The following is a 576,716-nucleotide window of genomic DNA, read 5'->3' on the forward strand; positions in this document are numbered from 1 at the left end:
GTCCCATACTTTGAAGATTTTGTGTAAAATTCTTAAAATGTATTTGGCCTGAAAAAACATAAGGCCCCACATTTAAAATTACTGAAGAGCTCTTGACTTTCAGGATTACTAACAACTGATTCTGGCTTTTCAAAAACAACAGTAATGACAAAACCATCTTTTCAGTATCTGACAAAATATACAGAAAACCAAAGCCAAACAAAGTCACCCACACCTGGTCATCTTTTCTCTATTGCCATGGAGCTCTACAGCAAGATTAATGAATAGGCTTATTTCTAATAAGCTTAAGAACATAACAACAGAATCAAGCTTGGTACTAATTCTCTGGGAGCTGCATCATGTGCCCTACCATTGTAAGAGCTTCCTGGACTGCAATTTCTCCAACGGGAACTCCCATACCACTTAGTTGGTAAAAGAGGTACAAGATGTTGCTTTTAGAACTAAGACATGGTAAGGGACGCCCACGGTCAGTATTTAAAATGCTGAGAATTTGAACCAATCCCCCAAACACTTACTTAGCTGGGGCTGGGGAACATTTTCCCCAGCACATCTTATATTTTTCATTAAATAGGCATGATTTATGTTATGCGGTGTTGAAGGCGTTTTGGGAAGAGTTCAATCCCTAAAATGGCTAGAGATCTTCTTTGGACAGTTCAGGGCTGTATTTAAACAGAAACAAAAGCATGCCCCTTCTCTCTCCTCCAAAATCTTACTCAGCAGGCAGTAAGCTTGTTGAGCTTTACAGAGCATCCCTTGGTAGGGATTAATCTTCTGGCATGTATCTTCTGCTACAGTGGTGTGATCCAAACCATCATAAGTAAAACTGTCTTTTAGATACTTTTGCCATGCCTACAGATACTCTGCTGTTCAAAACACTAAATCCTGAGATGTTTCAAATTCACAATACTTCTATGAGACTGATGGAGATGTGCTCTATAATTAGTAAAAAATAACTAGATTCTCTGTGCCGTGTAATAATTTTACTGAACAAATAGCTCTCAAGATGTACTTTGCATAATTTTTCTATACAAAAACCATAGAAGAATAAAGCTTTAAGTAATGGTTTTACAGAATATGTTGCAATTAATCATGGTATAGTAAGTTCCCAGATATGCAATACCAAGCTCACAAGTCAGAAGCATCTATCATGGGGCATTTAAAATTGTAACATGCTCTTCTCATCTTCGCAATTACAAATGGATTTTTAAGATGCCCCACTCTTCAGCAGTACTTAGCTTTTACCCAATGCAAATTAATCTACAAACAAGTACTGAAATCCTGGAGAGGTCTGATTTAGGGACAACATTCAGCATCGTCTCAGACATTTATTACATGATAAATGAATTTACTAAATGGAAAGTTTCTCTTAAGTAATCTTCGGGTAACTTAAACACATTTAGTTAAGGACAACACACAAATTTAACTTATAAGGTATCTTCTCCAAACAATGAGTTTGTGCTAACATGCAGAATAACACCACTTGCAGAATTTAATTAGTGCAGCTTTTAAAGCATTTGCAATCCATAGCTAGTACTTTTTATCTTGACTATTTGATTCAGGGAATATGGCAGTTAAAATGCAATGTTAGCATTTTCAAGGCTACTTTAAAATGAAATGTAATCATACTAATCATCATTTACTTTTTTGTACTTAATTATTTCATCGTAGTCCCATTTCATTAAACCAAACAAACAGAGCTCAGAATAATAAGTGTGACTGATTGTGCTTTATGAATTATTTCTAATGTGCCTCTAAAAAAACCAAACCAAAACCATCCCAACTTAACAACCAAATTTAAAAATGTGGGATAAATCTATCAAAAAGCCCAAACAACTGAGTTACTAAAACATTAGCAAGAACAAGGTTTCAGAAAGATGCAACAGTGTGATTACATTTTGAATTTTGACATTTTTAAGTCTTTACTTTCATTGATATAGGGTAATTAATTTTTATACCCCCTTTTTTTTTTTCTGTAGATCACAGCAGAAATGAAATCAAGTGTGAGTGAGTGATTACCCATGCTTACTCTAAACAGCAGACAACACAAGTTACAGAAACCTGGACCAAGACTACAGTAGTTTACAAAATGTAAAACAAGGTTAACAGATATGCCTTCTTTAGGATAATACATAAGTAGGGTTTTAGGAACTTTATACCAATAGCTCATTTCAGACTATGCAGTGTTTTCTCCTCCCTTCCAGAGGTCTGTGAAATAAAGTGGTAAACATGTTCTCTTCAATATTCAGTTCAGTAAGAGTTTAGTTGCAAAAAGATTATACTTGCATAAATATAAAAACACATGATAAAGCAAAATATTTTTAATTAGTAAGCCAATCATAAATAAATTCACCTAAAATTAACAGAAGCAGCAGCTGTGTTCTTTCTACATGGACACTTTTTTTAGCACGTTTTAATAGTCAACTTCATTGTCTAGCCTGGGACAAAACAATTCATCATTGAGCACTCAACAATTCTGCACACTGAGCTAAGTCTTTTTTTAGTTACATTTTTTACATTTTCTTTACAAATGTAATATTTATGTACATTATATATTTTATTTCTACAATTGATGTACTTTACTGAAACTCTACAACTTTCACAGGGAATTTGCTGAAGTCTTTAGTAAATATGAATCATTCCTTTTAAAAAGAAATTCATATAAACAACCAACATACAGCACTGCCCTTTGACATCTCTGTTAAGAATTTGGATCTGGAAGGGCTACTATAATAAATGTAAGAAAAAAAGCTTTACCTAATTGTACATTTCGTTAAGAAATATCATCCCACATAGCTACATAAATTCACCAGCTTGCAATAAACAGAGCACCATACCGCTGCACAACTGGAAACGTGTATAAACCAATTTAAAGTTTACTAGTGAAACAGCTTCATCACTCCTAGCACTTTTAGACTGAAGTAAATCTGCAAAATTCTTTTGGAAATGTATACTTCTTTAGCTGTAAAGCTTCCAAAACAGTGCTGGTCACTGTATATTGTGAAGAACAAGTATCCACTTTTGTAACTCCTCATACGCTTCTCTTGGCCCATGCTTCTATCTGAAGTCAGAATTTTTCTTCTATTTATTCCTTGTTCACTTACAAATCTGTTGTTGAATATTAAGTAAGAATTCATAATATGAGAAAGCTGCTTCTGTCCGATCCTCAATTAAATGCTGAAAAAAATCTGTTTTGGCAGGGTTCTCATCTCTGAAAGAAGAGAGGAAGGTATTTTAGTCCAAACATTGAGCAAAAAAATCCCCTATAAATTCAAGCAGAGGCATAAGTTCTAATGAATTGCTTGCTGTCCTTTTGAGTCTAAATTCAGTCCAAAGATACTACAATTGCAAATAATCCAAAGTTTAGAAAAAAAACCCTGAAGTTTGTAACACACTATCAAACAAGAGAATCTTTTTAAGAGGTATAAAATGGTACAAAAGTGGGTGAAATAGCATTTAGAATATCTTGTAGAAACAGAAAAAGGAAACATAAAAATTATTTTCTTTTAGAAGTTAACAAATATGCTGGTGGCAATGAATTCTGAAAGGGTTAAATTAAATTCTGATAAAGATTAAAAAACTGAAAAGTTTACATCTCTGGTTACATGTAATCTCAATACCCTCCCCAGTTTTTCTTATTTGGCAACAGAACACAGAAGGTTCTGTTGCCAAACAGAAAGAACAAAGAACATGTCAAAGGCCTAGTATCCAAAATTATTGCCCTAATAAAAACTTGCCGGGACGCAGCAAATATTTGCTGGAGCACAGTCCCCTGTACTGGTATAGTACAGCATGCAGTAAAGCTCTGCTATTTACTACGGTCTCCCAGCACTACTCACAATTCAAGCAGCAGCCACAATGCCAACAGCTAAAGAGCTTCAGTCCTATATTTAAACATTATTTATCTGAGTAAGAAAGTCATCATACTGTCTTAAAATGTGATCTCCCATCAGGCTCAGTAAACTGAGTACTCTAGAGCAGACAAATGTAAACTCAAGTATAAACATTTTATAGAATATAAACTTCTTTAAGCGAGTCATGGCTTGAAAAGGCTTCAGAGCTTGCCTTGTGTCATAAATCAGCTGCGGTCCTATAGAGCTCAGTAACAAATACATACAATTATTAAGCCATTTACAGATTATTAACCTTACTTGAATTCTTTTTTTATATGTATGTATTGAAATTATAAAAGCTATACTGGAAATTAACCTGGTTAACCCCGTTGATCATAAGGATATCCACTGCTTTAGTATATTCTTAACAATATAAAAACATGCAACTAATTCCTACCAATAAAACTATTAGTAAGTGAATGTACAGTAGATTCAAAGATGACCTTTACTTCTAAGGGATTTTAGATAACAGCACTATATCAACTGGAAAGAGGATGTTATTCATTTTCTTCTGGGTCAGATATTCCCACTTTTCATCAGTGTCAATTAGAAATTGTAAATACAAGTTGCCAATAATTACTCAGTATCTAACAGAAATACTTACTTTATTACTTGAAGAACTGGGCTTAAAGGTCTACTGTCTCTAAGCCAAGATATAAAAGAGCGTGTCCTTTCTGAAGAAAGTGCATCTACCTCAGGAAGCTGTGTCTGGTTGAAGGTAATGGAAAGAAGTCATCGTCTTTTATTATCAAAACTATTTTAAAAAAATAGGTCCTGATAGTCGTAACATAACCCAAGCCACAATTTCTATTAAGAAATTACCAACCATGGATTACACATACACATTTTTTCTTCAGCTTAAAGTACAAAAATTCAGTAATATCTGTTCTGTAGGAAGCAGCAGATCTTTAACTTAGATTGCCTTTTAAGTGCAAACCATTTTAGAAAGCAAGCTTATTTAAAAAGTCATCTTTTCAAAATGCTGCTTTCACAGTTTTCTTGCCTTTATCTTCCCCTGTCAATCAAGTTCCTACATGTTGCATTTTGCATCACTGAAAAGATGAACAAAACATGAAGAAGTGAAATCTGAATTGTAAGCAAATTTCAACACAAAGATTATACTGGACTATCTGGTTGGGGAATGAGCTGAAAAAAATAGTATTAAAAAAACTTGAGCCATTCACTGAGCTAAATAGACAAACTCTTAGGCCGACAAAACCTTTTAAGACAGTTAATGCAACATAAAAGAATTGATTACAGATTTAAAAGTGGTTCCATTGCTACCTTTGTAACAAATGAATGGAAGACATAATTCAAAAGCAAAGATAACTTTTATGTTATTTTTTTCTCTCATTTTCATTATAACAACTGCTATATAACCATTGAAAAAAGTTATCATCCTTTCTTTATCCAAGTTCTTCGTGAAAACTCTGTCAACTAATGCCATCAGCTGATCAGAAGGGAGAGTTTTAAATTGCTAATACAAGCAAAATACAAAACTCTGAACAAGCAGTCCAATTTTACAGTAGTCTTAAAGCTCACCACTCTTAACCTGTTCTTATAATTACCACTTGTCACTTACTTTTCCCCTTCATACTACGCAAGCTTTATAAGCAGGAAATACCTTCCTATGTGTTTCTACAATGACTAACACACTTCTGGTAGTATCTGAACATAACCATTCAATTCTGAACTTTTCCAGACTGTCTTAAAAGGGCCCATCCTTACCCACTACTTGTTGACATTTTGGAATTACTACCCACAGAAGAGGGGTCTTCTCTTTAATTGCTCCTCCATTTCATGCACAAGACTATAGGTATAGGTTATAACATAGAAACCCCTCCATCAAAACATACATCCAAGGGTCTTTGATGTTCTAATAGCTAAAAGTGTTTCTTTTTAACATTGATTCAAGGCTTGAAGATGAGCAAAACTTAGCTCTTACCCTTTACCTACAGGCCTATCACGTCATACTATAGACTTGGTAACTTACACCAGCTTCAGAGAACACAAGGCTTCTGAAAACCATGATATCAATAAAATAACTCTAATCTTAACAATTAACATGTCTGAATAGATAATTTGTGTATTCATTCTATGAAATTCCATCCTATTCTTGTGAGCCCACATGTATTTCCATAAAAATAATAAAAGCAATAATGTCACAGAACATTTTTTTGGCATTCCATGAATGCCAAAATTTACATGTTTACATTCTTTCCATGAAAGCATTTGACAACTTTTATGTGTCTCCTATGAAGTTGGCAAGAGGTTAGAAGGTATCCAATAAAAACCCTCTAATTCATAGTTACATAAATAAAATCTGAAAATGCAGAAAAAATAGATTAAATATCGATTCCAAATGTAATCACTATACAGTACAGCTCATTAAGACGCCTACCATTTTCTGTGGTACTGACGCATAGTTTGGGTATCCAAGGACATCTTTTATGAAGTTGTTATCACAGTTTTTTCCAATCCAAATGTAAAAAATCTGTAAGATATGAGCATCAGTTTTAGTAAAGGCCTTGCATACATTTTAGAGAACGAGACAAGTGATGACGTAACTGAAATAATACCAGAATAATACCTTTCATGCAAATGAATCACTTGAGAGCTCCTGGTGCAATTCATATATGCACCTCTATATTAATTATTTGTACATTTACTTAGTAATACATTGGTAGCATCTGGAATAATACCATTAAATGTAAAAAAAAATAAAAAATAGGTAGAATGCAAATACTGAAAGAATGAGGATGCAGAACACATCTGTATTGGAACACTTAATGCACTAACTTCTCATGTTACCTCCTAAAATGAAAAACCTAAAATTTTATAAAGTCACACCGCTGTGTCAGTTACCGACTTCCCAATCTAAACAAGTCATAGTAAAGCATCGATTATGAAAACACATTATAGTAGTTACTTCAGACATCTGGAGACAGACTAGTTTGACATTCTGTCATGGGTTTAACCCCAGGTGCAACTAAGCACCACACAGCCATTCGCTCACTCCCACCCAGTGGGACAGGGGAGAGAATCGGAAGCGTAAAAGGGAGAAAACTCATGGGTTGAGATAAAGACAGTTTTCTAGGCAAAGCAAAAGCCACGCACGCAAGTAAAGCAAAGCAAGGAATTCATTCACTGCTTCCCATGGGCCAGCAGGTGTTCAGCCATCCCCAGGAAAGCAGGGCTCCATCACGCGTAACGGTTACTTGGGAAGACAAACGCCATCACTCCGAATGTCCCCCCCTTCCTTTTTCTTCCCCCAGCTTTATATGCTGAGCATGACGCCATATGGTGTGGGATAGCCCTTGGGTCAGTTGGGGTCAGCTGTCCCGGCTGTGCCCCCTCCCAGCTCCTTGTGCACCCCCAGCCTGCTCGCTGGTGGGGTGGGGGGAGCAGCAGCAAAGGCCTTGACCCTGTGTAAGCACTGCTCAGCAATAACTAAAACATCCCTGTGTTATCAACACTGTTTCCAGCACAAATCCAAAACATAGCCCCATCCTAGCTAATATGAAGAAAATTAACTCTATCTCAGCCAAACCCAGCATACATTCACACTCAGTCCCTGAACTCATACAAGGTTTAAAGCACTTTCTAGACTGCCATTAGAGAAGCATAATGTTTTATCACGTTATTCGAGTAGCACAATGCTTTATCAAATTAAGCGTGTTTTAGTATAATTTCTATGAATACCTTAAACTGTACCTACAGATTTTGTTCACTCCCCACAATTCCCTCACTCTTGCAACTCTTATATCACACAAGCTACAAATCATAAAGCCACCTATATTTGTGCGTAATCAAGAAGGTTCCTGCATCAATGAGAAGTGCTTTGTTAGACAGACTGTAGTACATACAATTTAATAACGATTAAGAGAAATTTTGGAAAATGGAAATCCATTATTTCCAGGAAAAAAAAAACCCAAACCTTAATATAAAATCTTGGTATATTCTGACCAGTATAGCGTGAAAAAAAATTAACCTCTGAAGCCTTAATATGCAACCTGAAAGATACTCCTCAAGCCTTTCACTGGAACACAGATTACGTTAAGAAAAAAAAAAAAAAGAAAAAAAAAGAAAAAAAGGAGGAATGTGTGAAACTGGTAACTTACTGAACCACAATCCATAAGAAAAGCTCCTTCTCTTGTCAACTTCTCTGCAGACAACTTCTGAAGAGGAGGCTGAGGAACAACTCTGTCATTTACATGTATTGTACTCTGTAACCAAAACCAATACTCAGTAACACTAGAATACAAATAAATCCTACTTTTATCTTAACCAGGTAAAATAAAACAGGAAACAAACCACTGTTAATCTCCAGAAAAATTCTGAGGATTCTCATGTAAGAAAACGCCATATGAAGCCTAGAAAATTATTAGTGAACAATTCTAGACTGTTACTTAACCTAAAGGCTACTTTATTACCTAAAAAAGAATAATGCAAGTTCATTTAAGTTGTGTGCATAACATTTCTCATGCTATAGATGCCAAACTTTCAAAAGCATTCTAGTGTTTACGCTTAAGTTTTCTATAAATAACCTCCATTCAACTTCAACCACCTGCATTCAACTTCACTAGAAATGTTGCAAGAGGAGAAAAAGATCAAATTCTACTCCCTACAAGGGTTCACTATTTTACTGCATTCCAGTAACAAAGTTCCTTGATTTAACATTCTACCTGAAGCAAGGGTTTGTCCACAGAGCACTATGACTGATCTGATTAAACAATCTGGCTGTTAGAAATGACATTATTAAAAGATAGCCCCCTTCCTCACCAGCAATAAAAACAAACAAAACCAATAAAAAACCCCAAGCCCCCAGTATTTTCAGATTAAAGCTGCTTCCCCCTACAATACAAAAATAGGCTGAATATCTATTAAGAATCTGTGAAGCATTCTGCAAATAATGTAGGGAAAAAATAGTCTAGAGACTAAGCACATCTCCACATGGTAAAAGATTATTTAAAAAAAAAAAATCACTATTTTAAAAATTCCATATTATAATGCAATAGATTAGAAGCTTTTTGGGATTTATGCATACTGATGAAAAAAAATCAAGCTACTCAATTTCACTTGGGAAAGTTCCAGGCTTTACTTAATGCTCTCAAGAATCAAGTGTTGAGAGAAAAGACGACCAGCAAAAACATGTAAAAAAAAATTCTGTAATATATATCATAGAATTTTCTAAAGAAACAAGAAATTTAAGAACAGCCTCTGTCACAAATACTTTAAACTGAAGTAGTACTAACTAGCAGATTAGCACTCTCTTATAAAATTTAAAATGTGGTTTGTCAATTAATTTCACTTACTTTTCCAAAGCTAGTGACTAACAACCTCATGAAAACTTACTTAAAAAAACAACTTATTTTTGCAATTACAACTAACTTTGACCTTAAGTAAAATTCCATCTTACTTGTTACTGTTAAAAAATGCATCCATTTCCTAGGCTACCTCTGTAAAAGGCAAACTAGTAAAACCTTGCTTTGTACGTGAAATACTGCCTCAGTCTGATCATGACCATCTAGAAGTACAATTCCGTTTCATCCACATCAGTCTGAGAAACCACTGGAAGTTTGTTATTGCAGGCAACTTTATCTGGTTTCAGCATACAAAACCTGGAATCCTCCACCAAATCTACTTCATCCATTTCCCCCAGACAGTTCTAAAACACAAAACCACACTGGAGATGTTTCCAATGCATACAATCTTCTCTGCTTTCTTTGTATAATAGAAAAATTATTGTGGTCATTGAAACAAGGTGAAGTAAAACCACAGTTCTGCTCATAACACGTTACTGTAGTTGCAACTCAAAACTTGAAAATAAATGTTTTTCTTGATTTTTTATAACTTATGGAAAATGCTCAGTTTATATTACAGTAACAGCTTTAAATTACTGCAGCACATCAGGTTTAACAGACCATTAACACTAGAAAATGTTATAAAACAGGCTTCATGCATTACCTCATCAATCAACTTGTCTATTCTGTACAAGTTGGGATGTATCATTTTCATCAAATGAACAAGAGGCTGGCTCTTCATCTGGCACATTGCATATACACGATCATCCAAGCGTGTACTTGTGCCTGTTCTAAATGCTTTCTGTAAGAGAACAGCTTTGTTACTCCAATAAATCCTGTATTTTATGTCACATCTAAACAACGTTATTTCAAATTTTTTGAAAGTGTCAAGCAAAGAAAGCAAAGCTTTTGTAAAGAAATGTATCTTCTTGAGATACATTAGAATCTTAATCAAATACAACTTGAATACAATACCTTTTAGAACTTAATCCATTCTTCCTCCTTAGTGATGAAGGAGAATAAAAAAAATTTCCTCCCACTTTGTGTAAAATTTGTATGTGATTGGGCCAGCATTTCTCATTTTTATTCTTGACAAGTATTACCGGTCTGTGAAACTCACCAATGCAAGATATTATGGGAAGATATGAGCCTAGCAGAGTTCAAAAAAGATACTTCTGTGGATAAGATTAATTCTGATTTTATATTAGTAAGAATTAAATGTTAAGGAAAGCTTTGGAGGGAAATGTACTTTCATGCTTTATAGCAGAAACTAGGCTCTCATAGGGTAAAATTTATTTTGTAACTCTCTCCTGGATTTTTCAGATCTCCTTTAGAAGCAAATCAGTAAACAATCGCTGTTAGAAGCAACACAATGGAGTAAGCACATATTCTGATTCAATGGAGAATATTCCTATAATCAAAGTTCACATTCACTTCTACAACAAAGCTAAGTACATCAGTCCTCTTGGCTGCCACAAGCATTTTGGTTTCTCTATCTCAGGCTTTTTTATTATTGTCAACAAAAATAATAATAATTAAAAAAAAACCTAAATAACTTCTTTTCTCAGTTACTCTTACTTCTCTCTTTTACATGGATCCTCTTGATAATAAATGGTTTGTTTTTTCCCCACCATTAACTGCATTACTTATGCAAGTACCGAAGAAGTCCTAATCAGTATATTAGAAACTGAAGTAATCACTAAGCCAAAGAAAATAAGTTATTATAATTGGATTTCTTACCAAACATACATAAAGGTTTACTCACTATAAGAAAACAAAGAACTGTCAGACATTAAAATCTTTAAACTACGAGATGTATTGGTAACAAAACCCTGCAGTAAGTTCTCATTTTATTTTTAAGTATGATGTTTGGTAATACAAAAAGATTTAAAAAAAAAAAACCCAAAAGTAGTAATTACTTCTATGTGAACTTTAAACTATATCACTTCAGTTTCTGTAACAGATTTCATTGTATATCCATGGAAACTCATTTTCCCCCTTGGTACTTTAAAGTAAAAAGTATATTGAAAAATATTTGACTTGTTTTTTCTTCATAAAATAAAATTGAAGAAGTACTAATAAGCGGCTTCCAACAGTCTTTACGGGCAACACCAATTAGCTGCCAAAATCTGAGAAATGCTAGTTGTTAGAATATATATATTATTTTAATTATAAAACAAGACAAGACAAAATATAAAAAATTCAAAATCAAGTAAACCAATAAACTGTTCAGGCACTAATCATTTACAATAATCTAACAGTCATCTTTTACGTGAAAGTCCTGTAAGCTTGAAGAAGATAACCTGATTTTCATAATTTTAGAAGAGTGCAGACATTGCTTGACCTAGAGCTGAAGAATTCCTCAAATAGAACAATGAATTAAAAAATCAAAAACATTAATCCACTAGATTATACATACCTGTTTGAGAAGGGCCAAAATATACAGTGGAAACAGCTTGAGGGAATTTGGTGCTATCAGCATGGACTGCTGCAGATTTGAGGCAGTTGACATGTATGCTGCCAAGGAGTCTACCACGGCATTAACTAAGGCATCTCTTGCATCCGAAAGACTAGATGATACTGAGCGATCCACAGCTGTTGGGTTAGAAGGATACAAGAAGTTACTAGAGTTGGCCTCATTCATTCCCTTGAATTTTGAAAATGTTAGTTGTGCTTCTGGGTGATATTTTAAGATTTAAAAAAACCCCACGCCTGTGGTCCTAACTTTTTTTAGGAGTAAATAAGACTATTGCCCATACAGAAACGCACTTTCATGATGCTTAAAAAAAATACAGCATGGCTGATCTCCACTCCCTACTCTTGGAGAATTTAAAAAAAAAAAAAAAATCTTTAAAAATGTGATATATACTCGAGACTAAATATAAATCCTGTTTTAAACCTTATACAAATAACTTAGTTATTGCCAAAACTCTCTGCTGTCCTACCTCCAAGATAAGATTTGCAGCAATTATTTTTGATTTTTTTTTTTCCCCCACAAGAAATTTCTTCCATTATTTCAGTGGCATAATTATGATTAGTGTAAATGAAGCTTCATCTTTCTCTGCTGAGAAAGGACTGCAAATCCTTTGGTTGGAGGAAGCCACCTGCTGGACTGAATGTACATTTAAGATGAGATACAGAAGTACTATTTATTTCTTCTTCTAATTTATTTGACTATTAATATACAACATAGCATATACTAAAATGCTGCACAGAGTCATACACGTTCAATGGCAGAGATCAGTCTATGAAACAGCTACTTATGACGCACAAGCAGGGGATAAGTAAGAATCCTCAAACCAGCAACAACAGGATAGAAGCATAGAAACTAATGCATATCTCGGATACACTGTTGTCAGAAGTTCCCTTTTAGTCTCCAGCAGCTCATTAAACTGAATCACTCTGTTTCTTAAGTAATCCTAGAATGCTGAAGTCTGAGATAAAAACCATGATGATGATGATACAAAAATTAGAGTTTATCCAAGTGTGTTATGATTCTTTGTCCTTCAATAAACTCGAGAGAACAATGTAAGAAGGCTCCTTTTAAAAGATTAGAGTCAACTGAGGATTCAGGCTAAGGGATATTTCAGTTAATAGTTTTGGTATAACTTTGAATTTGTCATCTTTTGTATTCTCTGGCTTAGGTGTGCTCCACTCCAACCTTTTTCCTACAATACCTAGGCTTTATTCACTACTTCATTTAAACTGCTGGCAAAATTAAGACCATACAAAAAGATATTTGAATCTTCCTGGTCTGTACTCACCCATGTTTGCTAAGAGGCATACAACTGCTTGTACATCCGCTCCTGCATATACATCAGCCAGTGAACTTACTACAGGCAAGCAAAGTGTGTGCACTCGAATTCGACGTTCACCTAATAAAAATAAGTAGAACTCATTGTACAACATTTCCTGGTAGAGGTATACAAATTCAGTCATTACAGCATACCTCCTCTCATGTAAGATGCACTCATTTTGTAAAAACACACCAGTCAGGAAATTGCTGTAACACTATCTCCTGTTCCCATCTCAACCTATTCAAACTCTGCAACGCTCTAAGGCATTCAACTTACGAATCAGCACACGTTCGTAACACAAACTAGCTTATAACACCCACAATAAGTGTCTTGATCCTACAAATGAAGTACATTGATTCCCATCCCAAAATTCTGTTGCACCTTCACAACAGAAAGTAGCTGCTATTCTTTATGGCCATCCAATGTCCTAGCAACTCGCTCCAATCCATCATGGGTCTGTGATTTTGGACAAAGTGCACGCCAAAGATGTTATTGCTTATAACGGTGGTATGCCTTTTAAGTAAAGGAAACTTGCTGAATCAACTCTATGTAAGGTGGAGATAAATTACATTTTGCCATCAAAATAGAGTTTATAAAGATTTACATTACATGATTAACTGCCAAGTAAGATCACTAGCTTTGACAAGATTCTCCTAGGGTATAGAGAACAACAAAAGGTTGTGGAACTAGCTACAAAAACATTGTTAGAAAAAGAAACAAAAAGCCCAGTGGCCAACTCATTTGATTTTATTTACCTTTGCTGGAAGTATACAAAAGAGCTGTTTGAAAACAAACCAAAGATGTGTCAGTCAGACTTTCCTCGATGGACATTTGCACTGCAAATCCAGCATCAGGATTGACGTTGGCAAGGGACAATAAATCCGTAGATCGTACAAAAAAGTTCCCATGAAAAGTGTGTATTGAAAGACCTAGAAGCAGATTAAATAATTCAGAGTGAGGTTAAAACAGCATGAAAAACCTCCAATCAATAATTAAAACCCACAGCCCTCAAGCTATGTTTAAGAAAACAGTAAAAATACTTATTCTATCACACAGAATCAATTACGTGAATCATTAGACATTTCAGCATGATCCTGGAGAGTTCATGTTCAATTCTGAACACTTCAAACTGAACGACGCCCTTACGCTACACATGTCAACTTAGTTGAAGCGAGATGGCGCCATCTTAGGTTAAAAAAAAACAAAACAAAACAAAAAACCAAATGGCAAAAGCTAACATAACTTACATAAAGAAGGCAACTATCTTGCTCTTCAGTGAAACAACCTGAAATCTAATGTTGCTAAAGATTAAGCACATTCAAAATGATAGTTAACGTGCTTACACCAACTTTTCCATACAAATCAGTATTTAAAACATACCTTTTGTACATCTTATGCGCATAACTGCTTCAAATCCAATCTTTCTTGTAAGGTATCTTTTAAGGTCTTTTTCCAACTTTTCGGCCTGAGCAGGATTATGGCTACGATGGAAAGATGGATAGTAATAGATGCATCCAGCAGAGTACTTGGACATGCAAGCTGTGAAGGAGGAAAAGATATGGTTAAGAGGTAAAACTGTAACATGAAGTCAGGATGCAAAAATTGTGTCCAACCTTCTGCAAGTCTATGTGCATCTTTTTCTTGATATGACTCACATCTGTAGGACAACGAGAACCGGCCCAGACTCAGGCCACTGAAGACAGTGATGAGTCACCTCAATACACAATTATCTAATTATACACTTAATTCTATAAGCATGCTACCTTTGGCAACTAAGGCAGGAGCGCATGCAGAAATATTTAATGGTGTAGAGGCAAAATTAAGTGTGTGCGCAGAGTCAAATCTTGGTTTAATACTGAGAGATGAGAACTCTGTTCTACCCCTATGATTAAATTTTATTAATTCCTTGCCATCTGGCCGTTTCCTGTTCTTGAGCAGGAAAGTACCTTCTTGTTTAAAACTGTGAAATCCCAGAATAAGTTGTCCGATACTACCAACCCAGTACTCCTGTTGTTTACTGCTATCAACTTCAAAGCCAATTCCTTTGCAGCATTAGCTGCATTTACAGAAGTTCAAAAAGATTTACATGATTTAAGAATTCCTGAAGTAGCCTGTGCTTCTAAAGAAAGACAACAACGTTGAAAGAATGAATGCATACATTAGGTACTCCTTACCAAGAGAAGCTAGATCAGAATATTGTGAACTTAAGAGAAATAAATCCACAGCAGTCTGCTGGCCTGAGCAATCCAGTGCCAACTTCTTATAAAAATCCGTTGCTGGACCAAGATGCTGGACCACCTTTGGTGAATAATTTATACAGGAAAGAGTTAAGACAATGATCGTGCTCTTAAGTCTTCATGGAACAAAAGACATACTATTCAGTAGCAAAGTATCATAAGGATGTTTCCTTTAAGCAAGAATTTATAGGCATTTCCACCTGCAGAAATTATTTTCCTTATGCTCCTTATTCTTTTAGATTGTATTTACAAGCAGTTATGATCCTACTTTCAAGGAAGTTTATGTTCTCATACAAATAAACATTCATGTAACTATGTAACACTTACTGGATGCTGTAAACTACAAAGCCATAAAATAATAAGAAATCATGTTTTAGGTCTACAGTTTAATACATCCACACTTTGGTTCAAAACCCAGGTTGATATTAACCGAGTCAGAGATATTTGCAGCTTCTTTTGCTTCCCAAGAAAAGCTATGGACCAAAGGCCCAAAAGACAGCTCATGCACTTTGAAACAAGTAATGCCACACGTACATGTATAAACTAGTGATCTTAAATGCATGGACACAGACATTGAATAATTAAAATTTAGTGAATTACTATAAACAAAAAACAAGAGTTTATCTGCAGAACTATGCAAGTCGGAAAGACACGGCCAGTCCCTAGTCTCACGAGATGAATATTAAAGGAATTTTTTGTACCTTTGTGCTTGACCTTTGATTGGGATCTTCTCTGGAATGCAAAAGCCCTGCTCCCAAAGATGGTAACTGAGTTTGAAACACTGATATCCGACCACCCGTCGGAGACATCAGTTTAAACGCAGCCTGAAGAGCAGGACCCAATGCACTGTGAGTTTCTCTTGTATTGGTGAACATATTTGGTAACGCATTCAATAGATCTTTTATCAGCTGCAGAACAGATCGAAAGGTGTTTGTGAGATTTTGCAAGCTTGAGATTTTCTGCTATTTCTAAAAAGCTGTATTGCCATAACTGAAATGGAACAATCAGTACCAAATATTTCAGCTTAGTTTCAACACCCTAAGGAAAACAAAGTCAATTTTAAAAACTATGATGCATCAAACAAACAACATGTAATACTTCTATAATTAAAAAGTAGCATTGGAATTACATATTATGAAGATAGGCTTGAATTCCAAGTTTAAAAACAACCTCCATTTTGAACACTTAACTCTAAATTCAATGATCAATTTTGAGCAATCATACCTCTTTGCTTTCATGGAGATTTACAAGTAAACTATCCGGTGTAGGTAGGAAAATATCTGTAGGGAGAATGGAAAAAAGCATTTTATTAAAGAAAAAAATAACATTAAAATAGAACAAAACATTTCACCACCCACTGCTATACGTACCATGAAATACAGTCTACTTTTCTGATACATACATTAGAGAGAATAATATAGTCTATACAAAGCTTGTTTTATTCAAAGCAAAATTAAAATTTGAATTTCACTTTGTAACCACCAGCTACTCTGTAGTTAGCGTAAGATTAGTTTTTAGAAATATATTCCCTATACATTCAATAAAATTTACTTAAAACCAGAATGTTTGTGAGATTCTAATCTTTCTTCTGGGAAAAAAAAGTAGCTTCTCAAAAATTTAGAATTTAGTTTCCACTTTCTTTTTACTTACCATCAATATCTGAGACAATCAGCATCTGAGGCTGAGATAAACCTTCTTGCAAGTTGTAAAACTGAACAGTGCTGTCAAATGTTATGAACCCTATTCTTGTTCTCGAGTCTCCAGGCAGCCTAAAGCATTAAAAAATAAACTATTAAGCCCTTGATTTGTCTCTCAAGACACATACATATACACAGCTCCTGCTGATGTTAGCAGAAGCTCAGCTCATGTATAAGGGGTGAAGGGAGAACAAAAGAAAGGAGATTAAAACATGAATACAAGTAATATTTCTTCAGTATTTTCTGAAAAGCTGGGGTAATGATACAGTTTACAAGACTAAATGTTACAGATAAGAACTCACTAATATATTGATATTTTGTTCCAAGACAGAACTTAGTAGGTTCATTTAAACATTACACTGACACATGAAAGAAGGTAGCCTTCTCAGATCTTCAGTAGAAAATAGTGCATTCTGCTCTTTCATAATTAAAAAAAAACAAACCACCCACTTACTAATGTAGTTACAGAGCACTTACAGCTCTAAACCAAAATCTCATGTGGACCATATTCCTACATATGGCATTAAAAATACAAAAAGACAAACTAAATGGGATTCCTCAAATAAGACATAAAACATCAGCAAGTGCTGAAAACCATGATGGTGAACAAAGGCAATAGAGGCAAATATTGTTTTTACCATCTGGGTATATAAATTAACTGGCTGTACTAATTTTCCTATAGACTTTGCATAGGATTTTATGAATTTTCCTAAAATAATTCAGCATGTTTATGAGAATCTGTTGACAAAATACCTGTAAAGATCTGAACAAAGAAAGACTAAGCCAATAAATATAAGTGAAGAATTTTATTGTACATGTTGGTGTCTTTATCAGAAATTAAAATCAAGTTTCCCAAGAAAAACCTGTAGAAAACAATTTTCAGAGTGAGGCCTCCACAGGATGCAAATTAGTTTTCAAAATACATGAGCATAGTGAAGTTTACCAGCCCTCCCTCGAAAAACACCAACAATCCCATACATGCTGTTCCAGTGCAAAAATGAGAAGAGATAGAGCACGGCACAGGTAGATCTACGTAACTTATCTAAAAAAACCAAATTGACAACTCAATTCACTTAGGCAGTCTCACACTAGTGGTTACAACATTCCAGTATGCAGCACCTCAGTTGTTTCAGCACAAGAACCAGCCAATTTAATCTCTGTAATTGAGTTATTTTTGTTGGTCTGGGCAGGGGGGAAGAGCACACTTCATAGATGTTTGTACAACCAACATGAAGTTGATAGAAGTTACAACTAAATATTCTTTGCAGATACATAAGTAAATTATTTGCAGATCCACTTTTAATCACATGCAAGGAAGACAGCTCTCATGTAAATCGCTTCAACAGATGTTTTTTTCGGGGGGTTGATTTTTTTTGCTTGGTTGGTGGTTCAGGTTTTTTTTTTTTTTTTTGGTTGGTTTTTTTAGACATGTAAGTTGCATTTCAGAATCTCAGGCAACAGAACTTCTGTCCTTTAGGGACAGAATGTTTAAACACTACATGCAAGTTTTCTGCAAAACTGTAGGTTAGTATTTTTCATACTAACACATTAGCTAATTTGAAAAGGTTATTTATATTCTTACTTGTCTAGGTTTTCCAGCAATGACTGGCAGACTATTGTCAAATATCCAGCCTCCACTGCATTATGAGACACATCTAAAACAAATAAATATACCGCAGGCTGAGGAGGACGAAGCTACAAAGTAAAAAAATAAAAATAAAAAAAAAGTTCAAAAATCATATTTAAAGAAATGTTAAAAATGATTAGTCATTAGAAAGGGAAGTGGGAAAAGGGAATACTTAGAAAAATGCAAGGTATACATTATGCAATAAAACTGATTTACTAACTAAGAGTCATGTGGATAGACTTAACCACAATTCCCAGTGGTTAATAATTCCCATTCATAATAAGCATACAACGTTATGCTTCAGAACAGAAATTGGATATTTTAGTCTCTCCTTCCAGCAGACGACTCAAACATGACTCTCTGATGCCAGACATGGAATTCACTCTTCAAAACACCACTGTTCTTTTAGGATGTGGACAATGTGATCCATTAAATGGGGTTAAAATATTCTATCTACATCCTTTTCCCAACCATATAACAAGCTGTATTTATTCATTGCCAAATGTCTTGGCCACAGTGTTTCAACTCAAAGACAAGAGAACAATTTATTTTTGCTGTTGTTAATAATGTCATTATGAACAGGGCCTTTTCCCAGGCCTTGTTTATCATTCTTGGAGACAAGACTACTATCACAGCAATTGTAGGTTGACTCCTAGTTAGAATCGTTTCTGTCACAATTACTAACTAAAAATTTGGACCCAACTTAATTTGCTCATTCCATTACTGGTCTTTCCAAACCTCTTCAAAATGAGGGAGAAACCCAGAAACACATTGCATCAGACTCAAACCAGGCTATGCCACATTAAACTACACTGGACGATTATACACGTCGCAATTGCCTTTAATTGACAAGTCGCTGAATACCTACACTTGCCAAAATTCAAAATAAATACAAATTTTAACTATTCTTCGGTGTTAAGAGGACCTTCACAGGAAAATTAATACACACCATTGGAGTAACATGCAACATTAATTTCAAACACATTCACATTAACATGCAATTTTTGAAGTTCACATAAAAACTTTTTTTACCATATAGTCGGAGGAAGCAATGAATTCTACTGTAGAATTTTGGACCTCTGGCCGTTTGTGAGGTTCTCCGTAAGATCGTGTCAGAGGATTATACATAAATTCTTCAGGAACTATAATTTTTTTTTTTTCCCCCCACAAAAAAAAAATTATATATTTGTCAGCAAATAAAAACCATTATGGCAGCTACGAGTAAACTAGTGCAGACATATTTGAATTATCACTAACAACAGAAAAAAATTCACATTAAGGATATGTAAAACATACTAACATTTCAAGTATCCGAAGCAACATCAAAGTTAAATAACTGGAAACAAAAGAAGGTTTATCTTAAACAGCAATATTTCCCTAACTTTAGAATACCAATGCAAATGGAGCATTTCACAACAACAAGCTTCAACCTGTATTGTTTCTTATAACCTCTGGCCTGGATTGCAGACAGTATTAACTGTCATCATGTTTCCATTTGCATATTGCAACAGCAGTCAATGGAGGAAGTTGGTTTCATTATACAAGTAATCAGGATAATACAATTACTTTTTTTTAGTCTCCCAGAAAATTGCAAAACAACCTTTTGCTTCAGAAAATGCAAAGCATATCTGACTTACAATCCAGAGATTTTAAAAAACATCTTAAGAACGCTGTCATTTTAATCTACGTTTTAATCTAAAGTATCCCGTGGACTGATATGATGCAAATACTTCAAAGAGATTCTAAAAATGCAAGCATCTCCTGCTAAAAAAAAAAAACAACAAAAAACCAACCAACCAAACAAAAAAACCCACCACAAAAACCCCACAAAAACCAAACACTTACCATCATTAACTCTATAGCACAGATTGCATTTCCACCTCCTTTGATCAATGAAAGAAACAAAAGGGTTGATATATGTCCTGCAGGATCTGCACCTCACTATTGTGCTTGATGTTATTACTGGTAATTGCTAAAAAGAAACAATAGAAAGCTGCAATGAAGGTATGTAATACAATTTGTGGAAAACATTACTATGCAGTACAGTGTATAAAAGCTTCCTAAGACTAGATATTCTATCATCTTTCCTTTTACCTTTTTAGCTCATTTTCATACAGAGTAATAATGATGCCTATTAAAAATATCCTCCCCTTTAAAATCAGAAGAAATAATATTCAATTACTGTCTTAATCCAATCTCACAAATCAAAGATGTAATAAGATTTTTAATGAAACTACTTTAAATTACATCATTAGTATAACAGAGCTACTATGGTAGGAGAAGTTATGAAAGACAGGACAACTTTGGGCGACTAAATATGATAGACAGCAAATCTTACACAAAGAACACCCATTATAGAAAAAAGTCATATCAGACAGTTATTCACCTTTCTACATACAGATGAATTAGATGGAGAGGAGTTGCTTAACAGTTATAAACACAGCTTCAATCTTACATTGTGCTTACCTTCTATTGACAGCATTTATCATGCCAGTAATACATTCAACATGAGCACCTGTTTTCAAGAGGGCACTAAACACTTTTTCAAGAGGTATCTGACAGTTCTGAGCCCAACACACAGAGTAGTAATTCAGAGCGTCAGCGAACCACAGGCAAAGATTTCCAACAATAAGGAAAAATTTTTTAACAACTTGTCCAAAGCTTCTCCCTTATGAATTTCAATGAAATAGCAATTTCAAGGCTTTTTGCCCCCTCCTTGTCTAAGTCCCAAACAATTTTTGCTAGTTATGTTAAATTTAGGACTTATAGTTCATTATATTTTATTGTTTGAACGAAAATAGGACAAATGCATATATTAAATACATATACTAAAAAAAAAAGTAATCTACTTTACCGTTAGGTCTCTGAAGGGATGTAGCAACAAACCCAAAGGAAGCTTAGCTTTGTTTAACAAAGCCTGTGTTTGTGGAATATTTGTTAATGTACATCGAAATGAGCTGAAAGGAAATAAAAACATTATGTTGAAAATGAAATTTTAAAAGATGTTAAAAATATTGTGTTAACACCTGATTTTAAAGAATTTTGAAATTTAAGAAATCCTCTGTTTTACAAAGCTGATTTAATAAACAAAATTAATGCAAGGAGATTAAAAAGCCTCCTAAAGAAACAAAAAAATACTCCCCCGCTCCCCAATTTAGTAGTTCAGCAATGCAAGTATACCAAAACAAACTTGCAATAAAGACATAAGACTGCTTTAGGTACAACGCTCAATGTAAAGTGATGTATTTTTATTCATTGTAAAGATTTTCTGGGTGAAGGAACTAAAGAAGGAACACAGTATTTACTAGTTATCAGAAAGTAATATTTATATAAGAAAACAGCAGAAATGGATCTCAAATACTGAGAGTCAAAATCTTTTCTTTTGTGTACGTAAAGTGGAGAATGGACTTCAAGTTAAATCAAAGGCACTAAAAAACCCCAATGCACACATAGTGCTGTCCAAAGTGTTCCACATCTAAGAATGATTTCCAGACCCCCAGTTTTCCGATTTCTGGTGGGACCATGCATTGTCACTAGGGCAATATGCCGAGTTAATTTGGGGCAAAGAATAAAATTTCTTTTGGAATTAGAATTAAGATCTTTAGAGAACAGCAATTTCTCTTGTACCTAGCTGCACTCGACTTGGGATAGTAGATAATACTGCTTAATGTTAATTAGAGGTGAAAGGATACATCATGATTGTGGGATTACCATAATAAAATATACTCACAGTTTATTCAGTGTATTTGGGCATGATCATCATAATTGTCTGGAAAAAAATGCTATGCAATATTACAAAAATATTCTATGAAATGTACTGGATAACATTAAGGTGTTTATTAATACTTCTTTTTAGATGGATAAAACAAGGCAAAGATTAAGCAGGTTTCTTAATCTTTTAATAAGTGAGCTACACTCACACTGCATATAATATATTCTGATGGCAGGACAGTTTCAACATTTGTGTAAAGATGCAGAGCATAAACTTATTTTCAAGTGAAATGGGTTATATTAGCTCGTCATAAAGATTTAAAGCCAGGAGTCAGTTTAGACATTTTTTGACACTTTAAATAATTATTAGTCACTGAAAAATGTAAGATGCTGTTCTAGTCACAGTACACTTACTCTGGACTGCAGTTTAGTTTCCTAAGATCAGAATTCAAGTTAGGCACAGGTGCTGGAACTGAAGATACAGGCAAAATATTTTTATCTTGTGTAAGGTTTACTGGTCTCAAGCTTTCTGGCTGCTGAGAATGCTGTAGACTTAATCCTCCTAAGGAAGAGGTCAGCTGGTTCACACCTGGATATTGCTGAAAAAAGTAAGAGCATTGCAAATGAGTAAACACACAATCACGCTTAAATAACCACCTTAAATTGTCTTGTAATCCCAATTCTTCCAGACATGTATTAAAAAAAGATACAGCAGTAGTTAGTAACAAACCAAAACAAACAAGAGTTGTATGGTACAAATTTAAAAACGCTAAGACAAATGTGACATACCTTCCAAATATCTATCATTGGACAAAATTCAAATTCATGATACAAATCAACACTGGAAGTCGCACATAATCCTTCAAGCTTTCCAGGTGTAAGAAAACGAGTTACTAGAAAGGCTGACAATTTTTTCACTCTTCAAAGATGTTACAATGTTTCCAAGTTACAGAAACTGTTGTTATATATTTATTTTTAAATTAAAACAAAACACCACAGAAGAGGTGAAAAGGTTAGGTTGGAAGGCACCTTTGAGTTCTGGTAGTCCAACCCCCTACTCAAGCAAGGCTAACTTCAAAGTTAGATCAGGTTGCTCAGAGCCTTGTCCAGCTGAGTTTTGAAGGACTGAAGATTTCACAGCACAATCTGTTCTAGTGCTTCCCCACTCCCATTCTGAAGAATTTTCTCCTTATATGTCCAACCAGAATTTCAATTACTGCAACTTATAATTCTTGGGTTTTGTTCTTTTACTGTGTACTCCTGAAAAGAGTTTAACTCCATCTCTCATTATAGTGAAGATGAAGCTAAGTCTTCCAAGTTAAAAAAAAAACAAAAACAAACAAACAAAAAACCCAACAACAACAAAGATTTCCTCCAGGTCACATTTTACATTACCTCCATAACAGTGAAAGCATTCCTGGATGTTATATGCTAACTTACGATACTACACTCAGATCAGTAAGGAATTTTGATCACCTACAACAGCAGCTTCAATACATTTGCCAGCTGGGCCTTATTTCAGAGAGGGGATTTGTAAATCAGTACATTTTCCACACCCCTTCACACACACACTTCTCTGCACTTCTTCAGCATTTGTATTTTGCCTCAGCGCCTGCCTCTTCTTCACATTTCACTGCTCTTGGGTGACTCACATGCGCAACGGGAGCCAGGTGATTGTATACAACTTCTTGGGTGCTTGGCGCTCTCTTTACCAGGAAAACAGAGCAGATGCAGGCAGCCTGCTCCGCCACACACCCAGCACAGGCTCCACAGAGCTCCTTCATCTGGAGCCTGTGCCATCCCTTGCTCGTGAAGTGATTTAATGATCGAGATCATTGCCCATAGTAGTGCTCTGATCAAATGTGTATTTGCTGATCAAGTACTTCATTATTCTTCTTCATGGTTTTCTATCAATAAAGTACAGCTCTTTGAAACACCAAACCTTAAAACTGTGGATGCTGCTTATAACTGGTGAAGCAAACTTGTTAAGCCTAGCTATTTGGAGATACACTTAAAATCTTAATTCAAAAGCCTTCTAATAAGAAGTTAAGATCCAGAGCTATGACATCAATATTATACTTAACATTTATTGTCTCAGAAATTACAAAAATAAAATATGAAAATATGTAAAAAAAGAAATACATCATGCAGAAAAGACTTTTCCCGTGAAGTTACTTCATGAAGTAACTTTAAATTAAAAATACAAACCTGTGGATAGTGCTGAAACCCAGGATGGTGTCCTGGATTACTGGGCTGCACAGGAGCAGGTGGCGCTGCATTTTGGTAGCCAGGCTGCAGTGTTGGATATCCATAACCAAAGGGCTTAGAAGCTTTTGATGTCTGGTGGACTGATGGAGCAGGAACTGGGCTGCTGGTCACAGAACGTGTCTCTAGAAGTACAAAAGAAATACCACAGGTATTAAATATACTTACTATTTCTTTCTTAATTTAAAAGTAAATTCCTAAATGCTTAACAAACACCACTTCCATTTATAAGATTTTGCATTATCCATCAAGTTGTTTATCTGCACTCACCAGACAAATTAGCAAGGAAGATTACTGCAGTTATGCTGATAAAGGGGGTATATATGGGAAGATGACCATAGACTTGTGTAACTACTAACAAAATGCTATTTTAGAAGAAAAATTGCAACTTTAAAAAAGTATTTCAACTGAATAAAAAAATGAAATAAAAACCCCTTAGAACCACATTTTATTCCAAGATTTGCACTTGATATAAACCGCAAAAAGAGACCATTCATGCTTAGTCTCTCCTCTACCACTTAGGAGTACTGTTAAAACATAAGGCTAAGGCGACAGAACTATTCTTTAAATGTAGACACAAAACTTTTCTTAAAGTAATGCAAGTCCCTCCTGTATATCCCTGCAGCACAGTTTAGTCCCACTATTTTTATAGGAGATGAAACTACTCTTTAGAAATGTCTACAAATGTGAGCTAAGTTTCAGAAGAATTTAAGCTTGGTAAAATCCACCAGGAAAAGTGACAGGTGAAGAAATCAACCACTCAAGAAACCAACTGCCAAGAAACTACAATTGGCATGAGCACTCCAGAAGAAAAAAAAAATAGCAACAAATCAAAGAAATTTAAAGTTGATCCTGTTACTCTTTAAAGAAAACAGAAGGAACAAGTTGTTTTTAGAATATGCCTTCGGCAGAACCAAAATGGTTAGTTATTAGCTGAGAAATTAGAATTCCTAATCCTGCAACCATGCCTCTGCTACCCTTACTGCATGAGCTAGGACCTACGCCAATAGCAATATTGGCTTTTTACTTGACAGAGACTGCACTTTACACAGGAACCCATCAAGCTAAGCAAACTATGGTGACGTTCTCCGAGGCTAGAGCAATGCAAAAAAGCCGGAGGGAGGCCACCCAAATTAATCCCATTATCATTTAAAATACTGGCTAACATACCAACATTGAACAGCATCTTTTCCACCTGCTCTCAATATGACAGCTCTACAGATTTCAAGACTGAGGGAGTCTGCTAGAAGGTTCATTTAGAACAAACCTGACACTCCTGCTATTTTTAGAGATAAAAATAAGCACAATAGCAGCCATTTTCTCTAAATGAAGAAAAATAGAAGAAAATAACCTTATCCAAACATCTCTACAAGCTGATATTGTTGGTCTCTCAAAACTTCAGTGGCGCATCAACTATTATCAGCTACTAATGTCAACACAACCAGGCATACTGTATAACCTGGAGAAAGATGCCTGCTTTCACACAGAGCATATATTCAGCACTACCCTCAATATTACCATGGAAAGTATGACTTATGGTACAGGGAAATTTTATTAAATGGTTACTCCAACTTCAGTGTTAAAACTGTGAAAAGCAATTAAAAAAGCGAGGTATGTTCTCTCTGATGATTGCTTGCACTCCCTTCATAGGCATTTCCTTTCACCTACTTGTTAATTAACAATAAACACCACCAGAAATAGAAAAAAATCATAAACAGTAAACATTTAAGTCTTCAAACAATTCAGAATTAACATGCAATAAACTGCTTACCTGGATAGCCACCTCCTTCCAGGGCATCATAATTGTTCAGAACAGGAGAGGCACTGCTTGTAGTAGAGGAACTATCAATTGCTGGGGGAGGAAAATAATTTAAAGTTAGGTGCTTCAGAAATGGCAAATTTTTGAGAAATAAGAGACTGAGAATTTTTTCTAAAAACTTTGTAAGAAACTGTCAAGAAAGATCCTGGGAAAAAACACCACTTCAGCCCTAGGACTTGAAAGCTATTACCACTGCAAAGAGGAGAGGGAGGAAGAGATAAACAATCAACTTGGTATTAAAAAACAAACAAACAAGCACATGCCCAACAAATAGCAAGAGAGAGATCAATGGGAAAAGGACAAAAACAATGAAAAAAGTTGGTTCTTCAAATAAAAAAAATATTTTTCTGTTAAACTAAAAGTTCTTTCTAGACTACATCAGCTGAAGCTATGTACATCTTTAAAATAGTCTCTATTGTGACTTCCTTCATAAATGCAAACTGTTTTCAGAGTGGTTATGCACCCTCCCCACCTTCAAGCAAAACTGACAAGTATTGAATTCTTTCCTCCTTTCTGTGCTGTTGTAATTCAGAGCTTGCTTTATTTTCAATGTAAAGCTTCTATTATCCATTGAACATTGACAAGAGGCCTCAGCTTCAGTCAGAATAAAACATGTAAAAAGTAACTATGTTAAAAGTAAGTAACAAAAGTTAACTAGCAAAAGTAAAAAAGCACATGGGCACATACACAGTTGTTAGTACTGAAGAGACATCTAATGCTTAATTTTTAGTTCACCCTATGCATATACCTTGAATATCTTACTGTAAAACATCGCAAACAAATGTTTTAAAACATTTCATCCAATGCCCATTTCACATACATTTCCAAAGGAAAAGGGCCAAGGAGATTAAATGTATCTGCTCCTTAAAGCACCCCAAGCCATGAAGCACGACAGAAAAGAGTGAGTGTATTTAAGAATTCAAAAAAGACAATCTTCTATATAACTTTTGTGGCAGAACAAGAGAGATTCACGGATACTATTCTACTCAGAAGGATCAACCGTGACCACACATCCCATTGTGAAGCTGAAAGTATTTCAAGGGAGAACTTCAGTCGTGGAATATTGGAGATTTGATCCCCCTTCAATTGAGATTTCCAAGTAAAGAGACTCCTGCATATGGAAATATAACATCACTGACATTTGGGACACATCAATACCATGGCAACATCGTGACTGTATAGATTATTTTTGAGCATTTTGCCTTTAAAGCATTCAGCTAAGAAATAGAAGAACTATTCCAAAAAAGTAACATTAACAATAGATTTTATTTTAAATAATATATTAACACTGTGAAACTCATACAATGTTAGTTTTCAGATTGTTCTTCACTGTAAATTTCCCTTTTTTTCCCCCCTGAAGTTCATAAAAGAACATAACTGCAAGATTTCTTTTCCCACCAAATTTTATCTTTCTTTCTATTCTAGAAACTGAAGGAAACAGGATTCATTATTTTGTTCCCTGAGCAGAAACACAGCTTTCAAAAGGTTTTGTAAGTTCTACTACAGAAAAGCCAAAATATACTTTTATTAGGTCAACAAGATCAAGATTTAAGAATTTTCAAGAAGTTTTTCTTGTCTGACCAGAAGCTAGTTCTGCATTTCAAAAAACACCAAGAGGATACAAGCATAGTTGTCAACATACAAGACACTAGTTCAAGCTTTCTCATTTAACCACTATATCACTCTTCACAGAGTTTTTCCCACAGTAAATTGTATTCATAAAATTTTATCCATCTATAATATAATTCCATATAAAATGAGTTAGCTCTTTTCACTAGGAAGATAATAATGATACAGTGAGTTGCAAAGAAAAAATATTATATACTTCCCAAGCTCTCCTGGAAAAGTTAAGAGAAACCAATTTGACAAATAGGTGAAAGAATATATTTTAAAAGCATGCTGTAAGTAAAAATAATGCAACTTAGTTGTACTTCTACTACTACTACTACAAAAAAAAATCTATGCATCACTTTTGACATACAAAAAAGTTCTAGTCAGAAAGGATAATCTCAGATATTTTGAAACACAAACAAGGTCTGCCTAACTTAAAATAAGAAAGTGAATCCTATTACTGAGTATCCCATATACTTACTGAAGACCTTTCACTTAAGGTCTTTGCATCTAAAGAACTTTCATTATTTTGTAACTTGTTCTTGACAACTGGCAGAGTCCCAAAGCCTACAAGAATTACGATGACCCCTGTTCTACTCTCTACTGGAAAACAGTTGACTCAAAACCAATGAGTTGTACAGTTTCCTGCAGACCAAAAGTAGCTTCAAACTCTAAGCTGGTCACATGTGTCATGGAATTCTCACAGATTCTCCACGAATAAAAACACGAGAACTTCCACAAAATTAAACAACAGTTTTCCTATGCTTAAATTACAATAGCTGTCAAAGTTTACTTCAGAATAAACACCAGACCAGAGAACATATTAGGAAGACAGAAAAAAAAAATGTTCTATAAAGAAAAAAATATTAGAAAACACTGCTTAGACAGAAGTAATACTTATGTTTTTACAGTTAAGTAATTATTTTACCAATATCACTTTTGCTTTCAGAGTTTTCAAGAACTCTTTGGCAACATAGTTAAAAATGTAACTTGTAAGAACGACAAAAAAACTGAGAAGCTATACAAACACAAGCAACCAGATGTCTGTATTGGGTTTGCGTGGCAAGGTTTTGGTGGCGGTGGGACTACAGGGGTGGCTTCTGTGAGAAGCTGCTGGAAGCTTCCCCTATGTCCAATAGAGCCAATGCCAGCCGGCTCCAAGACAGACCCGCCGCTGGCCAAGGCCGAGCCCAGCAGCGACAGTGGTAGTGCATCTGGGATAACATATTTAAGATGGGGAAAAATCTGTGCAATGCTAGCAGCAGTCAGAAGACAGGAGTGAGAATATGCAAGAGGAACAACCCTGCAGACACCAAGGTCAGCGAAAGAGGAGAGGGAGGAGGTGCCCCAGGTACTGGAGCAGATTCCCCTGCAGCCCCTGGTGAAGACCATGGCGAGGCAGGCTGTCCCCCTGCAGCCTGTGGAGGTTAACACTGGGCCCTGCAGCCCATGGAGCAGGTAGGTGCCCGAAGGAGGCTTGAGCCCGTGGGAAGCCCGCGCTGCAGCAGGCTCCTGGCAGGACCTGTGGGCCCATGGAGAGAGCAGCCCAGGCTGGAGCAGGTTTGCTGGCAGGGCTTGTGACCCCGTGGGGAACCCATGCTGGAGCAGTCTGCTCCTGAAGGACTGCACCCCATGGAAGGGACCCACGCTGGAGCAGTTCGTGAAGAACTGCAGCTCGTGGGAAGGATTCACGCTGGAGAAGTCCATGAAGGACTGTCTGCAGTGGGAGGGACCCCACGCTGGAGCAGGGGAAGAGTGTGAGGAGTCCTCGCCCTGAGGAGGAAGGAGCAGCAGAGACAACGTGTGATGAACTGACCACAACCCCCATCCCCCTGTGCTGCTCAGGGGGAAGAGGTAGAGAAATCCAGAGTGAAGTTAAGCCTGGGAAGAAGGGAGGAATGGGGGGAAGGCATTTTAAAATTTGGTTTTATTTCTTATTATCCTACTCTGATTTGATTGGTAATAAATTAAACTAATTTCCCCAAGTTGAGTCTGTTTTGCCTGTGACGGTAATTGGTGAGCGATCTCTCCCTGTCTTTATCTCAACCCATGAGCCTTTCGTTATATTTCCTCTCCCGTGTCCAGCTGAGGAGGCAGAGTGATAGAGTGGCCTTGGTGGGCACCTGGAGTCCAGCCAAGGTCAACCCACCGCCATGTCTAACGCCTATTCTTCATAAAATCACTCGCATAGCCTGATCTAGAAACCTGTCTACAGAATCTGTTTAGGATTTACATTAACTCCTGGTGACAGGGCATAAAACAGGATGTTTATTAATCGGGTAGCCTACATATTGAACCTGGGTGCCCTTTCACTCTTTTGCATAAGATTAAATTTAAATACAATGATCGCTCAAAGGGTACAGGCTTTAGCTAAGTACAGTACTTGAGAGAAAGATGGTAGGGAGTATGAAAACTTTGTCTCTGGTTGGTTTAGGGAACACAGTAAGGAGTCAAAGGCTGCAACTGTTAACTGTTAACATTTCAATCAATCAGGACAAACTGCTGCTTAAAAAAAAAAAGTAAACAAACTTTTAAAGTTCCATACAAAGCAAGCAGGTTAAAACCGAACCTATGTGCCCAAGCATAGAGACATACCTTAGAAGGAGAAAAAAAAAGCAGCACAGATTAATTTACTGCCTTAAAAAGCACACTTATTACCTTTCAATATTTACTTTACTACCTTAATTGTAAGAGTTCCCTATACATAAAATGAGAAACAAGGTAAACACTGTTTAATGTAACAATATCAATAGCATCTAGTTGCTTAACATAAGCAATTATCAGTCTAAGTTCCAGAGCTAGTTATCTTCATTAAGAGTTTAAAACCTACTGCAAATCAAAATATTAAAAATATGGGAGTCTTGCAAGTTGTGAATATTACTTGTTAGACACATAAAACATCTGATACTAATGTGACAGAAAACCCCCCATTTGCTGACCACTACTGAACTCCTTTTTGTTTACTATACTAACAACAGCTGGGAAATTTCTAGTTAACTTGATACATGACAAGTGAGTGACATTTTGTCTTAAAGAAAAAAAAAAAGGTTCAGGGGATGGAAATACGGAACAAAACTTGAGTAGGAAGAGAACGAGATACTGGGGTAAAGCTAAAGCCAACCTGCTTCCTCATCCTCCTCATCCTCTTCCTCATCATCTGAACTTGATGACAAGGGAGCTGGTGCAGAGCTAGCTTGATTATTAACATATCCACCATACTGCATGCCTGTGAAGTGGAAAGCACAAACATAAGAGTCAGACAGACTAGAAAGATGAGAAACGGAAGTCACAAATCATTGCATTAAAAGTGAGAGAAATTAGCTGTTCTAAAGAAAAACCCAACATGCAAAAAGTTAAACTCCACAATCCTAGACTATAGAACTATAGTTCATATATGAACTATATAAGCAGTACAGCAGAAGCAGTTTTTAGTGGGCTAGTTCAGCAAAGTATTAGTAGCACATGGAAGTTAGCAGGACATTTTATATATATATGTGTGTGTGTGTGTATGTGCATGTATATCAGGAAGTTACACACACACAGACCTTCTATATATGTATTTAATATCAGTTTGTCCACTGGAATACTTTCAGAAGTTTATATATTGAGATAAATGAGTTCCTTCCCAGATAAATTCAAATTGTGTTATGGAAACATTAATAATAAACTTTTGCTTGGCACACCTGCCCTTTTTAAGACAGGAATAATTCACAGAATTCTGAACGCTGTCAGAAATTAATGAAATATACTGCTGCGAGAGTACATGCAAGAGTACAAACATATACCTCAGCAACACGGTCAGTGAAATTTAAGCTAGGTAAACACAAAAACTTCCTTAGTCTTATTTTTAAATTAGTGCCTAAATTCAGGCTCATAGACCCATATTTAAGCACCTAAATACACTATCCACTATTAAGATCTGGTGACCTTCAAACCATAATCTAGAAGGTTTTTTGGTAGTGGGTTTTTTTGTTGTTTTTTACAACACCTACTCTAAACATATGGGAACAATACACGAAAGCAACACATACATATACCATTTTGAAACAGAGTAAAGCATGCAGCAATGGCTTATAATTAATTTCCTACATTACTCATTATTGATGCAATCACAGCACCTCAAAGAAATCTTAAGTTTCTCTTGTCACAGGCAGGGTTAGCAAGGGTTTTAAATATGCTCGTAGTCTGGCAGAGACATCCTAACTAAATGCAAGTGACCACTGTTTATCTCTTAGCAATCCAATGGATTGCTATAACAAGAAAATATCCTTATTCTTCAAAAGTCTTCAAAATTTTTCAGACTCTTGAGAGTTTGAGATTTTTTTCCCCTGTAGAAGCACTGTGGCACCATTAGCGTTATTTTAACACTGTAAAGCACTACAGAAGTGTTGTATGTTATGCATAATCTGAAGCCATCATGGTAATTAATAATTCCCCCATCCACAACTTAAATCAACTACATCAACCTTTATGTTATTTTAACGATAAGCTAAAAACGCTGTTAGTTTCATGGCTTTTTCAAAAAGGGTTAGCAAACGAACCCAAGAGGACCACTTCAATTTCACTTAAGAAAAAACAGCAGAATCAAGGTGAAGAGTATCTATTCAAACAGTGGAAGTAAAAACAAAACCAGAGCAAAACCATATCACAACATTCTTGAGAAGCCAAACTTTCATACAGAGGTTAGTGCAAGAAGCGACTGACATTATTTCACTTTATCTACTGCATTAATGCTCCTACAATTCCAATCAAGTTTCTCCACAATATAAGTAGTCACAATCAACCCAAGTGCAACCAAGTAGGTACAATGCTATATTTCTACATTTCTCTGTACTGCTAAAACACAGGACTAACTCAAGTGATTCATAGTCCCATCTTTTATGAAGGCTGCCGGATGCACTTGATAAGGAGGACAGAAGAAAACCATTCTCTGTGCAAAACCAGACTACAGCCAAGGAGACTATGTCTTTTCTCAGGCCTGGGAGAGCTACTGAGGAATAAGACAGAACAACTGCATTATTGTGAAGGAGAAAAAACAACTTAAAATAAGTAACATGCAAGTAAGAGAAAAAAAAAGTCAGGATGACGAGAAGATATGCACTGTAACACTGAGAGCCAAAGTAAAAGAAGATGGGCACAGAATGAGAGTGCAAAGACAGACCTCTAACAAATACCATGTACACAGATAGGAGAAGAAAAAAAAGCAAATCTATCTGGAAGGGGCATGCCAATGCAAAAATTCCAAGCATGGGCAGATGAGAGAAAAAGACTGAATTAGTCATTCCAGTAATGCTACTTTGGAGTCTTTGGAATGTTTTTTGGAAAACAAACTTCTACTGCAAAAGCTCCCCCTTTTCCAGTCACTGGTTACATACATAAAGGATGCACGTGTTCAGAAAGAACACAGAAAAAGAGATTAAAAAAATATGCTAGAGACACAGAAGTTTAGGAATCATGAAGTACATCACTATGAATCCTCTGGAGGTGGGGTTGGTTCGACTCTTACCAGCCTTATGAGTTTGCATAGATTTCTTTATTTTCATTGCCAACAATACTACAAATTTCTGCCTTTAGGATACTCCTGTGTTGTTTTAGCACAACTGTCCAGCCACAAAAACAATCTGAGAACTGATCTGGCTTAAAAATAACCTAGTTTAAAAAGTCACTCTCAGGTGGAGAAGCCTCCAGTTCTGGTTCACTGCCCAGCAACGGCACCAGTAGGCCAGCACAAGGGAGAAAGCAACTAAAGGGCACAAATGGGTGGCTGAAGACAGCGGTTCCAAGTGCCACCATGTGCCTCATCATGATTTCTGTTGTGACAACTCAGCTCTGCTTTAGTATCTTTTACAGAGTTGCTAATAATGTTAAAATCTCCCACTCTTAAAACTGCAAAAGCTTATTTTGAAACCATTACTTATTTTGAGCAAGATTACTTCATAGGTCTGGCTTAAAATGCAACCATGTAATTTAAATCATCACAAATTTCTTGGACTGGAAACTTCTAAACCCTGCTACCAGTGTACCTGTAATATATCATCATCACACTCTAAGGCTTTATTCTGCTATATTTTACAGACACCTAGAAATGTAGGTGGGAGGACACAAAAGGATAAACTGGGATAAGAACTCATTTGCCTATGAAATAAACCAACTATTTAGGTATTCCAAGTACAATCACCCATACCATGAAAGTCTTTAAAATGTAATACATTTTATGTGGCTTAAGTTTCATAACGGAGGCCTCAACAAAAATGAAAATGAAATAACCACACGCAAAAATAAACTATATTCTGAAGTTCTTTAACTGGCTCTCTACCCATAACCCTCATACTTTCAACAAATTTACTATAGCATTAAGATCTTAATATTACAAAGAGTAGTTCTTACAAAATGAGCCCTCCTCTTCTCCATTCTTAAACTCTTTGCTATAAATTATTTTCATTTACTCATCAGCTCCTCTCATCAACATAAAACCTAAGGAAGTCTAAGATAACATACAGACAAGACACGCATTCTCAAAGTTCATCTCTAGGATGCCGTTTTCAAGTAAATTAGTTTATCGGCATTAAATTTGTACGGATATTTATGCAAGATGAAATAGGCTTTAATACATTTTAAGTTTTTTGTCCTGTTAGAACTTAGCCAAGTAAACAATTAGAACATTTTAATTCTGTATAGAAATGCCCACACAGGAGCTTAAAACAATGAAATCCACTTTAAAAATTAATTCAAACTGGTTTTCCAGAATGCTTTCATGTAGACAACACTATAATAAGAAAAAAATCTGTCAATTTAATCTCTGCTTGAGAAACACGCTTGGAATTCTAACAACCCAGACAAATATTCAGTAAATGTGTTCTATTTTTTCAGTAGGTTAATTTCTACAAGTAAAGTTATCACACTTAACTATTGATAAAAAGGTACGAGAGTTCATTATGTATTTCAGACTCCTCGAATGAAACTAAATGAAAAGAGTTCAAAGTCTTCTAATGCCCACAAAAATACCATCTAAACATAGAAACATACATGTGTGATGACATGTACATGGATTTATTATTGATTATATTCATGTAAATACAACTAGATCAATGCAAACTCCTGACAACTTATCTTTATATTCCTGACATAGGTATATTGTTGGTTTTAAAGTCTGCTCATTCAGCAACATATTGCATTAACCTTCACTTATATGGAAGTATTTGAATTTAGTGAAGAGTTCAGCAGTGACCGCAGTGATTTGTACTTAATGTACTAAGCGTTCGCACATTATACAGGAATCACCGCACGAACATACATATTGCACATCAAGGCAAGCAGAGTTAAACAGCTAAAATCCCTTTTCTCATTAGAAACACGGTTATGCGATTTCTTTGGGAGATGAAGCAACAGTTTTTTTCTAGCAAGCACATCTACAGTACAAATTCTACCCAGTATCAAACTCAACTATAAAACTGCAAGAACCAAGTACAGTTCCAAAGACTGATTTATCATTTTCCTTAAAATGGTACACTGTACATAGGACTTCTCTTTTTGCTTGTAAGATATACAGAGCTGATTCACAGACAAGTTACTTCTTTACATTCTCCACTCCACCAGAAAAAGGAGGAAATGGAGGAAAAGGGGAAATTTAGACATTTATAGCAGAGAACTTTGAAATTTAAGAATAAAAACCATGCTGTGACAGGCACACACCATGCTTTTGAGAACTATTTTGAACACTAGACATATCACATTGTTCTGGACAAAATTCATGCCTACTTCCACCTCACACACCAAGTTCTTTTTCCATAAGAATTTAAAATTCTGAAATTAACAGGAGAAAACACAGAAAAAAAAAAAGAGCCAGTAAATTAGATTTGGAATACTAGATGCAGAAACATCTAATAGTCAAGAGGCAAGTCAAAACATCAGGTCAGAATCAGCATGGCTGAAGAAGGCTCAAGACCCAACTGATTCTTTGTCAAGAGGCTACCAACATCAGAATAGGAAGGAGCTTATACAAGAACTCCTCTGTTCTCCCACAAGAACTCCTGCAGTAGCTTTCCATGGGAGCTTACAGCTAGGGAATAAGAAAACAATTCCATCAGTTTGAATTTAATACTCAAACTCACTCTGTTTCCCAGTGCTAGCGCTAGCAAATTGCTAGTCTACACCTGTTTTTTCAATACAGACTGATTACAAAAGCTACTTAAGAACTTCTTCCAAGAAGTTAAAATAGTGAGCAGCTTTTTCGAAGAATAAGGGAACTAAAAGAAGGGCTTTTTGAGGAAGAAACGTGTAAGACTGCCAACAAGACAAACAAGCCAAAGATGACATATGGCCAAAGGAAATCAAACAGAAGAGCTAAGAGAAGCTAGAACCAAGGTGGTACAAAACAAGAACACTAAGGGAGCCTGATGAGATGCAAGAGGTGTACTCCAGTCAGACAAATGCAGAAGAGCAGCAATAAAGCTTCCAGCATTCATGTGAGCATGTGGAACAGGGCAGAAGCCTGTACTGTAACTTCCCATTCCCTTTTAGTACCTTCCTGAAGGGTTGACTCTGGTGACTGTGTAACAGAGGGTGAAGATCGTGGCTGTGAAGAAAGGCTCGGAGCAGGGGTCCTTACTGACGAGATCACAGCAGAGGAAGCAGATGTTCCAGCCCCAGGCTTGGTAAACGGAATGCTCTGGCTCACAGAGTGCACAGGCTGTGAAGAACCAATGCCACCTGGAAACAACAGCAGAAAGCAGAAACACTTTGTATTTGCACAGACAATTACACAATGCAATCACATTTGATTTCACACTAACTACAAAAACAATACAGTACTTTGAAGACAGATGCCTTCAAACAAGTATATATGGAAAAGCTGGTTGTTTTTTTCAATTAAATACCTATATTGTTAAAACTCCATTAAAATGAACAAATTGCTCTGACAACTGAACAGCAAAAAGGAAAGCATGATGTAGCAAGACCAAGATTAAGCAGAAGCTAAATTGATCTATTTTTGATCCATCCCCACAACTCCATCCAACCTTCAGAGGTTCCTCTTCCCAGGTAAAAGGAAAGCAGTCCATGTGGGATAGCTCCCTCTCAATATTCCTCCCACAGCCAGGAAACCTGAAAGTCGCCTGTGTAGCAGACCAATATTCTGCCTCCTTCACAGGGCTGGCACTTTGCAATTCTGGTACTCAATTACGAGACCCATATTCCAAGCAATCTGTTTCAATCAGCCCTGAGTATTTCGCAGAACTTCTGATGTGTTTTAAACATCTGGACTAGATATAATCTGCTTTAAAAAGTCAGATTAGTGCTTTGAGAGATTTAACATAGTCCAGTTGAAATTCCTATCAGATAAGGACAATGTAACTTCAATTAAGTTAGCATTTAAGAGGGTTGCTCTTTGTTTATAAATTGAAAAAATTCATCATATGATGATTCTTTCTAAAAAAAAATGACAGACCAAACTATTAAAAATAAGAATAGAAAGGAAATGGTTTGACCAATACAACTCAGTAAAACACAGAAATTAAGCAAGAACAAAATTTATTGTTTGTATTTGTAGAGTACTTATTTGAGTTACAGAATTCACTAGAGGATGCACATGTAATATTAACTTTGCTTTCTCTGCACATATAGCAGTGTAGTTCATACAGTCCCTGATTTTTCCTTAAATAATGGAGTTGATATCTGAAAGGACTTTATGGGGAAGTTGAGGCTTCCTTTAGAGGGGGAAGAAGAGGCAGCTTAAAGTGATCCTTCTGTTTATCTAATTTAGTGCCAAAATTAACAGCATACGTTTTCACCATCTTAATGGAACTTTTATTTATTATGCAGTTTTCAAATATAATGTAGAGCATACATACAGCTTTTTCACAAGTGTTATCAAAATCAAAATTAGACTATGTATTTTTCCAAAGTACATCCACACAGCATTTTCTATTGAAATGTACTTGCTATAACCTCTGCTTCTACACATTATGTCTTGTAGACTCCTCACAGAAGCAGCAGCACCTGTCAGCAGAAACATTCTTCTTAGGGTAGCTACACAGCTTCCTCAAGCGAGATACGCAAGACAAGGGAAGGTCTTTGCAACATTAGTGTGCTTACCTAGGTTTGTAACGGAGAATTCTTTTGGAGTTATGGTATTTTCCACACTTTAAGTCAATATAGCAATGCTTGCAGCATCAAGCACTGCTGTGGAGCATGCTAAATGCTACAATGTCAGTGTCACACATTCAAAGCCAAAACCAATTTACACCTGGATTAGCTAAAGATGTAATACCTTCCTGCCAAGTACTAGTATCTATTCTCAAACAAAAGTTATCCAAAATATCCTTAAAAATTACGTGGATCCTTTACATGCATTGTAAGAAAACATTATTAAACTCTGAGAAAAAAAAAACAGACGTAATTTTTTCTTTGCACAAAAATCCAACATGCAAAATAACATGTTAAACTTCATTTGTTGACTCTGGGAAGTTTTCAAAAGCCATAAGTAACTAAGACCAAAGGAAACACTTGGACAAAGTTAATATGTAAAAATACATCGTTAGTAACTATCATCACATGAGACAATCTACTGTTATGGTAATTAGGCTATCAATTTTTTTTTTCCTCTGGCCAGTAAGAAGATTGTGCCCTGTCATATAAGTACTATAATTTAGGATGCTACATTTTAGCTCAAGACAAAGCTGGAATGAACAGCAGTTTAGAGTACAAGTTTCCCATCAGCTTATCCAGGACAAGTCCGATCAGGCCATACAACATTCCCACAAACCGATGTCATGAGAAGCCAAGAGCTTTGTCAGGCTACAATAAATATAAACCCCAATCTCAATGACAAAGTATTTTCTGTTTTTCATGTTCTACTCCTCTCACCTTTAATGTGCACAGAAGTTTTCCCTCGTGCCTTTCAACCACGAACCTCTCTTGCACTAAAAATGCCCAAGTATACCACTTGGTTACAAAGGCCATGTACCAATAAAGATCTACAGTTAAAAGGTATGCTACAGAAAGAATCCGCAGAGCTGTGCAAATTAGCAGTGTAATTCATTATTTTTCCTATACGCTATCACTTAAAGTTTTTATTTCATTTCCAACTTGAGACCTACAGGTAGTAGTTAAAGAGTGTATCACCACAGCATCTTCTCAAATTTTCAGAAGAGATGCAAGAACCATCCCTTTTGACTCGCTACAGCTATGATCTTGATTTCTTGCCTGCCCCCCCGCAACATACCATGCAATTTCTACTGAGAGATTTACCATCTCCCTGCAGCTTGGTTTTCAACAGCATCCTATCTCCCCGACTTTCTGTATCTCAGCTGCAGTCCTTCCCCTTTTTCCAACCACACCTATATTAGCAGATTTACAGGATTATAGCCTGCATTCCTATGGAACTGGGGCAGCAAGGACTTTAGATCCTGATCTGACATAAGGGGAAGTATGTACATGAGAGAAAAATTAAAGTGTCTCCTGCTCAAGCAGACTGCCTATGATTACAGGACAGCAGACAAGATCCAGGAAGCAAAGAAACCCATACCATATACCCACAGGAGGAGTTCTCTATCTCCCTCTCCTCAGGGAGGCAGGGGGGAGTCCAGTAAAATTTGGGCATCCTGGCTGACATCCATACTGACTGGAATGCACCAAGAAAAAAATCAGAGTGCACTGATTTCATCTGAAATAAGCTGTAAAAACATTAAGGAAAGTTACTGACCTAGAAAGACAAAAAGCCTAAATAATAGAGGGTGTGTTATTTACATAGCATAACACCGTTTCTGGACAGATTTATATCAACATTGTTCTGCTGAAATACAGAATTTAAAACTAGAAGAGGGCATTTTTGCTAGATGAAACTAGTTTAAGCCAGCAAGAAGAGAAAAACTCAAATATTTGTATTCTATTTTATTTATACTTCCTAAAGCAAAGAAAATTATTCTCACTGGCTGCTATTCATCAAAACAGGTCAACTTCCAGCAAAAGATGCCTCTTAAAATAAATGTCGTCTTTTCTTCTAGTGAAATTTCAGCAAGCTTCACTGAAAGTACTTCAGTGATTTCAGACAATGGCTGCCAAAGTTTTAGAAAAAGATTTTGTTGTAGTTCTAGGTCCTCAGTACGTGACATACAGCAGCTCAGGGGTTTGATCTCAATAAATTCAGCATTTTGGGGGCTTTCCAAGGCCCTACACAAATTAGTTTATTTAAAAATCTAATTGTAAGTCCAATGCTTGGATCTTTCCCAATTCAAGTAGAAAACAAATCAGAAGTCACCAAATTTCTGAAAAGCTTATGCCAGACTAAGTTTCCTGAGTAAGTCCTGTTTACACAAACACATTTTGTTAAAAACATGGCATTCTTCTAATATAAACAATGTTTCATTTTCATCACAGAGAGCTTAGTGTTCACACTGCACAAAACTGCTGTTGAAAAATACATTAAGACAGTAATATCCTGAGTGGCAGTCCTTCTAAGATTTGCTTGTTTATAACTTAAGGGTTGTGAGGGGCCTTTTTTCACAGCACAGCAACAATGACAGCAAACTGTCTTATTGGCACTCTGACTAATAGCAGGATAGTGTATCAAAATTTCTTTACATGAGCAGTCACAGAAAGCACACTTAGGAATTTCAGTATGTCTTAAATTTTTTTCAAGCAATTTGCTAAAAACTATGCACAGAACAGACTGCAACTGTTTTCCATCATCATTTCCTTCCTGGAGAACAGCAGGGAGGATGAAATATTCAGAAAAATTCCTTCTTACGAATCATTCATCATTTCCTTAAATTCCTTGTGTGTTGTACTCAGACACTTTCCAAGGAGGTACAAGAAATGGCAAATAATTTTCAAGATCCAACTCCTTTCTTTAAAGGCTGCAAACAATTAGAATACTATCTATAAAATGACTCCATCTGAGAACAATAAGACTGCACTGTATCAGTGTCCCAAGAAGTAGATCAATTATGCCAGGACCAAACAATTATTTGCCATCTTTTATTAGTCAGGTGTTGTAGCAATTGAATTTTTAATATATTTTAGCCAAAGATGTTGGATTCTAGACTAAAAAAAAAAGTTTGATATTATTAGAGGCAGTCTGTTTAGCCCCAGACTTCAAAAATGGTCTAAGTCTTTAGAATTTAGTAATAAAACAGCCTGGGTCTTCCTTCAGCCTAGCTACTGGTTGCTACCTTTATTCGCTCTTTCCCAGTCAGTAAATATAGAATCATTTCTATGCTGAGGTTGAACCAGGATTCAGAGGGAACAGAAAAAAGTTATTCTGCAGATAAATCAGTTCCACAATCCAGCCCGCTGTGCAAGGAAGCACGGAGCATGCTTATCTCAGCTCTACAAGCTCAGAGAGAACGTGGTTTAAGTCATTATGCCTACAGTCCAACAAACAAACCAAGTACTGCAATATTACTCAAGTGTAACAGACAGTGGATCAGTGTTTATTTTCTTAACTGCAAAGTGTGTACCTATTCCACACCACTACCACAGCCAGTTCTATCATCAGCTCTTTGAAATTCAAGTGTTAATATTACTACTTTTTCTTGAGGCCATGTATTAACTCAATCACTACCTTCAGAAGAGCGCTGAATGGTTCAGAAATAAGACTATCTTTGGCTTGTATTGCTCTTCATGGTCTGGTCAGCTCCACTGCTCCACCTTTAAAACAGCTGTTCCTTATAAAAAATATTGTTATGAACAAATAATATATTTCAAGACACCCTCAAAGGAAATAAAGTTAACAGGCATTTAAATTAAAAACTTCTGTAAATAAAACACTACCAGTCTGAACAAACAACAAGTTGTTTTCATACGACTACTGCAAATCTTACTATTCTGGAATGATACCTGCATTCTGCCAAGACCAGCTGTAGATTCTGCGCTCAACAGAATCAATTTTTTTTGGCCAGAGTTTTAAACCGTTAGTCCTTGAAAGAATTAATTTTTATGCTCAGCCTTGAAATGCCATTAACTTCAGAAGCTTTTCAAGCAGCTCCCTATATTTTTTTTAAACAGATTTTTTTTTTTCCTATTTTTTGAAATTTTAAAGAAAATCGCACAGAGCACCTCACAGAGACAGAATTCAAATCCACTAATATTCCAACTACTAAAACTGAGCTGAAGGATGACACTCTACATCCTAGTCTTTGGGGGAAAAAAGCAATATTGAAACTAAATTCAACCTTGGTATGGATTAGATGAGCTTGATTTAAGCTTAGCTGTTTTTCCCTGGCAAAGCTTTACCATCGGTCAAAACCATGTTCTTTCATAAGTCCTTGGTCTTATAAAACCTCCGCTACAAGGAGTCCTAAAACAATTCCCATGTTAAACTATAACCTGAAATATCTGGCATAGAAAGGGAACATTCTACACTTCTCTAATATCTGTCTCATCAGAAAAAGAAAACCATTAGTCTTGCACAGCTTACAAGTCAAAACTGCATGAAGTCAGAAAATTACCAGTATAGAAAGAAAACCAGAATTTTCCTGCACATACTATTGCTCTCTCAGAGGGAGAGCAAGATGTTTCAATGTGGAGGCACTCCCACATCTCTAATCTTTTCCATTCTTCCTACCAAGTGCTGCCTACCCTATGAACTTGTACTCATTTTTCCTATGAAGCAGAAGCTGCAACTACTAGCAAGGATTGAGTATACTTGCCCTCAACTGGCACCTTCACAACTTCATTCCCTATAGCTACATCCATACTAAAAACATCAAGTTGTTGCTTACAAAAATCAGCTAAAAACACCAAAATTGCTCTCTTATTCAAATGATTATAAAAATATTAATTAAAAAACCAAACAATTGCCTCCAAACCCATGTAGGCTTCTACTTTTTCTGAACTTTCTGAAGAAAGGAGTGCATACATGCTCACTTAGGTAAAATTTAAAGAACCAATATAGATCATGACTTAAAAAAAAATCTCTAGCCAGAAAAGGAAAAAAAGTACCTTTGTGATTAACAGACTTATTTCAGAAATTACACATTCCTTTAAAACCACATGAAAAAATTCCCTTCCAAGGCCACGTACATGATAAAAAAAACCCAATAAATTAAAACCATCCCCCAAATAGTGTCTTTTTCTCTATCTCTTAATAGAAACATATCAGTGATACGATTAGCTGCTATTGTAAGGACTGTGGTAACCAAATGATAAAAACTTCAAGAATGAATAAGGACAGAATTCAGAATTCAAAACTGCAATAGAGAATTTCACATAGTGAACAAGTACAAACCAAGAAAAGCACATGATTTCTGACGTTTCCCAGACACATCTGGAAGTTCACTAACCTTCAAATAATACCATACCTGTATTTATTTGGTTGTTTACTTTCGCAACCGATCCAGTGAGATTCCTGCTGAGGTTGTCTTGAACAGACTGAGCAGATGAAACAGTTGATGATGTCGAATTATATCCCACAGGAACATGCTGTTGAAGTGAATGAGGTACTGATGTACTCTGGCTAGAAAACGTATTTGTCTCTTTGAACTGTCCAACAGCAGGTAGGCTCTGAGAGGTAAATGCCTGCCCATACACACTGCCAGCAGCTGCAGGATAGGAAACGTTAGGATACATGGCACTGGAAACCACGGGCATGGTGTAGTGATCAGAATTAAGGGGAAATCCCTGAGATGCAACTGAAGAGCTGACAGAAGTGCTGTAGTGATTACCGAATGCTGAATATGACTGCTGAGCACTCGTATACAAGTAGGATGCAGATGATATTGCTCCTTGAACAGGTCCTTCAGCTGACCCCACCGTATGGGGAGGAGTTTTGTTGTACAACTGCTGCGATTCCTGTGTATTCAACACGTGGGTACCCACAGAAGGTGTCATAACATTTTGCGCTGGTGCTGAATAGTAAGTAGGGTAGTAATTGGCTCTATACTCATTATCCAAATGTGAAGCAACAGCTTTATTGGGCACTTGGGAATAGTGTCCTGAGGGCACACTATAGTTTGGAGGATGTGAGGCATAGCCAGAGGGGAACTGCATCCGACTCTGCACAGGACCTAAAATGAAGATAAAATGTCACATGTATTAAAGGTGCATCTGCTAGTAGTGCCAATGGACTCTGTACTTTAACTAACCAACAATTGGTTTCTTCTTGTTTTCCGTCACTATTTTTGACATCAGTTTCCACCAGCAGAAAGAGAACAAACCAAGTATAAGGAATGCAAAATACAATATTTGAAGTAATTTGCAAACACGCATAGAAGTAACAGAAAAACGGATTGCTTCCATTATCCAAAGAGGTTCCCATGCCAAGACTGTATGCCTCACATTTGTGCTTTGAATATTTTTAAGAGCTTTTAGGAGCTTAATATTTAAACAAATAGTGAGCAACAGTAAGCACCAAATTGATGTTTCTAAGTGTCTGAATACAACAGTATGCCTTAAAGAAACTGACTGAATATGGAAAATGAAAACCTGCAGTCAAACCAATATGTTAATATATAAAAATGTAGGTACTCTTCTTCACAAATCCTCAATACAGTGACCAAGATAAAGTGCTGCAGGGCAGTTATTTTTGTCTTTTATGTTCTTGTGTATTATGCTTTTATGAAAACCGACATTTTTATGAAACTAGAGAGTATCTGAGAAGGCACTTCATTTCTGTTTACTGCCTGATACTTACATCAGGTGTAAGAGATGTTGATAACAGAGAAACTCACCTCTGCTGTCACTGCAACTGGCTCTGCAACATTAGAGGTTAATTACATACTGGCCCAGCAAGGGCCAAACAAGTACTTGTTTGCTAGAGACCAAATGTTAACTATGTCCAAGCTGTTGTTTTCAATGCCAACTGATCAATGGTAAATCTGAAAGTTCTTCCTCAAGTTCTTTTCCTGAATGCTATTTTTATTTTCTAGTGAGCCACAAATGCATTTCCCTGGATAACTTACTTTCTTAAAATTACCACACCCTACTGCTTACGTCATGCTGAATGACTATGGTGTTATTTCCCAGCCCTCGGTGAACAGAAACACAAGCACGGCACTGGGCCACTCACAAATTAAACAGCAGCTGTGATAATAATGAATTGTTGATTTCCCCCCTTATATTTACAATGATTACAAAATGTAAGTATTACTTCTCTTGTCTTGAAATTCTTAAAAGGCACTGTTCTCCAAGTAACACCCAGATGTTCGATTAACTTGCAAGGCAATTTTAATAATGAATTTGTTAACAGAATCCTGTAAGCAAGGAATATACTGTCCAAAATTGCTTTCTGATAAAATTAAAAATGCCTTTTCATAATTGACAACGCAGAAAGTTGAGTAGAAGAGAAAGGAGCTAAAAAATGACCAGTAACTTGGACTGCTGGGTCAAAAGACAGAAAGGCACTTTGGAAGAAAGCATAAGGAGCTCAAAAAAAATTACATCCTGAGTTTTGATGAGAGTATGTAACTATGCTTCTGATTCACTATTTTCTTGAAAAAGTGGGAGCTGCTTCATAGAGCTCTGTAGTTTATTCTCCTTTAAAGGAAAATTATTTTGAGTTAGCAAGTAATTAACAGCTATGTGAACTCTGGCAGACTTTTGACCGGCTTTTTTAAAGTCTGAAAGAGCAAACTTAAAAACACACCAATAACTTATGTCTGTCAAGGCTTATTGCTTTAGGCAGTTACGTCACTTAAGAGGGCAAGAAAAGATGTTTTCTCTGAAGAGTTTGTGCATTTTTTATACTAAAATATGCCAAATAAACTAACTGAGCAGGTATAATCTAGAACCTGGTTTAGGAGCACCTGACTTCTGAATAAAAGGTTGCATATCAAATCATCTACTATAATGTCTTGCAGTATCTAGCTCTGGTTTAAAAACACACAGCATAAATAAAGACAGATTAAATTACCAATAGAAGACATCAGTCTCTACATTATAGAAAGCCCGAGTCATCTTCATTCACATTTTTAAGTAGAAACATCTATAAGTTTAAAATTATACATGAGCACACAAGAGTATAAATTCTGTGAAGACCTAAGACACACACACCTGACATCAAAAAAAAAAATATTTTTGATTTCAAACTCCCAGTCCTTTAAAAGCAAGTCTTACAATTACAGATGAAAGATTATTCCCATTATCTGAAGTGAGTTTTTTGTCCATTTGATTATAAAGAATGTGAGTAGAAAGTAATTTTTGTACTGCAATTAGTAACTGAAGCTACTAATGATGACTAGATAATTGGACAGTTTTCAATACTGGAAATCTGGGTACATCTTCACTGTCATTTTGAAACCTGATTAATTGCACAATCTGTCCTGATGTCTCAGGAACTCTACCTTCCTCCCAAAACGCCTGACAAATCTCTCAAAAAAAACTCCACAAGAGGAGTTGAAAACTTTAGCTGCACACAGAAGGTGTACTGCTAAAATGCCACCTCTATAATGAAAGCAGTGAACCTCTCCTTGTACAGACAAATTATTACTTTATGTTATAACGTATAACTGCACAGACATTAATAGGTGAACCCCCAAAACCTCATCACTTTTTAAGGGGGTGAAAAGCAACCACAAAAAAAAAAGCGCAGGGCTACGCTATACCACTATGTGAATTAGTAAAGCTTTGCTTGCTAGTGTCGTGTTTGTTTGGGTTTTATGTCCATGCATTCTCTCACTTGAACAATTTAGCCATCTGCCACGTACCCTACCTACATGTAGTCTACGTACCCTACAACACCAACTTCCTTTCTAGCCAAGAACACCTGTTAGTTTTCTGTGACTTTTAACATCCCTTTACCCACCCCCAGAGAAGACTCACCGCAGCTCCCTCACGTGTCCCTTATGGGATGGACAGGGGGCAGCACTACTGTCCCCTGCGCACTGCCGGCAAACAAGTCAGCAAACCAAGCCACTGCTGAGCTCTCGCAACAGCTCAGTCATGGAATTAATGTCTATCTAGCTCCTTCATTTGTTAGCACTGAAGTCCTCCATTGCTACTGGAAAAATACATCCTCTTTTAGTACTGATTTAACAAGCAACATTTTATTATGCTGAAATTAGGAAACAGGTCATTTTCCATTTAGATACAAAGCCACCTGTAAGACTACTACAATAAAAGCTTCTCGAACTTGCAAGACTTTATTCAGAAGCATTGTATTTTAAAGCCCCAGACTTATGAACAACATCCCAAACACGGGCTTTTTTTTTTTTTTTTTTTTTAAAAAAAAACACACTTAATTTCAGTATAGGATCAAACTGACAGCACTGTAAGAAGAAAAAAAAACACAAACAAGAAGTTACTTAAAAAAAAAACAACCAAACCCAAACCTAAATTATACTGAAACTAAAGTCTCCAAGGGTCCCAAATGGACTTGGTCATTGAACCGGGCAAAATTTATTAATAAACAAAGCTATACATCCTTTTTAGTATCACTGTACATGCAACAGGTTGCTTGCTTTCTGCAAAAAACAGCCCCTCTTAAATCAGAGACCAGTAGCTTCAAAGTTTTACTTGAAAAATCTACATTTTATGAAATAAAAACACAGAGCACTCTAAACATCTGAAAGGATGCACTAGTGTTTTCTTTCAGCGAATACAGAAATAGCTGTATTCACTTAACTATCTTACATTTAAACTCCATTATACTGATGTAAAACTAAATTTCAAAAGCAATGACAATCCTCTTTGTGAAATTTAGGACAGAATAGAAAAAATTATCAGAGAGAATAGAAGTTTCCAGTACAGTCGTCTTCTGTTACTATTCCCCTCTACTCCCCCTCCTATTACAGTTTAAAAATGAAGCCTCAAATCCTGTGTTACAACTTCAGAAGATTAGTACTAAGACAGATACACTAATCTAAAAATTCTGGAATGCTATTGCTAAATGACAAATTCAGAGTTCTCGCCTACAAATCATCAAATACACACCATTGTAAGATATTTTAAGGAACACGGAAGCCAGAGTTAAGTTGAATAGTTAGCAAATTATACAATAAAAAAATCAAGACTATTACTGGACAGTGTATAAATTTCTCAGAATTAAAGATAAAGTGTTTCACAGAAAATAAATGGTCTACTACAAGGTTTTAAACAAGCTGTTTTTAAGAATATTAGCAGCAATACAGAGTTAATTAACTAAAATAACAAACAGTAATGATGGCTCTTTAAAATTACCGTTTCGTTCAGTTAAAAACACGAGGAGAATGTATGATGTCAGTTTCTATCGTTTCTGTGAAACACACTTCCAGGTTATTGATGCTGTAGTAGCTGTGCCCTGATAATGACATGGTTTTTATTAAAAGCCATATAAGTCGGCATTTTCTGAATAATTTTGACAAAACTCAGCATTACAATACTAAAGTTTGGACACGTCTGAGGCATTAGTATCTCCCTAAAAGCTACCACTTAATTACTTTCCTTTTCATTCACTTCAGTGACTTTTGCATTATTTGCAAAGTGACTCAAGACCTACTTTATAGGCATGTAAGTGCTTATTGCCTAACTACCCCTTTGGCCACGAGAAATATTCATGAGTAAAAAATTTCATAGGTCGTTACCCTGCATACTGATCTGTGCAGAAAAAACGCCTGTGCACATAATAGCCTGACTACAAAATAAAGAGCGTAACAGTAGAAGCTAAAACTCTATGCAAGCAAGAGGCCCCATTTAGATATCAAACCATCATTAGGTGGGGACGAAGATCATACAGGCATTCTGAAAAGTTAACAAGGTGTATTAATAAAGAACTTATTTTATAGCACACGAATTTAACAATGAGGAACTGCACGCTAATTATTTTAGTTCACAGTAGTTAGCCTCAACACCTCTCCATCTGAAAAGCAAGGCAGCATTTTGTGACTCTAAACTATTTTCCCTTTGTTTTTCAGTGACCCACATCTCACTAGCGCAATCTTGTTTATTCACCTCAAAACCCAAGACCCAGTTGTGTGAGCGCCTACCCACCTACTACTTTTAAGTTCACAAGCAGTTACGAAGTAAGTACTCTCACCTACAATACGCGGTTTTCTGCCCGTGCTCACGCACGACTGCCAGGGCCGAGGCCTGGAGGTGCCTTGGCCTCCAGAGCATTCCCCAAACGCCACGAAGCAAGGGCCACAACACCCAGCAGATCCAAACTCGGGAGGAGAGAAGGCAGCGGATACCCCCTCCCTCGCTCCTTCAGCGAGGCTGGGAGAGGCTGCGCCTTCTGAAAAGTTAACTCCGCACGTAGCGGCGGGGGCCCGGGGCGGGACGCGCCTCTCCCAAGCGGCTCCGGCGGGTTCTGCTGTCCTTCGGAGAAAGGGCTTCGTTCCCTGCCAGCCCCGCCGCGGCCCGCCGGGCCCTCCGCCGGGCCCGCGCCCCCGCCGCCCCCCACAGCGGCCGCCTCGGCGCCCCGCACCTCCCGCCATCCCGGCAGGAGGGAAAAGCCAGCGGCCCCCCCCGGGCCCCCAGCACCCGCAGGGCCCCCTGCGAGGGAGCAGCACGGCTCGCCCCGGGGACCCTGCGGCGGGCCTCTCCCCGCCGCCGCGGCCGCCAGCGCTAGGCCCCGCGCAGGCCGCCGGCCCCTCACCGTTCTGGTAGCGAGGCGCGCCGCTCTGAGGGGCCGCGGCCTCCCGGGAGGCGCCGGGCCCGCCCGGGTAAACGGCGGCGGCGGCACCGGCGGGCCGTGGCGGCAGCCCGGCGGGCGCGGACATGGCTTCTCGCAGCGCTTCCTCCCTCCGGCCCGCTCCTCCTCCTCCTTCTTCTCCACCCCGATGGCAGCCGGGAGTCGAGGGTCGCCAAGGGACGGGGCGCAACGGGCGAGAGGCCGCGGCCGCCCCACGGGAGCGGGGAGGGCAGGAGCGCGCAGGCCGGCCCGAGCGCCGCTCCCGCCGCCGCGGCCCTGCGGCCGTTAACGCCGCCGCCCACAGCGCCCCCTGGCGGCGCCTCCGCGGCGGGAGGGAGGCCGGGCGCCCCGCCTCCCGCCGCCCGCCCGGGCCTCCGTTCCCGCCGGCGGCCCCGCTGGGCCCCGCGCACCCCGGGGCGGTGATGGCCGGCCCCGCTCCGTGCGGGAGCGGCCTGTGTGGCAGGGAGAAGCGGTGCGGCGGCGCCCGGCCCGGCCCGGCCCGGCCCGCTTAGTCGGCGGGTGACGGGGGCCGCATGCCCCATCTGTAGCCCAGTGGGTGTGGGCGGACAGGCCCGGGGGAAGGGGTGGTGTGAGGCTACGCATACACCTCCCATCATTTTGCCTAGTGGAGGCTTTTCTGTCTGTACAGATAGTATATGCTATCTATATCTTAGGAACATATGTACCCTGGGACACATAGAGGTCGTGTATATGCTCTGCGCGGGGGAGAAAAGGCCTCTCAAGGTGAGGTGAGATGAGGTGAAGTGACAACTTTCCTGCTGTAATTATATACAGACAGAAAAGCCTCAATGAGGCAGGGTGAGCTGAGGCAAGGCTTCTCTTTCTGTATTAGGAGTGCACGCTGTGTATTCTCTCTCTATATAGTGTGTATATACTATATAGACAGAAAGGCCTTGACAAGGAAGAGCGAGGTGAGAGAAGGCAAGACTTGTCAGTCTTTATACAGAATATATACTATGTATTCTCTAAACAGGAAGTGTTGGTGAGGCTCCCCTGTTGGTTACTGCTGGCGAAGGATCTCCATTCAATTTAGCACTTTCTGCAGTCAATCACACACTAAACCATATGAATTTTGACTGTTTGTGTGTCTGTCTCTACCACCTATCTATCATCTGTCATTCACTCAGACACTATTCAACACTGAATTCATTGCTCAGGTTCTTTTATTAATTATGTACAGAAGTTGAAAGCACAGTCATGCATACTGGTGATCGTATTGTCAAGACCAAGTCCAACAACACTGAGTCACCTTTACTTGTTACATATATTGGACCAGTTCCTTCCCTGTTTGTATGCTGTTTTGCCTACTGGTTATTATGCATGTCTGTCATTAAATATTTTAATACTTTTTTAATTACTTTGCCTGTATGCTAAGCATATGGTCCAGCTCTAACTGTTACTGTTATTTGTTCGAAGCATGCAGGGCATCTTTAAATATTGGAGGAGCTGACTGTATTATAAAGTTTCTCAGCCTTCACACCCTATCAAACTACGTAGATGTGTCTTGCACAGGCCTCCATTAGTTCTTTGATAGACTGTAGATCCATATTTGAAAGAAATAGTTTCTTCTCCATGTCCTAATAAGCTAGGGCAAGAAATAATGAGCTCAAAATGCAGCAAAGTTCAGGTGAGCTATTAAGAAAAAAACATTATCTTAAGCTAATAGAGGACTAGGTGACAAGGGAATGGTGTGACGTTGCCATAATTGAAGGACTCTTAACAGGGGTTTCACAAACGTTGAGAGTCAGAGTGTCATCCAGCTTTGGTGCAAGTGATCTCCTGAAGTCCCTCCCAGGGCTATATTGTGATAGGGTTAACAAATTCCACTGTTAAAGCTGTTTTTCCTTCTTTGTAACCCATTCTCCAATCCCACACAAAGTACTTGTGCGAAAAGAATGCATGACAGCAAAATAATTCAGAAATATGGACAACCAGTTGGTTTGTCTTTTCATTCTCAGTGCCATTCTAGAAGGTGCATGAATGCTTCCTTTTACTATGACTATCTTTTGTCACAGCTTGCAACACATGAATCTGTGTTTTGACAAAGATTTCCCTTTCCAAAGTCTTGTTTCTCTAACTCCTTGTACTGTGAAACCGTAAATATATCCTATATCACAATCTGTGAAAATTACACATGCATTTAAGCTCAAGCACAAGGGAACATATATCATTGTGCTAAAAGCAAGAAAAGGCAACTAGGAATTTTCCCATTGCTTTGAATGCTTTTACAAAACCTTTTACACAGCTTAATTATTTTATACAAACAACAATTACACTGTGGTTAAACCCATTCATTCCTAGGAAATTCAGATGTGTTGGCAGCTAGAACATAAGCCCCAAATGGAAATCCACCGTAAACTCAAATCCATTAATTTTGTTTTCCTCATTTATAATGAATCTGAACGCATTAGCAAGAAATGAGTATTAATGTCTGCTGTTTATGCTATCATGCAATAAAGAACACATGAGCTGGCTCACCTAGGCCATTGCTTCCACATAGTCTAGCTACAAGCTTACAGGTGTAACAAATTCTTTGGCTGGTTGGTGAGGCTTAATTACTAATAGATTTATTTTGACCTTTGGTGCAGGAAGTTTTGCAATGACACAAGTTCCCTCTGTCATCTGGGTTTGGGGGAGCAAAACATGAAAGTGTATCTCTTTACCCGTAATATGATAAAAGGGGCATTAAATGTCCAGACCTAGAGAGCAAAAGTTATTTTTGCAAGGAGGAAAATCCGGGAGCAAAATCATTATAAACCGAGTTAGAAATAGCTTTGAGCTTTAACATAACTAAGCCAAGTCTATTGCACTTTGCCATGCATTTCAGAAGGAGAATGCCAAAATTAGGTGCTTTTATAATCTCCATCAACAAAATACAGCTGTGGGTCACCCTAGCTCACTAATAAATTTCTAATTTTTCTCCTGCTTTTCTTACAGGAAGTGGGCCACTTCAGTGCAAAGCAATAAGTTTCATGTTTTCACAATCACAAGTCCCAAATTGTGTTAACATCATTATATTTGGGTAAGTTGCCTGTAGTCACTGTAGTGCGATTGCTTTCCAGAATGAGGAAGGCAAATCAAGACTTTTGATGTCACTATAAAGTGTGTCTCTGCTTGGGTGACCTCTGCATCTGACTGAAGGATAAATCCCTGTATCTGCTGGGTGAGATCTGCGCTATACTTCATTTGCAGCTGGCTAATTAGTAGAAGAGGCCCCAGGGTAGTCATGCTCCATTTTAAACAAAAATCTTTCAAAGATCTAAAACCTAACAGAGAAAGAGAAATCAGTTGTGATGCAGCTCAGCTTTCTTCCACACGTACAGGTTTACTTTCCATGCAGTTTATTTTCTTTGTTATCCAGGTAACTCCAGAGGAGTTTGTCTCAGCAATGAGCAGGGCTTCCGTTTGTCCACCTGAAGCACTTGGCATGTATTCAGGTTGGGTACACAAGACTGAACTGTGCTTAGTTTTCTTGTTTGTTTTTTTTTTCTCCTTTCTTTTTTTCTGGGGTATTTACACCTGTAATGGAAAAGGCTCAGAAAGCAGCAGGATCTGCCTGGCTGTGGTTTCACGAGCTCTAAGGGAAACCTTCCACATGCATATTCTATACGGACATCATATTTACCAGTCCTTATGCAGATTATAGGATAAAGGGGACTGTCACTGCCATTGACAGCCTGATGGTAGCGATCCAGCCACCTTTGACTACCCTGGCATCAACAACAGTCTAATTGTCATCAACCTAGGGTAGCTGTAGTGATGTAAGAGAATGATTTAGCTCTTCTCTGGACCAAGGTGAAGAGCTCTGCTAACTGCTACAGCTGATAGTTGCTGGATGTAGCTAATCATTGTGGCCTCTGTATTTGAGACTGAAAGTCAGAGTAGTTGTTCCATCTTGTAACCCCTAATGATGGGTCTTGTCCCTGTTCACCGTCTAGTCTATAATTTCTGTGATACCTCTTCAAATCTGGAAATATGACATAAATTCTTACTTAAGTGGATACTCCTGATTGGCAGTTATGCCTGGTAAGCCCCTTGAGTATGCAGTGTAGATAAACATGTATATCTATATCTAGACTTGTAATACTCTTGGGTGGTTTCATCAGCTGCGAACTTCAGTCTACGGCATTAGTACTTAGAAATCACCAGGCAAGCTATGACTAAGGAAGAACCTCAGCTATATCCAGAGATCTAAATATTTTCATGAAATTGTGTTCAAAGAGAAACTCCAGCCACAAGCTTTCACGTGACCTTAGAGGACAGCTAAACAAAAGCGAGAGTGTCTGGGGAATTTTTGCAGCTGGTGTGCCACATCCCAGTTGTAGAAGCATAGCGATGCCGTGATCCAAACAGGCCGAACTTAAGCTCGTGAAACCTTTTCAGTTTTCAGCTATTAAAGTTTTATGTTTTCCCAGTAATTTTTATAAGACCTGTAAAACTAATAAACCCCTAAAAGATCTATTAGTCTCTGGCAGTTTGGTATTTTATAGGTTTTCCATTAAGACGGAACAATGACTCATCTGAAGCACCGGAGCTCCCTTCTTCCTCCTGTGGCTCCAGATGTGCCGCTTGCCCCCAAAGCAAAGCTTGCTATTACTTCCAAAAGAGAAATGTGCTGCAAATATGGGAACTTGTGTCTAAAAATAGTTTCTCAATTTTTCCGGATGTCTACGTCACTGGTCCCCACTGTATCTTCACATGAGCGGTAAGAAACCCACAGACCCAAACCCAAAGACACAGTTCCTCCCCTACATTATGTGACTGCACAGGCTCCACTATTTGTGTACACCATAGGTCCCGAGGAGCTGAGTCACATGGTAATACCCTTGCCTTCAAAGGCTTTCTCATGTGAATGACGGCAATGAGATAGGCTCATGTGAACTGTAGATCAAACCACCCAAAACTAAAATAGAAGATAATTAAAACATTGAAGCACAATCAGAACTTGAAAGTACCATGCTGTGGATTAGCAGCTTAATGCCGTAAACCTCAAGGACTTTGCCGTAACGCTTTGGAAACTCTGGTTTTCTGTGTACATTTGAAACAGCATAAGAAGCTGAAATTGCCTCTGTCCTTATCTGAAGAGACTGCTGCCCTCTGAAACTAATTGAAAAATTCCTCTCACAAGGTGTTTTGGCAATATTTGGAAAGCTTGTCACGTCAATTAAATATTACGGACTCTTGCTGACCAGGGCCAGATTCTGCACTGACTGCCTTGTCCTCTTCAGTGGGACCAACTCTGGAGAAGGCACATGAAGCTCCACACTGGTAGGAAAACTACTCAAAAGCATCACATAAAGTGACACATTCTCCCTTTACAGCCATATAGTCCTAGTACCCCATCAAGTACTACTTATTTAAGGCCAGATTTTTTAATGAGTAGCAGTGCATTGTTTTCAGCTGAGGGAACGTGGAGAGTGCTTTTCGCTGGGCGGAAGAATAAATAAATATAATTAAAGAAAAAGCTTACAGATTGTGAGAGCGGAAGGTGATTCATATAACATTATATGCATGAAAAAATTAAACAGTAATGCTCAGTTTCATTTTCAAGCACAAGCTAAGTAGCAGCATTCATGGAGAAAGACATGTTTATTTGAAATCTTTTCAGATGTATAAACCGCCCATCTAAAAAATCCTTTTGTGTTTATAGTTCTTCTGGCAGCCTTAATGGTCTCAATCTTACTTGGAGCTTTCAAAACTGTGGCTTTTTACCTCTCTGTAGCTTCTTCCCAGCAGTTGCCTCCTAATTTAATTTCATTTTTCCTAGTGGGTGAATTCACCTTTTATTTTTACACCACTGACTTCTGTTGAAATAAGTGTGGCACTATAATTTCAAATTCTCCTCACCAGGAAGCAGTGGAGTGAGCACCTCTGTTTAGCACCTCTTTTGCTAAGACTGCAACATTTACTATCCCACCATGTAAAGTTATAAAAATAACAATAAGAGTCAGTGACTTCCTTTCAGTAATAAAGTGCCTACATCTAAATATTTTTCTAACATAGAATGTAAATGTTCAGACGCAAAGATCAACTTACTTTTGGTGTGATGCTTTTGCTTTAAAAAGAAGTGAAAATAGGTCTGCCATCTTATTTTTTAAAAGCAGCTCGTGCCATGTGGTTTCACATTGTACTGGAAATAGTGCAGATGCAGATCACACCTGCAAGGACAAAGGGGAAGCGTTTTGTTTACAAAAGAACAAGTAGCACAATCTGTGGCATTGTTTTATGAGGCAAACTATTTTTCTGTAGATGCTTGCTATGACTTGGGACGAAGAGACATCGCTGCTCCTTAGCCTATAGTGAGAGGCATCTCTGTTTTTTCTCCTCCTTTGACCTCTACCTAATTGCTGTCATTGTAACTGAGATCCCAGTTTGGGGTCGGTTCTAGAAGTAGATGAACATTTGCTGACAAATTATTTACTACCTGCAAAGAAAGCAGCTCTGTCCTGACACCATTTGGACATGTGATGCAGTATTTTCAGTTTCAAAAATACTTTCTTTAGCACTTTTGACTGTTGTAGGATGCAAAATAAGGAAAGGTGATGAAAGGACTGGTAGCACCTGAAATGCAACTAAATGATTCATATTGGGTTCAGCTCCCATCACCCTTCTTTTTCTCCTTGATGTCAAAAAGCTTTTTGTTTTCATATCAGGCTGACCCAAACGATCTGTTTGTTTATTTTCATTTTGGCCAGAAGATCAAACCAGCCATTTTCTTATATTCCTTTTAGTATTTAAACAAGTCTTCTGCTTCGGAAACGTGTGCCCAAAGTTAATCATCTGTTTAAGTGCCTTCTAGATGAAGGATGTTAAGCATATGTCTAAGTGTGTTCCTGTGTAGTTTCCGAGGGCAAAATACTGCCAGAAAAATCGACTGGACAAGCCCCATTCCCCCAGTTTGCGTGTTCCTAAGAGTGGGGATTACACTGGTAGAAGATAAATTAACCCGATGTGATCTGAGGTCTCTGAAACTGGGAGCACTCACACAGTCACCCCTGGAAGTCTGGAGTTGTTCAGGAAGCAGCGAATGCCGTCATGCGACAGTGTTTTTTCTTTCCCGCTCTGAGCTAGACTTGAACAGGGCAATTGGGGTTAAACTTAGCCTTCCTGTACAAACTTTCATGCTGTTAACTTCCTATAGCTCTGATGACTTCTGTTGCTCTTGCACAGTATTTGCTTTTTATACACCAGGGTTGTGTCACAGGACCAAGACCTTTACATGTGGGGTGGAGAAAGCAGAGAAATGAGGGACCTCTTTTCCCATCTCCTTGGAGACCTGTGAGTAGCTGAGAAACCTGTGCTCAAGGATTTTATTTTACTATTCCCCAAGTAAACGCATTCATGAAGAGAGCTGGAAAAGCACAGGGGGGACCATAAATAACTTGCCCCCTGAGAATAGCAGCAGGCATTCACATTTCCCAGCTGCAAGAGCCGTAACCAAGAAGCATTCTGCTAGCTTTGGACATGAATCTATCCCCAGGATTCACATTTAATGTGCTGAGGTCATTAGTTCTTAAGGATTTCAATTAGAAAAAGCACTGATTTTCAACAAATGCCAGGGAATAATACTCAACTTTCTAAAAAAATCATTAATTTTTAAAAGTTGGTCATTTATATTCAGATTTTAAAAAAATAATGTGGGATTTATTGAATTTTTTGATTTTTTTTTTTCCCCATTAGCATATAGCATGTCAGAAGCAGTGTACTATATGGCAGCATTACTGGCAATCAAGTAACAGGAGAACCGGTAGGATGGCCCATATTTGAAATAATATTTGAACTGAAGCAACATCGCTGGTGCTACTGGTTATTAATAGTATATAGGGGCTTTTACTTGCCTAGTTCGACAGGTTGCACAATAGTTCAGAGAAAACTGATTGCTCTGCAATCTCTGCAGCAGCTTCCTCCCGCTTCATAAAGCCCCCGGAGATAATCCCACTCCCTTTGTGCTGCAGTAACTTCTTTGGGCTTTGAGGAAAAAGAAGAGAATCAGTTTAGATTTAGATGGGATTTTCCTACCTAGGAGAATACGATACAGGTTAACAGAGGAGGGTTTTTTTGGGGGCGAGAGAGGTAGAGAGAACAGAGAGCGCTGCAGGTCCTGGGCTTCAAGATGACATCAATGCTTAAACACTTCAGACTGAAGACATATGCAGTTATTTTCAGGATTTTTTTGAATTCTACCTATTACAGAGCACCAACATCCAGTCTTCTTGGGGATTTGATCCCCTAGCTCTTCAAGTGTACTTAATCTTTGTGGGTGCAATGAAAATAGTGTTTTCTCTGCCTTTTCTACTTTGCAGTGGAAACACTCTACATTTTTTCCCCAAATACTGTTCATCTGCTAAACTTTTCAATATTAATCTGGCAAAAAAGGGAACATTTAAATGTAAACGGTGAATTGTTTGAGGTTCACGTATTTGGCTCTTATTGTCTGGCCAATGACTCTAAACTGTGTTGTTTTTCCAGGCTGCAAGACCCTTGAGACAGGGCCTGTGTCTCCCTCCGGGCATTGTAATGTCAATCACACAGAGAGTGCTCAATAAATAAATAATGCTGGTTTTGTTACTGCTCTATGATGTTTCCCTTGCCAGAGAAATTACACTGGAGCAGAGATCAAAACCCATATGAAACAAAAAAAGTACCCTGATTTATCTACACAGAGGACAGGAAACTGTGCAAGAGTGCACTCCTGTACAAGTTCAATGTTACTTCTTTGCTTCTTTTTTTACCGCTGGAGATTGAACACTTGATCTGTTTTAACATTCTTCAGCAGGCTTCAGAAAAAAAAATACTGAAGCTCCAAACAGTTGCAAATTGGGGTAATGCAAGCATGGATATAATGACCAGGATTAGGAATGAATTCAGTAGGCAGGTTCCTTTCCAAGTAATGGACTTGACTTGATTCAGGAAAGTCCCGAAACATGTGCCTGACATTTAATCTTGACTTCAAGAGGAGCTAAGCGGGTGCTTAAGCTGCCCTGAATAGCGACCCTCTCTTGAATGTGGGCTTTTTGTGCTGTGCCCAGCAGCGGCAATGGCCAAAGGGAATGCAGTGGGTGTCCAGCGGCCCAGAGGATTACGCCCATCCTGTGGGTGTTGAAAACACTGTACTTGGTTCTGCGCACCCTGACGAGCCCAGCTCCAGCCTGCTAGCTACAGGTTAGAGCTGAAATGTTAACAGCGTCTATAATCTCTCTGCTGCATTTAGCATATTGAAATCCTATGCATCTCTCTAACCTTTCTACGGAAAGTACTGAAGCATTCCCCCAGTTCTTTGTAAATCCTTGCCTATCTGGCAACTATCCACAGTACTTCTATAACTTCATGCAAGCACTTCTCTTTTTCCAGGTAAAGCAGAGAATAAATTATTCACTATGAGCTGCTTAGAAAGTAAGTAGACACCTTTTTCATTTAAGCTGATAAAAGTGAGGAATTCGGTAGTGTTCCCCTGGTATAAATTAGCGCAAAATTAGACCTGATATCTGATTCGAGCCTTGGAGAAACTCTTCCCACAAAGGAGCCTTGGACAGGGCCGTTGGGCAAAGCCCACCCTGCCCCTCTCGGCAGCCGGTGGGAAGGGTTATGCCCCTCACGTTGCCAGATCCTTCTGTAACTCAGGGGCCAGCCCTCACTTCAGCAAAGGTAAATACTGCTGTGCAGCATTAGGACCGATACCTGATCCTGATTTCTGTTATTGCACAAGCAGATGGCAATGCAGGGAAACGGTGGGAAACACAAATTCCCGTGAGCAGAGGCAGCGTGGCCACTAGGAGATGCTGCTGTACGCGGAATCCACCCAGCGCCACGGAAGACAAAAAGGAAGGAAGAAATACTTCAATCCAGGCTGAGCCATGGCACTTTTTTCTTTTTTTTAGGCATTTAGAGGGGAAATTTGAGACAGAAATATGTACAAGACTGTTGTGTTGAGTGAAACAGTAACTCACAGTTTGCAGTAATTTGGGAGGACTACTTTAGCGCTTAAAAAAAGGCATTGCCTTTTAGTTTGATATAAATTACTAACCCAGGAATTTACTTCTCTGATCTAGAATATTGACTTCTGGGATTTGGGTAACAAAAAGACCTGTGTTTCTGTATGTGGAAGGGTTTATCCCTCTTGATAATATGAATTAAACATACACCGAAAAAAACTTCCAGGATAAAATGAAATTAAAATTCAGGGATGTAATTAAACAGAGAAATTAGAAATACGCCTGGGAACTCAAGTAAGGGGATTTTCTATGTCTAGGCAGAAACCCGATAGTTTTAATGGTGATTCCAGTTCGAAATTAAGGTGTTGGAAAAGCTTTTGCTGGAGCTGTGTTGAAGGACTTCCAAAAATATGAAGATTAACTGAAAACTCCATTTATGTGTTTATATTTGCTTGTCGCTGTAGCAAAACTCCAGCTGCTGTGTAGCTTTATTACCCTCTGCAGTGACTGGGAATGCTGTGAGTGCTTGCGCTGTTCATTTGCCATTAGATAGTATTGTCTTCTGCTGGCTTATGATGATTGCTGCCATAAAATGAAGAATGTGAAAATTAGTAAAACAATGTCAAATTTGTATTGTCCTTTGGCAACATAAATGGCTATTCATCCACAGGGAGCCCACTTATCACTAGCGATCTTTTCTCTGTGCCTTTCTTGACATGTTCACTCAACTCTGGGAATTTTTGTGCAGGCTTTTTTGTTTTGTTTAGTTTTGCTCAGGGCTCTTTGAGGGGTGGATGGGAGAAGGGATACTTTTTAGAAGTATTTTGGACATATAAGTTCTCTTGCCCCCATTTCATAGACTAAGGCTAACGTCTTCATACTTGTGTGTTTATTTTTAGATACACTATTTCCATATTTAGTAAATGCAGTTCTCAGCCTTGCAGAAAAAGAGGCCATTTATTCGGATATCTAAATGCATAGATTTAAAAGTCCAGAATAGTGTATAAGTAAGTAGCTCGATTCCCAGTCAGACTCAACTCTCTGTGCATATATGGCCCCCCCCTTATAGATATACTATATTGTGCACCTAAAGCAAATGTGCATTCTTTAAGGTGCCATTTTAGGGAAAATATACTCCTCAGCCACCGCCTCCACGCAGCTTCCATCACTGCTGCTGCCATTTTTGCAACCAGCTCCCACTTGTTGCCTCTGCTGAAGGCAGGCATGGCAGCTACCGTCTGGCGGCTGCAGCAACGGGAAGCAAGGCATCGGTCCATGGTAAAACCAGCAGCACGAGAGGTAGGAGTGGGATGTGGGAAGTGGGGGTCTGAGGTCCCAAGGAAGATGGAAATCGATGTGGTAAAGGGGACACATGCGCTGCATGATACATTTGATACTTTTGCGTGGGTCAGTGGTAATCAGGTGTTATGGCACAATTCCAGGTCAGCCTTGCCAATAAGCCAACTGTAATTCTGTGGGGCTTTGCAGGGAGAAGACAGGGAGATAAATATACACTGAAAGGATAAAGTAACTGTTTAAATTTAATTGGCTAAGCTGAAAAACTTGTTCTTGGTCAGAAAGCCTATGCTGATAAGCCCTAAGCTTCCGGGAAAAGTATGTCTTGTAGAACAGGGAGCATAATGAGAAACAGTTTAATCTTTGCTATTTCTATTCTATACGGCTTGCAAATATTCCTTGTGTCAGAAGTGTACTTGTGAGTCTTCCAAGCATTCTTATGTGCCATAGAAATATTTCCTTTTTTTCTTTCTCTAAGAAACTGGTTGGAAGATTGTGCTGTTTTCTTCCACCGTTCCACTGGCAGGACGCAGCCAGAGCGTTTGCCATCAAAACTTGATCCTGGGTTATATCAGTTTCTGGTTGCTTTTTGGGGGGAAGGAGGGGGATGATCTTAAGATCCGTATATGCTTTGGAAACAGATGGGAGACTAGGCCCTGCTACAGGCAGCACAAAGTCTACTTTAGGCACAAGTCACTGATATTACTTTACCATAAAGTGGGTGCAGATGTTATTGGTGAGCAGAGGAACATTGGAAGCCTTTCAAAGGAAACACATTTAAGGAGGGATTTGAAGGAGGAAGTGGCGGGAGCTTTGCACGTGAGAGGTTATGATGAAATGTTTAGACTTGATCCGTAAATGACAGGACAACATTCAGAACAGTCTCACCAAGCAAATCATAGGATATTTGATCTGCTGGTGTCAAGCCTGAAAAGTCCCTTGGCTGCTTGTGAGCATTTCACAGTGAATTCTTACAAAAGTTACTCTTAAATGTGTGCCCTCCTTTGGAAGGAGGATTAACAGTGCTCCTAGGAGTATCAAAATGGGAGACATACTCAGCTGGACAAGAATCTTGATTAACCAGTCTACAGTCACAGAGAGTGAGAAGGAAACTAAAGATAGTGGTTGATGCCAACGCTGCTCTTCTTGCAGAGAAGCCCACTGTTATATGAAGCTTTTTGTACGAAATTAATTTCAAAGCTAGAATTGGGGAAATGGAAGCCTCTTTAAGGTGCAGATGATGGTTTTTCAGTGCTCATCAGAGCAATCAGGAACTTCTTGGAGCTGAGTTTGGACACTTTTCCTTTGCCTGGTAGGAGAATGCCAGCACTACCTTAACCTTTCTAGAAAGTACATCTTTCCCTAGTGATTAATTTGCAAAAGAAAAATGCACAGACTGATTGAAGGAATGAAATACAATTTAAGAGGAAGGAAGGAATTAGGACAGTTAACTGGAGGTTCTGGTCAAATCCATTCTTCCCAGTTCTCCCATTCTCCGCTGTTTACTTTAACTGCACCCCACCACAAAATTCAGCTCAGTGTGTATGAATTTATAGAGGGTCTCTTCTCTTTTTTTAATACACAGATGTATCTAAACACATTTGCACAGGAAAAGGGGGAAGCTGGCCTTACAAATGCTTTTAACATTAATGGAAGCCCTGCCTCTCTGTCCTTGAGACTCTCCAGACGGGGGGCAGATCCTTGCCTCCTATCAGTTTTCTACTGACCACTCACCCAAGTGAGTTACTGCAGACTTATGCAAACAGGAGAACTGCAGAATTGGACCTTTTGGTTTTCTGCATGTACCCTGCTGTGTTGACGATTAGTCTTTTTAAAATCAAGCGAGATGAGATAAGAGCAGTAAGCTCTGCTAACACAGCCAAGCCGTGTATGGACTTTGGGTGATCCACTCCTCTTAAATCACTGCCTGATTCCTTCAATTACTCAAAAGCCAAACCCAGAAACTAATCTATCTATGGCCAAAGTATTTCTGTTCCTAAAAAAGCCAGACAGTGAGCTCCATATGCAGATTTGGGGCGCTTTTTGCTGTTATTATTTTAAGGTGATGTCTTCTGAGTAGCTGCCATTTCTCATTGCTGTCAGAGCAGACTAGTAGTTCAGACTGTTGCTGCTGGCACTGTGCCTTGTTGCAGAAATAGTTTATTTGTATAGGTTTCTGATTCTTCATATGTAGGAGACCTAATGCATTTTATTCATTCTTCTACTGGCTGAAGGTGGCCGGTTCTCATTCTCCTTTTATAGTCTGCATGTAGTTAACAGCTACCAACTGCTCTCATGGAATGAGGATGAGGGTTTGTAGTAATTCTCTCCTCTATTACCGCAAACAGCTCTCTGGGTCTGCGCCAGCTTCTTCAGTGCTACCCCACTGTGATCCCACCGCTTGTGTTTCAGATCCCTTGGTCTCTCCTTCGCTATCTAATTCCATGCACTTGCTCCCTGGCAAGGTCCCTCAACAACACGATACCGCAGGGAGTAGCTAACATCCTCCAGGCTAGGGTTTTTTAGGACGGGTTGAAAGAGGCTCTCCTATCTTGGCAGGCCGGCATCTAAAAAGTGGAAATGTTGGCAGCTTGCTCTTGGATTGGCCATTCTGCGGAAACTCGCTTCATCTCGCTCTTCATTTTTCTGCCTTTTACAGTCTCACGTGTACAGAGTTTTACTTCTTTTCTTGGTGGAATAGATTAAGAACTGTTGATTAGACAGAGACTGCATCACAGTTGGTTGAAAATCAAAGGTCAAGATTTTGAAAATGTTTAGGAAGATGAATAAGCAGCATGCTTCCTTCATAATTAAACCAGTGGCTGAGCCGCTGGAGCACAGAATGTATGTAATTTGGGCCATTTGTCTGCGTTCCCAAGTATGACCTTTTGAGCTAACTTTAGGTACTTCTGAAAAAAATCTTGGCCAACCGTCAACAACATAATCAACAAGAAGAGAAGTTAGTTGTAAGTAGACCACCCTGAAATAGTTCTGCTTTTGCTGGCAATTTATACCATTCCCCCCTGGATCTCTCCCTTGAGTGGAATATCCTGTTGGATTTATTGTGGCTTCACCACAAATATGGTAGCAAAGTCCCCTCTAAATTTTCTCATGAGGAAAGATTCAGCTGTGAATGAGGAAATAAGGTGTTACAGATAGCATACGGCTTGTTTATAAACTTTTCCTTGAAAGTAAATATCTTCCACCATCTTTGAGCCCTACTTTTTGGATTCTTTATCCTGCAGAACAGGCAAAGCTATTCTTAATGAATCAATAACATACATTTTGGCCTTGCACGGAGAAGTGGGAAGGCAGTGTATCTCGGTTGCAGTGGAAAGAAAAATATGCTTTTAGAGGATATGTAGACTTCTGTGTTACAGCTGGGAGCTGCTCACCTTCTTTTATGGAAGACAGAGGAGCACTGAATTCACCTAGCAAACCCACAGGGTGGCTTTTAGTACAGATGTTTCTGACACTTTAGAGCAGGGGTACTCAAATGGGGCACTCCGACGTGGGTGAGGATTTTAAGCACAGTTTGCCCAGACCTCACCGGGGTCTCAGACTGACATGTGGGAAATCTGTATTTATTGCCAGACCCTACAGGTCTCCCAGGAGGCAGCTGCAGTTCACTGCCTCAGTCCCCAGCTGTGGAGGTGACACGTGCTACTTTTCCAGGAACCAAACCTCAGTAAAACTAACCAGCTGGCCTTGAGCTCCTCTGTTTTGGAACTCTTCTTGTGGGTCAGCGTTAGGAATGTACCAATATTAGTTTCCCAGGGGCCATGAAGAGTTTTACCATTTTTTTAAATGGTGTTAGGTTTTTTTTTTTAGGTTTTACCATTTTTTGAAATGGTGTCAGATTGTATCCTGAAATGCAAATGTAAACTTGGCCTTCCACCAGGTTTAAAACAGCAGTAGACTATTTGCTTTTTGATGAGTGTCATGCAGAGGCATTAGTATTAAGTGCTGGGGGTATTATGTGGTCTTTCCTTTATTGCTGGATGGGAAGTCTATATTAAAGGGACCCGTGATGGAAAGGTTGAGAGTCAGACAACTGGCATTTGGTGCTGACACTAAAGTCATAACTAACGAGAACAAGCAGGTATACAAAGAAACCTATAATAAGTCCCATAATAATGGAGTTTAGCACTAGTATGGTGCATATTCATACATTATACCCCATGAGGCTCTAGTGCTGACATAACCACTCACAGCCAGAAAAAAATTCACTAGTAGGATGTGAGGAATTAGTTTCAGTACTGATAGAAATTGTACCTCAGGTGCAAAATGCTTAAAAAGGAGATGTATGTGGGAAAGCAGTGTTATTTGCACTAAATATTTTTACAGTAACGCATGTGAAAAAATAATAACTTTGTGCTCTAAGGATAGGTATGTCTAAAAAGAAAATCACTTAAGATATTGCCTTCAAATAAATTAGCCTCCCAGACCCATGTACAGCTTTTTTTGTTAGTTGCTTTTTAACTTTCTTCTAGTCTCTGATTAAGTAAGAATCCATTTTGGTGTCTTTTGCATTCACAAAATACCAAATCTGAACTTACTTCACCATTTCCATCTTTGTTTTGCTACTGATTTGCACCTTAGTTATAAGTAGCAAACCCATTTTTGTCACTGTTTATTTCCGTTCAGCTATTGTGGTGCATGTTGCAGGTTCCCACCACTCTTGCCACCCCACATGCAGAAACCAGACAACAATCTTTGCAGGAGTGCGCATCCCAGTGTAAAACATTTCTGCTAACGTGACTCAGGTGCATATGTCCATAAGAGAGCAGTGTAAAAGGAAGGGAAGGCATTCTGCTGGGTAATGGTTTTTGCTGGCTTGCTAAGTCTGTGGCGGTCTCTCACTTTGTTAAATTGTTGGCTGGTGTTTGAGCAGAATGCAAACTCATCATTCCAGAGGTTATGGGAGAATAAGAGGAAGCTGTATTGGCTCGTCGTGAAGAGTGGTGCAAGCAGCAGGGTGAACTATCAAGGCACAAACTTGTGTCAAGACAGTAGTCACGGTGGGCTGAGGCAGTATTTTAAATTCACTGTTGGCTACAGCTTATTGGAGAGCCTTGCTCCAAAGACTGAAAATACCAAAATGCCCCTGAATAACATGTACCTGGAGAAGAAGAAGTATTCAGAGTACTGGTCACTGTTGGGTTCAAGGACACAGTATTAGTAGGTTCTTGCTTCATTTTCTGGTATAGGCGGTTGCTCTCTTCAAGGCATTTCTGTTCATATTCCCTCTAGGACCACAATTTCCTCTTAAAGAAGGGTTACTGTCTGCAGAGTTTTAAATTTAAGCAAGAGCAAAATACATCAAAATTGTAGACCTCTTAGAAGGAGTTACCGATTGCTTACTTTCAGGGAGTTGCGCTCACTTAGAGCAGGTCTACGTTTGTTTTGTGAAGCTAGGAAAGAGATGGGTTTAGAGGTACTGTGTTTTGCTTCATTTCTTTCTAAAAGAGGTGACTTTTACCATCTTTAGATATGAATTTGGATGGAATAAATTCAATTCCTATCAAAATTAATTTAGGTTTCAATTTGTTATCTCATTCTTGCATTGAGAGTAAATCAGAGAAATGCATTAATCAGTATTAATTTTCTGTTTCCTAACACTATAGGTAGCTGTAACACAATAGTGGGACAATGACTGATTATTTCCCTGAAATTTCTTGAAATCCCAGGGCTGCACTGTAATCTTCTCAAGGTTTAACATGCATTTACTAACAGCATAAGTTCTAGCCACAAAGCATATGATTAAAAAGTGCTGAAAGAAATGTTGATATTTAATTTCCTTTACATTAGCAGTGGCATTCCAAAAAGAAATAAAATTTAAGAGTTCAGAAACTGAAAAAGCAAAAGGGAGACTTGGGGGAAAGCTTCAGTTCTCTACTGTGCGTTTGAGTTTACTTAAGGAAATGTGATTTACTTACGCATGTAGAGCAGGGAGGCAGCGGTACTTCTCTCTGCAGGATCATGCACTAATTGTGCCCAGTTCCTGGGCATGTCATTGCCAGAAGAGCTAGTGACAAACTCATTGTGTTGCTTTTCTCTGAATTCTCTCTCGTGGTCTGAAGCAGGCTTGGCCAAGCAATAGGCAATATGATATCCACATATGGTAGCCAAAGCAGTAAAACCCGATAGGAATGAGTTAATACAGTGTGAGTGAATAATGTAGGTGAAACTGAGGGCTCTGGTTTGTGATCCCTGTCAGATTTGGCAGTGGATGCTAAATCCTAGCTGCCCCAGCTGATTGTCCTGCCCATTTTTCAAGGTTCCTGCTTCTGTAGCAGAAGTGACAGAGCGGGAGATATACCTGCTCCTCAGCAGCAGTGCCCTGCTCAGTATTTTAACATAAACAAGAAACAGTGGTGCTTTAAGTTGATACATTGGGTTGTACACCGTGGCATCAGTGGAGCTGATGTGTTGCCTGCTATGCTGTCTCTGCCATTGGGGCAGCAACTTTTGACAAAGGGACAGAGAAGATTTGAGGGGCAACAAACTTTTTGGATGGCATTGCTATACATGCTGGGAATTGTGTACCGTGTTACTAAACTGGAAAACTGCAAACTGGTGGGAAGAGGAGGAATATGATTGCACAAACTTCCTATTAGTGATGTATTAGAATATTATAGCAGTCTTACGTTTTCACTAGGTTTCCTATTGTCTTCATCAGCTTTGAAAGTAGTTGTCCTGGTTTCAGCTGGGATAGAGTTAATTTTCTTCTTAGTAGCTGGTAGAGTGCTGTGTTTTGGATTTAGGATGAGAATAATGTTGATAAGACACTGATGTTTTGGTTCTTGCTGAGTAGAGTTTACACTAGTCAAGGACTTTTTAGCTTCTTGTGCTCTGCCAGGTGCATAAGAAGCTGGGAGGGAGCATAGCTAGGACAGCTGACCCAGACTGGCCAAAGGGCTATTCCATACCATATGACGTCATGCTCAGTATATAAGCTGGGGGAAGAAGAAGGAAGGGGGGGACGTTCGGAGTGATGGCGTTTGTCTTCCCAAGTAACCGTTACGCGTGATGGAGCCCTGCTTTCCTGGGGATGGCTGAACACCTGCCTGCCGCTGGGAAGTAGCGAATGAATTCCTTGCTTTGCTTTGCTTGTGCGCGCAGCTTTTGCTTTACCTATTAAACTGTCTTTATCTCAACCCATGAGTTTTCTCACTTTTACTCTTCCGATTCTCTCCCCCATCCCACCGGGGGGGAGTGAGCGAGCGGCTGTGTGGTGCTTAGTTGCTGGCTGGGGTTAAACCACGACAGTAGTGTAACAGGTAACAATCCAATAGTGGAATTCTACCTGAATTCCCTTGAATTTTGGTTTCCAAAGGCAATTGGCAAGGCTATTAATTTATCACGCTCTTTGCCATTTGTCTGACTTCATCACAAGCGTTCACAGGATTTTGCAAGGAAACCAAAAGCAGGTCCTAGCTCCAAAGGATTTGTAATACAACAGTCAGACCACGACACAGAATTAAATTGAGGGATGGATGCAAGTCTTTTTCAACAGCATGGTAGACAGCTTGCCACAACCACATCATCTGAAAGAGAAATTCTGTGGCTGCAGAGGAGCTCAGGCATGCTCAGGAGGGAATGTGTTGACCCTTCCATACTACAGATGTTCAGCAATGGATTAAGCATTTTGAGATATCTATCTGAAGACACATTGCCTGAGAGCTGCAGGAAAAAGAGAGGGCCCCAGAGCCAGAGCAGAGACAAAAGACATAAAAAAATATGGCTCGCATATCTTGTACCCAGGCTTCACAAAGCTTTAGGGATCCTGGAAGCTGAAGATGTTCTTCCACAAGAGAATGAGCACTGTTCTTCCTTCAGCCTCAGTAACTAGGACAGAAAGTAACTCCTCCTTGCAATCCTTCCCATGAGAGTGAGTCTCCACCTTTGCCCAGTGGAGACATAGATGAACAAGCAAATATAGTTCGGTAGCAGAGGGAGGGTGAAACTCACAACTGTAAATAATCATAATGCTCTCAACTACCGTCTAAGCGTGGAATTTATTTTACATTCCTGGGAGGTGTACAGAGCTTTTAGCAGTGCTCTTTTCTGCCTTTGAAATTGAGCAAAACTAAACTAAACAAAGAATCTGCGAGATCAAGTCCAACATGCAGACCGAATGGGGTTAGTGTGGGAAAGCTAAATATAGACAGCGTCTCTAATAAGAGTTGGAAGGCCAGGAATGGAGCAGCATGGCACACAAGATGCAGAAAGATATTCAATTAACCTTAATTCAAGTTCCATGTTTCAGTCCGTGCCGGTCTGTTTGCTGAGAGTGTGCGTCAAATTACCCATGATATTTTGGTGAGGGCATTGCGATCTGTCGAGATTTTCACAGCCCACATCTAAAAACTATTTTTAGACTTCAGCTCTTAAAGTAAAAAAAAAAAAGGCAAGCTAAGCCAATTTTCTAACAAAGTCTTGGAATAATATTCATTGCTGGGCTGACAACCTTAATGGCCAGTTACAGATGAGCTACGAACCCCAGAAAATGAGGCTTATAATGGAAACTGCAGTTCAACCATGTAACGATAGCATTGCAGATGGGATATGGTAACACAGAGCCATTCCCTGCCTGAGTGAACCGGCTGCCTCGGAGTTCTGAGGAATTCGCCCGCTCCGTACCCATCTTGTCTGAGCTGGAAAGGAAGAAGCAGACGTCTCCTTAGATGCTAAGCATCAGAAATGTCAGCATATCGAGTAGTATCATGGCTAATTTCAGGTGGAAATAAGAGAAGGACATTTGGAATAGACTGTAAATAGTTGGCAGACTGTAGAATAGACCACTAGAAGAGAGGGGAGAGGAAAGAGTAAAGAATCAGCACTTCAGTGGCTTAAACCATGCCCATAAATAAGGGACAGATGTTTCCTATTGGAGCATCCACTTATAAAACAGCTTCATCCCTGCAAAGCAGCACACTGCAGCTTCTTTATGTAACTGCAGTGTACCACAACATAGCTGAGTGTTTGTGGAAGTTTGTTTATTTGTAAAACACTAAGGGTAAAATCAGATAGAGTTAAGAGCAGGTGGGGTGTCTCTTGATAAGTACCCGATATTGCCATGTGCAGCAACACACTTTTTTGTCTGCGGTCACAGAAGATGCTGCTACATTCCTGCAGCCAGTGCTGGTTGTCAGTTCTGAATGCTACTTTTTGCATTCATGCAAGACATGAAAGCGTCCAGAGGTTGAGATTTAGGCCATCCAAGGCCAGATAATTGAGGGCTAATGTACTCCCCATATCCTTAAGTCTGTTTCCACGCGCAAGTGCATTATGGTGTTTCATTACCAGATCATATAACAATGTGCTGTGACAATGTGACATACTATTCGGCAAAACAGGAAATGTTGAGAAACCGTTCTGTGTTATTCACATCAGCAGCTTTCAGTAATAAAAGTGACATGCCCTCCGTGATGGAATGAGTACAGATGCATTAATATTCTTCATAGAGCATCACTTTTGTCATTATGGTAATGACAGACTTTGCATGCTTAACCTATCACTTGTAAAAAGAGTATGTTGGTTTCTATAGAACCAGATTGTTCTCCCCCCACGTGTACTCAAGTAAGCGAGACAATTCCAGGATTAAGGGTCTCACCAACGTCAGTAGGATTAAAGCAAACATTTTTTCAGAAGTGGCTGGGATTTGTTAAAAGCCTCTTTCTTTTAAGTGTTATTTGTGATACATTCCAGCAAGCACGGTTTTTACTAGGTTAGTCGTATACTGCAGTGCCTCAGCTACAAAATCTGGACCCAGATTCATAGCTGGGCCAAAGTCTCGGCTCTTTCTTCCCTTCACAGAGACAAAAAATTGTGGTTTATGACAGCCAGACTCCCTAAGAGCAAGGCTTAGTATCAGGAGATTAGGGGTCCCTTTCCAGATGCGTTCTCAGGTACATCATTTCACTTGTATTTCAGTTTCACCATTTCCAACAAAGAGGTAAATAAACTCTTGTATCTGGCGAAAGGGAATCATATCTATAGGACACATAAAGCATATTAGCATGCGTATATTCAAAGAGTTATTTAACAATATAAAATAGTTCTGGGACACCTCAGAACAAAAAGCTTTTCCTCGGGGATACCCTCCCAACCTTATCAAAAAGTCCAGACCTATTTGTTCCACAAGCATCCCTGTTCAATCCTTGTTAAGGATTTCTGTCCACGAGGTTGCACAGGCAGCCCTGACCCAGTACGGCATCAACATTTGGAAATGCTTTCCCTGACCGTACGTCGCTTGAAGTGCCCCTTGCTGAAAGCGCGCTCCTGTGTAGTCAGCAGGGGCAGGCAGGATGGTGTTCGCCAGGGTGTGAATTTGCAGTGCATTAGCTGCTCTACATTAACTCCTGTAGTAAATGTGTCATTGTGCTCACAAAAGCATTCTTAGTACAGATTAAGGCTATCCACACAGGAAGTTAGCGCAGAGTAGCTAGGGCTGTATAAATTCACACCTCCGCTTAGTTGGTACTGGATTTCCCCTGTAGACAAGCCCACCGTCTATCCACCTACTTAGCTTGTGTGTCTCGTAATGCTGCTTTTCCTCAAGTGCCTAATTTCTGAACATGCTCACCAATGCATCTTTCTTTCTGCCTTTGAGAGTCATTCGTTACATACTACCCGCTGGGCAAAACTTTAGTTCCTGCAGCTGCTTTCACATGCAGTACCAATGGCCTCTGAGCTCTCAGCACTAGGCTTGGCTCCTGGAAAACGTGGATGCTGTAGGCCAGTGCCTCAACTTACTGCCATATTTCCAACTGCCGCTGGTATTCCCTCTATGGCCATCCTCCTCCATCGTCTACAACTGACTTTATCTTCCCCTGCCTACTCTGCAGCTCTTTGTAGCTGGCTTGGATTAGAGTCATGTGAGAAAAGCAAAGTCTTAATGCAACCTAAGCGTGAACTCACTGACTTACTTACCCCATATTCAGAGATCAACGTGCTCAGCGGACCATGTGGAACCGTGCCTGAGCAGAGCTGTTATCTTTTAATCACTCATTTTACAATAAGCTCAACACTTCTAAATTGTTTGGACACCTTTGGCTGGGTATAAAACCATCCATTGTAATCCAGAAATGCTATAAACTTCCCTTTAGCACCTCCTCTGCCTCACTGCTTGCTTTTATGTTGCTCAGGCTTGTTGCCTGTTGGTTGGATGGTAAGCTGTTCAGGACAGGATCGATGTCTTTTATACTTCATCGAGCTCTAGCAGAATGGGGGACCCCTATCCTGTTACACAGGGGTATAGCCGCAGCACAAGGGATGGTGATCATGATTACAGCTGACAACTGAAATAAACGGTGCTCTGCAAACCTCTTCCACTTTAGCTGCATTAACACGAAGGGCAGAGAATACAACCATGATCCCAATGTTGAAAGCTAGGATCAAACTGGTAGGTTTACAGTTGTATTTTCCCTCCCTTTTTCACGACTGGATTACACACCTTATTAAGAATATTTTCCTGCACGCTTTGTGTTATTCCTTTGCCCTCAACAGTGAAGGAATGCAAGAGCAAGCCTAGCTTTTCTATGCTTTCTCTCTTTTTCCCTTGCTAAAGTATGTGGGACTTGATGTCTAATCCATACGGTTTCTAGGGCAGGCTTCTCAAAGAGAATACACCATTATTAATAGAGGACATCACCGAGATGCTTGAACAATGCCCCATTGTGAGAATGGAGAGAGGTTGTTGATGGTTCAGCTCCAAGCCTTGAATTCCCTCTGCTAACCCCACAGCTGACCCACGGGAACCTTTTCTCCTTGCCTGCTACCCCTCTCTTTTCCTCAAGAGTCTTTGTTGCCTTTCTATTAATAAAGGTCCTTGGTGTACTCATTTGCATGGTGATTTGTGCTTCCAGCTCACAGATACTCCATAGCCAGGACGTTGTTTGAATTCTAGAAATAAACAGAAAGGGTCCAGAGACCTAAAATATTCAATTCAACGATGTGCTTTGCAGAGGAGAAAGAAGACCATTCCTCCTCTGCTCTCAGCTTCTGCACTGTACCTCTTTCAAACACAGGGCTATTAATGCAGTAAGTGGGAAATTCTTTTCAAAATCCTCTCTGAAAGCTTGATGAGGTGTATGCCCACTTCTCTGTAACTCAGACAGGATACTAACTTTTTATCACAAGGCCATCATAAATAACGGATTTTAGGGGAAGTTGGAACCATTGCTAGGAAGTCTTACTGCCTCCATAATCACAGATGGAAAGCTCTTTAGGATGGACACCTTGTACTTATTTCCTTGCTGAAAACCTTCGCAAATGCAGATTTTGGCTTCCTACCCAGAGCTTTGAAGAAATTGCTCTAATAAAATCTCTCCTCCTCTCCCCAAGGCTTTTTTTTCCCCCGCCCCGAGCTACCAGCGTCTCAATGCAAGTGAGTGTAGCCAGGGCATTTAGCAGAGCAGGTATTTGGAAGAGAGTGCACCTAATTCTCCCTTTTGACCCTGCAGGCCTGCACTCAGGCACTAAAATTACAAGCTGCCTTAGTCAAACGCAGCTTTTAAACAGCCAAGTGAAAAGTGAGTGTGTGATGATGATTCCTAGTTTCTGGTTAGGTCAAAGTAGATAAGATTTATGACAATCTTAACTTTTAATTTCCATATTCCAAGTAAACACTTGTTACTAGTTTGGTAAATTATGTGATAAATACGTATGTTTCTGAGCTTCGGCAATGTTAACTTCTTTGATAATCTTGGCTTTTGGGTTTTCTTTGAAATAAATATAAGCAGATTAACTACTGCCAATGTGAATGTTTGGATTTATTGATTTGACAGGTTAATATTGACCTCTTGTCTTGGTCAATATTTGCCTAGAAGGCTATTAAATCTTAGTGTCTGTTACAAAAGTCAGTACATATATCGTAACTGGAACAGAAGAAAATTGTAAAGCTAGAAGTTTTATTAACCAATAATGAAAGTTTGGTAGAACTAATTATTTTCAGGTTAAAATCAAATTAATCAAACCATTGGGCTGCTTTTTTAAGACTGGTCAAGCACCTTGACCTGCAATTTGAAGATGCTTAGTTTCAATTTATCCAAGTTTAATAAAGGAGAGGGGGATGGGAAACAGCCAAGATGTTTGATTTATAGTTAAATAAAGCATTTTGTTTAACCGGAGATTAATATAGAATAATATATGTGTTTTCATGTAGAAAAAAAGCCCACCAAAGGAACAAACAGAAAACCACAATCCTTTTCCTCTCAGTTCAGCTAACAAATAGAAAAAGTGATGCTTTGAGCAGTGCTTGTTATTGCATTTGTTATACATGCTTTCCCTGGAAATATCAGGCAATTTCTCTGCATTATGGCAGTCTAATTTAGATTTTAAGAAAACGGGGGGAAAAAAAGACAGACAAACATTTCTCTCCAGGGAGGAAACAACCGATTCAGCTGCAGCCAGCTGTTTCCATACATTTACCAGAGTACATTCCTCCAGGGCTCCCACACTGCTGACCTATAAAAGGTGAGCGCTAGGAGCCTCCCGACGTGTTATCTTTCCAGGCGAGATGCAAGGCTGTTAACAACATGAAAAAGGGAAATGGTTTCCCCTGTTCTCGTTGCCGGAGGAGCCATTTTCCTCCTTCTAACGGGTTTCTCACAGATCCGCCACTTAATAAAAAAGGAGATGACACTGATCCACATCACACATTCCTCCCATTTCTCTGGGCATAGGTATTTAACAAAAAGGAATGTTCCTCTAAAGTTTTGCCTAAGTCTTCTCTGAATTACTGCGGGACGGCTCATGCCATTCCACAGCTGTTGTCTTGTTTACATAGCACGGTTTAAAAGGACATTCCCATCATGGGACATATGGAGCATGGATGTTACATATTGCATTCTAGAATAAGGCTCGTTAAATCCCACTTTTATGGCTTGAGTTTTTAAGTCCCTGTGAGACTTTGCTGCAGGAGACTGACAGGAGGGACAGGTGTATCATGGCTTCAGCCTGGTGACAAGTTTTCACATTCAGCTGCATTCTTCCAGCAGCAAAGGGCCGAGCAGCTGGCAGCCCCCGAGCCTCCCTGCCTCTGCGGGAATGCCTGTGGCAGGGAGAAGAATGTGCTGCGTCCCTCGCCCCGCCACGCAGCCGCATTGCAACGCGGGCACGGCTGGCGCTCCCGCTCATCAGGTGAGGCCTCCCTCAGGCGCAGCCTCAGCCACTCTTATTTACCCTGAACGTGGTCGGTCCTCACTCTGAGAGATGCTGAACGCTTTTGGGTGGTGAGGAGATCTCATAGCCAAGAATAGGCAAAGAATAGGGCTTGCTGAATTCAGGTCTTTTTGTGAACAGAAAAATTTTCCGGTTTTGAAATTGGGTGGAAACTAGACATAGCTCATTATACTCCCTTACTTGCTCAAACACAAATTTTAGCAGGAATAAATTGCACCAATTTTTGCAGGATGCAGTTTTAAAAGGGTCCTTCTGAAGCTCATTCAGCCTTCGAGCAAGGTAACTCCATTAAGTGAGCGCTCCTAGATGCCGACACCCTTTGCGTGCCTATTTTAGGAAGCTCTGTTGAGGAATAGGTATCGAACATAACTGAGAAATCTGAAAAGCAAATAAAGACTAAGCTTCTTTTGTCTGCTTTGCAGCTAAGGGCAACTAGGTAGGAAGCAAACGGCTGTTACGCTTTGTCCTACATGGATGTGTTAGGGAGGAGAGTACATTCTCCCCACTCCCTCTCTTTCCCCTTGTGTCACATCCCTCATGGTCTGCAGAAATGTTTCTTCATAGTTCAACAGGAGGACTAGACATTTCTGTAGAAGAGTAAAGTAGGGATCAGCAGGCTGGGTACGTATACTGGCTGTACTGACAGAGCGGGCGTAGCGAGGGCTCCCTGCACTGCACTTCCACCAGCTTTCACCTGGGCAGTCCCTCTTCCTTCTCTTGTGCATACTTGCAGTGCAATAGCAGTGAGCAGGATGAAGTGCTGCACCAAATTCCTCTCCTAACTATTCAGGCTACAAATCCAGCCGTAGGAAAAACAGCTAAGAAAAAGCAGGAACCAGTCACCTTCTTTGGTTGTAAAAGAGGAATGGTGTGAGAATCCAGAGTGAAGTCCCAGCCCCCACCCCCTCACATACGGCAGAGCCAGCAGGCAAGTGCTCTTCAGCGTCTTTTCTTGCAAGATGTGTTATAGGTATTTCTGCATACAAGCTATTTCCTCTTTTTCTTTTTTTCCTTTGAAGGTCACTGTAAAGGTGAGCTGCATCATTACACAACTCAGCAAAGGCACGTGCTACAATTACCTAGTCTAAAAAATCATGCAAGAGCGGTTGCTCCTCTGCAAGGAGAGCAAGCATCTGGGATCTTTCCTCCTTTACAGTAATCTCATTTGCTGTGAAATGAATGAACTCAGATCCCTGATTTTTCCTCAAAGACTGTGTCTAAGTACCAGCCAGCTGATCTGCAGCAATCTAGATGGTGGGGCATATATAAATTTCCTTCATTTATGGCTACCTTCCTCCCACCCTCCCCGCAATCTTATTATCTCCCTCCCGATGGCAGCAGCTGTGAGTGATGCATCCATCCAGCGGCAGGGAGGACAACGCGGGCCGAAGCCACATTGTTGCTGGGTAACCACCTGCCGAGAGCACCAAAGAGCAAGGCGTTGCATCTCTCAGACAAATGGGTGCCTCGCAGTTGGCCTGAGGATCAGCAGTGCTCAACATGGACCCCTCCTGCGCAGCAGCCGCGGTGTTACACGCTGGGCCATCTGGTCGTAGCATTTGAGAAGTTTGGCTCTTTTTCTCACCTCTGCAATTGATGTTGTGCTCTTCACACGTGGCTTTGGAGCACTCCAAGTGCATTAGCACGATGCAAACCTATTCTGCACAAATGGACAAGGACCTGACCGTGCATCCTCGACACCGTGGCAGAAGGACTCACTGGCACAAGAACTCATTTATTTATGAAAGCATTCCTATTTGGATATATTTATCATATAACTTTTTGTGATGTTCCGGGACTTTGTCATGTGGTATACTTAAAATATATTTTGGGATTCTGACATATTTGGAGCTGGGTCAGATGTGGAGCTTGGCTCCAGATCAGAATCTCATTTACATTAAGTCTAGTTGTGGTATGAAACCCTAGACTAGGGTTTGTATTCAAATTAAACAATACTAGAATCCTGCAAGCTGTTCTTGTAAGAGCTCAGCTATATTTGGTGGCTACCTGAGCAGCTGAGGCTTTAAATAAAGTCAGTAATCCTTCCTCGACTTTTACCAGCATGATCAGAAGTGTTGTTAAAAGAAAAAAAACCAGGCTTTTTTTGAAACGTAACTGGAATATAGGCTTTTCCCTAAAAAAAAAGAAAAATTTGCCACAGGTTTGGGCTCATATCAGGGAATTAAATGATTTTTTCTTTCTAAGACTTTCCTTTCTCTATATTTTTCTTAGCAATGAATGAGCCAATAGCTTAATGACGGGAAGAAGAAAGATGACTGAAGCAACATAGCCATGAAGTATCATGTATCTGATGGTGTTGAGCGCTGATATCAAATTTGTCATTGTGCACATTACTGGCTTAAAACTCAGAAGCAAAATCCAAACCAGAATCAGAAAGTAGCAGAACATTTATTTTGGCACATTAAACATGGAGGCACATATTTAGAACAGCTTGAGGAGGAAGAGTCACACCTTTAAAAACAAAACGAAGCCTGTGTTCGCACCTCACGTGTGAAAACTGGACCTAAAAATAACATAATGGTTTCACTACGTTAAGCATATTACAGCACATGGAGCCATCAAGAACTTCCTTAGTTCCTGGGACCTCCAACCCATTTAATACCTATTCCTTGCTGTGATCCCTGCCTTGTCATTTTGCCTTTGCATAAATATACGTTGTCCCATCTTAGGCTTACCAAGAGGTGCGCAGAGCCCCTGGCCTCCTGGCAAGCAATGCGGGCAAGGGGAGCAAAGCTGCAGAGCAGAACCACGGGTGCTCCTGACCCAGCACCGACGCTGCACAGGTTTCAGGGGCTTCGTTCCCCACCACATCGTCCCGTTTTCTTCCAGCGGGGAGGCATCCAGCCTCATGCGCCCAGACTGCCAACCTGAACATGGTAATGGAGGGTAATCAGGCAATTCACTTGAAAAGCATGCTCCTGGTCTGAGCTAGAGCATTAATGTATGCCCAGCCTGATGCAGCAGCAGCTGCTAAGCACCTCTTATTGTTGCTGTAGGCAGGGGCATTGCCCGAAGGTGCCCCTTTCCCTTTCTGCCTCTCTGTTGGTGATCTGGTAACACAGAAAAACCTTAATTTATTCACGCCTTCCCTCCGTATGCCGTGCTCTCAGTGCCACCGTACATATTGACAGTGTGTTAGTGGAGCTCTGCACGTGCTTATGAAGCACAGCGGGCAGTATGGAAATGCTCCGTGCTATTTTTGACAATTACGCCATCTTATTTAATAGTGCACTGACTAAAGGCTCTCCTGGATGCTGTAGATAATCCCTCCGTATTCCAGCCTGGTCAATGAGGAGGAGTCATCTTGTTTCCTCCCGGCGCTGCTCCCCTGGGAGTGCCGCTGCCTGTGCAGATGCACAGAAGAAATGGTTCACATGCTCTCCGCTCGGTGCTGCTGCGAGGGGCCCAGCGCCTGCCGGGCCAGGGGGGAGTCTCCTCCCTGCGCTGAGCTCCTCACGCCGGCCAACAGGTCAGCCGTGACACGGCTTTGCATCACTTTCAGACAAACCCAGCCCCTCTGCCTCCTGATGTGCAAGAGGAGTCTGCCTCTGTTAGTAAATGTATTTGAGGCATCATCAGCAGCGGTGAGAATGAACCAAAAGGTAAATCACCTGTCCCACCAACGGGAAGGACTCAAAAAGCATGAATCCGGCAGGCCTTCATAAAAAAGTCATGAGTCTGGCTGTGAATCTTCAAAGTACACAAAACCATTTCTTTTCAAGTTCACCTGTGGTCTGAGCCTTTAGTATTCACATTTTCAAACTCTTCTGAGATCTGGAGGGCAAGAACTTATCTCACTCTCTTTCTTTTCTCTGTTTAAACAGGTTCTCATGTAATCCTGACCCTCGGCACTGGGCAGCAAAGGAGCGGTCCCTCCCTGCAACCCTGCCTCAGGCCCCTTCCCCTATGCAGGAGCTGCCACCCGTGGCGCTGTCTTGCAGAGAAGGACCAGGGGAATGTGTTTCATTCTCAGACATTCCCAGATTGCTGGCTACACAGCCCGCTCAACAGCTGAAGAACACACTAGTGACCTAGAAAAAAAATAAAGACACGAACGAAGGTCAAAGAGCAAGCATTGATGACTGGGGTATGACTTCAGGAGGAATAGCAGAGGCCAGGGACAAGCCAGTGTGATGGCATGCCCGTGATGGCTCAGAAAGTTCCTTCCACCATCAGTTTTCTGTGGGCTGCCGCACTGCACGTGCGAGCGGCTGAGGTCCACGGGTGCTGCTGTGCCCCGTTTGCTGCAGAGGAGCCGCCTCCGGCAGAGCAACCAGCCAGGGGCAGCCCTGCAGCAAACAGCTGTGGCGGTTTCAAAGTGAACGCAAGCCAAAGCTCTTACTTTGTGGTGCTCACAAGGCCACTGTTAACAGGAGGGAGCGGAAAAAAAGAGTAAAAAACAAACAGTAATGTGGTAACTTTCCCCTTAACACAGGAGCTATTACTGGAGTCCCTGTGTATGGCTCACACAGCCCCTTTATTATGCACACCTTTTAAGAGCTACCTTGTATGATAGCGTCCTTGTTCTCTCTCACCCTCTCCTGCTGTAAGTTTTCCAGATAAAATGATATTTTCTTTAAGCGCTCCTTCATTAAACTACTACAGCTACCTCGCTCACCTGAGAAATAAAGGTTAATTGGCCCTGTGCGATTACAGATTCATATCACAGGTTCTCGAGATTGGCAAGATTAACTAACAATCATTGCAAAAATGGTGATGACTAAGCTAGAGACACTTTGAAATTGTCACCCGAAGCTAAAAATTGTGACCAACACACTACCCAGGTAACCGTAAACTATGAAGTTATACAGACATCTTTGGAAGCTATTTACAGGCAATTAAAGTATAATTCTTATATGATAAATTGCAATGTCCTCAAAACCTCAAGTGTTAAGTGCCTTCATTCTAAGACGTCTAAGCCATGGCTAATATATCCCCAGATCATTTTTTTTAAACTAGATTGCATGCAAGTGACCTTCTATCCTCCTCCGTCTCAATATTCTGTTTCACTTTGTTAGCAATTAGTACTACAGAAAAGACATCTTTAGCTCAGAACAGATTTTCAACTCATTTAGCAGCTCGTTGTTGGATGATGGAGAAACAATTGAATCAGAGACTGAAACTAAATTGTTCATCAGAGTACAGAAATCCTGTTTATTATTTCGGAGATGTGTAGAAATGGCACTTGCTATCTCAGGCCATCATTTCAAGAAAGAAATAACACATGAAGCTGTGTATTAACTCCTAGTTCTGTCCACCATAATGGTCGCCACCAGTCAGCATTGCTGCCTCTGGACAGAGACTGAACTCCATGTGAAAGCGCTTGCTTTCCGAAATGGACCCACCTTAAGCCATCTGCTCCAGCAGGGCTGCCCAACCCTACAACCCACAGCACTCCTCGGGCAGTGCAAGAATCACAACTTGTGAAGTGCTTAAGGACGAAAACCACCATTTTTAAAGAGCTCAGAGAAGGCTAATAAATAAGTGGGTCTTTATGTTAGTTTTAGAACATCGTATGGCTTCAGGCAAGTACATGTTCCTTCTCAGGGCAAAACAGAGAAGTAGTTTTGGTCTCTGAATGGAAATGGGTTTAGAGAGGAAGCAAACTGTGTCTCTTAAATGGAAGTGAAAAAGAAAACAGTGCAAAGAGCCGTGTGTCTGGCTTCCTTGAGAGTCCTCAACAGCGGAAGGGAGGGAGTCTTGTTAGAAGGGTGAGATGTGGTCTACGCTTGTGTAGACCGGGGAATAAGAAAATAGCTTCAAGAGGTGAGAAATGCCAAAGAAATAAAATAGGTATGGTAAAAGAGGTGTTTAAGAGGCTTATTCTCCCTCAATGCATTCCCTTAAATCCTATTTAATATTAATGGGACTTGAATACACAGCTCATGGGGAAAGAACAGTGACCTTTGTGGGCTTAAATAGGATCCTGCAAAATTTGGAGCAGCACAAGAGGTAACCAAAACAAATTGCTTAAGTTCTAAAAAAATGCAGAGTACAAATGCACAGAGTGAGCCATTGGGAAAACAAAATAAGACCAATAAAAGAGAGGAAATAAAGAGACAGTTGATTTGAGAGCCATACCCTAAACCCAGGTAGCTTCCTTGCCACTAGTAGCTTTCATTGACCTGTAGCAATGGCATTAGATACGTAGCCCGTAATAAAGAGTTATGGCTCACTCCAGCCAGCAGATAACTGCAAAGATATATACATTTTTGGCAGCACATTACTGTAAAGAGCATTCCTTCCCCTTTTCATTACGCCGTGTGATAAATCCTATGATGAAATACACCTCCTTGCATGATTTTTCATATAGCCACAAAAAAAAAAAAAAGTCAAGAGATAGCATTGCAAACATTTGTACGCAGCTACAATTCTGCTAGAAGCTTTTAGGAAGATGCAGCAGGTCAGTCCCTAGTGCGTGCTTGGCAATAGAGCTCCACAGAAACCTAGAGAGCTAGAGTGGTGTGGCAGTGCAGCTGCAGTCGGAAAGGAGACAAACTGCTGGAAAGAAGGATGCTAGACTGAACTAAGGGGAAGATGAGACAGGCTATTTACTGGAGGGGATCACAGGAACCACAGGAAGAAACAGAGAAGGTAGGACATAAACACAGAGGGTGATTAATTTTGATGGGTCCCATCTCCTGACTGCAATAAATCAATACATGTTAGCCTCAAATCTGGAAGAAGCGACGTTCTGGCAGATGCCTCTGAAAAGCTGATTGCTCCAGCACACCCTGATTCACAAGGGTATGAATGGCAGCAACGGGAGGGCTACAGCAGTAAACCTGCCCACGGCTTATCTGCATTTCTTTGTCAATATATCTTTTCAAATCAGCATCTAGTGAAAAAAAACAAAACCCAAACAAACCAGCCTCCCGATGAAATCGCTAAGGCAAGATGCAGCTCCCCTAAGAAACAGAGCAGGAGTTGGGTTATGGTGAGCGCGGAGGAGTGACTGGCCTGCAGCACAGCTACCTAACCGAGAGGCTGCAAAGACCCTCAGATGCTCTCATCGGTCCAGGAAGCTTTACATCATGGTTGTAGTTCATGAAGTTTTACAGCTGATTTATGGTATTGGTTTCAGAACTCTTCACTCCTTTATAAGTGTATGGGACTTTTCCTATAAACACGGATTGAGGAGAAGGCTTTGGAGTATTTTTTACACATTGTAATCATATACAGGCATGCTATCACTTGCAAAAAAAAAAAAAAATTATATTCCCTCTCTCTACGTGTATCTCTCTCTCTCTTTTCCCCATTTTATTTTAAGCATATGGGCTGGTATTCCTGTGGGTAAACCATCTAAAAATTAGTTCCAGAACAGACACGTTAATGGAGACTCAAATAACTATAAACGTAAAGTACAGCTGATGAAACTTTGGCAGCAAAATATTTGAACATTGCCAGAAAAAAGTAGATTCCCACCTAATGGCCAAATTTCATTACCCTTTTGATGACCAATACTACCAGTTTGCTTTGGTCTTCGTAACTTTTAATTATTTCTCACATTCTGGAGATTAATGTATTGTCGCCTGCAGTCGTAACACCTAGGACTGTGATGCTGTCAGATTTCTTTGGTTAAGTCGGGGTCAGCCGAGCTCGATGCCCGGATGGGGCATTTCCCGGGCACCCGCGGGTGGTTGCGATGAGCCCCCTCCCGAGCAGCGCCAGGGAGCCCGGTGCCACGCCAGCCTGGCAGCACCATTTCTGAGCGCACCACCGGTACCATCTTTTCCCATGGGGCAGAAAGCTGACAGGCGCTTGCTCACACCCATTAAAGATTCCAGGAGGCATTTTATAGATGAGTGAGTTATAGGCATCTATAGATGCCTATTTGCTGGCTTTCTGAGGGGAGCTGCTCTGATGCTGGATTTTATATTCATCATGAAGTTCATTGGAAAAGGTATCTTCACTTCCTTTCAGATCTGTTTTGCGAAGCATCTGCTATGTTTCATGCAGGCTACGGCTGATTTCTGTGGAAGGGAGCGATTCCTGCACAGGATTTACACACGACAGCAGCAGGCAGCGTATTGAGGGGCAGGCTTAATCCTCAGCTGTGCTCCAGCTGATATCAAAGAGCTTTTATATTTAATAAGTCTCAAACACTTACAATCGCAGAGGACAGAAAAGTACAGTAGAACCAAACTATCCTCCAGGGCAAGATGAAACAGAAAATTAAGAGCACAAGATTTCTTAAATGGGTAGAAGTCCACATTCAATAATAATGAAGAATCATACACAAATAATCCTGCTGTTTCAGGGGGATAGTTTATCTAAATATGATGTCAGGCAAAAACCACTGGAGTGCTGATGTTGGGTAGGTATGTGTCAGAAAGCAGACATACGAGTAAGTACCCTGGGAGAGGACTTCTCCCCAACCCGTTTTTCCTCTCTTTGTTTCATCCAGGAGAGCGAACCCCAAACATAATAGACCCCTCTCCAGAGAGCCTTTCTGTGCTCTGCATCTCTGCTCACCCACCTGGCCTTCCACATCAAGCAGAAAATACTTCAGCTGCAGCGATCAAAAACATTCCCTTTCCTGCCCCACCGGGGGAATGCTGCTCCCAAAGCCCGCCGGGGTCTGTTTCTGTCCCTCTAACACAAGGACTGTTTTAATTTTAGACCCAAGCTATCGTTAACCAGAAACATCAGAAAGACACATTTTTAGAGGTTTTAACCAACACAGAAAAAAACCTCTCAGCTGGAAGACACTCTTCTTTAAGTCCATTGCACACTTTCTTGCTACAAGACGTTCTCAGCGCCGTGCACAGGGCGGCCTCTCCACATGCGAGAGGCCACCTTCCTGATCTTGAGATCTTGTCGAGCCCAGATAAGATGGCTTCATCCTGTCCCCCAGCTAGCTGGCAAAACACAAGCTTGAAAGTTCCCATATCTCCTCCCGGTCCCTGTATATATAAATAAGAAGTGATTTGTGTCACTGTGATTGATAGATCTTTTCTGCCCTTCTGCTTTTTCATCCATAGTGCTATTATTCCCCGCCACCAAAGCCTATCCATTCTCTTCTCTCAGTCCTACTTCTTCTCCATCAAGAAAGAGCCTTTAGGAGCATCACCCTCAACTATAAAAGGCCATAATAAATTCCCTTTCCTCATATTTTGCTCCAAACACTATTGCTTTCTGCAATCTTATCACAGGGTTAACCTTCTTCTCCAGCTTCCTCCATTATCAGCCCCCACCATTGCTGACACTTGCTGTCGATCTCATATGACCGGTTGCCGATATATTCCTGCTCACCTATAAAGACCGTGCCTCTCCCAAATCCCTGAGAGACTGAGACAGAGAGAGCATTTACCGCACGTGTAACTTTCAGCTGACTGTTTTTGATAGTGCAGTCTTGGAAAGATGAAGGAACAGGAAAGCTTGTGTTGACATCTAAGCAGACATCTATAACGAGGCAGTGCAATTTTCTGGGAAGCGTACATGTGGAGGGCTCTGGGTGAGGAAGAAGCATAGCAGGGCTGTGGAAAATGGAAGCACTCCAGAAGAGATCCAGGACTAAGGAGCATGACTGATACCAAGGACAGTAAATTAAGAGGTTACCTAGTGGTCCCTTTCTCCCTTAAGTCAGTACTCACTGGGTTAGACCTCCGTACCCAACATTATCATCAAAGACTCAAACTTTCTTACAGGCACAGCAAATAGGGAAGAAAAAACAGCTTGACTTTACCTTTGGCATAAAAATAATACAAGTAGTGTAAAGAATATGACAGCTACAAGAAGTCTATGACAGTAATTTGAAGAATCTGTGCCCCTGAAAGATGCAGTAAAGTCTCTGGCAGCTGGCGGCCTGACAGAGTTGAGATGATGCAGACACAAGGCTGGGACCTGTAATCCCAAGCAGCCGGGCTATTTTATTATGCTTATTCACGTGAATACTTGTGAAATCTACAGGAGATCTATGGATTCTTTAGCTGATAATATCTCCTGACTGGCCTCCTTTATCTCTATACTCGGGGCAAGGAAAGATGTCCTAAATGTTCGTGATCGGGTTTCAGACACTTTTCTGACCCCCAGCTTAATTTTTTAGCTCTGTGACTCGCCAGAGGCTGTGCTTAGTGACACCTTAGTTCCATAATTTTCACGATAACAACTTAATTTTTGTCCAGACATCACAACTATCTTACCCCATTCTCCTTCCCTGAGAATTTCACACAGAAGAGGTGACAGTGCTGTTCATAGATGGAGAGACACGTGAAAGAGACCTCTAACATTGATTTTTGGAATCAGCCTCAATGGTTGACCATCCCGTGCCCTATAAACCACCCTTTCAAAGCTTTTACAATTGTGCAGCCTTCAAGGAATTGGGCTTTTTGCCTCCTTTCCCTCTGTAGAGAGAGAAGGAGAAGCCTAGAGAGTCACAAAGCCAGGAGCTCTGGAAAGCCTGCTGGCCGTCTTCATGTGCTCCCGCTCTGCAGCACACACTGCAGATCCAAGCCCATTGCAAGGAGAGGGAAAGTGGGTGATCTGACAGCTGGTGGTTCGGTGGGGATAAAAGGTCTGAGAAAACTAGGGCGTCTTCTCAAAACATCTGAGAAAGAAGTTAAATCCGTAGTACACACTTCTTTTGCACCTGATAGTAACCCTGTTGGGTAGGTTTTGTAATGTACTTACAGGCAACTTAAAATTTACTTTGTTCTGATCCAGAGAAACTAAACAGTTATTTCGCAGATGCAGATAAGCCTTTCAGAGTAGGGTTTTCTGTTTGTTTGGTTTGTTGGTTTTTTTTTTTCCTGCTTTGGGTGTGTTATAGTTGGGCATTTTTATCTTGCCAGTGAAGGAATTGCTGTACACACCTGATCTGAGCATGATCAGGAAGGAAAGAATTTTCTCTGGAAAATTTGCATGAACAAGCAACAATTTCCCACAAAACTTTGTTCCTGTCCTTCAAAAGTGGATTAAAATCTTCAGCTGCTAATGGCATCGCGTTTTGAAACTGTACTTGAATAACTGGGGAAGGGACCAACATTGATAGAGGTAGTCAAATTAGGGATTAATGTAGAAAAAAATACAAGAAGTAATAAAATTAGGATTTCTGTTGAATGCAAGTTTGATCTGTTCAAATTTTGTATTTTATCCTGAATCTATCTTCAGCAGTGGCTGAACTCTGATTGTCTCCAGAAGAGTAGGATACATTTGCGTGAGATCAATCATCCTTTATTAAAAAAAAGATACTTTTTATTAATATCAACATCTCATTGAATTTTATAACACAGGAAACCAAATCTGAAATTAAATTAGTTCTCAGATTATCCTTTCAAGATACAACAGCTTTGAGAGTTGTAACAGAGCACTTGTGGTTGGACTACTGATTTTTTACAATTTGCTGAACGATGAGACACCTTTTTCCTATAATGTGACTGACTGGGGAGGTAGTAGCGAGCATGTAGACGTCTGTGCTCAGACCTCACTGAAGTAATGAGAGATTCAACAACTGATTAGAAAAGATCAGAGCCCACCATTGCCTTCTTCAGACCTAGCAACATAAAATAGAAACCTCGAGAGGACTGAGGAATCACTAATAGCATCAAGAAGGGAAGCTGAAGGTAACTGAGGGTACTGGACATCCTGATAAGGATTTTTGCTTGGTATCATCCTACTAATTTGGTTAAACAGAGAGAAGAACATGGCCCTGAGCAGAGTTGTGGAGGCCAGTTTAAAATGAAGAACTGATATTCAAATATGCAGTGATTGTAAGAAGATATTTTATTCCAGATAAATTACTTGGAATATACTCATTCCAAATTGGGGAAAAAAAAAAATCACCAGACTTTATCTGTCTTTAAGTCACTTGAAGAACACTGTCCACTGAACCAAGAGAAGAATTCCTGCTGCAACTAACTCCCTCACCCTCTTAAAATCCATACAGAGATTTTTTTTCTGCTTGCTTCCTGGCTCCATCCTTTTAATTTGGTAATCAAATCTTCTTCCTTCCGTCTGCTGCCTTTTCTAGTTCCTAATTGTTTGTCCCACAATAACATTTACCGGCTTTGACCCACAATGTCTGTAGGTTTCAGAAGGTTCAGCCCATTTTAAGGATGTAAATCACTGACAGTGCTTATAGAAATGTTAGTTTATCTGCATTATAATGATTCTGTGATTGCCAATGTCCTATGCTCTTCACCTTTACATTTCTGGTAACTTTTCTCTTTGTGTTGAGGCATTAAAATATCCTCAGGGTTACTGTTGTCTTTTTCAGAGGTGGTTTCCACTATGATCTCTCAGGGGTATACTCTTTATTGTAATAATTTCTATGAGAAATAAAATAACTTCTTAGAAGTAACTGCTTCTGCATACAAAAATTATTTAGTAATGACCTCATGTGAAAAATACAGGAAAAAAATCAACCAGAAATTTGGAATTAACAAGATGTAGAAAATTACCCTGCTGTATAATTAGCTTTTTGTGTTGGATCCTACATCTTGACCCTCATCTTCGCATTTTTATATCCTCCAAATACTCCAGCACACGTGAAAGTTTACTTCTGTGACTAATCCTATTGATTTGGATCAGACTACTCACGTGAGTGAAGTTACGTGTTAGCATAGGACTTTGCAGGCTCAGAAATCCTTCATCCGAACCTTGTCCTCCCAGCCTTTCACCATGACCCATGAGTTCTAGTGGTGTTCATTCATATACAAATAAACAAATGAGGGAACCAAGGGATATTAATTGGCCTGGAGCCAGGGCAAGGATGTCTTTTTTTCAGTCGGAGGTTCTCAAGTCTGGTCTCCTTGTCCCATTTGTGATTACGGTTCTCCATTCAGTAAAATTCTTGCCAGGGCTTCCCAAGCATCGACTGCATTTTAAAGCAAGTATTTGAAGCTATGACAAATGTAAGATAGTTGGTTTATCTGTTATGAAGTGTTTTGTAATACATTCACATGAAAAATGCTTGTGAATTTTAGTAAAGAATGACATACAGGGTCTGAATTTTGTCTTGAATCAGTCAGTTTGTAGGTCTAGGAGAGCTGGTTTCATCATGTTGAAAAAGGAAATCCTGTGAAATATATTAAAATCCAGATGCAAGGGTTTTTTTTATTTTTTTTTATTATCAGGTTTGCCAAAATACCAGTAAGGTTATGGAACTAATAAACTAAATCCTATGCTCATGTGACTCAATTGCCTCTAGTCTGAAGATAAGTCTGACTTAAAGATTCAAATATATGAAGTGTTTGTAAAGTAGATGTGAAATGAGTATATCTAAGTATTAAATCACAAGCAAGTGTTATCCATCTGCTAAGTATATTAATGTACTGCATCATGTATACTGTACTTTAATGCGCTTATATTAAATTTAAAGTGACAGAAGGCAATCAATTTGGATATTTGAAAGTGAAAGGCTTTTCCAGCTTTTTTTCCCAAAACAGTGAAGTTGTTTTCTGGGTTTTTTGGTGATTCTGTGCTATCTTGGCAGATACTATGAGCAGCTCAATGAGAAATACCATACTACCTAACCTGCCAGAGAGCTGAGAAGTGAGGCAAGTCACAGAAGTGCTGGATTCTGGTTCTACCTCGCATTTTACTCATATAAGTACACAAAATTTGAGTAAAATCTCATTTAGGGTGCAAGATGCATGCTAATTCAAAGGCTGAACTGAGCAGGAGTGAGAGGAATGGAGGAAGCAGTAGAATGCAGATACAATTCAAGTCCACATATAATGAATAATATATAAGCTCCATTTGAAAGCGGGAACATTTGAAATAGAAGGTTTTAACTCTGTCTTGGAGCATGCATGACCATTATTAACCATTCAAGCTTTTATCCTTGTGTGTGTCATCTCAGTTCCAACAGAGTCCCAGACTCCAATTTCAACTTGTATTTATTCTCTGCCTTCTGCCTTTCTTGACCATGCATGCAAAATATTTTACAAACTGAAGGCGGCTTGTCCTTTCAGCAGCTGAGTGCTTATTTTTCACTGATCTGTTTTTGCATATTCTAATCACAAGTTTATGTTATATCTGGTAAAGAAATCCAGTAGTGGATTGTGGATTGGTCAGCCAGAATACGGCATGCTGTAGACATAAAAATATGGAAAGAACTCCAGACACTAGTCCTGTCTGGTGGAAAATTGTTATCTGCAAACACCATCCACATCTTCAAACACAGACCCATGAAATGCAAACAGTAGCATCTTGTGTCAATACCTTTGGCCTGGTCATGCACGAGATCTGCTGAAACGTGGCGTTTAGAGATTCGAATCTTCAAAGTGAGAGCACTCCCCTCCTGGTGGGAAGCGTGGCTGCCTCAGGTCTGTGTGCATGAGCACTTCAGCAGACCTGATTTAAAATTCTCCTCCTTTTTTGCTTCTGTTTGAGTTGGAGTACTGCAGATCTGCCATTTCTTATACTCCACCTGCACGTGTTAATGGCCAGCTCAATATATCTGGGGTACAGTTCTTAATTTCAGGCTGCTTTACTCTAGCTACCAGATACAAAACAGGCTTTTTAAGCATTTTAAGTGTTTTGTAACCTGAACTTGCATGGTGTATCACCTTAAGTGTGACCAGCAACATCTGAGATACAGTTCCTGACTGCAAGCAGTTAAATTACTGCCTGCCCATGTGAACAGCCATCTGGTTTACTCCTGGAGTAGGCGTTTGACTCCTTAGACCAAGTTACTCTCTCTAATTCAAAACCTATAAATCTTCACCAATAAAGAAGTAAAAAATAGTGGCTTTTTTAAAGAGAGAGATTAAAAAAAAAAGAAAACCAGTTCTTTCATTGCATGGATAGCGTTCTCAAAAGTGCTATAGCAATCTGGTTTCAATCTTAGCTATGATCCTAAGTAGATGCCTTCTTGACTCTGGCATCATCATGGCTGCAAAATAAGAAGCAGGCTCACTGGCACTGAACATACGCATGTCCTGGATTCGCTCTGCCTCCCGCTTGTGGAAAGCCAGCAAAAGCAGCAAGGCTGAGTCTTACATGTTTTTTCTCCGGTTTATTGTGTTTAGACGGGGTAGGCATACTGCAAAGCTGCCAGTTGTCCACTTGATGGTATCAAGTAACTGAACACGGGAGGGTACAGCTGCTTAATGCTCTCGATTCGGGCAGACGTGACCAGAAAATTTTATAACAGGTAAACCAGCTGTGTTATGTTCTTCACCTCCACGAACAACTCCTGTGCTAGATTTAATCAGACTGTGCTTAATTTAGCTTGCTGCTCAGATTCTGTAGTCCAGTCTAGCCTATTCTGGACCAGCCTTGCTGTGAGGTGGATAAATATGCCTCCATCAGGAAAATCGCCATGGTTTTTCTGTAAGAAGAGGACACTGCTAACTTGCATCTTCGAAGACTCTCTGGTATCTATTTCTATGTGAAAACACATTAGGGAAAAAAGCTATTGGAAATAATTTATTCTCAAATTCTGTCATTGTCAAATAATTTCTAAGCATTTTAAACAAACTTTTAGATGACAACTTTCCCAGAACCAAGCTTTGGCAAAAAGAAAAATGTAACTTTAAGCTGGAGCAAGGATGAAGGCTTGCACTGATCTTTCTCCTCTCACTCTTCATCATGTTTCTCTTTGTCTGAGGATCCATGTGAGCAGACACACCCACAAGGAGTGGGTGAGCCTCATCTCTCTTTAGAGGTGAGACCAGGCAGGGCTGACATTTCTCCCAAGTGCGTAGTGGTATAGCTACCCACTGCGAAAAAAAGCACGAAAACCATTTCTTGGGTATTTTCAAGTTGTTCTTGCCTGGTTTGGGCTTTGATTCTAGTATGGCAGAATTTTCTATTTGTCCCAGACAGAAAAATAAAGGTTTCTCATCACACTTCTTCAGAATAAGAAACATTTAGCATGAGATTTGTTATTCAGTAGGAAAGCGGCTTTGCATCGTGTCCCACAGAAACATGGTGGTCTGGCTCATTTGGTGATCTTTACGATGGCAAGTATGTGTAAACCTAATGCAACAAGGGACTTTCTGTCTCAGGGTATTTCATTTCTGATGTGGAATATGCCTTGTCCAAAACAAACGGACGGCATGATGCTGGGACAGAAAGATACTTGGACAGAAAGACTGCATCTTTCGGCCAAGCAAAACATTGAGCCAGGTCACATTGATCTATGGGTACACGGTTGTCTGTGCCTCATATGGGGTACTGAAGCAGTCAGAGAACGTCCATATCTGCACTGAAATAAGAGCTGATCTCGGGAGGAAATTTCACCCTGGCCTGGACGAGGCAGCACCCACCTGAGCACGGCACAGGCAGCGGCGGGGTGCGGGCAGCCGTCCTGCTCCCAGCGGCGCCTCATAACCCCCTGCATAAACCGGAGAGGATCATCGTATCCGGAGGGTTTGCAGCTTTGCTTTGCTGGATGTCACCACGAGCAGGGGTGAGTAATGGCGCTGGCTACTAACAGCAGGGGGTAATGTTAAGCGCTGGAGCTGGCGCCGATGGCTCCCAGCGCCTCGCTGGCCCGCCAGCCGCTCCGAGGCAGCCTGGGTACTGCTCATACCACGCTCAGGGAGCCCATGCTATGCACCAAATAAGAGCATGTGGGTATTATTTTTTTTCTTCTGCCAGCTTATTCGTTCCAAATACCATTTTGTCTTCTTATTGCCAAGAGATAGTCTGTGAGCAAGTCCTTGTTTTGAAAAGAGCTGTTGTTATTTGCAAGTCCTGATCATAAGGTATGTGCTGCTTGGGGGAATTTGTTTGCAACTGTCGATTGCAACTGTTAACTGTTTATCGTGAAGAAATTATCACCTAGGGCTATGTCATCATGATTTCTTCTCCCTGACTAGTCCATGAAACTTTTTTTTAGAAAGGAGAAAGACAAATCACGAAGAATAAATGACTAGCTGTAAACTTCTGGTACGCTTTATTCAAAGTCTAAGTAATTATACTGAAACCCACAAAGCTTTTTGGATCCATGTCTTCATGGCAGTTGTGATTGCTTGAATACTTGGGAAACAATAGGTAGTAAAACCTCACAAATATGACTCCATAGGGAAACTTGATTTGTAGTATGCACCAGCACTCTCGGTCTTATCTGAGAAGTGCCATAGTTGGACAAGTCTCTTTTTTATCCCACGAGTCTTTATATCTTGTAAGTAGTCAGTATTGGGTGAGTAAATGCCAACTAGGGTGATCTACGTGTTCCTTCAGTCTGGTCCTGCTTTGAGAAGTTTCTCTGGTTCAGGAAGTTTGCTGGGCACAAGAAATGTCACGCCAAGTGCTACATAGGAGATGCAGCGTGGTAATGCCAAGATGAGAACCAAACGACAACAGGTAAATGCAGCATTTGGAAGATAAGAGGGAGAGGGGAAAGGAACAGAAACCAATAAGCTTTTCACCAGGCCACGCGTGCAGTTCTTCGGATGTTGATGCTTCTTTTCCAGTCGTACAAACCAGGGGCAATGAAAACGGGTTGGTGTGCACGACACAGTGAAGAAGCGACTGGGTAAATAAACAAACGGAAGGCAAATCAGCCAAAATTAAGCCGACTCCATGCCACAGGGAGTTAGCGCGTGCTGCTCCTTTGGAAGCGAGCCCTCGCGTCGCGTGTGCACGCTCGCTGCGGGGCCGCTGCCGAGTTGTACACGTTCATCCTCCGCGCTCTAAAAAAAGAAGGGGAGGACGGCGCGCTCCCCGTGCTTTATGCCCGCACCCTGGGCACGACAGCCCGGTCACAACCCGCCGTAAATCAGCGCCGTTTCCCAGAGCTTCCCCCGGCGGGGCCGGCCGCCTCCCGCGGCCCCTTCCCCGCTCCCCCGGCCCGGGCCGCGGCGCCCCGCGCGCCCCCCTCATTTGTTAGTCTAATGCCCCGCGCGCCGTGCATACATTATGCAAAGAGAGCTCCCAGCCTGCTCCTCCGCCTAGGTGAATAAATTATGCTAAGGCGGGCGGGGAGGCGGGCCGGCCGGCGGGCGGGCGGGCGGGGGCGGCGGTGCCTCCGCGGCGCGGCGCGGCTGACAGCGGGGCAGCGCGGGGGCTGCCTGCCGGCGGGGCGACGCGGCTGCCGGCCGCCTGCGGGCTTCCCGCCTGGCGCGGCTGCTGGGCGCCGGCAGGCAGGTGGGGGGGAGCAACAAGTCCGCCGGCGGCGGCGGCGGCGGGGAGGAGAGCGGGAGGCGGGGGGGGGGAAGCGCTTCCCGCCCCGCGCCTGAAAACCTCCCTGACAAGTGGCGAGCCGCTAGCAGAGCACGCTGCTCCCTCCGAAGGGCGGGTGGAAGCCGCGGGGGCTCGCCCCGCACCCAGCCCGGCTGCCGGCTTTAGGATCCTCGGCCCCCCCCGGCCCCGGTCACCCCCGCCCCGGCTGAGGGGCTGAGCGGCGACCCGCTGCCGAGCGGCGTGCGGTGCGGGCTGCGGTGCCCGCCGCCGCTTCGCCTTCAAAGTGCGTGAGCCGGTTGCGGGCTTTTCTTCTACTTATTGCATTTTAAAAAAAAAAAAAAAAATTATCGTTTCGCCTTTTTGTTATTTATTTTCTCGTACTTTACCGTTATTATTTTTGTTGCCGCTGTTTGTAAACTAATTGCCTCCATGGGGGGCGGAGGCAAGGAAATCAAAGCCGCCGCAGCTGAAGGGTGTAAAAGCATGCTGGGGAAGAGCCGAGGAGCCGCAGGACGGGATGGCAGCGGGAAGCCCGGCTGCGGCGGGGACCGCTGCCCGCGGCGGGCCGGGCCGGGCGGCTCGGCGCTGGCGGCTCTCCTTTCGGCGCTGGCGGCCGCCTCCTGCGTCTACCTGGGGGTGCGGACCAGCGACCTCCAGGCCAGGGTCGCGGCCATCGAGGGCGCCCGAGGGGACTTCTCTGCCGCCGCCCCGCTCCCGCCGCTGCCCGGCTACTCCCTGGAGCAGCTGAACGCGATGATGCAGGAGAAAGTGGAGCGACTTCTCGCCCAGGTGTGCGGGACCGGGGTGGCTGCTCTCAGCCGGTGTGTCTGCCGGGGGTGGGGGATGATGTGTGCGGGGCGGCGGGAGGCCGGCTGAGGCGATGAGGGGAGCGGCTCCGCGGGCGGGAGGTGGGGGAGAAGCGGGGAAAAGGAGCCCGCATCCCCGGCCGCCGGCGGGGCCGGGCGGGAAGCGGCCTGAGGGGAGCGCCGGGGCCGGGGGCCCCCAGCTGCTGGGGCGGGCGGGCTGGGGGGGCTCTTCTCAGCCGTAACTTGCCGCCCTGCCCGAGCCTCGGTCCCTGCGTTTTTCGACCGCCTATGTAAAAAGAAAAAAAAAAAAAAAAAGTAGGCTGGGGGGGCACTTGGGGCGGAGGTGGGAGAGAGCCCGTCGGTGGTGTGGGGCTTGTTTTTGTTGTTGTGGGGGTGGAGAAGTCAGTGAGACACCCTGGGTCGAGTCCAAGGGAAGAAGTCGTCGCTGGCTGCGCACCCTGTGGAATAGCGGTAAACCCCAGTTTGTGGCCGTGCGGGTCGGGAACGCTGGCTGCGGTGGAGGGAGCTCGCCCAGTGCCCTCACGCTCCTTCTCTTGCCCACAGAAATCCTACGAGCACTTGGCAAAAATACGAGTAGCGAGAGAAGTGCCTCCAGAGTGCAACTGCCCACCAGGTAACAGACACAGCTTGGAAATCTCCTCTCTGAGGCTTGTAACTCTGGGCGTTTTTGCATCCCATGTTTTCCAAATGCACAGAAGTCAGATCCAGGGGCTGCCTCTTCAATCAACAGCTTTACCTTGGGTGGAAAAGGTGCAAAGCCCAGAATCCTCTCTTGCCACTGAGGCACTAGGTTGGAACTAATGCTAGTTACAAACCCCAGTTAGGCTGGGTGATGCCAAATGGTAACACTTTTTCATAAGTTAATGATCTACCCTAGCAAGAAGTAATATATTCTGTCTTAAATGGGGTAGTACTGAATCAAGGCATTGTATGCTCAGCTTGGGAAGTAGAACAAAAGTTCCTATTAAAAATGTTGAACAACTTACAACATGGATCGAAATAGGTGGAGAGTCCATTGCAAATTACCAGTAATATATATACCAGAGCTTTTCAGTTTCATTTTTCTGTAGTCATGGATGAAAGTAATCCCTAGGAAGGGATTGCAGGTTTCATACTGAGGGTTCAAAACTGTGTGTGTTTATGCAACCAGTGATGTTGCTTGACTTTGGAGATGGGGCCTCTGAACACTGGGATCGCTTCTTTGTGCACATACTCTGCAATGTTTCCTGTGTTTTTCGTGCTGCTTTTTGTCAGTCTGATAACTCAATATTGTTTTAGCTTTAAGAACTTCTACAATATGTACCCAAGTTCCAATGGCATCTTAAAAGTTAAGAAAATAACGCCAGTATTTCACAGGGTGACGTAGGAATTCCAGCATCCCCTGTGTGATGAAGCATACTAGAGAGACAGTATGCTTTGCATGTCCTGCCACTCTATTTGAAAAAAGAGCTCGTTTACAGGTGGAATATCGACTGTCAACAAGACTTAAGCTGATGACGTTTGCCAATAGGATGTGTGATAGTACTGTGTGTATAAAGACGGAGCTCTTCTAGTTTAGGGTTTAATTCCTGCCAAACTCATCAGTCTGAAAGGACTACTGAATCTCCGTGTTAAAACTGACTGCAATGTTAGTACGGTATTTTGCTGATGATACAACCGAGAGCAGAGTATTTACTGGCTGGTACAGGAGTTACCATGGCTAGCATGAAAAGGACGATATATGTGACTAGGACTGTTTTAAAAGAGTGCACAGAATTACTCAACTCCCAGCTAGTTTTGGTAAGGAACATTGGTTTCCTGCTGTACTATGTATAATTTCTTCCTTTGAGGCTAACATGAGCATACAGTGTTTATTTTTTTCTGTTGCTTAACTGCAATGAATTACGAGATTCAAGTTTGTGCACTAAAAATGAGGATTGCTTGTCATATTGTATGCAAAGATGTATTCTGTGAGCCTGAAATATTGTTGATTTTGATGCCAAGCTCCCTCCCTTTTCCTTCTTTAAATTCATCTGTTACAATGTTTTCACTTACTGCTTTCATACTAAAGGTCAGTATCTACTGTTTCACAGTTGGTGTTATGTGCTGCTTTACTTCCCCACTACCACTAGAGCTCCACATTATACCAATTTTTACCTGACCTTTTTTCTTAAGAAGTATGCTTTATCAAATAGATAATGAGCAACAGAATATTCCTCACATGCATTGTAAAAATCCTCGCTAGATGAAAGTCAAAATGAAGTGATCTGGGAAACCTTTTTAAGGGAGCAAGATTCGTAAGATCAGGAAAACTTGTATGAATCATTATAAAATAAAAAATTGCAGAGAGGACTAGCTGGTAAGGGGATTAGAAATGTGATATGGAGCTTTTCACCTCTGGGTAGCTATTTCAGTTTGGAAGCAAGTTTTGTAGTGACTGAAAGGTGTTGCCATGTGATAGCATCACTTTGGACAGCTTAAAATGAGTTGATGCTCTCATGCTTGTTGCCAGTGGACAGGTGTCTACCTCAAAATGGCATCCTCTCGGGAGTCTTGTCTGAGGGAACAAGGGCTGAGTGGCACCACCCCCCAGTACCGTGCCTGCCTGACAGCAGGCACTAGGCAGAGCAGGAGGGGATAGAGCGAATAAATTGTTTCTTCATTTGGTTCACTGCGTTAGAATTCCTTTTTGACTGGACAGGATGGGCTTTTGTTTTCATCCTTAATGCTGCTATTACAAATTTGGACTACTGTGTTCAGAAAGGCATTTGGTTTAATAGGAAAAGTGTCATGGAAACGCAGTGGTTTTTCTGTTGCCCACTATTTGTGAAGCCAAAGAGTAAATTGCCTCTTTACTTCCCTACATGATTCCATTTTGCTGCTTTATTCTGCTCAGCTTCTACATTTCTTCCCTGGGTTTCTGTAATAATAAAATACATGTCTGTTAGAGATGACTTTGGAAAGCCTTTGTGGTACAGAGGTGATTTTTGAAACATCCCTATGCTGTGAGCAAAGGCTGCTGCCAGATGGTCGCCAGGGCAGTTTCCATCACCCTGCTCTTTAAAGAGAAATAAAGATTATTTAAAAATAGATTACATTGTTCTTCACCAAAAGAAGAGAGGGAAATTCAGTCTGCAGACAGGAAGGTGAGAATGCGGCCTCTGATTTAGGATTAAAGTTATGCAACTGGTGTAGATCTCACTAGCTTGAGATGTTCATCCCCTTGTGGCTCTCCATGGTAGGAACTTGCACATTCAAAGGAAACTGGGTTTGGATGGCTTGCATATCAAAGGCAGCCAGATTCACAACTGCTCATAGCTTGCAGAGCTGTCCACATGGAGCTCCTTTTAATTCCACAGTAGCCTTGAAATTTGTCTAGACTGAAGAGTGGTCACATTTCTCTTTAAAAACTTTGTTTTCACTAAATGTGTTGGTTTTTTTTTTTTAATTACTGTTTTCTATTTTCTTATAAAAGAAGCACAATGTGAGGAGATATTAGAGTTTTGATTTTAATTCTGCAGGACTAAAACCAGATGCCAAAGATTTTGTAAATATTTTTAAAATGACAATAGCAGGCATTCTTTCTCTTCTTAAAGCAGAGTAATAAAGTTTGAAAAGTAAATGCATGCTGACATTCCTCTTAAATTACCTCAGCTCTAACAAGAGTGCCAGCTTAAATCCCATGCTTGCAACTAGTGCTGCAGTCACTGCTGGCAGTTAGCCTTCTGCACATAGGACTGGGGGGCAAATTGAGTGGCTAAAATTATTTTAAGCATAATAAATTATTTTTCCTTTGCCAGATTTATTATTTACTGTAAAGTAATGTTTCTCGACTGTAAAAGATGAACAAAAACGTAGGTATGTACGCAATTATTTCATACATTTGAATCTTCCTTTAAATGGCTGTGGGAGCATAATCAGCTTTTATGAGGAACAGTCAAGCACAGTGCTGGATACTTCTTACCAAGTGCCAAGAATTATACTGTTGTGGAAAGAGTAACACGTGCAGAAAGCACAGGGATACTCCCAATTCAAGAGAGTTATAAGAAATACTTAGGTTTTCGTAGATTCTTCAGACTCTTCTCTTCCAGAAATCATTCACGTGTATACCTCAGACCTGTAGACTTCAACAGAAATTAATGTATGCTTGCATGTTTCAGTGAATTGATCCTTTATATATTATAAGGGTGAAGTTCTGACACTTGCGGTCGTGTGCCATGATGTCTCATTCTGTAAGTGGTCCTCAGAGCCCACTCCTGGAGTCGGATGATGTTGGCAGGAGTAGGAGTCAAGTCTATTAGTACAGAAAGTTCAAACTTGGTCAGCAGGAAGGCTAGTAGGCAATATGTATGGTTCTGCATGTCCCTTTTGGCCAGTCTTGGGAGGCAATTTTTTTTTTTTTCTTCTCTTTTGAGGAAGAACTTTATAATGAATTTATTCCTTTTAAAAAAAAAAAAAAGGCAAACAGTATTATATAAGTAGGAATGCCTACATGCCATACATTTCTTTAATTCTGCATTGACAAAGGAGATGGTTTTTATCTCCAACTGCTGTGACACACTGTGTATGTATGTTCACTATAGCTTGCACGTAAAATGATGGGGTTTGCAGGTTTTGGTTTTTTTGTGCCAGAGGCAATGTTTGTTCCTTTGTTCTTTCTCTTGTATCTTTCCCACCAAGAAACATGCATTTTTCTTGCTGTTGTGTTCAGATACCTGTGGCTTCAGACCCTTTCTAGGCATGGACACTGTCATCATTCTGCTTTCCTAGCCAGCTATTTTGTGCTGTTTTTATAATCATGTCGTCTTGATTCTCTGTTCCAGTCTGAAAGAGCTTTATGGTTTGGCATTTGAAGTACCTCCTATTTCACTATACAATTTGCTGCTATCAGGTTATAAAGCCTGTTTCAGTGTAGTTGTGTGTATATAAACTTGTTCATCCAGGAGATGAAATGCCATAAGCCAAGTTTTTTGGGGGGGATAGAGAATACCAGTTGGTCTTACTCTGGTTATAGTAATTCTCGTGGGAAAACTGTGTTCCACAGCTACAGTTCTTCGGTAAGGCGAGGAATCTGCTGTATGTATTTTGGTAGCAGCACAGATGGCAAAAATCAATGTATTTTCTTAGCATCCCAGTACCGTTTTTGTCTCCCTAAGCACCTAATATTTGTTTTGACATGCAGTGGAAGTACAATTTAGGCACTCTTTCTTATTTCCATGTGTTCCATAAGAAGTGTTTCCTGGAGCATTTCAATTAGTGAGGTTGAAAGAATGGAGGAGAAATCAATTTTGGGGATTAAAAGAATCCTGAAATAGGCATCAGCAGGGTATTACTTTTTAAAATTATGATTACAGTGAAGTAGTTCTGTAAAGACTGGAGAGGTAAAGAAAAGAGGAGCTGACTTAAGTGTTTACCGGTAGAGAGACCCAAAAGAAAATACAGACAGATATAGAAAGTATCCAAAGTGTTTTTCCCTGTTACTTAAAATTCCAGAGTGTGCTATCTGAACCTAGCTCCCAGCACTACTTATTTCCGCCATGTCTGTATTATCTATTTGCTGAATGCAGTGCTCAGCTCTAATTTTGTAATTTTTCTGACAGGGCTTTGAGTTCTCCTTTCATACCTTCACTGGTTTGATATTTTTCATTTCAGTTCCTAGATAAAGATGTTTATTGATGTGCAGCAGCATGCAACCTTCTGGGTAGTCTGTTGTCTTGTTTGGATGACTGATTAGAGATACTGTTTTCTCCCCACAGAATAGCTAAATATATTTTATTGGCTAAGATGTGACCTTTTAATTCCCTTCCCTCTGGGTAAGGAGGTAGGGTGTGCAGCATGATGAATGAAACATAATGTGGCTCAAAGGAGAACTGATTGACAGCAGACTGCACCAGATTTCTGTCTTTTGTAATATTATTGATGTCAGTGGTGTTGTAACAAAGGTTGATTTGACCACAAAAGTATTTATTAATAAAAGGTTTTTCTCTGGCTTGAATTAAAACTTATCGAACTTGCACAGTTTTGTCAAACAAGGCATATTAAAAGGAAGGTTTGATTATCTGCATTAATATTAATCTCATCTAATATAAAGAACATATACTATATGTTCTTATATTTCCTTCTATGTGGCAGCTGTCCATCTCAACCTGCTGAAGTGTCAAAGCAGTTCAAATACAGTGAGTCTTGCGGTGTGAGAAGTGGCCATTAAGCCTGCTTCTGGAACAATGCTTTTAGTGTGTATGGTTTTGGATTTTTTTCTTTTTTTTTTTCTTTTTTTCTTTCTTAAATTGTTAAATATAGGCATCTGTTTCCTTAAAGAGTCTTTAAAGCTTGGATAACTGAGTTCTGTTTAGCAAAACTCTCCCCCTGCTCCTTTCCTTAAAGGTTAGTGAGTTCTTGGGAACTTGTTGCCAGAAGAACAGCACTGCTGCACCTGCATTACAGCACTCATCCTCTTTCTCACTCCCTTCTAAATTTACTGGTTGCAGTCTACCTGTCTGGTTTTTGTATACTTAGTGCAGTAAAAATCAGCTAGCTTTCAAAACAGCATGACTGACAGAAGCTGTCTTTTATAGGGCCTTTTGGATTATCAGATAGAATCATATAATTAATATGTTCAAGTTACCAACCCTGTGAAACCATCCATCTTTAACACACACAGAACTTGAGTCGAGTTGCTAACTACAGCCTCTTCAGGAAGGCTTGTCTACACACAACACTTTTCCCCTTTGTGCTTTCAGTTGATTTCCTAGATCAGCCACAAAAAGGAAATCTAACTGCTTACTTAGAACTATTAAGAAGAGGTAAGAAGGCATAGAATAATACAGGCTGCAAGAAACAGTTTTCACCGTATACGATTAAAGCTGCAGCTTGCAGTTATATAATACACACAATAGTGAACATGATGCTGCAGGCTCACTTTATGGAAGCTTGTAGACTGTCGTGTTTTTACTGGTTACACTTACAGTAGAGCAGTGTCTGCTTAAATTCATCTGCTTGCGTCTTTTCATGAGATTAAGTTAAGCAGAAGAAGCTGTTTGTGAGAGCTCAATAAAAATAAATGTCAGGACAAATTTTCAGAACTGAGTGACAAATTTGAAAGTGCAAGATTCATATGTGCCTTTCAAGCAAATACAGCTATTTTTTCTCTATGTAGACTTGAACAACTTTAGAAATAGAGGTCGGGTTGATACCCAAGGAGATAATCTTATTCACGCTTCTGTTCTCTGGAGCAAATGTATCTAGGCCATTGTTGTCAGGTATTTCCTTCCATGTGGTTCACAACTGCAGTGTCTAATCATTCATAGCTCAACAAGTTGTTGGATCTGCCTTAGTTTTGTGATTAAGTGCAACAGCCTCACATAAATAGTCTCCTCAGTTAAAAATGTGCTGCTCTGTAAATAGGTAAATGTGTAGTGCAAGAAATTGCAGATGCATAGATATGCCTAAGCTAAAATAATCTAGTATTTAAATATTTCCATAGGTTGCCTAGCTCTTAGCAGGCTAGCTACAATTTCCTTATTTGTGAAGTAAACCACTTGTCCCATCCTTCGTGTTCACGAAGAAAAGCTGATCATTGTGCTTTCCTTAAAACGGCTTTTTAAGTATGTTAGAAGACAGTCTGGTCTGTGATGCACACCATGAAACTTTTTATTCTTCCTGCTCCTCCCCTGCTCTTCTGTCGCTTTGTGTTGGTTTTTTTTTTTTTTTTTTATGTGTGTATGCTTTTTTTGAGGGGGGACACATCGTATTACAATTGATTCTTGTTTATATGTGCCGATGTATGTGTATAGGACCAGACATTTACATGCAGTCGTAAATATTGCATGCATGTTTAGGGGGAATTGTTTCTTCTTGTGCTTGAAAAGCTTTGAAACAGATGATGATGCCTGGCAAGCTTTTTAAAGAAATATGAAGTTATTATACACCCATGCAAATCTTTTTACTAGAAATGTATGTTCTTATAATTATCAAAGATATGATGACAGCCTTTTGTAGGGCAAAGAAACAATAAATGGAATGAAGAAAGAGTGTAATAACAGAGGTGATAAAACTGAGATGTTACCTTTTCTTTTAGAATGTTCTGAAAATAAATACAATGATTTCAGAGACTTCTGCTTAGACATGCTCAACCAAGAAGCAATGTAACTTTTAAGCAACAATAGTTTGTCCTACACTGTCTTAAATTGAGCAGGAAGTTGTCAAGTCTAAAGAAGGTATAGTTTTCTTTAGAATGTGTAGAGATGAATTACATGAGGAAATACATGAAGGTCTGTTAAAATCAGTACTTTTAGTTTAGTCTGTGTTAGGCATTGGAATTATCATCTTAGTTTTGATTGTGCATGAAACTCATCTTGCAATTATTATGTGTTGGGCAAGTATATTAGAAAATTTCTTTAGTGATTCGTGTAGGTTTTTTTAAGTGCTTAGGAATTTAAATTAGGGTTTTTAGCAACATGACTTAGATTTCCCCCCCCTCATAGATGTTTACCTTTGCTAGTATGTCTTGTTTGGGCTTACAATGGAGAGTGGATCACAAATTCACAGATTCTTGGGGAGGTTGAAAAGGAGGCTGTACAGGGAACAATGCTGGACATGAGTTCCTCTAAGTAGCTTCCCCTACCCTTCTGTGGCTCTTCTACAAGCTCAGCTGAAGAAGTGCTGAGGAGAGGAAGAAGGGTATCAAATGATCTTTCTCTTTGATCCTCTTTGTAATTCAGTGCACTGTACTGTATAACATAGCAGTATGTTGTTTTTGGTAGTCTTTCACACTCTGCTGTAACTTGGACACACAGTAGGTTGCCTGCCGAGTCATCGTGACATAGTGTAGAATATAACTTACTATAGCAGGGGAAACCTGCATAAAGCCAGGTGGCTGATCCACTGTTTTCCGCTGACTGAAATAGCTGGCTCGTGCCATTTCCTGGTACCGCTTCAGTCTGTTGGTACCTGGGAGGTGCTTCCTCTGAGCAGCAAAGATTTGTGGGAGGGAAGTGTTTTATTTTCTCTTATTTCTTTAAAAAAGAAGCAGAACCAATTAGCTCATGAACTTGGCTCTTCCTACCTTTTTGAAGAATTTTAGTACTCTTAGGAGTAAGAGGCTGTAGTGTAAGAGCTGTAAATATCATGGGAGGAAGACTGTAGAAAATAAGTAGTTTTAAGGCCTTTGCTTGTTCTCCCATTTGCAGTTTATGCTGTCTTAGGAAAAATCCATTTATTATACCTTCCATTTGAGTATTTTTCAATATCCCTTCTCTGAACAGAATAGCACAGAAAAAAATAATACTGCAAGTGTATGTTAAAGGTTTAGCTTATGAATGAGGTTCCTTCCTCATTCCTCAAGTATAAACTCATTCTTAGCACACTGTGCTTAAGATTATGCTGAAAAATTGCTATTTAAAAGATCTTTTCTGAAATTAGGGGTGGGGGATGGAGAACACAGAAAGAGTTTTGAAACGAGGAAAACGTATTGAAAATTGGAGACCAAAATCTTTTATTAGAGGTGTGGCTGCCATTGCAGTGACAGATTTCTGTATGCGTATCTGAAAGCAGAACAGCACCCTGTAGTTTGAAGGACACTAAATAAACTCTACAGAGATATTTCTGTGATTAAGATCATGTACAATCTGTAAGAGCAAGAGCATAGCTGGCGGCAACTGAGGCCTAGCTTGTGCTAGTAGTAGTAGTTGCGCTGCTAGGAAATGATGTAAGGTTTCTTACGTATCAGTGCTTCAACTAGATGATGGTAAGGTTTTCATGGAGGACTGTGGTGCTGAAAGTCAAAGTGTATGCATCTTGAGTTGAGGAGGTATTTCCTTTAGCTGATACCTCTAATAATCTCTTAAGAATATGAGAACCAGCTGCTTGAAGACACCTCTCTTCTTCTTCCCCACCCTGTGCCCATACCCTCTTGAGTAAGCTCTTGTTCCGATTCCCTTGATGGGCCTTGATACCTGAGCATAGGGGTACGGCTGCAGGGGATTGAAAGGATAAACTCCATAGCCTGTGTATTAATATTCTCCTCTCCAGTCACAGAGTTTACATCTAGATAATGCCCAATGGCATCACTATGAAAAATACTGTTAAGTGTTTGCTGGAGAGTCTCTGTACTGTCAACTTTTCTGCTGCTTTTTATCAAATGTTTGCACCTCTACTGCTGCACTACTGGTTACTGCCAGTTGAAGGATGACAAATGCTGAGAACTGTCACTTCAGCTTGACATAGAGGTGATTAAGGTACTATTGATTTCACACCCTCAGACAGGACAGCTGTCTCAAACGTCAGTAAAAATACTTTCTGACTCATAGTTTGGTCCTTGTACCAGGAGAAGTGCTCTCTGCAGACATACTCAAGTGTAGACCAAAGTGGGGTCACTGTTAAGGTGGTCCTTACGGCAGTGCTGAGCTTGAACTCTGCTTTTCTTTCTTCTCTGTCCTGGTGGATGCTTGATAGTGGTTTGTGTCAGCTAATAATAGGCAGCTTGGGGAATGGCTTTAGTTGGGACTTACAAATGAGCGCAGTGGTATTACAGAAATGGATCGTGGTGTTTGCTGTAGCTATCTATGTGTGTTTATGAACAAGCCACAGTTCAGTAAGGATCATCTTGCATAAGTTTCCCAAGAGGTTCCTGGCAGTAGGCACACAGAATACTGATGAACCAGAGAGGCTGAAAGACACAGTGGCATGGCATCAGTTTAAAATGAACCAGTGCTTAGACAGCCATTGTCAATACTTACTTAGAGTTGGTGTCTTTTGTGATGATGGCAACCATGTTTGTAGAAGGCTGGAAATGTTTCTGTATGTGAAGATGAAGTGTTTTTCCAATGCAGCAAGCATGTAAGTGTGCTGTATTTCTTTAGTGTAGGGAGACTAATCTTAGTGAAGAGAGATTAGTATTTAAGTCTGACCGTTGTGGATTTCACTTTAGGACAGCTTTGTGTAATTCCCTAGTTTGAATTCCAGGCTGAGCCACATCCTAATGTGCGGTAGGAGGACTTTCTTTCAGCACATTCAATTAAGAGGCAGCATATAAGCTGTTAGAGTGGCCAGTTAAAAAGAAGCATGAGCCTTGAAAACTGAACCACCAGCAATGAGGGAGAAATACAGCAAGACTGAAAGCCTCACTTTTTTTTCCTCTCTTAAAATTGATTTGCTGTTACAAGGCGGTCTTTTGATACATTCCAAACAATTCCAGTCCATTTGAGGATAATAGAGAGAAATTAATCTGTTTTCAATGTGTGTTATAATAACTGGAACACTCTGGAAAAAGCTCTCTCATAGCAAGTTTAAAGGAATGCACCTTAGAGGAAACATTGTGCTTCATGAATTACAGCAAGGACAACTAAGTAACAGTTCTGTATTGTGATTGTGTTCCCTTACAGGACTGTAAAGGTGGGGTAGAACGTCTTCATATTTGAGTTCTTCCACCTGTAAAATAGAAATGATGTAAATATATTCACCAACGTGTGCTGAAGACTTACAAGTACAAAGTATTCATAATTTTCAATAGTTACTGTCTTGAAGAGCAGAAGTTTCTTTCTCTCCAATGCATTCCTCTCCTCTCCTTTTTAGTTTTGGTAATCAGCTCTCTGTGCTGCATTTTGATCAGTAGTACAAGATGTAATCAGATGGAATCTGTTGAAGTATCATTGCTGGCAGTGGCATATTCATTTTCTGAGGATACTGAAATGGGATCTTGTGTAGTGCTCTTTCTTCTTCCCTTAGGTTGCTGAATCATTATGTGTGAAAGTAGTTGCAAATACATCAATTTGCAACTGAAGTAACCTTTTGGGAACTTTTTTGGAGGATGTTTTTGTTTTAAAAACAACCCAACCCTGAAGAATCTTCTTAATTGAACAAGTGAGCAATGCCTGCTCAGATCACTTATGCAGGGATAGAAGTAGCTTCTTGTACTGCCACAATTTCTAATATCCAAGTATTATTTTACTTTTAACTGATGGTAGGTAAAAGTAGCCTTTAATTGGAATTCTGACCAACAATAATCAGACCTGATATGTGCAAATACATTACTTTAGGCCATTAGTAGTCCCACAGATTTTAACTGAAATCAGTAGTTACTCTGGAATCTGAGAGCTGAGTATGGCCTCTTTTTCTTTTTTTCTTTTTTTTTTTTTTTGTTTGCTCCCCACTCCCCACCTTGGATCCTCGTGCATACCTGTTAATATGCACAGCCATTATCATCTACTTTAGCTTTGATATATAGTTCTTTTCCCAAATACTATTTTTTATTTATTTACTGTTCAGTTTATTGTTTATTCTTTCCAGTCTCTGAGCAAGAACATTATGTCTATATCTACTTCTAGGAATACAAAATTAGTTTTGTAATATTGTACGAGTTCTGGCTGCGCTTGGGACAGCCTGAACAGTAGAAATAATTAAAAGTATTTATCTTTATGGGAAAGTTCCCTATTCTCACATCTTAATTCATAGTTTGCAGACCCAGTGAGTATTGTTCTGAGGATTGTTGATTGTTTAGAAGTGATTAGATCAAGCTACTAAAGATCTTACAGAAGTGTTCAAAACATCAGTTCTGAGGGACAGAAAAAAAGACACCTATATACAGCTGGACCTTCATCTTAATTTCCTTACCAACATGACTGAATTCTGAACGTGCATGTGTTTTTCTACTCAAACAGATTTTTTCATACTTGTGCAAAAGGTGATCATTCTGTTCAGCTCAGACTGTTTTAACTCTGTGAACTAGTTCTCCCATTCCCCACTTTCCTGATGCTATGCTTGAAAAGTCACTGTTTGCTGAACCCAAATGTTCGCTTCCTTTCTTTATGGAAGCATTAATTAACATTTTTTCATACCACTGCACTTTGTAAGTCTCTTTGCGTGCAGTGGAATGAAAAGGTTAAAGATCCCTGTTTGGGCTGTCAAAATCTGGAATAATCATAGAATCACAGAGTATCTCAAGTTGGAAGGGACCCATAAGGATCATCGAGTCCAACTCCCTGCTCCTTGCAGGCCTACCTAAAACTAAACCAGCATGACTAAACCAGGTGACTAAAAGGATCACCCAGACACTCCTTGAACTCTGACAGGCTTGGTGTCACGACCACTTCCTTGGGGAGCCTGTTCCAGTGACCAATCACCCTCTCAGTGAAGAACCTTTTCCTAATGTCCAATCTGAACTTCCCCTGATGCAGCTTCATTCCAGTTCCTCGTGTCCTATCGCTGGTCACTAGAGAGATCAGCACTTCCCCCTCCCCTGCCCCCCTTGAGGATGTTGTAGACCGTGATGACGTCATCCCTCAGCCACCTCTTCTCCAAGCTGAACAGACCAAGTGACCTCAGCCATTCCTCTTAGGTTGCCCTTGAGACCTTTCAGCACCTTGGTTGCCCTCCTCTGGACACACTCTTAATAGTTTGATGTCCTTCTTATATTGAGGCACCCAAAACTGCTGACAGTGCTTGAGGTGGGGCTGCACTTGTGCAGTGTAGAGTAGGACAATCACCTCCCTTGACCAGCTAGCTATGCTGTGCTTGATGCACCCCAGGACATGGTTGGCCCTTTTGCCTGCCAGGGCATGCTGTTGACTCATATTCAACTTGCCATTAACCCAAACCCCCAGATCTCTTTCCGCGGGGCTGGTCTCCAGCCTCTTGTCCCCCCAGTTTGTATATACAAGCAGGATTACCCTATCCCAGGTGGAGAATCCGGCACTTGTTCTTGAATTTCATACTGTTGGTGATTGGCCAGCTCTCTAGTCTAGCCATATCTCTCTGTAAGGCCTCTCTGCCCTCAAGGGAGTCCATAGCTCCTCCTAGTTTACTATTATCAGCAAACTTACTTAATGTATGTCCGATTCCTGCATCCAGATAATTTGTAAAAACATTAAAGAGCACTGGCCCTAAAACTGAGCCCTAGGGAACCCCATTGGTCACTGGCCACCAGCCTGATGTAACCCCATTTACTATAACTCTTTGAGCGTGACCTGTCAGCCAGTTGCTCACCCAACACATTATGGACTTGTCTAGCTAGTATGCTGGACATTTTGTCCAGAAGGACACTGTGAGAGACAGTATCAAAAGCTTTGCTAAAATCCAAAACCACTACATCTACTGGCTTCCCTTGGTCAACTATATGGGTGACCTTGTCATGAAAGGAAATTTAGTTAAGCAGGACTTTCCCATCATGAACCCATGCTGGTTATGACCAATGACCATATTGTCTCTCAAGTGTTTTTCAAGAACTCCCAGAATAACTTTCTCCATATTTTTACCAGGCACTGAAGTGAGGCTAACAGGCCTGTAATTACCAGGGTCTTCCTTCTTAACCTTCTTGAAAACTGGGATAACATTTGCCAGCTTCCAGTCAACTAGGACCTCTCCAGACTCCCAAGACTGTTGAAAAATAACGGAGAGAGGTCTTGTGATAACATCGGCCAGCTCTTTCAGTACCCTGGGACAAATCCTACTGGGCCCCGTAGATCTATGAGCATTCAGCTGAAGCAGCAAGTCTCGAACAAGTTCAGAGTCGGCTGGAAGTGTATCATCCCCCCATTCACAGTCTTCCAACACAGGGCTCTGGGGGTCCCAGGGCCCATCATCCATGTTAAAAATAGAGGTGAAGAAGGCATTAAACATCTCTGCTTTGTCTACATCTCTATTTGTGAGGTGACTGACCTCATCAAGTAACACACCAATGTTCTCTCTGATCCTTCTTTTGCTGTTTAACATATTTTAAAAAGCCCTTTGTGTTATTTTTCACAGTGCTGGCCAGCTTGAACTCTAACTGAGCTTTGGCCTCATAAATTTTCTCCCTACAGTGGTGAACAGCATCTCTGTAGTCCTCCTGTGTTGCCTGTCCTTGCTTCCAATGTCCATACATTTTCCTTCTAGAAGAAGATCTCTGTTCAGTCAAGCTGGCCTTCTGTCCAGCTTGCTTGACTTCTGACACTTTGGAATTGCCTGCTCCTGTGATCTTAAGACATGGCTCTTAAAAAGTGACCAGCATTCATGGATCCCAATACCTTCAAAAACACATTCCCAGGGGAGCTTACTGACTAGCTCCTTCAGCAGCCCAAAGTCTGCTCTCCCCATATCCAGGATCTAAGTGTTGCCGGCAGTTTTTCTCCTATCGCCAATAATTTGAAACTCAGCTACTTTGTGGTTGCTGTGACCAAGACAGCCATCAATCACCACTTTTCTCACAAGTCCCCCTCTGTTTACAAACAACAAATCCAGGAGGGCACCTTTTCTAGTTGGCTCCCTTAGTACCTGCACCAAGAAACTGTCTTCAACGTGCTTCAGGAGGGTGCTGGCAGAGGGGCAAATACCTCAGTTGGTGTTGTTAAAAGAAATATCCATACTGAGAAGAAAACCCAGTTGTCAAAGACTGAGATAAGTGGGGAGGAATATACCATAGCAGGGACAAGGTGCCTGGTTTGTTCGTAAAGAGTCTCTCAAGATAGCCTAATGAAGAATAATTAAGGATTGACACAGTCTTAAAAGGAAAAATAATAAAATAGTCTTTTAACATTTTTCCATACAGCTTTTCTCTGCAGCATCTGGGAAAAGTTAGCTCAGGGTGGATTTTGGTATTCTAGAGGTTATCTCAGATGGTGCTTATCGCTCACTCTGTCTGAGCAGTGGGTGACAGCAGGGTATGTTGAAGTGTAAACTGCTAAAAGGGCTTCTCAAAGCTTAGCAAAGGCAGTGATGTCAAGAGGAAAAAAAGGTGACATGTCTGTGGGATGTCTTCTACTGAAGCACACTTTGTAGACATTGTGTACTTATCTAAGATGTCCAGATTTAACATCTTAAGGGACAGATTGTCTGGGGACTTGAACAGTGGCACAAGGTGGGATAAGTGCCCCTTATATTTCTGGGCTGTATCCTAGATGATGTGTATAGGCAAGTAGTCTTTGCACACCCTCAGCTTCTCCTGCAAAATGGTGGGCAGGGAGAATGCATAGCCTGAATGTTGCCCTCCTGACAGAGGGTATTATCCTGCTGTGTGGAGCTGACAAGGAATTTATAGGAAGATGGAGGCTAGTGTCAACTAGTAGTAAGTTATTCCCCAAGCAAGGGAGTGATTGTAACTCTTTCCAATTCTACATCGCTCTCTTCTGGTCTGGTAGTAACACAATGCAAGCAGAAGCATGAAAATAGTGTACGTGCCAGCTGCCCCTGTGCTGTAGCAGTGTTCCTCAAAGCCCGTAGGAGCTATCACACTCTGCACGTTATTTATCTTATTGAAACATATTAAAGTGTCGAGACCAATGGTCTATGGTAGAAGTTGATGTTGAAGTCCTAAAGGCACAGGGATGGACTTGATTTATCCCAAAAGATGTTATCATCCCTCCTTGCTTGATCATGTTGCTGTCAGTCCTTTATCTCTCTCTGATTTCCTGCTTTGTGTAGAGCAGGAAGGACAACAGCTAAGGCCTGAACTCTGATCCCTCCTATGGACTGGTGTTTTGCTAGAACTGGACTTCAATTATAGTCCCAGACTAAATTTTTTTACTGAGGCATGTTGTTTATATGTTTGGCTTAGTAGCCTAGTGACTGCATATTCCTATCACATGTGTGTTTGTCTTGTAAAGTGTGGGACTTTATAGAAAAAGATTGGTGGGGCACAATATGGTTATGTTGACATTAATCATACTTTGAGATGAACTGCAATTGTTTAGCTTAGTTACTAATAATAGCACTTGGACAGGGACTAACACAGCAGAAAATTTTTCTGAGTCTTTGGGAAAATTCCTGCCGGTTCTAAAGAACACTTGCTTTCAAATGAAGACAGTTATCTTCTCAAATTGTCGTCTTTCTTTCAGATGCCCAAGCAGCCTCTTTCTTTGACTGCCTTCAGTGTTCTTTAAATTGTGTTGCTGGAGACGGCGAAGAGGGTTACTCGCTTCTCTGTATTGCATTGTGTTCAGACACACTAATCTTTTTGTTAGGCCGTGATTGGTCACCTCGGTCTAAACCCTATGAAGCAGCTGAGTAAAAGTGGCTCAAGGAGGACTTTTTGTAACAGATAGCCATCAGTTTAAAGTCTGGGAGGAAACTATAGTGATCTGTGAGGAGAGGTTCCTGGGGGTCCTTTTCATGGCAGATGGACAGATGGTTTTCTCCACTTGAGATCACACAGAATATACAATAGCACCAGCACTTGCGTCCCCACCAAGTGAGATTGCATGGCTGCTTCATGATGGGAGCGTACACTTTTCATACACACAGCAGGGGGACATTTACTTGTTGCTACTTTCCTTTCAGCTGCTTTATTGAGAGAATTAGACTGCCCTTTTGTGAAGTGAAATAGGGTTCTTAGTAAAACAACAGCTTCATAAAGGATGTCATTATATACATATGTACCTTCTATATAACTGGCCCCCATTTTCTTTCTCAAATGCAATCAAAAGGGAGGCTAGAACCAGTAGTTCCAAATCCCTGTTGCTTGTGTTTTGGTAAAATACAATTAGTTTTTTTAATTGTGCTGTCAAATGATTGAACTGAATAAAATGACAATTTTTCCCACAGAGAAAGTTAATTACATGCTCTTTGATTAGCAAAGAAGGTACATAAAAAATTAATTTTCTTAAACATCTGCAAATAATATAACCACTGATGTATTGACCAGCAGCAGGGGGCTCATGTTCATTTGCATTCATTAAATATGCTTCATTTTACCATTCAATTAATTTTCTTTTTCAGTTGTGTACAAAGTATGATCTTATGACATTGGCTTTTTTAGAGTCTAAAAATGTCTCTTGGTTTAACTACAGGGCGAAAGAATTGCTTTCTTATTCTGCTGTCAGCTAAGCACAGTTATAAAATAATGAGATGGAAGTTGGGAGTCTTTTTATACCTACACGACATACTTAAAGTTAGTATGATTTTTTTCTTTTCTGTTTCCCAAGTGGAATATCTCTTATTGTGGTCAATGACAATATCTTTTAGTGATAATATGTTAATATCACTTTTATTTGCCCATTCACTGTATGCATTGGGAGTAAGAGTAAATACAAATCTTGCTGGTTTACTTCATTGCCAACAGCTGAATACATTCAAGGGAAACAATGGTTCAAAAATTTTGCCCCAAAAGATGAACTGTAGGGTCAAAGTGTTCTTAGTAATGTTGTTAGCAATAAGTTCTCTTCTGACCTGTTCTCACATTTAGTGTATTTTTCAGTAGTTACTGTTCAAAAACTTGGCATTTGAGCTAGGATATATGGTTGTCAATTATAGATAAACGAAATTTTTTGCTTAAAAAAATATCACTGAACAGACTATCAGTGGAAATTTTGTTAAACAAAAGGAGAATTAGCAAAAATCTTCTACCCTTAGAAGTTACAGTATTCTTATAAAAATTTGGAACTTGAAAAATCTGGGAGCCTTATTTGCTAAGAAAGGTGATGGAAAACTGCAGAAAATTTGTCTGCAAGCAAATACCTCTTTTGATTTTTCTGAAGTGAAACTTTTAAAAAAGCTCAAACAAACCAAATCCAAAAAAGCCCCCATTTTTACAAGAAAGTTTTTCATTAAAAGTTTGATAAATGACAGAGCGAAACAAGAGATCAGCTATAGGCAAAGAAGTGTCCCTCAGTGCTCTATGACATTCCTAGATGCTTGTGGTCTTACAGGATATCAAGGGAGTGGAGGAATAGAATTCTCGGAGTTCTAGTAGGGTTTTCTTATAGCCTTTTTACAGAAGTCATTGCCCATTTTATCCAAGTGTGTCCCCTTAAGGTGAGAGGAAAAATGGCTGCTTACAGCTAACTCTGTGAAATTTTATCTTATTTCCATTAATATGAAATCAAAAGTGATTTTTCTTTGGAGACTTGATCTCCTATTACTTGATTTGGTAGAAATATTTTCATTTGACTTGAATTGAGAACTAGATAAAGTTGCAGTACTTAATATGATGAACATTTACAGGATTCTTGAAATACACCACAGTTATTGAAAAATATTGGCCTTTATTCGTTGGTGTCATTTGCTTTTTGTTGTTGGATGGACACAAACTAGATATACGGGAAGTATCAGGCTCATGAATCCAGCCTTAAGGTTTTACATATTTAATGGTTGATGGTGAAGTGCTACTCATACTGAAATACTTTCAAGGGTTATGAATCTGTTTTGCGCGGTATACAAGATCTGGGTTGTTACTGGGCTGGATTTCCAGTGTGTTCTTCCTGAGGGATCTGTGGTACTCCACCACTACTACACTTTAGACTGATCTTGATTTTGAATTAGAAACTGTATTTTTTTTTTTTTAGCTAATTATAGTTAAGATATATGAAAAAGTGACTTCATAAAAGTGGATCCTATGTCTTCTATACATGTGTTTTGTTTGCAGATGAGAGATGGTTTTTTCTTTCCATCTGGCAGCATTGCAACTAATGCTAATAAGTGAAAAACAAAGCTGTATTCACTGTAAAGTTCCCTTCTCCCTGCCTCCCACCAGGAATCACTGTCAATAATAAAGCTTTTGAGGTAGGGCTTCTGATGAATCAGGAGGCAGAACATGCTGTTTGCACTTCTGTTGTTTATTTGGTTTCTAGGGAGATTCTTCTTTGCCTGTAGAGATGGCTGTTGAGATGTAAGGATATATGGGCTGGAAAGAAAGCCTTGGTTAATAAGGTGGGACAGTTCTAAATTACTTTCTTCTTGCCCATTAAAATAACGGTTGGACTACATTTTCTAGAAAGAAGGTGCAAGTTCCCAAAACAGATGTATATTGATGTTGGCTGGATGTGTTAATAGGGTAGGTATTACATATATATGAGGTGTTAGGTCCTTAGCTACTTATTTGCATGTGCAGCTATACAGATATATTGGTGCACTTCTGTCCATGCATATATGCTTATAGCTCTTCTTTTTTCTGAAATTTTGGCTTTAAGAATTTAGATTAGCACTTAAATCTCCAGTTGTCACATCCAAATTTACAGATTTCCCCTGCCTTCTGTTAGTCTTGAAGCATTGGAAAAAAAAAAAAGTCTTATTCATGTAACAAACGTAGCCTGGATCATATCTCATTTATTGCTGATGTCTATCAAAGTTGGCTTTTCCCTTTTTCTGCTTAAGTAAATAAAAATTTAGCAGGTCACGTTTGCATGATCCTTTATTGTCCCATTGGATTTCTTAACATCTTACAAATACCTAGGCTTGTAACTTTATATTGTATCAGTTTCTGATGTACTTTTTCTGGAGGTCTGACAGGTTCTCATAAGCAAATGACGACAAGTGAATAACTTTTTATTTTATGGTAGTATTTTAGATATTTACAGTTACTTAGAAGTTAATAAAAGAAGTTATTTATTTTAGGATAAATTTTCTTCTCTTTAAGACAATAGTACTTTCAAAGCTGCATTTTTCCCATATGTTGCTTGTTTCCATGAATTTTTGTCTGCCCATGGTATAGTACCAAAAATAAAAGAGCACACCCTGTTTTTATTGCAAACTTTTTTCCTTTTTCCCTTTATGTACCATATTCTCACCAGAATAATTTGTGCCATGGTTTGCATATTTTAACTCACCTACACATTCTTTTTAGCTGTCTAACACTGCTTTGATTTGTTGCTTTAACAGGTGATCTAGTGAGAAGTGTCTTAATTACACACTTAAGGATTGAAATTGAAAGGCATTTTGTCTTTCGGTCATCCTTCTGCTGTTGCTTTCTGTGTGTCTTAGTTTCTGGAACAACAACCTGGGAGGACCTGCAAGTATATTTGAGGACAGAACTAGAATTCAGATGTCTCACAATTGAAAAGTTTACAAGAATCCTGAAGTGGAGAAATAATCTGAAAAAAAAAATAGGGTACAGTTGAGTAAGGCTGAGTACAAAATACTTTGGATGTAAATAAGCTAGCTGTACAGACGTTGATAAAAAGCAGCTATTCTGAAGAAATTTCTGGGGTTTATAGTCAAGCACAAGCCAAGCACAAATTAAGTGTTATGCTCTTACGAGAAATGACAAACAGCACGCAGGTATATTGAAACAGACTATCTGTATGAAATAGCTCTTCCACTCTGAATACTGCAAGGTATCACTTGCAGAATTTTCTCCAGTTCTGGGAAGCGTTTAAATACAAAGATGGCTCAAATGAGGAGAGTCCAGAGTACAGCTACAACAGCTATCAGAAGAAAGTCTGTAGATACAAGGGAGTTTGAGAACTGGAATGGCTTAGATTAAAACAGATGCAACTGATGGGAGGAGTGAGTTTTCAAATGCCTAAAAGTCAACTGCAAAAAAAGAAGGAAAAGTAAGCTGTATGTTTTTTATTTCTTTTCCTCTCTGCAGGAGACAATGTAGAAGAGATTCTATTTGATGTTTATAACATCTCCATCACAAGATGTTTTTAAGAACAGACATGTAAATATGTCAGGAGTGATATCAATAATTTTTGCCCTTACTTTATGGAAGTAGTCTAGATGACCTTGGAAATTCCTTCCAGTGTTGCTTCTCAGTTGCTCAAATACTAAATGTCCTGCAAGTTAAATATTGATTCATTGCTTGTGGCAAATATCATTGCTTCATCAGTTCCTTTCATAGCTACTACTTTTTAGAACCCTAGGGTTTGTTCGCTGTCATCTTTACACTTGAATTAAATTTAAAAGATAGACTGTCTGTAGGTATAGGTGTAACATTGATATCAGAAACTTTTTTTTTTTTTTTCCTCCCAAGATCAGAAAGGAGAAACAGCTCACAAGCTGGGGCTCGGAAGTACTGCTTGCGTATGAGAGAAAGGTCCTGAGGATGTAAGAGACTGGCAGTACTCCCTTGTCCAGGTTTCTGTTGTTGCATGGTAGTACTGAAATATTGCAGTCAGATGATTTTATTTCAACAAATTCATAGCTTTTAAAGTTGAAGGGTAATTTTCTAAATTGCCCAGATAAAACTTAAAAAGTAAACTCTACTGCTAACGTGATTTGGGGGAGAGGGGAGTTCTTTTTGGATGTATATTTGCTTTACTAGCATAGTGACTAAATTTTTCTAGACCTGCTTGCCAGTGTTTGGTTTCTTTCTATTTGGCGTGTATGTGGGTTTTCTTTGGTAAGAATTTTTACTTTGGTTTCAGTGAGGCTGTGTGTGTCTGGTGATATTTTTACACACGAGTCAAGCAAGTACAGATCTAGTAAATACTTGGTTGGTAGACTGTCAAGTGAAAAAAGTAAACATGCCAGAGGAGATGTGAGAGTGAGTTAATTTTCACAGTGCTTTTTTTCTTGTGTGCTGTTGCTGACTCAATAGGTTACAGTAGTGTTTGGAGAAACTGTGAAGTTAGTCTTTTTTTCTTTTTTGGCATGGTGTATACTGAAATTGTGACCACTGATATGGTAGATGCACTTCTGTTTCTAAAATAAACAGTAAAACGTATTAATAAGAGTTAGGATAGAACATACCTCTCGACATCCTCAGTACTTCCGAAATTGTTAGGAAATCTGTTAGGGGAACACTTGGAAAAGCTGTTTTTTAACACGTGTATAGAACCTGGATCTGCTTGCTGTGCTTCTTTATTCCTGTTTCCCCATGAACCTTCTTCACCTGTCTTGTTCTTCACAAATGAATTTACTTTAATGGGAACCCCCCCCGCAAGATTTAATGGATTCTGGGTCTTATGTATTTTTCCTCATTTCTCCCCATGTCTTCCTTAAACCTTTAAGAAGTTGGCATGGCTAGCTGAATGCTGGAATGGTGGAAGAATGCTCCTTAGGTTCAGAAAAACCGGGGGCCTCACAGTAAGGGGAGCCTCTATTTGGTTTGAGTCACAGTTTGATCGAGCTGGGTGCTTTCTGTGCCTTTTATGAAAAAACGTTGCAGTCAAAAACATAGTACTGTTGGCATCATTTCTGTATATATGAGGTGGCAGCAGTGATTAAACAAACATGGCTTTAAAGTGTGGCTGAATTCTGAAAACTGGCTTGTAAAATTAACACCTTCACTGACTTTCTGCTCTGTATGTGTATGAAGACACAAAGCATAATTGACTTATGTGACAAAAAATACGATTATTCCTAGTCCTGTCAACAGCAGGGTAAGCTGGCTACTATTTCTCCTTAGGCATCATCAGAATTGTTGCATGAGTTACAAGGCTAGTCATTCTCAGTCATGCTAACCCTCATAAGCTCATGTTGCAGAGGTCTTTGCCAGTGAAATGACTGATATGTTTTGACTTTCACAAGCTGTATGGCAATAGTGTGCATGAAAATAAGAATGGTCTTGTTTGGTGTTGTGGGTTTTCTTTTTAAATATGTTATAGACTGATTTTTCCCACCCCCCCCCCTTACTTAAGAAAATATGTACATTTACTGCTATATCTTTTGGCCAGTAGGAGATCTGCAGAAAAACATACACTGGATACAAATATATCTATGTGTAAATCAGAAACATAAAACTGAAAATATCACTGTCAGCTGTGAACGCACAGTAATTTTTCACCAAAACACACTTGCAACCTCCAGTAATTTGCTTCTTGGAGTGGGGTTCAGGTGGAGATGATGCCTTTTGTGGTGGGACTTACAGCTTACCATCTAAACGGGTATCCAAAATTATGCTTTAAAATTCTTTCACCTGAAATAAACTGTTCAGAGGCAGTTGCTGACTGCTAAAACTTGCTATTTATCAATCCGCCAGCACATAGGATAATATTTTTGAGAAATTGTACTTATATTGCTGCTGCAAACTCTAGGGATCAGGATATCCCTATAAACCAAATAAGCACAGTTATGTGCACATATAAAATGAAGCACTAAGACCAGTGTCTTAATGACAGTCACGTTTCAGACCTGGGAAATGTATTTAGGGATTTCATTGATGATTTGCAATTTGAAAACTAGATGCCAATTTGTAGATTAGCCTTTCTATTTTGAGAGTCGTTATCAGAATGACAGAAAGTTCTTGACGAAGTTTGAGCTTTGTGGCTGCTAATGATTATGCCATTGTTATTTATGCCTGTAAATGAAGGTTTTCAACATGAAAAGAAATGAAGCTTCAGAGGCAGCTTCTAGGACTCCATCCTCAGAGGAGTAAATCCAAGAGGGTAGGCGGGTCTTTTCAGGACCCTGCTGTTTGTCTCATGGGTTTGGTTTGCTTTTCAAAGGAGACAACTGTATATATTACACTAATTGATATATTTTAATAAGAGGAACTGTATTCCCACTAGTTCCTCTGAATTAAAGCCCTTCATGATAGCCTTGGACAAAAGAAATGTTGTAAACACTTTTATTACAAGTGATTTTGTGCACTTACAGGTTTTATGGGGTTCTCTTTACCCCTCTGTTTCTCTTAGGAGTGAGATTAACATTTCTGCAAGAGAAGGCCTCCATTTGGCCTCATTAAGTTTGCTTTTTGGCCTTTGCACCCCTGTGGTGATGGGAAACTTGTCTGTAGTCTTTGGGGGATTTGTTAGTGTGAAAGGGGGAAAGAGGAAATGTCTTTGTGATCTAGATTCATTCAAATGGGGGTGATGGCTATGTCTCTTTTATGAAAGTGCAAAGGTGCATAAAAATTGTGTGAATATGTCAGTTAGGGGGCTGTTTCTTGTAACCAGTGGATTATAGTCCATCCTTAAGATTTAAGCAATTTAACTTTTTAAATGAGTGATATAAAGGCATATTTTAGAACAGCACTTGTTATTTTATATGACCTTAGAAATGTGAGTCTGAAATAACAAATGTCCTAATTATGTTGTAACACTATTGAAAAGGTAAGTAATGATTTTCATTAAATTATTTTGAGAGAGTTTTGTAACTGTCAGCAATTTTGGCGTGTTTTTGGAGTTTTTTTTTTTTTTTTTTTTAATACAGAGTAGAATGTTGATGATATTTAGTGAATTTTAAAGAATGCAATGGCTACTTGATCACTTAAAAGTGAAGTGGTTTGCTACATTGTACCTGTGTACTGCCAAGGAAACTTTCATATGTCATCAGTAACTTTTTGGGTTAGGAAATCTTGGTTACTTTAAATAACATCTTTACCATTTCCCAAGACCTGGACAAGTCTACATTGTTAAAAGGACCCTAAAAATGTTATGTTAAGTTGGATGCAGGTTTGTGGGAGAATATGTAAATAGTGTGGCAATACTGGTTAATATAGTAGTCAATCATTTGATCAAATTAGCACCATAAGTGCTATGAAGTTGTCTTATTTGGTTACGTTGTCTTGTAGCAGGAAAGTAGAGGGTTTGTCTTTTTAAGTGGGACTTTAAAGAAGATAATAAGGAAGCTTTGCAGATCCTTGAAGATATCCTACCAAATGGGAAGAGCAGGAAAGCTATTTTGAAAGGTACTGATTTGAAAACTAGAAAAAAAACAGAAGGCAGACACTACTATTTGCTGTTTAGTCATTGAGATGAATGTTTTGGAGATGAGATTATTGGGAATGTGGAAGAACTTGAAGGTAAGCATTAATCCATTAGAAAAATAAATGCGAGCAGAGAGGTGGAGAAGAGATTTAGGCAGAGACTTCCATACAGGTCCTCACATTTGGCTTGAACCCAAGATGATGTGCAAACTGTGTTCCTGAGTGACCAGGAATTTATTCATTGCTCTTGAGTTAGGAAACATGGAGAAAAGTTTTGTAATGGAAGGATCAGGATATCTGTTTTTATGTTGAAAATATTAGAGTAACTCAGTGTTGAGTTGAGAAATAAGAGATAGCTAGGCAGATGCTAAATGTTATCACTGGACTCTGAAGTGACTTCAGTATGGACTTCTCCGTCTGGGTCATACGGATTGGAAAAGTTGAAGACTACCTAGAGAAAATGCACGGAGGTCGAAATAGTAAGGACCAAAGAAAGAAAACAGAGGGTCCCTCAGCCAGTCTGACTTAAGGTGGTACAAATATTTCAGCATCCTTTGAATTGAACCTTGTTCTTTAGTGTTGTCTGCCTGTAACAGATGGGTGCTTTGCTTTATTGAATTTCATGGCTATGGTTTGTATAAGTTCTTTATGTTTTCATAATACTCATGTATTTTAATGGGTTACGATAAAGTTACTACTTTCCGTATAGTTCCTAATTCTTCTGAATTGTTATATGGCCAATAACTTTAATGCAAGTAGGAGACCTGGAATTCTAAATACTAAGAGAGGGTTGGATTTCTGAAGCTGTTCTGGAACCTGCTTCTCACTGACTTAATTGAAAAGGGCACTAGGCACTGAAATCAATCTAAGTGCAAGTCCTTACTATGTTGATGTGTGTCATACATCTTGCCTTATGAACACATATAAACACACACACTTAAATGTTCTGTTAAACTAGGGCCGAGACATAATACAGTAAGAGCCAAGTATCTATTTTTTTCATCAAATACAAGAAGAATACGCTCATAGTTACCCTCAGCAGTCTCATGCATGACTGAAAATTGCTGTTCCATTGGCAATGACACTGTGCCTGTAGTGCAGCCCAGTTGTACCAGACTTAATGATAGAAGCATCAAGCCAAGAGCATTTAGTCTAGACTCTGGGCACTTTAGACTCTTTTACTTCCAAAATATCAGAATTGGTCAATGGTCTGTGAAGACAAACAAAAAATAGCTGCACAGATAGAGCATGGTTAGGCCTTAAAAATTCTGATTATTTAAAGTAGCTACTGACACGTAACAGGGCTCTGCTGAAATGAGTAAATCTCAGACCTCTCCATCTTAGTGACATTGCTCAAATTGAAAATGTCAGAAATGTCACCATCTGAGCATGATGCATGAATGCAAAACTTTAATTATATTTCTTAAATGATTTTACAAATGATCAGATTTGCTTGGAATTATGATGAAGTCCTGTTGCTGCTCAGGACCATAATGAATCATCAGTTTATTTGCTGAATATTCACACATACTTCATGCAACACAGACAACATGATTTGCCCTGAAACAATAAAAGACATCTATTTGAAGACAGAATGCACTTCAGCGGCTGAGACACAGTGGTGCACAGGCACACGACTTCAAATTAGTATTTCAAGGCCTGATTCTGTAGAGCAGTTGCAGAAGAAGAAAGATTTGGGTTTGGGTGGGGTTGGTTTTTTTTTTGGGGGGGGGGCGGGGGTGCGGGGGAGTGCAAATGTGGCTGAGCTTTGCCATGGAACTGCAATATGCTTACTCATTAAACTTGGGCTGTAGAGTTCTCAGAGTGGGTGGAATAAGAGGATTTGAGAAAACTATAAAGTGTTATCCACCCCCTGCAGACCTTGGATCCTGCATTTATTGCAAGCAGTATTAAAAGCCTCTGAAAAGCACTTTTTGTAGGAAGATGAAGTTGCTATAATACCTTTTGTGGACATGCATGTCAGCGTGTTATTTTTTTTTCCTGACTAGCAAACAATCTGACAGTTTAAACTCCTCAGTCTAAATCTGAGTTTAACAAACCTTCTTTGATGAAGAATGTGATTTGATTTCTGAGGTGAGTTTTGTGAGAATCTGAGCAAATGTATATTTTCAGCACAATGTGGTAGTTGCAGCTGAGATTTTGGGTTTTTTTTTGTTTGTTTGTTGGGTTTTTTTTTTTTTTTTGTTGGGTTGTTTTTGCTTAAGCTGAAATTTGAATTTTGAATCCAAACTCTGGGATTGGACCCTGGCAAAGTAACTCACCCCAATCTGAAACAAATTGGCACAATTTTAAGCAACCAACATGATATTAAACCCCCACCCTCCCCAACACAGAATTTCTAGGGAGTGCTACTAGCATTTCATTACACCTAAAGTGTGTGGTAGGTGCTGATACTACGTTGGGAGAATTTTTCTGAAGTTGCTTTACAAGAGCATTTCCATCTGCCTGAGCAAAATGTCTCTAAGAGTTATTTTCATCCTATGAGATAAGTTGATGTTAGCAGTAGGGATAGCAGGAGAGAGTGTTGTGAAAACAGTCTAACAAATGAAGAGAAGCTAAAGGGGAAAGACTGTGACAAAGGCTTCTTGTCTGGTGATCTGTGAATGTTCAGCTTCATTCTGCTGCTTTGTGAAACTTGTGGGTTTGCTTGAAAGCAACTAAATGTATTGCAGGCAAACTGCCTTTTTATTTCGCTCCCAAGAAACTGATGAAAGGTACTGTAAAAGTACCTGACTGTAAACAAACAAAACCTCCCTCAGCTAATACAGTTATCTTAAAACAGCTGGGTGCACTTGGAGTAGTGCTGCAGTGAAGCAGACGTGTCCTGTGTAGGACTATTTCGTTGATCCCAGTTCTGGAACTATATAATCTTTTTCAAAAGTAGGTTGTGTTAACGATAAGTGCCTGTGTTTGGTTGTTTGTCAGATATGGTTGCTACGTTTGAGATTGTTTATAGATAAAAGTGCTACTTGTGAAGATAAAATGGAAAACTCATATTATTGGCTGCAACTCCACATAAATCTCACGGATTGTAAAACATACCAACATGCAGGTGTTCTGCCCACTTAATCTGGTGCCATCACTACCTGATACACTAGTTTGTACCTCTTAGAATATTAATTACAATGATTACTCAGGTGCATGGAAATTACAGGCATATATTGCTTTTTCAAGTCTCAGGGTTGTTTTTCTGAGAGATGATAAAAAGCAGGTAAGCACGCCTCTGTTCACCAAAATTTATTTGTAGTAGTCTTTTGGTTGGAAAGGAAAAATAGTTAAATTTGGGTGTAAAATGAGGACACTCAAGAGGGGAGGATACAATCACAGTATCTGCTCAGAAATAAAAAGAAAATTAAAAGCCAAACTAAATAAAACTTTTTTTTCCCCTTCTTCATAACTGCTCCTGAGCATTGGCCATAGTACTGCTACTGACTGATGTGATTGCAGAAGGTCACTAAATGATCTGATTTTGCAGAAATGCCCAATAATCAAGAGGTGTTATACCTTTCTGTCTGTGTATGTCTCTGTATTGCCTGTTGGTGAAGAATAGTTCTGTTGTTCCTCAGAGGTTATATGAACTTTGGAGGGGGGAAGAAAAGTCCATTACTGGCAGTATTTTGTTGGAACAGCATGTCTGTATTGTAAGTGGATTTGCTGTGATTCTTACTGCCCATACTAATACTACAGCTTTTCTACTGGTTCCAGATGTGTAAAATACAATATGGAGTGGGAGGAGGGAAAAGTATAATGAAAAACTTCTGGATTTCCATAGCATAGACAATTGCTGTAATTTTGCAAAGAAAGCTTATGGAAGTGCATATGATATTTAATGGAAATGCAGGTTTTTTATTAGATCCCTTCAAGGAATATTGAGGAACAAAGCTAATTCTGGACCCTCCATATGGCCCATATGATTAGATCCCTTCAAGGAATATCAAGTAAAAAAGCGAATTCTGGATTCTCCATATGGACCATATGAGTACTACAAGACAACTTGCCCATAAAAGCCACTTGCTTCGTATATAAAAAGGAAGAGAGACACTGCAGGTCAGAAATCGTTTTATTGTAGCTGGAAATGCACCTGAAAGGATTCCTGAACTATGAAAACATAGAGAAAGCTGATGACAGTTATTCTCCTTCCCTTCACCCCCAGTTCTCTTTGTGAAGCTGGAGTTCTCCGTATGTGCTATCTGTTTGTATCCACAGGCTTTGATCTTGGCTATTTCTTGGAAATGTCTTTAAGTTCAGTAGAGGTTGGTAGAATCAGCTGAATCTTTTGGTCTGACACTAATGAATTTAAACTTCCAAGCAATTTGAAAGATGCCTTAATGTTCTCATATCAGATGCTGAATACATCCATCTCTTTAAATGTATGTGCTCTTTTTTGAGAACATGGTGTTTCGAGCTTATTGCATTTTATTCAAAGACAGTGAAAGCTAGGTCCTCAAGCTAAAAACAAAGCAACCCCTCATCCCCCCCAAAAACAAAAGCACCCTACGACACCCAGCAATCGATCACCACCAAGAAAACCAAACAGCTCTCATATGTGAGCAGCCTCAAATTCAGAGGGGTGCTTACTGAAGGGAGGTTATCTTCCGAGCAGCAGACTCGAAGCATAACACATTGGTCATACTGGCAGAGCAAACTACTCAGGCTATTGTACTGAGGGGCATGTTTGATACATAGCACTCAGTTTATTTTCTTGCCTTTATGCTTATTTTTGAAGGACAAATATTGTTCCTTTATGCTAAAGTAAATTGAGAATAACCCCCTGAAGTCAGACTTCTATCTGATCTAATAGAGACGACTAGCTTAGTTCTTATCTGATTACAGGTAACTGCTAATTGTCCCTGATGTGCAGAAAGGTGCAACCATTTCTGCTGTCATTTCTACACCTGTAATTTTGGAATATTGTCATGTGTGTCAACAGCATTAATCTGTTAATTTACCAGAGGCTAGAATTGAGCCAAATATACACACTTCAGGAACACTGCTGATCAGTAGTTTAAATATTTAGATTAATCTGGGCCTGCTTGTAAAACAAAACAAACTCATCAGTTTCCACACCAGTCAGGCTCAGCATTAAGCAAATTTAAATGTACATGCCACTAAAGAAAAGCTAAACTGTATTGTAGAAGCAGCTATAGCATCCCATCAAACATGTGGAAAGCTGGGAAAAAATGGCTTTTTTAATCTTATGATACCTGAGAACCATGTACTTTCTTGTGTAGTCTTTGAAGATAGAGCTATTTAGGTTTTGGGTTAAGTTTTAATAATAGATGTGGTTACACAAAGTATCTTGTATGAACTCCTCAGCTTGTTTATTCATGTAAAACCATAATTGTATAATCCAATTAGCCACTGCATGTGTGTTTTATATTGTGGATTAACATTTCATATTATTGATTGGGGGAGAGGAAGAAAGTGTCTTTTTGCTTTGTATAACTGCAGTGCATGTTAATAGCTTTAAAATGCTAAAACAGGACTTGAAAGTGTTCTTAATGGTTAACTGATTTACTTTTTCATTGCATTTCAGACAGGGCAAAAGTTTCTTTGAATTCAACTGTGAGACAGCTTTCAAGTTAAATTAAAAAAAAGGGGGGGTACTTTTGAAATGACAGACTACAGGACTTTGTCTATCATTATTTAGGCAAATAAGGCTGGCTTAGGTTACACAACCCTTTATATTGGATTTAAAGGGGATAGTGCAAAAAACCAAGTGATGCTATGAAAAAAATTATAGTAAATGGTACAAAACTGCAAAAGTTCCTTGCTTGAAAATGATTTGCCTGTAAATGGGATGCTTTTTTCCTTGAAATATTTGTGTCCCGAGATGTTTCAATGATCAAACAGACTTTCAAAATACTTTATGCTAGCAAATGAAGGAGCTGGATATAGGGCGCCTTTCAGATCAGTTTGGGTGAGATGTTTCCTACTGTTTACTTTGACAAAAAGAGGGGCCTGTAGGAGGTAGTGCTTTCATCACTTCAAACACAGATTATTATTCTAAGAATCTCAGGTGGTCTCTGTGCTCTTAAAACTGAGTCTTTGGAAATAATACATAGTTTTAATACTTTTTTAATGATGTAGCATACAGTAAAATAACCATAGTTTGTCTTCATTAGCATTCTGTGTGTTAAGCATGAATTTCACTGTATTGACTAACGTGACTCCAGGGACTTTCCTTTATACTTGTTGGTTTTACACTTCAAAAGTGATTGGAGTCCCAAAACTATTTCAGAAAGCAAACTGATTGTCAGCATTCTCCCTGGAGAGGAGAAATGGAGCTCTTCATTGTAAGAGGTGGGGTGGGGCGCAGAGGATAGGGGAGACAAAAATAAAAAACATAAAAAAACCTCTTAATATCATGGGTTGGACATTATATTTGAATGCTTTGGGTGCTGCCAAGAAGTCACTTTAATACATTTTTGCTGATGACATGCATTGTAATAGATTCTGAGATGCATGAATTTTTTCTCTGAAAGTATGTGCAAAAATATCTGCTGTCTGAGTAGAGGGCACGTGAAATGCGGTGCTTGTGATTCAGGAGGAGGCTGTGGCTAACACTCATGTTTGCAAGGGAGCCGGCAGAGTAGGTAGGACCTTCATGCTGCTGCTGCAGTACTAAACTGGCAGTGATGAATTACTGTTCTGGTTCTTGGCCCAAGTGGGAGGCGGAGTAACTGTTTATGAAGCTGCAAACAGTTTGTGACCTACCAAAGACCAGTGAGAATGCTCTTATGAAACCACTGGAGTTCTGTCATATAAGATTTTGTAGGAAATAACTTTAGGGATGAGGTTAAAGGATATTGAGTTTTGTTGGTATTGTGAGGTCTTTCACTGTGAGTTTAATTGTAAAACTTCAACCCTGATAATGAAAATAGTATCCCTCTACAAAAAAGACACCCAAAACAATAATTAACAAACATGTGCTTAGTTTTTAACATTTTAAGTCCACTTTCTTAACTGGCTCTTGTTTTCTTTCTATATGCTTTGTAGGAGTTTGGAAAGAAGGATTACTTCTGTAGCTTGTTGCATAACCTTTTCATGAAAAAGAATTTTCCCAGCAAGTTCCTTGCCCTTATAGAAAAATCTATTAGAGAGAAAAACAGAGGATTCAACCCTTGAAAGGAAATGGGCAGTCTGAACCATGAAGGAATGAAGGTGTTCAAGTCATCAAAGGGTACTTAAAGACAGTCTCTAAATCACCAGCAAAACAAAGTCATTCTTTGGATCTTGGGGGCTGTGGGAGTCTGAATTTCAGGTGCCACTGTTCAGGGTCTCAAGTGAGAAAGTTGTCTGCTTTTATGAAAGGAGAAAAAAAACCCCATATATATTAAAGTTTATGCTGTAGTTAGGCATCAAGGATTGAACGGAATCTTTACTAAAGGATCATGATGTTTTTTCCTTGAAAAATCAGTGCCTAATATATGGGTTGTGTGTCTTTGGTGATTGCAGAAGCTCAAATATCTTTTATATTTTATTATGAATAAATCCATTGGTATCAGTTAAAAGTGCAGTGATCAGAGAAATCTAGACACCACTAAATCATATTTATTCTGACATTGGTTAAGAGCACCGAACTGTAACTTTTTTCATAGGAAGGAGGATTGAGGAGAAAATAATTAAGCAAGACAATCATTCTCCAGGCTATCATCTGATAAATAATGCTGAATTATCATGCATGTTAATATTTGAGGTCATATCTCCACTTTCAGTAAGTAAAAGCATCCAAAAACCTAGTAAGTCGGTAGAGTAAATGAGGAGCAACTGTTCATCTTGGTCGTTTACTTGGAAATGAATTAGTGGGGATAATTGCTTACCAGAATATCAGAAAAAGCTTGAATACTGACTTAAGAAAAGATGGACTGAAAGCTAGGTAAGGTTTTCCATGCAAATGCACATGGGGAAGCAGGTTGTTGCTGAGTACTTCGAGAGCGTTGTTGGGATGAAGAGACTGAAGAACTCCCAGGGTATTGGGTATGTTTGCAAGTTATATGTGTGTTTATTTCCATGCTCCAAAAGTGCCACAAATTTACTGTATGCTTAGTGTGGTTGTGTGTAGTCTTCTCCTGACTTCTGTAGCAGGAAGGAATTTGAGATTTTTCTTAACTGTGTATGTATGTATATGTGTATATGTATGTGTTCTCATAGCAGTCTCTCACCTTGTTTTCTCTTCAGCTTTTTCCCTATCGCCTATCTGCTTTCTAATCTTCTGCTTGCACACCTAGTTTTATGCAATAGCATTGTAGAAACAGTTGCTACAGAGGCATATTACTTTATGTACTTTTTTAGTGATGCTAAAATAAAATTTTGATAAAGCAGGGTTCAGTTTCTGACTGGTTGATGGACCTTCCTTTTCTGGCTAAGGCATTACACAGCAGGGAAACAAGTTAGGAGAAGAAAGTTTAAGTAAGAGAGTGCCAACACACAGATTTGTGTGTAAACATGGTATTTTCCTTTCAGCACCTTTTTGATGGAGTTTTTCTTCTGTTCTTTTCAAGGATCCAGGCAAACCAGCTGTTTTACCTTTGCTATTTAGGATAGTTTGTTAAACCAATCAAGCTGGTTCCTTTTGGTACACGTATCCAGACAACTGCAATGTCTCCCTCGAGAGTGTATTATGGCAAGCATTTTCAAAAGGGAGCTAGATCCTTGGGCCTCCTGAAGCCACTTAATAGTCTTCCTGGCAATGATGAGCAAACCTGTGGCCATCTTCAGTGGGTATATGAGGATTTCCCTGGGGATGCGTGCAAAGCTGCATTTCATGTTAGTGTACATCAGCTTAATGTTAATTAGAGCAATCTGTATACAGGCATTGGGGAAACCTCCATTGTGAGCTTCAGGATTTGTGACAATGGATTGCAAATGACTCAAAAACATCAGTCGGAGCCTGGATCGTGTTGTATGAGATGTTGTGTAAACCTGAAAGAAGACATAGTCCTTTTCTAAAGAACTATGTTCCAAGTAAAGCATGCAAACGGAAAATGGGGTGGGAAACAGGACCAGTGAAACATGTAAAAGAAGAGTGATCCTTGGGGGGGGCATCATGTTGCCTTGCTCTCATATAAAAATACCTCAAATAAAAAGGTGTGAAGGGAAAGTTGCTGGGGACTGAGCAGATGAGAGTGAACAGCAGTAAGAGACACTGATAGGCACTTGGGAACGGGAAAGCGGAGGAAGTCCAGAATTAGAAGCCTGGGAAGAAGAAGGTAGGAGAGGGGCAAAGAGGGGATAATTAGAAGAGACTGGCTGAGGAGGAGGAAAGGTAATAAACAGCAGAAAGGGGGGAAAAAGATTAATATACAAAAAGCCATATGTTAATGGTAGTTTTATGCACAATTTTTCATATGTAATCCTTAATTGTGAGAAGCCATTGGGAATAGCTTGTGGTCACTCATTTTGACAAATCAGGCACCTTACTGAGATGCTGAAATGAGGACGTGCACCATTGGTTAAACCGCATTGGATTAAATTAACCCCTGTTTACAGTTTTAGCACTGAAACAGTGCGCAGCTAAGGAAATTTACTCTTCTGAAACATACTTTTCCTTGATGTGATTCTCTCAAAGAGCAGTACCTGGAGACTGAGGTATGGCTGAACTGTTAGTGCTAGTCAATTTAACTTGAAACTAAAATTGTTATTTCAGGAAGTTTGAAAGGAAAGTAGGGGTGACACATGTTCGCTGCCAAAGATTTAGAATTAGTTCTGCAAGGAGAAAAAAATAGTTTCTTGGGGAAAATTCTCCATTTAAGAAAATATATATTGAGCTTTTCCAAACTTTCTGGTATGGTAAACAACTGATTCCTCCTTGCTGTACAATATACTTTGTGTATGTTTATGTAGCATGTTAATAATATTGTCGTTCTGGTGTTCTTCTAGGTAAGTATGTATAATTTTGCTGTAAGGGGGAAATATCACACCTGCTATAAGTAAAATCCAGTGGGACTGGATGATATTCCATTTCCAATCCATATATGATCTTATGAAATACTTCCTGTTGTTTTTAGTTTTGGTCATAAGCTACTAATAATCTTGTGCCCGTGTTTGAGTAAAAGTAAAGCACTATCTGTTGTAAAAACCTGGCTAGAAATGAGACTGAAAATCTGCATTCAGTCCTGGAGGGGTTATTGGTTGATTATGCTTTGAGCTACTGAGCTATACACATGGCACTCTTCTTTGGCTCTTTGCTTACAAGAAAAGCAGACTGATGGGATGCACGTGAAGCGTGTTGCAAAGAGGTATGGTATCCCACTTAGGTGCTTTGGAGCCGTGACGTCGCTTTTACAAAATGCGATGTGCTTGAGAGAAAAAGCAAGACTGCTAGTAATATTCCAGACAAAGTTTGTTGTCTGTCTGCGTTAGTCTCTATTTGCAGAGCTGAAACAGCTCGAAGGAGGGGGATGCAAGAATGGAAAGGAATAAATACTTCTTTACGTGATGACACATATTTTATGTGAAACATCTTATTTATTTTTGGGCGGTTAAGGTACTATGGAAGCACAGTACAATTGTTACAGTAACGAAGACTTATAAGCACAACAAGAACTTTAGATAAATTAAAGATAATGATACCTGTCTGGGGGTGAGATTTGGGTTATTGAGGTTTCACTAACACTACTTCAACAACAGTTTCAAAATGTCTCCTGTGCTGTAAATTAGAAAATACTCTATTTTAATTAAGGCCATCTGGGAGCTCAAAGGGGACTGAAGGTTGGGGAGAATATCAAGGTGCAAGCAGTATTTGTAGCTGCTTGTTTTCAAGGAGAGAACTTTCTCTACAAAGCAGCATGCTGAATAGAATGAAATCATTAAATGTTATTTTGCAGTCACTTTTTTTACGTTGTGTAGTATTAGAAAAGATGAAAAGGCAATTTGACTTGACTGTATTTGGGGAGAATATTGCATATATGTGCATATTCCTTTTAGATAGTGAGTAATTGAAATTTAGATTTTATCCTAAACAGCACTAAATAGAGTATACAGGACAGTGCAAAAGGCTGTAGGCATTTTCAACACCCGCACTTCAAAAAGCATGCAATTACAAAATGAAGTTGATTCAGATTGAACCAAAGGTAGTGTTGCATTTTTGTGTGTTTCAAGATGGCAAGGTAAAAGTGATGCTTCATTTAACATGAAATAGTTTGTCTGGCTAGAGACAGAATACTTCGTTTTGGACACTGTGGAGTTGTGAATAAAAAGGGAGATTCAAACTGCTGAGAAGGCCTCTGCTTTCACCTGATAGCTTGAGCTTTGTGTTAGCTGCCCTGGATGTGCTAGGTGGAGCCCAGATTTCCCACGTATCCACAGTGCTCTGACAGAGCTATTGGGTAAAGATGGAACAATTCCAGCCTCTGAGGGAGGTTTTATGACACTAGTTCTTAGTTTGTTTTTCCCCAGATGAAATTAGTCTGTGAATTTGACCTGGATTCGTTAATCCTTTCGAGCTGGCTGAAACCACATGTTTACTGAAGAAAACTCTGCCTGCTTGAGTCAAATGCCCTTGTCTCGGTTGCAAAGGGAGAAAAAGAGAGAATAGCTCTATGAAATAACCACAGCTTCATAAGATCAGGTCCAGCACTACTGCCATCCTGTTAGGAGGGGCAATTGGACTGAACAGCCTCTTATCTAAATTGCTCACACAAATTCTCTAGTGTTGCACATAGCCTATCTAATGCTGAAAGCACTGTACTGTTGAGAGCTAATTTTCTTTATTTAGGTTCAGTAGTTTGCTTATCCTGCTACAGCTGATAACTTCACACAGAAACTTGAGCCTTGATAAGTAGAACAGGAAGTATTTTAAATCCTGTGGATATGAAGGATGATAGTGTTGCTCTGTTTCATGTTAGTTTAATAGTGAAGAACATATTCTGTTTTTCAAGTAAATACTAATAACACACTGAATTCGCAGTTGTATTCCACGGGGTTGTGTCTGTGTGTGCGTGTGCATGTATGTGTGACTTTAAAGATTATTCCCCTTTTTTACAGATTGTATGCTAGGATCAGATTCTCAGCTAAGAGGAGCTGAGATACATCCAACTTTAATGGTGCTATACTGATTTAAATCAGCTGAACTTTTGCCTCTTAAATCACTGGCTATTTAGCTCATGTTTCCCTAACATATAGTCTAAACTTATCTTTTGATTAATGCTGCCACAAAATTTGCAGGTGCACCTGGGTGTTTGCATGTGTCAGTTCAATGGGTAGGTACAAGGTTACAAGAACTGATGTGCAGATGTATGGTTTTTATGAATGCATACAGCATGTATGTGCCTGTCCCTGGAGCCATATAGAAAATATGAGTCTTTCTGTGATAGGGAAAAAAAAAAAAAGGTAGAGGCTGACCTTCTCATTACACCACATAAACAGACACATTCATGATGTAATGCCTTGTTCCTTCTAGCACTGTGAGGATCATACAGTAACAGTATTTCTGTTCTTCGTCCTTCATCTGAAATTAATTTATGGACTTTCAAAGCCTTTTATACATAATCTAGTGCATACTTCCCTCTGCTAGATCAATGAGAGTCCAAGTTAACTCCATGGAAGTCTGTGGCACAACTAGGAGCAGAGGATGAATCTTAATGAACTGTTTTTCTCTGGAACTGCAGTATGCCATCACTTCCCCTAAGAATGGGGCAGGTACAGATGTTGCAATTTTCAAGAGAATCCTAGAGGAAGAGAAAGGTGGAGCACCAGAAAAATCCCATCACTGTCACTAGACAGAAGGCAGAATTCCCACTGCCTTTCAGTAGGAGCAGAATAACTTTGCTCTTGTGGCAGTGCCTGGCTGTATTTCTAGGTGGAAAGTTCTGTACTGTTTACACCTTGTCACAGAGCACTTCTGTCAGTAGTGGTGTGTGCAGGTTCCATTACAACAATAAGGATGTGGATAAACTTTTCACCTTGAGTACCTAACATGAGGCATGCCACTCTGTATTTGGACACTTACGTAAGCAGTTGATTTCAAAGTGTTCCTATTGACTTCAAAGGGAAAAAGTATCTTTTGATGTATGCTTAGATGCCTAACATTTGACATCCAAAATTTTTAAAGAACTACATTGTCATTGACATCTACAGCATATATATTTATACATATGTAGGAACAAAGGTCCTACCTTCTGCAAACTGCCTAAATAGATGCAAGACAGAAGTCAGAGTAGTTGAGTGTGGAAAAATAAAGCTCCAGATTCTTTTACCAGCAGTGTAATCTTTTATAGGGACATGAGTTTTTCAGAAAGTTCTTTTTCAGGGGAGGAGTCAAAAGAGAAGGCATGCATTCTTGATGTTGAAAGCCTGCTTGTGCTTTTTATGTTGACCTTTTTCAGGAGCAGTCTATCCATACATAAAGGAATGCAATGCTGACAGGTTTAATAAAGTTTGGCTGAACTGCTCTAAAAGAGGTGATTGGGAAAAAAAAAAAAATTAAGATGCAGGGACTAATTTTTCCTCACAAATAATTTAGAAAATCTTTCTCATGTTTTGTTTTCTGTCTGCCACTCGATGTAACTCAAGGTGATGCTTTTTTCCCCCCTGTCTCTTTATTTTATTTCATTGAACTGCCCTTTATTTTATTTCGTTGAACTGTATAACACTCATGTAATAAATTCTGTTGCAGTGTAATGCATTTGGCCCAGCCATGCAAATGCTTGTATGATGCTCGCTCCGGAAGGTAGCCTGATTAAATTTAATAAATCAGTTCCTCTGCTGTAGCTAAGGTATACAGAAACTGAGACACGTATGGAGAATGATGGCTGAAAGCTCCTTTTGTTTTGCAGTCCTATTTGATAAGGCAGTACAATGTTACTGCAGCTTTTCTCATCTGTTATACCGAATGTATTTTTATCCGATATCGCTTATCTGGTCAGAAAACTGAATTACTATTGAATGGAAAATGTAAATGTTTAAGAAAAAGGTGCAGTTGTAGCATAGAAGTGTACTACAAAATGCATGTTCCATAAAATCTAGGTATAATCACATATTTCGTGGAGATAGACTTGAATTCTTTTGTTTCAATCTTCTTGAACTGTTTTTAATGTTTAATTATGGTGAAAGCATTCAGTACTACTAATAATTCAAGATTACTACTACACTTTGCAATTTGGCATGAACTGAAACTACTTTGGAAAAATATTCTGATACATTACATATGTATGTGCTTATGCACTTGTCTTCATTCCTGATATGAAATGGGAAAATGGAGTTCAATTCACACATAATAAATAACAAAATTAGATATAGCACTACGTCCATAAAATATTTTGATATTGAGTAGAATAGTTCAGTTGGAAGGGACCTACAATTATTATCTTGTCCAACTGCCTGACCACTTCAGAGCTGACCAAAAGTTAAAGCACGCTGTTGAGGGCATTGTCCAAATGCCTGTTAAACACTGACAGGCTTGGGGCATCAACACCTTCTCTAGGAAGCCTGTTCCAGTGTTTGACCGCCCTCTCGGTAACGAAATGCTTCCTAATGTCCAGTCTAAACCTCCCCTGGTGCAGCTTTGAACCATTCCCACACGTCCTATCACTGGGCACCAGGGAGAAGAGCTCAGCACCTCCCTCTCCACTTCCCCTCCTCAGGAAGCTGTAGAGAGCAATGAGGTCACCCCTCAGCCTCCTTTTCTCCTAACTAGACAAACCCAAAGTCCTCAGCCACTCCTCACAGTACGAGCCTTCCAGCCCTTTCGCCAGCTTTGCTGTCTTCCTCTGGACGCATTCAAGGACCTTCACATCCTTGTTAAATTGTGGGGCCCAGAACCGCACACAGGACTCCAGGTGAGGCTGCAGCAATGCTGAACACAGCGGGATAATCACCTCTTTTGACCGGCTGGTTGCGTTGTGTGTGATGCACCCCAGGACAGGGTTTGCCCTCTTGGCTGCCAGGGCACGCTGCTGACTCACGTTGAGCCTGCTGCCAGCCAGCTCCCCCAGATCCCTTTCTGCAGGGCTGCGCTCCAGCCACTCCTCTCCCAGTTTCTACTTGTGCCTGGCGTTACTCTGTCCTAGGTGCAGAATCCGGCATTTGGTCTTGTTAAATTTCATCCCATTAATGATTGTCTAATGCTCCAATCTATCTAGATCTCTCTGCAAGGCCTCTCATCCCTCAAGAGAGTGAGCAGCACCTCCCAGTTTGGTATCGTCAACAAGCTTGCTAATGGTGTATTCAACTCCTGCATCCAGATCATTGATAAACATATTGAACAGAACAGGCCCTAAAATTGAGCCCTGAGGAGCACTGCTGGTGACTGCTTGCTGGCCAGATGTAGCTCCAAATATCAGATATTGATATAACCACATGTTTAATGAGGAACTCTGTGTCAAAATATTTTTGATCCATACAGCCAAATACTTATGCTCATCTGTCGGATACACTCTGTGTTGTTTGCTAGGAAAGTTTTATAATCTTTTTAGTGGACCTGTTCTAATTTACACTAATTTACAAGGGCTAGCCCTGGCCAAAAGCACAACTAGAAAGCAGCACTGCACAAAGGTTGTCTGGCAAGTCCTTTTGCTGCCACTCTTGCATTTTCTTTCCTATGCCAGAAACAGTTATATCCTGATGGAGGCTAGCTGTTACAATGAGGTGATCCTCCTGGGCTTGGTAGAAAGGGCGCTTGCCTTATATTGTGGTTGGTGCAGCATAGGAGAAAGGTCAGGAAAGACGAGGGGGAGCAACTGGCTTGAGTCTGCTTTCAGAGAAGGGAAGGAAGTATTTTTCCTGATTTTTAACTAAAATTGAATTTATTCAGTATGTATAGCCATTGTGACAGCAGTAATAGCGATGATAGTGGTAAATATCTGAAGTCTGAATCACAATATGTTCTAGAACGCTTTATAAAATACATAAGTATTTCTTCGCTTAAATGAATAAGCTAACTTTTTTCTGTGCTCCTACAGATGTATATAGATAAGGTCGCATGTACCAGAACTAATGCAAGGTTTCTCAGCGGTAAAGGTGGTGATCATCTCATGGGAAGTGCAGATTGGGCTGTGGGTGAGGTGCAGTGGCTGGCTGGAGGAGTTGGGTGAATCCCTGTTAGGTGAGATGGCCTGGAAAAGGCAGGGAGATTTTTGAGTGGGAAAGAGCATGGGAGCAGGACCTGGAGTTATGCACCAGGCTTTATGGAGTTATGGGTATGAGCATGGGGGCCTTGCACAGTGTATCCACCTCTCCCCCTGCATGCACTGGGGTATGGAACTCCTTTGCACCTTTCCAGCTACAGAAGCACAGGTTCCCTGCTTTGCCCATAGGAACTGGCCTGCCTCCACCCTGTCCTGCTTACAGAAAGCACCACCCACACCACCTGCTTCTTGGGCTGCTGGGGAGGAAAAGGGATGGGAGGAAAAGGGACTAGAGTGATAGCTGAGTTCTCCTTTCACAGGAGCAGGAGGGCACCAGGTGGAAAGGGAGGGTCTGAAGCAGGGAGCCAGTAAGTCCGGTGGCTGGAGAGGGGGTTTGCTGTTCCTGGGGTTGCTGGGAGGAGAGTAAGGAAGAACGGCTACTCCGGCAGCAGTTTTTGCCCCTTTGTACATTGCCTTGTTCCTAGTAGTCTGTCAGTAGGTAGTATGTGACAGCCAACCTTTGTCCCCTCAAGCATAGGCAGAGGAGGCAAAGTACTGCCTCTTCAGGCTATTCCTACAGACGGCTGTATTGCTGTGCTCGTGCCCTAAGTCAGCTCTGATATTTGCTGTGGGGAAAAAAAAAATAATGATGGAAAATAACCTTGGAGTTTTAAAAAACTGTTTTCAAATCTATAGCTGTGCAGAGTTTAAATTGCACTTAAATTACTACTGGACAAATGGCAACCTTACCATCTGCACAGTTTGCCTGCAGGCCATGCTGCAGAATGGCTTTAGTATGGACTGTGAATCATCAGTGTTAGCACTTGTAGCTCTCTGGTTACTCTGAAGTAATAACCCAGTGGAACTGTTTGTGAGGTCTGAGGAAATCATGGCATCTCAATCTACACCCTACCTCTTTCATATAAGGAAATGTTTTTTTCCCTGTTACACTGTTAAGAAGAGGCATTTTCTTTTCTAAGATAATGGACTATAATAATCAAGGGATTACCTGAAGCCTTGAAATAAAGAATGCAAGAAAATTTTTTCAACAGCTTGTTTTCATTATGTACTGTCAGAAGTGATTTGATCTACTATTCATCCTTAATTCAGAAATGATTTATGACAATGTGTCCCTCCAGTTTTTATACCGTAGTGATGTTCATCTGAATAGTCACCTCCAGCAAACCAGCGTCCTTATTCTCTCTAAGAAATATATCAATTTAAAATATTTTTATGTGCAACTATCCGGTTACCAATTCAAGAAACAGAGGTATTGTTATCGTACTCCCAGGACTGTGATAAGAGTTGTAAGTAAAACAGAACACAATGTTAAGTTGTTCTCTTTTCATGGCTGGTTTGGGTCGTACTGATTCAAGTTTGTTAAGGCAGATGTGTTTTCCAGAATGACAAGGGTAGGTCATATGGTAGCGCTTTACACGGTTTCATTTATCTAGACCTCAATTTACAAGGATCGAAACGACATCACGTTACTTTCCTGTCTAGCAAAAATGCGTAACCGTAATGGTCATGCAATGGTCTTGCCATTCATTCACTTCACTGCCGTCCGATAATTGAATCGGAATGACAGAAACCAACTAAGTGTTTTTAATTCTTTCCTGGGGCTAAGGATATTAAACAGGAAGGATATTAGATGTTGTGAGTCAGATTATCACTTAGCACAAATTGGAGTAATGTCATTGAAGTCAAACTGCTGATTTACACCTGCTGAATGTGTTTCCATAGCCTCAGTACTGTCATAAGGGCACCAATCCCTCCAGTGCGTCACTTCTAGTTCATATAATACATTTTGATTTGCAGATATCAGCAAGGGGAATTTCTATTTGACAATAAACTAGTTCTCATGAGCCATAACTTATTTTGAACAACCTTTCCATTGTCAAGAAAATGGTGAGGGTTTAGGACTAACAACATCCAGAGGCTTTCTATGATCAAGTTTTGATGTAAACTTGTTCATTTGGTGAAGAGCTTCATAGGATGTGTACAACTTATTAGTATCCTCTAACTTTCTGAATTTATGAAATGTACAGGTCCAGTGGGCAGGGATGACTGTTGACAGAAGCTTTTAAAAACATCTGGGAAGTTACGGCTGTACTGGGAGTTTTAAATCTCAGTTGAAAGTGCCCTGCCAGCCTCAGTTTTTCGGCAGTCAGAGGACTACAGATCTCTTTTTGAAAGAAAATCGATTTTAGATGTCTCTTATGTAATTTATTCAAGTATTGCACTAAACTGTTTTTTGTCAACAACAAAAAATGTAGCTGGTTATATATAGGCATCAAGTAGCACTCTAACAAGATGAAAAGTGAGTGCCATGCCAAAAGTTCGGATTCTTTGAAAAGACTAATCCCATGCAGTTACAAGGCAATTTTTAACATGTTATTCTACAATGACACCCTTTCTTTTGAAATGTAAACTGTTCAAGAACTTAAACGGAGAGTAGAGTAATAGTTTTTAGATGACTGAAAAATAGCAGGTTGGTAGTTTTACTAACTTGTGTCAAATGGAATACCTGGACTTTTTATCTAGACTTTAAATTCTGGCTGTGGGCTAGAATGTGCTTTTTGCTGTGTGCCTGGGTTCGGGGGGCAGGGCACAGAGGAAGCTCCGGAGGCATAATGATGTCCCAGAGGCATAATCCGTCTTCGGTGACTCTACTGCTCAGAGTCATGTCTTAAAAAGGTGCAGAGTACTTCTATAAGTTCAGCTTGATGTGAGTGCCTGTGCTGCAGCTACGCAAAGTAGTATACTCTTTCTCTATGTAGACACACACACACCATTTTGCAGCAACAAGATCCGGAGGGAGGCCCTGCTACAAAATCGTAGTGCTCAGGTAAGTCAAGAAGGTTGACAAGGCACAAAAAGAAGGGTGAAGCAATGTTCTGCTTTGACAGAATAGCCAAAAGACCAGGTCGTTTTCATAACAGGAATATGCCATGCTTTCTAACAGATTACTAAATGCAAGGCTAATTCAGGTTCTGGTATGTACTGTGTATGAGATCCTAATATCTCCCGAATGAGCCCCATGTTTTAGTTTGTGCTTATGTAGTACATAGCTCCATCCCGCTCTCTCACACTGGTGTAGCGAAGGATGGGTCTACAGTGTACTTTGAAATAGTGATTGCAGTTGCGTGAAATACCCTGGCTATCTGGGAGATAATAGTAAAGTGGGGAACAATGCTAGGTGATTTCTGTGGGCCTTGGGAAGATTTTGCTACTGATGGCTGTCGTTTCCTTTATTATCAGTCTAGCCAGTTTCAAAATAGGTCAGGTGTATCTACATGTGCCATAGCTGCGTTGTGAGAGTGGAGTTACTCTTGAGTCGTTAGTTGTCATATAACTACTGCAGAGTTGAATGAGTGTCCAGAGTTGTGAAGAATGTAAGATTCTACTTGAGATGTGTTTATTATCCAAGCTGACAGATAATGTGTACTGAAGAGTTTCCATTAGTAACTCTCCTTTTCCTGTTTTATAGAAAGTCATAAACTTATTCATATTTTTAATGAGTATAAAATTAAAAACAAAAAACAAACAAACAAAAACCCCACCCAAAACTTGCTTTCTACATTGATGCTGAACAGTCTACTGTACATACCTGATGCACGCATGTGTTCTGTTCAGACTTCATGCAGTTCTGGGCATAGTGCGTGTTAGACACCTTCCTGTTCTCCTGCGGTAAGCAGGATGTTAGGCCTTGAGAAACCAGTTCCCAAAGGCTATTGCAGATTTGGAAAGAGCTGAAAAAGAAGTAGGGGTGTGTTGAGAGGTGAAAAAGTGCTCATTTGGAGAGACTGAAACAGCCGATCCCTGCTTCAGCATATCATCTTAATTAGTTATCTGAAGCTAGAGGCCTAAACTCAGAGATTTGAATGTCTCCCTGTTGTGTGTACTATTTTTCCCCCTTTTATCTCTGTACTGAGCTTTTTAAATCCAAACACATATTCTGGAGAACACCTAAGAGAGCTGAGGGTAGGGAATTGTGTCTCAGGAGGCTGCAGGACTGAACACTAGCTCTGCATCTGGAGGTTCTAGTAAAACCTGTAGAGAGCTGTTGAGCCTTCGGGTTCATTCTTTCCGTCTCTGGACCTCTGTTAACTCTTAGCAAATCCATGACATTGGCAGTGTCCAGGAAGCAGAAGGCATGGCTGTCTACATTTGGATGGCCCCACATCCTCTCTCATTCCTGCAGTCTGTTACTTCCTCTTTCTCACTTAAGACTGCAATTAGCACTTTTTTATGACTTTGAAATATTAGAAGGGGGAACCATGATGGATAGTAATGTAGATGCTTGAACTTTTGGGGAACATTCTTTTCACATAGTGGTGGTGTCAGCTGCTTCTTTGGCTCTGTCTGGTTAATACTTATTCTCTTGATGGTTTTTAAAAATGAATGCATGCTGAAACCAAGACATCAAGGTTATTTTAAGTCTAACCAGAAGCAGAATAAATGGCTGAATTAAAGTGCTTTGTTCTTCAGTACGGGACAGAAGTTTTAAGGCTTGCCTTTCAGTAGTCATTACCCAACAGGATAACTAAATACCCTATCAAATACAATATGTTACAATATTTCATATTTTGTGGCTGTTAACGCTTGTATCTAAAACCATTCTAAGTGTGAGCAATTAAGAGGATCTCCCATATGGTGTTTTCATGAGGGATGTGATTCCCCCAGCTCTGACTTTGTTTGTCAACCTAGCATTTCTTGACAGTCTCTTTAATTGGATGCCTGCCACCTTGGTTCACAATATGCCATCTATACATGTTCTAATATAAACATCAGACTTACTAAAATTTTATTCTTCTCCCAGTTAAAATTGCTAGTTTCATTCCAGTATGTTAAATAAAACTGCCTTTTTTTTTTAATTAAAGGTAATTTATTTTTTAATAACTTGGATTTTAAAATCAGGTTTGCATGCAACAAAAGGTAGCTCAAGATACTGGCAATGTGATCAGCTGTAGACTTCTAACTTGAGGTGCTTAAGACTATGATTATGTAGGGTTTTTAGAGCAGAAAATTGTACTGTGGGTACTTGTACTGCAGAGGTGGTTTTGATATTTGAGGAATAAGACTTAGGTAATGAGAAGCTGATATAGAAATAATAGAAAACTTAATTTTTCGTGAGAAGCAGGGCAGAGACATTACAAAGGCTCAGGGTGAGGGTGGTGATGAGAAAACTAGCTAGCAGTGTCTTTAGTGGGTTGTTCTGGATGCTGATAATATTGAAAGGCATGAAAAGACATCTGATTAATTTTATCACACATTAAAAATAACTGAATATTGTACATTCATCTTTTGTTGATTTAATTGTGAATGTAATGTCTAATTTTTGTAGTGTTACCTCAAACAAACCCTCTTAAAGTGAATTACAATGCGAGAATGTTGTTTTGACATGGGAGATGTGAAAATAAGTTTCTGTGGTGAAACATCGCTCCCTAATGTTAACACAACATTGTGCCAAGTGCTGTGACATTGTAGCATAATAATGCACTGATGCCAGGTAAAGGTTGGGTCAGGTTCATTTTACTCACCTGTGGAAACAACAGCCATAGTTGCAGAAAAATGCAGTCCTCCAGTCCAATTCCCATTACCTATGTGAAATATTCCTATAGAGTACTAAAGCTTAGAATGACACCGGACTATTTCATATGTAGAAAAAGGACCTGCTAGAAATTTTTAGAGGGCTTAGATATCAATGAGATTTGATTACTGTCCTTATAGCCATGCATGTTGGCATAATGGTTGAAGAAAGAGGATCCCTTAGCTACCAGGATAGCAGATCTTCATAGCTTAACATTGATGACATCAGTCAAGATCCAAGTTCAGGGGGAAAAAAAAAAACAACTAAAATCCCATGGCCCAACCTTCACTGTAGAATTGAATCATTGTTATTGTTCTTGGCAGATTTAACTATCAGCTACATTATTTGAAAAGTGCCTGATGGGTAAATAGTAATAATAGTTAATAATAGTTAAAAAAAAAAAAAAAGCATTCTTTGAAGGAGATAAATTTTTTCTTTTCCTTTGGAGAAAGCTGTGTTGATGAGGAATCAGTCTAATTATTGGGTTTTTTTTTAAAGCTCAGTACGAGTAGCTATCAGACAAGGTAAATATTTTATTAATATAGCCTCTGCTGTATTTGTTCTGTGAAGTACAGGGTGGCTTCTGTTACTACCTCTTTCTAATTCTGGCTAATAACATGCAACAGTTTTTTTTGTTTTGTTTGTTTTGTTTTGTTTTGTTTTTTAAGAAAAAAAGGTCCATACTATGTCTTAGAACAAAAAAACCAACCAAACAAAAAAACCCAAAACCAAACAACCAACCAAACAAAAACCAAACACAAAAAACAAACAAAAAAAAGCGGTCATATTCCAGGATGCTCAAGAAAAGATACCAAATTTTAATTCTTCAGGCCCAGTCTGTCTCCGCCACCCCCCCCCCCCCCACCCCCCACCCCCCCCGATATGGCGATAGTGTTTTGCCCACTGGTTCTGTGTCCACAGAGGGTATAAATGAACCTTTCATTAGCAGGCCATTATTTTCCCTGCTGGAAAAAATACCTGTATTTATCAACTTCCACACAGATGTCGTAACATTGACGAATTGCATGGAAAAGAACCTCGTAGTATCATGGCATAATTCCTTGGTGCATATGTAGTGCTGGTCAGATGTGGCAGAACTATAGGAAAGTCAGAAAGGGGTGAAAGGCTGACTGAAGCTATGGAGCTTCTTCTGCGTAAGATATGACTAAGACTCTTTGTATTGAAAGAGGTGCATATTGCTGTGCATAAAATTTCAGTTGACCCAGAGAAGGTGAGTAGATAATGACAATTTGCTTGTCTCTCTAATGCAAGGTCAAGTGGTCATCACACAAAAGTGGCTTGCTTACAGTAAGCAGAGTTAAATGACTTTTGTGCAATGTATGGTTAGTCTGTGGAAGTCCTTGCCACAGAAGATGGATGCTGATGGTGTACATGGCTTCAGAAAACATCTTTATGAATTTATGAAAGAAATGTTTATATCTGTTAGGCATAAACCCTTGCTTCACAAAATGCCTGAGCTGCAGTGTTGCTGGGACAGTTTTCTGAGAAAATATCTTTATGTGCTACTGCCCTGTAATAACTATGCCCCAACATCCACCTTTTGGTCTGATAAATTCTTGTAATGGCTTGAAACTAATTAAGTAACTTCAGAATTGCATGGCACATTTAAATGTCCTCCAAAATTTAAAAAAAGGCATCTATACCACTGAAAAAGCTTCACAGTCAAATTTGAAAAGCTGCATTCTACAAATAAGTTGATTAATTTACACTTTATGTGGTGCTGTTTTACTTAGTGTTTAAAGAACATCACAGAAATGGGTAAGAAATGTTAACACAGTCTGCAGATGGCATTCCTAATGAGCAAAGGATCAAACTTTCAGTTTCTGCCCCCCCATGTATTGACACAAATTACATATGATTTACACTATAAATACAGAGGTTAAAAATGATGCCCTAGTTTTAGCTGCGTAGGTGTCTTTCTCTGCTGGGGGCTGGTTTGGTCAGAAACAATGCATTAGTGATATGACCTGCTGAAGAAAAAAAAAAGCATCATTCCTATTTATGCCTCTAACTTTTTATTTATAAAAGTGGCTGTCAGTGAAGAATAAGACAGGAGTCCTATTTCTCTCCCATGCAGAGATACTACCTAGGTACCTGTCTCAGACTTTAAATGTAGTCAATCATCTGCATGAGAGTTGCATATCTGAATAATTTTGTATATCTGAAGATAAGTGTCTTGACAGGAGTCACACCCGTGAATCTGTGGTGAATTAGAGAAGTGTTGGATGTGCAAGCTTCACATTTGGACTTAATCTTGGAAATTGTGTGAACCTGTGTTAAGCAGAGAGTTTGTCTAAACACTTGTAAGGGTTCCAACTCTGAGCATATGAATTGATCTCCATAAACTAAATTAAATGTAGTGGACTTCTATTTTCTGAATATAAAAATTTTTGGTACTTAGTGAGCTGCAACAACCACAAGATTAAAACTTCCGTACTGGGTAATTGTGCTTTAACCAGTACAAGGTGCTGGGTTAGCTCTCTAGACTAGAGGCTTAGAGCGCATACTATAAAATTCAGTGTTTGTTCTCTCTCTGTGAGTAAACTAAACATTCAAATTCTGATTTCAGAAGCAATGTCTCACAGGGCTGTACAAAAAGAAGAATTTTTTTTTTTTTTTTAATATAATGCCATTTGCAACATACAGAACCACAGAAGCAGAGAATAAAAATTAGGAGATCTTTTATGGAAATATATATTAAATGCCCTAAGAGGCAAAGAATGATTTTATCTAGTATTTTTCTTCAGGGGTACTGCTCTTACATAGCAATAGTGGGTTTTTTTTCTATATTGGGGGGGGGGGGGGGGGGCAACCTAAAAAAAACCCCTAAAACCCCACCCCAACCTCTCCTGTACTTCTAGGCTTTTGCAAATGACACTACAAGCTAGTTACTCCCCAGTTAATTTAAACAAACATTAGTAGTATCTTTTCACAAATCAAAGGCAAGTCTGTCCTTAAGTATTGCCAAAATCTTTTGAAATATCTTAATCCTTGAGGTCTTAAAACACAAAAAAGTGAGGAAATGAGATAGGATTTTTTTTTTAAATGAAATAAGAATTATTAAAAGAATAAGAATTATCAATCCTCAGAAGCCAGACAGCAGTAAATCAACAAATGTTTCTCTTATTCCTGTACAACAACATGTACTGTTGAGGAGCTGCATGAGTCTCAAGTTACTAATTTTTAATTTAGATATCTGTTAGGTGTTAAATTTGAAAACTACATGGTGCATAAATGTTTCTGCTGGTTACTGCCATCAGAGAATGTAATTGAGCAAAATTATTTAGCTTTCTTCCCACCCTCTTCTAAAGCTTAATGAATTTTAAAATCTTGGTTAGGTGTTTTTGTTTTAAGAAGGAAAACCTAATTTGAGCTGTTCTGTTACTTTGTCTGATTCTTTTCTTCCTTAGAAATGACACCATATGTTGAGAATTTTGCTTGTCTTCATTTCTAAATGTTTCTAAATCATTGGGTTTTCTCCTGTTGAATGAAAGATTTAAAAGAAAATAATAGTAATTAAACACTGGAACTTGTCTTTTGATTCAGTGGATCTTCCAGCACTTGAAGCACTTCAATCAAGATCACATTACTTGCTAAGAGAGATGCTCTATCTCCAGTAGAAATTACGGGGCTGTTGAAAACATCAGTTGGTGAAATTCAAGAGGTCCAATGAGATGGATAATCATAGTACTTTCTTCCAGGTTTCAGTGCCTGAATTTATTGAAATTACTGAGTTGTTTGTCAGCCAGTTCAGTCAAATTTCTTGAAAAAGTTCATAGAATAGACAATAAGCCATCATAACAGCCATAGAAACATAGTCCTGGGACAGAACTCCCACTGATGCCCTGATTACAGCCTGAATAAGGATTTGCTTGCTGGAATAAGACCTAACAAAGTGTGAATTGTGCTGCATAAATACATTTCCAGTGTGGGGTTAGGCAGGAGGTCAAAGGATGAGTGCCATTCACATAAATATGAGTGTGAACTAAAAGAATTAATTTTGGTTAACTGTGCACAAAAGAATCAATGGAATTACTAATCCCAGTAAGCCTTTCATTGCTATTTGCTCTTGTAATAGCTATAAACACTTTTTTTTTTTATTGAAAGGAGAAATAATTCCAACTAATGAAACTCTTGAAATGATCTGTATCTCTTGAATATGTTTCTCAGTACATTTTTGGATCATATTTTCAGAAGCGTCCAACTTTGGTTTGCTAACAAACTAAGGCTTCTAGTGTCCCATGTTCAGAAGGTAAATGGGGGAGATCTTGAAAATAGAGTTTATTTACTTGAATAGGTGAACAGGTGCTGTTAAGCATAGGGGAGTTCTGGGAACCTGCTTCACTCTCAACACCAGCTGAAAAGTTGATGTATGATTTGAGCTTGTAGTGGTGATTCTTTTCATAATGGCCTAGTGTAAACTAAATGAGTCTTGGACAGCTATATGACATACCTATATGACATACTTCTACTTCTGTCACATTTTAGTTGATAGTCAGATCTCCTATTATAGCTGACCTATGTGCAGTCATCTGAAGCACAGATCTGCCCTTAAGTAGGCTGTTATGGTGAATTTAAAGTTTAGGGTTTTCATCTTTAGAATGGTGCCTGGGCTTAGGAATGGATCACTTAATTTAACCCGAGTATGCTAGGGCACCTGAATGAGAGAGCGTATTGACGTTGTGCATTGATGGGTCTATGTACATCTTGTCTAGCAGTAATGGACTGCATAAAGAGTTTGGCACTTCAGCTGACCTACAGCTGAAAAAATTACTTGGAAATGTGTAGCAACTTGTTGTATTAGCTGGGGAAGCTCAGTCCACAAGGAACTAAATTGTAGGTGTGTAATTCTACCTTGAAGGTACCATTATTTCATTATGTGTAGCTTGCTGGACTTTACTGTTTTGCAGATCATGATGATGTCTTGTTATAACTGGACATACTGAAACCTGATGCAATCAGGCCAATAAAGTGTTGAAACAACTCAGGGTTAAAGAATGCTGTGTGCTTGCCCTACAAAAGGGAAAATTGGTTCCATCTGCTCAAATTAAATGTTGATTTAGACCTCATTTTCTGAAATGTAAACCATGCTTTTGAAAGAACTGCTTGGTAAATACTTTTGGTTTTATTATATGGATTTAGAAATAAATTGGAGAGAACTTCAGGCCTGTCTTGTCTTCCTTCCTCGGGAAAAGGTTTCATTCAATTGAGCAATGTATTTTACTGTAAGAGTATACAATACAGCCCCTTTTGCCACACTCAGCACTTTGTATACCTGATTGAGGGCTATTAAACTCAGATTTGATGCACTGGCAGAGTTAGCTGAGTCTTGTTTAACATAATTAAAATTCTGTGGTCAACTTTCTTTTTTCCCTCTGCATTCCGCAGCCAAAAAAGCCAATGCATGCCTCGTGAATGGCCTTTGTAGACAATCTGTTTGTCTCTACTGAACTGCTTTTGTTTTTAATAGATGTCTTCTGTATGGTCATTTCTGAATGTCTCTTCAGTGTGAGTTAAACTGCTAATACAAGTACCTAGAGTGATCTGGAGGTCTGTTCAATCTCAAGGAGCCTTAAGGTTCAAACAAGGGTCTACTGAAGAGCAAATCAGTTAATGGTTAAGACAAAATGTAATGAGCCAAATAAAGAAACCACAGTTCACATAGCTGACATCATCCTATAATATCTCCCAGATAACACTGTGCTTTATAATGTGTTTGATGCATTTTTTTTCTTCTGTAGATACAAAGATTTCAATTGACTCAAGTGCTCCAGAGGCCAAATTCTCAAAGGCATTTGGGTGCTTAAAGGTATGCATAGAAATTTCTTGGAATTAAAAAATAATGCCTAAGCACTTCATTCCTGTTTGTGATTTTAGGGACATCTATTTGCATTCCTAGATGCTGAAATACTTTAGAAGTCCAATAGGTAAGAAGGTCTTTCATTTTCCGTGAGGTCTGCCAGGCACCCTTTTGCCTGCCACACAAAACATCAGCATGGAAAGAGGTGAGAAAAGAGTGGAAGCTGAAGAGCTGGTGTTACTGAGCTTGTTTACCATAGTGAGCAATGCATTTGACACGTTTGGTGCTTGTTTATGGTGATATGATGTACGGGATGAAAAACTGTGACTGTCTGATGTTTAAAACATGACTGAATGCTTGATCTCTGACATTCCTAGAGTTTATGTTGACAGCCAGCATATAGAGAGAGGTCTCAGACATTCTCTTCTATCACAGCCTCCTCTCAGATACCAGAATCACTTACAAGGCTTTTACCAGCTCGTTTTTTGGAAGGCAGAGATGACAACTGGCTGCCATTTTTGCGGAAGTACCCTATTCCCTCAAATGGTGGTGAGGTAGTTTTCTGTCAGTGTGCTCCCTGCTGTTTTTTGTAGGCTGGATTGCACCCTTTGAAGAGAAAATGTTCTGAAAAGGCTGTAGGAAGGAAGAAATGTGGGAGGGTTTCTTTCCCAGTAGCATGAATATTAAAAAAAAAAAAAAAAAAAAAAAAAGGCAACATCTGTGTTAAGGTATAAAAATCCCACCTGTTTGTCTAGCTACTTTCTCTGTGTTTCCCAGGCTGGGTGTTACTGTTTGCACTTGCAATGGCTGGTTTTCAAACAGCCATTGAAGAAGTTCTGCTGCACAGAATTGTATGTCAGCCTGGGAGAAACCCACGGTCTGAGGAACAGTCCTGCCTGTGTACCTGAAGAGTACTCGTGCAGCCATAAATCACCTTAATTTATATAAGGCAAGAATCTCGTTAACTGTAGTGCTATAGGTCGTCAAAACTTTGATCATTTTTCATGTTACCTTTATTGCAATTTATCATGATGTAGCCTGTCGTTTAACTTCCATCATCATTATAAGTGGAATGTGATTTTTATGCTGGTTACTTAGGCTAATACTGCATCATTGTGATGGTAATGATTAACTCCATGTCTAAGGAGTGCAAAATAAAGCCTTACAGCAGTGCTGAGTTATACTACACAGAGCTATCTGGAAAATAGTTTAGCTATCTGCCCTAAATGTTGTAATGGTATTAATATATTTAGAACTGAATTAATATTGATAGCTATTGTTTAGCAATCCATTTTCTTACAATCTTTTTGACATGGGTCAGATTTTGTATCTTTAGTGCATTTTGAGAGCCCTATAAACTTTTTTCCTTACTTAAGTCATTAATAGCCATGATAGTAATTAACATGGAAGATTTCTAGGTATAATAGAACCCCTGTCAGAACGTACGGAGTCTTAAGGAGAAGGGAGAAAACATTCAGTGGGAGCCTGTCTTCAGAATTGTCTTGCTTCTCTAGAAATGAGGATTTTAATGCTGGTTTGAAATTGTGCTTGGTGTCAAAGAGAAAGTGCATGTAGGGAAATATGGCTTTTATTACAAAGGGCTTTGCATATGGGAAATTGGAAAATGTTGTTTTCAGTGTTTTCTCATAGTAAATCTAAATGCTGTGGGGGGAAAAAAACAGATGACTTATCAGTTTGGTATTCCTGTAGCAAATCTGAAGGGAAAGCTCAAGTCACCAACACAACTGTGGAGCTTACCAAAGCCCAAAGGGTGACTAAAGCATTTCAGCAAGTATTTTATTCTAGTCCCACCATGTATGTCTTTCAGCTAGCTATACTGATCACACTCTGGGAGGGTGGGTGAGAGAATCTAGGGAGAAGCAGAAGGATATATCAGGATATTTAATCAACTTAGGTGACTTGTTTAGGACTGCTTTAATAATAATAAAGTTAATAAGTTCAGTCTTTTTATCTGCCTAATGAGTAATATAATTATAAATTTCAAGGACCAGCTCCTGCTTTCATCAATGCAGAGAATTTATGGTTTTGCTTTTAAATGCACAATAAGGACTGAGATTCTGCAGTAGCCACTATGTCCTGTCCAGCAAGAGAGAAGTTGCTCCTTCTTTGAAAACTTCACTTTCTTGCTGTGAATATATATTCTATACATTGCTGCTTTTCTGTTGCCTTGCTGGCTGTGCCCAAACTGCTAAACTTGGCCTGTTTCTTACCGTGTAATCATTACAGACAGTGAAGTGTCTCTTCATCTGTGGGTGAAGATAAAAAGTACAAGGTGTAGATGTACGTAGAAACTGTCTTCTCAAGATTAGCTCATGTCCACAGCCATTAGTAGCTCAGATAAAATGCCATTGAAGAAGCAGCATACCAACATTACTCTGCTAAGACAGGTATTATGGAGCTCAGTCATTGGGATGTGTATATCCCATTCTTAAAATGGAAATTCTGGCAAGTACAGCTTAGACTCACCAGTAGATGTGATGGTGTGTGGACATCAGCATATGTATTGAGAGTTCCCACCCAGTGAATGCGTTGATGTGTTGAATCTGTTGGAGAAAAACGCTCATGGATGTAGTTTTAAATAGTTGTAAGTAGTATTCTGTTTGCTTAAGCAGCACAGTATGGGCAATTCCAAATTCAGGACAGAGCTAGACAGTGAGAATCTTGAGCTTTGTGAAGCCTAGCTTTTGCCTATTCTGTATATAGCTGCAGAGTATTGCAGGGGAAGCTATATGAAAATGTCTGCTCTCTCCTTCATTAACTACTTTCAAATGATAGCAGCTGTGAAATGAGAAGGGTAGGTAGGATTCTGGTTGATTGAACGTCCCTTGACTACTTCTCTTAATAGCGCTGAAAGCTGTATGATTCCAGGTCCAGCTCTGAGATTAGGGAAATGTGAAGATAACATATGATGATTAGGTCCCTGTTTTTGGCACCAGCCTCATATGGAAAACAGTAACATCAAACCTGCAGGCCTCATCCTGAGGCAAATGTACTAAATATGGGAACTTACCCCATGATATACTTTGTAAGGCCTTCATTAGCTAGAAAACCCCAGCATGGCCTACACATGACAAGCAGAAACATGAGACTACAGCCTGTGCATACAGAACTGAACTTAGGTGAATTCCTGAATAAATGGTTCTGTGTATACCTTCACCTAAGTTATGCCAGCATGCTGCTTTTTCAATTTTGTTCCCCTTTGGAACTTTTCCTGATGTTTTCCTAACTATTCAGCAGTCAGAAGCAATAATAATAATGGTGACTAACCATGGAAAAGGATGTAATAATAATGGTGCTACAACTCCAGTTAGAATACTCTGAAAGTTTAGGTTTGGCTTGTAATTATAATGATGCCCTCATTGTAAAAAGCTGCCTTTTTTTCTTATGGGAAGGACATAAATTTGAGCTCATTTCTTATTTCAGCTCATTTCTCTTTCACATTTTCTTTTCCTGTGGAGGGAGGTGGAATCAGAATTCAGAAATAAATTTTTAAGATGTATTAATTGGTAACATCTCAGTCTCTGAAAGGAGGCATATAGTCATTTTACATTAAAATGGGAAGGAATGGAAGGATATACAGTACAATTGGGAAGCTGAGGAGACACTGTACTTTTGGTTGATAGAGACTTAGAAGCTTTTTACAGATGCTATAGTAAAGCTCGAACATGAGCATGTGTAAGAAAGGGAGTGGTGACTGTTTAATAGTAAGACCTTGAATGTCCCTTTTGCTATTCATGCAGGCACTGATATTATTTACATCTCTATAACCATACTTTAGGGCTGTGCCAAGATTTTTAAGTCTTCCCCCTCCAGCTAATTGATTATCTGATGTGGGCTGCTTTGACTTGGCAGTATCATATATACACAGAATGAGGTACAGGGGCAGCTGGCATGCTCATTTCTAATTTCAATGTTTGGCAGCTTCCGAAATCAGCACAGGGCATACTGAAACACTTGGCACTTCACCCAAAAGTAATGAAGTCTTTCACTTAACCCAGTGTGAGGGTAAACAGGATGTTAGCCAGAGTTGCTTTGGTGTCAGATATCAGATTAAAGATAAAATGCACAATAATTTATGGACTGAAAGAAAAGTTCCTCTTTTACCATTCCATTTTTTGTTTACATTATTAATAATCCATTTATATGTTTTCTTTGTAATTAAGTTATAAATTATTATCTGTATAGGACTATAAAACAATAATTGAAGTATTTCTTTAATATAAAGCTAATTTCTTCTTCCACTTGACAGATCAAGGAGATGATAAACAGTTTCCCTGGTAGTACACATGCTGTGGCTTCAGCATTCTTGTCTAACCTTGTGTTTCTCAACTTTTGCTTCTGTAGACCCTTGCTGAATTTATTTTACATGAAATGCCAATATGGGACTAAATTCTGAGAGAAAAAATTATGAAACATATGGATGCATGTAATGGCACAGAATAGCATATGGGTTTATATGCAGAATTTACCAGTACTAATAAAGTGATTAATAATATACTGGGAGAGATGATACTGAAAATTGCTCTGTAATGCAATTATCTTGTTGAAGACAGAAGGTATAATTGGTCTAATGTGGACTAAGCACTTGGTAAGGACCTGAGATGTTATTAATTCAGCTGCAGAAGATGGGGTTTGTTCTGGAAGTGTATGTAACTAAGTGCCCAGGGAGACAATAAAATTTTACAAGAAAGTGTAGTGTGAACAGAATTCTACAATTCTGTCCTCAACACAATTTTATTTGATATTTTCATGAATAAACTTATCACAGAAATGCAGAATTCTACCTATAAGGAGGAAAAAAAGAAATTATCATCAATCCAAAGACAATCGGAAAACCGTGTATAGAAGAATTGAATGACCTTGAGGACTAGAATAATAAAATAGAGATAAAACAGTCTAGTTCAAAGTGAAAAGTCATGCATTTGGGGAGTAATAGTCATCATAATTTCCACTGTAAGATGGGGGGCCAGCGGGTAGAATCCCTGGAAAAGGAGAGAGACTTGAGTTTTATTCAGTCAGTGAATGGCTGAGCCTTCAGTGTGGCATATCTGCATTTAAAAAACCAACCAAACAACATTCCCCCTCCACCCCCCAAAGAAATAATAACAAATATCAGGAGAGAATACTGATGCTATTGTGCAGGGTATTGCTAAAGCCTTATCTGGAGTACTGTATCACTGTGTTCAAAAAGGTGAGCCCATGCCGGAGCAGGGGCATACAAATCCCTGTAGGGAAGTGAGCTTTTCTTATGAGAGTCTAAAGAAGCTGGCTTCTTTGGCCTTGCAAAGTGAATATGAAAAAAAATGCTTCCTGCCTATAAATGAATTTAACAGGGTTAATCATCAGGGAAGAAAAAGATATTTAAGCTCAGGGATAATGTTGGCACAGGAACAAAGAGGTGTAAACAGTCTACAAATGAAACGAAGCAGGAAACCGGGAATCTATCTGTTGAAAGTATGAATTTCTGCATGTTCCTTCAGTAGAAATAGGAAAAATAGGCCAGCCGGACTAGGTAGTTAAATCAGCTTATGACAAGATTCCTTGGAGCCTTGAGAAATTTTATTTGTTTGTCAAAAAGGCATACTGAGCCAGAGGAGTTCTTTTGAGTCCCGTATTTTTACTATGAAAATTCAAGTCTCTCTGATCAAGCACAGCTTCATTGCTATGATAAATGGATAAATCCCAATCCTTCTGTGTCTAGGATAATCTCTGGTAAACAAAGCAAACAAACAAAGACCTCTTAGGTTTCCATCTGTTTCCAATGTCGAATGCTTTCTTCAGCTCTGGCCTTTGTACAGTGTCTACTTTTATGTGGCCTGCAGCCAGATCTCCTTACTCTGTGATTTTGTGATCTTGCAAAGTTAGCTTGGTCATTATGCAGCTGGGAGGTTTCCAGGAAAAAACTAGTTTTTGGAATGGTATATTGGCACTTCAGTAGGTGGCACTCTTCACTTTAGGTCTTGCCCTAGAACCTATTTTTCCTCAGGAATGAGGAGGTTGCAATTTTGCCTGTGGCCTTAGCTAACTTCTGATTTGGCAAATGTTGCTTGATCTCCCTGAATTCCTCTCACTCATGTTGTTTTGATGCTGTGAATTTTACTTCACTGAAATATTTGGAGGAAAATCACCCTAACACTGGAGTTAGATCAGAAAAGGACCCAATAAGTGGGACATAATCTGCTTCCTCTTCCATAAATGTTAAACTTGTAATAACTCAATGGTTTCCATTAAATTGTTCCAGATGGATTTGGGTAGAGCTGAACCATAGTTGTCATTTCTCCTTGATAATATTTTGTATGCTGTCCAGGCTACTGTGGTTGATGCCACAGTATTCAACCCATGGTACACCTAAATCTTCGTGTTGGTGGTCTGTAAAGGAGCCAGCCCTGTTTATCTGACAATCCCCTTAGGAACAGGGTCTTGGTCTAATGTAACTTCACAGGAAGGAGAGTTTGCAGTTAAGCTGCCTTTAGAGCTCCCTAAACACACTGGCTCAACTACACCACTTCCTAAAGCTCTGAAGTTCTGGACCATGGTTTTTCAGTTCACCTTTTCAGGAAATGTAGTAACTGAAAAATACAACTTTCAGAAAAACCCAGAGAAATCCAACATTTTGCTTAAATCTGTACAAATCTTGTCCTGCCAAAAGAAAATTGACATGTATCTCAGTTTCCTCACTGTGTGTTTCTTGGGGTTTGGTCTTAAATGAAGTTCGTGATCCCTTTGCTTGATTGTCACTTATCCAAATAATTATATTTATCTGTCTTAATCATTGGTGATCTCTTCCTGTAGTTGGTCCTCTATTAAAAGTGCTTTCCCCCAAAAAAGGAGAGAGGAAAAAAAAAAAAACAAAAACCACCAAACAAACAAAAACAGAAAAAATGTTGCTTCTTTTGACTTTTTGCCTTTGACTTTAAAAAAAAAAAAAGTCTTAACTGTGTTATGTTCTCTTATGTTTTGATGATATTCTCAATCTCGCTGCCTCCCCATGTATAATAAAATAAGATTTTAGTTTGATGTTTAGAAGTTGTTTAGAAGTTCTTACTTCTGTCCACTATAAGAGGAGAGTAGAAAGAGAACATATGACTTGAAATAGTTGTACCTGCTGACATCATTCTAACTAACGATTTCTGGAGGTCTGTGCCTTGAAAAACATGTGTCATTGTGTGAGACTTTGTAAAGCCTTCGTGTTCTTTCTTATTGGCTTTGCCTGCATCTAACCAGTTATACTGTGACTTCTTAAATCTCTATATCGTTCATTGTATGATAATGAAGACTAGGCTGATGATATGAGAGGTCAAGATTCTCTAATCTTTGCCCCTCCCCCCAGGGTTTGACTTTATTTTTAGAAAAGTTTCTCTGATATCTCAGCGCTCTCATTATTGATAAAAGCAACACAAAGTGTGTTGCTTGGCTGGGGCAATGTGGGTACAAATTTTTTTGTGGCAACAGAATTTTCTCCTTGACGTGCCTTTCACTGTAACACAGTGACAGTGGAGTTTAGACTGTATCCTTGTAGCCGTCAGCTTCTCTACAGAGATTTTGTATTGCAGCTCTCTTGTGACTGATTGCTTTTGTAGTGTTCACTGAAAACACTCTGACCTTTAGCAATTCCCCCTCTATCAGAACAAAGGAGATGTCTGTTAATTCCAGCCTGCATAAATTCTGCATTTGCTTTTTAAACTCTTTCTGTAAATAAGGGTAGGTTTAAAACCTTTAGAACATATTTTTAAGAACAGACAAATAAAGAATTGAGTTTCTAGGACAAGAATATCTGCAGAACAGTAGAAAAATAACCAAGTTGTCTTTCATCTGTATTTTTTAACCCTTTTGTGGTAGTGTTCATGTAATAATTTGGTTATGTGAGCAACTCCTTCTTTACTGCTGTCATAACATTTTGACTCTAGGCACTCTGGCTTGTGGATTGAAAGATGTGCTTGCTGGAAAAATGTACTTACGCAGTGCCCCTTGCACATGTTTGGCCAGATCATTTTGCAGTAAGCAGACAACTGCCCAAAAGTACAAAGTCAGCTCCGTGGCCATCTTAATTTCATCTTTAGATGACAATTTTATAATTCTTGCATTTCAAAATCCCTCTTAGACCTTATAGAAGTTGCTTCTGTCTTTACTGGAAGTTTTGATCAAGCAGATCTGGATGGCACACTAGTCTGGTTTGCTTTAAAGTGACTGAAAAGTGAAGGATTGAATGAAGTGAATCCTTTTTGAAAGGAATGGTTTTGGTTTTGAGTGTTTCTTATGCTGATTAAAAAGGTTAGGCCTGATGACAGGGGAAAAAAAGCCAGGGATTTTGTATCTTCTCTCTGTGGTGTACCATTCTTTGAACACTGTATTATAGCCTGCGTTTCCTTCAAACCCTGCAGAATCTCAAAGGAATCTCCTCTGCCGGACTGTGCTTGTCAGTAGCTTGACATGTAATCAGGTAGGTTTGAAGTTTTTAAAACCTGTTTTCTTGCAGAACTAAAGGTCTCCTCAAAATTGCAATTCACTTGGAACAGAAGTTAAAATTAAACCATATTTTTTCCTCACTTGTTTTCTAGATTGAAATTTATTTGGTTATAGTCAAAGTTTTCAGATTGAATTTTGCTTTCATTTAGGGTTATAGATATCTGAAGTGGCTTGAGTTGCTTCCAAATTGGCTTTAACTGGACATGAATAAGTTCTGGCTGCAAATTAGAAAAAACTCCCTCATCATTAAATCAAAGGTCTGGAACACTCTTCTAATTAGAGAGTGATTGCATCAAAAATCCCAAAGTATTTTGAAATGGAGTTTGTTAAGTACTGTATGATAACAGTACAGCAGTGAACTTGATGACCTGGGAGGGCTCTCATATTCTTGTATTTATTCCTAAATGTATCCTGTTGTAGCTGAAAGCACAACTCGACCTAGTTATTAAAGTAAACTGTTAACTGGAAACGATGGAGTAATTCTATTTCCCAAGATCTAATTGTGTTTCTGAGGTGTGGGGAGCTATGCTGGCTTGTTTACTTAAGACCCCTGCTGGGTGGTTTTTAAGTGACAAGGAGATTGCTCGTACCTTCACAGCTGGAATAAAATAACTGCAAGCAAACCTAGAGAGGAAGTAGAACTCAACATATGAAAATATGGAATATTCTTTTGAGAAGCCTGAATATTTCCAAGTAGCAGAATGTTCTTGCATTAATCTCATGGAAACAAAATGTTGTTGGAGATAATAATTAAATATTACTGAATATAGCTACGTGTACAGCAGTAATAAATATGCTGTTCCCTGGAGGATTTTGAACATTCAGGGAATAAGTCTGACAGTAGTGCTTTATAGTTTCTCAGATCCAGAAATGGGAAATAGTAGAAGTTTCCTTTGCCAAGGGCTATATATCTGCATTGTAGTCAATGTTCCCCGGAGGAGAAGTGGCGCTTTGGGCACCTTCTATATCGTGTGATTTGGGTAGAAATAGTGCTTTCCCAAAATTTCGTCACAAGACTTGTTGGGCCTCCTTAGCTGATTTAGCTGTTTTGAAATTATGTCCTGGAATATTGGCCAGAAACGTGTTTTCACTAGGTATCAAGTTGCATGTGTCTATTGCAGCTCTCTCTCTTCAAACATGGATCTGTTCCTGCACAACTGAAGATTTTTTTTTAGCTGCATTAGAAATAGTTTCTACAAGTAACTTACATATGCAGATGCATACACAGTTGTGTGGACATACTCATTTAGTCTACTTTCAGACTCGTAAGAACTTCACGGTGAATATACTTAACCTTTAAATTGTATGTGAATAATGAATATAAATGTGCTAGGCAATAATTGCATGTCAGTGATTACAAAGCATGAATGTTGGCTAGATAGGGGTGTGAATAATCTGAATAATCAGGTGGTATTTAATGAAGGAATTAGATTAGTGATTCATCATGCTAACAACACAGAAATAGCCTGGCAATTTGTATGTTTTAGTAACTTGTTGATATTTTGAGTAGCAGCTCGTATACTGGACAAAGAAATCAAATCTAGTATCAAAATCTGTCTTCAAACTTTGGCAATAAAGTGTAGGCTTTGAAAGGTGATTTAGATTAATCAGGTTTGTGCCTAAACTGTCTTTGGTTTAGTAATAAAAACAAAAACCCCTTCAGTTTTATTAATCTCTAGTGTTTATACTATTATTTTGATTATGTTTAGATATACGGTTCAGTGGAAGGAATGTACTTTACAGAGCAGATCATTTCACCTGTAGCTTCCCCTCTTTGTTCTCTAACCTGTTTCTGTGCTTTCTATGGGAGAGCTAATGGTTTTGCTTCATACAGACACTTTACAAAACAAGGTATAGGCAGTGACTTCCACTTTTGTGCAAGCGGAATGCTCTGGGGTAATAAGTAACAACAGCTGTATAAAGGGGTCCCCTGTAGCTCACTGAAGGAACAGCTTACCTTGCTGGAGTTAGCTGTTGCATTTTCCTAGATGGCACTTCAGTCAGTTGCATATAATATGTAAATGTGGGTGTGTATCTATCCTTCCAGACGATATGTACTTACTGTACATATGGTATCTATCCAGCGCATAACTTTGGATAAATCAAATTTCTTTCTTCAGAGTAAACTTTTGGGTGACAGCCAAGCTGTACAGTCATCTTTATTTTGCCATTTTAACCTCATTAAGGGGAAAGGGAAAGCTGCCTGGCTCTGCTTGCTGTCAGTTTTCCTCTACTACTGTATATGCATACCAGCGTCTCTAAGTCCAGCTTCCTGTCTTGTTGATCCAGCGTAATATTTTCTACAATATATGTACAACATGTGTTCTGTTTACAATACACATGAATGTATTTCCCTGTGTGTACTTCACTGACAGAGCAGTACCCTCATCTGACTTTGAATAGGTGACTCTTACGTGCCATCTGCTTTGAGTGGGAGTGAGTGCACACCAAGAAGGTAGAGGAATCAGGGCTGCAAAGATGGGTACTAGCCCTCCTGCCCCCCCAAGCTTAATAATAAAAAGAATATGGACAGAAGCCAAGTATGCTATGTACCAAATTCACTTCCTCTGCAGAATACAGTTAAATGAAAAACACATGGAGTAGCTTGTTGAGTTGATTTTGTTCTGTGCTCTGTCCTGGTAATGGATTTGTTTTCAGAATTGAGTGTTCTGCATGTTTCTTGGTGGATGCTAGTAGACTTGGAAATATCACAGCATGTGGGACCCAGTAAAACATGAATTTCATTTGTTTTCCTTGGCTTCTGTGTGTCATGATGTGTTCAAGATGATAGGGTCTGGAAAACTGTAAATTTTAGTTAGGCCTCAAGTATGAATCCTGAGCCTTGTCTTCATGTTGCAGAGGAAGTCTGGTAGTAGGAGGAAGGCTGTTGTTCAGCTGTGTTCCTGAGGGTGTACTGTGCAGCCTACGTTTTGTTTACATTAAAGGTATGCTGACAAAGCTGCTGGCTCTAATATTGGACTTAATAGTTTTGTTTGGGTTTGCAGCTGTGTCTCACTGTCCTTTCACTCTGCCTGCCTGCAATTCTTCACAGAATTATATACTGCAGCAGCAAATCCTGCTCCAGTAACGCTGCTGAGGCCAGGATTCTGGTATATTTCTGCATTGTCCTCAGAGTTTGCCAGGCAGGTTGGAAAGATGGAGATAAGTGGATGGGCATCTGTGTGCTCTCATTGTTTTGTGACCATTTAAGGAGCTGTGAGCTGAAATGAGCCATAAGACTATTTGTTTTTCCTTCAGCCTTGTTCTTGAAAAAGTAGGGTTGAGGAGGGTGAAGATAGGGTTCCCCTGCCTTATCCAGCTAAGATATGTGGTTCAGAAAAGAAAAAAAAAAAAATCAAAATTAAATTTTAAGAGCTTGGAAGGTGAGCTTTTCATAAGGAATGTAAAAAAAAAAAACCCTGAAATACTGTGACTTTACTTCTTAAAAGATACATTAAAGATTCAAACACTAGTTGCTTAATACGCGTATCTTAAGAACGGCTGCAGTTGTAAGGGACTGTGGCCCTGTTGTACTAGCTACTGTGGAACCAGAACTATATCCTGCCAGCGCAGAGTGCTGCTCTTCAGGACCTGATTGTGCAAGGCATGGCACCTGTGGGGAATTCTTTGTAATGCAAGGCCTTAAAAAGATAAACTAAGGTCAGAGAGATGACAAAAATTGCTAGAAAGAGGGGAGCTCTGGCTTTCTAGTTACTGAAATATATATTGACTTCCCCCAAATTTTATTTGGACACAGGAATGGGGGAATTCTGTGTCACACTTCTATTTAGTGATATTTTATTCAGCAAAATAAGTACTTACTTTTAAGTAGGGTGAAAATGTTGGTCCATCAGCCTCTCATGTGACACATTTGATCCTAATCAAATATGAATATTTTGTGGTCTAGTCAGCAGGCCAGATTAAGGCACAGATTTTCCCATCTACCTGTGTAGACCTCAGCGCAAAGCTGACTAAGGTCACAAGTGAAAGCCAGTTTGCAAGTTCATGTCCTTACCTGATGGCTGCAAGTCACTACTTCTGTTGAAGTACAGTTCCTGTTCTGGAGCGTATAGGATTTCCCAACATCTCAAATACATACGAGTTTGATATTATAGGGAAAGGCATTGGTGTTGCCAGAGAAATTACTCTATGAGTAGCTTTCACTTGATCAGCTCTTAGCTTCTATCTATTGCTATACATCCTGGAACTTTGAGTAAGGTATTTTGTCAAGCTGACCCTGATAGATTGTCTGTTTTGTGTCTGGGATAGTGGTTTTATGTTGGTTATAAAGGAAAAACAGATTCAGAGTTTGGGCACTGGAGAAACATCAGAGTCTGCTTGCTAGCTTGTGAGTACTTGGCCTCTTCAGAACAGCTGCTGAAGTTCATTTCACTTCTCTCTGTTTCTGTGGGTGATGAGTAAAATCTGTCTGGGGGAGAGAGGCAGAGAGAGAATGAAGAGACATCGGGGTTCATAGCCTCAGCTGTTGAAGTTCATCACCCAAACCAGATAACTAGGATTCTCTTCTGAGTTTCCCACAGGGAAACTGCCAGCCTACAAGGTCATACGTATAATTGGGTATTGCAGTGAACTTCGGTCTAAATCTGCTCTGATCATGTGAATAGTAATTTGAAAAGCGACTTGTGTTTGGCCTGATAAGTCTATTGACCTACAGTGAGACTAAGCTCTTCAACACTTCTCCAGCTTTCATTGCCAGGAGTTGTTACACCACTACAAAATACATGCAAGGTAGTTGACAATTGGGTTTCCTGTGTGATGGCTGCTGTCTCTGCAGATAGTTAAATAAGCCCAATACCACAGATTTGCAGCTGTATGTTGTAGACAGAGTCATTTGACTCGCTGATTATAACAGTAGATGGTAGGGCAATGAAATGGGTCCTTCTTGTTCCTTGATACAAGTGACAGTGGTTCGGGCCTTGTGTACCACAAGGCATCTACCTGCCCTCAACATTGTCGTCACCTCCTATGCACCTGTAAAGGGTACAACCTGCATTCTTCATTGCCTAGCTTCATAGGTTTTACTAAAGCATACTAAAGATGGGCTATACAAAACCATCATAAGGCACAGGGTCTGCAGTCCCGTAATGCCTTCTAGATTTAATTTTCTATCCTGCTGTAATGGCTTATCTGCAGTAACCGTTTATAGATTATTGTGATGCAAAGATGTCACTATATTTTAATGGCTTCTCAGCTGGCATTGCTTGGAAAAGCCCCAGTGGTGAAGTGGGATGACATCAATTGGTACCAAGTGTGGATTTGGCCACTATGCTCATTCTGGCTTTGAGCTGGAAGCTGTATGTACATTCTTTCCAGATTGTAAAGTGTGGCATTTCTCCATATCATTAAGTCTAGCAGGTCTAGTGGGTAGAGTTCTGTTTACAATAGCTGGAAATTTATGTGGAGAGGGTAGGTTCAAAAGGTCTGCAAACATCAGAGTAGAACTTGAGTAATGGCCCCTTGTGGTTTTCCTGTGTAATGGCACGATGTTTTTACAGGCATTTAAACTATGGGGAAAAAAACAGAAGTTGGGCTTGTGTTTAGATAACTTTTTAAAATTTCTTTCAAGCAATAAGTTTTTGAGTTTGTTCAGCAAAAATCAGTTATTTTTCAGAAGCTTAGGTTTTGGAGAAGACATGAATAAGATACGCTGTAGAAATCTAGAAAAGGGTAATTTCAAAATTTAATAACAATAAAGTGTGCCTTATTTCTTAAACTTACATAAACATTTATCTAATTTTTCTTGAATGTGCTACCAGCTTTTTGTTCTACAAGGAGCCTCTCTTAAAGTGACTGGGAGTTAATATAATACTGTGTTATCAAATTTCAGTAGTTCTCTGCTTTGAGACCTAATTCAGCAGCTTGCCCCACTTTGGATGGGTGCTTACTCACACTTCTAAACATAAGCCCATAGTAAATTCCACTGCTGTTGCTGGGGTTTTTACTACTTGTGAGCATTACCTTGGATTATGTTGAGTTATGAAGTTGTTGTACTTCTGGATATGTTTTTCAGAGATCAAGTATTGCCTCTTCAGACTGCAACGTTACTCTTTTGGCATGGGGAATTTTGTAAAGGCACAAGGTAATGAGGACAAGATCAATATTCTGGAGGAGGAAGATTTCCTTTTTGTTATAGTACTGTAATGTTTCCTGTCATGAATCTGCTTACCTGGCTGCTAAACAAATGGAATGTGCTATGACTTATTTTTGGCAAAGGCACAGTGTGGTTAGGCCAATTAGCCACACTCTGACACATGAGTTGGCATTCTGGTATCCTTTGGTTGTCTTTGCAGCTGCAATGAGACCCAAACTTTACCCCAGAAGGGGCAGTTATACCCACTGGGTTTGCAAGGGAGCCCTGTTTTTGTGTGTTCACAGATAGATCGCAGTTTCCCTCCTCCATGTAGCTTCAAAGTAGGAGTAATAGACAGGAGGGCAAGCCATTACAGCAGTAGCATGTGTTGTGCCTGTTTAAGGTTTGTAACAGTATGCTGTCCTACCCTAACTTTGGCTTTAGTATCATGGGAGAGCTGACGGAACACAGCCCTTCCAAAAGTTCAGAGCCCTAACTGGCTATTGCACTCCCCCCATTGCTACCTAGATAAGGCAGTCAGCCTTAAGCTCTCAAAGTGCTTGCTCCCAAGAGTGTACAGATTTCAGTATTGTAAGAGTGCAGAAATAAAACAAACAAAAACCGAACAAATAACCCCCCCCAAAACCACGTCCAGCACTGACTTTGTTCAGTTCACCTCGATGTCTTTAACAGATGCTTGCTTGCAAAAGGACCGAACAATGTAGAAATCTGTCTCATACTTGGAGATAACACTTGTAAGCATGTACCTAGTTGGAGGCTGTGGCAAAAGAGGTCCTTTTACCCAGAAATCATACCCACAAGTATCCCGGTTCTCTTTTCTTATTGCTTTGGGAAGTCATGTTTTACTGAATGTGGAATCCGCATTTGACATGGTGAAGTATGGCCCTGAAGTTACTATATCCTGATCTTATTGAGCTTTCCAAGTAACTTTAGTTTTTTCTCCAAAGCTATGGCATTGAAGCCTCTTCAGTCTGTGCTTAAAGTAGTCATGACTGATTCTAGTTATAAAAATACCAGTATTACACTTGTATACTAGACATCCAGGGCCTGTGCAGGAGAATTATTTTCTGCTCAGCCCTGTAACACCTCATTAGAATGGGGATGTGGTCCTCGGACTACATGCCGGTACACCCATTTTAATCCAGTGCCAAAAAAGAAGAGAAAAAAAACTAGGCTGTCTTATTGAGAAACTTCTGGAAGCACCACCTGACTTGCACAGAAGAAATACGTCAGCAGACGTTCTGGACCTGTTAGTGCAATTTCCAAATAAAACCAGACATTCCTAAAGTAATAAAATGCATTATCTGCTTAATATTTGGTTCACTATGATACTACAAGCAATATTGCTTGGAGTCTTACATCTGGAACTGAGCCAATTGCTTGGTCACAGGACCCCAAAAGCCGAGAAAACCACAGCCTGCCCTTTCTGGGGCGTGTTTGAAAAGGGAGGGACAGTGAAAACATCATATCCTGGTTGCTGCAGAGATGACGTGCTTAATCCTTCCAGTTTTGCCATGGTTTGGTTATGGTCTGTCTGGAAGAGGTCACTGTAGGTCACGTTTAGAACAGTTTGATTTTCTGCCACCTTTAGTCTTAGACAGCTAATTTCCTATACCCATAAACACCTGAAGAACCAGTTTCAGTAGTGTCTTTGCTTGGTGAAAAAAGCATGTGGAACAACCGTCTCATACACAGTCTGTACCCTGCATCACTTTAAAGGAAGGTATCATCATTGGAGCAAAATTCAGGTGGCAGACTCAGTGTGGTACACTGCTGTTGGTGCAGAGTTTGTTAGGGTCAAACCCTTCATTTCTCTCTCTTCTTGTTCCTCTGATGACATAATGGTGAGGGCACAGCAAGGTTGGCAGCTGAGAAAATAGAGGTCTTATACAGGGCCTCCCACATATCTGTTAGAGATGAGGTCACTAGGCAGGTGAATGCTGCAGTGGGGATAGGATGCCAGGAAGCAAATGGAGAGATAGGAAAACCTGGCCTCACTGATAAGTTGGGAAATGAGAACTCAGACCTCAGGGGAAGGGCCCACAAATTCTTTGCCCAACATTTTACAGGAATGTAAGAATGATGGTGGTGTTGGGCTTTCTTGGCATCTTGTTATCAGCAGTCTTCATCTGTTGTCCCTTAGTGCAACAAAAAGCTGGCTTGGTATTTAGCCTAAAATGCTTTATTTATGAGCACTCACTAATTAGCCAGAAAGTCTGACATCCTTTTTTCTTTGCTTTTAAATAGCTCATGCATTTCCTAATCTCTGCAATAGAACTGTCATGCTGAAATAGCCAGACACACAAATTGAGTCAGAAAATGAAGTGGAGCCTACTTTTGCCTTTCTTTCATAAAAAAAGATGTGCTTTTAATATAGAACATGGCCAACCCCATGTAAGTATAGAAAGGGCAAGAAGCGGTACAGCCTTTGTAATCAGCTCAGAGCTGCTGGTAGACTCCCCAAAGGTGGTAGACGGAGCAGAGGTTAGTACCTAACATGCAAGATAAGATTCTGAATTCTTGAAGTACCAGTAACAGCAACAATCCAACATTTTGTCTAAACCTGCCCCTGCCATGTCCCCCCCCCCAGCTATACTTGCACCTTAGCTAAGGAGATGCAAGAGATGGAAGAACAGGAGGAAGAATATATCTAATCTTTAGGATTTATTTTTTAAGTTATTTTTAGGTTTTCAGCAGATGTGACACCTAAATATATTGCAGCTTAAGTCTTACATAATAGAGTATCGGAGAGTGATACTAAAAGGGAAAAAAAGTTATAGTATGAAGGTGTTATATGGAAGTTTGAATCAGGGTTTAGTTTCTGAAGTCTAAAGGAGATGTAGCAAATGTTTGGGATCGTGACAACATATCAGAGGTCTCAGATGACCATGGTATAACCAGGATGAGACCAGCATGCATAGTTTAACCGTACAGGGCTTTGAAATCAGTAGCACCGGCTGGAGCTGTCCAAACAGTTGTTGTGTCAGGTGCAGCTGGGGCCAGTCACGGCAGGTTGCGTGGAAAGCAGTCTATGACGTGGTGGAGGATGTGTTTTTGCCAGTTTGGAGAAATTCCAAAATCAGCTGCCCAGCCCATGAAGCTGCTAGGTTACAGATGGTGACTGTCGCCTTTGGTGGTCATAGCGTAGCAAATGCTAACTTGCAGTGAACGGAAAGTGCTAACAAGGTATGAGGAAATGACAAGAACATACTTGTATGAGGGTGGCAGAACATGTTCTTGGGTTGTCAAACACAAAATTTTCTCTTGCAAATGAAATAAATTTGTAAAGGAAGCAATAATTTAATTATGCTGCAACATTTAAAAAAAAAAAAAAAAGTAGTCCGAAGGCTTGTCAAAATTAAGGCAGAAAGATTCCTGGAATAAAGGCCAGTTCATAAGTTGTGGAGCTCTGAACACACAGCCAGTTGTCAAAGCATAACATATAGTGGAAGAGAGAAACAAAAAAACTCCAAACCTTTATGGGATGTGTGTGTTTTCTTCTTTTAATAGAATGTTAATTCAACGACCATTCCTGCTACTCCAACTGGGCTTTTATTACACTACCTATTCTAGCACTGTGCCAATCTTCTATGGCATGTGGAAAGATTGGAGTAGTTACAAAACTTCTAACAGTTGCCTGTCCATGTCTATTAAAGTATCTAATAAAATTGCAAAGTTTGCTATGCCTGAGTTACGGTAATTCATGGAAATATGTCAGACTGATTCTATTCCAAAAAGCAGTATTGAGATGCTCAGAGTGTGCCTACATCCCTAACTTAATGTTGAACCAAGGATTTGCATCAGCTCCAAAGCAACTAAATAACAGTGGCCTGCTCTTCGGAGTTGCCGAGTATTTATGCTCTTTTTGAATTTAGTAATTCTTCTGTTGGTGCCGACTGTTCTGAAGAATCAGGCTGGTTTTATTCAAGTCTGGCAAAGTTTCCTTAATTAAAAATTGCTACAAGTTCAGTATATTAAATATTTAAAAACAAAACAAAAAAAACCCCAAACTCACCCTTGGGTTAAAAACTCATTTTAAACTGAAGCAAATACGATTTCATGACTGAATTGTCAGCAGTATTTGGGATCACCATATCCTCCTGCAGTTAAGGATGGATTTGTCAAAAATACTCCTGTGTAGGAAGGCAGTTAATGGCAGAATTTTCCAAGTTAGACTAGTTTAACTAGTTTGAAGGGCTTGCAGTAATGGCATAGTGTGGCATGATGTGACCTATCGCAAAAGCCATTGTCCTAGATATTTTTTTCTGTGCTTGTTTTGAAGCACCTCTTTGATTCACTTCTGCCTTCCTGGGTGGATGGTGTTGGTGATACACTTCCACAAGCAAGCTAAAAGGGGAAAAAAAGGATAAGCATTGTCTTTGAAAAATTTCAGGACATAAAACTTTGGTTTTCGTCTGCATCAGCAAGACTGATAACACTAGCTATAACGTTTTAAGTGCATTTCATATATTCCTTTTTTTTGAGGCTTCGTGTATTTCTGTGAATGCTTAGCTTTCTTTCAAAGATAAAGGGCACTGCTGACTAAGTTTAAGTTGACTTTGTGGAATCTTGCTTCTTTTTCCTTTTGCATTATTTATAAAGTTAGGTCTGATGACGATTTTGCAGTCAACAGTGTCTGTAGTAGCTGCAAGTAGATTCTGTTGGCACCATAAGTAAACAATGAATCGTGTTATCTGGCACACCAAGCTCTGAAGTTTTAAATTATTCAAAAATGTTTTTGTTGTGTGCTGGCACATTCTCATTAGCATGGATCTGGTCAGCCAGGCTGAATCAGTCATGCAGGGAAAACTTGTGAACTGCCAGGCTTGTCACCTCCTGTTAACTCAGAAGAGAAACTTGGCCTGAAACAAGTCTCGACTGGGGAGCGTGTAGACAGTATTGATAGCAGATGGTTCCCACTCCATTAGCCTTGAAGGAACTCAGCTACACATTGATGGGTTACGCTGAAGAGCGAGGACATAGTTAGAAGAAGGTTTTGTTACTTGTTTGAATATGAAGAGATAAAAAGGAGAACTTGCTGCCTTGTATTGCTGAAGAATAACAGTCCAAACTTTAATGATGTAGGCACCTGTGGCTGATTGACTGAATCAGCAGAGGAAAGTCAGGAGCACAATTGTGCTCCATGTGCCCAATTCCTTCTTAAAATAATCTTCTGGAATTGAAGAGAATATTTAACCTTTTTTAGGAGGAGATTGCTTAGTGTTTTTTGTTACTTTAAATTCAAAAGAAATCCCTTTTATTTTTGTAACTTCTATCTAAAGCAAGCATTTTCTTTTTTGTTTTTGGCAAGTAAACAAGAGCACATTAGCCAAGTCTATCTTTCATTTGCATGAAAATTAGAGGCGTCACAACTAGGAAACAAACAGCAAGGCTCCTTTGCTTTGGTGGTGGCTTTCATGATGCATAGCGATATTGATACATTTGGTATATAGGATGAAATTTTGATCATCTTGAAGTCAAGAGGGTTTTGGCAATGATTTAAGGGGTAGGAGGGAAAATCAGGATTTCATCCCAGAGGTTACTGTCCCCAGGACTTCCAGGATTTTCAATTAAAATGAGTCATAAGGATGACAAGGGGATGGTGTATATGTAAGGTGTGTAATACTATAAGATAGAATTATGCTTTTGTATGGTATTTTGGTCTGCTTTGAAGGAAATGGTGAAGACCAGAATTTTTTTTAATACCCCATCCTTTTTCTTCTGCTTCAGATTTCATTTGGTAAAGCTACACCTGCAAATAGCTCTGAGACTTAATGTAAGTTTGATGGCTGACTCTGACAGAGCTTGATGTTTTATCAGCAAATTCAAGCACGAAATTTAATCTTCGTTTTCCTTCAGCAAATAATATTTCTGTGTTGCAGAGTTGTGGCAGCTGCCCACAAATGAATCTTTGGTCTATCGTCTAGACTTTGCTTAAGCTTTCTTTCAAGTTACACAGGGAGCAATTAAATGCTTTTTTCTACGACGGTATCAGAGGCTATAGAAAAATTTTTCAGGACCCTGATCAGGATCACAGGAGAGAGTGGAAGCTATGTCAAATAAGCCAAGAAGTTTCTTTAGGGGTGGTCTAAATAGCTAGGAGCCAGGTCACTGGTTCAAAGGTGATAGAAAGCCCACAGAAGGTAAAATGAAAGGACTAAAGTAAGGCAGAGGCTTGGCTGTGTATCCGTGAAAGGGGCTGGCTGGTTGGCTTTCCAATTTGCAAAGGATGGAAACTAGGCTTGAATTTCTCACCCATGAAACTTGCTTCTGTTGCTTACATTTCAATGGTTATAATACTGTAAATAAACAGAATGGTACCAACCATTGGTAACACCTCAGATGCTTCTTTTGCTGTACCCAGAATAGAGAATAGTCATCACTTCTCAGACACTGCAAGGGGTTGCTAAAGAGTATTTCAAATGGCAATCTTCCTGAGTTGAAAAAAAAGAATAAAATTCCATAATGGTGATTTGGCAGTCTGAGGTAATCTCAAATCTGAGCTGCCAAACCAAAGTGGGATTTTGATAGGAAGAGAAAAATTCAAAGCAAAAAAAATCATCAGAGAGCTTATATCAGGTGTCCACATTAGAAAATGTGGTATGGCTGATCATAACTGGATTTGAAAGTAGTAAAACTATTGCTATCCTGAAAGACAATACTCATAAATAGGATAGCATCAATATTGGTTCAGTCAGTCCAGCTTAATATAATGGTGCACGTATTTAAGGCCATAGATTTGTGTTACGTGGCACTGTTAAATATCTGATTTACGTAGTCTATCTGTCTCATAGTGATTTTTATACAGAACCCCTGAGAACTGATCACCTATTACAGCTCCATTGCCATGAAATTAAATTAATGCTGCCAGATGAACAAGCAAACAACTTCAGAAAAAAAAAAATCTCATATGGCCTGGGTTTTTTTATCATCCTGCTTTTTATCCTACTTCTAAGGTCTAGGAGGAGAATCACTAGGTCAAGGCAGCGAACAACTGTTCAGCTAGTGGGTGGAGTGAGTAGTGTTCTTGATGTGTTTCAGGGGAGAATTTTTAAATGTTTTTTTAGAACATCTCCGTAACTTCATGTGCAGTAAACACTGATAGCTGTTCTGTAACTCTGTAAAATCCTTCCATAGCAGAAGAGCATAACTCTACTGAACACTACATGAATTATATGCTCTTTGGAAGACCTTTTTATTTTTTTTTTTTTTTTTTTTACGCATATGGATTTTGAAGAGACTTGATAGCACGCACTTACCTGTAATGATGAGTGTTGTGATTTAACCCCAGTCGGCAACTAAGCACCGCACAGCCACTTGCTCACCCTCCCCACCCCTGGTGGGATGGGGGAGAGAACTGGGGAAAAAAAAAAAAAAGTAAAACCCATGGGTTGAGATAAAGACAGTTTAATAGAACAGCAGAGGAAGAGAAAATAATGATAATAATAATAATAATGATAAAAGAATATACAAAACAAGTGATGCACAATGCAATTGCTCACCAGCTGCTAACCAATGCCCAGCTCATCCCTGAGCAGCGATTGCTGCCCCCTGGTCAGCTCCCCCCAGTTTATATTCTGAGCGTGACGCCATATGGTATGGAACAGCCCTTTGGCCAGTCTGGGTCAGCCCTCCCCCCGGCTATGTCCCCTCCCAGCTTCTGGTGCACCCAGCAGAGCATGGGAAGCTGAAAAGTCCTTGACTGGTGTAAACACTACTTAGCAACAACTAAAACATCAGTGTGTTATCAACATTATTCTTATACTAAATCCAAAACACAGCACTCTACCAGCTACTAGGAAGAAAATTAACTCTATCCCAGCTGAAACCAGGACGAGTGACCAGTTTTTTTGGTTTCCAAGGGCTAAAAAGCCGTGTTCAGGATTCATTTCAAGGGGTTTTAAATCCCGTAAGATGTTACAAGTTCAATGGGTGCATTTGTCTTATTGTACATATGGTTACTGGTAATATCTAGTGCTGTTTCTTTTGGAGAAACATGAAATTTATAAAATAAGTTTATGAATACTCATACAGGATAAGGATTAGGCTAAAAATCAATATTGTGGTTGAACTACAAGTACTTAGCAAAGGAGGTATGTTATCATTATGAAAATGTCATGGATGGCTAAATCTTTATTGGATATGTGAGTACATAATTCAGAAGGCTCCTCTGACCCTTCATTTGGTTGTAGACCCTTTTGTTACATTAAGCATAAATATATTAGAGATATGGAGAGAATAAAGAAGAGAGAACACTTTTTGCGACATAAAATAACATGACTTTTTCATTTAAGCATCAATCATTCTCAGTGCATTAATTACATTTTATCAGATTGTTTGACCTTTGCTGTCAAGGGAGTAAATGTAATTTTACTTCTCCATAATGAAAATAACATCAGGAAATATATGCAAGAATGCTTGTTTAATTTCCTCCTCCCTGCATTCTTTCTCTGGAAAATTATGAACTGTTGTCTCAGTCCTATGAAACATATTTTGCTTGGTCTTGACTTCAAAATATGAACACATTTGTTTTTACCTCAGAATAAAACAAATTATGTTGGTATTAAATGAGGTAACCAAATTTGTATCTTTCACTATTCAGTGAGTAAACTACTTAGCCTTACATGTTTAGTATTTGTAGATTTACATAAATGTGTGTGTCTGTATATGCATTTTATGTTTAACACATTAATATGAACAAGATAAACTAATACTAAGTAATGGTAAGTTAAATTAAGTGATGATTCTGTGTTTTAGCACTAAGTTTCTGTTCCTGCATAGGAACATATCTGAAAGAATCAGAGAGCAATCTCAGAGAATATGAGCTCATCCATCTTGACCTGGGGCAATTGAGAGAAACCTGAAATAAAGGTATAATTAAAATGAAAGGGGAAAATCCTAAAACATAGGAGTTTCAGGCTGTGTGGAGAAGTGAGGTGGGAAATCTGCAAGAGAAGATACTTTTGGTAGAGACATGCAGAAAATGCTAAAAATAGCTAGTGATAATGAGAAGCAAACGTGTTATGAAGTCCTGATATTGTATGGTCCATCAAGAGTGGAAACAATTAAAATGAGCCACCCCACCTCTCCTCCCAAAACACCCTCTTGAAGAGTGGCTCTTGCAGTATCAGGCAATTACCAGGGAAGGCAAAATGTCTGTTCACTAAACATGTTACAGACGTATACTGGACAACTTCTGGTGCTAGCCAGTAAATGAGAAGAAGTGCAAGAAGAACAATTCAGGTGTTGAGAGAAAGTTTTGCTCGGAAGTAAAAAGAACATGTTGTAAATATGACCATTCGACATGGTGATTTAGTATTAGTTGGCAAATATATGATGTAGAGAAGACTAACAGCTGCTTAATGGTCAAATGTAGGATATCCAACAGAGCATATGACTAAGAATGACATAAGAAAATGGAAAATGTAGGATGAACAATTAATTTTCTGTCAAATGCATCAAGTGATCGAATAATCTCAAGGAAAATCATAGAAGCTGTATTACTAATCGTGGTGGGTTAGCCTCAGCTAGCAGCAAAATGCCCACCTAGCCACTTTCTCCCTCACTCCTCAGTAGGACAGGGGAAAAATAGGAAAAAAACCCAAAAAACCCAAACAGAAAAGAGAAAACTTATGAGTCAAGATAAAGACAGGGAGATTCCTTATAAATTACTGTTGCAGGCAAAACAGGACTTGACTTGGGGAAAATTAATTTGCTGTCAATTAAAATTGATTTGAGTAGTAAGAAATAAATAAGGTTAACCTTCCCCTCCTGCCCCTCAATTCAACTTCACTCCTTTACTTCACACTCCTCTACCTGCCCCAGGTGGGATCTGGGAGGGGGTATAGTCAGTGCATAGCAGTTTCTCTCTCCTGCTCCTTCCCTTGTGTTTTTCCCCTGCTCCAGCACAGGTCCTCTCCATGGGCCACCATTCCTTCAGGAAATATCCATCAGCTCTGGCATGGGGCCCTCCATGGGCTGCAGTGTGGATATCTGCTCTGATGCCTGGAGCACCTCGTCCTCCTTTTACTTTGGCCTTGGTGTTTCCCCTGCTGTTTTTCACTTTTTTTTTTTTTTTTATCCTCCTCTGCCTACATGGCATTTTCTGCCCTTTCTCAGAAGTGCCACCAGCTTGGCTGGGGGGGTTCAGCTGTGCCCTGTGGTGGGTCCGTTGGTGTTAGCTAGACCCAGCCGTGTATGGCATGGGGCAGCCCCTGATGTCTGCTCACAGAGGCCACCACTGCGGCCTCTCACCGCCAACCCTCTGGGCACCTGTGCTCAATTCTACGTAATTCATTTAGAAATTATCTTCTAAAAAATGGAAGGAAACATGCAGTAGGGAATGAAGGTGTTTGGTGCTTTTTTTGGTATTGTTCGTGTACACTCATTTTGCGGATAAGTCGTAGAGGAGGAAGGAAGAATGTTTTGTGTTAGAGTGGAGAGAGTTTTTGTTATTGTAGATACATTATAAAGCAAATGGCTCTGGCATTGTGTTACTCTTAGCTCTACTATTCTACAAATGAGAGAAGGATACATAACTCAAGAGAAGTGTTTCACGTTAAGCAAGTTATATGGTCTTATAGTCCCTTGTGCATGAACTGACAAGAGTGAAAACATGGACTTGCAGGCACTCACCATTTTATTCTGCTTGTTTATTTTGTGGTATTTCCTCAAGACTAACACTCCAGATGCTCTGCACAAAACCTTAAGAAATATTAGTATCATTTTGAGGATCACTCAGCTTCTTTTTAAGCTGCACTTTATAGACAAGTCTTCAGTCCAATATGATTGCTCAGGTGGCATAGAATCATAGAATTGTTTCGGTTGGAAAAGACCTTTAAGATCATCGAGTACAACCGTTAGCCTAGCTCTGCCAAGTCCACCACTAAACCATGTCCCTAAGCACCACATCTACCCGTCTTTTAAATACCTCCAGGGATGGGAACTCGATCACTTCCCTGGGCAGCCTGTTTCAAAGCTCGACTACCCTTTTGGTGAATAAGTTTTTCCTCATATCCAACCTAAACTTCCTCTGGTGCAACTTGAGGCCTTTTCCTCTCATCCTATCGCTTGTTACTTGGGAAAAGAGACCAACCCCCACCTTGCTACAACCTCCTTTCAGGTAGTTGTAGAGAGCGATAAAGTCTCCCCTCAGCCTCCTCTTCTCCAGGCTAAACAACCCCAATTCCTCACAGGACTTTTTCTCTAGAGCCTTCACCAGCTTCATTGCCCTTCTCTGGACACACTCCAGCACCTCAGTGTCTTTCTTGTAGCGAGGAGCCCAAAACTGAACACAATTCCTGCTACCCCAACTATTTCTTATACAAGCCAGGATGCTATTGGCTGCCTTGGCCACCTGGGCACTCTGCCGGCTCATATTTAGCTGGCTGTTGACCAGCACCCCCAGGTCCTTTTCCGCCAGGCAGCTCTCCAGCCACTCTTCCCTAAGCCTGCAGTGTTGCATGGGGTTGTTGTGACCCAAGTGCAGGACCGGGCACTGAGCTTTGTTGAACCTCATACAGTTGGCCTCGGCCCATCGATCCAGCCTGTCCAGGTCCCTCTGTAGGGCCTTCCTACCCTCCAGCAGGTCAACACTCCTGCCCAACTTGGCATTGTCTGCAAACTTACTGAGGGTTCACTCAATCCCCTCATCTAGACTGTTGATAAAGATATTAAACAGAACTGGCCCAATACTGAGCGCTGGGGAACACCACTTGTGACTGGCCGCCAACTGGATTTGACTCCATTCACCACCACTCTCTGGGCCTGGCTGTCCAGCCAGGTTTTTACTCAGCGAAGAGTATACTCATCCAAGCCATGAGCAGCCAGTTTCTCCAGGAGAATGCTGTGGGAAACAGTGTCAAAGGCCTTACTAATGTCCAGGTAGACAACAGGCAGCATGTTTCTGAAAAGGTTCTGTTTTATGGACTTCATTTTTGCTTTTCTGTAGATAGTGAGCAAAAGGCAACATGTAGCTGGTCTGGCTTTAGAAGACACAGGAAGTGTTTATCTTTGTCCTGATCCCCTCTTACTCCAGTAGGGTAAACAACCTTTCTAAACCAGGAACCTGCCAGGTAGGAACATCCCCAGGCAGGGTGGTGAACTTTCTACTGCTCATTCTTGCTTTCTTTGTGTCAGTAAACTAAAAGGTTACAACACAGTATGATCTCAGCCAGCTTTCCTGAGCCACTTTATGGCCCTCCATGTCCTCTGTCTACATCTGTACAGCTGTATATCTCCATGGGAAAAGAGAATGAGAAGAATTACATGATGGTAGAAATATAAAAGGCTTTATTAACAAAAGCTTCAGAGATTATTTAATTATATATAATTTGTTGTGGTGTAATTCACAATGGGTGAATCATGTTTGTAGTTTTAGATGAGTGTCTGTTAAGCCTTTAAATGATATCATGGCATTATATCTATGTCATAGATGTTACAAAATCTCCTAGCATTTCATGGATGTTTTGTGGAGACTGTAAACATTGTAATGGGACTATTTCTTGTGTCTGGCTATAATTTCTAAATGAATTCAAGAAAAGAGCAAAGAAGTCTAGACTTCTCTAGACTAAAGATTCCTCAGGTCTCAAGAGTCGTGGTCTTTCTATATAGATTCAAATTCTGAACAGTTCATGGTCTGTAAGCAGTGGTCCACATCTCAAGAAGCTACAGTTTGTAACCATCCCCCTCTTCTCCTGTGGTGGCAGATATGTCAGGCAGAGAAAACATTCCTTTTTTTTTTTTTGTAATCCTGCAGAAGTACTTACTGTGGACTCTTATCTGTGAAATGTGGATGTAGCTAAGGGCAGTGTTCTACCAGGAGAGTATCTGCGTGCAGCTGGGGCTTTATGCTCCCTGTTTTCAGGATTCATTTAGACCTAGGGGTTTTTCCTGCAGAGGCAGAACAGGTTCAGTAAATTGAGTCTTTGATGTTTGTCCTTGCCTAGATGGGCTTCCTAGTAGATGGTACACGGTATGGACTTGTTAGTCAACATAGGGTTGGTAGTTCCACGGGCCAAGCGGTGAGCTAATAATAAATCTGTGCAATCTGATGTCATAGGTACTTTGAGAAGGGAGTACTGGATGGGAAAGATGACTCTACCAATTTCCCCTTCCCTTTCCCCTATAATTTCTGCTCTGATTAGATAGCCACTTCTGTCCCTGCTGTTGTACACACAACCCAAATAAATTCAAGAGGACAAACATACTGGTAAAATAGAACGTAATAATTTAATTGAGAGCCAGAAACAGAAAGGATAACAGTTACATTGACCATACTTGTGACACTCTAATTTTACTGATTTTAGAGTCAAAACCAAGGCATGAAAATGGTGCCATCATTCAGTAAGAAAGGTTTGTGCGGGGGGGGAAGGAACTGAAGAAGTGCATTGTGACTAGATTGGCAAAAAGAAGCTAATGAGTTACAGCTGTATTTAAAAGAAAATCTTTCGGGTTTTGAAAATTAGCTAGTGATGGATGGATGGAGGCTGTGACAATTGATATAGCAGTGGTGCCAAGTGAAACACATTTGTTACCAACAGGGAATAAAATATATGCTACCGAAACCCTTCAGCACAGCTTGGAACTTAATATAAATAAAGTATATTTTAAAATTATGCTGATAGTCATTCCCAAGAAACAATTTCACTCTCTTTAATTCTTTTTTTCCCCTCCCTTCTGCATCAATTTGTGCATACATACATGTTTCTGTATGTATGCTATATTATGTTTTAATAAAGAATTATGGTCAAATTTAATAACTCTTATGTCCATGCTGAGGAGGCACTGCGTTCAGGGATATGCATTAGATATTCATTGAGCATTCAGACACACAAGCTCTCTTGAAGTGTTAAAAAGTCATTATCCAGTTGGTTGTGGATTATCAGTAACAGTCCTAATAATTTTTTTGTACTGTAGAAGTGCCTAGAAACTCTAGTCGTCATAGGCTAGCAGCACTCTCTCAGGCATGGTGTGAACACGGCACAAGAAGATGGTAGTTGTCCTAGAGAGCTCGCAATATAAGCTTCAACCCTTTTGTGTTCTTTTTGTTAAACTTTGCTTTTTTAACAAAGGGACATCTTTTGTTGTGTTTTGCAGAAGTCATCTCCTCCTTCCCCAATCAGAACAGGATTAAAAGAGGTGAAATAATCTAGTGCTGTCAGATCTTGTATTTCATCACTGTTGCACCTAAATTTGAATTTAACTCCGGGTTGGTGCACTGTGATTTGAAAAGATGGATACAGCAGGCTGAAACCAATTAAGGAACATGCTCAATCTCCAGGGCTTTGGAGAGGGAGGAATAGGAGACAGGAAGGAAGAGAAAGTCTTTTTTTCTCCTCTACTACTTGCTTGTTCTTTTCATAGACAAAATATACGTAGTGGAAGTAGTAAAATAACTTAAATCTGACTTCAGCTCTTTAATAATAGATTGAATTTTCAAAGTGCTATGAGACATACAGTTTATGTCCAGTATTTCTAGTGAAAATGTAAAAATCAGGACCAAAACAATAGCAATGATTATGGCAGTTTCAGAAGCTTTTAAAATCTTATTCCACTGTTGGATTCTGTGTGCCCAGCAGCTGTGACTTCTGTCTGTTGGTAAACATGTTGAATTTGAATGGATCAATAAAGCTCATGATTAAGTGCTGCATGTCTCTGTTATCCAGCAAGTAAAGTTTCATGGGGAATGCTGTCAACAATATCTGTCTACTGAAGGCTATTAAAATGGTACCAACATATTTTCTCAAACAAATCCCTTAGCAATATGAATGGGTCTTATGCCCAGCAGACATTTAAAACAAATCACTAATAGATAGATTGAAACCTTTCAAGAGGTATGACTGAGCCTAGTCTGCAATGAAGCTTTATATTACTTAGGCTTTATTTTTACTTTGAAGAGACTTATTTTCTGATTAGGGCTTTGGATTGCTCATTTATGTCTGTGACAGTAGTACATAGGATACTGACTGCTATAATAATAAAAATGATCTCATTTTTAATGGAATTTACTTAGCAAAAAAATATAAGGTAATACCCATTTTTAAACAAAAGGAACATGTCAAATGACCGTGTGAACATAGAACTGGATATTGTGTTGGCTCCAGATCATGGGAATACTGCAGCCCTAACGCGTTCAGCATTATTTGAGCTGTCTAGTGGCAGTGAGTTTGAAACAATTGCATACAAAATTAAAAATGAGATCTCAGTCTTTGGAGGGGATACAGAGAACGATGGTGAGTGCCACTAGTGTGATTAAACAAATGCCTCTTTCTTAAGGTTTATATGAACTTACAGAGCTGTAAGAATTTGGGTGGACGTGACTGAGAACACTCTTGGGAGGACAGAAGTATCCAAGAACTTGGAGAAGTTCCATTTGAGATGTTATTTCTATTATTCTAAAAGTAAAAATGTAAAGGGTGGGAGGGTGTTTTCAGCCAGATGCCAGCTTAGATGGTTGCAAGCTCTTAATAGTGTCTGCATGTCAGCAGTTCTTTGAACGCTTTACATCTAAAACTTGGTGAGGGATTGGATGGAAGGATGTGATAACAGGGAAGTACAGATTTATAGCCGTGTTCTGCCAGCATTCATCCTTCATAGTAATAGTTATATTTATCTGCTGCCATATTGATATAACTCAGCCAATTCTCAAAATAAACAATAGATGCTTCACCTAGAAAAGTTAGAGAGGAAAGGAATGAAACATCATATAATTCAATGTTTTAAGAGAAAATGAAGACTAGGTTACGATGCTAGGGAAACAAGAGTAAGATGTGTTTTCTGCTACCTCCTAGTCCTTCTGCTGTGGCCTTTTTGTGGGGGAGAGAATTTTAGAAGTTTTCAGCACTTTGGAACAGGGAGCAGGAACTCAATCCACCAAAAATAAGAAACCAAGTAATTGAAAGAATAGCAGTGAGTAATGACTCATAGCAGTTGAAACCAATTCTGACATTCTCTTTCACTCTGAAGCCAGTTTTTGTAGAGCAGTTTTAATCTAGTATATGGGCCAGTTCGTATAGACAGGTTTGGAACTACAGATGCAGAAAAGAAGCAGAAAATGTCAGGAGTTCAAACTTTTATAAAGGTTGACAAGACAGAGAAGAGAGAGAGCAGATGATAAGGGCAGAATTCTTGAAAGGTAACCTTATAAGCAAAGATTTCCTGAAGATAGTCCACAGATATAAAAAGCTGATTTTTAGAAAATAAATCATATAATGAACAAATCTTTCTAAAAAGAAAGAAATGGATATTTTTACCTGCATATAAGAGCAAATAAACATTTGCACTTTAATATTTTTATGTTCAGTTTTAGTGATTATGCATAGAGACATTACAATTGTGTTAGCATTTGAAGAGTTCAGATTTCTAAATGCCATTTGCCTTTCCAAAGCAAGGAAGTGCATACTTTTTATTTTTTTTTTATTTACTGCTTTTAGTTAGAAGACTGTAAGATATATCTCCTTACATTACCTGTAAGTACCATCCAAGATTAAATAAAACTAAAAAAAGAAGATAGATAAACTACTTTATATAGTATATATCGTTGTCAGCCTTTGTCCCAAAGAGGTCTGAGTGGTCAGTTAACCTTTACTTTTGTAGACTGCTTCGCATTTTCCTGTGAGAACTTCGTCACTGACCTCATAGGAAATGAAATACTGAACTCTTGGACTGAATGCAGTATTTCATGATTCTGTGTTCTCACTTTTGCAGTGTATGGATTCTTCATTAAACTCTCCAGGTAACCTTTTTTAAATTAATCATAAGTTGTGGAATTGCAAACTCAGAGCTGTTATCTCCATGGATATAGGCAGAAGGGTATTACTGGTGGCCTCTCTGAATGTAAAAAATGTAAAGTAAAAGAAAATAAAAAGATTTGTGAGTCTTAGGTAAGCGAATAGCAGGTGCCCAATCATAGTAATTTCTCCAGCAGTTCCAGAGATTTTCTGCCCAGTACTTCTGGAATTCTAACAGATTTTGACTTTGGTTCTCCAGGGATATATTCCTTCTGATGAACTGCTAACAACGGAAAGGCTTTTTGGAGATATTTGCATGTGGTCATTAGGTTGGCTTTGAGAATCTTGTTATAGGATATGTTTTCTGACAACAGTTACAGTGTTCTATAAATGGCAGAGACCGTGACCTTGTCCTAGGCCATGGAACCTTCTAGTGTGCAATCATCCTGTGACCAAGAGCTCCCTTAAGGTTAACAGGTGCTCTGCTTACCCTCTATACTGAGAAAGACGCTTAAGAAGTAATTGTGAACAAAGACTCATCAGGCCTTATTCGGAAGTCAGTTGCACTGAAGTACAGAAGACGTGAAGTACAGTCCCCCATGCAAATTTAGTGCCCAGTGATTTCAGATCTCAGAACTGAGTGTCCTGTTCACCAACACACATGACATGAATTCTACATTTAATTGCACCGTTATCTGTCAATTTTATGCTGACTCTTGGTGGCTAGGAAAGGTCAGTGGTTTACTAGGATATTCAGGGCTTTGTCTCTTAAAATTGGCATCCCTTTGCAGATTAGAGAGGTTATGAAAGCAAATAAGGTGGTCGTCAGCAACATTTCACTTAATGGTAAACATTAGCAATGCCTTGTCAAGAAGTTACTGACAGCTCTCTTGTGTTATGAACTTGCGAGCAACAATATATATAACTTTGCCTGTGTTGTGTTAGAATAGAGGTTGGTAATTCATAATGCTGAATTGCTCAATTTTTGCCATGGCAAATGCTCTTGGGCTGACAGAACAGATTGCTAATGCGCCTAAAACAATAAGAGACAATTGTCTCACTCAAGAAGAACTCAGAAAAGCATGCTTAATTTTCTAACAATTTCGTCTTGTTAATTATCTCTTCTTCTGAAACATCTTCCTTGGAAATAAAGTTTTGCAAGTTATAGTGGGATGTTATAAGCAAAGCTCGCTAGCTGGGACCCAAAGTTCAGTGTAACGGAGTTATGTAGGCCATCTTTGCTTTGCAGGTGGAATATGTTTTAATTATGTACACTTTTATTCTGAGAAGCTTAATTTGGATTCCTACAGTACAAATTAAAAAAGATTCCATGTAATTCCCAGTTACAGCAAAGAGGATTAGAAGTTGAAAAGATATCTGATATCTGCAGGTAACAAAGCTAACTATTTGGGACCTGAGGGTTTTTTGTTTGAGCAATTACTCATTTGGCCTAGCCTGGGAAAACCATTAATCATAATGACTGTTTTAAAGTGCTCCCTTTCCTTGACAGGCTGGACCACAGAGGTCATCATCTAGTCATTCAGGTCAACGGAAAGGTCACATGTCTCCTCTTGCTTGACTACTGGCCCAGTGTGTAAGTTGACATTGGGTTAACAAACGGCCACTCTTCTCCTAATTATAGGAAATGTGGCAAGCTTGTACCAATGGACAAGGTTCAGGCTTAAAGGAACATACAGGTGGTGGTTGGGCCTGTAGTTAAAAGCTGAAACAACAACGTGAGCCAAATGAGTTTCACTCTCACCTGCATGAACTTAGAGTTTTCTAAATGATGTATTGTTTGGCAGTTGCTTCATCTTTGGTATAAATATGGTACAGAGAGAAAATTCCCACAACAATTCAGATTGCATGTAGTTTTGTTTTTTAGTTTGTTTTGAGACTCTGACCCCTTGAAGATTTACGTATCATCATTTAAAAACTTTGCTGAATCATGCCATTAACAATACTTGGTTTTACACATACATGCATACCATCTATATAATCAAATGTGTTGTATTCATCTTAATATTTTTATAGCAATGTTTCATTTCAGTAATAGACCCTAAAAGAGGATATTAGCCATACAATATTGATGAATATGCAAGGAGTAAATAATATATGATAAGGGTGATTTTAAAGAAAAAAATCTAAATACCATTTGTATATGAACTTGTATTTGAGATGCATAACTTAATGTTGGTTTTGTTTAAGCTCCTGACTGATAGAAACATACGGCGGGAGGAAAAAGAAGCTCAAGATTGAGTCATCTTCCCAAGGTTGATTAGATGATCTCTAATTCCCTGTATCATATGCATGCCTATCATCATGTTCTAGGAATGTAGCTTTCCAACAAATATGCATAGTTTGTAGGGTCAAATTCTGAGTAAAGTCATGTGGGAGCTTGAAACAGCAGTGTTAGAAATGTGTTGTAAAACTGCACCTTACTGCCTTGTGTAACGTGTGCTGTGGTGGCCACGTAGAGGAGGAGGGGGTTGTTTAACATGTAAGTAGAAGGGCTGTCAATGGGTGGGCGGACAGCACAAATTCTGCCTCCGATTGCCAGTCTCCCAGTCACACGGTCAGTCCCAGGCATGACTTGCTTAGGACCTGAAGTGAGAGCTGGCTGCACGCTCTCAGTGCTTGTGCACCATATGCTGCTGATACTGATCCTGCAACTCCACTGCTGCGTGCAGTTTCATTTTTACTTGTCCTTTTATTCCTTTTACAGCAGTTGGCTGATAGTTAAGACTGAATTGCAGTTTAACGTATTATACTCATCGGGGAGCTAATACAGTATCTTGTCACCTGTAAATTGCCTCAGCATGATGCAAGTTGTCATTTCAAATGTGAATTTTCCTATCAGGAAGGAGATGCGTGGATTAAGCTTTCTTTCATTACCTTGAGAAACTTATAAAGACTTTTTTTCTGTAGTCTACTTTGCCAGTCTCTGCAAGGCAGAAATATTTTGCAGGAAAATAGGCTGCAGACAATGTGTGATATTGGGTGCTTTGAAGCATAAATATAGATTTGCCAAGATGTATGTATGCATATGTATATTTGCATGTCTATATATGTTTATGTGCTTTTGAATCAGTCAGTGTATTTTAATAACCTTGCAAGCTTGCTTTTGAATTATAATTTACCTCTTCTTTCTGATATAATCGTCTAAAGATACTCATATAATTCAGTGAGTTTACTAGCTGGCCTGACTGGCTTTCACTTCACATCTGTTTGTGGCTCTGACAAGAACAAATTAGTACTATTTTTACTCCAGTGAAGCCAGCACAAGTCAGAAGGACAGTGTAATGAGTGTGTGAAAGTGATTTGTGCGTAGGCTTGTGATGCAAGTTTTATGCAGATAGGTTAGACCCAGGCTGCTATCCAATATCTAGCAATTTTTAATCTGTGCTTTACAGAAAAGCTAATGATTTTGCACAATGAATACAAGTTTCTCCCACTACAGAAGAAATAAATTCTGGAAAGGCTAGGGATTATCCTAAAGAGGCAATAATCTGACTCAAGATATAGAGCAGGCTTGGGAGTTATGTTCAAATGGGACAGAATACACATCAATACTGGGATTTTTTTTCGATCCAAGTGTAAACTTCGTGATTTAGGGTAGTTATTAGCATTCACGGGATGCTGTAAACATAAAGGATGTTTAAAGAATCAAGGGGAGTGAGCCTTCAGTTTTTTCCACAGACTAATTCATTGCTTTGTGGTTAATTGTGGTTAACTGAAAACTTTCCCTCTGAGCAATCCCATAACTTCCTTTTGCAGGTGTGTATCTCTGTCAAAATTCCAATTCTACTTAGATCTGCATTGCTCCTGTTTTGGTGTTTTCCATAAGAAGTCATGATGTAGTTCTGGTAGTAGTTTTCCGTCCCCCAAATATCCAAATTTAATGACTACTGCTTTTTCTGTGCATAATATATTGTGCATTATGTAGCATATAAAAGAAATTTTTATAGCAATTGAATTTTGCTTATTCCTCAAACACTGGGGTGCATGAGTTGGGGCCCTTCTGCATGTGGAAGGTCTGTGTGGGTTTTTTGTTTTGTTTTGTGTTTTTGTTTGTGTGTTTTTTTTCCTGCTTTGGGTTTTATTTTGTGATCTTTAGTTTTATTGCTTTCCCTCCTAACAGTCTGCTGCTTATAGCTTCTCTTTTCCTGCTGTTTTTCTTGCAGATTGTTCTCAGCCCTACCTGACCACATTCACTGTCAGTCAGTCAGCTTCTGTAGTACTTTAATGCCCTGTCTGTTCAGCAGTTTCTCACTTGTAACACTTGCACCTATTCAGAAACATTTCACTTGTAAAGACCCTAAGTTCAGTAAACCTGTAATTCTACAGCCTAAGATTCTGTCTGTAATTTTCTTACTTCTGAACAGGTTCTGTGTTTACAAATGTGTTTTCACTTCTACATTCTTACGGACTCAAAATTAGACTTGGAGTCTCCTGTCTTTACCTTTGTTCTGGCAGTGGAACTACCTAAGTTAGACTGCAACCAGAACATTTTGCATAAGGCCTAGGTTATATCTAGGCTGCACAAAGGATGGCCAATCTCGCTTAAAATCTAGCAAGCTGAGTACAGTGATCTGTGCTGTGCCTTTATGCCAATTCAGTCATAAATAAATATACCCTCAATAGTTAGTTCTTCACCACTAGTGCAAAGCTGCTTGTATTTCCCCCTATTGTCTTCTGGTGTTTGTCTTCTCCCTCCTTCTCCAGTAAACAGAGGCATCCTACACGATGCAGCTGCCATGTTTCTCTTACTGCAGAAGCAGTGAGAACGGTGCTGCCACTCCAGAACTTGTTAAATGTTACCATCTCTTCCAGTCTCTGTTATGCCTCAAGCTGTTTCTCTGCTCTCCAGGTCAACTTGTTCCTAGCTGTTAAGAGTAGTAGTCTTTTTTGGTTCTGCATATTTAATAGTGACCATCTGCTAATACTTATTATCAGATCCCATGTCCTCCAACTGCTTGGAACTGCTGAACAGACCTCAACTGTGCTTAAATACCTTCTTCTGTAGTGTAAGTCATATGCTGCAAAGGAATTGTAAGCCTCATTCTGTTTTAGGCACAGACTTTTTAAGGCCTGTACCTTCTTATTACATGTACGGTGAGAGACAGCTAGGAAGTCAAGATAATAGCTATTTACCAATACCCTTTTACAATATAACACAATCAAGTTTGTGTGCAATTAAATCCACAATTTAAAAAGAACCAAGTTCCTAGATATGCCTGCATTTCATTGAAATGAGGGCCATTTGTTAAATCTTTGAGATTAGAATGCAATTAAAAAGTGCAAGTTAAGTTTTTTAAGTGTGGATTTGTAATTAGATATACTGTCTTCCACTCCTGGGTCACCAGTTCAAATCTATCCCAGGTCAGTAGTCACTGAATCCTGGTACCATCTAACAGCTGGTGGTTTATGTGAAATGAGTAGCCTGTCTTACTTCACTTTGTAGTGAACAGGTGTCCACACTGCTAGAAAGCTACTACTACAATTGTTAGCTTAGCTGGCAGTCTGTGTATGGGAGCAAAAGTCTGGGTTGCTGTAGAATTAAAACTGCCCTGCAGCACTTAAAAAGGATTTCCCCAAATTGACACTGAAGTTTATTTGTGGGCAAAATGATAAGGTTTGTCATTCTTATATTCTCTTCTTAAACTACAGATAAGGGGAGCTAGAATGCTTAATATGGTGGCCAAGATGGCTGTCAGGAACTCTAAATTACTTTTTAAAAAAAGGAAACAGTAAGATGGCAGCCTAATCTAAGTGTCTAAAGAACAGACAGCACCCATTATCAACATATAGATTTTTTTAATGGTATACAACATTGCAATTAAAACTTTAAAAAGCCAATGAATTAAAAAAAAAAAAAATCAAGGAAGTTCCTTGAAATTGTCATATACACCCTGCCTATAGGTGAGAGAGTCTTTGACAGATGAGAATCTGAAAAACTAAAAATTAAAATCCTTAGTCATAGAGATGGATCATGAAATAGTTTTGTCTTAGCCACCTCCCTTCCCAGCCCCCCAACTCAGTAATGTGATATATGACCTGCAAATTTTTTGGGAAGTTTCTTTTCCCATAGAGCTCCCATTACAGTAAGGAGCCTCTTCTCTTTCTGCCCCTATCATTTTGTCCCATTGCAACAAATGTGAGATTTGGTGCTTGTGGGAGAGCATGCGGTGCTGCTCAAAGGGATGACAGGACCTGTGCGTTCCCAGGCAGCGTGCCCTGGGTGAGCAAGGCAACGTGCCTCTCGAGCCAGGGCCATTGCAGGGTTCCAGCAGGCATCGCCTGACTCTGCTCTGCCCCGACCGCACAGCCATGGTGATTCACACACCAGGGCTGTTGTGCTGGGGAAAAGGAAAAATGTCATCAGGACATGCAGTAAAAGGTGGCCTCACAAGGGCACAATGTTACACAGTTTTTCTTCAGCCTAACAGGTGGCTTGTCAACATAACTGTAATTTTATATAGAGGTATTCAGAAGCTTTAGAGACATAGACTATGGCATTTCAATTATGTCCATGCCTTTGATACTGGTGCTACAGTGTTGGGAATGGTATGGCACTATTTAAACTCGGTGTATGTCAGTGTTGGCTACATGGTTGTGTGCCTGGTGCCAGCTCAATACTTTCTTGTGTCAATGACTGCTCATGCTGTGCATGTAAAAGGCAGCTGGAGTAGTAAAGCTTGGGTTTCGCAGATTTGTTGATAATATGGATGAACACTGTGTTACAAACATCGCAGTAAAAAAGCCTCTTGCTAATGCATGACGTTCCATTGGCTGAACAGATGAGTTTAATAAGTAGAGAGATAATCGCACATGGTTTAAAGTGTCACCTTTGTTAGTGGTTCTGGTCCATGCAGACTGTATGAGTGTGTGTTCTATTTTTGTTGTCTCTCAAGAGGAGCTATATTACATTCTCTGCAACCTTTAGGAAGAAACAAGGATATTTTTTTTGACTTGAAGGGTGGTTTAAGGAGTATTTTAAGCCCCTGGATTAAAACAAACCAACTAACTTGAAATCTTTAAGATTTCTTCAAATTCATAAAGAATATTATCTTTTTTCAGTTTTGTATTCTGACAGTTTCTTTCTCATCTCAATTAGATTGAGTAGCTCAGCTGACTTTCTTGATTTGTATCAGTATATGTGAAGGAAGAGCATGATTGCACATACGTACTTTTACTTCTGTCACATTTTCCTTCCTATGATAACACCAAGGGTCGTTGATGTGTTTAAAGTCTACTTATGTCTCTGTAAAAATAATTGATTAGCGATGAGCCTGATGTTGCTTCCTTTAAGCTGAATAGAGTTTCTTCCTGGTGATATCAGAGGCACTTGATACAGGCTACGTTGCTGTGCCTTTTTTATGAAGGAACAAAATATGAGATTTATATTCATTACGCTCTCTATCTATCAGCCTGAAATAAAATCATGTTCATTTCTGATTTCCACCAGTAGGTGAAAATGGAAGAGAAACAAGCTCTGACAACTACTCATCAAGATTTCTGTGGCAAAAATAGTTACTTGTCTGTTTTAGCCTGATAATTTTCATTTAAATCTGAACTGTGAATTGCCTTAGAATCATGGAATCATAGAATCGTTAAGGTTGGAAAGGACCCTTAAGATCATCAAGTCCAACCGTTAACCTATCACTGCCAAGTCCATCTATACCATGTCCTCGAGCACCACGTCTATCCGTTCTTTAAATACCTCCAGGGATGGAGACTCAACCACTTCCCTGGGCAGCTTGTTCCAATGCTTGACCACCCTTTTGGTGAAGAAGTTTTTCCTAATATCCAACCTAAACCTCCCCTGGCGCAGCTTGAGGCCGTTTCCTCTCATCCTATCGCTTGTTACTTGGGAGAAGAGACCAACCCCCACCTCACTACAGCCTCCTTTCAGGTAGTTGTAGAGAGCAATAAGGTCTCCCCTCAGCCTCCTCTTCTCCAGGCTAAACAACACCCTTGTTTGGGTGAAGGTCCCCCAATGACATTGATTTTGCTTACATTTTTGTCTGCCCTCTAAGAGATCTTGTATGGCTCTTGTACCCTTAAAATCACATTGCAAAGGAGATAATCTTCTATAGTAACATCTAGCTGTAATAACATTAGATTGTTAATTTATAGTCACTGAAATAATAACTAATCCATTCTAATCCTTAGTCTTTATTTCTTCTGCTCTAAAATTTTGCTTAGTGGGTTGCTGATGGTCTACTGTGTACTCTCTAGTTGCTTCTCCCCTTTTCGCTTGCAGCTGCTTCTTTTGATGCCTTGGCAGCTGTAAGAAAAAGAAAGAGGAGTGATTGCTTAGATCTTCCCTAGTGTTGCTTGCAGCCCTAAGAGCAGGGAAGTGGCATGAGAAACACCACCACTTTGAAATGGAATAAAACCCAAACACCTACTTGTTATCAAGTCTGGAGTTTCAGAAAGGAGGAAAAGACTGGGCTTTCTTTGGATATACTAAAAGCAGAATAGATGCAGGACAAAGAGCAGCGTGAGTGTGCATGAATATAGTCTGAAAAGTCAATCATCCCCACCGATTAGGACACCAGGAACAACATGATGTTTCTTCCTGTCTGTTTAAAGCACCCTATTAAGGAGCAGGAATGCCAAAAGGGAAGATAAATGAGCACTTTAAGGCTGTGCAGTGGAGCAGTGCGCAGTGCTGTCTTCTTCCCCTCTGTTATGCTCAGCAGGGCAAAGAGGAGGATGCTGAAGTTGCACCCCTGACAGTGGATATTCTCTTCCCGGTGTGTGGAGCAGCCTGAGTGCCCAAAAACAAGAACCAGAACTGCTAAGCAGGAGAACTGAGAGGCGTGGGCTAAAAGGCAGATACTCATATTGACCCTTATGATGTAAGCCAGGGTGGTGGTATGTTCTAGGTAACCCATTTTTTTTTACATGGGGGTGTTAGAGACCTTGTCTGGTGTTTGCAGTACAATGAGTAGGATTGCTCACTGCTATGCCAGTTGGACTTTTTCTTGTCATCAGTCTAGGTCTACCCTTTCCCACCATAGCCACTAGATTCTGTACCTTTCAGTCAGCAGAAATCAGTGTTAATATAAGAGGTTAAACAATATATCGGTTGACCAATTTGGGTGTCACAGGAGCAGAATCATAATTTCATAATTTGGTGCATATGATAGAAGTCCTTTAAGTGGAATAGACATGATTGTCATAGATGGTAACATCTGGAATTATTGATGATGTTCAAGAATAAAAAGCTAGCGAAATACCAGCATTTCAGGTAAGAGTGTGGAATGTATGATCTATTGTAGCTTATGTTTGCTGACTGATCAAACTGATACTTTTCTCCATAAAAGAGAGAATTGTGTCCGCATGTTTATCTTGTGCTAGCCAGAGGTATAATATTTGAAGGTTGTTTCAGCTTTAGTGGAAGCAAAAATCTGCCATAGCGAAGAGCTGTGAACTTTGGAATAAAAAAAACCCGTATTGTTGACATTCCGGTATGGTGTCTTCTGAAGAAAAAGACGCTGGTCAATACCTAAGAACAGACTGAGCATTACAGATTCATGATTTATATGGGAATTGACAGAAGGTTTACTACTTTGAATACTACTGCAGTGTGTGCCACTCGTACAGGAAATTATTTACTATTATTAGAGCAATCAGGAAAAGTTGAAAAAGGAAAAAATGCAATCTGTAACATTCATCAGAGTTCATCAGAATTTTAGTGGTTGCCTAAGACTGTGATATAATAGGTTTGTTTTCAGACCTAGCCTTTTCACTGCACTGTTTGAGAATGCTTAAATAATTTATTCACTTAACGAGGCAAACATGCCTTAAAGGAGGCATTTTATATATTTTATTGACAGTTTATATGTTTTTGTTGTAAAGACAAGAGGAAATATGGGCAGGGCTTTATTGTTTGCTTAAAGTGTTCCTACATAATGGCTAATGATGCAGAGAGTTACCTACCTAATCTCAGACCGTTTAGAAAAACCTGTAGGGGCTGTTTGTCTCTTATGATAGACTTCTGAAGATGCCTTCTGAAAGAATGGCTCAGTGTGCTTACAGTAGTTAGTAATGCCTTTTATTCAATCAAAAGTGGCTTCCTTTATGCATCAAAGCTAATGTACTAAGGATTATCACAAAAGAGCTTGACTCCTGTGTTACCATAGTAGAATAATAAACAGCAAGCTAAGAAGTAACTCTGTGCTGGCACTGGTTTGCTACTCAATAGGTATTGATAAGGACCTGTGTAACACTTCCGTAATGGTTAAAAAGATAGCAACATCGAATGTGTATGTCTGCCATTCAACTCTCCCCCACCTCCAACAGCCCTTTAATCTTATGCATCTTCTTAGTGAAGGTAGGAAAGGGAGTTTACTCGTATTTGTCTGATTTACATGTTGGGTTTGGTATCCATGTCTGAAAAATTAAAACTGGGAAAAAAACCCAAATAGTATTGTACACATCCTCACTTTTTCTATGAAAATTATGTATTCAGTGTTTCATATAGACTGCCTTACTTAGTACCATACCTCAAACTATATTAATCACATAGACTGTTCTCTTTTGGGATCACTAGTAGATTATATTGCCATAAATCTACTGTAGAAAGTGTTTAATGTATAATCACTGGAAGCAAGTACAGCCTGTACAACTGTTGAAGAAAAAATGTGTCTTATTGCTGTAATCCACTCGGCAGAAAAGGATATTATTAAGACCTTTTAATTTTAGTATTTTTTAAATAGTCTTTAAAATGTGGATTTTGTAATTTTTTTTTTTTACTGTAAACCTTTGTGTTCTTTAAAGATCATTGTATTAATTGGGTAGAAGCTATTTAATATTCTTAGAAGATTCCTTGTTGAAATATATAATTTCATGTTATTTTAAAGGTAAAGAAAATACTAGGGAAATGACAGCTTTTTTCTTTGCCTGAGTGAAAACAATGACTCTCAATTGCTTGTGCAATTGATTAATACACGCTACCATATATTGAATATTATATGGGTGAAAAATTACAATGTGGAGGGACAGAACAGAGGATGGTTTTCATCACAACTCTTACCATCTGATGGATTTGGCTTTTAATGCATTGTCTACAGATCCATGTGTTTAAGGATTCCTTGAGAACAGGGAGAACCTGGGTAGTTCACTAACTCCCACTCCACCCCAGGAGGCCATTGAAATTTAATTTATTTTGTGATATTGGTGGGCTAGCTACTAAAATTTTCAGGCTGCATGACTATATAATTGGTCTTGCTCATATCTGAAAAGCTAGGCAGTTTTGATGTTAGATTTATCAGTTAGCCTTTAACAAAGAGGATTTTGTAAACAAAGCTGCGCTTAAATCCCATGTGGCAAACATGAATGAGTGCTTGAAGTGGGGATTTGACTGGAAGGTTATGAAGATGTTTTTGGACTGCTGAACTGCATTAAGTAATCTGTGTAGGTTTTTGAAAGATGTCATCTGTGCAGTGCTTTCATCTGCTAGTCATGTTAGTAGTAAGAATATTATTGGAAATAATTCAAAAAGATGAACTGAAAATATTTTGAAAAAAAAAAAAATAGAGCTAGGAATGATTATACTAACTTCTTAAACATGTTTCTCACTGTGTGTCTGCAGTGTAATGTGTATCAGCTCTTGCTTCAACAGCTGTGCCTGTACAGTATTCTGGTAATAGCATCAAACTTCTCTCATTGCAACAGTTTTTCCTTGTCTGTCAGGACTCAGATAAAAGGGTGTATAACTGAACTTTTATACACTTTTTTGTCTTTTACTTGTTTACAATATGGAGATTACAGTTATATGGATAGTGTGCAAAATACTGTCTTGTCTTTTGTAGGCCACCTACCTGCATCTGTATGATTTGGTTGTTGGTGTGGCATTGCTGGCAAAGATGCTGTTTCAGAAAATTGAGTTAAACAGATGCATATGTCTAAAGCTATCTGCGAAGCTGTGATACTTCACATTAGAATAGGAACGTGATAAAGTACAACTTCAAGGTACCTGGAGATGGATCACACATGCATGAAGATCCCTTACTGTGCTGTTCCTCAGTTAATTGCTCTTTAAATACTTACAGGTCGTGTTTCTATTTCCTAGAGTTTTTGGTGTTCCCTTGGAGGAAAGGGGGAGGAAAGGGGGCAGAAGGAGTGGGGTGGGAGGTGAAGAGTCAGTGGAAATGAAGATATGTTTTACTCTTGTCCATGTTTTAATCCTGGGAAGCCCACTTCAAAAGCTAGGTCTTTAAAGATCTTTGCTTTTATCTGGAACACACAAACCCCTTTAGAAAGTTTCAAGTGAAACAAAAAGATAAAGACACCTACACACTAGGTTAGCCAGTGTCCTAAAGAGCAACGTCTAAATGCTTCCTTTTATGTGTTTCTAATTGCATTTTTTTCCCCAAAGGGTCAAATTAGAGCTTGCACACTCTGAGCTGTGGCAGTGACAAGTGACAGGACCAGCTCAGTTCTGCCTCTTTGGGCAGATGGTTGGAAAAGCATCTTTTTGAAATGTAGCCCCTGTAAAATGTCTTACTCTGAAAGTGCATCTGCTAGACACGTTTGTGTTTACTTTCCCATGGGCTGTTTTCTTACCTTAAATATAACAGGTTTTTTGTCCGTTTGGTGAGACTATGTAAAATACATTTGTTTTTTTAATAAAATTTGGGGGAGTGAGCATGGATGTGTGTGTGAGAGAGAGAAGGAAACAGAGAATGGAAGGGGTGGCAAATGGATAGTTCTCTGAAATTTATAAATGCTTTCATTTAGTCTCATATGGAAGAAGAATGCTTGCACTTTTTTCCTATTTTGCCTATATTACTATTATACTACCATTCTAAGCAGAATTGCTTCAGGGTATTATGAATGCATTATGTGAACAAAAGTAATAGTATGCTGTAAAACATTAGACTAATGTATCTTAGTTGAATAGATCCAGAATTAGCACTCTAATTATTGTGCAGTTCCAGGATCACTTAATGGAAAACCAGTGGAGTTACTCTGGGTATGGAAAGGGAGAGCTAAGAGTAGAATTTAGATCTGTAATTTCTATATACAGTGTTTTTGTACTTCAGCATGTATTTGAAAATATGTTAATAAAACTAGAATAACAGCATGAAATAGCTGGGTCCAGAAGAGCAGGCAGGGTCAACAGAATGCTTTGTTTAGATATGTTCTGTTAGTCCTTAGGATATTGTTCATGTAGGATCAAACGTTGCTACCAAATGCTGCTTTGCTTTTCTCTGCAGCAAGGGCACCTCACTTATGAATTACAGCTGTTGAAACCAACTCTTATAATAAGCAAATTTGGTGGGGTGGTAGGGTGTTTAAAATTGATACCTAAGCCTGAATAAACTTTCTGCAGTTCTAATATTTTACTGGATTATAACCTGTTGTTTTATAGCACTGAAAGTAATTTATGACAGTTAAAATAAGTGATAAATGGGGGTTTGGAATGTGCTGCTTTTTCCCAGTAGGCTAAGGGTTACATGTGGAGGTCAGACATGCTGTACAGGCAACCTTGCCTTTTCCTTAGAACGCCTCGGTGCTTCTAGTTTGAAACAAAACAAAAAACCAAACAGGCCAGTTGTCTCAGAACAACTTAAGAAATTGCTTCAAGGGTCTTTTATCTTTTCCTAGTGTAAATTTTGATTTGGTAAAAATTTTGCCACTGAACTTTTCAGGAAAAGTTTTAATTTTACAAGTATTACTGCCTTTTATTGTGAATTGCCCAGCCTGTTCCCTCTGATAGCATCATCGAAACTGCAAACTGTGGTCTTAGGTTTTTATTAAATGTCATCATAGTATATTAGTTTCTGTTTGGGTATTGTACAAACAAAGACCAGAAAAGCCTCAGAAGTTTATCCTGTGTGCTGTCTTTCTCAGGGAAGATGGTTCTCTAAGTACATGTTGTCCAATCTTGTTTAAATTTTTCTAGTGCTAGATTTTTTCCATTTTCATTGGTAATGAAAATCCATTCTGTGTTTTTTTCCTTGTTTAGCTGTATCCAGTAGCCTTTGTGGATTCGGTCCTTAATGATAGGTGTTAGATAAGAGTTACAGACGAGACAAGCAACTAGAGCAGTTCCTTGTATTGATGGAGGACAGCTGCGTTAGCCTGCAGTGCAGGATGGGTAGCCAGCCTTGCATCCTTCCCTTCCTTGGTGGAACTAGTTATCAAGTAGCTGGGGCAGGCTACGTGCTCTTGGAAGTGAAGGTCTGTATGCTGCAGAGTATCTCATCCAGTGATACTGTCACCAAACTGCTGAAGGATTGTTTCAAGCCTATTCTCAGCTTGCTCTAGCAGTAGTGGCAGAGTCATTTTTCAGACCCTAATGAGGCATGTTGACTATTCCTTCAAATGCAAACATTTCTGCTTCAAAAAAATTCTTGGTGGACGCTGCATTTTTCTGGGTGACCTTTCATTTTTCGTAGGCCAAATGGGCATAAATACCTAGGCACCATCGTTCTCAGTGCATAGATTCTGCAGAGGGAAGCCATTGATAAATACCTAGATAAATACATTTATACATGTTAGGGCATTAAAAATAATATTTCAGGTGAAGTAGCAGTTGCAAATGATTCAGTTTTATTTGTGCTGAGTTTTGAAGCAGTCATGTAATTTAGTTTCTTTATTGTGATTAAATGTTTCAAATTCTAACAACTGTGTTACTTAAAATACTGATACTGGGAAGTACAGCAGGAGATGGAAATACTTCATTTGAGAATTAAATGATTTACTAAATTGCAGAGTTTAAAAATAGTTGCTTCAATATTTTAATAGTAACATTGGTGGGGTATCAATTATTTCAAAATGGTATTTGATCTGCTTTCCTATGTATTTGCTAAAATTGTTAATTACTGTATTAGTGAAGCTAGCGGGATTCTTTGTTCTGCTCTTAAGTGCATAATGTGAAGTCTGTGAAGTTCAAGGAGTCCCAACTAATTTAACTTTTATCCCAGTGGAACATCATCTCTAGGATATTACCAAAATAAACAGTGAGGCTAATGGTTTTTCCCCTAAGTTCATTATTAAAATTATTTCTTAATTACAAGTCATTATTATGCAGCCAGTTGTACATGTATGGTAATTATGCTTTATAGTGAACATTTTATATATTATAAAACAAACATGTTTCAAAGCATGGACTATTATCTCTAAATGCTAAATGGAGAAAAGCATCATATGTGGAAGGAAGTAGCTTACCTTATGAAATATTTCCTAATTAAATGCTGAATAACCTAATGGCTTTAAAAATGTGGGCTGAATATGTACTAAGTTAGTAGTTAGTTAGACTATTCTCCAAATACAGTATTAACCACCAGCAGAATCTGGTCTTGAGTCATAGGAGCTCCAATATTTTACCTGGCAATATTTATCTTAAAATTCCTGCTGTAACAGCAAACCATCTTCTGCTTTCCACTGCTCCTAAAATAAATATCCTGAAGATCCCATCTCATCAGCTTGTCACTGTCTTTGTATTAAACAGAGTGAATTGATGAAGATGTGAGAGCTGCATGCAGCGCCAGGAGCCAGTGACAGTTCTAGTTTTGCTGTGCAAAATGGCACAGACAGTGGGACTTAACAGGCTGTGGTTTTTCTGAGCACGTGTGAATATAACTAAGGTGGGTGCCCTCTGAGAACATCTCCCTCTATCTGTTCGTATAGAATGTCTTTGGCTTTACTGAAATTGAAGAAAAGAGAGATATGATAGGACCTAGACACATTTGCTGAAGTTTACTGAAGTCAACAGCTCTTTACCTTGTGCTTGTGTGATCCCTTGAGCAGAGCTGTATTTACGTATTTGCTTAACTGCTTTTACTGAATAGGAATGTTCACTGGCAGAGCAGGTTTAATGCAGGCAGCTCCTGCCAATCTGTCTCGGCCACGTTGCAGAACGATGCTTTCCAGGACTCTGAGGGCAATTCATTCCTCATGCCAGTCATTGGCGTCCCTGCTCAGGCTGCCAATAAACTGCCAATTATGAGGGTGGTTTTTGTGAGGCTAACAGGTGTTCTTAAGGAATTGGACCACCAAATCATTTGACCCAGTAAGGGACAGCAAAAAGTGAATATCACTGTATATGTAAATGTGTTGCTATATATTTTTAGTGTTTATACACCGTATTATGAGTTTTCCAGAGAATGCTTTTAATTGATACAATAAAATGTTACAGTTGGCTATATATTCTGCGTAAAAACTAAAAGGCTGAACTAGTGTGACGGAGACTTCCTGTTTGCGAGCAATTTTCCCCACGCAACACACCGCAGAAATAGCTTTGATACCAGGAATGCACAATAGTCATGAAAGGCCGTTTTGTAGCAACCTACTTCCTCCCATTTCCTCTCATGAGTTTTCCTGGTGCATACCGTCCGAAGAAATGAAGACCGGTGCACGTAGGCCACCCAGAGAGGTGTTTCTGTGAGGTTTCGGCAAAGGGAGGCAGTGTATTGGTGGCCACATTCTTCCTCAGATTCCTCCATTTTGCCCAAGCATGGGATGGGGGACAGACTGGCTCATGATTTAGGACAGACTTTGAGAATACATGGCCTTGCCCCTTGGCAGTGTAAACCAGTTCACATCTGATAGCATGGTGTTCTAATATTTGTTTAATTTTATAACTTCATGGTTATAAAGTGTAAAGCTATGGTATTTTGAATGTGCTCTTAATTGGTCTCACAACCCTCTTGTGGACCCAGATTATCACTATGTATTTACATCTATTTACAAATGAACTGCAGGCATTTACATATTTATAAATGAACTGCAGGCATGAGTCAGAAAAATAGTGCCTTGAGTATTCTTGTCACGCTCGCAGTAAGGTAGAGGGAGCTGGAGGAGTCCTGATTTGGGCTTCAGATATCTGTACATTTTGTGTCTAAGTCATGGTTGACCATATGAAATATGTTGTAGGAGTGGAAGATTAAAACGTGTTTGCTTTTTTAAAAACTTCCTTGTGTTTCTGTAGGTAAGAAAGATTTCACAACCTGACAGAATTCCATTCAAAAACTGAATTAGTTGATGACTAAGTTGCTATGAAGAGCTTTGGGTGCTATCTTGTTAATCCATAGCTGTCTGATAGGAAAATGACAGAGTATTTTGAATGATGCTGGATTATGTGACAGTGAAGTCATTTAAATGTGAGACTAATGATACCTGTTAAGAAGTTGAACAGCGTGTAGCCATTACTGAGATCTTTCTCTGGCATTTCCAAATCTAGTAATCTGGTTCAAGGGACTTTGCCCACTGCTATCCTCCATATGCCACTCGGTAAACACTTGTTTTCGGAGCATGAGATTGTAGTCAATTACTTTTCTTTAGTAAGAAAACAGAAAAATCAGTGTTGTCTTCATTTTACCTACCCTGAAAATCGGTGTAGTAATGCCTATGTCACATGGAACTGGAATATCGCCATGCTTGATAATGTGCTTTGAGATCTCTGGGTGTAATATATGCTGTATAATGGTATATTGTTTCCAGTGAATACTAATATAAGCATTTATATATTTGTTTGTGACTTCAGCATACTGCAAAGGTCACTCCTTGGAGGTTTATTGTAGACTTATAGAAGTTCTTTCTTTTTTTAGCATTTAATTCCATTTCCCCTGCTCATTCTCTTTTTGAAGTAAATTATTTCTGATGCATGCTGTTAAAATAAATTAGAAAGTTGCAAAGATGTTTCTTCAAGTACATATATTTATCTTTTTGCCAAACAAAGTACTGTTTCATAGATTCACTCCTGGGTCTTACCCCACGCATAAAGACTGGGTCATAATTCCTTGAGTACTATGAAAACAGGATTTTTAGTCATCTCAGAAGAATCCTTAGGAGGTACTAGTTGATTAACTGAGTTGAGGAGAACTGCCAAAGACTTCTGAAATTCAAGAAACCTACGATTTTTTTTTTTTATTTTTAGAACCGTACGGGGGTAAACCAATTTTCAAAGCATCCACAGCAAGATTGATCTTGCAGTATATAGTTATATTATCTTTATGGTCTATGAATGAACCTTTGTTTTTCACAGCTTTTCATATTAGGCTCTAGTTTGAGATGACCAGAGGCTATATTTCATCTTTCCCACCAGAATTTGTATATTAATGAGTTTCTAACTTATATTCTGATATACGTAGAATATCATTAAATGGATGTGATTTAATGATATTTTATCATCTGGTAGACCAGTTAAATGCTCTTGTTCAAGCTTTGCTTTTTTTTTTTTTTTTTTTCCTCTTTTTCTTCCTTTTCTGGTTTTGCCTCTTGCCAGCAGACTCAATGTAGAATTTGACTGAGATGCAATTTTTTTAAAGTGTTGTAGTGCTTTATTACAAACCTTTTATCTAGTGGCTCACAGTCTCTCTATTTCAGGTTTCATTATATATAGCAAAGACTTATACATTAGGTATGATTGCTAGGCAGTAGTTTGTTATCCATATGCCTGCTATACTATGTGAGGGTTAATGTGGGAAGGAATGTTTTGACTGGACTATGCAGCAAAAGCGCTGAACTTTATGCTCAGTGTTAAAAAACAGAAAATCTGTTTGGTCAGACAAGCTGCATGTACCTAGAAAACAGCAGGTTCCCATGCTGGAGAAGACTTTAATGGTGGAACGATCAAGGCTTAGGGCTATTAAGGCACCTTCTTTGACTTTAAGTGCACCCTAGCTTAGTGATGTTAACTTTAACAGTATAGGGAGATGTTTATTCTCTCTCACTTCTTCCCCTTGTCTTTTGCAATTTGAGTGGACTAGGAAAGCTTCTCAAATAGCAGTCTGCTGGTACTTCAGCATAAGGATGTACTTTGATCAGGTGGCTACCTGAGTCAAATTTAAAGTCTTTGGCTCAAAGACATTCAGGCACAAACTTCTCATGGAGTTTTTTTGCCCAGGCTGAGCAATCAGTACTTCCATGATGACTGATTTAACCCTGCCTTAGATATATCAATATAAGTCACAATCACTGCTGTATGCTCAGAGTTGCATGGGTCCCTTAGGTCTACTTTTTTGTTGCTATTCCGCATAGACCTTTTTAACCAGGAAACATACCACCTGCATGTGTGTCCAACTGCATTTTTTCTGCATCATTTATAACAAGAAATACTATCTGTTACTATCTCTCTCAAACCCAATTCAACTACTCAAGCTGTATGGTGTAAGTTAGACTAGGTTTGGTTGATTTCTCTCTGTTGCAGCCTTCCTCAAATCTTGCCTTCTGCTCATGCCACAAAATAGCTGCATAAATAGCATCACAAAGGCCAAAAAGAGACTTGCTCTGAACAATCTATCCCATGTTATTCACACAGTGTGTATGAGGTAAGCATATCCCGTAAAAAGGGAGAATTTAGCCAGAAACAGTTGAGCAAGAGAAAAAAATGTTTAAATAGTCAATGTAACGGACATGGCAATTGCAGAAGAGCATTAAGCGATCACAATTATGTTAAAAAATCACAGATTTACAAAGTTCTAAATATTTTATTGCTTTCAAAATAATACACCTTTTTTTTCCCCTGGGATCTATTGTGGCAATGTGATGTTCTGGCCTCAGAGCCCAGTTCCTCAAAAGACAGTTTAATCTGTACGCCATTAGATCCTTCTTTTAATTCTTCTCATATAGAAGACCATTGCAGGAAATATCAGACTCTCTTTAGATCAAGCTGCTGATCTGAAAGGTGAATGGAAAACCTTCTATAAACAAATAAAAGGAAAAGGCTAAATACCTTCCTTTAAGCAAGTAATCACACTGATTTTTATTAAGAGGGCATACGTATAGAGACAAAAGTATTCTAAAATTTTTTTTAGTATCTAAAATTTATTTTACCATAGGCGTATAAAAACTGCAGAGACATCCTTGCTCTAGATTGACTGTTCTTTTTTAATACTTCTATATCTTCTTAAAAAGTGTATTTGCAATCACATGGCAGGCTTTCACAGCAATACAATATTTTCAGTTACCTAAGTTTGATTGTCTCAAATTGCTTTACAAAGAGCTTATGAATTTATGCTCACTTTAATTTGAATGCAATTTCAGTGCATTGAAAAGCATAGATTTAATTTATAGTGGTTAATTATGATCTGCTACTATGAACTGGTGTATAAACAGGTCTGTGGAGTTCCCCAAACTAGTTCTTCCTTTAGGAAAACACTCAGTTGGATTTTACATGTCATCTGTGATACGCTGTCTATCACAACCCTGGGTAAATTGAGTGGTTAATGTCATGTTACATACATTTTCTTTATCATACCTCTGAATTTTGCCCAGCTTTTGATTTCCCGCCAGTGACTGGAAGTTGAAATGGTGATAGACATGGGTTAAAATGGAACTTCCCCAGTTTCTCAGTTGTGAAGCATCTCCAGCCTAATTGACCTCAAAAGTAATTGTGGCTGTTAAATGTTTCCCAAGGTTCAGAGTTTTTCTTCATGGCACGATGCAGTATAACACAAAGGTGTGACAGTGTACTATCAAAAGGCTTGCTTACCTACTGAAAGGACTGTAGTTATGTTAGCACGATGCTTAACTGATTAGTTCTCTCCCCCGCTGCCATCATGACAAGATTGCTGTGATTCCTGAACTAGCACTATGTGTGATAGAGTTTCTAGCTTAAGTTTGTTAAAGCATTTTCCGTTTCCATCCATCTCTTTCTGCCTCCTTTGAAATTAAGGCATATGAGCTCACTGACCACTTTGGTCAGGAAAACAAACAAACAAACAAACAAAAAAATCCCAATTTGAAAGGCTTGCAGGAATGCTGAAACCCTGTGTGAGAGGACACTAGTGTACTCTAAGTCCTTGTCTTAGATCTGAGCATCACTGTTACCATGCCATTCATCTGTACACCTGTACTTGGCCTTGCATGTACGCATTTCAAATGAGCTTCTGAAAAGTAAACCAGTTTAATTATTTTTGGTCAGGATTTGAATTCTCAGGATGGCATATAGCAGAATTCATACACAGTCTTGTTTTTGAAGCTGTAAATCTCTCTAGAGTGATCTGGGCTCTGTGGTTTTCATCGGCTGAATGGAACCTTGTTTCTTCTGAGCATTCTTTTGTGTTGGTTTTATCATTATGTGCCTCTTACTTTCTAAAAGCTTCTCAAACACAAAAGACAAATTTTGTCTGTGGGACATTTCCGTATGTCAGAAATCATTGATGAGAAGTCTTAAAGTTTGGAAAAGTGTGTGTGTATATTTTAAGGGAAGCAAAATGAAGGAAATGAGAAAAAGAAACCCTAGGCAGAGCAAGTACATGGAGAACTCTCTGTGTATTTAAGGGCAACTGTTGTGTCGGGACATGGTATGCATCACTGCTGCCTCTTGACAGGTTCACCGTGGAGAGACACAAATTAAATTCTTTCAGTTGCAGTTTTGAAGCTAAAAGTGTTTGACTGGTTCAGCCCCTGAATGGTGTTTAAGGAATAAAGGGAAAAAGACCAGGAAGTTCTAATTGGCAAATTACTTCTTGTTATTTAGTTTGGCTTCCAAATTGGAAATTACGATAATGAGGAGCTTTGTGAGACTTGCCCTTGAAGAGGGCCAGGCAGCTTTTTGTTCAATTACCATTTAATGTGAAGATATTCAAGGAACATATTGTAGCATTTAAGCCATCACTTTCTATTAAACAAGTATTCTAAAGTAATGATTTTTAAATCCCTCTCTGTGGATGGCTTTTGTGATTTTAAGATGTCGAAGTGAAGTATAGGTTGCAAACAAGGGCTAAAAGGATTTTCTTGTTATGTAATATTTAGCAAAGTGACTTTAAATGTATTTCTCAAGGTGTAATAAAGAATACAGTATTGTATGCAATGATATGAAGACTTCAAATTGACATTAATCTCAGTAACTGTCAAGGTGAATATATACATTTTATATCTAACTCTCATTAATTCTATTGTGTATTGCTTTTACTATTTCTTAACAATAAGTTTTATTGTTGACTGAAAGCAAGTTCATTGAGAAGGATCTGATCCTGGAAATACATACGTAAAAAGTGCCATTAACTCATGAATTTTATCTTGCAGATCAAGGCCTGAAACTTGAACTGTTTGGTGTTACATATATTCATAAACACAAGGGAAAAAGTCTGAAAATAACAAAGAGGAGATGTAAAAACTCAGTTGTCTGAGAGGAATACAGTGTGAGTTCTTGATTTTTTTTAAACATGCAACTAGTAATAGGTTTGTGAGAAAATCAGAGAAAATCAGTTCATGGTTCCACAGACAGTGGACTGGGATTGTATTCTATGACCTGTTTTCATTCTCCCTCTTTTGTGCTTTCTTGGTGCAAATGACTCATTCCTTTTCTTTGTCTTTGAAAGATCTGTCTTAGCAATCTTGTCTATGTTTTATTCTGTAGAGCAGGCTGCACACAAGCTTGGTAAAAATCTAGAGGTTTTCACCTCCTGAGCAAGGAAATGGTGTAGACAAATCGGTTACCAAGTTTCATTGAAAATCTAGAGGCAAAAAGTATTCAGGGATGATGCTTTGAATGGACCACTTAAAAATAATAGTTTTACCCTATTAAGAACCATTTCACCCATGCACATATTTTCTTGCTTATGGTTCTGTAATTGACCCTTCCGTTAAGTTGCAAGCTCAAAATAAACAATCCTAACTCGCTGACTTTTCATTTATCAATGTTCACATTAATTAAAATGGTTAAGTAGAATACTGGAAGAGAGTTAATTTGTTCAGCATGTTTCCTTCTGAATTGGTTCCTTTCAACCCCAAATTTGGCCTAAAGCAAGTGCACTTAATGTCATTTTTTTTAAATCTCTTAAAACAGAGGCATGTAATAGGAACACAGTTCCTGAACTCTAGCAGTGATGCTGGACGCTGTTCTCAGACTGTCTATTATTGTTTCGGTATGAGTGGATGACCAGCGGATGATTCATAGTCTCACCCTCCTGTCCAGCACAGAGGGCTGTTTCAGAGCAAACCCACAGGCAGTCTACTTCATGTTTTTCCTTTGGGTTAAGCTGGTCCAGGAACAGCAAAACCAATTCATTTAAAAAAAAAAAAAAAAAAAAAAAAAAAAAAAAAAAAAGCGTTGTGTATGCTGTTTAGTTATATTTACATGTTAATGCGTGTGAGCATACAACTGTTTATCAATGTATGTACAGATCCACATGTACATACGTGTATGTGTACACATACATGGTACTAATAAAGGAAACATCAGTAGATTATAGTAGTTAAGTACTTCATTTTCCGCAATGGCAGACAAGCGTATTCTTTCGAATTAGCCCCTTAAAATATATGGTAGTTCATATCAAAGTTTCATAGTAAGGCCAGGAAGGGACCTCTAGATAACCTATGCTGACCTCCTCCTGTATATCACAGGCAGTACATTTTACCCAGAGACTGTAATGAAAATATTTTATTCCTCAGGAGACTGCATGCTATAAGCAATAAGCAAGAGACACAAATGTATTGATAAATATCTGAGCCTTCTATATTGTCCAGGTTGTATAAAATATATCCCAGTGGCCCCAGGGAAAGCCTGTGTTCTGTACTGGGTGGGGGAATAAGGAAACAAACCAAAGGCCCTTGCTCATCTAACACAGGGGAAGTCTTTTCATGTTTGAATGGTCTGGTGATGGGTAATGCCTTGAGCGTGTGAACTGGTCACATACCAGTCAGGTATCTCAAAGACGAATTCCTACTGCAGTTTTTGAACAGTGAGTCGCTTCATCTCATATCTGCTTTGAACCCGTGGCTAGTCTCTGATGGTCCATGGGAAGGCCTGCCCGAATACAGTGAACTGCAGAATAGCATTTGTTCCTGACCTCTTCAACATCTGGCTGAAGCCCTGAAGCATGAGATTCAGTCACGCTGAGTGTTGCCAAGTGTTACGAGATTTGGCAGTCAATACAGGCAATCTTATTCTCCCCTTTTAGCCCTTGCTAGACAGAGATAAGGAGAGGGTGTCATAGATCATCAAGTATCAAAGCTAAAAGGACAGCAGCATCCCTGCAGTAGGGCCCTTCACAAATAGGCCATTGTTTGTTTATTTTTTTTTCCCCAGGAAGCAGAGGTTAAAAATGTCTTAGATATTGTATCTTTCTTAGAAGATTCCTGGTAAGATCTTATAAAGTTTAAGATGTATGCAGATAAAAGAAAAGATGAGTTTAAGTAGATCTTACTTTAACATTCCTAAGAGACCTAGATAGGCAGTGTGTGGGTAGTTGACAATTCAATTTATCTTGGCAGTTCTTTCAAACAAATCTTAGTGCAGTCTTTAGTATGAATATGTTCTACTAGTGGAGTGCAGTCGTGATTAACCTGAATGACACTATTTAAGGACAGAGCATGAAAGTACTACTCAATTCTTCCATTGGGGATGTTATTGGATCAATTTCCTGGTGATATGGCATTTCTAAATTTTTTTTGGTACATTAGTTTCTGATTCAATGGAAAGCAGCCTACATAACAGGGGTATATGTGTGTGGTTTGGAGTGATGCTTTACCATGCTTTCTAAGCATAACTGGTTTAGACATTTTGGATGGTGTATGGAACACCATACAATCAATAAATGCATTGAAACATCTTTCCTTTGTTCTCAGATATCCTTGTGACTTTTGTTAAAGGAAAAAGATTTAGCTTATAAAAAAAAAAAGATAAATTTATGACATAATAATTTTAAGTAACTTTTTTGAAGAAAATATGTTGTGTACTGGGTGCTTTTTTTGTAGATATGAAAGGAAGAACAAGGGCCAATGACAGTTAAAATCACAGAAAACTAAAAGCATAAAAAAGATGATTAAACATTCCATCACAACTTCCTTTCAACCCAAGACACAATTGTAACATCTTCACAGTAAAATAGAAAGTAAGAAAGGATAGAAAATTGAGATTTTCAGTCCTCTATTTAATAGTCATTTGTGTGTCACATGTAACTTGGATTCTCATTTCTGTTCACAACTAATGCATGAGGAAAATGGAATATTTCATGTCTCTACTGAAACAAAGGTGAAGCAGTTAGATCATTGTCATCTGGATAGAAGATTTCATATCTCTTTTGCATAAATCTGAGATCTGAATGCAAAATGCAGTAAGCAAATCATCACCTGTCATTGTGATGCTATCTTTGAGAGGTTCATTAAAAAGTTAGTACACTTCATTCATTTATATATCTTTCTCCTGTGACCGTTATAAATGAAGATGGTTAATCATACTATCAGTCATCCTACTGCAAGAGCAGCAACACAAACATTATAAAGTTTAACTGAACTTCACAGGGGTAGTGGAGCAACAGCACACTGTCTCACACAACAGGCCTGTTAGTAAAGTGAAAGACCTGTCACTTATAATTTATTGAGTGAGGCATACCACAATTCTGGAGCCAAGAGGATATTTTTTAATACACCGTTAATGATGCTATATCATTCTCCATAAAATCCTACCGTCTGAAATGCAATGTGCTACATCACCTTCTGGCAGGCAGAGAAGATGCAAAGGAAAGAGCGTAACAGAGCCATGTACATTTTGTGGCTCCTGCTCTGAGTAGTGCACATGTAGTCACAAGCTGGTAAACAGCTAGAGGAGAACAGCAGGGAAACTGAAATCATATAATAAAGGGAATGCAGTGAAACAATTCCTTCTTTAGGGTGAGTGAGGTCAGAGGGGCAAACGTATGCTAGGAACTTTGTTGCTGTAGCAAGAATTGTGCTTCAGACAGCTTCAGACAGCTTCAGAAGTACTTACTGTCCACTCAAATCTCAGTCCTTTTTTTTTTTTTTTTTTTTAAAATCTTGCACAGCTGAAAGTAAAATAACAGGCATTTAAGGGATTTTAGACCCACTTTCAATTATTATTGTAAAGTTAATGCTAAATCTTACTTAAAATCATGATGAAACTTCTGTTTCACTTCTGCTTTCATAGGGATTATGCTCCCCTGGATGATAACAAGGGTTGTCTCTGGCATATATGGAGACATAAGTTTAAGCTACTATTTTGAGCTGCCTAATTTCTTCCTTCTCTGGACGTTACTTTTCCCACCATAGGATCAGCAGGAGGGGAGTGTATGAGTCTACTTCTGCTACTCAATCATCTGCCTTAAACTGCTGATGAAGATGGGTTTGTGCAAAGATTGTGTCCACATCATTACTTCATGTTGAGTTGTTATTTTTTTGTTTTTACTTTTTGTATTTATTATTTTTATTTTGTTATGCATATTATATTATTATATATTCCATTGTTATTTTGTTTTATTAATTTTGGTTTATTTATTTTATTATTATGTTTTATTGTCTTTTTTTAATTTGCTGTGTCACTCAGAGTAAATTCTTTTTGTCATACCTCTTCATTGAGTTTGTACATCTAGTAATAACACCTGAATACAGCCACACATTATGGAAAAATCTGGTTTCTTGGTAATGAATTGGCTAAAATTTAGGCTGTCTTTCTACCTATGGTTGTTACACTCTGAGTATATGTATCATATGGAAAGATATACTAACCACATTCCAACAAATCAATATCAGGAATAAAGTTTAAAAAATACCCAAGTTTTCTGTCATAAGTTCTAAAAAGGTTTTGTGGCTCAGTCAGATAGCTTGGTAGATGGAAGGAGGAAAAAGGAATATTTTTGTCTTGTAAAACAGGAAAATCCCATTGAACCATCTCCTCTATATCTTTTTGGGAGATTATTATATGTCTATAGAAAAGAGGAGGAGAATAGCAGAGAGAACTTCTGCAAGAACCATAAATCATATTTGGAACATACTGTCACTGGCTTATCCATATTTCCTGGAGTCATATGGCAACTGAGATGGTCATGAAGCTGAAGCAGAGCTATATTTTCAGGAGATGCAGGAGCCAAGAACAAAACAAAATACAACCAACATGGTACAGCCTGTGGAAGGGTTTAACTACAGGCACGTTCTACCTGTGTAGACAAAAAGATGTCATAGATGTAGAATGCCTCCCTGTGTTTTCACCATGTAAGTCCTTATCAGCTTCTGCTGACCTCTGTGTCACCGACGTTGCCTAGTGCTTCATGAACACCAAATTCCTCCTGCTCATTGTATTTTTCTCATGAACCATAATTAGCTAAGGAGTAAATACCATAAAATATGACAGTCCTTTGATTGTTCTCAGTCCTGAAGGTCCCAACTCAGTTCTGTATTGTACGTATCTATAAGCATAAAGACACAATAATATGTTAGTTCTCTTATGCCTTCCTACTATCTTTTAAAATTTCTTACTCTTTAAGAGCTGTACATTATGTTGTAGTTATTCCCTGGGTTGAATTATTGTATCCTTGAAGGACACAGCACTTTTATTCCACCATTTTGTTGCCTCTTAATACTGCTAGCTGATTCTCTTTCTCACTTTCAGGTTTTACGCTGACTTCTCAACACAACTCAATTTTAACTTTTCAGTTGCAATCTAATGGTCTTTTGAATTTTCATTGTTTTGCAATTGAAAAAAAGTAAAGGAAATACTGAATGCCATACAGAGATACAAAAATGGTATTTTAGCAAACATGATTAAGAATACCAGTTCTATGCAGTAAAATCTCATCATCATTTTTAAAGTGTCCTGCATAAATAACAAAAAAGAATGTATTCCAAGGAACTAAACAGGGCCAGGCAGGATCTCATGTTTCAGAACATGTTTACAGCATTTCTTTAGACTCCTCAGTGTATTTTTAGCATAAGAATCAGATCAAAAGCAATTACATTGGCTTTATTTTTTTAATGCATTATGCTATTTATTGCCTTCTAATATTCTCTTTGGCAGTTGTTCTGAGTAGAGAACAGTTCAATGAAAGATAGAGATATTTTGTCAAAGCAGATCTTAGTGATGCAGAAGAGTTCAGGAGTGAAATAGCTTTTCTTGCTGCTACTCTAATGAAGGCATACAGAGGAACTGTAATGTGCAGCACCCTGAAATGTCACGCTGCTTTCTGTTACCTTGTGATCGTTGTGTTAAATTGATATTGCTGAGAGAAAGGAAAGAAAAGGTGCCAGGGCCTTTAAATGTTAGGGGTCTTGCTGTTCACATTTTATCTCTCTGTTACATTGTTCTTTAAGCCAGGGAGTTTTATAGTGAGCAGAGTTTATTGTAAAAATGTTTCAAGACAGGAAACAAAAATCTTCATTTTGTTGAGTGTTTTTTTTTTTTTTTGTCTGTGTGCCTGTGTGTGCATCTACAGGCAGGTTTGCATATCCACATCTGTGTGTCAGTGCTCTAAAGTGGAATTGATTTTAGACAGAATATAGATGAGATAATGTAGTTGCCTTCTTTCTTTAACAGCTCCTTACTGGCGTGTAATTGCCCAGTAGCTTGTGTTGATCAATTTGTAACCTGAAGTGAAAATGCCACCATAAAGTGAAGGCTGTGTATGTCCTTAGGCGTTAAGGACAGTTCTTTTCTTCTGGTAACAGGCCATATAATTTCATCTGGTAAATACCTATTGAGACAATGCTTTATGACTAACTGTACCACAAAAAAAAAAAAAAAAAAAAAAAAATCTATCTGTCTCACCCTTTCATAGGTCATCATAATGGTTAATTCATCTCACTTAAAAATTTATACCTTCACCTTGTTCCTAGCTCTTGGATCTAGCCATGTATCTCTCTGCTAGAGTAAATGGCTGCCTAATCTGAGGAGACTGTTCATGTGTAGCTACTTATCATAGATAAGTGTAGCTACATATCATACTTATAAACCATAATCAGGTCACATCTTAACCTTCTCTTTGATAAAATAAATAGATTAAGTGCTTAAGCTTTTCACTCTAAGGCAGATTTCCAAGCCCTGAATAATACTATTTAGCTGTTCTCTGAACCATTTCCAAATTGTCAGATTCACATTTTAAAATTGATGCTAGTACTGAGCCCTTAATTTCAGTAATGATCTAACTAATGTTATATGAAGTACAAGCATTACCTCATTATATATAAAAGCTAGAGCTGCTTCAACTGCAGCATCTGCAGAGATTCCTCTTTGCTTGGTCAGTAACCACAACCACGAAGGCCTCTTCGAACTTATAGCTGTCTATGATAACGTTCCCTCGTCTTAACACTGGCCCTTGTGCTTTGTTCTTGATGACATGACTTTGCATTTGGCAGTGGTCCAGATTTTTCTCAGGAAAAATTTGTCTGTATGCAGTTGTTGATTCAATCCATTTTTACTCAGTAACTGAGAACTAAAACCATGTCATAACAGTTGGGGTACTCTCCCTGCTGAATAATACTAACAAAGTCATTCAGTTAACTCCAGAGTGCTGGGAAGAAGGTGAGTTCTGTAGGCAATCTAAGCAAGTAGGGTCCACGAGGAACCCTACTCATGATCAGGCTTGGGAGATAGCTGAAGCCTTTATATTATATTTAAAGCAAACTGAAATATAAGGCTAATCTCCACAATGATAAGTTCTCATTCCTAATTGAAAGGGCTTTGTAGCAATTCTGCGTGAAGTTCAGCAACAGCAAAAGAAGTTTCCAGATGCCTGATACTGGCTATTCAGAAGCTTTAGTATTGATCTGATTCTGTTCGCACTGAGTTTGTGCTCAGCTTTAGAGAAGCTCGTTGTAGTCAATGGCAAAGGCAGTTCAGCAGCTTCAATATGGAGCTCCATGCATGATAATTTACTCTGCTGAGAAGTGCAGAGCTCTGTGTCAACAGGGCTATATTGAGTCTTACACCTGCTACGAGTTCACTTAGAGCTAGCTCCTGTATCTCTACCATGTACATTAGACCCTTAGGCTCTTTAGAAGATCCGACCTGTCCTGTAATTTGAGAACAAGAAGTTTCTCCTGGCATTTATGCAATGTTAAGTCCTTTAAAATCTACTTTAAAATGTTCAATGATTATTAAAATTAATCTCTTTGAAGACTCAATATTGATGCAGGGTGGGTAAATACACATCTATGCACATGTACACATGCAAACATTTACATGTGCAAATACACACACGCACACAGAGCATGCTTCTGCAAAACCCACTACTTTTTATAGCCAGTAGCATACTAGGTTTCATGGAGCCATTATAATACTAGTAGGTCCCACAGGCAGCCTTCTGTGGGAACTGTTATTGTCATAGCACTGTGATTATACAGTATTTGATATTCTCAGTGTGGGCAGAGGTGGTAATGACATTGAAGCAAACACTTATGGTGTTTAGTCAGCTGTGTATTAAATGTTATGTATCAGCATACCTTATTGTTTGAAGATTTACATTCTTGCTGGTACTAACATGCAGTGGCCTTGCTTTAAAAGGAGATACAGGTAAGCAAAGCATATACATAGACCAAAAGTGGAATATGTATGTGAAATATTTGTGTGCTTTTAATTTGTTGGAGGAGGAGAAAGTTTAACGATTACAGTAGATTCACATTATTAGGTCACAACAGTGTCCAACATGAAGCTGTTGGAATGTGAAACTGAAAAAGATAAAGCTAAATTTATTGATTGGTTGAAATTTGATCATTATGCAGGATTGAGGTATGGGACTCTGTCTCTCTGTTTATAGGGCCACAACTAGAGCCAGCAGAGTTTGTCTCATCATCTTTATTGAAGGATTTGTTTGTGTTGTAATGGAATTTCCCTAGTTTTCCCTGAACAACTGGAGTGAAGGATATGTTTTCAGTTACGTAGCTAGTGGCAGGGAAATACCAGCATCAAGATTATCAACAAATTTTGGATATAGATGCAGTGATCTATGCATCACCTTAATTTGGATGGAAGACGTGACTTTTTTTACTTTTTTTGGTATTATTTGTGAGTGTACTAAATCTCTTGTGTGTGAAACTGAGTCTCTGAACTATGAGATGGCTGCCTTTTCTAGTGTCTCTTTACTGAAAACTTTAATCCTCTCTCAGGGAATCAAGTGAGATGTGACTAAGTGAAACATTCACATTTTGATGAAGCAGAACTGTTTTTTTGTGTTGATTATCTGAAAGCATAAAATTTTACTAATTTACACCATTTAATCCTAAAAACAGTTGAAATGATTGTGCATTGCGTTCTGCACTTTCCTTGCCTTGGAGTAAGCTGGGGAAACAGGGGTGCCACAGGTGCTGTGAATGCTCTCTTATGAGGAGGCTGAGGTGCCCAGGTGCTGCTGGGGTGTGAGAGGACCAGCTGTAAGCAGTATACTGAGGAGCTGGGGGTGCATCCCTGCACCTGGGACCAGGCTGTGACCTTCCCTCTGGCTTTAGAAAGTGGGGGATGGCTGCTTTTAGAAGCATGCTTTTGACCAGACCAAATTGCATATGGATAGAGAAGGGCTAAATGAATCTGAAAGTAGTATTTCCTACAGTCTTTTGAAAGAGCATGTGTATGTGTTTTGCATGCATTTTTTTGAGCTATAATAACTTTGGGTTTAATTTTGCTAGACCAGGAAGGATTTGGATTTAAAAATATGTGTGTCTTACATCTAGAGGAGTTGGTCTGCCTCAGCAGAAGAGCATGACTGTTCCCCTTTATTACGGTACTACTTTTTTCATTTGAGGCTTGTTCTCTTGAAGTGATACTAGTGAGAGGAGAACTGTTGGAGAGTTCAGAGATGTAAGTAGTGGCTGAAGCTGTTGGCTTGGCTTTATTTGCACTTTAATTTGAGTTTTGGCTGATGAACTGAGTCTTTCCTCAAGAAGGTTTACGTCTTCTGAGGTGTGCTGGCTTAGCCTTCCTGGAGTAAAAGACTAAGATGGCCAAAGACTGTCTGTCCCCATCCCCCACCCACACCAGATTAGGTTGTATGTGAGCAAGACAGGGAATACTACCTTTCAAAAACAGCTAAATATGCAGAAACAGGAAAATAAAAAAATAAAATGCTTCTACTTAGCAAACTAAGGTAATCGTTTTAATGAAACTGCGTGTAGTTAGTGACCAGCTTCTGAATAATATGTCTGAGTAAAACATGCTTTCAAAATAATTTTAGAAGTCCTTCAAACCACCTTTTCCCTAAAAATATAGAGTTTTATGTGGCAGCATAGGTATATGTTCAGTAAAACACGTACTGGGTATTAACACTTTTTTCTGATCCTCAGCAATGTACCACATTTCTTCTGACAGAGGTTTCCATTATAGTGTTACATCCTGAAGGAGACTGCTCCCTTCCACTGAGGATAAGGTACGTGTTAAATAGATTATAAAGTTTACAGGAATAGATTTTTATCAGTGTGTTCATTAGTCATGCAGACACATCAAAGTCTTTCCCCTAATGGATAGCTGTCTGGTTTCCCTTCCTTTTCACCGCCTAGGAGTAAGCAAGGAAAACTTAAATTTACAAACCCCTTGGATATACCTTATGGAAAAGAAAAACTATTTCCATCAACAACTGTACTTAAGCTTTTCTCGGAAAGTATGGTCATCTTTTTTTTTTCCATTCTTTCTTGTTCTCAACAGGATGCCTTTTGCTTGCTTTATCCTAAATATAGTCTGAACTGTAATCATTGAACTATTTTTTCTGAGCAATAGTAGTGGAGAGAATAATACAGCTGATTTGCACAAGGATTTCTTACTCTTTTTCTATAGTTCTGACTATTTGCTATGTGAACTGCATTTGAAATGTAAGCTTTTATAGGGGTCCTTTATGAACCACCTGAACCTCTGGATTTGCACTAAATCTTGAAAACTACTGCTATTCCACGGAAAATTATTTTCTTTCTCTGCTCAATGGTAAACAAGTATATATGAAACACTTGAACAATGCCCTATTGCACAAATGCAAATGGTAAACAATAGTCCCTTCCATAAATATATTTTCTAGAAGAAAAGGGGCATTTTGAAATGGAAAATGAGGGAAGTATAAGAATAATTCACTAACTCTGCTAGTTTTTGGTAAGAGTTGCTTGAATGATGAAGGTTTTTCTACTAAGAACCTTTCCCTTTTGGCAGTCATGCCCATCATACTGATAGCTTTTTACTCTATGGATAAAAGAGATGGGACTATTTTTTTATGTGGAGCCCAAGGCTGATGTCCTTGGACTACTACATGCCAAAATAGTAGTAGTAGTAGTTTAAGTGATAATGCTTACTCTAAAGTTTTGGTACTTTGGCAACACAGAGAAGAACTAGTAAACCATTTCTTTTCCTTTGTGCTTTGATATGTTATTGCCAGCTTTTAACACACCATTCCTGAATATTGTTTTCATTGTTATTTTTAAACAGTAAGATCTGTAGAGCCAAGTAAGTGTAGTAACATTGAGTAAGAATACTTGGAAAATTTTGTTCAGATTTTAATTGGCAATTGGCACAAGGCAAAGTCTGTACGCTTCAGTGTGAAAGTTGTTCTCGTGTTCTTAATGAATGTAAAATCCTTTGCATCACCCAAGGGACATCAGAGCACATACTGTATGATCATATGGGTCTTACTCCAGAACTTTATTCTCTGTAGAATTGTATTCTCTGTAGAATTACTTAGGGCTTTTCCACACACCCTCTCCAGGAAATCAGGGAGTTAGGTATTGTACTGCCATGGGATTAATCCCTTATCCAAGCTACAAATGCTGTTCTGCTCCTATCACCAAAGGGGGACAAAGCACTGGACCTATTGTAGAGAGCTACAGCTGAGGCTTCCTGTCATGTCTACTTAGTGGTGTTGGATGTTCATGTAGAGAAATGGAGCCACAGTGCTACCATGCTCTGACTGTCTGTACCTACTGGTCTGCAGGGCAGGTAGGGCCACATCATGCTCATCTTCCTGCTTCTCATGCTACAAATAGACAAGTCAGAACCATTACGTGGCACCTTGAGTTACAGCTATGGTCTTGCCTCATCCCGTTCCCCTTCTCTTCTCCCCTATCTTTTCTTCCGAGGTAATTTTGATTATTCTTATGTAAGTCTAACACTGAAGCTGAAGAGTGAAGTACCACTGATTTTATTTGGTGTTATGCCTGCATATCCTCATTAGAATTGAGAGTTAGGTTTTCATACTCTCTGCTGTCTGTAGACATACGGTGGGAAGGGTGATGAACAATACCTTTCTAGGTACACAGTAGTGTTTAAGAGAGAGGTGCTTTTATGATGTAATGAAAGTTGAGAAATGCTGAGAAATCATTGCTTCCTGAAAGCCAGAAAAAGTATCACTTCATAAATTGAAGCAATGAGTTGATAATCATCCATTTGCTTATTGATCAGAAGATCAGCGTTAGATGAACCCTCTAAGAGCAGGCATAGAAGAGGATAGATTTGAATTTGTCAATATCTGGGGCTCTGCAGCGAGGCTTAATATAAATTATATTTTCATTACAATGTGCTAGAGCCAAATGCTACTGAAATATGAAAAGCCACTATCAAAATCTGTTTTACTGCAGTACTTCAATGAAATGTGGAAATCCATGCAACCTGTGAGTATCCTTCCAAAGACAGAATATGGCCCTAAGACTATGTATGCATCTTGGGTTTAGATATCACAAACTATTTGAGTTTCTAATTACGTTGGGTGTAATCAGACCCTCTTGATGTGTGTGCATGTGGACATATAGTTTACATTTACTGGTGAAGAGGTTATGCTCTCCTTTCTGCAGGCATTTGGTTGTTGGTATGTTAATGGAAGCCTTTGTATAAATTGAGTGGAAAATGTGAGTCATAGTTTCCTTTCTTTCTGTCTATATACCCTGTATAATACCAAGGAAGGCATATTAATATTTAATGTAGAGAGCTCTTTAGAATGGAGATTCCTTAACATGTAGCTTCTTCCTGTCCTAGCTGTGGCGTAAATTATTTTATCAGATTATCAGAGGGAGGATGGAGGAGGTAAATTAGTAATGAAACAGTTAAGTGATGATTCCTGAAGTATGTTATTCTCTTACTGTGTGTGTATAATGCAGGAAGTTATATTCTCCATTCTGTAACACCATATCCAATGACACTTGTTCAAGCTCTAATTTTGCCTACGAAAGGGTGAAGAAAATCTCTTTGCCCTTCAGGCTTGTAAATTGCTTTATTATTTAGCCTCAGCTGACTTTTATTCCGTAGGTGGTGATTTTGTAGGTGTCAAGGTATGTTTCAGGCACGTATAGATATTAGCACTCGCACTGATGAGCTAGAGACTCTTCCTTTTTTATCAATGATGACCATTTTCTACCCACCCCCCTGCACCATGTCGATTCTTATCCTACTCGGCCACCTCCTCAAAAATCATCTCCGTTAGCTCTGTCAGTGGAAAGACAAGATTCACACACTGGATTTTTCTTATGCTCACTTGTCTGTCATAATTTTGTGCCGAATTTCTTCATTTTTGGACCTGTAAGAAGAGGCAATTATAATTTGCATTTCAGAATCAACTGAGAGGTGTTACTACATCACATACAAATTACCAGAATTAAAATGCCATGGTGCCCAATGAATATAGGCAAGAGCAAAGAAAAAAAGTATCCCTGTAAAAAATATTACTCCTGTTAAGACTAAAGTAGGTTTTTATTCCAGCTCTGTGCATCAGGATGAATTGTAATCTGTGTGAAAAACCATATGCAGGGGTTTAGAAGAGCCTGAAAACAACTGTGGCTCAGACTCATTGTCTTGGATGCACAACTTCTGGCAAAACAAATTGGTCAAAAATACTTCTTTATATGGTAATGAAAAATATTTTACAATGCATCTGAAGATAGATCCATCAGAGGCTTTTTAAGATATCCTCAGCTTGTTACTTAAAGATGAAATAGTCATTAACATTGTAAGAAGCATATTGTGATTTTTCCCAAGGGAAGTGTGACCTAAGGTACCACAAATATTGGTACTTAGTCTCATCTATCCAGGTGGGTTAAGAAATAAAGTTAAAGATGATAGGGCCAAAGCCAAAGTAATAATTCCCTGTACAAGCTTCCCATGAAGGAAGAGGTTTCCTGTGTTTCCAGGATGTTTTCATTCCGTATTTTCATTTAGAAAACTAACATGCATGAAATCACAAAAGAATGTGACTGATATATTGATACTTTCATATTTCTGTGTTAATCAATCAGCTGGTTTAAGGCCAGTATCTACTGGACAAAGATCTCTGTGGTGGAGTTTGCTGTCGTAAACAGAATCTTTTTTTGGTTATGTCAAGAGAAAGGCCATAGCCAGAGCAAAAAACATGAAGGATTTGTTATCTTTCCACTTTCTGTGCTTTGCTGGTCACTCAGATAAGTGCAGCTTTCAGGGTTTTCAGCTGTAATTGGCATTCTTGTGAACACTACAGTTGTTCTAATTCTCCCTCTCGCTTCCATCTTGAAATGTGCTTACTGAAGGGATAATAAGAACCCAAACAAAAAAAGCCTAGATGGATGCATACAGAACACAGATGTAATAAATACATAATGTAATTAAATGTAAGAGGTGATTTGGGGGGGGTTGATGATAAAGCTTATGCAGTAAAAACCTAATTGTAGCTGTAACTGCTACAACTGGAAATGCTTTTTAGACTTCAACAATTTAAAACCAGATTATAGGCTCTTTATTCCTAGTGTTGAGTAAGAAATCACTCAGTTGAGTGATTTCACTGAATGTACTTTTGAGAAGTAGAGATTCGGAAACAGACTTGAGAAAATAGTAATAGATGTTAAAAAAAAAATAAAAATCTTCATCGTGTAACATGGATGATTTCCAAAGAAGTTTGTTTAGCATCAGAACATATATTAAAAAATGTGGGTTTTGTTTTTTTCTATGGCTAAAGAATTAAACTGAAAAAGAGATAAAGTTTAGAGGTTGGGTGGGGTTTTTTGCCAACAGAAAAGGACAATTCAATAATTAGATACTTTTTATAAAGTAAAAAAAAAACCTTCATATCGCCAAGGAGCATGCCAAGGAGAATAATAATTGTGATCACTGAAAGTGCAGTGCTGTAGCTCTGTACAATATCAAGGGGGAGAGATCTGGTTTGCACATTTGTGGCAAATCTCTCCCCATCGCTACGAAACAATTTGCTTCTGTCATCAGGGGGTTAAAGAAGAACTTGTCTTCCTGTTCTGTTAAGGCAACTTTTATCCACCCTTAGTTGTTCAGGGAAATACATCATAGGAAAGAGATTATTCACAGTTGTCCAATACTGCTATTACATTTCCTTTTAAAAAAAATTGTCTTTTTTTTTGCTCTGTTCATCCAGTGTTAAGAAAATATGGAACTTCAGATGTCATCTTGTCAACTCATTTATTTCTCCTGTCTTGTTGAGTAGTTTTTTATTCATAGGTAAACTTGTGAAATCATTTGACTGAAAGAAATGGGGCATTTTGTAGATTAATGTAATCATCAACCTAGAGACAAAGTTCTTCTCATATGTGTCTTGACTAAATGCTGTAGCGTCCAGAGTTTTGACTCATTTTAGATGTGTAGTTATCTTAATGCTAGAGGATTTTTATCTATCTTAATGCTAGAGGACTAGAGGATATTTGTGGAGAGTGCCATCTGGCATTTTCGATATGCCTTCGGCCCCAGTAATTGAGATATAACGATTCACCTTAGAGAAGACTATTCTTTGCAACAGTGTTTGACAGTTGATATCATTGCAGGACTTTAGGAGAAGAAATTTTTAGTAATTTACAGATGTCTTTTAACTACATTGGTTGCCATTTCCATTAAAAAAAAAAAAAAAAAAAAAAGTTTCATTTTTTTCATTTATAGGGCTCCAGACTCTCAGGAGTAATTTCTTACAGGAAGATAAGATTCAAGGTCAATTATACCTGCCTAATAAGTTAGAGAAAGTGATTACAATGTTGTAATGAGCTGATAAATGAGCTAAATAGTTTCAAGTACTTTTTTTTTTTTTTAAAGTGCTGTTATTAATTTGATACTAGAACCAACTGAGGCAAGGGATGTGGGAAAGGTGTGAGAGTGGCTACAGATAGCTGAATGGGGCCATCAGCTATTGGACTTGCTCAAATAGAGATACGAAGGAATTTTTTTTGCCACTGATATTTTATTTTAGAAAAATGTTTCTGGCCTAGCTGTTACCATGATGGCTGTACATCTTTCTGTACACATAGCCTTTGATGGAATTGAGAAAATGAGCACTCATATCTTAGGATAGATTTTATAATCATCATGAATAACTCTTATTTAAAAGATTCTCTATTATAAGCATTTTTATTACTGTCTATTTCTTCTCATAAGACCTGAAGTGAACTTAAGTTTATTTTATTGTAATATACTTACTTTGTGAATTTTAATAGATAAGATTGGATTTTACCACACTTTTATTTTTAGTTAGAAATATTAAACATGCAGCTATATAGCACCCAGAAAAATAACTGAATTAAAAGCTTGAAGTGAAGGCTGATTTGAGAGCATACATAATTCTTCATTCTTTTGTTTTGTTTTGTGCACTGACTGAACTGGCTTGATATGTGGATTCAAGTTAACTTTTCTTGTTTTGATAGCTTGAATATGATTTTCCTGATGCAAGGCAATAGTGATGATGCTTCCCCCCCCAAAAAAAAAAACCCAAATAAACAAAAAACAAACAAACCCCACCCAAACCAACAAACAACCACCAGGGTAAAAAAAAAAAAAACAACCACCTTCAGTAGCCCTCTCTATAACACTTAGTCTTTCCTCTTGAAAGAGATGGGATACTGATGAACAGGGTGGCTTGAATGCTGAAAGAGTAAGAGGGCAAGCTTCCTGGGCTGTCCCTAGGCGTTAAGCTGAGCTCTCCTCTGTTGGAGAGGCCTGCTGGGAGTGAGCAGGATGCCTGCCTTCCTGCTGGCTGCCAGGCTACTGTGGCAGGGACAGTGGCAGCAGAGCCCTCCTTCCTGGGGCTACCGTTGCAGGTGGTAGCAGGGTTTGTCCTTGAAGTCCCTATCCTGTGCTTGGCAGAGTTTGTTGTTGACAAGAGGAAGAGGAGGCAGTACAATCCATGCTTTGCTGAAGATGAGTCGCATTTTTCTTGCTTCTCTCTTTTTGCCTACTGCTTGCCAAACTGTCTAGACCCAATCCAGAGTTTAATGAGCTGTAATGGGAAGGAGCTTCTTAGTCTGGCTTTTTCCTTTCCCCGGCCCTTTGAAGTGTTTACCTGGGAAACGCTCTCCTCTGACAAAATCCTTAGATCAGCAAGTGTCAACAGACAACTGTTGAGGCCAGCCTGTCCTGGAGCCTCATGGGGATCCAGTCTCTAGCTGACTTGCTTCTCTTTATCCTGACGATGGAAAACTTCTGAGAAATGAATACCTTGTTTAAAGAAAAACATTGTCAGCTCATTACTACTCAATGGCAATCGTGTCTGAAGGTCTGTGCTTTGCTGCAATCATTCAGACTTACATGGTGTCGAATAATTTGTATAATGCAACTTCTAGCTTTTGAGGCAACATGTTGATTATTTCCAGAACCCAGATGACAGATAATCTCAGCTGTAGACTCTCTTTCACGACATTCACTTTGCAGTGGATAAACAGTACAAAAAGAAATTACAATAATCACTAAACCTCCCATTCTCTCTGAAGAGAAGAGTTAGAGGAATTCTATTTGTGAAAAGTACAGGGAAGTAAAAGGCAATGGGAGATTAAGACCAAGAAATGTGGAACAAAGTTCTGTTAATGCATGCCTTTCTGGGCTTTTGGGTGGAAGGCAATGAGTGTAAAGGTACTTTGCTGCAATTTAATTTGTGACAAAGCTGGTGGAAAATAATTGGGAACCTGCAGTTTGTTCCTTATATCAGTTTTGAAAGTATAGTTAACAGTCACACCCAGTGCTGTGACAACATCAGATACCGAAGTAGCACATCTGACAAAAGATTGGTGTTGAATGACAGTCCTCAATGATCAGGTATGAATGTAATTAAGGACTGCAAAAAAGAGATCTGTGGTTTGAGAGATTTGTTCTTGACAGAGAAATACTTTATGCTTTTTTAAAAATTGCATTTATAGCATATTCACTGTATTTGCTTAATCTATGTCAATTTAGCGTCCTTAAAATCTTTAAAATTTTTAAATTAATCTCTTTTGACCTATAATTTGATGTTCCAGGTAGTCTTTAACAGGGTACGTGAACCTTTCAGTGCCTAGTCGCTGTAAGATACAGGAAAACATAAAAATAAACTGAAATCTTAAAGATAACACCCATCTGGAGAACAGCAGAAACCTGTCATGTACTGCATCTGGAACGACCTGTTCCCTCAAATTTGTATGTGGAAAGGAGTATAAATCAAAGCTATACAGAATTTTCCACCATAACCAAACTGATAACCCATAACAGAAAAGCTATCTGAATTCATTATGAGGTGTTAAAATGAAAGAAAGGGTTTATGGAACAATACTGTGGGAAAACAAATCAGGAGTTGAGTATGAAAAAGTTGCAAAAACTTGACTGTTTGCTTCAGCCTACTTTTGCTTGCAGTTTAGTGACTGAGGTATCATTTCTTGGTTAATGAAATAACATAAGAAAGGACGAGCATTATGAATACAAGTTGAAAATCTCTTTTCGTTAAAGATATTGCCTTGTGAAGCAGCAACAGTGTATTTATCATGCTTTCTCCTTAGAAATATTATGTGGGTGCTGAAAGGTGCTGGCTTAAAAATTTGCAGAAACAGACTTGACGAGCGCTTCAATTAGGCTGAGTTGTTGCTATTTTTGTGAACAGGAAAAATTGCTAACATCACATTTCCAATTGGCAATTCGTTTTTTGAAACATATCAGTATTTCTTGGATGGTTGTCTTTATTTTGTAGAGAAGCAACTTGTTGATATAATCAACATTTGCTGTTTCTTTTTCTTGACTTAAGTTGTCAACAGTTGTACCATGTGGGTGTGGCATGGTATTTGTGTTTATTCTTTATATATCTTCTTCAAAAAATAGGTAAGGAGAGACATGCAGATCAGTTTTCCTTTTTTGGTTCTGTGTCATGGGAGTGCATTTTCATTGGCTAATGGAATAATTTTGAGCATTTTCTTTTTTTATGGTAATTTGGTAAACATTTAGTGTTCTCATCTCATTAGAAACTGAAAGACAATAATGAAATGTAATGTGACAGCTTAATGAGACAGTATCTACTTAACTTCACCTGCTAATCATTCCTTTCCCCATAAAGACATCCATAAGTCTCAGACTTCATTTGTTTTTTGACAGCAAGCTTTATCCATGTGTTCATTCAGTTGGTAACAATTGCCTTAAAATATCAGAGAAAGGAAAGGATTAAGCATTATTTATGGGATGTGCTAACAAAGTTTTTTAGGAAAACTGCTTGGCAGAAGGCTTTGCTTATATTTTATTTTTTAACCTCTTCACTAACAGTTTGAGCATCATAAAGAGAAGCATTTTTGTGTGCTTCACGTTAAGATTGTAAGAAGAATTAATTCCTGACTTTTATTATCTTTGAGGTGGACTTCTGTTGATATTGATCCTGGATTCAGATTTGTTTTTTTAAATAGGTAATGTAGTAAAAAACCTGTAAAATAGAATTTGTGGTTTCTAAATTACATAATTAATGTCTTTGCTCTGCAAAAGAAAAATAATTAATTCTCAAGTATGTTCAGTAATGTTATCGATTTTGAGACTCTCCAGCTATTGATAAAGCATGAGGTTTGTGTTTGGTTCCCAAGCAGATACTTAATCCGTACTTGGAATGTAACACACACTGTAGGCAGCAAACAAAGCATATGTTACTATACCTTTCTTGCACAATATGACTTCTACAATGTCTGGAGGTGATTAAGAATATGGAAAACAAGCTTTCATGAATATGACCACATCTGTCTTTCTAACCAAATTCTCCTATGGGGTTTGAAATTCCAGTGCTCTGAGCTCCTTAGAAACCCTTTCAGTAACTGAAGGATTTTTCAGAGCAATATTTAATAGGACGTGTTTAAAGAAAATGTCATATATTGTGGCAAAATAGAAGGGAAATTGTTTCTCAGTCGTCAGCTACAAGGACATTTCATGCCGCCTCTCTCAATAAAATCACTAGTGATGCAGTTTTCCTTTAAGCAGATATACCTGATTGATCTTTTTTGGTTTTTTCTTTTTTTTTCTTTTCTTTTCCTTTTCTTTTTCAAAGGCCTAAGTTTAAATAATTTCTTAAGTCCAAGTTCTCTTCATTTGTCCAGTGTAATTTAATCTGTGACACTTAGGTGAAGTGAAAGGTTAACTTCTACCATGGAGTTAACTACACTCTGAGACAGTGTCACAGTGATTAAATACTGTAGGTTCGTTCTCCTTCTGCTCTGAAGTATGTGTGTGAAATAAAGAAGTCAAGTTCCGGCTTAATTTAGGATTTCTGTTTCCTTGTAGCGATAAGACCTCCTGTATGGATGGATGTGCTGCGAATATAAGGAATTTATGTTACATCTGTTCTGAGTGGCCAGATACTCTTCTGGTTAACAGCTATAATAGAGAGTAGCCCTTGTTCTTCATGAGTCTCTGCACACTGATGGCTCTGCCATGGAAGGGCAATGTTCTGCAGTGTCACAAAACTGGCAGCCAAGTTCCAACATGGGATTCTACTGTTCTCCATCAGTTTTCTGCTATTAATATTATCTAGATTTCTTTTGAGGCTTCAGTGAAAATAAGGTAGCTAAATTAGCTTATATCAGAAAATGCAATGAAAGAATGGCCCTTTGAGATACTGTGGATTTTCTCTGCGGATCCAGCTCTGGCATTTCTCTGAGTGGAACATTGTCCCTCTGTTACAGGTAGAGTGGGCAAGAAATTAATGTACGACTTCTATGATTCTTCTGAATGCCAAGGTACTGGGCTAAATTCAAGACTGAACTCATTTTCCTTGGGGCAGAGTTTAATGGTGTTAGCATTAAATGGATTATTGTGAACTGATTTCCTTGTACTGGTGTATAAAGAAGAGCCATGTGAAACTACATGTCTGGAAAGTTTATTACAAGGGCCAGCATGTTCCCTGTTTATGCTCTCCTTCAGTGTTAGTGAGACTTGAGCTTCTGAGATTGTATTATTGGTCTTTATTGGTCTTGGATAATAGTGCTTCTAAAGCATTGAAGGAAATTCTAAAGTTGAAGGAAATAACACATATTTTAATAGTATAAAAGGGATAGGTTTCATGTCATTTATTTAAAAAAAAATTCTTGCAACTTCAGCACAGTTTTTTTTTAATAAGGTGAGACACAGAGGGCTGCTGGTTCTGAATTTCTCACTGGGGAGAGAAAAGAAAACTTCACCAGTAGCTCAGTCAGCTTAGTGTGTATGCAGGGAAGGCCCAGGAGGAGCAGAGAGAGACAGCCAGATGTCAGCTTGATGGGGAAACTTGTCCGTTTCTGTTCAGGCTATGGGGTGTTCCATGAGAGGATGACAAACATATGGAATAAATTATGGGGAAGCTATTTTGAAGCTAAAAACATAAATGAATTCAAGAGATACCTAGATTTCTTTCTAGAGAGAGGTAGTATTGCGGGATATTGTGAGAAAACATGATGGCTGCATTAATGCCATCCTAAAGTAAGGAGATATTCAGGGCCAGGTGGCCTTTTATTCCTAATGTTTCTGTGTTTTTTACTTTTTTCTTCAATACATGTTTTCTGAACTATCTGTCTCCACCCTGGTGTTAGGGGCATGAAGTTAAAATATGAGTATTGTAGTGTTGTTGGTTTGGTAACAACTGTATTGCTATGGACAATAGAGTAGAGAAAGTTTCACTACTAGTTGACATTTTTGAGGTCTGTTAGGATGTCATGAGCTTGTGATAATAGGCTGATTCCCGGTGGAAATATGAGTTTCAAAACTGGCAAGTTAATTGAGGATAGGGCTATTGTCCTTAGGTGACTGAAAGGAATTGCCCTTCACAAATAGAGTACCTTTCTACATTAGTCTGAGTGGTATGGGGGAGACTGTGCTGTATGGATGGCTAACAAGAATGCTAAATATGGTGACTAATTTATTACTCAAGGAGACAGTAGCGGAACATTTTAAAAAGCTGGAGTTCTGGACTCTGTGTTATTTTGGTCCATTTCTAAGGTTACCCATTTACATATTCCATCTTTCTTTGACATCTTTGCGTACAAAGCTATTTTGGTCTATCCCTACTCTGTTGAATATAATTAGAAATAAATTGTTCTATAAAAGTAATCTACTGTCTGAGATCTTCCAAGGCTTATGCCCTAATGCTTATAAATGTGACGTGGTACAAGTGGGACAAAATGAAACATTCTCCTTTCCTGCTTAGGGACCATCTTTCCGTGGTGCTGTATGCTTCCTGCCTTAACTTCCAATAAAATGGTAGGGTACTTAGTTTGGATTCAGGCCCTCACAGTCCTGTGCTCACTGCAGAAACAAAGAATTGATTTAGTAGTAGCTTAGAGAAAAAGCTTCTTCATGTCAAGTGTTATAACTGTACAGCAGGTGAAATTTAAACGTTTTGTACTGTGGTTCTCAGATAAAAATTGTAGAAAAACAATGCTCTTTTGAACTAGCACAGGGATAATTAAAATCTGAAAAGTTCATTATTGTTCAGATGTCTCCAGTTCTATTTTGCTTTCTACCAGAAGCTCCTCCTGAATTGCAGCATTTGCAGTCAGAGCCTTTGCTCTCAGATGAAGTTGCCCCGTAGTAGATGATCATATACTTGTCTGACTGTGCTTTCACAATGAAATGTGTGAAATAAAAGCATTAGTACAAATAAATACACTTGGTATGCATTGTAAAATCAGGAAATTTATCTTTGTGCTTAAGTATAAGCATGTACTAAAAGATCTCACTGTATAACTATTCTGAAACACAATGAAGAAAACTTTATGTTCATGCAGACTACTGTATCTGGCCTCTTCTCTTGTCTGTTCCTTCCTTCTATCTTATGCCCTCCAAGGGCTTCCCACAGTTGCTTTCCTTGCATGTAATCTGGCCCTTGAGCTTTATTATTTTAAATTATTCTTCACTTACACAAGTCAAAATGTGGAATTCCACTTCCATCTGTTTTAGATCAAGAACGAGAGATAGAAATAACTTCCTACAATTCAAGGGTGATTGTGTGAGATCTGAAAATAGAGCTTGGTGGTAGTGGAAAAAAGCCAGCATCTCACTGCTTTGTGAGCTGAAGCACCTAATTGTAACTAGAGGGAGAAAGTAAGTTAGGTATCAGAATGTGTTTAATATTTCTTTTGTTGGTGCTAAGACAGCAATAAAAGATGTAGTCTCACGTGATGATAGGAGAATCAGGAATAGTCTTCGGTGTTTGCTGGTAAAAGTAAAGAGGATTTGGGCCAAAAAATGTCCCTAGGAGGAGACACTAATTATGTGGCTGCTTGGAAAAGAAGTTCGGAAAAGAAGTTCAGAAAAGCTTTGTTAATTGTTTGGATGCTGTTCATGCCAGATCTGAATGTGTCAGCATTTTAAGCCATTATTACCTTTCCATCATCAATAAAGCACTCCAAACCTCCCAATGAAATAACTCATTTACCACAGCTGCTTATAGACTGCCTGTAGCCTGCTGAGATCATTTATCCAGCCCCACGGTATCATCATCTTTGGGGATGCTGAAAGGCACACGATCTGATAATGGGCAGTAGGAGGGCCAGATTCCCTCTCTTTCCCCCAGAGGAGGTGGCAGCTAGGAGAAGGTTGCCACAGGTCCAGTTGGTTCACTTCTCATCCACTGCAGTGTGAGCCTGAGGTGCCTGTGGGAAGGTGAGCCTGTAGGAGTGAGCAAGTGGAGGGCAAGAGCAGCCCATTGCTGGGGGCTCAGGTCTGCTGCTCCAACGCAGTGCGGTTTCAGAGTGTGTGCACATGAGGCAACTGCTGAGGTGAGCACAGGCACAGCAGTGCCTGCCAGCTGGCGGTGTTGACACTGGTCAACTGTAGTGTCTCCAAAATGTGAAGACCTCGTGAATCTCAATAGCAGTGAGTACAAATTCGCAAATTTCCATGGATGAGCAAACACCAGATTACCATTGCAGACTTTTATTCTGTGAGACCAGAAAAGAAATAAAAGTTGGCAAATTCTAGAAATTTGTGTTCTGTTCTAATGAGTTTCTAGAAGCAATTATGATTTTTTTCAATATTTGATTTGTTCACGGGTGGTTTAAACCAAGCAGTTTTATTTAGGTTATTTTACTTCCCATGTTGATGGATCAGAATCCATGGAATGGGTCAGGTTTTACCACAGGACACATCTGAACAGTCTCTGACTCTTATCTCGGCTGTAGAAGCTTTGCACCTGACTAGTGATATGGTTTTTGGAGGGTCTGCACCTGTATCTTCATCTAAACCTACATCATGTGCTTATTATTCCTAGTCATGAGACTAATGTGCACATGCAAGGAACTCTAGAGCATTTTGTGAGGGCTGAAAATGTAAAGATCAGGCCTTCAGGAGGCAAAGGTCTAGACGCAAGCGTGCAAGGCAAGTTAGCCACCCTCCAGGGGAAATTCTTTCCTCATCCTCCCTCTTACTTCTGTAATGGTCTAAGGACAAAATATCAGCCATATACAGGCTTGGCCTTGGGAGAAGGTAGAGGTTGAGATTGTGCCTAGTTATTAGTATTGCTGCAGAAGTGCAAAGGCCTTGTGAGCTCCTATTCTGGTAAGCACCTGAGCAAGTAACAGTCCCAAACTATCCTTAATCAATTAATCCATTTTATATTTTTTTTTTCTTCTGTAAAATAGGCCAGGTGGCTTGATTCCCAGTCCCTTGGCTCTGATCATTAAACAATATGCCTTTTCTGACATATGAGTCTGAGTACCCTGTGATAGGCAAGCCAAGTGGATCAATGGAGCTGTGTGTTTTCTTAAAGCCTCTGTTAAGTTGTGGAATAAAACACAGTTTATTTTGAATTGAGGGAAAAAATATATTTCTCCTTCACAGAGATGAATGGAATTGCTTGAGCACTGGTTTTGCTTCCAAAACAATTCCTGCTGTACTTCATACTTCTGCCAGTTTCATAGGGAACTTCCTGAATTTCTCGCTCACTCTACATATGATGTAATATATAAGCATGGTATTGAAATGTGGCTGGAGTATTATCTTTGCTGAAGACTAGCATGACTGCCTTAATGAAATTATTGTAATGCACTAGCTTTGCATGAAAAGCTTGTTCTTGGGTATTTAATGGGTATATATACAGCACTAAAATACTGCATCCCTCTGTCTGGACATCAAAATACTGGATTTGGACACCTTATGCTAACACTGAAGTTTTAGAATAAGCTCAACATTGTCTATCCAATAAGTTGGTCATCTCCTTTTCTGTTAGGTTTACCTTTCCCAACCAGGGACTAAGATTCTTTGAGCTAAAAGTGAAACTGCTTTCTGCTGCCTACCTACCTTCCCCCAGAAAGGGAAAGTATTGTCAGTAGAGCAGCTGTTACATAATACCCAGTAGACAAAATACTGGGGGCGGCACATTGCTCACTAATCTGAGTTGTTCATTTGCCAAAGAGCAATTTCCATGAAAAAACTTGTTGGCATAAGGAGCTTGATGCATCATGTCACTTTATCTCTGTCTCTCTCTCCCTGTACGTATTAAATTTCTTACAAACAGGTGAAGCGATCTGAGTGAGATTAGCCTGTGTTCCAAGTTTGTTAAACAAAGAAGTGGAAACGACAGGAGTGCTTTCAAGTGACAGTGATGACGGCTGGTGTAAATTTGGGATCAAAGCTAGTCTCATACTAAAAAATGCTTAATTATTATTCTGAAAGAAAGAGAAATGGAAAAGGATACCTCTTCTGGCATGCCCAGGGTAATTAAATTAGATTCGAGCATACTTTCTTGCACATTAGAAAATATTTCACTAGCTTAGAGCACAGCTGGTGGTTACCCATGTCTTCTAAGTTATTACCTTTGGATATGTGGGCTTTGACAATGTATTTTGAGTGAACAGCACTGGCAAAAGCTAATACATTTCAGGAGCTAGGTCTCCTTAAATTGTGGGCATCCAAATGCCCCTTTTGTTTCCTATGGTCTTCCCCTGTGTTAAACCAGCAGGTTCCACTTCAGCTACCCAAGTACCCCTTTCTCTGTGAACAGACAGACATACTCGATTGCTTGTGTCTTGCAAAGCAAGTGTGGGCTTTAACCAACGTAGCAGCAGTGGGTCTGCTTAAATAAAAGCAGCACGCTGTATATCCAGGAATTTTTTCAGGAAGTACGTGATTTTGATGAAGGACTATAAATTATTGTCCCAAGCAATGAAGGCCTTTGTGTACACTCTGCCGTAAAGTGATGTAGTAGGACTGCATAGAGGAGATCTTTGGAAAATCGATAGACCGTCTGTCCCTCTGCGGATGTTGTTTCCTCTTTGTTTCAACTGCACTTCATTTACTGCTTTAAGAATGGCATTTCTTATTTACTTAGGATAACATAATATCAATTTAGGAAGTTCACATACCAGCAGCAGCCCTGTGATCAGAAATAGCTCCGTACTGTGAAATACTGCTGCTGTTGTGGTGAATTCCTGTGCAGAACTGTCAATAATATGAATAGCAATGAATATCTTGTAAAAAGCCTAAGAACACCTAGAAAGGAGGCGACATGATAACTCATCAATGTTAATTTTCCTACATAGTTTGAAGTAAAGTGAGAGAATTTCTAAATGATGTCATTAGATCTGGAAAACAGGTGCTTGTCCTCAAGAAACAAACCAGCTGAGACACTTCTGAAGAGAAATGTAAACCTCATTTGTACCTTGGCCTCTTCCCTCACCACACACCGACCCCTATGTCCATCACATTTACCCATCAGCCATTCTAATCTTTTTGTCATCAAAATCAGACACAATTTTTTATATTTTTCTTCTAAGTGTTGAGCTCTTATTGGGCATGTGTTGATTTCCTCTTCTTAGGCAATACTTTGGCTTTCTTCAGCAGGGAATCATCCACCAGTAGAGTGCTGGATGCCCTTTCTCAGGCTTTAGCTGTGTGAACAGTGCCAAGTCTCACATTTCCACCTTGATCTGCTCAGTGCTTCGTCATGCTCAAAACCCTCCGTTTCCTGTGGTGTTTACCTTGAGCACAGGCTGTGTTCTTAACCAGGTCAAAGGATTTTAGTATTATTAACCTTCAAGAAAGTAATACTTACAAGATTTTTCTTTCTAGAGATTATTTTGTGGGAGTAGCTTTGTTATTTTTGTATACTTGATGCAACCTGGGTTTTCTCAATGGGCCTTTACCTAAAATAAAATTTCTTCAGAAGTTCTCTCCAAGTTATGAATAGACAAAATCTGCAGAGCCTAGAATTAAAATATTATCAGATGTTTTACCATTTTAACTGGTTCTCTACATATGGCCAATATAAACCAAGCTGAGTAGCATTTATTTTTTTAAGTCTTCCCCCAAAGGGCTTGAATTGTAAAAGGTCTCTTGACAGTTTTAAGTTAGTTCTTGGTTTTGTCTAGTTTGTTCACCTGACCCTATGAATGATCCACCAAATAATTTTAAATTTTTTTTGTGAAGTAAATTAATACTTCAAAGCTTGCTTTCCCTTGTGGCTTACTGGCAAATGAAGTATCACAATATGCATTTTGAGTAAGAATTAATATTTCTGTCTGACTAATCTCTGAGTTCTCAAAACTTTTCAAACAGATGGCATGAAATGTATTGCCAAAGCCCATGTGTTAATGCTGTGTGATGCAAATTATTTAATTGAACTCTGACAACCTGCTAACCAAACTGTGAACCTTATATCATACACTAGGCACATATATGGATTAAGATACTACTTACAGGAGAGTTTAAGAAATGAAAAAGGATTCCCATACATGTAGAAGGAAAATTGTAAAAACACACTGCTAAAATAGTTTAGAAACCAGGCAATCAATTGGTATTACTGTACCGTGTAAAGATCATGGAAATGCGGCATACTGAACTTAAGTGGTCCAACCTCCGGTCACCTGCTTAGTGGACGAGGCAAAGGCTGTGGATGTTGTTTACCTGCACTTTAGTAAAGCCTTTGATGCCATTTTGCACAGCATTCTCCTGGAGAAACTGGCTGCTAATGGCTTGGATGGGTATATTCTTTGGTGGGTAAAACACTGGCTAGATGGCCGGGCCCAAAGAGTTGTGGTGAATGGAGTTAAATCCAGCTGGAGGCTGGTCACAAGTGGTGTTCCCCAGGGCTCAGTGTTGGGGCCAGTTCTTTTTAATCTCTTTATCAATGATCTGGATGAGAGGATTGAGTGCACACTCAGTAAGTTTGCAGACGACACCAAGTTGGGTGGGAGTGTTGATCTGCTGGAGGGTAGGAAGGCCCTACAGAGGGACCTGGACAGGCTGGATAGATGGGCTGAGGCCAACTGCATGAGGTTCAACAAGGCTGAGTGCTGGGTCCTGCACTTCGGTCACAACAACCCCGTGCAATGCTACAGGCTTGGGGAAGAGTGGCTGGAGAGCTGCCCAGCAGAAAAGGACCTGGGGGTGTTGGTTGACAGCTGGCTGAACATGAGCCAGTGGTGTGCCCAGGTGGCAAAGGCGGCCAATAGCATCCTGGCTTGTATGAGGAATAGTGTGGCCAGCAGGACCAGGGAAGCTATTGTCCCCCTGTACTTGGCAATGGTGAGGCCGCACCTCGAGTACTGTGTTCAGTTTTGGGCCTCTTTCTACAAGAAGGACATTTTGATGCTGGAGCGTGTCCAGAGAAGGGCAATGAAGCTGATGAAGGGTCTAGAGCACAAGTCTTATGAGGAGTGGCTGAGGGAGCTGGGGTTGTTTGGTCTGGAGAAGAGGAGGCTGAGGGGCGACCTTATTGCTCCCTACAACTACCTGAAAGGAGGTTGTAGCGAGGCGGGGGTCGGTCTCTTCTCCCAAGTAACAAGCGACAGGACAAGAGGAAACGGCCTCAAGCTGCGCCAGGGCAGGTTTAGGTTGGATATTAGGAAAACTTTCTTCACTGAAAGGGCTTTCAGTCATTGGAACAGGCTGCCCAGGGAAGTGGTTGAGTCCCCATCCCTGGAGGTATTTAAAAGACGTGTAGGTGTGGTGCTTGAGGACCTGGTTTAGTGGTGGACTTGGCAGTGTCAGGCTAATGGTTGGACTTGATGATATTAGAGGTCTTTTCCAACCTAAATGATTCTATGGTTCTAAGCTGGAGCAATGGTACTGTCTGTCACTTATGTAATCTGATTGCTTTGTGTTTATGTATTAAACAGTTATCAGTACAAGCAGAATATATTCCTGTAAGGGGAGGATAGCTGTGTTAGCTTGTTACATAAGTGAACCTGCAGTAACTACAAAGAACTCTTCAGAAAAACTTGTGAATGTAACTTATGGGGTGCCTCTGTGTATGGCTAGCTACAGTTTTCATGCTTTGAGTGAACAGTTACTGAACATACAGACTCGAGCTTGTTAACTGAATGGTTTGGTTGAAATAGCTGTTTCTTTATTTCTTGACAGGTAAGGTAATAAAATCCAAGAACATGATACATGAATTCTGCTATGAAGTATACATAAAAGGAGAATTGGAGCTGGATTTTTTTTTATAACCTTTGGATAATTGCTTGGAAAACCAGAAAAGCTTTTAATTCATATTACTTATTGAAGTCTAATGTCACAAACTTCTATCCTTTATTGGAGTATGGTATTGAATGCTGCAGACTGCCTTTACACAGAGCTGTAATTTGTTCTGAAAATTTTCCTCCTTCTACAGCTACAGCACTTTGACTCTAGATGTGCTGTCATGCCTTCTTTTCTTCCAGCAATGCAACCTAATAATGTTTTCAGCTCAATACTTCAGCTATGCTAGCAGATAACTAGAAGCCTACAGTTGATAAAGGAAGAGAAAAGTAATAGCAATCACATTGTTGACACAAAATAAATGAAGGGCACAGTTTTCTAGAAAATGGAGTCAAGTAATAGCAAGAGGATTAGAAAAGAGGGGGACATCCAGCCTGCAGAGCTACCCTGAGAGTTTTTCTCCTAAAACTACTTGGAGAGATGAGTACTTGCTTCCAGCCACATTCATGAGGTTTTTTTTATGAATGCCTAAAATGCCGTTATGGAGGAAATTAAGCTGCAAATATAAATAGTCTAGGAAATAAAAATAAAATAATAAAATGCAGGTTCAAAAAGGAACTTGCCAGAATCACTCAGATACAAGTCAGGCTATATCCAAAGCTATATGAATTTTTCTTTCAGGTGAGAAATAACTTATCTTTTCTTCTGTTGTCCTTGACTGAAGGGTATTTATCTCACAAAGTATTTAAAAGATAAACAGATGATGAACAAATGCAAGGAAGTATTTTTTTAATTTATCTGTAATGTACTCCTGTGCTGTAGGATGAAAGAGGATAAAATTTAGGTTCGACCAGACCTTGCAGCTTTGTTCTATCAGAATAGTGTTAGATACAGATATTTCAAAGCATGAAATATGTATATGCTCTTAGCCTTTTTATTGAAACTCCTCTTTAGTTATTTGGTCAACAAGCCTGTTGCAGAGATTCTAAGAATTGAGTATTAAAATGCAAATCTTTAATTTTTTTAAAAATTATTTTTAATTACTTGGTGTTTCCCTGTAATGTCGCTTCCAACAAATGGTGAATCTATTACTAGCATCATAACTGGCACCTTGGAGATTCTGACATATACAGTGCTGAAGTTAAACTGGGTTTCATGGAGAAATTAGTCTGATGCCTTAATAAGTCTCCAAGTTGAGAACATATGCGTGGCTACAGTGGATGCTGTCACAGAACAGCTAGGAAGGTCTGTTGTCCTTGGACGAAAAAGTGACCTGAAATACAGAGTGCATTTTGTTGCTTAGCATGCATTGCCTTCTTCCCAAGTTTTTTTGTGTGTTTTTTCCTTAACCTAGCCTCTGCTGCCGTATCACTGTAAGTAAATCATTCCTTACAGATGAAGAAGAGAGAGAAATGATGTTGACTGAGGCCAGAATCAGTTCCTGTTAAATGCAATATAAAGTAGTGTCTCTGGAGAAATTTCTTATGTTATTTTGAAGCTTCTAGAACTCATCGTGGTTCCCAAAATAGCTCTACTGTGAGACTGGAAGGTATCTGTTTGTTTTGTGGGCTAGGTGCCAGGTTATTTCCACATGGAAACACATTCAAAGAATAACTTCACAGGTTTTCTTAGCCCTCACAAGACATTCTGTGTGGGCAATCTGCTCTCTCTCCACGTTCATTAAAAACACTTTTGATTGACAGTGAATATGTTTGCAGAATTTAGTGGAAATAATTTCCTTTTCATAAAAAGAAATGAGAACATGCTCTTCATAAAGGACAAGACCATCCAAGAACAGAATGAGCCACCACTTTTCACAAGTTGGAATGCCATCTTTTTCCCAATAATGACACTTCAGGAGTTCTGCCCACTCTGTGCTGGGGACAGTTGTTAATATGCTGTTGTACAGATGCTTGACTGCACCTCATCAAAGCTTTGGTTTGGCTCTTTAGCCAGGAGGTTGCAGGTAGCCTGTCTGCCAGCTCATCTTCAAGTTGTATAAAAACAAGATCACGTTTGCTAGTTGGGTTGATTGGCAGTGATCTGTGGGACTGTCTGAGCGTCAGGAAGGATGGATGTCACTCACCAGCAAAGAGCCGGGTGGCACTTAGGTTTTACTTGGGGGAAAAAAAAGGCTATTCTGGCCTTGAGGAGATACTTCTGAGTAACAGATGGAAAGCTGTGTATTATGCAGTTTTTGAATTAGACTGTAATATAATGCTGAATTCAATTATTTTGCATTTTTCAATACTAGTCATCTCTGACACGTCTTTAGAGATTGACCCTTTTTTAATACAAATTATCTCTGTAACGACTACAGTGCACTCAGGAAAGAGTAAAACTTGCCTATTCTAAGCACCTATTGTCTGAATTAATGGTTCCCTGTTCTGGTAGCGGTGTACTTTGTCAGCTTTTTTTTTTTTTTTTTTAAAAATCAGATGGGGAAATCTTGTTTAGTACTAAAGAAAAGTTTGTAATAAACAGAAAAATCTGAAAAGAGTGTGGAAATCTGTTTCTCAGGAGGGCATAGCCTGTATCACTAGGGAACCTCTGTGTGCTGGATCCCTTACTGGCTGTGGTGCCATTTCTGAAAGCTACCCTCCTTCAGGGAACTGACTGTCAGCTGTAGCAAAGCATTGAAAGGGAAACCTTTCAAAGTGAGGAGGCCGCAAAGGTGGTGGAATAAGTGCTATTTAATTGCCCCAATTATTTGCTAATAAGGAGAAGATGAGGCACTTTATGAGGTCCCTACACATTCGTGTTTGCAATGGACGTCCCTTTTGTGTAGTGGCCTCTGTCCGTGTTGTACGTATGATAGTGGCTGGCATTGGGTGCAGATACAGAAAGATTCATACCGTTATGGCTGTCAAAGCTCAAGAAGTTCCACCTGGGGTTTGTAGACCCCGCTTCAGCTGTGACACAGCAAGTGAATACTGTGGCAGAAGTTGTTGAGGATAATCTCTCCCATGTGAATGGGGATGTTTTTATCATGAATCCACCATGTGCTATTTTCTTGTGCTTCATGTGAAGACTGTTTTGTGGTAGTACCTCAGTATCTTGTGGCTTTGCTTTTGTTCATTGAGCAGCCTGCTGCTTTTTGCATATTTCATGTAATTACTTTCTAGGAGATGTGCCAGCTGTGTCTCTAAAAGTTCTCTGTAATGATACAGTGAAAGAAGAAATTAGTCAAGTGATGGGATGACATCAAAATAGGTTTTTTTAAGTAGTGAAAGAAACAGTGAGCTGTGATGATACGATGAAGGGAATGCAGTGACAGTTTACCACCTAAATTGGGAACGCTCAATCCTGGTTTTGAAAATTTAGCTAGTTCTCCTAGATAACCAAGTTCACTTCTCCATAGGTGTTTGTGTTGAACTATAATGATGTATAATTAATCTTATTCCATGCAGTCATCAAATCCTTTCCTTCCAGCAAATTCTTTGAACCCTCTATCCTCAGGGAAAATGAGAATATATAGATACCATTAGTATTAAGAGCTTTTGTTTACCTTTGCTTTTTGTCTGGAATGGAAAAAAAATTGAGGTCCAGACTATGGGACTCTGCACTGAAAATTTCCTAATGGAATGTTATTCATATCATAAAAATCTCTGAAAACAATTTGAATAGCTGGATTGTCTTATCACTAAAAAAAAAAAAAAAATCATTAGAACTCAGGATATAGTAATATGTAAGAGGAGATTTGCATCATAAAATGAAAAAATCTGTTTTCATAAAATGTAGTACTTTGTGTTTTAAAAAAATCTCTAGGTATGGCAGTTTTGGTTTTTGTAGTTTTATCCTAGAGTAACCTTCTTATTAAATAGTTTGCCAAATATACTTATGTTTCTATAATATTCCAAATGTGTACCTAATCTCTTCTTCACATTTGATTCCTGATTTTTACAGAGCCTGACAAACAAGAGGTGTTTTTGAAGTACAGGAATGTAACTGATATCTAAATTTCCTCTTTATATGCTGTTGACATCCAGGTGAAGGGTCTATTTCAGTAAGTAATAATCAGAGACATTAGGTTCTTCAGTCTTTTTGGGGCACCTAAATAAATACCATGGCTTTCAGTACCATTGGGGGTTCGTTAGCTCTCAGTGATTCTGTTAACAAGTGTTCATGTTTGGGACTCATTTTTGATCTAAGATATTCAATAGCAGAGCGTTGTCCTTGGAAAATCTTTTACTCCACTTGCACATGCAAGCCCAGCGGCAGGCTATTCAAGATAAGTGTTGAAATGCATCAGCCTGTTTCAGATTGGAACTAATTCAACTGCATCAATTTCTAAAGAAAGAAATTGGTTAAATGACTGTTTTAGCTAAAGAATTGCCATTTGTTACAAAAGGTGAATGGAGTACTCTGCTACACATTATACTCAGGCTGTGAAAAGTTGACATAGTTGACCCTAAAATAATTTGTTGACCTCAGAAGCGACAGTAGCTGCTTTTGAAAGCTCTTCATGTCTTTCTAAGCCTAAACATACACTGCAATTGACTGATATTTTTTTTTCTTTTTCACAATATTAAGAAATGAGGAAATGAGTCTATGCACTGTTATAGAAAACATTTATACTCTTTTTTTTTTTTTTTTTTTTTTTTTTTTTAGCTAATGTGTTTGTTTACACTTATAAACTATTCTTCAAGAAACACTGCCACAAGCATTGTTTTTCGTGAAGCTCAGGAAGTCCTGTTCTCTGTCTGTGTCCTTCTGCCTTCTTCACTCAGTACCTCATACTCAACCCAAAATAATTACTTCACTCATTAGAGTGCTGTTATTTTTATAAGCTCAGATGATGTTGGTTGAGAAAATAAACTTTCAAGTGTAATTTCAGTCTAGTATGTTCTTCTGGACATGCAAACTGAAGCTTTAGTATTTGGAATGAAAGTGACAAGGAAAGTATTTGTTCGTAACACTTATGAATAAATTACCATTACAGTAACACTTGCAGCAAACTAGAGATGAAGGAAAGTGTTCATTTACATTTCAGTACTTGAAAGGCCTGTATTTTAGTGGTTGCCTCATATGCCAGAAATGTACCTTTTAATTTAGTCTAAGTAAACAACATGAGTGGGGTTTTTCACCACTAGTTTTCACTAATTTGTGATAAGCATAGTTAAGTTTGGATGATGGATGTGTTCCTTGCTGGGCTAATCGATACAGAAAATCACTTGCAAAACTAAAAAGTAATTATGTGGGGGCAGAATATGGAAGGGAAATAAAGCAAATCTGTTAGCTAGGAAGCCGTTTGAAGATTAAAGCCCCAGATTAAACATTCATGAATAAATTATCAAAGGCTTTATTAAATGGCTAAACCTTGGAAAAAGCTTGACAACACTCCTATGTCTCTTTCCTTGTCTGTCTAGAATGCTTGCTTTATATAAATACAAAAAGACTTCCTTGTTCAAAAGAAATCATTTAGTTTTAAAAACATTCTGACTTTCTCCGTAAGTGATTTCTGTCATTTAAGGGTAATTTTTGTTTGTAAGAGCAAATGCCTGGCATGTTTTCAGAAGTGAGGCACAGGGCTTTGGATTTTCTTTCAAGATTTTTTGTTATTAACTTTTCCAAAAGATAATGTGACATTTGTGCGTTACATTGCAAAATTCACCTGTTTGGTTTTTTTTATGAGGTCAGTGAAATATTATTTTTTTTTTCCTTCCTTTTTTTCTACTGGTATCTTAATTCTTCTAAGAGCTTTTCTGAAGCAATTATGAGTCTTCATGTTACTATAGTTAGTAATGCACTGAGTTGCTACTGACACTCAGAAGTAGTCATGGGAGATTGGGTGAGGTGGCCACTGGAAGAGAACCATGCCCCATGTTGACATATAATCTAAAATGTATTTATTTGGCAAGACAGATACAGTGGGTCAATAGCGATTCCTGTTTTACAAACATGCGTATATCATACACAAATCAGAGCACAGTCCTACAGTTCAGACCTCTTCAGTGCCAGGGGAATGGGATACTCAATCAACCAGGTGACATGCAAGGTGTGTGGATGACGGCTCAGCAACTACATGTAGTAGCTGTTCTCATCAGGCTGCAGCTTCTACAAGGTATCCAACATCCATGTATTGCATTTCTTCCCCCTGGCCCCCCTGCCTGCTCTGGGACTATTGTCTTAACTATTTATTGCTCTCCACATTAGATCATTGGCATAGTCTTATAGTCCCAGGCCAATCTCTCTGACTTCCTCCTTCCTTGAGGCTAATTAGTGGTTGCTGCTGTGGTTTCTATCACCCTTTGGCCTCCCGCCTGTATGTGTTATAAGAAATGTTACCTTTGTTATCTGGCACATGCTGGATTAATCTGGTCAGTTTGAGCTGGGCAGATTTAGTCAAGTCTCATTTATCGAGGCAGTGCCTTGGGTAGGTTACACCTGGTGTTCTGTATTATGAAAATGAGAATTCTGGGCAGAATATTAACCAGACAGGCTACCGGCAGCCCCACAGTAAGGTGGTGTTTGCGGCCGCCTATTTGGTGATACAGGAACCCCGTAGTTATGAATATGGTAATAAACGGAGTACTCTGCTCATCTGTGGCTCTGATCTCTGCATCCCCTCCACGCCAACCTCTCTGTCCTCACGTGGAAGGGAGCCACAGAGCTCAAGTAATTAAATGAGTAGAAATTGGATTTTCAGAGGCACTTTGTAGAAGCTTTTTTCTTCTCAAATATCTTTGCTTGAAATATAGTACTTCCCCAGTGATTGAGTTCTGGCAAGGTGAAAGGATGCCTAAAAAGATATTCTTTTACTTTGAGGCTGACACTGAAAGCTGGTTTTGTGTTTTCCAGTGACTTGGATAAATTTGGAGAGGTTTTTTAACGGTTTTAAGTTGTTCTTTGTAGGTAGGCAGCAACTCTAAATTGACTGAAGAACCTACAGGACATCAGAGAAGAGCAGTAGTTATTGATTCAGTGCCACTTGTCTGAAATCCTTTCTAGAAAGCAAAACACATCATCTTTCAGAGCCGACTACCACTTTACTGCCAGCTTATAAAGTCAGTTTCTCAGGGAACTTCTTGCTCATAGCAGAGACTTCATTAGTTCTATGCATATAATAATGATCTGAACACCACAGTATGCATATCTTTTTCTTAACCCAATATAAGCTGATAATATATAATTCCAGTATAAATATGGAACTATATGATCCTATGATAAAGAAGCATTTGTACATATTTCTACTGATTCTCAGGTTTTTGAGACCTATGATGATTTAGGAAAGAGGTGTAGGGTTGTTTGACCTTTTTGCAGTTTGTACCACTGCATTAGGCACCAGAAGTCTTGCAGATCATATGCAAGAAAACATATCTTTAAAATTGGTGGAAGCTTCCCTAGAATAGAGATAACTTTAGAAAGAGCCAGAATTGCTGATTCAGATTCAGAGGGAAACTCTGAGTCATGACGATAATTTTTTTCCTTCACTACAGTGATGTGGTAAGGGAAGAGAGAAAATTCAACCCTGTTGATTTTAGCTCCTGTAATCCTTGTCTGTAGGCGTGTATAAATGTTTCCCTTTACTTCCCTTGAGATGCTGAGGAGACAAGGTACAGAAGAGGGCCTCTAGGTCTTAACCACACATCCTGTGGATGACAAATGAGTAGCACTTATGTTGTTTCCATTTAAGTCTGGAGTCCTGTCCTGCACCTGTGCAAACCATAGCTTGGGAGGTGGATCCGGAGTAGTGCACTGGGTCAGCGCGTGGCAGTGGATCAGGCTGGCTTTAGTGAGACAGCACGTCTGGATGCTTCGCAGCACTTTTCTCTGCCCTCATGCTTCAGTTTAGAGATATCAGTTCAAATTCTTTTCAGTGCTGAAAAGCTTTAAAAGCTAGGAAGGTTTTGAGTAGTCCTGAGGGGCCGTATTGACTCCACATATGTGACTCTCATACAATGAAAGGTTTAATAGAATTTAAGAATAACACCCACAGCGTGAATCACTAATGCCATTGCTGAGTGGCTGGGATCCAGCCATGAGTCCTGCATTTCTTGAATGTCACTACTACATCAGCTTCTCAGGACATTTTGTCCAAACACCGGGAGGTTGACAGACAGGTCCATGTTTGGCCTGCAGCATTACTCACACTCTGATGCTGTCAGTGATGAAACTGTATAGCATGGATTCAAAGCGGACTATAGGTAACAGCAGGTGTTCCATTACTCACTGTCTGATAACCCTTTTCTTACCTCGACCCCTGCTGCCCAACACAATGCAACTTACTGTGCCACTGGACCTGTTATTGAATCTTTGGGGCACTCAGATAATGCTCTGTAGGTGCCTGAGAAATTCTGGTGGGACTTTTAACTAGCTCCTTAAAAGGTCCCTGAAGATATTGTGGTTTTCTGTACAATCTGTTTCGCTAAAACTGGATTCCCAAGCATGGAGCACCAGATGATGATGAACAAGTAGTAGTTTGCTCTTTTACAGTATGTTGACCAGTGATCTCAAGCTGCTTTGCACACATCGCATCTATCAGCATCATCCAGAGTGTGGGGTGGTTGTACCTGTTTCATTCAGAGAGCCACTGAGGCCTGGAGAGGTTTTACGACCTGCCCAGAATTGCACAGCACAAATGAATTATGAGTCTGGAAATGTCTCCTTCCAGGATATCCTGGCCTCAGTGTGTGCTAACAGCACATTTCATGGATGGTCCACAATGAAGACTTTGTGAATGTAGCCCACTTACCAATTTTTAGGGCTTGTCAGTGCTGCACACCGCAGGCCTTTGCAAAGGCAGAGGAAGCAGCCTCTTGTCTCATTGTGAACATCTTCCAGGTGATTTTAGAGCCTGACAGCGTACCCCTGTGTGCAGGCTCTGTAGTGGGAAGTTATCCCTTTATGGCTTTTCAAAATATTGGCAGCTTCTTACGTGCCTACCTTCTGAATAACTGTTTCAAAGCTGTTTGTAGTTAGTTATATTTGTGGAAACCTGTATATTTATTTCTAAAAAGTTATTTATATAAAGTAATTTTGGTTGATTTTTTTTTTATGACTGCACCTATTTTTCTACAAGAATTGGTGTTTCTGTCTTCATCTGGGCAAATTTGCATGTACAGTAGCTAATGTATAATGTACATCTGGTATGGTCTCAATATTTGTGAAGTGTCCCATAGTGAATCATATTTAAACAGTAGCTTTTTTGATTGTGGTGGATGGGGTTTGGAGGCACAGAGTGGATTCTTTTTTGTTCTTTATCCAGCACGGATTTCTAGAGAACTCTGTACTGGTTGTTTTTTCTGTTTCGTGAACCAGACAAGATGCCGTACATTTCAACCAGATACTTAATATTCACAATCTTTTTGTCTGTTGTACAGAATATTATATTTATTCAAAGACTGTAAGTTCAAATATGTAAATGGGCAGTTATATTTTATTCATGGTACCAAAGGTATTGTTTTTTATTAGTGTTGAATTAACAAGAGTAAGCCTTGGGAAAACATCTTGGATCACACTGCATTCTGTGGTGGATGAGTAACCAGAAGATATTTGGAGGCCAAAAGGCTTCTCTTCAGTTGTGAATACAACTGGAAGCTATTGCTGAGAATGAATTTTGTCTATTGTTTCAAAATTTAAAGCTCTTTTGCCTTTGTCAAAGTAACATGTGATCCTTGATCCAATAAATGAGGTGGGATCCTTTGAGGGGCCTGTTAAACTTACTGTGCCAGTCTACTTGCATGCTACTGTTGCTGTGTTGTCGAGAGGGTTGGCTGTTCATATCGTGATTTTCTCAAATACATTGCACTGTAATAGTCTGAAAGTTTGTTGAGCACCTGTTCAGGATAAAGTGCTGGCAGGGCACACAATAGAAATTGCTATATAATGTTACCTATGAAAAAGGCTGTAGAAACACATTACAGTGCTTTGAAATTGGCACAGTCTTATGCCATTCCAGCTTGCTTCCAAGAAAAAAATACCATTGACTCCAGCAAGATAACATGCCCAGATATGAAATCCACCACCTTAAACAATGAGAGGCTGACATAGCATTGTAATTGTACCAGTGTGGGCATTGCGCCCAGCTGCAGATGTCTTCAGAGTTCATTGCTTTAGACAGGAATAAAATCCCAGTCTGCAAGTTTGCACGTGGCTATTGTAGAATTGGCACGAACTCCTGAAGAAGGTAGCTTACTATTAAGAAAACATTTAGGCCTCCTGTAGTGATAATGTTAAGTCACTGATGTGAAAACATGCCATTGCTATCTGGGCTGATACAAACTATTGCTCTGGAGTACGTGATGTTTATACATGGCCTTTTAAAGTTCTTGCAGTGCTTGGTAAACGATTCCTCTTATTAGCAGTAGTGAGTTTTGAGAAGTAAGTCTTGACCTTGAAATAACTGGAAATGTCTTTAAAGACATCATCATTTTGAAAAAAAGAAAACCAATGATACTGCACAGGCTGCTTTTTGTTTTGTTAGCTTTGAGGTTTTTGTTTAGATCCATTAAATACCAGTATACAAGTATATTTCTTAATCCCATCATTGTGAGGGTGGACTTAAAACCCTTACTAGAGATTGCTGTATTGGCTGCTGTGACAGAGTAGAGATTGTACAGTTCAACTTGCAGAAGTCCTCACGGTACTGGGAAGAGATAACTATTTGCAGGTTTGAAACCTGGAGTAATATCTTGATAGTATGAATTTTATAGATGCATACGCGTTGAGCTTGCACTGCCAGAAACAGTAATAAACATAGTAATGTAATATTATTCTCATACATAACAATCCTAAATCCTATTAAAAAACATTTCAGAGTCAACTTATTATGATTTGTGAATACAGAACATTTCTTCTCTTCCCTAATGTAATAGTTTGGATATTACAGGAAGTACAGTCAATCCACACTGGAAAATAGAAAGTGGATTAGATCCTTTTAATGTTACTTGACCAAGATTTTACAGTAGATGGCTACTCTAAGAACTGATAGTAAATAAACTATCTTCATGTGCAAAGTATAGCAACTGTAAATACTGAGTGATTCAAGTTTTAGTTCTTAGTTTCTGTATTTTTACAGTTCATTTGGTGGTGATATGATCCTGAGAGCCTAAGTTCTCAAGAGTAACCAAATGAGTGACTCCTGATAGGAGGAAAATAGCAAATTAGTGCAAAGATATTAGAGATACTGAAAAGTTTCAGAATACTGACACACACAGCAGGATTCTGACTTAAGTACCATTTTTATTCACGTTCTCTTTAGGCTTTGAAACTTTGTTTGTGTGTTGTCTGAGAAAGCAGTTTAGACTCCTTTAAGAGTTTTGGTATAGTCCTTAGAACATTTTCTCACTGTGCTGATGCAAAGATGAAAAAATAATGGTTGTGTGCTTGTAATGAATGTGCTTTCATTACTTTATTTTAAAAATTAATAAAAACTACTAATTCCCAACACTACACATTATGTCCTTTCATCAAAAATTCCCATTCTTCAGGCAGGTATTAACTGAAGAAAGATTTCAACATATGCTATGGCAATTAAGAAGGCAAATTGACAGTTACTTGTGATGTTCTACAGAATGTGAACATGGGCTAAGAAGATTGCAACTCTCAATCTGATATTTTTGGTAATTTGTGTGTGTGACAGCATCGTGAGCTTGGAAAGTTAATTATGAAAAAATGAGTGATGCCTATGCACTTTAGCGTTATGGAAGGTGTTGAGCATCTTATGAAAAGGAAAAAGTACTGAGATACTTTAGAAGGTTGGCTAGTATTTTCATTCTTTGTGAAAGTGTGCTCTGAAAAATACTAGTATATATGTCTAGGTATATACAAATACCCTTAGATCTCAAGGAAAGCAAAAAAATGTCTGAAAGAAGCTTCTACACTGGGTAGCCAGCAAAAATTACGTAGTTCAGAAAACGGAGACTGATCCTGATTATCAGGAGTTGGTGCTGGGTGCAGGAGGCTGTGAGGACTGTTTAGATTGCAGGAAGAGGAATAGAAAAATACTTCCACCTTTACCATCATGAATGAGCACTTTGGACTCCAGCCTAGTATTTTCTACCCTGTTCTGTCCATATGGTGCAAAATTTCTTGGTGGGGCAAAGATTCTTTCCTAGTCATGACTGAAGTTTTCAGATCTCCAAGATGTATGAAAAACTCAGGGATCAAGATTTTACATTGCATGCTGGGCAAATGACTGGGATACCATTGATAATTCGGTACTTCTCTATTTTCCATATGATAGAGATTCATTGTCTGGGAGAACTGCAAGACAGCATCGAACAAAATCTTAGAATTGTTTATGCAATTTAGAAGACTTTGGAAGGTAATTTCATTAATCCCTTGCTGGTCCTGCTGTGAAAAATCTGTATTAACCAGAGATTACAAATTTATGAAGATTTCAAAAAGGTCCTTGGTAGCAATCACCTGCAATTTTACCTGTGCTAGCAAACTGTTTTCCATATTCAATCTGCTTCTTCAAGCAGAAGTAATAACCTGATTTCAAACAGCTTCACCACTGTGAGCTGTTCTTCCTCAGGTATTTACATACATTTCATACACTTGCATACTTTAATGTAAAAACTTCTGGACGCACACTTCCTGATTAAGCTTATGAAGAAGAAATAAATTACTTAATAGCCATAACATCCATAGCAAAACTCTTCAGAGGAATTCAGAAGTTTTTGTTATGCGTGACAGTGTGACAAATGAGGCAACTACTTATTATGAATTTATTGTGACAGTATCTCTTTTGTATATCCAAAGTAGATATTTTTACCTACATTACTTTTTTGTGTGTTGAATGATGAAAGTTACATTATTGTACCCTGAAAAATTAACTCAGTATTATTTTAAACTGACAGTGTACCACTGGCACTGATAGTAATGGTGCTACCAACAGTAGCTGGCTCTTGGGCATTTTCTTCTGTAGATCTGAATTGCTTTACAGAGGAAATTGTGATAGCCTGCACACTAAACATATAATATTTGTAATGTGATGTTAGAAAGTTTGTGGCTTGGGAAGAAGAGGGAAGAGAGGCTTATACCTTGTGAATATCACTGAAAAAAAGCCTTTATTGAATAGACTGGAAAGGAGTAGACATGACATTAAAGGTCCTAACCAACCTCATGTATTAATTACCTTCTCCGTATTTCAAAACTGGGGGAGCTGAGGCTCAGTGGAGAACATGCCTTGTCTGTAGCTCATTTTAGACAGGCTTTAGGCAAGGCAAAGGAGAGTACCAGGCTTATGAATCGGAAAGAAATTTGGTTCAGAGACCTTCTGAACCAACCAGCAACACCTCTGTTTTCTGGCTTTTGTCTTTGTTGGATTTTATTTTTAGAGGAAAGATTACTTATATCTTGTTATACCTTAGAAGAGGGAAAGCGGTAACATCTTTATGAAAGCTTGAATAACCAAAATCAGGGTTTGATCACAGGGTGCTAGTTGCATTTATTGATTGTTCCATAAGTGAAGAGACAATCTTTTTCTTTGACTGTTGTGATAATGAGAAGAGGGAAATCTGCTGAACATATTAACTGTAATGACATTAAAGACCATGAAGAGGAAGCAGCTGAAATCTGGACATTTTCTGGCAGTGGTGACATTTCTGTGAGCAATCAAGACCCAAAAGGCAAAAAGCTTCTCTCCCTCCTCCCTTTCCCCACTGACTGTTGGTTTTAATAGGTAATAGCTACATGACTCAGTATCTGGCTGTCAAAGTACTCGCTTCATGGTGAATTGAGCAACAGTTTCAAGAGCATAAAAGCGAATGGGCTGCCTCTGTTGAACTCCTATTGAGCCTCTAAGTGACTCTCTGGCAGATTTTTGTCTTCCCATCTACCCTCATCCAGAAGTGCTTGATCCTAGTACTGCTTTCAATACCATTGATTTTGACATACCTTTAAATTCTTGAGGTGCTCTGCCTTTGTGTCCAATTCCACTAAAAAGCAATTTTAAAGGTACATGTCTGACATTGCACCAGTATCTGAGTGGATGTTCTTTTGCACAGGAATTAATACAATTTTTTAAAAACATAGATTGATAGTTAAAGGCCTGCGTTTAATATGTGAATGTTGCCCTAATTTTAAATTGTTCATACATTATTGTCTTGCAGTTTTCTCATTACATGATCTGAATCTGTCTGTCATCTAATTCAGTTAAGCTTGTTCAGGCCATTTGTCTCTGGCAGAGACTAGAGACTTGTATTCACTATTAATGAAACTTGTGGGATTTTCCCTGATTACTTTTAAGTGTTAACTTGGGCAACTTGAATTGTTTGCTCTCACCAACAGTTTGTGTAAGTACATAAGTGAGGAGTTGCAGATAACAACAATAAAAATCCTTTTCTTCTCTATAATTCTTACTGTGTTATAGTGAAATCACTAAACTTTCTAATAATATGGTTAATATTTGCTCTGTGGTCTGTTATTTGCGTGTGACTTATCTGAGGACCTAGTAGACTTTCAGATTTGGCACTGTGGGGCGCATAGAAGGGGCTGCCTTTCCTAGGTCTGCTAAAGCTTGCTCCCTTCTCTGTGTGTGTTTGTATGTATGCATGCATGTGTGCTCTAGCACTGTCTGGTTTATGGCTGTATTTGAAAGGCCACAGTAAACAGGTGGTTTTGCAGTGTCTTTTCAGTTTGGATAGGCTTTTGCTGATTGCATTGACTATCCCTTTAATTAGGGTTGATATTGTAGTCTTAATTCAGAAGTGACGTTTGGGCTTTGATGTTCAGCAGATGATCGTGACCCTGTATTAACATCTGAGAAATATTGCCAGACCCTCACATGCTTGCTCATGACTGACACTGAGGAGTTAGTCTACGCCTTTATCCAAGAGAAATTATTCCAATACCTTGCTGTCTGGCTTGCCAAGTAGGTTTATATGCAAACTATAACTTGTTCCAAACATTGTTGCCAAGTTAGTCTTTTGTTCAGGAACATGTGAGTTCATATCACTGATTTTGGGATCTAAGTAAAGGCGTAGACTTTTTTTTTTTTTTCCCCTGAGAGCCCTACACACATGTTTTCACAAGAAGAACGCTGGACACTTTGGGCAGGTCTGTGACCCTTGCTAGGACAGTGTTGTAACCATAAGGGGCTAGGAGGATGTCTCACTTCCTGACTCAGTCCTTGAAGTTTAGATTAAACTTTAAAAGAAGATTCTTTTAATAATGCTTAACCTTGATGGGGGTTATGCATATAACTTCCCATTACGTTATGAATATAGCTTTTCCCTGCCTCTAGTAAAATACAACACCTAGTCATAGCAAAGTGCTAATGTTTAACTTCCTGTAAATTCTGCTTTTAGGATATTTAAGTACAGCACCATATAAATTTATTAACTCTGGATAGCATTTTAGGTGTAATGCAGAGCTTAGTGCTTTTCAACATCCCATTCTTTTGAGGCAGTGTTAAGTCATACTGTCCAGTTTCACTAAGAAAGATGTTTGTAAAAAGTGGTTTATTCCATTTGTGACACCTTGAATGTGTCACATCTGGGCAGGTTAAGAATGTAAATCTTGCTCAAACATCTGTACAAGGAATAGCTTTCCATTATGGTCAGCGCCCTGAAGATTATATTGTGATGCTCAGAGCCAGATTTTCAACAGCCCTTCACACAGACCATGCCGGGCTCCTTGCAGCTTGACTTGTAGGGTAAAAAGCCAAGAGCTCGCTGTTTCCAAGCTTGTTCTCCATTATCGTCATTTCACTCCAAATGTTATTGCTACTTACTGATTGCGGAAAGCTTCAGTTGTGTTTTGCAGATGGAAGGCCAAAGCAGGTTGCCCTGTTGACGGTGAGGTGTGTTTCTTTTGTACCTGGCTTAGACATATACACACTTATGCATGGACACAATTAGAAAAGTATGCTGCTATCTATGAATTTGATTAACATGACTGACTTAAGTACCAGTCTAATTCGCTTTGACTCCGTGCTTGTAGTAGCTATGTAAAAAACATTGTTAATGTCTTTATTTCACTCTGAAAACACTGTGAGTAAAGTTTGCAGCTGATCTTCAAGCATAAACAATTGCAGGTCATAAGTAACTGGTGTGTAATTTTGTTGTATAAGGATCTTTAACTCTTATTTACACAGGATCATAGTGTAAACTATTGTATGTTAGAGGACAGCTAGCTTTGTAATATATTATGAAGAATATCCATTACTTTGTTTTTTCTTGGAGACTGAGCCAAATCTCAAGGTGCTTTTTTTTTTTTTTTTTTTTTTTTTTTTTTTTTAAATTCAGCACTTGCCCAAGTAAAAGTCTCATAGCTTCAGGGGAAGATTTGCTTCAGTCAAAGCTGATAAGGCCCTCTGGAGTTGCCTTAAAGTAGAAAGATCTCTCTTGTGTGTACTTGACTCTGAATGTATATTTGTGTGTCTGGCAGTCTAAAATGATAGATCAACTCCATGTGCTTTGCTAGAGATGGAATTTTTTTACTTATTTGTACTGCTAGTCCATTTTCTTTGTATGGGTAAAGGATGATCTATATAAATTAATATGAACAGTCATTAGATTTTTGGAGTCTCTATTATGTCACGAGAAAGACCTTGATAAAAGAAAAGGGCACAGGTTCCACCTGTGAAAAGGCAATAATAGAGTGGATTAAGTTCTTTAAGTTCAACATGGGGTTACAGTTGGCTGACAAAGTTACAGCATTGGATGGCTTCCAAGCTACCGAAGATACAGCTGGTCACAGAGAAGCAGCTGAGAGCATCCATTCTCTTGTGCTGCTTTCTGCAAGTTCTCTATATGTGGGACATGTACTAAGCTTTACATTTATATTAGACAATTTTTGACACTTTAGAAACAATTGGAAACATAGTGAAACAAGTCAGTATAGTTGTACTTCCATTCATTAATTTTTTAATCTTACTCCGAGCCTGACCTAGTACAACTTTCCTTGGTTGTCCTCTTAAATTATGAGAGAGACTTGTATAGCAAGAACAATCCAAGTCCTGGTTGTTTTGGCATCTGCTGAAGTCTTTTTTTTATTGTCATTATCCAGTGCACTCGCATCTCAACCTGAAGTAATGTCCAGTGCATCAAAGACACACCACTGTATTTCACAAGCGTAGTCTCACGAGAGTGTTTAAAGCATGGGAGATGGTACTTTCTTTGAAGACTTTTTTTTTTTCAGGCATGTATGCTGTTTGAAATAATCGAGACTAAGGAGCAGCATGTAGCCCAGGATAATAAAAACATTTTACTGCTGTCTGTCAAGGTTGAATACGTGTCTCCTTAGGAACCAGAGCCAGTATCACTGTGAAAGTTCACAGGCAGCTGTAAGATGTAAACCGAAGTGAACAAGTTACTACTTTTTTATTATTTTTGGTCTTTTGCAGTTGTGTACCTCTTTTGTGTTAATTCAGACAAAATATTTTGAAACATTTGTGTTCAGTTTGTTGTTTTCCCTTTCTGTAGGTGAATGGTGCATCAACAGAGGGGTTGCTTTTATAGATTAGCCGGAAGAAACTCACATTTGGCGTTTGGGAGTAAGGCAGCCCTGGCACTCTTTGTATTTATTTACTTTTGCTTGTAAGCAATAATTGTGCTGCTTTGGTGCTGTTATGCAATAGAGTCTCATTGAACCTTTTAAAGCCACTTATTATTTTTTGTAATTAGAACTAACTTGTGCAGCTGTCACTAAGCTCCTCGTCAGATGATATATTTATTATGTTAGAAATGAGAGGAGGCACGTGAGTAAGACTTTGAAAGGAATATGCTCTGCTCAGGGTAGGGTTTTATGTTTAAATGGGTGATCAGCATGTGTGGGTTAGACCAAGATGATTGCAGTACCAGTGCCTGACTAGTTATGTGCTGCCTTTAATCCTGTAGTATTGTATTTCATTGTCTCCCAGTACACTACTGTCACAACTGAAATAAAAACCCTCTAAATTCAATGAACACTTTAATCTGTCATCATAATCACGAAAGTCTTGTCAATCATGGCTTAAAAGTTAAGCACGCGGATCAAATCTGTAGTAAAAGGAGACACCTGGACTCCACAATGTAAGTGGAGATAGTCTAGGATATTAAATATTTGTTTCATTTGTGTTGTACAGTTTTAACTGAATATGGTGTTGATGTTGTTGCCCCATATCTTTAAAAATCTAGAAAGGCTATTCAGTGACTTTGCAGGAGAAAATTTTTAGAATAAAATGAAACTGATGTGACAAATTATCTGATGGAAATTTTACTTGTTTGTGTCAATACTTTGGATTTTAAACTTGCTCTTGAGCTGAGAAGAAAAAACAGATAATGTGGGAAAGTTGAGTAGCTTATAAATAGCTTAAGGTAGATCACTGCAAGTTTACAAAAGGTACCACAACTGAAAGAGACTGTAGTCACTGAAATGTGTATTAGGTTCAGCTACAGCTTGTAAACAGATACATTTGGTAAGCCATTTGCTTTTACAGGTTCATTTCAAGTGCACATTAAAAAATGCCTTGCTCTTTGGTCATATAGCAGCTACCTTAGTATCATATCCATGGTACATAAAATGATAAATTTTATACCCTTTCAATAAAATCTAAGGCAATATTGCTAGTATTGTCAGATTTTAAAAGTTGGGCTAAATCTATTTTAAAAGGTGGTAGTCTTTTCAAGGAATGGCTGGTGCTGTAGGTGCTGTAACAGAACAGTGTAAAAATTTAAATTGGAGGGTCATACTTTGTCTTCAGAGTGCTTTGTGGTGCTTAAAGTGAAAAATCTATTTGAAAGCACTTTAAGTGAGATTTTCAAAAGCACTTGTAAATCGATACTTGTTGAAAATTGTAGCAAAACTCCCAACCTATGATGGGCATTTAGGGTAATCTGAATCACTGATCCTTAGGTACTTTTACTTTCACTGCTGCCAGTGAAAATAACATGACTGACTGCGATAGGGATTGTGAGTTGCTGATATATCATTATTAGCATTGCCTGTCGCTTGCCATTGTGAGACTCAGTTTTCAGTGGCTTCTATTTTTGCCAAAAATTAACTGCAGTCTGTTGGTGTTTCTTTTTAAACAGGGCCAGCTGTTTAAGAATGAAAGTTAAAGGAAATATATTCTGGCTTTGCCTGTTCTGTGTTAATAAAAATCTTGTGTAGCCGTAATTTGCAGTGAAAGATTGAGATTTAAGCTTGGCTGGTATTTTTATCAGGTTTATATGACCTTCTGATATTGTCACGTGAGGGGAAAAGATGACACTCTAACTTCACAAAGTTCTAAGCCTTGGAAAAATCATCATTTTCATATGCTTAACACAGCCCATGTTGTTAAGCACTGAGCACTGAGGTGAGCTATCCCAACCACTCCAAAGCAAAACCAACAGTCTGTGTTACATCTCCCAAGAGAACTGAGGGGGTGTCTAATCGGCACGTGGGTGCTTGAGCAGGAATTTTTTCCAGCTGTTTCACCTAGTTGCTGTTGTACCGGGCCTGGCAGCTGAAAGCCATATGGCCAGCAAGGAGAAAGGATGCATTTTAAAAAGCAAAACAGAAAAAAAGTCAGATTGATGAAATGCAAAGGGAAAAGAACATGAGGAACTTGGTGGGAAGTTATAGTAGAAGGAATAAATTGCTGTAGGACTTGGGAAGAAAGAGAAAAGGCCATTTTGATTCCAACATGCTGCGGGGGTTTCAGCCCTGGTGTGGCCCATACATCTAAGCCTGTGTTCATCCCACTGTGACATGGGAGAGGTGTCCTCTTTTCCTCAGGAGAGAAGAGTTGGGTACCTCTGGTTGCTTGAGGAAGCTTTGAGGTCATGGGTTTCCTTAGGTCAGAGTGAACCCTCAGAGAAAGTAATGACCAAAGTCTCCCATGCACGTGCAAGACCATGTGCTTAAGTGAAAAATTGCTGAGACTGAGTGTAACTCAACACAAGTAACATGAAATCCACAGCCAAGATGGATGTGCTTAATGCATAGTGCTTAATGCATGGAAGGGTACCTGCCATTTGCTGAGGTGGGGGAGTGCATTGACTGACATGGAAAAGTCACTATTTCTCAACAGCACTACCTGAAATGCTGCAATCCTGCTCTGTCCTGACCTATAGCCTGCATTATTGTGTAGGTACTAGAGAAAGGTTGGCTCGTGACAGACTCTCTGCTTGAGAGTTAGCATGTCCAAAGCACTGCATTTGAGAAAGATGATGTGCTTTCCACTGTTATTATGTTCTTATTGTTGTTTGCCATTTTCCTGATGGCAGAACTTTGACACTGAGATATAACATGACTTCCTAAAGGTGGATGCAGGATTAGGTTTTAAGGACTTTTAATTCTGAAGCTTTTGCTTTTATACAACTACAGTTGCACTGTGTAGTTACTTAACCATCCGGTATGGCTGCATGTCCTCAAAAAGTGTCTAAATCTGTTTCTAAAAGTAATTTAAATTCTATTGAGGCTGAAGAAGAATTTAATTTTGATACCTTATTTCTCATTTCATCTACGTTAGTATCTGAAAAAGTTAAATGAAGATTAAATAGTTTTTCTCGATACGACATGATTTTTGCATCATAGGGCCAACTATTGATATGGCATGATAATAATACAATGGAATGGCAAGTTGAAACGATGAGAAGACTTTCATGCCTTGCTAGTATAGAATAGCTATCCCTACATACTTCAGCTGTCCCTCAGCAATATTTGTCAGCCAGGTGATAGCAGCTATTTCTGTGTTTGCAAAGATGACCATGTGTGCTTGGAGTGTTATATGTTCATTAAAATAGTTTAGTGGCCTCACCACTAAAATTTAGTCTGTAAGAACCAGTGGACTGTTCCAGCCCAGGCTACTGGGATCGATTTCAGACTGCTTTAGCAAGATAGATCGTAATTCTAGCTTGTAGCTGAACACAAAAGCTGTGATCTGAGGTGAATCATTTCATTGTTTGCCTTATAAATATGTATCTTCACCTCTGACAGTATTTTAAATATCATCACTTACACACATTCTGCCACAGCACAGTAACCTGTGAAAAATGCAAAGTTCAAGAACGTATTTGTTCTGCACTAAGTCTTCCTAAAAGAAGGTCATGTAAGCAGCAGTGTTTCCTATCCTAGTCCTCCTCCTACTGAACAGAAAAGAGAGAGAGAAAATGTCAATATGATTAAACTTTGGGACTGTAATACATCACAAGACTCCTGTAATTCGGTAAAGGTTTGTGACACACACACACACACACACACACACACCCCCACACACCCACACACCCACACACCCACACACCCACACACCCACCCACCCCCCAACAGGTCAGTGAAGGCACTCCTAAAACTACAGCTGTGGCAAAGGACATGGCCAAAGTGTTAGCATACATAAGGGTGAAGAATAATGCAAAATATGCTGTAGGTCTGTTAGGTAAACTAGTGGTGCCATTTTTGCTAGAACATTGGTCACTCATATAGAACACGAAAACAACAGTAATGAGAAAAACACAGAGAAAAAAACGCAAACTGGTGAGAAGAGGATTTGTAGACACAACAACTTGTTCTCGCACCTATTGCCTCTGTTAATAAGGTCATGTGAGTATCTGTAGAAATTAGATAACACACCTTACATTGTGGCATTAAGAGAAGATACGTGTACCTGATATCTTATGTAGTGTTTAATGGGCCCAGTCTTCAGATTGGGCTGGGAGCTGGCAGCCAGCAGAGCAACTAAAAAGGGGAATATCCCTTAAGCACTCAAGCATCTAGCCCCAGGGAGCAGCACCAGCAGCATTCGCAAAGCTCTCAGGCAGCTTCAACCCAACAAACTATCTGTGGGCTGGGCAGGGAAAACCCGACTTCAAACACTCCCAGTGCCTGGGTCTGAACAGGATCAAACAGACAAAGTACATTCATGCCAGACAACTCTATCTGTGAGGAGTGTAGGTGGAGGGAGAGAGGAGTGGAAGTTATGCAGTGGTTAGGGAATGCTCAAAACCCAGGGTTGCTGTGAACCCTCTACTGCAGCTGTTACAGAAGGAAAGTATCTTTGGACTTCTAGGTTAGATGGAAAACAAGAAAGGGTGTCCAGTGGTTACCCGTAGCCAAGAATTGAATTTTATGTACGTTTTGCTTTTCAAGGCTTATCTCCTACTTTATAGGTGAAGACATTAAGTCTTGCTTAAGAATTTTTTGCCTAAAATGAAATATTTTGAACCAGTGTATTGTCAGGGGGAAAGATGACGCAGTGTGAAACTTGCAGATTTAAAGTGAGCTGTTGTCCTGGTTTCAGCTGGGATAGAGTTAATTTTCTTTCTAGTAGCTGGTATAGTGCTGTGGTTTGGATTTAGGATGAGAATAATGTTGATAACACACTGATGTTTTAGTTACTGCTGAGCAGCGCTTACACAGACACAAGGATTTTTCCTGCTTCTCACCCCGCCCCACCAGCGAGCAGCTGGGGGTGCACAAGAAGCTGGGAGGGGACACAGCTGGGACAGCTGACCCCAGCTCACCAAACCGTGGTGAGCAATTGCATTGTGCATCGCTTGTTTTGTATATTCTTTTCTGTCCTATTAAATTGTCTTTATCTCAACCCACACGTTTGACCTTTTTTCCTATTCTCTCCCCCATCCCACTGTGGGGGGAGTGAGCAAACGGCTGTGTGGTGTTTAGCTGCCTCCTGGGTTAAACCACGACAGCTGTCTTTAGAGAAATTATGAAAATAAGTTCTGAGTAGAGACAGTGCTTATAAAGAGGACTTGCTGTTGGGAAAGTTCTTGAGAACCCAAGGGCTGAGAGATGCTTCTTGCCGGGCTCTGCAGGAAAGGCTGCGTCAGGCTGTTCCTCGCCAGCTGCTGCCTCCTGGTATAGAGCAGCTCTGCTGGGCGTGCATTAGTGCTCCTCCTGTAGGAGTCATGCTGGAGCGAGAGCTCGGGGCTGTGGACAAAGTGTGAGATGTTTCAGCCTTATCATGCTAAAAGACTCACTGCAGAATCAGAAAAAGCTTACGAAAGGTTAATAATAATTATCATTTATGATATGGAGAAAATTCAGATGGAGAGGTTGAAAAAATAGGATGTGCTCACCTTACAAAGGAGACAAGCAAGAAAACATCTTAAAAATGTGTGTGCTATTTAGCACAATGGTATTGAGAAGCTGGGTAAGGAATGTAAGCTTCTGTCTCATAACACTGTAGAAGGAGAGGTCTGTGATTTTATGAGACAGTAAATTTACCATTGACAAAAAGAAACAAATACTCCTTGAAGTGTGTTTTACATGGTGAGGCTTATGGTCACACATGGTTTCTTAGGCCAACAATTTTACAAGGTTAAGGGAAAAAAGGAGTAGACATTGATATAGTTATAGAATTCAGAATGATAATACTGAATGATTTTAGAATTTTTGGAAGGGATGTTACCTTTTGTGCTTCAAGCATATTTAACTACCAGAGAAGAAAAAGAGAGAATATATATATGTATGCGCAGTTCTGGCTATCTTACAAGTGATGATCATGGGATTCTTTGAGCTCCCTCAGTAGTATCTGGTACTAGCGAAATGATGCTAAGCTGGACGCCTCTAATCAGATGGCATTTAGCATGCACAGAAGTGATACAAATAATCTGACTTACGGAGGTCAGATTTCTTTGCTGTGGATCAGATAGACTGATTTTGGCATTTCCTCAGCCAAGTTGCATAATAGCCTCTGACATGTATCCAAGCCCTGCAATGCAATGATGTTTCATGGTGAGCCAAAAAGATGATGTACTGTGTGTGAAAAAATGAATGTTATTTATCCCGCTGAGGCTTGAAATGAGGTAGATAATTTTATGAGGTAGGAAATTCAGGCAGCCCGTCCCAGACAGACTGAGGTACAAAGCAGAAGACTGACATGCCAGGTGGGATGATTATGCAGAGTGGGAGGAAAGAAGAGTCCAAGTGTTATGTGAACTAAAAAAGCTGAAAAAAGAGGGAAGAGCAAGAAGGCTGATGAAGGAGGCTGGAACAGATCCATGCAGTGTCTGTAAGAATGTGCTCAGCTTTGGAGATAGAAATCTTCCCATTGACGAATTGATGGCAGTGCTACGGGAAAGGACCGTGGATGCCTTATGTCAAATCTCACGTTGCCCAAACATCCATTGGGTGAGAGGTCAGCCTGTTGGGATGTTTCAGTACTGTTTGCTGAAGTCGGTGACCATTCCAGGCGGAGGAGGCTAGCAGGATGGGGCAGTTAATCACGCAGCATTAACTGGAGTCACGATGCTGCTCGTGGCACGCGTATGTCACAGGAAGAGGTTAGGCTCAGCGGCTGCCGCTCTGCTCTGCCGCCTACCTGCGTCGCTGGCCCGTGCTGTCACTTGGTGCTCCTACGGCTGTAAAACACAGAGGTGTCGGTTTGCTGGGGAAGCGGTCCTCACCCTGTGAGCAGCGCGGGCTTGGCTTTGTCCAGTGCAGTACTGCAAGTCCTTTCTGAGTTTGTTCGACAGGGAGAAATGTGGAACAGAATTAAGTGATGGCAGCTGGGTTGTAGTCTGGAAGCGGAAAGGAGAGAGTTGAATCCATTGACAAATTAGGGTGATGGAGCTTGAAATGTAGCCAAAGAGGAGTTATTTTGCCAGTGTTACAGTCGAATCAGAAAGGATAGTTTGGGTGGCTTGGTTGGTTTGGTTCAGCTGACTTCTAGATATTTTAATCACATGATTTCAGCAAGGTTGGCAGTTTTATGCCTAATGATACTAAAGTAACAGTACTAACTTCAGCAAAGTTACTCAGGATTTACTCTGAAAATGTAATTGGGCCAATTAATTTTTCTGACTTGTCAAGGAAGATCTTGTGTTGCTGTAAGCTGCATGTGAAATGGATGTCCTTTGAAATAGCCAGGAAAATATTCTTCTTTTCTTGTACACATGGAATACTCATTACCTTTAACAGTAGCTATGTGGGTGTGTCAAGTAACATGGGAGCAAGGTCCTGCGTACCAGTAAAAGAGGGAACAGGATTCTGAATTCTTCTGTTATCCTTTAATAGGTTTAATTGGAGGAATTTGAGGGAGGAGGAAGAAATTGTTTGTTACATCCTTATTGACTTGTTGCTTTTTATTACTTATATTTCAGCTAAAATATCAAATATCAAAGCCTAAAGCTGTTATCTGGCTGAAATCAGTTGTGTGGAGGGTGTAGGGGTTTTTTTGTTTGTTTGTGGATTGTTTGTTTGTTTGTTTGCCAGTTCCTTATGTGTAGGTTAGAAAAGCAAAACTTTTTGAGCAGCTGACATCTAGTGCTTGAGAAGATAAATTCAGATAAGTAATTGACTCTTAGTTTTTGGAAATATAACACCACACCACTCCCCACCCCCAATTTTTTTAATTTTCAAAATTCCCTTGGTAGATATGGAATAGCAGTGGCATTAATTTTTTTGACATTTGAATGAAGAAAAAAAAAAAAAACCTTTCTAAACTTTCCCTTCACAAAAATAAGATTCATAAATGTTTTTGGCAGAATAAAATCGTTTCAAATATTTTTAATCTAAACTAAGTTAAAAATGAAAACCAGCTTGTCTTCTGGCATTTTACTCTTACTCCTTACCTATGGGTAAATCTAGTGAGCTTAGGAAAACAATGTATTGGCAAACTTGGCTACTATAAACTAGCTTTTGCTTATTTCTCAGTATCATTAATCTTTATTAACCCAGCTCACTCCACTGAGATTCAAACTTTTGTTTTTCTTTCAAAGTTTTATATTTTTAATATAGAAAGATCTTCAAAACAAACTACTTTTTAAACACTGTGGATTAAATTCAATTCAGCATGGACATTTTTGATACTATTCTAGAGAGATTTTTATCTCGGGCAAGAAAGTTCAGAATAGTTGTGTCATATGTTGTGTATCTTCTGCAAGCTGTAAAAATCTGTGGACTTGTTATAAGATGACATTGTGCCTAGTATAACTTTATTCACTGCTCCTTCTGCTGCAATGAGTCTCCACCAAATCCTCCAATTAGTGCAAAGTTATAAAACTATAGACAGATGGAAAATTAATATTTATAGCAAAATGCCCAGGGTTTTGATAACTGGAAACTCTTGGAGCAACAGATGATGTTAGCGGTTAAGATTTAGAGAAGGCAGCCTACTCAGGAAAACATGAAAGCTCGTGCAGTTGCTGAAGTAGTAGGTCATCTAGTGATGACCTTAAATGTGAGCCTTAGCGTTTCTGTGAACTGGAACCATCTGTGATTAACTGTTTAAAAGGAATTGTTTTGTATCGGTAATAAATAAAGAAATATAAATTATTTCCTCAAATGGTCCCCAAAACCCAGTAGAAGTTTGCAAGATCCACCTCTCATCTCACAACTTTTAAGAGGTTTGCAAATGCCACCACTTTGACAGGGACCTGAGCAGTGCAGAAATCAAGCTTTTAATGAGAGGGAATAGCGGTTCACATCACTCACTGGCCCTTCAATACCGGCCTGATGAGCCAAAAGTCAGGGGCGGTGGTATGATTTCATTAATGCTGATGCAAATCCAGAGTAATTTTCCTAACTTCAGTGGTGTGGTTACTTTGGAAATATAATAGTAATAAGCATTTCTTCTGGTGATTGACACATACATCTGAATCTAGCAGTCTCAGAATAACAGCTTAGAAGGGATCAGCGCTTGATGGCAGAGGAAAGAACTGAACTGGAGCCCCTTCTTTGCCGTCACTGTACACAGCTAATGAACTGGCAGTTTAATGCTCGATGGAAATATGGTTTGCTGGACAAAATTAATTCCTTCCTAAAATTCACAGCTTGACGCTACCTTCAGGTTTTTCTGTTAGTAGCTTTAATGCCTTTTGCTGGTCCATAGCTGAAGTTTTTTAGTTTCAAAGTCCTGTTGTTTTCTCAAAAGGAAACTTGGTAGTAGACATGTTCATGTGTGCGGATGTACACACCTAGAGCATAGTTAAAGTTTAATAGAATAATGTTCTGCAAAACAGGATGAGACTATTTTGTTGTTATATGCTATAAGACAGGTCATTAATGATCTGGTGAAGAACCTTAGAAGTTTCACCTGCACATCCATGTTTGTGATTAGCCCAAATCGCTGCACAGCTGTGTTGTGAGCTTGGGGATAGCCCAGGACATCTCCACTGAGGACTACTGCAGAGGGATCTGCATGCACAGGGGCTCTAATAAGTTTCAGCGTTAGTTGCAGGGGAGAAATATGTGTGTATAGAAGCTTAGGTGTTGTAACATGCCGTTACCTGTGTAAGAAGTTTCCATAGATATCTCTTGCAGAGACTGGAGTGTTTCAGGAAGAGGTTGCAAGGTTCTCTGCGCTGAAGTGACACACTTGCTATTTTTCAGCATATAATAATGAAGTATTCTTGTCTTGTTAAGTATGCTGTTGATAATGAATATCCTACGCCATTCTTGCTTTGTATAATATTGTTCTCTTAAACTTGTATTGCATTATGCCACTACTGTAATTAATAAAACAGGACAAGAAAGAACGATTTTAGTGAGATTTATAAAGCTCTGATAGGAATAAACCTCTCTACCTTCAAGGCAAGAGCTGCTTCTCTTTTTTTTTTTCCCTTTTTCTTTTTTTTTCAATCAATATTCTTTTGTTTCCCTGGCAAACTAATGCTATTTCACATATATATTGAGATTATATCACTAATGTTTCTTTTCAGCATCTTAGTCGTTTAAGCCAGATTGCCGCAAATATATAATGCAAAGTAAGACTGGGCATTCGTATGCATTTAAAAGCTATGGGATGATAGTTCAGATGATTTGTAAAATCTTGTAGCTCTTTTAGGTATCAGACAGTTGCTTAATTATTTGCATAAAACCACCTACGCACCTAATATCTATTACAAACAGTGAGATACAGCTGCAGCAGAGGTAGTTGTGCTCCTGCGTGTGTCGCTGCTTTTGGAAATGCCACCTGTGCACTTGCCTCGCTTCAGCAGCTTTGAGAGTCCCACCTGTGGTTCTCTCTTCAGAGCAGCAGCATTTCAGTACTCTGTACTGAAACCAGTACTCAGTACTCCAACCACCACAGCCACTGCCTCTCCTCCTAGCTGTACAAGGAGAAGCGCAAGTGTACTTCCCTTACGTTTTCAGGAACAGTATGTCAAGGTCACCAAGAAGAGAGGAAGACTGTTGTACTGATGTCTGCAGTTTCGAAAGGATATTGAAGGTTGGAGTGAAGAAATGACGGACAAAAATGATTTTATTTTTTCTTTAGAGGTGGCAGAAGACACTGACTATAGTACGTAAATATTTGTGGAGCAAGGACAATGAGTAGTAAAGGATTCCTTAGCAAAAAGCATACAGGGACTAAGCTGTTGTGTTATGGCTAACAGATATAAACTGGAAGCAAAGCACCTTAGTGTCTAACACCACATACGCTCTTGTTAGTGTTTGGGGGATGGTGAGCCAGGTCATGGTTTCTTCATCTCTTGGATGTTTTCAAAAGGTAGGCTGTGTGCTTTTTCCAGAAGATTTATTGTTATAAATAAATGCTAATCTTTGAGTTTAATACAGGAATAACTGAATGGAATTTAATGCCCAATGATAAGTGTGGTTTAAGAAGATTGAAGGAATGGTGTAGTAATTCTGAGGAATACATAGATTTTTTTTTTTTTTTTTTTTTTTTTTTTTTTTTGACGGAAAGAAACAATTTCTTCTCTGGGGTTCATGGTGGAAAGCACAAGAATTGATGGGCTTCAGCACGGCAAGTTGGACATAAAGAAAAATGTTCCACTTGTCAGAACATTAAAATACTGGGAAAAAAAAAGCCTGTGGAAGTTGCAGGTGTTCTTTCTTTTTTTATCTTCAAATTCCTGAATCTTAATCTGGTTATCTTTTACCCCTGCCCAGCCAAAGTCTCTGGACTCCATGTAATGCATCTGTTTAATGCCCATACAACACAAATGATATTCTACATATAATTTCAAGAAAAAAAGTTACAACCCACCATCTTTTTTTTTAGGTCCTCCAGGGAAAAGAGGTAAGCGGGGCAGAAGAGGAGAGACTGGTAAGTTTTCAGTTTCATAAGATCCATTTTTATTTGATGCCTGTGTTTTTGTGAGGATGCATACCCAGCATGCCTTCAGTTTTAGTTTTATCGCTTGTGTGCTCTGAAAGAGAGTTCTGAAACTTCTCTGGTAAAAATTTGTGACCCTTGGCATATACCTGGTGGCCTTCCAGATAGTTTTCTAGTCTTGAGCATCGTTCATTTGTAGGCACACTTCATCATGCTTGACACGGTACCATTGGTAACACATTGCTAATTGTCAAACCATTTTGGTGTCTTCTCACACTTGTGCAAGTTAGAATAACTCCATGTAAGTCAGTAGTTGGAGTACTATAAGTCAGTGTTGCATCAAGCCCCCTTGGTTTGAGACGAACAATTTTATAAGGAAATAAAGAAGGAAATAAAATTCCTTATGTTAAGAATGTTGGTACTCAGGGAAATAATGTGATAAGTAGACTACTCTGTATGAGAGAAATTGTTGTTTACTAGAAATGAGTAGCAATTAAGTTCTTAGAGAAATAAGAAAAACATTTGTTGGTTCGTTACCCTATGCCAGGGAGGTTGCTGTTGAGAGAATCCTGCTGTTGGTGTGGAGCTTGAAATTTCATTTGAGATAATGTTATGAGATGCTGAGTAGCTCTTCCTGCTGACGTTCACGGGAGCTGGAACTGTTGATTACCTTGCAAGGTTGAGTCTGTCATAAAGGTGATATTTCTGGAGGCGATGCAGGAGAAAATGAGCATTTCTAATCTCCTTGGCTGTCTCGTCTAACCTGCCCGTTAGGAAAATCTTCCAATCAACTCGATCTCTGTAAATCTTATGTAGCCTTTCTTATCTCTGTAAATGATCACTTATCTGGCTCTTAAAAGCTATTTCCGTGTTTTCCTGCATCACAAAACTGAAGTCAAGCCCTGCCAAAGGCTAATATAAATCACCTTGGTGTTTCCATTCAGTGTTGGATTAGTGTTTAGTTTAGAGAAAAATACTATGGTACAGAAGGAAATTCTATGGTTGAAGATTGTCTTACAAATGATCCTGGCAATTACTTTGCAGGATGCTTGTCGATTCATTTTACATCTCAAATAAACACATATTAAACTATTAAGAACGGAAATTGATCTCTCTCATTTAAAAACAGACCTGCACCTTAAAATGCTGTTTAAGAATGTTTACCAGGATAAAGAAATTGCCTTAGTTACTGGACAATAAAATTGCATTGTTAAAACCAAAAGGCTGTCAATATTAAAAGCAATCTTAAAGTACAGCTGCTGCTGTTTTATACTCCTTTTCCACTTCACTTTATTCAGAAATTAGAGGGAGACATAAAAGCTTAATGAAACGCCATTGATTTGGGAGCTGCAGCTGCTCAACTTAATAAGACTGAAATAGTAGATTTGATTTGTGGTCCTTTGATAATGTTTCCAAGAACTGCTATACAAAAGTCTTTGAGACTAAATAATTGAAAAAATGTGCAAATATCACTTCACGAAGTGTGACATTTTAATAGGGAGCATTTTATATGTGTGCCTTGAGAAAGGAAGGTGATGAAAAGAAAGTTCAGCACTGTCAGGTGGCCACTGAAACCTCCCCTCAGAGGCAAAGTTGGAAGGCTGGAAGATGCCGGTGCACGTATGTCTTGACGAGATGCCAAGGTTGAATGCCAAGGGTACTTTGTGCAATTTTGCAGCCAAGCTGTGATCAAATGCCAATTGTGTGGCTAACTGAAACTGGTGATATGGTTACTTACGCTTCATGTGGAGTCTGACAAAATGAATTGTAGTCCATGGCTGGTATTTTTGGACTGGCATGAAATTGCATGGAAATGGATGGAGAAGCAACTTGCATAAGATTGCATGACTAATTGAAGAATTGGTAAGGTAAGTGCATGCATTTGGGCATCAGTCATATTCACAAGTTGCAAAGCACAACCAAAGCTAAAAAGTACTTGAATGGGAAAACGTGTGCAGCGTATTAGCAGTGTTGCTCACTTAACAATCCTGAGGCCTTGTGCTTGGCTTCGTACATATGTGTCTTTCTTTAATAACTTCATAAGCTTACGTATTCTTTTTTTTCTCTTTTTTTTTTTTTTACCCTCTTTCCCCCTCCCCCGCCCCACAGGACCTCCTGTAAGTACAGTGATGCATTGTTGATTCTTCCAGAATCAGGGAGAAATCCGTTAGATCCTGTTAAGTTATCACCGTGATAAAATGATCATGTATCATCAAGAGGGAATTTTGATATTTATACTTGTACAGTGTAAACACTTACTAATTATCTTGGAGCTGAATAATTTAATCAGAAAGTTCCTTAAGAAAAAAGTCTCTAAACCATTAAAGCTTTATATTCAGCACTCCAGATAGCAGTTTGGATCATAATTCCACGTAAGTATGTTATGCTCATTTTGCTTATGACTTGATAACAGATATTTTACTGCAGTATAAAAATGTGCACGTAGCTATCTTAAGTGCAGACTCGGTCACTCTGCCTTTTGCTGGGTAGTAACTTCCTCTGCAGATATCACAGACTCTTGGGGTACAGGCTCCTTGTTCTTTGGAGGTATGCAGGCTGTCCAGCTCATTGCAGTGTAATTGTTACTGAAGCCAGTAAGTGCTTGTGTAAAATGAATATTAAATAATACTATTCAGTTCAGTAAACTGATTTAATCCGGTGTTAATCCTGTTTGTAAGAAAACAGTTTCTGTCTTCTGGGGTCTTATGTTGCTTTGGGTTTTGGTTGGGGTTTTTTGTTTGGTTTTTGTTTGCTTTGTTGTATATTCCCAAGGTAGGTCAAAAGTCTGACTTGAAGAACAGGACTAAACACACGTATCTCAAACATTTGTATTTGTCGTGCCATCCATGTGCACCATATAGTGTAAAAGTGTGTCCATTAAAACAGTATTTCTTTGACAGCATTTGCAGACTTTTTTTTTTTTTTTTTATTTGAAAGATATAGCACGTCCACAATATTTTCAGGACCAGATTATCTGTCTGTCCTATGCTACGTGCACATTTGAGAATAATGAATTAATATGTTGAATTTCTGCTGTGACATAATGATTTTACTGTAAACTCTGTATACCGAGCAGTGAAACTACTTATCCTTGAAAGGTTTTGACCATGTGCTCAGCAGTTCATAGTGGCAAATTCATTTAACAAGCCATCAATGAAAAGCCAGGCTTAATGCATAATGGTGCTGTTTATTTGAAAAAAACCACTGGCTTCCCCAATTTCTTTTGCAGTCTTCCCATGAAACACAAAGAACAACCATAAATCATGATACAAGTGATTTTCCTGTAGCAAGACAACGTGGCAAGGGTTCACTATGTGCCTCGTTATGAATGTCTTTGGCTTCAGCTCCCTACTGTTTTAGTATAGGTCCATTTTAAAACAAACAAACAAACAAACAAAAGTCTAGATCATGGAAATATTAACACAAACCTGAAATGCTCCCAAGACTGAGTAATTTTAAGAAGTATCTGACTTAAAATTCCGAGTTTCCTATTCAAAACTTACAAGACTTCATCTTGCTGACAGGCAGTAAGGGTTTAAGTTGCTACAAGGCATTTAAAAACGTAATTTCTGTTCCTAATGCACTTTTTTATTTTCATAGACACAGTCTGGCTAGGGGCAACTGTTCTGAACTCAGTTATTGTTTTCACCTGGAAGACTGTGGTAATCGTTTTTGTTTAAAATGGCAAATATTTATACATCCCACATAGCACTGCATGGAATTAGGTGTATGTTGTATTTTCAAAGGCTACTGCAGTGCTCTGTTTATTTTCCTTGTACATGACACTGAGCGTCACATCTGATAACAGTCAAAGGCTGGGGCTTTCAATTTTTTTTTTTTCTTTATGATCTGTTATAGCATTCTCAAATTTCTTCTTTGGCACCTATGTTCTAGTGGTAGCCTATGTATCTAATACTTTACTGCCTAGGCACTGAAACTTCTTTTTTTCTTTTAACCACGTGTTGCCCCTCAGTCTACAGGGATAATTCTCTTCATAATAAAAGGAATTTCAATGAGTGTCCAAAGTAGCCAGTAGCCTTTTAATTAGAATGTTTATGTAAATTAAAACATATAAGTTCCATTGCCAAATCCTCATTTCTTCATTGTGTAGTACCTATTTCATATTTGTTGGCTTGTAATATCTTCACATATAAAAAATTAATAGATATGCAAAGTATAATTTTCCAGTAATATACTCTGCATGTTTTTTATGTCATATGTCACGACTGTGTTGTTAATGTGTGTCATACCATTTCATCTCATTCAACCAGGGTCTACCAGGGCGAAATGGCTATCCGGTAACTCATCCTATGTTTATGATAGCTTATATTACTCTAAAATCATGTTGCTGTATTTTGGTTTTACTTTATTGCTGTCAAAAAGATTTTTTTTTTTCTGTTTCACAGATGCCTACAAAATGTAGGACTTTCCTTTAAAAAGAAAAGGGCAAAAAACTCCCAAACCTTTGAGAAGTTTTTAAAAAGAACCTGAGTGTTTGCAATGCATAAATGCAATGCACTTATTGTTTGACATTGCACATATTTTGTGTTGAGATTCTGCATTCTTGAATACAAAACTATTTTTTTTTCCTCTAATTTAAAAAAATTCTTTAGCAGGATAATGCATCTCAATTTTCCATGTTAGAAAGCTGTACATTTGCCATATGAACCTCTAAGTACTTTCTTTTAATTGTGTCCTGTTTCTCTTGACCGCTTCATTGAATGCATTTTGAGCAAAGGAAAATGCTATTACAGAGGTCCTAGCAGTTGGCTGTGTTGTCTGTCACAGAGTAATTTTCTGATAATGTATGTAATTCATTTTTCTGTCAGTTTCATTCATCTCTTTAGGATTTATTGCCTGAAAAAACAATATATGAAATAATGCATCTTTCTAAAATCTATTAATATATTTCTTTCAAGTAGACACTTGACTGCAATGTCCCATTCAAGGAAAGAAGTACATGCTTACTGTCACGTGGGTATTAGAAACCAAGCGACAAAATGTATTAGTGGATGCATTTCAGAGGCAATACATACGCACAACATAGTGACTGTTAAAGTATGATAATGATCTTACATTGAGGACTTGATAGTATAGCATGGAGGGCCCTCCCGTACTGATTTGCCGATGGACTTAATACAAAAGATGCCTAATTTTTTAGTGAATTTTTAAAATGTTTATGTTGGTAGCTATAAATTGCATACCTTGAACACCTGCAGGTAGAGGACAATTTCATAGAATCATAGAATCTCAGAAAGGTTTGTGTTGGAAAGGGCCTTTATAGATCATCTAGTCCAATCCCCTGTCATGGGCAGGGGCATCTTCAACTAGATCAGGTTGCTCAAAGCCCCATCCAACATGACCTTGAACACTTCCAATGACGGGGCATCCACCACCTCTCTGGGCAACCTGCTCCAGTGTCTCACCACCCTCATTGTAGACAATTTCTTCCTTATGTCCAATCTAAAGGTACCCTCTTTTACTTTAAAATCGTTGCCCCTTGTCCTGTCACTACAGGCCTTGGTAAAAAAAAAATATATATATATATATATCTCCATCTTTCTTATAAGCCCCCTTTATATATTGAAAGGCAGATATAAGATCTCCCCGGAGCCTTCTTTTCTCCAAGCAGAACAACCTCAACTGTCTCAGGCTTTCTTCATAGGAGAGATCCCTCTGATCATTTTTGTGACCCTCCTCCGGACCTGTTCTAACAGGTTCATGTCTGTCTTGTGCTGGGAGCACCAGAGCTGGATGCAGTACTCCAGGTGGGGTCTCACAAGAGCAGTGTAGAGAGGGAGAATCACCTCCCTTGACCTGCTGATCACTCTTCTTTTTCAATGCTTTTTCTCTGGACATCTTCTGTAGTTGCAGAGTTTACTGAGAAATGTTACCAATGAAACATCAACCAATGCCTATCTTTACTATTATGAGTAACTGAAAGTCAGCTGGTGAGGAATTGATCATCAGTATCAAGAAACCTGCTTGGATATACCGAAACCATTATCAGGTTTCAGAGTACCTATTCCCATTTCACTTATAGAGCTTAATCTGCGTAGGTGAGTGCACAAGCGTGTGAAGGAGAAGACGGAGTGAAAAGCTTGCTGAAAACCCTTTTTTTTAGTCATCATCCAGCTGTGAGCTCTATATACAAAGATTGGGATTTAGAAGAAAAGAGACCCACAGTGACAACAAACCAGCCCTTAGGCTCTTAGGTCACAACTTCTGTGGAAATCAAGTATCTTCAGTGTTCCTCGTTCCAGTTAATGACCTTAACGCACAAGGTAAAGCTCATGTTGTGCAAAGCACAAAATCCTCATAGATTTAACTTCTTGGCTGAACGTGTAAGTTGAGAAAATAAGTGAATATATTAGTGATGGACTCATGCATGTTTCAAAGGCTCCACGGGGACAGTTTAAAAATATAATTTTCTTTAGAGCCTGAAGGCCCAGTCCTTTGTCCTGGTCCAGCAGTTTTCTTGGAGAGATTTGTTGTGGGATCTGAAGACAGTAAAGGTTCCTGGAAGCCATGTTATTGAAATTGCTGGGTCTAATAGTGGCATTATTATGGGCAAACTTTAGTCTGAATGCATTTCTGTGCATGCATGCAGCCATTCGTGCGTGCACAGGCTAACGTGTGCCTTCAGCAGTGCTTAGCACTGATTGAACATTTCTTCCTGCTTGCAAATGACTGGGGATAGATTTTGGCATTGGTTCTTGAAAGTCGTCACTTGGCTGGCTGTTTCGACCTGTTCAGTTACAGCCGTATTCTCCTGCTTTGAATGGGAAATATGTAACAGCAAGTGCAACGCACTTTAAAAGTACTTATACAGTCCTGTAGAGCTCTATGAAAAGGCTATTAGTGTTTAAAGTTATTTCTCTAGAGTCCTATTTAACTCCTGTAGAAACCTTATTGCTTTAATCTTTATTGGGTTTTATAGGATATTCTGTGAGGATAGTGAGGTGTATCTGCCATATATAACCTGAAAAAGCTCTTTGCTCAATAGGCCAAAACATAACATTGGATCTCACAAAAGCTAGTGGCTGTTTTCTCCAAGACTTAAGTTTTCATTGTCTGTGTTCATTCTGATTTTAAAGGTACCTTAAGAAATAATAATAACAACAGTAAAAGGAATTACAGTGAGAAGTCTAAGTTCCTGGGAAGACATGGTATCAAAAGTCAAGAAAATAAGCTGGACTTACTGCTAATGAGTAACACAGTTATTAAGGCATTTATAAGACCATAATTAATTGGTTATTATGTAAGTCACCATGAATACTATAAAAAGTGTACACTGGTACAGCTCCTTTTATTCCTCATTAAGAGCTTTGTATAACAGAGAGTGACCAAATTCGGAGTTGTAACTCTTCCAACTTCAGTTTAAAATTGAAATAGGCTATCACATCTTCTTAAAAAAAAAGGGGAGCAAAAGAGTGCCCAAACATTAGAGAATTGAGAACACAGGCATTTGTTGCAAGGGTTTTGTATGACAATGTCACTTCAGAAGTAATGCTAGAACTTGGAGGAAAAAAAAAAAACAAAAAAAACCCAAAACAAACAACCAAAAAACCCAACAGCTTGTGAATGCAGTGAAGAGGCCAAATGTACAAACCATGTAGTTCTCTGCAGGGGAAAAAGAATCTTATAAGCTGGTTGAATGGGTAGAAGTTGTTTTCCATTGAAAAATTGAAGCAGAGTGAGAAAATTTTTCCTACCTCTTCTCCCAAGTTGGGGCACAGATCAAGCTCAACATCCAAGTAAATCATCCTGGAAGTTGTTGCATATATGGTGGTAAAGCTGCACTACCTTCAGAATAAAGTGTCAGACTATGAAGCTGTCCATGTAGTATTGCTTCATAAAAGAGGAAATCAGGGAAATTTCTCCTACATCTTTTCATGATGTCAGTCTGCAGAGCACCTGATGCATTAATGAGACATTTAGGAGCCGTGGAGGGTTATGGCTGCTCCAGGTGACCGTGTGCCTTGTATTAAATCCCATTTCTCCTAACATCTTTGCTTCATCTTCAAGAAATGAAGGCAGATTCCTCTCTTGCAGAAAAGGATGTATCTAAATTGGAGATTGTTCTCATGTAACTGTAAAATATCATCACTTGTTCGAAACGGAAATGTAGATCTTTGCAATTTCACCTGTCATTTCATTTAAAATTTTCTAGATCTTGAAAGACTTACTTAGGTCTGAATGGTGAAGATAACAACCTGGCGAAGCTTAGGAGTATAGGAAGTGAATTTCAATTATTCTTTACAATTCCTTCTAGCTTAGAAAATATCTTTATCATCACACTTCTCTTTTTTGCACCCATAAAGACATGTCCCAATATACCATAAGGCAAGCTGTTATCCCAATACGTAAAGAATTTCAGGTTGCTGTTAGAAGGTTCTGATTTGCCCTCACCCCCCACCACGCCCCCCTTTCTGTTTCTGTATTACTAAAGGTGAAGAGAATTCCAGGTAGAACAGAGAAGGGCTGTGAAGGGTTTAGGTTTTGAAGAAATAGGCCTTGTTTGGAAGAACATGAAAACTACTGGTGTGAGAAATTGGAAAAAGGCATTTTATTGTCCTGCTGTGTTGCTTTGTCTTTGACAGTGCTTCATGTTTTGTTTTCTGCTGGGTCTCCAGTTAGAGATCGGGGCTGTGTAAGCAAATGCGTAGTAAGTAGCAGTGTAGCACAGACCCTTCCTTCTTCCTTCCTCCATCTTTCCTTTCATATAATGAAACTCAGGTGTAATTATATGGGGTGAATTTCCTGTGCAGTTTGGAAAGAGCACCTGTGTAGGGCAAAGCATTGAGATTTCATTCTTTGTTCTGTGCAGCGACCAGGCAAGGCTATGTTTGAGGGCTCCTTTGTATTTGCCTGCATTAAGCAACCATGAAATCTAGCTCATCTTCCACCTGTTCATGGTTAAGAAGCATAAAGCAGTTGTAAAACCAAACAGAAATACTGATGTGGGTACTTGGGGCAAGTATTCAGTATTAGCAATAACTCTTTAAAGGTATTGTATATTCTCAGGTATATTATGTATGTGTTGTGTGTTTAACAATGAGAAAACCCAATGCCATTCTGAGTCAGCAGCAGGCAGCTTACCCGCATGGGAAGGTGACCCTGGAGGTTTTCTTCCTCTTGTCTCTGCCTCTGGAAATACCATTGCACATCATCGCAGAGCACAATTCACAGAGAATGTTTATGATCTGTGCATGAGGTATCAGGACCAGTGTCTTACAGGAGCTGCCAATGATTGGAAGTACAAGCTGTGAGTATGAAATTTCAGTAATTTGGCTATGACCGAGGTTTGGAACCAACGTTCTTTCTGGGAGAGTTTTCACAGGAGATTCCAGGCCATCTACAGAGTTAGGGGAGTACCAGTCTGATTTTGGAGGTATTTTATATACCTCTTGGGGAGGAGTGGCTGGAGAGCTGCCTGGCAGAAAAGGACCTGGGGGTGTTGGTTGACAGCCAGATGAATATGAGCCGGCAGAGTGCCCAGGTGGCCATGAAGGCCAATGGCATCCTGGCTTGTATCAGAAATAGTGTGGCCAGCAGGACCAGGGAGGTGATAGTGCCCCTGTACTCGGCACTGTGTTCGAGGACACACCTCAAATACTGTGTTCAGTTTTGGTCCCCTCACTACAAGAAAGACATTGAGGTGCTGGAGCGTGTCCAGAGGAGGGCAACGAAGCTGGTGAAGGGTCTAGAGCACAAGTCTTACGAGGAGCAGCTGAGGGAGCTGGGGTTGTTTAGTCTGGAGAGGAGGAGGCTGAGGGGAGACCTTATTGCTCTCTACAACTACCTGAAAGGAGGTTGTAGCGAGGTGGGGGTCGGTCTCTTTTCCCAAATAACAAGCAATAGGACAAAAGGAAATGGCCTCAAGCTGCGCCAGGGCAGGTTTAGGTTGGATATTAGGAAGAATTTCTTCACTGAAACTGTAGTCAGGCACTGGAACAGGCTGCCCAGGGAAGTGGTTGAGTCTCCGTCCCTGGGGGTATTTAAAAGATGGGTAGATGTGGTGCTTAGGGACCTGGTTTAGTGGTGGACTTGGCAGTGCTAGGTTAATGGTTGGACTCGATGATCTTAAAGGTCTTTTCCAACCTAAATAATTCTATGATTGTATGACTCTATGTATTCTTTAAAACTAAGTGACATAAATCAATTTCTAGCATAAGAAATGAAATACAATTGATGCATAAAGTTTTCTCATTAGGGTGTCCTGTGGGATGTCTGCTTTTCCAGTTTATTTCTTCTCTGTTAGTGTTGCTAAAAAAATAATAAAAGAATTGCTTGGCAAGACTTTTTTTCTTCCATGTAACAGATCTGATGTGCAAGCCTACCAAAAAAAAAAAGGGGGTGGGTGTTGGCTGGGCTTTTTGTGTCAGTGCAGATGTATCTAGTAGTCTTTACTCTGTTGTTACTTTTTAGTGTAAATAATGCATATAGTATGTAAAATTAATCCCATCCAAATGCAAATGTTTCAACCTCAGATACTATGGCAGCTCGGTTGCTGTAAAAGGAACATAATTGGAATAATCAAAAAAGAAGAAATGACCAAAGATTGAGAGTGTTTCACCTGTGATTAAGCACAGCCTGTGGCAGTATTAAGCACTTCTGCAACAGCTGTGGTATTTCCAGTAGCTGGTCAGGTCTCCTCTTTTTCACAGTTGTAGTAAAATATAAATGTCTCAGCTTAAGGAGCAGCTATGTCAGTTCCTGACCTTACCCTGAGGATTTGTCGTGGTGATCCTATAGACATTTCCCACTCTACAGCGTTTATTTTTCTCAACAGGTGTCTTCACAGACCACCTTTTATTTTTGGCATTTGACCAAAGTAACATCTTAAACATATACCAGCAAAACTTTTGCAATAAATTTCAGGTTTAGTAGTGAAGCATTGATAACTATTTCAGGTTTTAATTTTTTTTAATTTATTTTTAAATACACAGAAAATTCAAAACATCTGGAATATCAAAAGCATCTTTGTACTGTGATCTTAGTATGTGTTTTCTCAGTTCTATATACTTTATCCTTATTTTTAGTCCTGGCAGAGGTGATTGGCTTGGGAGACATGAGGTTTTCAGTTGATCCATCTGCCTCAAACTTCTTGCTTGTTCTCGGGGGGGCGGAGAGAATCCTCTGTTTTCTTCAGAGATATAGTCGATCAGCTGTGCATCTCAAAAGGTTACTCAGTTTACAGTTTCTTTATTTGTTAACAATTTACTCCTTGCTCATTTTTCCAGAAAGTTGCCGGCTGATGCCAATGCTTTAGATTCAGCGGAAAATGAGTGACTACTCAGGATGAGTATAAATTAAGCCCTTAGACCTTTTTTTTTCCTCATTTCACAGAACCACTTTCCATTAATACATTCGCCGCAACAAATCGGAATTCCAAATAGTCTTGCCATGGTTCACCAAAACTTTGCATGCAAGTGTATTGTTAGTGAGTCTTCCAAGAGCATACTTCAACTCACATGAAGTGTAATACTAACCTGTCACAGCCAGTCCCTAGACTTCTTTGTATGCCGCACACAAGTGCTACAGTCCTGTCACAGAAGCTTATAAGGAGAGCTCTGCTTCTCTATTATAGTCAGGCCAGCAATAGCAGAAGAGTTGGGGAGATATGGCATTCAGTTCCACTCTCACACATGAAGTTAAGCCAGCTTTCTACAGCTGTAGGCAAAAGATGCTTTCGGTCTTTTCCACGGGTACATCTGTCAGGTCCAGCACTCAATGGTAGCTGTAGCTGCTGGAATTGATCGCTGTAAGTGATGGATACCAGTATGACTTCTTCAAGTCATACCTGTGTTATGTGATGTGAGTCTTGAACAAAGGTCAAGCAGAGGTGGGTCACTTGCTTAAGTACGAATTTTGCCTTGATATCAAACTATAGATATAGTCCTAATTGCAATTTTTAACTGCAGTATCAAAAATTGCGTTCTGGCAGTTAATATTCAGATAGGTAAGAGAGAAAGTCCACTCTGTACAAAAGTGAGTTGCACCTTTCTTGTTTGCAGTTGTTGCCATCCTGCAGTATTGGTTAATAGGCCTATAGTGGCAAGTTGTGTCAAATTGTTTGTTCGTAGAAAACTTCAATGGCACCTCAAAAATCCTCCTAACAGTCACAACACAGTGAATCAGAATTTATCAATAACGCAACACCAGAATCCACAACAGTTATGCGGTTCCCAAATACACGCTTCAATTTAAACAGGCTCAACAGACACTTGATGCTAAGCAGGTTAACTATGTAGTATTTCTGTGCCATGAGAACCAGGGGAAGGCTGTAAGAATGTGGTAATGTTTCAGAAAAATACTGCAGCTGAGGACATTCTGATAATACTCAGCAAATAAACTTCCAGTTTTTCTTACATATTGTGGGAGAGTCTCTAAACTCACATGGCTGTCTGAGTAATAACTGTGGCCTTTGTAATGATGTCAGTCACATTAATACGATAATGTTTTTTATGACCTTTGGATATATAAATAATACGTAATAAAATTCATCAGTTTTCATTTCTTTGAATGCCGATTTTTTAACAGTGATTGAATATGATCATAAAAGTGTACTTGAACAGAAAAGTTTGAGACCTCTTAAGCTTACAGTTGCTATTAATTTTGTGTCACAGATGATAATTGAAGCTACACATCAGAACGCGTTTATTATCTTCTTACAAGCCAGTTTTCATTTTGAATGAACTATGGGCTGAATGCTTTCATCTATTACGTTCATGTAATGCCGAGAGCATAAATAGGAGAAGGCAGTGTTTATTCCTGCAACTCCCTGGAGGATGCTCAGAGTGCCCCAAGCTATTCCATATTTGTGACTGTGATAGTGAAGTAACAACTTCCTCATCTGCAAAATCCAGCAATATAAGAAGATATTTCTACCCTTGTCCTCATTTGCAATTATAAAAAGAAATTGCCACAGATAAGCTGAAGTCGAAACTTCACATGGCGACCTAAGAAAATTACTTGTGCTGGAATAAATACCTGCCTACATTTTATATTCTGGTTTAAACTCATTAAACTTTCTAAATAATTTTAGTCCATTTTCTACATTGCATTAGAAATAAGGATGTAAAAAATTAGTAGAATAATAAACCAAAATTATAATAGATAACCTCGATGTATCATTAGTAATATATACAATTGTTACCATATGCTGGATCCTCCAAGACCCTTCTTTAAACTAGCACTTTCCATCTCAGATGCATGGACAGAGAACTCCTGTATTGCAAAATCCACATGTCTGCATGGCATTTTGTAGATGTCAGCGTGTGATGAGAACTAAGCACATAGTGCTAGAATATGCTAGGATACTGTGGGCTAGCGTGAATCAGTGTAGATTACACTCAGAGCTGACATCAGTTCAAAATGATACAACCCCATATATCTATCAGATAAATACAGGATTATAGCTGATGGCAGATAGATAGGATAGGTGTAATTTAACAATTAAATGTGTTTTTTCAGTATTTTCCTCTGCAGCTTTAAAAATTACCCTCTTCTCTCTCATAATAAAGCATGTATAGGTAAAGAAAGGAATTAAGCTGATTTGTCATTTATTTGACAGTATACATAAATTTCTGGTCTCTCTAGGCTACTCCACAGAGTTCAGCTTGGCAGCTAAGCAGGTGATATGCAGAAAGCTATAGCTATGATTTTCACATTTATGCTTTGGCAGACATAATTAATGCTTGAACTGTACCTGAGATCATCCATACTTGCCTTTCTTTGGGCACATCACTTTAAATCTTCCAGTGGTTTCCTCATGATGCATGATGTAACTTTCCAGTGTAACAGAAATAGCTTTATTTATGAAACAAAAAACTTTGGAGAAAAATGTTGTGTTCCAAATATTTTCCCAATATATGCACAGATAAGAACTGTAATTCTAGGTCTCATTTCTCAACTTGTGTTTGACAATTGCACGTGGACGTAGAGTGAGTAACCAGTGATAGTTAGAAATGCCCCTTACAATTTGCCTAAAGGGTCACTTTCTCACAAGAAGTTTTGAGATTCAAAGAAAATGTTAAATCACTTATGATAGAAATCCTGTATTTAATTACTATTTATATCTGTCACAAATGGGAAGGGAAATCCCAAACTGTCCTATAACAATTCTTAAGTTATTGATTCCTTCATCTCGAAGGAGGATTGCAAACATGATGTGTCATTTTCTTTCTGGATTTTTCATTCTGACTTATGATATAGCTGAAAGGTATGTAAAACTTTACTATCCATACAGCTCCCAGATGCATATTCCTATGTGGGAGTTTAAGTGCATTGTTAATCTTGTCTGAGGTCAAGGGGTGTAAAATTTAGTTGAAGAAACTTGTTCCTAATTTGCTAGACTAGGTGGTTGGGTTCTGTGATTTCCAGAAAGTGCAGGGTGGCAGTGTTTTCTCAAAGGCTGTTTGGACGCCTGCTTCCCTGCAGTCAGCGTTCCGTTCCCATTTATGAGAGAGGTGACACGAGGATGGGAACATCTGGAGCAGGCAGGCACCTGAACTGGTGGTTCTTATGAAGCTGAATGAGGAACTTTTTCCCTACTGGGAATCAAGAAGTTCTCCCATATGCCTGTAGTGGGCCCTATGCTGCTTAGCATCATCTGGTAATTACACCAGAAATGGTTTGTCTAGTGTTTGTCAAGCTAACAAGGTTCTCAGCTCTATGTTTCTTTTTTAACGCCAGAAGTTAGCTGGTAGAACGAAGCCTTAAAGTACTACTACTCCATTGCTGGAGATCTTTGGGATGGACACACTTAGTGTGCATCTTGCCTCTTGCATCACAAGGAAAATATTAGGTTGTTGTCTGGACTGCCCTTGTTTTCATTTTCTCAGCTACAAGTGTGCATATCGAAATCATGATTAGTTAAAGCAGTTTCTGAAAGCAAACATACTCCTCTGGTAGGAAAGATTTATACAAGCAGTGTGGAATGTCAATTGGAAGTTTTTTTTCTGTGACTGTGTAGGATACAGATCATAAATCACCCTTACAAAGTGGTTTCGGGTTTTTTTGTTTTTTTTTTTTTTTTTGTTTTGTTTTTTTTTTTTTTCTCTCCCTTCTTTGGCTTAAGGTAAAGCAATTAACATTTATTATTTTTGCGAATATCGAGATCTGCATAGTACTGATAATCTAACAGAGGACCATTGAGTTAAGAATTCTTTTTGGATTATTTTGTACACATTCACAGTAGCTATTCCCAGTATAAATGAGAGGAATTTAACCCTTTGCTGCTTTGCCTCACAAAAGGAGCATAATGGAAAAAAATCATGTCCATGAGCACTCATCAGTTGAAAAGAATATTAAGTTTTTAATGTAGAAATTGGTTTCTTGCTGTTACATGATATTCGTACCAAAATAAACTGCTGTTTGCCCCTGCTTGGAAGGCTGGAATTCTTAGCAAGTGAAGTAAAACTAGGACAATTTTAGTCACTGAAAAAGTCACACTATTCCCTTTGTAATGGTTCCTCGTTTTCCCAGATCAATTGCAACTAAGATTACCAAAAGTAAGGGCAGATTCTTCTACTTTTGTTCATGCTGAACAGCATTTACTCAGAGGGGCAATCCCCAAAATAAGTGCTACTTAGTATGAGAGGGCAAAGTGTAATTGGGACCTATCCAGAGAAAAAATTAGGAGACAAATTGTGAGTGTTAAGGAAGTTCTTTATTTCTCAATACACAGATTTGTGTGAAACAGAAGTTGTATCAGTAAACTGGAGTTTAAGGCTTACACTCAATTTCATATTTTAGTTCCGTAGTATTAGACATGTATACTGAGTTTCTGGCCTCCAGCAGTTGGAATAATCTTAGTTTGCCACTTGCAGTTAGTTTCAGAGGGTGATGTTAACAATGGTACAGTTTTCCATAGGTGAGAGTGAAGGTTGAAAGTAAGTGCTCCAAAAGTAACATACAGCAGTTCAGTAACTTCCGTCACGCATAACGTAGTATTTGCATTACTAGTCATTGTGAAAGTGCAAGTGTAGGTTCCTTTTTTTAATAATACTCCTCCTGAGTGAGGCCTGTGGTTTTCATTCAGGCAGTCTGACTGATTAGGCAGTCTCTGAAGAGAAAATGACCTCAATGTTTCCACCTCCAGCTGTGTGGATCAATTATCCTGATTTTTTTAATCCACCCTGCATACGATAGGAGATCTCTCATTTTAGGTCTCTGCCCTTTGGGTATGTAAAGTGTCATCTGGTATTGCTATCACATATAAATTGTTTCTCCCTAGATGGGAATGCAAAGAAACATTTTTGTTCTTCATGCTGTCACCAGCTTCTGCAAAAATCCTGTTATAATCTTGAAAACAAATTATGTCAGAAGAAAGTAATGAAAATGTTTTATTTAGATGCATTCACGTGTAGATCCATGAAACTTAAAAGTAGAGATTTTGAGATTAAATGGGCTAATGAGATTGGTAAATGCTTTAGGATTTTAAAAGCTGTTTCACTGAACTATGTTCTGTCTTTGGATTCACCTGTTCATCTCTGGTGAACTTCAATTTAACTTGCATAATTTGACTGAAATTAGAAAGCAGGTGAGAGGAATGTATGATTTGCTGGAGTATGGCTCAGAAAGGCACATGTATGAAATACTTGGATATATTTCTTGGCTGGGGCATAGCCCATGTTCTATACTGTAGGTCAATCTGATTTCGGTAACTTGTTTCCTTGGTTAAATGTCTTGGTTGAGTTGGCTTGTTTCTGTTTGTGCAGCAGTTGTCAAGGAAGAAGGAAAGACTTCTTTCTGACTGTGCAATGAGACACTGTCTCTACTTGGAGTTAAAAGGGGATTTCAGAATCAAAGTAGAAAAATCTCTGAATTCGTTTCTGGATAGGCAAGCTTCAAAAAAAACAGATGTATGAGTATGGAGAAACTTAGTAGCTTTTCCTAAATAGCTTGAGGGGGAAAACAGGCACTAACTCAACAGGAAGATTTTGTAGAGATTAGCTTTTGCTGTCCAATGTAAAAAAAAACAACCAACCAAACAAAAAAACCCCAACAACCCACAAAGAATTTCTGCTTCTTTTCACATAAATTTCAAAAATACATAAATGGAATTTGCTGTAAAACAAAAAGAATTGTCAGGAGAAGTTGTCTGGAAGTTGGGCCTGTATGTCCTTTCACCTACAAAAAAAGAAAGAACTGCAGTAGTAGTTCAAAGCAGCATTGCTGTTGAGGCTCTGAATTAAAATGATGTCCTGGTTTTGACTGGGATAGAGTTAAGTTTCTTCCTAGTGGCTGGTATAGTGCTGTGTTTTGGATTTAGGATGCGAATAATGTTGATAACACACCAATGTTTTAGTTGTTGCTAAGTAGTGCTTACAGTAGTCAAGGACTTCTCAGCTTCTCACACTACCAGCAAGTAGGCTGGGGGTGCACAAAAAGGAGAAAGGGAAGGTGAAGGAGTGGGGAAAAGTGTCCCCCCTTGTCTCCCCCATACTTTGGTTCTCTGAGGAGGAAAGGTAAAGAGTGCAATTATTAATAGTTTCCGAGAGGTGGCTCCCGAGGCATGGAGATGATGGCAACGCCGAGTACAAATACCAGATTAGTCTCACAACCAATAATTTTATCATATCATAAACGAGTGTTACACAGTGCAGCAAAACGATAACCTGAATCCAGCCCCCAGCGGTGATAAACAGCACAACAGGGAACACACACTGCAAGTAAGGTGTTACATACCACAACTTTGAGATCAAGCACAACAACTTTGAGAGCAAATAAATCAACATTGTGACCAGCGACGATTAAACCAATATAATGAGTGCTTATAACAAATTTGCCTTAACATGCTCTGGTCAGATCTGTCATTATCTCAACCCTTCATTCCTCACATTGGGCACCAAAATGGACTGTCGTGGTTTAACCCGGCAGGCAGCTAAACACCACACAGCCATTTTTTCATTGCTACATGCTACTGGTGTTGTTTAGCCTGGAGAAGAGGAGGCTGAGGGGAGACCTTATTGCTCTCTACAACTACCTGAAAGGAGGTTGTAGCCAGGTGGAGGTCGGTCTCTTCTCCCAAGTAACAAGTGATAGGACGAGAGGAAATGGCCTCAAGCTGCACCAGGGGAGGTTTAGATTGGATAGTAGGAAGAATTTCTTCACTGAAACTGTAGTCAGGCACTGGAACAGGCTGCCCAGGGAAGTGGTTGAGTCCCCATCCCTAGGGGTATTTAAAAGATGGGTAGATGTGGTGCTTAGGGACCTGGTTTAGTGGTGGACTTGGCAGAGCTAGGTTATCAGTTGGACTTGATGATCTTAAAGGTCTTTTCCAACCTAAATGATTCTATGGTTCTACATCCATCTTTTCATGTTAAATTGGGGAAATAGAACAGGCGTTGCATCATTAAATACTGTATGGGGAAACATTTCAGGAAGAAAGAATGAAAAATATAGTAGTGCATCCCTGAATTCTGCTTTATTTCCTGGAATCAAATAATCTCTTTAAGTGTGTTTCATACAGTTTTTCCATAATGATTTCTGTTTTTTGAGAATTTACTGGTTCCAAGTAATTTTGGAGGGAACAGAGTTGTAGGCAGCGCCATCAACTTTTAATGAATGATTTAGGTTATAATGTGTTTAAGACAACAGTAATGTCTTTAAACTAGCCGCATGTATATTTGTGCCTTTCAAATCTGGTAGGTGTATGACAGAAATATCTGAATGGGCTTGCATGTGTAGAATTTTATATTCCAGTATTTGAGCACATATGGCAGCACATAGCTGAAAGCACCTGCTTTGGAGTTTAAGTTTTAATGCAGTGCATCTGCGCAGGTTTTTTTTTTTTCATATGTTGTAACCCAGATGGAAATATTGCATTTATGGACTAGGACTAGGTATGAACATTGGCATTTTGGTTATCCTGGAATTGTTCAAAGCTTTCTTTGACCATATCATAGTTGAAAGAGATTGGGGTTTTATCCACGTGTTTGTTTATAAACACTTCAGTACCTTGGCTTTTAGTTTTGTTCTCTTTTAAAGCCTCTGTACCTGTTCTCTTCTCCTCTTTTATGGAGATGTATCCACTCTGATTGATCTCCTTTGTTGTAAGTCAAAAGGGAAGTATCCCTATGGCAGCTGTATCTTTTTCTTAATTCCCTGGGAGCCCCATTCAAAATATACACCTCTATAGGCAGATCAAAGGAGCGTGATGGTCAGATTCTTCTATCCTAACGGAGCAAAAATAGATTTACATACCTGCTCTTGAGTTTTGTTAATCTTCCAGAGCTGATAGTTCCACTGAGGGAAAGTCAAAAATTGGCCTCTGAAGGTTAGTTCTTTGTGATACTGTGTTATTTACCAAAAGACGGTCTTTTTATTTTTCCTTGATGGACCTCATTCCCCCTGAAAAGAGAAGATTTGTAGAAACAAAAAAAAAGAGTTAGACTGAAAGAAGTGAAATGGATTTTTTTTCATATTCTGTAAAGCCATCAAAACACAGAAAGATTGTTCTTCAGTAGGGCTTCAGTGAGCAAATGGATTCACTTCCATGGTGGTGTGAGGAGACAGATTCTTCAGAATTATTCCAGGAGAACAAAAATCTAATTCATCAAAGTCATCATGCCACAGCTGTTACAACAATCTATCTCCCACTGAATGCTAGCCAGCTAATTTTTGAGAAGTGACATTTTTCACAGTTTATTGTTTTCTCATCAACATGGCACCAACCACATCAAATATATTCACACAGTGATGTTGGCGTTGATGAATTAGCCATGTGCTTTCTATTTATGGATATAGGAGTTTCAATTTCTTCAGGAGAAATGAGAGCTTTTAGGTAGAATGTAGGAGATTTCCCTCTGGTCTGCGTGTATGTTCCCTGTGTTCAAGTATTTGTTAAGTTATGCTGGAATTCAGTAGCGTAATGAAGTATTTTTATGGAAACGCATAGTTCTGCAACCCTTCACAAGACTGTTTTTATGGATGGGTGAAGCATATGGGGGTAAGCACTTTAAGATCACGATTTTAATGCAGTTCATTTTTTAAGAGCAGGCAGTTACAATGTGCTGTTCCTCAACTCAATGTACCATATATGATTTGCCAAGATTAGGCAGGTCATTTTACAATTTTCTATTTATTTTTCCTCCTGAAGAAGCATCTGAGTGTCACTTAGTTATTTCATACTTGGAATTTTAGTCTACAGTAAACAATGTTAGTCAGTGGTAAACAGTTTAAAATGAGCCAAAACAGAGTCCACATGACTGCATTCTTTACTATAACTTGAATGGGGAATTACTATGTTACTCTTTCTGGTGTCAACAGTAGTTTCCCTTTGCAGGAATTTGTCATACAGATATGACCATACAAATGTTGCAGATGCTGATGAGATGTATAGGCTACAAGGAGAAAAACAGTGTCGGTCTGGAAATAACTTCTTCCTAGCCAGATGTATGAAGACAACAAAGGTGCTTGCAGTTTGGGATTCACAGTCATATTTGGCCCTTTTTTCCTATATACTTGCAATGCGTGCAATGTTGGCCATGATAAATAGAAGGATGTCTGCCTACAGTCTTTTAGAAGAGTTTGTTCTGACTTAGATCTCCCTAGCTCATTCTCATGGATTTTTACACATATATTTCAGCAGGAAGAGCAGTCATAGTGCTCAGATACTCAAAAATGCATCTGCACCACAAGAAACTGCCTGTCAGATTTCCTGCATAAACTATAAAAATAAAAAGTATCTCGGCAATTATTTTTCAGCTGTGAAATATGCTTTTGAAAAGCTGTGACTATAATTTTTCTTGCATAGAACTCTTTGTACTCCCTTATTGTTACCATATGCGGCGCTTTTTTTGTAGTTCAGCCACTCTCTGAATAGCCAAACTCTTAACAATTTTTCTTTCTCTAAATTGCTTACTTCTAGACATAACCAGTCTATCTTATAATTGCAAAGGAGCTATTAGAGTATTTAGACTGCATGTAGAGCTCCCGGCTAGGAGTCTTGTAAACTCAAGTGATGTTGCTCCAAAGAAAAGTTTTGGAGACTGTACCTGGCATTTCTGGTTTATTTTGGAATCTTTAAAACTGTCCCTCGTTTTCCATCTTGTTCCATTATTGATGATTTCCATTGTCTAATTTAGGCTAATATGGACACTAGAGCCACTACATGAAATTCATAGCTTCAGGTTGCATGTCCTTTTTTTTCTTGAAATTGAAAGAAACTAAAAAGTATGAAAAAATGCAAACATTTTCTTTTCTGTAACAAGAACAGCAAAATATGTTCAAGATTCCTGCCAGTTCTGCTTGGCAGCTTACTATTAGCATTGACTTACTGCTTTACATGTGTATGCTGCATATTTCTCTGTATTGAAGGCATTACACTTGATAGGTGGTTTAAAATATAAATTGGAATAATTTCTGATTACCTTTATGCTCATGAACCAAAGTGTCAATACTGAGAGCCTAGTTAGGCATGGTCTAGCCTAGTCTAGTTTTTCTGGCTGGTGGGTGTGGTCTGGAGCCTTAATCATGGCGCTGCTATTCTTCATTCTCCAGGTTTTCTCAGGACCTTGCTTCTGAGTCTCTTCGATGCTTCCAGGGTATGCTTTGAGATCCTTGTTGGCTTGATAAAGGCAATTTTGTAGGTTTTGGTGAGAGAGTTACTACATGGCTTGCAACCAAATGAGAGATTCCTGGAATTACAGGATGAGGCTATAACGCACTTAAGAATGCACTTTTATCTATCTTTTTTTCTTTTTTTTTTTTTTTTTTTTAACTGAATGTAGTTTTTCCATTGAAATAAAAAAGTGTGGTGTATTGGGGAGGGGGTTGTAGTTCAAATCTTGAATTATTAATTTTGCATCAGTGTTTTGAATGAGCCTAGGAGAAGCAAAACGTTTCTGAAGGCTGAATGAGATAAAGGCTCTAGCAGTTTGGATGGGGCCCATAAGCTGCTGGTCAAGAATATGAAGCAGCCTAATAGTGCTGTGAGTTTTGTTGTTTTTTAAAAAACTTTCATTTAAAATGCTAAATCCTTACCTTGGAAAACATTTATACTTACTTTGCAGTCTCCAGGTATTGATCCATCTAGCCAAGTTTTATGTCTCAGGTAGTAGCTAATATGAACCGCTTGAGGGAAGAATTCAGGAAATTCTGAAATGGACTTCTTTGAGACAGCCTTGTAGTGCTTCATTTGTCTTTGTCAGTAATTTCGGGTTTTGTGGTAAAGGGAGTTTAGACAGCAGGCTCATCTTTCTTGTACTCTTGTAGTTCATTCTTTTCACGGTAAAGCTTTCTCTAACCCAAACGATCTGGATTATTTAGTTGGGGGTTTTTTGGGTTTTTTTATTTGTTTATTTTCTTATTAAGTAATGTCCTGATTGCTGGCCAGAGAGACTTGTTGCAGGCTCATTTAGTGCACTTTTTTACTCCCAGGCTTGGAGCAAGTGACTTCTGTACCTGGGCTGTTTGCTCACGTTGCTCTTAACAGCAACCACTTCCAGTCATTGAAAAAGAACCAATAACGTTTCATCAGTAGGAGAAATTTAGCTAGCTGACGAGCTTATCATACTCATTGCCCACATAAGCTCTAAACCAAAACTTCACTAAAAAGAAATCTCATCAGACTTGCTAGGAATTATGTATCCTTGCTAGGAAAACCATATAACATCTAATTAAAGTCAGCCTTGATAAACCTGTAATTAACCAAAGGAGAGAAAAAGAAAGACATGGAGATCCATCATTTTAATGGTACCATGATGAGGAAACCTGACAGTAGTTGGTTTTTTAACTTCTGTCAGTCTTGAATTAAAAAAGTTGATCTGAAAAGGCAATGTGTCATCTTTCACCTTACCTGAACTTAGTGGGGATGATCTGCAAACGTGATGTTTGAGACAGATTTTCTTTTTTTATTCCCACGTAGGTATTTTTAAACTCAGTCTGACATAGTAACTGGAGTGCAGCTCATACAGCTGCTGTAAAGCTACATTCCTGCTTTCTTCTGAATCTCCTATTGTATATGTATTGACACAAGAGATTTCAGGCAGCTGCAAGTAAATTTAACAATCGAGCTTACTGTAGACTGTTTAGAAATGTGGAACAATTTAGTCATATGATTTAATCAGATAAGATTTTCTGAATTCTGAAATGCTGCTGTGATAGTCTAAATTAGTATATCTTAAAACTGCCAAACGTGTGATCTAAAAGGTTTTTTTGTTTTGTTTTGTTTTTTGGGTTTTTTTGTGGTTTTTTTGTTTGTTTTTTTGTTTGGTTTTTTTTGTTTGTTTGTTTTTTGTTTTTTGTTTTTTTTGGACAACTGAATGCCAAATCACACTCTTATTAAAGTCAGTGTGAAAACTCATTTCTCATTTTTAATTCAACGCACTACAAACTGAGTCCAGAAAATACTTGTATGCTGCCAACTTCAGCTATGGCATTGTTATGTCTTGCTAGCTTTATTTGTTGGGCCCACGCTGGCCATCAGAAATGTTGAAGTAACCTCGGCCACTTATTTGTGCCATGAAATAAGTTCCAGTAAATTGAAACACAATTTAGCATGGTGTTACTGGGGCTCTGTTTAGCTTTCTGCATTCATGTCTCTCTCTCTCAGAGATGCAGATGTTTCTCTGTTAATTTTGTGTATTCAGAGCATTTCAGATACCTATGGTCTGTATTGGGAGAGAGATTTTTTTCCAAAATACTTGATTTCACACCGAATAATCAGGAAAAACAATGAGTCATCAAAGTTAGAGAAATCGTTACGCATTTGGAGATGGTAATTGGCCTGCTTGTAATTTATTTTATACACAAAGCTAGAATTGGAGTAATTTGCAATGTCAAAATTTTTCCTCATTCTTTCCACAGAGAATGTGTTTGCAACAAATACATTTCTCTGCATACTTCCAATGAATATAAACCTACCAAAATTATGCACTGTTAAAATATGCCAATCCATTTTATTTAAAAACAAAAACTTCCTTTAGATAGAGGGTGGTCTGCAGTTTATAAAGAAGAAACAATGTCTGTTTTGTGTTTATTATGTATCTCCTGATTCACAACTCAGTCTTCTGATGAGTGTTCCTTAAATGGAAAGGATCACTGAAGGATGAGTGGAGAAGTTAAGAGTAAGAAGATAATCCACATCTTCCTCTTTTCCTTCCCGTGGAAGATTCTTTTATTGCATAGTAGTGATCTCTTTTCTTATCTTCACTTTTCACTCACAATTTTTTGAAGAAACAAATATTGCAGTAAAGCTGCCTAAAGTAATAATACTGGCTATCTTTCCGATAGGAACGCTAAAGGTTTCTGATGCATTTGCTTACATATTCAATTTCTAACTCTAACCCCTAAAATCCTTAAAATATTTACCTCCAGAGTAACCCATATGTAAAAAGATACTGCTTAAATGGAAAACAACCAATTTTGGGAGCATTTAAATTCTGACTAAAAATATCTTTCTTTGAGAAACATTATATTTAGAGTATTCTCGAGGAGTGGAAGCGACTTTTCACAAAACTGGACCTGAACGGCATTCATATTCCCCTTCCTCCCATGTGTTATCTCTGTCCATATTAGGGTTATTAGATAGGTAGTTATTGCTAAGTAAATAGTTGGGTATTATTTGGAAAAAAATCTTCTGTACAAACATCTTTGCTTTTGAGGACCTTGGAAAAAAGTCTATGTAATACGTAAGTAAATATCCAGTAACAGCATACATTTAAAAATGGTAGTGGAAACCTAGAAAGGAAATGCATAGTCCAGAAGAAACATTTTCAATACCATCTGTAGTATCTACAGTAAGCGAACAAATCATTAGTGTACCTATCTGTTGTATAAACCTACTCATCCCCTTCTCTTTCATGATGCACTGTCTTTAGTTTTCTAAAATGTTTTACGGGAATTGCATTATAGAAGGCCATCTATTTGGTACTTGTCAAAAATTACACGCTAATCTGCGGTAGCAGTTATTTAGAGAACAAAGAAGAAAGTAGTTTGAACTATATAGTGTGCAGCTCTGGAGACAATCAAGTTTAAGTCAACGACAGACTATAGTTTGAAGTCTTTCTTTCAAAATGAATGAAAATGTCTTTGGGTATTCTGTGAGACTTCCAGTGCAATCATGTAATGAATTTCAATAAATATTGTCATATATAGGATTTTTCTCAGTGCATCCTGAGGTAACCTTATGTACTATTTCAGCTCATCTTTCTCACCCAGTCTGTATCAGTTGTGGAAATTCTGATTGTTTCCATTTTTGAAAAGTGTTTTCTCTCTCTTTCCAACACTAGAAAGAAGGAACTGAGGAAAGAAGGAAATTACCATGTTTTGCTCTTAAAGATTTAATACTTTTATAATGAAAGAATATTATTAATTTTCACAGTAATGACTTATTATCTTCAGAGATTTTTTTTTTCTTCCTGTAGGGCAGTACATCTCAAGCAAATTTCTCTTTCTTCTCCTATTCTATAAAGCAAATCCCAGAAGACTTTCCCAGACTTCAGACCAAATAGTCCTGATACAAATAGAATCATGGGGGAAATTTCTATTATTTTCAGTTGTGAGCAGGTGCTTCTCTTCAGCCTACGGGGAATTTCTGATTCTTTTTTACTGACACTCTCCAAGATGCTACACATAGTCCTTTAATTCAAGCGCAGGAGCTATGTAACATGGATAAAGAGCAGGCAAAAATTTAATAGTAGTTAAAACGCCTATCATTGTAAGAGAACACAAATAGGTGGGGTTTTTTTTCTATGATAAAGAAACATTCCCTGAAAACAGTACTTATATGCAAAATACAAGCACTGCTACAGCTGCAAGAGCTGTTGGCTGGTCCCTCTAAGCCAATAGTTTGACCTTGTATTGAATTTTACTTCTACAAATACTTGTATAATTTTCTGTATTCTTTCATCCTAAGAATAATTAAATCTGTTGGGCTAAGCTTGCAGCAGGCCAAACAGTTAAATTTAGCTGTTGGCCCACACAGCCCTCTGGGGATCTCTATATTCTTACCATGACCTTACTGTTGAGTGTTCTAACTGGTAATATCTGTAGTTTGATTTCTAGAAGTAAATGTATTCATAGCCAGGGTTCAGCTCAGCCTTCATTTTTGCACCTGCAACAGACCATGCCTGTAAATATTACTAGATAAATATCCTGTAGTACAGCACTAGAAAAATCTGGGAAACCTACTAATTTGCAGACTTGCCTTGTTTTTTGGGGTGTATAGTACCATATTTAGAAATTTGCTAAGTAACTATGAGACAATTAGTAAGTGCTGTATGTGTGCTGCATGTGCGGGATCAAGACGCACTGAGGAAGCATAATAATAAAAACTGTCCTTTTAATGCACTGGAAAATGTTGCTTTCTTTATTGGATATCAGGGAAGAACTATTCAGTGATAACATTTGAAAGATATTTTATGTCACCCCCACAGTCACAAACTTTCCCAGGACATCAGCACATAAAAAAAGGTAGCGGTCATGCAGATAACCAAGATGCTGGTGACCTGCTTTACACTCTCAGCACGTCATCTACTCATGATGTGACAGGAAACCGCAGTAAGAGCTGGAGGGAAGGAGAGGTAAGGGGTTTTATTCCTCTGGGGCTGCCCAGACACAGTAACTTGTTATTGGATCTGACAAGTAGGTTGGTGCACAGGCTTCTTAGAAAGCTAATAATGTACCAAAAATCATGAGTTTCACAATATGTATATCCAGCTGATGTCCTCTTTCATACTAAGTATGTCTGCAGTTTTTGGCAGAGTCCATGATCTAAGCTGGGAGAGGACAGATAGCTAGGGAACTCACTAGACTGATATGGCATCACTTTTTCATAGTGTTTATTACTTTCTTGATAGCTGGTTGAACTGGCACATTCATATGACTATAGTGCCTATTAGTGCAGAAGGTAGGAATGGACACTCCTGGGTGAAGGGGTCAGCAGAACCCCTCCACACCTGATTTAGACTAAACTATTACACTTCAAGTTTTGCTTGCAAGCTGAAGTAGTGCTCAGAAAGGGGGCAAAAAGCAGCAAAGATAAAATTGATCATCATAAAACCAGCAAACATGTTGTGTACTGTCTTCTCAGCAACAGTGATCCAAATTAAGCAGTGTGAGCAATCGGTCCTAAGGGGCCATATGCCTAGGGAAGGCAGTCTGCCTGTGAAGCTCCAGGGGGAAATCTGGCTGCAGTGCCAGCATTTAAGAGAAAACTCTCCAGCAGAGGTAAATTAGTGTCCCTTTCACATGGGGCAAAGACCTGAGAGCTCGGAGTTTCAGCCTAAAAGAGGAATTTAATGGCAGAAACTTCTCTGCCTGCTCTTATTCCATTGTCAGTGAAAGGTAACTTGACTGTTCATTTGTTGGAAGACATAGCAATTAAACATCAAATTTAAAATTAATCCAACTTTCTCTAGCCCTCTTCTCTCTCCTGTGGTCACATAAACATGCAGTTGATACAGAACCAGTTACTGAGTTACAACAGTGTACATCCATATTAAATCCGTTCTAGAATTTGCATCCATGTAACAGGAATCAACCTCTGGACTCTGAAGGAAGTAACTAACTTGTAAAGTATCAGCAAGGATAATGCCATGTTTCCAAAGGGGAAAAGAAAAGAAAGCAGGATAAGGCACGGACTTCTTGGCCAAAGTATAGGTGGAAATCTTTAGTACCTCAGGGAACTGCATGAGCTGAAGTTTCTTATTAACTATTATTATTATAATATTAATTTAAATACAGATTAGTTATGAGATTTTAAGTGCTCTTTTCATCTTGCAGCCATGTGATAAGAGCATTCAGTAAATAGGCTACTTATTCTGTTTTCTCAGGTATTTAATGAAAAATACACAAGCCAGATGCATTATTTCATATGTTTGGTTATGTTGTGCCACTGTGATTTGCCAAACTAACAATTCCTTCACTGCGTGTTGAACCTGTCTGTTGTTAAACACCAGCTATTGCCTGACTACTTCCCACCATGCTGTTTTTATTAATTCTGTCTTAGGTCTGCTTCTTTTGTTGTTTCTTTTCTGTGCCTTCATTCTCAAAGTATCTTTAAGGTATTGCATTTAACTGCTGACATAGAGTTATTCAACTTCTAAAGCCCGCAGTATTCCCCAAGTCTGTATATTTTTCCTCATCTTCAGTGTTCCTCTGATTTAACTGTTCCATTTTGTTTTGACTTTTGATTATCCCAGGGTCCGATTGGTATGGATGGAAAGCTGGTAGGTGATTTGTTCAAAACCAGTGTAATTTAGGTCTTACACATATTCCCTCTTTGCTTTCTTAATTGCTCATGCTGAAATGTATATTAATCACATATTGGCTTCCTTCGGCATCACTTGTTTCAACCTCAGTAGCATAGATTTTAACAGAGTGCCAAAAAGCCACTTCAGTCTTTTGTGTCTGTCCAAGGAAACGGAGGTCAGCCACGCTGCTCCTGTTGCCTTATCATTTTCTGTCTGGATTAGATTGGAAGACAGATGTTCCTACTTGGGTGCTCTGTACAGACAACGCTCCACAAGGGTAGTTTGGTGGTGCCTTTCAAACAGCAGGATGTTATTTCTGCCCACGTATACGTGGCTCTTGCTGATTTCCTTTTTCCATAGGTTCTTTGTGTTTTAATTTCTCTACCTGGATTTTGTTGGCTGATTAGATCTGAACAGCCCCATGTCTCATTTTTAAATGCATTTGCGTGTTATCCCAGATATTCTTTAAGGAGGTGCTACTTGAATTAAGTTAGAAATAACCTTTACTTTTATACAATGCATTTGTAAATATATTTATATTTGTGTATATATTTGTATATCCATATATTTGGATGTATGAGCCTGAAAGTTTATGTTCCCAGCTCTTTGCAGATTAAAATCATGCAAAAGCTGTGAAAATCCAGTTTCTGCACTTTCTCATGCTATTCTTTTTGCTCCCTCTCTCTTTCTCCTTTTCTAGGACAGCCCTTTTCTTTGATATCCTAAATATATCTTTTCTTTTCTGTCCGTTCATTTGCTACAAGCCCTGTTTCTTCTGCAAGCGCAACTTGCTGACTTGCAGTGTCAGCTTCTGTTTTCTTCTCTTAAGACTTTTTCCTGTGTTCCTTGATGTCTCTTTCTACTGTTAAGTAACTTTTCTGCAATGTTTGCAGCCTCCAGTCAATAGGCTTTTTCTTTAATCTCCTCTTTTAGCAGATTGATGCCTTACTTGTTGACTTCAGCTAGACCTGGCTACACCATGTATCTTTTCTTTTTCTTTTAGTAGCAGTTACACATTAGCAGCTAATATTAGGTTAAATTGCTAGGAAGGGATTAACTATCAACCATAGAAGACCTTCCATCATGGTAATTAGAATAGGCTGCCAAACTTCGCCCCTTTCTTTCCTGCACAATAACATATTAAGTCATTAAATAGGAATATAAAAGGGAAAATTGTTCTGAAGATTTTGCTGAAACCATGATATATTATGCAGCTATACCCACTGTAGTCATGCAGATTTAAAAAAAAAATAATAAAAAGCAGCAATCAGTAGTGGATAATCAAGCACATGAGCAATGATCCAGAGTTTCAAAGCAGCAGCCACTAAAATACACCTGATCAGTTATTGGTGTTGGGACCGATCTGTAAATGTGTGCGAAGAACAGCAGTCAGTTGGCAGCTACAATCAATGAATCAATTTTAGACTATGTAACACCTTTGAAAAAAAGAGATATTAATTAGAAAAAAATCGGAGTAATGCTGACTTTTCAGTCTTGAAGAGCATTTTCACCCTGTTTTTTTATCTAAAATTTAGAAAAATACTTCCAGCTAAGACATTTTAATCCACAAGTAACATGCATTGGGAACAATTTACACAGCAGTTAGCCAGAGTGATTTCAGCAATCCTGGAGCCCTTTTGGGAACACAAGCATATTAATTGAGATTGAGCTTGCTCAAATGAGTTATAGTATCAGATTTTATTCACGTTAGAGGAGTTTTTAATGAACACAAAAGTAACTCACAGAGCTTTATTCCTGACCCTTTCACAACATACAAAAATGAGAGAAGGCAAAATGAACAGCCCCTTTTTCATCTTCCATGCTTTGAATTGTTGTTGTGTGACAATGACCCATTACAATAAAAAAAGGTCAGTATTGTGATGCCTCTTTCTACCTGTACCTTTGTAAGCAGAGCTGATGAGTTCCATAATATAGTGCCTGCTCCATCCTCTGGTTAGTATCATTTACTGGATCATTAGTGAGAAGGGAAAATTATACCGTAACTGCAGTAGCTAGTATCTAAGACTAAACAAAAACATTGAAGGATTGGGAACAACTGAAAAAAAAAAAAAAAAAAAAAAAAACAAACCAGAAAATAATTACCTTCACTAATGCAAAGCTCCCTCCATGTTCAAGGAGCTCATAGCCAACAGGATAAAAATCCTGCTGAGTACTCTTGTATTCAGCATCTGCATTAACAGTTAAATGTAGGATAATTGCAATATTGACAACATATATGAACTAAGAGTAATATGACTATAACATTCCCCATTAACTCACAGCGTTCTCTGTCACCATGAAAAACAATCGTCCTATACAAATTCAGTTTGCATCTTTCCTCTCTCCATACTGCAGACAAGATAAAGGAGTAATTAGAAATGCACAATAACAAAAAGGCAAACTGGTAACGCTGTTGAGATTGAGAGTAGAAAACACTTTCACAGGAGCATGATTCTACCCCCGACGTTCAATTCAGGGTAGGTTTGTGTTATGTGTGTATGTCCCTTATATCATACATGTAGCATGTACCATGTGGACACTTAGTAGCCTATATGTCTAAGTTAGATTGAAGAAAAAAGTGTCAGTTTTCAAACCTCCTTGTTTAAAAATACATATAGATTCTGTTTATTTGCTTTCTACTGCTTTAAATCAACATTTTGTTGAAACATTTTGGTAATTTCAGACTTTCATTTAAGTTTTTTTTTAAATATATATATCTTGGAGACACTAATGATTTGGTCAAAATGTATTGTAACTTTAGATATACTTGTGAGAAAAAAGTATTGTGAGTTTGTATAGAAAAGTTTGCATGTATAGGTCTCAGTTCAGTTAATTTATACAAATTTATTGTACAGGCTGCCCAATACTGCATTAGTAAGCAATTCCTGATTTTAGGTTCAGATATAGCATGTAATATCTTAAAATCTGCTGTGACGGGAAGATTGAGGTAAAGGCTGAGTGCTGGAGTCCCAATTGTATTCACTAATCCAGTGTGAGGTGTAAGTTCATAGAACTGACCAATTCAGAAAATTTTACTTCATATTTGAACTGGCAAACCTCATCCAGTATTTTTTTTTGTCTGAAAACCTCTATAGTGCAGTGCTGTATTAACGAACTAACACAAAACTGCAGCATCTACAATAAGGAATGCTTTAGGCTGCCTTCAGCGTAATAATTAGGTAGCCACAATAATTCTGTATTTTAATGTGATTCCTCTGTAACTTTATTTCTAATATTTCTTATATTTTTAAAAAATCTTTAAAAATTTGCATGTGTATTAAAATATGTTTTTCTGGTTTTTAATTTAGCACAAAAAATCTTATCAGTTACTAAAAAAAGCATTTTTCCTCAGCTGCTTTTCTTACAGATAATAGTTCCCAGTTGAAATGCTTCCCCCCCCACCCCCTTTTCCTTAAAAATCACACAGAATTACAGAATGGTTGAAGGTGAAAGGGACCTCTGAGGTCATCTGGTCTAACCTCTCTGCTCAAGCAGAGCCGTCCAGAGCAGATTGCCCAGGATCATGTCCCGACGGCTTTTGAATATCTCCAAGGATGGAGACTCCACTGTCTCCCTGGGCAACCTGTGCCAGTGCTTGGTTACCTTCACAGTAAGAAGTGTTTCCTGATGATCAGACAGAAAAGTTTCAACTCTGTGTAGCAGTACCTTCTCGCTAAAATGAAGAGGTTTTAGAATACTTACAGGAAGTCTCCATGCTCAGTTTCTTTCACAAAAGGAAATGTTTCAATATAACTGAAACATTATTGAAGTGTCATAAAACACTAGAAGCTAAGCTAGCCCTAGGAGTTTAAGAAATTCTCTCTTTATAGGGAGAAATATATCAATATTTGTCTCTGTCTTACAATGTGAGCTGATTGTCTGGATGGTTGTAGTTCATGGGCACAGCTACTGTACTGTTTTGTAATATAATTCTGCTTCATGCAAATAATTTGTAATGAGCGGGCTAGAATAACTGATGACTTTCACTGGCTTTCCTAGGCTAGGGACCTAGGAAGTCTGCTCTGTAAGGGCTTGCGGCAACCAGAGATAGGTACACCTCCTCTGTGTGCAGAGGGTGCCTCTCCATTTGGCCAGGGGTGGTCCAAATGTGATGTTGATAAATAAGGGAGAGGAAAAGTATCAGCTTCCTCTTGGACTGACTGACAAGGGTTCATCTACTGCTGACTTGCTGGTTTAAATATTGGTTTATACTTGCTTAAAACTGTGGTGCTTGCAGCAATGGTAAAAAGACTATTGTTTGCCCAGCAATGTGTTCCTCCAGTTTTTCAACTCTGTTTATTCAATAGGCAGTAATTAGCACCTCCTTGAAACATGGGGGTGAGCCATAATAGAGAAAAAGGACTCAATATCTGCTTCTAAATCAGCTCAGCATCTGTGGATTCTTTCTCACTTGAGAATGATTAAATGAGGTCTTTCTATCATTTCTAAATTGTATTGCTCTGACTATCTAAAATATGAAGTTTCTCAAATGTATGTTCAATGGTGTGTTGTTGTAATTTATTTCTGGAATCAGTTAATTGCAAGAAAGTTCATCAGTTTGAATTAAAACATGCAAATTCAATATAGGCTTAACAGTCCAGAATCTGACTTCAATACAGTTACTGTATTTTTTGTTATCTCCTTATTAAAGAGTACTGTAAATATTTGCTACTATTTAAGGAGTTAATCTTTGTCGTAACTTTCTGTAACTGTATCTTTTTCTTGTTTTTCAGGGTCAGCCTGGTCCTCAAGTAAGTGCCATCTTATTTTCCTACATAAGTTAAGGCTAAATACAGGGCACACCAAACTCAGGTTATCTACAAAGTATTTTGATCGGTTTTTTTTTTTTAATCCTACTGTAATAAGCTAGAAACTGGTAACTATTGCATAATTCACTAAGGCAAATATGTCCCAAGAGAGAAACATGGGCCCCCCCATATGGTGGTCTGAGTTCCCTCAGCTGTTTGACCAGATGGTGGGGTTAACAACATAATACCGAATAAAGCAAATCTCCTAACTATGGCTTGAAACTTTGCCACCTAACTTTAAAGCAAGATAAAATAACTTAGCAAATGTGTAGCAAATGTAATACTTCAACTGCTTATTAATCACATGCTAATAATGTTGCTATAATCCAGGCAGCCCTCAGTTATTTTAAATATTGCACTGCTAGCTATTTTGATTAATTATATACACTACTTTGAATTAGTTCTGCTTTATTTAAGAATAGTAGAACTTCATCTTGTGAGCTGTAATTGAAGATGTGGAGATCTAGGGATCTAACTTCAGTTCTAAAGTAGAAATAAACCAGCAGAAAGGAAACATTAGGTATAGCAAAAATTAAATGTAAATTATTTGAGTTAGAGAGTGGTATAGAAATGTGGAAGAGCAAGGAAAGGGGGGAGGGGGGGGGGAGCCAATACCAAAGCCAAACTTAGTGAAATCAGTTGAAAGACTCTACCTTTTTGCATACTTAAGATGCGTTATGGGAAGTAAACTCTGGTCTGTGGGACTATCTTAGCACAAGTGATTTGCCTGAACCAGGATTTCTGTGAAGGACTTTTATATTTCAGAATCATCAGTGAAAGTCAAAGCTTTACTTACCTTATTGGCTGATAATTTTTTTAAGTTAAGATTTTCTTTATGGGAAGCAAGTATTTTCCTCAGATTTTTTTGTTTCTAATCATCGTTTTCTGTTGAAAGACAGTTTGTGTTACCAGCCCTCATCCCACTCGGTTTAAATGCCTAGTATCCTTGCAGTGCCAGGCTTCATTTAATAGTATTATATAAGTCGTCCATATGATATTGGAAATGACCACCCCCTCATCGCACTTATGTTTCACAGTAGGCTCTTGGTGTGCAGCCTACACAGAGAGGTATCTTCAGCCTCTCTGCTGCTGGGGGTCAATGAAGAGAGAGATTGTAATTCTGTGCGGCACTCTTGTTCTGAACAAGCTCTGTTGAGGACCTGAGGCTGTTCCTTGAGCCTTGTGGGCTGCCCTCTAGTTGATGTTGACTTGTGCTGCCACCAGTGTCTTTTCCCTTTGGGTTTGGACCCTCACCTCCCACATTTCGGTTGCTTGGAGAGTGTCTCTTGCTTAATGCTTGTAAACAGGTTCTCAGCCTTTGGAGCTCATATCTGTACATGAAATGCCCTGAGGTAGCTGTAGGCAAAGAACCACAGTGGAAATGGCAGTATTCAGTGCTGTTTCAAGAGCAGAAAGGCAGAGAAATCTTGTCACGATTGAAAGAGAAGTGGGGGGCAAACCATATGAACCCCCATCCCCCCAATTGTATCAACTTCTCTGTGCCCCGAATGATTATACAGAAAACAGGTACAAGGTACTAGGACCCACAAGACTTAGGATGAGAATTCTTACATCCTAACTTCAGTAGTTCCTCCCAGTGGACATGCTCATCTCTGTGCCATTTTTCTTAGCAGCACTTACCATTGTTCTTAATACTGCCTTTTCCTCCTTTCCAGCTCAAGATGCTCGTATTGTGGCAGGAGGACATGTATGTACTCAGTCATTTTCACTGGCTGATGGAGTCCAGGGATAATTCTTGCAAGGGCACTGGTGAGGAAGTCATAACAGCATGAGACAGTCAGAGCAGGATTCAGCTCTAGATCAAGATGCCTAGACCTAGAAGCTTGTGCGTAGGTGTTGACATGTGAAGTGTGTAAACACTCCTTGTAGTCAGTGAAGGTTGAGTCAGTACTCAATGCACCTAGAGGCCTCTTCAGCTCATTGTAAACTCCTAGGGCTCAATTACATTCCCAGCATACAGGTGTTTGCTGCTGCATGAGATGATCCAGGGTCTCCAGCCTAGCCTCTGGCTGTCATATGTACAAGAACTGGAGTGTGTGTTGGACCATTGTTGTATCTGTCAGTCATGGCCAGCTGTCTTGGATACCTAAGGAAGCTCTCACATGACACTAGTTGCATACATTCATGCCTCTTAATTTTAGATTCTGATTATAGGCAGCTACTGAATCTAATAACCATTCTGGTGAATTGCTTTCTAGCCTATGTTGACATCTACGTGTCTTAGGCAACTACATGTAGGCTGTACCTTTAGATGTCTTTCCTCTTAAACTGAAACCCAGATCCAGATAACTTCACGAGAGAGCATTTTAAAAATGTTGAAAGCTGTGGTTGAAAACCTCAAGACTTGTAAAAATGATTTTTAAAGAATCAATAGAAAACAGAACTTGTTCATATACAGATAAAATAAGTCAAAACCCCTCAGTTTTTGCAGAAACTCTGCAGAAATTTCAGCCAGCCGTGATTGGCAGTAATTTTCCCAGTGTTAACTGTGTCCATGAGAAATCCAAAATGGTATGGTATTGGTTGGCTTGGTTAGTAAGTAAAGGCTTCCTGACTTCAAAGATCAGAATTGCCACACTGACAAAAGAAGCACTTAGAAAGTTTTTGATGTTGTAGCCGTGTAAGTCTACACTAAGATCAAGGATAAATTCTAATCCTTTTTACACTCACTGTTTTATTAACACCTATTCTTTTTTGCTATGATTTTCAAAAAGTAGCCACTAAATTCACCCAACACGTGCATAATTACTGGTACAAATAAAGAAGCTTTATTACTTTTTTTCAGAAAAAGGTCATGCTTCTATTGTATCTCTGAAAGTTAGAGACCATGATCAATGGCTAAACAATTTCTAGCCTTTAAAAAAATGAAGTACCTTCTTATGATTTTGGGCTTCTGTTAAAAAAAAAAAACAAAACCTGTTTCAAATACCACGTAAACTGAGTTTCTTTGTAGAAGAAGAAATAATAAAATTCTTAATATTTTTGTTGAAACTTAAATTCTGGCTTCTGAGTGACCCTCAAAGAATACCTACTTTTTCTTATTTAGAATGTAAATATGTATTTAGATTAGCTTGTACCAGAATGGTTTATTTTCCCAATAAATCTATGCAACCAAATTCTGCATATACACCTCCTATTTAATATAATGGAAGTATTCATGTTTGTCATAGAACAGAGTTTAGCTTCTAGTCTAAGATTAATTCCATAAGGAATGTACTATCTGGGTAAAGAGAGAAGGCTTGTTATTTTTAACTTTTTTGTTGTTTAGAAGTAAAGTTCATATAAATATTAGAGAACAGTGCATTTAGTATTATGGTGAAGGAAGACAAAATGATCCTTTACAAAATCCTGCTGAAGGAAAACTATTAACAACTATGAATGTGGGGCAGGGTGGTGTTTTGGTATGACTTTGTCTCAGTCAACCAACTGTTTTCTTCCTCGTGGTAATATCCTCTCCCTGGCCTCTCTCTAACGCAACATACTTTCTCTCTCATGTCAGCATACATGATCGCTTTCTGTGTGGGACTTTGAGATATAGCAGCCCCACAGATACTTCTCCCTTCTCTTTGGCAGCCTTTCAAATCTGCAGCAGAAATGGACAAAATACTAATGATTGATACTTGTTTTCATGAGATTCTTGTTTTCCTATATGTGAAAAGTCTATGGAAGCGATGTTATATCAGTCTGAAATTTTCCAGTGTTGTGTGCATGATAAAGGGTTACCATAGCAATTCCGGTGACAAATGTACGTGTGTGTCTTTTTCACCGTCAAGCTTCAGGGTATGTGACTGGAGTATTTTTAATTTCTGACGGCAGAGATTCTGATTCATGGTTATACAGGCTATTGCTGGCTCGTGCTGCCAACAGAGCTGGTGGGAACCATTTTAACTTTTTGCTTTCTGGTTTTTGTCAAGGCCTGAGAAAAATAGCCAGCAGGACATAGGCCATAGTTTTGAGCTAGTTTTGGGTGGCAGTAGTGTATGTCAGAGTTTTGTTTATCACATCCTAGAGAACACTGCGATGGTAGGGAGAATCCTAGACCTTAGGAAAGAGTTGAGTATCTGACAGCAGGAAGGATGGGAAGGGGGTTGTGTAAAGAAAGTGTATTTTAAGTCCTGCTGAGTTTCCCTTTCAGTTTTGGTAGTTTAGATAGCCATCTGCACTCCAAGATTTGTTAAATACTCCTCTCAGTTAGTGCATACCATTCAGTACTGGGGCAGTTGATAAGGTCAAGTGATCGTGTACGTGTTTTGATGGCTTTTTAAGCTATGGGCAAGGTACATGTAGTGGTTTAGCCCCAGCCAGCAACTAAGCACAACACAGCCGCTCGCTCACTCCCCCCCAGTGGGATGGGGGAGAGAATCTGGCTGAATGGCAGAGCCCAGAGAGTGGTGGTGAATGGAGTCAAATCCAGTTGGCAGCCAGTCACAAGTGGTGTTCCCCAGGGCTCAGTATTGGGGCCAGTCCTGTTCAATATCTTTACTGATAATTTGGATGAGGGGATTGAGTGCACTCTCAGTAAATTTGTAGACAACACCATGTTGGGTGGAAGTGTCAATCTGCTGGAGGGTAGGAAGGCTCTACAGAGGGACCTGGACAGGCTGGATCATTGGGCTGGGGCCAGCTGCATGAGATTCAACAAGGCTGAGTGCCGGGTCCTGCACTTGGGTCACAACAACCCCATGCAGCGCTACAGGCTTGGGGAAGAGTGGCTGGAGAGCTGCCTGGCGGAAAAGGACCTGGGGGTGTTGGCTGACAGCTGCCTGAACATGAGCCAGCAGTGTGCTCAGGTGGCCAAGAGGGCCAATAGCATCCTGGCTTGTATGAGGAATAGTGTGGCCAGCAGGACCAGGGAGGTGATAGTGCCCCTGTACTCGGCACTGGTGAGGCCGCACCTCGAATCCTGTGTTCAGTTTTGGGCCCCTCACTACAAGAAGGACATCGAGGTGCTGGAGCGTGTCCAGAGAAGGGCAACGAAGCTGGTGAAGGGTCTAGAGCACAAGTCTTATGAGGAGCGGCTGAGGGAGCTGGGGTTGTTTGGTCTGGAGAAGAGGAGGCTGAGGGGAGACCTTATTGCTCTCTACAACTACCTGAAAGGAGGTTGTAGCGAGGTGGGGGTCGGCCTCTTCTCCCAAGTAACAAGCGATAGGACGAGAGGAAACAGCCTCAAGCTGTGCCAGGGGAGGTTTAGGTTGGATATTAGGAAAAACTTCTTCACCGAGAGGGTGGTCAGGCATTGGAACAGGCTGCCCAGGGAAGTGGTTGAGTCTCCATCCCTGGAGGTATTTAACAGACGGGTAGACATGGTGCTTGAGGACATGGTTTAGTGGTGGACTTGGCAGAGCTAGGTTAACGGTTGGACTCCATGATCTTAAGGGTCTTTTCTAACCTTAACAATTCTATGATTCTATGAATCGGAAGAGCAAAAGTGAGAAAACTCGTGGGTTGAGATAAAGACAGTTTAATAGGTAAAGCAAAAGCCACGTGCACAAGCAAAGCAAAGTAAGGAATTAATTCACTACTTCCCATGGGCAGGCAGGTGTTCAGCCATCCTCAGGAAAGCACAGCTCCATCACGCATAATGGTTACTTGGGAAGACAAATAGCATCACTCCAAACGTCCCCCCTTTCCTCCTTCTTCCCCCAGCTTATATACTGAGCATGACGTCATGTGGTATGGAACAGCCCCGTGGCCAGTCTGGGCCAGCCGTCCTGGCTGTGCCCCCTCCCAGCTTCTGGTGCCCCTGGCAGAGCATGGGAAGCTGAAATGTCCTTGACTGGTGTAAACTCTACTCAGCAACAACCAAAACATCAGTGTGTTATCAATATTATTCTCATCCTAAATCCAAAACACAGCACTATACCAGCTACTAAGAAGAAAATTAACTCTATCCCAGCTGAAAGCAGGACAGTACATAATATGTCCTGTTGACTAATGCTGCAACGTGGTCTTTACCTGTCAGACCCTTAGAGTTGGATATGCTTCTTTTGTTCACATCACCTTAAATTGAGGTTTAAGCTCCATGTCCTTTGTTCCCAGCAGTTTGCCTTTAGGAATGTCTAGATTCTCTCTACTTGTGTGGAGAGTGGGGGAAGGAGGCAAGAAGTACACTTATGAAGGACAGAATCAGCACAAGGCTGGAGAAATAGTTCAGCACCTTGAGATACACAGTGCAGTAAAGTTGCTGCTCCTGAGAGAAGCCCAGTGGTTGTATCCAGGCCATCAGCTGTTCACACTCTAGAGAATGATCTTGTGAGGTGTCTCTTCTTCTAGCAGCTGATACCTAAGCTCCTTTGTAAACTTCTATCAAACTTTAACAGTTGTTTGTTAACAAAGAACAGGTACAGTCACTCAAATTTTTGTTTTATATGCAAATACGGAGTGATGTTATCTTTGTTTTATATATTTGTGTGTGGTGTACACACTTTGTCAGGTGCCATTATTTCAGTGTAGGTTATGAAATTCCTTCAATAAACTTTGTGCATCTTAGTTTCTTCTTAATTCCTTATGTAAAACTGTGATTACTTATATAGAAATCAGAATATGACTTAGAAGTTGGTGTAAATTCATGGGAGGGGTGTACCAATTACTGTGATCTTTCATTTACAGGGCACCAAATACCATTTTGCAACTAAAGATTTGGGTTCAGTTATTTGTTTCTTCTGGTGTGTCTTCACTAGCTTGTAAACAGCGCACAGAGCTACTGCATTGCCCAAGTCCTGCTCTAGGTATTACTGATGTCAGTGGGTGTTGAATACAGCAAAATAGAACCTCGACATCATGCTGAGGCAGGTACTGTAAGTTAAGGAGGAAATGTATTTTCAAAGGGGAATTAATAGTTTGTTAGATGTAGGTAAAGAAGGACAAGTACTGAAAGAGAATAAATAACAGGCTTATTTGTCTTTCGAAGAAATTCTTCCTAAGTGTGTTTAAAACATTTGTAGTTTTCAAGTTCTCATATGCACGCCACACGTTTCCTCCTAACTACTGTCATCAAGCCCAAACTAATTAGTTATACCCGTGTAAATTAAAATAAGCTTAGGCTTAGCCTGAGAGCTTGGGCTCATATACAGCAGTAGAAATAGATTATTGTAGTGTCTTTTCAAAAACAACTAGTCTCATCTAATGGCCACGTAGACATAGGAAGAGAAACACAATATGTAAAAGTCTGTTTCTTACATCTGTACCAATAACAAGGCCAAATATTTGATCTCATTGCTGCTAATAACATTTTATTATCAATTTTGAGATCAGAAATTAATCTTAACTGAGGGTATCATGTAAATAAACAAGCTTGTACTAGGTCTCATGTATTTAGCGGGCAGAGCTTTACCACTTGTTTACCATTTTCCTTCCTTTCTAAAGCTGTAATAGAATTCCTGAACGCTACTGAAATTGTGCGATCTCTTTAGGAAACACTCAGCCCGTTTTGACTTTTGAACCTGGAGAAAGGTATGCCATCATAATGGCTTTTCCTTTTACATTAGTTGCCAAATAAGAAACAAGGATCTCTCTCTTGTCTCCCATCAGGTTTATAGCCACATTAGCTCAGTCATTTTGAACCACATCAGAGAATGCAGGAGGAGGAATCATGCTCAAAACTTCGTTTGCTGTCTGATGTGTACACAAATGCTTATGATACAAAAGCTGCAAGAAATATATCTTCCCAGAAGGAGTTAATGTATTTAATTGTTTTAAAGTATGTTGCTTTCTCAGCTTTGTATGTAATAAAGCAGAAGTTAATTTTGTTAAAAGGAATTGACAACAACAAGCATTTTTAAAATAGAAAACAATTCCGTTTCCCCTGGTTGACTTATGTACATGAATAAACCAGGATAGCTGTGAATGTTAAATACCTCTTCAGCTAAGCGGATGGCATTAGTGTAAATAAGAGGATTCTTTGCTTTGTAAAGCAGAGAGCACAGAATTGGAGATATAGGGGCAAATTTTGCTGGTCTATCAGTCGTACCAAGACTAAGGAAGCACCACACATAATTTAAAAAGCCTGAGGGGACTAAGTTCCAGGCATCAACAAGGAAAATTCTTGTAGTATTGGATATTGTGCTCTGCTTCCAACATGTTTTTTTACTTGTCTTTTTCCACCCTTTTCCCAGGATTTGTGAAGGAGCCTCTAATGGCAGATTAATGACTTCCCTACAGTACCCTGCTAAGTGAACTTAGTTGGGGATAATCAGACTTGTTAGAGCTCTGTTCATCTAATGTCAGATGGCCAAAGCAGAGGCCAGATTCCTACCCGAGCTGTGCAACTGTGTTCTTTTACCTCCTCTGATAGGCATGCTTTTAAGTTACAATTTCAGTAATTATCTCTGGAAATCTTGTGCTGAAATAGCAAGATGTTCAAATGTTCCACAGCATTTCATGGAACTGGTAATTTATTTCTGATTTGTTTACCTGATTCAGAAAAATATCAGATTTGAAATCTGTTAATTTAACACTTACCCATTCAAACTAGGTTTTGATTTTCTACAAACACAAAAAGAAGCATATTCATTGTACAGAATTCTGTGGAAATGGCTCTTCATGCAAGGTAATGTCAGCTCTGGATGCCCTTGTAAAATAGGTTCTGTTGTTACGAAGGTGGCTTCTTTTACTAAACTTGAAGATCTTCTTCCAGAGTAGCTGTATGCAATAGATGAAGAAAGCTGGGAAGATGGATTATTGCAACAGTTGAAGTTGTTTGGCCCAAAACTTTTAGAAGTTGATCCCTTCATTTCATAGTTCACATAGTGACTTCTTATGGTCCTGTTGCTCTGAAAAAAACAAATCCTAGAATGAAAAAATATATAAAATTAATATATAAAACTCTAAAAGAAAACATGAAGGAGAGCTTTCTATTTGTAGGGTGTTACCAACTTTTCCTTATGGTGGCATCATTAATTTCTGAAAAGAATTGAGTTTGTTTTAATAAAATAAACATGAAGGTCTGATTCACTCATTACATATGCTAGCATAAATGTTATGGGGAATCACACATTAGCATTCCACCTATTCATCTAGAAGCTGCAGCTGTCACCGGGGCATACTAGATCTTCTCACAGCAAGTGAAGAACTGTGAAGCAAAAATGACTTGTAATCCTTAATTTGGTATAGCATTGCTTAGCTTAACAGAGTACATATGAGTACAAAAAAGCAATTGCAAGCCTAGTACTGTGGTTCCATTATGAGATGTACAAAGAGTTGTCAAAATATAATTAAGAACTCTGAAATATTTCTTGCATTCCTAAATCATTTCTTTATCAAATGACCTTTGTATTTTCTTCATCCTATTCCACAGATGGTAGAAATACACTAGTGTGTTCTGTGTTTTATTAGGAATTATGTCAAAGCAAAGTATTGCACTGTGTTCAAGAATATTATATAGTATTTTACTATCCTGCTGCACATGTTTTTAATTCGATATTAAACTCCTACTGGCTTATTGTTTTTACTGATCCTCATGCTGTATTTCAGCTTTGAATTCCAGTTCAATTTGTTGCAGATCCCAGTAGTTTCACTAGCTAAAAAAAAAAAAAAAACCAACAAAAACAAACAAACAAACAAAAACCCAAACAAAAAACCAACAAAAACAACAAAAAACGAAATGAAGAGTTATAAAAATGTGTATTTCATCAAGCTTATGGTTACTTAAAGATAATGCTGTGATATCGAAGACCTTAGTCTTTCACAAGATTTTCAAAATATTAGAGTTTCCTTGATCACCCATTATCAGTCCAGAGCCCTGGTGACCTTCTGTGCTGGAATCTTGGAAGTCCTGCAAACTAGAGCAGACCTGGGACATTTGGATCTCAGGCTGCCAGATGGAAGCTTCGAAATTTGTATTTTCTATTATAAAGTGACACTTTTGTCAATTGAAATTTGACTTTAAGCAATATTAGGTTTTAGCAGAAATGCTTTAGGTTCTTTATATTGAATTTGTGCTAGCAAGAAGAGCTGTGATGATGGGCTATTCTTTCCTGTAAGTATGAGTCAAGTTTGGAGTAGAGAAAGAAGAAAAAATAGAAAATGCAATAATTCCTTTCATTGGAGTGTTTTGTGTACTGTGAATAATGCTACTAATGAGCATGGCATGGAAGTGCCCATTCTGTTTGTGAGCTTTAATCCAGAATTCTACATTGGAAGAATGCTTTGGCTGTCCCTGCAATAGCATAGGAGTTCCTAATAATCTTTTTTGCTGAGATCCATCAGTAACATTCAAGAGTTGTGAGCTGCTGAGAAACATGTAAGGGAATCACGTATTTTCAGAAATACAATCCAGTTGTATTGCACAGTGTGTCTGTTAGTGATCATTTGCCAAAAAGAATGAATATCCATTTAAGTATACATATACATATGTGTGTAATTTCCCCTGAAGATGTTCTGAATTTTGTAGACCAAACTATCAGTCTTGAGGAGAAAACCATTTTGTTTTTAATAAACTTTATGTTGTCTTAAATTGCTTCCTGTATAAAGATGTTGCCAGCCTTAAAGGTTACAGAAATATCTTCAGTCATCTCAATTTTATATATGCCTACGTATAAAAGTATGTGTATGTTTGTAGTTGATATAAAAATTCCTTTGCATTTATCCACGGTTTCAACTTAAACTTTACAAATCTGACCAGTTCTCAAAATAGCTCTGTGAGGTATGTCATTGTAGTTTTCCCCTGTTGTAGATGAGGAAATTGAGCAAGATAAATTAAAGGTTTAATTCTTCTACTAGCATTTGTTTGTCTTATTGTAATGCATATATTATTTTATATGCTATTTTTATGTGCTTTTATTTCTATATACTCATTGACTTCAACCCTTAATCATAGATTGATTTATTTGACACATCCCCATCAAGACTAGCGTTATGACTTAGAGTTTCAAGTCTTTGCCTCTTTTAGCAATGACTTGTAGCTAGGATAGTTTAGAGACATTTGCAGTAACCCAGTACTTACAGGCTGCCTCAGATGGATTTGTGCAGTGTAGCCTTTATCATTGCATTTGTCAGGCAGTTCTTGTAAAAAGGCTTGTTTGGGTACTGATGGAGCCCGGCATGCACAGAAACTATGTAAGGGACTACAGGATGTGCAAGGTGGGGATAGGAAAGAAAGAAGGATAAGATCCTCAGAGAAAAGTATGTTGGTATTTCACTAAAATACGTTTCTCCAAGCATTAGCATATCCTCAAGTTAAAAAAGTTACCTAGGTTGTGAAATAATTTCATTGCTTTTAATCTGTGGAGGTTATACTGCAGTCTCAGAAGTCTTTCTATCCCTTGGGCTATATTTTACACAGCTATGGCTTTATACTAAAATTTTACTGCCGTTTTCTTTTAACCATTCATGGTTTCAGTAATCTAACACACCACTTCCTTTACAGTAGCATTTTATAGTAGTGTTTGCAGACAACAGTAAAAGAATATCTAAATCTTTCTTTGGCATTCTACTACCTTGAATGAGCAAATGTATCCTGTACTGAGTAGTAAAGCTTGGAAAAGAAAAGACAGTTTGTGTACAGGATGACATGCCTTTGAAATACTGAATAAAACTCGGGGCATTGCTGCTGAAACAAGTGTGGAATCACCACGGTAAATGGAAGAATGGAATTGACCTCCCCTGTTTAAAAGTCTGTGTTAAAATCCATTTGCTGAAATTAAGTTTAGTGTTGAAATACAACAAATGTATGTTAGCTGCAAAACCTTGTTTGTGTGTCAGCTATCCAGTTTTGCTCATTTACACAAGTTCAGCCTTTATTACTTTAATGTAAATATGCCTTAATATGATAGCAAGTATGGGCCAAAATTCTTCAAAAAGGGTACGGGCTTTTAGCAGCAGATTCTTTGAAGTTAATCTTAGTGCTTTCAATGACAACTTTTGGGTTGTTTTTCATTTCTTCCAAAGAGAGAGATGGGGAAGTGGGAGAATCTATGAAAACAGGATGAAATAGGTATGGGTCACAACAATCAAGTTGGTTTCTCTTTTTTTTTCCCTTGAATCAGCTTACTTTTATTTCACTAGCTGTCTTGTTTTGAAACTAGTCCTTATTTCAAGTAGATGAACAGAGAGTTTTTCAGGTATTTCAATCATTTGTTTCTGTGTGGTTATGATTTTTTTTGTAGAGCTGTACTCTGTGCAGCATCTATTAATGAAGTATATAAATCTTCTCCTTGACCCAGTTGGTGGTCAAAGGAGGATCTGCCTGGTAGATATTTGTATGCTGTTTCTCTACACAGTAGTGATGGAGACAGTAAAGTTGAAAGATCCAGAAGGCTAGGGAGCTTGGAAGATATATTTCAATGACCACAGGTACTTCTCTTTTAGGTAGTGACTGGCAGTGGAAAATCTCCATTGCTCTGAAACGCTCCCATTCCCCTGCTTTCTTCCTTTGTCTGTTTTCTTCAAAATGCTTGAAGTTCAGCCTGTCATCTTTATCAAATAGGTTCTTTTAAGTCAAACAAAAAAGACCAAATGAGCAAAGGACACTGTCATTTCAGCTGAATTATCTACCAGGCCACTAAACAATCAGGGAAGCACCAAACGTCTTTGAATTACAGAAGCCACTGTTCAAGTTTTAGGTAAAAAATGACTGAAACATTAGAATGTGAACTACTGCTGCTGAAAATAACAGGAAGTTGTTAACTCCCGGTGAGGAGCTGCTTTCTTACTAAGCTTCTAGGAATAAATGAGAGTGCTGGCCTATGGATAAAAATCTACCAAAGGAAGTATAAAAAATATTTAACGGTGTATTTTTTATCTCAAAAATCTGGAAAAAGGATCTCATGAGTTTGATTGACAGGAGGTGTAATTTTTTCTTTTCAATTTCTATTGTGTTAGGAAAGAAAGCCAGAATGTACTTCCATGATCCCTGCAGTTTTATAAGCCCTAAATTCCACTGGACTATATTGGTCTTCCTTTTAAGCCTTTTTCTTTTTTCTTTTTTTCTTTTTTTTTTTTTTTATTATTGTTTTCCCAAGTTCTCATTTGGTTTGGGAGCATATTAATTGCTTCCATAAAGTAGAATGCTTTGATTAGGTTCAAGGCATCAATAGCTAATGCATCTGCTTAGACCAGGGGGGCAGAAGGATACCAGGCTTTTTAAGCAAAATAGCTCTATATTTGTACAGTCTGCTTGTTGGCTGCTTACTGGTACAGTCCTCACTGGCAAGCGCAGAAAACTCCTCTGGAGTGGTACTATGCCATTGTTATTCTAATAAATGGGGATAATTTGGAGGTTAAGCAGTGCTAGTGATTGTTTCATATCCCTTTTAATGTTCAATGCAAAATAAAAGGCGTGAAGTCTGTGGCAATAAAAACTGTTTAGAGCTGTAACATCTTTCCTGCTTCAGTAGTCTGACAACAATAAATGCAGTTCTTCTGAGGAAAAGGTGAAGCAATCTACCTTGAAAACACTTTGCACTCTAGTTCTTTTTATAGCAGAATTTGAAAGCAGCCCGTCATTCTTCTTTGTCTTCCTGTCACCCAAACATGCTTTTTTATAGTTAATTCGTTGCTCCTTGAATTTCTGTGGCATCATTTGTGTTGACTGCAGTGAATATTTATTAATGAAAGTACAAGACTCTAGTCAACTGCACTTTCTCTTGTTATTGAATCTTATAAGCTATTGAATCTTATCAAGAAGCCCATGACTTATAATAAATATTTTCATCTGTTGATAGCAGACTCATTTTTGCCTATTCCATAGCTACCATGCTATATATTCATTTTTCTGTCAGTTGTGACATAAGCATTCGACTCTGAGTGAATGCTGACATAGAAATTCAGTCTTATTTTTAAATTCCACCACCAGCATGGTCACACATGCAGACACACACGTGAGGACACGTACAAACACATGTATATTCCAATTGGAGAAGATATAACAGGGATACAAAAATAATCTGCTGCGTAGTAGTCTAGTATAGGATGGAGTGGGACTCCAAGTGTTTATTCTCAATACAGCGAAAGGAAGAAGAGGAAGAAGTAGGGAGGCTCTGTGAAGGTAAAGGAGTGCAAAACAGCCTACCTGAGATACTGGAAGATGAGGAGTCAATCTCAGTCATACTATATTTTTTAGCAGGGCCTGTTGTGATAGGACAAAGGGTAATGGTTTTAAACCAAAAGAGGCTAGATTCAGACTAGATATAAGGAAGAAATTTTTTACAATTAGGGTGCTGAAACACTGGAACAGGTTGCCCAGAGAGGTGGTAGATGCCCCATCCCTGGGAACATTCAAGGTCAGGTTGGGCAGGGCTCTGAGCAACCTGATCGAGTTGACGATGTCACTGCTCATTGCGGGGAGTGGAGTTGGGGGGATGGTGGGGGTGGTGGACTAGATAACCTCTAAAGGTCCTTTCCAATCCAAAATATTCTATGATTCTAAGATAGCATGTGATTCTAAGATAGCATGTGATGCTTTTTCAAGTCTCAGGTGGACATGTAATGACACAGGGATCTGCTGGAAGATTGGTGGAAGAGTAGGAAGCCTGAACCAGTCTGTATCAAAAACATGTCCCATTTTCGGAATGTTTTATAAACTAAGTATTCAACAGTGAAACTGGTATTTTGTTGTACCGTCCTGAAAAAATATTTTTAAAATCATGGACTGAACTCCAAAAAATCCTGAGACTGCTTTGGAAATAGCAAATGTAACAGCAGTAGTAGAAAAAGCTCACTGTTCAGTCTGCTTTAGGAATTTTGATTCTGGAGGGCACACATCAGTTGTATGCCAAATGTCTTCCTGCAGTTCTGAGCACCAGCCAAAAAATTTTGTGTTTCTGTCTTTTTGATGTAACCAAGATTATGTGTTTGTATCTTCTTTGCACCTATGGTGTTGTTGACAACAGAAACTCTGGATATTTTCTTATAAAATGAGAGACTTAGCAATATTAGATTTTTCTCATCTGTGTTTTTATGTGCTGTTTTACACATTTAACAGAGTGGAATTTCCTTTGTGGTGTTTTTTTACAGTATTGCATCAAAACTCTCATATCATCAGTAAACTTCTGCTTGTCTAGTAAGCAGGAGAATAGGAAGGTGCACTGTGGACAAGGCAAGGAGGGCTAGGATTCAGGAAACGTGTATTACAGTGCACTGAGCAATAAGTGGTAGTCAGGAGGCTTTTGACTTTACCAGAAGCCATTTTCTTAACTTTAATAATGTGACAAGTTTTTCTGTCACCATATCTTTGGTCTTACTGGCATGTATGGCAGCTGCTCAATTCACAAGAAACTTAACAGTTGATTCAGATTATAATGTTTATTTAAATTTATTTATGGCAATAGTAAAGCCGATCCTTGATTTTTCATGCTTAGGCAATGAGTATATACTCATATACTCTCCGTACCATGGAATCTCTATAGGACTATTTGTGTTGAGTTTTGCAGGTTTTCAAATAACAACATCGTATTTGTCTGTAGAAGGGGAGAAAAAGGGGGGGAAGAGGACAGCCTTATTGATTAATCAAAGCAAGCAAGTATGTCAGAGAAAGGAAGAGGAGACCTCCTCTTGGGACATCGAGCCTTATGCTTCTTCCTGGGTACTGAACTAGTCAGTTAGCAGTGACCCCTTTGCAGCTCGCGATGCAATCTGATGGGTTTTGTGAGCAACATTATAAAGTTCAAAAAAGCACCCCATCCCAATCTCAGCAAGAGCATTGCATGAGAAATGAATGTCTAAATTACAGTCTAAATGCTTTCTTGACGCATTTTGGGTAGATCGTGTTCTCCTGCCTGCAGTTTATGAACTTGTCTGATTTATGTATTGCCATAAATCACTGACTTCTGAATACAGCTGTATGAATTTACAGCAGGATTCACTTATAATTTACTTGCTGATGTGAATGTTAACTGAGCTGTTTATCTAGATTGTTATATATATCAATTTTATGTTTCTCAGGTTATATCCATTTACATAATGTTTATTAAGTCAGGCATGGTTATTGTGTCAAATATTCAGGTTTCCTTTTCTCTGCCTTGGAATATTGTAGCAAAAACTTGAGAATATAAGGGGAGCAAAGGAAAGATTGGTAAGAGTCTTTTAGGTGGTGGGTTGTTTTTTTTCTTTAAAGGTTTCTCCATAAGTCAGTCATATCCCAGGGGAAGTATAAAATATGTAAAAGAGAAGGGAATACAATTTCAGTGGTAGAAGCTGTTTAGATTCACTGGAAATTCTTGTGAGCACTTGTAAAATTGATGCAAGGTGAGATGCTGGCATTGTAAACTAGCATATGTAAACACTGGCCGCAAACATGGCCAAGTTCAGCAAATGCCAAAACCACATTGCTCAGTAGTTCAGGGCTTGTACAGTGGACACAAGTCTAAAATGAGTGTAGGAACTTTGAAATAGTATTATGTTCCATAATACTCTGCGTAACCTCTTATGATTCAGCATATCTGATCCTAATATTTTGCAGCAACTATAGGTTAGACTGGGGATTGTTGTTCCAGTTAGGAACTTGTAATTTGTGAAAGTCATGAGCCAAATTTCAAAGAAAGAAAAAGTTTGACTTTTGTAACCGAATACTTTGTTGTTATGTGCTGAAACCACCTTTTACCCTCAAAATAAACTGCAGGAATTCAGTTAACTTGGGGAATGTATGGCATGTCATTTAGTTGTGAAAACATGATTAAACTAAGTTGGCAAATTGGTTTTCTTTTTGAATTTGTCTACATGACGTTGTACTGTCTGGTTTGCTTTTCTGCTCGTCTCCAAAAGGCCGCTATTCCTTTACGCTGCCAGTTACGCTCTTATTGTGGATGCTGTAGCTGCTAGTAGGGGTGAACGCATTGTATGCTGTTTTATCCCAAACGAAAATGAAGGCTGAATATTGCAAGCTGCATTCAGTCCTCTAGCTGCCAGGTTGCCTTAGCCTATGGCTGTTGTGGTTGAAATGCAGGAAAGCAGTGATTGTATCGAAAAGGTTATTATTACCTGTGTCTTCTGTGGTAGCTCTCTCTGATGGGAGCTGCTGAGTTTGACATCTCAGGTTCCTTAGGAGCCTTGAAGGTGGATGATCCCACTGGGACCTGGGACTGTCACAGTCCAACTGATTCTGCTTGCTTGGTTGTTGCCAGCTTGTGCTGGGCACTGGCAGGTCCTTTTTGCAGTGGCAATATATGGGTTACCTAACAGCCACTAAAAATCTGGATTCTTCTGCCCTGACTTTGGAGCTTTCTACAGAACCTAGAAACATTGCTGTTTCTTTGAACCTCTTCCTGAGAATCCCTTACTATTTTCAGTTCCACTTTCCCCTCAATGCTTGGAGCCTTTTTGGTGAAGTCGTGGTAGAACTCCCTGTATTACAGTTAAAGGCAGATCGATAGCAATAGGAATACGGGGAGAATACATCTATAAGAGAATTCAGATAATTTGGAATGTTTGTAAAACCAATATAAATCAAATACTGGCTTTTTAAGAGGTCCTCTGAATGTAACTGTTGCAAAACTATAAAGGTGGCAATGGCCACAAGGGTGGAATACAGAATTAGCATCTTTCAGGGAAAGAATTAAAAAATGCCAGCTATCTGAAAAATCATGCTGATCACACTCAGTTAACCCTAAGGGGAATGTTGTCCGAATGAAGGCCACAAGGACCGGTCTCATGTTTTCTAGTACTGTGTTCCCCTGCCCTTCTATTTCTTGTACACATATTTATAATGATGTGAAGATTTCATCAGAGAATGGAAATGGGATTTTGGTAGCCAAAAAAATGGTCACCTGCCAGTAATCCTGAATATGGCTGTTGAATGGATTTGACCCTGATTTCAGCTTTGTTCTTTTGCTGGCAGGTGCCTGGAGGCCTTTCAGTCTGCTTTAGAAGACCTTGCTTTAAAAACAGTAGTATTTGTCGCCTAATTATGAATGCAGATTTTGAATGTGTTTGTGATTTACAAGGCCTTGCTTATGTGAAACAGGCTATAAACTCTCCTTGAAAATGTATAGTAGTCTGGAGTAGATAATTACGCTTTGAGAAAAGAGCCTCTGTTTCCAGTGAAAACACTGTAAAGTTATTTCAGAAATGCTCTGACCTCAGACGTTTCATATAACTTACACAAAATGCTTTCACATTTGTGCAGCAGCTAGCGGCTTGATCTCTGCCATCTCATAAACGAAAGCACAGAAGTCTCCCTGGGAAAAAAGCAGGATGTCTATGCCGTGGCCTACAAAGCTAGTGATATTTTACTCGCTCTGTTCTTTGTGTCTATACCCTTAAACAGAAGAAACCTTGCCCTCCTTTAAACAAATCTGTCTCCTAATCACACCCCACCCCCGCAAACCCAACTTTGCCTCAGATTTTTCTTCCTCCCTGCCTCCACTCAGTGTACACACACTAATAAATTCCGCAGTAAAAACCTTGGGAGAATTTCTCAGCACAAATGGAAAGAAGATGTCAAAGGCTGAGGATAGGAATTTTCTTTTTAAAGTTGCAAAAACAATAGAGAACAATTGAAACAATGGGAGAAGAGGCAGAGATGGGTGAACAAGCCGTGAAAGAATTGCATTAATTTTCTTTTGATGAAACCCCACTGGTGCTCTTCACTAGCATCCGAAAGAGCTATTTTTGTTTGCAATTGTTTGTTTGTTTTTCAAGACTCTTGGTGGAAAGCAAAAGCATTGCAAATACAAGTGCAGAGACTTGTGAGAATGTTCACACCAGAAATGCTCTTGTGGCATTTTGAAAAGCTGTTTTTAACTTCTGGTACAATAAAGTTGTCAGATATTGATGAAGACTTTGTATGAAAAATTTGTGTGCTGGAAGGATGGCTTCTTAGAAACAATGGTGTGTGTGGCACTCAGGGAGTGCAAACACCAAGCACTCATAATTGCTGGCTTTGCCCGAGAGAGAGCAATGAAAAAAACCCCTGGATTTCTGAATATGATGTGGACAGGTAATTTTCAGAAAACCCTGCACAGAAAAAGGAGAACAAAATTTATTTATGTGATTCAGTCATGTTAAAAAACATGCTTGGGTGTGGATTATGCTTTCAGAGAACTCTTAACAGAAGAAAATACACAGGGCAGAGGCAGGGGCTACTTCTGCAGGTGGAGATAGCTGAGCATATTGCCGCAGCTGTACCAGGGAGACGGTCTAGCAGCCCTGCAGATCTGCTGGCTGAACCTCTCGTGTGAGCGTGCTCTAACCTGTTTCTGTTCCAGTGAGCCAGCTTAGTTCAGGGAGCTGATGCTGTCTCTGCTGTCTTAGTTCGTACCAACTGGCAGAGCTGTGGCGAGCACGCCCCAGAAAAGTTGTGAGCCAAAACCCATCAGTAGCAGGGCTACCCTTGGGCATAAAAATGGCATTGAGCATCTGGATGAAGGCGGTAACAACTCCCACAATTGCAGCATGATCCAAAAGCCAACATCTGTCTGCAGTCTTGGTCATGTCATATTATGTATAATTTCACGCCTAAGACCCAAGAAATAGGATTCTGACTGTAGCAGATAGGGGCCATGTTATTTGCAGTTTGCAGCCAGTAAGATATTCAGGGCCGGTAATGGTTTGATAATTCAAGGAGATAGAACACATGAGCACAGCCCTTCGCTTGTGCTCAGTGTTCACTTTAAAAAAGGCAGTAACAGCCAGCATTGAGTCATTGTAGTTCTTCCTATTCCGCAGTTACTGATGGTATGAGTTTGCAAATTCGCAGGCTTGATGGCATGTACAGTGTTTTAAAATGGGCCTGCTGAAAATGTACTCTACAGTAATGTCTCATCCAAGTAAGTATATGTGGAGTCTGTAGCTAATAGTAAATAATGCTGCATGTAGTTTCCAGTGTATATGTATGAACATGTGCATTGGAAAGGGACAGTAAGGGATAAAGCATAAAAAAAGTAGACGGAGAAGCCTTAGAAGTGCAGCAAGGTTGCATCCATTCATTAAGTCATTTTGTTTAATTTGTTTTTAAAGAGGACAAGCTCTTGTAGGGCAACACAAAGTGGAGAAGGGTCATAGTTAATTGAGCAGATGGTTTCCGCTCAGCTTGCAGTGAGCACTGTCCTTTCTAAAGGAGACTTGGGGATGTCAGGTAGCAGACTTGTTTCTATGTCCTCTGCAGCAGACGGAAGAGATGGCAGGCTATGGAAGGAGAGGCATATGCTTTAATTCCTTGAAAGATTTAGCAGCAGATGCTCTTCTCTGGCATGCATCAGAAGCCCTTAAAAATCGGCAGAAAATTGGCTACAACAGGGATTCTCAAAGACTTGCATGTGGTTGATCACATCTTTAATACACAGCAGACTGACCTTCCTTCCATTTCCACTTAATGTGAACCACATGAATTTTCACTAGTGTAAATTCTGAAATGGTCCAAATGTACTCAGCTCAACTAGGTTGCACTTGGTTATTTCTAATTATGTTGCTGGTGGCAACCTTTTCTCGTGCTACATGTGCGCGTGCGCACACGTACGCGCTCTCTAACAGTGGACCCAGCTTGCTTGGATGGCTCCTTCACTGTTTCCAGCTGCTTTCATATGTACCTCAGGTCCTTCTTTGTAATGAAACACCTGCGTATCTTTCAGAAAGCTGGAGGTAGAGTCTGCACTGTGTAAGCAGCCAGTTCTCTGCAGACTTGCTAGCGTTTTTATTCACAACATGCTAACCTGAAAACTACTGTTTTAGAAACCTGCTGGTAGCTTTCTGGAAGGTGCTCAATAAAAATGGAATAGGAAAGGACCTCACTGTTTTGTGATTCTGTCACCTTACTGTTTGTCTGGTGGTAAGTAACAATAAATATTACTTCTGCAAAATCATGTTATACAAAGAGCTCATTTTGCCTAAAACAGTGTGCTTGAGACTAAACATCAACTTCAGCATTGCTAAAGATAGGAATGAAAACACTACTTTTAGATTCCCTAATCCGTTTTTCTTTGGCAATCTAAACCAAGGAGGGTGCCAAAATATGTGGCAGATTTATACGCCTCTGAATTTATTAGCTGCACTTGCAAAGAAGTTTTACAGTCTTAGAAAACATTTATTATCTGATAGGAGATAAACTATTGTCCCTAACTGAAATCAGTAGAAATTTTGCCATTTCAGGCGTAGTTCCACTTGTCGAAGTGGTCTGATTCAACACATGGGGTGAGCAAACTATTTAAGAAATAACCGCACAGTGCCTAATATTAATACAGTGAAGAAGCCGTCTCTGGAATAGCCCTGGCATTTGGAGTGAAAAATGATAAGGAGATACACTGTTAGGAAGAAATCGCAGGCTGGCGCAGACCTGTTTCTTGCTGTGTCCCAGGGCGTCATCAGTTTCAGTAATTCATCTTTGCTTCTGTTTCTTTCAGGGCCCTCCTGGTCCAAAAGGCGAGAAGGTGAGTTGATGTACGGGTGACACTTACAAGGTGAACGGAAAGCCCTCCCAGCATGAACTAAAGAGACCGTTTGTATTGACGCAGTGTAATGTTAGACTATGTAAGAGAGCTGGGTAGCACACAGATGCTGTGTTAAACCTATCTCTCATCTTTCCACTTTGCAGGGAGATCAAGGTGATCAGGGCCCTCGGGTAAGCATCTTAAAAAAAATGTTACACTTCCCCTTCGCTGAGTAGGCAATTAGTCTTTAGTGCAAAACTAAATCAAATACACTGTCTGAGCTAATTATGCTTATTAGCTGCATTTACCCTGCATGTTGAAGTAAGTGTCTGCAGGACAGTAATACTGAACACGACCAGATAGTGTCTGGAAAGATCTGAGTAACAATAGTAAGTAATGCATTAAAATATACAATTCCATTGTGGGTGGAAGCAGGTTTCACAGTGATTTTGCTCTGCTATATAAAAGCTGGCTTTCCTAACCAAACCTTTCAGTTTCCCCAGCAATGTTTTCACGCCTTGCATGGGCTCCCACAATGCAGAGGGCCGGTGGGTTTCTAATAAATGTACTTCTAGATTTCATGTAAAATGTATCTAGTATTTAGTGAATTATAAACAAATATCATGTATGCATGTATTAGCTCTTTTTCCTGACACGTATATATTTAATATTTTTAATAATAACAATATTATCACCTCATAAATACATCTGGACAGTTAGATAGAACATGGTTTAGCTGTGGAAATATAAAGGTTCTTTTAATTTTTAAGTATCATGTTTATTTTAACAGAGAAATAGAGGAATACAGGGGTGAAAGTTCAGATAGATTGGCTGTGCCAGTTCATTCTTCTTTACATCTGTGCTTCATTAGAAAACGTTTGGTTACATTGTTCTGATGGTATAGTGACTCTCTTCACTTACACATTCATAAATTTTTCTATAATAGCATGTTCCATGGATTTTTTTTTTCTGTCAACTGTTAAATATTTTGAATTTGAAATTTTATGTTATTCTACTATTTTATTTCATATTATTTTGGTTTATTTAATTTTATTTTACTTTTTGCTGTCAATAAGATTATCTACAGTCACAACATGTTTTTATAGCTGAATTTGATGTTGGTGCTACCGGTGTTGTATTACTTAGAGTTTAATTAGGTGTCCTGTTATGCTTGGTGATATGAGTGCACATTATAAAGATGGAGGCCTATTAGTGAACAGCTTTAAATATTATTTCAGTTGAAACTTCTTTTTGAGTTGGAAAACTATTTAAAGAAACACAAAGGAAGCAGAGAGTAACAATGTGAGGACCATGTTTTATCTAGGCTAACAAATACACAGATTGAAGGTTCTGAAGAATGTAAAACTTTCCTTTTAACTTCTAAGCAAATTCAGGATCTCTCAGAAGCTGGGCTGGGCTGTATATGACGGCTGGTTCTGTGCTACACAACCTCATGAGGAACGTGAGGAGGGAGGGCAGAGGAGGAGAGCGGAGCAGTGCCTGTGGCTTAGGAGAGGACGCTCCGTTCAGGAAGCAAAGTCAGAGGTCTGTGCATCGGTGCTTGGACTAAGTGGCCTTACATTCAGAAGAACTGGGGTTTCGTTCAGAACAGGAGAGCAAACTTGACAGAGGTATCAGAGAGGGATACAGTAACAAATAAATATGGAAGAGCAATGTTGTAAAGAGTATTACATAGCTGAGGATAAGAATCTGGAATTATGAGTGTTGGAGAAGTTTCCAGGGAAAGACCCAGGGGTCTGAACACAGAAAAACAAATGAAGTGGTATCAACACAAGGGAATGACGGTGCTGTTTTTTCTCATGGCTGCATAAAATGGGAGAGCAGAGGACAGTTTTGGAGGGAAAGCAAAGGTGCCAGAGCCTCCACTGGTCCAGAAATCTTGGCAAAATGTTGGAGAGATGTAAGAAGTAGAAAGTGGTTAAGCATGTGTGGCTTTCAGTCCCTGAGCTTGGAAATGTTGGCAATACCCAATAAGAAGATGAAAGTTTGTTCAGTGGTACCTTGTAGGCAGAACACCTGCAAGGACTGCAGTGGAATATTTGCTGCACAAAGACTGTGGTATCCCACTTTGCCGAGACATACCCCTGATACTGGAGGGCAGTAGAGTCCTCACTGGACCATACAAATGATGGTTATGGCAACTTTGTGGTTTTGCTAAATCAAGTGCAGCTAAAAAGCAAAAAATGTCCAACCTAAGGAGTTCACGTTTAAGGACATCACGAAGTTATACCTGCAGCAGCAGCTGGCAGTTGAGACTAAATTCTGTATCTGAGTATAGAAAAGGAATTGAATAAGGTCAGCAGTAGAGAGGAAGAGGCAGTGAATAGCACCTTGTGGGCTAGCTGAACCTTCACTGATTGTTTAGTCAATGCATATTGTAGTAACATACCTGTTTTTTAAGTATATGGCTCTAACTTAGGTAATATGCCCAGTCTTGTTGGTTTTCCCTTTATCTTTTTAGAAGTGTGTTCTTTTTTGAATGTGTTTTTAAATGTGTTCTACAGCAGCTTCTCCCTTTTTGCCTTGTGTATTTCACAAGTAATAAGTACTACAAAGCTTCTGACCATTTTATGTTTCATGGTACAGCAGTTATCTCTTCTAATGACTGTCTTCAGGGTGAATCTGCTCAACTTGCTGTGCCATGGGATTTACAATATAATTAATGGAAATTATATGTGTAAGGTGGTCATGCACCAAATGAAACTAAACCCATTTAAACCTGGTTGGTTACCTTTGCGCATAGTTTTCCATCACTGCCTATGTAAAATAAATGGTTTTGGAGATAATACCATACCGTATTATTTTAGAGAAATATTGTACCTGAAAGTGACTGTGGGATGACATCAACATTTGGATTTGACAAGTTTGCAGACAGACTGGATATAATACCAAAAAGTGATAGACATTTTAAAGCTAATTCATCTTTTAGAGATAAGGAGCCCCGAAGTTTCTTTGTTTTTATATTTTTACATATTGGTTTGAAACTAGCATTTAGCTTAGCGAAGATTTTTATTGTTCCAAGTCATTTTTATGACTGAAATTTCAAAATGACCCTTATTCTTTGTAAAAGCTGCTTTCTTTCCTCCAGGCATTTTCATTAGTAAAAGGAACCAAAATAAAATGTAAAGACTGTCCAGGTCAAGATGAGACCTTAAACTTTTAAAATCCTGCTGAAATGAAAAGAAAAATATTTGTAAAACAAGAAATTGTTGCTTTCTGTCCCCACCCAAGTTTTCACCTTGGGGCCCGAAGTTTTTGAGAGACTCTTCTTTCTGAAATAACTTCAAAACTGTAAAAACAGTAATCAGTTATCTCAAAACTTCTTATTCGCAGTCATTGGACATGTTGAGTATATACTGAACGGCTTTGAATTTCAGGTTTTCTCGAAAATATCTCCAATAAATTAATACATTAGTAGTCAACCCTGCAAATACCGCCCAGAAGTTAGGCACTTGTCTTTTTAGAATAATGGGACTGGTTTTTTTGTCTTTTTTTTTAAAAGAATCTGAGGTGATTTTTTAAGTATTCAGAAGCAATCTGTTAATCCGTCTCCTTCATCATATAGAGATGGCATAAAGGCTCTAGTTCATAATGCCATGTGGCTTAATCTGCTTATGCCCATACTACCTGTAGACAATGTGAGCCAAAACAACATTCCAGTAGTATGAGTGATGTTGAAATTCATGCCCTCAGTGTCAGTTTGAGCAGCAGGTTAATGTAGCTTTTGGTCACATGAGACCACAGCTAAGATAGTGGTGGATGCGTTCAAAAGTCCTGATCTTATCTGAAGAAATGCTTTTTTGATCTCCTTACATATTTTCATATCAGATCTCTACTTGTTACTCTAAAGTTCTGGTAGACTAAACATTTAGGTCAAAGGCAGAACTAGCTTTCCTCAATACCAGTGTAAGAAACAGTAATGTTAGTAAATCTTTTGGATGCTTTTCCTTTTGCAGAGGACATGGCTTCATGACATGTCCATGGAGATTTGCATTACTGTACTGAGCCATGACAAAATTAAAAATGATGGGTTTTAGCCTGTGGACTATTAGAATAAATGCTTATGTCAGTCCACTGCTTGGTTCCAGTTGCTCAGCTCTACCCCGGTTTAAAAAAAGCCTTTGAAGATTTCATAATGGTAGGATTGCAAAGGGTATATTGTCCAAGTAGAGATTGTACCCTGATTAATGGAAATAGATCTTCAGAGGTGAATGGTTGGGAATGGAACAGCTAGTACAGAGTGTCTTAATCAGTCTGGTCTCATCCTTCTGTAAATGACATAATAAATATCTTCTGTCCTTTAGTTCAGATACATGAGAGATTCCTTGCTTATCAGGTCTAGAAATCATCAGCTAGCAGCTAGCTTTAAATTGGTTTTGGTCTAGGTACAATGAGAAACCACCCAGAAGCCATACTTATTTCCATAAAATTATTTTCTCCTTTTGGTATGTTTTTCCTAGCAGCTGGGTGTGCACAAAACTGATAACATCTCTAAAATATCTTCAGCAGAAGAGATTAAGTTCTAGAAAAGAAAGGTACTCAGAAGTTTATTTTATTGTGTTAACCTTTATTTACTTGAAGATTAAAAAGATTCCTTGTGTACTGTTAAATCAGTTAGGTTTGGGTAGTGATATAATGTTCTTTTCTACTTAAGCCTTTCCACTTCCCTGTTTACTTTTAATATAATTGTTACTTATTTGCTGCCCGCTAGAGAGAAATCATTGTTTTACGATAGAAATTTTGCAGGTCCTACACTTCTGTGTTGGCAAACTATTTAAAAATTATCTAATATTGACAGAAATGGTCCTGGAAGCAGTCTATTTACTGAAATAACTGAATACAAATATGTGTGTATATATAGATATAAGCTATTTTTTTAAACTTAAGTATTGTTTCACTTGTTATATTATAGATGCAAACTGTCCCATATTAAAGGGAAATTAAAGATATTCAAGCAATACATTTTGACCTGTTTTTTGTTAGGAAAATTCTTAAAAGTCTGGTTTTAATATGTTTGTATTATTATTAGTTAATATGTTTCTAAGCATTGTATAATAAATATTTTGGGCCTTTTCGTGCTCCTACTGACAATAAATGGAAAACCTGTATTCATGTCACTAGAATCAGTACCTCATTCCTAAATCAGAAAAAACTAGTTACTGAGTGATGATTAAACCACTATCATTAACTTTTCACCCTCTTTTAAAGCCATCTTAATTTGTATTATATTTCATTCGAAGGTTGGCACTTTTTTTGTGAAAGGAACAGATTTGCTTCACAAAACAGATAGTAGTATATAAATTAATCTGCGTTCTTGCCTTCACCAAAAGCAAGACTCCATTTTTGGAAGCGTTCCTAACTGGAGCAAATGTAGGTAAATCAGTGATATAACAGGAAGCTTTGTCCCCAGACAGTGCATGCTGCTAATTTTTACCCTCATCCAACCTTCTGTCAAAGCAAAAATGTATAGTATTATAGGCAGGGTATTACGTTAATTAAATATAATTTTACATAATTTAAACATATTCTGTCAGTTTCTTCCAGGACTGTCCTTGATGATGTTTGATTATAGCCTACTAAAGTTTGTCTTAATTTCTTCTATAAATACTGCTCATGAACTTTATCTGCCTTAATAGACGGACTATATAGCTTTCATGAGCATAACTTAACATTGTCGCCAGCTTTTTCTTTTCTGATTAAATACTGTTTGGTTTCATTTATATGCATATGCTGTCAAAAGCTGTGGCAGAGGCGGTGATATAGTGATGGTATTCCCTTAAGTGATATTCTTATGTGTGTATAAAAGCATATTTTCTGGTTTACTATGTGTTACTTCAAACATATAGTACAAACACAGTACTGCTTTAAATTCATGCTTTACCAGTATGACTACCCACATAGTGGTTTCTTCTGTTATTAATTGTCCTGTGTAAAGCAAATTATAGTTCAGGTTATAAACTATATCTAACCGCTGTTTCAAACTGTACTTTTAGTGTGCCACAATAAGAAGGCTAAAAAACCATTCATGATTCCTTCTGTTAACATAACTTTCATGAAAGCAGCATCTTTGAGAAAACTGCCAGACATCTGGTTTAATGCCAATTTGTCTGTGAGCAGTCAATTTAACTTCTGAGACTTTGTTTCCTTATCTGCCAAAAGGCAACAGGGGTATTTACCTATTCCATTTCTGGGACTAATTATTTGTTCTGCTTCACTAGTATTAGGCTGTTGTGGCTCCCCTATTCACCATTAAGCTGAAACTAGGGTAACAAGTTGGAGCAAGGTAACTTGGAGCTCTGTAACTCAAAGAGGTTAGGAAAGAACTTAGATTGTACTGGCTGCCAACTTTGTCTGAAGCATTGGGACACTCAGACTTGAGATGTGCCTCCTTTCAGAGTTCACAGGAGCGTTCTTTTGGCTTTGGATGACTCTCCAGGGCCAAGCTATGCCTTTGATGTTCAGCTCCTGAGGTTCCCCTGGGGAATGCAGAACAGCTGTGACACTCTAGAGAGAGTGCCACATACCTGCTCCCGAGACGAGGATGTTGTCATTCCTGTCTTAAGAGCTAGGCAGTGAATGTCTTCACTCACCACCAGTTGGTTTCCATCTTGCCCCTTTTTAGTAATGCCAGAGGAATGGTGAGGAAGGAAGTCTCTGTACATCCTGTTCCTTTTTCTACAGCCCCGTCCTGTGCCTGAGAAAACATCATATAGTCGTTTTATCTCAAACTGCAGCTGTCCCACAAAAGTGCTGCAATGCTGAACACGTGAGTTAGACCAATTTGATTGAAAACAACTCTTTAAAAATATTTCATCCAGTCCTAATAAATATCATAGAAGTGGCTTGAACCACTTACCTGCTTCACATAACTGCAGCGGTTATAAAATTTGAAGAGAAACATAAGCCAGGACAGGAGATTTTTGCTATGAGAACCAACTTGGTTTTGGAGAGGACCAACCCATCTTTGCAGTTAACTGGATGTCTACCACCAGTTTCACTGGGAGTAGTAAGTTTGCCTTCAGGAAGGATATTTTGTGTAGGTCAGATGGTGATCACTCATCAGAACTCCTAACTGAGTTGTGTGGAAAAGATATTTGCCTCACTGAAAATTCATCTAATACTAGGACCAAAATAGAGAAGTGCTGGCTTTTTCCAGTTTTGTTCATTTTGGGTGCAGTGTTAGGTAGAGTTCACTGTGAAAATACAGAGGTCATTATAGAAAATAACACTTTTATAATGATCTGTTTTGCTAGTTGTTAAACATTAAATTTTTATTATTTTAATACGAAGTCTGAATCGTTACATAATGTATTCAAATTAAAACTCTTTGCTGAATGATTGCCTAAGTGAAAAGAAATTCCTGGATCCTTCTCTTGTTGTGGTGCACTGTTTTAGTTAGCAGATTTGCTGATGGAGAAAGCAGCAGTTATGATAAAAGGGATTATATAAAAGAGCTCCTGCTGAGAGTCCATTGCACCGTACAGGGTGATACCGAACACTGTATTCCCCAGGGCGGGTACAATAATTAGCTGCAGGACTGGCACTCGGTCTGAGGGATTAATTAGAACTGGAGGTGGTGTTGGGGGAAGGTGAAGCAGCCATAAAGAGTGTCAGGATCACTCTGGCCTGAAGCCTGTGTGATTTGATGTGAAATAGCAGCAGCTGGCTGTAACCTTAGGAAGTGCAAGTGAACAGCAGGTGGTAATTCCTGTCTCATTTACCATGTCTTCACAGGAACATGTAAGCTTGTGCAGCTTGGGTTTATTGGCAGGTCAGAAGGAAAATCCTAAGGAGTGGAGGACTGTGACATTTGCTACACTAAGTAAATGCAATAGTCAAAATGGAGTGTACACAGCATAGTGTAAAACGAGTAATGCTTTTGCTTCATGTTATTATCCTTGCCATACAACAAAGTTACAATGACCTTATAACATTGACCACATGTAGACCAATGCACAAAGCTGAATGTATTGTGAAAAATCTAGGACTGCTGGTGGGAATTACATCTTTGAGGCTGTGATGGATGTAACAGGAGAATTATTTCATCTAAGTAAAAAATCAGACAGAGGGAATGATATGATATTCTGGCATCCTTCGGTTTGCTCAGTAGCCATTCTATGGGGACGAGTAGGCTTTACCTACATTTCCAGGTAGGTAAGTGGGACACTGTGTTACGTGGTCACATGTCTGTTAGCCTCCACCGAGCATCATGTTTTGCTTGGCATTTGGGCAAAAATTGCAGTGAGGCATGCAACAAATGTGCTAATTTAGAAATTGTAACCAGCTAGCATTTCAGGGTGAGCTTGAGTTGCTGTCAACAGAGGAATTTAGTGGGCCAGTGGTCGCTGTTGATCACTGTAGTGTTTTGTATTCTGTGAGGGCCTCCCAGGGTGTAGAACAAGAGCCCTTCCTATGTGCAGTTCAAGAATCAAACCAAATAAAGAGAAAATTGAGTAACTTAGAATCCATCGTTGAGAACAGCTTTAGATAGAGAAAAAATAAAACAGATCTAGGGGATATTTGCGGCTATATTTATAGCAGAGTGACAGGAAAGGAAGAGAACTCATTTTCTGGGAAGGATAGCTCTTTTTATGCCTTTTTAGAAGTTCATTGTGTGCCAACATTATCTTTCATGGATGCCAGAAGATGCAATGCCTTCTAAAGCCTCCCACACATGCGAAAACTATGCACCCATTATAGTGTCTTTGCTGGGTTCCATTTAATATTCCCATGTTTCTGGCTCTCTCCAAATATATGTGTTACATATGGGGAGATGATCCAGGTCCAAGCTGGCATTGCATGTCTCCGACCATTAGGTCTGAGATTATGCCTGCTTTGAGCAAAGGAAAGAAAGCTTTGTCCTACTTGCGAACAAGCTGAAAGAAGTTACTAAGCTGCTGATGGAAGAATGGGGTTGTCCCCTTTTCTCATGCATTGCTTATATAGGCAGAAAACTGTAGTACTGATAGCTACTCTTGTCTGTGTGGTGTTGGGAAGCATTGAGAATGCTGGGGCTGGACTGTGAAGTGCTCTATGTAAATGTTTTTGTGTGGAGCTACACAGAACTTTCAAAATTCTTTCATTTCTCCTCAAGAAAAAAAAATCTTTCATGGTAAACCAGTATATTTTCTGATTAAACTACTTTCTTAATTTATTCTCAGCTCTCCTTCATGTTCAAGATGAAATAAATCAAACCTAATATGAGTTTTGAGTTTCCACTTTTTAAAATGTCAAATTGCAAATATACTACATTTAGAGGTAACTGGAAATTACTGTGCTGTAATCCTAAAGGATGATGAGTAAAAATGAAGTTGTTAAAAGATTTTCTGTTTATCCCTTTTTTCAATAAATGAGATTTAAAGTTTATTGCTTGCTACTCAGATTTTAGTTCTTTTGTAGGTTTCTTGTTTGTACTCATTTCCATTATACGGGTATTGTAGTTTTATCTAGAAGAGGAATGGACCATGTGCACAGCAGGGCTAATGAGTCACAGATGTAAAGATTCTGGCATGTTACCATCTAATAACTTCTTTAACTTATATTCCATAATAAGATAAATGCAAATTTGATACATCTGTTTTCTAAATGATGTATCATTCCAGTCTTAGCAGTGTCTCAGGAGTGAGTTTCTTTAAATGTTTGGAGTTTTAGCCTTTTTTGGTTTTGTTTTCTTTTTATTTGTTTCTAAAGAGGAGACTTCAGGTCACTGAGCAATGCAGTTAGCCACACCACGGTTCGTCAGAACGAAGTGGAAAGGCTGGTAAAACTGCCACTGGCTTTATGGGATCCACTTAGAGGGTCTCAGCTTCCTCGTCTCATGGGTGTATATCAGGAATAAAGCTGCTGAATGTAACTAAAAGGTGCTAGTGAAGGACATATATGCATCAGAAAATTACTCTGCCTTTTTTTGTAAAGACCAGTGTGGTCTTTGTGATCCAGAGGATCTCTGATGTGATTGCATGTGGAGATGAATAGAGCAAATATTTGCCACGCTAAAAGAATCTGCTGCAGCTGAGAGACCTGGCAGGCTGCCGTTGCCTGCCGGTGCTTTCCACCTGGGCTGCAAAGGGCTCCTGCACTGTGGCGACGTGGGTTGCCCCAGCAGAGCCTTCATGCAGGACTTCTTGGAAGCCACCTTGTCTGGCAGCCAGAGCCAGGCACAGCCTTCTCTTTTGGAGGTGCCAAGCTGCAACCCTGCAGCCATACACTCCAGGCCTCACAGAGGGGCTGTGCCACCAGCTCCGCCTCATAGAGGCGGCATGTGTGCATGTATGCATGTAGGGAGCTTAGAGCTACTAGGCTATTTTATTCTATGTTCCTCAGCCTGATGTCTCTCAGCCATTGAACAAGCCTCTGCTTCAGGCAGTGTGCTATGCTAAAGGCAAGGAGAGGACTTGGGGATTTCTTTCTTCAGGAGTTCACTGCTCAACTGTATAAGGTTTCAGCTTTATCAGAAGGTCTAATTCACACCCTGCAAGGCAACACAAGAAAGGTGTTGAAGTTAGAGCAAAATTCGCCCCTTGTATTGTCACAGCAGGCCACGATTACCACACTCTTCTTTTTGGTACCAGTACAGTACAAGTTCTGCACATATTGGTAGAGTAGGATATGAGAAACCATATGTAGCATATAGCGCTTGAGGGGAAAAATTTTGCCCTGTATATGAAAATGCTGCTATGTATGTCTTGAAAACGTTGACCTTGGCCATTCTGGACTACCCAAGATCTAGCAGTAGATTGTTGTTCAGTGTTTATAATTGTGTATGTACTACGAGTTTATGTGCTGAGTGTCATATGTTAAACAGAACGTGAGGAGCGGGATGTTAATTATACAAAGGGTTTCAAAATCCACCGTCACTGCTGTCAAGTTCTGCAGCAATCCAGAGTCAAAGTTTTCTCTGTAGCTCTCCTAAAGTGCTGTAGCACATTTTTATTGCAAATGGCTCAGTCATCCGCTGGCTGATAGTCTAACAACTGTCAAATGATCATAACAATTTCTTGTAATTTTAAGGAAAGTCACCTCTGTGGGACTGCTCCTTCTAAAATCTCTTGATATTCTTGTCGTTAAATAACAACCTGCATCTGCAGTGTAGTGCAAACCTAATTCTGTTTCCCATATGACAGAGAGGCTGTTTCCTGTCAGTAGGCAATGTGGGGTATACTAAACATAGTGTTCGTTCTGTTTGTCTGTTAGTAAATTGTCTCTGTGATGTTTGTGTTGTGCTGTTTTGGTACCATGTTATGCTGTGTCCCTAGGGTCTGCCAGGCTTCCCCACAGTCGCTGCTCTGCACAGTAATCAGATCCTCACCGTCAAGGTTTGTGGCTGACACGTACCTGTTCAGTCAGGTCTCTCTGTATCAGCATAGAAGTGCACATGAAAAATCGTTTTTATTATGGGATACCAATGAATCCTTATGGTGGACCTAAGTCAACCCTCACCACCTTTGCGGTGGTACAAGTACTCCTGATGCAGAGCATGGGATCAAATCTGTAACTGTGTACGGTGTTACCCCCGGCAGCACCCACATTCCGTGTGATCTTGGTCAGTATTTTATTTTCAGATGAGATTTGTCTGTAGCTCAGAGGTTTAATCTGTACATAGAGATTTTTTTCAAAGCGCATTTGCAAATTAAGCAGGAAGGATTGAAGCAATCTGGTCAAGCTGGAACTCCCGTCCTTATTAAAATGACACCATTCTTCATGGCACAATATGCTGGTTAGAAAATCTGACTGAAAGTTGAACTGGTGCTTTGTCTCTAGAAGCTTTGCTGAAAGAACAGCATATAAAAATACCCATTTTTAAACCCAGGTAATGAAAAAATTAATACAAGTGAAGAATTCTCACAGGAAATCTGGGGAGAAAAACGTTACAGTTAGGTCATTGTATAGAATTAATTCATAAAGTGGTATGTCCTGTACAGTAGAGGTCAATTTCTTCAAAACAGAATGCACAGCTTCTGTCAGGCAGAAGCACCGGTTTATATTATTTTAGCTGTTACAAGTCTAATGAATATGTCTTTATTTCTTTCTCGGGCCTTCTGATGTCTATTCTTCAATTTTCTCATCTCTGATCTTCAACCTTTGACCTCACCTGCCTGATCAGATGGTGTTCCCTAAAATCAATCATGGGTTTCTCTCTGCTGATCAGCAGCTCATTAAACGCCGCCTCATTAAGGTAGTGCTTCATCTCACTGGGGTCTGGTGGTTCTTTACATTCAATTTACTCTTTGCTGTACCTTTTTGTCAGATGCCTTCCTATAGCAGACTGTTCATTTGAAAATGTTTTGGAATGAAGCAATTGTTAATGATATTAACAACTAAAAGGCTATGGGTAGCTTTGCTAAATGATCCATGTTTAAGGTGCAGTCAGCTTTTTTCAGTGGTTTGCAGTGATGTGCTGGAAATTAAATAACTCGAGCACCGTTTTTTGGTGTCTTTTTTTTAAAGGGGAAGGTAATATGTTTTGGCAACTCTCTTGAAAATTGGATTTCACAAATTAATAGGTATAAACCATTAAGGGAGTTAGCTAATTGTCACTATAAAACAGCTCCCCAAAACAGATGAAAAATTATGTACAACTTTGTGGAAAAGCTGTTATTTTCTATGCTCATTTTTGAAATCTATCCATGCATCATTGATGGGCTTGGAGAATCGTTGTGCAAACTGTATATTCTTGCACACGACTTTTCTTTTTTACCTCAGCTTTGTTATGATTATGCCAATCGTGAAGCGAACAGCTGCTTATTGAAAACAGTTACTTGCTCTGGAAAACTGGATGAGTAAAATATTGCAAGGCTACCCCAAATTTTGGCTTATGTCCTGTGGTAGGACAAGCAGTTTAGAATTTGAGCCTTCTGCTCTGTGGCTGATTGCACTGGACAGGTACAACCTCCTGGTCTTCAAGGCAAAGTGCAGTTTCTGCCATAAGCAGTGAAGAAGCCAGTGTCCAGCTCATGGCTGCTTCTTCCAGCCTGTCTTGGGCTTTTTCTGGGTAAATGAATGTATCTCTGTGTGGCTGATGCCTCTAAAGCAAATTTCTGATGAATTTTTTTGTTAATTTAGGGGGACCAAGGACAAGCTGGACCCCCTGGGCCTCCAGGGCCACCAGGACCCAGAGGTCCTCCAGGAGATACTGGCAAAGATGGTCCTCGTGGGATGCCTGGCATACCGGTGAGTTAGTCTATTGCTGTCACAGTGTCCAAATTCCTCTCAAGTGCGTGCCAGCTCAGTTTCAAAGATGTTTTCTGAGGTAAGATTGGCAAGTAAGGCATGTGGAAGCTGAACCACAGGCAGATTTCATGGTGTACCTGAGGTCCCTCACACACAGAGCAAGTTCGTAACAGGGCCAAGAGTAACACCTAGGTTCCTTACCTCCCACCCCTGACAGTTTCCCCGCACTTTCTAAGGTTTCTCAGTTGCTCACTGATGTTTAATAGCTGCGTGAGGAGGGTCTGCCCCACTCCACAAGTAGCAAATGTTTCTACTCAGACTTTGAGATAAAGCTGAATTTGAGACATCATAGCATGGCTGGGCTTGACTTCTCGCTTCGTAATTATTTAGCCTCAAAAATCATGGAATTAAGGTAACAAACTGCTAAATGCTGCCCAAAGTATGATGAAGTTTGGAGTCAGATTCTGCCATCTTTACACAAGTAGAACAGTACCATTTTCTTTGGCTTGCCCCCCGTATTTCATTAGAACAACCAGCAGAATCCAGTATATTGCTTATTGTTTGTTCTAGGCACAGGATCAGACCCACCGCCTTTGGCACTTTGTGACCTGATGATTTAAATGCTTTTTAAACAGATGCATAAACACAGGACTTTTTTTTTTTTTTTTTTTTTTTTTTTTTTCCCCCTCAGCAAAATGAGTATGGTTTTGGTATTATATTTTGTAGCCTCCTTAATTTTCATTCTTTCGAAACAAGCATCTCTCTTTTCGTCATGAATACCACTGTGTTATCAGTGTGGAAACGGAATCACAGACGGGAAGGAGAGGTGACAACCGAAATGCCACATGTACAGATGCACACACCCCCCCACCCACGATAAGTAATGATCGTGGCCCAGAGCGCACGTAGGGAACTAGCAGGGTGAGGATCAGCACTGGAAACAGAAACAGGTTTTTTGAAGAAAAAGCATAGCTCGTTATGTAGGGTTGGGACAGGAAGGCATTAAAATTTCCCTGCAGGGCCTTTTTAGGTAAAACCAAGAAAGAAAATATCTATACTCCTGTTCTGGCCCTATTGAGGTTGCCTCATCTGAAATCATATTAACTGTACAAATATAATATAACATGATGATAATAGCAAGGCTCTGCTAAAATTTCCTGTGAAAATCCAGCAAGACTTGGGAATTAAGGCCTGTAGTACTCTAGGGTTGCTTTTTTTGTTGTTGGGTTTTCGGGTTTTTTTTGTGGTTTGGGGTTTTTTTTACCACCATTGCCGTTATAAGTTCTAGCTCAAGGTTATGGAATGATATTAAAAGTCTGTTGCTTCCAGTGTGATGCTTTACTTTGGCCACTTACTCATTTCTTGTTAGTCCTGCAGCACTTCAGGCTTCAGGCCTCATCTGGGCCTCCCTTGTGTTCTTTTAATGTGGTAAAATTGACAGCGGTCAGTAGAGTTGCTTCTGGTTTGATGTAGTGAGGGTGAGACTGAAACCAGAACCCATTTCTGACTGCAGTGATACAGTTTTTATAATTCACGTACAAGAGGCTAGGAGAATCTGCTGGTGTTGCTGATTACAACGTGATTGTGTGTTGCTTGGAGTTTTGTGCTTCTTAGCAAAGGAAACATTAATGTTTCTCATAACAGGAAAGTAATGCATTTTATGCAATGAGATCATTCCATTTTATAATAGTTCTGTAGTGTTTTTGACTTTAGATGGCAAGAGAGAGTTTCTTTTTATAGATTTTTAAGCTGTGGCTATCTTAAGCCCTATAGCATTATGGAAAATCAGTTCGTAATACTGCTTTAGAATCAGATACAAACAAGCACTCACTCAGATAGAGACTGTTGTTACCATCCTGCTCCTTGCTACTGTCCTATACCCTCAGGTTAATGTTGCTGATCCTCAAAAGGCTTGTTCCTCCATGGCTATGTGATACACAGTCAAGCAGGAGAGCTGTAAAAGGAAAACTTAGCCGAGAGGTAGTGACAGCTTTGTACTTTTAAAAGGCTTGCATGGACCTTTGAGCGAAAGAGCTGAACAACAAAACAATAGCAACACTGTGTAATGAGTAGGGAGGTTGCAGCATCACACAGCTATAGGAGGAAGTCCTTACAGTGGCCAGCCACCATTAGAAGGCAGTCATTTCCTCTTTTGCAGTGCCAGACAAAGCAGGGGCTTCTCTCCCAGCCTGTCCTTCTCAAGCAAGGAGCTTTACAATCACCAGAGCTATAAGATGATGTTTTGGCTCTTGCTTTCCCCCATGCCCATACACTTTCTGTGTATCCTGAGAAAGTCAGGCAGCCAAGGTAGCAAGCCACAGGGAGCAACTCCAGCAGCCACCGTTACTTCTCTTCCACAGTGCAGCAGGGTCGAGGAGCAGCATGTGTGCCCACACGTCTCCATCTGTGTCATCACCACCTTGCGTCCCAGAAGCGTGCATCCTTTAACAGATACTTAAAGCTTCTAGAGATGAGAATGTGTTGGTTTCTCGGGCAGGAAATCTTTAGAGCTGAGGAGGTAGAAATGTTAGGGAAATGCTCTTGGGCCTATTGCCAGCAGAGAGAGCACCAAGGAAGAGTAGGGTGTAAGAAACGGTTGTGCAGCCTTCTGCTAAGTCTTTCTTTGGATGTCAACAGAAGAACCTGTTGGAATCAGAACATACTTGCCTTCCTACAGAGTGATACCTAGAATAGGTGCTTTCCCTTCACATTGCACAGACACCAGCACAAAGACTTTGAAACTTTAACATCTCTAAAAAGAAGTAAAAGACAAATGGGGTTTTTTGCTGGTAATAAGACAATAGAATATGATACAAACTCTTGAAATTTCCCAGCTTTTGTGGGGATATCTTGGTGCTCACTTCATGCTGTGCGATTGCTGTATATGTAAGTTAGCAAGGCTTCAGAGTGAGCTGAAAAGTCCAACAAGCTTGGGCAATTAGCTGTGAGAAACCTATGCCTGTGTGGTTTCTCTCTCCTGGGTATCTTGGTGTGTTTGCAGGTGCTATGTGTTTGCTTCTGAATGCAATGTGCACATACCCAGAGAAGCAGTCCTGATTCTATTCAGTTGCCAAGATCAACATCAGAACAGCTCTCATCAGTTTTTTGACAGGTTTTCTTTTATAAAGCTGCTAAAGAAGATCCTGCAGCTGTGCTGATACAACAGCAGATGGACTGCCCTATGCTCTGTTGGGTTTACAAGGGAGTGATCTATAAAGCAGATCACTGAAATGATAGGAACTCTGTTTTTTGGATGGGTATTTTTAGCCCATATTGTACGACTGTCTCTAAAGACAGTGGAGTCGTATGTGTTCATATGGGAAGAAAGGGGAGAAGATAGATTCTGACTTTATGTAGAGCTGTGCCCACAGAAAGAGAATACATTGGAAAAATGATGTTACCATTTTGAAAGCCAATCCAGGTATTTAACAGCTGAGTGATTATTGCATGGCTTCAAAATACCAATATTCATGGGTTTATGGAACACGATAATTTGCAACGGTAAGTTATGCCTGCTGACTGAGGTGATGACACAGAGCAGTAATTTTGGAATATGTAAACAGTGGGATTCAGCATATATGTGAAAATAACCTTTCTCTGTGTCTTTTAGCACCGCTGACTGGAATGGAATGTTATGTTTGGAACCAAGGGACAGAGTCAGGACACCAATACTTAACTGTCACCTCAAGAACTATACCATAACGTGATTGTGATATAGTACTTTGCCTCTTAAAATCTCTGAGATTTGGCCTACTAGTTTAAAAAGCAAAAAAGTAATATATTTAATGTGCAGTCAGCTGCCATACCTGTTTAATAATAGAATTTTTAAGATACTTTATTATTAGGTAGAAAACTGAATTCAAGATATGTTACTGAAATTATCCACATTTTTTTTTTTTTAATTTTTTTTTTATTTTAAGGGTGAGCCAGGAAAACCAGGAGAACAAGGACTGACAGTAAGTGCTCTTCTCTTCCAGTTTGCTAAGAAACTGTAACAGATACATGACATATACACTTTTTAAAATGTGAAATTCCAAAAAGCTCTGTATTTCCTAACCTTCCTTTGTCACAGACTATTTGAAGCCTCATTTGTGAAGAAAACATGAGAAAGAAAACGTCCTCTTTTTACATAAAGTCACCTGTCATATAAGGCCAACTTATTCTTTAAGCTTGCAGAAGTAGAGGGAAATAAAACAGCTAAGGGCACAGCAAAGCAAAAAAGAGCCAAGCCAGGTGTTCCCTGTTCCTGGCCCCCACTTATCACTGTCTCTGAAGTTGAGCTGTTTCCACCTTGAGACCATTGAGCAGCACAAGAACCATCGACTTGTTTTAAGGGCCAAAATCACAACTGTTTCTGTGGCAAGAGCTCTGGCCCTTTGCCTGATGGAACAGTGAAGAAACAGCATAGCATACTGAAACTCTCTGAATATTCTCGTCTTCTGAGGTTTTGGTTATTTCCTCTGTGTGTGTGAGAATGTAACATCCAAATGAATATATTTTTTACAAATATTCAGATATGGGAGTAGATGTTTTCTGTTGCATCAGGAACTAATTAACCCTATTCATTTGGAAGCAAATTGAAGCTCCACTGGTTGTAAATCAGCTTCAGCCACAGGGTAAGGCATCAGAAGTTTCTGCCTGCCACATATTTCCAGAACTGTGAAACATGCAGTGTTTTTTTCCCCTTAAGATCTCCCTAAACACTCATGGTGATTCTTATTTTTATGAGAGATGACAGAATTGTAGCCCATGGCATGTGGTTTTGATTCCTGAATGCTTCTGAGGAGGAAGATTATATGCTCAGCAATCAGTGCAGATATGATTGCTATCTGTTCGAATTTATGAAGTTTTAAAGAGGTGTGATGATATTTTACCTTGACAAATTACAAAACATTGTGAATTGACAAAATCCAATATCTTTTGCAAGAAAAATTTAACATTCTAAGACTCGGAAATACTGCTGTGATCAGGCAGTTACAGGCCTGTACTTTTTCATTTCGAGATAATGGTTTAACGAAATCAAAATCAGAGCCTCCCAAAGGTACCACCGATGTTTTAGCATGCTTCCGGGCTCTTTTTTGTTCTGTCCTTTTAGTTTCTGAGGGCCTATTAGTAATGGGTGCAATAGCTAGGAAGGGAGGTTTTTTGTTTCGTGTTGTTTTGTTTTATTTGGAATATTGTCCTGTTTGACCTCTGGACAAAACTCACTCAGATTCTGAAACAGTGTCTTCCTTCTATTGAAGACCAGATCTTCAGGGTCACAGAATCCCTGAGGGCTTTTAAAGCAAAACATAGTCCATCACCTTTTAGTCTCCGTGTTCAGAAGATTCCCACTGCTCTACAGTAACCATCTGTGTGTTAGAAGAACTGGTAAAGAACTAAAGAACTGCTACTGATCTGCTTCTCTAAATGCAGGTGTGTTTAAATAGGAAGAAAAGGTGTTTTAAAAATCAAATCAGCAAGCTTGATTTAGAGAAAGATACCAGATTACATGAATTTCCAGCTCCAAATGCCTGCCCTAAAAGTCAGTCTGCGGCTTAAATGTTAGGTTGTGTATAGGTCAAGTAAAGAGCATCAGAATATCAGGGAGGCAATTAATTTCTTTTTATTCTTCTTGGTGCTTCTGACATACTCTTTATGCCAGTACAGATTTCCAGACTCTCTTCCCTATGGGAAGTGCTACAATTATTCAGGTACTGTCTAGCTCCTTCTGACATCTTCCATCACGCATTTCTGCACTCGGATATTTCTCTATTTCCATATTGGAAATTGAGACACTACTGCAGAAATGGCTGTTTTCCCAACAAGTGTGCTGTAAAATTGTGTTGCTAGAGAAAAGAGGTATAGTTTGCTGTGGAGAACACAGGCCTTTTCCTACCTGATATTCTTTTTCTGCATTATCCACATATTATCTTTTCAAAGTAAATGAAAATGGAGATCTCTGCCCGGAGGAGCTTCTAGGTTAATTCTGCAGGAATTCTTTTGTAAGGACTTGCCTTTGTTTCACACCAAGAGTCCGAAATCCGAGTTAGCTTCCTGGTGAAATTGAAACTGTGAAGTCAATGGGTCCCATAAAGTGCTACCAGTCCTGGTCTCCCAGAGGTCCATTTGTTGGGGTGCACTGTGGTTTCCCACTTGACCACATGTCCAAGGCCCTTTCCAGTAAGAAGCAAGTATTGTGGCGTGTGCTCTAGTTCTTCATCCAGGATGGAGGAAGAATACAGCCAAGGAGAGCACCAGATGCTGTGAAACAATCCCTACAGTTTGGATGTATTTGCTGAAGGTTGTGGAAGCTGAAGGCTATTTGTAGCCTATAGGATCACACTCTCAGCAGCTTTAAATCCCATGGTGCTGTTCAAGTGAAGAAGAGCTGCAAGCCTGACCTTTAGATTATAATAACGGGAACAGAAGTTTTCTCTTTCAAAAGCATTCTTAACACCTGTATTCAGTAACATGCCTTGGTATTTCTAGATGAATGCACAGGTTATTGATAGAGCTGGTAAACTCAGTTTTAACCTGTGAACCAACAATGGCACAGCTTGAAATTACTTAGTTTTCTATTTTCTCTTCTTACAAGAAGTGGGATAAATTTCTTGAAGAGCATGAGATAGTAGATAATGAGATAACAGTGTTTTCCAGCTTGCATCTCAGAACATACCACAAGCCTGTTACACACATTGAGTAACTTGTGACTTACTCAAACAATGTGTGCCTTGATTCACAAAAAGTTGAAATAATTTTAATGCATTTGGAGTTCTGGGAATGTTCATATTCTCCTTTCAACGAAATAGGAAATCCAGTAGCTTTAGTGAAGATGTGGCAATTTACTCCAACTGAGAATCTGCTGCCATGTTCTCTATTTTAAATTAAGTTCTGTGTCAATAAAGAAAAATAAAATCATGTTTCAGATGATGTGGTGAGAGAGGGCAGTAATAACCTTTCTCCCTCTCAGGCAGGGGAGGTTTGCTTGGACCATGTACAAAGAATGACAATGTTTGAGTTCTCTGGTGTGAGTTGTGCTTTGGCACAAGAGAGCTCAACCTATCTTAGGTGCACAAGGGAAATTTGCCTTGAAGACAGGGAATGGCTTTTCTTTTGCTCCATTTCCGATGTCAGTATGTGTTGGGTTGGGGCAGAGTGGTGAGAGGAGAGGTGTAGGAAAGCTAGTTGTTGCTTACAGGGGTCTCTCACTCCCTGTTGAAAATCTTTCCAGATTATTGGAGTGCCAGTGTGCTTCTATTGCTCTCCTGTCCTTGCAGTTGAGATGTTAGGGAGAGCTTTTTGCAAGGTATTTTTGGCTCTATATGTTGCTGTGTCAGGAAGAGTCTGTTTTCTCTTTGAGCCAAGGGAGTTCAATTTCTTTTTAGGTGAGATGGAGGCTTAGGTTTAAGTTAGAAAGGTGTGACTCTACGCAACTTTTATGTTAGTAGGGAATGTAAGAATGACTAGTTGCAATTTGTGTCTGGTTTCCACGGCACTTGAAAGCCCTGCAGATCTACTTTCTACAAGACTTGAAGGTATCATTCCTCTGTGCAGAAAGCATTAAGAGAATTCAGAGGGAGGCCAAGCAGTCGGGCAACCAAAGGGATTAAGTTTTGAAATGTTATGTGGAACTAGCAAAATGTATCCTATGCAAGAGGGAAGGCCAGTAGTTTCCTTAGCTTTTCAACCTTTTCAGTTAAAGTTGTGTCCTGCTTCTCATAATTCATCTTTCTTCCCATGATATTTGTCTGCTCTTCCTGGTGATAAGGACCCTTAAATACCATACAGGAGTTTTTCTGTTTTATCTTCTCATTTTCAGAATGAATCATAAATGAATTTGTGATTCTTTTCTACCCAAGAGCTAGGATTTCTGGTTGCAAACTGTTCATGAGAACTTAAAGCAAGTCAGTGATGGGAAATCTCAAAGGATGACAGTGATAGATCGACATTTTCGGATTCATAAACTGTAATAGGATAGAAGGTGTGCATGGTGTGTTTTTGTTTCCAGTTTCCATGTGGGAGAGGCTTTGGTGCTTTCATGTTTAATGTATTTTAAACTAGTCCATAGTAATAAAAATTTGGAAGATCAAAATGTGCAATGTTTTCAGCTCCTTGGAAAAGAAGTAAATTTAAACATGTTCAGTGTATGAATCAACCACTTCTTGTCACTGAAAAAAACCTGTATACTATTTGATCCCCCAAAATTGGCTTTAAAAACAGATAAGTAATTTTACAGATGTTTTGTTTGAACAGAACAGTCCACAATAACCACAGAATTCAGGTAAAGGTGTCTCTTTGCAAAAGAAATCTATACTATAATGATTAACCCAAATGCAAAATCCCTCTGCTTTAAGATATATTGTTTTCCAAACTAGTAGTTTTGTGCTTATACAGTCTTGCTGGGCATCTGTTCAAGAAAATAAGACCTAATGTTACGGCTTTTACTAGTTATTCAGGATAAGGAGGATGTTCTTCCAAAGGATATTGCCATTTCTGTGAAAGACAGTGGAAAATTGTAACCTTACGGTTAAGTCTGCAAAATGTCACATCTTTAAAATGAATTAATATTAATTTTTCATCTTAGGTTAAAATGAACAAAGTGAACTCACAGGGACCAGGCAGAACTGACTGGGAAGTGTTGCTGGCTTCAATTCAGCCTTTCAGGCCAATGGCCAAGGCCAGATCGTCGGCTGGTGTGAATCTTCATAGCTCCTCCAGGAAACTACTAATTGTGATTTTGTTTTCAATGGCCAGAGTTCTGCAGCAACCTTCTTTGTTTCATTCTGGTAGCATGTTCATAGTAAATTTTATAAGGTGTTGTTCTTAAGCCGTTTAGCTTCAAGAGTTTACTAAGAACAAGCAAATGAAATGGAAATTTTAAGCCTGTGCCTCTCGCAGCAACTATTCTTTTTTTTTTTTTTTTGTCCCCAATACAATTGCATTTGCCTTAACTTGCAGGAAATCGCCGGAAAAATAGTCTTTGGCATTTTGTAACCTCTGTACTTCAGTAATGGCTGCCACAACAACGACTAAGAGAATGATGATAAGAAGCTCTGCCTGAGCACTAATTAATAGTTACTGCCGCTCTTTTCATCACTTAAGGTAGATAGCATAGGAGGGGGGCACTGCTTAATCAGAAGTTATATGAGGTTTCCCATCATAGTTAATCTGTTTTCTTAGCTGGTCTTTCTTTTATCTAGGTGATTCATCAACGCTAAAGCATTGCACATTTCAATATAGTACTCTAGAAATTGCAATCTTTATGAAACACTCCTCAACCATGCAGGAACATGTTTTCAGAATTACATTGTGTGCCTGTTACACAGAGAAAATGGGATCAGTGAGTAAAACACAGGCTCCACTGAAATGCAGATTAATACTTTGTATGAAACCTGTGCTTTCCTCTTCATGTACATCTGCTAGTTCAGGCTTCCTTCTTAAGTTCTTTATGCCATGAAACTAGTAAGAAATTGGTTTGTGGGAGTAAGAAAGTGATCGTCCCCCTGTACTCGGCATTGGTGAGGCTGCACCTCAAATACTGTGTTCAGTTTTGGGCCCCTCACTACAAGAAAGACATTGAGGTGCTGGAGCGTGTCCAGAGAAGGGCAACGAAGCTGGTGAAGGGTCTAGAGAGCAAGTCGTATGAGGAGCGGCTGAGGGAGCTGGGGTTGTTTAGTCTGGAGAAGAGGAGGCTGAGGGGAGACTTTATCGCTCCCTACAACTACCTGAAAGGAGGTTGCAGTGAGGTGGGAGTCAGTCTCTTTTCCCAAGTAAGAAGTGGCAGGACAAGAGGAAACGGCCTCAGGTTGCACCAGGACAGGTTTAGGTTGGATACTAGGAAAAACTTCTTCACTGAAAGGTTTGTCAGGCACTGGAACAGGCTGCCCAGGGAAGTGGTTGAGTCCCCATCCCTGGAGGTATTTAAAAGACGGGTAGATGTGGTGCTTAGGGACCTGGTTTAGTGGTGGACTTGGCAGTGCTAGGTTTATGGCTGGACTTGATGATCTTAAAGGTCTCTTTCAATATAAACAATTCTATGGTTCTATTCTAAGTGTTTAATGATTCTTATAGGCATGAAAGGGGAAATATCTGTTCTCAGGGACAGTCTTGGAACCTCTTTTGTCCCATAGCAACATAGACACAGTACCTCCTAGAGGCCTTCTAGTTAAAAAGAGCTTTTACTTTACACAGGAAGTATGGAAGTTTAAAAAAACTGGATTTTTTTTTTTTTTTTGGCAAAGCTTTGGAATAAGAGAGTTTTTGTATGACAGTGTATTGCACCATTGTGACATATTTTGCTGTATAACTTTTCCAGTATACAAAAGCATTCACTTTTTCGTTATATTTTTGTTAGGCGTTTTCATTTGGTGTTTGTGCTCATTCTCCATGAACTCTTGATACCTTGTAGAGCAAATCATTACTGCTGCCCCAGACCTGCAAATTGAAAATGCCCAAACTTTCTATTTGATACATTTCTTTAAATGTTAGCAACTGAGTCCCTAGAAGTTGAATACAAAAACACCTTGAGAGGCTGTTGCTAATATAGCACACTCTGAATTACCGTGCTTTAGAACTGCAACTTTAACCTCTACAGGGCAGAATTATTTCTTATTTTTCTAAAGCACAAGGAACAGAGTAAGCTTAAAAGGAAAATATAATTGTAACATTAGACAGGAGGTCTAGGAAGAATTCTGGACTCAAAACATTTGTTCTAACTACATTTAGGTCAGTCCTTTCAATTTTTTTTTTTTTTTTTTTTTTTTATTTATTCCAGATAGCTATTTGTCAAGGCCCGACTGAAGTGTCCAACTTCATTCGATCATTTCTATGATGCCAAGGTTTGATATGATACAAGCTCTGGTGTTCTGTTGATTTCAGAAAACAGCATTTGAAGAGTGACATTCTTAGTGGAAATATTTTACGTTTAAAAAACACAGTTGCATAGAAGACTTCTATAAACATTTGTTTGTCCTTGGTTACTCAGTTTTCCAAGTGCTTAAGTAACTATCAAACAATTCTCCATCTCCAGAGAAACACAGACAGCGGTTGAATTTCTTCAGAGCAACGCACCTTCTTTTTCCATCCTGCTGTTGAGGAGCTATTTAAATGAGAACCTAATTCAGTGAAGCCCTGCAATAGCTTGTCATAGCTGCCTCGCTAGTTTACTCAATTGCAGATGATGGTAAAGGGTTCTTCTGAAGTGTTCATGATATCTGAAACAGTGAGAACTATTTTTAGTTTTTATTATATTTAGTTATCTCCTTATTCTGGGCAACTCTCACAACCAAAATTTTCAGCTGTCTCAGCTGAAGTTTCTCAGTGTGTCAATTTAAAGAAAAGTAGTGTAATTTTCAAAAATGCTAAGCAGTCACTTCATCCAAACAGTTTTCATGAACTTTCATTGGAATTTCTGAAGCCTAGATGCTCTTTATAAAATGAGCTTTTTAACATTAGTCACCAATGGTTTAGAAGCTGATCCTGAGCATCCCTACACAGAAATTCTGGCAGCTTCCAATGATATAGGCAAAAGACAGTTACTATCAACATCATCTGCATAGACTATTATAGAGTGATTTGTTGATCAGTTGTAGATATCATTCATATATATATATATATATATATAGGCAGGAGGTGAAAGAATTCTATAGCTCTTGTCTTAAAGGCTTTTGTTTTACCTCTTTCATATTCCCAGGGATGATAATGACAAAGACTGATATTACCTGTGGTAGTAGACTGAGCCTCCAACTAGTGAAGACTACCATGTGTTTCATACGTGCCTGGCCACTGCAGAGCAGAGGCTTTGGGCTTGAGGGGGATGAGATGGGGAGCAGTGGTAGCAGCTGTCTGCAGTGGGCTGCCTGGACCCAGTGGCAAAGGAGCTATCCAAAGTGACGTTTAGCTGAGCCTGCATTTGCAAAGCATCCATTTGGTTGTACTGGAGAAACCAGCAGGGCCAGTATACCACTGCAGCTGTTATGGAACACTGAACAGTTGAAGAAAAAGAAAGAAAAAACAAAACAATCTAAGGAGTTGGTTGGAAACCTTCACATATTTCTTGCCTTCTGCTCCTGTCTCAAGATCTACATAGAGATTTTATTTGCTGGTCTTACTGTCTGTTCATCAAGTGGGCAACACAGCACTCTCCCCAGTTCAGTAGAATAATCAGGGAAAAAAAATCCGCACAGTGATATTGGATTTCCTTTATAGATTATTCTAGAAGCTATCAATTATACCTCTGGAAATGAACTTAAATCTTGGTTTTTTTTTTTATTTTATCCCTTCATGTTCGTCTCTTTCTCCCAGATTGTATTTACTTGCTTATTTCTATCTCTCCAGTGTGATTCTGTGCCTTGCTCAGAGAATGTAGGTAACTCGTAGAAAATAGGCACTTTACAGCAATTCTGGAGTGTTCTACAGTTCTTTGAAGTTGTTTTCTATCAGCAATTTAATTTCAGTTTTTCTGCCACTTAAAGTGGCTGCTGGCAGGCTTATGTGGGGGAGGGATGGGAGCTGTCAATGGATGAGCTGCTAAGTTTCCAGTGGCTTTGAGCTTCTTTCCCAGTGCTAGGGACCAGTGCTTTAAAGAAAAATTATTCCTATTCAGCCATGTTTTACAGTCTGAACATTCCAAGGATAAGAAGCGCTTGTTATCGTGTGTAAATTGTGAAACGTATCACTTTAGGTAAGCTTTTAACTGCAATTGGTTTTCTGAGCATAGTGCTGAAGGTAGCCATATTGTTGAGGACTGTTCTTGACATCAGGTGGCATGGTAGCTCAATGGGCATGAGACACCAGAGCCATTGCCAGGCTGAGTAAAGGCTTAAGTACCAGAAATGGAAAACTTCTAATTGTATAAAATATTTATTGATAAGTATCTGCTGCTGCTTTTCTCTGAATGGTTCATTTTAAAGGCCCAATAAGAAGAAAGGGAAAAAAGGGAAAAAAAACCTGTTTGTGAAGTATGTTGTTATATCTGTGGTTCCTTACCCAGCAGGCCACACTCACCTACCAACATCCTCTTGATTTGTTTTATCTAGTTCTTTCCCCATCTTTAGTTTTCTTGGAGACTGTTTGCAAGCAATGCTTAAGAAGTAGGCTGTTCTTCAATTACCACATTCAGTATTACTGGTGTCCTCAGCCTCTAGCAAATCTTAGGGTTAGAACTCAGGCACTTAATGAAAAGACGACCTGATTGAAACAGCAGGGGTTTTTTTTGAAATGTAGGGGGCTTCGGGGGCTTTTCTCTAGTCTGAAAAAGCAGATGAACACTTTACTCGCTGCTCTGATCATCACCAGTGCTGAGTGCTTGAGTACTTTTGCTTCCTTTTGAAGACAAAGGAGTAAACTTGTCACCCTGCACCTCACAGGTGGCTTTCCATTAACAAAACCTGTTCCCACAGTCAAAAGGAGATGCTTACAAGACTCTAGTTCTGCTGAGACAATCAGGTAAAAGTTTCAAGAAGCAACACTGATCTATGCAAGCCTTTTGCAAGGTTTGATGCCCAATGTTAGATGTATGAATCCACATTTAAAACTGAGAGGTTTTCATCCACATCAGTGGATATAGGACCAGAATTACCACCAGTGGAGCTTTTCCATGTTAACAGTTTAGAGTTGCATCAGAGTAATATTCCAACAAGCCCTGCATCTAACAACAGGTGAGGATTCTGCCTAATTTCACACTATCTTAAAAATAAAATTGGCCCCACATTTCGAAGTAGCAATCCTTTTGTTCAAGATGAATTTCTGAATAATTGCAGTTCTGATATCAATCAATTCTTCTTTTATTCTTTCACACATCAGAAGGATTTGGATTCTCCAGTTCTGGCTTTTTATTTTGCACCCTCATGGACTCAGAATTCACCTTGCTTGATATAGAACCAGCACCCACAGTAGGAACATGGGGAAAAAAAGTGTGTAAGAACTGCAGTGGACATGGTCTGGCTTTTACGAAAACAGACTGCCAAAATGTCAAAGACATGGTTGGCTGATCTATTACCCTGCTGCCTCCCCTCTCCACTGTGGTGATAAACCACCTGGGTACTTCAGAGACGCCAGATGAGAAATGGGTCCTATTAATATCAATGAGACTTTGACTCCTCTATGACATTAAGCAGTTAAGCTTTCCTGAATTGAGATATCTCTTCCTGCCTTCTCAGGTCATGGGCACAAAATGGTGATTCTTTACTTCCCAAGAGCATTCTTAATGATTTCTGAAGTTAATTCTTAATGCTTTTTCTCTTAACTTGCAAATGATGGCACAGATCACATGTTGGGTAAAACAGTCATGTATGCTCATACCTAGAAGGTGAGGAGATTTTGAGGCTTGTGCTTCTCTCTATCTTAAAAATACTTGTTTGCATAAACCTTGTTTTTATGCTGCCAAGCAGATATATTACTGTGCACACACAACTGGCTGTTAGCTGGTCTCAGAAGGAGAAAAACCACAGTCATCTTAATGCTGACAGATTTGTCAGTATTAGAAGAAACAGATGGGTTGGAAGAGAAAAGATTAGAAGGGGGGAAAATTTGAGTCTTCCAGTTAGTAGTTAGATCAGTTCCAAAAGAGAAGAGAAAAGATCCATTGTGCATTTTGAGCATAAAGTTTTACTTTTCCTTGATGTATAAAACATCAGCTGGTTTCAGTCCAGTATCAGAATGCTTACACAATAAGACAGTTTTAATTGGTCATTTCAGTTTAAATTGGCTAGAGTTATGATATTAATTGAATTGTTTTCCCTTTGCAGGGACCTCAGGGGCCTCCAGGACAAAAGGTATAGTATAAACAACAATACTGTGAAAGTGATTATTCCTCCTGCTGCCAAACTGCGAGCACAAAAGGTGAATGGAATCGGCTACCGTACACTACATTGAATCAGTTAGTTTAGGCTCTGAATTTTGTTTTTGCAAAATGCAGCCATATAATGTGAGACATCAGATTTCTCATTTCCCCCATCATAGGAAGTCCAAGCAATGCAGAGCAGACTGTTTTCAATCTGTCTGCTTAACTTTCAGGTGAAAAGGTCACTATAATTTTCTTATTCATGCACTGGTACGACTAGGAAACCAAAGTTAAAACATTGTGAAAGGTGGGGAGATAGAGTTTCTGATTAAATGCATGTCCTTACTCAAGTAGATCAGTGCCATATGACTAAAAAATTGAGCAGCAGAAACAAAGGACATAGGTGTTGCTGATAAATGGTGCTTGGTTGGCGGTGTTCAGGTGGTCTGCCGGTGTCTTCCTGTTCCTTCGGTAACCCTAGACCTGACTTCCTGGGAATGCTTTCAGCATTATTTACGCTCATTAAAGCTGACTGCCTCAGTTTGATGGAGTGAGCTTAGGATTTATGGAATTACACCATTAAAACAGTCCTAGATATATCAGCAATAATAGCTAGTAAGTGGCACTTTTCCAGCATCTCACCCACACACCACCAAGGCAAGTCATTTTCTAGTTGATTTCAAAAGATTCAAAAGTTGTATGGGAGATATTTAATAAAACAGGCTTAATCTGTATAAAGAAAAAAAGAAAGAGGAAAGGAATAGGTAGTATTAACATACGTGAGAAGGATGCCACCTCTGCTTTTTTTCTTCTGAGATAATATTCTTTAAAGTGAAAGTTTGCTTGCATCTGTTCAAAAGGAACTTTTTGAACAAAAGAAAGAAAAACATGCTGATATGTAAAAATGTAATCCCAAAGCATATAAATTGGTGGAATTTTGTCAGCTGTGAGCTGTACAGAGTTTGCAGGCTGAAGGAGAGGACTACCCTTCGTGTTTGGCAATGCAGGAATATGACATTGTAAAGCTGTACTGATGTCTAAGTTGCCATTATAAAATTATACCCTAAGCCTCAGGGAGGAGGTTATTTTACATGTACAGCATCAGCAAAACCTATGTGCTGATGAGCTTTTGCATATCTGACAAACTTTTACTTGGCGTGGTGGGATCAGCTTTATTTACACCTTCTAACATCCTATGTCTCATAAAAAAAAAGCAGCAGCTATAGAAGATTGTCACTGAGAGGAGGAACTGTTATGAATAGGATAGTTTACTGAAGCTGATGGTTTAATGCCCTCCTGAGCTCTGTCTTCTAGTTTTCCGGAAAAATTATACAAAGATGTGAAAATGTTCACTAGGGCCCCTTTGCAGTGGCCAGCAGTTGTGACCGTGCATCCAGCAAAAACAGGCAACAGGAATGCCAAAGCGGAAGCTTTGGGAGTAAGGGGAGAGCATCTTGGGTCATGGAGATATGCTGCGATGCCAGTGTATTATTTCTTACTGATTTTGCAGCTCTGCTATGAGCTGGAGCCTCCTGGGCATTCAAATGTTGGAGGTTTTTTGAGGCCCTCATGGGTTGGGTCCTTTTCTTGTTTCACGGGATTTCTCAACTCTATTAACAAACATGTGCATCCATTTTGGATGCATTCCCTTTCGGTGTTGGTGTCCTTTGACTAAACCATTTCTAGTGAAACCTCTAACCAATATGAATAGAGGGGGAAATGTCATGCACTGATTCTTGGGACGCAGAGAAAGCAGGGCACGAAGGGACTCATAGGGTGCTTATTTGTTTTAAGGGTCCTGGGAAACTGCACATTTCACTGTTGACAAAGCCTCTGTCTTTCCCAGTCCCCTGGCCTCTTTTTAGGGTGCCAGCCTTTCAAATAGCTGTCATGTTTTTGTATTCTGTTAAGGTGTTTATAAATGAAAAATAAAAATAATGCTTTCAGTTTTCTTGCTAAGCAACACCATTGTTATATAAAAAGAGGAGAATGCTGTGTAAGCCCATGCAGTTTTCCTGCTTTCCTCATACCTCAGGTTTTCACTGAACATCTGTACCAACAGTCACACAAGTTCCTTCAAAAAAAATTGTCTATCATACAGAAACTTATAGTGTGAGAGCTTTGTAAAAAGATCCCTCCGATGTCACAAGTCAATGCTAATATTTTGCTTTCCTTCTTTGTCCTTCTTCCTTCTGCTTGGCCTGTGTTGGCTTTTAAATTTTGATTGCAGTAATACTGATGCAGTTTAAAAAGGTATCTGTAATTTGCACTGTCAGGCTGAATTGTTGCAGATTATCTCTTAAAAGCCTTAAAATAGATTGGCGCTACCAGTTATTGAGCTTGAAGCATCCCTCTTGAAGCATTAATGGTTTTGTTCAGGTGCTATGTTCGATTGTGTAGGATCAGTCTCAAAATTTATCGAGTGCGTTAAATTCTTACATTTCTTGTGAAGCATCTACAACATTACAAAACAACCATCAGCTTGAAGCTCGTTTCTGGAAGGGGCCATACAGTGGGACAGTCATGAAAATGTGAACATGAGAACATGTCTAATTAGTATAAAATGTCAATTGAAAAGAGAACTCAGCTTGGATAAAAATTAGTTTTTGAAAAATTTATTGCAGTCGCAATAAACAAGCATTCACCATCGTTTCTAAGTACTGTATTAAGAGATGAAAGGTTTCATGACCTGTTTAATTTGCTAAACACCGGCGTCTGTTTCCCACCAGGGTTCTGTCGGAGTGCCTGGTGTTCCAGGGAGAGACGGACAAGTGGTGAGTTCACTGACTTTGTCAGCATTGCCGTTATTTATGTAGTTGATTAAAGCTACTTAGGGCTTGTTCACATGAGCAATATGCAACCTTACATCCAGAGCTGTGGTTTCAAACTGGCTTCATGGAAAAGACTGTACAATCTGGTTTGTGCTCTGAAGTAATTTTTTCTAGTTTTACATGAACAGGCAGCAAATGTAATTAATTAAGCTGAAAGTCTGATGTTCAGATTTGATGGTGACTGATAGGTTCCAGAGAGAAATGCATATTAGTGGTGTGTAACTTTAGACAGTATATTTACAAACTAAGTTTTTCTGCAGATTTTTTTTTTTTTTTTTTTTTTTTTTTACTTTTTGTTAACTCAGTCCCATGATACAAACACTTTATTGATATTGGGTATTTATACAGTGCCAATACATTGTTAGTACAACCTATAAATAGAGAATAAAAAGAGACTGGAAACACAAGTGGAGAATAATGTGAAATTGAAATTGGGGACAAAAATGCAGAGAAATAAATCAGACAGACATATTCTTGAACACAACTGGGAGGAGATGCTAACTCAGGCAAGTCAGTGTCATCTTTCAGTGCCATTACCAAGTTAACTCACAGTTCAGAACAGCCTTCCATAAGGAGGGGTCGTAGCAAAGCAGCAGGCCTGTTTCACAGCATTGCTAAGGTTTGTTGGCAAATCTGGGTGGTGAAGTTTAAATAATATCCCTCCCTGACTGTAAACAGTATTATCTGTCTGTTGTTCTCACAAGCACTAACATTCCTAGTGAACTTCAAAAGCACTTGCAGGGAATACCAAATGGAAAATATATGATATAGGTTGTTCACCATGTTTAAGCAGCAATAGATGGTCGTGTATAAGGTTCGTATTATGCAATCCTTTCTTCTGCCTCCCTCCCCAAAAGCCCTAGGAATAAAAGCACTCAGATGTTTCAAATAATTTAATTTTAATTAAATTATTAAATAAATAAATAAATAAATAATTATTAAATAAATTAAAATATATTAAAATAAATTAAATTATTAAATAAATTAAAATAGTTTAATTTTAATTCCTCTTTCCTAACAAAAAGGATGTATTGTTTCTAATAGCATAATATACAGTATGAGACCTGTGTTTTGACAGTGGTTATATGAAAAGATGTAATAATCAGTTATTTCACTTTAGCAATACTGATAATGCTAGGAACCTATTTTTAAAACATTCAGAGCATTATGACTACTGTGGAACAACAAAAGAAAAAATATTTGGAATTAGATATATATATAGCACACAAGAAATTATAAGAAAATATTATGAAACAAATTTGCATTAAGACCTGAGATTTTTTTCTTCGTATTTTATAGCTGCATTCAATTGCAACATGAATGGTACACAGTACTTGCGAACACTGATGCTGTTGCTCTACATAATTTAAGTAATTTTTGTGACCAAAGTATGAGTGAAAAGCCAGTGAAGACACACTTTGTAGCATGACTTTCTTTGCATGTGCAGGAAGACTGGACAGGGTCAAGTTGCAAACCACATTGAATAGAATAGAACTGATGATTCACATTTTATCCAAGAGATTTACTTTTAATAGCATCATCATACAAACTCTAGCCAGAAATCTTCACTTAGATGAGCACAAAAAATGGAAGTTGATGAAATAAGTCAAATGTGCAAAACTTATCTGATTATTAAAGTGTCATTTTGGGAGATGTGGAATTTTTTTTTAAGCTGTATTGGCAAGGTGGTTGTATGTCTCTTTTTAGGAGACCACGTAGACTTACCTGCAGTCATGGTTCATGGGGAAGAAAAGAAATATGCAACTGCCTTTGACTAAGGAAAAATGCAAGCACGTCTTTAAATGCTGTTTATCAACTTTAAAATGTGCTTTAAAAACAGTTCCTAACATTTTCAATTTATGGTTTTATGTTTATTTGATTTATTTCAATATTTAGAGCATCTAAAAATTTGAAGACATTCTTAAATTATTACCACTTTAATACGGATGTCAGCGTATTTTTAGTGTACCTGGACTACTTTACTTTTGACCTATAAGAAAAAAATAAATTAATTACTAAACTAAAATCTAGATACCAAGACAAAATCCCACATAGATAAAAATGAAACGTGGTCACATTCTTTTGTTTGTCTTCACACTTGTTGGTTATATTGACTAGCAAGCACTTCCTTATGTGCAGAAAATCTGTTATTTTCATATAATACTAAGCAGATGATAGTTGAATGTTGATAACTTTTAATAAATAGATAACAAATTCTGCTAGCTTGGAAATAGTGGTAGAAATAAAGTTAAACTGAAGTATTTATCTAAAGTTAGAAAGTATAGTGCAGCCTAGGACTCACATGCTAGTATTTTGCTACCAAAAGGTCCATTCTTCCAATTTCTATGAAAAAACAGATTCTCAGTGCAGTGTGACACAGAAGATATTGTTGAATGAAGACCAGAGTAGTAATTTTAAGAGCTGGGCTGTACTATGAGCTGGCTGCTGGCACTCCTGGCTTTGCTCATACAGATTCATGTTGATTTGCAGAATAGTTGAACTTGACTTGAATGTGTGATGCAAGTCGTCCCCTTTTGAGAAGTTACATAGTTAAAAGGCTTTACAAAAGCCTTACTGTCTTGGTAGCCTTTTAATCAGTGAGCTCGCTCTGTCAAACAGCAGCGTGTGCAGTGCACTAAGTTCCAAGTTAATATTTTTTCTCTAGTTTAAAAGGCAGTGAGTGTTAAGCACATGCTTAAAATTGTGTGTGTGAATGCTTTTCTCATCTGGACAATGAAATATCTTCCAGTCGATGAATGTCAGCAGTGAATTAGCTTTGCTCTCTCCTTAAGCAGTTGAATAATACAGAGTTAGGTCATCTCCATCTTATGTGTGTCTGTAATTTTCCTTTTCCTTTCCCTTCAACTTTAATTGAAATAGTGGATTATGGGAGATGATTGACAAGTCTGACCAATAGGTCTGGGAATGAGATCATAAACTCTGACGGCACTTAGAACAATTTTCTAATCCCTTAACATATGAACCACTTCTCTTAGACAATCTCTAGATATTAGAGTAAGTGCAATTCTACACGACCCACATGTTTTTGCAGGACTGTTAACTAGTAGATTTTTCTTGTAGTAAGAGTAGTAGCAAAATCATTGCCACATTTTTTTCTTTTAGGCCAAATCCAATGAAACATTAAGGTAGTCTTGCAAGGGCGTTTACATTCTTTGTTTGTTCCTACATTTGGGAAACTATAGCCACACTCTGCTTATCTTGTTGAGAACAGTAACTGGAAAGGAGCTGCCTAATAATACCTGCAGCTAGAGAGAGTGTTGTCCCTGGGATGGACAGAAACCTTCTGAGATGGCAAGGAGAGTCTTTCCGAGTGCTCCCTTTCCTTTGCAGGCTGCTGTGCAATCCAACTGTAGCAGGTTGCTTCCTAGCAAGATGCTATGGGAAATAACCTTCCCTTTCTCGATCCCTGGCAAGAGGTCCTTAGGCACTCGAATAGTATGAAAAAGGATTACACCTGCATGGACATACGAGGTTGCGGTGATCTAGGGATATCAGATCTCTACATTAATCATGTTGAAATGGCCACAAAGGGGTTCTTGGAAAGTTCAACTGTGCAAGTATAAAATACATATTCTGGTATTTGTTAAGTGGTACTGATTTGATAAGGACTCCCAGTGACTGCAGCAACAACACAAGAAGAAAAGGGGAGGTTCCCTAAGTAAGGATTGCATTTGGCCTGAAGGAACCCAGTTTCTGGAATCTGTGCAACTGATTCTTTTTGTTTTAAATAGGAGTTTGTCTGGAGTGCATAAACCCCTCACTCTATATTTCCATAGACCCCTTTTTCTTATGTAGTACTTGGGATTTTGGGTTTTTTGTAAGGGTGTATTGAGAACAGAATGCGTGGTCGGGATAGATCCCTCCACTTCAAATTGTTTCAGTAGTTTGACAGCAACAACTTGATGAACCTCAGAAGGATTTCCCTCCTTATCAGTAGACTTAGAGTCTGGGTATGCACATTTCTTATTGCTTTCTTCATGCTTCTTATTACTCTAATTTACATGTATTTCCCCATCAGTGTGTACTATAAAATGTAGGAGACACATTTTGAAAGTAGTATTATCACATTTCTTTAGAGAAATGAGGAAGGGTATGCGTGTACTAACATTTTTTTCAAATAAAGAACTATAAAGAAAGGAAACATCATTAAATGTAGTTCACAAATTCTCAGACAGGTTTGCAGGCCAGCTGAGTCTTGTTGAAGAGTCTTTCCACTTAATTTCAGCTGGTGAGTGGGCCAGGAGAGATTTCCAGTCCTTAAACAAACAATTGTAAGTTACTTTTGAGGGGGGTGAAAAGCAAGTTGAAAGGAGGTAATTCAACCCTGGTTTGAAATGGAAATCACAGTAACATGTCTAAGAAACCACTTTTTTCCCTTCTGTCCTCGTTTATGTATTTTAGAGTAAAATTAGACTGGATTGGGTTTGGGGGCCTCTTGTATTTCCTTATCCTTAAAATTGATTACATTCTAGTGACTGAAAAATATAGCAATACTGACAGCCTTTCTTCTCAGGGCGAGGTGGATATCAACCAGCTGGTGTAGACAGAGTTATGCATCTCACCAAAACGAAACCTGTTTCAGGACAGCAGCCTCCAGGCTGTTTTTTCGTTACAAACAAGAAAAGCTGGGGTCTCCAGCCACGTTATTTTTAGCTGATTAATTCTGGATAGGAAGGTATATGCCTCCAGGGCACAGAGCACTTTAGTAAGGAGAAGCATGCTTTCAACTGCCTTGACCCCTTTGATATGGACTCTAGTGGGTGATACATTTTCAGACCTGTTCTGAAGTAGGTTTTATGAGCTTATATTGACAGATTTTTCTCATATTACCAGCAGAGCCCAAGCAGTGCTCTACACATTTGAGTGCTTGTCAAATTCAGATTCGCTTCAGTGTAAGCATTAAGACTGCCCCTACCGTGTCTGAGGAAATTACTACACCTATTTATTGAGCAGGGTGCTGAAGGATGTTTTTTGCCCAAATACAGGAAAGACAGAGACAGTCTGTCAATGTTAATACAGCTATACATTTAATATAGGCTTGAGAGTGCCAGGACTTGAACCAAGGTATTTGGTGTGCTGTCCAAAGGAACATCCTTCTGGTTATTCTTTGAATTATCTGAAACTCCTGAATTGAATGGCTGGGTTGGGTGTATTCTTGGCATATTAGCATTTTGTTTGCCCTGGTAATTTATATTAATTGAAAGAAAAATCCAAACATTTCTGAGTCTCAGAGCATTTTTTTTTTTAAGATAGTTCTGGAAACTATCAGAAGGTTTTGAATAGGTAATGGTGATCTTCTACATAACTCATTCAGTCATGCCTTGACATTGCAGTTTGCTGATGGAACAGTCGTCTTTCTAATTCATTGCAGTAGTGACAGTAACTTAAGTTTGTTAGAATGCTGCTACTTTTGAGGAACCAAAGTGCCTCTCCTCCCATCAGGGCATTTGGGGTTAACATATGTGGAACTTAATTGGTGTTAATGGCAGCTCCCCATCCACAGGTTAGCTCCTGTAACATGTTAAAGACTTTCCTGTTATTGACAGCAAACACAACATTGCAACGTATCTGTTTGAAAATGCACCGTCATTATTCCACTGATGGGAACCCTGCAATTTCTCTATAGCATATAAACAACAGCAAAAAAATCCCACTGTGTCTGCAGCGTTCCTCTGTGTAAGTGGTCACCAAATAAATTACTGGAACATTTACACTCCTGCTGAGTTAAGCTGCTTGATTTTGGGTAAGTGAAATAACAATAGCACATTAGCTGGAAATTTTTATTTCCACCATTCTGAGACCATCTGTGAATTCAGCAAACTGTATCTGAATAAATTTGGATGCTGATGGTGAATAACTGGGGACTTAAGTTCTTACAAAGCTTCTAGTGGCAGTGTGCTTTTCTGCAATAGACAAGAGGCTATAGAATTACCTTCTAGTACTACATAGTTTTTACATGAAATTTGGGAAAAGGCAGCTTTTCTAGCATTTTCTAATATTTTATAGTCTATTTGTGTCGTGGGTCATGTCATGAAAACAGAATCCTTCTTTTGGGGTTGGTCCAGTTACTCAAAGGCAAGAGAAAACAACTTTATATGAAACACAAGTTAAAGGCTACCTAAAGGGCATTTCTGATGCAATATTTGCAGGTTTACCAGTTTGGGGCATGACATTTGTGTGTCTTGTAGTTTTGCTACTGCTTTTACAAGTACAGCAAAACCTTGGTAGACAGTACATTCAGGTAAGACGGTGCTGGTACCACAGCATCGACACTAGGTTATTTCTCACAGTGTCAGTTAAGGCCCACATTACTAAGGCAGTATGTGGAAATCCTAGCCCATCTCAATGCCAGTAGGGAGAGAATATATTTTTGTTATGGTATATCATGGTTGTCCCACGTGATGTTCATTGCACAGCACAGCTTCTGTGGTGTGCTCTAGTTGAGAACAAGAATGCAGGAGAAGGGCAGAAAGGGCTAGTGACAATTCCTTTAAACTGAGTACTGAGACATTTCACACCTCCCCACAGCATCTTCCCCACAGTCCATCCCTTTCAGGGAAAGTTCCAAGGGGATGCTCTGAGGGCGGCTTCACACAATTTCTCTGGGACTTGCATCTTTTTCTTGTGTGAGGGTGCAGTGTGGGCCTCATTATAATTTTAATTGGGATCGTGGATTGTGTTTTACACAGGCACTAGAAAGTTTTAGAACATGTTGTGTTTTAGTGATTTCAGTCCCTCTGTCCCTGAGTGATGATTTCTCAGGAGTTCGTGACTGCAGAAAGGCAAGCTATGACCTAAAATCAGATGTACTATAGACAAAGTTATTCTTTAAATGGGAAAAAAATGGTGAGGCCACACTTGGAGTACTGTGTCCAGTTGTGGGCTCCTCAGTACAAGAGAGACAGGGACATACTGGAGAGAGTCCAACTAAGGGATTGCAGCATCTCTCCTATGAGGAAAGGCTGAGAGAGCTGGGGCTGTTCAGCCTAGACAAGAGAAGGCTTGGGGGGAATCTCATCAATGTGGTCAAACACCTGAAGGGAAGGTGCAAGGAGGATGGGCCAAGCACTTTTCAGTGGTGTCCAGTGACAGGACCAGAGGCCATGGGCACAAATTGAAACACAGGAGGTTCCCTCTGAATAAATGCTTTCTTTTTTTTTACTATGAGGGTGACTGACCACTGGCACAGGTCGCCCAGGGAGGCTGCAGAGTCTGCATCCTTGGAGACACTTAAAAGCCATCTGGACAAGGTCCTGGGCAGCCTGCTCTGGGTGACCCTGCTTAAGCAGGGAGAGTTGGACCAGATGATCTCGAGAGGTGCCTTCCAACATCAACCATTCTGTGATTCTGTGAAAGAAAAAAAAAATAAAGATATGCTGTCTCAATTTGAAAGCTTGATGATGTGGAGAAGACAATTGTTTCTGCAGCCTAACACCTTTGGTGTCACTTCTGTTAAAGAGAGACTGGAATATGAGTCAGGAAAGCCATTAGCCATGGCCTGGTGAATGTAAAAAATATGTGAGATTAAGGATCTAGCTTTATAGCTTCTTTCATTTTACCAAGTTGAAAAGCAGTCTGATTGAAATTATTGCATCAGATGACATTGTTGAATGTCTAGTTTTCCTTTGCATGCATCACTGCTTGAACAGCAGTGTAACTGTCTTCAGCCTTTTAAAGAGCAGCTGTACTTTTTGTTCATCTCCAAAACACTAACCTGTGGGGCTGAAACATACTCATACATCATTTTGCACTCCGGTTTTAATATACGCTTTGATTAATAAATAAATAAATAAAAGTAAATAAATGGAAGGAAAGTAATTAACTATACTTCCTAACAGAAGTTTTTAAAATTATTTTCATGCCAAGGTTCAAAATAGTCTTTTGGGACCAATATTCCTAAAATAACACGGTATTGTAGTGTATAGCAAGGGAAGAGCTATCAATCTACTTGCCTTCAAAATGATACCTTCTGTTTTGCTTCATAACTACTTTTGGAATTTCCTAACTGATGGGAGGTCTGTCAAGGCTTTGCTCTTTTTTGGGATTGGTTTGGGGGGGGTGGTGGGTTTTTGTGGTTTGATTTTTTGTTTGGTTGGGTTTTTTATGTTAGGCTTTAATGCAATTGTTAAAACATCTACACATAAACCCGGACTCTACCATGCCTACAAGACATGCAGTGTGAAAAAGGGAGGCTCCCTGGCACAAAGCTCATTTTGCTGTGCACTGGGAATGTTCACCAGGGGTGAGATATAAAGTAGCTTATGTGCCGTACATTTTTATTTCATCTTATTGCTCCCTGATTCCTTGTATGGACAAGAAAATAGGGTTCTAAAGTAGTGAAAGGAATATTTGTAGGTACGACAGAAAATTATTTTAGCCCCTGTTCTTCTGGCCATTAGAAACAGAAGGATAACTTCAAAAGCATAAAGCCACAAGGTCATTTCTGTGCTGTCCTTCTAGGTTTGCCTTCAATCTTTCCCATTCCCAGAGCTAATTTCTGCTGTGATAATGCCTATGGCTAGTACTTTCACTGCCAGAAGTGTAGTGTTGGGCATAGGAAAGTCGCATATGGGTCAGAAATGAGTCTGTTGGTATCAAAAGGGATTTACTATGAGCAGGTGACAGCCTGAGGTTTTCACTTTTTTCCAAAGAAAATAAGATAATTCTTTTGCCCCATTTTTGCAGTCTCCTTTTTGTCAATAGTAGCTCTCTGCATTCATAGCACTGATACGTAAACCTGGGGAGAAAGTGCAAGCTTGGGGCTTCAACCCTTTGATTAGAGATTTAAGCCCCTGAAAGTGTCAGCCGACAGCAGCTGTTTTAAAACGAAGGGGACAGAAACAAACTTGTTTGGGGTGTGGGGATGAGGACAAACAAGTGCATATTCATTGGTCTCTTCTGCTTCTTTTTGTCAACTGGCAGTTTTCTTCAAGTGCCTTTTAGGTCAATCCTTTAGGACACTTAGGCCTAATCTCCAACAGCTTCAAATCCTGACCACTCCTATATCAAATGCCTGTGCTACTATATCAGCCTTAAAGCTGCTGTAGTACAAAGGAGCCTTGAAAAAGGGCTGACTCAAATGGCTATTTAATTCCCTGTGAGTTTAATGGTATCTAACAGTTTTTTCTCTGGCTTGGAAAATACCTCACTAGAGTTTTGCTAGAACCTCGATGTTTTTGTTTTATATTTTGAAATAGTCCAACTCTTGATGAAATTGAAATGTAGTTGATGATCCTGTTACCTAATTTAGAAATGGAATGGCGCCTGCTTTCCTGGAGAATTGGAGTTTATATATCTATGATTAAAATATGATTGTGGGAGTAAGAAAGAGAAAAGTCCTTTCTTAGTGGAAGGCTTTCATGGAGGATTGGAAGCTGCACGTCGTTGTGTTTGGAACAACTCTTTATCTTAACTCCTCTGTAACTTTTGAGTAGAGAGTTGATTCATCATGTCTACTAAGTTTGAATACTGTATAAAAATTGTCCACTGAATTTCTGATATGAATTACTGTATCTAATTTGATTACTGTGTTAGTTATTGTATTTAACTTTTACACATTTTTATACATTCACATAGCAAAGGGCTTATAGAAGAAGAACCCTTTGTTCTTCTAACAAAGATCTTCTAAAAGATGTAGGCTTTTTCAGATCTTTTTTTGGATGTTATTTTAATGTGCCTTGCCACTCCAGAAGTGCAATGCAGTTGTGTACATGGGGGTTACCAAAGAAGACAGGTATTGTGAAACTGAAGCATACTTCTGCAGGTTTTACATAATTACCCATCACCCCTAGCTGTTTTACAATAAAGTCTAGACATTGCTTTATCATTTTACCTAAAATAAATATCATCTGTGGTTTTTTCATGAATCTGGGAAATAAACACTAGGAAATATCTTTTAGGGTTTGTTTGGGGGTTGGGTTTTTTTTTGTTTCATTGGTTTTTCTGTTTATAAATTTGGGGGAAGAAAAGAAGTTTGTAAATAATTGTTATTTGTTGATTGACTTATGAAAATTATTTATGACTCCTTGAACTGTGGAAGAATATGTATACTATTCATTTAAACATACCCAAAATTTGGATCATTGATGTCATGCTGAAAATTTTTAAATCTTTTAAATCTACTTTTCAGCCAGTGGTATAAGAGTATGAAAAGTGGATAAGTACAGTGTATTTAAAAAATTAAAAAGCTGCCTATTCTTCCAAACTCTTCCATTTCTGGAATGAGTCCTTCTCATTATTCTTCATTATATGCCTTCTGTATGAGACTAGAAGCACAAATGTCAAAATCATTTAAGGTAAGCCTTTCTTGCAGTATTTCTAAGTTGTAGAGAAAAGCATTGGCAGTCTTGCTGGGAAGACTGTGCTCTTAAGGTTAATTGGCCAGCTTTTAAGAATCAGAAGTCACAGTTTTGTTTTCTGTTTAGTTTGACACCTGTGTATTTCCGCTGCCTTCAGGGGAATTATTTCTTATCTATACAGTAGTTAGATTTAATCCACCCTACCTGATGAAATAAAGCATTTTAGTGCCCAACTGTGGAGTACATATTCACAGAGTCTGTTTAAATTTTGTTTATCATTACTTACCCAATATGAGACAGTAGGTGAAATGCTGTTAATATACTCCATCATGTCTTTCTTAACCCCATCTTTTGTTTTCTTTGCCTTTAGGGTGAACCTGGTTTGCCTGGCGTAGCAGGAGAGAAGGGAGCAGCAGGACTCAAGGTTGGTATTGAAAATGGATTAAAAACAGAAGCACACGGTACGTGAATGCATGTATAGATGAGAGTCATGCTTTGCAACTGGGGTTTATATTCTGACTGGCTTTTAATATCTGCTCCCTCCAGTGATCAGTGCTGTAAGAGGCTTTGCACATTTCACCATAAAGGAGCATATTCTTCTGCTGTGCATGTGTAACTCCAGTCAGTGGCACTGACGCATACGCATCCACTGCCAAGTGAATGCAATAAGCCTGCAAGTGTTTGGGAATTTGGGGACCTTTTTAGAGAGGCTTTGTTTATGCTCCTTACAATGTGTTTCAGGCTTCTTTTCAAGAACTACTGTGGTCAATTCTTTGACGAATGTCAGGGTTAAGTCTTGAGGGCTGATCCTGCTATTATGGAAGTTAGCAACAAGCCTCATTAGGAGCATGTCTCAGCCTGTATTTGTTAAATCAGAATGTCTCTTTGCACTTATTTTATTGTTAAATAATTTGTTCTGCTGTTTTAATATTGAACAAGTGAAATAGCTTATGATAACATCATTTAAAAGAAAGTGCGACATGTCCGAGATGACAGGATCTGTGGGCCCCTTGGAACGGGTAATGCTAAATTCTAATCCCATCAGCTGTGAGCGTGCATCTTTGGTGCACATGTGCTCCTCAGCTGATTCTGTGCATCATGCTGCTACTGACAGACACACAGGGCAGGCTCTTTACATTTACTGACTGGCTGCTTGTCCATCAGGAATGAAAACAAACCATTTGGGATCATGACCTTTTCTTACTTTTATACAGAAGCAGCCAAATTATGGCAATCGATGCTTAATTTGTATTCACAGCTGTAGTCTTTGAGTTGCCTAGCAACCGCCAGCCATCAGAAGGGGCAAAGATGAGGCAGAGTGCAGTTCTGAGCCAGAAATGCAGAGATGAGTTGTCAGGGTCAGGAGGGTGTGCAAAAGTGTATTTGCCATTGAGCCAGTTTCTCAAGCAAGTTACAATTTTGAAAAATAATGTCTATAAACCATCTTTTTTGTTACAGAAAATGTAAGGAGTGCCGAAGGCTCTTTGCTCTGAATCAATTATGAATTGTTCATAGTTCAAGACACTTAAGGCTTTTTGTCTCTCCTGAGGAGCCTTCTAAGCCTGTAACAGAATCATAAGACTTTCCCCTCACATTCGGCCCTTGGATTTTTCCTTTGTTCATTCCAAAAATAAGGAGAACCAAATGTAGGAGTCACCTAGGTCCTGGCAGGCCACTTCACAAGGACATATGCCTGATTGTCAGGGCTTAATCTAGGACACAATGGGAGAAAGAACTCTTTACGTGCAAATCATTAAGCTTTTAAAATTATGTTGACGATATATTGTCTGTTGAGTTCTATTAAATTTACATATTTTAGTGCTTATTGAAGATTTTCTTTTTGGATTTTATCATCTGAGACCGCGTTACCAATAGTGACGTAATTGTTAGTAATTGACACACTAACGACAGTAATATTAACACTTTGATTTTTGTTCATGTTAGTAACTTATGACCTCTCTGCTCCAATTATTTTCATCAGGGTGACCCTGGAGAAAGAGGAGAAAAGGTGAGACATGTTTCACTTCCTTTGTGGTGGTTCTGTTTCGGAGAACTGCTTGGAGAATTGCCAGTGCAGTGATTCCGAGTTTAAAAAGAAATAAATACAGCTACTACCTGGAACTTGAGCGGCATTGTGCAGCCTTGACAAGTGTCAAATAATACCTACTAATGAAAGTTACTGATCTCTGATTACTGCAGTGGGATTAGCCACAGAGAGTGGTGGCCGTGTGTTAAAGGCTGCACAGTTGAGCAACTGTGCAATTAATCCTAACAATGATTAGTCTCAGAAAAAGATGAGCCTGAGCGAGATCCACACATTTCTCATAACTTGGTTTCAATGCTCTGTCACCTGTGCGGAGTAAAACAATTAGGTAACAGAGTGATAACTACATAGACTCTAAATGATACATGGGTAACCAGTTCTCCGCATACTAAAAGTGGAGTCCTCCATTCTTGCTTGGATCAGTTTAAGTAAGAGCAAGGGAATCTGCCCCAATAATCTTAGGCTATAGGCCATCTGGAGAGGTACCAGCAGCACAAATGGTACACTAACAGTGCTCTGACTTGCAGTGAGTTAGTGAGGAGTTACTTCTCTGACGTCCACAGTCACACCAAGACAAGACGAGGGGTCGGAACAAGCGCCGCACTGCAAAACGTGGGTGTAATTCTGCTCTTCCAGGGAGAGCGGCCAGTAGGAGCACTCGTGTGAGAGTACACACTGAGAGAGTCAAGCTTCTGCACCAGTACAAGGGCAGTTTGAGAAATGGTGTAAGCCTTATTTTGAGTAGGAATCTGTACACAGCCTCATCTTCTACGAGTACACTGAGACATGTTTTTAAAATGTAAGTTGCCTGTATTCAGGTTCAATTTGCTCTTGAGAAATGTTCACCCATGTCTTTGCAGCTGCAACTGAATTTCACTTCCAGATCTGTGTAAATCCATGTAATAGCAGCTGGAAGCACGCTTTGCAAAGGGAATTCATTTCACATTTTGAAAAGCACGTCATAAAAATAATCCAAAAGAATTTTGAAAGTGTATACCCCACATGTAGAAGTATGTAACTGGGAAGCTCTTTTCCTTAAATCATTACTTTGGTTAAAATTATATTTGTTGAAGAACTTCAATAATCCTTTGTTTGTTTTCAGACACAAAAGGAAAAAGTATAAATTTTAACATATATTGAGTTTCTGTTACTTAAAATCATGATATTTTTCCATGATCATCCTTTGTCTTTTCCAAAACAATGTAATTATAAATACCCTCAATATGCTGTATTATGTCAAATGAACTTGGGATGACATTCCTAACAGTTACTGTTTCGTGTTTCCATGTTTCATCAAGCCCTTAATTAAAGTGCTGGTAGATTGTTAGCTAGTTCCCATTATGTCAGTGACTGTGATATACAAAATGGTCTCTGTAATAAGTCCCCTGAACGGAATTTTACATTAAGGTTTTCAGAGCAATATGACAGATACTGAATAAATATTGTTATTTGAATACTACTACTGGTTATCTGACTGAGACCTACTAGAATGTTTTTTTGCCTACTTAGATTCAACATTTATCAATATTTTTGGCATTTTAAATATTTCTTGCACTTTACAGGAACCTCAAGTCCCACAGAAATTTTTGGCCTATAGTCTCAGATATAAGGAAGACTTTTTGGTGTAGTCTGGACTTATTATATGGCTATATAACTATAAATGGAAATTGGGGTTTTTTAATAGATAAATTTTTGAAATGTCTCTTTACAAAGTTGTTCTTTAAAGTAGAAAGTGTCTACCCAACCATGAAAGAGTGTTATCTGAACATAACTTTTTTAACCATAAACAACGCATAGAATTTATGTAGTAATAACAATCGTTTTGGTGGCTCCTTGGAGGAGTGGAATTCATTGAAGTTTTTCTAGTTTGTGAATCATTCATGACGGACTTCAGACTCAGAGAGTATATGCCACAAATTACTTGAGAATCCTAATAAAAAGTATTGGAATTGTGTAACTGTCACCTGAATTTGATTAGATGCATTTAGGTGAATGTCTCTGTGTTGGAAAAAAACACGTGTACTGGTAATTTAAAATGCTGGATCATCATGAAATCATTCCTCCTTTGCTAAACCATGGTGAACTGGGGAAGTCTGTAGACTATACCGACAGGAAGACAGTTATTTGATAGTTTGTGGGTTTTTTTGAGGACCTGTGAAAGGGATTACAGTTATAGTGAAGACTGTATAAAACATAGCAGCTATATAAACCATGCTTCCTGACCATGTCATAGAGACATTGACTACTTGATTAACAAAATTAGCTTGCTAATCATGTTGGAATGCTGACTCTTCCCTGCATGCTGTGTGCTTACATAAAATCATTAAAATATAATATGTATTTTAATTATAGGGTGATGCTGGAGAAAATGGACCAAAGGGTGACACAGGAGAAAAGGTACACTACTTATTAGTAGAGAAGAAAATGCGTGCTTTAGACATGCTTACAGTATAACCAGCTAATGAAAATAATAATTTGATCCAAAAAAAAATGCATTTTAAACTGTTTTTTTTTTTAAAAGATGCTGAGTGATTTGACTGAGTTCATTTTTATGAACAGCAGAAAAATGTCACTGTTCTGTCCAATTAAGCATAAAATTCCTGACTCTATACGACAGAAGCTTTAATACAAGATACATCAGCATGTCTCTAATTAGCAGTACTCTTTCCTGAAATTTGCATCATACAGAAACTTTGGTCATAACCTGCCAGACGGTTGGAACTAGGTCTGCTGAGTTGTAGCCATTTCTGATATATCCTTTTATGTTTCCCCTTCTCTATTGCCCTCAAAGAGAGGGACCAAACCAATATGGGACAAAAAATACGGATGGTATTGTGATAGGTAACTTCCCCCCAAATTGCCAGCTGGACAATTGAGAGTTGAAGATAAAAACTACGTTTTAAATCTTTTTGCCAGATGACATCAGCAATAACCTCACTTAATACCTTGTCAGTTCATTGTTGCAAAGTACCAACATGTTGTGGAAGTCACTAAGGTCACTAAAGAGTAGACATTGTCAAAATTTCATTTTACTTAGTTTTAATTTATTTTATGTGAGGCTCATGCTGTATCACTGAAAAAAAAAAAACCTTGAGTTTTTAAATGTGCTTTACTTACACAAGTCATAGTCTTTAGCAGTCAGAGCAAAGTCTGTGTTGCCCAGGAAGGAGGGTCAGTCATAATGATCTCTTCTGGCCATCGCTTTGGAACTCATATGCTTTTAAAAACATTCATTTTAGTGACTACACTTGGGCAGAAGCATAAAAATTTCTTCTTGTACCTCTATATGTCTAATTGCTTAACCAACTCACATCGGTTTAATGTAAGGAGAAATTTATGATAGATTTATCAAGGTGGTAAGGAATGCATGCAAATCTCTCAGGTCCTATCATTTGGATACAGTAAAGCTATGCTTTCAAGAACACAAGGATTTTATGGGGCATATTATAAAATCAGCAGTTAAAAATAGACATTAGGTTTAAGAATAGTCAAGTTATTTTATTCCCAGAGTTCATTTAAATAATACTTCATCTGCAGTCATGCCTATTACCCCAGATGAAAGTCTTAAGAAGCTTATTTAGTTACTTACGCAATGTATGCCAGTAGCATCATCTTGATCCACTTTTATGCGATTCAAGAATATAATCTCTTAGCAAGTATGAGATTGTTGTTCAGATAAATAGTCCTGCAACAAGTAAATGGGAAGTTAATATCATCTCTGGTAAGCCTAGTGCAGCTTCACTTTTACTTCTCTGCGTTATCAACTGTTAGAGCAAGTTTGCATCCACTAGAATGCCCATGCTGCACTGTGGCCTGCAGTGTGCACACCGCTCTGCTTGGGATCTTGTTTAAGGAAAGAAGTTCTCTCCCTCTTTCAGTGGGAAATCCTTTCTCTCCAAGTATAATGTTTTAAATATTTCTGTGTGAGCTTTCAACAGTTTGGCAGTTTAGCTGGGATCAACTTGTGGAAAGTATAGGTCATCAGGAGAGTGCTTATATTACTGTATCTGAAGAAATTTCAATAAACTTGTTCAACTTTTTAATACCGAAGTCTCACATCTCTTCCAGGTTTCATATAAGTTTCAGATGTGGGGTGGTGACATGGGAATATATGCTGTTTGTGTGGAGTGCATTGCTTTAACTGTAACAAGCTAGAATCCACTGCATGAATTTTCACAAGAGTGATCAAAACTGTGACTTAGTTGACTCATTATTTTTCCTTCATTTTCCCTGCCTGCAAGACAATCTGCCACCCAGAAAAAAAGATCCAGATCTTATAGGAGAGCTGCAGTTTAAAGTTTCTGATCGATATCTCTGCAAACAGCACTTGGTAGGGAGCTTAGGAGGGTGGTTTTTTTAAAGATAATTTAAGAGTGAGCATTAAACTTGTGTCATTACATTACGTTTGTACTACTTAACAAGGATTGTGTTCTTTCCTACTCTTCAGCATAGGGGGACATTTTTGCTGTTATGACCATTATGTATAATTCCAGCATGGATTTGCCCAGCAATTGCTAAACATATAAGTGTTAGGGGAAATCAGAATGACTATTACAGCCACAGTTAATTAACATATTCACAAAGTAGCCTTGACTTTTTTTCTGTATTTTTTACTTTATATTTTTTACTGTTTTGTGTCTGCACTTTCTCTGCTGGTGTCATGATCATCTTGAGGAGGCAGTTAAACTTACCTTGACTATAAACCCTGCTATTTTGCAGGGTTTCAAAGTAGCTCAATAGCATTCCTTCTATGTTTTCCACTGGGTGTTTTCTGTTGGGCAGCAGATTAACATAAAAAACTATGTCTATTGTCTCAAAAGAAACAGACGAAATCGAGTTCCAGCTAATTTCACAGCCAGCCTTATTGATGCATTATGCTTATACATATCTTCTGTTACAGTTTTTCCCTACTACACAACCTGTGCCTTGTATTTGGGTGGCTCTGAAAAGTTTGGGGCATGTGTTACGTTACGGAACTTCACTACCAGACGAGTACTGAAAGTTTTTGCCAGCTGAACGCTTGTGGGGAGGAGCATAAGACTTATTAAGGCTCAGTTTTTAACACCTTTTTTTAAGAGAGCTGCTGGATGTATTGCTCAGAGATGAGATAAGGCTAGTATCCATTCAGTTCTCAGGTGTTCAACCACATACCTGTACAAACGCTTCCTGCTCAGTAAACAAGCAGTTAATTTTATGTAAATAAACACAGCGACCATTGCACTAGATCATAATGCTACACATATGCTTAAGAGATTTAATTCACAGTTCACAAAACTTTAAAACATTTATTTAAACGCTTAAATAATGTTTCTGTGAGATAAATACTAAATTTTGATTTATATGGAGAGAGAGAGAGAGAGATCAGGTGACAACAGTTTCAGACTTGGTTTAGGAATGGGTTCCTGTTTGTCCAACTAAAGTAGCTTTGTTTTCTGAACTGCTGTACCTAGCGGTTCTCAGAAATATGGACTTGGGTGCCTACTTCTTGAACCTGTGACTTAAGAAAGAAACCGTCTTTGTTGAATTGTTCTACTTTGAAGACAGTGTCAATGCCAGACTAGAGTTCTTGCTTCTACTCTTCTACTGTAGCTTTGGTCCCTAGAAACTACCAAGTATCTTCCTTCTGTGTGCATGTTCCCCTGCTAAAGTTTCTTCATTTTCAAACTGTCTGACTCATCAGAGAACTGAGAACATGCTGTACCATATTTTTTTTTTTAAGGCCATATTAATTTTCATTCTTGCATGAAGGTGGATTATAAATACTTTGTGTCTTATCTTCCCTATATCTGTCATTATCCTTTAAAATGTTTAGCTGGTGAACGTCTCTTACCAGTTGCTTTGCCACTTTATAGCTATAAAAAGTCCTTGAGGCCTTGCAGTTGTACATGCTTGTAAGGGATATCAGCAGTATCACTCATGCATGTCTATCAAAATGAGGCAGCTCGGGTTTCCAGACATGAATCAACCCTTTATAAAACTGATTTTTCCTTTTTCTTTACACAAGAGTGAGCTGCAGTAACTGTGTAGAGGAAACCTATTCCTATTCTTCAAAGAGCAGTAAGCATGTTATCTGGTACCATTTAATTTTATAAGAGTATTGCCAAAAAGACCCCATACCCAAACCAACTTTAAAACTATGGCATTCACAGAACGCTTCTTCCAGCTTCACCGAACCATCAAGAATGGGTATCCCCTGTTTGTATTGTAATGCAAAGTATATTAAATGTTTATACTCCACTTAAACATCGTCCAAGTGGATTACAGCACTGGCTCCTATGATACCTACATAAATCACTAACAGGCTGTTGGGGAGCTTGAAGTTGCTACTGTGTAGTAACCTGTTACTTTCAATGAACAATCAACATTTATTTTGGATAACGAATAACAAGACAGTTCTTCAAATATAAGCACTCTAGCTGTCTTCAACAGCATGTAGTTTGACTAGCATACTTTTCATTAATTTAGTTTTTTCATTTTTGTTTGACGTGTTATTTAAGAAAAAAAATGCAGCAAAGTGACTATGCAAGAATTTTAAGGATCGTGTGACATTTTTACAAAATTGAGCGCTAAAAGCTTCCTGGGCCAGGTCACTCACCGATCCTCTGCCCTTGTGCATATCACTGCCTATCAAATCCAGTCAACCCAGAAAAACACAGGCGAACCTTTTGAATGCTAAATGCTTCCTCAGAACAGGGACCTTTCCTGAATACATAAATTACTATAGGTTTCTCGTCTTGTAAAGTATAACACTTAACTGCATTAAACTATCAGTTTAAATATGCTGAAGAGCTGTGGAAATAGAGCTATGACCTGTCCTGATGGGGATAAACACATAGGTCACTGAGGTTTTTTTTTCAAGGCTAACCTTCATTAGCACAAAAAGCTTTGTCAGTTGAGATCTGACACTTGCCATCTGTAGAATTAGGTCAAAAAGATTGCTCATATTCTTTGTAAATGGCAGTAAATTATTTTTGATCTATATCAGCAATTTAGTGATGTTAAAAGTATGTCCCATCTTCTGGCTTTATGAAGTACATTTATACAAAATCTGCAATTATTACATCTACATTATTAGTTGTGAAATTTGAGGTTCACTATTACGCTGTTTGAATGAATGAAACTACATCTCTCTGCATGTTCTTGAAAACAATACTGTTCCTTTTCTACATCACACTGATTTAATTCATTGGGTAAATTCCTATGTAGTAGCACAGAGAACAAGTAATCTTGCTATATAGTTATTTTGCTATATAATCTTGCTACACTCTTGCATGTTTTGTTATATCTGTTTCCTGAAAAAACTGTATATGTAATAAGTGTGATTATTTCTTATGGATTTTCTATCAGGGTGACCCTGGTTCTTCTGCTGCAGGAATTAAGGTAATTTAGTTTTAAAGCAGTTGTACAGGGAGAAGAGGGGCGGTTGGTCTGTGTTACTTTGTTGTGTCACGGACATTTTGGGTACTGTTGATGATGTGGTTTTCCCCAGCTCTATTTTTAACTCATTTTGTCAGATTTCATGTCTTTCATCTCTTTTCTTTTAGGGTGAACCCGGTGAATCTGGACGGCCTGGACAAAAGGTATTACTTGGAAATGTTCAGTTTTCCTTTTACTTTCTGTTGGCTTTGTGATAAACGATGTTACACAGATGTTACTGGTGGAACTTACCCATACTGGGATGATCCTAAGGCAATACCATTTAACAGCTCAAGGCCTGTACACGTTTGGTGTATGATCATTTTGTATTTTAAAAAAGCACAGGAACGTTGATACTAATTAGCATGAAAAGCAATATTAGAATAACCCACCTCCTCTTCTAGCCACAGTGCACATTGAAAGCTTACCCAACTGCAGCTGGTGAGACTAACAAAGAACGGCTCTGCCCCTTGAGTGATCACAAGTTAACCTTGCATGTTTGACTGAATATTAACCTTCAGACTATGGTACATTATTACATCTCATTAGGAAGAAAATAAATATTGACTAGAAAGCCTTTCCCACATACCTGTAAGGGGAATCAAACTGTCAGAGGTGTGCGGCATGTTTGGAAGGACATAGACCAGCTAATGCTGCCCTGTTCTTCCTTCCAGGGGAAGAAATTCCCCTGGGTGCTGCGTAGCTGAGGCTGCTTTTGCAAGTAAAGGTCCAGCAGGAGCTGTAATGACTCTGCTGTAAGAGGCCCTCTGAAGCTGGGGAATTTCCTCTTTGAATCCATAGTACATCAAACACAGTGAATGTTGTGCCTTCAGCTGCCTTTCATGAGAGTAGGAGGCAGGTCCTGCTGGGAGAGCTGGTGAAAGGGCAAAGAGAAGAGACAATGAGGGAACTAGATTTTTGCTTTGCAGTACTTGGTTACTCCTTACCTCAGGAGCCTTTGGCACTATTCTTGCCTCTTGTAACATTGAAAATTACCCACTGCTGCCAGAGTGGAGCTCAGAGTCCAGCTGCCAGTTGAGCTAGCAGGTATTCCAGACAGACAAGAGCTAAAATTCTATATAGTGAATGGCAGTACAACCATTTTCTAATACTCAAGGTCTTTTGGTGACTAAGCAAAACCCCAAAATGCATATAAATATGAAATAAAATAAGAAGTTAAGTCTTTTTGTTTGAGAAATTATAGCTGTCATCAATTGTAACAGACTAAACAAAGACTATTGTGGTTGCAAATGCAGTTCTTCAGGAAAATGCAGTTTTAATTAGGAAAGGTAATCAAAGTAGTTTAAAGCTATCTAATCCACAGAATCATTCAGTGTGTGCATTCTGCAGTGTACGCTTTGCTTGGGTAATAAACTAGAAAATGCACTTAAGAGCCTGTTGAGATTCATGCTCTCATTAGCTGGCTGCCATGGAGGCAAAACTAGCAGTGATTTACCAGCAGGCTCCTGGACCTCAGTCCCCTGGCACTCAGGTTTGATCTCATTTAGGTAACATAGATAAGTGAGAGGTACACCATTCAGACTTTCTATAGTCTCAGCTTGTTGTTCACACCAAAGGGGGCTTAATGTGTTCTTTCCACTTCACCTCACAAGCTTCCAATATGCCACATTTGTGTCCCCAGCCCGAACCAGCAGCTCCCATAATGCGCTTATTCAGAGTGCCTGCAGCCAACCTCCTCCAGCCAGGTGCCCCATGTCTGCTGTTCTGCCCCCTGCTTAGCAGGGACTTGTTCGCCCCACCAGAGGTTGTGGGGGACCCTTTTTTCAACTGGAGACATATCTCTGCCCTCTATGTCATCTCAATACTTTTCCCCCTACTGTAACCCATTCGTATTTCCTTCCTGTATCTTCCCTCCTTCCTTATATTTTACTTCTTCCTCTTCTTCCAGTTATTCCTTATCTATCTTCTAAGGACAGATAAATACAGAGCTGCCCACCTGAATATTTACATGAAATGAAATGTGATGGTATTTCAACGGCCTGACAAGTCTGTTGTGTGCCATACGTATTGCAGAGGTGATAGAACAACCTGCCCTGCCAACCTTAGCATTATGAGATGGAGTTAGTATACAGCCTTGGTTTCTTTCAAAATCATTCTTCTCATAAATCATACTCAGATCTTTTGTATCAGGAAAGGTCCAGAAAAGAAAATATTATGCGTTCATCTACAGTACTAATTCTAATGAAGCATTAGTGATTTCACTGTTTCACATTGTTCAATGTATCTTTGAGGGGCATTTTAATTGGTTTAGATTACTGTGACTCTGAACTGGCTTTGCTGGATCCTTTCTGCTTGTTATGTGTGGGTCTATGGGGGTTAGCTCTGTCCCAAGTCTAAACAGTGATCTGCTGCAACAATACTAATAGATTATCCGTTATAATTATTCAAATACTGCGCTTAGAAGTGAACTTTAGTGCTTCCACAATTAGATGAGAAAAGGTCACGGTAGCAGTGTGGTATGTATGGCTACGCAGGTAAGACACCAAAAGAGAGAGGAGTAGGGGTTTGGAGCTAGCATTTTTTCAGGAATGAATGTAATGGAGGCCTTTAAAATAATTATTCTTTTGCAAGAGTGATAACCCATTTTTAGCTTTAGAAAATGTTTGGCAACTTACCAAGAAATAGTAGTGTCTATTGAAAATGGTATTGTAGCCTCTACTCTTTCATCTCATTTTATAGTTAATATTTTGAGACTGGAATCTTTCCTGTGCTTTTAGGCAACGTGAACAGTTAAAATTTTGGAGTAACTGAAATGCACAAAGAAGCTGTTATCAGATCCTTCTATAACATTTAAAAATCACTCCATTTGGTAAAGCGATTTGCAGACTCTCTATTGTGTTTTTCAGTTTGTGGCAGAATGTAATTTTGTTATTAACGCTTCAAGTCTATTTAATACTACTGCCTCAAAGTGTATTTGGGTACTGTAGTCTGATGAGCATCTATATTATCTATATGTGTGTTTATGTTTGTTTATCTATACACATGTATATGTGAGTGTATGAATGTATGTAAGTGTGTACGTATACACGCATATAGAAAATATTTTAATAGCACAATCTGTATGAATCAGCCCAAACCACAGAGTTGAAATCTGGATTTCTGTAAAGCTCAGGAGTGTATAAAATCTGGAATACAGTTCAACTCATTACAAAGGTAAAAGTTGGCTTCAGAGTTCAGACCTGAGCTTCCAGAAAGTTCAGGGAACATTCAGATCCAGGGTGCTGGTTTGAATCCATCTATGTATTAAAATAAAATCTCCAGCCTTTAAAATAATGTTTTCTTCACATGTTATTGCTCTTTTTTTTTCTGTTCATCATTTTTATTTCCCTAGACAACATCTTTCCATTTAGCTAATATCTCAAAATGACCATTTGTGCGAATGTTGTCATTCTTGTCTTAGACTAATATCAACTTCATTTCAAAATTAATATAGTCAGTTTTCAATTCCTGTTGCAAAATTAACCTTGCAAACGCAGTACTATAGGTCTTTTTATTGCAACTTTAAAGAAGCAAGGCATTTCTGGGTAAAGCAACAGAAGGTTAAATTCCCACTATCCTTCATGATACCATGTGTATTCACAGATAAATAGCAAGCACTGAAACGATGCTACGGATAGCTCTATAAAAATGACAGCCCAGTTATAATTAGGCAGTCCTGCTTGAATTGCACAATTGAAACCAAGCTCTCCTGAATTGCTTTGTAGCTAAATCAGACAGTCACACAGCACAATATCTAACTGAGAGTTGAAAATGGAACAGAATTAAACATCTGTTGTATGTATGGAACTGAAATGGCAGCGTGTGAAATGAACTAGAGCTGCTTGTTTTCTTCCCTTTTGGTGAAGGCTAATGTGAATTGATTTTTAGCTTTCCTGATATGGATTTTCTACCTGGGTGTCATCTTCACATCCAAGGTTCCTAGAAGAAATTTAAGTCCTTAACATGACTCTTACTAATTGTACATTTAAGTCACTCATTTTGAAAATATCAGTCCTGCTTGAACTGACTAGCGGTCATCTATGCTCTTTTATCTTGCTGCAGAATATACAGAGGTGTTCACTGGACAGTGACCATAACTGAATAATGTCTGTAATATTATGTAATTTTCCTGTATAGGGTGAACCAGGTCTTCCTGGGCTTCCTGGACTCCCTGGCATAAAGGTAAATAAACTGTAGTCTCTGATGTACTGGGGGGACACCACAAAGAGGGGGGGGACTGCAAGAATGTGGCTAAAATGGACTTACTGTGCTTGTGCTATATCCGCTTCTGAGTCTCTGGTATTAAACTGGGGATTGTCACAGAAAGGTTTCACGTGGGAAATTGGTTAAGTGTCTATGAGTAAGCAAACAGTACATCTTACATTAAAATGTGAAGTAGAACATTGCATTCTAGTCCTTTTAAAAAAATGTAATATAGTAGTTTTTTATATTTCTATTTAATGGAAGAGGCTTGGTCATCAAAGTTTTACTTGGTTTCCACTTCAATGGGTGCTTTCCAATAGCAATAGCCTACCGAATGTACCAAGCCTCCAGTGGAGAACTGCATTAATTATACACAGGCTGTGGAGAACTGGCTGTATCGACAAAAATGCTCTGTGCTCCATTACACAGCAGTGATTTCCACTGACAAGTCAAAATGTTTTAATAAGATTCTATTCAGTATTAGCTACAGCCCCTGACCTAATACCTGGTTTAGTCCCTGGCTTCCGGTTTGTCTGGGATCTTTAGGTAAGTTGATACAAAAGACATGTGGTTGGTTTAGTTCTAGCATAAGTGGTTGCACTGGGAGTTGCAGACACTTGCATTGAGCTGTAACTGTATAATGCTGCACAAACCGAGTGGATTCACATACCCTGAGTGAGTGCAGATTAGAGTGGTTGCTTCTCCTTCGTGGCAAAGACTATTCTTTCGGAGAACAAAATCTCTTTGAAACTTTTTCTTTGCATTCCAGCATGGGCCTGTGCATACCTCATGAGATAGTTTTTATCATTTCTCCAATAACAAGGGGGATAAGCCAGAGGCCAAACTCTTGTCCATTTTGGTAGGATTCAGGATTTATCTCATGGAATGTAACATTTGCAGTGGGTTTCTCAAGGGACCTGTGAATTGCCACAGCATTCAAGCATAATGTCCCTTCTGTGTTTCTAGTGAATTATGGGAAGACTTGAACGTGCATATTAAAGTTTGTGTGTTGTAATACCTGAAAATATAGTTCCCAGGGAGGTTGTTCATTTTCTACGAGAATGAACCCTGCATTGACTAGTGAAGATCATGTAGGAGCAGAGTCCTTCATGTGATGGAACTGTATTTTCATAAGGAACTTTGACAGCAATCACTATTCTGTTTACTTTAATAGTGAGCAAAGAGGTAGCTCAGTTGGTCAGTGCCAGCGTCCTGGGGGTACTTGCCAAAAACAGCTGGGGTTACGGCTGGTCTTTGGAGATTCCATGTTCATGCAGATCATGCATGTCCATGTATATCATTAGCAAGTAAATAAAAAAGTCTAAATCTGAGTCTCTGCTCTGGGAAAATTATTGCTGTTAAGCTTTATTTGTTGTTGGTAAGAATGGCTCAGAAGGGCAGCTTTCAGATTCACCTGAAAGGCAAAATGTGAAGTGAAAAATGGATGAAGTGTGGGAGTTTTGCCCAGTGAAAATTTGTTTCGGAATTCAGTGGATACAGTGGTACAGTACAGTTGCCTGCAGAATAAAATGGAATAATTTGGTCAAATATCAGTTTTGGGCCCCTCACTACAAGAAGGACGTTGAGGTGCTGGAGCATGTCCAAAGAAGGGCAACGAAGCTGGTGTAGGTCTAGAGCACAAGTCTTATGAGGAGCGGCTGAGGGAGCTGGGGTTGTTTGGTCTGGAGAAGAGGAGGCTGAGGGGAGACCTTATCACTCTCGACAACAAAGCAGAGAACAAAGAGAACAAAGAGGAAAGAAAGGGGAAAGAAAGGACGTTGTAGTGAGGTGGGTGTCGATCTCTTTTCACAAGTAACAAGCGATAGGACAAGATGAAACAGCCTCAAGCTGCACCAGGGGAGGTTTAGGTTGGATACTAGGAAAACTTCTTCACCGAAAGGGTACTCAGGCACTGGAACAGGCTGCCCAGGGAAGTGGTTGAGTCCCCATCCCTGGAGGTATTTAAAAGACGGGTAGATGTGGTGCTTGAGGACATGGTTTAGTGGTGGACTTGGCAGTGCTAGGTTAACAGTTTGACTTGATGATCTTAAAGGTCTTTTCTGAACTAAACAATTCTATGATTCTATGTTTCTAAAAACCTTTGGGGTTCTCACTGCACTTTTTTGTTCTTTCTTCAGTCATATAATTGGAATTACGTGATGTCCTCCAAATTTGTGGCTTCCTATGATGTTTTAGAAATTAACACACTCTATTTGTCTTTTGGCTTGTGCCCCAAGTTATTGGTAAAACACATTTCCCAAGCAGGTTTGAAAGGTTAGCCTTAGGTGGCAGGGGCATTTGAAGTGCACTAATTCCTGTAGATGAATGGATATAGCTTAAACCTGTGTCCAACCGGCTAAGTAGTCAAGGAATGGGGACAATATATTTTGAAAATTAGATAAATAAATAGCAAAAGTTCATATCCATTTGATATACAGTAACTCAGATCACACAGGTGATTTCAAATGAACAAACTAGTTGTCTGAGGATCATGTTTACAGAACTTTTATGTTCTAAAAAGCTTTGGAATTGTTGGATGTTGATGGACTGATATGTACAGGCGTCTTTGAGACAGGTGAGAAGGAGGCAAGAGAAGATTCCCTGTTGCCTAATTTTGAAAGAATTTCCTTTAGTATCTTCTAGAACTTCCATATAAAGAAAAGAAGATCAAGATACAGGGATATTCTACACATAGGAAACTCTTGGATGTAGTTCTTCTGGTCCTAAATATTTATCTTTTAACTATTGTGTAGGGAATTTAAATCTATTAGTTGAACTACAAATTCGCTTTCTTGTGAATGAATCTCTCCACAGTGGCAGGCTGCATTGTGAAATGTTTTAGGTAACTGTGCACATACATAGCACTCTACAAATGCTAAACCAGCCTGTGAAAACATAAATGCCATGCCAGCCAGTGGACCATATCTTTCCAGCTACCTCTCATCTTTCTTCTCATGGTTGAAGAAGCTTCCCAAGGCATCCAGTCCAGTATGCTTGAACATGTAGCCAAACTACTTAAAGGATTAATAAATACTAATCACTGGCAAAGTTTCAGCTTCTTATAGTGACATTTCAGTTAATTAATGTTCCTGGGAACCTGTTAGAGCTTGGTTGAATGTGATACTGGAGTCTGAATGAACAGCAACACTGGACGGACCTGCAAGTATCATATCTGAATTCAGAGTATGCAGCAGGGTCTTTTACTACTTACTTTTCTAGACCCATTCACTATGCACATGCGGATGTTTTGGGAGTTCTTACTGTTCTTTTTCATTCTCTCCTCATTGTCAGTTGGTGCCATGGAGGAAACACAAGCGCAATCAGTTATTTCCAAGACAGTGATGAAGCTGTCTGTGACATGCTGGAGAAACGTTTCTCAAGCACCTGTTGCTGTTTAGGAATGGCTGGAAACTTAATGAGCCCCTGAATGTGTTCCACCATGTCACTCGGGAAGCGAGTAAGGCACCTAAACACAGTTTATTAACTCATCACTCTGATATCCCCCCATCTGATGCCAAGCAGACGCAGAATACTTTCTGTGAAACACAAACTTCATGTATCTGTTTTATCTCATAACTTTTATGAGATGATATGTACAAAGCAGCACTCATTTACTGTAATGGAAATCATGCATATCCTTATTCATTGTAATGTCAGACATCTCTCAAATCCACTGTGTTGTGTTTTCTGGCATTTGGGCAGGACAGTCCTCATCTTCATCACTGCAGTGGGAAGCCTTCACAGAACACAAGCCTCTTCTCAGTAGCAGCACTGTATGCAGGATCTGGCTTTTCTTTAGCATTTCTGGCATTTCTCTCTCTGTTTTTAAAACAAATACTGAAACAAAGCTTGTGAGTGCAACTAAGTTTTTATTCTACCATGTTCAAGAAAACTGCTGTTGAATGATTTGGCATGAGAAAAGAAAGGCTGCTTAGCCCTTCTGCTTTTGGAAGGCAGGGAAAGTTTTCTGTGTTTTCAAATCCAGTGGAACTGGCTGATTCAATAGCCTTGCCAGTATGCAGGATCTTGTATCTTTTTATACAATTACTTTTGACTTCCCTGGGATTGTGCCTGAGCAAGGTTTCAGAAGAACCTGGGTAAGGATATGGGAATTTGAATCATGTTGTTTTTCTTCTCTTTTTCTGTTTATGAAAGCAAAAGCAGTTCTATTTTCATCTGTTCTGTACTTAAATTTCTTTTTTTCCTGTTCATGCTCAAAGATCTTATCCTGTCACTTTCCTAATTCCAGGTAAAGACTGAAAAAATGCTGCTCCACAGAATTTATTTTTTTTTAGCTCTAGAAGAGCTTTCATCCAGTGAGTTCTTTTACAGAAGAAAACTTCCAGAGAAAATGAGAGGCAGAATTTTCAAGCTGGATGCATAGAAGCTAGTCTCCTATTTAAACTCTTTTAGAAAAGAGAGTGACTGTTGTTGAAGCTCATGTGTTTAGATGTTGCTCTTGTCATCTGATAGCAAAATGAAAAGAAATCTGAAGTAAATGGTAGTTCCAAGCATTTCATTTTGGAGTCAACGACCTTCACCACCTACAGGAAAGTTCTTCAAACTCCCCTTTTGCCCCAGGAGTTCCTGGGAAGGCTGAGCACATTTTCCTAATGCATTTTTCCTTTTCCATATTTCCATTCTTCTTCCTGTTTTTCTTCCTTGTTAGTGACTGTTACCAGGAAACCTACAGGGCCTATATCTCTCTCTTTCCATTTTTTCCAGGACTCTTGTATTCTTGCCCAGGCTTCAGTTCATCTTTATCCTATAGGTCACCATACTCGGAACTCTTTCTAGCCTGACCTCAGGAGCTGGAAGGGACCCGCTGACCGTGTGACAGGCATCTCCAAATCTTGGATATAGAGATGTGCAGAACATGTTAATTGTAGCAATTGAAAATTGTGGGAATTCAGCTTCAAACCCTGCTTTATGGTAACTTAGGTTTCTCCCTGATATGCACTTCCCTTAGCTGATATATATTTTGAAATATTCAAGTGTGAACTAATTTCCAACCTTTCATCACCCACATAGAGTGTTCTTAAGAGTGGGTCATCTGTCTGAGTAGAGGAAAATGTGCAATGTAGTATAGGTCAAATACTGAAAAGTAGATTATAATGATGCATGTTCTGGGTGAATGGGAACCGATCTAAAAAAAAACAGGACTTAGTACCTGCATTTGGAGGGCTAGTTTTCAGAAGTAGCTCTATGCATGGGTAGGTAAAAAAGATCAAATAAAAAAAATTACACAACTGTGCAACTAATTTTCAATATTCAGTTTCCAGAGTGGAAGATTATATATAAACATTTATCTGCATGTATGTAGTTAGATATCTAGCCTTGTTCATTCATTCCTAGCTGTCTGGTTTCCATATGCTATGGCAGTAATCATTTGCATAGGGTAGACATGTAATTTCCTAGACTTAATTTCGAGAATCAAGGCAAGAAAATGAAATCATCATTAACGTCGGATGGTATGCAGTGTTAGGAGTGTTTACTGGGGCGTTCTTTGAGATATATGCAGTTCTTATTTATCCATCAGAAACTCTATCATTCAAATCATGAAAGGTCTCATTTTCTTTCCTGGAAAAGGCTAAAACAGAAGTAACTGAAACACAGGACGTTGTTTCCTTTAAAGCTATTACTAGTTGGAAGACTGAGCTTATAAGGATATATTTCACAGCATCTGTTTTATAACATAGTATAATTTTTCTTTATAAAAAATAAAAATCAATCCAAATCCAAATTTTGAACACAATTGAATAATCTGAGAGTCTTTTGAATTCAGAAATCAAGTATTTTGTCATCCATAAAGAAGACTTCACATCAGTAATCTGAAAGTATTTCTGTGCTTCAAATACACAATTTTAGATGGTCAGGAATGAGTGCATGCAATAAAGTTCTTTATCTTTCAGAGTAGCAACAAAAATTCCTTAGATTTGTCATCTGTTTTCTAAAGGAAACAATTTTGGGCCAGACTCTTAATAATTCAATAGTTCAGTCACTGCAAAGAATTAAAAACGAGGCACTCATTACAAGTTGGTTTTATTCTAATCCTCAAAAGTAGGTACCATGCTGACTTGAATTACAATTAGCCCTGAAGTAAAAAGTCCTTGATATGACTAATGCATGCAGAATTAATCAGAATTATTACTGGTTCTGTTAGCACCCTTCCAAAGCAGCATACCTTCTAAGTAGAGAGAACTTAAGAGTGATGAAAAAATTAGGCTCACTAAAAAGCAATAAATGTCATACAAAGTAGGGCTAGTTGTGAAGCTTCAGGGTTTTAGCCAGGTTGTAAGGTAGTACATTTTACTACTTTAATTCTAAAAGAATCATAAAGGCTAAACATGCATTTGGAAATTCTAAACCAGAATTGTTTTTCTAAGTTTAGAGACTGATTAGGGGGTAAAGATATTGTTTCAAATGCAATGAGTGAGGCAGACAGCCTGTTTTAACTGGCCATTTCTGGAGCCAATTCTGAACTGGTATGAAAAGCCTTAACAAAGACCTTATAAAATGGGGGTAGTTTTTTTTTTAATCAGATTTCCTTTTACCTTGCTCATTTCCGTCTTATGAGCTGAATACTGTAGTCCTCCCAAGAGCAAAATTCCCATGGACATCAGGACTATATATAAAGTCCTTTTAATGCCCTTCATAGTGAGAAAGTATAAGGTGCCATTCTCTCTGACTTGTATAGTCTAAGGCCAGCTGAGTTTCTGAGGAATCACTTCACTGGAACTGAGTGCTGCAGACGCAGGCAGGGCGCGAGCAAGTACAGCTTCATCAAATGCAATGGACTGCTCTGTTCTAGACTCCTGAGAATTTGGCCCTCGCTCCTCTCCAGAGTGGAAAAGTTGCAGTATTTTTGTTAGATAGCAATCTTGGAAACAAAGTCTGAGTAGAGGAGATGGCAATTTCTGGAAAATCAACACAGGCACCAGTGAACCAAATCCAATTTATTGTAACTTCGTAGCTGTTCTCCAAATTGCCTTGCATGTGGGTTTTGGGGTTTTTTTTCCTAGCTCTTGTTCTATATATCTCCACCTTTGCAGGATTCTTTCAGTAGCGTTAGGCAAGGAAAGGGCATCATACTGGTTTTGTTTTAAATATGCCTATGAGTCGGAGTAACATTTAAGACAAGCACACCTTGGTCTCTCGAAGTGATTAAAATGAGGACCCTTCCATGTCAGTGCTTGCCAGAAAAGACACTTCAGGCTTTCCCAAGGTCTGTGGCTTTTGAGGATTTTGCAGGCTGCCCCATGCCAGATGTGGGCAGCGCTTGAAGAACGACTAGACCTACAGGCAGGAGTTTGGGAGCTCTGAGCCTGCCCCCAAGTTTCGTGTTGGAGCATGTCAGGGTTCTCCTCCAGCCCATGTGGCTAGGTTTTCCATGTTTGGGAACTGTGGTGTGGACCCACATTACCAGAATCCTCCACAGAAATTCTGGATGCTTTGACGTGGTTTGCCATCCAGAGGTGCACACGCAGGAGTCCTGGCCTTGGCACGTTCGGACTTGCAAGTGAAGACCAGGGAAAGGTGCGCGTGTCCTGGCTCGGTGGCAGACCTGGCAGTCAGCCCTGGAGGTGCGGAGCTGCCGTGGTCTCAGCACTGGGGCGGACACTGAATGAAACATTTCAAGACCAACGAACTATGTAATAAAGGTGAGAGTTTGACATTTAAACTCCTTGGGCTAGTTCTAGTGCTTAGCACTAGATAAGGGTAAGGACTGAAATGACAGTATTCCTTGCAAATTCATGGTCTAAGAGTTGGTCTAGTCTCATTTCTCTAACATAGAGAAAATAATGCAGTAATCTCATGTAGAAGGAAAATAGTACGGTGGCCATGAGAATCTAAAACAAAAAAATTTTTAAGAGCTCTTGCAGTGTTTATATCTGTAAAGGGAATAACTGGCTTGTGTGTTTTATGGCTCTAGCAACAATAAAATATTTTATTAGTAAGTTCAAATATTTTTATTTACCAAAGTAGGATAATTCTGTAATTTCAAAAATGGAAGTGAATTTATTTCATTGTTATAGAAAAGTTGATGGTTAGGGCACTTTTCTGCAGCACAGATTTTCTTTTCAGGCAAACATTGATCCGGATGGGAAAACGTGTGTTTTATTCTTCGGAAGAATAATTATAGAAGGAAGAGCCTTCTGTGGAAAACCGTGTATCCAACAACTGCTCTTCTCTACTGATTGCTTGTATCAGCATAGAGCTGTGTATTTCAGGCACTGCCAGTGGACTAGGCTTGTCTGTGAGAACCAAGTTTCAAATAATTGTATTGCTGTGTGTCTCAGCTGTGCAATGAAGGCTAATTCAAACTGAGTACAGTATTAGAACTACATTGTTAATAAACGTTTGCCAAATTACTAGTGTTTAAAGCAGTAATTAGCATTGCAAATGGGATTTCAACTGTTGCACTTTTTTAAGTGAAAGTCCAAGTTTTAGCCAATTACAGGTTCTATAAAAGTCAAAAGAAGACAGTGACAGCAAACAGTGTGTCTTAGGGTTAACCTCTGATATCAAAGCTAGCCTCTGCCTCAACCCGTAAAAGCTTTGATCATCATGGAAACCAGTTATGAATATGTCTAGATAATAATCCTCATAAAAATTTGATTATCCTCTGAAGTAAATTACAAGATGGCTTTTTTACTATGAAATTCCGATAGAGCTCACATTTTGCTAGGCATACAGCATGCCATTACAGGGCCCTTTTCTGTTTCAAAGATTTTATTATAAGAGGTGAAAATGAACATTAACAAGGTTTGTGAATAATAGTATATCATTTGCTGTCTGACCCACTAGTATCTCTACAGTTGACAAACATTTGAGGGTGAAAATGAGCACACATAGAGGTAGTCTTTTAGTCTCTTAAAATATTAACATATCAAGCCATTAATAATTATTCTTAAAAAGATAACAAATCACTCCTGTAAACTGGAAGCAATTCACAAGCTTGTTGATTTATTTTTTTTTTTTTTTTTAATTACCAAGTTGCCTGTGTCATGTGAAACAAATTGCTCCAAACCCTAACAGCAGATGAAGTTCGAATGCTGGAATTTATCTTGTTGACTTCCTCTGTAATGGTTTCTAAGCAGTGATTTCATAGCTGTGCTAAAGGGTTAAACTAAGAGTCATCATTTGCTGATGGCTTTCATTACAGCTGCCAAACAGTATTTCAAAGGGGGGAGTTCCTTATTCTTCTTTCAAAACCTACCTGTTAACTCCTCTTTCCAGATTTTGTGTTCCCTGCCCCAGCTGTAGCAGACAAAGCAGCTTGTGGTAGATTCTTGCTAGACAAAACTTTGTTTTTATTGTAAGAAGCTGTAGTGAGACGTTTAGAAAAGTATTATAAATCTTGGTTACGCTGGTTCCTTGTGTTCCTCTCAGCATTTCACGGTAGTTTGGAAAAAAATTCTGATCTCACTTAAGCAAGAGACTTAAGATCAGGAGATGCTTCAGTGAATCGAAGAGCTACAATGTTGTCAAATCAAAGTGCAGTCCTGAGCAAACCTTTATTCTTGCTTTCCTGCAGCTATGTGCCAGCTAAATCATAGATGTCATGTATTTAAAACAAAAACTAAACCCCTTAGTCCTTGATTTCCTAACTGCATTCCTCTATGGCTCTGGCATCACGTTTGTGTGATGGACTAATCAGAATTGTCTCTCCCTTGCCTTTGCATAACAGGGACATCAGTGTGCCTTACTGAGAGGAACTGTTTTCTTTACATTTCACACATCATTGGCAGTGCTAATTTTGATAGATTCTCCTTTCTTTTTTTGCTATCTGAGTAGCCTAAAGGATAACATAAAGCAGGAAGCCAGCAATATTTGCAGAATATAATTGCAGGATACAGTAGGTACAAGGAATTGCTTCTCATGTAAATATTTCTTTTCTGAGTAACTGAGACAGAAATGCCAGAGACAAACCTGGCAGATACAGTTGTTACCTCCACTAACTCTGAATGGTGCAGAAGTACGCCCAATGAGCTTTTAAGGTAATGCCTTATGCTGTGGTTACACTCAAGAGATTTGAAATATTAAAGGGGACACGGCTTAGTTTCAAATCATGCAAACGTGTTGTCTTTTTACTTAGAAGCTTAGTTCAGATGGCAAATCAGATCTGTCTTCTAATCTACTTAGCCTCGCTAGCACTAGATAGAGGGAGAGTTGCATGTTTTTCTTAACGTAGCCAGGCCTTAACTACTGCAGTTTGTTTCACGTGTGATAAGAATACACTGTTGGATCACGTTCAACTTGGCATCCACCATAGCCACCACGTCTTTCTCAGCAGAGCTGCTACTCAGCCAGTCAGTTCCTAGTCTCTACTGACACACCACTTCTTCCGCTCTACATTTGATAATGTTTTAAAGCTCTGTGTCATATAAGATCTGTATTCTACTTAGGCTAATTAAGACCCCAGCTTCTTCCATTATCAATTCCACTAGCTATTGCGAAGCCCCTTTTTCTTGTCTCTTTAGAGATTTTGGGGGAAGGTGGGACTTGTTTTTGGACTTTGGCCAGAAGTTTTCTCGTGGTATGCAACTGGTATAGTCCTGAGCAAAGCGCAACAATTTGACTCAAAAGATGTGCATCAACCTCTGAATGACACTTCTAAGACTTATCACTGAAAAGACTGAATCATGTAGTCACTGCATGTTTCTTCTGCCTGAAGTCATAATTAGCTGGCCCAGAAGTTAGCCCTGGTAAAGTCAGTATTAAAATAATCTGGGTCTATTGAGTACCTTCTCATTCTGAAATAAATGATTGAAGCTGCATTGTTCTTCATTTACTGACATTAAATTGCTTCCATCTGCAATGACAACCTTATGTTACTCTTGCTGATGTGCACTGATACAAAGACTTACATAAACTGTAAGGTTATTTTCCTGTGACAGAAAAAAAAAATGCTTCTCTGTGACATGTTGTCTTAGTTTATTACTTTGTTGTCATATTCTGAACCATGGCTAGCTTGAACTCCATTTGAGAAAACTCATTATTTAGTTGTACTTTTTGATAATCTAAATGGAGGTCCCTGAGAGCTTGCTATGACCCTTGATATAGCCACAGGAAAGATTTCTCTAGTTATAGGTTTGCTGGAGACCTTCTTTGCTTTGAACTGTTAATGATGGATTGCTGATGAGAGCGCAGACAAATGTGCAAGAATACATCCTAATTTGCTTGCTTCGTGCAGCATACCTGTATTTCTATGGAGGCAAAGAGGTGAAGAGAAATATTATCCAACTGCTTATATTCACTGTCTCTACATGTTGTCAGTAATTATATCAATACAGGACTATGGCACATCTGTCTTTTAGCTATTTAAAGAGGCATTTGATGGGTAATTTTTAGTCATTAAGTTCAGGGATATTGTTAAAAGGCTAATAAATAAATCTTTATTAATTTGGTTATACTACTGACTTTAAAATTTACAATAGCTTGTGGCTACATCTTCTTGATTCAAATTTAAGTGAAAAAAATGCAAGATTAAATAGCAGGAAACCTTGTTCAGGAGATTTTGTGAAGGAAAACATATGGCTTATTAATCTTCCGTTATCCCCCTTCAGGCATGGAGATAGGTAATAAAATATGTCCTTACTCCTCTGCTTAATGCTGCTTCTGCTGCAACTCAGCTTGATTCCTGCTATTTGTCTGCTATGTTTGTACAAATGAATGGGCAGGAAGGGGGCAGAAGAGAGAGGGAATGAGGAGAGCTGTGGCTCTTTCCCAGCTGCTCACAGCCAGAGAAGTTGTCCGGGTGCAGAGAACTGAAGTATTTTACTGTCACAATGAGGAGGGAGAGTACCATGGTGCTGGGAGTCTCTGACTTGAAAGGAGATCCTTTTTGTGAAAGATGCAGCTAAGTACCTCCCTTGAAAACACATTGAAACAGTACCATCTGGTCTCTCTATTTGTCATTGCTTTGTCATACCCTTACCCTGTCAGCCCATCTATTCACATGCTGCAACAGAAAACTACCTCATAACACGACTGAAATGAACTGTCCCTTTTTAAATTTAGGAATCGCTCAGAACTCCCCTCCTGCCTTCAGACTTGCTTTGATATTAGTTTGGCATATTATGTTATAGTCCAGGTTGCACATTAACAGTCCTTAACCGCATAAAAACTATGTTTGTCACCTTCTGCTTCATTTGCATTTCATGTGCTGTGTGATGGCTTGCTACAAGAATTTATGCTGATGAAAGCTACCCATGATGAAAAGTATGTCTATATAACTGTTGCATCACAGCTGGAGAGCTGTATACAATACAGGGAAAATACTATCCAAAAGAAACTTGTGTTACTGTAATTACATCCTGCTAAATAAATAATGTAACATTCCTCTCATATTGTATTTTGAAAGGGTGAACCAGGTTTCATTGGTCCGCAAGGAGAACCTGGGTTGCCAGGGCTACCAGGAACAAAGGTAAGGGTAATTGGCCAACACTCTGGTGCGAAGCCCTTGGAGCCAATGTCAAATTCAGCTTCCTCAGCACGTAGCAGAGACTGAGACTGTACTAATGGAGGAAAATATGGAAAGTCATAGTCCATGGACCAGTGCTATGGTATATGTGTCTTTGCACTGATGCCCTCAAACAATGTCAAGGCAGATGTTATATCCATTCATAACTTAAGTCCATCCATTGCCTTTGTTCATGTTAGCATCCCAAAAGTTATTTGTTCAAGAAGCAGAACATGTATGACTGAAGAATATATATTTTCATAAATTTTTTTTTAGAAAAAAGCTTGAAAGTGTGTGCAGGTATTAGAACTTTGATACTACACATCAGACTTTGAAAATACCTATCCACTAAACTTGTATTTTTTTCTTTTTTCCTGTGTTTTTTTTAAGCCACTGTACAGCAAAGTTAGAATATTATGAATCCTACAAACACTCTCACAGTTTGGGAATCTTACAAATCCCATTTCCATTTTGAAGCCCTCTTCTTTTGCCTTCCAGAAGACTGTATTTACTCGGGGGGGAGTTCTCCAACCCATTATAAGTCACAGATGAACTTGAAAATGTTTTCTTCTGATGGTTTGATTTCTCTGGCCATGCTGAGTTGATGGTGTGCTGAAGACTGTCCAGTAGTTTGTGATATATGTGTATCTGTTGCAATAGGGTGACAGAGGAGAGGCAGGCCCTGTTGGGAAGGGTGAGCGAGGTGAACCTGGAGTTCCTGGACCAAAGGTCAGTCTGATGTTACATTGGAAATGTTTTGTTAGTTTTACACCTATGAACACATCTTTTCCTGCTGAAAAATAGAATAAGAACTTGGTGAGTGAGCTTTTAAATGAAAATACTGTCAAATACTACAGTCCAGAAGACAATGGCAGTTTTGTGTTCACAGCTGTGGAACTGCAGTCTGAGTGGACTCTTATTTGGTCTACAAAGAAAAGATGCTACCTACATACACTGTCATGGAGTTGGCCTAATTCATTCCAGCTAGAGCCTGGCCTCCAGGTCCCTAAATTTCAGCATCAAAGTTTGAACTCTTTGACCAGTGTAGCTATTGAATGCAGAGAAAATCCATTTTGCATGCTGTTTTCTAACTCTGTAAGAAAGATAATTCTAACTACATTTTAGTGTTGTCTTAATATTTTCAACTGTGTCAATACCATCAAGTTTTCCTTTCCCAATACATCTTGAAAACAATAAACCAGATTCTATTCTCCTTGGCCAGTTAGTTTGTATTTACCTGAACTGTTGGGAAAAGAAGTTGCAGTAACACTTTATTTTAATCTCCTTATTTTAGAATGTTCAACTACCTTCTCTACCTCTTAGCTATCATTTTTCAGGAGCTATGGAATGACATAGGTCATTCCTGCAAACCAGTGTTAATGATGTCTACTCTTTACTAATGCCAATACTACTTTTTCTTTGGAAGGATGGAATCTGTGTCCTTTGCATGCTGGTGTTAAAGAATATATTACTCTGGGTGCTCTTAAATTCAGTGCCTTTACAGATTCATTATCTTGGTCATATAAAATGAACTGTTTCTGCTGTTCCATACTGTAGTTAGTCATTACTAATTTCTTTTTCGCTGCACTCCCATTTCTCTATCATTTTTCTCCTGTCTGTCTTCCTTCAAACAGGGGAAAACAGGTGAACCTGGATCTAGAGGCCCAAAGGGGTCAAAGGTTAGTAGTAAAGACACCGTCTTTAGTGGAATAATTAACACAATGATTTTTAGGATAAATTGTTTGTAACATTTCACAGAAACTTCACTTATCTCTCTAAAAGAACCTATAACAGTCTGCAGTGTTCTTTGTAAGTGAAACCTGACTTTCAGCTTTAGCTATTAGAGTCAAATCCTGTGTGATTTAAACACTGTAATTCTAGTTCTTTTTCTGTTATAACATCTATTCCACCCTGCTCTGGTTTTCCCTGTGCAACTTGGTTTCTCTCTGTGTAACTGATGTGGGTTAGTCCTCCCACATGCCAGGAACCAACACCTGATTACACCTGTGGCGATTTAATTGGTTTTCACAACAATTTTGTGGATCCACTTTGGTGAGTTAGGAATCAGCGGTATTCCACATACTGCAGGCTGAGCTATGCTGGCTAGAAGTCCTACAAAGGCAAGACTTGTAGGTTACATGACTGTTTTACCTACTTTAAAAAACTACTTTGATTTTATCTATCTATCCATCCATCTCTATATAGATATAGTTGGTTCACATACATGTAGAAAGAGATAAAATATATGCTTTTCTGTTACTTCATCCGCTGCGCAAATACTGTGCTCACTGGACTCCTTCATGTTATATTATGGAGTCAAAGCAAAGTGAAAATAGATTTGTTTAGGCAGTTATTGAGTCTACTGTCAGAATAAAGATGACGAGACAAAGTAGGCTGGTAGGATACTGTTTGCAGTACTTGTAAGGTCCTTGAAGAGTAGCCCATTCACAGTGCTTAAGGATATGATTAAGTAAGTGCCACTTAATATCACTCCTTCTCACCAGAAAGAAACATTGGAAAGTGAGGGAGCTGATGAGGGGATTAAAGCATGAGAGTGGCAGCAGAAGAGTAAATCAGCCTCTCATTTGCCTGCAGTACCTGGGCACCTCCCAAACGCACCAAAAAGATAAAGATATCCCCTTTAATTCCCTTTTTATCAGAAAAGGATTACAATTTTCATTTTACCTGCATGCCTGTCTTGATAATCTCGCCCACAGAAGTCAATTTAGTGGTTGGGAACTTCATTTTTTAACAATTCCAATGACATGTTCACTAGCTGCTGCAAAGGCAACACTGAAAGGAAAGGCAGATGACACAACCTTGATTATGTCCTGCCACCAGCCTGCTCTCCATATTCCTTCATTGGCCCCGTGAAAGTTTTCTCTTTTCTGTGCTTTCTATTACCACTGGTGAATTAATTTTTCTTCTCTGACTAGTACCAAAGTTTTATAGATTTCAACAGGAGCAAAAGTCACAGTTCTTACCCAAATTAATTTTGAGTAATATAAAAATATAAGAGCTTGCTATGAAAGTGACCGTGAAGTGAAATGAAATGAATTGTAGTCACTGGATGTTGGGTTATGAATGCATACATGTTTGAAATGCCATCCATCGCTTGAAACATATTGCTAATAGCCAGGAAGAAAAAGCTGTGTGCGAGATGGTAAAGATCCTATATCTGTTGCAGTGAGGAAGTAAAGGAACTCTAATGCTGACAGTAATGTTGTGTTTGTAGGGGAGGCAAAGACTCAGAGCAGGGAAGTTCAGAAAGTTAGTGGAGTCATGATCGCAGAAAGAAAATTGTATACACTTTGAAACACACCTTTGAAGAATTTGTTGAGTGTTTTCAGACTTCAGACTGAGTGATTTAATTTCTCTAGCTTTCTCTTAAAGCTTTTGATAATAGTGCTATTACAAATAGGGAAGTTATATAAATTACTTAATTGCTAATCCATCTTTTATTGGTTCTTTGGGATTTCTTATTTCAACCCGATACAGCACTCAGTAACAATTCACACAGAACCAAATGCATCATTGTCAACCCTGCCACTACGCAGATTTTGAAGAAATTTTTTCTTTAATTAATTTAGATCCACATTCTGTTTATGATGAGAGACCTTTTAAACTGGTTTATTTAAGGCAAACATATTTAAAAGGGAAGAACTAAGTGATATATTGTTAAATGGCATATCTGTTTTCAAATATCGTTTTTACATAGGGTGATACGGGTGACAGAGGTGACACAGGATCTGCAGGTCCACGGGTAAGTCTACCTCTTATTTCAGCTCTTTGTTTTGTACTCTTAGATTCAGTTCACACTATGAATTGAAATTGTAGCAGCAACTCCAGTTAAACCAGTGAAATTGGACACTTGACTCTGGTGGAACGCGTGTTGCTAACTGGCCTTTAATATGAACAACAGCCCTTGCTGCTATTTGAAGCAGTCTCCTGTTCACAGTTCACGGGCAGGATGTTACATGGCAGATGTTCTGACATTGTTCCCAGCCAATACAGAACTACAGTCTAGGAACCGCTTAAATATCTAACCTCAGAGGTTTCATATATTTGCTTTCCCACTGCAGCACAAGTCACTGTGTACTGGCTTGCTTGTTTATATTTATCTTTTTTAAAATAAAGTTTTTCTTTAAAAACAATCTTTAGTTTAATGCTAACTCTTGTGGTTTGTAGTAATATATTGTAAGTACAAGAAGATTCCAACACCGCACAATCAAGTCAAAGCATGTTTCAGTAGTTAAGTGTCTACAGTAGTCTTTGGCAGGTGTCTCAAAATTTTTATGGAAAATATATTACAGGGACCACCTGGACAGAAGGGTGATCAAGGCGCAACAGAGATAATTGATTATAATGGCAATATCCATGAAGCTCTGCAGGTATGCAAACATAACAAGGCTGGAGTGGCTTAGTCTGACCTGGGAAAAAGCAGTCCAACATCATTGTATTTCTCTCTTGTGTAGGCCTTGAAAACATTTTGTGTGCAAAGATTTGCTGAGCTTATTAATCAGGAATCTCTTTCTACATTTGGAAACCAGGTTTACTGTTTGGTGTTAGACAAACTGTTTCCTTGATACAATTTAGCTGAGTGAATTAGTTTCATTTCCCCTGGAGAGTATTGACATCATCTAATGAGGATAAAGCTGATTCATTGCCGGCTCTCGTGCTTTGTGCTGAATTCATGTAATAAACGACATACGTACGTTCAACAGGAGTTTCTGCTTTTCAGTTCATGTAGTATAATATTGACATTTCTTTTTTTCCTCCTTTTCCTCCTCCTTTTCCTATAAAATGCAAAGAGCAGAATATTTGAGATTTGGAAACCATGTAACGTGGTTCCATTAGCAAGCTGTGGATTCAATCAGCAACTCGAGTATGTTAAATAGACCAAGCACCCGTCTTCCCACTTATTCATTTCCAGAAAACTTATTTTGACTGGTGTGCAGAAAAGTGTGGAGGATTAAAGTGGAGTTACAAAAAGAATGAATGGGTGTTTGCATAAAAGCAAAGTACCAAGGTGACATATGTCATTGCAGTCAAGGTGATTTACATTGCAGTACACTCAGATGCAAATTCTGTGCAGTATAGCTCCACCAAAGTGAATGGCTTGCTTATATGCAACTAAAGACTGGATTTGGCTCTTTGTGCATCTGATCATTTTCTCACTGAAGCCGCTTAACTTTTTGTCTTGCATTTACTCAGTGGGAGCGGATGGATGTCTGGCCAGTCATTTGGTTTTCAAGACACTCTTGAGAAATAAAAAAAAAAATCTCACTGCCTTTACTAAAATCTAAAAGCCTGTATGTTGTTAAGGCTAAGACCACTCTTTCATTGTGAGTGGTGTCTATGGAGAAGTCTACATAGGCATGTTCTGAGGCTCTGCGTTGTACCTGTCTCTTTTGGTTTACCCTTAAGGGAATTCAAACACACAACTTTCAGTCTTTTAAATCACTCAGAGTTAGATGCTTAAGGTAGCCTGAAATTAATGTTTCATATTACCAGACACAGATTTACCCGGGACTTTAGCCCCTGTATCTCCTGTATTCTGTCTTTGCATCTTAATTCTGGCATCAATGTTACTTTCAAGCTTCTTCAGAAAAGCCGCAGCACATAAAGAAGTCTTAAAAAGGGACTAAAGCCTATCGCGGTGGTTGAAACAGATTAGGAGGCCCTTATCCCATTGTAAATCATTTCAAATGTCATCACCTTCTGATTCAGGGCAACAAATAATTTATATTAATGGGAATGACTGTGCAAGGGTGGTGTAAGAAAGATTATACAGGATCAGTCAAAAATATCCTTGCCAAATCCAGCTCAGTCCTTTCAGATGGCAAGCGCCCATTCTTAAGTCTCCTGGTGCCAAATTCTCAGGGGCTCTGAGATTTGCAGCTCTCCCATAGAAGCAAATGAGAACTTTCAGTGCTCAGCACTGAGCTGTGAACTTGCACAGAATTTGGCCTGCTGATTTACGAAGTTGACAAGAGTTTGCAAGATCTGGGCTGCCTGTCTGTTTTTTTTAGAATTTAGTAATAAACCATCAAGCAGCCGACAAGCTTCAGAACAATTTAGTTACTTTGCCTTGTGCCTCCTGCTCAGTCTCATGTGTCAGTGCAGAATAAGATGTCTTAGTCCATCAGCACTGAAAATTGCAATCTTAAAATTACCATCATAGTTCGAGCAAGATCCCTGCTGAGTGTACGTGACTTTCACTTGGGGGACCAGATACAAAATGTGTGTCTCTATCGAAATTGCTCTTCAGGCCTATTCTGCAGAATTTCCTAAGGCAAAAGTTTAACCTTTGTAGGAACTACAACACTTCCTTTCTAGGAAGTACAGGATATTTAGATATTAAAATCTGAACATGCTGCTGAAAAGGAACCCATTAGCGTGAACATGCAAACACTAATTTGGAATGGTTATTTTAGGTTTTCATATTAGACAAACTGAATTTTTCACTTTTTTTAAAATTCTTGATATATTTCCATAAATACGTTTCAATGCAAAAGACATCAATATATTAAAGTCATCTGTTAGAGAACTTTTTTTTTTTTAAGTACTTTGTATTAAGCAGGTTCCAAATTTTTGACAACAGTATATATTATTGCACTGGCAAATAAAGATTCTTTTAAAGCTTAAAACAGAAGATTTGCAAACTTTTGTTTGTGCACAGGAAAACAATTAGAGAAGCTAAATATTTCTCGTTCCATATATACCAGTAGGTTCTTCACAGGCAATAGGAAACCATATGCAAGCAGCAGTATTTGGAGGTTTAACTCTGTTTAAAAATATAGACACGCATTTTAATTACTTTTAAACACTTTTTCACTTGCTTTTAGATTCCTCTTTGGCAAAAAATAATAGCGGGCCAAGATATTTTGCCTACTTCCATGACGAAAATGTCTTTTGTCTTTCCAATCATTTAAAGCAGAATTGTAGTATATATAGCTGAGTTTCTGGGCCAGCAGTTTCGGATTTAGAACTTAGCTTTTTTGTACATCTGAGTTTCGGTATGAAAATCAATGTTCCATCTCCAGTCTAGGAGGTATTTAAAAGACAGGTAGATGTGGTGCTTAGGGACATGTTTTAGTGGAGGACTTGGCAGCACTAGGTTAACAGTTGGGCTTGATGATCTTAAAGGTCTTTTCCAAGCTAAATGATTCTATGATTCTAGGAACTGTATTTGTTAATTAAAAAGTGGTGCAAAACCTCCAGAGATTGTAAAACATGGGGGCAAGTCTTTTATTCATCTTAAGATACCATCTCGTCATGTTATCTTAAAATGTTTAAAAAAAAACTTTTGAAGACTTTTGCTATTATTTTGCTATTTAGCCATCATTTATTCGATCACTTAAATTGTATGAGGACCTGCACTCTTCAGCTATGTAAAATCCTGATTCCCGTGGAAGCCAAGTAGCTGGTATAGCACTGGGAGTTAAAAATAGAGTTTTCACTCTTAATTTTTTTTTCAATGAATGGTGTATCCCAGAAGCCGCATAGGTTTTGTGGAGGTGCTAAATTGTAGCAAGTGGAATAATTTATATTCTTGTTCAATTCCGGTAATGGTGTCTTTTTTTAATACATTTTGCCAACAGAGGATTGCCACCCTGACTGTCACGGTAATTCCTATCGCATGACTTACTGTGTGTTGTAGAACTTCTCCTTTGTGTCGTAGCATGTTCATAATTCTGCCAGTTCAGGACATGTCTTCATTGGGTGTTGACTCTGTTTGTCATCACATGCATTTATTTATTTGCTTAGCATTCCCATGACAGAGAACCCATTGTTGAAAGCCATTCAACAATGGAACCAATTCTGCTCCTGCTGAATTAATGGCAAAACTTCAGTTTGCTTAAGTAAGAGACCAGGAAAACATGGCACTCAGTATTTCTGTAGGTACGCATCTAGGCAGACAGCTGCTTTGGAATTTTTCATGTATGTTCCCATCTCTGTGTGTCTACACGGGAATTGAGTGAAAACATGAAGCAGGATTTGAGTACCAAACAATTTTCTGTTCTCATCCTTATTTTCAGGGCAGAAATTCAGTTCTTTCAAGCTGGCTTGTGAAGAAACATCATTTGGGCGTTTTCAGACGAGACACAAATTATTTTCTGAAAAAGACCTGTCTCAGTTAACTATAAATAAGTAAAGCTAAGTAGGAAGCCCAAGTATGAGGAATCCTCTTGTCTCATCAGATCTCAGAAATAAAAATAAATTTTCCAGCACCTGTCCCCAGAATTTGCAGATGACTGAACACACCAGTGCTCTTACTCTAGCCAATTTCTGTGGGAAGTTTAGCCACATCAGGCCAGACACAATTTCTGAGAATACTGACACCAGCTAGGAGGTGCTTAGAGTATTGCAGGTTCAGCCTTCCCTTAAAGCTGCAGACTTGGTATAAGCAAATTATTTTATTCTTCTTTTTGTTTCAAGTTCTTCTCCCCAAGATTGCTGTTAGTCCTATTTTCCCGTCTGTGCAAATGCTCCCTCTATATTAATGGAAGGGATTTAAAACAAAATTTTTTTAAAGCATCCCCACTGTGCACTGTTCAGACCAATATTTGATACGTGACACTGTGTCCACAGCCCGAGGCAGAAATGAAAGAAATAGTTACAACTTATTCCATGGCAATTTCATAAAGCACTGGGTATCCTCAAATGCACTTAGCATCTTTTAGCAGAATCCTCTTTGCAATCAGTTGAGATTTCTCCTGACCTTGGATTGTTTTGGATCAGGATGTAAGGGCTGGCAAATGTGGCTGAGGTGAGTTTTGGTCTCCCTGCCCTTAAGAGGAGCTTTGCCATTTCATCAGTGGGAGCAGCAGGACTTTATTACAAAATATGAGCTGCACTATAATTTTAACATTGTTTTTTGTGGTACCCTTCTGTTTGTTGACAGTTGTCATAGATTAACAACTTGTCCATAACTGGTCTTGGTTCCCCTTGCGTTAAAAATCTAACCCATTTTGTTACAGTAGCTATATTAACATTCAGCCTGTGTCTGCATGGCAAGTCCTGCAGGAATTTATTTAAAAGCTGAGAGGTTTGTATGTTTCTGTTTAGGGGCCACCAGGACCACCGGGACCCCAAGGGCTGCAAGGGCCAAAGGTGATCTTCCTTATCTTACCCATTGTATCTTAAGGGCGGAGGTATTTTCTGCTTTTTTAACTGATGTGTGCACACAGGTACGTGGAACTCTCCCGTACAGCATATTTAACTGTAATTTTACTGAATATGGCATGTTTCAAACTTTGCATCCTAGCTTTTTGAAATGTAGCTTTCCAGAATAGGTGCTTTGTTTAGTTGCCACACACAGATGCTCAGCTGAGAACCAGCAAAATGAGTTAGTACTGAAACAGGGCAGAAGCGTCTCCCCCATGGACCTGCACTGAGGCTGTGCCCTAGGACTTCTGGGTGCTCTGTGTGGTTGCAAAGTAGCTGCACAACCAGACAGTGGCTCCCAGGCATCACTTCTGGCTGGGTGGGAACGAGATTGGCAAAAGAGTGTGTGCAAGGCACCGCTGGTCCGCAGTATCAGTGCATGTAAATGCAGCTTTTATATTACAGTGCTGCCCACTCAAATAAGCACAGTATTTTCTAATCACAGTACAAATTAAAACGTGCACATGTGGGCAGGAGCCTGGCTGCAAACCCAAGCCTGCTAATCCTACCTGGCTGGTGCTATGTGTAGTACCAGAACTATTAGTGAGCAGCCCACACAGAAACAATGAATACCATATGCTGCACTGTTCTATAAAATTTAAATAATAAATTTGCTTATGCATTAAAAAAAAAAAGTGTTGCAGTTAGTGGACCCTCCTTAAATTGGTTTTAAATTACTTGAGATAATTCTCCTATTTCTTAAATACTGGATATATTGTATCTTCTATCAGTGACTCTCAGCTCTTCCAAGAGTAAATATGTGTTTCTTCAATAACAATACTAGATACTTCAGGTTTAGGCTTCATCCAAGATATCATATGGAAATATATCACATTATACATGTTAATTTTTTTGAGAAATTGTGAGAAACCAGGTTCATTCTTCCATAATAAAGCTGATAATGGAATACACAGTTAAGTGTGCAGAAATGGCTTTCTGCATTAGGATCTACCCAGCATTTCTGCAGCCTGGAATATGCTGTAAAACACAGAGGAGTTAGAGTGTGGAAGAGTTTGTGTTCCTTCACATGGGTGAGCATTCCCATTAAAAATTAATGATGTAAAGCAGAATTCAACCTTAGAGGAGTTTGTTTCCAGTATACCCCTCAGTGTAACTTGCTTCCTTGGAGAATGCTATTCAGGAACTGGTGCATGGGGCAATATTGTGAATGTGAACTCCTTTACTGGGTCATTTGTATTAGCCAGGGAAGGAAAACATAAAGTCTCTGTCTACCCTACATATATCAAGAGTCATGATTCCATATTTATTATGGTAGCTGACACAAAGTTTCCATTGGATTGGGGTCTTTTCACCAGGTTTCTGGGGTTTCTTCTTTTTTTTTCTTTCTTCTTATGCACTTGCCTGGCCTTTATACAACCCAAAGCTTCTGTACTCACCTAAGCAGCAGGGCTATTTATTCAACATGTTGCATACAGGTATTGTATATATGCTGTTCTTTGTGACGGAATATTCTCTGGTTTCGTTGTTGTTAATTATGGCAATTTATTAATCTCAGACATTACTAATCAGTTTAATTCATTTAGCACTGCTGCTTTCCTCTAATGTCTGGGACAATTGGGATAATCCAATTCTATCTTATCTTTTGCAGGGTGAACAAGGATCCCCAGGAACTCCAGGAGTGGATGGGGAGCAGGTACATTATGCATAAATCACGTAGTGCAGATCATGTGAGCAACCATAGGTTATTTCAGGAGATTATTTCTGTGATCCCAAGTTGTAGCTTAGATTTCATAATTTAAATAATAATATAATGATAGTAATTAATAAAGATCATTATTATGTTGCTGTATACTCTGCGGTCTAATAATGGCTGCATTTCTAAATATTGATAACAAAGGTCAATCCATAGAATGACTTATTCTACTTATTAGGATCAAAGCTAGAATTCTGTTGGTGTCTCTGGTTTTTTACACATGACTTGCTGAATAAGTACATATTTTAGGGTCCTAAAGGCTCAAAAGGAGATACAGGTGATCCTGGAATGCCTGGGGAAAAGGGAGGAATTGGACTGCCTGGCCTGCCAGTGAGTATGAAAAAATGAATTAATTTTAGCTAAAATACTTGTATTTTTTCTCTCTTCCACTATCAGGAATTTCCAACAGTGCTGATAAATTGCAAATGGGACAGAAAGCACTGGAGAGGAAAATTCTGAGATTGCTCTGCAGTTAATCTAGGAGGAGGTGTAAGATTGTCAGAACTGTTCATTCCACTTATGGTCAAACAAAATATTGCTTTGCAAAGAGAGAGATTAGTTGGCATACTGATCGGATTTGTCCCTCTCTTGTAATGTATAGCACAACTTGGGCAAGTGTAGCTGGCAGAAGAAAGAAGCTATGTTTTTGAATGCTTGTCAGAAATTTCAGATGACTTAGATTGAGGAGGGAGAGAAAATGCATCAATATTTATGAGATGCATTCTTCCTATATACATATATATGTACAAATGAAATTTCTCAGTAAAAATAGAAACAATTCCAAAAACGTATCCATAGTACAATATATCATGAATGGAGTGCCAACTTAAGGACTTGTCATAAATATCATGCCACAATTGATAGCTGACAATATAAAAGCATATCTTTACATCTGTTAACAGTTATTAATAAGTAACACCAAAATTTAAAAACAGGAATGCCATTATATGTGTGCTGTACTATTCTTTTAAAAAAATATAATTACTTGCAAATAAATATTAGCATTTCTAGATTGATTGCTAATAAGATTAAAGCTGTTTATAAATGCTGTCTTGTAATGATTTTGTAGGGAGCCAATGGTATGAAAGGCGAAAAAGGAGATGTTGGTTTGCCCGGTGCCCAAGGTCCTTCAGTAAGTCTCAGTGTGGTGTTGCAGTGAACGTAGTAGTCCAGCAATGGTTCTCCAGCTTCTGATTCTGAACAATACTTCGTATTCATGACTGATCTTTCCTGACATCCTTGATGGTTCCAACGCTTGAACTTTCAAAATGTTCTTCTTCTTTGAATAAACACTTGCCCTTTTGAGAATGAACGGACTTCTGGTCATAGAGCGAAATACTGTTTAAGAAATTATAAAGATATAATCCTGTTGTGTTCTATTCTTTCACTAGGAACAACAGTCCTGCTCACTTCAGTGAAAGCCTTCTGGCTCTGTAATGAATCAAAAGGCAAATGCTTTGCAAGATAAAATAGAGGGATAAAATTGATGAAAAACAAACCAAAACAACAAATCTCTCTCAGCACCTTGTATTGTGGGGATCTCAAAAAGTCCAGAGAGAACCAGACTAGGCTGTCTTTAGTGATGTCAGGAATAGTGACATGTGACCCAGGACAGAGACAAGTTTTATGAGACCAGACATTCTCCTAATTTTTCAAAGGCATTTAGAAAAACAAAACAAAACCAAAAAATACCACCTCCCCACACAATACCTTTATGATATGGGTGATTAACATCATCAGAGCACAGTAAGTTAGGAAACCTCAGAGCAGAAGTTAACTACCACTACCTTGTCAGCGTTGACACGCCCTGGGTATTTGGAGCCATAGCTCTGAGGAGTCAAAGAGGTTACCCTCTGCCATCCCAGGACATGCTAGGCATGCCGTATCACCAAGTCTCTTTCTCTGAAATGAAAATTAATTTGTTACAAATTAATTCACTAACCCGTTCATCTTGCTCTGCTTGTTTTCACTTGAAACAAGGCTTTCAGTTTTCAGGAGATTCACAGATGGTGGAATTTCTGTCTTACGTTTCAAAAGCCATCAGCAACAGCTAATGTAGCAGAGGGGCTGCGCATAAGTCTGGAGACCTGATTTAGCATCCCTGCTGCCACCTTGCAGGTTACGATAACAGCCCTTTGGGATTAAACCCAGGAAGAGAGGTGATATTAAACTGTAAACATCATCATGAAATTCTCTTCCATGAATTTGTTAGGAACACAGAAAACCAGCCTAGAATATGCATGCACTAAACGCTGAGCAACCTGATTACCTATTTTCATGACTTTAGGGAATTCTTGGTACAAGTGGGCTAAATGAAATAAAAGGAGAGACAAAGGGCAATTTTGAAAATATGCCAAACCCTAGCTTGAATTTAGTATCTTTTGCATTCATCAGTATTGAGGAGGAATAAAATCATACATTATCTTCTTCTGTTTCTGTAGATTATGTAGTACAGAGACAACTAAGGAGCGCATACTATAAAATATTAAAAGTTCAAGTATCCCTGCTCAGTCCTGTTTGTTTTAGAGAGGTTTATTTTTTTCCCCATAGTGTCTAAAAGTGTATATTAGACCCTAGGAGTAAGAATCAGGAGACAAGCATGCTGCCATATGGCACAGGCAAATCTACACTTCAGGTACCCTGTCTTTTGAATCAAAATAATTCCCATTCCTAAAACCATTTCTAGATACGCTGTCAATGTGGACCGTTGCATTGCTATGTTTGTAAGTGCTTGCCAACAGAAGAGTCAGTCTGACTTTTGGTATTTGTGAGGGAGTTCTTTACTCTGCATGATTTAATGCCATTGTTTTTTTTCTGTAGATGATAGGACCACCTGGACCACCAGGGCCTCATGGTCCTCCAGGCCCTATGGTAAGCTTGGGAGGAAGAGCGGGCCTAGAAAGGGCTTAAGCCCTCTTGTCATTTTAATGCCTGCTTAATAGAAGTGCTATGAGAGTATGTGGCCATTGGAGAGGGACCTAATTTAGGACCTTTTCTGCATGTCTTCAAATTCATAGGAAGCAGAGAGACAAGCTGCACCTGCCTATGTTAGTGTTAACATGCTAGTGGTCTGGTTCATTCTCTGAATCAGGTGTTTACAGTTGCTTTATTGACAGCTGCATTTCATTTGTGAGGACAAAAATACAGGTGCAACTTGCACCCCTATAAAGCAACAAACTCTTAAAAATTTGTGGCATATTTTTGTAATGAAAAATTCTATCTTTATTTTCAGGGACCTCATGGACTCCCTGGCCCAAAGGTAAATTAATGGCTGTCCTGAATATTCACGTTCTTGATGTCTGTGAAGTGTCATGCTTTGCTCTTTAATGCATGCAGCTATGTTTTGTCTTATGTCTCATTTAATAAATGTTTCTGATATTCTTAAACCTTAAAGCAGATTTTAATATTAACATATAGCTTAAAAGCTTTTTAAATTTTCTGTGATTGTTTCTGAGTAGTATTTCTCCTAGGCATTGGCTGAATCCATTTTTTGGATTAATATTTGTGATGTGGCACTACATTATTTCATTTCCTGTTTATGGGCAAGTTACCACTTGCAACTGGAATTACTTTTGAAGACAGAAGCGTGTTACACGTTCAGGAAATTGAGTCAAATAAACTCTTCTTCATTTATGCTCCCTGGCATCTCCTACTTCTTCCAGTATGAATGACCTTTCACCTTCTTAGGTGCTATGTACTTTGCTGACCAGTTCCTTCACGCATTATACAAGTTCCCTATCGTAAGCTTATGTGTGCATTTTCGGGTTTTCCAACCTGAAATCCCTGATCAGGCAGATCTTCAATACTATTTGAACATTTTCCACAGCATAGTACATGAAGATACACTGTAGGGACTCTGTAAGCCCATGAAAACAGCTTAGGAGGAGGGACACAGGTTTTGGCAGAGTTGGAATATTTTAATTTGTGCTTTAGTTCAGTAATCACCAGTAAACTAAAATTCAGTGTGACACTATAGCATAGCATTTGTTAGGGCCAGGAGTGTTGTCAGGCATGATCATTTTAATCACTGGCTCCTTAATCACATGCACCTTTCTCAAAAAATAAGTAAGAGGAGGAGGGTTTTTTTGGTTTAGTTTTTGCAGTTTATTTTGGTTTTTTTAAGGTGTGAGAAAGAAAATCACAGGTTTGAATCATTATGAGACAGTTTGTGTTACCTTGGCGCAAGAAGCCTGAGTCATAAATCATTTTTTGAAGTTGAGTCTGTTCCATCTTAGCACCAGCCCTGCCTTACCTCAGGCTTTTGGCCTGAGACTCAGGCTTTTGTGAGATTTCTCAGGTCTGTTTCCAAACCTTCAGCGTTTTCAGCGCTACCGCTCTGAAAGTCACATCGAGTCAAACAGGAGAACAATGAAGAAACGGCTGCTTAGGCAGGGTGCAAAGCAGGCAGATGATGTCTGGAGCTACTTAAAGCAGTGGACTAGATTCTATTCAGATTTTTTTTAAAAAAATATGAATATGATATAAGGTAACAAAATACATCAAAGGGAAACCTAAGAACAAGGCAATGGGGAGCAGCCTGGCTGAAATATCCACATATTTCTGTTTCCCAAAAGAGGCAGGCATGGTCAGTACTCCTTTTGACTGGCAGCCCTCAAGCTGAGGTAGTTTTTCATGATGCAAGAATGATTTATTGGCAACTCCAAGCCCACCATTATCCTCTTAGTGATGTTTAATGTAATAGCCTATGCATAATTTAACAATCACAACAAGATAAGTGCCATTTCTTATGTTGTTTAAATGTCTCTGTATGAACACAGAAACTATAGAGCTCCCAAATAGCCTGGCATTGTATAACCTATACTGCTTCTTTTAATTTGCCACTGTTTAATTATGTATGCTTAAAGGTTTAAAATATCTTTATGTAAGATTTTGCTGCAAATTCCAGTTTGCCGTAGGAAAAAACATTGCTTTCTTACAAAATGTACTTTTCAGGAGATCCCAGTTCAGTGGAAAGGTAGAAACCTTCAGTTTTGAGGCTTATTTTTCTGAAAGTTTTGTTTCAGGTTGAATTATCTGCATAAGGTGGTTTATGGGATTTGAGGAAATTCCAAAACCCCCTGAAACTCATGCTTAATTCAAACCATCTAACTATAGTGATAATTATTAGGAAGAGATTCAAAAGAATCTGTTATTCATAAGTTTCCTGTAGTTTTTTTCACACAGATTTTAAATCTCCAGCAGACACCTCCCAAGTGCTTTTGCCCAGTACTATATCAGTGTGTAAATTGCCAGTAAGCTGAGAAGGTTGAATTTGTGTCCTTGTTTCAAACTGGAATTTGCAGTCATTTCTGAGACTGGCTTCTTCTATCCCAGCTTAAACACCCATTATAGCACCAAAAATTTGGCATTTATACTTTTACGTTTAGGGTGAACCAGGGTTAAATGGTCTTAAAGGATTGAAGGGTGAACCAGGTCAAAAGGGTGACAGAGGGCCCCTTGGTCTTCCAGTAAGTAAAAAAACCCAACTATTCAATCTCAGTGCAAATCACAAACTTCTCTTTCTACTCCTGATGAACAACTCTGGTTTACTCAACAGCATACATAGAATATACCGCGTTAGAGCAGAGCATCAGTCTTGTTTTGTTTTACCCCAAATCTGTGCTATCGTCCAAAGTAATGTCCTATAACACCCACTGCTGTCAGGTTTTTTTTTGTTATGTGTCAGTTGAAAGTGTTCAGTGTCACAAGGATGCCATCACCCCCATTACATTAGTCATATTGTTATTTAAGTGTTGTATGGTGTTTGCATTAAAAAAGGAATCTTCCCTTTTCCCCCATCTCTTCAGTTATTCTTCCCCTGTTTGCACTTCTGCAGTTGAAATGGAGAGGTCTAACTGAGGAAAAGTAAAAATTAGTTTAGGGAATTTTATTTTTTTCTCATTCATTAGGGATGATGGATTGTTCCTTTTGCCTTGTTCTTTAGAAAATTTCCATTCTGAGTGTTTGGCATAACTTTTGTCTTAGAAAGAAATAAAGGACCTTAAAAATAAATTTTCACGTGGAAATATTATGGTTCTTAAAATTTAGGTGGACAAAAGAGAAAATACTTTGTGTGCTTACTTTGTTTGTTTGAAAGCACTCAGAAGAGTTATTTTTATTTTTTTCTGCACAAAAATAGTTCATTTTCCCTTTTTTTTTTTTTTTTTTTTTTAATGTGAGTATTACTCCATGTGGTTACATTGGTAATAGTAAAATGGAGGAAACAGACTTCCTTGACCCAAAGGAACCCAAACCCCTCTGATTAATATTTTCAGGAACTATGTGCAGGGCCTCTGGACAAGGTCAGCTTCACTGAGAATTTTAATTTCTTTTGAAAAAAAGAGATCATTTTCAAGTTGACAGTTACAGCTATGTAGAGAGGGAGCTTTGGAGGTCTGAGCCGACCCCCTGAAAACGGCTGAAAGGAAGAAGAAAGTTTTGTTTTTGCCAGAAATGTTTGTTCTAACCCAGCACAAAATATGCCATTAGTTTTTCGAATTTATATAGATCTTGTCTTCCTCCTGCTTACTACTTTTTCTAAGTGTCATTTTAAGGAGCAAAGTCCAAGTGTTTGACTTTCTAAAAATGGCTCATTTTCACCGTTAATGAGGCGGGAGGTTTTTTTGTGGGTTTTTTGGGGGTTGTTGGTTTGTTTTTTCCTTTGGCCCAAATTATTCCCTATGTCCCAAATAGTTCTGGTCCCCTGGCCCCAGCATTACTGCCAGCACCGCTGGGATAGTCGAGCAGATCTTTCGCTGCTGCTCTGTTATTCGCATAAAATCCACCAGAGGTCAGCCCGTCCCCAAGGATGCTGAAGCAAATAGCCCGAAGTGCCGGGTGCTACCCACTTCCAGCCCTTGACTGTGCTCTGAACTGGGAGTATACTGGGAAAACAGGAAACGGGATTGTCTCCCGGGCTCTTGGAAATGAATGAGGCCATTGTAGTCAGGATCCAGATTTTGTTGGCTGCATAATGCAGCATTCTTGCACTTAAATACTTCCTATCACGGTTAACATACATTTTTTTCTTTCTTTGTGTAGTATAGTATTCAGTATTGTCATTTACAAATTAGAAAGCATGCAAGTGAATTACAAAGTAAATATTTGCATGTTAAGGCTCAAAACCACCCTAACATCTGGTTTTTGTAGCAATCCTATAGCTTGACATTATTCTGGTCTCATACACCGTGATGTGAAGGCAGGGGTGGGTCAGTGATGTTACACTAATGTGAGAACAGAACCAGGCTCTCGATGTTTTATGTGAATTTTTAACTAACAGGCTGTAGTAATGTGGTACCCATTCCAGAACCCTGTCACAACTTGTACTGTACGTTTGAATTATGTTTATTCATCAGCACCACTTACTAATCTCATGTTCTTGTCATTCGTGTTGTACCCATCCTCCATGCTTCCACCTAACCACACAGGGAGCATCTGGCTTAGACGGAAAGCCAGGACCCCGGGTGAGTCCCTCGTCTTTCTGTGTCGCTCTTCGTTACCGAGTCCGTGTGCTTTCCAGCGGCTCTGCCGGCCGCGCTCACACACTGCACGGAGGAAGGAAGGACAAGCGCCGCAGGAATTTTCCATGCTGTATAAGAGAGGGCTTCGAGCAGACTTTTAGGGCAATGTGTGTGGGAAGGAGAATGTAATTCTTTGTAGAAGAAGCTCTGAATCTTAAAAAGGCAGTTTGGTTTTGAGTTTTGGTTGGACAACTGCCTTGGTTGGGGTGCTGATTTTCCTGAGTAAGGTTAGGGATTTAGTTTACACAGGAAAACATACTTGTTCAATGCTAATATGGAATCAGTCAAATGGGTGATGACCTGCTGTGGGGTTCTGCTGCAGGCATTCTCATATCAAACATAAATGTTAAATCATTTGCTTTTTATAATGATAAAGAAATGGATAAAGTGAAAGAGGAGTGGAGTTATGTATTTGAAGGCTTCTGTAAGATTCCCATTTATCAGTGCAACACGTAAGTCCACCTTACAGGTGGACAGCTCAATTTTAAAAATAATCAATGTTTAAAAAAAAAAAAAAAATCTTTGTTTGACCCTTCCATTTTTCTTGGCAAAATTTCTTTCAATAAATTTAAAATCTTTGTAAATCTGATGACTTCCATGAATAAAGTAAAATCCAACTAGAAGAAAGATGGGTTACCTCCTAACAGGAGAGCTTACAGGTGGAGTTCTGAAAACCAAATGTAGTTGTTTGGTCAGGTCCCATCAAAATTAAGTCTGAATTTTCAACCGGTGAAGACTGATTCCATGTTAGTTCTTGGCTAGAAGACAGCTATTAAAACTAAAGACTTGTAAGAACAAGACCTCTCTCTTATCCTCTTTGTTTCCTTTCATAGGGTGTAGATGGCCCAGTTGGTCCCCATGGCCCTGCAGGTCCTAAAGGAGACCGAGTAAGTATATGTTCCACGTGCTTCTCTTTACAAAGCGACTGCTGCAACGGCAAACTGTCATATGGCTACTTACAGTGTGCCTAGATGTTACTAAACATAACAGTATCTTATCTGTTTAAGGATCAGCCCAGAACTGTGTATGCATTCTAGTTACACAGACATTTATCTGTTTAAGGGTTGATTTTGTAACTCATTAACTTCAGAGGAGCTGGTATTTTGTAATGACTAATCAGTAAGAAACTTTCAAGTTCATGGTGCCACACAGAACATAATTTTCGTTGGTTTCATTATTTTGTGTAAATGGATTGAGAGAACAAATTGGGACAAAAGACGATAGTGTGATCTGATTATATACATATGCAGTGGAAAAAAAAATGAGTATTTCTCACCTCTTTGCACTTAAATGTTTTATCTTGAAAAAATTCTCTAGCCTCTATAAAACTTAAACTTTTCTTCTTTTTTTTTTTTTTTTTTTTTAAGCTTAGGAGATAGGAGCGCTCCTATTTCCTTTGAAATATTCACAGTTAATTTTCTCCAATGCAGATAGGATAGGGATGTTAATCTTTAAGTGTGAGCCTGTCATCTTTAACAATATAACCATCAACTTGTACAACAAAACAAAAGATGATACCTTATACTAACTAAAGCCTCCAAGGATTTGCCAGCCCAGAATTTTGCCTCTTTGAATCTCTCACTTCATCAAAACAGCTGTGCTAAAATGACTTCAGACTTGCTGTATTAAGGATGCAGCCATATGGCACAGGTCCAGTTAGCTTTAACATCAGTACATCTGAGAAAGGTATGCATGACTTGATGATTCATTTTTCTGGAGGTTTGTGTTGAGAAATAAATACAAGACATGCAGCACAGTCAAAATAGGAACAGTAGACTGTAGTTACCACTCAGGCTAGTTAACTGTCTGAAGGACACGGGTATTTTTCTTTTTTTCCTAGGGGATTACAGATTCAAGTCTTTTTTTCAACTAGGACTTAACTTTTTTTTCTATCAACTCTGTGAAAAGATAGTTGAACATCATCTGAACTTCAGGAAATAATTTAGATGAGTTATACATGTAGAAGCACATATAAATACTGTACATTTTATTCTTGCATTATGAGCTTTTATCTTGAAGTATATGCATATGTACTACTGGTTGAAATTTCTTTTGAAAACAATGTGCTATAATATAAACTACTCTTCTAATGTATGGAAGATAATTATAATTGTTTTTTCTTATGAAAGTATGCGAGGTCATAACAAGTCATACAGCTAGATCTAGAATCAGCCCTACCACGGCTGTTGACAAGTGGTAGTTACAAAGCAGATAGGAACTGCTGCGATGTAAATTGGTTCAATAATTGCATGAGCACAGAGGAACAGATTTGCAAAAAGACAGAAACTAAGGTGTGCAAGAAATTCCTGCACACCCAGCCTTTTCTGTGTAGCTAAATAAATGGGAGGACGTTCACAAGAAAGATGGAAGGGTTTTTTTCCAAGCAATCAACTAGCAAGACTATTGCTGTAATTGCTCATTTAATTATTCAGTACTGTTTGGGAGGAGAGGTTGTTTATAGCATAGTTATCTAACAGGTGCCTGGTGTTGATATATGTTTTGTTATCTAAATAACAAATCATGTGTTTTTAATGCAGTTTTACAGCTTGCATTTGCAACTGTTGAACTTGTTCATGTGAAAGCAGGAGGAAAACATTTTTGCCTGGAGATTTCAGACATTGCCTTTTAATTAAAAATGGTGCGCAGCGCCACTGCTCACTATCACTGGACAGGATCGCATTTTGTCCATACTGATAAGAAAAACCTTAGGCCAATATTAACCTAGAAGGGCACTAGCGATTCCTAACGTGAAACATAACCACATTCTTAAATCCACATTATTTTAAATTTGGAAAGACAATCTCACTTTAAGAGAATACACGTAAAATGCTGGTCACTATACATTTACGTCTCCTTAAAAGTTTAAGGAACACAAGTATAATCAAACTGAAGCCTAGTGATTTCTTCTATAGAAATCGTGGATTCATCGTTGCATAAGCTGCATTTGAGGCACTGCTGAATTACTCTTCTTAGGTAGAATGGACTGTTGTGCAAATCAGGTTTGGTTGGTTTGTTTCCAATTTTGCTATTTAATTAAAATAGAGAACATCAGACAGTCTTTATACAAAACTTACTTAGATGGTGAGAAAGTAGACTAGGAAAATAGTGCATGTCACTAGAAAACAGGAAAACATGCATTTTAGAACAAATGCACTATTAACTCACTGTGTGAGCTTAACCATGTAAGTTTCTCTCTAAAGTTTAAACTGTTCATTGATTATTAAAAGCTAACACAGGACTTGACACTTCCTGAAGTATGATACTGGTGAACATTCCAATCTTGTGGGTTTGTGCATTTCTTTTGGTAGAAACAGAAATGGTAATTAACAGTGTGAATTAATATCATTTATTAGGCTGGTGTCTTAGAGTCCTTAATAAATTCTTCAGCTATTGAAAATACCATTTCGCTAGGTGCTTAGAGAGCTTTTACTGAGACCATCTTCGTTAAATGGAGGAGTCGATCATAATAGCCCTCTGAATCTGGCTGTGTACCTATTAGTTGTGAGAGGACATAGAGAACATTGGTAATCAGATAAACATCTTAAAGGGGACATGTAAACCTGAAAGGTAATGACAGGCATAATGTGAATCCAACTTCTTGTCCATCTAAAAGAAGCTGAAAGACAAAATTAATGAAATGCTAATTTCCAGGAACTCTTGCCTTGATGGCACAGACCTGGTTTTGAGCTTGGTTTTGGCTCTCAGATGTGTAGCCTGTGCAACACTGTCATCAGTACACGCGTGTACTGGGAGGGAAAGTGCATTCTCTTTAATTTGGTTAAAATGTTTGTCACCATGACAGTGTTATGAAATCTCCATATCAATCTTAATGGAGACACCAATTATGCAGCTTTATTCATGCAAATGCTCGTTCATATTCACCCATGATTCAGAAGACTGAAGTGAAATAGGAGGCAAAAACAAAGGCTATGGTTTCTGTTCTTTGGGCACTGATGAATTGTCTTACAAGAAGATATTAAAAACCTTGAAGTTTGCGAACGTCTGTTTCCCTGAAGGAAATGCTTTATCATGATGGCTGAAGGCAGTGTGCCCATGACAGTCCATCAATCTTATATAATCCATAAACATTCAGGACCTCATCTGATATTCCAAACACATTTCAGCATGTGCTTTGTATTGGAGGCAAAAAATTGAGATACATTTCCCTATTCTTAGATAACAGATGAGATTATTTCCTTGACTGATACATTCAGCATCTTTATGTCTACCATATGTTTAGCAATGTTATAGGCCTGTTTTGAGAGGACTTTGTACAGTCATCTTTGCTGTTGAAGATATATAAAAAAAAAAAAAAAGATACTTAACTACTCTTGACGTATTTCAAGTATTGATCAAACAGTTTTGTAGCTGTTATACACATAGGTCAGCACATTAGTTTCTTCTCAGCAGAAAGTTTTAAAGCTGCAAGGGATTTACTGTTTTGAAAATCAGCTGCTACTTCCCAGTACCTCCTATTGTTCTGCAAGGGCATCCAGCCGAAGTGCTGCTCAGAAATGGCTGGAGATTAACAGAATCCAGAAAGATCAGACATTACACATCTAATCACCACCAGACTAAAGTGAGTACAGACAGTGTCCACCTATGTAAAAATGTGAAGTATCTAAAATAGACCAAATGTCAGTTACTCTGACAAACTCCTTACTGCTGTGATTATTCAACAACAGGTTCAGACTCAGTTTATTCTGGTGCCTGGTTTTTTGTATTATCCAGTCAATAAAGTTGAGACTTAGCAGCCCATTTTCAGAGCAGTGCTAAGGGACTTGGCTGTGCCAATGATCACCACTATTAATTAGGCACACATCTACATCTCTGTCTTGGACTTTTAACAATACAGTAATGAATTAATAATGAGTAGTAAATAACCCAGATTTTTAGAGGATCTTGTACACAGAATTATCTCAAGAGCTTAAGTGCAGCAATTGCTGGGATGAAACACAGCACTTCTGTATGCCAGGAGCCTTGCACGAAGCCTTGCATTAGGTTATATTAAGAAAAGGTGAAGAAGGGATCCAAATAACCCTACGTAACAAATCCAGAGTAGGAGCTTTGAAAACTGGAGGTGGCCGGGACTTTTTTTTTTAATCTTATCAACACTTTGAGCAGTTTAGTTCTCTCAAGAGAGTATGGCTTTTCTGCTGGATTTTATTCAGAAGAAAGAGCGCCAGAGTCTGAAACAAGCCTGCTGCCCGCACCTACTTACCGGCCCTGCCTCCCTAACAAGGTCATGGAGGGCTGTGCTCGCAGTTACATGGGCGAATGTCGGCTGACTCAGGCAGTTTATCAGGAAGATATGAATCTTGATGCAGAACAACTGGAGAGCAAAGATGATTACCACTTTCAGCCTGAAAGTTGTCACCTTGAAATTTCATTTCATTTCAAAAAGTTTGCTCTATGTTATGGTTGCAAAATTATTTTGGTAGCATCCCTCTGGAAACTGGTAATTTTTCCATGGATTTTCATGCAGAATGAGATCAAACATCTGAAGTAATCTCTGTACTTGTTTGTCTTGCACATTAATACAGTTTTGATTTAATAAACCAGGGTATTTACATCACTAATCTAGACTCCAATAGAGAACTTAGCAACACAGTACAGTGCATGGGATAATCTTCACAATGTCACTGTTAATAGCATTGCCTGCTTGAATACAAACTTTGATTGACACATTATTTTTGCTTGTCTCTGTGTCACATCTTAGCTGCTGTGCTGGAGCTTGATCCTGTATATCCTCAGTTTTCATTACAACATTGGATTTTTACTGAGCGCGATGTTGCAGCTGTTACAAGTTTAAAATTGAAATCGGTGCAAGTTCAGCTTGAAAAATATTTTTGGTTACTAATAGATTTAAAAACAAATGTAATATCATATGCCTGAAAAGTCATTTTGCCTAGAAAGTAATACACACCTTCTCTTCGCCCCCTTAATCATTTAATAAAAATAAATGAGCTTGGATATTTTTCACTCAAAAGATTTAGGAATGCATAAACTTTAACCTAAAGCACTTGGTAGAGATCATTTCTAAGACAGACAATTATTTTGTTTGCTTGTTCTATAATCTTTTCTTAGGGTGAAAAGGGAACTGTAGGTGACCCTGGACCCAGAGGACCATATGGCTTGCCCGTAAGTTACACATAGTTTGTACACATTGCGATTTTCATCACTCCTTGATTAAACTTTGTGTGCTTTATGACTGCTTTTCACCTAGCAATACAATTAGTTGGAAAAGGCATAGATAGATAATAACCCCTGACAGTGCAAGGTCACTGATCTGTATCACAGACTTAGATTCCTGCCCATGCATGTGATCACGCGAAAGTAATGAAACAGACCTGACATGAACCAGCAAGAGAGAGGAAATCCAGAATGTAAGTGCTCCTGTTCCTGCAGCCTGTGGCCGTCAGCTGTCTGGGGACCATGCGAGAGTGGCAGGAGCTCAGGATGAACTGTGGAAAGCTGTGCTTTTCTTAATGTCAATAAGCTGCTTGGATTTCCGTGCTGCGAGGCTACTTCACCATTATATTTTTGTTTTGTTTGACACTTCAGAGACCAGTTTTGTTTTCATTTCTGTGCCGTGTGCTCAGAAGCAATTTGAGAAGTCCATTCTTGATCATTCATAGGTGGAGATGGTATGCTTTAAGTCAACCATTTAAATTATATTATCCGTTTCTAAAATATGATTGAGAACTTCCTTTGGCCTAATGAGGATAGCCCCAATAAAATCAGTTGACTTACTCTGTTTACTTTGGTGATGACTGGGTCAGATGTGTACATATACATGTCTGTTCTGTGCATTGACACAAGGAAAGCTGTGTAAATGTGCTTGGCCAGGCACAACCAGCCTTTGCGAGAGACTTGCAATGTTTCCATACCCTCTCCAGTCTAATCTGTTTGATTAATTAATTTAAGCTGGAATACAGACTCCTGGTTTAATTGGATCCATTTAATTGGATCAGGCGTCAATGACTAGAGACAGTTTTCAGGCTCCATGGAGTGTTAAATTAGCTTGCAGTGCATGTTTATCTGAGGGTCACTTTTGTGAGTTAAAAAAAAAAATCCAATTTCTGTTTCCCCTTCCCGTGAACTAAAAATGAAAAATTATAGGCTTTTCTGTATTTTTAGCTTGCTCCTGGAATCTGCATACAAACAAAATTTTACAGTGAACTAAGATTTTACAGTCAAGTTATCAGTTCCTGGAAATGTTAAACACTGACAGAAATGTCCTTCACTAACGGCAATGCTGCGTGTACAGCCTTAGCAACACGGGGTACCACTGTATAGAGGGAGCGCAGAAGCCCGGCATCAAGGCGGCCGTTGCTATCGCAGCTTAGGGACGCTAATGTAATTTATATGGTTCTTTGGCAGGGCAAAGATGGCGAGCCTGGCCTTGATGTAAGTAATACGTATGACCAATACATTCTTAATGGTAGGTAAGCGTCTTTCAAGAAATAGCTTATTGAGTGTAACACCTTTGTTTCCATTTAGCGTGCATGCAGTACATACAGAGAGTGTGCTAAATGATGCATTTGCTCTTTCTCTATAACAAAGAGGACAAAGATTATGCGATATGCAGCCCATATCGACAGACCCCACCAGATATAGTGCTTAGTAATACAAGTAGTTGGTCCTTTGGAAGTCAATAGCTGAAAAACTGCACTTGGTAGGAAAGTATTCAGACTTATGACTCAGTCGTAGAAGAACAAGGAGTCACTAACATTTGGTTAGGTAAATTTATCATAATTAAAGAGAATAATTCCATAACCTGTAAGGGATACATTTCAAAATATAGGCTCTTTCTTTGGCATGCTAAAAAGACTTACTGAAAGCCTGTTCCTCTAGTCCTACACCGCAATCCCTAACTTGGACGAGTCTTTTCCAGAACGTATGGACTATTGCCATTTTGAGTGATATGATTTCTTTCCATTGCTGGCAAAATGACTCTACCAAACACTATGAATGACTTGTCTCACATGCTCTTATGTGCATGCATGTGTGCACACATAACACACATACACATACAAAGCATGTAGTGAAATCATCTTCTTTATGTTTTCCAAGAGCATTTGAAAGCTTAACCTGCATGTGAATAAAAGTCGACCTGTCTTTTTCCATTTTGTTTTTATAGGGTTTCCCTGGTCCTCGAGGAGAAAAGGGTGATATAGGAGAAAAGGGAGAAAAGGTGACCACAGTGTTATTAACTGTTGCTTGATTCCTCAGCCTAGTCAGTTCTGCTGTGTTTATGCTATAAATTGTCCCGTTAAAATGTATCTTGATTTTCACTGTGTGCCAAAAGGCAGGTCACAGATACATGCTAAGCAAAATCATGAAAAACCATGAAAATTTATGCACAGAACTAGTCGTGTCAACATGTCCCAAAGCACAGCTTGATTTTTAGGCTCATTTTCTCCAATCCATCCTACGCTTGCTGAACATCCTTGTCAGCCTGAAATTTTTAATGCAGACATCACTGGAATGTGTCATTGTTGTAGCAATTTTACACTGAAAACCCCAGCTCTGTTCCTTGCAGTGTTTGCAGTATAACTGTTGGTCCTAGTGTACCATGCCTGTACACACTACCTGTCCCACACCAAATGGATAAGGACAGGGACTGTTTAAATTTTTATTTCTAGGCAATGTCTTATTTACAACTAAGTACTTTATGACACTTGTGGATTGAAATTAAATCATAATACTCTACCATTTTGGTAAAACAACTAGACAGTGATGTTAACAGAAACAGCCTAACTTCATTTTCACTGTCCAGACACAGCGACTTGGAAAGACGTTTACTAAAGCACTGTAGGACTAAATGCGTGCAGAGAAAGCTCATGAGCAAATCTTCCCTATTTCTAACCAACACAGAGCCCAGTTGCTAAAACTGCTGAATTAACACTTGCACCAAGCCACTTAATATAAAAGTCCATACACACAGCAGGTGATTTTCCTACTTCAGACAACTGTTTTTGCCTAGCTGACATGTACAGGGTTATACTAGGTCTACTTGCCATCACGGTATCTTAAACAAGAAGCAGGGTTAAAAAGTCACCATGGCTGTTTGAGTTCATCTCCTTTTCTTAATACTGTCAGGCAAAACACTTCCCAAGAATGCATTGATGAGGGTACTATGAAAGGTATCCTTCCCTTCTGCCCCTTGTTATATTGCTTATTTTGAGCTCAGAGATCACTGGTAAGGTACTGATTTTGCAGAACAACTGTTGCTTAAGCAGGTGCTCTATGAATATTATAAAGGCAGCGTCTGACCTGGCAGAGTAATCACAACGAATGTCGAGCTCTGGCTTGCTGTCAAAGACTACAGGTCTGTCTGTCACAAGTGAACAGCTTTTCTTTTAGAGAACAGTTATCAGTAGAAAGGTGTAACCGATAACCGCCAGCTCTGAGAGATGAATGCCAAAATGGCCAGCCTCTGCTAAGCGGGAGTTAGCGTAAGTGCCAAATCAAATGAGCTTAACAGTATGTTCTCATACTGGAATACATTAGAAGGGTTGTGTCCAGAAAATTGAAGTTATTACCCCTCTCTAATCAGTCCTGGTGAGGTTGCTTGAATACTGCAGATGGTATTTTGAGCCTCCCAGTTCAAGAAAAACTTGAGAAACTGGAGTGGGAGAAGGCTACCAAGCTGGCAGGAGCCTGGGGCACACACAACTAATAGCAGAGGCTGAAGGAGGTGGACTGGCTTAGTCTGACAAAGAGGAGGCCAAACTACTTGAAGGGGAGATACAAAGATGATGGAGCAAAACTCTTCTGGGTAATGGCAAATGGGAAAACACAGGACCACAAGCTGCTCCTAGGAGGTTCAGAGCAGCTGTTAGAAAAACCTTGTTCAATAGGAGGGCAGCACAGTGCTGGGACGGTTTACCCAGAGAGGTGGCTGAACCACTGCCCATGGAGGACTGCAGGACCTAGTCTGGTCTGACCTGATCTAGGGTCGGGAATCATCCTGCTCAGGATGGGAGGTTAGACTAGGCGACCTCCAGAAGTCCCTTCCAACCAGACCTTCTGAGTCTGTGTTTCCCTGTACAGCTAGAGATAGGCAGACAAAATACAGCCATCAGAGCCCCAGAAGATCTCTTGAAGAAAAGCTGGAAAGCTGGTAAAACAGTTGGCTTATATAAATATGATATCATATGAAAATGAAACAGCTGAGATTTTTGCACTTAGGATGTAAAAATATTTTAACGTCTTAGAGTCCAGCATGCTGCTTTTGGGTATTAGTTCATTATTGCCAGAGACTGACTAAATAGCTCAAACACAGGACCTCCAGTTGCAAGAGGGTGAGGGTGTGTGGCCACAAGGCACAGTTAGGTCCTTTTTGGAGTTCAGTTGCAATTCAGGCTGCCTGTGTAGCCTTGTTCTTTTGGGCTGCAGGACACATCTCCTAGGGAGTCTCGTCCTCCATCCCCCTAAAAATTCAGGAAAAGGCAAGACCTGTTTCTCGAGGAGAATGCATGGGATAAAGTACTTAGCAAGTCTGACAGATATTTCAGAAGCCATGTTATCTTATGGACTTTCAGATTAAGAGGATTGCCAGGAAGTCTGTAGAGTGAAAATGGAGATGGAATCTCTGCCTTAAAAATTCTCAGAATATTCAAAGAAAATTAGAAGGCAAAGGAAGGTCTTTCTCGGTGAAAAATCAGGGAAGATATAGCTGAGACCTCTGTGAAAGAGACTTCTGTTGCACAGTTTTGACACATTTTTTCCAGAAATGAGGGAATACTTGTATCTTGCAAGTAAACTGGTTTCACCAAAACCACCTTAGCTGCATCAAGAATTCCTTTTCCAAATGGAACGCTGACTCTCAAAAGACACAAAGTAATGTAATTAATAGAAGCTTTCATTATAACAGATTTTCTCAGTTCTGACGTTTTTCCTTATGTAAATTACTAATTATCTATGACCAAATTGGTGTAACAGCACCCATTTCAACAGAGAGAAACCAGTTTACGAGTTGAGGGTCCAGCTCATGATTTCTTGTTTTTTAAATGTTCCTTACAGTATTGGCTGTTAGACTGACATCACACAAGTCGAGATTAGTGAGTTTCTAGTTAAGAAACTTAATTCAAATTGCATTGCAAAAACGTATGTCATCACTAACATTCTATTGAGAACCAATTACACTTGTTTCTTTCATAGACATGCTATGATAGGCAGGGAATAAATCTTTATTCTTCAGTTTGAGATGAGTCCTAGACTGATGGTTGTTATTTTAGCCTGTCAGTAGTTCTGCTACAGTGAAAGCAAGTCAGTGTTTGCATTGTGTCTGCTTAACTTGGCTGTAAAAATAATTTTTAAAAGTGTTCTAGCTGTAATTACTCATATAAAATTATAGTCCAGGAGCACTCAGCACAAAAAAGGGTTTGTACAATTGATTTTGTATTTTCAAGTTATGTAAATAGAAAAAAAAAATCCTTTAAAAAGGAATAACCTTTAACAAAAGGTAGAGATTGTGTTGTGGGGAGAGGGAGGGAAAGGGGCCATGATCCCAAACGTGCAGTTGTGTCTCTTGTTATAAATATTGACAGAGGAGTATGATGTATCACAACAGTGACTGGAAAGGCATCATCCTTTTCCCCCTACACTCTGCGTTGATGAAAATCCGTGCATGTGAGGACTGGAGATTGTTCCAGCTGTAACAGTGTTACAGAAGTGCCACAGTTCTCTAGGCGCTGAGGAAGGGCAGGAAGGAATTTTTTTTTAATCTTCATCAGATGTAGATTGTCCATATCTCCAGTGGATCTCTGTAGTTCAGGATAAGGAGGTGAAGATTAAAAGGCAAGAACTCAGTCCGTGGGAAAAGTAGTAAGTACTCAGGAAATCCAGACTATTCTCCACACAGATGAATGCTGCATTGGTTTGAATAAGATCATAGGTTTGCCCTGCAAAACTGGAAGTTTAAATAGTTATCTGCTGACTTGTAAAACAACAAGTTAAAGAAATAGAAGTCCTAAAGATATAAAAAAAAGTCAGAAACCAAACTGTACTGTCCATTTTCAGAATCATTTTTTGGGTATGTCCATGCTCTGTCCTTGCATACACTCACAGCAAATATATTGGTGTTACATCGAGCCCAAATAACATGAGATTTGACCCTGAAACTGTTGGGCTTCTGTGCTATGCTGTCACGTTTGTAGGTCTAAGATGAAAACCTAGCCAGCTTACAGTTCCTGACTTGTGGGGATTTTTTTGACATCACGATCTTATAATTTGGTAAAGAAGGGTAATGTTTGGTTTGCTGTTTTCCTAAATATTATCCTGTGACTTTTTGGCACACAGAAAAGATAGACAAGAAACTTTGCTTCTATCGTGTCATGAATGCAGTATGTTTTGTTCATGGAAGATTTTTTCATTTGAATGTGTCAAGTATGCTATGATATTATATGAATAATGTGCTTTCCTTCCTTTTTTAAATATTATATAGCTAATTATTTTTTAATTGTGTAAAAACGGTTTTTCTCTCTTGTTAATGGATTAAGTCCTTCTGTACTGGTGTGGAACTAGTTAAATGTCTATTTACTATGCTTCACCAAAATCCGTCTGTCTTTCCAAAGGGGCATTCCTTCCTTCTCCTTCTGCCTTCATTCCTTACAATTCCTCTGTCTTTTTTTACCCTTTTCCTCACAAATTAAATCCTCCCAATAGCCACAACCTCGCTTGCTGGTTCTCCAATGTCATACTAATTTTCCTATGACTATTTTTCCCATTTCTTTGTGATATTCCTGATTTACTCATCCTTCCTATCCCATTTTTTACAATCCTAGTCCAATTTGTTTCATTTTTTTTAACAGAACCTTTTTTGATTTTTGTGAAATTGAGAGCAAACCTGAAACTCATTTACCATTGTGATCAACTGGTGTGAAATCAATTATAAAATGAACTCTCTAAACATCTTATACTGCTTGAAGGTGAGGTCATCTTTGCAGGTAGCTTTGTTGAAGGGAGTCCACTCATTTCTATGAGTAATTAAAGCACTGGAGGTTTTACATTTGAAAAGAAAACTCAGTGTGAAATCAAAGGACTGAATTTTGGAAAAATAAGTAGATGAAACGTTGCCTGCAGTAGAGAGAACATTTAAATGTTGGAATATTTAAATAAAGAATCTAATTATCACTTCAGATTACTTTATGATACCAAGATATTCATTATGAAATCATTGAAAGCATCATAGCACCTCTCCATCAAGCAGTTTGAATGTTTTGATTCCTGTAACAGGGTTTGAAATGGTCGTGTTGTATTTGGAGTGACAGGAGTGCACCCTCAGTGATGTCTGTGGGTTTCTGTGGACACCACTGAGAACAGGATTTGTCCCAAATTCTTACCAGAGTGCAAAGGGTCGGTTCAGCAAAGGATGCTCCAGGCCAAGTTTACCCTTGACGTGACATATTGGAAGCTGACAGAATATAGCCAGAGACCAGCTCTCCCTGCAAAGCATCCGTGCCACAGGTCTTTTTTAGAGAGACTATGCTGATGTACTCTGCTCTTGCAAAGTTACTTCTGACTAGTGACAAATCTTCTAGGCAAGCTGACAAATTCAGCTTCGTGGGCGTGTGCGCTTCAGTACTATCGCTTAGAACAAATAGGAGACCTCTTATTTTGGATTGTGGATTGGGGGGATTTGCAGATTTGCCTCTGTCTCAAGAAATCAATGATTTCAAGCCCTGTTCTAGGATTCAAAACAGTCATAATACTGATATGAAATACCAACACAAACTAATACCGACTGATTGCAGTTCTTGCTTGTGATCATATAATTTATTTTTCCACATAATGCACCATCCAAACCAGAACACAGTGGTAAGTGTCCTTTCAGCTCTCTGTTGGCTTAAAAAGAAAAACCCAAACTTTTAAACCAATCTTTCTTTAATTTTTTTTCCAAAAGAATGAAACTTGTTTTATCCAAACCATTGTATCCACAGGGGGAAAAGGGAAAGAAAGGCAAAAAGGGGCCTAAAGGGGAGAAAGGAGAACAGGGTGCTCCTGGATTAGACGCACCTTGCCCATTGGTACGTCTCACTTGTGTATTGGACAGTTGATCGTCCTGCTGTAGACTGATGGAATAAGAAATGAGGGGAGAGGAACAAGCACCAGCTCCTGTGTCACCTGTTGCCCTTTGTTAATGCAGCCTTATCTCAAGTTCTGGCAAATTCTGGAGCAGACTTCGTTTGTCTGTCTCCTAATGTGGTTTAAAGCACTGGACTTAAGACCTTCAGGCTAAATTTGTGGGTTTTGTTGGTGTGGTTGTTTTTTTTTTCATTATTTTCTGCCAAACGTGTTGGAAAGGAACCAAATTTGGGATGTGCCAGAGTCAGTGCCCCACAGGTTGAAATCGCACCACAGCAGTCAGCTTGCTCCTCTTGCCTCTCTATTGCTATTTGTTCACTCCAGCTAAGTCAATACTGAAGGCATTTCCTTGACAGTAACGTTGCAAGTTAATCTTTACAAACAGGGATTCCGTGGAATTAAGGGGGAAAAAGGGGAGCCAGGCCAGCCTGGCCTGGATGGGCTGGATGCCCCTTGCCAATTGGTACAGTATTTCTCTTTCCTACCAACCCTGCATGCGGTTCCTTTGTTTGTAGTCAGCCATTCTCAATGTAAAGTAATGTTTTTCTGAGCTGACTTTACATTATTCACGTAACACATGCATGTGCATGAACAAACCAGCTGCTTCAGTGATCATAACCGCAATGAGAGAGCACACATTTTTGTTGATACCTCAAATCTAACTCGCAGCAGTTTGCTCCTACATCACATGGCAATTTATAAGTTTGTGTCCTTCCTACATTTTCCCTGAGAACCGTTGGTTTGTTATTTTCCTCACAAAATACCTATTGCCTTACTCACCCTGAACCCAAGTCTTTGTAGAAATCCAGCACAATATCCACTTCTAATCAAGTCTGCTGACTTCTGTCTGCACTGGCTCAGTTCTTCACCCTAGCCTGTCCCAGAGCTACTCCGCACCCTGGACTTCCTTTCAAATCCATGCAGTCTTAGGTGCATGGTTTCAGGATTCGGCCAAAATTACAGTCATGTACAGAATGATGTAAATGTTATTTCTAAAAATCTAGTCATAGGTGTCCAGTAAGCCAAGCTGGAGCCTGCTCTCCCAGACCTTACACAAGTAACATTTTTGGTGTCTGGCCTGTTCATCAAATAGTATTCAAACAGATCTGGAAATTAAAAGCTTACCTGAGGTTTGTAAGAAGATAACGGTCTGCAGCCCAAACCCTCACTGTCTTTGTTATTTAACGTCTTCAATTTAATGGTCTTACCCTTGGAACTTACCTTCCTGGAATACACACGACACTCCCCACCCTATGTTAGCATGAATTCAAGTTCCCACCTATACTAAAATGCTACCTGTTGACCCTCTCCCTTGTACCAGTCTGGCAACAGTGACTTTTATTTAATGGCAAAGTACATTTAAATTCTTTTCCATTTAAAAAAAAAAAAAAAAAAAAAAGAAAAAGAAAGAAAGAACAGTACGTACACATTTCCTAAAGATACAAGGAAGATTTTCTTTTTAATTGTTCGCAGTAAAATTTGATCTGCATGTTCTGATATTGTTTGGTGGTTAAGCACGGTTCTCTAAGATGAATGTTAAATTAAGTAGATTTTATTTCAACTATAGCACTTTTAATTTGAAGTCAATGGATTTTAATCTTAAATACATAGTCCATTAAGATTATTCCATAGTCCATTTTGTTTGCTTCCAATTAATGGTAACCATATCTCATATTTTGTTGGGGATAATCAAGCATGCTTTTGTAATTTAAAAATGTTTCTCTGTATTATCACTTATATCTGGAGATTCACTAACAATCGTTGATGGATGAAAAATATTCTGTTCATAGGTAATTACTAGAATAAGCTGCTAAGCAAACAGCACTGTTTCTTGCTTTAGGCAGCAAGCTGTTCCTGTCAGGTTACATGCAAGCACATTCAAAAATTCTCATTAATGACTATCTTCACATGTTCATTCACATAATAAGTATTGTTATTCTATATTCTGAAAAAAATGTCAAGGCCGGATCTTTTTTCTGCTCATGTATAGTTTAGTAACATGATACGTGCTCCTAGTTCTGAGTATATAACTCTCCGGATAAGCCCTGTACAGCCATGTAAGCTGAAATTAGTTCCATGAAAACCAGTATGACTGTGGTCAAAAGTTGGCTCTGATCTTACCGGACACATGGCGATATGTGAAAGTAGGGTGGTGACAGAAAAGCAATGGAGTGATTCTCACGAATACAAGAAGAAATTAGATGGCCATATTGTCCAAGCGATGAAATAATCAGTGCTGCGTAACTGCCCTGCTCCCACCACTGATGTTTTCTTCCACTGTGTCACCTGAGGTATGTTCAGGCCCTAAGATTTTGCTGTTTCATTCAAAAGCTAAGAATGACAGCGAACAGAAAATATCCTACTCAGATCTGAGTCTTGCTATCTTGTCATTGGGTTAACTTTGTACTAGGGGGCCATAAAACACAATACTCTCCAGATAAAAGTGATAATATTTTTTTGCTCATTGATCTTGTACATTCAGCTACAGATTGTTGTGCATAACAGATTATATTTAAAATAATATGCAGCCAGAGCTCTAACAGCAATAGGAAACGGATGAAGATGTTCTAATGATTTAGGGAAAAACAAATCTTTATGGTAGAGAGGTGCATGTATGTATTTACAGTGTAAACCTTCTCTCCTTTGGCTCTTCCTTCACCTTGAGAGCAAGAAAGGAAATAAGTTAGGAACTGGTAGCTACTTATTAGATAAAAAGTCAGAGCTGCTTCAGCTGTTCTAACAGATATTGATGGAATATCTATCCTATCAAACTTAACTATGCTCTTTTTTTTTTTTCCCCTCCCCTTGAAACAGGGTCCTGATGGATTACCAATGCCTGGATGTTGGCAAAAGGTAGGATGGGCAGAGCTTTTTCTTTTCAGGGGCAGTACGTCCTTGGCACACAGAAAAGCTTGTCACAGTCATACTGAACAGTATCAGGATATACTTCAGAGCCTCTTGGACAGATGTATGCAGCAACGCTAAATAAGACCTCTCCATGACAGTAGTTGGTGTGATGAGGTTGTAATATATGTAGAAGTAGTAAGTCATTGAGGCAGTATTGTAGAAACAGTTGGTGTTAGATTTCTGGAAAGTTCAAGACTTTTCTCTTTCATATGAAGACTCACACATCCTTTGGTTTCTGCACATGATCACTGTTTCCCATTCTTTATAAAAGCTCATGGATAGGGCATTTTTATCAAATATTTATGTTGATCTATATGACATTATTTTTCTGGGATACCTGGAAGAACAATGCATCCTGCCCTTCTCTTTGCCTTACCTTTCTATTCTTCAAAACATTCTCCTGGTTGTTATGTTGTACGCTAATGTTAACTGGCAACATTATTTTAGTAAAGATTTGACCTAGACAGTGCTAGATTTAAAAACATAGCATTCAGAATAATGCAGGTGGAGGGATACTGGCATATAATATGTTAGAAAACATAAAGCGTAAGTGAAATCCTGGGTGCGTTTATCTCTGAAGAATAGCTGGTGCTGAGGAAATAACTATCCGTATTTGCAAGTCTGCTGTATCTATGCATTTGGAATACAAATCTGAAATATCGATTTACTAATTTGATTAATCTGTATCTCTTTTTGTCTCTGCAGTGATGAATCTAACCTTACAAGCATGAAGTTGTGTATATAGTGCTCCACTTTTTGTATTTATAGTTGAAAACTGAAAATTTGATTTTACAAGTCTGAGATATGTTTACATGTAGCTGCTTCTACTTGTTTGCAATAGTCCATGTGTACATCTTTTTTTCACTTACATCTGCAGTTAGATGTTATATAACTGCAGGGTAAACCTGCAAAGATTCTCTCTCTAATGAGAGAGAGAGAGATCTTGATACAACAATCAATAATAGAAATCTGTTTATTTCTGTAAATTCTTATATTTTGGCTTGTGGACCTGCATGGACAATGAGTGCCATGAACTAGTTTACAAGAAATTGTGACCAAATAAGAGCAAAATGCTATGAAATGTACTGTACCAGGAGTTTATTGACTTGGCTTCCATGTCCATCTTAAACACTTCACTGATTCATGCCACCATATCTGCTTGTATGGACTAAAAGCATGAGTTTGTGTGCCAAACCTGCTTGTTGTGTGATCACGTCACGTGCTAGATGGCTGCTCATGGTGACCTTTGATTCCAGCTTCTGAATCGTTTCCTTTTGTCATCTCAAGGGAGTCACACCATGGCTTATTGCTAAAAAGAGATAAACCAGAGGAGGATAGAAAGAGGCCTTGAATTTTTGGGGAATAGAGTTCCAGCTGCAGGTGGATGGCTTCCAGTCTTGCGGGTCACCTGGCCCCTTTGATCAAAGAGGGTCCCGCCTGTTAATCAGCATTGGTTTGCCTTGCACTGCTCACGGTCGTGAAGACATTCACGACAGGCCCTGTCGAGTCCTTAATCAAGAAGGAAAGAAGTTTGAAGAAGAAATCAGACTTCTCTGTGGGTTGTTTGAAAAGGTTACAGAGGTGCTGCAAGGATCACTTGATGGCAGACACCGCCTGAAACCAGAAGCTTCTCAACCTTACTCAAGGATGGACAGATCATGTGCTCTGCGTATTGTATTTTGGGACTGCTGGAGGAAAAAGCATTCTTGAGGCGGGGATGAATCAGAACATCTGGAGGAGCAGGAGGATAATGGAACTGACCAGAGATGTAGGTACCATGGTGTGGTTTTCAGGTGATTCAGTTTAAACGACACAAAACTAACTGAACTTCTCTGCAGAATCTTGGAAGCTATGGTTAATTTTGTTTCCTTTTCCTGTAACTGTTGCCATAAAGGATGCATTTCAATAATCTATTCAACATTTGTGATGATGGCATTGAAGAAAATACTTCAAGCCACATGTTCATCTTGTTTCAGTATTAACAGTTTTTAATTCAGTCTTTGAAGCCTTTAAGTCTAAGAGAGAAAAGAGTTTATTTTTGTGTTTCACAGACTGATTTATTCATCTTGTTCTTTTTCTGCTGTTATAGTGACCTTAGTGGACATTATTACTCAAAAACCATTGGAGAGAAACAAGTCTGTGTGATTTCCACTGCACACTTGTCATCGCACTACACTGTTAAAGGTGTCGATATTTCTCCATTTCTGTTCAGACGATTAGCTTTCTAGAGAAACATTGGCCAAGTTTTGCTTCTCCACTTTTTTATTGCTAGAAATACTTAATTTGTGCACATTTGTAGTTTTTGCCACGAGGTATTTTTTCCAGTTTTGAGTCTTCATATGGTGCACTGTAGTTAGTTCAAGAGACTACTTTATGAGAAATGGTGCCATATTTGGCAGATGGAAATTCTTTTTATATCACTTCCGTTCCTAGTGTATAGCAGGATGATCACAAACTTTTTTAGCTACTTTTCTGAGAGTTGTCTTTCATATGTAGACCAAAACTAAAGTTGAGGAAGACAGCCTGTCTCCATCCATGTGTGGGCACCTTGCCCTTCTTGGAATGCACATTTTTCTTTGCTCCATCATTTCTAAATCACATGAAGATGGGGACCTGCTGTGGTTGCACTTTTCATATTGCTTCTTAATCTCAGATCAATGGAAATGCCACTATAATGCAATCTTTCACCTGGCTAAATCTTTATTGCCATTTTGGTGTATCAGAGACAAAAACAGCTTTTCATGGTGGAAAATCTTCCACACATTTTTAAAACGAAAAATTAATTTAGTGGTCTCCAACTAGTAGTACCTTACTAATGAAAACAAAATTCCAACACTATATAGGTATATATACTCTCTCTATATATATATTTTTACTGCTCAATTCCATCTTTCCAATAGTAAGAAATAAACAAGTGTTCACAGATATCAGGAAAAATGTTTTTCTTTGCTTAAATTTTCAGAGATGCAAGTATCAACCTGTTTGAACAATCATGATTACAATAGTAAAAGCCTTCACATGGCATAGACTGAATATAAAGTGCTACTAATCAGAGTGCTACAGCAGTAATGTGAATGAGGGACTTTCCAGAAAGAAGGCAAGAGAAGCATGATGTAAGCCCTCCAACTTGCCAGTTTTAGTCTGCTTGTTTAAGAAGCACTATCTCAAAAAAAAAAACAGGCTGAGGAGCAAGCTGCCTGCCTAACAGAAAAGAGTCTCTTATGCCTATGCCCTGACGTGGCACATTTGGCTAGGTATATTATAGATGTGAAGAGTAGCAGTTGAACGTTTTTATAAAATATCAAATACTGGCAATCATACAGTAAGATGAAATATCTTTTAAATGTCCCTCAGAGTATTCAAATGCAAAATCAAGTAGGATGTTTATTATCTGGCTAGATGTTTTAGCAATTCCATATCGAGACTGTCAACAAACACAACTCATTTAAGAACATTTAAGAACATTGCTTATTTAAGCAACATGATAAAGAGCTATTAAATGCATGCTGTCATTAGCACATTCATATTTTTTAAATTTGTATATCTATATTTTTAAACTGTCCTCATAGGATCCATTTCTACATGCATCAATAAAGCTAGCAGAACCTTGGTTCACAATTTGTTCATTCAGGAAATAATTATAGACGCTACTGTTAAGCACTAGTCAAAACTCAATTCTCCTTTAACTCCCCGACACTGAGACCCTGCTGAAGAAACACTTAAGCACCTTTATTCACTTTCTTTTCTGTCTTGTAATTTCTTTCTTTAACTCCCGCCAGGTAGGAATACTTTTTTTTTTTCCCCAAATAATCTAACTTAACTTTTTTAAGCTTCTGTTCTGTTCAATATCATGAAAGGTTCATTCCATTTAAATGATCATGGGTGAACAGCAGATAAACAATTTAATTTGACAGGCTAAACTACATACATAGATTTGACGTTAATATTTGCATCTCAAAGATTGACTTGAAATGAAACCTAACAGTATTTAGAGAAGTTGCATGTTCAGTACAAGAAAAAGAAAAAAAGAATTGTGTTCAATATTTCATCAAAAAAAGCACTCTGTGAAGACTTGCAACTGTTTAGTTTGTTTAAAAAGCAACTATTTTTGGTGCTAGTATATATTTTTTCTTTTCATGGCAAAGCTACGGTTTGAACCACCTGTGTGTTCTTCTATCTTTTAGTAGCATTCCTCCAAATAGATATGATTTGTTTTGTTTAGTTTGTGACAGGAACAGTAGTTCCTCTATCAGTCTTTTCAGTTGTAGAAATGTGTAGTGGTATTAGTCTACACAGTTTCTATATCCCTGACTTTTTCAGGCATGATTAATTCTTGTTTCTTTGAGAGTTTTCAGTATTTGTTTCATACCAAGTTTTGTAATCATCTGTTACTCTGGTGTTTTATAACCACATTGTGCAGAAGTCCTGCTACAGAAGCAGCAAGTCTTTTAAGCACTGTATGGAATATGTCTGACATACATGGTCCTTGTCTTCATATTCATAGATTAGCTATGGGGAATCTTTCTTTCAGGATGCTTTGGACACCTTTTATTTTTTTTCCTGAGGTAAAGCATGAAATGTTAATTCATGGAACAATGATACAATGTATTTTTTTGCTTTATATTTTTATTTATTGCTGATTTTGATGTCACGTTCTGATAGTGTAGCAAGGCAGAATGACACTGTTCATCCAGCTGTTTTTATATATTCTTTTAGTCTACTGTGTAAGTAGTATGAATGAGTTTCAGAACGATCAAATCCATATACCTGCACATGTGTAAAGTATAGAGTTTAAAAAGGGATAATTCTTAAGATTGATGTACAATGTGGAAAGTTAGCATTGGCTCCATTGAGCGTTACACTCGTGGAAGAGTGCACGTGAGCATCAGTTACCCAGTTACGCCAGCGGAAGAGAGGAGGCAACCCCAAATGAGACGAGCAGGCCTTTGGTCCTTGTGGGAAGGTGGTGCTGCGTAAGGCTGGGGGCCCTGTCAGGAGATGCGGTTCGGATCCTGGATCCCATCAGGATTTAGAGCGCGTTGTCCCACTGGCCGCCGCAGAACCAGGATTGTAAACCTGGGCTCAGCCATGCAAAGCTCTTCACTTGGCTGTGCCTCCCTTTCCCCAGCAAGGAAACAGGGGGAGTTATGCATCCTTCCCTTGCAAAGCACTTTGAGACACGCAGAAGGAAGGACCCAGGTATCGTGCTTACTAACAAGGGGAATATTACCAAAAGTGGGGTTTTGCCTAAATCAGGACTGCTTCAGTGAGTAAAAACTGCAGAGAGACTCCCCGTCTATTGAATGTGATGAAGATGCTCAAGGCATGCAGAAGTTGACGTTTCCTTTCAAATTTCCTGATCTCTGCTGCTTAACCATCTTAAATTACATTTTTAAATCTCTGTATTTTACCTAGAGACCTAAATTTTCACACTAGAGAGTCACACAAAACACTAATATCTGCAAAGATAGTGGTCAAAAGAAAGTCTAATTTTCAGTCATTGCAAAAAATGATTCAATTTCAGTGACCAGAATTAAAACTAACACCTGATTTTTTTTTTTTTTTTCTTTCTGCAACTTGCTTTTATGGATCTGAATGTTGTTGTAATGTACAAATGAAGGTTTTCTTGCACCCTCTGTATTGAAGTATTTTACATGGTGGTTGGATTCATTAAATGCTGGTAGAAACAAGTGCCTGCCACCATCATTTCTGACAGAATTTGAAAAAGATACTCCACAAAACAAGTGGAGTTTGTATTTAAAAAAAAGGATTTGGAGTGTTGGTTTTGTTTCATTTTGTTTTTAAATGCATCCAATTATCAATGCTGCTTGGAAATTAAATTTCTTTGGAAAACAGGGGGCCTTAACTTAACTGGGACCGTTAGTGTTTTACGTGTTTCTATTTAAAAAAGAAATTGTATGAATTTCCCAGATACCATTGGTACTTGCACACTTCTCTGAAGTATTACGAAGAGTTGGGTTGGTGGAAGAATGTTTTACATATTGTTAACATATATGTGGATATTCTTATATTATTGTACATGTTTGGGAAAATATCACACAACTTTAAAAATGTTACTAAGATGTATGTATCTGACTTTTTCCTTTGGAAAATATTATATATTTTTATTTGTATTTTTTACTTTTTTAAGTTCATCTATATGTGCCGTTATTTTTGTATTGCAAATGGTCTCATAAATGCAGTAGAAGAGATAAAAATACAAAGAAAAGTAATTTGGCAAAGATTACAATGCTTGGGGGAAAAAAACACATGGGTCAGTATCATATTATCAATACTAGAAATATTTTGAGTGTCTTAGCACTGTAAATATGTCACGAGACCTCTTTTGGCAAGTAGTGTAAAGAATTGCAAGGTTTTAATCACCCATTTTAATTTGTTATTAATTACCACTTTCTTGTGGCCTCTGGTCCTGACTTAATTGAACCCGATCAAAGAGCATGCTTTTGTTTTTATTATTAAAATTTCTCCTTGTTTTTCAGTTGAATACTGTTTTGTTTTCTTTCAGTTTTGTACTTCAGGTTTTGTTTCTTGCTTGTGAGAAGTTGATCTTCAGAATTATTTTTACACTATTTATGATTTATTTTCATAATGTAAAAAGTGTGTAATTATTAAAGTATTAATCCAACCATTGGTGCTGATCTTGCATAGTTATAAAGTTCTTAGTGTTGGTGCAAAAAATTATTCTAGTCTGCCTGGATTGGGAAAAGCGTGTGCTGCGTTGTGCCAATCTGTAGTTTGAAATCTAGTGTAGCTCGCGTCAGTCAATATTCACATTCACACAAAAATCAGGGCCTTTGCAACACGTTCCATTTTCCTACAGCGTGCAATAAAAATCCCCACCTCGCTCTTCCTATTCTTAACATGTCTTCTCCCTTCAAAGTCAAGTCCGTTCAGTCACCTTTTCTAAACAGGCAGCACAGGCTACGGGCATCCACAAAAGTAAGGAAGGAAGAAGCTTTGCTGCAAACCTTAGCCTTTCCTCGCTCTGCAGAAGCTGCAAGGATCTACGTATTAACCAGAAGTCAAAACTACTGCTTAGGCAAGTCCACAGGCATCCTAAGAGCTAAAGAAATAAAGCTGAAAAATCACCAATCTCCCCTTTTTGTAATACTGAAGGTGAAAAATAAACCCGAGCTCCTGAGAAATAAAGATGTACGCAGGCAGTGTCACGAGTAACAGTGCAAGCTAGAACATGTGAAGGTCTGAACAAATCCAGTTTGTTCAGAAAAGACGGAGCATAATTATTGCAAAATGGTATCTTTTCAAGCACCCCGGTCTAAGACGACACATTTTTGCAGGAGTCTCTTTGAACAAAGGACTTCTTTTGAAAACTAAACCATTGGGCAGCAGCTGTAATCTCTTCAAAGCGTTATTGAAATGTTTGGGGTTTCTAAATCCCAAAAGATTTCAGACAAACAAAACACTCCCCATTGCTTCCCCTTCCGTCACCTCAGAACTGTAGTCACTCTAGGCTAAGAGAGAGAATGAGCACCGTGGGGGTTTGACCTCTACTCTTAACTCTTGGTAATCTCCATAAATGCCCGTTAATCTTATCTAGCTCTGTATTAGCCTCTTGGGGGGACTAAAAATAGCTTTGCTGCCTTTCCCAGATGAGGTACTTACAGCTTAACGTGCCCAGCGTCCCCGAGGAAGCGCCCGGCGATGCCGAGAGCAGGGGCTGCTCTGCCACGCCGCACGCGCGGCCCGAGGGCTGCGAGCGCTGCTGCCACCCAGCCGGGCGGTCCTGACCCAGGCGAAGTCCTTGCCTTTGCTGCGGTCACTCTTGGCCTTTTCTTCCTTCCAGCTTTCTCCTTTCTTCTCCTTTCGTAGAGGAGGGAAGGCGGTTCCAGATGCTGCTGCAGCTGTCCTGCCAAGACACAAGCACAAAGTTCTGGACATTTCCCGCTTTTTTTCCAGTCAGTGCCATAGCTACCCTGATGTTAGCCAAGTCACCGTAAGCGCTCTGCCTGCAGTCTACATATCTTTGGTAGTGTCGTTACCGGTATGGAAACAACCACGGTGCTCTGGCTGCTGCTAGAGCTAACTGTCTGTGGGCTTCCTATTGAGTCCTTTTACTCTCTCCCTCTTATTTTTCAGTATCACACTCCCTCTAAAGTCAAGCCTCAGCTAGCCAGCTCCTACAGCCTTCACGTCCTCCCGCACTCATGGGACACAACTTTCCTCTGGCATCCCCTCCTGTCCAGATACCTCCTTCATAATTCTGTGACATGCCAAAGCACAAGCAGGGCTGCATGTGAAATGCCTGCTGCTTCTCCCTCTCATTTTTTTTTAATGGAGCTTCTAATTAAATAAAGGCTATTACTCACATCCAACTCTGCTTTGTGGGCCTACGAAACCTGCTAATCCCTGCCCATTCGTAACAAGGACTCTATGGAAGTCAAAAAAATGCAAGAGAAGTGGATTTTTATATCCTCATCTCACACAGCTTCACCTAGTGGTTCCATTATAATAACCACACACAAAGAAAGGTTTAAAAACAAAAAGAACAAAACAAAAGAAGGAACTGGCAAAGCATTCAAGTAGTAACAACTGCACCCAAATAAATATTAAAACAAAACAACAAGGGAATGCAAAAACATTGAAGTCATGTTCCTGCAAGCAGAGTCTTTCTGTCTTCCCAGGGTTACGCATTTGCCTTGTCTTCTGTTGGCTTCTGCTGCTTTCCAGACGGAGCACTCACAGGGCAGTCTCCTCTCCCTTCTCCTGCCTGCAGTAGAAAAATGCAGTGGTTTTGGATTCTTGCTCAAAACTTGGAGCTTGGATGCTCCATATATATGTACGTATATATGTGATTATATGCACGTACATGTAAATATATGCACCGATATATATATATATGCATGCATACAAATATATATACATGACCCGTAGTCTTCAGAAAAATACTGTACACAAACCTCCTGGGAGAGATCACAGTCTGCTGGTATAGTTGTACCCAAGCTGCTTTAGTTTGTCTCTGAGATCAAAGGTGGACACAGCTCCTGTCACATCAACCCAGATGCAGGTTTTTTTCATGTGCTTACACCAAGACAGAATGTTCAATAACTAAAAAATACCCTGATTATTTTTGTATGTGCAGGTTACAGCTTGACTGAGTTCTCCAAGTGCCCACACCTAAACCGAGCAGTTAGGAGCTCTCACTGGCATCACCTTTGTCTGGCTGCTCCCTCCCGGAGCTAACAAGTACCTGGCAACTTCTTGCAAGCTTTTAGGAGCTCTCTTCTCTTTAGCATATTAAGATTGTTGTGAGGTAATTGATTCTGGTTGAGATAAAATGGATAAAAACAAATATGGCCAAAAAAAAAAAAATCTAAAATATCAACTCTTACTATTATATCAATTAGCTTGTGTCAGAAAGATGTGTATAGAATAAATTTGCCATTTAAAAATCTGGAACTGCAAACACTACTGGTACATTCAGCACTGAAACGATTCTCAACAAAAATTATTCAGGACCCAGCAAGCACGCAAACGGCTCTGGAAAGCGATGCTGCCATGAAGCTCAGTAAGTAACATAATCTTGCTCTTTTCTGCCTTCCCCTTGGCCTATTTGTACACAATCAGCGCCCTGCACTCGACCGACTCAGGGGCCTGCTGGACCCATCACCGCATCAACTCACAGGCAAGTCTGTTCCCCTTTCAGAGTAAATACCAAGCAGCTGACTATCCTCAGAGGTGCAGATGGACTACGGTTTGTCTGCCTGTCTTTACCTTTCTACACTGAAACAGATCTTCGGTGCAGCTCATTTTCCACTGACCATCTGTAATGGGTTTGTTTCTCAGGATGCACTGGCAAGACATTGTTTTTCAGAGGTACGGTAACTCCTTAAACAGTTAAATAGGGAGACAAAGGCACCTTACTTGGATACTTTGAATAGCTCGTAGAAATATTTACTCCGTTTCATCGTTCATACAGGGAGCCAGGCTGCTGGTTGCCCGTACCCTGCCAGGACAAAGCCCTTAAACAAGTGTGGAAAAAAATCAATTAAAACGTTCAGAAAGCAAACAGAGCAGGATGGAGAAAACAGTATCTAAAACAAACAAACAAACAAAAAAAACAACCCAAAAAACAGAAGTATTAAAAAAAACTATTTTACTAATTTTCTATCATCTTTCTATCTCATGGAGAAATAGCTGCTAGTATTTACTCCACAGCATTACGAGGGCAAGTGGAAGGAGCGAGAGAGGTCAAAAAAGCCAAGTGGCAAGGTGCTGGAAAGCCCTGTGTCTCAGGCAAGGTCTCTCTCCACTAACCGGGGGGGAGAGACCTCCTCTGCTCTACACATGATTCTTGGCAGGCTTGCTCCTGCTGACAATATCAAAAGAGCATGCAAGAACTATGAGCTAAGAGGGAGGGATATTTTCTGGATTGTTAAGCCTCTTTCCGTGGCTGTGAAGGAACAGAGAAGCAACACCAACACCACCAACACCCCCCCCTTCTAACAAGCTACTTCACCTACCACTCTGAGCTTTCCTGTTGAAGTTTAGTATTGCTTCAAGCAATTACTAAGCTAGCTGTGAACAAACTTTTTTTTGCTAAACCTAGAACAAAAAGCCCTGCTGCAAGCAGGGCTGGCTGCTGATGCATGCTTGTAAACGAGTAGAAGCACAGTAGCTTGCGTATCCCTTAAATCTGTTTGTGGTCCAGGGTTTCTGTGTGAGCAAGATCAGGCAGATCAGCACAAACAGCTGAAATTTTTCAGTGTCGGTGTTCCCAGCAGCCCCGGAGGAGGGACAGGGCCGTGCTCGGCACCGACAGAGGGCAGGCACCAGCTGGGTGCAGGAAAATCATTTCTCCTGAAATGCCTTTGGCCTCACAGACTGGCATGCTGCCATTCACTGCCTGGGCCTTGGCCTTTCTTTACGTTGCTGTTACAAAGGGATTGCAATTAGGTCCAGTATATAATGTGTACAACTTGAACTACATCAAACCCTATGCTGAATATCATTCCCCAGCTTTCAGAGACGTGGGCAAAATGGAAAAGCATGGCACACAGCATTCCTGACAGGCTCTAGCCTAGGCTTGATGTGGATGTTAGCAGACCTAAATAAACGCCTGTTCTCTTCCTGAGACCCATCAATGAATCTCATCACTGCCTGTACGATACTGCCCTAGCTGACAGCTTTGGAGACTCCCTATCTTTTAAGTCCGTGCCTCCTCCTCCTGCCTGGACAAGGCACTGAAGACAGACAGCTGCTGCCTCTGCTGGGATATAGAGGCGTAGCTGCTGGTGCCTCCTACCACTTCTGCTGCATGGCTGTGGTGTTGGTTGGTGAGGCAAGGTTTCCGATGGAGCAGGAATGTGAAAGCTGCAGAGCTTCAAAATTAACACTGTCTGAAGAAGCTCAGGAAAATGCCTGCAGGAAAAAAAATGCTTGACTAGAGAAGCAGAAAGGTGGCTTACTGGCAGAGATGTAAAAATGTAAAAAATCAGGAGGTATGTTTCTTCCATCTGCAAAATTTGGGATGACTTACTGGATCCTGATCTAGAAAAGACAAGTAGCGGCAGCACAGGAAATTGTGTGGCTTTACATATGCTCTCTGAAAACTCTTCCAAACATTGTGCTGCAGCTGGCACAGACAAGCTACAGATGGGGTAGTCGGGACGTGGGCGCAGGTTTTGCTGCTGTCTGCCCATGCAGCTCAGGGAGCAGCCTCCAGACGAGGCGAGGGTGCATCCGTGGCAGGGAGAAGGTAAAGCTGAGGTACTCCACCAGCAGCTTCACTTGCTGTTTTCAAATGCGATGCCTCTTGACATGAATTCTGCCCTTGTTCCCCATGGAATCGTCCCCTCCTTTTCTCACGGGCTTTGATGTCCAGTGAGATGGTTATCAAGGGTAGCTATGAAGGAATGCCACATTCAAGCAAATCACTTCTATATTGGCTCTGTGGTTAGAAAGAGATTGTAGGACGAGTTGTACTTAGGTCCTGCCTGCACTGAAAAAGGGTGTACTGATGCATCGGAGCACCAGGGCTAGAGTCCTAGTCTACTTATACAAGCATAGCAAAACCATAGCTCTTACTGATTTGCCCCCCTTTAACAAGATATATGGATACTGTCTTTGAGGGATGTATACATAGAATCATAGTATCATAGAATCGTCAAGGTTGGAAAAGACCCTTAAGATCATCGAGTCCAACCGTTAACCTATCACTGCCAAGTCCACCACTAAACCATGTCCTCAAGCACCACGTCTACCCTTCTTTTAAATACCTCCAGGGATGGGGACTCAACCACTTCCCTGGGCAGCCTGTTCCAGTGCCTGACCACCCTCTTGGTGAAGAAGTTTTTCCTAATATCTAACCTAAACCTCCCTTGGCGCAGCTTGAGGCCGTTTCCTCTTGTCCTGTCGCTTGTTACTAGGGAAAAGAGACCGACCCCCACCTCGCTACAACCTCCTTTCAGGTAGTTGTAAAGAGCAATAAGGTCTCCCCTCAGCCTCCTCTTCTCCAGGCTAAACAGCCCCAGTTCCTTCAGCCGCTCCTCATAAGACTTGTGCTCCAGACCCTTCACCAGCTTCGTTGCCCTTCTCTGGCCACGCTCCAGCACCTCAGTGTCCTTCTTGTAGTGAGGGGCCCAAAACTGAACACAGTACTCGAGGTGCGGCCTCACCAGTGCCGAGTACAGGGGCACTATCACCTCCCTGGTCCTGCTGGCCACACTATTCTTGATACAGGCCAGGATGCCATTGGCCCTCTTGGCCACCTGGGCACACTGCTGGCTCATGTTCAGGCAGCTGTCAACCAACACCCCCAGGTCCTTTTCCGCCAGGCAGCTCTCCAGCCACTCCTCCCCCAGCCTGTAGCGTTGCATGGGGTTGTTGTGACCCAAGTGCAGGACCTGGCACTCAGCCTTGTTGAACCTCATGCAGTTGGCCTCGGCCCATCGATCCAGCCTGTCCAGGTCCCTCTGTAGGGCCTGCCTACCCTCCCGCAGATCGACACTTCCACATCTCAGCATATGCTTCTGAACAGCGTGTGGGAGATAAGAAGCCATGAAGGTCCTTGGATTATGACCCTAATTTTGATTAAATCAACCGCTTGGTGTCCCCCACAAGGACGCCGGCGGCAGAAGTGCTTTGGCCACCGGGGTGGCGGAGGCAAGGCCCGGGCACGGCGCGCTGGCCGGTGGGAGCGGGGCGGCTGCCCGGCTCTCCCGCCCTCCCTCCGCAGCAAGGCGCTGGTTTTACAACTTGGTGCTGTTCTGCATCGCTAGAAAACCTCCGAGGCGCGGGGGCAGGCGGCCAACGCCAGTCGCCCAAGAGGAAAACCCTCGGGGGGGGCGGCCGGGCCGTCCCGCCGGGGAAAGAGGGAGGGCGGCGGGGAGGAGGGGTTTGGCGGGGGCCGGCGCCGGCATAAGAGGCGGGGAGCCCCCGGGAGGGCCGTGCCGTGCCGTGCCGTGCCGTGCCGTGCCGTGCCGTGCCGGCGGGATGGAGGAGCGCTACAGCAAGGCGGAGACCCTCGCCCTGCGGAGGAAGCACATCGGGTAGGGGCGGCGGCGCGGCCGGGAGCGGGGCGGGGGAGGTGGAGGAGGAGGAGGAGGAGGAGGAGGAAGGTCTGCGGCGGCTGCACCGGCCCCCCGTGGCGGTAGCAGCGCCCGGCCGGACCCGCGGCGAGCCTCGGCGGGGCGGCCGGCACAGCCCGGCCGGCAGCAGGTCCCCGCCGGCGGGGGCTGCGGGGGAAGGACGAGACCTGTCAGCCCTTCAGCCTCCCAGAGCTTTGGGACGCTTCTCCGTTAAAACACAGCACATCAAACCCTGCTTCACTTTTTTACCAGAGCAAACAAAGCCAGCAACCAGAATGTGGTACCCGGGCGTATTTCTAAAACGCTGCTGTGCAGGGTTTTTTTTTTTTTGTGAATAAACTGCATGCTCCTGAGAAATACACGTCTCTGTTAAATGAAGCTGAGGAGATTTCTTAAGCCCAGTCTAACTGGGGGAAATTCAGGAAGGCTGCCTGCAGTTGTGACCTGGGCAATAGTCCTGGCTGTGCTCCTACCTGATCCCACCGTACTGCAACGTTAGACTGTTTCCTCCTTCTTCAGCAGGTGTTGCCAAGTGAAAAATAAGAAGTCCAGATTGTTAAAAGCAGCACTTGACTGTTTGCTGATTGCATCCTAAATATGTGGAATGTATAGAAAGCTCATTAAAGATTCATAAAAGTCATGGCTTCATAAAGCGTGCACATCAGCCTCTCTTCAGGGGCCAGCTCAATGTTAAAGGACTGTTGCCCATGCAAGGATTACAGGATTGGGCTGTGTCGAGTGAACAAGAAGACACTTCCACAGAAAGGACAGACACCTAACAGAAGAAAAAACTGTAGTCAAGAAATGGCCAATGATGACGTGCACTGCTTTTAAAGTGTACCAGAGGAATAGCCAAAGGTGTCAGAAAAGATCTATGCAACGGGGCTAGAGACTATGAGAAAGTAAACGACTTCACTTTCTAGGAGTCACATTTGGGCTCTACAAGTTCCTAACCTCAATATACTTGACAACAAGGATGCATTAGCAGCACTGTCTGAGTTAACTGGAAACGACTGTGTTTATCTGAGGCCATATAAACATTACTAAAAGTTCAGAAGACTTTCCTTCTGCTCAGTAATATCATTCGACATAATTACATAGCTGGCATGTTCTCCAAGAGGAGGAAAAAGAAAAAAAAAAAAAAGAATGTTTAGAGAGTACTTTGGATAATTTTACAAGGATCCTGAGTTTTGCTGGAAGCCAGTGAGATTTAGGTGCTTATGAAAAGCAGCTTTTAAAGATTTTAGCCAAAGCAGTCAGGATGAGATGCTGAGATTTTTAGGACCTGCTCAGCACCTCTGAAAATAAAGCCTGCAAAGCATTAGTGTTTTGTTCTTGAATGTGACCTCTATACGGTACAGTCATGCATTGTGCAATGAATTTTTGGCTATAGTATAAAACAATGCTTAACAACTTAGTTTTATTCCCAGTGAGTTAATTGGCCATACGTGTTCGTAAGGCATGTAAACAAACAGAGCTACAGCCTAGAAACGCAGAGGACATATAAGGACCTGGAATGACTTTGTACTGTGCTTTTGTGAAGCTGCTTGCAGACAGAGTCATGCTTTGAAAACACCCTTATTAAAGACCTACTTCTGTTCCCACTGTCTCTGGGCAGGTACACGGCGGCCGTTTGTGCTTTCGGCAAGAGCCCCCCTTGACCACCATCTGAACCACCCACAAGCTCTTTGCAGAGGGAGGCAGTTGTCTCCAGAGCTGCAAAAGATCAAGCCCCTTAAAACTCAGAGGGGGAAAAACTAGGAAAACTAAGCTGATGTTATTTTATACTTTTTTTTTTTTAGGCCTTCCTGCAAAGTTTTCTTTGCCAAGGACCCTCTGAAGATAGTGCGTGCTCAGGGCCAATATATGTTCGATGAGAAAGGAGAAAAATACTTAGACTGTATCAACAACGTTGCACATGGTAAGCAGTTTAACTTATAAGACTGCTTCTACCCCATCATTTCTAATAGGGATCAGAACACACTTCTTCCAAGTGATGATGTTCACAGTGCTTCTCTGAATCTCCTTCTGTGGTTCAATAACTGACTGCTTGCTAGTAATAACTAATTATTTTCTTCTTTAGTTGGCCACAGTCATCCATACGTGATAAAGGCTGCAACAAAACAGATGGAACTGCTCAATACAAATTCCCGGTTCCTGCATGACAACCTCGTTCAGTACGCGCAGCGTCTTACAGCCACCCTGCCCGAGAAACTCGACGTTTGCTATTTTGTTAACTCTGGGTATGTCTGAATATTTTTTTTTTTCCATTATGACTATTTTGCTCCTGTTTGAGATGGACACTCATAACAGCTTGGTCTAAATCTTACTAAGTAGGACTTAGTAATAAGCAACAAAAATATTTCCCGTATTGATTGAAGGATCCTTCCTATTTGCATCTGTCATATTTAGTGTGATGGCTCAATGCAAGAGAGCCAAAACATGAAACTGGTCTGCTGAATGCTATGCAAGAAAGGGGGAAAAAGGCAAGAAAAGCAAATTAGACTGCAAATTGGCGAATGTTATGTACGGACTGGTGAATGCTATCTGTAAATTGCCATATGACCTTGGAAAGATGTAGTCTTCTCTAGGTGGTCCGTTGAGTCTGTGATCACTTACATTGGCAGAACAGACAACCTGCAGGGACCTGTGAGCAGAGGAGCTGCTGTGGGTCAGGCTGGAAGTTTGAGTCTTTGTCCAGGGAGCAGATTTGCATTCTCTGCTGCCTGATGGTGGGAGGACAGAGCCGTCGTGGAGGGTGGGAGATGGGGCTGGCGCGTTGGTGCTTTTCGGGGGTTTGCGGCTGCATTGCGCTCTCAGCTGCAAAGCAGTCTCATTTGTACCAAGAGGAGGTAAATGTCTACAAGCAAACTGGGGAAGGGAAAGAAAGCATCTCTTTGTTTGCTCTTTATACAAAGAGTTGTTTTTTCTTTGCCCTCTTACGTGGCATTTACAGTCCCAACCTCAGCATTGTAATCTGTATAGTAACAGAGCCTGCTGTGTTAATTTGTTATATCCATGAGTCCTGTGCCTCCTCTTCTGTGTCTGAATACCATTTTAATTGGAAGCGCTTCCTCACTATTTTGCGGCTGTATCTGTTATTATGCAGGTCTGAAGCAAATGATCTTGCTTTACGACTGGCTCGGCAGTACCATGGGCACGAAGATGTGATCACCCTTGAAAAGTAAGTACATAGAGTAGCTTATGTGAACACAGCCAGCAACTCCTGCCATTACTTCAGAAGTGGCTTCGCAGCAACCCCTGCTGTTTGTACTCTGCTGCCTGCTAAAAGAAAAGCTTTGTTGCTTTCCTACTAGAACAGGTCAGGAAATCCCTTTTCCACATTTGGATAAACACAAGTCTTGAAGGTCTCTGAAAAATAAGCTTGTTGGTCACCCCAGAAGGTCAATCACCTGTTAGAGGGCATTTTCCACAGAGACTCCCAAAGCAATTCAGGCCAGAGACTTGAATGTTGGTTTTCAACATCCATGAGTGGTGTGGCCACTGGGCTGCTCTGGAAAAGGGCTTTCTGTTTGTCACACTCTGCTGGATATGTTTCTTTTGTAGAAATAAATATTCAGTGGTCAAGAATTCTGTAGCTCTGCAATGGTGCTGCACCAATGCTCAGCTCTCCTTCAGTGAACACAAGAATGCACACAAAACTAAGCAGCTCCAAAATCAGGAGGCACTGAGGACTGTCAGCCATGGGGAAGGTGGCCGACCACGTCTCTGGGTTTCCCTGTCCTAGATGCAGTTTAGGGTTGGTTACACTGCTGTAGGGCTGGATCTTCTCAGGTTGTGATTAGAAAGTCCAGCCAGAGCAACTGCAAGAGCACGTCTTTATCTGAACGGCACAAAGCTTGTTTAACTCAGCCGTGCTCAGATCCCTGTTAGCCCTCCTTGACTCACGTGGCCAAGATTTGGAGCCACTGAGAGTAGCTTCCGTCAGGAGAGGCTGAGGATGGAGCTGGCTCTCTCACTGTTTCACTGCAAAATCTTGTCTTCCTGAACACCACAGGGTATTTCTTGCCCCAGGTCCCAAGGCTCTGTAGGCTTTTGTCATAGCTACCATCCCAGTCAGGGTGGGCTTTCTGCCCTTTCTTTGTCCATTGGAAGATTTTGTTGACTGGCTAGTAGAAAGGTGTAAAGAAGACAAAGGAGTTCAAAAACATCCTCTCTACCCTATGTGTGTTCTACTATGAGATTGTAATATCTTTGATTTGGTTTGACGTTCCCTTTGCTTCAAGTTTATGGCTGAACAAAAGTGTTTATTCCCTGAATGAAGCTGCTACATGCTTTAGGTTCAAAAGGCTCCACGTCCTCATTTCTAAATCAAATTGGCCTCAGCAGTAACCAGCTTTAGCATACTCTGCAATCTAAAGCTTTTATATTCAAACACTATTCATCCTTATCCTGAAAGTGGCTTCTGCCAAAGTGTAGCCTGAAGGGCCTTCAGGGCAGGCAGGAATGTGCTGCTGCTGCATAAGATCTCCACCTTCAGATGCAAGGCACACTCTTGAGAGTCTTTGCGATGGTGTTGGGGTCTAGCTTGCAAAACTTGGGTTGGCCAGAGCGGAGCCCACAGGTTGGAAATGAGGGAGCTGGACCCACCCTTCAGCTGCTACGTAAGGCTGCTAGGGCAGCCACCTTAGAGGCTGTGCAGTCCAGGGGACATCATCTTGGTCTGTCCCCATGCCGGCACTTGATTTTATGGAAGAAAAAATCCTCCTGGTTCCAGTGTTGCTAGTGAATTAAAGTCAACAGCAATTTCATATTGCCTCTGAGAGAAAGACTGAGTAAATTAAATCAAGATCCCTTCACAAACAGTGCTACTGTGTTGCAGATACAGTCGCTTATTCTGGATTATTTATAGGCACAGTTGTAAATTTAGCTCTTCTATACATTTGGTGAAAAGTGACTTCGATATTTAACACTCATGCAGTGCTTACCATGGCCATGTTACATCTCTGATTGACATCAGTCCCTATAAATTTAATCAGCTGGGAAAGGACAGCAAGAAGGAGTTTGTGCATGTGGTAAGTGTGGTTTTTTGCTTTTTGTCATTTTTATGCCTGTTAATGCAACATATTGAATTACCAGCTTCTGGTGTAAATATACTTTCATTCTGTTTTGCTGATGCTAGAGTACATACGCTTGGCTGTTTGTCATTGGATTAAATACAGCAAAATTGTTTGCTTTTGGATTTCTAAGAGGGTATGCAGCGGTGAGGCTGATTTCCTTCCTAGTGCTACAAGTTTCCTGAGTCACTGCACTGTATAGTTACAGAGTTTGAAGAAATCGGCCAATATCTGTTGTGTTGGCTTGGCTAAAGATTTGCAGGACTTTTGAGTCTACTTCCAAAAACTGGAAAGGCAGACCCCACAAGTTCACACAGATCTGAGTACAGAGCTCATGGGTGTCCAACTGAGTGGGATACTGTTTGATTTTGAGCCTGAACTTTTGTGTCTTACAAAGACAAAAACCATTCTCAGCCCAGAGACGTACACCAAGCAAATGTTTCTTATCTAGACCTCCTTGCGTTGACCACACTGCCGAAGTAGTATCCACCTTTTTATACCACTTCCTTTCTCTTATTTACTGAACCTCTCCCAACACTGTTTGTAGAGGCTTGAAGGTCATACAGATTCGTGCCGTGACTAGGACGCTGGAAGGGAAGTGACAGACTGGAAAACCCCATTCTCCAGTTGCAGAAATGCATCTTTCTGCAAGAATCTGAAATAAGATGATGGATGAGGACTCAGTATTGTGTCTTGGGGGAGAGGAGGGATGGTCTTGAAAGGCGGATGAGGTAGATGATGGCTCTTTCAACAGTTGCATCCAGTAATATTGAACACATCACATGGCTGGATTGAGTTTGAGCTCCTGTAAACATTTTTGCAATTCCACGCAGAAATTCAGGCTGTACTAACTCCTATTATCTATCCGTGTGGAAAGACAAAAATGCAGAGCAATAGAAAAGAAAGTAAATGTTTCATAGAAGGATGGGCTTTAAAAAAAAAAAAAAAAAAATTGGTCTTTTCAGGCTCCTTCTCCAGATATCTACAGAGGGAAATATAGGGAAGACCACCCAGATCCAGCAAGTGCGTATGCTGAAGAGGTGAAAAAGATTATTGAAGACACACAGAAGAATGGACGCAAGGTGTGTGTTTTGTGCTCTAGAAATGCTGAGGCTTCACCTATTGTGGCATGGGGGCATGAAACAGGCAACTAAGGACATGTTTCTTTACTCAGTTTCCCTTGCTTCCCCCTGCCCTTCATTTTTCTGTGGTGGGTTCTGTGTTCAAGATGGGCCATTTTTCTACCTGATGCTCTTATCATAATTTTTCTAGGCATCAATGAAAGGATCAATAATACATTTGTAAATAAGCAGATACAACCAAAGCAGTTTAATTTCCTATTTTATGCATTGGATCAGTAGATTGTAAATATCTTAGGGCAAGCTTTGAGGTCAGCTGAGAAACTACATCACAGATTCTAGCAAGGATATATAAAAGTCTCCAGGACGTGGAGAAAATATGCTAGATAAAATCTTGATACTACATTTCTGATTCTAGTATCTTAAGATAACTTTGGAGTCATCTAAAAAGGTGAACCTTTCAATCATATACAATATGACCTTGATGAAAACAGACACTTTCTGAACAGGTTTACCTAAAATGTGTGTTAATGTTTTGTATGATGGCATTAGCATTTTGAGACGTGTAGGGCATGATCCAAAGCCTGCTGAAGTCACAGAAGGCTTCAGTGGAGATTGGAACAACACGTTCCCTTCTAGTCCAATAGACTTACATCACTCTTCTTTTAGTTTCTTCATCAACTTTTTTTTATTCTCTACTAACGGATAGTTTTGTTTTTTTCTTCCCTTGTTTCCTTTCTTTTGCATATTTCTTAGGTTTTGGTGACATAGACCTGTGGCAGGACAAGTTGTGCTAAAGGCTAAGCCTCACATGCTATGCGAAGCTTCGTACTCTTTGGCCGTAGCATGCCTCTTCAAATATAGTGTACGATTCTTTACACGTTACTGCTCGGCCTTGTTTCCAGGAAGACTGCACCAGCCCAGAGAGACCTCTTGATGCTCAGGGAGGGGTTCACAAGTGGTGTGGGGATGCAATCCCTTAAATAGCAGACTTATGCTGAGACTTCGGGGTAATATCGTATCTCTGCTGCATAGATCTCTGCTGTTGACAAGAAACAAATTTTGATGTTCCAGTGTATCTGATCCGCTGCTCTTACCCTTCCTGACTTGAAATAACTTTCTTTTTCATTCCTAGCAACTGGAATTATTTCACCTGTAGAATTTTTCTCTTCTTTTGTCAAGTGCCTCATGCTGACATTTCACTTGTGTAGTTATTTGCATTAGGCAGGGGTGCCCAAAGCGTAGCCTCAGGTCATCATACATTTCAGCTTCTACCCACCTCTACGCGGTGTTCAGGATTGAACAAAAAAGCTGATCACCACATATACCCGTTACTGAAGAGCCTTGGCACTAAGCTAGTTTCATTAACGTCTTGGGAAAAATGGCAGACACTGTTGTGTGTCTCATGTTGAAATTTGTAAATAAATTTACAGAGCTCCCTGGAGCCTGATCCAACATCCACTGACACCAGTGCCTTCCACTTCAAAAGCTGTAGGGCTAGGGCTTAACAGACATCCTTGTATTCCCATCAGGTTGCAAAGGTGGCCCTGGCTACTGCAAATTTGGGCACCCCAGGTTACAAAATGAATAAATGCTTTAGCCACGGCTGTTCTCAAGAGCCCTCGGTTGTCCAACCCATTGTGTGATTAAATTAAGGCACACATTTAAACATTTATTTCTAGACTGTTAGATGTTTGTGCAAAGACCAAGTAGATGAACACAGCTCTCACCTGAGTTTGTTTTTTGTAGATCGCTGCCTTCATAGCCGAATCCATGCAGAGCTGTGGAGGCCAAGTAATTCCACCTGTGGGCTATTTCCAGAAAGTGGCAAAGTACGTACATCACTTCAAAAGGGCATAACTGGAAAATTAAACAAAGAAAGAAACACATTTTTCACTATAGGCTTATCCAGTCAATTCAGCTATCACCCTCTCTTGTTCTTGGCTATCTATCTGTGGTTCCCCTCTACTTTTTGAAGAGTATGATTCCACTTCTATTTTTTATGGAACATCAGCTGACTAATTGTTTTTAGCTGGATAATTTTCTATTTTTAATCCTCAGGCCATAAGTTTGATGGAAGATGAAGTTGAACCATCATAGATATAACCCTGCAGTACCATTACAGTACCCCTCTTTTGCATCAAAATATCAGATCTTTTTTTTCTTAACCTTTAGCAAACTAAAAATTTTATCAATTGAAATAGCTATAGCTGTGTTTCAGCAGCCGTGTTCTTTCTTTTTTTCCTAATCTGTTCCCACACTGGAGAATTTCTGTAATACAGACTCCCTTGTCCTAGATTGCCTACCCAAGTCATGTACCGCAGCACTAGTCATTCAAGCTATTCTGTTTGTTTTCAGGTACGTGCGTGCGGCGGGTGGCGTGTTCATAGCTGATGAGGTCCAGGTTGGCTTTGGCAGAGTTGGGAAGCATTTTTGGGCATTCCAGCTGCAAGGCGAAGACTTCGTGCCTGACATTGTCACCATGGGAAAGCCCATTGGCAACGGCCACCCTATGTCTTGTGTGGTCACAACAAGGGAAATAGCTGAACGTTTTGGTGCCTCCGGACTGGAGTATTTCAATACAGTAAGTTCATCGGTGAAGGTTTCCTTTTTTTCTTTTGGTCTGCATTTAGCAGTTAGAAGTTGTTCAGGTGATTGAGCTAACATCTGCATCCATCACTGAATCACATCATTATTAAGAGCTCGAGTCAACCACAGTCTAATAACTAAAAGCAAGTGGAGAGGCTTTAAAATATGCTCTGTACCAAGTGTTATATCTTAATATGGACCAGCACTAGCTCTCTGGCAAGTCATGCATCTCAGCTCACATCCATACAGATAAATTCTTCCTTACTTCTCTTTCTCTCTCTCCCCCCCACCCCCAAAATGATGACCAGGTAAAATTTCATTTTCTAGGATAGGCTCTGGGCTGGTGGGGCTCATGCCCTGGCAGACCTTGCTCTGCAGTTGTCACCTAACAAAAAGGTGACCCTTTCCCAGGAAACATTTGATCTGCATGCATGCCACAGAGGAGCAGCTTTCTTCTCGTTTACGGAGTCCTCTTCCTGCCCCTGTGACTGAGGCCTTCTTCCCAGCTACCATGAATCCCCCTGCGTTCAATGGAGTTTATACCCTCCAGTTCAAGCAATATCAGATCTATCACCCACTACTCTTCACAGGAGCATTTTGCCTGCACATGCAATCAGCAAACCATGAAAGCAGCTTGAACGCTTCAGCTGTGAAATCTTCAAATTACTGAAACCCGAAGCGGAGGAAGAGGGAGCCCCCACCTTGGGCCTCTTACACTGCCCAAAGCGTGGGGGACGGTGCTCCACAGCCTGCACGGCACAAAATCCCCACCTCTTCAAGCTTTCCTCACAACATGCCAAGCAGGAGAGGGCAAGTGAAAACTACATAGATAGACACAGATGAATGTTTCTGATGGGTTTTGTTTTCCTATTTGTCTTTACTATCAGTTTGGAGGCAATCCAGTGTCTTGTGCTATTGGTTTGGCTGTGCTGGACATAATAGAAAAAGAAGATCTCCAAGGAAATGCTACACGTGTAGGAAATTATCTCCTGGAGTTGCTGGCTGAGCAAAAGGAAAAACATCCTTTAGTGGGAGATATCAGGTGGGTGCCTTACAGCAATGTCAGAGAAGAAAAATAACTGTGCTAGAAAAATCAACAAGTTTGGGGTGAGGGGAACACAGAAACATTATGTCATGATTATGCTATACCTCTTTTTTTAAAATGGACTACCCAAAACTGATACTGTAAGGCAATATATTTTTCAAAAAAGTTGTCCATACATCTGCTTAGTTAGGTATAAGCGTAGCCACTATAAAAGCTCTGGGAGAGCGTAGGAGACAGAGCCATCCACATGGAATAACCCAGTTGTCAGCACACTGTTGGGATGATGGAAACCTCGTTCAAATCTCTGGTCCATTTAATTTGGAGATGTTAGTGTGGGTTTTCCTCATCTCATGTTACTACCGTGATAACTGCCTTCAGGGCTTTTTGGGGGGTTGGGTTGTGGGGTTTTTTTAGTTCTTGTTTTTGGTTATTTGTCTTCCACAGCTCCCTGGCTTGAGGTTTGCAGGATAAGAGAGAAAGAAAATTATTCTATCATTCTTAACTAGCCACGTAGCCTTAATGAGCCAGCTAAATGTATTTATCCAGAAATACCTGTTATCCCACTTGATCATCTGAAGTAGCCAGTGCCAAAAGACAAGCAAAGAGAAAGTCTCCTCTCTTTCCTGCTCCTGCCCCACTTGCGCCCCAGGGAAGGGAATTGCAGTTGTTGGAAACAGGTTTTGCGTTTGCAGCAGAAGGCTTGGGTTACTCACACTGGTTTTCACTTGTCTGTATTTTTTTTCTCTGCTCTAGGGGTGTTGGATTGTTTGTTGGAGTGGATCTGGTGAAAGATCAACAAAAGCGAACACCAGCCACAGCTGAAGCCCTTCACCTTATTTACAAGTAAATGTTTTTTAAAGACTATGTGCAGTGATCAAACCCTCCTAATATTCCCCAGCAGTTAGTCATTGATTTCAGTTTAAATTTGCGTAGCTTTTGATAACATAGTACTAGAAAAAGAAAAGTTTCAAAATATAACTCAGCCTGAAGGGTCTGACAGGACACAATATAGTTTTATACCTGTGTCTAACACAGATGTTTCCTCTTTCCACAGGCTGAAAGAGCATCAAATCCTGCTTAGTGCAGATGGACCCCACAGAAATATACTAAAATTTAAACCACCAATGTGTTTCACAATGGAAGATGCAAAACACGTAGTGGAGACAATTGATGCACTTCTCACAGGTATGTATGCTTTAGTGCTCAAAGGAGTACTCTTCTTTGCCCATTTTCAGATGACCCGTTAGAAATACCAGCCACCATAATCTAGGCCATTACATGCACAGGAAAGTAATAATTACATTTCTTACCACTTGTCCAAACTGCTGTTCTTAATGCCAATTATTATAAATAAATAAAAAGCCCCATACGTACTTCATCCAAACTTTTAGGCAAAATCCTGCTCTTGATCATTTCTTTCACAGACTCAGTATTACTACTCATTTCTGGTCACATATGCTATATGTTAAGGAGCAAATATATTAATTCAGCACAGGCCTGAAAGACACTGCTGAAACACTGGTGAAACTTTCCGCAATGTGCTCTACCTTTTTTTTCTTTTTTTTTTTTTTTTACCTGGCATACTGAAACATTATTGTCTCACTCAAATTTAGCCTGAAGGTTTTCAGACTCTATTTATCTTCTACCTGGGGACCAATTCAGGGGAAAAATAACATCAGGTATACTATTAGCGTAACGACTCTCCAAGTCCATTCTACATTGAACGCTCCCATCTCCTGAGATTATAACAACTGGAGTTAGACTAGCACAAACCTGCTGGACAAAGGCAGAATTCAGCTCTGAAAGGTCTAGCTGAACCCCTATGCTACAGTCAAACTGCTAATTTCATTCTTTTCTCTAAACACCCCCAAGCTACACAGTCCCGATACATTAATCACATTGCCTCAGAAAAATGTTTTAGGAAGTATTCATCATTCTTCAGTTGTTCTCCTGTGTGATAAATGCCCAGAGGAATAGCTGATTAGGTATTTTTTACTTCAGCCAGCTGTTAAATTGACTGTATGCTTACTTACCCCTGGTTCTTTTTAATTTAATTATTTTATTACTTTTTTTAGAAATGGAAGAGGCAACTGGAATGAAGACAGAAAATAATGCATCTACAAATGCACAGTGTAAAAGAAAAGTATGTTTTGATTTTTTTTTTAACTCTTATTCAGATAGGTGTTTGGCAAAGCAAGTATAAATTACCTTGGTAGAGCATGCCTTCATTTTTGGTGGTGTGAGTGGTTCTGTGCCTTGAAACTGAGCTCAGAACATAACCCACTACCAGAAACCTGAGAGGATTGTGTTACTGGGGCGAATCTAAAAAGAGCTGAGCAATACAGACCTACAACAAGAAACACGTTATAGACAAGCCCCTCGCCTTCTGTGCAAACAAGACCGATCAGACTTTGGGTTGCACAAAAGCTCATCAGTCAACAATTTTACTAGGTCTAGGTATTGCGTGCTACTGATGGATATTTGGCTTTCTAGGCAAGCCTTCAGCCTGGAAGATGTCCAGGTTTTCAGAGAGTTCCAAGGATTTTGTTTCCACCATAGCTCTTTGAGTATGAATGGCTGACATGCATCCAAATTAGGATTTCTTAAGTTGCAGCCCCAGCTTTGGATAAATGATATATAATTTCTCACACCCTTAAAAACACATCACCCACTGTGTTATAGGAAAGCTCGCTGAGCTGTCCCTTGCTGAGTTTTCCAGTGATGCTGCGAATGGTGGGAAGGCAATAGCTCAGCTGTCTAGGGATATAGTAATTAAGGAAGAGACCCTATGGATTACTGGCTATCTAGATTATACTAGATTTGGGGTGCAAGCCTCCTCTTACAGACATTTGTACCCATTTGGTTCAATTTCTTTCAAAGCTAAGAAGCTACAAAAACAGGTTGCCCAGAGAAGTTGTGGATGCCCCCTCCCTGGAAGTGTTCAAGGCCAGGTTGGATGGGACTTTGAGCAACCTGGTCTAGTGGAAGGTGTCCCTGCTCATGGCAGGGGGGTTGGAACCAGATGATCTTTAAGGTTCCTTCCAACCCGAACCATTCTACGATTCTATGATTAAAAGAGGAGACTCAGGCAGAGCTACCAATGGCTGCCTGTTGAAAGACATGCACGTGCCTTCACTGACATTTCATTTCTGTTTCAGACAACTGAAGGGAGTTCACAACCAGATGGTGCAAATGGAAGCGTCAGCCATATGAATGGATGTCGGCCTGCAGACAAGAAAATGGGCTTTATTCTAAAAAATGTTCAGTGCCAAGTAAAAGAATAAGAACATGAAGAGGGAAAGTTTCCTCGTTCGGTTTGAATTTGTGTCCGGCTTGCTTTTGAGATGAAGAGTGCAATAGTCCGACTCCTAGGGTCTGTTTGAAGCCTAGTCCTACCTTCCATAAACTGGCTGAATTCCTATTAGCTTCAGTAGGAGTTTAAAATACCTTCTCAGATACATGAGAACTGCACCATGTGGCTTGAAATCTAGTTGTGACAGAATGGACAAGTGATACACAAATACCTTGGTGCTCATGACAGGCTTGACATAGGTACACAAACTCAGTGAAATCTGTGGATTTACCCATATTACACAGAATCTGAATTGCTTAACCACCATACAAGCAAATGCCAATCCTATTAAGTTTAAAATTATATGCTTAACATGTTATTTTTACAATATTTTAAATTTCAATATGTAATATTGAGATGTTAATTACTTCCCATGTTTTAATGGCTGAATTCACAAAATAATGCTTGAGAGGGAAATCATTATTATCTTCCCATGTAACTTAGGTCCTATGGACCATATTCCCAGCTGATGTAAATTGGTGTAGCTTTGGTAACGTCAGTGACACTCTGCCAAGAGTCTACCACTGTGTGTGTAGAGACACGATGTTTATGCAGGACATTCTCACTTTATATTCAAAGAAAATGAAGAATCTGGATCCTAATTTTCTACAGATAAAGCAACTTTTATAGATAACTATTTATATAGAGTAAGATTTTATTTTTTGTTCCCAAAAGTTTATATATTGAACCCTCTCAGTCCAAAAAATATGCAAGTAGAGTGTATATCATTTCAGACACACTGATTGATTGGATTTAACCTGAGGGTCTCTCAAAATAAGGTTCCCAGGGACAGCCCAGCTTGCATTCCTGTGGATTTTAGTTGTTTTGACAGTCTTGGGAATTACTGCCTGATCCTGTTGTAGCAGTGCTGTTACTTTTTGTCACTGGTGATGAAGAGTCGCGTACCAGTTGCATGGGATCCTGACATTTTGGCTATGCTAACATTTGATAGATTACTAAAATGAGAGGACCACTGCATAAAGCATGCATGCAACTACTTTGCAGCCACTGCCTATCTGTGCTGCAGATACTTTAGACTGACTTGCCTTCTTGTCAGTGTTAAATTCCAAGGAGAGCACACAAGCCCTGCTTCTCTTTTTTAATACATGCACAACTCCATGCTATGGGAGACACTGAGGGCTTTACAAATGGTATGTACTTCAGAAAAAAAAAAAAAAGACAAAATGTATTTCCTCTTCAATTTTAATACCCTAAGTTCTGCTGTTTTGTAATTGCTGCTAATGACCCTGCTGATATGACTGAAAATTGAGCACCTTATCTAATGTCATGTTTTCCACAATTTGCTTTATTAATATTGAAGTTTGCAGTGTAACATTTTCCAACATCCTCAAGCTGGCTTATTTTCTGTTTCATGGTTCTTGAATAATTCTTCCATAAAAATAAATCTCTTATTTGTAATTATGATATCCTCCACAAAGAGTTTTTTTGTTTTAATTTTATTCTTCAGTAACAACGCCACGTGCAGCACCAGCAGCATGCGCTTCCCAGCAAGCAAATGCTTGTGCAATTTATTGGAAGAGTTAAGCTCAAAGGCACACAGCCCGCCAGTCTATACCATGGCACAGTCTATACTATGACTGTTGTGGCAGGTCATTAATATTTAATTTTCAAAAGCATGTCAAAGAACTAGAAAAAAGAAGTCAAATTATCCTAAATCTGGGCAGAGGTGAAGATTACAACTTCATAAACACAAGGGGCCTGTGCCTCTACCTCTACCCTACCTGTGTCTTGCTTCTGCACATGCTTGAAATACATGGAACAAGCATTGCTCCAATTTACTGCTGTTTTTCACCCAGTTTCTGCTTCACAAGTCAGGAAGCTCTCTACCTATTGGTTCTACTCATTGTGCAAGGTGCAAGTTACCTAGAACAACTAAGTAAGTAAGTCAGTCGTCTATTTTCTTTAAACAAGAAAGGCTATCACTCCTATGATACACACTGGAAAAACCCACTATCATTTAAATGTCTAAGGCACAGCTTGCCGACTCCACACAGGTTCGGTCCTGCTTGCTTTTATGTAGGGGAATTAACTGGCAGTGGGTTCAGACTCTCACAGTGTCACACTTTCATCAGTATTTGCAGCAAGCACCATCCTTTCTTTTTCCCTTCTTCTAACCAGTCTGTTTGCTTAAAAGTCTTAAACGTGCAATATAAAAGTGGTTGAAACAGTGGTAAACTATGAGAATGCAATAAAATTACCTTGATTCAGCTTCCAGTAGGATGATGAGCTAGAGTGAAGATAAAAGTAACCAACAACTCCAGTGTGTGATGTCCACTTGGGATGGAGTCCTGCCTTTCCCTCACCCCACTGTCTCTTCCCCGTGTTGCAAGTCCTGTGCAGGCTCAGGCCTCCTCCATGAGCTTGTTCATTAGCCTTGCAGAAAACTAATGGGGAAAAAAACATGGTCTTATTTTTTTCTGCAAGGTTAGGGAGTTGAACTGGCTCACGGAGGTGTCTGATGAACATAAGGGCTAGGGTGGAGGTTGAAACATATGGCTAAAAACAGGAATTGCACAGGCAGGGCAAGAGAGGTAGAAAGAAGAAAAAGGGAAAGAGAGATGTAAAGGGGAAAAAAGCCTTGCCTGTTCAGTGGAGGGAATATATTTGATCAGTTCAGCTGCCTGGAACTTCTGCCTGTGTTTAGCCTTAATTATTTCTGCTTCCACTCTCCCATACTTTAGTCAGTCTCTTCTAATTAGTAAGCCCTTCACAGCAGGGATTGTGCATAAGCTTGTGAGTGGATTCTGAGTTACTGCGGGGACATTAACAATGATACAGTAATAGTAATTCTAGTAGGTCCAGCTCAACTCCTGGTAACTGTTGGACTGGTTTAAATGATAGTGGGTTAAGCTTGGTGGCTGCAAACTAAGAGACAGCCCCAACACACCAAAGTCCGGAGGGGAAAAGTCCACACGCACACCCAGAAGCAGCAAGGTCTGATGATATCTGGTAAAAAAAGGGAGATGAATGAAGGGGATCAAGGGACAAACCTGAAACACTTATTTTACGTGTGTCATTGCAATGTGCGACACCTTTCTGTTCAAAAAAAAAAAAAAGTAACATCATAAAGCACAGAGAAAATTTCATTTTTAACGTGGTAAAAATCTGGGTCAAATATCTGACTGGGCCTGGGACACCTTCATCTAAAACCACAGCTTTTGGCACCAACATGCAAAAAATAGGGCCTAGAAAAAGAAGTCAAAAACACCCATCAGAAAAATATTTCTAAGTAAGTGGAGAAGGCTGTTTGAATGTCTCCTATAAAATGGGACACAAGAATTTGTATAGGCATCTCTTGCCTAGTAAGTTCCCAGTGCTGCAGATACTCTAAGCTAAGAGCTGAAAAAACAGAAAGTGTTAAAGAAACTGCATTCGATAATATACTAGAGAAGACAAAGTGAGGAACTGGGATGTCAATGAAAGACTATTCATTACACTGAATGGTTATGTACTGGGTATACGCATAGAAGCATATTGTATATAAGCATGCTTGATCTACCTTGTTGGGTTTTTTTTCTCCAGTTAATATAATGATTTAGAAAAAAACAAGTGACTAATGCTTGCAAGCAGAGCAAATACTAGCTCATAGCAGCAGAAAGGTTAATTTAATTTTCCAGGTTTCTCAGTGATGACTTGAACAAGTATTCTAGTAGCGTCCCTTTTCGACCTGGACCCGGCCAGTGCTGCTGCCAAACAAGCTCTGGCAGAAGGATTATGCAAGGAAAGACAAGGCCAAATGACTGTGATGGGATTTCCCTATCTCTGCTACCCATATGCATTTGTATTTTCCCACCTGGAACATTTGATTTTGTTGGTGCCTGTGTTTCAGCAGAAAAGCTGAATTAGAAAAGACACGTTATGGTTTTGCATTTCCCACTGACTCATGGTGTGACTGGACTGCGTCATACCGTCTCTGTAGGCTTCAGCTTCCAGAGATGCAGGGTATGTTGCAAAGGCCGTGAGAGAGAAGTCTACACGGGAGGACTCTTCACGTTGATATTTCGTAAGGAAACACATTTGGACCTAAATGAAGACTCTAGATAAAAAGCATCAAAAGTTTAAAGCCTTCACTGAGCTTCACAGCTCAAGACCAATCTGCGCTAAGCAAAACAACCTCCAGTCTCTCCCACCTCTGCTCACAGCCATTCATGTGTGCTAGGGTAAACACTGCTCCAATATCACAATAACATACATTTACAACAATATGGAATAAAAAAAAATTAAAGGAAGCAGAAGGGGAAGAACATGAAGAAATGTGTTTTGGCATGATTCACTGAAGGTTGCTAAAAGTCTTTAATAATCGACAAGGCAGAAAGTCTTGTGGTCTCATGAAAGCTTGAAAAAGGTTCCTGGCTTCAGCCTAGCTATTGATTCATTACAAGGCTCAGCAAATGACTTAACTTTTATGTCTCTATTTACTTCCACATATAAAAGCAGCTATAATAACCTTTGTTATGGTTTATAAAGGTTAATCACCTTATCAGGCACAATCCCTATTATATAGGACTGCAAGTCACAAAGTATAGCTAGCTCAATTTACTTATTTGCTGTTACCTCATTTTATTCCCTACTTGCATGTGGTTTTGTCAGGAAATAAAGCCCTACATTGTGCAGTACAAAGTCAGAGACTGATTATGTGAAATACCATGAAGCAATGAAGAGACATAGCCACAGAACAACAGGGAAGCAAGCAATCTGGCTAGCATCTCCCAGGAAGCTTGAAGATCTGTAAATACATTTTCAGCTGGCACAGGGCACTTCTTTTAAGCAAAAAGAAAGCTTTTGGTCTCCATTCCTCAGTTTCTTCATTCTAGTCACAAAATAAGGCAGGAAAGGAGTTCATCTGGAAAATGCGCTGCTAACACGCTCCAGTGGCTTGCTCTTGAGAACAAAGATTTCTGTTCACATACTTGTAATCAGCTCTCAGTTAAGTTAGCTTTATTCTACTCTCTATTAGGCAAGAGACAGATCATACAAATCATGAATAAATTAGACTATAAGAACATACTATATTTTGCACCTTCATTTGTAAAGACCAGCATTATAGTACGGATGACACCTACAAGTCTCTGTGAGACAGGACCAGATTCCCTTCCAACTTATGCGTCTACACAAAAATAATCACAGCATTTAATGCTGCTTTCTTAACTCACAGCTGAATGAGGACACTGTTACAGGTGGTGAAACTGCAGCGAAAAAATAATGAGTTCCAGTATAAGTTAGATTCGATGTAAGAAAGTGTAGACGTAGATGTGCAAATATAACAAATATCTACAAGGACTGCATCATCACACTTTTGTCTAAAGGGTGTTAAGCTACTTCCCGATTCACAAGAGAGGTTGGAGAGTTACCTGCGAGCACTGTATGCAAATATTTGCCCACAAATGCACATGGCTTTGCAGAAGTTCAGAAGACTTTTCCTTCATGCCCCTGCACTTACTCTCTGCATCCCCACAAGAGTCCTGTTCTCTTTTTACAACACCTAACCTACACAATAAATCTTTCCTCAGTTTGGATTTGAGAGCAGCGGGATGGGCCACACTGGAAAGCAAGCTGAGAGAGCACTTCGTCTTGCAAGCATTCCCTCCTCCCATAGTACAGCCAAAGCAGCATAAACCTTCAGGTGCTGCTGAGTACCCACCTCCAAATATATTTTCTGTTTGCTTTATTTTGTTTTCCAGCATTCATAAAGTTACTGAACATCTTCTTCCTCCTTGTCCCTCAAAGGTTTGCCACCTACTGACAATACTGCCTTCTGTATAAACTTGCTATTTCACATTTCAGAAGAACAGTCTAGAAATATAGGCATTTCTTCTATAAATAATATGTGTGCATGCACATTATGCATATGGGGTGGGTGGGTGTGTATATATACATATCTATATATATCTTTTTATATGTGCACAAACACATATAGAAACATGTATACAGACTCATTCCAAAGCAATTTATCTGTGAGGCAGTCTCTTTATGTTCAATAAAAGTAATATGAAACAGAGGGAATCACGGTTTGACATATTTCTGAGATGAACAAAATAAATTTTATGAAGGGGGGGTGTCTTAGGTAGATGCTAATAATTGCAGGTGAACCCTTTAAGAATACGTCAGCATACTGCTGTCATGGGCAAAGATATTTGCACAGGCAGCAAGGAAAAGGAGAAGGCAGTAAGATATCTGTAGGCCACTGCTGGAAAAGAAAGGAAATACCATCTAAGTACAAATCTTGAAAAACACAGAGTTTTAAAAGTGTGGTTGACAAATTAGACTACATTAACAAAAAAAAGAATCTATCTATCTCACGAGTCCAGGTCTTCATCGCATGCTGTTCAAATGGAGTAAATCTTTGTACCAAAACATGTTATATGGATTAACCTGGTTTACCTATAGGTTTAATACTGTCAGAAATGAGCTCTTGTGGAAAACCTTGCAACCAAAAATGCTTTAGAGACCCTCAAAACATTAAATGCCTACAGAATGCTTATAAACAAAAATAGCCAGGCATCTTTAACTGTACACACAGGAAAAATGTCAAAAGCTACAACCACTTTGCAACGTTACGTGCCATCCCTACGACAGGGCTAGCTCCCCTGCTGAAACATGGCAGTGCAGTATCTTAGGTGTCAGCCTTCGTGGCCTTGAGCTTTCCTGAGGTGGAGCTGCTCTGCTCTGGGGCTGAGCATGGGACGATAAGCCTCTCCACCGGCACTGACGTTATGGCTTGCACAGAGTTCAGGCACCCACAATCCTGCTGCTCAGATGTCTGAGACCAGTGGTACACATGGATTACCTAGCTCTCTGAAAACAAAACGTCTCTTTTTCATCATTTAGAAGCAAAACTACAGCACCTACAGAAATATTGACCAACAGACTTAGTATCTTCAAAATTCCCCACATGAAAATCATCTCTCTGCTTGCTTGCCCTCTCACACCCCCCCCCAAAGTACCTGCAGAGAAAGGGGCACAACCCCCTCCATCCCCTTTCTCTCGGCCGGTTCACAGACTGCCCTCCTGCCTTGTTTCAAGGCAGGCTCCTAGGCTGATTGCTAGGGGGCTGAAAGTCAAAGGTGGCAGCTCTGGCATGTCTGGGAACAATCCCCCTGCGCTTGCTGAATGGTGAATTACCTCAGGACAGTCTATTCTTTCTTTTCTGTTTTTCTAGACTTGTTTCTATTGAATTACGTGTGTTATACTTACACAATAACAACCCAACAGCTTGCCCAAATACAGCATTCATTTTTGCAAAGTGGTCTGCCAGTCACACCTGCATTTTCTATTGCTGTATTTTTTGCCTTCTCTAAATGAATACGGCTTTATTTGCAATGTCTCCTTGCAAATCAAACATTGCTTTTGGCTGCTGCTGAACGCAGCTTGCAGCACGCTGCTCAAGTGGGAAGGCTGGTGGCCACTGAACCATAGGCATGAAGATCAGATCGCATGGGGACAAAGTGATGACACATTCCAGCCCGTGGGCACTAGGTTGTCTTAAGCAAGACGCAAATGGGAAATAAAAACAAGGAAGCAGAAGAATCACACAACTTTAAGCACCTTCTAAGTGCACAACACAAGGACAGATGGGAGAAATCTCTGCCAGCCAACAGAGCACGTAGCAGAGCCAGTGTATTACATGTCTTACCTGCTAATGCCTATCTAGAGGCTATTACAATCCAGCCCCTAATATGTACTTGCTGAGGACCTTAGAGCAGCATATCATGCACCGCATCTGCTTTGCTCTATCTGTTACTGAACCAAAAAACATGCATCAATCCTTCAGTACAGGGTTTTCCAAAAGATGATCTACTTCATGTGGGAAGAGACACACTAGTGACTTAAAGAGATCTAATTCCACTGGTTTGAAAAAAGTTCTTGTTTCTCACAGCAGCAAATTTAATTTGCATTGCCTAGCTTTCAAAAACTTTTCAAGTCTCATCATTTGTACAATACCAGTGGAAAAAGGAGTCTTGTGACTCTGTTATCAGTCTATTTTATGTAACATGTTTGCAGTGAATGATTAAACAAAAAGATTATTGCTTAGTAAGTTTTGAGCAGTTGCCCAGAAATCATGCATGCAGAGCCAAATGCTACCATTGATGTTTAAGCACTTTAAAAAGGATTAACTAAAGGAGACGGTGCCAAAATTCATCCTTTGAATAGGGAGGTGTGCTTGCCATTGAAATGTCAATGACAAACTCAACATTGATTTGAAATCAGTGACGCAAAATGCACAGGGAACTTCATTCTCCTGTTGCTTTAGATATCAGCACTAACGTCCACTGAAGGACAAATCTGTGGTAATGAAGCTAGTGATGGCCACAGTCTGGGCAAATGGGGATGTGTAGGCTTATGTCTTTGACAGTTGTCTTTGTGCTCCCTTTATGAAAGTCATAAACATTTGCGTGACCCAGTAGGCTGCTCTGGAATAATTTACATCTGTAATGCTATGAGTGCTGTTCACAGAGATTTCATTATTTAAGTAAGTTTCAAATGCTCCCTGAGTTGCTGATTCTTTAAGAGTTTTCAGATCGGGCACGTCAAAAGTTCTGGTATAAATGGTTGGGCAAACACTGTCACAGAAGAATTGACAAGGTTCCCTATTGCTTGGAAAACATAGGGTGTTTAGTGCCAGCTCACAAAATCTTTGTGAAAAGCAAAACCGAAATAAACCATGAATGCCACTGCAGATTTTGTAACTCGTTACCTTTATTAAATGTTTTCACAATTTATTCAAGTCTAATGAAAGGGCTTGCCTGTACTTGAAAGTTAATTCTGACCTAGACAGAGTACATGTACATTGCAATAACTATTGCAGAATAACTCATGTGTGAAAACCTGTTCTGGAATCAGTCTATCTCATTCCACTTTAGATGGCTCCACTCTGAAAGAAAGAATTTGGGATTTGACACATATCAGAGTTGAGAGCACTTTTTTTAGAAGTACTTGAATTTGATACTGTCTTTCACTGGTCTCTCCTTCCCTTTTCAGTAGGCTTTTTGGCACACATTTAGTTGAGCTCTGCAGTAAGGATAAAGGGAATAGTAAAAAAGAAGGAAGTCCTTCTGGAGAACCCTTTTATTCATTAATTCCTGCAGACATCCTTGAATTCTACAGCAAATGTTGTAACTAATGGTCTCCAGGTATGAGGCCTCTGCTTGTACCTTTAGGTTCAGAACTTCAGGACCATGGCGCTCAAGACCCCTATGTAGCTTGCATAGCAGGCTCTGTCTCCGTAACTCTGCAAGGGGTAGGGAGAACATCAGCTTGGACACTACAGCTGCACAATGAATCACCATGGCAGCCAATAACATTACTTGCAGAGAGATCCGTAGTCTTGCACAAGATTTTTGTCACCATACTCTTTTAGAGTCTCCAAACAGAGCAATGATGACACTAGCGATCAATAGCCCTTTAGACAGCTTTTTAATCCTTTTCCCTGCAAGAAGGACAACCAGCATGCTCATTTCCAGTACCACATAGCAGGCCAGAACTGCTTACACAATGACTTTTAACCCTCGTAGAACGGGGTGATCAACCTCCTCCAAGGGGGCTCATAAAGTCAGAAAGGAAATACTCACTCCTCTGCGTATGCAGCCACTCTTGCTGTTGGGAATGCCTGGCACAACTGTTGAAGAAAAAATATATGTAAAAAATAAAAATAATAAAAAATCAAGGCAGTGGCAATAGATGACTCCAGATCATTCAAGGCACTCTGTGTTTCTTTTCCTTGGCTATGGTTCTGACTGTCCTAAAAGCTGGTGCTCTGAACAAAACTGGTGTTTGTGTCCTAGCCTTCAGTAGCTAGGCAGGAAGCCCAGTTTTCAGTACTGTGCTTTCAACCACAAAGCATACACCTGGGGCCGGGATTTGATGTGACAGTTTTAGGCTGGCTACTACCAGATCAAAAACACTGTGGCCACAAGCTACACAGACCTGATTCAGTACAGATTCAGCTTATTAAGTTTGGGGGGCAGAGAGAGGGGAAGTTTATTTTGACAGATGTTATGCCAGATGAGGCATAAACTGTCCTGCTGCAGATAGCATAGAGGCTGTGAACTCTATATGATGTGCTTTGGTGAATTTGATAGAAATTCAGTCATCAAGTGTATTCATCTCATCTGTGTCAAATCATGGCTCTAGGACGCTCCAGAGGTGAACAGAGCCAGTATCTGGTACTGGATGGTGTGTACCCTGAGGCTGGGGAGTTAGATGCCAGTCTCATACAGATGCCCACCAGAGACACTTGTTACTCCCGCAAAAGTGCAACTATAAATCACAACACCAGGACTTAGGCGATCCTTGGACTCTGCTGGAGAAGAGTCCTGCTGGAGATGATACCCAAAGAGCCACTGAACACGCCAATGATGATGATTTTCAGTTTCAGAAAACAAAATGAGAAAAAGATGAGACACAGTGTCTCTAGGAGGAGTGTCTCTAGGCTTCAGCAGCAGTATGAACTGAAAATAAAATGGCTGGCAACGAACAATGCATTTTAAGATCCGCAAAATCTCAGTGTGTGGCAACAGTTACAATATTTAACTAAGCACATTAACACTTGAGACCCTCTGTGGCTTGGGTAGGGAGCCACTGGAACAATTTCAAGTGACCTGTATGAGCTATCTTTTATTTCACATGAATGTATCCAGCCAGAGCACAATACAGACTGAGCTCAGGGACATGAAATAACAGCAGGAGGTCTGCCACTGGTGGTCCACTAATTTGTAATGCATAGCAGGATCAATTTAAAAGAGAGAAGGTGTTTCAGATTAAGAGAGACTCTTTACATTGCTTATGACGGCTGCAGGGAAATGTCTTGATACCTATCCTGCATGAATTCCTTGTCTCTATGGACTTTAAAATGCCTTGGAAGCATATTTCATCAGGAATTTGAGCATTTCAAAGGTCTGGAGCAATCTTGCAGAGTAAGAGAGACAGAAAGAAGAGCGTGTGTGTCCATCCTGAAACATGTATGTAAATATTTGAGCCGCACAGAGCTTTCCACATGAAAGGATGTATGAAGCTTCTGCTTGCTCATCAGATTTATTAAGCAAGACAACTCTTATATTTGTTAGAATGGGCCATATTCCCAGCTGGTATAAATTACTGTGGCACTTCTGACTTCAGTGAAGTTATGCAAGTCACAACAGCCTTGGATCGGTATCTTTATTCATGCGCCTGCATCCCTAGTCTCATGCATTCGAACTACTGTATGAAACACAAAGTGTGAATTTACAGAGTGCTATTACCCCCAAAGTGCATAGATAGCCTGAAGTACAAACCTATACTCCATTGGTTTCCACCAGCTCACATACTCTTAGGTTATGCTATCTTGCACTAATATACCATTAAAAGGAAGTATCAACACAAATTAAACAAGCTGGCCGAAAGAATCAGCAGGTTGGCTTGTAAACAAGCATCATGCTGGTTCCACTTCATTCCTAGCATTAATTTCTAGTTAAATAAGCAATTGTAAGTGTCTGAGAAATTACGTCTACCATCCGTCTGGGAAAGGGAATCCTCCTTTGCACCCCACATCCTATGAGAGACTTCCACTCATTGACATTGCCCTACTCATCCATCACAAATCCTCCTCTCTTGGCAGCAGTGACTGAGGGATATATATGGTAGCTTGTTCACTGGATAAATCAAGTGTAACTTTCTTTAAACAGAGATAGAAAGGGAGAGAAAAGCCTCACTGCTGCTACCTCTCCCCCTCCTTTCTGTCCCCCCATAGCTTTTGAGCCCCTACCCGCCACACTTCACCTCTGCCTACCATGTGGGCTCCCTCCTCCTCCCCATCCTCTGTTTCCCACCACTAGTTCCAGCACTCACAAGCCCAGAGGATTATGCTTTGCTATACTTCATGCTTCAACTTTGTGTTGGTATGCTCAAGAACGAAAGACGCAGCACCAACTGCTAAGCAGTGCCCGAAACACTTTCCTGACCTGCAGCGAAGAAGCCATCCACAAAGCTTTTGGGCAGTGAAGCTCCAGCAATTGATCTCTGGAGTTCTCCTCCTGCCCACAACAGAATCTCGTTTCCTCCACTGTGGCCAGTCACATTCCCGAAGGGAAGAAGTCAGGGCAGAATTCACAATGGCACTGAAGGAGAAACCTGGTTTGTGTGTCGGTTTTTAGGGTCTTTCTATTTACTTCCAAAAAAAAAAAAAAAAAAAAAAAAAGAAAAGAAAATACTATCACATGAAAAATCACGCTTATTGTTAATAGTCACTTTGAAACACTTCTCTGTTCAGATAGCTCACAGCAAACACTTCATTCCCCTACAGAACTGGCTTTAGCACAGATTAATGCAAATGCAAAATAGCTACACTTCTTCCAGGGTTGGCTCTCAAAACCTTGCATGAACTCATTTCTTCCCTTGTTTTCCTAGCACTTACTGTAATATACAGCAAGCAACCTCTGCTTTTTCCAGGAATTTATATTTTTTATATCAAAGCTTAAGAACCTCTACTTCCCTTTTCCTTCAAACCCCTATATGCTGATTTTGAGCATGCTTAAATACCTCAATACAAGACAGTTAACCTGAACTGAAAACTGAGTTTCAGCAGATTGTTTAAACTACATGAAACCGTATATTAGATGCTGTATAAACATCAGGCTCTACCATAGTTCGAACTAATCCCTCCTCCAAATTCATCATGAGTAAAATAAGGAGAAGTAAGATTATAGCTAATCCTCAAAAGGTACCATGTTCTTTGGCTGGGGAAGGCTTCACTATAAATTTAGTTGGTTTGTAAGTATTATTTATATCATACATGGCCATTCTGTAAAATCTACTTGGTTCATTCTTTGCTAACCACAAATGATCAAAAATTATGAGTTAAGATCTCAAATAATCAGCAGCTTTTCTAAAAAATGAGTAACATAACAGCATATTTATTTGCCTTTTACTTTCAGTGAAGCCACTTCAGAAAAAATCGTCTTCCTTCATGAACACGGTCAAAGTAACAATTTCTGGTGAACCACACTTTCAAGGAACACATCTAAAACTGTAACTTTTAAAATAAACTTCTGGGTGAAGAACTTCTCCAATATGCATGGCTTCATCTGTTAAACTTAGAACCGCTATTGCACAGACCTACTATAAGCTTGGCAGAGAAAAATACCCTTAGTGGCTCATAGCATTAGGCTAAGCCTCACTTCCTAAACCCAACACACCTCCTGCCAAATCCACATAGAGGCTGCTGTAGAGTTCAGTGTCTTCTGCCTCACACAGCATTACCACCTCCCAGCGCTGCTCAACACGATCAAATATTACTCTCCCCTCGCAGGCACCCCACTCACCCTGCATCACCCTGCTGACAAACTATCACACTCTGGAGCATGTGGCTTGTCAGGCAAACTTGTACCTGCTCACCACTGAAAGCTCTACACAGACATGCTCAAGGAGACAAAAAAGCCAACAGGACCGACCATTACCTCTCTATGAAGCCCTCAGGCCAGAGGGGCTGTCAGATGGACAGGGGCTACCTGTAAAAACATAATTGGCTCTCCTCTACAAAAAACATAACTTGTTCCACCAAAGCAATGGTTCCCTCCAAAACACCACAGCCTTGCAGGAAGCTGTGGGGCCACCAGGCCTGGCAGCACCCAGGGCACGCATCCTTCCCCACCCCTGGTCCCAGGGCATGGGATGCTGTTTTAGGAGCCTCTGCTCTTTGCTCTGGTGTTCCCCAAACACATCCCTCCTGGCAGGTTGTTTCATTTTTGTGAGGCTGGTAGGGAGAAGAAACTTTTCAATATGAACAATCACATTCTCTATCACAAACAGTACAGAAATAACCCGGCTCTTTTTCGGCTGAAAATAAAGGTCAGATAACTTTAGGCTCCATCTACGGCTAGCAGTGCCTGCAAATGTTTCTGGGTGTAGCAGCTCAGTTGTTTATGCTATTAAATTGTTCTCACAGTGTGTTGCATGATGTTGGCCTACAGCTTTTTTACGAACTTTTCTGGATGCTGTTAGGGAGTTAGTCCAGGTAAGAGACCATTCCCTATAGTTAGGCTGGATGCAGGCACCCTGCTCTGGAGGCTAACAACGATGTGAGCCATTCTGGATCACAGGAGTAGGTGACAAATGGTTAGAACTTTTTATATATTAGTACCAAAAGATTAAGTTCTTTGCCCCCTTACATCTTTTACTACTTTTGTTTCTACTACTTCTAAGATTGAAAATACAAGCTTTAAGTCCTTCTGCAATTGTCGGACTAACTTTACATGGGAATTTACAAGTTAGTCCGGGAACAATATTTTTTAAGTTACTTAAGTGAATCTGAGTCTCAGAAAAATGTGGATCTCAATGCAAACTTTGTTGGTTGAGTCCATATCTAATTTTACTATAAAGCAAATTATGCAATTGGATAACCTGCTTACTGTGTTAGTCGAGTCACCTTCGTCAAAGGCTTTCATAGGAGGTGATATAACATCCTAGTAGGCTTATAGAATTAGTGACTATGTGATAGGAACGATGTCGGACTGGAAGATACGGAGGATATTTTTTAAGCTCTGGATAAATATGTGACTTCTATGGTTTTATACTGCAAAGGCCCCAGGCACAGGGAAAACAAACATAAAAGGATGTGCAAGAAACACTACACATAATTTGAATTCCCAAAAATAATGCAGGCATTGTTTTTTTCGAGCACGCAGCTAGTAACATCTGAAACAAGTGGTCTAAAATGACTGACATTGCTCTTTGTTTTTCCCCTCCTCGATTCAGATTTTCTTGAACCATCTTGGGACTGCAAGGGTTCAGTGACTTGCCTGTGCCCTCCAAGAGCAACAAGCTTTTGACACCACTCATCCACTTGCATGAATTTCATGGAATCTGTAATCACCAAAGCTGGCTCCTTTCCCAGGTTATATATGATCCAGGCTAACCAGAGGGCAGAGGGAGCGGTGGCCAGCAGATATACCCTTTAGAGGTGGCGAGAGCATGACTTAGTCTTTGTGAGCAACAGAATCCCCATAAACTATAATTTAGTTGGTTTGCTGCGTTTAGCTATTGCAGGGTTTTTTGTTTGATGTTTAATTTCTTACTGAACCTTAAGTGACCTGGTAGGACATACGACATCAACCATGAGTAATCATTTGTTTGTACTTGGTTACTCTTAACACTACCAGGTAGCTGGTAAAAAAGGCAAAAGTGCTCAATAAATACTCTTTATCTGTATTTAAAGGGTCTCCCTTTTTGTGTCTCGGATGACTGAGGAAATTAATAAACAGTGTGGAAAACGTTGACATTATTGTGGAGCAGAGCTATATATACATAAATAAATTACTATATATGGGTTTCTATCAGGACGTGTTTTGTATTGACTACTCGTCTTGCTACTGAAATGCCCCTGTTTTGTCAGACTTACTCCAGAACCGCCCTGCTACAATTTTTGACTCTGATCTCTCCCTCTTTCTCCTTCCTTTTTTAAAACAAATATCTGAATGCAGCCTTTGTTATGGTGGGTCCTGAGGTCCAGAATTACCTTCTGCTGACATCCAGCTCATCTTTCCAATCCCAGTTTCCAAACTACACCAACATCACCTATCTATCTACTCAAAGGTGTATTTACTGTGACCAGTTAACTCCAATTCCTTTCTCAGTTGTGCACCAGCCTAATTCCCTTTATTTTCCAGCTCTTTCAAATAAATACTCCAGTTTAGCTGGAGGTTACAGGCATGATGTAGGCCTGAATGTATTTATTAATAAATCAAACCAGGTAATCCTAACTGCCTTTTCTGGTCCTTTGCTCTTGTGAATTTCCTTAGGGTTTGTCAGTATAATATTAAGACGCTGCATGTCATGATTGAATTGCTTTATTTACTTTCCTTGAAAGTTTTTGGGGAACTGCCGTTTTGGTGTTTAGTTGTATAGCAACTGGAACACTGAAAGCCTGGTCCAGGCTTATGGCTCCTATGACAATTGACTGTTAATAAAATACGAAGAGTAATCATTGGTAAATGACAATCTCTGTATTACACAGGCGAAGCACAATCAGTGCTTTGGTCATGGATACCAAAATAAAAAGAAGAGATGATTGTGTTTTTTATGGACTGGCATGGCATACACATACAAATATAATTGTTTATATACATAAATATATATACAAATATGCATTGTTTATATACATATATGTATATAAATATATACATATATGTATATAAATATAAATATAAATATATTTATAAATATATACATATATACAAATATACATTGTTTATATACATGGCATACACATACAAATATCATTGATTATATCACTTGCATAGCATGTCTGCATGTCCCCTGGAAGCCCAATTCAGTACTGTTTGCACTGCATTAGATTGGATGTATATTACAAGGAGATAATCAAACTTTAAAGCACTTAAAGGACAATTACTGTAATTTGGTTCAGGTTATCTAAAACAGTTAGACAGCCTGGTTTTAAGAGAGGGAAACTTCATTCTCTTTATTCAGAATCATAGTAGGTCTCCTACAAAAATACCCAGGAATTTTCCCAGATACATGAGAACATATTGGTAGCAGCAGGACACTACACTATTTCCAGGTACTAGGAACGTACTTATCAAGAGAGTAAGAGTCCATGGCTTGCCTGAAAATAATTAAATAAATAGTTTTACACACTACAGGGCAGAGGTGCATCAACAACCCTTATGCAGGAACAAAAGGCCGATAAAGTTTCTGATCAAAACAGTTCCAAAACCATGCAACCGGTTCCAGGGCCATGGAGGCATGTGAGATTGAGATGTGGTGAGAAGGAGTGACTACAAAAATACTATTCTGTGTGGGAGTCTTTCGGTGAAAGACCCATCCTTCTAGCTGCCTTATTCTGAATTACTAGGCTGGAACTACATTGGGTCTGTTTAATAAATAGATTTTGCTTCAGAAATCGTTTTGTCAAACCAAACACATTTGTTTGAACTATCAGTTTCAATGTTTTTTTACTAGATTTTGCAAGTCCAGTGTACATAAGAGAAGAAAAACTTAAATACGGAGACTGACCTTTTCACTCTGCAAGCAGAGGTTTCAACAAAGTCATATCTGATTAGAGATTTCAGAAGATTTCAAAAGTTTTGAAAGCCTTGGAGGTATTTGTGAAAAAAAAACTGTTTTTCATGGCTTGTTCCAATGTTGACATGCACTGAGAGACAGAGCAAGACCTGGCACTGCATTAATCCAGCACACTGTGCTGAGTCAGAAGCATAGCTGGAGACTGATAGGACTCTGGCTTACACAGTTGATAGAGTCTTTTGGCCAACCTCCTTAGTTTGGCATCTTCTGTCTTCTTGTCAAGTATCAAGTGAGACTTTCTACCTAACGTTATTACTGCTGAGTTACTATCTATGCCTGCCTTATTTATTTCCAATACAATTCGCAATAGCAGTGTAAATCTCACAGATATAGACTCTTTCCCCTATGCTTGTATCAGACAACAGTATATAAGCTGTTGTTGTATATAGAATTTTGCAGGTGATGCAGTAGAGGAAGTAACCATGAATCAAAGATGGCACCAAGGGGGTTTCACTTGCAGTGAACTATGTTCCACTTAGAGGTTTCTTAAGAAACAAAGAACATAGATCGAAGATAGTCCCTCAAAGACCTGCTTTCTTGGCACACAGCAAATGAAAAGGAAACGTGCAGTAGTTTAACCAAAAGGATGTTCAAATGGCTTAAGACTGTATCAGAAAGAGAGATTTATCATTTCTGTACTCACTTTTACCTGAGTGTAAAACTGCTGGAACAACATTGATTCAACCCAAGAGACCACAAAATACTGTTCTCCAGAGTGAAGCATTTCCAAAATGTTCATGCAGGTTCCAGAGTCTCTCCTGCTGCCAAAGTAATTTAAATTTAATGCATTAACTTTACTTAAAAATATCTCTCTGCTTTGGAGAGGAGTTTGGAGCCAGCTGCCCTCCCTCTCAGCATATGTAAGTGATAATGGCAGGTGAATATGTGCTATACAGTAGCTTCATATTTCTCCCATTAGGATCCATGTCACTTTCTATTTTTGAGAGCTGACTGAGTGTTTACTAGGCTACGCTTCATCCCCCTCCTTCCCCTGTACTGTAACCTTGTAACCCAAGATGCTGGTGGCAGTATTGGGTTTGCAGTGCTCTGACCTTTTGTCCCTCTACTTGAAATTAGCTGGTTTTATCCCGCGATGGCTGCCGGTTGGGTTACACTGATAACCTTTCATGACATGCCTGGTGAACTTCCCAGCAGAAACAGGAAAGGACCATGGTTTACCTCAGTTCAAATAGCAGCAATTTGAAGTTGTGTCCCCATTAGGCTGGGATAGGGTTAGATCTTTCTGAAATTGCCCTTGACGCACATGGGCCATGAAGGGACTTGTCATTTAAACGTTTGGGTGAGTGATCCACAGGTGACCCAGGGACGGAATTCACATTCTGGGCCCCTTTCTCCAGTCCTTATTCAGGCAAAATACTTGGTGAACTTCTTAGGTATTTTGCCTAGTAAAGACAGAAGAATTGATCCCCTTGTGGAAGTCATCACATACAGTTAACAAGAAAAAGCAACTCCTTACCCACTGTGCCACCATACATCACCCCCACACACACTTCTCACCCCAAAAAGATATGCAGAAAAGGAATCACATGACAAATGGGAAGACATTTGAATGATTTCGTGACTCCCATCTGGAGGGTCACCAACTAAACCCCCTGGGAGTTTGACCTGTGTGCCAACTGTGAGATCAAACTGGAAACGAAGCACAGACTGCCAGTGTTTGGTGGCCTGGTTCAGGGAACAAAAAGACTTGGTGGAAGCTGGACAATTGCTGCCATTTGTTAGTAAGGCTCTGGGCTTTTTTTTAATTTGAAATCTTTCAGCCTATCTAAAAGTAAAACAATAGATTTGCACCCTTTCGCCTGATTTCTGATGTGCGACTGAATTCATGTTTCTATATCCACCTCATTTCACTTCCAAAACATTTAATTTTCTATTTCTGTGACTATCCCAATCTGGAATATTAAACTTTATGTTCCTTTTTATATGCAAAAACTCACGGGGGTGAACACAGTTCTCAGAAAAAGATCAGGAAAGTTCCTATCATCTAGCTAAAAAAGCATTATTTTCAGTCTTCTCTTTGCATAGCTTTTTGAGTTAATTTTGGCTTCAACATACTGTAAAACTGTGCCTTAGTGAATAGCTAGTTGCTGCTCAAAAGGATGGTTCCACCTCCTCTGACCCCTGGCTGCGTCTTCCCACCCTTCCCCTTGGCCAGCACGGGCACTCATCTGATGCTATGGAGAACCAGGTCAGGAAACTTAGCCGGCAGCAAATTAATCTCTCGTTTTTCATGGTTTAGTTTTTTGCTGGTTTGGTTTGAACAAACTCACTGAGGGTTCAGAAAAATGCAGAGTTAAACTAAAAAAAGGAGCACACTCTTAGATTGGCTCAAACATTTTCTGAAACTTTACTTTTACCATTTGCCAAAAGTAGAGTTTTATCTGGTATGACTAGAAATCATTCTATCTTGCCACTTTTTCAGATTGTGGTCTCTTACATTACCCCCAGATTTTGACAGTTCTGGAAAGCTCGGTGGACAAAACTTGGATTCCTTCTAGCACACATCTCTACACCTTGCTTTCCCTCCACCTGCAAAACACATTCAATTATACTCAAGGCAATACAAATTTTGAAAGCTTTTACACATAATTTACTAAGAAGCAAAACAGACTTATTTTGCCTTTCAGGTATTTTAATGAGTTGCTAATACTTTTCCTAAGCAACATTCTTTACTTTTAACCATTAGCTTTCTTTTTTATTCAGCCCTTCTTTGAGGAATTAAGGTAGCCTATCAGTGGACACTTGAAATACAACCAACTGCTATTTTCCCTACAAGTCATAGTCACATTTCATAGCAATTATTTTTTTTTAGTGTGGATGCACAGACAGGGAGTGTATACTGATTCATAGAGGATACTCATTTGCTTTGATCGAGCATTCATGAGAGTGACTGCTGACTGCTCTAGTATCTCCAGAGACCAAAATATGCTCTCTCGCAAATCACTAGAAAATAGACAGCAGCAGGGGAAGCACACTGACAAGACCTTGCTGATTTATGCTAACTTCCCAATTGAGCAGTCATACCTAGGGTTGCTGTAAGAGGTAATAGACCTTTACATTGAATCCTTGGTTTGTCTGCCTGACCTGCCAGTTAACTGGTGGTTAACAGTTAATGCATTTCCCAACAGTGTCCTGTGATAAAGGAACATGCTCATGGTTTCATAATGCATATTTCATTGCAGGTGCTGTCTCCATCAGTTAAAAGTCTGTCTTTTCCTATTTACAACAGGGTTATAAAGCTCCACTGAGTTTCATGTTTTGGAAAAGAGTAGCTAATATATTGTACAAATCACAAGCCTTTTAGCCACATATGACTTCTTTAGAGCTCAAAGTATCATCCTTGATAACCATGAGAAATGCTGGCCTGGCTCTTCCGTGTCTGATAAGTGTGCACAAAACAACTGAGTGAATTAACAAACCAAGGGCAAAAGGCAAAGATCATCATGCATGGGATTAAGGGAGACAGTGATCCTCCCTGAAACATGCTATTTGATCATTTCATTTTGAAAAGACAATGTGACTTTGAAGCCCTAACAGTATTTTCCATAGAGCTGAAAAGTAAGGATGACAGATGTCCCACTAGCTCACTATCTACTGTCACTGCAAATATAGTTTTCCTGTCACCACCTACAAATCCCAGGATACGACTGCCTTTCCTTCCTCCCTCCCATTTATCCCTCCATGTCTAACTCCACATTTCCTCACCCCACCTGCTCTGCCAGACCTCCCATCAGCTTCCCTCACAATCACTGCCGCCGAGTCCCTTATGAGCAGCAAGAGTTTCCTGAGCTCATCTGCAAAGTCCCTGTCCTTCTTTTAACAGCTTATTACTGTCATGCTATTAACTGCAAGCAACTGAACGTACCTCATCTTTTTATAAAACAAAAGAAGGAAAGAATGATTTTCTTGGGTAAATCCTGAGCTGAATGATGTTGCAGGGAAAACTCACATTTGGTCAGGATCTTGCTGACACGCACCGCTGATTTTTATTGGTATCAGTGGGAATCTGCTTAAGGATCTAACTTCTCTTGCAAAGCTTAAAACAGGGGAAGGAGATAACAATAACCAAATGAAGCTCATAAAAAACTAGAAGAAAATTATTACAGCACTGACAGAGGTCATTCTGTGAACAGTCAGCATATTTTGATATTGGACCTCAATTTTGCCTCCTACTGCTCTGGCCAGGAGAATTTTTCATACGGGGGCACTACATCTGGCCTGAAAGCATTCTCCAGACTCCAGCAATGATGTTCTTTCTTTCCCCCTGTCAAGGTCCTCAAGACCTCAAGGCACAACTTTCCAAGACTCCCCCACAGTCCATACACGCTCTTGCCAGAACTCCAGCTTCCTACTTCCTTATACGCAATTTGTCAAAAGGAAATTCTCGACCTCAACCGCTTTACTCACAAATTAATGAAAGATACAGGCTATTTCTACACAGCACAATGCAGATCTAGGTATTACCAAGTGACTTATTTTCAGGCCCTGAAGCAGCACAGTACAGTGGACATTAGCACCTAAACTAATACCAAACAAATTTTTATATCTCTATGGCACCAAGCTAATGTAGCTGTGCTGCTTCCAGCACTCCAGGTAGCATCTCTGCATGGCCCTGTCTTGGGGCATGTCGATAACCTAATTCATGTCAGCATGCACCTGGTAGCTCTGCACCATGTGAGACATACCTATCATTGCTGCTCCATGCATCTGAAACACGAGCGCAGGACTCCATCTCAGTTGCCTAACCCCTCCTGAGAGTCTTTTGCATCTTCCACAGCAATACAGGGTGCACTTGTCTTCATGCATCACCTCTAGTTATTGACTCTCCTTGCTGAGAAGAACATCCTTTTTAAGGAGCAGAAGGTAAATATCTTTGTCTCCTTCTGCCCTTCCCCTGGGGTTTTATCATTCTCCTGTCTTCTCTGTTAGTTACAGCAGATAAGACTGATTCAGCCAGTCAGCAGACTTTTTTGCTCATGAAGCTATAGTTCTGCCTCTGTCCTATACTGGATGTCCTCTTTTGGACTCCAGAGAAAAATATGTTTTAGTGCCTGAACTGGCTGACTAAATGTTTCAGTTATTAGGTTAAGTACTGTCTGCCTTCCTGCAGATGTGTAATCCTTTTAGGACTAGATTAACTCTTTGCACCTACAATACCAACGGTCGCACAGACAAATGGTATATACAGAAGCTATTCAAAATAACCCACATCCTCCGGTATCCTGATGGTCACTCTTGGGCTTTACTAAGGGTGAATTGTAATCATATGAAAGATCTTGGACCAAGATAGTACCCTTTCCATGTCTTTCCTTTCATCAGCAGAAAAAGTACTGCATTAATAAGAAAAGTCAAAGCCATGTATCCTTATAGTCATCAAATAAGTGTAGTGTAATTATATTTCTCAGACTGTCTGGCTTTAAAAGAAGTCTGTGTTCACAGGGTACAAAACGTCCAACTTTCACAGACATAAATACCAACAGTCCACCCAGAAGCAATTCCCACCAGAGAATTTTTCCACAGGTCCCTAGAGGGCAATGTATCTAAGTAAAATGCAGAGCAATGAGGCTCCAGGAGAAAATCAGCAAAGGAGAGATCCTTGCAAACTGCAAAAACAGGTAAGAATTAAACTTGGCAGGTATTTCTCAAGGTGATAAGAAAATATGTCAAATGTATGGTGCAAGCAACTCCCTGAAATGCATCAGAAGCAACCTTCTGGCAGCAACCAAAAAGTTTCAATTCCACTGTGTATGCAAGTCCACCAGAGACTTCAGGTTGGAGGGGTGGAGGGGGCAGTACCTCTGGAGGAAGAGCTCTCTCATCACCAGACTCCTCTTCCCTCCCTACCCAACCTACTATGAGCAATTCTAGCCTAGCAATGCCATCTGTGGGTTTGCATAGCCAACACAATGAAACCCAATGTGAATTTGCTCCTCTAAGCATTAACACAGAACAAGCAATAGCCATATATTTTTAATAACAGTAACTTACACTCTGTAATTAACAAGTACACTCTGTAATTAACAAGAAAATAGAAATCTGAAATGGGAATTATCAAAGGCCAGTAGTGTCAGAGGTTATGTGGAGGGCAATTAGCATGGAGCTGCCTTAAAGCTCATATGTGAACCCACCGTGTGCTTCTTAGGACCAAAGGATGCTTCCTTCAGTGCAGACATAGCACAAAGCTGCCTATAGTAAGTAAGTCCCTTCCAAGCCCCCACTACAGGACAGATAAACATGTACAGGGCAAGGGAGTCTCAGTTACAGAAAGCCTTTAATAAAATGTTTTACAACCATGTTACATTATGTCTAAGCAGGCATGAGTTACAGCAACTTCCTTTCGTCCACTAATACTTAATCTACGTGCAATTCCATTTCATAAATGAACACAAGAGAATACAGGAGACTTTTCAGGCAGATATAATTTGTTCTGAATTTATTAGGGCAACACAGCAACTCATAGATCACCACCTGAATTTCAGAGAAAAAATATGGTTCCACTGTGTGCACTGGGGAAATCTATAAACACTCCCCATACAACAGGAAAACCTTAAACATCTCCAAACCTTGGGCAAATGTGCTATATTTCTGGATGCCAGTCACAGCTGGGCCATGGTTTTCTGTACAGCGGGCCAAACCAAAACCCTGGACTCGTGTGCGTTCACACCATAAAGAAGCTTGTATCTCAGTCAGGAACAAAGCTGTGGACTGTACTCCAAATTAATCCTTAATGAACGAGTGGTCTTTCTAACCCCGTGGGACATTTTTTCTTTAGGGATATTTTCCTCAGCCTAGAAAGCGAAAGAATCATCAACAATAACCGAACATCCTACCTCCCCTGCAGTTAAGTACTAAATCATTAAATTCCTGCAATTTTTCCTTGACCTCACCATTTCTGATGGGACAGGGACTCAGAAAGGATGAGCATATGTGTCCAACCGCACTGGAGCTGCTGTAACTTCATTGCCGTGCAGCCGTTTGCCTTGCTTCATGCAGAACTCGGCTCTGCCTGTGGTATCAGCACAAAGTACAATAAAAAGTAATGATGTGCTTTGTCTCCCAGACTATCTACCCATGGTCTGTGTGTTATTACAGTAGTCTGCCCAACCAAGACCCTCCAGCTGAGGAGAAAACTCTCTTCCTAAGTAAGACAATGTGACTGTGCAGGGACACTGAGCGAGGTTATCTCAGGACAGGCAGCAGAACAAAAAACAGATTGCGTCAGCATGGGAAAGGTCTGGGCAGGAGTGGAGGGTGTGTGGGGGCACGCTCCCAGGCAGAGAAAAGCTCAGAATAAACAGGGAGAAAGTTGCTGGCCAGGGGTTTGAATAAAGGCCTCGGAAACGCAAAAACTGGGCCACGCTAATGAGGGCACTGGCACTTCCCTGCGAGCGGAAAGCTGGGGAGGAGGGTGGAGGGAAAGGAAAGGAAAGCCAGACGTGGAAAACTGTGGAAGAGTTGCAAAGAGAGCTTTAGAAAGAAAGTAATCTGAAACCTCAATCTGACAGAGGTAAACAGTACAGCTGGTCAGGAATTTGGTGGTAGGGTTTCTCGTGATAAAATTTAATTAATGCAAAATCTACTATGGGTGTAACCAAAGCGCCAAGCAGTCCTTTACGTGGATGAGGTGTGGCAGAAACAGAGGCTGCCCTTGCCCCAAGCAGTTTACAAATTATACTTGGGCGAGACGCAGCAGATGGCTGCAAACAGATGGGCAGCAAGAGGAGATGGAGAGGCACCGTCGGGCTGGTCTCAGCACCGGAGCTGAACTCTGGTCCTCTGATTTTGGAGGCACCACATGATTGGAGGCAGTTTTAAAGGAGGGTGTGCTTGGAAAAGAATAATGTGATATTTCAGCAGAAGTTTATGGGGCACGAGCAAAAAGGCAGAAGTGGAAATATGACAGGGCTCCTTTGAAAATTTATCAAGGGAGAAAGTTTAGCACAATGGACTAATTGAAGAGAGCTGGAAGTAACCGTTTCAATAATATATGAGATGTAAAGGAGGGTGAAGGAGACACCAGGAATGATCTTGCAGTGAAACAGTCTACATCTCAGGAAACGGAAGAGACAGAGCTTGCCAACAAACTAGTAAGCAGGAGGGGAAGTACTGTGCTTAAAGTTTCAATAAAATGCTGCTGCAAGTTTGGTTTTTTTTCTATAGAAAGTGCCCTTTGACAAAAGCATTTAAAAAGTCATTGTTACCCTGAAAATATCTAGAATAAAAAAAAAAATATATTGTAAAAACTCTAGTGAATGCTTGCTGCTGAACTGACAGTGTCTAAGACTGTTGGCAGGATGCAGAACTGACAATTAGATCTAAATTTTATTCCTATATCTGCTATTAAGCTGCTACATAACTTTAAGCTAGTCACTTTACTGTCTCAACATCCTATCTGTAAAAGGGGCATAAAAACAGCCATCTGTGTGACAGACATTAATGCTTTGAAATGCTCAGATGCAGGCATCTGTAAAGGGTGTTGAAAGGGGTCTTTTCTACAGGCACTGATGCACACATTCTTCCTCCTATTTTTATTTATCTCCCTTTCACTGTTGAAGAGACATCTACAGGACTTATTTGTAATAAGCTGTCATTTAAATTTCTATCCAAGCGAAACAAAGGACTTTCATTGCCTTAAAATACACTAGGGTGAAATCCCTACTAACTTAGGTAAATGCATCTCATAGATTGCAGTATTTTATGGGGGCTGTATCAACACTTTTTCACATTATGCACCAAGACAGATGCCAGCAGGGAGAGCTCCAGGTTTTGGTGGGAACTTTTCTAAAACCTTATGGTAGTAAACTCACCCTACTTTATAACCATACACACAGAAATCCTGGTGAAGTCCACATGGCTGACCTCTGCAATCTAGTCTCTGATTTTTAAGTCTAATTTATGGACACCAGTCATAACTTCACCACTAACTAGTTCTTATCCCTGCACTTACTGTATTTTAACCATTTAAATAGTCAGTTCCTTTTAGCCATTTAATTCCTTCCCCACAATCAGGCAGACACTGGATGTTCAGTCAAAAGACTGAGGCTTTATTTTTTTCTCTAAGTAAACACTGCAATTTTGAGTAATTCATACAACTTTGCAATACTCCAGATTTTTTTTCCCTTTTATGAGCCATGTATAGTGTCAGCATATATATTTTATACACACGCACGCACGCACTGACTTCTTAATTGACCTAGTTTGTATAAAGCGTTTTGAAATTTTTGGCTGGATGGTGCCATAGAAGTGCAAGTTGTTATCCTCTTGTATGCTTTTAAGCCCTAAAATTTCAACTGGAAAATGAACTTCAGTGAAAGAAATCTACAGAAAAGTCCTTCACATACTTACGCTTTAGCAACAATAAAAATGGATCCAAATATACTCACCACTGTAATATTTCATGTGCAAAGCAGTATGTGATTTCAGTACCCTGCTTTTAAAACCAGACTTTCCTTCCCAGATTGAATAGCGTTGCAGGGACTGCCATCCAGTGGTGAACCAGGGCTTAACAGGTGATTGAAACTGCAGATACATAGAATTAAAAGGTGTCAAGGCTGAAAAAGATTGAGTAGTAGCTAATAGCGATGATGGAACTACTAATGGTAGAAAGAATTTCTTTAGTCAGCTTCAGATATTATTTACAATATTTAAGTAAAAGACATTTATTTTCCAAATGTAGCTGCACAAAGGCAATACTTCGTACTGCCCATCCAAAGTAGGTAAAATGAGGCTTGTTCAGTCACAACCTAGTAAACAAGCTGCAGTTAAACACAACTCTTAGACACATCTGAAATATTACAAGCCCGATTTCCCTCTTTGCACTGGTCTGTCTCCATTGATTTCAGTGAAGTATAGCCTGGGTTTGCTTATCCAGGTGTTAGATCAGACAAGAAAATATTTAAGGTCACTGTGTGTTTCTACTGCCTTTTAAAACATTAGAGGGAAAAAACTTCCTCATACATCTAAAATTATTCCTGCTTAGGCTATGAAACCAAATGATGATTTAAATCTCATTTGTTAATCATTTTGTTAAGTAGCAGTGGTTTTAAGCATTGTGTACCTTGTGTACATTTAAAACAGGTCTGACGGAACATTCCATTTCCCTGGTTTTATGAGCTTTCATATTTATTGCCTTGTCTACTGTGTATATGAATCTTGGTATTTGTGACAGGTTTTTCTTAGTTTGTTCCATTGTGTACAGACCATATGTTGTCTATGCTCATAAAACACTCAGTAATTGTACTTGCAGAAAAAAAAATAGAGTTACTCTCTAAGAAACTTAAGAACTTTCAGGTTATCCCTGCAGAGGTGTTTTTAAATCCAGCCCCAGGAAACAATTGCCTCCTTTTCTTAGAGTTGTGATGAAACTTTGGCAGGATTCTCAGATGTATTTGGCAGTTAACTTCTATTGATTTAAACAAAAATTATGTACCTGAATTCCATGAGGATCTTGGCTTGACTGCTGTTGATGTAGATTTTGGATACAGGAGTGCCTTTGTTGGCTCCCTAGTGTAATGCTTGGGGATGCAGTAGGATTTTTATTGTTTTCAGGATGAGTCATGCAGGCAGCAGCACAACAGATGGTGCGGAGTGTAGAACAATAAAGACAAAGATATGAGACAGCTAAGAGAAAACTGCAACAGTCAAAGAAACAACCAGAGGATGAGAGAGGCTGAAAGGATGAGAGAAGCCAGGAGGTTGAGCTTTGCCACGGGGAGCAGGAGCTAATGAAGTGTGAAGTCAGTTTAGGGTGAAGTAGCTCAGACAGTGGTCAGCAGGGAAAATTAAAGGACCTGTAGTCAGAGCAGAAGGAACAGAGGTAGGAAAACCAAGAGGAGCAAGGCTGATGGATCACCAAGTGGCTGGTGGGGCTAAGTGATGGATTTTGGTGTGATAAAAGAGAAAGCACCAGAGGAGAAAGAATAAAGAAATGGAAGAGCTGAGGAGACTGATAAATAATACCCTTTGAAGGCAGAAATACCACAGCAGTTAGAAAGAGAGCAATCAAAACCAGCAGCGGTGTCCTGAAACTTGGAAGTCTAGAATGACAGCAAAGAAACAAGGGATGGCAGCTGCTGAAAGACAATAGTATAAATCCCTCGAAAAGAGCTCAGACCAGCAGCAGGCCAACAAAAGGAGATGAAACACAGTAGTTCAGAGCTGGTGTAACAACCAAGTGAAGCAGAGAGAGGCAGACACGCTTGGGTAAAACACGAAAGAAGTTAAACTCCATGGGTCAGTGAAGCACAGTTCCTGAAAGGAGGGATCTGGAGAAGCCCATGTAATTGAAAAGTGTATTGGTGTCTTACTGCTGCTCCAACTCAGAGAAGGCAGAAATGCAGAGAAAGCTCCATCAGCAACATACTGCCTAGAAATATCACTGGCTCCCTCCACCCACTCATCGTCCTGTTCTAATACCGCAGCTATTCTGACAGCCGCCTAATTGTAACACGTTTTTGGTGAAAGACTCACATGGAAATTAGCAAAGGAAAAGGCCTTAAACATTCATCCGTACATTTCTATTTACCTTACCCAAACAGCTAACCCATTTTCTGTTCTGGAAGTAGGCAGTTAATGGAGCTACTTTCTGCTGTCATGTCTAGGTCATATAACTACTTGATTTTTTCAGACTGAACCAAAGCCAGCAGGATTCTGTCCTACAACTGCACTGCAGCGATATTTGTAAAGGACAGATTCAGTTATTTACAAGACCTTTCCTTAACTGTTTTTAAAGACAGTGAGTGTCACTGTTGGGAAGGTCAAAAGTTTTGTTCTCATCCATGGAATAATAAAGATGGGCAGCTGTTGGAAGACACCGCAAGAAGCCAGTCACTCACCCCAAAACAAGGCCAGATGTATCTGCAGATTTTAACAGACGTTTGCCTAGCCTTTTCTTACAGCTGCACACAGCAGAAACTCCATCACCGTCATAGACCATCTAGTCCAGCAGTCAACTATTTTACCTTCAAAAATATTGTTCTGGTATTATCCCAACTCTTCCTTGGTGCTATTTAAGCTCTACCTACTACTGACACAGAAAAGAAATGAAATTACTCCTTTCTTTTTCAGACTTACTTTTATGCCTCATATACTTTGTAGTTAAAAGTTTTGCAAATATCTCAGTGTGATGTTGTATTGCTGCACAAAAGGCAAACACTCCTCTTCAGCTTGTGGTGCAGCAGAACCCAAGGACTTTTACTCTGAGGAATCCCGCATTTTGTCAGTTATTTTGCTTGAGTAGCACTGGTATTTTGCACTTGTTCCTAGAAAGAATAAACCAGCCTACTTTTTGTAGGGCACTCTTTTTGATTTGTTAAGAAAGATCACTATGCATCCTAATTCTGCCCTCCCAGCAGTCTCTGAGTTTTATGATTTCTGCCAGTTTACTAAGTACTCCCTACTTGATGCAGGTCACTGGGTGTTGAACAAAACTAGCCACAGGACTGACCTCAAAAAAACCCAATCTTCCCACTTCAATAAAAGAACATCAACTAATCAGTAAACACTCTCTGAAAATGGTTTTCAAAGTACTTTTGCATCCAGCTTATAGCTGTTTCAGCTAAGCCAAGTTTCCATAACATGCAAGACAGTATCAAAAGCTACAGCCTAAACATCTGCTTTTCTTCTGTCCACGGGGCCCATAACTCTCATATATGGCTTTTTCTTCATATGACTTATTCTTTAAAAATCCAGGTTGGCTGCTCATCCTTTTACCATTTTCTTCCAGGTGCTTAAAACGCTTTCCCCACCCGCTAAAGCATTTTCTTCAGACTGAAGTTAAGCTTATTTTTTTATTATTCCCCATACCTCACACTCTCTATCCACATTTAAAGACAGATGAGGTACCGGAAGGCTGAATATAGTGAACATATTACCTATCATCCAGGAGCTGTCAGGAAAAGCTAAAAGTTCTGAAATTGTTTCAGCCTGTCTACTAAGTAACACAGAAAAAGTTCAACTTTCACGGTTTACTCTAGAATAACCCAACCAGTCTGAGTTCTTTCAAAATTTTTTCTTTCCCTGTTTCCAGCTAAGAGCGTACAATTACCACCAACAACAAAGGGATACTAGTCCCCGCCTCAGCGTTGATCTTTGTAGTGAAAACTGATACAAAAAAAAGAAGGAAATTACAAATGTCAGACTTTTGCATGCATAAGGCAGCGGATGATACCATATTGCTCTGATTTACTCACAGCTAAATACTATTTCTTGCAGCCTGCAGGTACAACATTCTCAAAGCTTTGACATTTATAGAACCCATATGGGATAGTTACGTGATGAAGTGAAACTCCATCTTATACCCAAAGAACATTAGTAACTAAACTAGTATCTTTAAACAGGAGCTCTGCAAGTTGCCTTATGGATTCAAGATACTAGATATCAGAATGCAGTGCCCCACATCTATATCACCAATTAAAATGCGGTGCAAGTCAGACATGCTTGACTCCCATTATAGTGCCACAGCTGTTGCTCTAAAATGAGCTCATGGTCTCAGTCCAGTTCTTAGCTGACGGGTATCCATGTCAAACAAAAAGGACACCAGCATAGTTAGTTCTTACTAAAGAAACCAAATCACCTAGAAACTCTCATATTTCTAGTAGCTGCTTCCCATGAAATACCACCCTTTAAGAAGAGTTTGATGCATTAGTTTTATTTTTTGCTGTTACTGAAGTCCAGATTTATCCAGATTTCTCCAATCATCAGTATAGCTGAAAGGCCTCAATGCAACTGCAGTGTTACAGAATGTTCTCCTTCTAAGAGTCTTACAATTGTTCCAGTTCTTTTCTTGTAATGGTTTCAACCCTCTTTAACCATGTTCTGAATGAAAAATATTCTAAAGTAACTGCAAAGTTGAGAAGTGGTAATTAGAAATTCTAAAAATAGGCCAGAGCTATTGGTGCAACCCTTTTTGTGAGGAAAATTGTAATGCTGAAGGAAAAATACGGTCATCACATTCACAAACATGCAATACCAATTACATTGTCACAGACATGGCTATGAGGTAGGAAAACAGTTTCCATCGTATGCAGCATTTCCATGCATGTCAGGAAAATAAATGAGAATTGCTGTCTTCCTCATACCCACGTTGGCTCCCTGTATCGGGAGCAGCAGAAGAAATTTAGGATTGTCTCAGTTTCTATGACTGTAACTCTTGAGAAGTCTAATATCTAATGCTTCCTAATTCATATATTAAGAACATATATTTATGCATATAAAATACACAGCTGGAACTGGAAATAGGTAGCTTATAATAACTATATCAAGCAGTATTCTGTGAACAAGTATCCAGCTTTGCAAGTAGTTAACTGAAGGACTTTCAGCCTCCTAAGCAAAATTCCATTAAGCACAAAATATTTAGAATTAGAATGCTGTGAATTAGTAAAAAAGTCTAATGGCAGTGCTTAAAAATATTCTGCATCAGTCTAAGGTGTCAGTTATATTTCAGGCATCAGTGTGGACTTCTTTATACCAGTAAATAAACTTACCTGTAAAAAATATTATAGGTTTTAGTTAACAATTACACATCTTTAAAAAGTTGGTATTTGGACTTTTAAAAAATGCCGTGCTTACCTTTACCAGCAAGAGTATTTATCAGTATCTCCTCAAAATGGCTGAAATGTCCTCCTCCCTCCAAAAATTGTTTCAGATTGCACAGATCTTCCAAACATGTCGCGATTCTTGGAGAAGTAAGGAGGGGAGTCAGCAGAACCGCTGCCTTGGGCTTCCGGAGGGCAGACCTTGGCCTGTTTAGGGCATGGTTGACAAAGTCCCTTGGGAGGCAGTCCTGAAGGGCAAAGGAGTCCAGGAAGGATGGACATTCTTCAAGAAGGAAACCTTAAAAGCACAGAAGCAGGCCGCCCCCATGTGCCAAAAGATGAGCCAGAAAGAGAGAAGACCGGCCTGAACAGAGAGCTTTGGCTGGAACTCAGGAAAAAAAGGAGAGTTTATGACCTTTGGAAGAAGGGGCAGGCAACTCAGGAGGGCTACAAGGATGTCATGAGGTTATGCAGGGAGAAAATTAGAAGCGCCATGGCTACTGCCATAAAAGACAACAAAAAATGTTTCTATAAATACATTAACAACAAAAGGAGGGCTAAGAAGACTCTCCATCTTTTATTGAATGTGGGGGAAAACACAGTGACAGAGGACAAGGTACTTAATGCCTTCTTTGCCTCAGTCTTTAACAGTCAGACCAGTTGTTCTCCAGGTACCCAGCCCCCTGCACTGGAAGACAAGGATGGGGAGCAGAATGAAGCCCCCATAATCCAAGGGGAAATGGTTAGTGACCTGCTACTCCACATAGACACACACAAGTCTACGGGGCCAGTTGCGATCCACCCAAGTGTACTGAGGGAGCTGATGGAAGTGCTCACCAAGCCACTTTCCATCATTTACCAACAGTCCTGCCTAACCGGGGAGGTCCCAGTAGACTGGAGATTAGCAAACATGATGCCCATCTACAAGAAGGGTCGGAAGGAGGATCTGGGGAACTACAAGCCTGTCAGCCTGACCTCGGTGCAGGGGAAGGTTATGGAGCAAATCGTCTTGAGTGCCATCACATGGCACGTACAGGACAACCAGGGGACTGGGCCCAGTCAGCATGGGTTTATGAAAGGCAGGTCCTGCTTGACTCACCTGATCTCCTTCTATGACAAGGTGACCCGCTTAGTGGATGAGGGAAAGGCTGTGGATGTTGTCTACCTGGACTTTAAAGCCTTTGACACCGTTTCCCACAGCATTCTCCTGGAGAAACTGGCTGCTCATGGCTTGTATGGGCATACTCTTTGCTGGGGAAAAAAACTGGCTGGATGGGCAGGCCCACAGAGTTGTGGTGAATGCAGTCAAATCCAGCTGGCAGCCAGTCACAAGTGGTGTTCTCCAGGACTCAGTATCAGGGCCAGTCCTGTTTAATCTCTTTATCAACAATCATCTAGATGAGGGGATCGAGTGCACCCTCAGTAAGTTTGCAGATGACACCAAGTTGGGTGGGAGTGTTGATCTGCTGGAGGGCAGGAAGGCTCTACAGAGGGGTCCGGACAGGCTGGATCGATGAGCCGAGCCCAGCTGTATGAGGTTCAACAAGGCTGAGTGCTGGGTCCTGCACTTGGGTCACAAGAACCCCATGCAACGCTACAGGCTTGGGGAAGAGTGGCTGGAGAGCTGCCTGGCGGAAAAGGACCTGGGGGTGCTGGTCGACAGCTGGCTGAATATGAGCCAGCAGCGTGCTCAGGTGGCCAGGAAGACCAATAGCATCCTGGCTTGCATCAGGAATAGCGTGGCCAGCAGGACCAGGGAAGCGATCATCCCCTTGTACTCGGCACTGATGAGGCCGCACCTCGAATCCTGTGTTCAGTTTTGGGCCCCTCACTACAAGAAAGACACTGAGGTGCTGGAGCATGTCCAAAGAAGTGGAACAAAGCTGGTGAAGGGTCTAGAGAATACGTCTTATGAGGAGCGGCTGAGGAAATGCATTGTTCAGTTTGGAGGAGGCTCAGGGGAGACCTTATCGCTCTCTACAACTACCTGAAAGGAGGTTGTAGCCAGGTGCGGGTTGGTCTCTTTTCCTAAGTAGCAAGTGATAGGACAAGATGAAACAGCCTCAAGTTGTGCCAGGGCAGGTTTAGGTTGGATAGTAGGAAAACTTTCTTCACCGAAAGGGTAGGCAGGCACTGGAACAGGCTGCCCCAGGAAGTGGTTGAGTCCCCATCCCTGGAGGTATTTAAAAGATGGGTAGATGTGGTGCTTAGGGACATGGTTTAGTGATGGACTTGACAGTGTTAGGTTTATGGTTGGAGTTGATGATCTTAAAGGTCTTTTCCAACATAATTGATTCTATGATTCTATGTTACTGTCGCACAATTTGCAGAAGGCTGGAAAAAGTATTGAGGGGGAAAAAAAGGAAACCAGAATGTCTGGTCTTTTTTATCTAGAGGTATTTTTCAGCTTAACTCAATGAAGTATAAGATCATTTGGATTGTTAAGGGATGTATATACTAACTTTCAAAAGCTACACAGGTTATGTATCTCTTCCTGACACTATTGACTAGGCATCATCACTCAGAGATTATACTGAAGCCTACGGCGGAGCCATGGATTCAGTATTTTCTTCAGGAACAAAGCCAGAAAATCAAGACCTCTACACTTCAGCCTGACTCTTTTTGTTGCATTTGGAAGTAGGCCAAACTTCTGTTTTTAATCATGGAAAGATGTGCTCCTATAAGCTCTGCTTTACCTTTATCACAGTGTTTCAATTTTGGTTTTAATTTCCCACCCCACAATCTAGTTCAGTTCACCCTAGAAGATATGAGCACCAAACACAGATGGATGTTGTCACTACTTACAGGAAGTTTTCTTTCAGTCACTGAAATATTCCTATTACTATCCAAAACCCCTGCAGTAGAGGCCACCTGCTGTTACCTAGAAAGAACAGCAGACATTTACAGAAAATACCAGCCTTACTTTAACTGAAAATGGGATTCCTATAACACATAGCAATACCTCTTCTTCGCAGTTTATTTGACAGTGCTCAGTAGAAATTTTTTCTTGGGTGACCAAGAAGCCTCCAACCCACATCCAAAACGAACCAATCTCCAGTTGTGCGTTCTGACATCTTCCTACCTAGCACACTCCTAATTTCTGGGTGGTCTGTCTTCTGCTTTGCATTTGTTTTCCTGGTTCTCTCTGTGCCTCATGCTTTGGCAGAGGATCATTCCAGATCTAGTTCGTAGCCTGTGACCAAAGAAACATAAGGGATCATTTAACCTTGTTTGTTGCAGACAGAGTCATCGTCTTAGTTTTTGTCTCCCAAAACTGTCTTCTACATTGCAATTTATAAGTCCACTTTATTTGTTCCGGGTTATGTCACCTAGCATGCAATTATAATTAAATTATTTCATAGACCACAGGCGTTCAACTATGCCATTAATGCCACTGTTTAAGAGAATGCTCATTTAGAACCAGCTGCAAACTCGGAGGCTGAACCTGACGGCAGCAGGACAAGTACTGCGCCAGAGGGATCTCTATTATACTCAGTGAAGTGACTTCCTGGTTTGACTTCCCTCTCAGATGTATCAAAAAGTTGCCTTATGTATCCAGTTGTTTACTTACACAATATCAGCACTCCCCCATGAAGGTAAACATATGTCTCACCAAAACCAGAGTGACCAAAAGATAACTGCTTTGAAAAGACTGGAAACTTCGCAGTTATGAGCCTCATAAAACAGCTTAAACTACCTTAAATCTTAATGACAAACATGTAAGATGAGCAAATGCAGAAGTCACATTGTATGTAAGAATGAGGGAGTGGAAGTGACATATCCTGAAGACAGATGATTAACAGCTAGCTCAGAAATTTGACTCAATATGTGAACAGTAATACTTCACAATTATGGGAACAAACAACATTTCTCACTGACAATTATTATACAGATGAAAATAGTGCTTCAAACACATATGGCTTGCAAAAAAGACATTTATGGAGATTTAGAGGGATCTTTCCTTCCCCCAGAATGCAATACACTACTTCAATGAAACGTGATAGTAACATTCGATCTTTTAAAATGAAGACAAAGTAAGTTGAAGCCTCGCCTCTCACACAAAAAAGCACCAGCTTCAGAAGTTTTCTTGGCTGCTGCTAACAGTATGTCATTTGGATACAGTACAAGTTCATGGAAAATATGAGGTTTCTTGTATATGATATTTAAAAAAAAAAAATCATTATCCAAAAGTGAAAAATAAAGCTGAAATTATGTGGTCAGGGTATGGCATGGCATCTCAAGCCTGGATGTAGAACAGGCCATGCACACAAAAAAAGCTTCAGAAACTGCATAGAATTAAAATAATTTTCTAGAAAATAAGTTTTATTTGGCTCCTTTCGTACACTTTTTCAAAAAGAAATGCACATTCATACAGTTTGCCTTTCCCAGTGCATGTCTGGATTTGCTCACATAGAGCCATTAATATCAAGGCAAAAGATGCCTTTGAAATCATTTCAGACACATTGTATTTTGACTGTAAAGCATCCAAAGTTACTAATTTTCTAATTATAACTTGGAAAGAAACGTTTCAGGTGTTTCTTCTCTGATTCACACATATAATTGTCCCACACAGGGAAGAGGAGACAGACCTGCAACAAAGAACTGTCAAGCCAATGGCTAATACTTATTTCAGGTAGAGCTAAAGATAGGTTCTCTATTTCATACTGAGTTGGGATATAAAAGAAAAACCCCACTAGGTAACTTGCTCTTTTCAAAAGCTCTACAACAGAAATGATAAAACATTGCTTCAAAACTACAAATCAGCCATTGATAGTGAGAGTTTGTTTGCAGAGAAAGCACTCTTTCCCCAGTTGTTTCTCATGGCCAGGTCTCTCTCCTGTTGATGGTGACTATGGAATTTGTTTCTTGCTGCTTCTTCTTAAACACTTCATGAAGAGGAGTAAATTCAGTTCGGGCTTTCATACATCACAAGAGGTACTAACCCATCAAGTAGCCCCTACAGAAAAAATATAAGTTAGAAAAAAAGTTAGCAAACACAGGCAGCACTCCTCAAAAAATCAAGAGACATATGGTCTTAAAACAAAAACTTCCAACTGCCAAAAACTCTGCTGATCAAGGCTGTTTAAAACAATAAATCCTGTCCAAGGTACAAAATGGCCAGCTTAACTACATGCTCCTTCCTCAGTTGATTTTCTTCAATGAACACTGAAAATGGATTAGCCTGTTCTCAAACTAGCTTCAGTAATTGTTTGGAATTTTTGAAGCCCAGGTTACACCCTATGAAAGGTTCTGTATTTGCACCCTTTACACAAACTACCAGTGTTAAGGTATTTGGTATAACCTGACATTTTCTGGCATTCAACGCAACTCTGGTCTCTTTCTCTTCCATTTCTCTGAAGCCCTGTTTCTTTAATGAGCTTAACAAAGAGAACTGTTAAGACACATGTGTACTTGATGAAACAAGAAAATATATAGCGTCGATGAAGCAAGAAAATATTGAGCAGGTCCCTATCCAGCTACCTGCTGCCAGGGAACCCATCACTTCTGTGTCATGAAATAAAAATTTTAACTACACTGCAGAGGTTAAAAAGATATTTAAGAAAGAAGGAATGGCTGTCATTGTTAAGTCAACACCTCCTGGAGCTACTCCAGAAATTAACTACCAGTACCTCCAAACGTCAAGTTTCAGCTATTCTAAATGAAACAGATGGACTGAGAAATAGAGAGGGGGAAAAAGATTGAAAATCCTACATCTGGATTTTGCATAGCCTGAAAGGTCCAGATCTTTCATACTTCTTGATCTGTGAATATAGATGTATTAAAACGTCACATATATTGTATGCTTCAACGTTACGTTCAGTTTTCCAGAAAAAAAAAAAAAAAACAACCAAAAAAACAACTGAGACATCATCTTTACTTTAGGACTGCTTTGGATGTTTCTGAACACTCATTACTGCTGCCATCAGTTCTTCTAGTTATGATCCCTCATGTACACTGTCACTATAAAGTACTCATTTGCCTTTCTTCAAGTTCTTTGACACTTGTTTTTCTCCTCAAAGCCCTATCTTGTAATTACTTTTACCTGACCAGTACATACTCACCCTACCTAATAAATATAATGAATTTTATTCATTGTAAGTCAGACTCATTAATCATATCTCCTGACATACCAGAAACTGTCACCTTTTTTTAACCACAACACAATCTTACAGTAGCTGGCCCCAAAAGCATCCCACTTCATTCAAGATAGCTTGTTGCAAAACAGTGTTGGAAAAGAGCAACTTATAGCCAATCTGCAGATCTTTAGCATACCTCATTGTATTTTCCGATACTCTTAAATTTAACATAGGCACACATGAGCCACAAAAGAGAAGAAAAGCTGAAAGAGTATTAAATCACTTACGGTAATTTCATCCTCATGAAAACTCTGGCCATGAAGAAGCTCAAAAGCACGCTGACAAATCCAATAAAGAGCAAAAGAAACCTATTCAGCTTGGGTATATTTGGTGCATTGGATCGATCCAGAATTATGAATCCTAGGCCACCCATTGTGAAGAGGAAGCTGGATGCAAGCCCTTCCATAATATATTGCCCATTTACTCTAAAGAAAAAAAAAAGGGGGGAGAAGGGAAGAAGAGAGTGTCAGAAAAAAATTAGTTTTAAGGAAACTAGTTATATTTCAAACTCCATCCACTCAACCTGCTTTAGCTGTACAAATACACAGGATAATTAACTTTAATGGCTGACTTTCTAACAAAAAGTAGGTATGGAAACTGATGTTATGCAGTTCCATTAAGGCTTTAATATGTAATTCATCTCCGGGACGGACAGTCTGCAAGGTGACCAGTCAAACATACTAGTGGTTTTATACATAATTGTGTATACTAATGGCTACCACGCAAGCTCATCAGTTTTCACAAATATCTAGTCCAAAGTAGCACCTGGTTTCACAGATGACTCGAGGCACCATGACCCCTGGGCCGTGGAGCTTTCCAAGTCTTACTTCCATCCCAATGTTTAGGCAGCAGTGCCTGAATCCTCATCTCAGTACAAGTCCCACTCAAAGCACTATGTCAGCGCATGAAGCACATCTACTGGTTCCAGCACACAGCAAAAGTGGTTCTTGCCTGCAGTATGTTTTGCTACCGGCTCACTGAGCCTGCACATAGATTGTGGGGACCCAGCCTGAAAGTGTCCCGGCTCTCTGTCAGTCCACGCTGCTGCATTTCCTTCTTAGAAAGCTCAGATGGAGAGAAGGGAAGCCGAGATGCAGAAAGAATATTGCACCTGGATCACGAGTCTCCTGATTCCCACAATCACCGAACCTCTTTCCTATCCTTGTAATTAGCAATACTAGCAACCTCATAAAATCGGCATGGATGAAACTACTGTGGATGCTAATACAGAAATGAAGATTATCATTATTGTCTCATATACTGAAAACAAACAATTTCATCTTCTTTCACGTTGTTTTCACTGAATCGTACTAAAGTGCTATCAACTTCCTGCAACAGCCTGATTCACCTACATTGCAACAATCCAAGCCAGTCTGAGACATACACTACATCTAGCCCAAGTCAAAAATCTGTGCATGAGGCATGTCACAGACCTCACAGATTCAAAGAACTTTTTTGGTATTTACCGAAAAACATTATTTGTTTCCACACACATAAAAATCACAGTTACAAATGTAGATTTAACCCTCTTCAGACCAATTTGTTACTAAGCAGTCTCTAGCTTATTTTCAGCAATAGAAGCAAAAGACTCAAAGACTCAAAGGTGTGTTCCCCACCCTCAGACACAAGAGTTCCAATTACATTAGAGTTTAAAAGGCCAGAACCGAAAGTTTCACAAACATTATGTATGCGGCTATGAAATACGACCAAATGTGTCTGCGTCCGCTATAAAACTCAACTTTAATAGCAAGGGTTTGGAAGAAAGAGAAGTACTGCCAGCTCAAAACTTTATTCTTACTAGACTAAGTTTTAGGACTGACTTTTTCTATTTCCATTGATTTCAATGCCTTTTTTTGTTTTTTTTTAAAATATTTGCAAACCAGGAATGATATAGAACAGATCCTGCCTTGCACAGAGAGCTCAAAAATACAGACGCACAACTCTATGATGGGTTTATTCCCTTGTGCTTAGGCATTTGCAGCACCTCACTTGGGGGGGACAGAGCCCTGCTCCTACCTGTATGCCAAGAAGGCCACCGGCCTCTGATGCCCGTGTTCGTCTGTCATCGACCCCACGCTGGGAGGTTCCACAATCACGTCATAGATAATCCCTGTGGGGAGAAAAGCAAGCATCACCTTTGACTGACAGCGACAAACAGCGAGAACTGCTTTAACACCGCAGGGAGTTGGCCGAGGTTCGCCTTTTACGACCGATTTGCAGCCGGACAAGTGGTCGGCAGCAGCAGCGGCGGCGGCGCTGCCACCCGGGGCAGGGGCCAGCAGCCCGCCCCGCAGAGGAAGAGCTACTCCGTAAGCGGGGTCTCCCGCTGACACCGCCCGCCCCACCGGCCCCGGCCTCACCTCCGGTGATGAGGAAGTAGGACACCACCACCAGCGCGTAAACGGTCATGGCCGAGGGCATGTGCACCCAGCTCGGCCGCTTCAGCTTGATGTTGGGGCACTCGAGCACGGCGAAGGGCAGGCGGTACAGCGTCTCCATGGCGGCGGTGCGGTGCGGCGCGGCGCGGCCCAACGGACAGCCGCCGCAGCACCGCTGGTCCCTGCCCGCCTCGCCCCGCCGCGGCCGCCCTCCGCCACCGGACACGAAGGCGGAAACGGAAATTGGCTGCCGCGTCCTGGCAGGGTTAAATTAACCAGTTAAAAAGAAGCCGATCTAAACGAAACCACCCAAAAGGGACGCCCAGGCGGGAATGACCGACATAAATCACAGACTTTTTTTTGTCTGCGTAAAAACGCCTGGAAGCGCAGTCCGCCCGCCGCCGGAGGACCTACCCATCTGATTCACCTGCCAGGACCCAACAGCCCTGACGTGTCGGTGCTGGGTAACGGCGAGGCGCTTGGGGCGGGGCCGGGGGCGGGGCAAAGGGCGCGGGCCCCGCCCCCGGGCTGGGCGGGGCAGCCACGTGGCCGCCGCTCGCCGGTTCCCGCCGCCGGGCCGCGGGCGCGCCCGTGGCTGCAGCAGCGCTCGCCGCCGGCCCCGCTCCCGGCGGCCTCCCTGCGGGGCGGCGCGACGCCGGCCCCAGCCGCCGCCGAGCCCCGGTGTTTGCCGGGGAGCCGGGCCACGGTGCCCCTTGCCTGCGCCGCGGTGTCGTTCCTGGCCCACAGCCGGAGGAGCGCCCAGCAGCGGCACACCGGGACCGGAGGGGAAAAGGTGTCCCAACGCGGTAGCCGCTGACAGCGAGCGGGTACCTGCGCGTACACAAACCATCTTATGCGCTCCTCTCCACGTGCAAACACCTCGTGGCCCAGGCCGGCAGCAGGGCCAGCCAGCCTCAGCTGAGGCTCAGTGTGGAGGGAAGCACCCAGGCAACACACGGGGGAGAAAAAGTCCCCGTTTTGAGTGGAAGCTTGTCTAGTTCCTCTTGGTTCATGGATAGGGATGAGGAGAGCCCTTCCCAGAGCAGTTCCTGTCTTCTCTATGCCTTTACTGGAGCTGAGGTCAAGTCTCCCGGCAGCACGGGAAGCGTTTCCTTCAGAAATGGCACCTGACAGCCAGGGACCGAACCCAAACACTAGCTGAAGAGACACAACAGGTCCATAAAAAAAAAAAAAAAAAGAAAAAAAAAAAAAGACAAACACCCATACATAAGACGACTGATGCCTTTCAGCAGACACAGTTTAACACTGGACAGAGGCAGTAAAAACCACCTCAATACCAAGCCCTCACTCCCAGTTACATGTTCGAAGGCCAGGCTGCAGCTGAGCACGCCCCGCCTCGCCGAGCCACCCGACCTGCCGCCCACTGCATGGGGCACCCGCCGGCAGCCCTGAGGGGCGTCGCGCCCCAAATGACTACCCCCATACCTACGCTGCAGCCCTCTGCTCGGAGAATTACTTTTCAAAACTGTTAAAAAAAAAAATTAAGGGCCTTATTACCATTTCACCGACGCTTGCCTAATAACTGCTTTTATTTCTGCCTGCAGTGGTGATACCACTTCTCCTGACTCATACCTCGGTTGCCTTTCAGTGCTGTCACGTCATTATAATTAGCCATTTTCAGTCTTAGCCCTCCTGTTTGGAAAAATCTCCCTCTCGGTGCAATCTGCCTGTCAACAGATGTTTATGACATTTCTCCTAATTATTCCAGAAGTATTCTCCCTCCATCTTGCCTCCTTTCCAAAAGCCCCGAGGAAAACTCTAATCTCACAGCTTTTGATGTAAAACAAGAGCGCTTTGGGGGCAGGTTAGACACGCCTGCCCTACTTGCCACTTCTGCTTTAAAACCATTTTTCCAGCTCACCGAAGTACTGAAGTTCGTACTAGCACAGTAAGGCAAGAACTAATAAAATTTTAACCTTGTAAACTAACTATAGTAATAGCACCTAAAAATGTCAGGGTACCGTTAGTCTTAAAACCTCCTTTAATTAGCTACAACCTTTGGAACAAGTTTTAGCATAACCCAATCTGAGGAGAAACTGTTTGTACTTAAAGCTATATGAGTTAGCTGCAACATTTGTCCATTTTGAGAATATTGACAGAATTATTTCCAAGAGGTTCTTGGGGAGGTACAGCTCCTTTCACCATGCATGGTGTTAAGTCAGGTATCCTGGACCACAGCCATCTCCTGTCACCAAACCCAGGAGGCACCAACACCACCGCTGTGAGTTTGCAGGCAGTTGACCCAAGGTCCCAGCTAGCTGCTGCCGAAAGGGCAGGTCTTTTCATCAACCCAAGTTTTCTGTGATCTGTTTCTTGGCTGATGGCACAGCCTGACACGCTTCAGAGCTAAGCACGGTGTGAACAGGCAGCGTACAGTCAGGAAAAATCTGCACGCATCTCCCATAGCCACAGCCTGAGCAGATTCCACAAGCGATGTTAGAAACCTCTTCAAATGGCATCCTCGATGCTCCCAGTAAGCCTGCACACTCAGTAATTACTTCTCCTCCTTCCTTATTCCGGTGGTTGAGCTCACTACTTTTTGAAAAAATAGTTATTTAAAAATCCTGAAGATTTGTTATTGGTGAAAATAGATACCCACTTCTTGTCATACAAAGTTCCAAAATCCAGAGCTGGGGGTGAGGAATACCACTGCACCCACGGGTAACGCAAGAATTATCCCGAGTGCATTAAAGCACTCCTGGGTAGTGTCAGAGGCACATTTACAGTTCTCTCTACACAACAAAATGAAGCAAAGCAGCAGAACAAGCCCATTGCCACCTTTTACAATTGCTTTTTACATTACCATTACATCCTCAGTGATAAAGATCCAACAGAACTTTGCTTCAAGTTTCAACACCAGAGGCCTAAATTGCTACTCTAAAACCTAGCTCTGGAAGCCATTAAAGGTCTACCCCACCTGGGCCCCGGAGCTCTGCTTGTATCCTACCTGCAACTCCTGATCCAAGAAGCACCTAACAATAAACAGAATACAACAGCTTTCTTCCAGGAGACCCAGATGTAGCAGTATGTAACCATCTCGTGGGTACAGCACTGGCCTCAAGAAGTCAGGCACTTCCCCCCCACCCTCAGATTTGAGTAACTACAGCACATACTATTGAAAAAAACAAAAAAAAAACCCCCAAAACAAAAAAAAAAAAACACCAAACAAACTACCTTAGGCCCATACTAGTTCGCCTCTTCCTCATCTGACAATCTCTCTTCCAGTCTTTAGTCATAGTCTCCCTTTGTTTGCTTTTCTTGTTCAGATCCCTAAGTTTCTTCTGAGCCAAGTCCTCTGATGTCATCATACACAGCAGTTGCCATGAACAAAAAATTGCATTGCTTGAAGTTACTCCAACCCCTCCACAGGACTGTGAGACAGTTCTGTTAAACCAGACCTCCTTCCACCAGCCTGACCTCCCCGTCTGCAGGCAGCACAGAACACAGCATCCCCACTTAAGGGTTTTGTTGCACCAAAACCCAGTTCTGCATTTAACAAGCTGTGAGAAGCAGCTCTCACCAGGTTTGACTAGCACGTGGAATGACAGGACACGAGAAAAGTGGAGCTTTCATTTATTGGGCTGAAACTACAAATAGATTCACTTTGACTTCTGGCTCTGTGCTTGTGCCTTCAACACTTTCACAACGATCTTCTGCTCCTCAATAAGAAAAGCTCGTTTGATTCTGGAAAGGAAAAGCAACAACTTTAGGACATGTAGCCGTTTAAGTGAAAACACAAAAATAAGACAAAGTTACAATTAGTTTTGCTGTCTCCAACATTTGTTGCACATGTGGTGTTAGTTCCACAATTACATAAAAAGAGAAACCATCGATGTTCTTGCCAGCATCAAAAGACAGGGACAGTGGCACGGTATGAACGTAGAAGTTTGGGGAAGGCAGCCTAGCATGCCTGCAAATTTAGGGTGAGTGGCTTGTAGGCAAGCAAAGATAATACCTGATGGCTGAACACTGGAAAAATTACCACCTTCACTAACTTCAAAGGTAAAAAGCAAAACTCTTCACTGGCAAACTGATTTAGCTGTTCTTAAAGTCAGAATTGGTGTGACCAGTCGTGGTCTGGTAAGCTCTCTTCCTTAGAGCTAAAGAAAACCTTATGTGAGTCCAGTTATCAAAACAAGAACAGTTACCCTCTCAGGATTAAAGCTTCCTTGCACATAAACAGAGAAAACCCTGTCAGGTCAAGTCATGCCTAAATATGACTATTTCTGGAAGACATATAGGGCCACCATGCAGACAGACCTAAGTGACAGTAGTCACATCAACAGCCTTTTTATGATTTCAAGTTAAAAACAGAACTATACCACACGCTCTTCTGCCTTGGAACATTAAAATGCCATTCCATGTGCATTTAGTATATACGGCTACTGTTGCAGTACACAAAACCTACCAAAGATGCCTAAACAGACACAGGAGAAAATCTGCCAATTACAGGGAAGGAGGTGACTGTGCTTTTTAGTTTAAGCAGAATAAGGCATACCCATGTATTAAAAATGATCTATCAAACTCAAAGGGTTTGGGAAAACAGTCAGAAAAAAATTGGCTTTTAATACATAAAAGTTATGCTACGTATCTGCAGCTGTAACAACCTGTCTTCAGTGGCACCTAATGCAATTTAACTTAGAACTCACACAAGCAAAAAAAAAAAAAGAAATGGAGGCAAGATTTGCACTACAGATGAAAAAACTGGCATTAGACTGCTGACTCCGGAGATCTGCTTTGATTACTGTTCATAGAGATGACATATTCTTTGTAATACACCTTTTTTCCTCCAACTTGCAAAGGAAGTATAGGATGTACAGCTGTTACCCAGTAAAACTCAATTCAGTGAGGCCCAGCAAAGGCCATCTTAAAGCTTAAGCACATAAAGATGCTCAATATGCAACCAATTGGTATCTTTGAATCCCAAAACACCGCAAAGAAGCCAAAAGCTCAACTGATCTTACACTACTATCTCTGCAAAAGACAAAAGAACAGGACAACAGAAGAGAAAAATCTTTATACTGTAGGGGCTGAATATAAAATAAAAATCCAGAATGAGCAGACTGTTTAGCACCAAAGCAACGGTGCAGTAAGGAATCACGAAGAACATAAACTCCCTACAAAGGAGCTCCACATGCAGCAACTAGCTCAAATCCAAGGGGCAAAAATCACACACATCACTGCTCATGTGCCCCATGCTTACCCCCTCCATTTTACTACACCAATGTCAGACAAGAATCTTCAAAATTTTGTTCCACATTATGAAAACAGTGAGATGCAAATATCTCATATGAAGTAACCTCAAGAATAAAGTTAGCTTTCTGTAAGCTTACCTGTCACGGACACACTTAGCACACATGGAACCACCATAGGCTCTGCTAACATGCTTCTTCGTTTTTGACAGCCTCATAAGAACTTTAGGACGCACAGCACGAACCTACAGAAAGCAAAAATGAGAAGTGTATAGTAAGATGGTAATTTTGGGTAACATCCATATTAAGGAAACTCACTCTGATAGGTTAAAAAAGTAGCACCACCTGAAGCTGACTACTCAAGATGCAAAAAAGTGACTGAAGTCACAGCTTGTTGTACAAGCCATCTCCAGCACTCCTAAGCAGATCTCTTCATTCTACCACAGGGGTTCAGCAATAGATTGATCGTTAAAAAACTGTTTATAAAAGATTGTTTTCCGAAGTGTAGGAACTGCTCAAAGATAGACATGACTCAAGCATTCCCATCACTGTTAAGAGCAATAGCACTAACCAGGAACACATTTTGGAGAAAAATATCATGTAACAACATTCATTCCTTTTTTCTAAACCTGAAAGTCAAACCTGACTTACGTGGGTTTTTTTAAAGCCTACCTAATAAGACTTTTAAATGTGCTACAGAATCACCTCAGTCTAACTCTAAAAATTTCAGCCAGTTACAACTTATAGAACAAGAAGGTTCAGATATAACAGCAATGAGAACCACAAGCATTTAAAAAGCACTTACTCTTTAAGCTTTCAAAGCTTGTTTTACCAGTTAAACTTCACAACATTCAGATAAAAATTTTTAAAGAAGAACATTGTTCCAACAAGAATTCATCAAGAAACAGGCACATTACCTGAACAGGCTCTTTGTACCGAAAAAAAATGTTGCTGTAAAAAAAAAAAAGTTATGCCAGTAAGGCTAATACTTACACCACGAAGTCTTCCTGGGCATATACCACATGCCGACTTTGGCGCCTTCCCTACTTTCTTGGTGTAAAGGTAAACAATCCTGTTCCCGGGTGTTCGGGACCTAAATACGGCAGAAAAATACTAATGTAACAATCAAAACGTAAACTTAGCTTGCTTAAAAATTAAGTTCTCTTAGAAACTACGTCTTACTTACAGTCTGGTCTTGTTGGAAGCTGTGTTGTAGGACAACCTACGGCGGTAGGTCAGGCGCTGAACCATTTTTTACACCTATGTTAGTCAAAAACAAAGCAGCACTAGTTTAAGGGCTCAATGTCCACATGGAAGTTCACGTATCACAGCATCACCTGCACTGAAGCACCAAGCTAGCTCTGAATCAGCAGCTGCTGATTCTGTATTGATTAAAATTAAAACATTTCCTCATCAATGACAGCCAACACAAGTACATTAAAAAAAAACAAAAAACCAAACACATGACAGTGGATAGAATGTGATTTGCAATGAAGATTCATCCTAACTAACTTGAATGCAGTCCACCACCCTGGTCTTGCCTGTATGATGTCACGCTCCTCTAGAAAACTGTTTAAAGCTTTGCCAACTGCATGTTTGCTAGTCAACGTAAGTTTCGTTGGCAAGGCCGAAAAACGAGCTGAAGCAAGCACAGCTCTGCCTGTTCCCACCTCACCTGACAACAAACCGCGTCAGTCACACTCGAGGCCCAGGCCGGAGCCTTCTCCAGGCCCGGCATAACGCGACGCGGGCAGCGAAACCCGCCGCACCCCGCTTCTGCAGCGGCGCAAGGGAGTAACGCCCCGACGAGGCGCCCGCCGCCTTCGGAGCCCCTCAGGGCAACCCCCCGCCGCCGGGGCCGGCACTCCGCGGGCGCTGAGCCGGGGGAGGCGGGGCCCAGCGCCGCAGCGCCGGGCACAGGCTCGCTGCGGCCCGGGAGACGCGGGCCCCTCTCGGGAGCCCCGCCGCGGAGGCTCGGGGAGGCCCGGCCTCTCCACCGCGCAGCTGTGTCCCCGCAGCCGGCCCCTCACCACAGCCCCCCGGGCCCGCTGGCCGCCCCCAGCTGCCGCCGGGGCGCGGATGGGGGCGGATGGGCGCCGCCAGCCCTCAGCCTCCCGCCGCCATACCTGGCGCCGCCGGACCCGGAAGAGGAAGCGGAAACGCGCGGGTCAACATTGAAATAGTGGCGCTCTGGACCCCGGAAGGAATAGCGGCGCCTGCGCGCTTGTAGCCCGTCTCCGGGCGGCGGCGGCGCAGCGCGCCGCCATGTTGTACGGCAGCGGAGGCGCAGGGGTGGCGCCATGTTGGGCGGCTGAGGCGGGGCGGGGCGCCGCTCAGCGGCAGGACCGCGGCAGCCGCGGGTGGAGGTGCTGGAGGTGCTGGAGCCGGGGGGACGTGGTAAAGCACGGCAAAATCCTCTCTGCTGCCGATGCTTCCCTTTTCCCAGGGGTCCCACGCACATGCTCTCTCCCCTCCACACACACTTTTTAAATTTTTGTATGTTTTGCTGAAAAGCTGTTTTTTAGAACGCCGGGTTCTTTCCCTTAATACACGCTCCCCGCCTTCAGCGGTCGGCATCTTACAAGCTTCCTGAGCCGGGCCGTGTTTTCTGACTTTCGTATTTGATAGCCTCTGGTGGATCCCTGAGAAAGGAAAAGAAACAGGGAGAGCCCCGGGAGCATAGGATGGCTTGTCAACAGCCAGAAACAGCGTTCCAGTGGTGTCAGATCTGCCAAATCTGCGGTTATTAAAAATAAACACACAAAAGCTACCCCTATCAGCCCCTTGCCATTGCATTAAGCACTGCTTTCGCAGGAAGGGAGGGAGGAACGCCTGCTAGAAGGACCCCCACCGGATTACACTTCTCCTCCAGACGTTTCTTTCAGCTCCCATCCCAGGCGTGCAGGTCCCCGGCAAGCTGAGAAGCACGTTGGCGAGCAGGGCTGGCCTCCCCGCTCCGAAATCAGCAGCTGGCAGGTGATAGGAAGGCGCCCGCGACCCACGTGTGGCCTCCCTAATGGATGCTGCTCCCACCCCGCCGTGTGGCCCCGACGCATCAAAGACCGAGGGATTTTAAAGCCCGCGTTCCCACCCCTTCTGCCCCCCAGCCTCTGCTGCTGGGGCTGGTCCCGCTCCGCTGCACGAAGTCCATCCCCTCCTTCTCCCGGCGCGCGTGAACGCGTTGTGGCTGCTGCCGCGATTGATGCTGACTTGCAGGGCAAAGTCTTCGTATAGCGTTGTGGTGGGTTGACCCTGGCTGCACGCCAGGTGCCCACCAAAGCCGCTCCATCACTCCCCTCCTCAGCTGGACCGGGGAGAGGAAATATAACGAAAGGCTCGTGGGTCGAGATAAAGACAGGGAGAGATCGTTCACCAATTACCGTCACGGGCAAAACAGACTCGACTTGGGGAAATTAGTTTAATTTATTATCAATCAAATCAGAGTAAGGTAATGACAAAATAAAAACTAAACCTTAAAACACCTTTCCCCCACCCCTCCCTTCTTTCTGGGCTTAACTTCACTCCCAATTTCTCTACCTCCTTTCCCCCAGTGGCGCAGGGGGATGGGGAATGGGGGTTGTGGTCAGTTCATCACACGTTGTCTCTGCCGCTCCATCCTCCTCAGGGGGAGGACTCCTCACACTCCTCCCCTGCTCCAGCGTGGGGTCCCTCCCACAGCAGACAGTCCTCCGTGGACTTCTTCAATGGGAGTCCTTCCCACGGGCTGCCGTTCTTCACAAACTGCTCCAGCGTGGGTCCCCCACAGGGTCCCAAGCCCTGCCAGCAAACCTGCTCCAGCCTGGGCTGCTCTCTCCATGGGCCCCCAGGTCCTGCCAGGAGCCTGCCCCAGCGCAGGCTTCCCACGGGGTCACAGCCTCCTTCGGGCATCCACCTGCTCTGGCGTGGGGTCCTCCACGGGCTGCAGGTGGATCTCTGCTCCACCGTTAACCTCCACGGGCTGCAGGGGACAGCCTGCCTCACCGTGGGTTTCACCATGGGCTGCAGGGGAATCTCTGCTCCAGCGCCTGGAGCACCTCCTCCCCCTCCTCCTTCACTGACCTCGGTGTCTGCAGAGCTCTTCCTCTCACATGTGCTCACTCCTCTCTCCGGCTGCAATTGTGCAGTTCTTTTTCCCCCCTTCTTAAATATGTTATCACAGAGGCGCTGCCACCATCGCTGACTGGCTCAGCCTTGGCCAGCAGCGGGTCTGTCTTGGAGCCAGCTGGCATTGGCTTTATCGGACACAGGGGAAGCTTCCAGCAGCTTCTCACAGAAGCCACCCCTGTAGCCCCCCGCTACCAAAACCTTGCCACGCAAACCCAATACAAGCGTCAATGGGAAATCGCCATCTGCAAGGAGCGCAGGATCGGGCCCAGTGGCTGCCGTAAGCCCTGAACTGCTCTCGCGCTCCGCTGGCCTGAGCACTGTTCTACAGCAATAAACAGGGACCTGCGCATTAAATATGTAGGATGCCGCTGCCATCGTTAGCGCCTTCAGCTTTGCTTTTGGAGAGTGGCGGGTGCTCGGAAAGCTTTGATGTGTACTCCTGGCCTTACTTACGGGTTTGTAACTCGCAGTTCATTGTACTGCATTCTCCCTGCTTTCAATCTGTAATTATTATTTTGGTTAATTATTGACTCTTTTTAAGTGCAAATTATGGACACCAGAATTTTTCTAATTTATGAAAGAAGAGAAAATATGTATGAACTAGATTTTAGGGTATATTTAAAATAGGAGCATATTTCAGACGACAAATAAATTTCAGAGCAATTAGAGTATTTAATATGAACTTTCTAGGCCCAGAATCCTGAGGGGAATAAGAAAGCCAATTAAATTAGATTAAATAATCATGCCTAAATATAAAAGTGTAACAGAATCCAACTGTTAAAGAACAACACTATTAAATTATGATGAAATAGTTTAGTTTAGATGTCAGTGCAACAGGTTACTATTTTATTATTGAACAACAGTATCGATATTTTTTTGAACTTACCTGATTTGGGCTCTAAACTCAACTGGTGTAAATTTTAGGAGCTGTCAATTAAATTCCAGTGGTTTGCTTCTGCTGATGCTCTGGCCTAGTTTTTCAAACATTTTCAGTTTATTTTGTAAGAGGAACAGGGCTGTCAGGCAAACGGCTCACCAGAGCATCTAGAAATGTTAGCTTTATGACAACTGGTTTAATGCTATCTAATGTGGGGATAAGATTTGAAGCAGGAGCTCACTAAGCCCATTTGGTACAGATTAGTGTTAGTCAAGTGATTCTCTCATGTTCTCTGCTGCTCCTACCTCTTCACAGGACCGAACCATCTCTTTTGGGAGCAGTTATTTTCCCTGTCCGACACGTCTCATTAACTCTTTCTGCGCTTTCTTCTTTCCTTGAATGCAACAAAGGGGATGGATTAGCAAACGCACAACCCATCAACTTGGAAAAGTAACAGTGGCATCCTATAAAGCCCATTTTTTTCTCTGCCTAGATGTCAGTGGAAGCATAGGACCTGAGGACGTGGGCTTTTTTCCTTAAGAAAACTGGAGGCTGGCTTCCAGGGTGTATTTGCTTCTTGGCAGTGTAGAACTGGAAACCTCTTTTCCACCAGAGATGATTAGGAAGGTAATAATCTCTGATGGCAGATTAGTAATACGTGATGCATTTTGCACTGGCCAGCAAATTGTCACTGTATTCTGTTTACCGCACCAGAAGAACGCTTTGTTCACAGCTGAGGACCAGTTCTTGACATGTAGACCATCCTTGCTTTCTTTTCCACACGGCCCTCTCTTTACCTCTCTTGTTTCTGAAAGTCTCTATCTATGTGCAAAACCATTCGCATGGTCGCATGGAAGTTCCATCAGAGTGAGAATGACAGTGCCCAAATGAGTAAGGCTCGATAAGCCCGGCTGGACTCCTGGAAAGCATCCCCCTTTGCTTTCCTACCCTCCTGTCCCACTTCCAGGGATCTCCCAGGCCCCACGAGGACTCTGCTGCTCCATCAGCCTCTCTTCATGGATCCTTCTAGGGCTGTCCTGCACCATAAGTTTCAATTAAAAAATGAGAGATTATTTTCCCTCGTGTTCACTTGCTCTCGTACCAGCCTAGACTGGCAAATTCTAAGAGGCATGGGAAGGAAAGTGAGCCTGTGTGCAAGCACATACTGGGTACTGGAGAGAGAAAAAAAAGTGATATACTGCTCCCATTAAGCTGCAGCCACAATACCATTTCTGTGAACAGCGGATGGATATGTGTTTTAGAAATGTCTCATTGAAATCAGAATCCAACCTCAGGTGCTGCTTGGATATAACCAGCAGGATTAGGTCTGTAAATGAGGGAAGGAAGCAGGAAACCTTGGAAAAGTACTAGCAACTGCCAGAAAGGGCAAAAAGAAGAGGTCCTATGGTCCATTGTCTCTCCAGAGCTATATTTTTTCTTAAAAATCCCATTCCCTTTCCTCATTAACTACATGGCATGTGTCACAATCTGATTATATTCATTTATATCAACATAACCTTCTACAACATGGACCTGTGCAAATTATGTTACGAGAAACTGTAGTTCATTTCCATTTCAGTGGAGCTTGTTAAACAAGCAAAATTATTTTGTAGCAAAGGGAAAAACAATTTAGTGGAATGCACTCCTAGCATAGGAAGTACATAACATCGTATTTGGGTTGAAACTTTTTCTGTCAGAAATGTCATAACCCCGTAAGAAAGAGAATTAAAATCCCGTTATTTTAATTTACATCTAGCCATGAGATAAGTAAAGTTATCATTGAAATTCTAATTAAATAGGATGATTGACTAAGGTAGGACATCAAAGAAGAGAAGTGAATATGATAAGTCAAAGTCTTATTAATTAGTCCGCGTGGAAGAAATTCCAGGGACGTCAAGCTGAGGCTGCTGCAAGGAGAAAAAAAGCAGACAAGAAAATGTGTGTTTCTTTGAAGTTAGGAACTGAGATAGTGATGGAGGTAATTGTGTCTGACTGGATCCAGTAATGAAGAGCCGTAAATCAGACCTAGGAATCGGAGGAAGGATTCTAGTAACGAATGTGGCTGCCCCCCTGCTGCGAAGAAACAGAATGCAGAGCTGACTAATTGACCCAGTCTATCTCCCAGTAGCTCTCTGTTATTATTTATTAATTTTTAATTTCTGAATTATTTACGTTCTGGGAAATTATTTTTGACAGCCTGTTAGGCGTGCCAAAGTTAATGGAGGATGAAAGGACCGGTACTAGAATTAGCAGGGATGTAGTCACAGGCTACTGAATTTAATGATTTTGGAAGGGAAAATTGATTTCACACAGCGTGTCACTTTATACTACTTTAGGGATACACCAGCTATTTGATTAATTGAGGAATAACCAACTCAAAGTATATTTGAAGTGTAAATGAATCACAGTGTTCAGCTGTTTATTTTTCCCCTTTTCTGATGAGAACACTGAGTTTGCTTAAAGTTGCTGATTAAAACCAATACAGGTAGGCCCCATACTCACACCTGCTTACTTTCTCCTGCCTTAGAAAAAAAAAAAAAAATTATCCCACCATCTGGAGGAGACATGCAATCCTCCATCTCACTTGGGATGGAGTTCGGCCTTCCTACACAATGCCTAATTAAATAGGCTTTGTGCGCACTCCCCCTCCCCCTGCAGAAAGTGTTTAAGACGGAGCAGGGTGCCAAGCCTGCGGGCAGAGCACACAGCTGAGACCTGAATTCTGCATGGTGTCAGCTCACAGCTGCTTTTCATCCAGTCCCCAAGATGAAGTAGGGGTCCTGGCCTACGACGTCTCCCGTGTCGGTCCTCCTGGTGCGGCAGTGTTATGTTGGTCCACCCGTCTACGGTGAGAAGCAATGAAAAAATAAAGGGGCTCAGTGCAGCTCTTCCAGGCTGTGAAAACTGTATTTCATCCTCAGTGTCAAATGCAAGGTAAATCCTGTCTGCTGCTCATGTCTAAGCCTTCTGGCCATCCAGGCATCAAGGGCACGGAGGCAATCTTTTCCCAGCAATGTGCATAATGCTGTAGGCAGCTCGCATCTCCAGAAAGACTCACACTGGAAATGGCTCCAGAACTGCTCAGGATCGTCATTTTGCTGGTCCTCCTCCCAACAGCAGCCACCCGGGGCAAGGGGTACAGCTACGTTTCTCCTGCCGTATGGGGAGGATGTGCCTCCCGGCGTCCAGCGCCCAGGTTCAAAGGGCAAAGCACCACAGCTTCCTATGGCAGACTTGGGTAAATGACTTCATTAATGGCAGTGTAATCAGCTGTGTGGGCACTGATGGTGGTTACCGTGATTTTGGGTGTCCGTAATGTAGTGTCTTCAGGTGGCTCAGAGTGACCTCCCAAACACCTTGACAATCTAGTTACCAAAGTGCTAGTCCTAACTGGTCTAAGTCCAACTTTCCCCATTTTAAAATAAGAGTAATTAATGTTACTATTTAATAAGATCTTAGGGATTCTGTGAAGAGAATTAGTGTCCAATTCTTTCCTTGCAGAAGTTTTGGGAGAGTAGTAAACACCAAATACTAGGAGCAGCTGCTCCTTTCCACAGACCTGCTTACCACAAGAAATGACTCAAAAACGTCTGCCATAAATTGACATGGATCCCATGAACAGGTGAGAAAGGTATAGGCTAGACTCCATTTTGAGTCCAATAGACAATAAAACTCCTTTGAATTGACTGGGACCAAGCTATTGAGTGAGAGGTTAAGTGTCAAAGGGATCTGGCATTTTGGACATTTTGCCATTGCTTTGTTCTTTAAAATAAGAAGGGCTACCTACCATGGCAAATGTTGACCATACTGAGGTGAGGGGAGAGGTAAAGAATAATGGAAGGTCAATCACACATCAGTGTACCTTTAAAAAAATATATTTGTGTTCATGATTTAAAGATACATGAAGAGGTACAGGAAGGTTTTGCTGCTTAGGTTCTCTAAGGGTTTATAATTCATTTAAACATCTCCCTAGGTTATTTTTCTGAGCACTTCAGGAGCACTAGGAACATTTCTTTGTGATGCTTTACTGACGGGAACATGCAAGGCTAGCCTGGGGTTTTCTGTTACCTTTTGGATTATACCAGTGGCAATTAGCTATGCAAGGAGGATCAGCTACAACAGGGTGTTAAAGGAGATGTGTGACCCTGCTCCAGGGATTGCTACTTTATCACTTTTTTCAGTATGTGCAGGCTGGACTGGCTCCTAGAACAAATCTGATCTGAATTCTCTCAGTGCCAGGAGGCACACAAGGCGCGAACATCGTTCTTCCACTTCGATCGGTCTGCGGCTGCGTGCCGTGCTGCTTCCCAAGAGTTCGGCACCCAAGGGCCACAGCGCAGTCTTCTGTTGTTTTTTTCTCAGGACATGACCGATCCAGTTCCATCTCCTCCTCCTCACTTCATTACTGATTTTCTCCATCCCCGCCATTTCGTTTTTTTTGAAAGTTGATGCTCGTCGTTTCTGCAACTTTTTTTTTTTTTCTTTTTTTTTTTTTCCCCCCGGGGAGGAGGTAGTTGGCCTCCTGCCCAACCCCCATGACTTGGAGGGCCTCCTAGAACAAAAGCCTGAAGCAAAAACTATTTTTTCTGAGTCTCCCAAATCTGTGAGAGATCTTTGGGTTTATTTTGTCGTTGCTATTGAAATTTTCTAAAGAAGAAATACTGTGCATGATGTTAATAAAACAACACAAAATACGATTTTCAAGATTGCACTTTTTGTTTGTAATAAAATTGTATCACTGGAACTACAGTCACTGCCATGCAATTCTGGAGAGTTCAGTTCACTGGTGGCAGAATCGAGCGCCCTAAATTTCATAGAAAATGTTTTCTATATTTAGAAGATGGCTTAAGAAACAGAGAGCCATATCTTCAGATGTCACAGAACAATTAGGCAATTTGTGCTACTTGAAGATCTGCCTTACAGTTTTAAAATGGTCAATGGAAAACCAAATACCTTCTATAGTACATGCAGAAATTAACCCTAAAATATTTACATTCAACAAATGCAACTAAGTATTTGGATGAAGATGATTTAGCATGCTCTGCTGTTCTATGCTGGAATGAATCCATCACAGAGCTGGCTTCTCCCTGTTTCAATATTAAAACAAAAGGGGTATGCTTGCAGTGCAGCACCCTGGGAATTTAGCTCAGAAGTCCAATTAACAACAACTAATTCCCCATACTGCCTATTTACCCCTAAGAGTTAGCTAGATATAATAAGTCATGCATTTTGCATTTAAGCTTTTAATGCCCAGAGGATAACAAAAATCTATCCTGATCACTTTTTATTTTCATCATATGAAGACAGAAGAAAGTATCCCCCCTTCCCCCTTCAGTTAAGGGTATCCATATCTCGGTGCTAAGTCTATGAAAGGAGCTGTCTCCTGCCTTCTCCCCATGCCTCTGTACCCTGCTTCTCCATAAACGCCTTCCTTCTTCAAGAAGACAGGAAGGTAACAATCCCTTTGGATGTGTTTTCTGTATAGATAAGTACGTCTTAAAACAATGTAGAATTATTCACCTTCAAACGATGATCTACTGCTCATTCACTGGACCAAGTTTACTGCCCTTTAGACTGTCACACTGTATTGTATGCAGCTTATATTCCTCTCACACTGGTTTTCACTACAGGAGCTATCAAGGGAGTGCCCTGCTGTGAACATATTTTAAAAGCGATAACTGCAACATACTGTAAATGGTAATGACCATGCTAACCACGCTGAAAATTAGGCAAATACTTTCAATCATTAGAATGATCTTCTGCAACTCAATTTTGCTTACCATGTAAGTCATATTTGAACCAAATTCTCCAAATGTAGAAGTGCAGCTTAAATGCTGGACTTTAAATGCAAAAGGGAGAGAAGCAGAGAGAGAGAGAGAGAGTACACACGAGGCTTTGGATATTCCTTGCTAGGTACAACCTAAACTGTACATTAAAAATTAGGGACACATTAAAATATCTAGCTATCTGTCTAGATACACTTTTACTGGTGTTTAACAGAAAAAAATCAAGGCCTACAGGTACCCATATACATCTGTATTTACGAAGTTTTGCAACAAAGAAATAATGCCATATAACACAAGATCGCCATGGTTGAAGAGAATTTGGAAGAAAAAGGAAGTGGTTTGAGAAGAAAGCAATGGAGAGTATTAAAACGTAAAGCATATCACACTGCTTGATAGCAACACAAAATGTGACGCTGTGCTGAAAAACACGCCTGGATCAATGTTAGGGAGCTGTGCCTGCAGAGCAGCAGGTTATTGTACAGAAAGCTGCCTACAAAATATTTCTGCAACACTGTACTTTGCTGTGCATGGCAAAAACCCCAGAAGGTGCTATTTTTTCATGAAGCTGTGATGAACTTGGCTTATGCTTGGGATCAGACTGGCTGCTCCTTACGGGGGCTTCTGAGCTGCATATTTGCAGATTCAAGGCCAAATTTTCAGAGGGGCTCACAGCCAGCTTTCCAAGTGTGCAGCTGCCAAGCTGCAAGCCAGGCTTCTCACAGGTCCAGGCATCGGAGCGACTGAGCGGGAACCGAGCTCTTCTGAACATCCCGGACTAATTGGCCAATTCCTCTCTCAGCAGATATGCCTGTGACAGAAGTTGAGACAGCTGAATGCAGTATTTCTGACATACTCTGACGTGAATTTTAGTACCTGCCTGTACAGAGCTGGCAGGTGCAAGCAGGGGCCTCCTCTGAACTTCTGAAGAAAAGTGTTGGCTGCATCTTGTTCTCAAGCAGATTTTTAGATTGCTCTGCACCCTCCTCCCTGTGAGCAGCAAAACGAGCAGAAGTCTGACAGTCTGATCCCGAAACAGGGCTCTGTGGAGAGCAAAACAAAACCTACATTTGCCTAACACCCCATGGTCAAACTTCCCGCTCGCTGGGAAGCAGAGCAGGACTGCGGCGCTAATGATTCTCTCCCTTCTAAAGCCTCTAGATTTTAAGTGCTTTGAGGAGACTGAAGACAAGCATTAAATTTTGATTAAAGGGACACTGCCAACTTATATTAAGTTTAGAATGCAGGGGTTTGTAACAGGCAGGCGTAGGTGGATGGAAGCTTGTATTTTGGATGTAAATATTTCTTTGCAACAGTGCGGAGACAAGTATCTTATCTTTGAGCTCAGAGCAGAAGGCATCAAAAATTAACTTGATTAGAAACAAAAGTAACATGGTGCCATCTAGTTTTGCTGCTGAGGGAGAAAGAAATGCAGATGGGAGATACCATGTAGCTTCCCAAATCTATTACAGCTCACCAGTGAAGTCTGGTGTGCAAGAAGCTTGTTTGGTTGGTTGATTGTTGTTTGATGTGGTTTTAACAGTGATAAAAAGCCACGCTAAAGTCCTATTTTGAAGAACTGACTAGGGACTAGAGTGAAAGGAAAGCTTACTGCAGGTAAGCTGGCACAGGGACTAAGCTGCACCTAGTAAATACCTTTGCCTCTGCTTTTACTTTATAGTGAATACATATAGAAGGTCAAGCTATCTTGTGTTTAATGTATGGTCCACTGCAGCTGACTGGGGAGTAGCTAATTACTTTCAATGATCAGAGCGATTTCCTGCAACTCATTTTGCCTATGATGGGAGCCAGATCTGAACCAAATTTTCCAAGGGGAGAGCGTAAAAGACAGCACCTCACTGTAGCTTTAATGTACACTAACCCTATACAGAAAGAGTATTATCCAGAAACACTCATTCTCAGAGAAACGATGGGAATGTGAATCCAGATCTTCATCTGATAAAAACCAGCTCCCTAAACAGAGCTATGCTGATTTATAATAGCCAAATGTCTGACCCCACATCCCAACAAGAACTAGCTGCAGCCACAGAAATCTTCTGCAGTAAAGACGTAGCTCATTTTGGTCTTAGCTTGACCAAAAGCTTGGTTTCTGCTGCAGGTTTCTCTGCTGTCTTTGCAATATTCATTCGAACAAGCCTTTCAAGGGAGCAGGGCAAAGAAATCAAAGTGAAAGGCAACAATGGCTATGATTTTCTTTTTGTTCTTCCTAGAGCGCAAAGGAGCGAAGCAGACCTCAGATAACCAGCCCTGTGGCTCCAGATACATTTTGAGTGCAATGATAGTGCCTCCTCCCAGGGTCCGTGCAGCAGGTGAGAGGTGCTTCGCCAAGCTGTAGCATTAACTATACGTGATATATAACAGGGCGGATGAAATAAGGCCGTGCTACTGCACTGGAGATGGTAGAGTGCGGAAGAGCGCTGGAACACAAATTGAAAACTACTTGTTAAACAAGGTTAATTTGTTCTCCTTCCACAGTGTAAAATGGCTTCAAACACTTCTAAACTAGGTCATTTGACTGCTCAAGAAATACATGGTGCTCGGCAGCTGTCTTTAGCAACAAGTTTATTGGAGAGTTTGATTGCATCCCAAAAGCATGCTAGATATTTCTGACCATATCAAAGAAAACTCAACTATATTATCAAGGCACACTAATGAGGCAGTTTGTTTAATTGAAATACTTCAAGTTTCCATGTAGTACAGCATGAAAAAATCATTATTTTCATTAGATGAGCTACTCGTTAGCTGAAAATCTAAGTTACAAAATATGACAGTGTGAGATAATAAATACATTGTAAAATGCATTAAATCCAGGTTATTAAAAGGAATTTCTATTTAAAATTATAGCCATGTAATTTGAGCATACTTCCTAGTATTAGGAATCAGGATTGGTTCTTTGAAAAATATAGCCCAAGTCAAAGGACCTCATCATGCTCTCATTGCAGTCACTGTCAAAACTCTGACCCGTTATAGCTTGGATAAATGACTTTATGATTATTCTGTGTCACAGTTCTGCAGTAATGGGGTTTATGTGTAGCAGCTAGAAGTTCTGAGACTCACCTAAAGGGCCTGATCTTGGCCCTGAATTCATCACTGCTCTGTTTGATGCAATCATTAACAGCAAATCAGGAAGCGCTATATAGCTTGTATTTTTAGGGGCAAATGTTTACCTAAAAGTGTAAGTCTTGGCGAATTTGTGAGTTTTATGTAAGAGCACAGATCTTCATGGGACATCTCCCATGTCTTTGGTGAGAAGCAGTTTAAGAACTGTACTGATCTCCTCAAGAGGTTGCAGTTTGAGTCCATGATGAGTTTGGGTGAAAAGGGAAAAGTGGCTGGAAAGGACCTCTGGAGATCATCCAGTCCAACCCCTCTGCTCCGAGCAGGGTCAGCTGGAGCAGTTTGCCCAGGACGGTGTTGAGTTGGGTTTTGAATATCTCCAGGGATGGCGACTCCACAACGCCTCTGAGCAACCTGTTCGTGTTTGACCACCCTCACAGTAAATAAGTTTTATCTTATGTTTAAACTGAATTTCCTGTATTTCAGTATTTCCTGTATTTCTGGGTCTGTGTTCTTTACTCCCCCTCACTCAGTATTTATACAGATTGATAAGATTCCCCTTGAGCCTTCTCTTCTTGAGGCTAAACAAGCTCTGGGTCCTAATCTGCATACTGAGAGCTCTTCCTGGTCACTAGCATTTAAACATTGATCTGAGATGAGGAGGAAACTGTATTTTGGTTACCGATTCACAGATGGGCTTGGTCCCTTTCAAAAAAGAGCAATGGGAGACTCTGGTGCAACTATTACTTTGTGTGGTTTTACAACAGGAACAAGTTTTCTCCTTCTCCCTTGCCCCCCACCCCTTTCTTTTCTATGTCTTATACCAACGAGGGCATTTTGTCCTCAATTCTCGTATCAATGGTTCCTTCCTAACTTATCACTTATATGCCAAGGGATCTTCTGCCTCATCTCACTTGTGCTGTCTCTCTCTCTCTCTCCTCCCTTGCTGAGGGATTAGTCCACCAGCACTGTGAAGGTGCCCTTACGGCATTACTCTGTCACTAATCTGGCTGGCACAGGTCACCACAGTCGTGCAGAAACAGCCCCAAGGTTTAGCAGCCACATCTTAATTCCTGAGGAGTCTTGGGCATGCATTCAGGTTGCCTCCACATGTTGGCATCCAGTGATGTTGACACATCTTCACAGCTGTTGCTCTCCCTGCCAGCTAGAGTCAAATCAGTGACACTGAACGGTGCCACCAAGAGCACATGGACATGGGAGGAGATACAGCAGGACTGCTGAAAGATCCCCTTAGCCAGCAAGCCAGACAGCAATGCAGGAGAGTGTACAGATTACAGATGGTGCAATAATCTCACAACTGGCCAAATTTGGAGCCTAAGCAATACTTATATGGAGATGAGCATACATTAAAGGCTGCCAATGTGACAGCACAGAGGGCCAATATTGAGGCTTGCCCAGGAATGGGCATGCTGCCCCACATAGCCACCTGCTGAGATCATTCATGCCAGAAATGCAAGTAATCCTGGTAAGGCAGGTGCCGGGGGGGATCAAGTCCTTAGTTAAAAACAAAAAAGAAATGCAAAAACCCAAGCCCACCTTGGGTTTTTGCCTTCACACACCTGGCAAGAGCCCCTCTGCAGTCAGCTCACAGCCTGTCAGCTCCAGAGGTTGGAGCGCAAGGGATAAGAGCTGCACCCCACGCTCCTGCCTCTTCCCTCGCTTCTGAAAACAGACTTTTCTTCTTTCATGCAGACAAAGTTGCACATCTTTGAATTATCTCTTGCTCCTCTCATTTTGTGTGGGTTTTGTTAAACATTTTTAGAAGCCTTCCCTTTTTTTTTTTTTTCCCTACTGGGGCCAACAGGGATGCGGCTTGCAGATTAGTACTACTGTTAGCTCTCTTTAATAGGGCTTTTCTTATCCCATTTAAGCAGAATAAAGAAGCTTCATTTGTTAGCTTAAAAAAAATCAAGACTTTAATTCTTGATCATTGCTCCCAAGAGAACCCAGTTGGAGTTCTCTCATCATCACTGATCAAGTCTGAACTTTTTTTGTTTGCTATTCAATTTCATTTGCTTTCATCATTTCAGAGCACTAACAGGCTTTCAGCCCCGCTGAAACAGAGGATGGGGCTTTAACTATATTGCGACTATAGTCCCTGTAGCAATGGAAAACTCCTACATAGCATTTAGCTATGTACTCTCCCTTCCATAAAACCTGCATTTACATTGAATTAAAATTAACTTGCTGACTATTTTAATCATAATAATAAATGTTCCATATGGCTCTTTCTTCTTTTATCTTACTTGTGGTAGAGAGGCTGTCAGTTAATTTCTCTGATTTCAGACCAGAGAGAGATTTGATTTCAGACCAGTGTAAAAACTTTTCTGATTACTAAACTTCTGTAGATCACCATCTGGATCCACTGCTAAAATGATATCCATGGAATGAAGCTTGCTTATGATACGGATAAACTTGCTCTGATGTTTTATAAATGGTATTTTTTTCTTAAGAGATCCCAAGGATGAGTTTGCAAGGGGGATCAGCATAGAGACCGAGTCTGCAAAGCAGTTTTCCAGTTAGCATACAATCCATCCAGGCCCTTTCTCTGCTTGCTTGTGCCTGCCATCTCGCAAGTGAGGAGGTGCCCAAGTTGGCTTTTTATGAGTAAAATCTTTCCTAGATTTGCTCTGTGGGCTCTCCTGGAGGGTGAATATCACACAGGCTGTTAGCCCTTGCATAGAGTGAAGCTGTTGTGACAAACTGATCGAGTATAAGCCACTGTTGGACCATTCCCAATAAAAGCAAGGCAAAGCCTATCTACCAACTATCATTTTTGTTCTTCAGGGTCCTTGTAATTTTCTGTATGGGCAAAAGCCAGTTTTCAGAGAGGGTCTGAGTAAGACAGTGAGGCCCTGCTCAGTCTCTGCTGCTTTTCAGCTTAGTTTCTGTGCTCAGGGTGCTCATCTGTGTTTCTAGGCTTCTCCTAGGCGTTTCATGGCTCGCATGCCTGAAGGAAGTCTTCAGCATCAGTTTTGGGGGCATTAAAGATGTTTACCTGGCAGAAACAATACAAAATACATGTTCCTTCAACCACAGCTGGCAGAGAGAAGGAGACTCTCTGCTGAAGACTCAAAGGCAGGAGTGCACCTAGCAGGTAGCTCTTTGCCACATGAAAACAGGCACGCTGTTCCTTCTAGTGAGGAGCGGTATATGGCTCCACCTCGGTCCAGCTGATACTACCCAAATGCCCCAGATTTTTCTTGCTTGAGATCTGCAGCCAGCTTGTGGTTTCTCCTTGGAGGGCTGGGCTGTGGGAAGAGAGCTCTCTGCACCTTGCCAGTGCATGGGAACAGCTGCAATTTGAAACATATAAATACTTTTTTACCCCAAGCAGTTTCCAATTAATGTGCAGATGGAAACCACGTAGATGGTCTGTGGGAGAGAATACTTGCTTGGCAAAGGATGGATTATTGCTTTTATGAAATGCCATAAGAGCTCTAGTAGCAGAGTGCCTTGTTTTTTAAGATCCCAGCTCCCTGTTCAGGGAGCTCAGATTTGTACCAAAGGACTAATGTTGCTGGAATGTAAACCTGTCATTTCATGGAACTGAGATGCAGCAGATAGTCAGGAAAATCCAACTTCTTTAAAAATTACACCATTTTGTATACAAGGGAGGGAAAAGTAAATTTTTCAGGGGGGAACCTGTAACAGTTTAGCTGTCAAGGGCAGCAGAGAACTTAGAAACGTCAGTGGGCACCTAGCAAAATAGCGGGCACATGAGGAAAGCCTGGAAAAGTGCACCTTCCCTCACTCTCATTTGGAATCAGCATCCAGAATAGGTGGCATTTTCTTGCAAATTCATTTCCAAATCCTCACAGCTTTATCCAGAACACGTCAGAGCCTTACACTGTACAATGAAGATGTTACAGGAGGATACCTTCATTTCAAAAAATGTTAGGTCATGCGGTTTACCAGTGTGAATCCCCTGCCGTCCCTTACGTAGCTGAAAGTGCTACACGCCTCTGAATATCAAAGTTTTTATTTTGAAAGGACAAGAGGAGACTGGAGAATCCTAGTTTTAGGCACCTCGGGTTTAAACATTTTAGACTTTAATTTTTTCTCAAATTTCCCCATCTGTAAAACAAGAACAAATTCAATCTTTGCTTGTCCATTGTGATTTTTGAGATAATTATCTGCACGTAATTACTTCACAAATAATTACTTTGTAAACAATTACTTGTAAAGCCTTTAGAGATCTTCAGATGATAAGTGGTAGAAAAATGCAGGACATGATAATCTTTTCTATCTTTTTTCTCTTAGCATCACATCGTTCTGTTCCTCTACATTTTTCCACAAATGTTGCCAAAGAAGGAATGATATTGCCAAGGAATCACATTGCCAGAGAGTATTTTTAAAGCCAAGAGGCAGATTTTCTTCTGAGTTCTTTTTTTATTAGATAAATGCATTGTCATTCCAGTTTCCAAGCATGACTAGTACAGCTAATTGCTCTTTCATCTACTGAAATTTGAGCAGATTAGGTCAGGGGGAAAGTAAAGGGCCTTTGCCATATTGTACATGGAATATATTGTATGTGGAACCTACAGGGCAGGTTCCACCTGGCATCATCATGTCCCAGACCGGTTATTTTGGGTTATCATAACAGGTCAGTTATTAATTGGGTTATTAATATAACAGATTCTCCCTAAGTATACCCAGGGGATTGGATGGTTACTCCATGACCATTTTGCCTTCATGTATGGAACCTGCAAATAATAGATACAATAAATATGTCAAAAAGCACACTGATAAGCTTTGCAAATGAAAATGCATTCTGAACTGCACATATGGGCTAAAAAAAGTTATGATTTTCGTGGGGATAAATCTCTAAGCTGAATTGCATTGTGTTGCGAATAACTGCAGCTTAGATTTTCTTCTGTAGATGGATCTATCCTCAATAGAGGGCAGTAGAGGATGAAAATGTAACTGTTGATCTATTCACTTTGTTCTATTCAGATCAATTCTCTAATATTCTTTTAACCAGCTTTAATATGGACCCTTTTATCTTAAAAAAGGAGGAAGTAAGAGTCTTGGCCATCTGGGAGACACACTGCCAACCCCCAGATGTTAGCATCCTTCTGTACCATTTACTCGATCAACACAACATCAAGTTGTGCTGGGTGGGTGGGTGGGTGGGAGAGTGAAAGCATGGGAAGAAGAGAAGTTAGGGTTTTCCTGGAAGGGGAAGATCGCTAGTCCTGTGCCTTCACAAGGGAAAAATCCTGATGTTGCTTCATGACTGCAGTCTATTAGCTCTTAGCAGCCCTGGGAAACAGCACTAAATTGTCTCAGTGAAAACAAATGAAAAGGTAGAAACTTCCCTGCCAGAAATAGTAGCAGACTTCAGCTACCTAGAGATTTTGCCCAAAGCGAGTAAACTCTGCTGGCTTCAGCCTGGGGTGTGAAAGCCAAGTACCCCAGCTGGGCGCTGGGAGGAGGCGGCGCTGCCCCTCACAAGCAGGCAGGAGCTTTGGCATTAGTAGCCTTTGCCGGACATTCAGGCCAGGCAGGGTGGCTGCTGTGCTCAGGGAGGGGAGAGCAAGGTGTTGCGACAAGGCTGGGAGAGGAAGCTAAAGCCAGACAGACAGAAGAGCTGGGACGTCAAGGAGCTGGGGCACAGCCAGGGTGGGAAAGGCCAAGGTGGAGCAAAAGGAGGGCAAAGCTTTGAGCAGCCGTCCAAACATACTGAAGTCTAGACCTAAATACCACGCTGGAGACCCTGCCTTTTGCTTGAATCCTCAGGCACCTCTGTGGGGTGGCCTTGGCACAAGTTAGGCTCTCTTGGGTACAAGGCTAGGCCTGTATATATGCTTGGTTGCTTTATGATGCATATCACAAAAGCGTAATTCAGTTCCAAGTGTTACAAATAGCACGGTCCTTTCCACAACGTTCAGTGGGCAAAGCAATGATGGGATGTAAACACACTTGTAGTACACAAGTCTACCTTTTTCTGCCTCCCAAGCATGGATGTGTTTGGCATCTCAGTGTCGTCTCCTGCATCTCCCAGCTTGCTCCAACAGCTTCATTCCCCACCTTGCTGGGGCCCTTCCCACCACGGCTGTCCACAATCTGCTGCTTCTCTTAGTTCTGCCACACGCAGCTCCAGTGCTGATGGCCACGTTACCGTCTCTGTACTATTACCATGTCATTCCTGCTGTATTATCCCTGACCGTGCCATCTTCGGTTAGATCCCCACCACTCATAGTTAACCACCATGAAAGATCCAGGTCTTTAGGCTTTTTAATCAGCTATAGTAATTAAAGGATGCTAGAGATCAGCTGGTGTTCTTACAGTTCAACAGCACATGGAAGAAACTGCCAAAACTTTATTTATCCCTATGAAGTAAAACTCCTTTCTGTTCTCTGTCTTGCTCAAACCTGATTTCTGTTCAATTTTTGTACCTCCCTGAATTTTGGTCATAGTGAAGCCTTATTTTTCAGAATTATGTATGCACTATGTATGTACATTCCTATGAGCAAAATGTATGAGAATTTGAATTAAAACTACTAAAACGCTTCTGCTGGCTTAGATGACGTCACTGTATGAATGAGGTACTTTTTGTAGCTTTCTGCATTGTCTTGTTCTCATAAAAAACAGCAGACAGTGCCTGAGGTAGCCCACAGTGCTACCTCAGTAGAGGCTGTGTATTCAAGTTTATCTTCCTCAGTATTGACCGAGAAATGCAGCGACTCTGCTCAAGTTGACAACAAAAACCAAGAGTCTGCTCAAAGAAAAGGACAAGGAGGAAGAGTCTGTTGTGAATTTGGATGAGGGAGTTCAAAGAATTTGAGGTTTCAAGAGGAAGGTCTTTTTGGTCCAGAACATGTTATGCAGAAGTCACAAACTTTGGATCTGAACTCAGTTTGGAGGCAGATTATGAAAGGCCCTTGGATGACCGACCGATAAGAAGGAGAGGGAAAAAGTTGCTTCAAAGGGATGAGGAACAGGATGTCCATATAGAAGAGTTTCCAGTGGGATCTGACAGCAACATAAGATGGGGTAGAGGGAAAGTGAGTCCTAACCCCCCCAGTCTCTCACAGCAATCACCACAGCTGGGCACCTTTCCATAAAAAGCAAACAAGCACATAAACAGAAAGGCAGAGCTACCACTCAGGGAAGATTTTTTGGATGGGTATCTGTCTGCATCAGTCAGAATTCTTCCGGTCCTTCTTTTCCATAATATCCTATGTGCCAAGCTTACACGGGCTGCACTTAAAAAAAAAAAAAATCACAATCTTTCCCTAAATAGCTCGCTCTTCTGTAAATGCCAATATCAAGACGGCCAGAAGGTTCACTAGGGAGAGAAGCAAGACATTGCTGTTTTCCTACTCCCCAGTGGCTGAGCTCCTCTGCCTTATAGCTAACCTGCTGCAGCAGCTCTGTTCAAAGCTGAAAAACTCCCACTGGTGATGCTAGTACACTTGAGTCCCAGCGATGAGAGCTGCCTTCTGCAGATGTATCAGCGCAGCCAGCTCAATTTTCCCGGGAGGTGATAAGACTGGTTGGGACAGTAAATAATTAGCTTTTCTGCCTTTGGCTATAGAAATGATTATGAATTTTTAAGCAATGAGAGTGATTGAAGCCATTTCTGTTTGCTTTCTTTTAGTTGTGTTGCAAAGTTTAGCTTCAAGAAGGAAAATACCCTCAGAGGAGGTTGACAGACAGGTGGGAAAATACGAAAATGCCAAGAGATCAGAGGTAAGTCAGTGAGCATTAAAAGCTGGGGGAGAAGGTCTGATAAAAGGGGGTGGCTTTCGTAACAAAGGAATTATCTTTCTTGTTCAGTCCTTCCTTTATCTGATAACAGGCTATTCCCTGAGAAAGTTGGCTCCTGGGAAGTTAGTTCCAAGCAAAAGATGAACATGAAAGTTCATTTTTTTGGCAGAAGTTGCTTTCTCTTTCATTTATTTATTTTTGTAAATTTATCCTAATTCTTCTTTTAATTAACAGGATGCTGAAAGATACTGTGGAGAGGAGTTGTCTCTATTAAGACAGAGATAGGATATTATCTCAGAAGTATACTACCTCCCCCATGGCCTGCTCAAGGCTGCCTGGATATGCCCCCTCTGCTGAAGGCAGTTCTGCCTCCAGGACTCTTGTCCTCTCTGGCAGACTGGCAGTACGGGGCCCCCTGATGCCACATATTACGATGTTGGCTCTTGATCAACTTGCTTGGCACAGCAATGAACCTGGAGGTACCGCAGGTTTTGCACACAATACCTCATACTTATTAACTTTATGTTTTGCCTTGTCAACTGAAATCAATATTGATAATAATAAATACATTAGCAATTAATGATAAATGAATTATCATTCTGTGGAAAATGTTTCTAAGGTAAAAACATGGAAGGACATTTTCTGAAGGTTCCCTGTCTACCTCCTCTATTGCCTAAACGTATTAGCCTTGCAATTTTCTAGTGGTTTTAAAATCCTTACTAAAACATTCAGTTTTTTCAGCTGCTCCTCCACATTGTCCTTGACGCACCACCTGGCTGGGCCAGAAGGCACCTTTCCCCAGCGCAAATGTAATCTCGCTGTTATGTAGGCACAGCAAATACCGCCCTCCTGCTGCTGTTGCAAACGGGACTGCAAATCACACCATGCAACCGCGGTTGGCACGCACTGAGGAGCCCAATACCGTCACATCAGATGAACGTGCATTGAAAACTTCCTCAAGGTGGCAGTGAGGGCCCAGAACAATTGGCCTGAGGTGTGATGGCTCCTAAAATATGCAACTGTGTTATCCCACCATGGCACCATGAGCCATTTTCCCTGCTGGAAAGACTGGAATTGGTTGTGATTGCAGATTGGGGATTTCTTTCAAACCAGTGGGAGAAGCTGAAGGAGGCTCCTTCAAGTCCTGCAAGAGGGAGACCAAAACATATTTCCCAAAAGAAGGATTTTCTGCCTCATGGAGGAAAGCTAAGAGACTGAACAAAGAGGAAGGAATGGGAGCTTCTGCTAAACAGAGTAGCTGTATGGCTTTAAAATGCTGTTCCCAAAATTATCTCATCAGTGTACAGCTGCCACAAAGACGACATAATTTCTTAATGTTGAAATGGCATCAGGGCGACTGGAGTGACCAATTAGAAAATGCAACTACATATTTACCCAGCCAAAACCATTTCCCTTCAATGTCCTCCTTCATTAATTTATAAAGATGTAAGGCTTGGAAAGAATCTCCTGCAATCACCTTGTCCTACACCTTCCCATGATCCAGGATCAGGTTTAGCCACGTCCTCCCTGTAAGATGTTGGTCTAACCTGTTCTCAAGTCTGCCAGTGAAAGAGCTCAACATCCAGAGAAAACCTAATTCCCAAAGTGTAGCTTGAAGTTTCTTTGCTGCAAATTACATTGATTTATTTTTGTCCTTCTTACAGTGGCCATAGAGAACAAATGATGGCTGTCCTCTTTAAAGCAATTGTTTACATATTGGAAAACTCATACATTTTCCCCCATAGTCTTTTTCCTCTAGACTAAACAAACTCAGTTTCTTCAACATTTCCTCATCACTCATGTTTTGTAAACCTTTTATCATTCCTGTTGCTTTCTTCTGGGCAGTCTCCAATTCATCTACATCCTCAATTCTGCTGGGCCCTTCTTGGCCACGGCTGACAATCTGTCCCTAAGAAAAATGCCACACTTCTGACTGAGACATTAGAAATCTGTTTCCAGATTCAGCATTTTTCCATGGTAGGTGTAAGCATTTTAGCTTCTGTTAGTACCAATAAATATATATAAAATAAAACAAACAAACCGAAACAAAGTCTCTCATTCTTGTAGATGATATGTCAGTTTTGCATTTCAGTGGCTGTTGTCCTTATAAAACATTTACATGTGTTCCTTCACACTTTCTCCACCTAACAGCATGGCTACTGAGGCAGTCAGGGGCCTTGCAGCTAGCAACCCTTGTAGAACAGCCTCTTACAAGACAGTGTAATTAAAGTCAGCATTCAAAGCATTTCAAATAATCAAAAGACTAACCAGCCCCCGAATAGAGGCAGAATCAAAGAGCCTGGTGTGGAAAGAAACCCAGTGACCCTGAAGGCATGAGCAACCAACCCAAAGAGATTAAATGCCAACTGAGGAAAATGGGGGAGGAACTAATGGCATCAACAGTGGAATAACAAACAAATTCAGGAGACTTCAAAAAGTTAATAACTGGGCTACCAAATTACATATGTTTTGTAAGTATTTGGGGTAAGGAGAAGTCTGTGTGGTTAGAGTGCCCAGGCTTGGTTTAATTCCCCACCATGGAAGTCATTGGGTGTTTCCTCCTTGGTATCAGCCATGGCTACCAGCAAGCACTTCTGTAGTTTTGAATAGTCCCACACTCACAGTCAAATCAGAAACACTCTCTTGTCTTCTCACTAAGCTTTGAAAAGGGTTTGTGCACTCAAAAGCTCATCTGTTTATCTGTATCAGCCACAAACCTCATCACATCAATATCCTTAAGCCATGATAACTGCTATCATGAAGCTTGCAACTTTTTCTTCTAGGTTGTTTACTCAAGAGGCGCACTCAACTCAAGAGCGCTCTCATTTCCAAAGATTTCTTTTCTTTCTGTGGGCTAACTGAGGTTACATGAAATACTCAGCAAAATATAAAGTCAGCAGCTCATCTCTGATTGGAGCTCTTTATCGGGGAAACCTCCTTGACTTCAACTTCCAGACAAATTAATGGATCCATCCTGTCTGTTCACTAAGCTAAGCAGCAGCTTTGTTACCCATACATTGGCTCCTTCTGTGTTTTTAATAACTTCAGGAGAGAAGGATAAACTCCACATTGTCTGCAACATGGAGTTCTTTTAAATGGTATAACTGGGACCGACTCATCCAAAGGGTGAGACCAGCAAAAAAGAATTTGGTGCAACTAATTTAGCAAGCTTTCAGCCTGATGTTTGTTTAACCAATGTGGATGAGAGCAAAATTCCCCCACAGCCCCTTTTAAACACCTCAACTAAGAAAATAAGCTTGAGTGTGGTAAAGAGCTTGTTGATATCCCAAGGGAGCAGAGAAAGTGCAACGACAGAGCGCCTTATACAGAAGGGGGAGTGTTAAGCATATTTAAACCAAACATTTCTTGCCCTTTCCTTTGGGATAAAACTATTTCCCATAGAAACTAAGGCTGTGCTCCTACATGTGTAGCCCAGGGAGAGATGCTTTGATGTGAAAGAGAATCCTGGTAAAGTACCGGATGCAGAAGCCAATGTGGAAATAGGAGGGACTTCCAGAAGCAGGAAAAAGCATTGTCCCAGAGGAGCTTCCATCACCCCCCCCAGGTCGTCACTCAGACTGTCTGGCTAGTTTCCTCCTGCTGGTCACTTTGCCATAAGGAAAGTCTTGTCTTAGACATGGGGCAAAAGTTGATAACTTTTTCTTTCCTTCAGGCTGCTGACAAAGTGAAAATGTGAGATTTTATGGCACAATAGATAAAAAAACTAAAGCAAAAATTTCACGAATTATAAACCAAACTCTGCTTTCAAGTGTACCATGGAAAACTTGGAGAAACCGTAAGTATTTCAGAAAAGCAGGAGTACCATAAATTGGATTTAATCTAGGGAGAAGGGGACAGTGATTTAGTTCTGTGAGTTTTTAGGAGGAATACAAAGAAATGAATGTATTATCATGAAATTCTTACAAGTGCATGCACTCATATGCTGTTGGAGCTACATGGTAGGATGAAGGGAACCTGCACCCAAAGTGCAGATGATTTTCTCTAGTTTATTGGTAGGATAGTTTCAAAGGCACATGGTGCGGGGGATCTGTGTGTAAACACTTGCCTGGTATTGCAGGACTGACAGCCCGTGGAGAGCCTGTTCTAGAAAAAAAATCTATGGTATTTTTCCATCTTGTTCTTTAAAAAAGTCCAACATTACTCTCTCCTTTCTTCACCCCTCACTGACACTAGTGCTGGTCAACTCCAACAGTGAGCTTATACAGAGAGCACTGCTAATGCCATCGTGTGACATATAAAGAGCAGAAGTCCTCCTGCATGCTCATGAGCAGATTCTGGTCGCATGCAGAGTCTGTTAAGCAGCAGCAAAAGAGAATATGAACCATGATAACTTGTTATTGTACAATAAGTCTCTCCCCACCCTCCGAGTTTTCACCATTTTCAAGGTTCTTGTGGGTGCTGGTACTGAAACAGCTGATAGGCAACTGAAGTATCATTTGATCAGAAGACCTCATCTAGGCGAATGGCCCTATGATGGTAATGGGTGAGTTTTGTTTCTCTAAATATTTCAGCACGAGGCTCACGGATAATAAACTACATCATCGTTTCTTTGTATGCTCTGGCTTGTGATGACACATCAAGTGGGGCATTCCGCCACAACGAGTTTGTCGGCACTCCCACTAGAAAGCTGTGAAGGTTTAACACTGCATCCCAGAGTAAAACCTGGCACCTCATTTTGCACCCAGAACAGTGTATTTGTTTAATTACTTAACTGAATTTGTTGAATTATTTCTTTGGTGACTAGAGAGGACTTCCTGTGGGTGATCTCCGAGGTTAATGATTCAGGTATGCTTGTTACTAAGTGAGCATGTAACGCCTGCCTCACATAGATGAAGCACACTCCCTATCTTCAACATCATCTTGCACTGTCTGTCTACTAAATAGATTACTGCTCTACCTGATGTTCTTAAAGCTAAACAGAATATTGGCATATGGATCTCTAAACACCAACATCTCTGCCTGAAGATACCGGGAGCTGGAGGAGGTCAGCACTCCTGAAAATTAAGCCACAGGACCAATGTCACAGCTAAATCTTCAATGTCACAGCTAAATCTGATCAACATTTCCCTGGATGTCCAGTTGGCAACTCAAAGTCCTTTGAAATAGAACCCAGAGCCAGAGGAAGCGCCAAGCCCTCCTGTACAAGGACGGGCTTCCTCTCTCTCTTTAATGGGAGTAAGATATTTTGCTCTTGCATAGGGAGCCCTGAGGTGTATTTAATTAATGCTCATTATGAACTCTGAGAGGAGCTTGAGACATAAACATTATTATAGCTTCAAAGCCTAGGGGATCACTCAGGTTTTACTCAGCTCTCTTATGCTGGCAGAGTTCTTACTGACCTCCGGAAAATCCAAGTAGACGGAACAAAGTCTTCAGAATTTGGTCCATAATGTACCTGTCTCTCGATCCTGGGCTGGACTTTGCTCTAATCTGTCCTACATTCTTTGGGCCTCATCTATTCATTGACTTGAGCAGCCATTCAGAGGTGTTGCTCCACCAGTAATGGTTGTCATATAAATGCTTGCTCACTGTCACAGTCTGGCCCTTTTAATAATAACTTTAAAGGGAACAGAGAAAGAGGAGAGAAGAAAGAGGAGAGAAAGAAGTAGATTCAGTTTAATAAGAAATTTCTTTCACCCAAGTTTTATGTTCTTTTCTTTTATCTTTTTATCAAGGCAACTGTATTCTGAAAAGCCTCAGGGTACAATAAACAACAGAAGGTGATGCAATGGCGGCTCATTATTGCTTGATGGGTGAATCATCCTACTAGCTGTTATCTGCGTTACTTGAACAGATCACTCGAGGGCTGCATTGAACATGGGCCACAAAATGTAACACTGTACTAATGTCATGATGTGACACGTCAGTCTCTCTATTTCTAGATGAGTTTCCTTTCAATTGCACATAGATAAAGTGATGAGAAAGGGTGCCCATGGGATATATTAAATATTATACCTGGGCCTTATTTTTACGAAAGCTCAATTGGTACCAACTGCTCAAATCCTGCAGCCCATGCTCATGCCAGTGAGCAGCTCTTCATGCAAAAAATGCCGCTGATTCAGCAGGGCACCTCAAGCAAGCGAGTGCTCCCTTTTCAGAATTAGTGCTGAGGCTTTTCCTACCCCACCCCGCTGTTTTACACAGAATGCCACATCCTACATAGTTTTATGGTATACCAGGGTACTCTTTTTTTGCTGGGTTTTATGAATATTGTATTACTTGGACCAAACTGAAAATGCAATGTTTCCACAAGCAATATTTGATCATTAAAAAATGCCAATGTAAACATACTCTACCAAAAGCAGAATGACCTCTTTTATCTTTCTCACACATGATGCCTAGTCTACATGAGGACCTCAATAATTAAGATCCTAAAACTTGTCCTGCCTGGCAGAGAAGGCTGTTCTGTGGGTTTGTATCTGACGTCCTCTAACCAAATGGCACTTTCAATGTACGAAGCCTAACTCTTGATGTTAACTACACAATTTAGCAGCTGTGATATGCTTTTGCTTTGGGTATTTAATTATACTGACCTATTGTCTTACATCTGGGCTCCATGAAAACACTTCAGTCCTTCAGGAAGCAGGCACAGAGGCAGCAAAGAAAATTTGTGACTTTAGGAAGTGCCTCTGCCGAGCTGTCTCTAGTCAGCCTCTGCAAACCAGATCTTGTTTATTCCACTGTATTTTGTGGCATTTTCTCCCTTTGTTTCTTGCAAGTCTATGTGCACCATTTCCAAAACTGAAGGTTTCAGGGTCTAAACTAACAACTGTAGTACCGTCAGCTGTCCCCTGGGAGTGGGATGTGGCACTGCATGGCTGTAATCAGACCACATAGTGCGTAGAGCAGAAAGAGCTGAGCTATCTGTGCAGAAGAAGAAATCAGGACAGCATGGGCTGTAATAAAGTTATGCTATTGTTTATAAACAAAACCCACTGTACTGTCCAGCATTCACATAAGGACATCTTCCCCCTTTGCACTGGGGAAGAGATATGTAGCAGCAAAGGCGTCTAAAAGCCTTCGTTAGGCATGTCACCGATGAAGGAATTTAAGATGACAAACGTACAGTTGCCTGACCAGAACCAGCCATGTGGTGGTAGAGCAAGGCAGGGCCACAGCGCTAAGGCTGTAGCAACCGAAGGCAGTACAGCAGCCCACAGGTAAAAGGGATGGCTGTCCCAGCATGGGCAGATCTCACCATGCAGCCATCCAAACTAGGCTAGCAGCTGCAGAAAAGCCCAGGATGGGGTTAGGAGTGGTCACTTGAAGCTCTGTTGGCCACCCTTTCCCTCCCTGTGAATCACACGTCCCTAAAGGAGCAGCACAAAGTCCTAGCAGTAGCCTCAGCGCCTACTAAAATATCAACATCCCTTACGAGTCTCACAGACAAATGAAGTTCATCTAACACACCCACCCCACCCCTCCCAGGCAGAAACACAGTGGAGGAGTAAATAGAGAGGGTTAGGGTGATCATCTTCATCTGTATGGTACATCGTAAACTATATTTGGAGGCCAGAATCTGGCTGTGAGTGTATGCCTACTACTAAGCTTCTTTCAGCTGCAGTTATGTTTTGAAGACCAATTTGTGTCTTACATTTTGATTTGATGTACAGTGGAGAAAGAAACTTATCAGAGATAAGCCCTTTCTCCCTTTTGCCATTAACATTTCTCATTCTCTCTTGATTTAAAAGACTTACAATGATGGAAATGAATGCTCAGGTCTTAGAAACAGGTGATGCCACTAAATGTTTACAAAAGGGACCAGGAAGACACATAGTTGTATTTTCTATTTAACTATGCTTTCGTTATGAAGGCGTGTTTCTGAGATGAAAGAAGTAACTGTTATTGTAAAGTACTCCCCATTTTTGAATCCAGAAAATACAGGAAGCTGAGCAGTCTCTTTGTTCATCCAGCTACTACTGCTGCTGGAGACAAAGCGAGTCATGTATCTACATAGTCCTATGTTGATTTTGCTTTTCTCAGACAAAAGCTTTTCTAAGGGGTGGGGTCGGTCAACATGAACAGAGGAAAAGGGATTTGCAGTTACAGCTGTACTGCCTTCTGCGTGCCCTTGGTCAGCTTTCATCTATTTCATTGCTGTATACATTAGGCTATGGCGAAATCAGTCCAAGGAGAGAGGGAAGGAAATCTCAGAATAATGCCGGCATCTTGGGAGAAACCTTGCCTATGGAGACATGGAGCAGCAAAGACACCCTGACCCAATACTCCTTCCAGCCTCTCCAACTGCAGTGTGTTGGGTGTTAGTTAAACACGAAAGAGATATTGATGGTTGTTCCCCCCCCTCCATTTTTTATGAAATTTCATATGGAAAATTGGAAAGCTGTTGACCAGCTCTATGGCTAGGGAATATATTTCTGAAAATGCGACCAAAGGTTTTTTCCTTGTTAATTTTTAAGAGTTCAAAGGTTAATCGAGGCTTCAACCTATGACAAATTTCTATCATTTCTAAGGGAGCACAGGTTTAAAAAAATCTTCTGGAAGAAAATTTGAAAAAGATGAGTAGATTTGGTGGCAATTTGAGAAAGAAAGCGAGTAGATCTCAGTCAGAACAGTCATATGCTAGAGAGGTATTTATTTTTCCTAAATTTCAGCATTTTTTACATCTGCTTGAAAAATAAAGTAGAATGAATTGGACAAATTAACATTGCATTTACATTAAATATAGCTTTAGAGTCTTCTAAGAGAAAAGGATTTTGCCCTTCTGGATTTTGCTTTGTTATACTTCAATTCAGGGTAATAATATCAAGCTAAGGAGACTAATTGTCATGGGCTAACTCTTTAGCAGCTGGAAATCGGCATGGTTTAGCAGAATTCAGTACCATAGATGAGGCCTTGACACCACATACTATTTCTCTCTTTGGTGCCTACTTGAGTTAAAAGGTGGAGTGGCTATATATGTTATGCAGTAGGGAAAAATAAAAAAGCTAAAAGAGGAATGAGGCAAGTTAATTGCATGACAAGAAAAGGCAGGAAAGTCCCATGAAAGCAGAAGCAATGCAATGCTGTCCCTGCGCTCACTGACCTGAGTCCAGAGACATGTGTTAACAGCACACACTGCAGCCCGAGGCAGAAAAATGTGATGTGGTTGACAAAACTGTGGCATGACTAAAGACAGAGCATGTAAATTGTATTTGTGTACTAGTCTCTGAAGTGGAGAGCATATTGTAAAGCAGCCTGAGGGAGCTGTATCATATGCAGCTCCGTGTGCAGCATAGTATAGCTGTATCCCATTAAGATGCTAGTAACGGAATATATTAAATATCCTCTAGGAGGCTAAGGGTCCAATCCTCCTGCACTGAAATCAATACAATTTTTGCAATTTATTTTTAATGGGAAGAGAACCAAACCCTTTCAGCTGTTACTCATCTGAAGGCTTCACATGTGTACCCAGCAATCAGTAAGAGCAGCAGAGCGCTATGTGGGTTGCACTCCCAAAAATGCCCTTCCGTAGTCACATCAGAATGACGAGGGGTAGGCTTGCATAGTATATGGGGACAGGCCTACAACTGCTCTGCCTGTACCCTGCCCAAAAGCCAAGTGATCCATTCACTGAGCCAAAGCTATCGAACGCCATCTTTCAGAGCAACTAGACCAGCCTAGAGCACAGAAATTTGTTTTCTGATTGTAATATACACCTAGATACATCCTAAAAGATAGTAGCATTTTCTAGTCTGCTGTTACAAAAGCCATCACCTGCTGTCTTCTTTCCTTCCCTCCACAACTATTTTCATTCTTTTTTTTTTTTTTTAACTTCATAGCTCACCTCCAGCTAAATAACTTGTGTATGTGACTTTGTTTCCAGCTCTCTCAGGAAACATACAGAGCCAGAGAAATAATCAGAGCTTTAGTACACTGGCTCCCTGCTCTGCTTCTTGGGGAGAACAGGCTGGGTCCTGTTCTCCCTTCCCCTGGGCAAACAAAGAGGACTCTGCTGATGTTGGGGGAACTAAACGAAGGTAAAACATCAAAAACCAAGAAAGAGTCACCCACAGAGGGAATCCTGGGCTAAAAATATGGGACAGTTTCTTAAAAGGCCAGCTGTTGGATTACATAGGAGTTTCCTTTAAGTGCAATAAATGTTTAAGTTTTCCATCTGAAGTGAACTTGAAAATATAACTCAATGCATCCTAAAGGCTCAAAAACCCTGTTGACACGTTGAAAAAATGCCATTTTTAAAAAAAATCCCATGATGTGTGTATGTGTGGTGGCTCATGACCAAGTGCTGGAGGTGGGCAATAGTGGTCCTCTTCACAGGTGATGGTGTCCTGCACCATAGCTCTGCTTCAAAAGAGAGGCTAGGGAAGGAGCCAGCTCTGGGTCCTGCAGGGCTTAGACCTCAGTGTGCCCCTCAGGAGACTGCTGCAGCAGAGCACATTGCTTCTGGCCACAGCACAGCAGGCAGGGACTGTGCTGCTTAATAAATTGTCTTACTGCATTGCTACATGAACATCTCCAGCTGTATATAGGTAAACCAGGACAAATTTCATGTGCAGGCCACAGGAGCAGATTTTAGGTGACTGCTTGTTAATCTCATTCCCTTAACCATCCATCATTCTGTGCATCCCAATAATAGCCCGTAAAGGTGATGCCACATTGAGATTTTCATTGCACAGACAGGCATCTTCATCTACTTGGAAAGAGGCAATCTAAGTTTTGCGTGAAGTGCTGCGCAGCAGTAGCGGGTTCAGCTTCTTACCAAGAAATCAGTCACTTCATAATGGCTCTGGTATCTCTGGCTGCAGCCAGTTGTCTGAAGCAGAGAACTAAACCAAAATACCATACCTCAGATTGGTTTTTCTCTTCTCTGTGTTGTAAAGACCTTACAGCAGTTTTCTTAACAGCTGAATATGCTGCACTCTCAAGAGCTTTATGAACAGGGGCAGGAAAATACGGACAGTTTGTACAGTCTCTTCAAATGGAGGCAGCTTATCCTTGTTCCTGCTGAGTCAGGGGACAATTTGTACAAACCCACTGATGAACTTCCCCTTTTTAATTTGCTGATAGCATAAACAAAGCACAGTCCCAGTGTGCAACAGGGCATGACTGAATAAAGAAAAACTGGGTAGTATGTGGGCCCATTACTGCATATATATATAGTAGTGATGCTTTCTCTGCTCTGCCAGGGTTCAGAGGAGGGCTTTGTCTCAGCCAGCCTTGGGGAAAGGTAGCAGATTGCACATAAGGCTTTCTCCTTGCGGGAGTGGTGGAAGGTGGAAGATGCATCTATGCAACAGGGGTGCATGGAAAATGCATCTATCTGCAACTGGTCCATAACAGCCTTCACGCATGATTGTACAGGAGTAGGATGTACAAACAGCTCATCTGAAGCGTCGGTGCAGTTATCCTCTCACCATTCACACCTCTGCTGCTGGGAAGGTCAGTGAGGACTGGTAGAGCTTAGGACCTGGCTCAGGAGAGCTGGCTCAGAGCAGACCCTGGCTGGGCATAGTGCAAGTGGACTGCACTTCCTCACAACCCACCTCCAGACCTGCCCGGAGCTGTTGCTGTTGCTGGCTAGAAGCATTTTCTGACAATTTGTGGTCTGGCTGCTCAGTTTTTGCAGACCCATGCATTTCTGCTATGGAGGGGTAGTGAACACACCTTGTTCTCCCACAGCCAGCTCCATAGCATTGGAGCTGCACTGCAAGGTTTCAGACAGGATTGCACCACTGTGACCTGGGTGCCTCGGTTTTATTGACATCCATACTTTTGGGATACTTTCGGGATACTTTCTGAGAGGTGGGTATATATTCCCTGTAATTCAAACAGATAGAAAACCTGTAGCGTGATATGGAGATCACAGCATAGGGGGTTTTCAAGGTTTTGAACTTTCATCTGTGAAGTAGCAAAAGGCAAAACCCAGAACTTAAAGCCAGAAATGTCACCGATTTATCAAGACCACTAAAAGACAAGAAACCACTGAGGTAAAGAGAATGGTTGACCTGAGAGCCTGCAGTGTTGTGGGAAGTCCTCCGAGAGTCCAAATGACGACACCAGGAAGGGATCACATATGAACAAATGCTAACCTGTGACATTAGAAAACGTGGAGAGACGCCCTGGATTCACCAACAGAGCAGGGTGACAAGACCTGCAGACTGAAAATGTCCACATTCAGACTCCCTGCTTAACACTAAATTCTCCTGAGCTACTGTTGGACTGAAAAGTGTTTCACCCACAGCTGATGACATCATCTGGATCTTCCCAACACCAAAGCGAAATATCGTCTGGGTACTTCCAACATGAAAGTGAAATATTTTCTGAGGATTCTCATCTTTTCTGCATTATTAGCAATACTACTAATATATTAACACTAATTTGATTCCAAAGAGACTAAATCATTCCTGAGTTATCCCTACCAGACATGTTTTTCTCTAGAAAGAATTCCTTTCTCCCTCTATTCCTTAAAATCCTAGCTCCTAAGTTATACAGATTGCTATGAACTTTCTTATTGTTTCCCCCGCCCCATCTCTTGTATCTTCTTTGGGGTTTTTTTGTTTGTTTGAATAATCATTGGTTTTACTTGCAGGTATTTTCTTTAAAACCAGTAGAATCCTTGTTTCCAAATGTGCAGTTCTGGCTCTTGGCCACCTCAGAAATCGTTTCTACCCAGTTGTCAATTACAATTTTTACTTCCTTTTAAAAATTCTTTCCTCCAGCTGATTTGGTCCATAACCGTTCAAGAGGGGCATCCTCTATCCTCTGTCAGTGCTACTGATGGGTCTGGAAATACTCATGGGAAGCTTTGCTTTGCCATGCCGCAGGGACAGCTGGGCCTCCAGCCAGCTGGGGTTTCAACGCGTGTTTGAATGGTGATGGAGAGGCCACCATCTGAAGAACGTTTCTTGTTGCTGCCTATATATCTTACCTTTCCTCAGAGTAGTAAAAGAGCAGATGACTGCATCAGGCCACAAATATTTAATAAACAGCATTTCTGTCCACTAGAGTTGTGGCATTTAAAAAAAATAGGCACGCATTGCTCATATTTTGCCTCAAAACACTGATTGTGATCTTGATGCTTGACTTTGTGGGAAGCTGTTTCAACTAGGACTGAGCACAGAAGGCAGGTTTCAATTTGTTAGGCTCACACATAAGAAAACTGCTCCTACCACATCAGATCTCTGGCAGTACAGACTGTATCATACATCTAAGTGAGGAAACAGAGGATGAGTCGGACTTTGCTTCTACAAATGGAGCTGTGCAGATGGCACAGTGCTTACAAAGAGGCAGGAATATTGTCTTTTGATCTCAGTAGGAGGGTGGGGACAGAGGAGGGGGAAATGTGATATTACCCACAAGCTGGGGAAAGTTTCAAATCTCTCGCTCAAACGGCAGAGTATTTGCTGCTGGGTTTCTGCTTTTATCCTTCTCATCACCGATATTAGCTCCTGATGCCCCTTTTTTAATTCTCAGTGAGTTTACAGTAATTTATAAAGCAAAGTTTAAGATACGTTGGAAGATGTGCAAACTCAGTTCTTAAATTATAAAATCTATTAAAACAAACCTTCCAAAAGCACTAGTCAGTAAAACATACTTTACTAATGTTAAGCGTTCCTTTTAATGAATAATGATCTTAAAATCCTAGAGCAGAGCAAAATTTCTAATAGGATAAATGGGAGATTTGTTTGGACTTGGCCAAAAATTTACGAATCAGCAATGCTAATTGAACTTTGTAAAGAGCAATAAATGTAAGATATGAATGTGACAAAACATCTGTTGGAAGAAGGATATGCCATCTCCACTCAGTTTAACCATACTATCAAATAGCAATGCTGAAGTCAGTAATATTACAGATAAAATTATGACAAGAATGGCAGGACTCGTTCTGTGCAGTTTTGTAATCTGTTGAAATGAACATCCTGAAACAAAGTCAGACTGATACGTAAAGAAAATAAACAAAAAATATGTATCTCTGGATAGGGACAGATCCTTTTTTATGAAAAATACTGTTTTATATATTTTTTATTTTTATTGAAAACCTGAAAACAATTTCAGGAGAAAAAAAACTTATTTTTACTAGTTTTAAAAACCTTGAAATTTTCCAAAGACATTTTGAGAATTTTTGTTTCCATTTCTTGTCAAATACTGTAGTGAAAATATCTTCTAATTTCAAAATAAATCCTAATAGTTTAAAAGACCCCTTTGGTTTTGTGTGAGTGTGTGTATCTCAGAGAAGGAAGGAAAACCACCTGAGAGCAATGCCGATTACTCAGCAGATGAGTAATTCCCATGTCCCACTAACATAAGAGTAAACTGAGAAGACTTGCACTTGGCCCCAGAGCAAGGTAGACAGGTGTTACACTTTTTCATTACATATTTCCAGTCCTACCAGCTGTATCTACGTTGTCATGGAAGATAATATGATATTTTTTACCTAACTCACACTGCAAAAGGTAGATGACAACTTAAAAGCATGCTCACTTGATTTATAGGGTCTCAAACCTTTTGGCCACATTCGTCACTTAAGAAAAGAGTCATTTAACTTCTGTGTAAAGTAACATGTTAGAAAGAGAGAGGGAAAGCAGGCTTTCATGTGGCACAAAGCCCTTTACATTTAAAGCAGAAGAAAACTTCATCAATATTCAAAACTTCTTCTGTGTATACTGTAAATAGGCCAATATTTATATGTCAAATCAGCAGAAGAGGCTGAAAAAGCTAAAGAACGGTGTGTGAAACCGTTACCAGAAATCCCATTCATATAGATAAAATAGCATGGATGAGCCGATTTTGCGGGGGTTTTGCATTAATTGGCTGTGACACTAGATATAAGGCTCAGTTTCAGAGACCAGTGTTGACTCTTCTAAAAGTTTGAATAATTAATCCAAATTCTCAAAAGAGGAAGCTTTATACATGACCTGAACTTAGAATATGTGAAAAATCCTGCATGTGAATTTCTCTGGTTCCTGAATATTTTTGTGAAGATTTTTTCAAAGAATGAGAAACTAAGTGAAAGATGCATGAAAGCATTAGCAAATTGCAGAAACCTGCAACATGTATTTATGGTGCAGGATGTCTAATTCTTTATGGGAAATAATAAGCCAATTTTGATCTCTCAGGCTGGAACTTCTATCTGGACATGATTCTCTCTTTCTTCTCACTGACTACAGAGGGAGCCAAGTTTCCTCAGTTAAAAAGCTCAGGTAGGTGCCTGAAAAATCCCTCTAAAGTTTCTAATGTGAAGAGCATAAGCAAACTAAAAAGCTGATTCCCTTCAATTTTACAATAATTTTGGTGACACAGCCTTTCTGGGTGGAAGTGAGGTCTTCAGTTAGTCTGTTTCTCCTCTAAATGTGTTTCGATGTTTTCATCTCAGAAGTTTGTGTACTTTTCCTATGCCCAGTAAAGAGCAATAGAAAAGACAATATCCTAATGTAGTTAGCAGCAGCAGCAAGCAAAAGTCATTATACAGGATGAATATAGTAAATTAAAAGCAATATAAGTATCAGTTAAAGTTGATTTTTGACCACAAATCTATCAAGGTGTAAATCTGTGTTTATCTGGGGAGGCAGTTACTAAATTTTCTGTGCTTGCTTTTCTCCAAGCTTACAGCTTCCAGGAGAACATGGAGACTCTGCATGCAGAAAGACCATCGTGGTGGCAAACGCTTCAGGCTGTGGTGCTCCACATCTTCATGGAAAGCTCTGCTAGAGGAGACCTGCACTGCGTAATCATTGCCAAGACCTGTATGAGCTGCCAGTCAGTCACATCCTGGCGAGGAAGGACAAATGGGTCAGCCCCATTCCCAAACAACCAGAGGGTCCCAACCCCCAAGACTGCATAGGCTGCAAGTGTTACAAGACCAAATGCTCCAGACCTCTTGGGATATGGTGGAAGATTAATACCTCATCTGCTTCTCTCCTTATTAGCACTTTGAACTCATGCACTGGGGTGAAATCACGCTTGAGGAAACTGCAAAATGTGGCACAGTGAATGTTTTGCTCCCAAGGAAGGAAGACATTTGGTGGACAATTAACTATTTGCTGGACAATTAACTATTTAGTTGACTTTGCTGCAAATGGGAATAATCACAGACTGACCACGCTGACGTGGCTTCTTCCTAGATTTCTTGAGAGTGACAACTTTGTCACTCGGTTCTTTTAAATTTTACGATATTTTTTGGTGATCCAAAACTTTTTGATAGAAGTGAGGCTTTGTGAGAGCAAAGAATCTTCTTAGATGTGAAGCACCTTTTCAAGAAAAAGCACAATCAAAAATTAGCACGCATCCACAGATATTTCAGTCCTTCTGGCTCTGCATATTAATGACATAACAGTTTGTCACTAATTTCTGAGCTGCTCTGTGCTAGTACGGCTGATTCTGCATGAATAGTAAGAGGTCCCCCCCCAAGTACAGACCAATGTGACCCAAGAAAAGGGGTAAGAACCTGTTTTATACTGATTTTCACATCATGATTACGTCAGAAGAGAAACACGTGTCACTGACAACACAAACTGTAGGAGGTAGACAAGACGTATGTGCCTAGGACAGTCTTTGAAGAAAGTTTGGTAGACACATTCCTATCAAACCTTACCCCAACAGTTTGCTGAGAATGAAAATTAAAAGTTACATTTAGCCTTCTGTTGTGCGGAAGTTAACCAGAAGAAATATTATGTCAAAATCTATGCTCATGAAATAGAGTCGAGCGTCCACCTGTCTAATCAGGTACCACTCCTGCTGCTCATACTGTCTTGCCTGCAATTTGAAACACTGTGTATTTGGGAAAAGAGGTTCATTTAACAAAGCCTTAATGAAAAACTTTGGGAATAGTGACATTAGCTGAGCATCTGCCCTTCTGTGCCTTCAGTACCACAGAGTTCATCTTGCTGTACCTTCAGACTCTTAACAATTTTGCTTTCCTCTAGGCTTTCTCATAAAGGTAAAGCAAGGTTGTCCACAGCCAAAAGCAAGCAATTTCAGGTCATGCTATTCCATATGGCTGCATCAGACCTATTTCCATTTGACTAGCGCTTCTGGCATTGTAAAAAGTAACATGGGAAATCCCTGTTTTGAGGTAATGTGGAATTAGAGATAAGTGGCTCTGCAAAAACCTGAGGCTGGTGAAGTGAATTTGGATTAAGACCACAACCAAAATATTTTTGAAGCTGTTTTTTCCGTACAGACGAAGATATGCACATATGTATATCATAATTATGCTTGACATCTGTTTACTATTTTCGTCTTCATACCTGTATGTGCAACTCTACAGACATTAGCAATTAATACTACTTGCTACAGAGGTGAACCAATGTGGGTGTGTGTTAAGGGGTAACTGATAGTATCTTTTCTGATAGCATAGGAGTTGAGAGGATGTGGAAAAAATAAAAAGAAACTAGGCAACAATTGTTCACTAAACACCTCGATGCTCAGGGAGATGTAATGTTCCTGTAGACAGAGGAAAGCCCACCTAAGACAAAAGAGAGCTGCTGCAATTGCAAGCCCACAACAGCATGGGGCTCTGTCGGTGTCGGGTCTGAGCACTTATTCCTGCTGTCGACAAGCTACGGAAGAATTTCAAATGCGTTCCAGCTCACAGCCCTCAGGAAGAAGAAAGAGGCTTCTCAGCACATAAAATCACTCTTCTATTAATATTTCTTTCTTCCACTCAGGCCTGTGATTTATTGGGCATATTTTTAAGGTAACCATGGATGCAATGCCTGGCAAAGGGGATCTTTCCCTAAATCGCTCTTTCAAGCTATTGTTTACATTTCTTTGGATGAGGAGACCCCAGTTCTGAAGAATGAGGTCCTACAGAAATTGGGCAGGCCAAAAGCACAGGAAGAGAGGGGACATCCCAGTCATTGCACATTTACTGGGGATTCAGAAGGGAGAAACCCTGAAACTACTTCTAATTCCCTTGAAGGGTGGCAGGTGGGGAGTGGGTAATAAAACACCTAGCGAAGCCAAAGAAAGAAAAGATTTCCACTGATTTCAAAGGTTTGGACCAGGTCTGTGGTGGAGAGGCTCATTGCCGTCAATTCCAGTCGGGGGAAGCAGAGAAGACACCCCCGCAAAGGCACGAGAGCAGGAGACGACCTGAAAGGGGAAAGTGCTTTGAGAACAAAGTGGCAGCAAGCCGGCAGGAAGGGAGCTGCAGGGGCTGTTCAAAGATAAAGGCTTGCACACCTTTCATAATTTGGAATAAAACCTTCTGATCCAGACAGACATATTTAAATAATTCTGACTCATCTGGCGGCAAATACACCTCCATGGCAACTCCCTAAACCTAGCTAATATAGAGAAACACCCAAGGAATATGTTTGGAAATGTTGTTAACCTAGCAGCATCCAGCTCAGTTCTTAATACACTGGAGCCCACTTAAACAAGGAAAGAGCTCTTGAAAGAAACAACTTGTGCAAAGAATTGATTTCTTTTTGCTCCAGAAGATACACAGAAAATACAGTGGAACCGTGGAAAAAATAAAATCCCTTTGGAAGAAATAAACCAATTAATAGAAAGAGAAGACTGAAGTGATTCTGCTAGTATGATCTGATCAAGCAGAGGATTTTATAAAAATAATGAGGGCCAGTTGTTCACTGCTTTATGTGAACCTACCACAAACAACCACTGGAGAAAAATATAATCATATAACAGCAAGACAGCACGCTTCTCACCCCTCATCCAGAGAACTCCAGCAAAACTCCCGCGCTCTGGGAAGTCACGCAAGGAGCAGCAGCATCTGCCACCCCCCAGAGCTCAACAGGCTAGGATGATCTCGAAGTGGGAGGGAAGGAGGCTGCTGCAAAAATCTTTTGACCATCAGCCTCTTTTAAACACTTTGACAATGAAGTAGGTCCTGCCCAAGTCTACTGCTGATCAACCCTGTGCCAATGCAACACACCACCACTCTTAGCATTCCTGCTGTGGTGGGATCTCCCCATCCCACTCACGTTCGACAGGACACGGGCACAGATCCTGTGGAGCAAACTGGCGACGTGCTTTCATCTCACATCCCCTGCTTTTTTTGTTATGCCTTTGCGCGGCTCGGTGCCTTGCCTATTCAGGCTTCACAGGTGAAGGGTCCCTTTATGCTCCCTGCTAGGGCAGAGCCTTACCCAACACTGCCGTCCCCACCGACTGCAGGCACGAGCACAGCGTGTGCGATTCGGGTGCGTTAACCTCTGCCTGCTGGGTGAGCTCCTGCTGCAGCCGCCACAAAACAAACACACAAACAAATGAGCACCTCCATATCGCTGTTCTGCACTGACCAAAACCAGCTAAGTTTCAGAAAGAAGATTTTAAGGAAATAAATCTTCCCTTTCAGACAGACGTGGCTAAGATATGACACAACATGGTGGGTTTTCTCATCACCCTCTGGTCTGTACTCTTAACAGCCCAGAAAAAACTAGCCTTGTAAAACCAAAGCTGCTTCACTAAGAGTCAGCAGGTTTGGTTTGGGTTTATAGTGCTATAATTCAAAGCAGTTCAAGTTTGTCTAGGTATTCGATATATCTTCACTCTCTAAACATTTACTCCCTCTGTCTCATTGCATATCACAGATCAATAGTGTCTTTCCCAAAAAGGCATGAAAAAAGCAAAGAAGCTCCTATCTCTTATACTTTTTTCCTGCAAAGCTAAATTGATAATGAGAATGAATTATGAATGCCTTTCAGTTCAGCTTCAAAAATACGAGGACCAAATTCCTCTTCAATGAGTGTCAATTAATACAGACATGCATGTGTTCATTAGAAAACATAGTTCATCAAGATAGAGAGATAATATTGTGATTTATGCATTTAAGTAATAAAATATCTTTTCCTTTGAAAACAGAATGGGCCTCTACCAGGGTAGCTAACATGGGAGAGAATATGAAATACTGTGCAAAAGAGAGGCACAGACATTGCACAACCGTTCTACTTGTTTTTGGACATGGTGATGGGTTGATGGTTTTTTTGTGGATTACACAGCTCATTGAATTTTTACATTGTCTAGAGCATGCTAAACATAGTAACACAATTTTTAATGCCAGCACCTTTGCCTATAAAGCTAATAAAACAGGCCCAGGGACCTTTTATGGCCTAACCACACGGTGTAGCACTTGCCAGAGTCTTTCGTAGGCTCCACAGATGCCCTGCAGTCTAATACATAATTACTATTTTTCATGTGTTTATTTCAGTTCAAAGTGTGTGCAATAATGTGTTGCAGCTTACCAGATTTCATAACAAGATGCTAAGGTTATATGTTGCATGCCCTGGGGTAGGTAGGCATGAGGGGGCCTCCTGAGGGTCCAAAGCCCAGGACGGTGTCGTGGACAGAGGTAAGCAAACCACAGAAGCTGTAAGGAGCCAAACGGCATGGTGTCCCCCATACCTACAGTTGGGAATAGTCCTCGTGTACACTTTTCCTTGGCTCGTGTCAGGAGTGTGCTAATAATTAGGCAGCAAAGGCAATCTGTGGTCCAGCTTGCTCCCTGGCCCTGTTTTATTTAGCCGCCTAGATGTACACATGATTTCATCCATACAGCACTCAAAGAGACAAGAATCAGACCCTGCCTGGGAAGATTCTGCTGATAAAGACTAGAGACTCATTCCCTCCTGGATCAAGATTAAAGAGACCCTTAGGGAGCTGGTTATAAATTCCTGACTCTCAGGTTGCTGCTATTTCCTGAACTAAGCTAGAGGAGCACTATACTAGCTGGCTGTGGGTTATGGGATATTTAGCGTCACATATGGATTGGTGAAACTGGTGATGAGCCCATCTTCTCACCACTCTGATGCATCCCCTGATCCTCTTATTTTGGTGCTGGGTGAAATGAAGCTGGAATAGTTGTACTGGCCAAGGAGCTCCACCTTCCTCCAGAGTGCAAATATCAACTAAGCAGGTGTTGTTCCAGTTTCCATCTGTTGTATTACAAAGGGGTGCAGAGCTGGGGCAAGGAAATGCGATGTTTCTTTAGCTGTGGTGTATTTGATTCTTAATACAGTTTTTAGAATAGTCATAATCATGCAGTGTTCTGTGATTTTAGTGCTTTTGCATATTAACATTTCTGAGGTCTCAGTGTGAGTCTCAATTATTGAAATGGCCAAGATTCTGGCAAGAAACCACAGGGAGGAAATCAGTTCTGTGCGGAAGATGCCAGGAGGCAAATATTATTTACATAGAGTGCAGAACTACAGAAATATAACAGTATGTAAATTTCTTGACAGATGCCCTGTTTGGCAGCTACTCAGATTCAAATTTCACCCTCAGCCAGATCTGCAAAAAACACAGATCAGTAATCCAGGGTAGATGTGATTTGGTAGAAATTCTGGATGACAACTTACAACTCCCCAAACTACTACTGAATTTACAAAGAAATAACAGATCGGGGGACTGATAATGTCTGTGGGCCTGAATCAGGCAAGGTCCCTAAACATATAAGAAGCCTCAGTGAAGTCAGAGAGATTGCCTCCTCCATAAACTATAACAAGATTATTTGCCTGACTCGCTAATCTAACAAAAAACTATGCTGAGGAAGGTATTGCCTGCTGGGGTGCCCTGTTAAATCAGGACACAAATCTGAGAGCTGTTTGAGACCTAATCCAGTAGTGAAACTAAGATCAAACAACATTAATTTCTGACGTCTGCTTGGTGCCCTCCAAAACATGAATTCAGATAGGTGTGCGTCTCACACGGCAGCTGATGCTACCAGGCATGGTCACTGCCAACGCAGTAGTGACCCGGCGTGGAGCCTGCCTCAGATAGTAGGTGAGAGCTAAGGCATGTCTGTGGGGAAGTTTGACTTCTTCACAACCGTATCTGTTTAGTGGTTAAACTTAAGCCCTTGTTTCTAATAAAGCACAATGAAAACTGAAATTTTATAAAACTTGGAAGAAAATTCTGAATTGCTGTTCCTTTCTTTAGGAGATGCAGGACAGAAAAGTGGCAGAATTGCAGCTTAAGGTGGTGGGTTTTTACAAGTTTTTAATCATATCCTGAGGGCCTTTGAGTATATTTAACCCAGGACCCAGTTATGACCAGTCTATTAGAAGACATCTTCATGTTATTAACAGGCTGACATGGTTCACTGGGAAGGCCTCTTTGAGCTAGGACTAAACATTCATCACACCAGTTGATTAGCAAGCGCTGCTTGCATTTAGGGGAAAGGCATTCCTACTTTTGCTTACCAGAAGGTCTCTGAGCTCTGCCTTATTCAAATACACAGTGACTATGATTTTTCTTTGAAACCAGCAGCTTCCTGCAGTGGAACATCAGTGTGACGATTTTGTGTGCTCCTGTCGCGGGTTGCTGGCGCACGGCCTGTGCCAAACGTCCCCATGGAGGCTACAGGGCAGTCTTGCCTCCTGCTCAGAACAAGAAAAGCTAAGCAACTCCAGCATAAATCTGTCAGCTAGGTTTTTTTCTACAAAGAATTTCAGGCATTATTGCCTTTAAGTTAATGTAGGGGGAAATCCTGCTTCAGTTTTGAGATAGTTTCTGCTTTGAAGCACCCCTACTTCGGGAGTCATAGCCCTGGGCGTATTCCTAGCACCTATGTCCTATCCTGTCACAAGCCAGCCAAGCTGCTCCCTCGCATTTTTAAGCAACCTATCTACTCTGCTACAGAAGCATCCTGCCCCAATCTGTTTCCCGCATCTCCCCTTCCCACCCGCCAAATGTTACTTTTTAACTCTAAATAAACACTCTCTGCTCCGGCCAGGGCACATGCAGCACAGCTCCCCTGGGAAGCAGGCACGGCCCTCGGCTTGGTGTGCGGTGAGCGGGCCAGAAAAGCCGCACCAAAAGCCGAGAGCAATTCAGACGTTAAGTAGCAAAACTTTATCAGAAGATCTGAGTTCAGGATTTCTTGGTCATTTGCCTTTATTTAGGGATTATTTATGCCTTCTATTAACCTTACTCAACCATGGCACGTGTTACACAGATGGGAAAGCCAAAGCAAAAATAAGCTCAGCGGTTTTCCCAGCTCGTGCAGAACGGTAGTAAAATGTGAGAGGAAGCACTCTTGAGCCCCGGTATCTGGCGATATCCGTGATCAAGCAGAGCAGATACCAACGCAGACTGGAAAAATTACGATCGACGAGGAGGAACATATCCACGCTTTTTGGTAAGACCACCAGTGAGTCCCCCTAAATCTCAAGCCCCCCTGGCGCCCGCGGGGGGTCCCGCTGGGTGGTGCTGGAGAGACGGAGACACCCCGGCCGCCGAGCCGGCGGCGGGTGGGTGGGTGGGAGCCAGCATCCCCCGCTCCCCTCCCTTGGCTGCCGCTTGGCAAGTGTTTCCTCCGGAATGCCTGCCTGATGATAACAGAATCTCTTTCATATATATTAGGCAAACACGGGCCCAAGGTGGGTAAACATCACGAGCAGACTCATCTTTCTGCTCGATGCCGAGACGGTAAAAGCCCCGTTGTGCGAAATACGAGCTGCTGAGCGTTTTTTCTGGCCATCTCTTCAACAACAAAGCAAGCATTTTGAAACACATGGATTACACGTTTAAAAAAAAAAATTATGAACCAAGCATCTGACTTGCCTTTCTGCAGCAAATGTACGACTTGGTATCACCCATAAAATCAATGCCCTGCGTTCGCTAACCTGAATATTTATAGATGCAAAAAAGCACGTCACTTACGTAAGGCTAAGAAATCATGCACACACATGAATAGTCCCTTGTAAAAATAAATAATAAAAAAGGCTGCGTCAAGATATTAAATGAATTTTCCTTTTCAGTTAAGATCCTTGTATTTAGTTCTTTAAAAGTCCTCTTGGAAGCCTGAAATTTGTCATGTTTAAACAGGAGTTTGTACTCAATCACACTTCTTTTTTTCTTCTTTTTTTGGAATACTATTCCCACTTAAGCCCTGGACAAAAAAAAAATATTGAGAAAGCAGAAAACAGGAATAAAGTCATCTTTGTTTCAACTTTTCCTGTCCCTTTTTACTAGAAGGGAAAAAAAAGTATCTGATGAATGAGCAATCCTTATGCTTCAGGGGAGAAGAGCTAAGCGACCTATGGACTTGGGGATTATCACCTGCTTTAGCACTCTTCTAAAGGCTGGGTGACAAAGTGATATAGAGTTACTCAAGTAACTTTGTCAAAAAGGAAAATATTTTATATGCTTTCAGTAAAGATCATTATTTTGTTAAACCACTAATTTATGCAGAGGTTCACAACACTAAGCTCAAGTCCATTGGAAAAGCGTTTCTTTCTGAAAGTCCAAAACAAGCCAGTGTTCAAGGGATGCTGCTCTTACCGCTCCAGCCAGGAGAAAAACCCAGACACCAAGAAGTAAGTGCTGTGCTCTTTTTCCTGCAGTGGTAGCGACAGTGTCAGGACCTCAGTGTCAGGACACCAGTGCGGGTGGCATTAGGGAGAGGAGGGGTAAGAAAAGGGAATACACAGAGCAATTGCAAAGAAAAAGGAGCAAGCTGGAGGTAGAGAAGGCAGCTGGACATGCAGTGGGGCTTGTACAGCATCTCTCTTTGTGGAAGTCTTGGGACTGAATTTATCTGCAGGGGGCAAGAAAAGTGGACACGTATGCGTAGCACATGGGAGAGCGGTGGGGTGAGAAGAGTGTAGAAGGGAGCATGCTGAGCTGTGTCTGGACTGTGAGCATTTCATCCAAATTGCTATATTGTTGAGACTCTTGAGCAATAAAGCAAATTTTCATTCTAATTAAAGATTCAAGGGTTTTAGAACAATCACCAGAAGAAAGAGAGAAAAAAGGCAAATCCTCAGAGGACTTGGTAATGAATAACAAAAACCATTCTTGTGCATTGTCCAAAATGAATGGCATTCAGTATAATTGCAGAGAGCAGATTTAATGCTGCACTCCACTGTGGTGTTCTCTGTGAGTAGATGTGGGATGGCCCATGACCGACAGCAATACTTAGCCCAGGACAACATCTTCTGGCCAACGTGTACCATAGATCATGCTTGGTATGCCTTATTGTAGTCACTGGGCTGGCAAACCTTGGAAGGGGCAGAGCCTGAGCACAATTACCAATTGCTTAAAGCTGTTAGAGTGGGTTCACTTGTGCAAAGTGAATCATATCGGCCATATGCAGGATGCTTCTCTGCAGACATTTGTAGCCAGGCGAGCAGTGTATCAGCCAAGCCTGCAAAGCCACTGTAACAGTGCAAGGGAACTAAACTCTGGGGAGCAAAAGGGGATCAGGTTGGAAGCTCGAGGATGAAGCACACGTTGGAGAGGGAGGAGAAGAAGATACGTACACTTTGTAACTTCACTCTAGTCATAGATGGGGCAAATCTGCCCAACATTCATATGTAAGCTAAGTACGGCACGGAAAAAATGGTTCACAGCAGTGTGGCAAAACTTACTGTGTTTACTAACTGCATATTAAACTCTTTTAGGGGCAGAGCTACAAGGCACAAAGACTGTACCTAAATTCATTCCCAGCTCCTTTCTGGCCCACGGTCCTACGTCTCCTTTCTGTGGGTATCATGCTTACCTTTCGCTGTGATGTGAGGTGAGAACACGGCTGGGGCACTAATGATGTCCCGGGTCACTGGCTGAGACGATGCCATTCAACAGGGCAGCGGTTGGGAAACCCTGGGCAAACTCTAAAGGCCGAATATGATGGCTCTGCACTTTCCACCACTTTACTACCGGGGGGCAAAGAGGGCCGCCCCAGCGCTAGCTCACCTCACCTCACAGCTGGGAGAGGGCTCTGGTCAGCCCGTGCCAGCAGCGCGCTGCTGCCTTCGCATGCCAGCCCTGCCGAAAGCGGTCTCATGCCGCGTATAGTTCAAGAGCTCAGATTAGTTATCTTTGCTCTAGTAGAAAGGGCTCTGGATTAGGACTCAGGAGGCTTAAATTCATTTGTCAGGTTAAGTACAGACTCTGTGTGCAACCTTGAGCAAGGTCTTTAATCTGCCTGAGTGTCGGTAGCCTTTGGAAAGGGGCAGTAATTCTTCCCAAATCCCTGAGGGTTTGGGGAATAAAATTGGTAAATAACAGAGCAGCGCTCTGCTACTGACAGGACGGCTGGCGCAGCTTTCCTGGCTGTACCGAGCTCCCTTTCTAACTACCCGCCATACGTGTTGCAGATCTGGGGCAGTATTAGTATTTTCATGAAACACAATATAAAATCAGAAGGAAGCAGCAGCTACAGGAGAATTTTATGTCCCCTGACTAACACACCTTTAAGCACCCTTCACTGTTTTGAAGCATTCACTGGGGAACCATGCTCCCAAATTGTATTTCAGGTCTAAACTCAGTCGGGTAGCTTAGGTGCCGCCAGCGCTTGGGTACTATCGTTCACTCCATAGGCACACATGGAAGCTCTGACAACAATGTAGAAAATACCAATACCAGAGCAAGGCTGCTTTAGTGGCACTTCACAGAAACAAAGTAAAACTGAAGAAGACAGCGGGTCCTTCTTGCACCTAACCATGTTTAGGTTGCCTGTTCCTTCTCTTTAACCTTTGCCTGCCCCCTTTTTAATGTTTCCCTTTCACACGTTTTCTGCACGCAGGTCTGCAGTTTTCCTTCCTGCTGAGCTACAAACCCGCTGCTGCTTTATTCCTCCGCTTGGCGCTTCCCTGCCCCGGCTCGGAGCACGTAGACTTCATCCCCTTGATGATCAGCTGAGGAGCAGATGGAGGATCAGAGGAGCGGGGTGGCTGCTTTACGAGGCACACCCGCAGCAGCACTGACGGAGACAACCAAAGAGTGACCACAAGACGGGATTTCAAATGCTGCAATATTCAAATCTGGGATACAGGGGAAGGTCAAAGCCATAGGTCCTGGGGATCATCTAATTTTGGATTATTCTCAGCTTTCGTTTAAAGCAAAGTTTCTAGTGTTCATATTCTCAGACAAAAGCTTAGAAATGGGAACCACCAAGGGCTTGAACATCAAAGGGCAAATAAAAGAATCCAGAATTGATTTTTTTTTTTTTTTTTAAATCTCATGATCTTGCCATCAACCTCACATTATGTTGGAGGGTAGCTCAGGATTTTTGAGCATAAAAGTCTGGCAGGACTACAGATGCCTCAAAATCATAACGAATTGAGGCCACAGTCGGCTTTTGAGAAGGCTGCTCCCTTGCAGCTAAGACAATACCAGGGTTTTGCAGAACGGTTTGGTCCTCCCCACGCAACCTCTCACTGGTGAGCATTGCTATCACCAGCAATCGCAGGCATGGATATTTTCATTTTTTATCCCAATTAAAGAGGAAAGGTATATTTTAAGTCCAAACTGGCGGCCGCATCGCCACTCAAGGTGGTGACGACTGTAGGCTCATGAAGATACCCAGAGGAGATCTCCCAGGCTTGCCTTCAGGGCCAGCACAGCTTCTTAAAGGGATAGGAGTCCTGCATAGTTGCAACCATATGTTGAACATAGTGAAGGCATATGGAGCTAATTATGTAAATAAACAACTCAGCCCATGATGATTCTAAATAATGCAAAACATAAAGAGGCAAAACACTAATGTTCTAACTAATGAATATAGATTCTTAGGGTGATTAATTTACAATAAAGAGAAGCTGCATATGTCAAAAATGGGACGTCATCATATGATTTAATATAATCAGGCACAGCTGCATTGCTCTTGATGTTCATGAACAATGGTTTTGTTCACCTCCTCGTGCATCTGTACCACGATATTAGAAGAAAACTGCACAGCAGAGCCAGCAAACACTTGCGAGAAAAATATTTTTAAAGCATCTCGATAAATATTTACCAACCTTTGGGACTTTTGAGTGCTTGAGGTTGTGTCAGGAAAGAAGCATATGCTGATATCCTCAAAAACAACACAAGTGGTCAACAGTCTCCGTACAAAAGGGAATAGCTCAATACAATAGGCCACTGTTGCTGTGACTCTCAGCATTGTTTACCTCTCACAGAGCTTCCAAGTACAAACCACTTCAAACAAACTACAGTAAGACTTTAAACTGAATCCACCCAACAGGTTAATAAAACAAATATTGATTGGGTTTGAGAGTCATTACAGTAAACAAACCCTTTTGGATTAAAAGATTTCCTTTGTTCAAGCAATATTGTCCAGAGCCTTCAAGCAACATGTTACAATCTCAGCTTAAATCCTCAGGCAATATTTTACAGTGTTTGCCCTCAAATCTGCTTTTATTTGTAGCATATGTATAAACACAGACACATGAAGAGGTATGGGCAAGTATTTCATGCATGCAAAGGAAAGAAATCATGCCAAACTCAAAAATATGCTGGAAATTCTAACAATTAAGAGCAAGAGTAGAAGTTTTCAAGTGCATATAATGATTTATACTCCTAAATCTTATTCCAAAAACTGCAACTTGTAGACTCTTTTAGCTTCACTCCTCTAGAATCACAACTTCTGCAATGCAGACAAAAATCACATGAGCCTGCCAATGCCCTTTCACAAGGTCTCCCACAACGGATCTGATGGACTAGGAAAGCATCTTGACGTGGTCCAGCACAGAGATGCAACCCAGATGCTTGAGATCAAGGGCAGAAACAGCGAGCACGCAGTAACACAGGAAAGGTTTGTAGAGAATTATTGCCCCAGGTGCAGACTGATCTGGACGGCTCAGACCTTGTTGCCTGGTTACTTGACAGGGAGTGAAGACATCTAAATGGCTTTAGATCCTCACCCCACCTTCAGAAGCGGCTTGGGTGCCTAGAAACCTTTGTCAAGAGATGACCTAGAACAAAAGGAGCGATGAGGAGCTCCAGCTCTGCCACTTTTTGCAAATGCTTCAAAATGTGGATTGAGAACATCAAGCCAGTCACACAGATTTAGGCAAGTATCTTCCAAAAGCAATAGATCCACCACACCGTTTTGAAACTTTCATCCACAATCATACCAGATTTATTCCCACAAGTAACACAGCGGGCTACAAATTCAAACATAACCAGCCATTTGCATTTTCTTTTTCTCCTGCAAACTTTACTTCCCTCTCTAAACACAAAACACACATTAGAAACAAAAGCACACGAAGACTGACGAGTCAACAGGTTTCAGTAACATTATCCTAGCCTAGTAATGCCAAATTAGGGAATGGTTCATACTTGTCACAGAACTGTGAGAATCCAGGGAACAGTAAAGAGTGAAAATACTGTCAGATGTTAACAAAGATATTCAATATTCCCATACAAATGGATAAGCTCAGTAGTGCTGACAATTCCTGCAAACCCAATTCAACCCGTGGACCAGGCTCACTATACGTTTGGGTTAATAAGACAATGCAGAGAGAAATGGCAAAAAAGCAGGTAAATATCAGGAGAGGGTGATTCTCCAGACATTTAAGCAAACCACAGTGCAAGAGCTTTAAGTGGCATTCACTGCTTCTCATTATCTCCATACACACATCATTTAAATAATCATTTATTCTCTGTTCCTGGCCATGTAAAGCAAGTTGTGCTAAGTACATCAGCCCAGAGCAGACAGCTGGCCACTGCATGACCGCAAGGTCGGTACAAACTTTTTTGCATAGTGGATTTCTTCTTGGGCATCCAAACAGAATCTGTCTGGCTTTTTCTCACTAATTCACAACATTCAGGTAATTCTCGATAGAGAATTCTCAACAGAGCCCAGTCAGCAATGGAGACTGGTGTGGCACTACAGTGAGTCCCTCTAACACGAGGCATAGTTTCTAAGTGACAGTGTAAGGTATTAAGAAATTACACCATCACTGAATGAAAGTGCAACGCATACCCAGTGCTCAGCATCTGCCTTAGCTTAAGGGCACAGCATTCTGCAAATCTTGTAAAATCAGGTGGTTGATCTGATAAGGTACTCCGCATCGCTGGGGCTCTCCCTATCTGAGGACAGAATCAAACCCTGCGAGCTTTGCTCAGAGTATCTCACTCGCAGCTAGACTTCTTTGCTGGAAAATTTATGCAATCTTAGCTTACATCTTATCACCAGCAGCACAACAGTCAGACTTCAGGGTTTGTTGTCTTGCAGGCACCCACTTTATTCTCATTGCTGGGTAGCAGCATTAGACACACAGTCTCAGAGTGAAAGAACAACAGGGAGGGAATGAGTGATAAGGAGCAGAAAGAGCTTGCAGAGTTAGCACCTGCACAGCAGACTTATGCTGAAGCTCACTTCATTGATGTGGGGCATTTCTTGCATCTGGAGCGTAATGATTAAGAGAATAAAATACATGTTCTACCACACTGAATGCCAGAAGTAACTGTCATGTTCACTCACGCTGCACAAGATAATATAGGCTATTAATTAGGTTTGGGTAGAAGAAAAACATATTTGAAGAGATCACTCAAAGGACCAATGAAAGGCAGAGAGCAAATTTCTAAAATGGAGAATGATATATATTCTTAGTGAGTGAGAGGATCAATTAAGCGCTTCATCTTTTTACAATCAAGACAGGAGCTTCTTTAACAAGTCTCTATCTGTGTCCAAACACTAACACATACACAGAGGCTTTTGCAGACTTTGGCACTCAAATGCCCTTAAGTTGTTTTTTTTTCTGTTTTTAACCTTCTCTGTCCTTCATCACAGTGCTGAATAAACTACTTCGAGCTTCTGAACCATTCACTGCATTCCTTGATGACCACCAATAGCTAAAATGCCCTTAGGTGAGGAGAGGGACCCCTCTTGCCTTGCCCTGCACCGCTCCCATCTACCATTCCCAGATACGTGATCTGTCAAAGGTGGATCCTCAGCAATGTAGTGTTCTCCCCTGCTCTTACCCTAAATACTGCAAGTTCTTCACGCTGTCTCTGATCACCTGTAGCTAAAACTGTGGGTGCAGCCGTACCACAATTCATCTCCAAATTTTTAGAAAACACTACGGTATTTTGAAAACAGAAATATACTTGCATAACCAGAACATACTAAGGGATCAGTTTGGTCTGCTGCTGTGCATATACTTGTCCTTCGAGTTTCCAGGCACTGGTTTCAGTGGGGATTGCCAAGGGGCAATCTAAAGCAGGGGCTCTCTAATGGAATTGAGCTTTATGGTCCCAATTTTTCCAAACCATGTCAAACCATCAAAAAACAATGCTGAACAAACATAATCTAGACCCATGCGTAGCCATGAGAAACTGATAGCCAGAGGAACAGAAAAGCTTCAGAATAAAATATGAGGTTGCATGTCAATAACAGAAAACAATGCATTGCACAAAAATTTAGGATTTTTTCTTTCCTTAGGCATAGGAAAAAATAAATCTTTATTTTGATCAGATATGGAAATGAAGGGATTAAAAGAATCAGACGAGTGATTTGCAATTGGTCTCCAGACTGTACCTCTTCCTTTAGTAAAGTGCATGCAAGTGAATAAAACTGCATGGATGGACTTTATTAGCTGCAGCTTTCCTTCCTGACTCTGGGATTAGAGGGATACTTTAACCTTGACACATTCATCTTATACTCACAAAGCTCCACTTTTAACAGCCTCTTCTCCTTTCCTCTTCACTTGTCTGGTTCTGGCACATAATTTTCTAAATTACAAGAGGCTACTGTTCTGTCTTAAAAAGCAAAGGAATTCTCACTTATCTTTGTTAGCAAGAGGATGGAGAAATTCAAGATGGTTTATTATTAATACATCCTAAAAGTCTATTGCAGATGGCAGAAATATGGCAAAAGCAGAGGTTTGTATAAATAAAGCACTTGAAAGGATGCATTAGGCTGTCCTTTGAATATATTAAAGGAAAAATAGAAGGAGTATGATTTTATCAGATAGTAATGTAAAGCCAAGTATACAAATACACATTACTTATATATTAGTGAAAATTGTATTTTTGTTTGAAGCTTGCTTTATGCTGGAGAAGTTTGCAATAAGATTTTTCAAAAGCACTCAGCACTGCTCCAGCTCTGTGCTGAGCGGCATGTACGAATACTGCTCCTGCTGCTGTTCCTGAAGGCAGAACTGGGCCATTACGGAGTATCTGTGAAAAGTCCAGAGCTAGGGGGAAAGCTGCCATGCACAGCTACTGGCACACCTATCATCCACAGACAGGAGGAAAAGTGTCTGTGGAAATAAATACTTACTCAGAGGGCTGGGGAAAATGAGAACGCAAGGAAGTTTTTGTACGTGTGTGTGGAAGGGGGTGGTATTTAGCAAAACACTTGAAAGTTAATTGCAGAATAAAAGAATATACCTCAAAGGTACACACTTCCTCAGTACACCGATTTATTATAATTACAGAGTTTACCTTTACCTTTTTTCTTTATCCAGCCACATATTTGAGTTGCTTTAGATTAAAGTATACGTCCTGTTAATTACGGCATTTAGTTCTCAAATCATAATTGGTGTCTGGTGCTAAGCTCTTATAACTCTTCTTGTCACTGTTTCAAGGGGGCCTGTTTAATTTGCCTGAGGTAAACTAAAATGGAAAGTACCGTCTTATTTGAGTAATGTGAGATATTTCTTGTGGCTTTAATGATCAAATATTGTACTCCTTATGGGGGTACGACTGAGGAGAAGTGACAATGGGCAGTCCTACCTGCCAAGGGCTAATCAAGGTAGATGCTCCCATAATAATTTTAAGGGTTTTTATTACATCCTTTAACCAGATGAAAGTAATACTACTTAGAATAAACAAACACCAGTAGACATTGGATAAAAACCCTTACAGTGAGCTACTGGGAACTTTCCTGTCACATCTTCCTTTAAAAAAAAATCTCACAGGAGTGTCGGAGACAGAAACTTTTACCCCACCCCTCACAATTTTCTCCTACCACTTGGGAAATGCACCAGGGACAAAAGCTGAAGAAACAACTTTGCGGGTATCTGGGAGGAGAGCACCTGACGGCTGCCAGGTGCAGACCAGAACTGGCTGTCGCATCCTGTTGTAAAACCACACTACCCAAAACTAATGCACACAGGTTTCCCCAAGGCTTTTCTTCAGGCTCTTTAGGTATTGTCTGGTAACTCTTCCTTCAGGTGAAGATAAATGGGTGTCTTCAAATTAGACTCCAAAGCTGTATTTCAGCATCAGCCAGATTTGCAAGCCACTTAAGTAAAGAAATTTCTAAATTTGTTCTCCCAGCGGCAATTTACCTCAATAAGCGTTTTCTCCCACAATTTCCCATTAAATTAAACAATTAGCCTGTTTTGTAGCTTTGAGGGCCTACTCTTTCTGCATAAATAAAGCGTGTGCTTTTTCTGCTCCTACTTCCTCTGTCGGCATCATCCCCCACACTTTTTCTGTGCACCAACTTATCAGTATGGAGAGACGGTTAGACAGTCTAGATAGTCGGTAAGTAAAGTCACTCCTGTGCTTTTCCCTAAGAAACGCATACCCAGAAGTGGCTGTTGCACACCACCTGTGTTTCCACAGTAGCTTTTTCTTCTGTTTAATGGATTTTCTCTCACTGTTCAAATGTAACTAGACTGGTGGCCATATGTTTGCTAGAATGTTGTCCTGTGCTAGGCAGGAACCAAACCACTTCACATTTATGTGCAGAGGTTTTCCTGCTTTTGCTCCATCCCAGTTTTGTGGCTGAAAGAAGGTGACAGAAGCCCATGGTAGGTCCCTCTTTCATTCATGGAAACACTGAACCTGGGAGTTCCCTCCTCTCCTTTGGGCTTCCCTTTGGAAGATGAGAGGTTAAAATCTCTCTCTCTCTATCCTTTGGCTCTTGATGGCAAAGATCAACATGACAAATTGTCTCTAAATGTTTCTAGTCAGAAGGAGGTTTCCAACAGGCATTTCAAGCAGGCTCACACTTGAATTGCTCTAGTTTCAAAGAAGCAATAATCAATTCTTTGGTGCACAGTCTTTCCATATTCCCCTCAGGTGAAGATACATGCTTTGTATGCATTATAAGAGCACCTCAGTTTTATGTGGCATTAATGCCTATCTATCTGAGGTGCTCTGTTTCTTGTTTATACCAAAGAAAAAAAAAAATCATATTGCATTCTGTTCCTTCTCCTCTTTCTTCATCCAGCAACAGCCAGGGGAATGCAGGACAGCCATTCACTCACTGCTGTAACTCATAGTACTGACAATGAAAAAGTTATGTTTGCTTGCTGCTTCAAGTCTGTGCAATCTTTTCCATAAATATGCCATCAAATTTGTGATCATCAGGACTGGATCCTGCTGAGGAATAGGGACAAGCAGCAAGACTTCTGGAGCCACTGAGAGGTGAACGGAGTCTTCAACCAGCAAGCACTTGCAATAAAAGCCCTGCCACTGCAGGATACAAATGAACGTGCCCTCCTGCAATTTGAGATGACAACTCTGGGACAGACTGAGGAATTCAAGCCGTATCAAGGGATTCTTATGCATGACTTTTATACTGTCTTGAAGCCAACTAGATAGACAGTCCCAATCAGAAACAGACTATTCCCTTTGTAGTTCTGTGGGACGAAGACATTTGTCATCATAGCATTGCTCATAGTTCTTGCCGTGCCTCACATGGAGAAATACAGTGAAATTGTAGCCTTGCTGAAGGCACATTTCTTGCCTACTACATCATTTGCCACTGGCCACAGATTTCAATTTCACAAGCAAAATCAGCAAGCTAACAAGGCCGTTGTCACCTGTGTTACCTATCGGACTGCCTCATGTATCCGAGCAATGAAACTTCAGCCGCTTGTTGGGAAATTGCCTCCTCTGGAGATGGCAAGATGAGAGGGAGATGGAGAGAGATTTTTGTATCTCCTTCCTTAGTGCAATTTACTTCGCAGTCACCCAGGAAAAGGCCTTTTGCACTGAATGAACGCAAATATGTATAAAGGAAATTCATATTTTGGAAACCCCTACAAGCACATTTTGTCATCACAGTTGTCATTGAGAAACTCACTGGAACTTTGGGAACTCAGCCACATCAGTATCATCAGCCAAGACCAATCACCCAAGTCTCTGCTGAGGCTGGGGAGGACATCTGTGATAGTCTTTATTTAGCAAGACACTCATTCCAAGACAGTGAGAATCATTTCTGGAAAGAGAAAGAACCATGGGAAACACAGAAGTCTGCTGATCCAAGGGCAACAATTATTCTTATTTTCTTCCGCAATAAAATGAGGAGACTTTTCCTACATCTCCATAGCACTGACTGTACTGGCTAATGAAAAAAGCTGCAAAATGGAAGTCAGATCCAGCTGAGGGGTGACAATTGCCAACAGAGACACCTTAAATCCTTCCTTTTTGCATCATCCTGTATAGTAGGGTCAATACCACCCTGTACATCTGACACTACAGGGGTCATGACAGCAATACCTTTGGAAGTTGCAAGGTAAAGTTTTCACTATGGCACTGTTCAAAGAGGAATTCCTTCAGCAAGAACCTCCTTGCAGTCGAGATTCCCTAAGAAATAACTTTAATTCCCTCAAGTGCTTTCTCAAAATGGAGACTTTATCAAGGAGGACTAGCATTGTTCCACTACAGCATCTTGCCTGTGCTGGTCTGTACAGAACACCTCTTCCCCTTCACCCAAAGACTGACGCAGAACTTGAGCATCTTGTTGGCAAAGAAGCCCCAGAGCAAGCTTCACAAAGAAACATGCTACATCAGTTGTACCAAGTTAGAAGCCAAATGCTGTCATGCAATGTGTGGTAACAATACGTGCACTAATAGCAGTCTGAAGAGTACCTCGTATCAGCACCGGCTGTAAATTGGTCATGCAGTGTTATTGCTGAGGGAAAACTTGTCATAAAATTAGACCTAACTCAAACATACAAACAGCTGATCATTGGCAAGGACACCACAGGACATCAAGTGATGCTGTTTAGGGAGAGCAGGTGATGCTAACCACTTTCTGCAGTCCCTTTCCCTCTTACCCCTTCAGGAACTGCAGTGGTGTTAGTGCTAGAGGGTATATCCTTGCCTCTTCCTTTTAATATCTGTTTATAGACTTCTTGTCTGTGAATCTGTCTAATCACTTTTTGAACCTGCTGACACTGTGCCTGGGTAAGAAAGTCCAAAAGTTCATTACCTGCCTTATCAAGGATTACTTTATGTCTTTTGAATGATCAGCTAGTTTCACAAAGTGCTTCCTAGTTCTAGTATTACAGGATTTGCTGAGTAACAGTTCATCATTTACTTGATACATCACCTTCATGCGATACAGACCTCAATCATATCCCCCTGCAGCTTTTTTGTTTCCAAACTGAAGAGTCTCAGGATTTTTAATCTCTCCTTGTAAGAGAATTGTTATCTTGCCTTGATCATTTTAGTTATCCTTTTCTGGGCAGTCTCTAACTCCACTATATGCTTCTTCAGATGCAGAGACCAGAACTGTGCCCAGCACTCAAGATGTGGACACACCAGTTTTACACATGAGCAAAATGCATCTTCGGTCTTGTTCACAATATCATTCCTGCTGATGCCCATGATTTTGTTGGCTTTTTATCTGCTTCAGCACGTTAAGCCAAGAATTTCAGGGAATCACTGATAATGACTTCAACATTTCTTTTATGAAAGTGATAACTTAACAGTTCAGAGTCCAGCACAGTGCTGGCCTGGTTAAGATCACTTTGTCCTAGATGAATTACCTCACATTTACCTAGAGTGAAGTGTATCCACCACCTTTTTGTTCATTCAGTTTTATGAGGTTCTTTGGATGTTCTTCACCATTGGTGTAGCATTTGATTACCCTAAACTGATTATCCAAAAATTAGAGATTTTACTCTTTGCTCCCTGTTCTGTCACTGACGAAGATTCAAAATCAAACTGGTCCCAGCAGTGATCCCAAAAGGATGCTACTGCTGACTTTTCTCTATCATAAAAAGTGGCCACTAAGTGACTCTTAGCTTCCTAAACTTTTATCAGCTTTCAGTTTGAGAATGACCCTTTCCTCTAACCCCACAGCAATTTTATGTCTTTAAAATGTTCTGGTGCAGAACATCATCAAGGACCTTCTGAAAATCCTAGTGTAACATGTCTGCAGGAGCCCCTTTATCCACAGGCTTATTGACACTCTTACAGAATGCTATCAGACTTCCCTTTACAGAGGCCACACTAGTTCTTTTCCAGTGGATCATATTTATCCATGTACTCTTATCAATGCGACCTTATTCTTTAAGACTGACTCTACCGTCTTGGTGGGGAGTCAGGCATCTCCAATTTGGAATTTCTGCTGCATTAATAATTTTGCAATGAATTCTGAAAATTCTGCTTTCCAGATATCCTTCAGCAATGTTTCTGTCTGGGGTGGTGGGGGGTGTGCTTGTCTGTCTGTCTCTCTGTTGCATATTTTCTGAACAACTTCAAGAAATTTGGAGATTATTAAGAAACCAAGTATCTAAGTTATAAAGGAAAAATGTAAAAGTGGTGGGGCTAGTGCCATTCTTCTTGGACTGCTGCATCATTGCAGCTGGCATCAATCTCACAGATACTGATAGGGATAATCCATTAGGCCCCTATGCCAAAACCCAGACAGGCATTCCTTGGATAGCTCAGCTTCTACCACATAAAAAGGAAACAAGCGGTGAACTTCACCAACTTTTCATCATGGGAGTTTCATGGCAACAGACTTGCCAGGACATAGAGGCCTCCAAAACTATTTGACAAGTCACATTCAGCTCTGTGGCAGTTCACAGCTACAGACACCACTTCTGGTTATTTGTGAAAAGCTGTCTTACTGCCTTGATGTAATCCTGTCATGCACAGGAATGAAGCCCCTAATGCCTCATTCGAGGGTTTTAATAGCAACAGATAAAATGATGCATGAATTACAGAGAAGAGTTTCCTACTGTTTGCAGGAATCAAAATTTTCCATAGTTAACATGTACACTTGTGCATTTGAGGTTTGTGTAGGCCACAAGTCACTCCTGTGATTTTCTTAAAATACTCCTTGTTAAATCCATATGAATGCAGAAGTGAAATGTTTTGCTAAACCTTGTCATTTTTGCAAGCCAGTAAGAACTCCTAACAAGTGTTCTGAGCAAACTGCTGCTGCAGATGTGGTCCCAGACTGTGCTACTTCATCGTCATTGCAAGCTTTGCTGCTGGAATATTTCCTTAGTTTGTCTGGTCATGCTGACCAGGTAGCAAGACTGACTGCCAAGGAGTCAACACTGCCTCATGTTTCCAACTGACATTAGAGGACAGCCAGCCAAGAAATTGCCCAAGAAGTTCAATCCATTTTTAACATGACAAAATGAGCTGCCTGCTCATAATGCACAGGGACACGATCCCATTATTCTCAAGCAAACTGGCTGACACTTTTGCTATCTTAATATACCATGTCCAAGAAAACATGGGCATGAAAGTGCTGGCCTGATGTTATATCTGATGGCCCAGAACTGACACCAGCTGAGAAAGTCCTAAAGGAGTTAACCACTTGCCAAGATCCTTGACATAACCAAAAGGTCCAACATTATTTCTTTTAAAAATGCCCAAGAAATCCTGATCCAAATCCCATACTGACTACGCTGATTGATTTCTTGGAAATCACTTTTAAACTTTATCTAGACAAGGCTTGAGGTGATTTTGGTGTCCTCACAAACAACTAGTGCAACTGTCTCTGCTCTTTCTCAACTATGAAACTTAACAGACTCTTGGACACTGTCGCATCTGACCCTAGGATCTCCTTTTAACTCTTGTGATTTTAAGAGCTTCACCAAAAGCACGCTAATTTGAGCTGTCACCAGCATGCTGTGCCGTCTCCAAGCACATGGTCTGGTTGAATGTAAGGTGCAACCAGCCAAAGATTTAATCCTTTCAAGCTGTTATTAAGGGAGACTGGCTGATGAGGCTTGCGGGGTTCCTCATTGTTCTGCATGTCACTCCTCATCTGACTATTGCACGCAGCCCCCTGAAGCTGTCCCATTGGACAAGTTATCAAACCATGCCTCACTCGTCGCGACCCCAATCTATCTGAAGGATTGCAATACAAGCAGGAACAGGTTTTGGATTCATCTCTGACATCATCTACCTGGCATTCCTTTGCACTGTGAGAGCATATTTGCTCAAAGCTACGGAGCTGTGCCAAAGGCAGCCCCTTCTGTTATCAAGGCCACTGCACTTGACTCATTGGAAGTGCAGATTGCCAAAGGATAAGTTGGAACTGCTGTATCAACTGGTTGAAAAGACACCTGTCTTTCAGTTCTTCAGGGGCCTCTCTCCAGGGCCTGGGACTATTACTGCATTCACAACCTGATAGTCCAAGCTCAGCAACGTCTTTACTCAAATGTGTAATACTTCTTTCTTGCTCAGGGCTCATAATGAGTCACAAACCTCACCACTCCTAAGAGGAAAGAGTGCAAACCACAGAGGAGTTAAATGTTTCCTTCAGATGGATAATTATGCCACCTAAAACATGCACAGAGGGCTTCATGGTTTCATGCAGTCTGAACACCTACTAGATGTTGTTGTGTTGTATGTGGGGGATGCTGTTCCTTGTTTGTGCAAACAGAATTCATGCCATGACCTGTTTCTCTACTTTGACATTCAAAGAGAACCCAGAAAGATGCAGGGGGGGCTGTTTGTGGTGGTGTTTTGCTCATATTGCTGAGAAGTTACATTCACATACCCCAGGCTGCTCCTAGCCTGTGTGTTCTGCTCCACAAACACAACAGTGTACATGCAGGAATCCACTGGCTCAAACATACGCAGAGAGCTGTTTTAGGGACAGCTTCTCTTTGCTTTACCCATGAATGACTTCTTAGTGGGATTATTCCACATGAATAAGGAAGGGTTATCTGGTCTGTAAGACCTGCTTTCTTTTGAGTCTTGCAAGGGAAACAGTGGAAACTCTATTGTTGAGTCACATAAAACTAGAACAGACAAGTTGCTACAGGACAAGGCTGTGCCACTTAGACCCAACCCTCTGGTGGGAGTCATGTAGAAGGCCCTCTTGCTAGGGACATTTTCCCTTCCAAGGCCTCACAGTTACTAATCCTGGTAAAGGACTGTCTCTGTCTCCCCGTGCAGCTGGCCAGCCTGGGAGAAGACAGGCTGCTAGCTGCTTCTCATCCCCCTTGGAGTGCTGAGCTCACTGTGAGGAGCAGGCAGGGAATAGCCCCCCCACATAAGGAACAAGTAGCATTGCAAGGGGAAGAAGTTTTTGTTTGTCCCTATCCCTTCCACATAACCATGTATAGGAGAGAGAGAAGTGAACCCTAAGAAGAGCATGGAAAAAAGCCCTAGGCTCATGCAGAAGGGACAGAGGCTAGGTGACGTACAGGGCAATTGCTTTCCCAACTCTAATTCAAACAACATTGGCTTCAGTCGGCTGTCTAGCACTCTAACCCTCTCAGCTTTAGTTCTGCCTCCTTGCTCCTATCACAGGCCTTTGCGGTTTCAAAGAACAGCTTATCAGGCAGTATCTATTTTCTTTCTGAATGTGTCACAATCTCCTTCAATTAACCACCTCAGTTTCAAGGATCAGTCATACATTCACCACATATACAGACTTTGCTTTTTTGATGACTAATCACAGGCAGCATGCCCCCTAAATGCTGACACCAGTATAATTTGTATAATAGACATGCGCAGAATTGTGCGCTGTACTTGTCCGTACACCGGTGCAAACACTTTTGCCTGGGCTTACGGTAATTTGTACTATGATGGTTTCAACGCCAAGAATCAGGCCAGTTGTTGTCCTCAGCAGCCTGGTGGATCTGACTGCCAGCCTGCTGGGAACAGTTTAAAGCAGCAGCTACAGCAAGGAGTTAAAAATCATTAAGCTCATTCTAAAACCCTAGCTGAAGGGCTGGTGCACTGTTTGGGTTTGAATTAGTCACTTGACCTCTGTTTGTTTTATTCATCCCAGCTGGAGAACTGGGCATAAAAACAGACCCTCGCTGCAAATCTATAGCAGATTAAAGGAGGGCAAACAAAGCACACTAAGAGGAAGAACAAAGTTGAGCCCACAATATTTTCATCGGTATAAGAGCTGTGGGCTTCAGGTAGAGTTTTAAAAGTGTCTCTCTGACTTAGGATGCGGTTTCTAAAGCAACAGGGGTTACTGGAGATACCTGACCAGCACACACAAGGCAATGACATGCAGAGGTACTAAATATTTCACCCTAGCCTCCTGCCTTATGCTGCATTCAAACCTGAATCCCAACCATGTTAATGCAGGTCCAGATGCACCATAGCCCAAGAAGTTAGGATAAAATGTGTAGCTCTGCTGGATACATCCACTTTTTTGATCCTGGAAATCTTGTCAAGGTAGAATTTGAGAACTTTGGAGATTTGCCTGGAATTTTTAGATCTACAGCCACCTCAGAGCAATACACATCCTCCAGCACCTTTTGGATACAGGTATTGTCGCCACAGAGCCATTGTTGGAGCATACCGGCTGTTTCTGGAAGCAACTGTGCCTACTGTGAATAAGCTGGACCCATGGCTTGCTTAGTAAACTCAGCTAAATCTGATTTAACTGTGTGCGCACTCCTCCACGTACTTCAGCTGTGATATACATGAGCCACAGCCAGGGACTCTTCTTTCATGAGATCTCGAGGATCATTAGCTCAGGCTCAGTAGACATAACTATGGTAAAATATGATCTACAGAGCCAGACGTGGTCTCACTCTACTGTGCACTGTCCTGCTTCCAGTTAGCTCATATCAAGTCAGCTGGACTGTTTCTGCACCTAAGATGCATGTGTATCCCTAAGGACAAAAGGGCATTTGCAAAAGTTACTTCAAAGCTGTAGAAATCTCTCTCCTCTGCCTGCTGACCTTTGCATAACTAAAATAAGATCCTGAATCCTTTCTAGACAGTCAGCTTCCTCTGCAGTAAGGTTTTAAGAGATTTGTTTTGAAATCTGGAAAGCTTTATCACTTGATGAACGTGAACAGTGTAAGATCACAAATGATACACAAATGTACTGAAGAACAGCTGGAAAAACTCCATTCAGAAGCAAGAACCAATGATAAAATGGAGAATTAGGGTAATTTGTGCAATACAGTTTATATTCGCTTTTCACCTTTTCAAGGAGGTGAGTTTACCCTTCGTTTTTTTGTTTTGCTGCCATCTTCCCATTTGCCAGCACATGCACCCACCTGTCTTTCTGCATATAGTATTGCTGTAGTACCTGGGCAGAGTTTGAAAGCTCCAGAAGCCCTATAGCCTTGTCAAGGTTTGCAAGTCTAGTCCTTCCAGAGCAAGGACATGCACATCCCAACAGTCTTTTCTGGGGCTTTACTTTTGTTCAAAGAGGTGGGATGAGTTCAAATACATAAATAAATAAAATTATTAAACAAATACTGTGTGCAACTGTTATTGGGACATGCCATTACGCTTAACTCTAAATAAACTTAGTTCTGACTGGCCTCAGGATCTCTTTGAAGTTGCTGACACATGGGCAGTGCTTACAAATGAACACTTGCTAATGCTCAAGAAGTAAAATCTGTCTCCGTGCAGTGGATCAGTGCATGGATGAGGTGTCATTCAGAGTCCTCCTGAAGCCAGCCGAGAAGGCTGACATGGAATTCAGCTGAAGCTGACCCCCTGCACAAGGGACAGCAACACAACTTGTAACACACACAGCAACACGACTCCTAACAGACAAATAAAACCAAACTGGCAGGCAGGCATCAAGTAAGGCTGAGAATGGATTTTTCTACGTGTTTCTTTTGCACCAACGTACAATGCCCTGGTCCTGGCAAGCATCACATGGTGCTATGGCACTATAATACATATTACTAACAAGATCAGAATCCTTTGTCTAAGAAAAAAACAAGTATGGAATTCTTACTCACACGCACGCAATAAAATTTTAAAGTTATAACATAATAAAGTTATAGCAAGTCCTAACTGTTGAAAACCACCTTTTATATTTAATACAAAATAATTTTCCTATTACGTATGATGAAATTCAGGTAATCTGAGAAACCCAGAAAGGGATTCTTGAATTTCTCCCCCTCAGGCTACTCATAAACAAAATGATGTACAACTTTGGAAACTTTACTTCAGAATCATTACAGACCTTCATTTTTAAGAGCTGTTCATAGGCAAATTCCAGCTGAAAACATAGAAGCCTTCTTTTTGGCAAACTTTGTTTCAGAAGCTCTTTTCCTCCTACCACAGCTTTACCTATCCAGATATATAACAACCTGCCAGGAATTGCCTTTATGTGGTTTATTCGCTCCTTTTGACAATTTAACTTATGAAAGGACAGAAATAGAGCAAGACTATTTTGGGTAGTATAAGAAGGACACATCTTTCAAGGAGTTTGCAGGTCTTGCAGACAGGTGGCGATAACCACAGAGCAGCACACCAGTGCATGCGATTTGGCTGATTCTGCAGTATGTGCACTCTTGTTACTGCGTTTACACATGCAGAAGTAAGACATTTTCGTAGATACAGCCACAGAGCCCATACCAGAAAATTTAGTCTCAAAATGGCTAGGAAGGAAAACAAAAATCAACGTTTTTCCAACTTTTGTTTTTAAAATTATACATTCAGAATAACGGAGCAAACATGGAAGCAACCTATTCTGCGATGTTTAACTGCACGTGACTTCTGTCAAGTTACAATGGTATCATTAACCAGAGGTTAAACATGGCTACTTATTCAGAGCCACTGTTGCTTTGCCTTTGGAGACCCCATATTCAGCAAAAGAAGACTCCAGCATGCATGCAAGTCTAGTCTTGAATCTCTCTACTGAGTCAACCATGAAGGACCAATAAATGGTCATTGGGAGGCAGATTCCAGACCCCTATGGCTGAGTTACAACTCAAAACAAGAATTCTTTCTTAGCTTTTCCCCATTATTACAGGTTCAGGTTACCACCCCCAGCTGCTGGCCCCATTCTGTCCACACAGGTAACTCAGCAGCCCAGGAACCAGTTTCCAAAATCCTACAGTTTTCATCACAAGGGAACCAACATGATCTGAATGTGGTGGTCACTGGGAAACCCTCATCAGTACTGTTAATTTTAACAGTTCTCAGGCTGCTTCAGGAGCAGCCCAAGACTGAGAAGGACAGACAGCTGGGGCCAGGGCCAGTAGCAACACCTGCTCCCCAGTACAAATTGTCCCCATCAGTCTATCACTCCTCTGGGATTCATAAGCCATACATATTTCTCTCAAGCCTACGTATGTCTAATATGATCCGGTTCTCACATCAGCTAAACTTCGAACAAGATCCATTGAGGCCACATAAAAACAAGACCTGATAACTAAGGGAACAAAACGTATTGCGTCTGTGTTGGCATAAATGACAGGAACCTCTTCCACCTCTTCTTCCATGGCAGCTTTACCGAAGTGCAACTCCTTAGAGCCAGGGCAGAGAGTCTAACACATCTATTTCCAAAGCCGTGGCATTTTAAACATAATGATTTCCCTAACTTCAATCAATCATGAAAAATTACAAGCAAATATAAACAAGATAAATATGGCCCTGGATTGCCTCCAGAGGCCTGTGGTACACTGCAGGCAGAGGATAATGTAATTAAATATGGGCAGTCTGCCGACTACTCACTGTCGGTTTTGTCCGGATGTGAACTGAAGAAGTTTGCCCTATTGAAAACATTTGTTTTACAGTGGTACAACTTAATTGAGCTTGGAAAGCTTCCGCAGGCATTAACAACGGCTTACCTCGCTAATGAGTAGGGATAACACGACCATTTTGACTCAGTGGGCAAAATCCACCCTTGTATCCATTTTGTACCCCTACAAGTGAAGTAGACACTTACGGATATGTGTGCCCAGGGAAAAAAGAGAGTGATAAAATAGGCTGAAAATGGTTCCTTGTGTTGAAAACATACTGCTGTAAAGAAGAACTCAGCTCCACGTGAATTGCTACATGATACCTGGAACAGACTGGCATAATTTGCCCAAAAATCAATGGGGAATTTCCTCTACACTGCTGACACTCACCTTCTTTCTGAAGTTGTTTAGTCACCTATGTCAGAGGACATTTAGCCCAGGGAATCACAAAAGGGCTACTGAAGAATCCTTTTGCAATAGGCCAGTTTGCACTCAGTGAAAGAAGCTGCCTCTTGTTTCCTGATGTCTTTCTGGTTGCCATATTGACTTAGGCAAGCCGAGCACTCTGGCACCAACATAATCAACCTCCAAAAGCAGAGCAGGAACATAGTCACCAAAGGTTATTTGCTGGGTGGTGCTATACCTTTCTTTGATTGGGTTATGAGGCAGCATTTTGATTTGAATGGGAAAACAAATCAGTGCATTGCCTAAGCCCCTCCTTCTCCCTGGGAATACAGACGCTCTGCCCACAAGGTTCATCCCAGACTAAGTCTGGAAGCCTCTTTTGAGGAAGCACCTCGTTAAAAGTATCAGCAGTTATTGCAAAAATGGAATGTTGGTACTCTGTCTTCCTGCATTTCATCTTGCAAGATGGAGTTTAAAATATGCTGCCTAGAATGGCTACAAAACACAGGGCAGATATGCGTGGTCTGTGTGACACTGTAAGCCAAAAGAGATAGAATAGTTGCTTATCTGCTCTACAAAATGGGGTCAAAAGGCTTTCCTTAAAAAATCCCGTGAAGGATGCCAATTCCGGATAGTGGCTCAAGCTCCCCAAAGTATGACATTTTGAAAGACTATGGTTGGGTTCTGAAAAAAAAAAAAATTTGTCTCTCAGAAGGTCTTTTAACAATGCTCAGTCTTATACTCGCGCACACACAATGAAGGCGGACACAGGAAGGAGACTTGGCTTGAGCTCAAGATTCCCTGGTGGTTGGGTCTTCAGGGTTATTTTCATTCTGTCTGACTTGTACACAGTAATTGCACTGGGGCTGCAGATGACAAATTAACTTTTTTTTTGCCATTGCTTACAGGTATTTGTTTGGATTCAAGGGGTGGTTTTTTGCACACAGGGATGGGTCAAGCATGTGTGAACATTGCATTTCATAAGATTAGCATTAAGCAATGCACCTGGGAGATGACATAGCCTGCGGCCCATTGCCTGTAAGCAGAGGCTTCTGGAAAGCCATGTCTGTGTTATGTATAGAATATGGCATAAGGTTCACACATAAAGTGCATCCTTAACAATATTGCCAAGACATATTTGGAATGAACAGTCATGTTTTCTCCCAAATGGGCAGACAGTTCAAAGCTAATTTGCTCGCCAGCATCACTCAAGGAGAACCTCCTTCTGTTTATATTTGTGCAGAAGAGATATCAAGAATAGATAATGTCAGCACCTGGTTTGCTCCTGACTCTCCTAAGTGACTTCCCACATGACTCGTTTGGGTGGAGGATGGCAAGCAAACCATCAGTAAGATCCCTATAGGTAGATGCAAAAACAAACAGCAGCCTTGTTACTCTTACGCATAAAAGGTGACGCACGTACAACTTTTACCTTGAATAACTGAAACAGGAAGACGTCTGACTTTATTTAGCCTCTCACAGGCAAGGAAGCTTTGCCCTCCAGCTGAGGCCAGGTCTAGGGCCCTCTTAATACTTCCTTGAGGCAGTACCATCATGGGCAAGTAGAGTACCAAGGCAAACCTATGCGTTGGGTCCCAGAATAAAAACCATACCTGGCAGAGGACCTTGGTGCATTTGGAGCAGGCAGATCCAGATCAGAAGCCACACGCCGTTCCTGGTTGTGTATTGACTTAGAAAGAGCCTTTAGCAAGTTACCTTACCTGCATCTGCTACTTACTCACATATATACACATAAGAACAGACATACCACATCTGACTAGTGGCCTGACTTTGACAGTAGCCAACATCATCAGATATTTAAAAAAGACTATAGCTACCCAGCATGGGCAGCTGACACTTTTCTGGAGTACTTACCTAACCTCCAACATCTGGAATACACCCACGTTGCTGGCTGAACGCTGACTTCAGGACTCTATCATACATATCACATTTCTTGGTCACTCTCCCAGGCTAGGACACATTATGCAGAAGACCAAAAAGTTGCAGCAACCAGGAATACACGGAGTATAAGCAAAAGTCATCCTTGGGGTTGGGGCAGCTGGGCACAAAGTAGCTTTGAGATTAGAAAGGGAAAAGAAGATGTGGCATAAATCTCACTGTTTTCCATTGCCTTCCCAAACACACACATGTCCTGCATTAAGTGTAACTGACTGGAATGAACATTGATCTTTATTATTTCTTCCCCTATACTTTGAATAGGAATTTGATTCAGTAGTTTAGGTACTCTTAGTAAATAAATGCTGCTGATACACCTGTATCTAAGCAAACAAGACTAGAGATAGGAAAGAGAAAGCCAAGGGAAAAAATGTTGTTTTCCCAATTGTCAAGAAAGATTCTGTTCAAATTTTGACAAAGGCTCAGTTCGGCTTTGTTGTTTGAACACGCTGGTGATAATGGACGTTTCCTGCAACAGTGGGAACAACATTTCTTGTGAATTTAGACATGTATTTTTCCTTGCAAAGGTAACTTCTTTCAAGTTCCACAAAACCAGGGACTGCTATGCTTACTGTCTTAGCAGATGATGGCAGGTTTGCCCTACGTACTCATGCTACAGCGGCATATTCTGGCCTGAACTGGACTCTTTGAGCTCAATACCATACAGAAAAAGAGTAAATGGTTGTTCCTGTCTGCCACAAACATCTTAGTAAGATCCAGCATCTCCAGTCATGCCTACTCCAGGGACAAGGAAAGGACACATATCATGGGATCTCCCCTGCACATGCTTCTCAGGTTGTTGTACATGCAATTTTCACAGATAAGTAGCAGTAAGTCTTCCTGCAGGGAAAGAGAGACCAGGGTGGGTTGCTAGAACACGAGCAGCTCCTGGAGCTTGTCCCTGGTGCTCCATTTCACAAGGTGCCAGTATCAGCTGTGGGTGAGTGAATTTTCATTGTCCATTTCTTATGGCCCAAAGACTGTAATTTGGGCACCATAGTCTAAGGCATCAGGAGTGACAAGAACAAAAAGATCCATGCTATGGCAGAGAGATGGAAGAACAATAAGCCATTTCAGTATAAACTGGCAGTATGCTTAGTCTACATGGATGAGTATAAATCCACGTTACAGCAGCAGGGATCTTAACTCATCAGCAAACTATTATGAAAGAGCAATCTCGTTTCCTCTCACCATCTTGTCTAATATTTCATTATTTGCTCACTTCGGGGCTACTCACATGGCTTTCCAGGTTAGTAGACTAGGAGGAAAAAAAGCTTTCCACATAACATTGTTGTTGTTGATAAATGAAGAAAGAGAAAAAACTAAGCACAGAGACAAAGTTATGAGCCACCTGAATGCACTTAAGCCAGATGTAGAATTAAGGAACAGGCACTGACATGCACTCATGAGAAAATACAAAGTTGCTTTAGCCTCTCTCAAAAAAGCAATGCTGCAGGGCAGTAGGACTAAGGGGAGTTTAAAAAATAAAAAGAGAATGGGGGAGGGAGGAGGCTTCTTAACATGTAAATCACAGTGTCAAAATCCTTTTATCTTTTGGCGCCCAAATCTCTCATCTGCCTTAGCGAATACTAAACAAGTCACTAGCAATTCTTTGTGAATTTTTAATTGGTGTTTTCACAACCTTATTCTTGATATTTCCAAGAGAAATTAGCAGATGTTCACAAGAAGAGTTTTACAGAGAGAAATCTCTCAGATAGTCTAGGGGTGACTCTGAGAAAGAGCTGGACATACTCTACCTTAGCACTGGCTGCAACAAAAATTCCTAGCTTTTATCAGCTTCGGTAGATACTCTCCAGGACTGGAAAATGTAGGCTGAAATTACCTACATTTGTGCTAGCACAAAGTTTTACGTACAACGTCTGCAAGACTGGGTTAGCAGCATCTGGTCTCTAGTTCACACACGGCAAGGTCACAGCAAGACAGAAGTTCAGCCTTTTTCCCTGGTGACAACACAAAACTCTGGTTTATATTGCTACAATATGAAGGAAGAAGTGAAAACTTTAAGACGTGAAGCAAGTAGTCTGTAACAGGGTTCCAAAAACTACGTTTTCTGATCTTGCGTACCGATCTGCCAGAAAGCTTCTTGAAGAGGGAGGTGCTTAGATCTGGTGTTGAAAATGGCTTATCAGATGGCTTATGAATAGATAGGCAACGCTTCTGTTAGTAAATCCTTCAAAAATTGGGTTTCATTCAAAAGCCAGGGAACAAAACTTGACAAGTTTCACACTTTCATTTCAAATATGCCAGAAGTGGGGTTTTGAACATTTTAAAAACCAAATTTTCAATTGTCATTGTGCAATGCCATTTTCATTTAAAGGTTGATCTATGCAAGACTAGGAAAGAAAGCTAAATAGGCCAAAACTGAAAAAAATCCTTTTGTTTGCAGCTGAATTAAAATGTCCAGGTTGACAATAACATGAATTTTCTCATTTTGCTGTTTCACCAAAAGAAGGAAAATATATGGTTTTGTTTGACCTAACCCAATTTTAAGTCAGCCACTGAAACAAAATATCTATTATTGGCCCCACTCAGCTAATGACTAAACCTCCTGTTGCTAGAATATGTTGGGTGCAAGAGAAAGTTTTAAGAAAAAGGGAGGGTGTGCAGTCAGTACATTTTTGAGGTTGATGCTTTTTCCAAATACTGTATCGCTAAGCAGAAGTGTGAAAGGAGCCATTAAGCCGTTCACCATGCTTGAGCCAGGGCTGGATTATGGCAGCTAGAAACTCGGCTCATAGTTTTACTGTTTTATCTTCCCTGTTTCCCACTTCTACATCACAGACTCAAACAGTAAATTCCTCAGGACGGCAAGCAACGTTTTATTTTGTGTCTGGGCAGTATCTACCTCGTCCATAGAAAAGGCTCTTTAATACAAATCCGTACTGCCACAGGAAGAACAATTTTATCTCCCTTCCCTCAATGCAAAGACAACTTTACCAGAAGCAAAATCCTCATTTTCTGCAAGTTGCAGCTTCTAGTTCTCTAGAATGGAAAAGGAAGACCAAGCCTGAACTACTGAAGGCAGACACTATTCACCTGAGCCTGTGCCTTTGCTGGACACACCTACTAGGTCTTAATGGGGACTCTGGTCTTAGGAGAGGTGGAACAAAGACCCCAGCAAAGAAGTGGCCTCAGTCTGAGCAGCCTGGGGGAATTTCACAGCAGGGTGACTGCTGTTTGTCAGCTCTGTCGGGAGCTGCAGTTCCTTCAGGATTAAGTTTCTACCTTCTTTATTAATACATAGCCTCAAGTTGCCAACTGGGTCACAACCCTTCCAATGAAAGCCTGCGACAGGAATGTTCAAAGTTGACCGCATCAGAAAAATATACGCTGTGGTGTTGAACAGGTGTAAATCAGCTACACAACTGGAGCTCTCTCATTTGGATTTCTTAGTCCTAGATGGATTCTCTGAAACCATCAATATTTGCAGAGATGTTTTGGGCATGGTCAATGAAAATCTAACCAGATAAACTGTGATTTTCAACAGGTACCTATCACAGTTATACCATCAAAACTAACTGAGAAAAATCTGATTCTGAACAGTTTGTAATCCCTAAAACAAACAGCTTTCCCTGTCCTCACCCCCTTACTCTTATCCAAGCTGTGCCTTCAAGAGAACCAAAAATAAATGCATCTGTAAAGTTTTTCTTCTTTTTCTTCAAGCCAGATTGAGAAGAGGGAAAAAAGCATCCTGAAATATGAAAGAGCCTTTCTGTTTCTTACACATCTGTAGCTTATTAAGGAGACTATCATAACCGAAGACGCTCTGACCAAGCAACTCCAGGTTTCCTCTGGTAGGGCATGAGTAGCCTGTGGTATCAGAGGTTGACAGGATGCCAGGAATCACCAGCAAACCAGCAGCCAGAGTAGTAGCCAGCATGGTGTGAAGTGTGCTCTTTGGTGCAAATGCTCCTGGAGGACTGAGAAATTGCCTAAGAAGTCATTTGAAGAGATTGTGGCATGTTGGAACCCACAGAAAAATGTTTCTCCAATGCATTATTTATTGCTTTTCTGTATTTATATAATATCCAGCTTCCTGAGAGTAATTTGTTTTGGATTGTGTAACACTGGGCAGAACATCAAACGTATGTTAATCAGTGGTAATAAAACACTAAGTTTTATGGTCACTGAGGTATTAAATATTGCTAATAAATTATAGGGCTAGCATTTTAAATGAGCTATAGTTTGGAGAAGAGCAGTAACACCATGTCTGAAAGCATTAATTGCCATTGCCCGACTTCCTAATTATCAAGAGTTTCAAATATGTTTTTAAACCAATATATCACTCTCTGTTATACACACAATGAAATAGAGCTGCATTTGAAAAGCTTCAATAGTGCTAAGTACTTTACCCCTTCAAAGCACTCTACAGACATGAAAACACAGTACCTCTGTGAAACAGTTAATTATTACTATCTGTGTTTTATACATGGGGGAAGCAGAAGTGCAGAGAGGTTAAAAGTCTCCACTGAGACCACCCAGCTTGTCAGAGTCAGGGTTTGCATCAGCCGGGGACACATACTCTCCAGTCTTACAGCGCAAGGAACAGGCAGCGCTCCCTTTCCACAGGCGCAGCCCGACTGTGCAGCAACAGCAATCCAGACACAGCAATGACATCCCATCCCCACATTGTGTTTCTTCTTCTTGTGGACTGGCAGGGACCAGAAGAAGCAACAGGCACTAATCTTCTCCTGGGATAACACATAGAGAGGGAAATTGTGCCATATATGACAGACTCTCCTGCTTTCCATGCATTAGGACACATTTTAAAAGCAACATTTTTGTGAACTGCTGTCCTATTCATTCACCATGGGATTGCATCATCCCAACCTCCAGGGCAAGTCATGCCCGTCACTTGAAATGACGAGGTCGCTGGTGCAGCACACAACGCACATGGTGCACGTGAACACAGCAGCGTTTTCCAGCGTGCTGCTATAAACATAAAGCCCAGATGGATCTGACAACTGTTCTGCTGCGGGCTTTTCTTATCCGAGGAGTGAGCACACGTCATGAGTCGTGCTGGCAGGTGTGCTGCTAGTGACGTGATCCAGGTGCTCTGGAATGGGACTTTTACAGGGGTCGTAAGACATTACTCTTAAACCAGGTAACAGCCTCACTAGTGGGATGGTCCTTACAGAGAATTGCATGAGGGTCAGGTTTCAAAGCAAGGGGATTTAGGAAGGCAAGAGCTGGGGAAACCTGCCACATCCTGTCAAAAAACAGGGCTTACCCTCACCTGCAGTGGACTGCTAGCCAAAAGGGCCACAGACAGGCCACACACAGTAGGTCTGAGGAGCCTGGCAGCACTCAAGGATGAACACTGTTTGTCCTCTGCCTTCCACTCACCTTGTTTTAGCCCAGCTCTCACACAGTATGAAAAATATGAGGCATCTTTCTTCTATTACTGTCCATTAAATTCTCCCCAAGCACCGTCCCAACAAACAAGCCTCACGCTGAAGTGCCCTCATCCGCACCCGTGCCTCAAGCCTGCAGGGCACTTGCAGACAGCTCCAGGCACTTTGTTGCTGCTCACCAGACCCTATGTTTCGGGGCAGGATAGCACAAGAACAGCTAGCCCTGACTCACCTGTCAGACACAGGGGCTACAACCAAACATGCGATGTGACAGCAAGTCTGCAGGTGGGGAATGGCTCACGTAACCCAGGAGGGGCTGTGGCTTGTCCAGCATGGCCACGGCTGGATGAGGGTGGGAGGACAGCTAGTGCTTACCAACCCAGCCCCTTGGGAGCCACAGGACGGGTTTGCTCTGCCAAGCTACCTGCTGCACCCCTTCTGCCTGCTCTGCCAGCTGCGCTGCTCCTGCAGCTCTGCTACCTCCCTCCAAAACGCGGAGGGGCACACAGCCCGGCTGTACATCCGGGTAGCTCCCTGCTTATCGCGCAGGGGAAGAGCAAGCCCTCACCTCACCCAGGGTTGGGCATTGGGTCCCAGGGTGGTATAGGAGGCTACTGGCCCTGGCAGAAAACCTCCTGCTGATGTGGCAGGGCAATGAAAGGGCTGAATGCCAAGTCTGTGCTGCAGGGTTTCTGACGAGGCATGCAGAGCATAAGGACATGATATTTGGCAGCGGGAGCCTGCTCCTCTGCTTTGTGGGCTCTTTGCTGGCTGCCTTGTGCCTCCTGACGCAGGCGCTCTGCGTGTGGCATGGCCCAGACTGCCTCGGGGGCACCGAGGGGGCCCGCTGGCCCCAGCGTCCCCTTCCTGGCACTGGAATTAATAACAGCGCTCCCGCTGCTCCCGAGCGGGCTCCGGTGCCATCACAGGGTGACCTGTCAGGGAGTCTGGCCTGGGGGATGCGGCAAGAGGACACAGCTAAAAAAGACATCTTTACTCCAACAAGACAGTCACTTTGCTGCCAAAAAAGAAAATTATTTAATTTCTCAGGACAAAAGGGAGCTGAAAATTGGGATGGGAAGAAAGACAGAAAAGAAATAATGCAAATCAAAGCACATTCAGACATTTCACAATTGTATAGTAAGAAAGCATAAAGAGCATTCACAAACACGCAGGCACAGCCATCAAACATGTCCCAGCCTCAAAATCAGAGACGACACAAAAATTGCATTTAAGGAAGAAAAATGTATCAAATGAGGAGTTATGTGGAAACTTCTGTGAGGGAAGTTCCCTAAGCTTCCTTCAGAAAATCTATGCAAGCTCCTAAGATGTTTCCAATTTTTTTCCTAGCCCTCTTCTCTCCTGTTCCTTGCACAGACTTATTAAAGAAAACAGTCTAGTACGTTGGTTTGTAGTACTCTGAGCACTCCTGACACTAATGATCAATGGGGCCATGTGTTGAAAGATTATATTTTTGCTTTTAAAACCCATTTAAAGTTACGAAGAAGTCGTAGTCTATCCTGCCATATCTCCCTGATCTTTTAACTGCTGATGACCATTGCATACTCTGTTGAAACACTGGCACCCACTTGGAAAAGCCATGCTGGCGTTTTTTGCAAAGTCCTGCTTGGATTTCTTGTGCAGTCAGGGCAGTGAACAGGATACGGCCTCAGGTCAAATCCATTTATAATAACAATGAATTTGAATGCTTTCCCAGAAGGCTGCAGCCTCAGCTGCACTATGCAGCCAAACAGTACTAGAGCACGTCTAGTCACAAACAACTTAAAGCAGTGCATGAGCAATGCTTTGCTCTCCATATATCCTGCCAGCATGGGCAAGACCTAAAATCTTTGGGTAGCTTCTTCTGTCTGGTAGTCTGCTGCTTGCTCACTTGTGGCTGGATCTGCCGCTACTGAACTCAAAGAGACTTCAGAGGAACAGGATCGGAGTGTGGTAGGGTAGCAAGATAAAGCCTATGAACGCTCTGCTTGGGTTTCTGCCTGCTGCCGTATTAACAGTGAGCCTAGTCACAAGCACAGAAACTGCCCTAGCAACCGAGGTTCATTTGAAGAGCCCTTACAGGCATGTCTCTGCTTGAATATTAAAATCCTGAAGATATTTTTCTCCATAAGCCACCCCAAAACATATATTTATTAAAGCTGATTTTGGAAACTACAAAACACATCAGTTCCACTACAGACCAGAACCACTTCCACATCAAAAAGCAACCCGATTCTTTTGCCAGATTTAAAAAGTCTCAATTCTTATCCCTCCTGAAAACCAAAACACCACAAATATTTACTTTTCTGTCCAACACACACCTCGTTTCCTGCTCGAGTATTGCAGGCAACACCACTTCAGTCATGCAGCAAACAGACACGACTTCCTTTTTGCTCCCTCCCTCTTGCTCTCCCTTTGGTCCCTCTGGCTCCAGATTCAAGCACATCCAGCCATTCCACTTGCTCTCCTGCTGCCAAAAACTGCACATAAAATTCCTCTCTCATTCAGTCCAACCTGTTTTTCCTGAGTGGAACAGAAAGCGCCAAAGGGCCACTGAGGACAGGACTTTAGTAGCACTACCGTTGGTCACCTTGCTTCTGATGTTAACTGTCGTGAACAGAAGAAAAGACACATAAGTACTAAAATTATTTTGTCATGCTACTATACAAGTCCCCTACCAAAAATTGACACTGCTCTTTTATAGCAAGCTCCATCACCATCCTTAATCCCTCCCCAGCAGCTGGGGAACTGACATTGGGATCAAAATTTCAACTGCCCCATAATTCAAAATATACTTCAAAATGTTCAAGTCCAGCTTCCTACTCTTCTGATCTCAAAAGAAGAGGAGATGGGTTTGGGCTTCTCTTCTTATAGCATTTTCTCTTGGCTTTGCACAGATTCTTTCACTCATTTCTTGAATATTTATCTGGTCCCATTCTGGAAATACTCAAGACAGACTTTCTGTCCATCCACTTTGTTCTCCTCACTAGATCTCCTCACTAGATAACTGAGTGTCCTCTGCTGGTTCAAACCACACATGGAACTGCTTGAACCTTTCGCTGTATAATCCAAGGAGACGTATACACCTGTGTATTTCTGTAATACACCCGTATTTCTTGCAGCCTAAGATGAGGCTTGCAACTAGCAAGGATTTAACCAACACTGCTTAAAAGTGTATGTGCATACTCCCAAATGGTGGCTTTTAGAGATTTAACTGGAAGTAATTTGGGAAGGGGAATCCCACATTTGGATTATTTATCACAAGTTGGGAGTTGGACTCGATAATCCTTATGGGTCCCTTCCAACTCAAGATATTCAATGAAGTCATAAGAAAAGCAGACTATCAAGTAAGAGGAGAAAGTTCTGGGAGTTTTCCAATGACTGTTATTGTGAGGAAACCTTCTTGGTATCCACACGTTCAGCTTTTCTGTCTGATTTTATACACAATTCTCAGACAGTGCTACTCTGTGCCACACCCTAAAGGAGAAAAGTACCAAAACCAGCACTATAAAGCATGTAAATGCCCGAATAAAAATACTGTAAGGATGAGAAAGCTATATTGGATTAATTTTAGTCTAATTTGAAATACAGAGAGGTGCAAGGAGGAAAGAGAAACAGCTTTATCTAAAGCATTTATATGATCCCTATTACTGGAGCATCTTAATTCTTTACAGTCTCTAATGTATTTAGGCTAACTGTGCACTTGCAAGGGAGGGAAGTATTATCTTCTGCATTTTACAGAAGAGGAACAGGGATGCAGATTCTTAAAAATATTTAGGAGTCAAACTCTCACTGATTTCAGGTGAAGTTGGGTTCCCAGGTGCTTCTGAGAATACAGCCCAAAAGCAGCTACAATACGCACAGGAGGGACCTAACACCCTCTGAACTCAGCCACCCAGATGCCATGCAGAGCATGAAGTACGAGGCCCTCGACGCACTGCTCCCTACCCAGTTCTGCACTCCCTGTTCCTGCAGCCGATTCCTGGTGCTGTGCTGCTTCTCTTCTTCCTTGCCCCTGCTGAAAAGCATCCTGCTCCCTTCAGACCATGTCGCCAGTTCATCAAGATCATTTGGACTCCAAAGCTCGTCTCTGAAGTGCTTGCTCTCCCTCTCTGGTTTGCTGTCATTGAGGTAAGGACTCTTTCTACTCCACCACCTAACTGCCTGCCGTTAGTAATGAAAGCCATGAAGCAGAACGAGACTCATCTCAAATCTCAACTATGCTTTACATATTCTTCCATTCAACAGTGAACTGATCATCATTCCCTGAGAAGAGTTTTGCCCCCATTCGTTCATAACATTGTCTTAAGGCAATGAAATTTATGCCACCGAGAATGTCAAACACCTTATTAAAGTCAGAGTAAAGTCAAACAGTTGTTCCTCTTAAAAGACATGTTATCCTTAGAGGATTTAAGAGGAAATCAGATCAATTTGACATGATTTTGAGAGACAGCATGAGTAAACCAATGCTGTGCAGCTACTTACAGATGAGAAGAAGATAACAGAGGAAGTCTACAGTAATAACAGTGGGAGTCAATGTCTGGGGACCCTAGATAGTCCCTGTCCTCTCCTAGAAATAAAAAAAACGTTTCTGAAGAACATTCATGTTGCTGCTTTCTCCCATAATTTGTTGAGCAATGGCCAAATATATATAGTTTCTCTTGTAATTCAGCCACAGACAAATGATTTATTTTTCCCAGCCTTAATCCCTTTCTACTCTACAATCAAGCTAATATCTGCCTTTCAGGATTGCTAAGTAAGGCTTTGCCATTCTCCATTCAGTGTTTACAACAACCTCATGAAAGAGATCCTGTGAAACTACTCTTATTTTAGTATCTGGGAACAAAGTCACTCAAGTGTAGATGCACCAATGTCACTCAAATTACTCTTAAGGGAAGATTGATAATCTGCCTACTAAATTACTCTATATTCCTTCAGTATGTGCCATTCCGTTCAGTCTCTGGCATGCTCAATGCACATCATGCAGATGTGCTTGTGGAAATGAATTTTTTCCATTTTCAATTCTTTAGACCTTGGCAAACTGTTTTCTGCTTTGGTCTTAGTTTTTTTGCTTTCCTCCACTGTTTCTGATGGCTCTCACACAGACTGCAGCGACAAAACTGTCAGCAGTTCATAAGGGAGCCAAACCCTTTCAGATGTTGCGTACAAGTTTCAGAGCTGTTTTCAGATTTACTTCCTTTCTTGTTTCCTTGCAGATAACCCTTTGATGCCACTGAGTAGATTTGGACATCAGATATACGATCAGCATGTGGAACAATTTCCCTGCAAACTGGCCACATTCAGAGTCATGACTAGTCTGTTGGATCTCCAGAGATCAAAATGAAATGCATCCAAAGTCTGTATTGTTTTCTACGCCCTAGACTGCTACAGCAGAGTAGTCTTGGAGCCAAACTTCCTTAAAGTTGACAGGACACCAGACTTAAGTCATCTGGGCACCAGACTGCAGGCAACTCCAGTAGCTGGAGATGAAGAAGACAAATCTTTTTAATTTATCATAGGAGAGATTAAAAGGTGCTGATCAAAGTGTAAGCACTATCATCATTGTCTGGACTACTAGGAATATTTCAGTTAAGCTGCCACTCACTGGCACCTGAATATAACTCCTTTTTATCCCTCTCTTCGAATATGCCTGCTCTATGCAATACACAAAAAGCGGAAATTGGTACCAGGCCATGGGGTCTTTTGGGTTATTTGGTTATTTTTTGTTTTGACTTTTTTTGTAAGAATACTAATTCAGAGAGTGGAGAGTTACAGCCTGTGTTTCTTACAGTCAATGCACAGGGGCTTCCTCTTTGCTCCAGTGCACTTTCTGGTCCGTGCTCTTGCTTGGCAGGTGGGAGGTTTTGGGAGGTGGTCTGCTTTCAGGGCAGTGAGGAGGCTTGGCTCTCTCAAAGAGAAACTGCTATGGTCTGGTCCAGGACACATCCTACAAGAGGCCCTCACTGCCCTCCTGGCTGGAGGCAGCAGTGGCAGAGAGAAGGTCTACAGGGAGGAAAGGGAGGGGAAACCCTTAAGAAGCAACAAGGGCTACCGGGAACGGCATGTCACACCTTTACTGACTGTAGCTATTTTTCTTTAGTGATATGAACATGTGTACGGCAAAAATCATAAAGTATAGAGCAGAGAACAGAACAGCAAAATGCTGTCTGAGGTACAGATAGGTGCAGTTCATGTAGGAGACAGGAGGCTCGAGCCTGAAGTCCCTGGGAGGACTCCAATGGGACCACACAGTCAGGTGCAACGAAGGCCAGGCTGTTCAGGAAGCTTTCTTTACACCAGGCATAGAATCATAGAAACATCGAATCATTAAGGCTGGAAAGGACCTCTGAGATCATGGAGTCCAACCTGTTAACCTAACTGCCTGGTCCACCTCTAAACCATGTCCCTAAGCACCACATCCACACGTTTTTTGAATACTTCCAGGGACTGTGACTGCACCACTTCCCTGGGTAGCCTGTTCCAGTGCCTAACCACTCTCTCCATGAAGAAGTTTTTCCTAATATCTAATCTAAACCTCCCCGGCACAACTTGAGGCCATTTCCTTTTGTCCTATCCCTTGTTACTTGGGAGACGAGACCAACCCCCACCTCGCTACAACCTCCTTTCAGGTAGTTGTAGAGAGCAATAAGGTCTCCCCTCAGCCTCCTCTTCTCCAGACTAAACCACTCCAGCTCCCTCAGCCACTCTTCCTAAGACTTGTGCTCCAGACCTTAAAAAAAAAAATAAAATGGAGAAGTAGATATAGCCAAGATTTAGGTATTAAGGCTTTCTGTGATCTTCTGTATTCTCATAGTTATTTCCAGCTCTTCAAGTTATTGTGCATCAAGAAGAAAAGCACATGCGACGATACAACAGCCAGAGCCACAGCTAGAACTAAGCCTCAAAGAGGGAAGAGCTGGACCAGCATCTTCATGAGAAGTGGCTTTGAAAGGGGAAATATCTAAGCCTCCTCATTTTGAAACTAGTTTACCTCGGTTTGTTTGAAACATTTTACTAGTTTGAGAGATTCCTCAATTCCTGGGTTGAGAAGTTAGCAAGATTTGCTCCAGGTTTCTTTTTTTATAATACAGGAGTGTGATATGAGAAACTGAGCACAGATCTTCTATAATTAAGACAGGGAATCTCCTGAAACTAGTCAGGTTTCAAAAGCAAATATATGTTTACGCACAATCACAGTATTTCAGGAAAATTTTAAAAGCTTTAATCAGAAGGAAAGGGTAAAGACACTTTTATTTCAGGCACCGTTCAAGCATCATCCATCTTCCTTCCCTTCCATAAAGGCAAACATTCTCAAGTTACAAGTTTTGAGAGATTTTTCCAAGTCTCCATTTTCCTTGGAGCTTAACGCTGTCTTTAATCAAGACTTCCTCCTGGAGCTCTACAGCTTATTCTACAGTCCTTGTAATCAGCATTATTTCTAGCTGTTCACTTTTCCAGCCTCAGTAGTAGAAAGCAAGAATTATTTTTAAATTTATGATTGCATCAAAAGTATCATTTAATTTAATATTTTTTTTTTTTTATCCCAACTCGGATAAATGTTCCTAGCAAATACTGTAACCAAAATTCAGCTACTAAGACTCTTTCTAGGAGGAATGCTCTTCCAGTCCTTTTGCTGTAAGGATTTGTGGACAGGCTTTTTTAGAAGGGAAAAAAAGAATTAACTCCTGAACCAGCTCCAGGTTGAAACTTAATGACAGCTCTCTGGGAAACAGCAGTCAAAAACCTCAAGGTTCCAAATAAATCTAAAAATGGATATAAATCCTACACACATTTGTTTAAGGGTAAATAAAATGGAATTGGTATAAACCCCAGAAAAGGGAGCAAGAAATAGATACTTGAGGGCCTGGTAGAAGTATTTGAGATACTATGAAACTCATCCTAAGTTAATAAATCAGAAGAGTTTCTACAGTAAAGAGTCAGGAAAGTTTAATCATGACAAATACTGCAGAATAAAAATAAACTATAAGCAATGCTGAATACAAAAAACGAATGGCAAGAGTGTTTGAAGCTAGCTAGGGTGAGGACAAGAGGTGGCCTCCCACACCGCAGCTACCGTGCCTGCCCTGAGCGGGTTGTCCTGATGCAGAGCTGCATCTCAGAGGGACTGAAGCGAAACACCCTCCTGCCTTGTACCTGATGCCCCATCCTGCCTGGGCTGCAGCCGCAGTTTTCAGAGGTAGACAAGCCCTCATTAACCCTTTCGAGGCTGCTGTTGCGCTTCTGAATAAACCTATTACAAGCAGAGAAAATTGCATTTGTTTACTGGACTCACTGTTAAATACTGTTAGCAAATTTGGTAATGTCTCAAGGATATTAAAACAATAACCAACTGGAGACATGATAGACAGCGATTCCCTACTGTGCCTTCCCTCTTCAGGAATCATCAGCTGCTGGCAGTATTAATTCACTTGCTAATGTGGAAAAGACAATGTAGAGCCTTTTAAACAGATTTTTGAGCAAAACTGTGAAGAGCACAGAAGGTATTTATGGAAATTACAGTTTGGGGTGAATTTAGAGGAAAATCAGTGTGCAATCCCCACCATCAGCAGCTGTACATGGTCAGGCTGATAGACAAATTAGCAAACTGGGGAGACTGTGTCTCCTAGAAGGAGAGTAAAGTATAGCGTCTTTCTCCTCTTCTGACAGCAAGAAAAGCTGAAAAGAGTTCAGCTCTCTTGTCTGGATGTATCAATGCACTGTTATTTTTTTGTGCTACAGGAAGAATATGTTACACAAATATGAAGGGACACACCAAAATAATTGACAGATAACAAAGGACAAGGAAGAATAAAACATACAAAGACATTTAGAAGAACAGCATACGTTTTCTATCCTAAATGTTGCTTGTATCAAAACACAAGGAGATTTCACAAAAGGATCTGAAGGAGAGATGGGTGTCAGGAAAGCTCAAGGAAAGTGTTTCCTGAATTTAAGTGATGGCCAGGGTGCGTATAGGGAGGAAGAAGCAAAACAAATAGGGAAGATGACAAGCACAATGTGGTGATAGCTGTTGTCGTGAAGCTGGGCTGAGTGGGTTCATGGGGCAGATGTTCTGAGGAGACAGTGAAGAAAGAGCTGAGGATCAAGGAAAGACTGAAGTGGAGGGAAGCAATAGCTGAGGTCACTTAAGAGAGCAGACAGCAGGGAAAGGATGCTGAGAGTGACAAAAAAGTGATAGACATTAATGGATTGGAGGTCCAAGAGGGCAGGGTGAGGCAAGGGGCAGAGGGTAAATATGCTTTGTTGAAAGAAATGGAGAGGCGAGAGAGAAAGCGGTACTCAAATGGATCAGAGAAGGACCAGTGTTTTGGGAAAACAGGAGCAAGTCTCTTTCAGTGAGTGGGAGTGCTGCCCTGAGCTTGTAAGTCAAGTGAGGGCACAAGGGAAAGGAGACAAGGGGCTAAGAGGTCAGGCAGGACGTTGGTGAAGAAGGCAAAGTCAGCTGGGATGAGATTATGAAGAAAAAGCAGGTATCATTATAATTAAAAGGGCAGCGAGAGAGCAGCTGCAAGTCAGGGAGGATGCTTTGCTACTACCTCCCTGTTATGGAAGAGGCTGGCCAGGGCTGTTAGACACACGCTGCAGGAACAGTGCAGGGCCTTTACAAGATCTGGCAGGTCTTTTAGATCCCAGCCTCTCCCCACCCACACCCCACCGAAATGAATAGCTCCATTCATTTGGGCCGGGATATTGATTTCAGAGTCTTCTCTAACATGGAAATTCATTGAGGCCTCTTTGCCTTCGCTAAGCCATTTCCTGAGTGTTGCTCCCAGATCAGAGCGTGCCTCCTCCTGACCCCCGGGAGAGGGAGAGCCCAGCCCAGAGTGCTGGCGAGGCTGGTAAAAAAGTCACTAATCAGCAAATTAGCCCCCGACCGCACAGGCCAGCACCGCAGAGTCCTCCGCTTTCTTGTCAGCACAGCCAACACGTGAAGGAGCCGCTATCGTTCCCTCTGCTCCGATGGGTTTGCAATTACTTTAAACAGACCAAGGATCTTCAAGCATAGCCTGTATTTTTAGGGTATGAACACTCATGTTTAAAACTCCTAGAGAAAACTGCAGCACTTTGACATCAGTTTTTGATCTAACACTGCATGTCTTTGTGGAAAGAGCTGATACAACTGCCTTGAGATTATTATCACGGCACTGTAAGCAAAGCGGTAACGGTTTGACAGCTACCGTACTAAGACCTCTGCCTGTCAGTTTTATTGCATGTCTGCTCTCCCAACTATTCCTTTTTCTCAGCCTGTTGTTTTTTGCTCTTTACTTATAGTATAAGTGCTTTTCGAGCACAGACTATGTTTTTACTCTCATTCGGGTCGCATCTAGTACAATACAGTCTTTCCGGCATGGAGGAGGACAGCAATAACGTAACATAAATGACAGCCATTCTGCTGAGATGTTAACTACTCTTTATAGCCTGCACACAAAAAATACCCTTTGAATGTGTAATGTTTTTAACTTAAGACATCACAGGATTAAATGCACTAAAATACACACTTCATACTGCAGACAACTGTTGCCAGCTGTGCCCTTTGAATAGAATTTCTAATAAAACTGGCCTCATGAAAATAAAAGAGGGTTATTAGTATCATCCCAGAGAGCAAATAGAAAACAGTTTTCTATTCTGTTCCCCTTTTACCTCCTCTTAGTTGTTAGAGTAATTGCATACAGTTTCCAGCGGTTCTGATAACCCCCGCTAAATCTTACACAATCTACATCTTCCTCCAACAGGTTGATGGTTCACTGGATGTTATTTCTGTGGGGTGTTTTGAGTCTGCGTGTTTGGCAGTTCTGCTCAATAACAGCATCAGCTCTAGAACTGAAAGCAAAGGGTGAAGTGACCCTGGCAAAGCAATCAGCTTAATGAATTAATGTTTGTACAAAGCTTCTGAAGAAATAATGTGTTATAGAAGTGCCAAGAATACTATATGTAGGCTTTCTTCCTCCTAGGCCTTTTGCCTGCGGGGAAGTACAGATGATACATACTCCTGTCTGGAAATAGCAGGCAGCAGTTTTGTCCTCCAAAACCCAACAAACAAGTTCATATACAGAACTGACTCTCAACATTCCTTGTACTCTGAGTCTCTCTTTACTATCCATACATTTACCTTTTACTATATATAAACATTCTATACTTTTTTGCCATACATAAAACTACTTTTCATCAATTTTATGCAAAGTAAAATGCTAAATGACAGACAGACACAAGAATAAAGAACAGCCCAGATGCCTAAGCATGAACGCAGAATGATTTAATAAGAAAATAAGAATTTCTGCTGGTTTTTGGGGGGCATGTTGATCAGACTTTCAACTAATCTCAAAGAAGTTTTAGGTCTTGTCTTAACAGTGCTCACAAGAGGTCTCTTGGTAGTTTTCAGTGTATGCTTTACCAGCTTTACACAGTTACAAGTAATGAAAAAAAAAAACAAGTAAAAGGCACTGCAGGAAGGTAGATAGTAAGAGTTCAAGGATCTTCCATCAACCAGTATGAAGGTTCCTGTAGACAGCAGTCATATTTGTTCTGGGTGGTAATCCCATCCAGGCTTTAATGTGTCCAAAGAGGCTAACAACTAGGAGAATTAGACTCCAACCCTTAATCTTAAACTGAGCTACAGCGAGAACACAAACGCATGAGTCACAGTATCTTTGGGGGACCGCACACAGCTGACCTGATTAGCACTGAGGATAAAAGACCAACCCGCAATAACACACTCCACGTTACAGATGCTGCAGAAAACTGCCAGCAGAGTACACATGCGTTCTCTGACCAAGGCTGGCGTGTTTCCTTTTTTTAAAAGACAAACTTTCCCTGGTATCAAACATACTGAATGAGGGCTACAACAAAGATCTCAGTGCTTAGCACCCGTTACATTTCATTACTCATTGCCCAGCACAGGAGCGAGGTACACATGACCTTGCAAGGGCCTCATGCTTTTCTCTTCACATCACGGAGACAAGACTTGCAACCTGCTCTGCTTATGTCTTGTTCACATCAGCAGTGAGTAGATTCACACTGTATGTGGGTAACTGCTGAAACTCTGATCTCTGTCATGCAACATAAACGCAGTCTGTGCTCCTTAGATTTCTAGCTAGCTCACACTTCTGATAATTACTACCAGGTAGAAGCGTATTTTATAATTGAATTTAATAGAGAATGATACTCCCTTTCAGACCACAGTTTAATTCTACAAACATGGATTTATATTTAAAGAACCCACTTCAAAGGACTCCTTTCTCAACAGTGGAGGACCTTTCAGTAAGTCTTTACTGGAATAACAATAGGATTGGACAACAGGACCCCTAGGGGGTACTGTATCATCCAGACTAGTACTATATGACAATGCAGACCAAATGTTCAGAAGACCTGACTGGCCAGATCATTAGCTCATACCTTTCACAGCCCTTCTTTCTGAGTTATGTTATGAAAATAAAGTTACTGAAGTAAGTAGAAAGGAGATGAGAGAAGAGGTAAGCAGGGCTGGCAATGACCAATCATTAGTTAAAGTGAAATAAACCTTATTTTTAGAAAATTCTACATCAACAGGATCCCTAAAGGAACACAATTTCCTATCTTCCAACTTTATTCTCCAAGAGACCAAGAGCTAAACGTCATTTTCAAAAGAGACCAGAGAGCTGTGTGGCTGACAAGAATCACAACAGCAAGAGTTAAAAATGAAATATAATTATTACAATAAACAGACCATTGGAGGGAGTACAAATCTTCCAAGTTTTAGGGCATAAGCTAACTTCTAAATTGTAGGATTAGAAAAAAAATCCCTGCTATTTGTGCTATAAATGCCTCTGTAAAGGTGTTTGCCAAAGCTTTCCGGAGGCAGTTCAGTACAGTTGAGTGGAACTGGCTGTTAAAAGCACAGGTGGTTCCCAAACCAGTTGTTAAAACCCCTGTTAGTCAGAGAAACATCCCTCTAGTTGTGTCCATTCTCCTCCTCTTTTCCTCTTTCTCACATCAGGCTCAGACCCAGATGACTTTGGCTCTACCTTCGTCTCACACTCCTCATCCCACTTCAGGGACTAGCTGATAGCGTAGCAGAAACACCCTCAGAATTTGAAACATGGATTTCACATCCAGGTTGATGTCAGAGAGAGGATACAGGAACAGAGGGTGGCTGGGAACCACAGCTCTTGTGCTGCAGGGACATGGTCATGCTAGGAAGGCTGCAGACAAGCCCATAATTTACAGCTGGTGTGGAGGCTAGCAGAGCGGGGCATACCAAAGCTGTCTCATTAACTCCTTCCACCCTACAATCCAAAGTGTCACACTTCAGGTAGGAGCACAAATTAAATAATTCAAAAAAAAAAAAAAAAAGTAAAACAAAACACCCCAGCAACTGAAAAACCCATAAATCTCTTTACCACATAAAAGCTGGGAATAGAGAGAAAGTTAGGCAGAATGCCAGCTTCCTGCCACTTTGCAGACAAAGCACGTCACACCTTTGATTTGGACATTCATAAATAGATTCAAACTGTTGATACTTCAGAGGCCAGTGAGCAGGAACAAAAAATTTCTTTTTAAACTCTAATGACTGTATTCAACAGCAAGACTGCCATGTTGGCAGCAGGCGAATAGTAGATTCTGGGGGACTACTTCTGGCCTCCCACCCAATATTATTGTCTGCTGTAAGCAGCAGCATATACTGAAAGAGCCATCTCTTTTTATATCTGCATGGATATTGAGGCAAGCTATTAACTTAATTCTTTCTTGAATTAGCCAATAAATTAGCTAAGCCCTTATTTCACAATTGCCAGGGAAATATACCCTACTACGTGAGGGACATCAGCCCCCAAGTTAGGGGCTAGTGGAAAAATTTTAACACAGTCTTCTCCAGTAACTGTCTTGAACAACAACAAGAACGGCCTTTACTGAGGACAGAAGATTAGAAAAACCACACTTATCAAAAGATGCTTCCCAACCCTTAGTGGCTTCGTATTGATGTTTCTTCCGCTTCAGTTTGCATTCTCCGTGACCAAGGAGAATCAGAGATGGGAAGAAAAGTGAGCATTGACATTTTTCAAGTGATCCCCAAAAGATGGTACATGAAAATAGAACATTTCATTAAACCATTGTCACAATTCCTAGTTAGTTCAAGTATTCCTCCTGCCTGCCACCTCCAGTGTTGGTAGGCATATCATTTTGCACAGACACATCCAGCTGGCTCGGCTCACAAGTGGTCTGCATCACCATGCATTGGCAGGCTGGTCTTACACAGTCCAAGCTCTGCATAAGCCAGAACAGCTCCTGCCTAAAGGAGAGAGTAGGGTCTAGTACTTGAGATACAGGTTCAACTCCCTCTCCCTAACAAATTACTTCATTATTCTGCCCTGCCATTCTCCATCCGAGAAATAATCCTCTTCTAGTACACAGAAGTGTTGTAAGTATAAATAGAGACTGGTAGGCACTTGGATATTAGAAGAGCAGGAGGCCTGTAAATCTTTAAGATGTACTTGGAGGAGCAGAAGCAAATCTATAATGACTCTGAGAAGCGCTCTGGCGTCCTACAGCTTAGGCCTAACTGCAGCAATTGCCCTTTGTGCATCTTCCACAACATGGTCTTCTGAATTCGCTGAAGACTTCAGGGAAGAATTTGGGTTTAATTCAAAGAACATGCCTGCTTAAACCTTGCTTCTGGGTGGAGTAGTCAGAGAGGCGTTCAGTTATTTTATTTCTCCCATAACATAAATTATGTGAGGCTAATGTGTCAGTCTTAGAAGTTCCTCCATCTGGAGATGGGACTTCTGCCAATTATGTCATAATTTTTCTTGCCTGACGTGCCTCATATTCATTGTATAGGAATCAAAATCCTAAGCAGTTCAGGTGGTGAGTAGATTTCCTTGTGACAATGAAGTATATTTTATTTTAGAGTTTTAGGCCAGCTTCCTGCCACTTCATAACAAAAATATGATTAATGATACGTAAAATCCATATTTTAGAATAGAAATAAATTGGGCCATTGCAGCATTTCTGTCTATCTGGGGAAACTTTATTCTGTCATTGCTTGACAACATAATTTTACAGAATAAAACAACGCTTTGTACTTAGGGAATTTCACTTCCGTGTTAAAATATATTTTTATTGCACACTGGTGTAGGAAAGGCTTGGATTTAGGAAAAGATTAATAGATTAGATAAGCTCTTTCTAAAAGGATATGCCAAGACACTTTTTACAGATGGAATTGTAGTAGGCATAATCTTATTTTAAATAAAAAATAAATAAATGGATGAATAGAGTTTATTTTTACACAGAACTATGAAGAGCAGATTTTCTTGGTGAATAGAAAAATGCAGAGTTTTAGCAATTACAATGAATTCACAGAAATCTGCAGTAAAGGAAATCATTAAAACATTATATTGGCCAAATTGGCAAGTGTGCATATATATAATAAAAAATACTTAAGACTTGATGTAGAGATTTTTACCCAGACTTCTCAAAGAGCTTTCTGAAGATGGGAAATATCATTTTGCAGGGGAGCAAGGGAGACAGAAACCAGCGAAACGACCTTTCAAGGGATCTACTTGGTCAAAGACCAGAGGATGGAAAAGAGTTGTCCTTACTTACAGTCTGGTCTTACACACTGACTTATACAGTTTACACTGAATACACAGTATTCAACGTGTGGAATTTTTTTGGCCGTGAAACACTAATAGATTGCAATATAGCAACTCTTACCGCAGTTTCCAACTAATACTGCCTTTTCTGGGATTTGAAGCTGCTTCATTTTGCTGGAGGAAGACTTCACATTCACTGGGAAAAAGGAGTGACTAATGAATGGTGACGAAAGGACAACAAATGAGTTTGCCTTGGGGAGCTTACTTTCGCCAACCTTTGGACAGCTCTTCCAACTATTTTACATGATTTGATGGGGTCACAGCAAGATTGACAGTGCCTGTTAGAATCAGACTCTGAAAGTGATAGCTCTGTGGACAGAC

The 576,716-nt window shown here is 40.0% G+C and overlaps 5 protein-coding genes across 10 annotated transcripts; 2 read left to right on the top strand and 3 right to left on the bottom strand.

Annotated features, from left to right (window-relative positions):
- Positions 1-2,303: 2,303 nt before the first annotated feature.
- Positions 2,304-49,760, bottom strand: SEC24B (SEC24 homolog B, COPII coat complex component). Of its 5 annotated transcripts, XM_082315654.1 has the most exons (25): positions 48,905-48,980; positions 48,070-48,169; positions 43,257-43,961; positions 36,481-36,666; positions 31,079-31,183; positions 26,299-26,379; positions 24,471-24,652; positions 22,677-22,861; positions 21,406-21,508; positions 20,397-20,523; positions 19,584-19,693; positions 18,507-18,619; positions 16,878-16,996; positions 16,452-16,507; positions 15,929-16,135; positions 15,165-15,288; positions 14,371-14,529; positions 13,746-13,919; positions 12,958-13,068; positions 11,613-11,788; positions 9,858-9,995; positions 8,012-8,116; positions 6,292-6,384; positions 4,495-4,598; positions 2,304-3,208 (listed from the first exon to the last, which is right to left on the bottom strand). In XM_082315654.1, exons 3-25 carry the CDS (start codon positions 43,942-43,944, stop codon positions 3,094-3,096), a joined length of 3,561 nt encoding a protein of 1,186 aa, XP_082171780.1. In that variant the 5' UTR covers positions 43,945-43,961; positions 48,070-48,169; positions 48,905-48,980; the 3' UTR covers positions 2,304-3,093. The 5 variants fall into 5 exon arrangements, with proteins under 5 accessions (XP_082171780.1, XP_082171777.1, XP_082171779.1 ...); XM_082315651.1 differs by lacking the exons at positions 48,070-48,169; positions 48,905-48,980 and adding an exon at positions 49,466-49,760; XM_082315653.1 differs by lacking the exon at positions 48,070-48,169 and having other exon boundaries at positions 48,905-48,984.
- A 43,708-nt stretch (positions 49,761-93,468) lies between these two features.
- COL25A1 (collagen type XXV alpha 1 chain) lies at positions 93,469-416,371 on the top strand (the record flags this gene model as incomplete). Its single annotated transcript, XM_082315013.1, has 41 exons — positions 93,469-93,828; positions 94,410-94,479; positions 258,022-258,066; positions 260,185-260,192; positions 262,347-262,373; positions 286,233-286,259; positions 291,017-291,034; positions 312,382-312,408; positions 312,573-312,599; positions 324,533-324,604; positions 325,492-325,599; positions 329,520-329,555; positions 340,329-340,355; positions 343,093-343,137; positions 353,884-353,937; positions 355,495-355,521; positions 357,910-357,954; positions 362,905-362,937; positions 363,102-363,137; positions 367,111-367,155; positions 379,544-379,606; positions 380,303-380,371; positions 381,277-381,321; positions 383,361-383,405; positions 383,956-384,033; positions 387,247-387,270; positions 388,715-388,759; positions 390,423-390,467; positions 390,777-390,857; positions 391,597-391,659; positions 393,348-393,398; positions 393,760-393,786; positions 395,915-395,995; positions 397,955-397,990; positions 398,881-398,934; positions 404,135-404,188; positions 405,431-405,457; positions 406,191-406,244; positions 411,997-412,083; positions 414,956-414,994; positions 416,336-416,371. 41 exons carry the CDS (start codon positions 93,469-93,471, stop codon positions 416,369-416,371), a joined length of 2,241 nt encoding a protein of 746 aa, XP_082171139.1.
- A 12,150-nt stretch (positions 416,372-428,521) lies between these two features.
- Positions 428,522-441,691, top strand: ETNPPL (ethanolamine-phosphate phospho-lyase; the record flags this gene model as incomplete). The annotated part of the gene is made up of 13 exons (XM_082315574.1): positions 428,522-428,577; positions 430,419-430,537; positions 430,700-430,859; positions 431,726-431,800; positions 433,559-433,652; positions 434,660-434,776; positions 436,523-436,605; positions 437,132-437,357; positions 438,250-438,404; positions 439,161-439,250; positions 439,462-439,592; positions 440,483-440,550; positions 441,566-441,691. The coding sequence occupies 13 exons, from the start codon at positions 428,522-428,524 to the stop codon at positions 441,689-441,691; spliced, it is 1,500 nt and encodes a 499-aa protein (XP_082171700.1).
- A 35,093-nt stretch (positions 441,692-476,784) lies between these two features.
- Positions 476,785-482,327, bottom strand: OSTC (oligosaccharyltransferase complex non-catalytic subunit). Its single transcript, XM_082315005.1, has 4 exons — positions 481,906-482,327; positions 481,562-481,655; positions 479,773-479,970; positions 476,785-478,365 (listed from the first exon to the last, which is right to left on the bottom strand). The coding sequence occupies exons 1-4, from the start codon at positions 482,042-482,044 to the stop codon at positions 478,347-478,349; spliced, it is 450 nt and encodes a 149-aa protein (XP_082171131.1). The 5' UTR covers positions 482,045-482,327; the 3' UTR covers positions 476,785-478,346.
- A 3,173-nt stretch (positions 482,328-485,500) lies between these two features.
- RPL34 (ribosomal protein L34) lies at positions 485,501-489,375 on the bottom strand. Of its 2 annotated transcripts, none has more exons than XM_082315318.1 (5): positions 489,263-489,375; positions 488,323-488,396; positions 488,130-488,229; positions 487,278-487,381; positions 485,501-485,628 (listed from the first exon to the last, which is right to left on the bottom strand). In XM_082315318.1, exons 2-5 carry the CDS (start codon positions 488,385-488,387, stop codon positions 485,544-485,546), a joined length of 354 nt encoding a protein of 117 aa, XP_082171444.1. In that variant the 5' UTR covers positions 488,388-488,396; positions 489,263-489,375; the 3' UTR covers positions 485,501-485,543. The 2 variants fall into 2 exon arrangements, with proteins under 2 accessions (XP_082171444.1, XP_082171445.1); XM_082315319.1 differs by lacking the exon at positions 489,263-489,375 and adding an exon at positions 488,812-489,021.
- Positions 489,376-576,716: the final 87,341 nt, after the last annotated feature.

The sequence above is a fragment of the Platalea leucorodia genome, assembly GCF_965183815.1.
Source record: "Platalea leucorodia genome assembly, chromosome: 6".
Classification (NCBI taxonomy): Eukaryota; Metazoa; Chordata; class Aves; order Pelecaniformes; family Threskiornithidae; genus Platalea; species Platalea leucorodia.

Bases quoted from the DNA above. Each gene is read 5' to 3' on its own strand.
- OSTC (XM_082315005.1), bottom strand. From the start codon at position 482,044: ATGGAGACGCTGTACCGCCTGCCCTTCGCCGTGCTCGAGTGCCCCAAC. The intron at 481,656-481,905 runs GTGAGGCCGGGG...TTCTCCCCACAG, and splicing joins CTACTTCCTCATCACCGGAG to GGATTATCTATGACGTGATT. The intron at 479,971-481,561 runs GTAGGAGCAGGG...TTTTTTCTTTAG, and splicing joins GTGGCCTTCTTGGCATACAG to AGTAAATGGGCAATATATTA.
- SEC24B (XM_082315651.1), bottom strand. From the start codon at position 49,589: ATGTCCGCGCCCGCCGGGCTGCCGCCACGGCCCGCCGGTGCCGCCGCC. The intron at 16,508-16,877 runs GTAAGTAAAAAG...TTCTCCCTACAG, and splicing joins GATTGTCTCAGATATTGATG to ATATTTTCCTACCTACACCG. The intron at 9,996-11,612 runs GTATGTATAATC...GTTCTCTTACAG, and splicing joins TTTTGGCCCTTCTCAAACAG to AAAGCATTTAGAACAGGCAC.
- RPL34 (XM_082315318.1), bottom strand. From the start codon at position 488,387: ATGGTTCAGCGCCTGACCTACCGCCGTAGGTTGTCCTACAACACAGCT. The intron at 488,230-488,322 runs GTAAGTAAGACG...TGCCGTATTTAG, and splicing joins GCTTCCAACAAGACCAGACT to GTCCCGAACACCCGGGAACA. The intron at 485,629-487,277 runs GTAAGCTTACAG...TTTCCTTTCCAG, and splicing joins GCTAAGTGTGTCCGTGACAG to AATCAAACGAGCTTTTCTTA.